The sequence below is a fragment of the Halichoerus grypus genome, chromosome 2, assembly GCF_964656455.1.
Source record: "Halichoerus grypus chromosome 2, mHalGry1.hap1.1, whole genome shotgun sequence".
NCBI lineage: Eukaryota > Metazoa > Chordata > Mammalia > Carnivora > Phocidae > Halichoerus > Halichoerus grypus.
The window spans coordinates 102813211-103292578 of NC_135713.1; the positions used below are offsets into that span (position 1 = coordinate 102813211).

At 37.1% G+C, this 479368-nt stretch overlaps 8 protein-coding genes, 1 long non-coding RNA gene and 1 pseudogene across 26 annotated transcripts; 5 read left to right on the forward strand and 5 right to left on the reverse strand.

Moving 5' to 3' along the window:
* Nucleotides 1–1074: 1074 nt before the first annotated feature.
* Nucleotides 1075–125757, reverse strand: ERBIN (erbb2 interacting protein). 9 transcript variants are annotated; one of them, XM_036117445.2, is made up of 27 exons: nucleotides 124821–125755; nucleotides 83750–83797; nucleotides 78670–78867; nucleotides 75121–75238; nucleotides 62108–62186; nucleotides 60490–60579; nucleotides 58253–58309; nucleotides 54360–54423; nucleotides 49872–49946; nucleotides 48854–48998; nucleotides 47533–47605; nucleotides 47084–47213; nucleotides 46641–46756; nucleotides 44976–45045; nucleotides 34315–34414; nucleotides 27064–27185; nucleotides 26030–26203; nucleotides 24915–25100; nucleotides 21254–21368; nucleotides 18877–19060; nucleotides 15087–16632; nucleotides 11017–11160; nucleotides 8470–8589; nucleotides 5671–5880; nucleotides 4494–4586; nucleotides 3943–4017; nucleotides 1075–3144 (listed from the first exon to the last, which is right to left on the reverse strand). In XM_036117445.2, exons 3-27 carry the CDS (start codon nucleotides 78856–78858, stop codon nucleotides 3037–3039), a joined length of 4383 nt encoding a protein of 1460 aa, XP_035973338.2. In that variant the 5' UTR covers nucleotides 78859–78867; nucleotides 83750–83797; nucleotides 124821–125755; the 3' UTR covers nucleotides 1075–3036. The 9 variants fall into 9 exon arrangements, with proteins under 9 accessions (XP_035973338.2, XP_077923395.1, XP_077923394.1 ...); XM_078067269.1 differs by having other exon boundaries at nucleotides 26042–26203; nucleotides 124821–125754; XM_078067268.1 differs by lacking the exon at nucleotides 83750–83797 and having other exon boundaries at nucleotides 124821–125756.
* A 75205-nt stretch (nucleotides 125758–200962) lies between these two features.
* Nucleotides 200963–293648, reverse strand: NLN (neurolysin). Of its 2 annotated transcripts, none has more exons than XM_036117449.2 (13): nucleotides 293442–293648; nucleotides 255762–256021; nucleotides 252009–252157; nucleotides 241337–241444; nucleotides 238600–238702; nucleotides 237820–237980; nucleotides 231989–232124; nucleotides 230695–231061; nucleotides 226129–226330; nucleotides 214315–214501; nucleotides 213668–213796; nucleotides 212304–212440; nucleotides 200963–202834 (listed from the first exon to the last, which is right to left on the reverse strand). In XM_036117449.2, exons 1-13 carry the CDS (start codon nucleotides 293480–293482, stop codon nucleotides 202700–202702), a joined length of 2115 nt encoding a protein of 704 aa, XP_035973342.1. In that variant the 5' UTR covers nucleotides 293483–293648; the 3' UTR covers nucleotides 200963–202699. The 2 variants fall into 2 exon arrangements, with proteins under 2 accessions (XP_035973342.1, XP_035973344.1); XM_036117451.2 differs by lacking the exon at nucleotides 293442–293648 and adding an exon at nucleotides 269735–270005.
* On the forward strand, nucleotides 292831–337206 carry SGTB (small glutamine rich tetratricopeptide repeat co-chaperone beta). 4 transcript variants are annotated; one of them, XM_036117468.2, is made up of 12 exons: nucleotides 292831–292941; nucleotides 295101–295222; nucleotides 304172–304275; nucleotides 308264–308333; nucleotides 313016–313141; nucleotides 313777–313876; nucleotides 324992–325096; nucleotides 328994–329132; nucleotides 329237–329299; nucleotides 332410–332447; nucleotides 332674–332757; nucleotides 333841–337206. In XM_036117468.2, exons 2-12 carry the CDS (start codon nucleotides 295123–295125, stop codon nucleotides 333950–333952), a joined length of 1041 nt encoding a protein of 346 aa, XP_035973361.1. In that variant the 5' UTR covers nucleotides 292831–292941; nucleotides 295101–295122; the 3' UTR covers nucleotides 333953–337206. The 4 variants fall into 4 exon arrangements, with proteins under 4 accessions (XP_035973361.1, XP_035973360.1, XP_035973362.1 ...); XM_036117467.2 differs by lacking the exon at nucleotides 292831–292941 and adding an exon at nucleotides 293721–293939; XM_078067277.1 differs by lacking the exon at nucleotides 292831–292941 and adding an exon at nucleotides 294170–294454.
* On the reverse strand, nucleotides 337069–375756 carry TRAPPC13 (trafficking protein particle complex subunit 13). 5 transcript variants are annotated; one of them, XM_036117460.2, is made up of 13 exons: nucleotides 375615–375756; nucleotides 364222–364290; nucleotides 363560–363659; nucleotides 362116–362200; nucleotides 353678–353805; nucleotides 350864–350936; nucleotides 349498–349542; nucleotides 346336–346353; nucleotides 344216–344349; nucleotides 342065–342263; nucleotides 340813–340913; nucleotides 338631–338778; nucleotides 337069–338505 (listed from the first exon to the last, which is right to left on the reverse strand). In XM_036117460.2, exons 1-13 carry the CDS (start codon nucleotides 375658–375660, stop codon nucleotides 338398–338400), a joined length of 1254 nt encoding a protein of 417 aa, XP_035973353.2. In that variant the 5' UTR covers nucleotides 375661–375756; the 3' UTR covers nucleotides 337069–338397. The 5 variants fall into 5 exon arrangements, with proteins under 5 accessions (XP_035973353.2, XP_035973352.2, XP_035973357.2 ...); XM_036117459.2 differs by having other exon boundaries at nucleotides 338631–338781; XM_036117464.2 differs by lacking the exon at nucleotides 375615–375756 and adding an exon at nucleotides 371761–371894 and having other exon boundaries at nucleotides 338631–338781.
* LOC144381130 (uncharacterized) lies at nucleotides 342168–343765 on the forward strand. Its single transcript, XR_013445785.1, has 2 exons — nucleotides 342168–342303; nucleotides 342514–343765. It is a non-coding gene; the product is annotated as an uncharacterized LOC144381130 (long non-coding RNA).
* On the reverse strand, nucleotides 370183–375750 carry SHLD3 (shieldin complex subunit 3). The gene is made up of 2 exons (XM_036117470.2): nucleotides 375615–375750; nucleotides 370183–372567 (listed from the first exon to the last, which is right to left on the reverse strand). The coding sequence occupies exon 2, from the start codon at nucleotides 372450–372452 to the stop codon at nucleotides 371697–371699; it is 756 nt and encodes a 251-aa protein (XP_035973363.1). The 5' UTR covers nucleotides 372453–372567; nucleotides 375615–375750; the 3' UTR covers nucleotides 370183–371696.
* Nucleotides 375757–376262: 506 nt separating the features above from the next.
* Nucleotides 376263–409785, forward strand: TRIM23 (tripartite motif containing 23). The gene is made up of 11 exons (XM_036117456.2): nucleotides 376263–376492; nucleotides 381809–381971; nucleotides 382731–382852; nucleotides 386553–386831; nucleotides 387826–388008; nucleotides 391149–391364; nucleotides 395425–395559; nucleotides 399321–399450; nucleotides 399968–400078; nucleotides 405267–405391; nucleotides 407518–409785. Exons 1-11 carry the CDS (start codon nucleotides 376412–376414, stop codon nucleotides 407695–407697), a joined length of 1725 nt encoding a protein of 574 aa, XP_035973349.1. The 5' UTR covers nucleotides 376263–376411; the 3' UTR covers nucleotides 407698–409785.
* On the forward strand, nucleotides 390012–390121 carry LOC118551645 (U6 spliceosomal RNA; annotated as a pseudogene).
* A 134-nt stretch (nucleotides 409786–409919) lies between the features above and the next one.
* Nucleotides 409920–432386, reverse strand: PPWD1 (peptidylprolyl isomerase domain and WD repeat containing 1). Of its 2 annotated transcripts, XM_078067276.1 has the most exons (12): nucleotides 432161–432386; nucleotides 428296–428398; nucleotides 427212–427312; nucleotides 426939–427059; nucleotides 424655–425102; nucleotides 420168–420358; nucleotides 419120–419309; nucleotides 415977–416158; nucleotides 414593–414674; nucleotides 412834–413016; nucleotides 411680–411829; nucleotides 409920–411500 (listed from the first exon to the last, which is right to left on the reverse strand). In XM_078067276.1, exons 1-11 carry the CDS (start codon nucleotides 432354–432356, stop codon nucleotides 411686–411688), a joined length of 1941 nt encoding a protein of 646 aa, XP_077923402.1. In that variant the 5' UTR covers nucleotides 432357–432386; the 3' UTR covers nucleotides 409920–411500; nucleotides 411680–411685. The 2 variants fall into 2 exon arrangements, with proteins under 2 accessions (XP_077923402.1, XP_035973346.1); XM_036117453.2 differs by lacking the exon at nucleotides 409920–411500 and having other exon boundaries at nucleotides 411525–411829.
* Nucleotides 432387–432448: 62 nt separating this feature from the next.
* CENPK (centromere protein K) lies at nucleotides 432449–471439 on the forward strand. Its single transcript, XM_036117448.2, has 11 exons — nucleotides 432449–432572; nucleotides 435276–435330; nucleotides 441482–441630; nucleotides 444301–444357; nucleotides 449884–449956; nucleotides 454857–454903; nucleotides 463329–463411; nucleotides 463505–463603; nucleotides 463937–464069; nucleotides 469886–469939; nucleotides 470558–471439. Exons 3-11 carry the CDS (start codon nucleotides 441514–441516, stop codon nucleotides 470714–470716), a joined length of 822 nt encoding a protein of 273 aa, XP_035973341.2. The 5' UTR covers nucleotides 432449–432572; nucleotides 435276–435330; nucleotides 441482–441513; the 3' UTR covers nucleotides 470717–471439.
* Nucleotides 471440–479368: the final 7929 nt, after the last annotated feature.

The window sequence follows — 479368 nt, forward strand, 5'->3', positions numbered from 1 at the left end:
GGGATTTCCTTTTAAGCACAAGTTAATACTTAAAAGTTTAGTTCTGTTTATGCCAATGTAAGTATTTAAAGAATTTTTCAGGGGCTCCTGGTTGGCTCCGTCAGAGGAGCATGGAACTCTTGATCTTGGGACTATAAGTTTGAGCCCCACGTTGGGTGTAGAGATTACTTAAAAATACTTAAAAAAATTTTTTTTCAAGTATATACACAACTTCAAGTCCAAAGAGTTCAGAAAAATACATAATATGTAAGAAATTTTAGAATTTTACGGATTTAGATACTGATTCCCTCATGAATCAGCATGTCAGTTTATGTGAAGAATTCTGTACAGAATAAATTATTCTGAACATATAATTTTTAACAGTTTAAAATTTTAGGGTGGTCAATTTTAAACACTATCACTAAAAATGAGAGAGTTTTGGTTGTGATGGTTTGCTACATAATATTTAAATAATGTCAGTTATGGGTATGGGCCTTGACTACAAATTACTCAACAGTATGTAAACTAAAAATGTCTTCTTCGTTTCCTCAGAAGATTTAATCTTCTATTCAAATTTTGAAACCTTATCATTACCAACCAAAACAAAAATTCTAACAAAGAGTTCTTACTTCATTTTAATTTTCCAATATTTTAGAAGAAAATTATGGCTATTTAAGTGCAAAACTGTTTTGCTATTAATTTTTTGTTATATAATCTATCACATTACTCTTCCTTGGTAACTAACTTTCTTACTCAACTATATGTGTTATAAGAACATTAAAAAAAATTTTTTTAACTAGAGAATAAAACACTAGTGCATGTAATACTTGCTGCACTTGTAATATATCAATATAATATGCAGACAATTAACTTAAGGTTAGATCACTAATCAACCGTTTTTTGTGGCTATTTTCCTTTTCCAAAATTATCTGTGTATCTGATGCAAGATAAAGTAGTTGAAAATGTCACAATTATATCTATTTTATGTATTCCTTATTAAAAGTAGAATGTGACTGAAAAATTGACTGAAATAAAAAAAGGATGTGCCAAAATTAGTATTTTAAAATAAACTATGAATAAAGGGAACACCGAGGCTTGTCTTAAGAAGCTGTTTGTCATTGTTTTTTTTTAGAGATAACACACATACAGTAAATGAATTTTATCAAAATACAGCACATTTCTTCTACTATATCCATAAAAATCAATTCCTATGTAAATAGTACTGAAAAACAACTAAAATGAGTTAAAATTTACAAAGAGTTGTTAAAGGGTTTCAATCAATATTATTAAAACTATACAGTACAATAACCAAATGATAACATCTTGAAAGAAGTGCAATATTTGAGTTCACATCTTTTGAAAATTACTGCCTATTTACTCTGACTAGCAAGAAAGGAACGAGTTCAACTCCTTTTGCAAAAATAATGTAAATTGCTGTTTTTGCTAGTCCTATAAAAGTCTTAATTAAAACAAGGTTGAAGAACAAAGCATAACAGATTAAAAATTCCAAAATTATATTTCTTAGTAATTAAAAATGAATTGCAATAACTGAATATTGCTCTAAAGAAAGGCTCCAGACTAGCCTCGACTAAAAACAGTTATTGGTCTTCTGTGGCACTTTTTTCTGGTCCAAATAACCATGCATTAATTCTTACCACTGCATGTTACTCAAATTTTATTGAATTACAAAGACAGAACAGAAACAAAATTAATGGTTTGGATGAACAAATTAATAAACATCTATGAAATATTTGTTACACTAACGAGGAACAAAGGCAGCTGGTGGTAAAACACTATTCTATTACACTGATACACTTAGAAACCCTTTAAAGACTCTGAAGTGTCGAGTTCACATTTAATGTTACCTGTAGGAACAGCCCTTTATTTGAATACCTTGACACACTGGTAGGCCTCAAGGACCCATCCCTTTGCTCTACAACTCTCCACAGCAATTCTCTATCACTGTGCCAATTTCACAAACTTGCTTTGGTTTCCTAGCTCCATGCGTACTATATTTCCTTTTACTTTACCAAGGCAATGTGAGACCAAACAAAATCAAGAGGCTTTCCTAAATCTGCTTACACTTTGTGTTACAGCAACACAATCTTTTAAAACTGGCCATTTTAGTTTCATTTGCTGCTTAAAATAAAAATTATAAATTAAGATTAAAATGGAATACTAATTATAAAACAGACTGCAAGGACCACCATTTGCAAAAAATCAAGAGATTTCCATATCACAAAAAAATGCATGGACATGCATCTACAGAAGAGTTAAAAATTTCCTGTGACTAAAAAATTAAAAATTGAATCACCAGTAGCAAATGTACTGTCAATGGCTATGACAAGAACAGATCCTGTAGAGCTCATAAAATGCAATTATCGTCTTTTTTATTTCTTTAAAAAGACATTACATTTTTATTGCATTATTTTATTAATGAAAACATTTAACAGCTATTTTTTCAATCTTTGCTTCCAGATTTTTATAGGAATTAACTGTTTTAATCTGGCCTTGGAAAGTGAACCCACCAGCACCACCTTCACCTACTCACTCTTCAATTCAATATGCACATAGCAAAAACCAACACTTCAAATCTCTTGCCCACATTAAAAAAAAGTAGTTTCAGCAGAAAAACATTAATACGAGTTGAATAAAAATAAGGGCACAAAAGCTATGAGACAGAAAGCTCTGCCATCTGTCTCTGGGCTACAATCAAGGCTAACTAGAGCCTTGCACAGAGTTCAGTCATGTGTATGAAATCCAAAAATAAACCTACAATCTATACAAAAACAACATATGTTTGTTTTTGCAGCCTTGATTGCTATGTTTAAAAACCTAACAAGAACTTTTATATGGTATGAATTCAACAGTCTCCCCTATATACTGTACAGTGGTTCTTTCCCTCTAACCACAAGTTCCATTATTTCATTAATGTACAAATTTGAACATAATTTTTTGAGTTCATCTTTACATATAAAAATAGTCAAAATATTAATTTCCCCTGCAAATATCTTCCAATAAATCTTGCTGCCTTCCCCCTTTTTTTGTCCACAATTCTTAAGAGGAAACCTCTCGTACAATGATGAGTTCTACTGTGTTCTGGAAAGTTTTTAGCAAGGACACTGCTTGTCCATGTTCAATATTGATAAAACTGTAGCCATTAGCCTAGAAGAAAGAAGAAAAATGTCTTTAAGAAAAACATTTCATAATAATTTATTTGCATCTGTACATTTAAATTTCTGCTGATAGTGCACAAACCTGGCAGAAAGTAAGAATCATTCTGGCAATTTAAAACATCATGTAGATTCCTGGGCCTTACCCCACATCTATGAAATTAAAATCTCTGAAGGTGGGACCCAGGAACCTGTACCTTGTCTACGTTTTCAGATGATTCTTATGTAGCAACCCAATGTTAGAAAGAACCTGGCTAAGACACAGTGCCAGGCATGGTGTTACGTGTATGTGCTAACGTGTAAATGAGGGCACCAACATGCAAGGATAGCAGAGGGCAAGGCTTACTCTTCCTATTGCCTTGGGCCAGCAGATAAACACTACATTTCTTATAATTTAGGCTTAACATTTACTGAGGTTTTACTATATACCAAACATAGTTCTAAGTGCTTCACGTGAATTAAATTCTTTAATTCTTGTAACAAATAGATTCTTTCACCATCTTATTTTAAAGAAGTTAACATTCCTGAACTTAAACAAAATGCTAAGATATATCTAACATGTATTCAAAAATATCCATGATTTTCCAAGGTTTTAGGAAGAAATATCATAAACTATGAAAATACTAAGAGAGTGGCCTATAAGAAATGCCACTATCTTCATCCACAAATATTTAATGATAAACTTCACAAAATGATTATTTTCAAAATTTGGCATTTAATTTCTTGATGAGAAAGCAGATCTTATAAAATGAAAAATTAAGAAAATAATAAAAAGATGTATCTTAGTTACCTGAATAATTTTATCACCTGGTTGTAATAATTTTGATGCTGGTCCTTCAGGCTGTACCCTTGTTACAAATATACCCTTTAGTAACAACAAAAAAGATAAACACTTAATGGAAAACAGTACGCATCAATGACAGAGTAACAAAGAACAATTTTTCTTTGACAGTATGTAAATATTTGAATCATAGTACAAGTTTTCTCCCTGTTTTCTCTGAATATTGTTACAACCCCTTGTTATTTTTGGTGCTGGTAATTCTGACTTGAGTATAGTAACTTCTCTTAAAGTACAGATGGGCAGAAATGTAGTAACAAATTTAAAAATCACTTCACAGTGTGATGAACATTTAAAACTGGGGGTTTAATTTGTTTTCCTCAAACAATTAATTTGAAGTGATCACATTTCAAAACAAAAAGCTGAACAATACAGAGAGAAATAAAAAAGATGGTATCTGTCTAGATTTATATAAGTATCTGTTAGATTTTTACTTATGTACAGGAGGCATTAAGTAGTGAATAAACCTTATGGGTATCTCAAGGACAAATAGACAAACTCACATCGTCTTCAGGTCTGAATGGATTTCCTCTGCCCCCAACACCTCCTGATATGCTAAATCCAAGTTCTGGATCCTTTTCAACTCTCACTCGAATCTGAATTAATACGAAAATAAACTATTACTAACATCTCAGAAAAACCTACAACACAGTATTTAACTATTGGTAAAATATATAAAGATTCATCTAAGATAAATATTCGGGCAGATGAAGGGAAATTATAACATGGAATATCATGTTAATAAGTTAGTGAGTTAAAGGCACAGCTGGGATTATAAAGCATAGCTCCTAAGTTAATCTCCTGTTATTTTACAAGGATAGGCAACCGATTACTATTGATCTTTTTTTTTTTTTTAGATATCATGGATTTTAATGATATTGAGCACACACAGTTATTATCAGCTTATTATCAGTTTCCATTTGTAAAACATCTAAATTACATAGTATCTCCGTTTATTGGGTGTTTCCTAAGATATTTAAAAATCCCTGGGTGGTTGTTGGATATCAACTCCTCATTTCTTGAACCTGTTTATATGCTTGCAAGACACTGGGACTGATGATCAATTGATAATATTTTTTATAACCACACTACAAAAAAAGATCAAGAACTAAACTTGTTACAAAATACTCCCTTTCCCCAGAGACTAAACCAAAACGAATAAGGCACATGTTCTCTGCCTAAGTTTCTAACAATATTAGTTTATCAATAAGCTATCAAAATATGTAAATGAATGATTAGTTACTTTTTAAGTACTTTGTAAGATTTAATTCTCAAAGTAGTTTGGAGACTCTAGTCAAATTTCAAACTCTCAGTGTCAAATAACAATAGTAAACCATAACATGCCAGTCAAGTTTCATGGTCTACTATTCATATTCCTGAAGAAGGTCTAATTACTGGAATATCATCGAATGGTTTTGTATAAACAACCACCTTAGGGAAAAAAAAAAATCACCTCCGAAACACTGAATCCTATGTCAACTAATCAGAACACAGGGGATCACACAGTCAAGTTAACCATTAAGTTTGACATCCTATAAACTTAACATGAAACCAAACCTTTCAACAAATTGGTAAAAACTATGTTAAAATTCTACATGGATTTCTTGCTAATAGTTAAATAACCTATAAAGGACATTAAGAGCTTGGTTTCGTACTTCAGATATTCTTGATGATTCTTACCTCTTGCCTTGCCGGCTCATGGCCTTGTCTAGGAGGACAATGGGGCTGTGTGTATGGAGGCTGGTGGGTCACCTTCAGCATCAAGTAATCAATTAGTTGTTCTCTAGAGGGATGCCTCGCCACGGAAGCCTGAGGAAGGGGCTGATGGATTTGACTATAATGTGCCTGAGGCCTGAGGGGCTGGCCCATCTGTCCATTAATCAAAGGCATCTAAGAAAAACACGAAGTGTCTTAAAATGACCAACAATAATGTCTCATTACAAATATCTGGATTTTCTTCTTGGAGCATTACAAAAGCACTAGAGTTTAACATTCTAAATCACACAATATCAAGCCACTTATACTATTTTTTCTAATTTTACAGTTTTAAAAGAAAAAAGCTATTAATTCTAAACTTGCCTAAATGCTTGCAGATAGATTCTCACTCTTTAAAGGTTTCAAATGAAAGGAAATCCTATCTACATTTAAAATTATCTGCTTTTCTGTTCAATATGCATGGACCTATCTTTCTTACAGTAACCAAATGTTAAAATGGTGATTATGTCAAAATTTTAAAATTTAAGCCCATTAAAAGGGTAGAAGATGTATTTGTTCATGTTTTCTTCTGAACAAAAGTTACAATTTCTGTGTCCTAATCTGACTGTATTTTCTACTTTTCTTTCTTTCTTTCCAGAATTAAAAAGTCAAGGCATCTATACAATAGAAAACTAACTTATTCCTCGTGTGTGTGTAGCAGTTAGCAACTTTTAAACTCCTTAAATGTTAGTTCCATAAAACAGTAACCACAAAAATTAAACCTTGACATTCTATTTTACTTTTTGCAAGTTACACAAAAAATCTGAGATAATTATTTTGTTGTTAAAAATCTATCCTTGTTTGGGCGCCTGGGTGGCTCCTTCGGCTCAGTTCATGATCCTGGAGTCCCGGGATCGAGTCCCGCATCGGGCTCCCTGCTCAGTAGGGAGTCTGCTTCTCCCTCTGACCCTCCCCCCCTCATGTGCTCTCTCTCTCCTCTCATCCTCTCTCAAATAAATAAATAAATAAATAAATAAATAAATAAATAAATAAAAAGATCTATCCTTGTTTTAATGCTTCTCATCGTTTAGACTGAATCTGAATTTTAGACTTAAAATCACCTTTGTGCAAATGCAGCTAATAATCTGTTATGTTAGTATGATGAAACTATCTGAAAAATAAGTTTACATTTGTATTATAAGTATGTGCATATAGAGAGACTGCTGTATAGAAGGAGAAATACTTTTCAGCTATTCAATCATTTAAAACTTCATTATTGATTATTAATAAAGAGGTAATCTTATTCACAAGTGAATTATAGAAAAACTGTGAGAGAAATATTGAGCCCCATTCTCCTAAAATTATCCCAAAGTAGAAAAGTTTGGGAAAAGATTATGGTAATTGTTTCAGAACTACATTCTTGTTACATGAACCTTGCTGAAAGAAACAAAGAAGTCTGGCTTTGGTGAAGATTTTTATTTTAAAAAAAGTTATCTTTTTTACTGTGTTATACTTCAGAACTTGGTTAATTCTGAACTTTGGGAACTTAAAGTTTCCAACAGGTGTTTTCTAACAGGGCACAAAGATGTTATCACTCTATGACAAACCTTACATTGGTTGGAGAAAAAGCGAATGAGGTACTCCACTATCCCTATATCTTTTTTAAAAAAAATTGTGGTTGTTTACTACTTGAATTTTGTAGATTTGAAGTCATTAATCTGCCAGGAGCCTTTAAGTGGTTGTGTTGTCACTTTATTACTTATGCACAACTCTGTGGACTGCACTCGCTTTCTCCAAGCTTGTATCATTTATTCCTATGTGCAGATTCAATACCTTTCTCCTGGGGAAAATTTTCCAAACAGTAATTACTTCTGACCCATGCTAAGACTGCCTGATACCTAGATTCTTAGTTGTGCCTGACATTTTACATCAGTGTTAAACATACCCATAGAATATATTAAGCTATCATTAGCAGATGGCTCAGGAGAATACAAGTATGAAACAACCCAATAACCTAAACTACAAAAACGGATATTAAAAAGAAAAAGAAACCGAATAACATAGCTCAATTAAAAGAAAAAAAGGGATAAAATAAATAGTTATGTATGAACTTATGTTATATGGCTGGGTTCCTACTCTCAAGAACAGTGTAGAAGTTTTTATAGAATACATTAAGTATGCTTCAAAATTGTATCTGGTTATACTAGGAATATGGAATTGGAGTTAGTTGAAAGAACAGCTGAGAGAATATTAAAGAAAAGAATTATCTATCTGGTATTGGTGACAGAAAAGTAAACTCTCTAAGTGATGCTTTAGTTACAAAAGTAGTAAGAATACAATCATCATCTATTCTACCACATACAGAAGTCTTTCAAGGTTATTTCTAATTACATTTAAAGTATTTTAAAATGCCTTTAATAACAGTAAAAACATCCTCAAATGAAGAATTTAAGACAGGTTCATCTTTAATTCTCCAAAAGATTTACTATCAGGATGCTAAAAAGCCTCTGATTCAAACAATACAATAAGTAGATGATAGTAGAGAAATCCAAAAATAACAATAAAATCATTTTCTACGGTGGAAAAAAATCATTGACTAAACTAAGAAATAATAGAGTAAAAATCTATTTCATAATTCCCAATTAGTTTTTTAACAATCTTTTCTAATCAAGAAGGAAAAGTCCTCAAAAAATTATTTTCGGTGTTAAAGCATATGTTATTTCCAGTTCAAAAGCTGTAAAACAAGTTCAAAGAGATGTCTTCATTTATTTCCTGAACACCTACTTTCATCAAGCTGTCTGGAGGAACATCTTTGTGACTAAGTGTAGCTGACGAGTAGTTCGGCTGTCCTGAAATGAATATATCATCTTGACAAGGATCTCCTGGACAGGATGTCTGGGGATGCTTCAAATGAGGGGAAAATAAAAAGTAAACAAATAATGCTCTTTCAGATGTGAAACCAAAATGATGATGACACTTGAAAGGAGATTGGAAAAAATATTACTAGGTAGTGGAAAGATGAAGAACCAGTCAAACATTATGATCGTAACTGCCATCAACATTAGTACCTTTATGATTGACATTAAACTTGTTGTGGTAATCATTTCACTATGTGTGTGTGTCAAATTATTATGATGTACACTTTGGACTAACACCATGTGATATCTCAATAAAACAGGAAAAAATATTAGTACCTTTAATATACACTTCATAATGTTTTTAGTTTTATTTACAGTAATACCTAGCTTTTAACACTGTGAACAATTTAGTTATTAATGAACTAAGTTAAAAGTCCCAAATTTTAAGAGCAACTAAAATTTACTCCTGTTGAGTACTACAAAAAAGTTTTTTGTTTTTTGTTTTTGTAAAAAAAAAAAAAATAACTGCTATTAACAGCACAGTGCCGCCCGGGATTTTCTTATTAATGATGGGCAGTACCAATAAATACACAACCTTATAAAATTCAGTTTAGCTTAATTCTATCATACTAGTATTGGACAGCTCAGTATTTTTTAAAACCAATGGTCTGGTTTTAAATTTGCTTTTAAAATTAACTAGAGTTCATATTTTTGTATGTCAATAATATCCTTATAGTCTACTTCATTGATAGCTTTTTTTTTTTTTTATAATATGCTAGGAAGCAAGATGCCCATACTTTTCATTTTAATTTAGTTCTAAACACACTTAGCTACATTTTTGAAAACTAAAGGGACTGTGATAAATAGCACTATTGTTACTTTCAAAATAATATGTGGCTAGCAACACAGCTATGTATACTACATCATTTTGAAAAATAATCTGAAATCTACTTCATTATGATATGCCACAAGATACACATAAGTCTAAGGGCTTGTGATTTAACCTTAGAAACTTTATTTTCAACAGAGCTATCATGTGCAGTTAGTTGCTGGTTTGAAGCACTGATTAGCATTTTTAGATTTGGTTTGATCTGATTTTATGAATTTATGCAATGAGTATTTTGCCTTCCTTCCCCATTTTTGAGATGTGCTTTTGGAACACATAGTAATCAACTTAGGTCATAGTTTGAAGTTTAAATTCAAGTCTGAATGTATAACTATTTAGTCTTTAAAAGAACAAGAACAAGTATGTTATGAATGAAAAAGCAAAATGCAACAAACTCAAAGGCTCTGAGTTTAAGAATAATAAGCAAAAAATATTACTGTTTAAGAATTTGGAAAGACAATCGTTCCAGATGACAATAGAGATTATTCCTAAGTTAATAAAAGCCCCTGGTCTTCACTCTGTGGTTTCAGTTGGAATGAGTACCAGAAATGCAGGGCTTAATAGCTATCACTCTTCTCTTCCCATTTCAGTGATAAATTACAAAACAATTGCTATGACTCTAACATAGAAACAGAGGGCAGAGCAAGAAAGGTGAGGTCCAGCCACAGCAAAGTGAATCCAGGAGACCACTCTTGTCCTAGAACACAACAATGCAAAGCCAACAGTGTATTAAAAAGGGGGTGGTGATGAGGACCCTTAGGAAAAGGCAAGGATCCAGAAGTAAGCAGAGTCAATATGGAAATAAAACTATGGGGAGGAGACAAAATAATGTTGTAAGAGAAGAAGTATCTTTTCAGAATGGAAGGGAAGGGGGAGAAATAAATATTTATTTAGCGCCATGCTAACACCTTAAGTTGTTATGAAGAGAAAAATCTTAAAATAGAGCCATACCAGAGTTGTTCTGTTCTTTCTCCTTCTCTGCCATTCTTACCGCCTACCCTTAACTTTCATTAAGAGAATAAACCTTCCTTCTTCATTATTAATGACTATGCTAAAACATGTATAAGAAAGGATTTGGGTTTTGCCTTTTCATTGGTACTTATTACAATTTCTCCAGCCTTACTCATATTCAGTGAATTGTGATTAAACTTACTTCCAGGTAGTGCTTCTCATTTGCCAATTCTCAATCAGTAAACTAAAAATTATTCTTCCCCACAACACTTCTGTGTACTATGTATAGCATAGGCTTAAAACCTTGAGTTATGGAGACTAGCTAATTTTATTAAGAGAAAACACCACAAAGCATAATAATTTTTAAAAAACCACTCAGTTATTTCAATTGCTCATCCCTATTTACATAAACAAGAATATACTACATCCTTAGCTTATAACCAAAGAAACTTAAGAGATAAATACTAAATCAACTTTGCAGGGAGTTTTAGAACTAAGCTATGGAAGAACTAGAAGGTAATCAAGATATCTAACCCACCATAAAAACTTATTTTCTAGAAATGTGAAAACATTAAAATGTGGTTTTTTTTTTCTTCTTCTGTGTACTGAAAGTACTGGTCTACTGCAGGTACTCACTCGAAAAATGTGCCCACCAGAACCTCTTCCGTCTGCAACACTCAAGGCAAGGCTGCCTTGGCTGCCATGCAGATCCCTAGAGCTGCCATAGTGAAAGTTGCTTACAGCAGTAAAATTGGAATTAAAGGACCTTGACAGCATGCTCTGAATAAAGAGGGGATAGATTTAACAGAGATTAGTGTAGCATGCAAAATTCACAAGACATGTTATGTACAAAGACGTATTTATAAGTAACCCCAATACCACTCAGGAATATCATGCATCAAATTTTCAGTGCCACTGCAAGAGATTGGCACTATTTACCATATATTTGCATGACAACATACACATATACACATAAAGTACATGTAAATCCAACCATTCACATGTTTAAACACTAAAGAAGAAAGTACAAACATACAGTGGCTTTTATAATGCTATCATTTCCTTTACTCCTAATACATCTTACTAGAAGTTCGTCAGAAAAGGGGAACTGATGCCATCCCTAGATGTATGTGTACATATGTAGTTATATATGGAACACGAGCTACTTTCTCTATAAAGATAAATTTTACCGACAACCAGTTATTTCTAAGTCAAAATGGATTTCTAGAGTCTGCTTCATTTTATAGAAATCAATTCTATATTATTATTAAATAAACGGAGAGTTTAAACATACATACATACATAGCACAAAATAAATCTGCAAAACACACCTGGCTCTTGGCCACTGTAATTTCTAAAAAAAAATTACTTTCTACATTTAGAAACATGTCTTACATTAAAAAAAGTTAACATATACACAAAGTTTTAGGATATAACACTTAAAAGGCTCCCACTGCTCTACAGTTACCAGGGGGAAAAAGTTAGACAATGTACTTGTAAAAAAAATTCTCCCATTCAAATAGATAGATACTTAAGATTATATTTTAGGAGTTAGTAGTGGCATTTGCTGCTTAAACTTGAAGAACCACTGATGGAATGCTTACACTGATGAATCTCTTATCACTAATCCCAGAACTGCCTGAAAAATGTACCTCAATAAACACAATGCCTGATTTTTGTTGCTCCTGCTTACTAATTCCCAGAGCTGTTACGTGCTTTTCTTTTATGTGGATGCTTCTTGTCATGTCCCTGAATATTGAGGGTCTTATGGTCAAACTGGGAGCAACCACATTTTGAGCATGGCTTGTTATCAAGAAATATAGAAATGTCATAACAAGCATTTCTGTATTATTCCTAAGGAATATATATGCCTTCTCCAAATTATGAAGTTGATCTCTAATACCAAGAAATCTTAATGTGCCATTCCAGAATGAAAGGGATCTATAAAATTACAATGAATACTTTTAGTTTTTTTGTGGATTCCAAAGTAATGACTAAAGAAAAAGCTAAACTTAACAGGCCATGCCTATACTTTCCCAGACCATTTCACAAACAATTAGGATTTGGCAGAGACAATTCAGAGGTTCCATAAACATTTGATTATAATGTAAAAATAAAGAAACTATACACACAATCACACATAGACAGAAACATAAACAACACACACTGATGTGTTACACATAGTTTTAACATGTTCTTAACCTGAGTGGTCCAAATGATCCTTTTTAATTATATGTAGATCCTGGAACAAAGCTTTTTCTGTCATCTTTGAACATATAAAAAGTTTTTGTAAATATGTCACTGACTAAGAAGGCTAAAGCTCAGAACAGGCGCGGTTTTTAATTCAGGCCTGTGCAAAGACATCTATATAAAACTGCACACTGTCACAACACAACACATTTGTGCAGAGCTCAATTAAGGAATATGTCCTGGGCACTGCTGTTCATTACATGCTAAGAGTTGTATTGTAGCAACTGAATGTGGATATTATCATGTTATGTTAATGATATTCTAGTTGAGTGCTTCTTACCAGAATTGTTAGTTTAATTAAATAAGTCTTGAGAAGCAGGAGGTGAGATCTATTTATATGTTTGGGTTCCAGGTACAGTTTGTTGCAGGGAAGGGAAGGAGGGGTTATTAATAGAAGGTTTAAAAACCAAATAAGCTGCAAAAACTTACTATTTTTGTATTAATGCTAAGCAACTACGCTGGGCAAAGTAGCAACTTTTGATTTGGGGACTTACCTCTAGAAGTGGGTAAGGCATTGTGAAATATTTTCAAATGTCTACCAGGCCTTAAGAATTATGTTTGGGGGAGGAAAAGAATGAACTGCAGAGAAGCAAACAGATTTTCCATCACCCTCCACCATTTTTAACCAATGCTTTCAAGTTTGGTATTCTAAATCATGTTGCTCTGTGTCCTCACAAGGCTTTTCTTAGTTTCACTGGCCTATTCCTCACCTCTCAATTACCAGTGGGCACAACTGGGAAACTATTGTCATGCACTCTTGAAGTAACTGAATGGCCGATTTCTAAATATATAAAGCAGAGAGGTACAATGAACAATGGGGTAGCTGCTACTTGCTTCCTATTTACTCAAGTCTAGGTACATCTCCATCAGACAGGAAAGTAATGGGAGAACAACCACCTGAGAGATGTCAACTACACAGAATATGATAACCAAACTCATCTCTTCATCCAAATCTGCTCTTCATTCTCTATGTTGGCATTCCCAACAACCAGTTACTCAAGGCACCACTCTAGCTTAATTCCTTTTCCTCAAAGACTTATTACAGGAATATTCTAATCACAAGTAAACTATCCTAGAGTCTGTTTTGAAACTGTCTCTTGAATTCTTGCCTTTGTCTCACTTCCATCAGTACATTTCTCATTTATTTTCTGGACCACTAGAGACCCTCGTAACTCAATCAACTTAAATACAGCCTCTTCCTCCTCAAAAACAAAACAAAACAAAACAAAACAAAAAAAAACAAAAAACTATAGCCCTTTCTCGTTCTAGTTCCATAGTATCTCCAGGAGTTTATTTATAAAACAGCTATGGTACTCCTCTGCTTAAGAAATTTCCAAGTTCCTTAGAAAAAGCACACAAGCTCAAAGAGCCTCAACAATACGTATAGCTACAGCTGAGACAAAATGGATGAGAATGAGGTTGCCTAAGGCCATTAGATGCTCAGCTATTTAAAGGTGATAGTATTCAAAAGAGCTAACAATTATAGGCAGAGGTTCAATGTGAATTGATATATGGTACCAATCATATTTTAGGCATTCATTTTTGAAAAATCGGACCTAAGGAAGTATTTTAAATGACTAATTGAGGTTGTATACATTTAGCTGTTTTTAAAAATATATATTTAATGAACAAAGATAAGAAAATTCTTGGGTAAAACACACTGAGAGACAGGAAGCTAAATCTTAAAAGAACGTGCTTTACACACTTGAGCCACAGAACCGAGACACTAATTTATCAGTTGTACATGATAATTTTTAAAAATTTTAACTCCTTTCAAAAAACTGACCTTTACACATTAAGTTATAAACTGAACGTGATCTTAAGTTGTTTTACCAATGATTTCCAAACTTCATTAGGGCCACAAACACCTGAGTTCAGGTAGGTCAGAAATGCAGTTCAGAAAGGTCAAGAGTAAATGCCATGCCAGAAGCCATCTGTGTCAGTGACAGTGTTAGTCTTATAACATTGACTGGGAAAAAAATCTTAGATAAAATATTTACATTGATGATATATTTGTTATTCTGCTAATTATATAGTAAAACTGCTATTTTTGTACACATACTTACATAACCAATTAATTATTAGATGAGAGCAGGAGGTCAGAAAATGCTAAACAGAGGTACACATGTTTATGCATGTATTATTTACAGTATGTACGGCACAATCTAAAAAAAGATATACACATAAACATATGAAACGAACTTCAGCTCATTAGAAAACACTGGGGAGTAAGAGACAGAAAAGAAGCATATCCTACAATCTCAGTTGTTTTGAGTTTGGCTAAGTCTAAACTTGAACTCTGTTGTTAAGTACCAAGAAAAAACTCCTCAAATTTAAGTATATATTCAGTAATTCAGAGTATCTTGTTTCACCTTGTTTAAGAAACAAAGAATACCAAATATTTTTAAGAAAAATAAATTCACAGACAGGAAAATGAAAAATTCCTATTTAATTACCTTTTCTAACTTTTTGGCCTCAATGTGTCGTAGTACTTGTTCTCGCCAATCATGAGGAACTTTACTTTTTCCTGGAGGATCTAATAAAGAATGCTCAGAACCAACCCTTGCATTTGGTCTCTTTGAAGGACTAGTCCGTGAATAATTAAAATCACTAACAGACATAGTTCTCTCTGGTATTTCACTAATGGAGGGTCGAGCACTCTGAGGCCTTGATGCATTTGGACCATCAATGCTGTATGTTCGTGCAGAAAGAGGTCTCTGTGATCCTGACATCAATGGAGTTCTTCCCACTGAATGTAACTCTCTGTAGGATAAATAATCTCCTTCAGGAATCTGGGCCCGCCTCGTGGGACCTGATTCACCAAGATTTACTGAAGCTGTAGAGGACACACTACTTTGTCGCTGAATCGTAGTTCGAGTTGCTCCAGGAATGAGTCGGTCATTTGGTGAGATGGCCCACATTTCCCCATGTCTTCCTGGGCCAGGTCTCTGATGTAAATGGTATCCAGTATTAGCTCGAACATTGTTATGGTTAGAGAAATTCATATTGGCAGAATGTTTCGCATAACTGTGACTTTCTGTGCTCTCGGATCTAGGAAGCCGCTGAGGAGGAAAACTGACATGATCTATTTGGGGATTCTGTTTGGCATGCCACAGAGTGTCCTTGACGGCAGCACTGCTACTGTACTGGATGTTATATTGTGGAGGACCATATATCTGAGGCGTAGATTGGGGGCCACTTACTGTAGGGCCTCTTATTATATTTGGCTCTTCAGGATTATGATTTGAATCAAACTTGAAAACTGCCTTTGTACCTGATATTAAATCAGAAGATGAAGAAGAACCAGTAAATACTTGCAATGGTTGATCATACAAAAGTGTAGCAGACTTGCTTCTGACAATATTTTTTCCATCAACAGTAGATGTTACTTTAATTGTTGCACTTGGCTGCTGTGGTCCATTATCACTAAGAATGTCATAGATTTTTAACCCTCCAGTCTCCATATTAGTTATACTATGAGATTTCACAACAGATCCAATTGGCCCACTTCTCTGAGGAGAGAGATCTTCAGTGCTTTTGGAAATACCCATATCAACAGAAGAATCAGTGTCATGTGGTTCAGTCCTCCTAGGAGACTGTGGAGTTTCCTCAGAATGTCCATTTACCTTATTTACACATTCTAGATTAGGATACTTATTTCCATTTTCCAAGGGCTCAGCTTCTCCTTTAGCATTAATGCTTAAAAAGTCCGTTCCAAGCACTATATCCTGTGTCTTTGATCTTTCCACTATCTCTGGTTGAAATGTATCATTAGTTACAAGTTTATTAAGATTCATATTGATATGGTCTAATTTGTGAGATTCATCAGATGTGGCTGTTGAGTCAACACCTTTCTCAATAAGAACCAATTGCTCTTCAATATTCAAATCATATTCAGGTAAGTTAAAATCTTTTTTATCATGAACCTGGAATTTTTCTTCCATTGAATGATTTAAAATATCTCCATTTTGTAAAAGACTGTTAAAATTTTCATCTTCTTGCCTAAAACAAAGATAATTTTATCATAAACATCATAAAGTTCAGTTTCTTAGTAATAAGAAACATTAATAACTAACTGGTTAATGTGTAGGTACACAAAGTTAAAAGAGCTGATGTGAGTCAAAGAGGAAAGTCATTTATTAGCAAGGAGTAATATTTAAATATTACTGTAATAAATAATATATTTATATTAAATGAAGACAGGTAAAACATTAATTAAAATTCATAGATAATCAAGGTTAATTTTCATCAATATCACCAATCACTTTGTCAGAATATAGTTTAACAGACGTAAATAGTGAAGAAAAATGGACTTTTTTAAGCACCTTTTCATGAATGTGCTAAAAGATGAAATGATTGAAAGATGGACAGACACATGGAAAGCCAGTAACTTAAATAGTTGAGCAAAGAGCACAGAACATTTTTACAAATAATTCTGAAACCTTACATTATTTAAAGTCAGTCATTTTAACTAAGTAGTTATTATTAGATTCAAATATATAAGTAAAGAAATTGTAAAAAGCTAAGAATTAAACAATTACTCAAAGGTCTACAAAAAATGTAAAGAAAGTAGGTATACTAAAAAAAAAACTAGAACTCAACAAAAAGTCAATTTTATTGTATGGTGATTTAAAAAATAAAATAAACAATGCAGCACTGAAAAAAATCTGAAGATCAAAAGCAAAACTAAATTTAATCACTCTTCTAAGTTATTCCATTGTATTTGGCAAATATTTATAAATGTGCTATTTCAAAATTACAGAAAACATTTTACTTCTGCTTGGTGGAAATAAATAAACCTACTTATATTTCACACAAATATGAAAACATATTTGCACCCTCTTGTAAAATATTCAAGTATGTTTAACAAATATTCCTTAGTATTGATCTTCCCATTAGGTAACAGACTACATTCATTATTAGAAATACAACAAAGGGGGGCACCTGGGTGGCTCAGTCGGTTAAGCGGCTGTCTTCGGCTCAGGTCATGATCCCAGGGTCCTGGGATCAAGTCCCGCATCGGGCTCCCTGCTCAGCGGGGAGTCTGCTTCTCCCTCTCCCTCTGCCTACTGCTCTGCCTACTTGTGTTCTCTATCTTTGCCAAATAAATAAATAAAATCTTTAAAAAAAAAAAAGAAATACAACAAAGGTGTGGAATATCCCTTTGATAGCCTTTATTTCATTACACAAAAAACATGATTTATAAAATACTAAACTCCTCAACAAAATATCGGTAACATTTTATTATTCAAGAAATTAATCATTATCTTAACATCTAAGAGGTTATAAAAATTATTATATTACCACACTAGGTCTTAGCCTCAATTTCAAAGAACAGATATAAATAATTAATCATAATTACAAGTACATAATAGCTAAACTCATTTTGCGACATAAAATTCATCTTCCTTTTACAACAATATAAATCAATACAAACAAAATTTGACTTAACTGTGCCTGGAATTTAAGAACCATTTTACTCTAAAAAGTAGTCAACAATATCTGTACAGTAAGCTTTGGGTTCAGTAGTAACCCAAATCTAATAAGCACCTAGCTGATACAATAACATGAAGGTAAAACAACACATCTTATTTTGATAGCCAAGTATTTTGAAAGCCCAAATAACAGTTGTTTTAAGTTATTTTAAACTTCAGCTAATTTTAGCCTGTAGGAATTAAGTCTTGTTTAGAGAGTCTGACCTACAAATTTAAGTCTAATTCAAAGATACAGAAGTAGTTAAAAGTACTGAATGCCCTTTAATGGCAGCCTCCAATCATGAGTATCTAAAAAACACCCATTTCAACTTGAATTACTCCAAACAAGCTGTTTATGTTGTAATATCTAAAAATACTGTTACAATGTCCAACTTTTTAATGAAGAGAATTAGAATATTTTAAATCCTTTCTTTCCTAATTTTTTTTAGTTTTCTAGTTTTTTAGTGATTTTTTTTTTTTAGTAATCTCTAACCCCACGTGAGGCTCAAACCCATGACCTTGAAATCAAGAGTCACATGTTCTTCCGATTGAGCCACCCAGATGCTCCTTTTCTTCCCCACTTAAAAAAACTAATATAAATGCAAATGTAGCAAATCTAAATAAGTAGTAATAAAATGGGGAAGAAATCACATTACTACCTGAACTACTTCTATATTAATTTGTGAAATCTGCTTTGTTTTAGTCATACATATTTATTTGCCTTATTATCTCTATTGTACAAATAAATTATTCTGTTAAGATGTTCACAAACCTGATTTTGGAATTAATACCAATATGAGTTTGTTTCATTGGAGAGCAGAGTGAGGTATCTTGACTACTATCCGTATTAAGAGAAACTGAATCAGACATCCGAGATGGAGAAGAACAGTTGCTGTTATTCTGATTGCTATTGTGTGTAACTTCATCTGATAAAGAATCTGTATCCTTTGTATCATCTGAAACAAAAAAAACTTAAGCTGTTGATAAAGTCACTAAAGATTTGCGTTTAATACTTTGCAGTGATGACAAATGACATTTATGTTGTCCAGGTTCAATATATAAAGAATTCTATGGATTAGAAGATAAACAAAGGCACTTCTGAAAATGCAGTCCTAATACACACAAAGATTAAATAATTTAAAACTTGTGATACCTTTAAGTTTTTTGACAAATATGATCTATGTTAAGATTATCCAGAATTTGGTTTAGTTTTAACTACTGACAAGATTATATTATACAGTGTTTTTCTAAGGCCATCAATTAGTTTTAGTGAATATGGCTCTTCCACTCATTCACAATATTTTTTTCAGTAGGCTCTACACCCAACGTAGGGCTTGAACTCACAACAAAAAGATCAAGAGTCGCATGCTCTAACAATTGGGCCAGCCAGGTGCCCCCTCATTCATGACTTTAAAAAGCCACAATAATAAAGAATAAACAGTACAGTTCACAGCCTAGATTTGTACATTTATCTGGGGAAGAAATTATTTCATACAAGTATGGAGTTGTTTTCATCTATTCTGAAAATAAAAATGAGCAATACTGTCAATTAAAAAAAAAACAAATCAAGAAGTTTCAGAAGGTGAGCTCTCTGTTGCTATTTTTAAACCATTTCAAAGAATTGTATATGAAAAATGATCAATAGGGGCGCCTGGGTGGCTCAGTCGTTAAGCATCTGTCTTAGGCTCAGGTCTTGATCCCAGGGTCCTGGGATCCAGCCCCGCATCAGGCTCCCTGCTCCGCGGGAAGCCTGCTTCTCCCTCTCCCACTCCCCCTGCTTGTGTTTCTTCTCTCGCTGTGTCTCTCTCTGTCAAATAAATAAATAAAATCTTAAAAAAAAAAAAAAGATCAATATAGGAGATGGCTTTTGTTTTTTATATAAACAGAAATAGACAATATTCATACTCCATTATAGGTGGTACTATTAAAAAGTATTATTTTTTTAAAAAGTAATGATAAAACAATAACAACTTGGGGCACCTGGCTAGCTCAGTCGGTGGGGCATGTAACTCTTGATCTCAGGATCATGAGTTCAAGCCCCAAGCTGGGCAAAGAGCTTACTTAAAAACAAAATGAAAAAAGATAGTAACTTAGTATCTTTACAACCCTGAAGACTGTATTTAATGCAATTCTACCCAAATCATAGAAACAGTATATATATAGACACAGTCATAGGAGATTATATGCATTAAAGATATTTTTTCTGTTCCAAATATCTTAGAAGCACAGTTCAGGTAGTCTGGATTGTTGACAATAATAGTACATGGGGCTTTCTATATTCAACTTTAAGGTATTTGGGTGCTGGAGTCTTGATTTTTAAAATATTGTTAAGAAAGATGGGTAGGTAAGTTCTTTCCTAGATATTATTCCTCCTCTTCTTCCACCTCCTTGTGACAGATAGTAACATGTAAAATATTTAGCATGGTAAGCAGCAACTAGTAAGTACACAAACAAATATCACTACCACTATTATTATGAAATCCAAACTATCTAAGAGCCACCTTGACATAAGTTTCATTAATGCCATAAAGGCAAAGACTGGATGGATATTTGGTAGAGATAATATAGACACGTTCAAGCACTAGGGGGGAGGAGTGAGGGAAGGATGAAAGGAAGGGATAGATATCCTTCAAGTTCCCTTTCATTTCTAAGAAGAGTCTGAGATTCTATTACATGAAAAAAAAATGGCTGGGGTGTGAGGATGGTTTAAAAAGAGTTCCAGGACAGACAAAATAACAACAAGCTAGATCTGAGTACATTGAATAATCTCGCACATTTGATACTCACAAATTCCTTCATTAGCCTCAATGTATGTCAAGTTAGGTTCAATTCATATGCATAACATTAAGTAGCTTAAGGATTACCCAGCAAATAAGCAGCAGACACAGAATCACAATGCAGGCTTGTCTGCCTATGAAGCCCACGCCCTTATACATAACCTTGCATGAGGGAAGAGAAAATACATAATAAGATTCTTCTTTAAAAACAAGAGGGTTAAGGAATAGACCTTTTAGAAAGGCATATTTTAAAAATTGTTTCGAAAGAGTGTTTTAAATAACATAATCACGTTTAATGAAATTTATTTCAAAAAAATTTATGAATTTGATAAATTCAGCCCATTTCTATTCCTAGTGCTTTCAACATCTAACCTTTTTTGTTATTACTAAGAGCTACCACTTTTGGCTGGTTAATGGAGCTTTCAATTAATGGTGGTCGCATCTCTGCCATTTTCATCTCTTCATCAGAAGAAAGTTCTTCAGATTCCTAATTTAAAGAAAAAAGAAAGTATTTAAATAAATTTTGGTTTCTTTAAATGAATAGATATTAAGTCATAAGAACTTCAAAGAGAAAGAATATTTAGAACATGGATGTAAAACCTTTTTATGGTAATAGTAACTAAAACTAGTATATGATTTAAGTTTTTCAAGATATGGCAATAAAACTATGGCAATTATTAACAATATGTCAAAGTGGCTATGGGATAATATTCCATGGTGGGCCTTAATTCAAGTGTATTAATGATTAATATGTGCCTGGTACTATGCCAAGTGCTAGAGAAACAAAAATGAATAAAACACAATCTCTGTCTTTGAAAAACTTAGTTTAGAGGTGTTCCAACCAAAAATCTCTTCCTAATTCTCATATTTATTCCCTCCAAGATTATCAAGTTGCAAGGAGTCAGGACTGAGGTGTTCTTCCATTAAAATGAGTTAATGGCAATTTTTGACCAATTTGAAGACAGAATTTTTTATTATTCTTCATGAATTTTTCTCTAATATTTGACAAAAGTCCCAGATTATCTGCCATTGAGTGCTATTAAGTGAAAGGGGGTAGTGAACAAAAGGACCTGGTAGCAAACAACTATTTATAGAACTATTTTAAACACTGCAAATATTGTATATAAAAAACAGAGCTTTTGCAGGTTAAATTATTATTCCTAATGATGAAAATAAGTAAATAATATAATGAAAATAAATAAAAAGTCTTAAACATTGTTCTGTTAGAACTACTGACTTCCAGTAACTCCTAAGTGACATAATACAGATATGGACCAGGGTCAGAAAACTATTTCAGTACGAAGGGCCTTCAGTCTGTTTCAACTACCCAACTCGGCCATTGTGGCACACAAGTAGCCACAGACAACATGTGAAAAAACGCCTGTGGCTGTGTGCCAGGAAAATTGAATTTCATCTAATTGTTCGCATGTCATGAAATAGTCTTCTTCCTTTGATTTGTATTCAATATTTAATAATGTAAAAGCTGTTCTTAGCTTGCAAGTCATATAATGACAGGCAGTGGGCCAGATACGGGCCACAGTTAGCCAAACCCTGTTCAGGACTGTACTACAATGGAAAGACACTTCTAATTAGGATAGGAAGAGAAAGTAAGGAGGGAAGGAAGAGAAGTGAGGGGTGAGGTAAGAGAGGAATGACATTCTGCACAGATGAAAGTATGGAAATAAGAGAAAGTATGCAGAGCATGTCAACTCCATGGAGCTGGAGCTCAGAGAACTGGCAGGAGACAGAAAAGTTAGACTGGATTGAAGAGGGAAAGGTTATGCTCTGAGTATGGACTCGAGTATGTGTTGGTCACTACTGGAAGTTGCCAAGCCAGGAACTCACATCAGATTATCTCTCAAAATGGTAACTCTGATATTAAGAATGTACGGGAAGAGAAAAAGACCAGCAGAAAGGGGATCTGGCTATCCTAACAGTCCTAAAGAAAAAAAAACATTTATCCTTAGGCAATGGCAGTGATGGCTGATAAAGAAAAAAAGAATCTGACAGAAATTTTGGAATGAACAGGACCTAATGACAGAATGTATGCGCAAAGAATGAGAGAACAGGAAAAGGAAGGGCAAATGTTCTGTCCTAATTGTGATACGTGCAGTACTTTCAAGTGCTGAGCAGACTTCATCCTATACTACACCTGGCATCAGGGAGCTACGGGCTCCTACATTTCCTCCCACCTTTCTGTCTCCTGTGCTCAAGTCAACTAATGTTCCTGCAGCTAGCTCTTATTTTGTCCTTCCTCACTGTTTCCCTTTGGATTGCATTTTCTTCAAGTTTAATGTAGATAATTCTTCAATTTCTAATCTAGCTTTCATTTCTCTTCTGAGCTAAAGATACACATTTCCAATGACCTACTGAATATGTCTTATGTCTAACGGATGGTCCTGTTAAGTGTTCAAATTCCACATATTCAACAACAAACTAGTCCTTCAGAGGCTGCTTGTTCTCTTAACGCCCAAGTTCAGTTAATGGCATCACCATCCTATTCAAGCACAGTTATGTGACTATTTCCTCTTCTCCACTCCTTATAGTCAGGGATATTTACATACTAAATCTCTTATATTCTTAAAACAAACTTCCAGTCCACATTTTCTAGTATTATTATTCAAAAAGCCCTCAAATTCGGGAAAATTCAGTAGCTGTTGCCAGATAACCCCGATACATAGCTCTATCACAAGTACTGCTCTGCTAAAAGGCCTTCAGTGGCTCCTTAAAGACTACAGAACACTAAATCCAAACTTTTTAGCATTGCTTTCTGGAAGCGTCACCATCAGGAGCCAAACTACTCTATTAATTCTGTTTCATTCTACCACCCCTGATACACTCAGGGAGATGGAACATGCTCTTTTCTACATTTCTCAAGCACCACTCTTTTGCTATCATTATTCCTTCCATATTTTATTTAGTTCTCCTATTTTTCATATTTCTGCTAAATGAAATATTCCTATGTACAAGTTAAATAGCTCCTTCACCCTAAAGCATCCTTGGTTGTTCTAGTCAGAAAGTATCTCTTTTCTAAATTTATGTAGCACTTAATATTTTTATCACTTAGTACTTTTCTTATATACTCAGCACTGTCTAACCTTGATTATATCTACATACCCATATATCTATTCTGCCACCATAGCTCCAAACACAGTGCCTTACACAAAGAAATCATACAAAATAAAGTATTAGGTATTAAGTTCACTGAGACAAACCTAATAACCTTTTCACAGACTATGTTATATTAGGTCCAATGTATATACAAAGTGTATTGAATGATGTGATCCACTTAAAGTACATTCACAAGCCACGAGGTTTCTTGCCATTTGCAACAACATGGATGGCTCTAGAGAGTATAATGCTAAGTGAAGAGTCAGTCAGAAAAAGACAAATACCATATGATTTCACTCATATGTGGAATTCAAGAAACAAAACAAATGAACAAAGAAAGAGACAAACTAAGAATCAGACTTTCAACGATAGAGAACAAACTGATGGTTACCAGAGGGGAGGATGGTGGGAGGAGAGTGGGAGGATGGGTAAAATAGGTGATGGGATTAAGAGTGCTCTTGATGAGTACTGAGTAATGTATAGAATTGCTGAATCCCTATGTTGTACACCTGAAACTAATATAACACTGTATGCTAACTATAGTGAAATTGAAAAAAAAAAAGTGTCAGACATTCAAGAAAAAAAAACACTTCACAATCAATGATAAATGCTTAAGTAAGTGAAATAATTTAAATATACCTATGGCAACCTTTCCATCGTTAAACAATTGAGATGATGTATTTTAAAGAATCAGAATAGAACCACCACAATCTAATTTACACGGTAAATATTTGAGTGCAATACAGGTATAAGTTCAAAGTGATAAATGAGTGATACTATAGCAAATACCCTGAAATTTCTCAAATGAGTTAGCGTACTTTCTGCTTTTGATATCAGTTTTTCATCTTTAGTTAGCAAAAATGAAATACTAAATTCTTAAAAGTTGTTAGAACTGTTCCAGAGAATAATCACAAAGCAGTACCTCAAAAACATCGTTGTGATTAACAATATGCTTCAAGTTCTCAGAGGCTTTCATATTTGTAGTCACTGGTAGACTCCCAGGACTAATCTCAGCTTCAGATTCACTGGTCTTCTGTGAAGAGTTTCCTATCATATACTTTTCTCTTTCATCAGCTTTGATTCTTATTGGAGTGGTACTTTCTGAAGTCTATGTAAAAGAAAAGAAAATTCATATTCCTTAAAGCTCTGTATCTATTTTTGTACTATAGTTCAGATTAGAATTGAAAAGTAGGGGTGCCTGGTTGGCTCAGTAGGAAGAGTATGTGACTCTTGATCTCAGGATCATGAGTTCAAGCCCCACATTGGGTGTAGAAATATATATTAGGCCATATATGCTCATTTGGGGAGCAGGAGGCCCCCATATATAAAATATATATATTATATATATATTTAGGCCATATATGCTCATTTGGGGAGGATGCCCCCAAAGGTTCATGAACCACATTAAGCTTTATAATTCAGCTGAGGCTACATTTCACCTCTTAAGCTGCAAACCTGGCATTCATGAGTCAGTCACTTAGCTCAGCATGCTCAAACTGTTTTCTGCTGATTGTGGAATGTATAGTAACTCTAGTGACATGAGAAAACTTCTGTTTCTGTAATATAGTAGGGAGAAAAAAAAGTCCATTAAAGGAACACACACTTTAAGGATCTGAAATATCCCAAGGAAATAGTCTATTTCTGAAATATCCTAAGGAAATAGTCTGTCATAGCAATTACATTTAAAATTAGAATTGGGTAGAATGGACCAATGTTATCATGAGAAAAAAAGTATTTCCGTAACAATGAATTTTCTGACATTCCTTATCTTATTCTTGGTTCAGGCAAGATTTTTTAAAACCTATGCTGATGCTATCCTGCCAACATGGAAAGTCTGTAACCATACTGAAGTGTAATAATAGCAATTAGCGTTTGCTGATTATTCCAGCTTTTACTTCAGGTGGCTGAGAACAACACCCTAAATTTGGAAAGACATTATCATGTATACAAAAAGGACCGTTATATCAATTATTATTTTAAAGTTTTAAAAAGCTTGAAATAAGTTTTGGTCAATTCTTTTAAATTGAGTTTTCTAACCTTCACACCTACATCATTATTTACAACTTGCTGATCTTCATGTGGTTTCAGATCTTTTCCAGAATCTTCACAAGTCTCTTCATCTTTTAATCTATGTACAATGGTTTGAACAGTTTTGACCATATTCTTAAGCTCATCTGGGTATGGTGTTGGATATCTCTTTAAATTTCCCTCCTAGAGAAATAAAATAAGTAAAATTTGAAATACGGATAAGTATTGCTAACATCAACCTCAAAATTTAATCTATAATCCATCTTAATTACATCGGTTATCTGGCTCCTGGGGGTAACTTTAAACACAGATGATAGGCCACTGAAAGCATTTTAGACACAAGAAAAGTATGGTTTTATCAACAGTGAAAGACTTCACAGTCACAGATTTAACTAATGTTTTGAATGCTTTTTTTTTAGCAGACTTGTATGTATTCCATTTTAAGATTTACGGTATGGATATTGCCAACACTATCACTTGGCTTCCAAACAGTTGTTTTCCAGCTAGATATTTACCCAGACACATATAAAATTCCTACATTTATATCCTGTCTTATATGCCAGGAACCAAATACTTCCAAAGTCAGTCTAATTGTCATTTTCTGGGATTTCTGAAACCCAGAGTTTTATATAAGGTTTATATATAGTTTATATAAGGGAAAAATAATTACATCCACGAGTAATTTGGAAATGAATTATTACTACTTCTGTCACTGCAACACAGATTCATAACATGTTCATGACAAGAGTTCTTGATCCCTAGAATCTAAATAATAAGTCATTAAAGAAAGGGAAGAGGAAAAACAATCATGTGTTTTTCTCTTATTTTTATATTATGAAATTTGGCTTATAATCACATAGTTTTAAACTGTTCTCAAATTCTTTCACATGACATATGTATAGGATCAATAAAACCCTTCAAGTGCCTTGAGGGCAAGGAATGAAACCAATATTTCTCTGTATCTCCCAAAATAGCACAGTAAGAATAGCACCAAATAAGTATCAGTGGACCTGTTTCAAACCTGAAGGAAGAACAGGACTCACCCTGGGAGGTGCCTCCCTTTCATCTTTGTCTTCATCACAATCAAATGCTACTTGAGCCCGCTGTTTCCTCTGTTCCTCCCACAGTGAAGGATTAAAACTTTCATTATCTGATATGAACATAACTAGAGAAAAACAAAAAAAAACAAAAAAATCTATTATATTTTACTGTAATTATGAAAAACCATTACTTTCTCATAATTTTGAGTTATAAACATTAAGATAAGTCAATGCCAGCAGCATTAAATGCTACATTAACAACTAGGCTGTAATTCTAATATTTCTTTACAATATTAATCACATATCTTTTCTTCCCGAAAGCTAATTTGTCTTGTTACCAGAGGGGTTCCTGAAAAGAATCTAACAATTGCAACTCTAAGAGGTCTGTGATTTTGTGCAGTTCCCCACAAAAAGCAGCACGGTAATAGTGCTACCTTCAGCAGCACATATACAACATGGTAATATATAAATTATTTCATCCAAGTTTTTTCATTCAGAATAATCTCCCCAATTCCAATATTGTTCATTATGTATGGGGAATGAGGAGATAAAGACAAAGTGAGTTATTTGGTTAAAAAAGATTACTCCAATGCCTTGTAATTACATCTTTGCATTATACATTATACTTTGTATATAACTTTACTAAATAAATAAAGTGCTTGCAAGATATTTTCTGTATCAAAATGTAAGGAAAACTGAAAATCTAATATAAATGCAACACTACATATCCTACTATGCAATATAATATTGAAGGTAAAGATTCAACAACTATACATTTTTTCGCTTATTAGGCAAGTAAAAAAATCTAAGGCTTAAAAATTAATCCATTTGACTATTATGTATCACCATACTGAAGTTCGTGCAATACAAGATAAAGTCACAACTGTTTTCTGCCCTCTAAAAGAAACTGACTACACCCGCTCAAAACAAAAGGGAGTAAAAGCACCCAAAATTAGTTAATAGAAAAAATGAAATTCCTGGAATACCTGTATGTGGTCAATTTGAATACTCAGGCAAAAGTAGCATAATTATCATTAATTTTTAGTCCTTATTGTGGGCTTCTTACCCTTCTTTAATATCATATCCAAACGAAAAATGTCACAAAACCAAATATGAATGGAGAATTGAGTTTTTGTCTTCAGCTTTTCCTTGTTTTCAATATGTGGCTCAAGAATTTTTTTTTTTTTTTTTTTTAAAGATTTTATTTATTTATTTGACAGACAGAGAGACAGCAAGAGAGGGAACACCAGCAGGGGGAGTGGGAGAGGGAGAAGCAGGCTTCCCGCGGAGCAGGGAGCCCGATGCGGGGCTCGATCCCAGGACCCTGAGATCATGACCTGAGCCGAAGGCAGTCGCTTAACCAACTGAGCCACCCAGGCGCCCTCAAGAATTTTTTTAAAAATAACTTTGTGGCATTAATAGTTAATGAATTAGAAAGTTTGTTTTTGTTTGTGGAAAGTGGTTCAAATTCCTAGGAATCCCTTTTGACTTTTGTAGTATACTTGGAAAGGCAAGCAGAGCCAAGCAGTTTGCAACAAAGCCCATTTCCACGATTCAGAAAATTCCCCTCCCATCTTAAGCAGTAATTTCAATCACCAGCCTAGTTGAGAAATCTTGTTAAGAGTTTTTACATCATGCCAAAGCAATCTTACACCAGAATTTTTTCAGAACCCCAAGAGAAGTAACTTTTACCATGCCTCTCATTCTTGTCAACTTCTGATCACCTACACTTTCTACCCTTTAGCATAAATTTCACATCTTTTGAGATTCAGGGCATCAAGTACTTACTACTACTTTCTCTTCATTTTAGATGCCACTAGACCTGATCACCCTGGCATATTCATTGGAGACTCTAGCATTTGCCTAACAGCCCTTCTCTCCACCTAAAACCTGCCAATATCTAGAATGATAACTGTGTGTGATTACCCCCCTCTACAACACTACAATTTCACAGGTCTCAATGTTCTCAATTTCGATGTCCATCTGTACTTCACCAATGCGATTCATAGCCATGGTCACAGCTCAAAACGTAAGCTTCTGTAAAACTTTCCTCCGCCTTGATCACTACACTCATCCTTTCAAACCATTCACTTCCTTATTATTATTGCTAGTACACTTTGAGTTCCTTACTCTCATTTCTTATTCTTCCTATAAAACCACTCTAAGTTTTACTTTCTTTTCTATTCAGCTTAGGTTTAATGATATATTATTTTAACCACTCTCACATTTCTTGCCCCTTTTCCTCAGTTTATACCCATCCAACAAAACCCGTAATGTGCTACTTCAATCACCTACCTTCTTTGCTCTGGACTGCTCACTTATATCAGAAAAAAGTGACATCACCTTGTTGTTTAGAACCATTACAAATTTATGGTATTCCCTCATCTTTGCTCCATCTTCAGTGCTGCCCAGGAATCCTTCTATTTATTTCTAGTCGGTCTTTTCTCCCACTACAAATCACTGTCTTCAAAGGCCCTTCCCCCAACCTCTAGAGGAAATTTTCTCTTTTGACTTCAATGACTAAAGAAATGCAATCAAAACACTCAGACTGTTAACTCCCCAACCCCTGCAACAACCAGTTTTCCCCAGCTACAAATTGTTATATGGATGCATACTTCCCATTCAACACTGATTCCTCTATGTAGGCCCCAAATACCAGGCCTTCTCTTTCAAATTTATCCATCATTATCCCCCTTTAGAAGGCGAGCTGCTGCTGCTTCTTTTTTTTTTTTTTTTTTAAGATTTTAAGTAATCTCTACACCCAAGGTGGGGCTCAAACTCACAACCCTGAGATCAAGAGTCACATGCTCTTCTGAATGAGCCAATCAGGCGCCCCAAGGACTCAGCATATTATAAGTGTATCTCAGACTTTTCCTTTTAAGACTCTTCTACTCTAAAATATATCTCTCATACCAAAAATTCAAAGGGGCAAGATTTTATTTTGCTACTTCTACTCTTTGTATCACAAATCCATTTCTTACCTGAACTATGACCTGTTTTAGAAACAAATAGGGAATAAATTAAACTGATAGAAATGACAGGAGGCCAAGTGAATCTGAATCATGAAAAAGGAAGACAGTAAGAGAGATCAAGGCATGAGTATACCCATGATTACAACAGTTCTGAGCAGGAGTCACCAAACTTTTTCTGTAAATGGTTAGATAATGTTTTTTTTTTTTTAAAGACTTTATTTATTTATCTGAGAGAGAGAATGGGAGACAGAGAGCATGAGAGGGGGAGGGCCAGAGGGAGAAGCAGACTCCCCGCTGAGCAGGGAGCCCGATGTGGGACTCGATCCCGGGACTCCAGAATCATAACCTGAGCCGAAGGCAGTTACTCAACCAACTGAGCCACCCAGGTGCCCCAGATAATAAATATGTTAAGCTTTGTGAACCAAGAGACAAAATCAAGGATACTACAGTAGGCATTAGGAGAGAAACCAAATTTCCAAAGATTAGTGACAAATTTAAAATATACTAATAATTGAGTACCATTTTTTGTTATATAGTGAATGAGAAGACTAAAGTTCTTACTGTTGGAGTAACATTTTGCTTAACTGGTACTATCATCAAACTGATGTAAATATTCACCTGTAAAAACTGTTCTTAGCTTGTGGGCCACACAAAAACAGGTAGCAGGACAGATATGGCCCATGAGCCACAGTGTCAATCACTCTTATTGGAACAAAAAGTGTTATGACAGAATATATTTATCTTGATTGTTTCCTGGAAGGGCCTTCAATGGTATCTCACAATTGTGTATTTAAGTTTAGTTCAGAGGCACCTGGGTGGCTCAGTCAGTTAAACATCTGCCTTTGGCTCAAGTCATGATCCTGGAGTCCAGGGATCGAGCCCCACATTGGGCTCCTTGCTCAGCTTCTCCCTCTGCCCTTCATCCCACTCGTGCTCACTCACTCTCTCTCTCAAATACATAAATAAAATCTTAAAAAAAAAACAAAACCAAAACACAACAGTTTAGTTCATTACTCAAATAAAAAATACATATATGCCTTTGCCTAGTTTTATTCATTGTTGGAATCATGTTCGATTATTTTAGTGTTAGTTAAAATGAAAGGAAAATAACATTCTGAAGTTTCTATATGGCAGTAACAAAAGCAGGTAGACAGCACTAACAACACATAAATATAATAAAAATATCAAAGATTAAATATGTCCTTTGGAGACTTTGGTTCAATCACAAGGGAAAAGGTAATTTTGTTTGAGAATCTTCCGTCAGAACGAGATCTGTATTGGATTTCTAATAATTACCAGTTTTTATTTTTTTTAATACAAGTTTTTTTTTTTTTTTTTAAGATTTTATTTATTTATTTGACAGAGAGAGACACAGCCAGAGAGGGAACACAAGCAGGGGGAGTGGGAGAGTGAGAAGCAGGCCTCGCGCGGAGCAGGGAACCCTATGCGGGGCTCGATCCCAGAACCCCGGGATCATGACCTGAGCCGAAGGCAGACGCTTAACGACTGAGCCACCCAGGCACCCCATTACCAGTTTTTATTATTTTTCTGAAATAAAAGCAGCAAAATGAGAATAAGAACGAATTTTCCCAATATGCCTTTTCTACTCTTTAGGACAGGGACAAAAAGCTATTAAATCTGGCCCACTTCCTGTTTCTGTATAGCTTACAACCTAAGAATGGTTTTAAAATTTTTAAATGTTGGGGCAAAGAACCCAAAACATAAAAAATTATTTCATGACACGTGAAAATTACATGAAATCTAAATCTCTGCCCATAAATAAAATTTTATTAGAACACACCTATGCTCATTTGTTTACATACTGTCTGTGACTGTTTTTGCATGAAACAAGCAGCATCAAGTAGCTGCAACAGGAAAGTATGGTCTTCGAAGCCTATAATATTTATTAAATGGTTCTTTACTTAAATAATTTCTAACCCATGCAACAAGACATTAAAGTCTTTTCTCTACACTAAGAATTTATTCTTTTTCCTCACAAACATTTTAAGCATTAGCATTCTATCTTCCCACATAAAAGAACAACTATTTGAGTATATTATGTAGCTGACTGTAATACTATTAGAAATCACCTTCAGAGATGAAGTGGAAAATTGAGACATAAGTCCCAGTGACTATGGTGAACAAAGAAAAAAACACCTACTGATGTATCCAAACATTCATTATAATTCCCCACAATGCACAAATAAGGGCATAAGCCAGAGTTGGTATATCTATTTTGAACTTCTTAATTTCTTTTTTTTTGTTGGTAATCTCTACGCCCAATAAGGGGCTTGAATTCATGACCCTGAGATCAAGAGTCACATGCTCTACTGAATGAGCCAGCCAGGTGCCCCTGAACTTAACTTCTAATGCACATATAGAGTACTTGCATAAAACAATACTTCAACACTATCTAAAATGAAGTATACTACATTTTGTTATGCATACATTTCCAAACTATATTGCTAATATGGAAATTGGGGGTCGATTTAGATATATGAAAGAGGGATCATGCTTACAAACCTATTCTCTAAGCATTAATTATAGATCCCCAATGGAAGAGGCTATTCACATCTGACTTCTCACAAGTCTTAACTTTTAATTCAATTCAAAAGCTAAATAGTTTTGCTTCACCCAAATAAATCTCATTAAATAATTCCCATGAAACGATAACTTATCAAAGCAAGTCTTTTATTCCTTCTTGCAAAGAATAAGAAATAATTAGCACAGATAAATGAGTTCTCTATCACTAATAATGGAAAAGAAATTAAATGATTTTAGTTTTTAATCTATTTAAGTATTTCAAAGCTGTTTGCTAAACCTGCCAAAACAATGTAAAAATAATAACAGCCAATTTGATTCTATCATTGTGCTAAGCACTTTACATTCAGTGCTTCTCATCTGTACAAAAACCCTGCAAAACAGATACTATTATCATTATCCCAAGATAAGGAAACTGAAGCTCAAGAATTTATTTAACTTGCTTGTGGCATATTTTATAAATTAAAATTAATGATTAAGTTAGATTTTTTTCTGCAGTGTTTTTATGTATTAAGAATTAATTTAGGAGCGCCTGGGTGGCTCAGTTGTTAAGCGTCTGCCTTCGGCTCGGATCATGGTCCCAGGGTCCTGGGATCGAGCCCTACATCGGGCTCCCTGCTCCGCGGGAAGCCTGCTTCTCCCTCTCCCACTCCCCCTGCTTGTGTTCCCTCTCTCGCTGTGTCTCTGTCAAATAAATAAAATCTTAAAAAAAAAAAGAAAAAAAAGTTAATTTATAAATAACTTTGGGCCATAAAAATTTTCACTGGTTTCAGAAAAATATCCACATAAAAATTATATTTTTAGATGTAACATAAAATATACATTACACATAGAACACATAATAACATGTATTAAAGATAATTTGCTCCTTAGTCTAAAAGGCTTTCATACCAAAACTGTTGAAAAACATGAGTGGCCAATAGTAAAGTGTATATATTCCCCTTTCTAGGCAAAATATAAGAACTTAGAAATAACCTTTTACTCAGAATTCTACAAATTATCCTTATCTGGTATGTAGATCCAAGGGTAGTATTACTACAACAAAAGTGAACAAAATATTTCCTGGTTCAACAGTCATAATTACATTAACACTTGACATGCATTCCTGAGAGAGAGACCTATTACAGATGAAGTTGACTGTTTAATTTCAAGGATCACTTAAGGAAGCATATGGTCTACATGTACCTCTAACTTCAACTATCTATAACCCCGAGATACTGACTTATTTTCTCATTGTCAGAAATTTATTGACCAATTCTCCAAATTCCCTTCAAGCTAGTAAAAGTTTATGAGACTTCCTCATATCAGTGAGATCATATGACACATGTCTTTCTCTGACTTATTTCGCTTAACATAATACCCTCTAGTTCCATCCACGTTGTTGCAAATGGCAAGATTTCGTGGTTTTTTTTTTTTTTTTTTTGATGGCTGCATAATATTCCATTGTAGATATACACCGCATCTACTATGGACTCTGAGAAACAAACTGAGGGTTCTGGGGGGGGTGGGGCGGGGGGATGGGTTAGCCTGGTGATGGGTATTAAAGAGGGCACGTATTGAATGGAGCACTGGGTGTTACATGCAAACAATGAATCATGGAACACTACAACAAAAACTAATGATATAATGTATGGTGATTAACATAAAAAAAAGTCTATGAGACTTAAAATTAACTTCACACCTATGCTGTGATTTGTTAGTATTTGAATTTTTAAAAGAAAAGAAATTCTTAAGTTCCTACCATCCTCAGTCCTTGGCTGCTGAGGGAACATGTAGTTAGTAAGCACCATTTTCTGGGTCTCTGAATCAGTCTCTTTTTGAAGAGGTATCAGGGGTTTGGACTAAGGAAAGAAAATAAATGTTTAATTTTCAATATTCCTAAAGCAAACACATATCCAGCAATTCTTCTGAATAAGTACTCACCATTCTTTCTATAAAATAGCAATGTGTAGATTACAAAAGCAAGCTTATATATACATAAAAAACTTTTAAGCACTGATTTGAAACCTTGTAAGAATCTTAAAAAAAACATTTAGTTTTTAGTATAAAACAAAACTCATACTGTATTGCAATTATCACTGATTATTTTTTTAAATTTTATTTTATTATGTTATTAATACAATTTAAAAACATCTCACATATCAAGTATATCCATAGTCCAATAATTACTTATCACAGTGACTTAATAAAGCTATAAAACAAGCCTTTCCATTTTACATTACTGTGCTCCCTTTATGTTATCGTTCCCCTTTGGGAAGAGGCTTTTATAGAAATGGTTTAGAAGGTTTAGTCTAGTTATCTGCAGATTAATTCTAGCTGAAAAGAGAGTACTTAAAACAAATATTAAGTTGTAACCTGCTTCTCTCTTCTGTCTTCTGTCTTCTGTCTCCATTAATGGTACCATAAGTTACTCAGTGGTGAAACTATAAACCCTGTTATTTTGGACCTCATTTTTTCCTAAGCCTTCTTTCCTAACTGGTTATAAAGTGTTTTCAATTTATTCTTAATATAACTAGTAACTTTTGCCAGGCTATTAACCTAAAATCTTACCAATCCAAGCCTTGGTCAACTCCAAACAGGGAGGGAACTACCCAATCTCTCCCTCACCTGCCACCCTAGCACAATTAAATCTTTAGACTTTTGTGAAAACTTTGCAGCTAGCTAATTCCATCCTATAATCTTACTCCCATTCAAGCATTTCCTCCATGTCCCTCAATTTTTTTGTGGTAAACAAACTGCCCTGCATCTAAAACATCTTCACTGAAAACTTTCCTTGACCTCCTCAGATAACAGAAATGGTAGATCTATTCCTTCCCCAAAAACAGTGCTCCCCTTAATATACTGGGGTGCTTATTTCCCATAGCTCATAAGGATTAGGGGGTAGATTTAGAGCTTACAAATGCTGTGAGATCATCACTCTTAATCACTCTTATCTCTTCAAGTATAAACACCTGTTCTTTTTTTTTTTAAGATTTTATTTACTTACTTGACAGACAGAGAGAACACAAGCAAGGGGAGTGGCAGGCAGAGGGAGAGGGAGAAACGGGCTCCCCGCTGAGCAGGGAGCCGGATGCGGGCCCTGATCCCAGGACCATGGGATCATGTCCTGAGCTGAAGGCAGACGCTTAACCGACTGAACCACCCAGGCACCCGATAAATACCTGTTCTTTTGAGGGATATTCAACTGTGCCTCTACCATTCTGAACTCTGCTTCTGCCATTCTATCTCCTTTCCTAATATCCACTGACCTCTGGTAGTATCCATCTATTCTTGATTCTTTTATGACAAATCTTTCCACAGTCATAGATAATTCAACAGATATAAAATGTAAATGACATGGTCATTCTCTTAAGCCACTGATGTCTTAGCAGATGAGGAGGCTCCCTGCTCAGCGGGGAGTCTGCTTCTCCCTCTCCTTCTGCCACTGCCCCTACTTGCGCTCTCTCTCTCAAATAAATAAAATCTTTAAAACAAACAAACAAACAAACCGCCCCTGAAACAGTTCTAAAATTAACTGTGGTAATAATTGTACAATTCTATAAATACATTAAAAGCATTCAATTGTACACTTTAAAATGGGTGAATTGTATGGTATGTGAATCATATTTCAATGAAGATGTTATAAGAAAACTAATCATCTGTTATTTATGGAGTACAAAGACAAAAAAAGAAACTGAGAATTATTTACCAAGCCTCTCCATTCCCTAAAACACTAACTCCAGTGATCTCTATTCCTATTTCTTTTTTAAAATTTTATTTTTTTTAGTAATCTCTACACCCAACATGGGGCTTGAACTCACGACCCTGAGATCAAGAGTCTCATGCTCTCCTGACTGAGAGAGCCAGGCACCACTCTATTCCTATTTCATTTCAGATATTCATTCTACTTCCTTGCCATAATTCCCACAATATAGCCAATAAATATTCATCCTTTGAAATCTAAAATCACTCATTCAACAAATATTTACTTATATTTGCCCTTTATATGCCAAAGTACTATGACAGGCACCAGGTATACAGTGGTCACTGATTTGGGAGAGTTTACAATATATGAGAGGAAAGATAGGGATAACAAAATAAGACATTACAACATGATTTAATTACAGGTTAGAGAGGGTACAGGGAGTGAACAGAACACATAGAAGGTGTCCACTTATCACAGTCTTGAGTGATTAGGAAAGCATTCCTGAGAGAAAGCCTTCCTACACAATGAATAGACATTAACCAAGTAAGAAGGGGGAGAGAGAATGTTCCAGGAGAGAACTCATTTGGGGATATGAAAATGAAGGTGTAAGGGATAGAGATGAAGACAGAGGATGAGCAAGGTCTTGAAGGATACAATATGAGAAAGGAGAAGTCATGAAAAGGTTTTAAATAGATTAGTGCTGGAACCAGATAAATGGATCATTTGTATCGTGGTTCAGAATGAAATCAGGGTGATATGAGACTGGAAGTGGTGCCAACATGGAGGCAGAGACCTGTTAGGAATCTCGATAGTCAAATCAACACCGTCCAGCATAAATACAAAAGTGAGACTAAAATGAGAACCATAGATAATTTATAAATTATTGGCAGCTGCATGTTTTTAAAAAGCAAAAATAAGTTAAATTTTGATAATGCATTAAATTTAACATATCCTGTATATTTAAAATATAATTTTGATGTGTGAACAATAAAAATTGCTAATGTGATATTTTACTTTCTTTGTTTATACTACATATACAAAATCCAGTGTGTATTTCACACTTAGAGAACATCTCAATTTGGACTACACACACAACAGTAGTGCCTACTGTACCGGACAGTGCAGGTCTAAGTAAAAGATGATACACTATATGATGAACAGTAGTTAAGAATTATACACCCAAGTCTCTGTCTCTAGCAAGGACTTTTTACTGATCTAGGGAACCCAGGAAAAGAAAAAGATTTAGAGCAGAGGATGGAATGTTCACCTTTGACCTAGGTGAATTTGAGACATCTAGGTGGCAATGTTAAGTAGACAATGACTGTGCAGTTCAGGAAAAAGAACTGAGCTGAGGATAACTGTTAGGAATAATGGGCATACAGAGAGTAATTGTATCTTTCATAGAGGAAAGTATAGGAAAAGAAACTAAAGAAGAACCTAGAGTACTACATGGGGCACCAACATATAAAAGATGGGCAGAAGAGGGCGCCTGGGTGGCTCAGTCGTTAAGCGTCTGCCTTCGGCTCAGGTCATGATCCCGGGGTCCCGGGATCGAGTCCCACATCGGGCTCCCTGCTCGGCGGGAAGCCTGCTTCTCCCTCTCCCACTCCGCCTGCTTGTGTTCCTGCTCTCGCTCTCTGTCAAATAAATAAAATCTTTAAAAAAAAAAAAAAAAAAAAAAAAAAAAGATGGGCAGAAGAAAAATTCCTGAAAAGGAAACTGAGGAGCGGTCAATCACAAGGACAACCAGGAGAGAATACTAAGACAGACACCATGTGGTGCTCTCTCTCCAGTGTTCCACAATACGTGCTAGTCAATTTCACCAAGACTGACACTCCCTTGAACTTCCAACTTTATCACCATCATTCTTTCTTGCCTTTGCTTCTCTCTTTGTACCTCATTGGATCTCATTATAACCATTTTCTTGCCAATTACCAAGACCTCCTTGGTGCATTGTCTTTTACATGGGGTGTGGCAAAGCTGCAATCCAGAATCATACCAACCGTTTGCTTACTCTGTATCACACAATTTAGCAAATTAGTATAACTATGAGTTTGTGGTAACCAACTTCAACAGGAATATCAATGTTGCCTGAAAACCCTTCCGCGTTTCCTAAATTATACTTGAAGTATTATTTTCTAAAAGATTAAAAAAAATAGGATTTAAGAACTGCTTGGAAACTGCTACATTCTAAGAATTTCAACATAAACATTATTAGCTCTCCCTCTCACAAACATCAGACCAAGCTGCCTTCAAAAGGGCAAGAGTTCCTGCCATGGTTTTTTTGTTTTTGTTTTTTTTTTAAGATTTTATTTATTTATTTGACAGAGAGAGAGGGAGGGAGCACACAAGCAGGGGGAGCGGCATGCAGAGGGAGAGAAGCAGGCTTCACGCTGAGCAGGGAGCCCGACAAAGGGCTCGATCCCAGGACCCTGGAATCATGACTTGAGCCGAAGGCAGATGCTTAACCGACTGAGCCACCCAGGTGTCCCTCTACCACAGTTTTAAATTCTATCAGTTACACACCAGTTATCCAACCCCCTCTCATATTCTTTATCTCATTCTCCACACAGCCTCCTTGCAACAACCTATAAAAATGTTCTCTAATACTAAAGGATTCTTTCTTACACTGCCCCTAGCTACCAGTTTATGTTCCACTCCTCTTCTTTCTCATCCAACCTTCTTAAAAGCTCAATCAACAACTGTATGGCTCCATTCTCTCATTTATTCATTTCTTAAATCGCATCGATCGGGTTTTTGATGTACACCTCTAAAACTACATTAGCTGTAGTCAAAATAAGTTGGCAAGTTAAGTATAACTTGCCAAAATATAATGCATATTTTCCAGATTTCATTTGAATTGACCCCTCAACTTAGAACTTCCTCCTTTAAGTCAACTGCCTCATCCTTAACTTGAATCTACTATCATATAGTTTTTCTTCTACCTCTATGGCCACTCTTTCTTAGCCTATTAATCCACCTGCCACTTAAATGTTAGTAATAAATACATAAATAAAGGTATGTATGTTTGTATGTTAGTATTCCTCAGGATTCATCCATCCCTAACAATTAAATAAATAAATTCAGAAAATCCCTTTTGAGAAAGTAGTAAAAGCTATGAAACCACTCCCTAAAAAAAGTAATTAAGATGATGGGCTGAGCTCCTATATCTCTTCTTGTGACAGAAATCTTTAAAAAATTTTTCTTAATAAAAAAACAAAAGGAGGGGGCCTGGGTGGCTCAGTCGTTAAGCATCTGCCTTCCACTCAGGTCATGATCTCAGGGTCCTGGGATCAAGTCCCACATCGGGCTCCCTGCTTGGCGGAAAGCCTGCTTCTCCCTCTCCTACTCCCCCTGCTTGTGTTCCCTCTCTCGCTGTGTCTCTCTGTCAAATAAATAAAATCTTAAAAACACCAAAGGAATAGGTCTATAATGGTCCTGGAGAAAAGGAAATTGTGCCTTCAGGAGCAATTTTGAGAAATCCCAGGAGGTTCGAAATTAAAAGAACGGAGAAACCAAGAGCACAGAAACCACAGTCTAGAACAAAGTCGGGGTGTGGGGGGGAATCATGGCCACTAGAATTATTCTCTAGGTGCCTACCCAGATACCAAAGGTACTTCAAACTTAACATGCCTAACTGGAACTTAGTATCTTCCCATAAACCTATTTCTTTCTGTTGTGGTTCCTCATCTTGATTACTTTATCAATATCCAGTGAGTCACTCCAGCCACATCTCTGAGGCTCATCTTTGCTTTTACTTCCTTTCTTCTCACACACATGCATTCTTCATATACTCTACTAATGTGGCCTTTTAAGTTATACCTTAAATATACCCGCTCTTCCCTGGCCCTCTTATCATTATCTTGCTTCAAGTCAACATTTTCTATTGCCTTGAGTAAGGCAACGCCCTCCAACCAGTCTCTCCTGCCTTCACACCTGGCACCATCGCCCTTGCTAAGTCCATCTTTCACAATGCAGCCCAAAAAGCTTTCCAAAATAACAATCTGATCCTATACTTGGCTTGTTCAGGTTATCCTGGTTCACCATCAACTATAGTAGGGTTGACATATATCAGAGGATCACTTCTTCCTCTTAAACTGATGGCATATACAAATAATTGATTATGACTATGATGACCAAACGCCCAATCTGCCTGGGACATTTGCATTTTACACACACTGTTCTGACATAATTATCATAAAGCCCCTTTCACTATCAAAAGTGTCCTAGCATGGACAATAAATTACAGTCATCCTAATCACAGCAATTTTCCACTGAGCCTGAATGACTTCCAAATTCTTAAAACAATCTTTCAAAAGCCACTCATAATTTATCAGAGTTAACATGCAATCAAAAAAAAATCTATGGGACGCCTGGGTGGCTCAGTTGGTTAAGCATCTGCCTTCTGCTCAGGTTATGATCTCAGGGTCCTGGAATCGAGTCCTGCATTGGGCTCCCTGCTCAGGAGGGAGCCTGCTTCTCCCTCTGTCTGCCGCTCCCCCTGCTTGTGCTCTCTCTCTCTAATAAATAAATAAAATCTTAAAAAAAAAAAAAAATCTATTCACCATTGTTGAAATACAAAGCAAGTTGCTCTGCATGGCATACAAGATTCCCACGACCTGGTAGCTATCTACCTCTCTGGCCTCATTTCCTACTCTTCCACTCAAAGGTTATGTTCTAGTCACAATGAACCACGTGTATAGTTACTGAGTACACTAGACTTCTTCACCAAAGAGTGCTTAGGTTTATGATATTCCTTCTGACCAGAATTTTCTTCCCCTTTCTTTGTTTAAATCCTATTATTCTTTTGAGACGTAGTTAGTCATTGCAGGCATTTCCTCCACTGGGAAACCTGCATTTATATCCCCAAGGTACGCTCCTCCTCTTTGATCCTGAAGCCTAGTCCCACCAAGCCTTTTATTACATTGTATTACAATGACCTTCTTAATATCCTTACTTGGCCCATCTTAGTCAGCCTGGCACAAAGCAGTTATTCAATAAATGGCTCCTGAATGAAAAGGACAAAATGAATCAACTGTTTTGTTTAAGACTTCAGAGACTCACGAAAAATTATGTTACTCCGTGTACTGCATATAGGTATATTCCCTACATGGTCAGTGAAATATCCAAGAGCAATTTATTTTGATAATTCATAATCAAACTACTTTCACATACCTTCTCCCCTGTAAGTTGTTCTTTCACAGCAAAATGACTGCTTCATATTGTAAGGGAGGTTTTACTTTTTTATTGCTTCATCATTTACCTCTTTATTATCTGTCGAACTTTGAGAAAAAATACAAAACCCCCCATCACTACAATTTTTTTTAAAGACTTTATTTGAGAGAGAGAGAGTGCAAGTGCGCACGCAAGCACGGGGGAGGGGCAGAGAGAGAGGGAGAAGCAAACTTCCTACTGGGCAGGGGGCCCAACGTAGGACTCGATCCCAGGACGCTGAGATCACGACCTGAGCCAAAGGCAGATGCTTAACTGACTGAGCCATCCACCATCCAAGTGCCCCTACAATTTTTTTTAAAGATTTATTTATTTGAGAGAGAGAGGGCAAGCATGAGTTGGGGGACAGGGAGTGAGAGAATCTTAAGCAGACTCCCTGTTGAGCACAGAGGCCCACCCAGGGCTCGATCTCATGTCCCTGAGATCATGACCTGAGCCAAAATCAAGAGCTGGATGCTCAACTGACTGAGCCACCCAGGTGCCCCCACTATAATTTTTTTTTTATTTTTTTTAAAGATTTTATTTATTTATTTGACAGAGAGAGACACAGCGAGAGAGGTAACACAAGCAGGGGGAGTGGGAGAGGGAGAGGGAGAAGCAGGCTTCCCGCCGAGCAGGGAGCCCGATGCGGGGCTCGATCCCAGGACCCTGGGATCATGACCTGAGTGGAAGGCAGACGCTTAATGACTGAGCCACCCAGGCGCCCCAATTTTTGTTTTTTTAAAGTAATTAACAGATGTGGAACAAAGAAGAAAATGAGAGAACATTATAAATATGAAGAAATGGTCTTAGATACTAGATAATTTCACTAAAATGAGTCATCTGGCATAATTTGGTGGTATTGATTTACTGCAATAGTGCTATTATACTAAAAGTCTGAGTCCTTGAGACCAGGACCTATGTCTCATAACTATAATAAGTATCTGGCATAAGCCAGGGCCCAGCAATGTTTTGAGAATCCAGATGCAAATTTTCAAAACGTTTCACATGTAAATATTCAATTAAGAGAGATCAGAAAATTAAAAGTTCCATATATACATGAACTGACACATTTAATGATGATGCAGTAATCACTGTGTTCAAGCTGTAATAGAAGCAGAGGTATCATCATTTCAATATTTCCTTAACTTGCAGAACAAGGAAATACTACAATCTGATTCATAAGTGTGGACTGACAACAACTTAAGGCTTTTAGGATATTAGTAAGAATTAGGTAAGAAAAGGGATCTTGGTTGAGAAGTTTGGAGAATCCTGAAATATAGACAAGTGGGTTTCTTTACTATAGTAACACATAAGTTGTTAATATAATTCAAAAGAAGGATATAATACAGTCTCCCAAGCAAATTTAACTATGAAACTTAAGATCTTATGAGACTAGTGTATCCAAAACCTTAGGAAAATAGAGCTTTAGATAATTTATTATAAGATACTGCTCAAAGTCAAATACTAAGCATTAATGTATTAAAAGTATCAGCAAACTTATGTATACTCTACTATGTTAAAAAATTTTTTTTACCAGTAAGAAATACCTGAGAATAGGTATGGAAAAAAGATTTCCTCATACTTACAGATAGTAAGTTAACCCTTATTTTGTTTAGGACCTAAAATCTATTATTTTGGCAACATTATACAGGAGGTTTCTGATCAATTAAAGTAGAAGGTTTACAACAATCTACACCATGAATCCTAAGACTGAGACATTTCAAATTAAACTCAAAACATTTTGCCAATGTTTTTCACAGGTGAATGATACTACTATTTGCAAGGATAAAATACTAACATTTATTTCTAAGACCAAGGCAAATACCAAGAGACTTATCTATTAACTGTCCAAATGGAAACTTAGCTAGAGTACTAAGATAGATTCACTGTCCTGACCTTCCTGCCTCCCATGCACTGTAATACACTGAAATCAGTATTTCATCCCCACCATTCCGCTAAAACTATGTACTTTTCCCAAGGTCAGTAACTACTTCTGCCTTGACAAACCTAACAGCCAATTAGCTCATCTACCTGACCCATCAGCAACATGTGGCACAGATGATCTTTCCTGAAGCACTTTCTTCAGATGACTCTCTAGATAACACATTCTCCTGGTTGGCTGGCTCTTCTTATTCTCCTTTTGGGGCCACTCTCTTCCCTGTGCTTAATCTTTGATCTTCTTTTCTTCTCTATCCTCTTTCCCTAGTAATTTTATGCAGTTCCATGGTGTTAAATGAAACATTTGTACAATGCTGACTCCCAAATTTTATCTCCAGCCAATACCTGACATTCCTACATTCCTTCTCACCATCTCCATTATTATCACAATAGTTGAAGCCCAGCAACAGCCTCCTTACTGAACTTTCTCCTTCCAAAACAGAATATTCCACCCATAACCTTAGCACCCAACTATGGTCCATTCCTCACACAAGTGTCAAAATGATCTTTTAAAAATGTACATTACCTCTTGCCATTCCCAGGCAGGAAATACTTCAATATATTTCTATCTAATTCAGAGTAAAAGCCCAATTGGTTAGTATGGCCTACAAGGTCCTATGTGCTCAATCTAGTCCCAGTTTTCCCCTCTGATCTAATCTTACTCAATTCTCTTCCTTGCTCACTGTATTCCAGCCATCAGGGCTTTCATCTATTTTATCTATTCCTCAGTTACACCAAGCTCATTCCAATATTGGGAACTTTACTCTTAATATTTAAACGTACTTCCTCTCTCAACTCACTGCCCTAGTCTATGCATGACTCACTCCTAATTTCACGTAAGCATCTGCTCTACTGGTTGCCTTCCTTAGAGAAAGACACGTCCTAAATCACCCTATTTAAAATAGGATGTTTACTCTTGCCCTGCTACTCTTCTAATCACTATCAGGTTCTATTTTTCTTTGTAGCTCTGATATATTATTACATAATTACTTATTATAGCTATCCAGTGTGGTTTTATCTGTTTTCTTTATCTCTCTTGAAAATATAAGTTCAATGAGACTATAAGACGATTCTATTTGTTTCACCAATATATCTCAAGCTCCCAGAGCAATTCATGACCTATATAAGCCTTTAATAAATGTTTATCAATCAAAGAAAAGTCCAAGGAATAACTCTTAGTTCCTTAGAAACATTTCTTTAAGTTGTGTGAAAGTGTTTGATTATAAGCATAATTTAAATTGATTATTAAATTTCTATAGATATATGCCACAGAGGATCACTATAAAAACTTTAAGAAGTTAAGAGAATACCGAGTCTGATTTCTTAATCACTATATCTTTTTACAGATTCAGAAGAAATTAGACAAGTCCAATAGGATTTATTGTTTTGAATCTACACAAACTGCACAAAAATATCTGTATCCAAATATTTTCCAAGATTTTTCTTATATATATTTTAAAATGTATACCAGAGTAAAACTGCTCTTAAATGAGCCCATGTAAATTATTATGCATAATCATTTAACACAATTGGCATTCCAGTAATTTACAAAATCAAATGCCTACCTGATTATCTGAGAGCCACATAGCAGTCAATTGTTGTAGCTTTGTAAAGCTAAAGGGCAAATTCTTTAATCTGTGGGGAAAATACAAAATTAAAATAACAAATGTTAAAATATAAGAGCAAAACCTAATGGTCTTCTAAACAATATTATATTATTGATAGAAGAAAAATATTTAATTTAGGAGAGAACCCAATATAGGTCTTTGACATAAGATAGAAGACAAAATATTATCCAGTTTAATAAGAATTCACTTTAAAAATACAATTCTTCAATTGAATCAATTTGGCTAGGGGAAAAATGGATAATCTAATAACCCCCCAAAAAATTATCTGCTAGAAAAAAATGTTAACCATCCCTATTTAATGCAAAGACAAGAACACATTAAGCAATGTCTCATAACATTGCTTTGGATATTTTATTTGTATTTAGAAAGAACAAACTACTACAGAAAGTCTTAGTGATAGCTCGTTACAAAAACTGCACTGTTCTGTTTTTTTCTTGTGAGCCAGCACTTTCATATTCCAAAGACTATTTAAACATTTTAATGAATAAAAAACAAAGTAATATTAACACCTCATCAGAATGCCAAATTAGAACAGCACCTATTTAAAAAGAATGTCTACTTAAATCTTCTATCTTATTATGCCTATCCATTCTGCTATACCTATTTTCCAAGGCAATTTGCTAGAACCTAGGGCTCTAGCTTTGGGGTACAAAGTATGGGCAAAAATGGGGACTGAATTTTTAAAAGGTAGTGGTTATTCTTAAATAAAATGGAACAGTCCGAATACCCTAACTAGTGAGAAAACTGGGCTTACATTAAAGCTCTACTTTATAAGCTAAATGAGTCATCTTAAATTAAGAGTTTTAATTTTCTCCTCATAAAATGACAATACCTATTGTACTATTTCATAGTATTGTTTTGAATACTTTGTAAGATACTATGAAAGCATAATGTAAAAATGCTCTACAGACATTCTTTTATCATTATTAGTATCTTTACCTCAGGAAAAACTACAGTCTGTTCTTAACATTATTCCAATTTAGTAACTCTAGTGATCTATTTGCTCTGCACCTTGACTGTGCTGCCCAAGCTGTGTGAATGGGTTCCTAATCACATCTCAGCTCAGAAAAATACAGAGTAGATTAGATGAAAAGCTGCTTCATTCAGCAGCAGTATTAAGGTGAAGATATGGAATAAAAAAGGTGACTATAAGGAAAGAACAGCTGTATAGCTCAAGCTGTAAGTTGTATAGCTGAAGTCGACACAAAATGAACTATGACAAATAACCACAGTATAAAAACCACAGGCAGGGGTGCCTGGGTGGCTCAGTGGTTAAGTGTCTGCATTCCGCTCAGGTCATGATCCCAGGGTCCTGGGTTCGAGCCCCGCATTGGGCTCCCTGCTCAGTGGGAGGCCTGCTTCTCCCTCTCCCAACTCCCCCTGCTTGCGTTCCCTCTCTCGCTGTCTCTCTGTCAAATAAATAAATAAATTCTTTAAAAAAAAAAAAAAAACCACAGGTAAAATTAGGTCATTCTTTCAAATGAAAATTCCATTTAAAAACCAAAAAAGCATATGAAAAGAACAACATGCATGACATTTTATATCAAATGATGAAACTTTAATTTCATCCAATGTCTTCTATAAACCAACATTATTACAAACCTATTGTCACTTAAATTGATGACTTTTAATTTTTGCATATCACCCATTTCCTCTGGAAGTGTCTCAAGTTTATTGGAATGGAGAAATAGCACAGTTATATTTTTCCAGCTTCCAATCTGAAAGAGAAACATAAAACTGGGTATCAAAATTCTGGCCTACTGCTTAATAGGCAGAAGTAAAATATACTTTCCAAAAGTTATGAAAACATTCTTCTCATTTATAAAAGGAAACATATTTTCTCTTTTCAATTATTGATTTTCATGTATAAAGAGAAGTATTTAGGTATCTCTGTAAATCAGTATAGCTAATTATTATTCAGAGAATAAGTAACAGAGTTACATAATTATTTCTAAAGAAAACAGATAAAACCACACTGGATAGCTATAATAAATAATATGGGGGAAAAAAAAGAAAATTCAAAGCAAATTTAAAAAATACAATACCTCTGGGGGTAACTGTTGTAAATAATTATGATCTGCAGCAAAGGTTCTTATATTAGTAAGCTGCCCAATAGATGAAGGCAAAGCCTCAACTTCATTGAAGCTACAGTCCAGTTCTTCTATTGATACTAACCTAATCAATTAAAACAGAAAACACACATTTTTAAAAAGTTTCCTATATATAATCAAAAACTTAAGAATATATAAATATTTGAACTTGACTTTAACAAATCTAGAAAAACTCTATTTCCACTAAACTTAATAATAAAAATAAGCCTACCTTTATTAAAAAAACCTATCCAACCTGTAACCAATTACTTATTAAAATGCTTATGGAATCTCCTTTAGATGCTTTTTATGCAGTTATCTAAAAATATATATGATTGAATGAAAACATAAATATATAAAGCTGAATGAAAGTAAAGTCTTCTAGTGTTTCAGAAAAATCTTACCCTCCTATAGAGTCTGGCAGATACATTAATTGATTTTCATCTATTTTAAGAGTTGTTACATTCTTCAATGAACCTATTTGAGAGAAGAAATAATATACAGTTTTCCAGCTTGAACTAGAAGCAGGTCAACCAACAGTCAATATGAGCACATACTACATTTGACATGAATCATACAGAACTTTCTTAATCAACCCATCTACAAGAGAAACCAACCTAACCTCATTACTCTGTACTCCCTTACCCTGTATTTTCAATTTTTACCAATATATCACCTTTTAACATTAGTGTATACTTATCTACTTTACTCCTGTTAAAAATGCAAGCTTCATAAAAGTAGGGACTTCTGTCTGCTTTGTTCACAGATGTAGCCCTGCTCCTTAAAACAATGCCATGGCACAAGTGAGCACAAACAAAAAGGAATGGTAGGTGTATAAAATTCATAGGTATATGGCAAACTATTCTGTGTATTCTAAATACTAAAACAATAAAAACAGAGTTTAATTTAAAATTAAAAAGTGTTGAGGGGCGCCTGGGTGGCTCAGTTGTTAAGCGTCTACCTTCCGCTCAGGTCATGATCCCAGGGTCCTGGGATCGAGCCCCGCATCAGGCTCCCTGCTCCACAGGAAGCCTGCTTCTCCCTCTCCCACTCCCCCTGCTTGTGTTACCTCTCTCTCTGTGTCTCTCTCTGTCAAATAAATAAATAAAGTCTTCTTAAAAATAAAATTAAATTAAATTAAAAGTGTTGAATAAATTACAGAATTTGCAAAATGTAACCTGAGCTAAAACAGCTATGTAACTCAATTAAGTATATAAAAATATTTTTTGGTTTTTATGTTTAAACATCATGAAGATGGCAAGATTTATGTTTTTGGTTCTTGAATCAAAATAATTCAATTTCCTTGAACTATCATCAGACTAAAAGCAACTACAAATATAGACTCTCCTGGGATTTACTAAAGTGGTTTGTTTTCTCATCTGTGAGTCTAAAATGGAGACTGAAAAAAAGTTCCTAGATAAGGGCTATGAATAGGAGTTAAAGTTTGGATAAATTAACCTCTTTTTAAAGAGTTTAAATTTTATTATAGTGATAAAAATGACATTTCTTTAAAGAAAAATATAGTAATGTCAACCAAGAAGTAAAATGTGTAACTGATCACACGAGGAAAAAATTCAAATAAGATTTGTGACTGGCAGTACAATAAAACTAGCTCAAAACAAATAAAATTTGATATCTGAAAGCTTTGAGTGAAACAATGGCAAAAATGTAATTTCTGAGATTTTACATTAGTAAAAATTACATGAATTAGAAAGCAATACAAACCAATAGTCTCAGGCAGTTGTTGAAGTGAATTGCTTGATAACAGGAGGTCTTGAAGGTTTTCACAAGCTGAAATTCCTTCTTCAATCATTTCAATATTATTTTTGGAAACATCCAAGTATGTGAGCTGTTTCAAACTACCAATAAACTGTAAGTAAAAAGAGGAAATCTCATGACTATATTAAGTGAATTTATGGCTAGTTTAGGTAATACACTCAATACCAAGTTATAATTCACAATTAAATGTTTATATGAGAGAAAAGATCCAATTTTTTATTAAATGCCATAAGTAATGTATTCAGTAATAAAGCTAAGAGCTCCTGCTAAGAGCCTAGCAGAGTGACAATGGACATATACTTTTCGTTGGGAACTCAGCTGTCACCATTGACTAGGGCGATAGGACATAAAGGGATTCTTAGGTTCTTTGGGTATGGGAATAAATAAATGTCAGTCGGTAAGACAGAAACTACATGGAAAATATCCCACTTTAACAGTTCTCCGGACAAAATGAGTTAGGATATAAACTCAATTGCAACCACTGTGAAGGACACACTCCAGGTCCAGGAAATTAAAATGAGTCTAGGGGTGCCTGGTTGGCTCAGTCGTTGGGTGTCTGCCTTCGGCTCAGGTCATGATCCCGGGGTCCTGGGATCGAGCCCCACATCGGGCTCCCTGCTCAGCGGGAAGCCTGCTTCTCCCTCTTCCACTCCCCCTGCTTGTGTTCCCTCTCTTGCTGTCTCTCTCTCACTCTGTCAAATAAATAAATAAAATCTTAAAAAATAAATAAATAAATTAATAAATAAATACAAAGAGTCTATTTTACAAAATTTACTATGGTAATTTTCTATTTTAGTCAAGAATGTATTGATAGTAAAAAAAAAAATGCTATTTGCTTCTATCTAATATATTAACAATTAAATAACCATCTTTTTTTTAAAAAGTAATCTGAAAATGTGTAATTCATAAAACTGCAAAGAATAGACTGTAATAAGAGAAGCTATTTAGAGTTTGATATACATACCCCTGGAATAAAAGTCAGTCTATTACCATCCATCCAAAATTCTTTCAATCCACTTAGTTGCTCAAGTACTTCAGGCTGTTTGGATAAGAAAGGGGTATGGGGAGTCAATAATTTCCTTGAATGTTTTTGTCAAAAGAAGCTCCAAGGAACTTGTAATGGTAACTTCTGGTTTAAAACCTTTAATAAATAACTTGGGGGCGGGGGCGCGTGGCATGGAGCGGAGCCAAGATTCTAGACTTTTCACTTTATTATAGTTACTACAGTGGTTCTACTAAAAGAGAACTCAAAGATAAGCATTCCAGAAGAGTAGATTGCATAAAACTCATTTAAGCTTTTGCTTACACAACAGGCTCAAGTATTTATAAAACTAATAAAGAAATAAAAATAGGTCCCACTTCTTTCAAGAGTACAAAAAGATACTCTCAATCATTATCTGTAAAAAGATTTCACCTTTTCCCCACGACCCAGCAATTGCACTACTAGGTTATCTACCCCAAAGATACAAACGTAGTGATTCAAAGGGGCATCTGCATCCCAATGTTTATAGCAGCCAATGTCCATAAAAGCCAAACTATGGAAAGAGCCCAGATGCACATCGATAGATGAATGGATAAAGATGTGGTACACACACACACACACACACACACACACACACACACACACACAATGGAATACTACTCAGCCATCAAAAAATGAAATCTTGCCATTTGCAATGACATGGATGGAACTAGAGGGTATTATGCTAAGCGAAAAAAAGTCAAAGAAAGACAATTATCATATGATCTCACTCATATGTGGAATTTAAGAAACAAAAGAGAGGATCATAGGGGAAGGGAGGGAAAAATAAAAGACGAAATCAGAGAGTGAGGCAAACCATAAGAGACTCTTAATCATAGGAAACAAACTAGGGTTGCTGGGCGGTAGGGGGGGGTGAGGGGATGGGGTAACTGGGTGATGGACATTAAGGAGGGCATGTGATGTAATGAGCACTAGGTATTATATGAGACTGATGAATCAGTGAACTCTACCTCTGAAACTAATAATACACTATATGTTATTTAAATTTAAATTGTAAATAAAATAAAATGGGGAAAAAAGAACCAATTAAGAATTAAGAAAACTAATCATTGTTAACTATTTATTATCAATTAACTATTCTATATGATAATATAATGGTGGTACATATCATTACACATTTGTCCAAACCCACAGAATGTACAACACTGGAAGTAAAACCTAATGTAAACTATGGACCCCAGGTAATTATGTTGTGTTAATGTAGGTTCATCAAGTGTAATCAATGTACCACTCTGGTGGGGGGTGTTGATAATGGGGGAAGTTATGTATGTGTGGGAAGGGTGTATATGGAAAATCTCTGTCTACCTACCCTCAGCTAAAATTTGCTGTGAACCTAAAACTGCTCTAAAAAATAAAATCTATTTAAAAAAAAAAAAGATTTAGCCTTTTATGAAAAGAACAAAGATACTCCGATGACTAAGAGGGAGAAAAATGAAAACAATTTAACTGTCCAATAATAAGGGAAAGGTAAATAAATCAAGGCATAATCATATGATATGCACATTCTGTTATTTTAAACTCTTAGCAATTACTTAATGAAATAGTTTTTAGTATGGTTTTGATAATCAAAAAATTAATCAGAGGGTTGCAGTGGACCTTGGTATTGAGACAAAATTTGATCTTGGGCATTTGCCCTTGCAGGCTTTATTGAATGCATCCTTCAAAGGTATTTCTGTCACCACACAAAGCTCTGTGTAGTCACTGACACAGTGATGTCATAGAGTACCATCATATCTAATCAACATCATCACACAAGTAATACATAAAAGTCATGTCATTCAGATTTACTGCTAACATATAAATATAGGTAAGGTGTATCTTGGATTAAAAGAAATACCTTTTTGTGCTGTTTCTGTTATCATTTTAAGGGTGAGTTTTTTAAAAAATGCATAATGCTGCAGACCGAAATGGTACAAAAATTAATGATTCTGAATGTTACTGATTAATCGAACAATAATTAAGATTTTTCAAACAGTTAATATGGATGTAGATTAATACTTTTAAATACCTTAAGAGTACAATAGTTTAACAATTTAGGAAGAACAGTGTATGTATTTTTTCACAAGGGGTTAAAAACTTCCACAACACACAACAAAACCCATCATAAACCATCTTCAATTAAATATAGTAAAATTCAAATAAAATAAAAAGAAGGGGCGCCTGGGTGGCTCAGTCGTTAAGCGTCTGCCTTAGGCTCGGGTCATGATCCCAGGGTTCTGGGATCGAACCCCGCATCGGGCTCCCTGCTCCGCGGGAAGCCTGCTTCTCCCTCTCCCACTCCCCCTGCTTGTGTTCCCTCTCTCACTGTGTCTCTCTCTGTCAAATAAATAAATAAAATCTTTAAAAATATATATATATATAGTAAAGAATATGAAAGTGTATTTTAGAAAAAAAATAAGGTATACAAAACCACCATGCTCTTCCACTGACTTCAGCTGTAAAGTTCACTGTCTATTTGATGAGCAAATGTATAATATAACACCCACAGGGCAATCATGAAGCTGACAATACTGAGAAATTCTTGTTCCTAAGATTATCATTTGACAGCAGACACATAAAAAGATGCTCAACATCACTCATCATCAGGGCAATGCAAATCAAAACCACAATGAGATATCACCTCACACCTGTCAAAATGGCTAAAATCAACAACACAAGAAACCAGTGTTGGCAAGGGTGTGCAAAAAAGGGAACCCTCCTGCACTGCTGGTGGGAATGCAAACTGGTGCAGTCACTGTGGAAAACAGTGTGGAGGTTCCTTAAAAAATTAAAAATATGATGCAGCAATTCCACTTCTAAGTATTATCCAGAGAATGTGAAAACACTAATTCGAAAAGATACACACCCGTTTGTGGCAGCATTATTTACAATGGCCAAAATATGGAAGCAGCCCTGGGTCCACTGATAAATGAATGGATAAAGATGTGGTATGGGCGCCTGGGTGGCTCAGTCAGTTAAGTGTCTGCCTTTGGCTCAGGTCATGATCTCAGAGTTCTGGGATTGAGCCCTGCATCTGGCTCCCTGCTCAGCAGGGGAGTCTGCTTCTCCAGCTCTCTCTCTCTCTATATATAAATAAATAAAATCTTAAAAAAAAAAAGACGTGAGATGTGTGTGTGTGCAGTACTACTCAGCCATAAAAAAGAATGAGTTCTTGCTATTTGCAACATGAATGGCTCTAGAAAGTATAATGCTAATAAGCAAAGTAAGTCTGTCAGAGAAAAAGAAATACCACATGATTTCACTCATATGTGGGATTCAAGAAACAAAGTAAATGAACAAAGAAAAAAAAAGAGACAAACCAAGAATCAGATTCTCGACTACAGAGAACAAACTGATGGTTACCAGAGGGGAGGTGGGTGGGGGGATGGGTGTAAAAGGTAAAGGAGATTAAGAGTGCTCTTGATGAGCACCGAATAATGTGTAAGTTGTTGAAATCACTATATTGTATACCCGAAACTAATATAAACACTGTATGTTAATTATACTAGAATTAAAAAAAAAAAAAAAAGACTAGGGGCACCTGGGTGGCGCAGTCGGTTAAAGTGTCAGACTCTTGGTTTTGGCTCAGGTAGTGATCTCAGGGTTGTGGGATCTAGCCCTGCCTCCAGCTCTGCATTCAGCGCAGAGTCTGCTTGAGATTCTCTCTTCCTCTCCCTCTGATCCCCCAACCCCTCCCACCCCACGAGCTAGCTCTCTCTTTCTCTCTCAAATAATCTTTTAAAAAAAGACTATCATTTGAAATCTACCATAATTTTAAAAACCAAACTTATAATGTAAAAAAATTTAATGATGATGATATTCAGGCCAATGAATTCCTCTTCAGAAAAAATATCTAGCTTATTTTCTGAGTTCTTTTGGAGAACTCACTAAAGACAAAAATCTACTTACATAGTCCTTTCCTTTTTGATTCTTTACCATAGCACATTTTGCATACAAAACAAAAACAATTCAGAGGTCTTATTACCAACTGAAAAATAACAGTTGTTTCACTCAATGTTTTCCTTTTAGCTATTAAGTAAAATTATAGAAAAATATTTTATCATTGAATCAATTCCTGAGCAATACCCTCAGGGAGCTACTTTTGACTCAGAAGTACTTTTTATTATTCCTTCTAGGCTGATGAAACTTTATTTTTCCCTTATAATCTCTCAAACTATCTACTTACTGTGCCTAAACTTTTAGTTACCCTTTTCCATGGGTTTCTCATTTATTTTACATTTTATTCTCACTACTGTCAGATATATATGTCTGCTTAATTTTCCATTAATAACTTTTATATCTTTTTTCTTAAAAAAATACATATATCTTTAACCTATTCTATATTTTAAAATGCTAAGAAATAAATACATCAATTTTCACATGTTCTCAATCAAATTTAAGACCTCTGGATAGAGACTGGTATGAACTTACCACTTCTGTGAATTCATTACTTCCCAAATCCAATCTTTCCAGTTGGGTCAGTCTATTCATGGTTCTATGCACAAGGGATTAATGAAGAATTGAGTATACAAAAATATCAATTAAATGGAAGCTTTCAAAAGTAATAGTGTTAAACATTCTTAATGTAATATCTAATGTACAGGTTTCACCATATTGACAAAATATAATTTCTCAGGAAAGTATTCTTTATTTAATTTCTAAATAAAATAAGTTATGAATTATTCTCTAATTTGGCTTCTCATCAGGTCTTCATTTCTATTCATAAGTAGTCACAGTAAACTGAAACGCATAGACCAAAATACGAGTAACTGGTTTTCACTTTTTTCACAAAATAAATTTTCATATAATATTAATCAACTAATGAATTAGACTGTTTGGCAGCTACATAGTAATTATTACCGTTTTTCAAGACTGGTCATATATTTGTAAAACTTTAAGATAGCTTAATTCTGAAAATTAATACTCAAAATTCTAAGAACAGTAAACACAGTATTTCTTATCACATTTCCAAATTAATTTCAAGACAACTCAAAATAAAGTTTTATAAGAATCATAAATGAGTAGATAAAATCATTTTCAACTTCCAACTTACTACCAATATTTCTCTGCAACTACAGGGACTTGAAAATTGTACAAAAACTCACTTAACAATGAAATAAACTAAATTGTGCTTTTCTCTCTCCTTCAATATGGCATTTTAAAAACCTAAACTAATTAATTCAAACACATATTTACACTCTTACATTGCTATTTTTAGAGAAACCCCTAGTATTTGGTAGACTGAGGTACTACCAGCTACCCAGATATAGAACTTTGTGCTATAATTTTTTAGGATATGTCAAAATGAAAGCAAAATACAGTTATCATCATATTATCAGTACATATTAATATGCTAATGACTTAAAAATTAACATCATTAAAAACCAACAGCCTCCTTAAATTATGACACAAGAACACAGACTATTTCTATCTTCTCTGGAAATCTAACAAATTAGAAAAAGTAAAATAAAACTCACTTAAAACATTTCTCTGGCTTTTCAGGGAAAAAAACTAACAAACATAGGAACACACATAATTGGGGGCGCCTGGGTGGCTCAGTTAGTTAAGCAACTGCTTTGGGCTCAGGTCATGATCCCAGGGTCCGGCGGTGGATTGATCAGCCCTGAGCCCCATGGGCCCCACGTTGAGCTCCCAGCTCAGCAGGGAGTCTGCTTCACCCTCCTGCTATGCCCCTACCCCGTGCTTGTGTGCAAGCTCTCTCTCTCTCAAATAAATAAAAATCTTTTAAAAATAAACAAATAAAAGAACACAGATAAATGTAATGCCACTATGTTACTGAACTAACATTAGAGGAAGCTAATTTTTCCCGACCCTTCCATTTTAAGTATGCCATTCTATCAACATTCCTTTAACTTATTTCACAACACCAATTTTTTTCAAAGCTGCTTTATTTAACTTAGACTTATTAAGGGCCTTGTCTCAGGTACTATGAAGTACTATAATTCTGTTTCCCTTACTCATATCTGTCTTTGTCCAGAAAATCTCTAGGTCAGTTGTAGTTTGCTTCATAACAAAGCAAAAGGTGTTTCCAGGGTATTTCTGAAGAAAGATGAGATGCTATGATATTAAACTATGTCCATAATACTATCTCAGGTAAACATTTGAGAAAAGTAGAGAGGTGTGTGAGAAGGAAGGCAAAGACTAAAAGAAAACATAATCTTATTTTTCTTAATTCAATATCATAAAAAATCCACACGGAGCAGTTAAACACTGTAACAAAAGGTAACTAATACAAGAGTACAAAAAAGAAGTGGTGCACTGGAAAAATTCAATTCTAAATGACATCTTTAGAAAGTGAAGTTTTAAAACTAATGCAGGAAAAAGTGAATGACATGTGTATGTAACAAAAAGAGAAATGTAGTGTAAAATCTTCAAAATGTCTCCATCTCAACTTGCATTAGTTTATACTGGCAACTTTAGTCCTACTAAGATACCTCAAAAGTCTAAGATAAAATTTCATGTTTTCATTTTCAAGTCTTTTCATTTAAGATCCAGCTTCCTACTTCAAGGAGAATCTACAAACAATATATCCGTCAAATTTCTTCCTGTTTACCTCTAAAATCTCTTTGTATTTAACTCCTTTTTATCATCTCTTCTTATGTCACAGAGGAAAAAAACACATCTTTTGTGTGCTTGGCGCTGTGCCCTCTAGTACTTAGATGGTATTAAATTTCACTTAGCTACATATCTAAAACAGCTTTCCCAGTGCTCACATCTTTGATTATAAAAAGGTTTACTCACATAACCTAAATACACATAACTTTCGTAACATTTAAAACTACTGCCTCTTTAGAGTTTGTGAGGTCTCAAAAGTTTTAATTACAAGTCTTAAAAAGAGAGCAGTAAAGAATTATATTTGAAAATACATCAGACAGAGCCCAATTTAAAGTTAAATAAGGAGATAAAATAATGAGTTAAAATTATGCTATCAGATACCCCGTATTAATTACAGGCTTAGCTATTTCAGTAAACAATTTACATCTTATTCAAATCTCTTAGAAAGCAGTCAGTTTGAACTAAGGAGTCATCAATGCCAGTACCACATCTATAAAATATTTAAACCTTTTTGAATTTAATATGGATCATAATTCCCATTTTAATTTACACTCACAGCCATCCCTATAAACACCAATCATTTCTGCACTGAACAATTATCCGCTAATAGATAATGTCTTCTGGGAATCAAAATTAGATATGCTCTTTGTCCTCAAAGACTTACATTCATAGGGAAGGTTACAGGTACATGTAAAAACAGGAGTAAAATGTATAAAAAAATAAGACTAACATGGTAAATTTCATAACAGATACAAATAAGATACCACAGAAGTTCAGTAAGCAAAACTAACTCCTGGGAAACTGGAGCTATCTCCCTTAAAAGGTAATAATTAACTCTTGACAAATCAATCACAACAGAAATCAGCAAAGTTTTCTGTAAAGGATCAGAGAATAAATAATTTAGGCTTTGCATACAGTCTTTGTCACAACTACTTGGCTCTAGCACTATAGAGCAAAAGGAGCCATAGAAAATATGTAAATGAATGTGTTTCCAATGAAACTTTATTTACACAAAAACAGTGGGCCAGATTTAACAAGATGGTAGTTTGCCAATGCCTACATGTAAAAATGTAGCAATGAATTCAGGAAGTTTTAATGTATTTTTTCAATAAATGGACACAGACTACAGGGCATTCTGAGTGTGTAGATCTGTTTTAGTTTTATCTTATTTGCTCTTGGATTGCCATCTCTTCTTGATGTTAGCTTACCAGCAGGGGGCCCTCTACCCCACTTCTAATTTACAACAGACTATAAAACCGGACAAATTCTTATAATTACAGTTATCAGACTTCACATAAAGACGCTACAGATCTCACTAATGAATACTATATAAGAGCTCTAGCATATGAACTGGGACCTTTATATGGGACTAGTGGGCTTTACAGACATATTTTGATATTTGTCACGCCAAGACCAGGTTTCAGAAAGCTATGAAATCACTATAAAATAACCAACAACAGATGTGAAAGTTTTATATTCAATACCACTAATTAAAATATGACCACAAATGTCAGTCTTTAAAAAATAATTTTCACTCTATTTTAGATATTACAAAGTTAACATTTCTCTAAGGACTTAAGAATTAAAATTTCTTGGGGTGCCTGGCTGGCTCAGTCAGTAGCGTCTGTGACTCTTGACCTTGGGAATTTTAAGTTTGAGCCCCACAATGGGTGTACAGATCACTTAAAAATAAAGTCTTCAAAAGAATTAAAAATTCTTATTTTAGCAAGAATAGCACCTTTACTTACTTTGGCAACATTTTCAACTGGTTTTCTCTAAGTTCTAATATCTGGAGTTTAGTTAATCTGCAAAACAAAGTAACAAATCAAGCATCTATGACAAAGACAATGAATTTAATTACCAAAGTGATGTCATGCTCTAAAGTTTTAAAGCAGCCAATATTTATTCTGTAATTACAAAGTAAGAAAAGACTCCTCCTGCTCCTCAGAATTAGTGGGGGGGGAAAGTTAAACACTTCTAAACACATTTAAAGCACAAATTTATTGCCCCAAATATCAATCCCACAGCATTTCGTGCAAACATGCCTCCCCAAATTATTAGCCATTAGTAGATTACAGAACAATAATTCAACTTCAGAGTCCAGCTCTGAGAGAAAAAAGAACAAGAGATGGGGCGCCTGGGTGGCTCAGATGGTTAAGCGTCTGCCTTCGGCTCAGGTCATGATCCTGGGGTCCTGGGATCGAACCCCGCATCGGGCTCTCTGCTCAGCGGGGGGCATGCTTCTCCCCCTCCCTCTGCTTCTCCCCCTGCTCATATTCTCTCTCTCTCTCTGTATCTCTGTGTCTCGAATGAATAAATTAAAAAACCTTTAAAAAAAAAAAAAAAAAAGAACAAGAGAACCTAAGGGGACATAATAAAGGAGAAATCCTCTGGCTCTTCAGTGATGCACATCCCAATAAAATTAAGGGAAAATGAGAAGATTAGGTGGTCTAGAGTTGCTAACTAATGCCACAATGTCAATCATATTCCAATATATAAATGTATCAAGTCAACATGCTGTATACCTTAAACTTACACAATGTTTATATGCCAAATATATTTCCATAAAAAAAGTGGTCCAAATACCAGATACAGAAATCTGACAAGTACACTAACTTTTTTTTTTTTTTAATTTGACAGAGAGAGACACAGCAAGAGAGGGAACACAAGCAGGGGGAGTGGGAAAGGGAGAAGCAGGCTTGCTGCTGAGCAGAGAGCCCGACGCGGGGCTCGATCCCAGGACCCTGGGATCATGACCTGAGCCGAAGGCAGACGCTTAACGACTGAACCACCCAGGCGCCCCTACACTAACTTTTTATACATATAATGTATATGCATTATTACACATATACACAAACATATATATATGTATGTATATAAATATATGAAACATGATAAGGCGGCTCCCACTGGACAGTCACTGGGCTACAACAATGCCCAGAATTCTTTTTTTCTTAATTGAAATGTAACTGACCTATAACATTATTAGTTTCAGGTATCCAACATAATGTATATATGTATATATTGTGAAATGGTCACCATAATAAGTGTAGTTAACATCCATCACCATAGTTACCACAATTCTTTTTCTTACGATGAGAACTTTTACGGTCTACCTTCTTAGCAACTCCCAAATATACAACACAGTATTGCTAACTATAGCCAGCATACTATACATCACATCCTCACAATTTATTTATTTTGTAACTGGAAATTCGTACTTTTTGACCACCTTTACCCATATTGCCCACCCTCACCCCTGGCAACCACCAATCTGTTCTCTGTATTTATGAAGCTCGGGTTTTGTTTTATTTTGAGATTCCACATATAAGTGAGATCATACAGTATTTATCTTTATTTATAGACAAAAAGATGACCAAAATTAACATGTCATTGAAAAGCACTTTCTCTAGTAATTAGTTTTAAAACAATAGTAGTTTGATACCTATTAGTCATTCATTCACTGATTCATCTTTTCATTAAAAAAAAAAAATTACTCAGAGACTATAGTGACAAGAATTACTCTATGTTCAGATATTGGTGGGAGTGTGCCAGTGGGGTGGTCCCCAGAAACACACTTTCTTTTCTCCAGAATTTTGATTCTAGTGGAGAAGACCGATAAATCAATAATTAGATCATTTTCAAATGTGATAAATGCTAAGAATAAAGCATTCTGTGTCTCTAATATATAGAAATTACCCACATTTAAACTATTTTTGCATACTTCAAAAACCAATTCAAGTTGTAAATTACCTTTTTCTTCTAAATACTCACTGCTTATTATTTACTTGGGAAAATAAATTCAAAGACAAAATAACAAGTTCTGAAAAAGCTATAAAAACCACAAGGCTTGGAAATAATTACAAAAGAAGAGCAAAAGGAGAGCCTATGAAAGTGTAATTAATAGTATTACTAAAGCAACTTGTAGTTTTGTAAACTTTGTAAGAGCCAACAAGAAAAGATTTTAAAAGAAACTGTAATTTACCTGCCAAAATTAGCTGGCAAGAACTCAAGGAAAGCATCATTTAGATATAACTGGGTTAGGTTTAACAGCTGAGAAAATCCATCAGGAAGCCTATAGAAAATATATCAGAATTTAAGTTAAATTAATACACAGAATTTCAGTCTCATAGAATCTCTCTAAGAATCTGTCTAACCAACACATGTTCTTAACTGGTAACAGTCACCTTTTTACTTTAATGAGGGACCCTCAAACTGAGATTTCCTTTTTGTAATAATTTACCTGTTTCAATAACTTCTTCTCTTTGTAAATAGGAAATGAGATAGTATTTGTCTCAAGAAGATAAAATGTGCACAAAAAGGTCAAATATGAATGAACCACAACACACAGAAATGTATTTAGGACATAACTATGACATCAGCAGGCACTCTTGAAATTTGCTTTATCTAACATCAACCCAAAGGACTAGATAAGGAATTCCAAACCTTGACAGTACTGACTTTTGGGGCTGGATAATTCTTTGTAGTGAGGAGGCTGTCTTCTGCACTGTAGTGTTTAGCAGCAACTCTGGCCTTTATCCACTAGAAGCCAGTAGCACCACCCATCACCGCAGGTTTTAAAAACCAAAACTGTCTTCAGAATTTGCCAAATGACCCTTGGGGGCAAAATCATTCCCATTTGAGAACCACTAGTTTAGAATTATTTTCAATTTCAACATCTGGCCCTTAAATAACCAAATAAAGATTGCATAATTTTATAATAAGCAAATGAGAAGAAATAATACAAAAAGCTAAAGGACATTTTAAGGCCATCTGAGAACCTGTATGTATTAGGTTTTCCCTTTATTTCCTCTGGTTTACAAAAGAAATTCTAGATCTAGAACTAGATGCTAGAGCAATATTTTTAGCAAAGATAAAACATCATCAGTACATGTTTTTCCTGGATTTTAAAAAGTACGAAGTTCTGCTGCAGTGAGACCTCTCAGTCTTTGACTCATCTTGTTTCTCCCACATTCCATTCCTTCATCTACCACAGCAAATGAAGCATCAATGTTTGAAAATACTCATTAAATACAGCACTGTAATACGTGAAAGCTGGTTTCAGTTTTCGACATAGCTATACTAAACCATGCTCTACTCATTTTTCGCTTTACCATTCCATTTTTGCAAAACTTAACAGTTTTGGTGTCAGGAAAGCGTTCTATTTATAGCCATTACCAACATAAAAGAACATTTGTGACCTCTGGTATATGGTGCAACCAATCATTTGGTTTTTCTTTTTTGTTGTTCTTACCTTCCTGGTCTTTCAGTTTCTTTTAGTATTTTTGAAAGTTTTAGTGTGCTACACACAGCTGATTTGCGAGTGAAGATATTCTTACATTGTGAAAGTATCACTGAGGGAGGAAACCTGGATTCTAGCCTCATTTCTGACACAAACTATCTGTGAGACCTGGAGGAAAACACTCGCATTATCTCTTTCGATGTCTAATTTACCTTTGTAAAATACGGGGTTAGAAAAATGATTTAAAGGTTTCATTTTAATCTAAAACTCAAATTTTGTATAGATTTAAAGCTGATACCAATTACTCATCACACAGCTGTTTTATTCACAAAATTAACTTGTAATTCAAGTAGGAACTTACTTGGAAATAGGGTTTACACTGGCCTCCACGACTGTCAAAACTTTACAATTTTTTATATTTTCTGGAAACTCCTGTATTCCTAGAAAGTGAACAGATAATTAATAATCAAATTAAAAGGATCTATTAAAAAGGATAAAATAATAACAAAATTAATTACTGCAGATTCAAAATTTACCAACTAGGATCTAGACAAACTGACAACATCAACCAAACAGAACTCTACAACAATTTCTCTTTTCTCTTTCATCTTTTGTTCATGTGCCTCCTTATAACTGCCAATTATATTAGTTTTACCTCCCTTTCCTTCTCTTAGCTCTTCTGATAATTAGTGCCTTCTCTATCTGATGATGTTAAGGACATAAAATACAGAAATTTTGCAGTCTTCCTGGTTTTCTGACATAAAAAGACACATTACTTTTTTTAATGCTGGGCTGCAGATTAAGGTGGTCCCTAGCATACATGTAAAATGACAAAGCTGAGAACAAAGCTGAAGATAGAAGTAGCAGAAAATCTACATTTGATATGCTAGCAGATACACCTGATGGCAGCTGCTGACCAATACTTCAGTAAAATACCACATAAATGCTGGAACAGGCCAAATTACAGTAAACTTTCTAAGCACTTACTCTTATTTCCTCAAACTATCTCAGCAAAAATATAGTAACAATAATTTGTCAACAATAACCCACAAACTTCAAGTAGCAATGTTATAATCCAGACTAAAAGAAGGCTAAAAGCTTTTTAAAATATTAAAAAAATTCTGTTTGTAAGACTCCTTCTTGTACTAACACAATACAAATATTCAACATAGTTGACATTAGAGGATCATTTAAACCTCTTTCAACTTCATTACTGTATCATTCTAGGTAAGCAAGTTTACCACAGTGCCAAACACAGAATTTCAGGTGACCAAAAATTAATAATGCAAAATCACCAACTGGCCAATACTACAGTAATAACTGTTCAATTAAAACTCATCAGCAAATGCTTATATCAGTGGGTAAAATAATGATGAAAAACAGGATACCAATATACTCTCAATGTTTCTCCCAAAAAGATACTAATTACAAAAGGAAAAAAGCCATTAAAGAAATATCAAAGGCACCATCTTAAATTGCTTCAAAGTTAGCATCACCTGTTAGCAACACCATGTGGCACCAAATCTAAGATGCACTAGGAAGGGATGCAATACATTATCGTCATATTCTTGCCAAAAACATGTAACATGAAGTTAATCATAAGCAAACATCAAACAAATCCACATTTAGGGAAATTCTACTATATAACTGGCCAGTAAACTTTAAAACTATCAAGGTCAAAAAAGACAAAGGAAGATTGAGGAACTACCCAGGTAAGAGGAGACCCAAGAGTACGATTGGGGGACTGTATCAATGTCAGTAATCTCTCTTGTTCTAGAATTTTACAAAATATTACCACTGGGGAAACTTGGTAACAAGTACACAGGACTACTCTGCAATTTTTGTTAAAACTGTATGTGAGTTCACAATAATTTCAATTAAAGAAATCTGGGCTCAATAATTCCTTAAGGGAAAGTTTTATTACCATTGTTATTACAAATTCAATTTCTCTAACAGTCAAGATAACTCATTTTCTCAATTTCAGTTTTAGGAACTTTTACTTTTGCTGGAATTTACAGAGGTCATGCAAATCTTCAAATTAGCAAATACATACAATGATGGATATCGAATGATATTAAGGAATTACCGTTAGCTGTTTTTTTTCAAGTATGACAGTAGAGTGGTTTTATCTCTATGTATGAAAAAGATTGTGACTTGCTTTAAAATAATCAGAGATGAAGGGGCGCCGGGTTGGTTCAGTCAGTTAAGCGTCCAGCTCTTGGTTTCAGCTCAGGTCATGACCTCAGGGTTGTGAGATCGAGCGCTACGTGGGGGTCCACACTCAGCACTGTCTGCTTGAGACTCCCTCTCTCCCTTTCCCTCTGCCCTCCCCCACCCCATTTGCTCTCGCTCTCTAAAATAAATAAAATCTTAACAGAAACTATCAGGAATGGCAAACTAGGAGGTATAGACGAAGGTATACTAGGAGGTATTCAATATACTGATACATGCTGAAGTTCGCTGACAGGTACACCAGATTTATTATATTCTACTTTTGTAAATGCTTGAAATATTCCACTATAAAACATTACCACTGTTCAGTTACTAGAAACAGACTCAGAGACAAAAGAACTTTAAAACAGTTACTGTACTTAAAGGGGAAAAAATGAACAAAATGGTGAAGAGGAAAAGGTTAAATTTAAGAAATAAATGGAAACTTCACAAATAAAAAATATAGTATCTGAATGAAAAATACAGGACAGGATTAAAAGAAGGCTGGGGTTCCTGAGTGGCTGGCTCAGTGGGTTAAGTGTCCAACTTTGGCTCAGATCATGATCTCAGGATTCTGAGATTGAGCCCCACATCGGGCTTCGTGCTCAGTGGGAAGTCTGCTTGCCCTCTTTATCTGCCCCTCCCCCTGCGCATGCTCTCTCTCTCAAATAAAATCTTAAAAAAAAAAAAGAGAGAGAGAGAGAGAGAACAAGATTAGACACTGTAGGAGAACATTTCAGTGAGCCAGAAGACATGGCAACAGAAATTAGCCAATCTGAAACACAGGGAAAAAGTAGAATGAAAAAATATCAACATAACAGAATACATGGGACAATGTCAAGCCCGCTAACATATACTTACCTATCTTTAGAAGTTTGTTTACCAGCCTACCACTAAGAATACATGCTCTCTGAGGGGAGAACCTTTGCCTCTCTTCTTCACTAGCTGAACAGAACATGGCACAGAGTTATCAATGTCACTAGATACTTCCGAACTCCTTTCCAGGGTGACAATACCAATTTTCACATACCACAATACCTATTTATACATATTCTTGTCAACATCTGCTATTGTCTTTACATGCCAATATAAGGGGTTGAACCTCACCAGCAATAATATAAATGTATATTTAAATTAAAGCTAGATACTTTTGATATTTTCTAGGGATACTCAACACATTTTCATGTGTTTACTGATCATTTTTATTTCTTCTTTGAACTCACTGTTTATTGCACATCTTCTATTGGATTATCTTTTCATTATTGATTGTAAGCATTCTTTAGAAATACTAGTATATCAAATTTTTCTCACAGTTTGTCATGTATTATTTAGTCATACAGAAATTTCATTCCTTTACTACTGTGCTTTTTAAAAAATTAATTTATTTATTACAGAGAGAGAGAGAGAGAATCCCAACGAGGCTCCACACTCCAGGCAGAGCCCGACACACGGCTCGATCTCATGACACTGAGCCAAAATCAAGAGTCGGACACTTAACCAAGTAAGGCATCCAAGTGCCCCTACTGTGCTCTTTGTATCTTGAATAAGATCTCTTTCCTATCACAAAGTCATAAAAATATTCTACATTATCTGATAATTGTAACTTTTTCATATTGTTATCCTTAATTAATTTGCAATTTATTTTAGTATATTTCCCATACAAAACCACTGTTCCAAGTGCTAACAAAATATTTGGGCTTTTTTATTCCACTGATTTGTAGAGGCACCTCTGTCATATTCCAGATTCTTTCATTGTTATGTTTCCTGACAGTCTTTCCTTTTAGATCCTTCTACTCACCTATTCCATAGTTTTGTACTTTTCTTCCATTTAGATTGTACCGCACGTTTTCTGTAAAGTTCATTTCTAGGTATGTGAGATGGAGTAGTTGCATTAATGGACTCACTCCCTATACCACTTTCTACAATGTGATCTTTCAACTACTCCCATCAAAATATTAAGTATAATTTCCCTATCTCCTAATTCTGGGCTCAGCCATGTGTTCTGCTTTGGCCAATGAAACATCAGCCAAGTAGATGAAACTGAGAGTTTAAATAGCTCTCCGGCTAATTTCCACTAGCTCTCAGGGTCCTCTTATTGTTCTGTGAGAAACATGGCTGGGATGGCTTGGGCTAGCCTGATGGAGGATGAGATCTATGGCAGAGTAATTCCTGTCATCCCAACACATGATCCCAACATTGCGATTTAAATAGTCTTTATCTAGTTTCGTTATCAAAGTGTATTTTACCCTTACAGAGTTGTGTACTTTCCCCCATACTCTAATCTACAGAATAGTTTTTATAAATTAGGGATAACGCCAATTCCATGAAGGTTTAGTCAAACTTGCTCTTAAAAGTAGGCTTGGTGGTTTTTCTGACTATCCAATTTAATATTGTATTGACTGGTCTTTTCAAGTTTTCTGCTTCTTCAGTTGATTTTGGAAATTTATTTTTCATTTCATCTAAGTTTTAAAATTTAGTGGCTTTAGGGGCACCTGGGTGGCTCTGATGGTTAAGCGTCTGCCTTTGGCTCAGGTCATGATCCCAGGGTCCTGGATCAAGCTCAGCGTTTGGGCTCCCTGCTCAGTGGAGTCTGCTTCTCCCTCTGCCCTCCCCCTGCTCATTCTCTATCTGTTGCTTTCTCTCTCTCAAATAAATAAAATCTTTAAAATAAAATAAAATAAAATAAAATTTAGTGGCTTTATAGTATTCATTCTTTTTCAGTGAAAAGCCACTTTTTAATAAAATGATGGTAACAGGAACATGAGAGATGTTGCTTTTGGAGGGAATGAGGGACAGAAGAATTTTCTTATTAATGGTAATAAAAACTTAAAAACCTTGTTAGAAGTCGTAAAATTGGAAGTACTGATCTACAGAGCATCTCTTTTACCTAGAAATTTAACACTTCCAATTACACATTTTAGGATATGTACACAATGAATTACTTAATAGTATCTGTGTGTCTTCTATTACTGCTCGAAGATTTTGTTTAGGTTGATGCAATTTTCTGTCCTAAGCACATGTAACTATTTAGTATATTGTACCTTTGAACAGCAAACACTTACTAAATTTGACTTATTACCAATAACATCCATATTTTTTACACTAATTTTGTTCCTTCTTCTTTTCTCTCATTCATTTACATACAAAATATTTGTTGCTGAATCATATTCTAATTCTTATCAGTCCTTTAAATAACAAATAATTTGCCTCAAGTGATAATTCTATAGGATACACTAAAATAACTCTAATAGATTAAAACAGTACTCTTTTGCTAAACTGACTTAAAACTTTAACAAATGTGTATGGGGATAGCAGCAGGGGTCCCAGGGCAGATGTGGTACTCAGGGCCCAGAAGTGGGAGACATGGAAGAAAAAACGGCAAAAAAGGCAGTGAGTTTGGATTATTATGAAAAAGATACTATCAACATCTGCTTAAAAGAAAAAAAATCACTCATAAACATATATTTCATTTCTCTTACGTAAACACCAAAAAATGGAATTAGTTATATGCCTATTGATGTGAATTACACAGATTAATTTTCCCAAATACTGAAGGAGCTTTGGATATCTGGAGTGGATCCCACTTGGATGCAGTGTATTCTTCTTCTTCTTCCTTTTTTTTTTTTTTTTGAAGATTTATTCATTTGACAGAGAGTGAGCAGGAGCACAAGCACGGGGAGTGGTGGGCAGAGGGAAAGGAAGAAGCAGGCTCCCCACTGAGCACAGAGCCCGATGCGGGGCTCGATCCCAGGACCCTGGGACCACGACCTGAGCCACAGGCAGACGCTTAACCATCCAGGCCATCCAGGCGCCCCCACGGTGTATTATTCTTATCAAAACACATCTTTTAAAATAAAACATCCCACATTTAGAGGAAGGACAGGGGAAGGACATTCCACAGTTTTCATTAGCAACCCACTTCATTTTAAAAAACTGAGCTAAATATCTCATTTCTTTGGCCTTTTTTACATCCTTGAAGTATCATGAAATCGTCTACATAAAAAATATTACCCAAGAGCTGTAATATTTTTAGTACATGATAAAGTCTGTGTAAGGAGAAAAAGACCAATGAGTACAGTATGTTCTACTGATCTAAACTTTTATATGGAGAAAGAATAATTTCAAGAGTTCTCTATTAGATTTCTATAATTTTAATATTTTATGGAAAATAATGCTTTTATCATCTTCCACAAACATATACTTTATATTTTTAAAAATTTAAAGTACTTTAATCCATAGTATGAGGTTTACAAAAAGTAACCAGTATCTGTGAAATAAGTAATTCTAAATCATCTCCAGCTTTCAGAATACATAGTAATAATTTTTCCTTAAAGGAGTAGTTTTGAAATACTTACGGGTTTTCTGCTTTTACAAACTACTAGCATTGTATTTACTATGACTTTAATTCCTACAGGTTCTAAATCTGTATCTCTGGTTCCCTGCCCTCCCCTTAACTCCAAATAAGAATGTTCAAATGCCCTTTAGGTATTGCTTAGGTATCTCAAACAAAACATGGCCCAAACTGAAATTACCTATACTCTGTATTATTCAGCAAATATGTACCAACTACACACAATGTTAGACACTATTACAGACTATAAATACTAAAACATGGTTCCTTTTCTTCAGAAGCTAAAATGTAGCAAAGAAAAATATTTTCATCCTACTGGTTTCTTTCCTTCCTCACTAGTCTTTCTTCTCAGGATCTTCTGTACCTTTCTCCTCTTCTTCCAGGTCTCTTAATGTTGGGTTGCCACTAAGACTCATTCTTTAGGTCTCTTTTCTTTCACACTCATGCCCTTAGTGACTGTATCTGACCTCTGGCTTTATATACTATCTACGCTGACAACTCCCACATACGTATAGCTAGCAGAGTTCCCTCTTGACTGAAAACTCTGGACCCCTGTGAATAAATAGATATCTTATTTCAAATGTAACATGTCCAAAAATGACCTCATTTTTTCCACTAAAAATTACAACTCCCACAGATGACCCCATCTTAGCTGTCAGCAACTCTACTCCTTCACTTGTATAGACCAAGACCACTGAGGTCATCTTTATCTCTTATCTCATGTCCCACATTCAATCCATCTTAAAATCTTGTGGACTCAACCTTCAAGTACATCTAGAGTCTGTCCATATCTCACTGCTTCCATCACTATCACCAGAGATGACTGAAATAGCAGCCCAACTGGTTACTTTTCACCTTTGTACCCATAATGTTTCTACATATAGCGAGCATAAGTCTTTAAAACACAAATCAGATCATGCTCTGATCGATCTGCTCAAAGCTTTCCGAATGATTCCATGTCACTGAGAGTAAATGTCAGAGAACATACTAATGCCTACAAGGCTCTATCTCTCTGACCTCTACTCCTCTCACTCTCCCATCTTGCTTACTATGTTTTAGCTACTCTGGCCTTCTGTTTCCCACACATACAATGGACCCTCATACCTTACCAACTTTACACTGGCTGTTCCCTTTCTGCTACATTCTTAACTCAGATATCTACATGGCTAACGTCTCAAGTCCTTGTTCATGTCACTTTCTCAGTGAGGCCTACTCTCAATGCTTGTGTTAGCCAGTCTTCAAAGATGGCTCATTTTATCCTTAACATATGCAGAACCTAAATTTTATCATGAGTTACTTCTTAATTCTTTAAGAATTCCAAGTATCTTTCCCTTTTTCATTCTCACTTGAATTTAGTAGTGTTCCTTCTTTGCGATATACCCTTTTTATAACAATTTGACTCTGTTGCTCAACCTTAATAAAATGAAAACACTAGATTAGATATTACAAAATGTGGCTTTCCTCTTTATATTACTATCGCTTAATTACAGAAGAACTCTTTCTTTACTGCTGGGAAAGAGAATATACTTCCTGACATTTAGGAGCTGGCCTGGTCTTATGGCTAGCTACTTGGCATTCAAAGGGACATCTTGGTATTATCTTATTGAACTACATGATTTCAAAGAGTATCAACATCAGGCAAGGCCATTCTTTGACCATGAAAGATCAAAACAAAAGCAAATATGTACAGTTAACCTTTAAACAACATGGGTTTGAATGGTGCAAGTCTACTTAACCATTTTTACAGTACTAGAAATGTATTTTATGATTTTAATATTTTCTTTTGTCTAGCTTACTTTATAAGAATATAATATATAACACATATTTTGTATGTTGTATGTTATATGTATTATACATGTATATGTTAGGGGTAATAGTTCGGGCCAACAGTAGGCTGTGAGTATAGTTAAGTTGGCGGCGGGGGGAGTTAAAAGTCATACAGAGATTTTCAGCAATGCAGGGGGTTGAAGCTCCTAACCCCCACATCATTCAAGGGTCAACTATAATCATGTCTGAACAAATATGAACATCATCCAAAACACAAAATACCAAACAACCCCTTCTCCCAACCATTGAATGACTGCTGTTTCTTTATCAATTACAACTTTAGACTTGTTCTAAGCTACCCTCGCTATAGATAAAATTAAGATTCCCAATCACAGGGATGCCTGGGTGGCTCAGTCGGTTGAGTGTCCAACTCTTGGTTTCAGCTGAGGTTGTTGTGATCTCATGGGATCTCATGGGCTCTGCACTAAGCAGGGAGTCTGCTTGAAGACTGTTCTCCCTCGACTCACGCTAAGTAAATCTTAATAAATAAATAAATAAATAAAGGATTCCCAGTGATAGAACTACCCCTACTTCTTGACACCATCCAGAGCAAAACCTCATATTCTTAAACCCTCCCCCATATCAACAAATGTAAGTCCAAATCCTATAATAAGTTGTTTTTTTTTTTTTTTAAACACCTTGAGACACCCTTTAGTATGGGTTTTTGTTCACTGCATCAAGTAATAAACCTGAACTGTTCAACCACAGGTGAGTTCCTGGTGATCTCTGCTGGGAGGGCATCAATACTTCAATACACTAATTATAGAATATAAGTTAATAGTGGTTCCTTACTGTTTCTGCACTTAAAAGGCTATGGTAATAAACAGTACATAATGTAACAGTGAGTCCCAGTCAAAACAGTCTAAATCAGGAATTGCAAACTCAAATAATTACACTGGCCAAGGGGTAAGAGATGTATGATCTGACCAGGTACAACACGAGTGATAAGGCCTATGGTACGGTATAGTAAGTGGAACACCCCAGTTACAGTCTACATTAACATACTTGGCAGTGACCAGTGATCACTGGTCTAAATATTTTTAAGTTCTAGGTTAGTTTAACACACGGTTTTTCCTCTTTCATGATCTTAATCAAACTGATTAAAAGAACTCAATTTAAACAACTATAAAGCACATTAGCAATTTCAGAAATTTGAAATCAGGAGAAAAATAAAGTGACTGTAATTTTCCTCATAATCAATTTAACTTCTCTGAGCCTAAAGTGAAGAGCCTCTTCTAGCAGTTGGTCCCTATCATCAGATCTTCTCAGGTTCAGTGAACTGCTTTCTGTTTTCACCACAAACTTTCAATTCATTCTTCCAGGGCTTTTTGACTCAATTAAAAAGAAAGGCCTTATTTAACCTCTCTAGCATTCCCCTATCAGTTAGAAATATCTGAGCTATTCTTTCTGGTTTCTCTGCCTTATAATTTCCTGGCTTTCTGTTCTGTGTGTTCAGACAGATGAATTAACAATTAGGTTAGTCTTCATTTCTTTTACCTCCCTTTCCCCACCAGCTTTCCCAATCAACCACGCAGCAGAATGTTTTAATCATCATCCCCTTAGTCTTCTCAAGAAGGATAGGCATTTGAACATAAGAAATGATTATTTCTCAAACACTAGTTGTTTTTTGCAATGACTTGGGACAGCAGTGTGGTGAACTTTTTATTTCTTTAAAAAGCTAACAATAAAGCAAACTTTAGCCACAAAAGGAAGAGCAAATTAAACAAATTCACACTTCAGTGCAGTTGCATTTAGATGAGTTTAAGACAAAAAGGAGAAAAAAACAAGCAAACAAGTAAAAGGCAAGGGACTGATTATGCCTCTTAAAATACAGAGGAGGTCCTTTCTCTGTGAAATCACAAAGAGAAGAAAAGAATATATAAATCAATTTAATTTTTAGTGAAAATAAATTGTAAGGTTTCACTGACAACAGTAGCTAATGTCATTGTCTTTCTGGGCAGAATACTTGAGTGCTTATCTTAAATCTTCTCACCATATAGAAATTATTTCCAACTCCTCAAAAACACCATCTGATACAATCATATACAACAGGTTTTCAATATAATCAACAATAAAAACCTGCTGAAACTAGAATAAAAAAAAGAGAAACACTACAGTCCAATAGGTTGTCATAACTCAAACACACTATTCTTTAAGAAGTTGCATGAAAGTCTAAGATATTAAGGATGCTGCTGCACCATAATTGCACCATTCTCAATTCAGAGTAACAAATCCAGAGTTAATGCATTTTTTAGGATATATGCAAGCATGTTCATAAATGAGCAAAGTATTATTTTCATACCATGAAGAGTGGTCGCAGTTTGCCAGCTTTTCCCAGGTGCATACAATTGTATTAGTAATATTCAAGATTATTTCAGATCTCTTTCCTTATACTTTAACATTTCCCATTTAAAAAGATCAAAAAGTAGAAAACAACTCTTTGGGATGGAATGTTAAACCTGATGATATCTAATGTCACAACAATTCTATAGTTCTGTAATACTATGGAGTTCACTTAACTATCAGCATATGGAGAGCTACAATGACAGTGGATTAAGTTCTTTGAAATTTATCAATACTTGTCACTCTAAAAAAAGCACCAGGAATTGAAACTCATTTCAAACTACCCTTAAAGAGATGTTTCAAGCTGAGGAAATCTATTTAACCTAAATAAAATCATGAGGGGAAAAGCCACACAAATTAAAAACTAATTGACCTGAACTCTTCAAAACGGCAATGTCATGAAAAACACAAAAAGATGGGCAAACTGTTCCTGATTTAATTTAAAAGACTGAAGAGACACAACTGAATGCTATGTGATCTTCAACTGGGGGGTAGAGGGGCAAATAGCTAAAAGGGGCATTTTTAAGCAACAGGGAAAATGTAATGTCAAATTTCTTGAAAGTGATAATGATATTGTGGTCATGTGTAAGGATTTCCTTGTTCTTGGGAAATGCTTCTTCCAATATTTAAAGGTAAAGTTCATGTCTGCAACTTAAAATTTTAAATAGGTCTACCAAATAGAAATTCTATATAAGCAACAACATATCTTTTCCCTGAACATATTTAAATTCATATAATTTTTAAAAGAGAAAGCAAGCAAACATGGCAAAATGCTAACAGTGGGTGAATCCATCAGTGTCCTGTCAATTTTTTTTTTTAAGATTTTATTTATTTATTTGACAGAGAAAGAGATAGTGAGAGCAGGAACACAAGCAGGGGGAGTGGGAGAGGGAGAAGCAGGCTTCCCGCCGAGCAGGGAGCCCAATGTGGGGCTTGATCCCAAGACCCTGGGATCATGACCTTAGCTAAAGGCAGATGCTTAACGACTGAGCCACCCAGGCGCCCCAGTGTTCTGTCAATTTTTATGCAGGCTTTTAATCTGGCTATGAAATTTTTTAAATGTTGGAGAAAAACAGGATATAAATAAATCCAATCTAAGTAGTAATTAAATCCTAAATTTTTTAAACACAGATTTTTCATATCACAGAAAAAAAAATTTTAAGTAGGTTCCACACCCAACATGGGGCTTGAACTAACAACCCTGAGATCAAGACCTGAGACCAAGACCTGAGATCAAGGCTCTAACGACTGAGCAACCCAAGTGCCCCCAAGTAACAGAAAATTTTTAACTCAAAAGTTAAATGTTTCAAAAGAAGTTTAAAAAATTACAAGTTTCAAACTTAAAATTTATTGGCTATTGACAACTAAAACCCAGTAGCGCACTAACCACTATAACCTTCCCTGAACCTAGAATGAACGTGAACACCTTAAAAAGGATTTAACCCTTAAAATAGAAGTTATTAAATTGATGACCTTCCTACAAAATATACAATTATTTGATATGGATTGCCCACAACTAAAATAATTAGGGTTTAGTAAATGAAGGCATGTAATAAACACATATATTTATTTATTTAAAGTAATTTTTTTATAGAAATGGGTAGGCACAGTTGTAAATTCATTAAAAGTTAACTGTTAATTGTGAAAAGAGGATGATTCTTTTAATCAGTCCTAAAGTGGTTTTCATACTAAGTCCTAAAATATAGAACTGATATGACAGAAAGATCACTCCTGTATATTCATATCATCAAGACAAAAACCAACTGTGCAACCAAGAGCTATGAATATGATTGCCAGGTGTTTACTGGTGCTACTGCACTAACGTTTTGGGACTTGTTTATAAAGTTTTTTCCAAATGTTATCAAGAATTATTTAAATATAACTTAGTATTTAGTGTTTGTTGAAGTCTTATCTTTTGGCAGACCATTTAATATTTACTCTCTTGTAATATTTTTTTGTAATTATGTAAGAAATACATGTTCATTCTAAAATTTAAGTATCTACCTCTCTCTCTATTGGACCAGGTAAGCACTTAACATTTTGGAATATTCCACACGGTCTTCAGTATATATCAAACTAAGCCTAGACTATATGTAGCAAGAGAACACCGACCATGTCCCTTAATTTCTCATCATCAACTGTAATCCTAGGTCCTAATACAGTACTCAGCAAAAGTGGTCTTTCAATAAATATTCAATGATGTTCAGTTCATTTATAATGTTGCACAACTTTATTTTTAACCTTTAACACTGTAACGTAAATACTCATGCCAGTATTGATGGAGCTACATTAAATTCCTCTCTATGGCTACCTATAGAATAGCACAACCAACAGTGGATACTACAGTTGTTAATAGCTTCTCATCATTACAAACAATAGGACAATGAATATACATAAATATATAAATTTAAGGATACATAAGTATATACATGCATGTATCCACAGCATCTTAATTAAAAGGTCATTTAAAGTTTTTACATTTATCTCCACATTGCTTTAAACTATCATATGTATAAGTTTTATATATGCAAAGGGTAATATAACACTTTTTAATTTTGTATTTTTGTTAACACACAATAGAAATCTTAATAAAATTACATGTTTCTAAGTACAGAAAGCCAAGGGGAAAAAAAAAATCTTACCATTCTTGCTGACATCCAGTTCCCTGAGATTAATGAGATTTGCAATAGATGCTGGTAATGTTGTTAAATCATTGTCTGGCAAACTCAGTTTGTGTAGAGACTGACAGTTAAAAAGTTGCTATTGAAACAAGGGAAGAAAGGATTTTGATTATTTAAGTTTCCTTAAAGATTTCATTTATTAACCTTTACACAAATAAATAACCACACTATTAGTGTGGTTAAACTGAATGAATTATACCTACATAAATACCAGGGAAGATCTCTTATTGTTTCATGCTATTATGGATCTGAACACAACTGAACTACTCAATCATTTACATCCTCATACTTCTGCCCCAAGCAAAATGCACTCAGTACCTATATGGTTGTATTCTTCGTTAAAGTAGTAAAAAATAAGTGGCTATTAAATATGGCAAACTTTGGAACTTGTATTTCAAGCATCCTTATTCCAAAATGAAAATTTACATAAATTAACTCCAAATATGTACAACTGACTCAGAATGACTCAAAATATGTACTTCTGATTTGGGAGGACAAAAAAATTAAGGAACAAATATATGCTTAGGCTAAAATCACAATAATAAAATGTATTTAAAATAAAATATATTTAACCAAAAGTGTAGGTAAATGGGTCACTTCTACATTCCATACCAAAAAACTGTATGGAGCACAGAGAATTTTTAGGGCAATGAAAATACTCAGTATAATACCAAATCACAGATACATTTCATTATACATTTGTCCAGTCTCATACAATGTACAACACCAAGCATGAACCATACTATAAACTCTGGACTTTGGGTGATGATAATTTTTCAACATAGGTTCATCAATTTTAATATAAGTACCACTCTCACAGAGGATGTTGACAATGGTGGAGGCTATGCATGCGTGAGGATAGTGTAGGTATATAAGAAATCTCAATTTTGCTATGAATCTGAAACTGTTCTTAAAAAGTAAACTGTTTAGAAAATCAAACAAAAAACTGTTACCAGGATGACACTGAATAAGCCCTTTTTAAGAAGAGCATTCTTCCAAAACCCGAAGGAAGTATAAGTGATTCAGTTATCTGCACTGTCACAGCAAGCCTCTCTCTTTTCTACTCAATCACCAGGCTGAGACCCTACTAGTGCTTATTACAGAAAGGGACTAAGTTCTCCAGGCTTCCTAGTTCTCCAGAACAACCTAAGTAAGATAAATTACTTTCTAAAGAACAATATATAAGGAAAAAGTAAATTACAAAGCACCTTATTATAACCTAGGGAAGTAATTCATAAACATGCAACCCACAATCTTTAGTATTTTATCCACAGCCATACACAGATTTCTTTATAAGACAACCTTGGATGGCACTGGCTTTCCAAATGTTTTTACTACTAGCCACCAAAGGAAAAGCCTTTTTCAAAGCACTGCCATCCAATATGTGTACACATACACAGAAATTTAACACATATAGTTCATGCAACAATGGACACATACAACACACTGTACTTTCTATTCTATTTCAATTAGGGTTGCCAGATGAAATACAGGATGCCTGATAATAAATTTGGATTTCAGATAAACAATGAATAATTTTTTTAAAGATTTTATTTATTTATAAGAGAGAGAGAGAGAGCGCACAAGCAGGGGGAGAGGAGAGGGAGAAGGAGGCTCCCCTTTGAGAAGGGAGCCTGATGCGGGGCTTGATCCCAGGACCCTGGGATCATGACCTGAGCTGAAGTTAGGTGCTTAACCGACTGAGCGACCCAGATGCCCCAACAATGAATAATTTTTAGTAGAAGTATGTCCTATTTACTGCATAAAACACACTTATACTAAAAAAATATTCATTGTTCATCTAAAAATTATAATTTAGGGGCACCTGGGTGGCCCAGATGGTTAAGCGTCTGCCTTCAGCTCAGGTCATGATCCCAGGGTCCTGGGATAGAGTCCTGCATCGGGCTCCCTGCTCAGCAGGGAGTCTGCTTCTCCCCCTCCCTCTGCCCCCTGCTTGTGTTCCTGCTCTCGCTCTCTCTGTATCTGTCAAATAAATAAACAAAATCTTTAAAGTGTATATATATATATAATTTAACTGGGTGTTGTCTATTTCTATATTCTAAATCCACCAGGGCAAATCATAGTTCATTTTTTGGAAATGCCACACATATTTATAAGCCACCAACACATCTCCATCCAGTTTTGATAAACACTACTGGTTGGGTAGTAAAACATTCTAACAAATTAAAACTACTGCACAAACTGAGGGTTGCTGGAGGGGTGGTGGGTGGGGGAGAGGCTAAATGGATGATGGGTATTAAGGAGGGCACTTCTCATGTTGAGCAATATTTGTTATACATAAGTGATGAATCACTAAATTCAACTCCTGAAACTAATATTACACTAGATGCTAACTAACTAGAATTTAAATAAAATTTTGGAAAAAAAAAAGAAAGCTACTGATGCTTTTCCATAATAAACAAGAAAATGAGCTGAGAATGAAGAGGGATTTTTAAGAAAAAGAAAAAGTAGTCACTGAAAAATTTTAGCAAAGAAACTGATAATGTAAGAGGATATTTCATGGCAACAAAACAACTTTCCTCCCTCTAGTTGTTCTTAGATTTCAGAAATGTTACGTCCTCCAAAACCTTTCTAAACAAACTGAAATAGGGCAAACAGGATACTACCTCTAAAAAGCTGCTTAATAACAAAAGTATTAGGTGACAACCAAAAGGACAATTTATTCTCAATTAGAATAATGTAAACCAATGTTTTTTTGTTTTTTAGAAATTTTATTTTTATTTATTTTGACAGAGAGAGAGACAACCAGAGAGGGAACACAAGCAGGGGGAGCGGGAGAGGGAAAAGGAGGCCTCCCGCAGAGCGGGGAGCCTGATGCGGGGCGGGGCTGGATCCCAGGACCCTGGGATCATGACCTGAGCTGAAGGCAGACCCTGAACGACTGAGCCACCCAGGCGCCCCATGTAAACCAATGTCTTATGATAACTAGAAAAAGAAAACATTAATTTCAATTTTTGTCTAGCTAAATCTATTGGCTACAGAAATAATGTAGTTCTATCTACCATAGGGGCTATAAAAAATGGAAATTAAATACAAAATTTTAACTTACTTGCTCAAATACTCAAGCAATTAACTTGAAGAAACAAAGGTTAAAATTCTATTTTAAAAAATATTGGGGGTGTCTGGTAGTGCAGTTGGTTAAGCGTCTGACTCTTGGTTTTGGCTCAGGTTAGGATCTCAGGTCGTGAAATCGAGCCCTGTGTAGGGCTCCACGCTCAGCACAGAGAACTTGAGATTCTCTCTCCCTCTCCCTCTGCCCCTCTTCCTGTTCATGCGCTCTCTTTCTCTCAAGTAAATACATAAATCTTTTTAAAAAATGTTTTTAAAATTCTGTTGCATACCCCAAGATAAAATTAAACCAAAAAAAAAAAAAAAAGGAAACAATGGAAACACAAATATATTGGCAGCATTATGGCAACACTGGGGATATATCATATTTCTTGCATAAAAATATCCAAAGACAATTCTTAAAAGAAAGTATGAACATACCTTTGGAAGCTCTTCAATCTGATTAGCATCTAAATAGAGCTCCTCCAAAGTTTTCTCAAAAGTAAAAATCTCTTTGGGAACCTGTTCCAAACTGCAATGAGAATAATCAAGAGTAGTGACAGTCTCTTCTTCCCCTCGTAGACAACGACATGGTACCAACCGCACAAACAAACTTCGTTTTGTAGTCATTTTTAGACACTGCAATATTCAAATAAAAATAAATTTAGTTAAAACATGTTATAACCAACAATTTTTCAAAAAAAAAATTACAATTCATTTATCACAATCTATATATCAAAGATAAGTACCTCCTTCTTTATACCCACCCAAAGGAATACATTTAAATATTGTGTTACTGTCAAAATTTATATAAATTTATACATATTGAATTTCAAATGAAACTCATGTACTTCTGTACTTTAAAAAATGATCTGCTAAATACCTATTTATATGCTTCTATAAGAATCATGCTTTATGAGTCTTGCTTATTCTCAACTAGAAATACCCTAATACAACAAAGATATTTCTTTAATTTCTGGGTAAGAGCTATTTTTTAATTAAGAATTTGGGGGCGCCTTGGGACGCCTGGGTGGCTCAGTCGGTTAAGCGGCTGCGTTCGGCTCAGGTCATGATCTCAGGGTCCTGGGACTGAGCCCCACATCAGGGTCCTGGGACTGAGCCCCACATCGGGCTCCTTGCTCAGCAGGGAGCCTGCTTCTCCCTCTGCCTGCAGCTCCCCACTTGTACTCTCGCTCACTCTCTCTCGCCCATGCTCTCTCTCTCTAGCAAATAAATAAATAAAATCTTAAAAAAAAAAAAAAGAATTTGGGGGCGCCTGGGTGGCTCAATTGGTTAAGCATCTGCCTTCAGCTCAGGTCACGATCTCAGGGTCCTGGGATAAAGCCCCACATTGGGCTTTCTGCTCAGCAGGGAGTCTGCTTGTCCCTCTACCTCTGCTCCCCTTTTTCATGCCTCTCTCTCTCAAATAAATAAATTTAATATTAAGAATTTGACTACAGAGACAATGGACTCTGAAAAACAAACTGAGGGTTCTAGAGGGGAGGGGGTTGGGAGGATGGGTTAGCCTGGTGATGGGTATTGAGGAGGGCACGTTCTGCATGGAGCACCGGGTGTTATGCACAAACAATGAATCATGGAACACTATATCTAAAACTAATGATGTAATGTATGGGGATTAACATAACAATAAAAAAATTAAAAAAAAAAAAAGAATTTGACTACAACCAGTTTTGAGTAGGAAGTAGGACTGCAAAGATATTTTCAGGTCTTCCTTAATAAGCCATCAGAATCATCACCCCTTTAACTTTCCAAGGCTCTTCCACATGAAAATTTCAATACATGCCAAATGTATTTGTTTCAATTAAATACTGGCCAAAGAGCTTATAGGTCCTCTATTTGTGTAAGGTTACACATTAGAGAATAAACTTGCTTCAATAAAGTATATACACACTTTGTTGTTTCAAATTAAATGGGAGAAAGGTTTAATTCTGAATTAGTGAAAATTCTCCAGGCTAATTTTAACCTATCCATAGGTTAATTCCAACTAGTCTAAGATTATATTACCAAACAAAAGCCTACTTCAATAAATAAGAATGACTGCTAATCAGTTAACAACTCTTTGTAAAATATAAATTCTTGCCTTGATCAGAAGACAATTAGAGTAATAGAATACTTCTAACCAGGGCCAAAATAATGTTGAAGCCAGTGAGGGAAACTGCCTCAAGGACAAAATAGGAGAGGCACCAAAAAAAGTCAGTAATCAAATTAAATATTTTAATGCATTATTTTTTAAGTTAAAATCACTGAAAAATAATCTATTTATGAACAAAATGACTAATTTTTAAATAAAGAGAGGATTGGTATTACTATTTTTTTCTTTTGCCTCAGGCTTCAATATGGCTCTGCAACGCACTGCTACCAACTTCTATTTCAAATTACATGATATTCTTTTTTTAAATTTTTTATTGTTATGTTAATCACCATACATTACATCATTAGTTTTTGATGTAGTGTTCCATGATTCATTGTTTGTGCATAACACCCAGTGCTCCATGCAGAGCGTGCCCTCTTTAATACCCATCACCAGGCAAACCCATCCTCCCACCCCCCTCCCCTCTAAAACCCTCAGTTTGTTTTTTAGAGTCCATCATCTCTCATGGTTCATCTCCCCCTCCGATTTCCCCCCCTTCATTCTTCCCCTCCTGCTATCTTTTCTTTTTTAAACATATATTTTATTATTTGTTTCAGAGGTACAGATCTGTGATTCAACAGTCTTGCACAATTCACAGCACTTACTATAGCACATACCCTCCCCAATGTCTATCACCCAGCCACCCCAACCCTCCCACCCCCCTCCACTCCAGCAACCCTCAGTTTGTTTCCTGAGAGTAAGTTAAATTACATGATATTCTTAAAGTGTTTGACAACTAAGTATTTCCCTTGCAATCTTTTTAAAAATAGGACTATTCTTAGTCAATCACCATGTGCCAGGCATTGTGCTAAGTTCTTTAGATAAAATACATGTATATTCTCATTTCATCTTCGTATATCTAAGACATGTACTATTATCCCTCTTTTTCTATAAAGAAACGGATTCTGTGCTCTTACTGCATTATACTACTTCTCCATACATAATGATACACTTGAACTCAGGTTCTCAAAATGATTAAAATATCAATAGGTCTTTACTAGGCACTTCTCCTTTAGGGTTTACAAAAATAAAATACTGATGGGGTTCAGAACACACCACTCCAAAGTATGGTACCCTGACATATTGAATACTTTCGAAGCAGGAAGGTCATGCTGGCCTCCCCTTTTACTTCTCCACTGAAATAGGTCACAAAATCCTCATGTGAGAGATGCCTTCCTTATAACTGAAGGAAAAGAGCTGCCCAATCTCTCAGGAATGGAGAAGAATCCTAACAAATGGGCTTTACTAAACTTCCCCCAGGTTACTACACTTACCTCATACTCTGACCTATCATACTTGTACACAAGCCTACACTCTTCGTCAAGTCTAGCATAAATACACTAAGTTTTAATGGTTTTTTTATGTCCTTACTCCTCATAAAGGCTCCTGTGCACTTAAAACTTGTATGAAATAAATGTGCATGCTTTCTCCTGTTAAACTGTTTTTGTCAGGTTAGTTTTCAGACCCAGCCAAAGATCCTAAAAGGGTCAAAGAAAAATTTTTCCTCCCCTACACTATGATGTCAAACACAAAAGTTTCTACATAAAATCTTTGTTTCATGGGAATAAAACACATAGCATCGTGACTACAGTTAATAATAATAATACTGTACTTGTCAGGTTAGTTTTCAGACCCAGCCAAAGACCCTAAAACGGTCAAAGAAAAATTTTTCCTCCCCTACACTATGATGTCAAACATCAAAGTTTCTACATAAAATCTTTCTTTCATGGGAATATAACACATAGCATTGTGACTATAGTTAATAATAATAATACTGTACTGCATTATTTGAAAATTGCTAAAAGAATAGATCTTAAAAGTTCTCATTGCAAGAAAAAAAATTTGTAACTACATACAGTGAGGGATGTTAATTAGATTTATTGTGGTGGACACTTAGCAATACATACATATACTGAATCATCATCATGTTCTACACCTGAAACTAATATAATGTTATGTCCATTACACTTCAACAAAAACAAAAAAACTTTGTCAACAAAGAAATACCCAGAAAAGTTTACTGAATGTTTATTAACAATCTATGTTTATATGTAGGTGAGTTTTACTGATTAGAATAAGCAGTTTTGTTATCTAATAAGAATTTCATTGCTAAAGGGGAATTTAGCTTATCCTTGTGTGTTTATGACATTCCCCAAAGTAAAAGGTTCCAAAAATGAATATGAAATTTCTTGCTCAAGAGATTCTAAGATCAACTGATAATGAGTTAAGAGGACACTTAACAACCTTAAGGGAACTCAATCTGCTCTTCCCAATACGATAGCCACTAGACATACGGCCATTTTAATGTAACCATTTTTAACTTAAAATTCAAGTTAATTCAAATAAAATTAAACACCTAGTTTCTCACACTAAGCACATTTTAAAAGCTCAACAGCCCCATGTGTGGCTAGTGGCTACTACACTCAGTAAGAGAAGACAGAGAACATTTCTATCGGTGCAGAAAGTTCTGTGGGACAGTGTTGGTTTGATGTCTGAAAATATTCTGGTTCATCAAATTATAAACATTGTATGCTTATATTTATATGATAGTACCCAAGAATTGGAAGATATGGCCTAAAAATTCCTGAATTATAATGGATTTGGGAGTATAATTGCTAGCTGAGAATAAAGGGCATGAAATGTTTACTACCAAATATATGTAATTTAAAAGAGTGTATTTATTTTAGATGTTATCATCTGTGCAGCACACTTGAAGCATAAGGCAATTTACAAGACAGAGTAATTGTTAATGAAGCTAAAACAACCTCCAAGATTTTTTTGTAGTGCTAACCATAAACAGATCATGTTGCAGACAGACAGATGGTCAGAAATTGTAAAACTTCTCAGAAGAGACAATGAATTCAGAAAAGGAAATTAGATGCTCTAGGAAACAGTTTACATCTTAAGTAAAAATTTCCTGTGAACAGAGGCTATGAAGAGAGCAGTTTAGACCTTAGATTAAATTCAGTGGGCCTCGAGCCAATACAAAAATGGACCCTAATTTAGCAGACTAAAACTGATAAGAAAGGAGGGGGAACTTAATTATTGAGGGTACAGGAGGAAAATACCATATGAGAGAGAAATAAATGCGTAATAACAACCAAAGAGATCCTCCATTACACAATTATTATAAGGAAGTAAACCAAAGGAAGCCTGGCCTGTTCTCAAAAGGAAGCGATCAACATGGGGAATGTTCATTAGAATTTTAGTGTTATGATAAGTAAGAGCCATTTTATAAACCAGGCTTAACACGGGAGACATAAAAATATTCCCATCAAATGGAGAAAGAGAAGCCAACTAAGAAAAAAAAAAAAAAAGGCATAACAATAAGCCAAACACTTTCTAACAAAAGAAATTAAAGCTACTTACCACTGGGTTGAATTTATCTCCCTGATGTTTCTTAATTGAGCCAACATTCTATGGAAACCAAATAAAGAAACAAAATTAACAATAAAAATAGATCTTTATGACTTTAAGGGATCATCATCTCTTCTAAATTCTTATTTGCCTCAAAATGTAAATTATAATTCTCAAAAATTCACTAGTGTAAACACACAAATTTGCTAACTTCTAAATACATAGCTAGCTTCTTAACCAGTCACTGGATTGTTTGTAAACTGTGGTGAGCCCTCATCTATACATTAAAATTATAGCCCTCACCTAACATTAAAATCCATTTTATTTGCACCTACTGAGAAATAATGAAGTTTTTCCAAGCAGATAAATTCAAATCACCAATTATATTTAAAGTTAGCAGTTGTTTTTTTTTTAATTTTATTTATTTATTTGAGAGAGAGCAAATGAGAGTGAGCAGGGTGAGGAAGAGACAGAGAGGGAGGGAGAATCTGAAGCAGACTGTGCTAAGCATGGAGCCGACTCAGGGCTCAATCTCATGACTGCAAGATCATGATCTGAGCCAAAACCAGGAGTTGGATGCTTAACCAACCGAGCCATCCACGCACCCCTAAATTTAGTAGTCTCTGATGGTTCTGTGAGGCAGACAATGGTAACGGCTGATCAGATTCTATTCCTCCCTTTACAGAAATTTTACCTTCTTTGGGGCAGTAACTGACCCAGCTAAATATCCACAATTGGAAGGCTCAAGGGGCTGGAGGACACAGTTGAGATCAGTGACATATTGTGTCTGCTTTGGGGATGGAATGGGGTTGGTTATGGGCAAACATTTGTTTTCCTTATCCAGGGATAGATGTAAACATGTCTACTGCTGCAACAACAATCCTATGACCATAAGTCAACAAGTGTGAGTATTAAAAAACAAATTAAAACAACAACTAATAAGGCTGACAAAGAAAAACAAAACAGAACAAGTTGGGGATCTCTAAAAGCACTGCTGAGCAACTGGACCAATGTTAACTGCTGTCTTCTGGATTTCTTGGTATGTAAGAAAACAAAATCCCCCATTTATTTAAACCATTGTGAAGTTTTCTGTACCTATAAACATATTACAAAGTGAAATATTACACAGTACATAGTACAAAGTAAAATAGCCTAAACCCGAAACAGTAACATTAATAAAAAGTATACACAATCTTTTTGTTAAAAAATTCAGTAATGTTAATAAATTTGTGTTTCAAAATTTTACAGTTACCCTAAATTTATTGGGCTATTTTTCTCTGTGCCAAATGGTTTTAGTACTCCTGAGTTGTTTAACCTTCCCCACAAATTCTTATAGTACATGCCACAAAAAACACCTGTGCATATAGCAAACAAAGATGATCAATAAATTTGTCATTCAACATACTCCTACATATGTAATAATCTGGTAGAATGGAACTGCCAATAAGCTGAAACAGAATATGGCTATGGAAGAGCAGGATGGAGAAAAGAGAGATGCGAAACCTGTATTTAGAAACGTTAGTTTAAAATACCTGAATGATGTCCTAGCAGGATCTTTAGTAGGCAGTTGAATAAGGGCATTCAGAGATGTGGGGACAGTTCCAAGCTGAGGATACAAATTTGGAAGTCATCTGCCTACAGATGATATTTAAAGCAATGAAATTACATGAAAGCATCAAGAGCATGAGCACAGATAGAAAAGAGAATAGGTCCAATGATTAAACCCTGGGATATTACAAAAATAAGAGATGAGAAAGTAGAGAAAGAACCAAAAAGGAGTCAAGAAAAAAAAATGATACTGTAAAAGCAAAGTGAAAATGTTTCAAGGAGGAAGAAGTTATCAACTATGTTAATAAGAATTTGGGATTACCACTGTGTAGCAGAGGTCACTGATTATCTTAATAAGGTCACTTAACGGAGTGGTAGAAACAAAACAATGTCTGGAGGCAATTCAAGAAAAAACAAGATAACCTGATATAGCAAATACAGACAATTCAGGTAGTTTGGCTATAAAGGACATTAGAAAAATAGAGCAGTAGCAAGAGTAGATTGTGAACCAAGAGTCACAACATTTGATTCGTAAACAGATAGGAATACCCTAGAAGAGCCCACTGGTAAATTTTTATAAAGAGATTTGGGCAACAATTCATAGACTGTCCTAGCAAGATGTTCCACCAGTAAAAAAGCTGCTCATGAGGAGGAAAACAAAAAACATACCTTGGGTGCAATGGTATAACTAACCAAATAAAACTCACAAAGGGTATTTCTCAAAAATATAGATTATTGTGCCTTCTTAAGATTCTTTTTTTCCAAGATTTTATTTTATTTTATTTTATCTATGTATCTATGTATCTATCTATCTGAGAGAGCGAGCGAGTGTGAGAGTGGGGGGAAGAGGACCAGCAGACTCCACCCTGAGCATGGAGCCCAACTCAGGGCTTGATCTCAACGATCCAGATATCACGACCTGAGCTGAAATCAAGAGTTGGACACTTAAACTGAGTGACCACCCAGGTGCCCCTCTGGAGATTCTTATTTTGCAGATTAGATATAAAACTCAAGATTCTCGGGGCGCCTGGGTGGCTCAGTTGGTTAAGCGACTGCCTTCGGCTCAGGTCATGATCCTGGAGTCCCGGGATCGAGTCCCGCATCGGGCTCCCTGCTCAGCGAGGAGCCTGCTTCTCCCTCTGACCCTCCCCCCTCTCATGTACTCTCTCTCATTCTCGCTCTCTCAAATAAATAAATAAATCTTTAAAAAAAAAAAAAAAAACTCAAGATTCTCTATCTTAAAGTGCTAATGTAATTCTTTTTGTCCAACATTCTCAACAATAATCAATACACGGTCAATCTTATTTCATCTATGCTCAAACCACCATATTTTCTCCCTCCCAATTCTCTACTATTATTTTGACAAATTCTCAGCTTGGGTATTACTATAACAAGTGAAAGGTGAAGTCACTATAAAGTTTTTTAAAAATATAGCATGTTAAGGGGTGCCTGGGTGGCTCAGATGGTTAAACGTCTGCCTTTGGTTCAGGGCATGATCTCCGGGTCCTGAGATGGAGCCCAGCATTGGGCTCCCAGCTCAGTGGGGAGTCTGCTTCTCCCTCTCCCTCTCTCTCTGTATTTGTGTCTCAAATGAATAAATTAAAAAAAAAAAAAAAAACCTATAAAAACACAGTATGTTATAGTTCCCTATCGATCTAAAAATACAGTATATTTTCCTATCAGTATGATATACCCAAGTAGATTTGAGAGAAATTTTAATGTTGAAACAATCTTTCTACATGAGTTCAGAAGTTGAAAGGTACAACCAAGGCTCCTCAGGCATACCCACAGCTATTAGCTGACACTCAGTGGTTGTTTAAGATCATTTTAGTTTAATCATGGCCATCACAGTGTTTGCTAATCTATACTCGGTATACCTGTCCTTAGTTCTGAGGCATTTAATGGACACCATTAACCCATTACGGGTAAGTACATGAATAGTAAACAAATGTGATATGAAAAAAAATAAGAATAGAAAGGCAAGAAATTCATACAATGAAAAAATTATAAATGCTGTGTAAGAGCATTTGATCCTGAAGGACAAAAATCAATAACTGAATGTATAAAATGTGCTATGCCTACAATATATACAGCAACAAACAGCTAAGTTCCACACTTATAGCTGTAAGACTAGCATCAATGTCTGAACCCTACTGGCCTAATTCTAATCCAGTAGAAAGCTGAGACTTTCTTCAATATTGGCACTACGAATCCTACTTTCATAACAAACCATGGTTACCCTAAACATGTTTTAAAAAAATCTTACTGTGGAATAAAGTAGCAGACATACATATTGAAGTTACTAAAGAGTGCCACATTTAAAGAAATTTCCATTTTTACATTTCTACAAATTACTTACATAATGAAATAGATTCTTACAGTTTGGAAACTGTATAAATCCCTGTAACTAACAGCAATGACAATATAAAATCTAATACTATGGTGAATGAAAGTGGCAAGAGTAGGCATCCTTTATTGTTCCTGATTAAAGCCTTTCAAGATTTTTATTTGACACAGAGAGAGAAAGAAAGCACAAGCAGGGGGAGCAGCAGGCAAAGGGAGAGGGAGAAGCAGGCTCTCCACTGAAAAGGGAGCCCAGCGTGGGGCTCGATCCCAGAACCCTGGGATCATGACCTGAGCCGAAGGCAGACACTTAAGTGACTAAGCCACCTAGCCGCCCCAGGCTTTCAGCTTTGCACCACTGAGTAGGATGTTAGCTATGGGCTTGTCATATATGGCTTTTATTACATCGATATATGTTCCTTCTTCTATACCCACTTTGTTGAGAATTTTTATCGTAACTAGATGTTGAATTTTTGTCAAATGCTTTTTCCACATTTATTAAGATGATTATATGATTTTTTATCCTTCATCTTGTTAATGTAATCTATCACACTGACTGATTTAAGGATGTTGAACCATCCTTGCATCCCTGGATTAATCTCATTTGATCACGGTATATGATTCTTTTAATGCACTGTTGAATTCAGTTTGCTAATATTTTGTTCAGGAATTTTTCATCCATGTTCATCAGGGATACAGCTGTGTAATTTTCTTTTCTTGTGGCGTCTTTGTCTGGTTTTGCTATTAAGGTAATGAAAGCCTCATAAAGTAAGTTTGCAAGACTTCCCTCCTCTTCTATTTTTTTGGAAGAGTTTAAAAAGGATAGGTATTAACTGTTCTTTGACTATTCACCAGTGAAGCCTTCTAGTCCTAGCCAGAGCAATTAGGCAAGAAAAATAAATAAAAAGGCATTCAAATTGGAAAGAAAAAAGTAAAACTGTCACTATTTATAGATGACATAATAGTATATATAGAAAACTCGAAAGACTCCATCAAAAAACTGTTATTGAAACTAATAAGTGAATTCAGTAAAGTTGTAGGATACAAATATCAGTTGAATTTCTATACACTAAAATTTTCAGAAAGAAAAATAAAGAAAACAACCCCATTTATAATTGTATCAAAGAACAAAATACTTAGGAATAAACTTAATGAAGGAGGTAAAAGATCTAAATATTGAAAACTCTAAAACATTAATGAAAGAAATTCAAGACACAAATAAATGAAAAGCTATTCCATACTTATGAACTGGAAGAATCAATACAGGTAAAATGTCTATAGTACCCAAAGCAATCCAAAGATTCAATGTAATCCCTATCAAAATTCCAATGCCATTTTTCAAAAAAAATATGGTCAATTAATTTACAACAAAGGAGCCAAGGATACACAAGGGCTAAAGGACAGTCCCTTCAATGAATGATAGTGGAGAATGAAACTTGACCACTATCTTCTATCATACACAAAAATTAACTCAAAATGGATTAACAATTTGAACCGTGGGTGCCTGGGTGGCTCAGTTGGTTAAGGGTCCGACTCTTGATTTCAACTCAGGTTATGATCTCCAGGTCATGAGATCGAGCCCCGTGTCATGCTTCGTGCTCAGCACAGAGTATGCTTAGTCCCTTCTCCCTCCCCCAGCTTGTGTGTGCTCGCTCTCCCTTTCTCTCAAATAAATAAAATCTTAAAAAAAAAAAAGATGAACCTAAGACCTAAAACCATAAAACTCATACAAGAAAACACAGGTGGGTAAGCTTCTTGACGAAGGTCTTGGCAATGATTTTTGAATCTGACACCAAAAGCAAAAACAAGTAAGTAGGACTACATCATACTAAAAAAGCCTCCAGCACAGCAAAAGGAACCATCGACAGAAGGAAAATGTAACCTACAGAATGAGAGAAAAATATATACAAGTCCTAAGGGACTAATATTCAAAATATATAAAGAACTCATACAATTAATGACAAAAAGAATCCAATTAAAAAATGGGCAGAAGATCTGAATAGACACTTTAAAAAAAAAAAACCAAACATACAGATGGCCAACAGATGAAAAGATGCTCAATAATCACTAATCATCAGGGAAATGCAAATCAAAACAATGAGATATCACATCTCACATTTTAGAATGGCTATTATCAAAAAGATGAGAAATAACAAGTATTGGTGAGGATGTAGAGAAAAGGGAACCCTTCTGCAGCCACTATGTAAAACAATATGGAGGTTCCCCTCCCCACAAAAAAAATCCAGCCATATGATCAAGCAATTTCACTTGTGGGTATTTATCTGAAGAAAACAAAAACACTAACCAGTAAAGATATATGCACCCCCATGTACACTGCAGTGCACACACACACAAATTTTATTCAGTCATAAAAAGAATGAGATCTTGCCATTTGCAACAACTTGGACGGACAGATATTAGGCTAAGTTAAATAAGTCAGACAAATACCATTTGATCTCTCTTATATGTGGAATCTAAAAACAAACCAAAAAACCTCCTAGATATAGAAAACAGATTGGTGTTGCCAGAAGCGGGGGGGGGGGGGGGGGGGGATGCGTAAAGGGGGTGAAAAAGTTATATACATACATAAATACAGTCTTTCCACCACTGCAGCAGAGGTCCCCATGTGCTACTTTCCAATCAACACCCTAGCCAAAGCAACCTGTCCTGAATAAGAGTGCAATAACATTTATGTATAAATGTTATAAGAATGCAGGCTTTGGTTCTCATGGATAAATACATGGAAGTGAAAATAATAAAATAATAAAATAAAAATAAATACATGGGGGGCGCCTGGGTGGCTCAGATGGTTAAGCGTCTGCCTTCGGCTCAGGTCATGATCTCAGGGTCCTGGGATCGAGTCCCGCATCGGGTTCCCTGCTCAGTGCAGAGCCTGCTTCTCCCTCTCCCTCTGCCACTCCCTCTGCTTGTGCTCTTCTGTCTATCTCTCTGTCAAATAAATAAATAAAATCTTTAAAATAAATAAATAAATAAATAAATAAATGGGAGTGAAATTGCTAGGTCACAGTCTATGTTTAATTATATATATATTTTAAAGTTGTTTTAGAGAGTGGTTTTATCATTTAACACTTCCAGAGTTCCAGTTACATCTTTACCAACACTTGATATTCTCCAGTCTTTCTTAAGTAGTAGTACGTGCATAGCAATAGCTTACTGTATTTTTGTTTTGCATTTCTCTAATTACAAATGGCAGGGCAGGGGCGCCTGGGTGGCTCAGTAGTTAAGCGTCTGCCTTCGGCTCAGGTCATGATCCCAGGGTTCTGGGATCAAGCCCCACATTGGGCTCCCTGCTCAGTAGGGGAGTCTGCTTCTCTCCCTCTGCCTGCCGCTCCCTCTGCTTGTGTGCTCTAACAAATAAATAAATAAAATCTTAAAAAAAAAAAAAAACGTAGAGAGTGATAGAATTTTGTACATGGGAGGAAAGTAAATTATTGTGCAAGAGAGTTGGAAAACAATGTATTGGAATATAATTCTCCCTGAACATCTCACATTTCTGCATGGTCTGGGTTCTCTGAGCAATGTCATTTACAGGCAATTTAAGATGTTTGTATTAAGAGACATTCCAAGATAATAATGCTTAGCAAAATTAAGACAGTCCAACATCTTCTCTCAAGAAGATTTGCTTAAATTCCAGAGTAAAGATAAGGTTTCTATCTCTCACTTTCAGAGGAAAGGACACAGACTCTCATTACCGGTGGGGCTATGTAAACAGAGTCTCCCAATTTGGGGCTGCTCTCCTGCAATGCACATTACTGCCTGTGCAGGTACCATCTGACCCTTACTGTGTAGCCCTGTGAAGATTAAGGCTCAGGTAATTGACACAAGACATGCCCTGGCTGCTGCTTTTGTAGTGAGTAATGAACTCTGTCTCTGATCTAGAGGTCGTGTGTATTCTGACAGATTAACATACTAGCTTGTAAAGATGGGGAAATCTAGACCCTTTACTGTTTCTGATTTAACCACTATAAATTAAGAAACACGTTGGGGCGCCTGGGTGTTTCAGTTGGTTAAGCATCCAACTGCTGATTTCGGCCCCTGTCATGATCTCAGGGTGGTGAGACTAAGCTCTGCGTTGGGCTCCACACTGGGCGTGGAGACTACTTAAGATTCTTTCTTTCCCTCTCCCTCTGCCCTTTCCCCCAGACCCTGCACTCACTCTCCCTCTGAGAAAAAAAAAGAAAAAGAAATAAAGAAAAAAGGAAACACGGCCACAGTGTTTTATACCACCCAAGATCAAAAGACTGAGTCTATTTTCCCATTCCTTGAAATTCAGGATGATCTTGTGACTTGCCTATATAGCAGTTTGTTTTGGAAATAACAGTACCTATGCCTCAAGAAGATTTAAAACTTCCACCTTCACCTTCTTTGAATGTTGCCCCAAGAACTTGACGTCATAAAGCAGCCTAAGATAAAAGACTACAACAATGATTCACAAATTCAAGAGAAATACAAATTCCTGTTATTTTAAGCCATCAATCTTTTTTTTTTTTTTTTTTGATTTTATTTATTTGAGAGAGAGAATGAGAGAGAGAGAGAGCATGAAAGGGGGAAGGGTCAGAGGCAGAAGCAGACTCCCCGCCGAGCAGGGAGCCCGATGTGGGACCCGATCCCAGGACTCCAGGATCATGACCTGAGCTGAAGGCAGTCGCTTAACCAACTGAGCCACCCAGGCGCCCTCTTCCTAACTTTAACAACCGTATCAGTTTTTCTGGAGAGGAAACTTTACGCTTTGTTCATTTTCTTAGGGTATGTTCTCTATTTCATTAGTTTCAGTTTTTTCTGTTTTCTGTCTTTTATTTATTTTAAATTTAATTGTCTTCTTTTTTTCCTCTTAGGATAAAGATTAAATAAATGATTCTAATACTTTCTTCTTCAAGATTTAAAACTGTAAATTCTCTAATAAGCTGCACTTCATAAATTTTGATATGTCTTTGTTAATTTAAAATGCTTTCAGTTTTTCCATTTGATTTATTCTATTACCCATGGGTTATTTAGAATCATCTTTATTTCAACACTTGGAGACCTACTAAACCTTATTTGTTACTGATTTCTAACTGAATTCCATTATGGTCAGAGAACATATTATGATTTCTAGCTTTTGCAATATGCTGAAGCTTTTGGACAGCCCCACAAAACTTCTATATGGGTGAGTGTTTCATGTCCACCTGAATGTCACATTCTGCATCTCTTGGGTATAATGTTTTATAAATGTTAATTAGGTTAAATTGGTTGACAGTGGTGTTCAAATCTTCTATATCCTTACAATTTTAAATACTGAAAGTACTGAAATCTCCATCAGTATAAGTAAGTCTATTTCTCCTTTTATAATTGTCTATTTTTATCTCATGTATTTTGACGCTCTGTTACAGAGTGAATACACATTTAGGGTTCTTATATCTTTTTGATAAGTGTAACCTTTTATCATTATAAGATGTTCTTTTTCTCTAACAATCCTTGCCTTGAAATATATTTTGCTTGATATCATTATAGCCATAGGAGCTTTCTTTCAGTAAGTTTTAATACAGTGCTATCTTTTCCCATCTATTCCTTTAACCAAATTTATCTTTATATTTAAAGTGCCTACTTGTATGAAGCATACAGTTGGGTCTTACTATTTTATCCAATCTGAAAATTTTTATGTTTTGATGATGGGATTAGACCATTTATATAATTATTGGTGTGCTTAATTTAAGCCTATTTCATTACTGTTTATTTTCTATTAGTTCTTTGTTCCTCTTTTTTCTTGACTTCAAATAATGCAAATGATGCTATTTTTCCCCCATACTATCTCATTTTATGGCCTTTTTTTTTTTTTTAAGATTTTTATTTATTTATTTGACAGAGAGAGAGACAGTGAGAGAGGGAACACAAGCAGGGGGAGTGGGAGAGGGAGAAGCAGGCTTCCCGCTGAGCAGGGAGTCTGATGCGGGGCTCGATCCCAGGGCCCTGGGATCATGACCTGAGCCGAAGGCAGACACTTAATGACTGGGCCGCCCAGGCACCCCTCATTTTATGGCCTTTTTGCTGTTTTTTTTTTTTTTTTTTGGTTGCTCTAGGAATATACAATATGCAGTCTTAATTCATCACAGTCCACCTTCAAATATTATGTCACCTCACATATGATCTAAGAAATTTAAGAGTATAATTTATATTTATTCTCTCCCGTATTTCAAGCTACTGTCATACATTTTACTTCCACATATTATAAATCCCACAATATTTTTTGCTTTACACTATCAACTGTCATACAAATTTGAAAACAAGAAAGAGGCACCTGGGTGGTTCAGTTGGTTAAGCGACCGATTCTTGTTTCAGCTTAGGTCATGACAACAAGCCCCACATTGGGTTCGACGCTTAGTGTGAAGTTGGCTTGGGACTCTCAATCCCTCTCCCTCTGCCCCTCCCCCTGCTCTTGCATGCTCTCTAAAATAAATAAATATAAAAAAGGTAATAAAAAAATAAAAACAAGAAAACAGAATTTCATATTTATTCACAAATTTACCATTTTCTCCAGTCTGTTTCTTACTACAAATTTGCTGGTTAAGCTGATTTGAGCAGTTTTTTTTTTTTTTTTAAAGATACTGAATTTTTCAGTTCTAGAAGGTGTATCTGGCTCACTTTCAGGTTGTCCATTACTCTCCTGAAATACCCAATCCCTCACATACTACTCTGTAAATTGTTTTAAAATCCCTGTCTCCTACTTCTAATAACTGCGTCATCTGTAAGTCTGCTTTTATTAACTATCTTCTCTTAAATATACAATCACATTTTCCTGTTTCTTTGTATGTTTCACAATTTTTCATAGTATTCTAGACGCTGTAGGATTAAAGTTTAGAATTAAGCACAATATTGTTTTGTTAAGTTTTCCTTATTTCCCAGAGAGTCTACACTCTTCTCTCAGGATAGGTGACTGATAATTCATATTCCTAGCAAAAACCTCTATGAGCTGGGACTGGCTGCAGCTTTAATTAGACTGATTTCATCTGTGATCACTTCAACTTACAACTTTTCTACCCCCAAAGACAGCCACCTTTTTGATCTTGTCACCATCTGGGGTAGAAAGAATTTGGGATGCAGTTCCAAGTATTTTTTGGTTCAGTTTACCTTTAGATTCTAATCCAGCAGGGTCCCACAACGCAAGAACCACTGAATTTTCAGGACTACACGTTTCTCTGAGCTTTTCAAGGCCTCCTCCTCTACTGCTGCTTCATGACAAAATTCAAGGTGGATAGAATTATCAGGCTTAATGACTTATTTTGCCTTTGGGGCTCTTGTCAGATTCCCATTCACAAAAGCCCACAATGTCATTCAAAAACTTGGATGAGTTATCCTCATCACTTCAGTCTTTGCATTTATGGCAAGTCCACTTCTCCATCCTATACTGATACCAGGCAAGTGTCCCCAGGGAGGGAAGCTATCACACTCTTGACTCACCTAGGAGAGGTTCATTATCTGTGGAATTTAGTTCACTAGGGCTTTCTTGATTTCACAGATTTTTGCTAGCCCTATTTTTTATTTTAAAGCAGGATCCTTTTGTTTCCAGATTTTTTTTATTCTTACCAGGGAATCAAAGGTTTTCTGTGTCCTCCTATAACCTAACTAGAAGCAAAAATATCAGGGCATTTCCAATGTAGGTGAAACTGTTTCATTTATAGAAAAGACAGTCTCATGGAAGATGTCCAGCCTGACCCCCTCCTTTGTCAAGTACACTTGATCAAGGTAGAGGAAAAATCTCCGAATTCTCCTCCATCTCAGTTTAGGAGAAATGACATTAATTTATGGAAGAAGAGGGCCTAGTTATTTTTACAAAAAAAAAAAAAAAGTATTTCATTCTGCAATTAGAAATAAGACTACAAATGCAAACACCCCAGACAGAATTTGTTTACTTAACTCTGAAAGGCTAAGATTAGATCATTCTATAATCAAAGAGAGCAAGTACAGGGAGAATCAGGAAAGAAAGCAGCTCATTATGGCTCATAACCAAACTGTGGGAAGATGAAATGGTGCAGAAAAGGAATACTGGAGGTCTGTGTGTTCATTCACTGTTCCTAACATTATAGTTGATTCTGTAATTTTCAACAATAGGTCAATAAAAGCTGTGCAAAAAAGACATTTGGGGCAGTATGTATCACAAATGTATATTCACAATGATGTTGCTTATTACTGTGATAGGGAAAATAAATCTTGGCCTTATTTCAAACCTAGAAATAGCTTCCTCATAGACTGGATCCTCAACTCTTCCTCATAACTCATAATCTTGTGGGTGGATTAACTTCCTTATGTGTATTCCTTTATTTCTTTTTACTTCCTAGTATTCATTTCCATGCTAGAGTAACACCCAATAGCCTCAGTTTCTGCTAACGACTACTATTAACAACTTCTTTTTCTTGATGCTTGAAATCCATTAAGCATCATCTGGGAAGCCCTGCTGGGAACAGAACAAAATGGTCAAATAAACCAAAGAGAATCCTGGTTCTCTAAAATACTCTAAAGGAACAATTGATTTTGACCATGTGCAGCAATATGTTATAGCAAGTAGGTGTATTTTTTCTCCCATCTTACAAAGGACCTCTCTCGGGGCACCTGGGCGGCTCAGCCAGTTAAGCGTCTGCCTTCGGCTCATGTCATGATCCCAAAGTCCTGGGATCCAGCCCCTCATCAGTCTGCCTGCTCAGCGGGGAGTCTGCTTCTCCTTCTCCCCATGCCCCCCGCCCCTGCTCATCTGCACACGCTCTCTCTCAAATAAATAAAATCTTAAAAAAAAAAAAGACCTCACTCTCAATATCTCTCTCCAGCTACCAATCTATTTCTCTGCTCCCCTTTACAGCAAAATTCCAGACAAGTTGTCTATATACACTGTCTTTAATTATTTCATCAATTGTTCTTAAACCCACTCCAATCACACTTTTGTCCCCGTCACTTCAATGGAAACTATTCTTCCTAGTTCATCAATGGCCCACATATTGCCAAATTCAATAGATAAATTCTAAATTCACATCACATTGTATTTCCAAGACATCACATGCTCCTAATTTTGTTATTACACCACTAGTTGTGCCTCAGTCTCCTTTGCTAGTTGCTCCTCTTTAATGCCAACCACTTAACACATTATAGCGATCGACAACACAGATTTTGGTCCTCTTCTCCATATCCACATCATCCTTGATGATCATCCAGTTTCAAGTGTTGAAATCTTATCAACTCTTTAAATAATAAGTACTCAAATGATACCTGTCCTAGTTTGGGTTCTCCCAAAAGCAAAGGCTTAAGTAAGGATTTAAGTACAGGACATTCCCTGTCCAGGAAATGACCTGAGGGAGCAGAAAGAGTAAGGCAGGGACAAAGAAAAAGCCAATATAAGGAATGGTATATCATCAAAGTCATTCCTAAGGACAACAGGGGCTCATTCTACTTAAACTTCTTGAGAAGCACACAGGCAATCTCTCAGAATTGTCTGCTTATAGGATGAGAGACAAGCTGTTCTCCATCTGCTCCTGTTTGCCATGGATTAAGGGTTGCCTCTACGGGACATTAACTTTCACTGGCTACCAGCCTATGCTTGCTTTCTGGTATAGATGGCTTCCCATAGCAGAGAAATCACTGGGGCTTCCTTTCACTGGGAAGGACATCCTAAGGTGACTCTGCATTGTTATGGTACTGTTTCTTGCACCTACAGTTAAAGTCAGAGGCTAAGCCAAGAGGCTGCACACCAGAACTGCCTGCTACACTGAAGGCTAGACCACTCCTATCAACCCCAGACTTGCATATCCAACTCCCTGTTGTATGTCTCCATTTAGTGGAGGAATATAAAGAAAAAAGCAGGAATTAATCATTTAGAAAAGAGAAAGGGTAAAAATGATGAATGAATCCAAGAGGTGGTTCCGGTTTTGGTGGCAGTACAGTTGACTCTTAAACAATATGGGTTCAATCTCCACATATTCAAGTGGATTTGTAAGTGGATTTTTTTTTTATAAATACAGTACAGTGCTATAAATGTATTTTTTCTTCCTTATGATTTTTTTTTAGAAAGATTTTACTTTTCTTTTTTAAAGATTTTATTTATTTATCTGACAGAGAGAGAGAGACAGCGAGAGAGGGAACACAAGCAGGGGGAGTGGGAGAGGGAGAAGCAGGCTTCCCGCTGAGCAGGGAGCCCGATGTGGGACTCGATTCCAGGACCCTGGGATCATGACCTGAGCCGAAGGCAGATGCCTAACGACTGAGCCACCCAGGTACCCTTCTATTTTTTTTTAAGATTTTATTTATTTATTTGAGAGAGAGATAGACAGAGCATGGGCAGGGGGAGAGGGGAAGGGCAGAGGGAGAGGGAGAAGCAGGCTTCCCGCCGAGCAGGGAGCCGGATGCGGGACTCAATCCCAGGACCCTGGGATCATGACCTGAGCCGAAGGCAGATGCTTAACGAACTGAGCCACTCAGACTCCCTCCTTGATTTTCTTAATACCATTTTCTCTTCTCTAGCCTACTTCATTGTAAGGACACAATATGTAATACATATATATATATATATATATACACACAAAATATTTGTTAATCAACTATTTATGTTATCAATAATGCTTCCAGTCAAGAGTAGGCTATTAGTAGTTAAGTTCTGGGGGATTCAAAAGTTATACTTCAATTTCTGACTGTGCAGGGGTCAGCACCCCCAAACCCCAGGTTGTTCAAGGGTCAACTGGAGAAGAATATAAACATTAAGAATAGACAAATTCCCAGCGGGATGCCTGGGTGGCTCAGTTGGTTAAGCATCTGCCTTCGGCTCAGGTCATGATCCCAGGGTCCTGGGATCGAGTCCCACATCAGGCTCCCTGCTCAGCAGGGAGCCTGCTTCTCCCTCTGTCTGCTGCTCCCCCTGCTTCTGCTCTCTCTCTCCCTGACAAATAAATAAATAAATATCTTAAAAATAAATAAATAAATGACAATTTCCCAGCAAGCCTAAAGATACAAAACACACCAGTAGGAATCAGAATGGGAATATAACAGCACAGACAAAAATTATTTCTGTATTTTGGAGTAAATGCAGGTCTTTATCATATATTGCAAAACAAAAAAAAAGTATTTTAAAAATACTAAATTCAATATGTAGTGACGTTCTAAATTTTACATGACTTACTATAAAAATATAAATTATAAAACGGTTTTAGGAAATAGAAAATCATGGATGAAACTTAAGGGTTTATCAATAAGTCACTACTCTAAGAGACACTAAGCACCTAAGCACTCGCAAACTTAAAAGGAATGGAATTTGATCACGAGATTCAGAGCTAATAGGAAATATGAAAAAGTTCTCAATTCATATTACAAATTCAATAGAATTCTTATACACCTATCAAAGTTAGCATACTGCATCAATATGCCATTTATACTCAAGAATACTTCAAAAAATCCTAAATTATATAGAAGAAACTCAAATACAGTAAGACTAAACATGACTATGGAAAATTAATTCTAGGAATGCCAAGAGAATAAATCTATTAACAATACATCACACAAACAGATGAAAAGGGGGTAAAATGGATCTTCTTGACAATGCCAAAAGGGAATCTAAAAAAAGGTAACATTCATTCTTGACAAAAATCCTAGTAAACTAGAAACAGAATAATTCCTCAATAAAAAACCAAACATCTGTGTCACGTTCATGAAAATAAAATAAATACTAGAAATATTAACATTAAAATTTAAAAGAAGGGGCACCTGGGTGGCTCAGATGGTTAAGCATCTGCCTTCAGGGCGCCTGGGTGGCTCAGTCGTTAAGCGTCTGCCTTCAGCTCAGGTCATGATCCCAGGGTCCTGGGATCGAGCCCCACATCGGGCTCCCTGCTCAGCGGGGAGCCTGCTTCTCCCTCTCCCACTCCCCCTGCTTGTGTTCCTACTCTTGCTCTCTCTCTCTCTCTCTGTCAAATAAATAAATAAAATCTTTAAAAATAAAAAAAAAAATAAAAAAAAAAAAAATAAAAATAAAAATAAAATAAAATTTAAAAGAGTATCAACCCTATCAAGCAAATGAAAAAGACAACCCACAGAATGAGAGAAAATCTGATAAGGGAATTTTATCCAGAATACATAAAGAACTCTTACAACAATAAAAAAAACAAACAACAAAACTTAGAAACAGGCAAAGGATTTGAAGAGGCATTCCTCCAAAGATATACTAATGGTCAATAAGCACAGGAAAAGATGCTCAACATTATCAGTCATTAGGGATACACAAATCAAAACCATACTGAAATAAAATTTTATACCCACTAAGGATGACTATAATCAAAAAGGCAATAAAACAAGTGCCAGGGAAGATGTGGAGAAACTGGAACCCTCATATATTGCAGATGAAAATGTAAATTGGTACAGTCACTTTTGAAAAAAAGTTTGGCAGTTCCTCCAAAAAGCTAAACATAGTTACCATATAATCCATCAATTCCACTCATAGGTATGTAACAAAGAGAAGTGAAAACATACCCTCTCTGAAAATCTTGTAACTAAAGTTCATAGCAGCATTATCTATAGTGACCAAAAAGTGGAAACAATTCAATACCCATTAACTAATTAATGGATAAACAAAATGTTGTATATCCATACAATGGAATATTATTCAGCTATAAAAAGAGATTAACTACTGATACATGATACAACATGGATGAACTTTGGAAACATTATGCTACGGTAAAGAAGCCAGACAGTCAAATCCCTTGCTCAGGTGAGGTCTTTTACCTTACTACAGACTTCTCATTCCACCTGCCACTTCAACATGGTAATTACTTCTTTGGTCCTCTATCTGATGTTTTAAATGAAGAGATCTATAAATAAAATATGTTTTTATGCAGTGTGTACACTGTCCTAGAAACTGAACCTAACCTGTGCAAACACATGACCTGATTTGAGAATCCTGGACACAAATGCCACTGCTTGAAATTCCATTAGCTATATTTTCTGGACCCTCTAAAATCAACCTCTATTAAAATGCAAATTCACATAGTGAAGACAAGGCCCTAACTTCGTAAGGTGAATTTCCTACTAAGTATATTTTTTCCTGGGTTCAAGAGAAGAAACCACCAGCAAACACCAGAAAAGGGTAGGAAGTGGCAGAACCAAAACAAGAAGCCAGTCTGAATCCTCATTTTTCTGTAAAGCTAATGTGTTTGCTTTGGGGATAACTTAGTTGGGGTATGATTATAAACATCACAAACCTTCCAAAGAAAGAAAACCAGATCACTCTCAACACCCTGTTGCATAAGATTCATCCATAAAACTTAAAAATACCACCACTTGATAAAAGTCTTAGAATTCAGATTAATATTTAGGTATAACATCTGTTATTCTATTAAGTCATCCCAAACGTCCCTTAGGGCAAAAAAAATCATCTATTTTTTTTTTTTTTAAGTTTTTATTCATTAAAGTAATCACTACACCCAATGTGGGGCTCAAACTCATGACCCCGAGAGATCAAGAGTCACATGCTCCTCCGACTGAACCAGCCAGACACCCCTAAAGACTCATCCATTTTCTAAAATCATTTTTTATTGCTCATTACAACACATACCCTCCCCAATGTCCATCACACAGTTACCCCATCCCCTCACCCCTCTCCCCTGCAGCAACCCTGTTTGTTTCCTAAGATTAAGAGTCTCTTATGGTTTGTCTCCCTCTCTGGTTTTGTTTTGTTTCATTTTTTCCTCTCTTCCCCTATGATCCTCTGCCTTGTTTCTTAAATTCCATGTATCAGTGAGATCATATAATTGTCTTTCTCTGATTGACTTACTTTGCTTAGCATAATACCTTCTAGTTCCAACCATGTCGCTGCAAATGGCAAGACTCATCTATTTTTTAAGTAAAATAGCATAATACCCATAGAAAAGAATAAGGGAGAAAACTTTAAGCTTCTTCTACTACTCAAACATTATTTTTTCCTTTTTTTAACCACATCATTTAGTTCCCTATTTATTGAATGCCTTACTACAAAGGTGTTGGGGGAACATAAAGTATAATATGTGGTTTTCCAATCTCAAAGGGCTTAGAAATACAATAGGGGATACAAGACAAATTTAGTTTAGAAAGACTAAAGGGCAATAATTAAAAGGGCACACCATTAAGAATCTGCTAGAAAGTGAAAAATAAACATTTTATTAAGAGTCTGAATGCCAGAAACTATCTCCTTTGTTGTTATTATGTTATCATGGAGAATGATGTTTGGGCTTTGAAGAAATCCCAAATGTTAGCAAGAAATCACTGTAATAGAGAATGTACAGTTTAAAACATTATCTTGCTGTAGTGCCAACTTTTATAAACTGTTCCATTTAACCAATATAGAATTAGAAACTTCTAAGTGTTGGTATTCCTAAGATTGTAAGAAATGGCTGTGTCTAAAAGTCAGAATTTAAATTAAGGTACGGGGGGCACCTGGGTGGCTTAGTTGGTTAAATGTCTACCTTCGGCTCAGGTCACGATCTGGGGGTCCTGGGATCAGGCCCCAGATCCGTCTCCCCGCTGGGGGATGAGTTTCTCCCTCTCCCTCTGCCTCTCCCCCCCCACTCATGCTCTCTCTAATCTCTCTCTCTCTCTCATAAATAAAAATAAAATCTTTAAAAAAATAAAAATTAAAAAAATAAATTAAGGTTTAGGGATTAAGTCTCACTACTTGATGATACAAAATAAAAATGGGCATTTGTTGATAGCTACTATGTGCCAGATACTCTGTTAAATGCTTACATACATAATCTTATTTCTCAAAATATCCTGTAAAGTAGGTTCTAACCCTAACCCTAATTTTATCCCCATTTCACAGAGGAGGGACTGATGTTGCTTAATTAGGTTGTATTAGGAAAGTGGTCATAAAGAGTCCCTGAACTCAGCCCTGCTGGCTCACTGTCCCAGATCTTTACCTACTACACATATCCTGCCTATACTTAAGTCCTCCTGGACTTATCTAATTTATAATGTGTGGAAATCAGCCTTCATTTTTCAAACACTACTTTTGAAAGAACTTCTGTTAATTAACAAATTTCTTAAAAATTTTCTGTGGAAAAGTGAAAAAGTATTATTGTTGGAGCAACTAAAAAGTGCATGTTTTGTGCCCAGTTCACTCATATACGTTGAACTCTGACATGCCTCTAAGTTAGGTATTTTATGCATATTTAAATATAAACAAAGTTCACAAGACAAATAAGAAGGAAGTCTTAAGACTCCAAGTATATGGGCACCTGGCTGGCTCTGTCAATAGAGCATGCGACCTGACCTTGGGGTCATGAGCTGAACATAGAGATTACTTAAAAATAAATAAATAACAGCATTCCATGACATCAATGATTTACAATGACTGTTAAGGACAACGTGGGTGTATAAATGGCAAGGACCAACATAATAATAAATTACACTTTCAATGTTCCTGTTGAGAAAACTCCTACATGCCTATGGACTTGGGAGTCTTTTGCAATAAAATACCATGGCCTTTGGGTGGGAACCATTCTAAAATGTCAATACAAATATTCTATGTCAAAATGGATGAGAGGAAAAAATTACATTGCTGACACCTTTAGAATAACTTCTAGGGGGCACCTAGGTGGCTCAGTCAGTTAAGCATCTGATTCTTGGTTTCAGGTCATGAGATTGAGCCAGGTGCCTGGGCTCCTTGGAGCTCAGTGTGGAGTTGGCTTGAGATCCACTCCCTCTCCTTCCCCCTCTGCCACACCTCCCCTCGTGCGCGCTCTCTCTAATAAATACATAAAAATCTTTATAAAAATAAATAAAAATGGGCCGAAGACCTTAATATTCACCTCACCAAAGAAGGCATACAGATGGCAAATAAGCACATGAAAAGGTGTTCCACATCATGTTATTAGGGAAGTTCAAATTAAAACAATGAGATACAATTGCAAACTATTACAATGGCCAAAATCTGGAACATTGACAATGCCAAATGCTACTGAGGATGTGAAACTCTCATTCAGGGCTGGTGGGAATGCAAAACTTTTACAGACAATTTAGAAGACAGTTTCGTGGTTTTTTAGAAAACTAAACATACTCTTACAATATGATCCAGCAATTGTGCTCCTTGGTATTTGCTCAAAGGACTTGGAAACTTATGATCACAGAAAAACCTGCACACTGTTTTATTCACAACTGTTATTACTTGGAAGCAAGTAAGATGTCCTTCCATAGGTGAATGGATAAAATGGTACATTCAGTAAACGGATTATACTGCACCAAGAAGAAATGAGCTATTAAGCCATGAAGAGACATGGAAGAACTATAAATGCATATTGCAAAGTAAAAGGAGCCATTCTGAAAAGTCTACATACATACATATATACAAAAGTCCAACTATATGACATGCTGGAAAAAGCAAAACGATGCATCAAAACTTTCCAGGAGCTGGACTAGTGGATGAAGAGGAAGAAATACAGAGGATTTTTAGGGCAGTAAAACTGCCCAGTATAATACTCTAATGATGGACACATGTCATCATACATTTGTTCAAAGTCACAGAATGTATGACACCAAGAATGAACCCTAAAGTAAACAATGGACTTTGGGTAATAATTACACATCAGTGTAGGTTCATTAATGGTAACAAATGTACCACTCTGGTGGGGAATGCTGATAACCATGCCTGTGTGGAAACAAAGGGTATATGGGGAAATCTCTGGACCTGATGCTCCATTTTGCTGTCAACCTAAAAAACTGCTCTGAAAAATTAACTCTATTTTTAAAAAAAGGACAACTAGTCCTGACACTTACTATGAAAAAAGGAATGGGTGTACCTTAGCTGGAAGAATTACAATTTCTGTCAGTGACATTCATACTCCAACATGCAACCATTCAGTGTTAAATAATACCTCACTCTAAAGTCACCTCTTTCAATTAGCTGAAAAGTTCTTCTTTGTATTTTTAAAGCCAACTCAGTCAAGCAAACTGGGACACCATGCGGATCAAAATTTGACATTTCCTGGGACTATGAGGATTTTTTAATAGCAGACATGTGACTGGCTATACCACTGGAAATCTTGAAAACCTCCGAAGCTAAAATCATCTGTATCATATTCTTAGTGTTTTAGTGGTCTCAGTAAAGCATTTGCATTGGGTGACAGGAGCAGATGTAAACTTGCCTCCTGAGGAAACTACAAGCTTTATAATGGCAAGAACACCTTGTAGAGAAGGAACGGCTTTCTCTCAGACCTAAATACTTCTCAACTTTCATAATATGAAAATAAACCATTTCCTCAACTGATTTCCAGTCCACCAATAAGCAAAATAGAATTGTGATATGTCATTCCTTCATTAGAAAACAAAATCCTGAAATAGTCTGCTATCCAGCTAGCAAAAGTCCAAATTAGAACAATGATGGATAGAGGGGTATAAAAAATATCCATCCACATCTATTTTACCCTTAGATCAAGTTAAAGTACCAAAAAAAAAACCTATTATTTTGAATTATATTATCTTATCTTTGTATATAATCCATCTTCACTGAGCTTTTTATATTTATACCCTTTTCTTATTAAAAAAATCATTATTTTTAAAAAATTTGAAAAAAAAATCATTATGAAAAAGAGCCTGAGAGCTATAGAATGAGCTATTGAATTGTTGTCAACAATATTGTCTATTCATTACTAAATAGCTCTTACATAAGGGAATTCAGATTTTAGAAATCATTTAGAATTGCAAGGAAAATCTTTTGTCTCCTCTGCAGAACTTGTGATACATTTCTTTATTTAGGGTAATGAGAACCTTGGCTCCCAGGAAGCTTAGCTAAATCTGGTCTACCACAGCAATCATGCTAAATTACTTAAAAACTATTTATTTCCTTATATTCATTCCCTTGGATGTGATTTTTCTATTTCTATTAACTATAGTATTTACATCCTGTTAAAAGTAACTTCAAATCTTATATTTACGAAGAACTATTAAAAATAATGTCAAATTGAACACACAAAGATCTTATTTAAGTAACTCTATCATATAGTAAAAGAATAAAAGAAAAACTGATTTTTTTTTTTTAAAAAGGCTGCCCTTTTATTACCTGAAAAGATCTTCAATCAGGGGCGCCTGGCTGGCTCAGCGGGTAAAGCATGCATCTCTTGAGCTCAGGGTTTTAAGTTTAAGCCCCACGTTGAGGATAGAGAATACTTAAAATAAAAAAATCTAAAATCATCACCAAACAAAAAATGCTAGAAAGTGACATAGCAAACTAACTGCTTAAGTAAAGAGACTAAAGAGAACAGTGGGACCCTGACAAAAGAATCCCTATATACCTCAGTTTCTTCATTTACCAAAATACAGGTAGGGCTACTTACAGACGAGGAATATAATTAAGAAAGACTTAATAGATTTATTTGTTCTTTGTCCTCTCCCCTGAGCCTAGGACAGTTCTTAGTACAAGGCAGGTGCTTAAATGCTGTAAAAGTCTAAAGAGCTATGAGAGGGGCACCTGGGTCGTTCAGTGGTTTAAGCAACCAACTCTTGATTTCAGCTCATGTCATGATCTCAAGGTCGTGGGATCTAGCCCTGCGTCGAGCCCCATGTCAGGCTCCACGGTCAGGGGAGAGTCTGCTTCTCTACGTGCTCTCTCTCTAAAATAAATAAATATTTTTTTTAAAAAAGGGGATGTATGTCAAATATATAAAATTTATAATTTATATAAAATTTCATCAACTACAGTAGACCTACATAAAACAAAATAATAAAAAGCACAAAAGTTGGCACAATTTTTGTTTCTTCTAAACAAAAAGTATATCATATCATGCACATATACACAAGTTCAAGAAAAGTAGAAATAAACACAACAAAATATTAATAGTGATTATCTCACAGAGGTGGAAATACATGTGATTTTTATTTACTATTTTAACCTTTCCTTAAGTTAAAAATGTCTATACACAAATATTCCCAACTGATTTTCAACAAAGATTCAAAGCCATTCAATAGAGTAATAATGTAACCTTTTCAAGAAATAATGCTGGAGCAAGTAGACATCTATAAGTCAAAAAAAGAACCTTGACCTGAATCTCACACCTTATACAAAAATTAACTCAAAATGAATCACAGATTTAACGTAAAATGATAAAACTTTCAGAAAAATACAAAGGAGAAAATTTTCAGGACATACAGATAAGCAAAGAGTCTTAGACTTAACAAAAGCACAACCCATAAAAGAAAGACTGATAAAGTGGACCCCATGAAATTAAAAACATTTGCTCTGCAAAAAAGACAAGGGGCTCCTGGGTGGCTCAGTTGGTTAAGTGTCCAACTCCTGGTTTCATTTGAGATCATGATCCCAGGGTCGTGAGATCAGCCTGCATCAGGCTCCATGCTCAGCAGTCTGCTGAGATTCTTTCCCCATCTTCCCTCTCCTTCCCCACTATTCCAGTGTGCACACACGCTCTCACAAATAAATAAAATCTTAAAAGAAAAAAAAGAATGAAAAGACAAGCAACAAAGGGCAGAAAATACATACCAACCACCCATCTGAGAAAGGATCAGTAATTAGAATACATAAGTCTCAAAAACTCAACAGTGAAAAAAAATCCTATTAAAAAATGGACAAAAGAAATGAGCAGACATTTCACTGAAGAGAATATACAGATGATAAACAAGCACATAAAAGATATTCAATATCATTAGCCATGAGGGAAATACTAAAAATACGATGAGATACCACTACATACCTTTAAGAATGGCTAAAATAAAAAATAGAAAGAAATAGTAACATCACTAAAATGCTGGTGAAGATGGGGAAAAATGGATCTGTCACACACTGTTGGTGAGAATGCAAACTGCTACGGCCACTCTGGAAAATACTGTGACAGTTTCTCATATAACTAAACTACACAACACAGCAATTACATTTAAATACTTATCCTAAATAATGAACATTTATCTTCATTCAAGAACCTGTACATAAACATTCATAGAGGTTTATTCATAACAGCCAAAAATGAGAAACAACCTTGATGCCCTTCAATGTGAAATGGTTAAACAAAATGTTAGTATGTCCATACTATGGAATACTACTTAAATGAATGCACTCTTTTTTTTTTTAAGATTTTATTTATTTATTTGACACAGAGAGACACAGCGAGAGAGGGAACACAAGCAGGGGGAGTGGGAGAGGGAGAAGCAGGCCTCCTGCGGAGCAGGAATCCCGATGCGGGGTTCGATCCCAGGACCCTGGGATCATGACCTGAGCCGAAGGCAGACGCTTAACGACTGAGCCACCCAGGCGCCCCAAATGAATGAACTCTTACTATAAGCAACAACTCTGATGAATCTCCAAAAAGTTAGACTGAGTGCAAAAGCCAATCCCAAAAGTTACATACTGTAAGACTCCATTATAACAGTTCTGAAAAGACAAAAATGGAGGGGAAGGGATTATGGGGAGGAGATGAATATAGTAGTAATAAAAGGACAACACCAGGGACTCTTGTGATGATGCAACTGTTCTGTATCTTGTGGTCAATTTTAATATTCTGATTGTGACCCTGTACTATAGTTCTCCAAGAGGTTGCCTCAAGGGAAAAATGGATAAAAAGTACATAAGGTTTCACTATATTATTTCTTAAAACTGCTTGTGAATCTGCGATTATCTCAAATTAAAGGATTTAATTCCAGAAAGAAGCCTGAAATGAAACATTTATAAAATGGGGGAGAAGAGAATGCTAGCACTTTTACTTCTATTTTAAAAAGAAAAATCTAGTTAGGCTAATCAAAATATCCTCTGACAATTAGAAACAATACAAAACAGTTTATGTATTTCAGTTTTAAATTAAATAGCTAAGCACTTTAAAAGTTATAAATCCAGGGGTGCCTGGGTGGCTCAGTCGGTTAAGCATCTGCCTTCAGCTCAAGTCAGGATCTCAGGTTCCTGGGATCGAGCCCCAAGTTGGGCTCCGAGCCCAGCGGGGGAGTCTGCTTCTCCCTCTCCCTCTGCCCCTCCCTACCACTCATGTTCTCTCTCTCTCTCTCAAATAAATAAATAAAATCTTTAAAAAAAAGTTACAAATCCAAACTAAAACTCCTAAAAGAAAACACAGGACAAAAGCTGCAGGACATTGGAGTTGGCAATGAGTTCTTGACTGTGACACCAAAGGCAGAAGCAACAAAAGAAAAATTAGATAAACTGACTTTCATTAAAATTTAAAAATCTGTGTACAACAAGCCACTATCAACAGGGTAAAAAAAGAAAAAAAAAAAAAGCAACCCACAAAATGGGAGAATGTATGTGCAAATCATATATCTGGCAAGGGATTAATATCCAGAATACAGAGAACTCCTAAATCTCAAGAACAAAACAACCTGATTCAAAAATGAACAAAGGGCTTGAACAGACATTTCTCCAAAATAAGCACATGAAAAGTGCTTCTGGCAGTAAGCACATGAAAAGATGTTCAATATCATTTGTCATCAGGGAAAAGCAAATCAAAACTACAATGAAGAGTTGTAGAACTGGCTGGCTCAGTTGGTAGAGAACGTGACTCTTGATCTCAGGGTTGAGTTTGAGCCCCACAGTGGGTATAGAGATTACTTAAAAACAAAAAACAGCAACAACAAAAAACTACAAGATACCACCTCATACCCATAAGAATGGCTACTATCAAAAACAAAACAAAAACAAAAAACCAGAAAATAAGTGTTGCCAAGGATATGTTGAAATTTGACCCCTTGTGCACTGTTGATGGGAATGTAAAATAATATAGCCACTGTGGAAAACAATGCAGTAGTTCCTCAAAACAAAACAAAACAAAAAAAAACAAAAAAAATTTATCCTATGACCCAGCAATTCTGTTTCTGGGTATATAACCAAAAGATTTAAAAGTGGGGTCTCAGAGAGATACACATTTCTACGGCAGCATTATTTACAATAGCAAAAATGTGGAAGCATGTCTACTGACAGATTAGAATAGTTAAGAAAAATGTGGTATATACAATAGAATATTCAGCCTTAAAAAGGAAACTGTGACATATGCTACAACATGTACTTTTTTTTTTTAGATGTTATTTATTTGAGAGAGAGTGAGAGAGAGCATGAGAGGGGAGAGGGTCAGAGGGAAAAGTAGACTCCCTGCTGAGTGGGGAGCCCGATGCGGGACTGGATCCTAGGGACTCCAGGATCATGACCTGAGCCAACGGCAGTCGCTTAACCAACTGAGCCACCCAGGCGCCCCAACATGGATGAACTTTGAGAACATTATGGTAAGTAAAATAAGCCAGACACAAAAGGACAAACATTGTACAATTCTGTTTTTATGAGGCACTTTAGTCAAAATCACTGAGACAGAAAGTTAATAGTGGTTGCCAGTGGCTGGGAAGAAGAGGGAAGGAAGGGGAAGTTACTGTTTAATGCGTATGGAGTTGCAATTATGCCAAATGAAAAGTTCTAAAGATAGACAGTGGTGATTAATGCACAAAAATATGTACTTATTATTGATCTGTACACTTAAAAATAGTTAGATCAGTAAATTTTATGTTATATGTATTTTACCACAATTCAAAAAAAAATTTAAGTTATAATCCAAAGAAGGGAAAACTTAAATACCAGAGGAAGCTTCAGTGGAAACAGTGGTACTTGAGTTGGACTTGATGGATGACAGTGTGTAGAAAGAAGCCAAGTAGGAGTTGTAGAACAATCATTAAAAAACTTAATGATGAGAATACTCCCACTTCCATCTATAATTGTGCCTGTTTCTCAGAAATGAAACAGGTCAATATTTAAATTTTTAGTTTTCCAGACACTGGACATGAATTACCAAATGTTTATAATTTCTTTAAAAATCAGCTTCCAAATATTCAATACCGGTAATTTTACATTCTGCATTACATTATTCCTACATATATGCCAGTAAAAAGTAATTTGATCTTCTCAAGTAATGCAGAGTATTATAAAAGAGAATTCTGAGAATATTCCCAGCTCCTCCCTCTCATTCTATATAAGGTTGCTGTCATTAATTTCACTTATCCATAAACTGTCAACAATGAATAAGCTGCTGCTATCATTAGCAACAATGGTGGACACAAGTCCTTACACATTAGTCAAAACCCATACAATGGGGGCACTTGGGTGGCTCAGTCAGTTAAGCATTTGACTTCAGCTCAGGTCATGATCCCAGGGTCCTGGGATCGAGCTCCACACCAGGCTCCCTGCTCTGCAGAGAGTCTGCTTCTCCCTCTCCCTCTGCCCTGCTCCTGGCTCTTGCTCTTTCTCTGTCAAATAAATAAATAAACTTTAAAAATAATAAAAAATAAAACCCACAGAATGTACATCACAAAGAGTAAACCCTAATGTAAACTATGAGTTAATAATGTTAACAATATTGGTTCACCAACTGTAACAAATGTACCAATCAATTAAAGGGGAAACAGGAATGGAACAGAGTAGATGGCAACTCCATACTTCCTTCATAATTTTTCTGAAACTACTCAAAAAGTAGTCTGTTTTTTAAAATTTGAGATACAGGGACTACTCAGTCAGTTGGGCCTCTGCCTTCAGCTCAGGTCATGATCTGAGGGTATTGGGATCCAGCCCCATGTCAGGCTCCCTGATTAGTGGCTTCTCCCTCTCCCTCTGCTGCTCTGCCTGCTTGTGTTCTCTCTCTCTCTCAAATAAATAAAATCTTAAAAAAAAATTTTCTTTTAATTTGAGATTACAAACTACATACATACTGTTTTAGGATAAATCTTTCCCTTGGCTCAAATATTGATGTTAACTTTTTTTTTTTTTTTTTGGTAAAATGAGCGTGTTCCAGTTATTTCTAAATTTAAAAATGATCATCTATGACAAACTGGCATCTGCCAAAGGGGGGGGGGCGAGTTTATTAGTCCAAGGTTTCATCATTTGCATGAACCCAGAACTTGTTTTTCTATAATACCTATTAAAACTATTTGGAAAATATTGCTATTCTAGCTTCCAGTTACAAGTATGGTTCGGGGGGGGGGGGGGGAGTACAGTTCTGGGGATCTAATGCACAGCATTGTGATAGATTATTGTTAATACAGTATTACATAAATGAAAATTGCTAAGAAAAAATTATGTGCTGTGATGAAGGTGTCAGCTAACACAGTGGAAGCAATCAAATCAACACACTGTACACTATAAACTTACAAAATGTTATATGTCAATGATATTTCAATAAAGCTGGGGAGGGATGAAAATTAAAAGGCAAAAAATAAACATCTGGCACAAAAAACAGTGCTATTCTAATTTTTTTTAAGATTTTATTTGTCAGAGAGAGAGAGCGCGCGCACGCGCATGTACAAGCAGGTGGAGCAGCAGGCAGAGGGAGAAGCTGCTGAGCAGGGAGCCCGATGTGGGACTCGATCCCAGGACCCTGGGACCATGACCTGAGCCGAAGGCAGACGCTTAACTGACTGAGCCACCCAGGCATCCCAAACAGTGCTATTCTAAAGAAAATGTATACTTCAGAAAATACCTAGGAAAGTGTTGGTATAAGAGAAAAACCAACATCTGAAATTAATGATGTACTATATGCTAGCTAACTGAATTTAAATTAAAAAAAAAAAAAAGATGGGTGGCTCAGTCGTTGAGCGTCTGCCTTCGGCTCAGGTCATGATTCCAGGGTCCTGGGATGGAAACCTGCATCGGGCTCCCTGCTCAGCAGGAAGCCTGCTTCTCCCTCTCCCATTCATTCCCCCTGCTGTGTTCCCTTTCTCACTGTGTCTCTCTCTGTCAAATAAATAAAATCTTTAAATTAATTAATTAATTAATTAAAAAAAGAAAAACCGATACAGTCAGGAAAACAGCATTTATTTTTCAAACCTCATTTACATCACTAACAAACTAAATGACCTCTAGGATTTTACTTTCTCATCTGGACCAATAGTTTCCTTTTCTGCTAATTAAAAAAAAAAAAGGGTGGTTATCTAGACTAGACTATTTTCTAAGTCACTTTCAGGGATAAAATCCATTGAATATGAGGAAAATATCAGCATTCTGGGGAACATATCTTTCATTCACACCCAAATTATCTATTAATTATATGACTAGGAAGGATAAGGTCAAGGCCAGTGAAACATGTAAATTGACAAAAACGTTTATTATGTATATAAACTACGTACGTAGAGAATTTACTATTATAATCAAAGGACCAAAATAACTGCCATTTAATGCTATACATAATTATTACTATGCATCATACTAAGTACTAAGCAAATTCAAGGAAAATGTTTGTAATTAGAATTATTTTTTTTTCTTGTTAAGAAACAAGAAGGTTCATGAAGCCATTCAAATATTACTTGAAAACACCTTCAAGAGGCAATTAAGGGGCAGAACTACAGAAGATACCAACTTCTACTTACATCAACCCAAGGATTTTTACTTTTCTAACAAATAGCACTCAGTTTAGCAAATTATATTTTTTCCTTCCCATTCCCACAGCCAAACAATGCTAAAGAAAGTAAATACAGTGTGATTAAATAGAAAGTCCTGAGCAGCAATAAAAATTACCTATCCCATTAATGAAGATTAAATTAATCATGTTGTTACCCTGACAGAGGTGATGGTCTCAAACAATGTAAGGAAACTGAGGAAAGAATTTTGCAGTTAATAGAGAACAAACTAATAGTTACCAGAAGGGAGGTGGGTGGGGGGATGGGTGAAATAGGTGATGGGGATTAAGGAGTACACTTGTGATGAGCACAGGGTAATATACAGAAGTGTTGAATCTCTATATTGTACACTAAAACTAATAGTACACTGTATGTTAACTAACTGGTATTTAAATAAAAACTTCAAAAAATTTTGTAGTTAAAAAGATGGGTTATTAATTACTTGTTCATATGCACACTAACAAATGTTAGAATATACAATTTAATATATTTGATTCAATTAAAAAAAGTACTTTGACTAGTGCAACAAATTATATACCTAGATCTAAGCACATGACTAGAAAAATCTATTAGCAATTTTTTCAAGTCTTCAGAATACAGTAGGTGATACATATGAAAAATCAATCTCCTTCCTCTATTAAATATCCAGATGAGAATACAATTAATGAAACAGCCTCATTCACAACAGCAATAGCTCTCACCCTCCCTCCATTAACTTTGTGGAAATAAACACAGCAAAAAATATACACATTTCTTTATAATTACAAGAAATATGCATACTAGGGGCACCTGGGTGGCTCAGTCGGTTAAGTGTCCTGCCTTCAGCTCAGATCATGATCCCAGGACCCTGGGATCAAGCCCCGCATCGGGCTCCCTGCTTCTCCCTCTCCCTCTCCCTCTGCCTGCCGCTCCCCTTACTTGTGCTCTCTGTCAAATAAATAAATAAAATCTTAAAAAAAAAATGCATACTAATAAGAAACATGGATATGACAACAAGAAAATCATAAATGCCACCGAAAGGCATAACTATTAAATAAATGGCAAACTTACCTTCCTATAAAGACATATGCTATTTTAGAAGTATCAATTACTTCCTAAATTAATCTATGAAACTCAAAGCACTCTCAATCAACACACCACACACTTGCTCTTAGCCAAAAGGCTGAAAAGCTATTCTCAATCAACACACCAACAAGCATTTAGAACTTACTAAGAATGATTCAAGTCTATCTGGAAAATTATTTTTAAAGTACAGTGATAGGCATGCCTGAGTAGCTCAGTCGGCTAAGCATCTGACTCTTGATTTTGGCTCAGGTCATGATCTTAGGGTGGTTAGGTCAAGCCCCAGGTTGGGCTCCATGTTCAGCTTGGTGTCTACTGGGCTGTCTTCTTCCCTCTCCCCCTGCCCCTCCCCCCTGCATGCATGTGCATGCATGCTCTCTCTCCCCCAAATAAATAAATACATCTTTAAAAACAAAAATAGGGGGCGCCTGGGTGGCTCATTCGTTAAGCATCTGCCTTCAGCTCAGGTCATGATCCCAGGGTCCTGGGATCGAGCCCCACATTGGGCTCCCTGCTCCATGGGAAGCCTGCTTTTCCCTCTCCCACTCTCCCTGCTTGTGTTCCCTCTCTTGCTGTGTCTCTCTGTCAAATAAATAAATAAAATCTTTAAAAAAAAACAAAAAAAACCCAAAAAAACAAAAATAGGGTGATAAGCCAAAACTTTCAGGTATTAAGCATACTATAATGAAGAAAGAAAAAAAAAATCAAGACCGCATAGTATTATCATACCAAAAAACAAAAATGTTGATATTAAGTATATTTGGGAATTTACTATTGATAAAGATAAAATTTTATAGGTAAAAAGATGATTTACCCAACAAATGGTCATACAACTAGATAGAAATATTGTAAGAATAAATCCAGATGATTATTTCACTCCTTAAGCCAAAAACTTAGGTTATTATATTTATAATCTTGGCACAAATCCTTTCCAAGAATATCATTAAACCCAAAAATGCATAAAGATTAATTTGACTATATCAAAATTTAAACTTCTATATAACCAAACAGCATATAAGCAACAAACCAATTAAATCCATGTGAAACACAAAAGGCACACAAAAACGTAATATTCCTTAAAGAATTCTTACAATGAACTTGCCAATGTCACAGTTAGTAAGCAGCAGATTTAAATCTAGGCAATCTGACTCCAAAGCTTATGTTCTTACCTATTATACTTTACTACCTGTCTCAGATTTGCGCAAGTATTTTAAGACAGCTAATATCCAATTTGTTCAAGAATGCACTTAGAAAGGTACTCTTACATACTACTTGTGGAAGTATAAATTGATACAAAATCTTCAGAGGGAATTTGCTTCTATCAATCAATTTGAATTACATACATAGCAAAAGCACTTTGGGTATTTATCCAACAGAAAAAAATCATATAAAAGTGCAAACATTTATGTGCAAAGAGTAGAGAATAAACATACATTCTGTACAGTACTGTATGTATAACAACCATAATGCTGATTAACACATATACATACCTACTAGATCTCCATATACATAATTGAAATATAGCTCCCATTTATATTTAAAAATACTTACACATGTATATCCATGCACAGTGAAATGATGGAATACACACTGAAGTGTTCATAAAAATACACACCACACTGATAAGAATATCTCTGGGAAATGGGATTATGGAAATTTTCATTTGCTATGTATTTCTGTATTTGAATTTTTATAATCAGAAAAAAAAAATTAATGTAATTGTTTTAGCCCTTTGCCTACCAAAGCCTCTCACTGCTTGTACCTTATCCAGTCTTTCTCGCCTACCCTAAAATAACTCAGTCATACATACGTAAAAGAAAGAACTGATAGAAGTAGTGCTGGTATCAGTAACTAAGGCCAGGAAGAAGACTCCCAGGGTTTCTGGCTTGGGATGGTTTTCACAAGAACAGACAAGACACTATGTTGATATCAAGTATCTCTGACAAATCAAAGTGTATCTACTATATACAGTCTCTGTTATTCTGCAGTTGGTCCCAGGATAATTAACAAAATCTTTTGAAGTCCCCAGAGATTAACAGGACACCCAAAGAATTCATTTGCTGCTGCCAGGATCCTTATCTTTTCCTAGAAGACTGAAAGCAAATCTTAATTCTAGTCACAAAAAGAAATGTCAGTATACTTCTTTTTTTTGTTTTAAGACTGTATTTATTTATTTGACAGAGATAGAGCACACAAGTAGGCAGAGCAGCAGGCAGTGGGAGAGGGAGAAGCAGGCTTCCCGCTGAGCAGGGAGCCCAATGTGGGGCTCGATCCCAGGTCCCTGGGATCATGACCTGAGCTGAAGGCAGAGGCTTAACGACTGAGCCACCCAGATGCCACGCCATCTTAAATCACTTCAAAATCTCCAAGGATGGTGAAGTCAAACCAATTCTTTTTTGGGTTAAGTGATAGCCTTGGCAGGGAGATTATAGGTTTCTTACACTGGTCCTAATACAATTGAAACAATCTCATCCCCATCCATCTAATCCAGACTCTAGATTTAGTCTAAGGTTTGAAATTCCAAGGACATCATTATCAGAAAGATAGATACATATGCCAAACTTTGGAATCATATAAACAATGTAACTTCAATGTGAAAACGGTTACATCAAAATTACTGCACTCAACTAAAATTGAGCTCCAACATTACCTCCACAAGGATGCATCCAATGTAGATAATTCTTTCCATCCACCTTCCACATAGTAACCTGGGATTACTAAGGAATGAAATATTTCACCTAAATGTATTGTACCAAATACTACATTTTAGAATTGTATCCCCTTAGAAATACTTTGAAAATTAATTAGACTACAGGGACTTGACTTCTGTCTGATAATGTCTGTCTGAACAAATGTTTACCTCATCTCCCTCACCAAAAAAAGTACAGAAACAAAACTAATTCTCACTGTCAGAGATAAATTACAACTATGGAAAGGGAAAATATGAGAATAAACCCTGTGGTACTGAATTAAAATTAGATGTATCACTGAGAAACCATTCTACATTTACTGAAATATACTCATAAATGTGAACGTGTACATGTGTGCAAATAAAAGTACCCCCTAGCTTTATGCAGTTAAGAAGTCCTGGGAGCATCAATACCCCAAGAGCAGCAAAGACAAGAAGGGCCCAGATCTTGGCTTCTAAGTACCATTTTCCACTAAAAATTACCAGAGCAAGTTTAATGGTAACTCTAGAACACCATATTGTGCTGGATACAAGAAGTGCTCAAGGAGGAAGAACTGCATCAAAAAGAAAAAAGAAATTAAGCCAGCTAGAAGGGGTTCTCACTAGCTGAATCCAGAACAATTTGAGTATCAAAACAAATGATAATGGGTTATAACCCAGTGAATGTAATTATGGTGATGTAAATAAATGAATAAGTTAAAAATAAAGAACAAAATGTTTACATAGTTCCAAAGTACCTACCCGCAAAATATTTACTGATTACAAGTGAGGAAAGAATACCTTGACATAGGAGGTATCTGGTAGTTACAACCATAATTGCATAATCGATGACTACCATCAATAATGGGACAACTGAAATTGCCTACGACCTGATAAGAGGCAATGAGAAGAATGCAGCATCACTTCCATGATAACCCTGCCAAAGATCTAATCATAAAATTATAAATCTAATCATGAAAAATCTAATCAAAGATCTAATCATAACAACGTCATGGAAATACAATTAAGGGATATTCTACAAAATAACTAGATCTATAATCTTCAAAAGGGTCAGGTCCTTGAAAGTAAACACAGAAACTGTTCCAGATTAAAAGAGACTAAAAGACATGACAACTAAATGTAATGCAAGATTGTCATGTGGATCTTTTTGCTCTAAAAGACGTGGGGGTCACTGGTAAAATTTAGGTGTTGGTAATGTATTCTTTGTTAACGTCCTAATTTTGACAGTTATGATGTCATTACATAGGATAATGTCCCTGTTTGTAGGAAATAAACATTGAAGTATTGGGGGGTAATGGAGTATCAATCAGGTAGGCAACATACCGTCATATATGTCAGGGACAAAAGAGTTTTTTGTACCATGCTTTCAACTTTTCTGTATATTTGTCATTATTCTAAACTTTTAAATATGAAGGAAAAATTACAAAAAATATATAGCAGTACCAGAGAGGAGTATATCTACAGATAACAACACAGAATGGAATTTGTTGAGAATCCAAAGTGAATGGGGGGAAGGGAGGCGATGACAACAAAACACAACACATCTGAGGAACCAAATATACAAAACAATCAAAGTGGGATCTCCAAAAAGAGTAAGTTTTCTTAGCAAGAAGAATTGGGAGAAGCGTGTCCTGGGCAGTCATCCAGGTAATAAAACCATAGAAGACAGCTGCACGGTTAAGGCCTCCAGCAAGCACTCTGTACTGTGGGATTTCTGACACTTGGGCAGTATAACTGTGAAAATAGGGAAATACTATCCCCTGAGGGACAGGAAACACGTGTAAGAGGACAAGCTATCCACATACCCTAAAGGAAAAAGCCATTAGCTAACTAAATATACCAAAGCCAGAAGAACAGGGATTCACATGGGCTGGGAGAATACCATGAAATGACCAATACCATAAATTCTGGACCATAATACAGCTTTAACCACAATGAAAAATCTAACATTTGAGGAAAACCTAGAAGCATGATGGATATACCAAGTACAATAAGATCAAATCTCCTATACTGCTAATGGAGAAAACAGAGAACAATGTAAAAGTTTTGTCTCAGAGATTCAACAGGTTACAGTAAATCAAAAATACAACTAAAAATTAAAAATCAACTCCTATGGGATGCCTGGGTGGCTCAGCTGGTTAAGCATCTGACTCTTGATTCCAGCTCAGGTCATAATCTCAGGATTGTGAGATCAAGCCCCCCATCCTGGCTCTGCACTGAGCGTGGAACCTGCTAAAGATTCTCTCTCCCTCTTCCTCTGTACCCACCCCCTGCCACTGCACACGTGCTCTCGATCCCTCTCTCTCAAAAAAAAAAGAAAAAAATCAACTCCCATGAAAAAGCAAGAGTTCCCAGAAACACTATCCTCCCTACTAAATAAATTGAAAAGAAGTGAAGACCAAATTGGTGAACTAAAATATCAAGCCTCAGGATTCTTCCAGAATGTAATACCGGGGGAGAGAGAGAGAGAGAGAGAGAGACACACACACACACACACACGCAAGCACGCGCGTGCAAAATCAAAGGAAGTAATGAAAGCTCCATAAATCCCAACATCCACCTAAGTTTTCAAAGTGCAAAGTGCACTCCTTGGGCCTTAGAATTCCTCAGACACTTTGAAAGAGTCTTCAAGATCAAAACTATTTTCACAATTATACTGAAACATCATTTGCCCTTTCCTATTATATTAACAGCAATGGTGCAAAAATAGGGTGGGTAAAACTGCTAGCACCTTAGTGCAAAAGCACTGGCATCAAGCTATATGAGCACGACTGCATATTCCCAGGTTTCTTTTTTTTTTTTTCCCTGAAGTTTTTATTTAAGTTCCAGCTAGTTAACATACAGTGCATTATTAGTTTCAGGTGTAGAATTCAGTGATTCATCACTTACAACATCCAGTGCTCATCACAAGTGCCCTCCTTAATACCCATTACCTGTTTAACCCATCCCCTGCCCACCTCCCCTCCAGTAACCATTAGTTTGTTCTCCATAATTAATTCCCAGATTTCTTTCTAAATGCCATGTTCACTTAGTATCTTTAATAAAGCAGGAAAAAAAATAGTTTTATTAAATGTCAACTCCTTAATACATGACTTTTTAACATTTTATGTGAAGGAATGGCAATGCTGAGGAGACGCACTTGTGTAAATACTTCAAATTACGAGCTAAACACGATTTTGACCTAAAAGAACAGATGACAAACTATGTATGCTTGTAGACTTAGGAATCTGGCAGACATTTTCTCAAAAAATAAACCAAGTACGCCTGCAACTTCAAGGGAAAAACACTAACAGTATTTGTTACCAGTGATTAATATTCAAACTTCCAAGTGAAAATTTAGAAATGTGGATAATGTTTACCTGCCACCCTGAATTTGATTGACAGCTTCACAATATTAAAAACTTTTTTGATGAAATTAGTGGTGATATTAACAATTTTTTCTTTTGTTTGCTACTACCTAACGAAATGCATCAAATTTTGGAAAATATATAACTCAGTGAACCAGTATTTCTCTAACAACCATTACATGATGTCAAAAACCATGAACACGTAAAAGATTCAAAGTGCAAGATAAACTAATGGATTTTCAGGTAACAAGAATGAGAAATTCACTGATACAGTGTGAGATTTGACACTGCAGCTATTCTTTAAGAAATTCTGGTGTGGCGACACCTGGGTGGCTCAGTCAGCTAAGTGTCTTCCTTCGGCTCAGGTCATGATCCCAAGGTCCTGGGATTGAGTCCCGCATCGGGCTCCCTGCTCAGCGGGGAGCCTGCTTCTCCCTCTGCCTGCAGCTCCCCCGCTTGTGCTCTCCGACAAATAAATAAAATCTTTATTTAAAAAAAAATTTTTTTTTATCCACAATTATCTAAAAAAAGCAATGAAAATACTCCTTCCTTTTCCAACCATGTATCTGTATAATCCTGGATTTTCTTCATATACTTAAACCAAAACAACATACTGTAAGACTGAATATAAAAGTAGATGTGAGAATCAAGCTGTTTCTATTTAACCAGACACATGAAACTTGCAAAATTAACAATGTCCCTCTTTTTGCTAAAGATCTGTTTTGAAAAATTGTTTTGTTACATCAGTGTCATGATAACGTACCATGATTTATGGGTTTATTTATTTATTTCTATAGATTTTATTTATTTGAGAGAGAGAGTTGCGCCTGCACACACACAAGCAGGGGAAGGGGCAGAGGGAGAGGGAGAAGCAAGCTCAATCCCAGTCAAGACCTGAGCCGGAAGCAGACGCTTAACTGACTGAGCCACCCAGGCATCCCAGATTTATGGTTTTTTAAACAAATTAATTGATATTTAAGAATTTCTAATAAGGGAAATAAATATAACCCACATAAAACAAAGCTCTGTGGGGTTCTTTGTAATTTTAAGAGTATAAAGGGATCCTAAGACCAAAAAATTTGGAATCGTTGCTCTAGGTCTAATTATTGTAATTATACTATAGATATAAGCTTGTGTGTTTTAAAAAGCCAAAAGCATAATGAAACAAAAAGGTACAGGGGTTTGTAGAGTCGTAATAAAAAAGTACATAACAACCTGATCTTATCTTAACAGAGGTAATTCTGGGGATATTTAAAAAAAAAGAGTTCAGGAAACAAGTGAAAAATCTATTAGTGAGTATCAGGTTACAATATTGGCATGTAAACTGAGTGGTAATGCAAAAGGCATATTTACAATTAAATGGGGCAAATAAATTTTTTCTATTCATGTTGTGAATAGTTTTTTTAGGTGATGAGCATGGACTCATAAAGTTTAGAAAAGAGGGGAAGGGCAACATATAATCAAGAAAGAACAGCTGAACATGGAGAAAATAAAGGAAGTAAATGAAGCAAACTATAAAACAGGAAGCTAAAGAAATTAGAAGACAAAGCCTAATAATAGCTAGATTCCTTTTTTACAATTAGGAAACCTAAGACAGAGGAGAAAGCTAAAAGTAAATCTGAAAAATGGGTGTAGTATGGTTCAAGAGTTAGTGATGAGAGGCACCAAGAAAAACAAAAAAATGTGTAGTCAATCAAAGAAAACTTGGAGGCAGAAGTGCTGAGCTCTTTCCTTACAAAATTCAGAAGTATGTACTGTAAAGCATAATTCACATATTCATTTCTATGGCAAGAGCAAAAAGCCTGCATGCAAAAACTGAATAATCTATTTTGACCAGCAAAGCATAAGTACAATTTATGTTGTCAAGGAAAGAAAAGATAAAGACCTCTTTAGAATTTACAACACAGGTGCTCCCCCGCGCAAACCCCCCCCCCACAAAAAAAAAAAAAAAAAAAAGCATCTAAAAGGGAAATAGGCAAGGGAAAGAGTCAAAAAAAAAAAATGCAAGCAACAAAGTGTGTTTAAAAAGAATCTAGCTAAGCAGCACTCACAAAAGAGAATTACTTTGCTATCCAGCATCACTAAAATTCTGCATAAATCCAAATACTTTATAAACACTGCCATAATCTATTCCTAGCCAAAACAGCTTTAAGTCTAAATTATGTTATCTATAAGCAATTATTTAAAATAAATGCTGAAAGATGCACCTAATTTTCTGAAATTTTTAAGTGTTTCTTAAAGCAAGGTATTGTTTACTACCAAGAGTTCAATATCAATATCTCTAAAAGAAGTGAATTTAGAGATTTACCAATGATATACGTAAAATGTCTCTTAACTACAGTTACCGCTTCATTAACAAACAGCATGCAATAAAAATTTGGTTTCCATTATTTGAACCACTGTGAGCTTTTCAGACATGAAAAGTTTGCAAAAGCCTGATCTGAAACAACAGGCGGACTTCATAATATAATATTTGAATTAATTAGTTGAAGGATTAAGTTTATCACTATTGAAAACTCCTAAGTACCTTTCATAAATAGTGCCATTAAATATGTATTTTGTGCAGTGTAAACAAAAGCTTTGGAAGTACTCTAGATTTACCAATTTAATCTAAGAAAACCCATACAATACTAAGTATAGAGGAAGAATACTAAGAAGAATATCCAAAATGTAAAGCCACTTGAATATTTCAACTGATTACCATCTTTCTTTAACCTCTTTTCAAACCCCATAGTCACCTTTTAAACAAGGCTTGAAAATATGTATAGTTTGACAATAGTAATAAGCCTAAAATTCATTAAGTTAATTCAGTACTGAAGTAACAAAATTTTAAGTAAACCACAAAGTAAATTTTGCCTTGATGGTACAAAAGGAATCAAAGGTTCTACAAAGGTGAACGTTTCACATTTTTAAAGTGTGCTGTCTGCATCTAAACTACTACAGATGCTAAAAGTAAAAAAATCAAGAACTTTATTTAAAAACGGATTTAAGCAGTCATTTTCAAGTGCTACAATACTTTTCACTTGTAAAATTTACTAATGCAGAGAAACATCTTCACAGACTGGTAATTCTCTATAAAAGACTTGCTCTATTAAGGCTCTGTTGCTCTGAGGCCAAGTATAAGCCATATAAGGAAACTGAAGTTCAATGCCATTTATTTTGTTCTGCTCTTTCCGATGCCCAAGAATAACCTCTTTCGTTGCTTAATATTACGTCCCCAAATCATAAAGCAGATCACTTATACACTTTAAATTCCTTCATAAAGCTATTTTGACTTAACAGGAATGACTTGATGGCTCACAATCTTACCAACACAAATAAATAAATTTTTAAAAAGGATCTCCAGAGACTACACTCTGAGGGGAAAAAATCAAAACAATATATAGTAAAAGACTCCCATTTTGAAATGTACTCAACATCATAACAAGCTGTGAAATAAACTGATCCTGCTCTTCAAAAGCTATCTTTTCTTTGAACTAAAGAATGTCAACTATTTTTCATGGGGTAGCATGAGCAAACTAAATATTAATTTATAGTTAAGATACACCTACCAACAGGATGCCATACTTATTTAATATTTATTCCAAAGCACGGTATTATGTTTCACCTCCTTTACCACAGAAATACTGACGAAAAAAAAATTAAGACACACTAAAACACCAATAAAAAAGCCCTTTGTGTTTGTTGTGAACTAGTTTTTTCTTTAAGGACTACCGATTGGTTCAAAAGTGTTTATAACTCTGGCGGAATGTCTCCCATGCTTCACTAATTCCTGCCACCACTGTAGGTAACTATCACTTACTAGACAGAACCGGCCAAAACATTTGGACCAATACAAAAATGTAAAAAAGTACTATTCTAAAAGAACTGATGTTTATTATAATCAATACGACTTCCATAAAAATCCTTTACAGCGTTTTACCTCCCTTTCTCTATATATTCTGTTCCTAACTACAGAGAAGTCCTAACAGATCAGAGTACTTACGGGTGTATTTTTGTTTTTGTTTTTTAATTACAACTCTGTTTATCCATAATACTCTCTCCTTCTCCTTCCTAGGTCCACTTACAAGAAAAATTAAGCAGACACTTCCTTTCGATTAATTAACCAAACAAGTATCATAAGATTGTAAACGTCTGAAAGGAGCCATTTACTGAAAAAAATAAATCTCCCACCTAAAAAACAAAAACAAAAACTAAGAATGGCAGTGTTTGTTTCTAAAATCCAACCAAATACGTTTCTAAGGGTTGCAACTAAAAATAACTCTATATACAATTAACGCAAAAGTCAAAAAATCGGTAAGAGTATAAACAAATGTGGCAGCCATCTCAACAACAGTAAATCCCTCGCTGCAGCGACCTAACTTTTTTCCAAAACAGAAGTTGCCAGGTTCCGTGACTTAATAAATAAAAAAATATACATTGTATATGTTTTAGGAAACTAAAACTTCTGGACCTAGTGCTGAACAAAGGCACTCTTTCTTCCGATTGCTTAAAACTTTTCGTCTCACCACATTCTTACAATCTCTTCTAAAGTAACCAGAGTCCAGATGGTAGAAGGGGGGAAAAATCAGTTCCACTATTTAGCAACTGAAATACTATCCACTTCGACACTACAAAAGATTAATTTAGGGCAACTGGGGAAATAGTGAGAAACCCTAAAGGACCCTCTCTTTCCTGGCCCAAGAGCTTTGTAACTTCTAGACACACTTTCGGTGAAAATTACCTTTCGGTCGGGCAGTGTCTCAGGGCAGCTTTTTCAAGGCTTCGCCTGACATGATTTCCTTCCCTTCATTAGTCAGTTTGGATCCAGCCGAATTTCTCTCTCCGGTGAGAGCGGATGTGGGGTGGCCTCCCGCAGTAGGACGAGTAGGTGGCTTTGGAGGGGGCTGGGAAGCGGGCTGGTTTCCTGGTCTCAAGTTATACAGGAGTTTCCCAGCCCCAACTAGGATCTCCGCCGAAAAAAAAACTTTTCACTCGTGACACCGCCCGGAATTACCGTGCGAAACTCACTTCCTGCCTTGGCGCAGAAGCAGGATCCAGCTCGGTCCACGGGAACCCGGAAAACCAGCTCCGCGCGCGCCGGGGAGGGGGAGGGCAGGGGGTGTCCGCGGAGAGCCTCGAGCTCCGGGCGCCCGGCGCGCCCCGCACACCCGACGGCGGCGGAACCCGGCCGGCGGGGACCAAGATGCCGCCGGGGCGCTGGGCGAGCCTCGGCCGCGCTAGGCCGCCAGCTCCTCCTCGCCGCCGCCCCCAGAGCCGGGCGGCGGGGTTATTGTCTCGATAGCGCCTGCCGCGCCCTTCGCCCGCGCCGCCGCCGCCGCCGCCGTCGCGGCCGCCCCGGGCCGGAGCCGAGGGGCCGGGCAAGCTCGAAGGCGGCCCCTTCCCCGGGCAGTCCGTCTGGCCGTCCGTTCTTCCGTCCGTCCCTCCCCGCCTTTCCTTCTTGCCCTCGAACCCTCTTCTCCCTCTCCCGTTTTCCCGCCGCCGTCCCTTCGCTCCCCTCCTCGTTCTTCTTCCAAGGCGGCGGTGGCTCCCCCGGGAAGCGCAGGGGGTGGGGGCAGGCGGCGGCTGGGTCTCCTCACGAGCTCGCGGGGCCGCGGCAGGGGCCGAGGCTGCGTCCCGCGCCGCCGCGCCACATTCACTCGAGCGAGAGACTGCGAGGGGAGGGGAGGGTTGGGGAGGGGAGGGAGGGAGAGGAGAGAAAGGAGGAGGAAGGGAGCTGGGGCGGAGGGGAGCTACTGCCTCACAGGCCGCGGCGGCAACAGCGCCACCGCCCCGGCGGTGAGGGGGAAGAGACTGCGCGCCGCTGCTCCGCGGTGGGGGCGGGGGCGGGGCGGCCTCCCGCCGGCTTCACCCCAACCGCCAACAGCCGGGCTGGAGGCCGGCGCGAGCCAGTCACCGCGCGCGGGGGTGGCGCGGGCAGACGTCGGCGGCGGCGGGGGGCGGCGGACCCGGGGCCGGGCGGGGGAGGGGCCGGCGGCGGCGGCGGCGGGGGTTCGCGTGCGAGGCGCGGCGTTAGGCCCGCTCAGGCCCAGGCCCGGGGAGGCCTGCCTGCCGCCCCCCAGCCGCCGGAGGTGGGGGACGCCGACGACGCGGACCCCGATTCCTCTGCGCCCCGCCGGGGAGGCTGAGAGCCCCCAAGCCTCCTACGTCCCGGCCGATTGAGTTTCTTCATAAGACAGTAATCGGTGCGAAGGGTTCAAGTCCAGCCCCGATTTTAAGGCTGCAGGTATCTCTTTCAACTGCAGCACTCCCAACTTCCTCTAATGGCACGCTCGGTTTGCAGGAAACCACAGCGGCGGCTCGGTGGAGCTTCCCACGCCGGCCCTCGCTTGGAGCTTGCTCGCACAGCAAAGCAGCTGGGGCTCCTCCAAGTCTCAGCCTCACACCGGCGAGGAGACAAAGCTGGCGCTGGGAGGGGGAAAATGGCCCGCGAAATTGCCTCAAGATAGTGCCTTTGTTAGAGGAAGCATTGGACACACTCCGAATGCGACGTAGGCTTCCAACCCCGGCGGTTTCGGTGGTGCAGTCTTGAATTGCGCTGGCCCTAATAATTCAGTCTGGCAGGGTTTGCGTTTATTGCGGAGAGAGACTCTTAAGCATTCCATCAACACATATGGCATAAAACGCTTCAACCATAACATTGCAGTTTTTGCTGTTACTGCTTTAAATATGTTAACAGACAAGACGGCCTTGTTTTACCGGAGAAGGAACGTAATACGGAACAAACCATTCCCCGCCCCCAGTCTCTGCTGTTCTTAACCCTGTACAATGATGGTCATTAGTCTCTGTGTCCCCGAAGTCATTGCTTCAGTTCTTCCGTCTGTGTTCCGGAGATAATTATTTACTACCAAGTTTGAACAAAGACCTGTATGCCCTATAGATAATTATTGACTTACATCCAAAGGAAGGAGTTCATAAAGTCCATCAAAGAATTGTTTACCAAAGTGAGTTGTGCGCTAGTGAAAACTCTTGAGATAACTCCAAAGGTGTTCGAGACATTCTGTTAGTGTGACAGCATTTTAACTACTTCCAGAACTGCTGGAATTAACACACGTAGTTCTTTAGGATAGAGCAGAAGTTGAAGGTTCCCAAATAGTACCAAAGTGTTCAGTTTTACTCAGTGCGGGATGGAGGTAAGAGAGCATTTAACTACAGCTAGGAAATGAAACGACAGCCAGGTGTAATAGTAACACCAAGCTAGTTAAGCCATCTTATGCGAATATGAATCTTAGCCATTGTATAAGATCTAAAGTTGGTATATTGCTTATACTATTTTTAATCTCACAAGAAAGATTTCCTGCTCCCCTTTCAAAAACAGGCTTGAGTCTGACCAAACTCAGTAGCATAGCCCTGAACTCAAAGGGTCACTCTACTAAAGCATCCCAAGATGGAGTATCTCCCATACCAGCATGTCACCAGCTGGAATCTGCAATTTCAATGTTGTATTTAGTCTCAGGTTGGTTCAAGACCCCTTTAAATGTGGCATCATAGATTTAGCTAAGCCTAATCACCACCACCCCTTCCCAAACCTAAATAATAGGACCAGACCAGTCCCTAGGTTAGGGATTTTTCCACCCTACTTAAACTTCTACTGGGGTCCAATTTGGACGATTACCATTTAGGCTAGAAAAGTTTCTATAACCAAAACCCCTCCTCCAACTCACCTAAAATTTTAATGCTGGAGTTTAATCCCTTTGAGTCGTTTATTTCTCTAGCACAAAGCCATAATCCTGGGAAAGGTAATATTTAAGCCTTATTAGTCATTTATACCTAATTCATCAGATTGCTTCCCCAAAGCAGCTTTTGATGGGAGGGAATATAGAGATAGCATATGCTGATGCTGAAAAGGTAGGAGAGGGAAATGTGGTTCCATTCTTTGGGGAAATACATGAAGAGAAGTATAGACAATAAAGTGCTCCCATTTGATTGTTAAATAAGTCCTACGTGTACTGCAAAATAAGCCCCAAAGCACTGACCTTAAGAGGTTGGAAGCCAGGATACACTTACCAATATTACCTATTTTGACAAATATTTCTTTAATGATGCCTTTGTAAAGTATCTTCGGCAGGAAATCTCTATCTGTGCTCATATAGAAGAGTGAAATGACAGATATATGATCAGGGTATTCAGTAATCAGAAATAATGATTCATCTTTGTTATTCATCACTGACTACTTAGTTCTAACTCACATGAGCAGCACATACAGATATAGCCAAATCTTCCATTTGTTCTTTTATTATAAGGCATTCTTGTTCTGTGCTTTACAGATTAGTTTCCTTTGAAAATCCTCCCACAGTTCAACTAAGATGGACTTAACATTTCAATTATGATTAAAAGAACTAAAACCCCACCTTCAACAAGCCTGCCTAACTGTGATTCTGTAATGATTAACTGAACTCCAGGACCACCTTAGAGAGAAAGCTAATAACTTTGTTGATACTCTAGCTTCATCTTCCCCATTGTGATTCTCTAAATAATTCTCTGTGAAAGGCAGGGAATTCTTTCTTTGGGATTCCCCTTCCCAATGGCTGGGCTCAGGAGAGGAATTACTGTCTGCTAGAGATAAGCCACATATCTGAAGGAAAGTCTTAAGGTCTTAAGCATTCCAGGGAATGCACACAGCATCCATCAGGGGAAAAAAAAAAATCTCAGCAAAGAGCCTGTCTACTGTTTTAAAAAGGGTCCGCCTGTCATTTCCCTATACCAGCTAGGCAGCTATGCAGAAGCACTGTGAAAAGAAAGTAAGAGAAGTTCAGGATGATCATTCTTCTTTTCTTTCTTTCTCAAAACCTAGTGAAGAATTGGTTACCTAAAACCAAAGTCTTTATCACGGTAGTATTAGGGGAAAATCAATCTAGAATAGAGTTAGATTTTTTAAAAGTCTGGAAGCATTAGATCAACTAGATCAAAATGCATTATAACATGTATTTTTAATAAGGATTGACTTCCCTATTTTCACTTCCATCTTAGCGCCTTCATAGGGAGAGGGCAGGAGGTTAGGGTAGCAAGTATGTGGGAAAAGGACACTTGGGTTCAAAAGAGGCAATACATGCAGGAACCAAAATTAGGGATTTTATAATACTTTGGGAATGGAATCATCCCTCCCGTAGCCTGCCTTTCTGACATATTTCCAATAATATTTTTTGAAACAGAGGTAAGTCTGCCTCTTGTGAAAAGCTTTATGAAAAGCTTTCACGTTTTTTGCCCTTGTATATGCTTGATAATCTTTTTTTCCATCCTATACATTTTGTAGCCTAACAGGATTGAATTTCTTTTCAGCTGTCTTATGAATTTTTTTAAAGTGGAGAGAAAATAAATAATGCATGGTGATTATTTATATGACCTCTGAAACAAGACAGTTTGAATTAGAAACTTGGCTACTGAGTGACCTTGGGCAAGTTCCTGAACATCTATAAACATGAACTTGAGCTTCCTCATCTCTACAATGGGGACTATAATATTAACTGCCTCATAGATTATTGGGAGGACATCATAGGACAATGCTCATAAACTGCTTAGCACAGTGTTTGGCACATAGAAGTGTTAACTATTATTAGTAGTTCACTTTAAAATGCACTGATAACATGTACCATGCTTCCATCATTTCTAAGATGGCCATATAGTGTATTATTAAAACCAAAATACTTTTGAAAGGAAAAGTACACATTAATAACAATTACACAGAGACAACAAATATAAAACCATGACTGTCCTGGACCTACTAAAACAAATAGTCACCCTAATCATTTCCAACTTTACTACTTCCTTCTGATCACTTCCCCTCTGGTATCTTCCCTGGTATGAATCATAATCTATGTCAATCATATTATAGTATGCACACTTCCTTTTAAATCATAACAGTATTAATCAAGAAAAAAGTTTAAATACTGCTGCCTTTCAATGCAGGCTTTCACTTAAGAATACCATCTTTCGGGGCGCCTGGGTGGCTCAGTTGGTTAAGCGACTGCCTTCGGCTCAGGTCATGATCCTGGAGTCCCAGGATCGAGTCCCAGGATCGAGTCCCAGGATCGAGTCCCGCATCGGGCTCCCTGCTCCGCGGGGAGTCTGCTTCTCCCTCTGACCCTCCCCCCTCTCATGCTTTCTCTCTCTCATTCTCTCTCTCAAATAAATAAATAAAATCTTTAAAAAAAAAAAAAAGAATACCATCTTTCTTTGGGTAACGAAACAGCTGTTTTCCTACTTAAATGCACACTTAACTTTATATTTTTCTATAGTATTTTTTTAAAAAACTGTTTAGCATCAAATATGAATGAAAATAGCCAATACATGAGTGTGAAGCATAATTTGAGATGTAGTGAGGCTAAATGCCTTGCTCTCAATGGCAACTATGTAACATAAAAACTTGTTTAGCTAAGCAACATACCATTCCTATTTCAAAGTAAATCATCTCTATGTTGTTGATGACAGCAATATCATCAGAATACTGGAGAAATCTCACTTAAATCTTGTTTAATCAGTATTTGGAAAATGAAACTTCTCAATTGGATTTTCTAAAATAATTCTGGATATACTTTAACACTCATACTTTCTTCCATTGGGAAAAAAAAATGTATTTTCTGGGAATTGAGTGTAAATTTTCCTTCAAAGATGTTGAGGTAAACAATAGCATATTTTAAAATGTTTCCTCTGTCTTGTTTTCCCTAGCCCAATCCCTTTATTTTTCTGCCGTTCAATTAATGTCAACCATCAGATCAATCATGTAGTATTTTAGTTTTCTTAGTTTTTAAATCTTCCAGTTTCCCTCTAAAATAGATACTAAATTTGTCTTCCTTCTACCTCTGGAAACTCCCTCCAAGAGTTTATGTTTTCCTTATACAAAACTTTTTATTGTATATTTTTCATATTTCCTGCTATACACCATGCCAAACTATTAATAGGGATGTCATTTTCCTTCCAAAGGATTTGTAATTCTTTACGTAGAAATAAGTATGTAGAGAAGAAATAGTTTTCAAATATTTTATTTGATAATTTCAACATAATTTTTCTTTTTCATTCTTGATATTTTATTTCATTTACCTGCTTTCCAGCCACTTTACCTCATAGATAACGGATATTTCTAGTTTGTCTTCTGTCATAATGAAACTTTAGCTAATAAGTTCTTTGTCATCATTCTTGTCATCTTTCAGAAAAGTTCTGGCACTGACATTAGCATTTATTAGCTGATGGCCTTGGACAAATGATTTGATCTCTGTGCAATAATTCATGATCTATAAAATGGAAAGATAAGCCTTTTCTTACCTATCTCATAGGGGTATTGTAGACAGCAAATGAGATGAGGTACATGAAAGTGCACTATAAATATTACATAAATAAAAACTGTCTTTTTTCTATTATATCAGTAGTAATACATTTCATTATTATCATCAATAAAATATCATAAGCTATATTCTATGTCCCTTGACTTAGTAACTCTAATAGTATGCATACATTAGATTACATATTATATGCAGGGTTTATTTTCTATAAAGTCTATAACCTAAAAGAAGAGGTAGGTATAAACCCATCAAATTCTATATAAAAATTCAAGTCATTAATTCAGCTGTCCAAAATTTGGAAGCTTTATTATTCACACACTGGCTAGATTTTACACCATGAAATGTTGCTAGGCAAATTAGAAGTGTTAATTTTAGGGAGAATCTTTGGCCTACTTAAGGATAATAAGCTTTTAAAACTCTAGAATCTGAACATTTTTAGTAGTGTTTGAATAAGCATGAAGGGACCTTAAGAGGTGGGTCATCTGGTTTCTAGTTCAGCTGCATTTTTTTTTTGAGATTTTATTCATTTATTTGAGAGAGAGAGAAAGCACATGAGAGGGGGGAGGGTCAGAGGGAGAAGCAGACTCCCTGCTGAGCAGGGAGCCCGGATGCGGGACTCGATCCAGGGACTCGATCCAGGGATTCGATCCAGGGCCTCCAGGATCATGACCTGAGCCGAAGGCAGTCGCTTAACCAACTGAGCCACCCAGGCGCCCCTAGTTCAGCTGCATTTTATAGGTGAGAGAACTTAGATTTGAAGACTTGCCCAAAGTCATATTACTGGTTAGAGGCAGAACCATAATTAGAACACAGTTCCCCCCCATTTCAGTATGTGTTCTTCTATACCATACTGCCACCATATAGTAATCCAAACATGAAAGAACCAGAAACCGCCAAGAAAAGTTGGACAGAACTACCTAAATGTATTGAACTTCTGTTGGCAAAAGCCACTATAAACCAAGTTAAAAGACAAATGACAGTTGGAGAAACAAACAAACAAACATAAATAAGAAACAATAGCTAATATTTATAATATATAAAGGGCTTTTATAAATCCAGAACAAAATAATAATCCAATAGAAGTATTTACAAAAGACATAAATCAACAGTTGATACACACACACGAAGAACCAATAAACATTTGAAATATGTAATGGCCTCAGGGGCACCTGGGTGGCTCAGTTGGTTAAGCGACTGCCTTCGGCTCAGGTCATGATCCTGGAATCCCAGGATCAAGTCCCGCATCGGGCTCCCTGCTTGGCAGGGAGTCTGCTTCTCCCTCTGACCCTCCCCCCTCTCATGCTCTCTCTCTCTCTCATTCTCTCTCAAATAAATAAATAAAATCTTAAAAAAAAAAAAAAAGAAATACATAATGGCCTCAAAAAGCAGGTAGAGAACAATCTCATTTAAAAACCAAGATAACTTGGAGGACCTGGCTGGCTCAGTTGTAAGAGCATGTAACTCTTGATCTCAGGCTTGTGAGTTCAAGCCCCACATTGGGTGTGGAGGTTACTAAAATAAATAGATAAACTTTGTTATAAAACAAAACAAGATAACTGAAAGTCCAGTCAGCTTTTGCTATTGGTATTACAGTTGGGGTGATAGCTCCTTTTCAACTCTCTCAATGAGCAAAAGGAACCCCAGTGGGCTATATCAAAAGATGATCCTATGACTTTGATAGAAAGGGAAGTGAGCCATTCTGATGACAACTAAATTGGAATTAAATTAACTTATGGGGCGCCTGCATGGCTCAGTTGGTTAAGTGGCCACTCTTGATTTCAGCTCAGTTCATGATCTTGGGGTCGTGAGATGGAGCCCTGCCTCTGCTTCTCTCCCTCTCCCTCTGCCCCTCGCTCCCCACCCCCCCGGCTCACATGTACATGCTCTCTCTCTCAAATAATCTTAAAAAAATAATAATAATAACTTAAACATGGTCCCAGAAACTAGTCTTTTCTGGTGCTGCTGCTCTCCATGAAAGTCTATAGGGAAGCTCAACAGCACCAACTGGAAAGGGTCAGGGCTGGGCATACACTAGTGGGCCTCTCTTTGGGCATATTCCCCTAGGCCAGACCACCAGGCTTCTAGATATGCATTTGCCACATTGTGCTCAAATTAAGGTTATATACTTTCAAAACCATGGATTTTAAGATACTAGGGTTCTCAAATAAGTGCTGAACAGTGTGAGATGGTAACAAATTGTTCTAGCAAATCAAAATTGTGTTTATGTAATGAGTTTAAGGCCCTGAAATCAACTCCCAAATTCCCTTAGGGTTACAGACTGAGGTTCTGTTTAGCGCTGGGGAATCCTGTGACAGGATCCAAGGAGTCAAGTGCAGGAGTAGCCATAGGAGTGGGGAAGAGGCAGAAGAAAGTCGGCCTCTATTTGTAATGTGAACTCTCCCCACTCTTCACACCTCCTTGGACTTGCTTCCGGCAAGTGTTCCAAAGACAAGTAATAGGGAAAAAATGGGATCAGGTAGGACAAGAAGAGAAAAAAGTAGTCCTAAAACAATTTTTAAAAAGAAACCAAACCTAAAACCAGAAAGTGAAGCAAAATATTTTTAAAAGATTGAAATAAATTTGTAGAAAACACAATGGATGAAGGGAGAGCGAAAATAAGAGTCAGAAATCACTAAAAAGAGCAAGTAGAAAAAAATTATGTTGAAGAGACACCTGGGTGGCTCAGTCGGTTAACCATCTGCCTTCGGCTCAGGTCATGATCCTAGGATCCTAGGATTGAGCCCCACGCCTGCTCAGTGTGGAGCTTGCTTCTCCCTCTCCCTCTGCAGCTCCCCTGCTTGTGTTCTCTCTCTCTCTGTCAAATAAATAAATAAAATCTTTTTTTTAAAGATTTATTTATTTATTTATTTGACAGAGAGAGAGACAGTGAGAGAGGGAACACAAGCAGGGGGAGTGGGAGAGGGAGAAGCAGGCTCCCCATTGAGCAGGGAACCCGATGCGGGGCTTGATCCCAGGACCCTGGGATCACGACCTGAGCCGAAGGCAGAGGCTTAACGACTGAGACACCCAGGTGCCCCTAAATAAAATCTTAAAAAAAACACAAACATTTAAACCTTCTTAAAAGCCAGAAAATGAGATTGATTTCAACATACTATATATATGAGGGGGGAAACTAAAAAACAAACGATGAATGACGTTGGATAAACTCAAAACAAGACAAAGAAACCCCCCAAATCTATAACATAAAACAATAAAAAGATAATAATAATTGTGAATGCGTAAAAAGAAAGAAAGAAAACTGCTCGAGGCCATTCAGTTTCTGAGTAAGTCTGATATCTCTAGGAAACAGGGTCCTGCTGTCCAGGACCTCCTAGGTTAATGGAACAGAGGCCTCCTCCGAAGCTGCCCTGGGACCCTGAGCTACCTGTGGAAGCAAAGATCTGACTTCTACAGCTGATTCGAGTAGCACTACCTGGCCTGCATGAGCTTCTCCCAAGCCAAGCCCTGACTTCCCTCCTCTTCTTATCGGCATAGTAAGTTATATTGCCAGTTAATAGATAACCTGCCTGTACAAGATCACCTAGGTAGGAATTTGTAGAGCTAGAATATGAACCCAGCAACCTGAACCCAGAGTGTCAATGCCAACCATTAAATTCTGTAATGACTTTTAATGCCTGTACCAGTAGCTTTTCCACAGCCATTTATAAGCCGACATTCTCACTTTTAATCACTGGGGATTTTTTTCATAATTCACAGCCTTCCGTAGAATAAAAACAAAAGCAGTTTTAATTTCATCTTGAAATACTTCCTGTTTCTTAGTCTTCTTCCTCTGCTCATTTAAAACAAAGCTCGTCCCTTTCTTTTCTTCTTGTTTCCCTCTTTATTGTAAAACCCATGTGTATACATTGTAGAAAATAAAGGGCTTACAAAGTATACAAAACAAGAAAAAATATTCCACCGAATACAAACAATTAAAAATAGGACCCTGGTAATGAGGTTATTCAAGTGCCTGAACATATCTGTAGAGACTCGGTGGTTTTAAGGCCTTTTTCTGCAGAACCCGATGCTCATTTTTGTGCAGCAGCCAAGATTATGCTAGACTGACAACTGGAGTTACATCTTTATTGGTGGGATTGGATAAAAAATAAGCCATTCCAATTTGGTACTGCAGTAGTTTACTTTGAAGTGTTGATTGTATGTTTTCTCTTAACCTCTTATGTAATCATCCCATCTCATTTTACCAAAAACCATTTGCATTGGAACCTTGCTGATAATTATTCTTTATGCATGCTTAATGGAGTATGACAGAAACAGAGTGAGCATGGCTTCAATACCGATATACTAAGTGGTGTCTAATATCTTGATATTCTTCTCTTCCTTTAATGTATATATGACTCATTGATGCTTCTGAGCCACTGGCAGAGAAGGTAGTTTAAAAATAATTACCAACAGGGCGCCTGGGTGGCTCAGTCGTTAAGTGGCTGCCTTTGGCTCAGGTCATGATCAGAGGGTCCTGGGATCGAGCCCCGCATCGGGCTCCCTGCTCAGCGGGATCCTGCTTCTCCCTCTCCCACTCTCCCTGCTTGTGTTCCCTCTCTCGCTGTGTCTCTCTGTCAAATAAAAAAAACCAAACAAACATTACCAACATAAATTTCCATCCACAGACTCTACTTTTTACTTTCTCACACCACCTCATTTAAAGTCTTTTGTGTTTAAAAGTATGTAATAGCCCTAAAGGAAGGTATTATGTGTTTCATCTGTTGCTCCAAAAGAAGCGAAAAACTAGACTATTAACCCGCTGTGTAATCCCTGCACAGACTACAACGCCTTTCAGTGGGCAGCCAGGCTCTGCCAGAGCAGGGAGGACTGCAGTTTAAACATTACAGGGTCAAGTTCAACATTTGTTCCATTCACAGATCTCCCACTGACATCAATGAGAGTTTTGTGCAGAGTAGAATTTCTTCCTCAGTCAAATGATTTCTGTAATGCCTTCTATTTTGCCAGAACATATTCCACAAAGAATGTAATAAAGGAAATATACATAGTACCTCTCTTTTTTTTATCCCTTCTCTTGATTTCAATAACATGTCATCTCCAAAAAAAGCATTGTTCTTATAGAACATGATTTAGAAGGTAAATAAGCTAGTGCAGAGAATGTAAAGAGATTTTTCAATCTAGGCTCACTTCTTCACAATTTTTGAAAGGTTTTTTTTTTTTTTTTTTTTTGCCTGTGATACAAACATCACAAATGAATTCAGTCAACAAGCCTTTGAACCAAAGAAATTTTATGCCTTATGATATATCATAATTGATTGATTGGGAACATGGAGTTCTTAAGCTATTAGACTAAGGTATGTGGAACTAAGTATCAATCCCACAAATATCCCTAGGTAAGTAAAGCCTGCTAAACAGGACAAGTGAAGGTACTGAATTTTATAGAATTGTTGAAAGGGTAGGCAATCTATATTAGTGAAGAGTTTGAACACTACAGTGTAATTTTATTGTTCTTAAGTAATACAGTAACATCAATAAAAATTAATAACGTACTTCAACAAATGAATATGCATAATTTATAATTAGCCCATTGTTTATGTGACTTATAATTTTCAGGGAAAAGAAAATATTAGAATAGTAAAATATTAAATTCCTTTTAAAGGAAATAAAATATTAAGTATTTTTCTTTGAATAACTATAGTAATTATCTGATTAACACTTCTATCAGCTTGTAAAATGAGACATTAATTTACATTACAAATTGACTTTGATGTCTAATATCATAATGTAAGGTTCTCTTTGACTTTTAAGATTTATAAAGAAAATCTGCAGTTTCAAGTTATAGACTTGAAAATCTGGTGTATGTTTTGCTTAATCTTCAGAAATATTTTAAAACAGATTGGATCCTAAACATCATTAGTATTCTATAAAAAGTTCTGGCATAACACATTCATACTTCATGTAAGGGTGATGCTCTTACTTTTCTGTTGCTCAGAAAAGTTTTTAAAAAGACAATCTGGGGACAAAGACAGCTGATAGAAGGTAAAAACAAAATAGGCACTTTGGCCTATGCAACAACTCACTCCCTGTTATGTCCAACAATTGCCCAACTTCAAAATTTCTTGTTTTGTTGTTTCTTTAATTTTATTTTTAAGTAATCTTTACACCCAGTGTGGAGCTTGAACCTACCACCCTGGGATCAAGAGTAGCATCCTTTACTGACTGAGCCAGCCAGGAGCCCCTAGAATAAATTTCTACAGGGGTTCACTCCTTCAAATTGGAACTGTGCCAGGCCTTTCAGAAAAATCACAAAGTCACACCACCTGTTATTTATTTATTTATTTATTTATTTATTTATTTATTTATTTTAAAGATTTTATTTATTTATCAGAGAAAGAGAGAGAGACAGAGGCAGGCAGAGGGAGAAGCAGGCTCCCTGCCGAGCAAGGAGTCTGATGTGGGACTGGATCCCAGGACCCCGGGATCATGACCTGAGCGGAAGGCAGACGCTTAACCGACTGAGCCACCCAGGCATCCCTGTTATTTATTAATGGTACACTCAAACAGTAAAACCTTCTTCAGGAATTCAAACAGACGTTAGATATCAATGACATTTGTGGAATATCTATCACGGATCCAGTGCGAGGCTAGGCATTTCACAAGCGATATCTCACAAGGCAATTTAAGAGATATCAAGTTAAGAAGTTTTAGAGAAATCTATGATTTATATGGCAATTTTAGAATTTCAGGAAGAATCAGTTGTTCTATGGTCCTAGGAATCAGAAAAGTCCCCACTTAGGAGTTACCATTACAAACAGACCGTCAATTCTTTCGTGGTCTTTTGAGTTGGGGACTGTTCATCAGATATATGGGATGGCGTGGCGGTTTTAAAATATAACTACAAATTCTTTGGGGTGCCTGGGTGGCACAGTTGTTTAAGTGACCAACTCTTGGTTTCTGCTGGGGTTGTGATCTCAGGGTCGTCAGAATTTGCGCTCAGCATGGAGTCGGCTTGGGACTCTCTCCGTCTCACTCTGCCCCACCCCCTTCTCTAAAATAAATAAATAAGTCTTTAAATAAAATAAAATAGGGCGCCTGGGTGGCTCAGTTGGTTAAGCGACTGCCTTCGGCTCAGGTCATGATCCTGGAGTCCCGGAATCGAGTCCCGCATCAGGCTCCCTGCTGGGCGGGGAGCCTGCTTCTCCCTCTGACCCTCCCCCCTCTCGTGTGCTCTCTCATTCTCTCTCTCTCAAATAAAAAAAAAAAACAAAACTTTAAAATAAAATAAAATATATCTACAAATTCTTTGATATCCCTCTCACCAAAAGTGCAATCTATGAACTCTGTACTTGTAAATGGGCTGCTTTTGATTTGGCTTCAACCAATAGAGAACAGAGAAAATGACACTATGTGATTCCCTAGGTGAGGGCATAAAAGGCAATATGCTTCTACTTTGTTCACTGGAATACTAGCTTTTGAAGACATCAGCTACCAACTCAACGTTCTGTCTTCCCCGAGGCCATCATGTATGAGAAAGGTCAAATTAGCCACATGGCAAGACCACACAGAGAGGCCCTGTGACTATAAATAGGAATTGAGAGAGCTGACCAGCCAGTCTCAAGTTCTGCCAGCCTCCCTTCTCCTTCCAGCCCTCCCCTCCCCACAACTGTCACAGCTCCAGCCACAATCACATGAGAAATTATGAAGGCTGGAACTGCGTATCCACACCCTCCCCAAATTTCTGACGCAGGGAAAATACGAGATATGATATTTATAGCATTTAAGCCAATAAATGTTGGGGTATTGTGTTACACAGCAATAGTAACCAGAACAGATACAAATTTTTTTACTTAAAAATTTTTTTGTGTTGAAACAAAAAAAATTTTTATTGAAAAATTTCAGATATATTCTAGAGTAGAGAGACTATACAATGAACTCTCATGTATATAACCCAGATTCAACACATTAAAATTTTGCCCCATTTGCTTCATTTGTCCCCTTCTTCTTTGTTGAAATACTTTAAACTACATCCTAGACAATGTGTTATGTCAAGTATCATATGATACTTCAGTATGAATATCTAAAAAAATAGACATTTTCTTACATAATGAAAATGTCATCATCACACTTAACAAAATTAACAAAAATTCTCTGGCATCATCTAATATCCAGATTATAATCAAATTTTTTGATTGCCTCAACATTGTGTTTTTACAGTTCTCAGAATAAGAATTCAAACAATGTCTACATATAGCATTTGGTTATTGTGCCTGTTAGCCTCCTTTTTTTTTTTTTCCTAAAAAAATCACTTCTCCAACCCTTTCCCCCCGGCCATTAACTATTTGCAGAAACCAGATAACGTCTGAAGAATGTTTGCTTTCTTGTGGTGTCATTTAGCTTGCACCTTTATTCCCAGTAGTTACTGTAAATGAAAGTTGGATCAAAAGAATTGATTAGATTCAGGGTCAACTTTTTTCCCCCCACAAGGATACTTGATAAATGCCATGTGCATCATAATACATCACATCGGGAGGCACAAGGTATCTGTTGTTTCACTTTTAAGGTGCTACGATTGATTAGTCATGCTGACAGCCTTATTATCCCTCATGGTAAAGTTCTTTCTCATCTGCCTTTCAACTAATGGTTTCACTCAAAGATGATTATTGCCTGAGTCAAGTATTACATCATTGCTACTGGGATATCACTGCTCCTAGACCTTTTCAATAGCTAGTAGTAGGAAACATGTAAATTAGAAAAAGAAAAAAATGTTGATAGTAGTGGTAATTCCAATTCAAAATTAATATTGTGACATTATAACAACATAATCCTGTAGGATTTTCTTAAATTCTCTGATTTTCTACATGTTTCCCTTACACTGAAAACCTTCATTCCTAAGATCAATATAATTACTTATTTGCATTAATCTACAGTGTGTTTAAAATAGTTTCAGAATAATAATATCAATATTGCCTCTAACAATTAGAAACAGAACACAGCTTACAATTTCTTTGTACTTGTTCTTTTTTTTTTTTTTTTAAAGATTTTATGTATTTATTTGAGAGAGAGAATGAGATAGAGAGAGAGAGCATGAGAAGGGGTAGGGTCAGAGGGAGAAGCAGACTCCCCGCCGAGCAGGGAGCCGGATGCAGGACTCAATTCCGGGACTCCAGGATCATGACCTGAGCCGAAGGCAGTGGCTTAACCAGCTGAGCCACCCAGGCGCCCTCTTTGTACTTGTTCTTAGAATATGTTGCTAAGGTATACCTTTGAAATAATTACTTTCTTTGTATCTTTTTAGTTGTATCTTTTGTGTTACTGACTTGATATTAAGTTCATTTGTTTCAATTCATTCAGTTCAGTTCAAGTTAAGTTCATTTGTTTCAGGCTGTTTGTAATTTTTATAGATTGCTTTAAAAAGGTTTTTATTTTTTGAATATGTGCAACATTCATATATTTTACATGGCCAAATGATCTAACAAAATACATTCAGAGAAGCCGGTTCATTTTTTTTCCCCACCACTCCCTTCATTTCTTTTTCAAGTTGGTGATTTTTTATTAGTTTCAGTTTAGCGCTATGTTTTTAAAAGATTTTCATTCATTTATGTTATTTTGAGAGACTGTGAAGGATGACAACTGGTATTTAGGCTGAACTGCTACAGTTAATTCCTAGGATCATGACAGCTGTAGATTTAGGAAGAATTAGTGTTCAGATGCAGTGGTCTTCATACAAACAAGCCATTTTGGCTTTTCTCTCACGGCTTCACCATCAAAGCCTTTTTTTTTTTTTTTTTTTTAAGTAGGCTCTGTGCCCAAATGGGCCCGAACTCACCACCAGGAGATCAAGAGTCCTCATGCTCTACTGACTGAGGCAGCGAGGGGTCCCGCCATCAAAGCCTTTTTTAAATGGAGAAGTACTTCTCTGGCTCTCTTCTTCATGGTTATTTACCACCTCTACAGAAATGTGCTTACCTAGTTAAAAGATTCTTTTTTTCTTTAAGATTTTATTTTTTTAAGTAATCTCTACACCCAACATGGGGCTCAAACTTACAACCCCGAGATCAAGAGTTGCATGCTCCATTGACTGAGCCAGCCAGGTGCCCCTAAAGGATTCTTTTTAATGGTTAGAAAACAAAATTCATAATAGGATTCCATTTTGTATAAATTTTTCAAGAAAAAAAAGCAGTGACATGATATACCAAAATAACAATGTACTTATTTGTGAAGAATGAAATTTTAGATTATTTAATTTTAGTTTTAATTTTTATCTATATTTTCTTATTTTCTCCAATGACGATATACTTGCATAATATTATAGGGAAATGTGCTTTACTTTATATAGAAAAATAATAAAATAATCATTTAAAAACGACCAGATGAATGATACATTAGTATTATAGATACAGAATTTTTGTTTGGGATCTTGAAAAAGTTCTGGAAATAGATAGTGGTGATGGTGGCATAACACTGTGAATGTACTTAATTATAGTGAATTGTACACTTAAAAATGGTTAAAATGGTAAGTTTTATATTATGTATATTTTACTACAATAAAAAAATAAAATTAAAGAAAGTAAAACAAGTTACTGCACATTATCCCTAGTATTAAATGAAACTCACCAAGTACCATGATCTTGCCATACTTCAGTTATGTTTTTTGAAAGTTTATTTATTTTTTTATTGTTTTAGTAATCTCTATACCCACTGTGGTGCTCAAACTCATGACCCTGAGATCAAGAGTCGCATGTTCTACCAACTGAGCCAGCCAGGCACCCCATAAAGTTATGTTCTTTAGACAGATGTCCAAAACATTATTACTTGCTTGTTGTATAGAAAGAATAAATATAAACTAATATTTACTGAAGGACTGAATAAACATGTTACACATAAGATATCATTTAATATTCCCAAAAGTCTATGAGATAAGTACCATTATTATCTCCATTTTAAATCTGAAGAAACCGAGGCTAAGAAAGTTGAAGTCACTTGTCGAAGGCCACTCAGCTAGTAAGTGGCAAAAACAGGATTTCACCAAAGGTCTGTTTGACACCAAATCACCACTCTTAACCACCATGTTATAGTAGTTTGACTATACCAGCTCTGGATTGCCATACAGGGACCAGTTACACATTCTTGTGGTTATAATATATTGTTTCCTAACTTTTCAGATATAGTTGACTTAAGATGTCTGCCATGTTTACTTTTAAACTTGTGTTTCTGCGATGTTTAAAAATTGGTTAATTATGTTTTCATAGAAATCATTACTATGATTATTATTCTTATTAATTTCATAGTCATGTCAAATAATGATGACAGTGGTACATTTGCTCTATTTCAGCTGAGAGACAGAGTCAAAAAGAAGGTGCAATTTAGGATGGATTTTGAACACATTTTTCCAAGACGAGATCAGCAGCTTTCTGGAATTGCTGGGGGGGGGAATTACATAATTATCTTTCTAAACCCAGCCACTTTAGAGTCTCCAGGGTCTGGGGAGAAGATCAGGGTTTGGGTTAGATCTGAGTTTAAGAAATGTAGTCACCTCTCACATTCTTCTAATTTAGAAGCTTGAAGTGTACTTTATTTGTATACTCCTATGGCAGCATGCTGCTCCTAAGACCCACTCCTTACTTCTTCCTCGTACTCCAAAGTTCTCAGGAGTGAGTTCTGGTTAAGAGGTGGTAGTATTTGGACCTATTATGGTGTTCTGGCATGGCTTAGAGCTCCTGCAAGGATCCTGGAGTCAATCCATTCCCTTGGATGCTGTTATGAATTTCAATTCTGAACCAGACATGTGGCCACACTCCTAGATGGACTATTAATAAGATCACATTTCTTGGGCTCTTTCAACTGACCCTTTAGACACTGAAGACTCAAGTTAGGGAAGCAGTAAGCTACCTAGGATTTGGGCGCACACAAGCAGTCACAAAATGACAAGTGTCTCTACAGGGAGCCTGCTTAGAACTTTGCATTGTACTGACTTGATTTTCCCAAATAAAATGTAATTTACTCATTTAAAAGAAAGAATGCTGTTTCCAGAGCTGTTGAGACAAATGTAAATTTAAGAGCAATACAAGGCCACTCTTGAAAGACATGTGAAAAGCAATTAAAATTTATCAATATTAACAGTACTTTTAGTATGAGGATGAGAAGGTAAGTTTCACGCCAAGAATTTGTCCAGTCGTGCAGAACTGAAGTCTGAGCATGCAAGTAACTCAGTTAATCAGGGTCAAAGGAGGATAATGAAATATGCCTTTGAGGTAAAAAAAAGAACATGTAAAAATTGGGTGAACATGCAGAAACCAAAAAATCCAGAGGTCTTACCCTCTTGGAGTCCAAAAGATCCGACACTGAGAATATTTTCCACACTGTAGTTAAGACTCTGAAAAGTTCTTCACATAAATTTCTACTGCCCACAAATATGCGCCCTTAGCCATTGTACATATGACCAGCATTAGACATTCCCACTTAAAAAGAAGGGGTGTCTACCAGGGGAAGGCCATGTACAAGGAATAATGAGTTCGTATTCAATGTCCATTATCCTTGTCCATGAAGAGAAGCGATGGGATAGGGCATTCAAAACAGAGGATAACCCCCAAATCACTCATATTTCAATTTGAAATACATTTGTTCATTGTAAATTGCTTCTTTATTGTATCTTTATGTAGGTCAAAATGTCTCAACTTTAAAACTACTGACATTCTGGACCTGATTATTCTTTGTTGCAGGTACCCTGTGTATACTAGGATGTCACCAGCACCTCTGGCTTCTGTCACCAGATGCCAGTTTTGACAACCAAAAATGTCCCCTGCGAGGCAAAACCAGTCCCAACTGAAACCCACTGATTCACACCAATATCAAAGCTAATTTGTCTCTTCTGCGGGCACGCACCAGCTGGGTGGTAGGGGAAGTGGCAAAGAGGAGAAGAAGAAGCTGACCCGGGACAAAGAAAATTTATTGCAGATAACCTGCAGTGTAGATAATAAACAAGTAATTTATGGAAATTAAATATAGGGCTGAGAGCATCTTATTAGAACCAAGGTTCTCAATTGGTAGACAGTGAGTGATTGAGGTTGATATAAATACAGGACATGGTTGTAATCACCTTCCGGCTGCCAGACCCCAGCCACTGATGATCAAATCAAGTATTCCTTTTATAGAACTGAATGACTCGATACACATTGTGCAGTTGAGAGCTTGCTTGTTTTTCATTCATTGACAGCTGGTCTAGCAGAAAGTCTGCCAGACGCTTGGGTCAGGCAACCAAATTCCAAAAAGCATATTGAGCCTGAGAAGCTATAGGCCTGATGAATAAAGATTTTCACAAAGAAGAAGTAATCACTTCTAACTGAAATATACATTTGATAGTATTTCTGATGCATTTAAGCAAAGTATGTTTTAGCCTCTCTTATGTGTTTTATATATAGTTTATGGTCAAAAATCTATTTCTATCAGAAAGTCTTAAGTGTTGATAGCAGGATGGTACATGAGTAAGTACAAAACACAGGCTAACCCTCCACATGACCCCTTCTACTCGCTAACTCCCCCAAGGATAGTCACCAGACTGATTTCTAACAGCGTCGATAACTTTTGCCTGTTTTTGTATTTTATTTAAGTGGAATAATATAATGTGTGTTATTTTGTGTCTGGCTTCTCTCACTTGGCATTACTTTGCGAGATTCATCCAGGTTTTTTTTGTGTGTGTGTGTAACTGTAATTGGTTTTTTTTGTTGCCATGTATTAATCCAATGAGTTAATATCCCACAATTAATTTCTCTACTGGTGGGTTGTTTTCAGTTGGAATTATTAAAAATAGTGATTCTCGGGGCTCAATTGGTTAGGCGACTGCCTTCAGCTCAGGTCATGATCCCAGGGTCCTGGGATCGAGCCCCACATTGGGCTCCCTGCTCAGTGGGGGGCCTGCTTCTCCCTCTCCCTCTGCCGCTTCCACTGCTAGTGCTCTCCTGCTCTCTCATTCTGCCAAATAAATAAATAAAATCTTAAAAAAATAAAAAAATAGTAATTCTCTGAAAAAAAAAAAAACAGGCTGCAAAGGGTACCTTCTTTAGGAGACTACATATGTTGACTGTATTTCTTCTTGTTCTTCCATTAATGAAACCGACTGGGTCCTGAACTCTGTTGTCTGCCCAGTGTGAAGCATTTAACAAAAAAGTTGAACAGATGTGCTTGTGGAATGGGAAAAGTCTACTCACTTGTATTTCTATCAGGTTCAACAACCATACTCTTTGTATGTTCATGAATAGATAGATATCTACTTAGAGAAAAAATTAGAGTTGAGATGTGTCCAGGGGTTGGTCCTTGAAACTAGTGTGTGCAATAATTTTATTTGTGAATTTAACAAAGACCACCAGAAAAAAAACACATTTATTGTATATCTGACACAGTGCCTGGAACAAGAAAGGCACATATTTGTTGAATAAGTGAGTAACTAAATGGACGGATGGCAAGAGATGTCGCATGACTAAGAGACAAAGCCAATATGGTTAGTAAGAAAAAAATGTTATTTAAGAAAATATTAACAAGGCAAAACAGTCTGCCCAGTGTCAGCCAGCCAGAAAATGGATGAACTGAGTTCTGAACCCAGGCAGTCTAACGTCAAAGCACGTAACTTCTTAAGCAGGTACAATGCTCAGAAAAGTAATTCTAAGAGGGATAAATGTAAATTCCTGAATTTAAGAGGAAAAAATAAATCACACAAGGGAAGAACTCTGTACTGTGAATGGCCACATTTCATATAAGAGACCTGATGACTTTAGTTGACCACATCACAGCTGAGCCCACAGAGTGATGCACTAGGTAAAAAAGCAGATGCCGCCTGAGGCTATGTTAATCAAGATAGAATATCCCATTCAAAGCAATGCGAGCTCTGTTCAAAATAGCTCAGCATCTTTGACTTCTCTCTCCTTGACCAGCGTCTCGGATAGGATGCTGTAAAAAGATTCAGCTCCTATCCCTGTGTTCTTGTGTGGGTTTTTTTGTTTCTGTTTTTGTTTTTTTTAAGGCGGGCTTGAACTCACGACCCTGAGATCAAGACCAGAGCTGAGATGGAGAGTCACAAACTTAACTGACCAAACCGCCCAGGTGCGCCCCTCTTGTGTTTTACTGTCACTGGAAATACGTAGGCTTTACCCCATACAGACAACTAACAAGAACACATTAGGACACTTCAATTTAACTATTCTGGATTACTAATTTTTTGCTTCAGGTCCAATTCTTGCCCTCTGTTCTCCTTACTTGATATTTTGAATTGTCCCTTACTTCTGGTCCACACCTAAATGGGAAGTCTCTTTGCTTGTACTTCACAGACCCAAGCCAGCAAGGTCCACTCCCTCAACCAGCCTAAATCTTCTGGCCTGGGTCACGCTCCGGGCCCTAATAATTTGGAAAGGGGATTCGGTATGTCTCAGTTCGCTCTAAGATGGAACATTATATTTGGTTATGTGAGTCTTATTAAGACATAATGATAAGCTAAGGGCAATCAAGATGATGAAATATCTAGAAACCATGCCACATGTACACGTTTGATCTTAGCCAAAAGACTGAAAAAGAATGTGTTACAAAAGGAAAAACTGAAGAACCTGGAGGAGTTTATTATGGACAAGAAAAGGAAATGGTGTATGGTAGGCCTGATTGTGTTCTGCATTTGAACAGCTGTTATGCAGATAAGGGAAGAGTTAATCTCATTTCATTAGTAGGAAATACAAATGGATGGAAGCTTTAATGGACACTTTCCTCTGATGGGAGGAAGAACTTAACCATAAAGAGCCATCTATGTTAGTCATTTTGACACACTGAAGAGAATGTACTGTATTCTTTCTACTTTTCCTTTTTTTTTAAATTGAAGCATAAATAACATACAATGTAACATTAGTGTCAGGTGTACAATATAATGATTCAACAATTCTATACATCTCTCAGTGCTTATCAAGATAAGTGTACCCTTGATCCCCTTCATCTGTTTCACCCCTCCCCCACCTTCCCTTCCTGGCAACCACCAGTTTGTTCCCAGTGTTTAAGAGTCTGGTTTTTTTGTTTGTCTCTTTTTTTCTCCGTTTGCTCATTTGTTTTGTTTCTGAAATTCCACATACAAGTGAAGTCATATAGTATTTGTCTTTCTCTGACTGACTTATTTCACTTAGCATTATACTCTCTAGGTCCATCCATGTTGTTGCAAAAGGCAAGATCTCAAGGAATGCACTGTCTTTTGAAACTGAAAAATTCATAGGAAAGGTTGGCTTCAGAGTTGAGGGGAACACAGGGCAAAAACACAACAGAGAATAAGATTCCACAACATTCTGCGTCACTTTAAATTATTTCCAAAGGTTGGAGTGTTTTAGCGTCAATTTCTTAGAAGAGGTTGGTTTTTAAAATATTTTGAAGAATAAAATAGAGATGACTTTCAGGGACACAATGAAAGACTGCTCAACACAATGCAGCTGCAGTGAGAGAAGAAAATAATGGGTATAGTAAGGGGTTTTCTGTTTGACTAGACTGGAACAAGAAGTATATTGAATGAAGAGTGAAAGGATGGGGAATTTGAGAGTGGCAGAACACATGGTGAGTCAGTCTTAATGCTACCTCTTATGGTATTTATGAAACAGTTTAGATCATAGATTCCTAAAAAGTTCTTAAATGTTTACTTATATGGAAAATGAGATCGGCTTATCTGGAAAATAATTATTATATTATATACAAAAACATATCAATATGTTATTAAAATATCACATTATTGGCTAATTTGCCAATAAGTCTATGATAATATTTATAGACCTGAGATTTCTAAATAATATATCAAATAATATATAAAGTATCAAGATCCTATGCTTTATATTTTTATATTCATAGCATATCTTTGGAAGAAGATACAAAAAATTGGTACTAATTGCCTCTCAGAAGGAAACTTACAGGGCAGGGGATGGAGGTGGAAGGGAGAATTTTCATTTCACACCTGTTTGGTACTACTTGAAATTTTATATCATATGTATGTATTATCTAGTCAACCTTAACTGAATTATTAATTAATAAGAAAGGAAATCTTTGATACAGGTTTCAGTCAGTATCAAAAGTTTAAAAAAAAAAAACTCCATATACATTTTTCCATTGATCTGACTGTGGGTTTTCATCTCCTTCCCTTTCCACATAATTTGGATCTTGTTTTTTTTTTTAAAGATTTTATTTATTTGACAGAGAGAGACACAGCGAGAGAGGGAACACAAGCAGGGGGAGTGGGAGAGGGAGAAGCAGACTCCCCGCCGAGCAGGGAGTCCGATGCGGGATCACGACCTGAGCTGAAGGCAGACGCTTAACGACTGAGCCACCCAGGCGCCCCTGGATCTTGTTTTAATAAGCTTCTTTTAACAAGGAACGTAGCTAACTAAAAATAGCTATTTGATCTACCTTGTTATTTGAGGGCAAGCCCTTGAACCAGACTTATCTTCTCCTTGCTATTGGTCATTGTGGAACCTTGATGGGAAGATGACTGAGGCAGAAATGGCTAGAAGTAATTTAAATGACCACCTCTCAAAAGTGTCCAGTTTTCTCCATTCCTGTTGCTCCTATCTTAACCTGGGACATCAGATGCTCTCTCCTGTTTGCCTCTAGTCTCCTCAACACTCTATTTTTAGTCCTGTGTCTCTGTCCTTTTTCTCCACTTTGCGGCCAATGATCTAATCATATCGCTCCTGCTCAAAGCCCTTGGATAGCTCACCATTGTCCTCGGGAGGAAATCCAGATTCCTTCATGTGACTTACAAGGCCTTTCAGGATGTGGTCCCTGTCTCTTCATCATCATCTCTTGCCACCCTCCCCATCTGAGCTTTCCATCTCTGGAAAACCTTCTCTGACTTTCCATGCATTCTCTGACTCTTAGGATAGCAGAAGAGTCTGCTAGCAGAAGAGTCATCTTTGCCTGGCTAATTCCTATTCTTGAGTTCTTGTAGATATCACATCCCATGGAAAGCCTCTCAGCCCCCCGAAATCTGGGTGAAGACACCCTCTCTTTCAGAGCGCCCTGTACGTCCTTTCATTGTCTGTTATTTCACTGCTCTGTACTTACTTCACTTCCCCTGCTTTCCACACAGACTCTCGGCTCCAGGAAGACAGGGATCATATACAGTTACACCCCAGACCTTAGCACAAGTCTTGGATCGGAGAAACACTTAAGCCAATTACAGGTATATTCAGGAGAAAGGAACTGTTTTTATTTATTTTTTATTATTTGAGAGAGAGAGAGAGGGAGTATGAGAGAGAGAGAGAGCGTAAGCAGGGGGCGGTGGCAGAGGGAAAGGGAGAAGCAGACTCCCCGCTGAACAGGGAGCCCAACACAGGACTCGATCCCAGGACCCCAGGATCATCACCTGAGCTGAAGGCAGACGCTTAACTGACTGAGCCACCCAGGCACCCCGAAAGGAACTATTCTTTCTTATGTGTTGAAAAACAAGATTGTCCTGTTTGGTAGTAGAGACTCGCCTGGCAGGAACCATGGAAAAGAGGGATCTTATCAGTTTAATTTATTAAATTGTGTTAATATAGTTTTGTTCGTGGATATTGTCTTTATTGAATTCCTGGAAGGAAGGCATTAGAATATTTCCTTTGAGTTGAGGGTATGTTTATATCCAGGACACACATTAATAAGGTTGGCTCTGCGGTTAGAGAATTGTATAGTATAAGAATACCTGGACATCTAATTTATTTGATTAGGACTTTATTAAATTTTCCTGAAAGTCACCTTGCTTGCCACCACTCTTTCTCTTATAGCTCCTACCTCTGCACAAAATATTCTGAAATAACCTCTTTTCAGTTTATAGTATTTTATCCTAATATGAGCAAGTGCTCTTACCTCTAAATAAAATGGTATGAAATTCAATTCTTATAAAATCATACATTATAATTCCTCAATTTTAAATTTTGAAACATTTTTCTTCCTTTTCAGGGAAAAAGCAAATATGATATTAGATATAGCCAACAATCTTAAGCCTCACTAGCATATCAGATAAGCTGTAATATAAGAATATGTCTTAAATATACACGAACTCACATAAACATACACCTACACGGAGAAAAGAATGGAAGAAAGCACAACAAAATATTAAGGTTGGTGGATGTGGGATTATGATTAGTTTTTGTTTTCTTTCATTTTTTCCTCCAATGTTTCTACAAAGGGGAGGGCTGTATTTTTCGTATAATTAACAAAAATCAATAAACTTTAAAAATAGGTCTGATGTATTTAATGTATCTTTTTCTTTTTTTCCGATGCTTGACATCTCTGAGTTCTCAGTTTATGAAGTGAATCAACACACTCTTGTCTTAACTTTGAGTGACATACTGTCCCCATAGGAACTTAGCATTAATGGCTCTGCTTCTAGTCTTTTAACAGGAATGCGATTCTTCTTTCTGGATGTAATTCCATAGAAAGCTTGTACATAGTCTTCAGATCATTATTCCTTGTGTGGCTACCAATTTTTGTCTTAATCTGCACGTGTATGTTTCAAGACATTCAGAACATGAACTAGGGCCTCTGACCAAACTGCACATCTTACACAAATGGGATATGACAGAAATCAGTTTCCAAGAGCCTGCAGATGGTACTAGATTTTGTGACTATTTGTTTAAATTAGGTAATGGTAGAGAAAGTAGGTATTCTGTAAATGCTCTTATTTCCTTCTCATGTTCGTGATGCCTGAGAAAACAATAAAGAAACTCAACAACCATTTTTACCTTCCATTCTTTTTTCCTGTAGCATTTCTTAGCCCAACAAAAAGTCTCCAATTTTATGTGTCTTTTTCCTTTATAAAAGTTTAAACAAATATCTTGGAAAATGGCCCTTCCAGTAAAGCAAAGTTAACTTCATTTCTTGACAGTTTCCCTGAGAGCCGCTATACTGGTTCGTAGGGGCGTTGAACTCTTGGAAGCAGAAGGACAGAGGTAATATCCTGGGAGAAACAGCCAGTACAATCATCATTTGTACATTTCAGAGCACTTGTTTAAAAGCTCATTAGGTGGAAGAAATATGGGAAGAAGCATGAGCTCTCTCAATCAATAATGTAGAACCCCTCCTCCCCTTGCTCAAAAGACAGTGTTCTTACCTGTTCACTACTTGGTCATTCGAACTTTTGAGCCATCTTGGGCATTTAGCCTTGAACTTAAAAGCCTCTAAATTCTGAGAGTAGTAATGATACACTGCTTCAGTCTTTCGGGTAGCATATTTCTATTCTTTTCTAGCCATTCTCACTGAAAAAATCAATTGCTTTCTAAAAAAGTCAAGTGATTGTTTTGTCCATTCTACCCCATGAAGAACAGTAGATCTTATCCAGTCTTGTGGCTTCAGTTCCCACCTCTACGCCAATGGCTCCCAGTTCTCCATCTCTTGCCCAGACAGATCTCTCTCTCCTGAGCCCCTGACAACCAACTGCCTGCTAAATTTCTCAATTTGAATGTACCAGAAGCACCTCAATGCTATGTATTCAAAACTTACCTTCTTTCCATACTTAAATTTCTTCTTTCATCTTTAATTTCTTACCTAAGTGCATGGCCCCACTATTGACCTAGTTTCCCAAGCCAGCAACCTGTTATCTTGACCCATCCTTGTCCATCATCCCCCACATGCAAATGTCAAGTCTTTTTGATTTTGCTTGCTAAACAGATCTCAAATCACTTCTCTTCATCATCATTGCCACTCACAGTTTAGACCACTAACATTTCTCACCTCAATTACTGCAAAATTTTTCTAAATCACTTCCTTGTCTTTGGTCTCTGTTCTTGAAGATCTAATCTAGCTAGAGTGATCATTCTAAAACACAAATCTGATCATGCCATTCTTGTACTACAAATGATGTATTGGATGTCCACTGCCCTCAGAATTAAGTCCAAATTTCTCAACCTGGATTTATAAGATTTTCATGATCTGGTCCCTACTCATTTCTACAGTTTCGGCCCCCTCCCACCTCCTCTTCCCCCAAACCTTGTCATGGCCACAATGAGTTTCTTTTTGTGTGCTCTATTATTTCCTGGTCTTTGCATATACCACACTCACCACCTGGAACACTCCGGCTTCTCTGCATCACCTGATACTGGTTATCTGCTACACTCAGTCTCAGATCTCAGTGTAAGTGGCATGTTCCCTGGGAAGCCTTCCCAGAATCACTCGCACCCTAGATTGAGTAAGGTACCTTACTATATTCCTGTAATGCTCCCCACTTACCCTTGTGTTTTCATTTTTTGTTTACTTGTCTGTGTCCTTCTACTAGATCGGTAGCTCCCTATGGACAAATAGAGTGTCTTGTCTACTTTTACATCGCTTCTAAAGTGATATTGTAAAGGTCTTGTAAAGAACCTAGTAAAGTTCTAGAACCAGTATTTCTCAACTAACAGTTGTTGAGTGAATGAATAAAAAGTTATAGAAATAACAGGTTCCCTGGCTGCTGGAACATTTATAAATAAATGTTAAATTATTCTGACTGCTTGGATTAGCAAGTAAGCCTGTAGACCTAGGCCAGATTGGAGAAAATCAAGACTCTGATTTTTGGTAGAGCCTGGCCTAGATTAAACTGACTTGAGAGCTAGTTGTTTCCTTAAGAATCTGAGGCATGTGACTTGTAAAAAGCCCCTAATCCCTGATTCCAATAGAAATAATTTCATCTTCAAAACGGGTTATAAACTAGGCAGAGTGAATTTGCTTTTCTTTTCCTTGTTGGAGTATTCTTCTAGGGATTAGATGGTTTCAACCTTAGATTCCAGAAAAACAGATAAGAGAAGAAGAAGATTAGTGCTACAGAACAATGCAGTGACAGGAGTTTTGAATGGAAGGGTTGAATAGTTAGAATATTTTTATGGGAATATGCCAGAAACTGAGGTGAACAAGAGATAAAGCCCCTGCTGTAGAGAAGGGAGGAGTCAGACAACAAGCAAACAAATAAATCAAGAAGATAAAATCAGAAAGTGATCAATGTTATGATGTGAAAACAGGCTGATGTGATAGAGGGTGGGGGGGAGGGAGGGGGCTGCTTACAATAGGGGGTCAACGAAGGCCTCTTTAAAGAAGTGACTTTTGAGCTGAGATGTGAATAATGAAAAGGAGGCAGGCATGTAAAGAAATGAAGGAAGAATAATCCTGTTGGAAGGAATAGCAAGTGCAAAGAATAAATTTGCAAGTTCAAGGAACAGAAGAAAAAACAATGTGGCAGGGCAGATGAGCACAAGGAAGTGGGCGGGAGCTGATGGAGCAAAGCCTTCAGCTTGTGCTGGGGAGTTCAGTTGAATAAACAGGGTACTGGGAAGCCACTGGAGGGTTCTAAGCCAGTGACTGGCTTTACCTAAATATTCTTGAATTTATAGACTGAGGAGGAAGGAGTTAAAAGTGAAAGAAAAAGTATTTTTTCAACCTCTCTTACTTAAACTAAAACCATGTGTTTGTGCTTTTCAGCATTTCAGGACCCAGAATGATTTGTTGATACATTAAAATGCATTTATTATACATTCCATTTCCTTAATTGAAGGAGAATTTAGAAATATCCCTGCCAATAGTGTTTCTAGGTGAAGAATCAACATTCCCTGGACATTTTAATTTTTTTTTTATTATTCCTACCCAAGGGGAGATTAGAAAGTAATTTTGTTTAAGAATTAAAATTAAAGTAATTACTAATTTTAACCTATTCTGCTCCCATGTGGTTATCTCAATTAAAATCAGAATCTGTAACAGTCACATCCAGCTGGAATTCAGGGTTTTAAAACCTTTCATTCTAGACCTTTAAGTGAATAGCTGAAATCTTGCAAATCTCTGCTTAATTGCAATTTACACAGTCTTTCTAGTGAAACTATGAGGTTTAAATGTGAATTGAATCTGAGTTCAATTAAAAAGTTATTTGGACGGCATTCCTTGTTAGGAAATGTGATTTACATGGCGTTTGTTGATGATTGTAAAGCTTGGTTTGTTGTCTATAATTCAGAAGCTTTATGTGGTTCTCTGTCAAAATAAAAATGTAATACACTGTAATACTGAAACAATATTTTTTTTCCTAAGGAGCTCAAAGCACTTTACTGATGTTTTCTCATTAGTCCTCACCATTTCCCCAAGGTAAGTGGACGGAAAGTATTATGCACATTCAGTAGAAGGGGGAACAAAGCCAAGAGAAGTGAATGAACATGCCCAAGGTCATATAATACGTCATGGCAGGGGAGGGATGAATCTCAGGTCTTCTAATTCCCAGGGATCTAGCATTTTGTAATGCAGGGCAAGGTACCAAACTAGTTCTTGTTTAGTTTGGTACATTTGAATCCCCATGTATACAATTACAGTGAACTAATAATACATCTGTTCTAAGCTGTATCTCTCTGTTTGCTGTTTACACTGGCAATAATTATTAACTGTTATTTTTTTTAAGATTTTATTTATTTATTTGAGAGAGAGAGAGTGAGAGTGGGGAGAAGGGCAGAGGGGGAGGGAAAGGGGAAGAGAGAGAACCTCAAGCAGACTCCTCAGAGAGCCCAGAACCCAAGGCGGAGCTCCATCTCACACCCCTGAGATCATGACGTGAGTAAAAACCAAGAGTCCCATGCTTAACCAACTGAGCCACCCAGGCGCCCCAATAATTATTAACTGTTATTTTCAAATGAAGACATTTGCGGGGGTTAAAAATGCAGTAAGATTAAAATATTTATCTCATATATTGCATGTGGGTTGTCTGTCTAGGAACATACCCTATAGGATATAGGAATTTTATCATTTTGTTAAAGACTAGATTTGTTGCTTGCTATTTAAGGAATTAGAAATGTAAACACAGACACACATACACACCCTTCATTGTATCATTTTCTCATGAAATGTTTTTCCTCCATAATAGGATATTTGAAACCTGTGAGCTCCTATAAAAAGTTAAAGTTGTTTAAGCTTTGGTTCTTAGGTTTTAAAGTGTTCACATGTCCTCTCATTTTAGTATATGTTCTTGCTTTTTTGCCTTCTTTGCTCTCTCTCCCATTTGGAATTTTTGTAAAAAAATTCCAAACACACATAAGCATAGCAAATATAGTATAATAAACCTCCATATACCCTTCACCCTGATTATAATTACATTTAATCATAATCACATAATTATAAAATTTTGCAACATTTATTTGTCCCTGTTTTTGCCTTTGCTGAAATTTCAAAAAGTACATCTCAGACATCAAGTCACCTCATCCCTGCATACTTGACCTATGAATCTCTAAAAATAGGAACTTTATTTTTTAATTTATTTTTTAAAGATTTTATATATATATATATATATATATATATATATATATATTTATTTATTTATTTCAGAGAGAGAGCGAGAGCAAGCTGGGGGAGGAGCAGATGGAGAGGCAGAGAACCCCAAGCAGACTCCATGCCGAGCACGGAGCCCAAGCCAGCCAGATGTGGGCGGATCCTCCAACCTGGAGATCATGACCTGAGCCAAAATCAAGAGTCTGTCACACCCACTGAGCCACCCAGGTGCCCCAAATTAGGAACTCTTTATTTATTTTTTTTTTTAAAGATTTTATTGATTTATTTGACAGAGAGAGACAGCGAGAACAGGAACACAAGCAGGGGGAGTGGGAGAGGGAGAAGCAGGCTTCCCGCCGAGCAGGGAGCCTGATGCAGGGCTCCATCCCAGGACCCTGGGATCATGACCTGAGCCGAAGGCAGACGCTTAACAACTGAGCCACTCAGGTGCCCCCCAAATTAGGAACCCTTAAATCACACTCATACTGCCATTATTGCACCAAAAATTTAACAATAATGCCTTTATATGATCTAAAATCCATTCCTTAATAAAGTTTCTCAGATTATTAAAAAAAAAAATCTTCTCATATGGGTGCCTGGGTGCTGTAGTCGGTTCAGCGTCGGACCCTTGGTTTTGGCTCAGGTCGTGATCTCAGGGTTGTGAGATCGAGCCCCCTGTCAGGCTCCCTGTTCAGCAGGGAGTCTGCTTCTTCCTCTCCCTCTGCCCCTCCCACTTCTGCTCTATCTCTCAAATAAATTAAAATCTTTTTTGAAAAAGTCTTGTGATGAGCACTGGGCATTATATGCAATTGATGAATTCTTGGACACTACATCTGAAACTAATGATGTTCTATAGGTTGGCTATTTGAATTTAAATTAAAAAAAAGTCTTTTCATAGTTGGTTTGTTCAAAGCAGGATGCAAACACATGGCATCTGGTTACTGTGCAGCCCAATCTGGAGCAGCTTTTCTCCACCCACTGCTCTTGACCAATGGCAGAAACCAGGTGAGCTGCCCTGAAGAATGTCCCACATTCTGAAATTATCTGTTTGCTTCTTTGTGGCATCATTTAACTTATTTCTCTATCTCCCATATTTGCTACTGATGGAAGTAAACTCCAGAGGCTTGATTATATTCAAGTTCATTTTTTAAAAAATTGTTGCTGCAAGAACACTTCACAGAGACACTGTGAGCTTCCTAGACCCTTGTATGAGGAGGCCCACATGTCTGGTTGTTCCACTCTTGGTGATGGTAAGATTATCAGAGGGTTCATGTAGTGACAGCGAACCCCTCCCTTGTAAAGTTCCCCATCAGCCCTTCCAATAACGGTATCAACCATTGACAATCTTTGCCTGAATCAGTTATTTCAGGGATTTCAAATAATTATTTTACAAAGCTATCATTCCTTCCACACTTAGCTGAAATTCTTCTATAAACAAGAATGTTTCCTCCTCAACTAAACCCATTAGCTTAAACAGAGAACTGATGCTTAATTCTTTCCTTTGATTTGACAAGGGGTTGGTATCCCATTTACATTCATCGGTGTCCAATGAAGTGGGTTTCAGATAACTGTATTCATGATTTTTCTTGATACTCAAATTCATGCACTGAATTTTTACTTCTAACAGCAGCAGACAGTGGAAGAATATAAAACAATCTATATTGTGTTTTGGAGAAAGCAATGGAACAGCACATAGGCACTTCTCTCCAGTATAAGGTACTTCCCTGACTCAACTGAGCCTTTTCTTTTGTTTCCTCTGGCTTTCCTTCACTCTCTCATGGGTATGAATGGGGTGTAGCAACCAAAGAGGAGGAAAAAGAGGGGGGAAAGGGCAGGTACAAACAGGAGGGGTAGAATTGTGATTCATGGTTCAAAGCAAGCATCCTTGAAAAAAGAAATACAAAGGAACCAAAAAATACTCCTATACTATCTGCAACCTTGAAGGAAATGAACTAACTATAGGAAGTTCTTGATAACTTTAAGGTACGTAACACTGAGCTTTATCAGTCTTTTGCCTTAATAATTGTGTAATTAATTGGTGAGAGTAGCTAAAATGGGGAGATGCTGATGACCAAGACTTCTTGCAATGCTAAACCTTTCATGTTGTACATCAGAAAAAGATGAAATACCCGTATAAACCCATAAGCCAAGTTGGATTGTACTTTTGGTTTACCTATGAGTCCACAGGGTTTGTGGGATACTACCATTAACAGGGAACATGGCCCTGTTTATGCAACTGCCACAGGCCTAACTGGTTGGATAACTTCTTTCTAATAACAACCCTTTATTCAACAACAATATATTTTTTATTGTAGGTGTCAGAAATAATTTCATCCTTTGCTCATATACAAAATGAAGTTGGGAGACTAGCTTTCAACAACGAAGAGTATACTAACATTTTAATATCTTTTAATGTTAGAGATAGTTACATAACATAAAAGATATTTCCCAAATTAAAAGGGTTGACAACATTTTCTGAATGGTTTAAAAATTCATGTTGAAAAATCATCCCTCAGAATAAGAATACTTTGTTTTTCATTCACCTTCCTGTAATGGATATTAATCCCTTTAAGTATAAAACTTTAGACTGCCCTGCCAAGTTACACATTCTAAAGATCAAATCTTAAAACACAGCCCAACATTCCTCAAAGACAAACAACATTAGGGATAGAGGTCTTAGAATATTTGAAGACAGGTGGGAGTAATAAATTACTGACCTTTTATGGAGAGCAAGCTTCAGTGGTGTCTTTTTCTAAAAACACTTGAAAAGCATCTTGACACTCAATTCTGGTGTCAATGTAGAGATAGTCCTTGTGGGGAAAGTTATCCAAAGGTTAGACTGGGAAAGTTTGAATAATGACTTCCCAGAGGTTAAATGGAAATGACTGATTTTTGGTGTCTTGAGAGTATTTCTCATTAAGTAGCATATATATTTGTGGATGGACATATGAGAGTTGGCATGGAATGTGAAGATCTTTGTTCCACACATTAACACCTACTAGGGAGAAACCACCATGAAAGAGGCACTAAACAACCAAATAGACAAAACGATTTGGCTGGTTGATGTCAGTCAGCCTATGTCATTGACCACCCCACAGCTGGCATGATGGGCACATGGACAGAGCCATGGGGAAAAACAGAGACTGTGTATGAGCCCAATTGCACAGGCTACCACTTACGGAATCTGATCTAATAGTGTCACTGTCCAATGGGCAACGTGTCAGTAACAGAAAGCAATGTTGAGCCACCACTGCAACAGTGTTTCCCAAGGAAGGGATACCAAATAGCACCTTGGTAAGAAGTTGAATACACTGGACCCCTTCCACTCACTTTTTTTGACAGTAATAGGCAAATATTCGGTTATATGCTAGCTTTTTCTGCCTACAGAGGCTCCGCTAGCACCACTGTCCAAGAGCTTATGGAACATTTGATCCACCAACATGGGATCCCACATAATAGCCATCAGACCAAGGACCCACTCCACAGCAAAGGAAATGTGAGAGTGGACCCGTGACCATGGGATTCCCTTGGCTTTATCACATACCATCCCAACCAGAAGCTATTGGCCAGATATTTGGAATGGCTTGCTGAAGACATGCTTAAGTATCAGCTCAGGGCCAATAGTTTGTAAGGACGGGGTACCATCCTCAGGGTGCAGTGTCCCCAGTAGAACAAGTTCATGATACTAGGAGACAAAAGGTCAAAGCAGGAATGATCCTACTTACCATCATTCCAATAACCCACCTAGGGAATTTGTGCTGACCATCTCCTTACATTAGGTTCTTCAGGGTTAGCGATTCTGATCGCCAAAGGGAACTGTTTTCCCCCAGGGAAAACAATAAGAACCTCATTAAACTATAAGCAGGCTATCCCTGAGCATTTCAAGCTTCTTGTGTTAAGGGACCAGCAAAGGTGAAGAGGAGTCACTATTCAGGCAGGAATAATTGACCCTGATCATCAAGAGGAGGCAGGGCCACTATTACACAATGGAGGCATGGAGGAACATGTTGTGGAACTCAGGAACTCTACTTGGGTACCTCTTGCTACACTCTTGCCAGATGGTGGTGGAAACAGATGAGAGAGATGAGAGTAAGTACCCCTAGCCTGAGAAGGACATGGAGACAAGGGGCTCATTCCCCTTAGGAATGGTCATGCCACCAGCTAAGCCACCGAAACCAGCAGAGATGCTACCTGAGAGCGAGGGGATTCCAGAATGGTGAGTGGCGGAGAGATACACTGAGTCTTAGTTGCAGGCCCAAGACTAGGCTCAGCAATAGCAGGTGTACTTTGTTTTGCTAGCCTTCCCCTCCTGAGGAAGGGAGGCCTGCCGGATATACACAAAGCACAGGGGTTATGGGGCAGTGCACCTGACAGACCGCCCTCAGCTGTCGGTTCTTGTAGGGATTGCCTGAGCTGCAGAGATCTGCCTTCCCCAAGGTCACACCCTTCTCGGGTAGCCCATACGCAGTGAAGGGTTAAGGTAAGGATATAAAGACCGGGCTCATTTGGCCCAATGTGCGACAAGTCTGAGGGGTGATCTGATCGAAGCTCCAGAGCTCCCTAAGGAATTGCCTGAGGCGTGCACTGAAGCTTGACTTCTCCCTCTGCTCAATCCTTTCTCTCTCCCCTGGCAAATATACCAACCAGTAAGCTGCGCCTGAAGGTCCACTTCCCAGAGGAGTACACAAACTGTGATGACTGGTTACAGAGCATCCTGCTTTCATGAATTTTCTTACCAGCCAGTTTCTCTGGTCAGTCATGTCTATGTGGGTGGACAGACTGCCCAGCCAGAGCTGGCCTCTCGCCTTTCCGCCACCACACCACTGAGTTTCCTCCTTCCGTTACAGCACTCACCACCTCGTGTTCAATTGTCGTTTATGCCCTGGGTCAGTCTGCCTTTCTGGCCTGCTACTCTCAGTCTGGAAACAAGGGATCTTTTCCTCACCAACCTTTGTGTTCCCAGTGTCTAATGCATGATCAGTGCTCAAACTCTGCGGTTGAATGGGGATGAAAGGAAGAAAAAGTCTTCCCTTTCAACAAGGCTTTTGTTTCACTCCTTCTTGAAGTTCTAAGCCCTTTATGAAACAAACAAAAAAGATCGTCATTAGACTATTTTCTACATTTGACTCAGTGTCGACAAAAGTCATACTGATCACATTGGAACTTATCTTCCCTTTGTGTTGATTATGAATCGAGTGGTAAATGGCTAGCAGCAGCAGCAGAACAGGACCTGGTTTTCCAAGCAGGGGTGAAGTGTGAGTCCTGTCCACTACTCTCATCACTCTCCTTGGAGTCAGTACTTCTGTGCTGACACATGCAGTCACCATTCCCTGAGAAGCTGCTATGCGTTGGGCGCAGTGCTATCCTCGGAAGTCTAACCTAATGAGAAAGACAGATGAGTAAAGAAAACTTGGGTGCAGATAAGCCATGTTCTTCCTCAAACACCTGTGACAGCATCAGTACCAGGACAAGAGAGAAATGTGAAGGTTTCTTTGAAATGAAGTAATAAAAGCCAACACTAAGTAGAGTTTCATTGAAGACACACACACATACCCACAACCAAACCGTCCCCACCTCCACCCCCACCCCTTTTCTTCCATAGGTGAGTAGCTAAGGAATCACAAACCTTTCCAGAAGAAGATAGTAATAGAAAGGGCAGGTTATTTATGGGAAAAGAAATTAGGTGATTAGATGACAATGAAGGGTTTGTGCAGTAAAAGTTCTAGGAAGATTGTACCAAAGATGAGCTCAGGGATCAATGGGGGGCACCAGAAGACTCATGTTCTCTCTTTCTCTCTACTTTGAGGGGGATGTGGATTCAGGGAGCAGGCAAAGAACGGATTCATAGTCCTTTCTTATAAAATGAGAACCTAACATTTAAATTAAGTGTTTAAAGGGATAGAATGGGAGGGATACAAAGTTTTGTACCAGGATATGAATTAATTACTTGCACATGGAAAAAGAACAAAGTGTCAGAAAGTTAATGCATCTTCTGGAAGACTAGCACAAGAGCTGACATCAGCAAGATAATAAATTTTACACTAAATTAATGAGTTGCCCTTTGTCAACAGTAAGAATGCTACAGCACCCCCATCAGTAGGACTTGCTCTGTGAAGAATAATCGTGGATTTGTCCTAAACCAGCTCTACTCTTTTACTCTTTGGTCAGGAGTGAGAGCAGTGAACAGGTTGGGAATTAGCAGGATCTGTACTTAAGCACTCACAGAAGATCACACGATCAGGGGAGAACCCTGTCTAGGCAAGCGTCATAGTCAGAGGAATATACCAAGGAAGATGCCAAAAGATAAACGGAACACAGCACTGATTGAGGCAAGATGGAAAGTTTGGCCATCATCCAGGTGTCCACTGCAAAGCTCTAGGAACGTCCCTATTAAGCTTTAGTCCTAAAGCCTACATGGAACCTTGTGTCTTACAACTGGGTAGATTGTGTGGGAGCCACAGAGACTGCTTTTCCTCTGACCTAAAGTCCACCCTGAAAGCATGCTCTCTCCTAACTCTTGGTCTCACCACTCCAATGGTGGAATGAGCCAAGGGGAGATAAACCTAAGGAAAATGAACCAGTTAAAAGAACAAAGATTAACAACATGGGTGAATAGCACAGACATAACAGTGAGCAAAAGAAGCCAGATACAAAAAGAACATACTGTATGATTCCATTTATATCAAGTTCAAGAACAGCAAAACTAACATATGGTGACAGATGTCAGAATAGTAGTTATCTCTGGGTACAGGCTGGTGGGGGTGTTAGATATTGCCTGGAAAGGGATTCAAGATCTCTTTGGGGCTGTGAGGAATGTTCTGTATCTTGATCTGGGTAGGGGCTTCCTGAGTGTATCCAATATGTAAAAATTCATTAAAATATACATTTAAAACGTCTATGCTTTATGTTACACCTCAAGATGGGGTAGAAAAAAATTTAATTTACTTACTTTTTTTTTAATTTACTTACTTTTTTTAATCACTTATTTTTCACCCCATTTCCCTTTCCTTCCTTCCACCCCCGCAACACACCTTCACACCGCACAAGTTATATAGCCCAAGGACATTGGCCAGTTTACATCTGAGCTCCTCTTCCTCGGGAACAGTGTAGGGAGGGGCCACTTTGCATCTTCTCTAGTTGCTGCAGGGTGCCGGCGATGCGTTGGCAGCAACACAGTCCCAGATGGGGGCAATCGGTATGCGTAGAGTGCATTTCCTGAAATTTGCGAGTGAGGAGGGAAAGTCCGGAACCCTAAAGGAAAGGGACATCTGCAGAGATAGGACTAGGTACTTACAGGGACTGCAGAGACTTGGTCACAAAAAGGTAGACCCGTGTCCCTTCCTGCCTGGAGGTTGCACTAACAGAAGGGGACCAGATACAGTGATAATTTTGCTCGACGCCGTGGAACTAATATCCCAGGTTCTGTGATTTCCCTGGTCTGACAAGAGGATTAGCTCCAGAATCTGCAGTGGAATTAAACTACAGGGAAGGATTGTTGTGTGGCCCCATTTTTGTGAAAGGAGCCAGGGCAATCATTAGAAATACCATCCAAAGCCAGAGAAACTAAAGGAAACTCACTCTCACCAAGGGATTAACCTGAAACCTTAGGCCCAATAACATTGTATTTTAATCAAGCGTCTTCCAAAAGGTAAGAGGCACCGGAAACAAAAGCAACCTTGAACCTTTTCAGGATGTGAGACTTTGTCTATTACCTTCACGGCTTTTAGCTTTGTGGAAAAACAGAATGTGTCACTGGCATAGTGCATGTAACAGAATGGCAGGATGGACTCTCCCACTGCAATCAGTAGATGCACGAACATAAGCACGGCTTGTCTAAGATCAGACATAGATGCTATTGTAACCCCAAACCCCGCACAGAGCAGCTCTCCGTCAGTCATTTAAGGACAACGTTAGCCATTTTAGCATGCAAAGACAACAACGCTGTCAGAAACATCAGCTGCATCTGAGAATACACTCCTCATCAGAGACCAGCACCAAACTGGGCAATCAAATAGCAGTCTGGTAATTAATTAAGTTTAGAGATTGGTCCAAGTTAGCTGCTGGTCTTATTATTCACCAATGCCATTTATTAGAAGCCTTTTTTCCCCCCAGTCAGGACAAGAGTACATGTTTATAAAGGTGGAAATCTTACTCCCAGGAACAGGAACTGTGCTGGTTACCTCTTCCTGAAATACCTCTTCCAGGATGCTCTTCCTGTGCTCACAACTGTTCTGGCTCTTCTTTCCAATGTAGCAAATATGCATCTTTCTAATTGGCTTTCAAGATATTCCATTACCTGGCCTCATTCTTTTTTTAAGATTTGTTTATTAATTTGAGAGAGAGAGAGAGCAAGGGGAGGTGCAGAGGAAGAGGGACAAGCGGACTCCCCGCTGAGAGTGGGGCCTGACTCAGGGCTTGACCCCACGGCCTGAGATCATGACCCAAGCTGAAATCAAGAGTCAGATGCCAACCGACTGAACCACCCAGGCGCCCCCCTGGCCTCATTCTTTATAGCAAAATTTCTAACTATCTGTTGGACTCTTTCTGCTTTGTCCAGTTTAGACTTTGCTGGTGCTGTTCCCTTTACCTGGACCACCCCCTCAACTTGCCTCCCGCGTATTCAGATGCAAAGCCGGCTTCAGAACCAACTTCTAGATTCCCCTTCTACAGATGCAACTGTTCTGGATTCTCTTACCCGTGAGTTAGAGAGTTCAGTCAGTGAGTTCATCCTCAATTCCCTCAGCACCCGAAAACAAAGTCATGATCCCTCAGACAAGTCAGTCCTCCCTCTCTTCATTTTATGGGAACAATCTTCTGTATTTTGTTATTGTTTGAGGTAATTTAGCCTTTTCCAGTACCTTAGAAGCCCATGTGGTACCTTCCTGATAACATCTTCATCTCTTTCCACCAAGAAGAACCCCATCGTAAATTTTTGGGTGAGAGTTTCTCGAGTATATATACCTAGACCTGGAATGGAAGTTTTAAGATTTATGCATCTTCAACTTCACCAAGTAATCCCCAATGGTTTTATAAAGTGCTCATAACAATTTATATTCCACTAGGGAAGTAGACTCTGAGACAGAGATTATGTGCAGAAAATTTATTAGGGAGAACTCTTGGGATCAGCGCCAAGTGTGGATGGGAGAGGGAAGGGGTTGAAGCCGGGCTGGACAGAGGGAGAAGTTGAGCTATAAAGCAATCTCGAGGAAAGCCTCCGCTCACTCACAGGGAGCTTTGAATCTGAGGTACTTCAGAGTTGTCCCTCTCTGGGGCTGGGGGGCTAGGCCCTCACAATCCCACGTGGCCACGCGTTAGCTATAGGGTGCCACAGGGAGACTGCATCACTCTGGGCAAGACAATTGTCTTTAACGGTTTTGTGACACGGCCATAAACCGCATTCCCATAATGTGCCGATTGTGTCTGGGCTCTCCGTTCTTTTCCATCGGTCTGTTCATACCACACCGGCACAATCACTATTCTGCCACCGTACCCATAGACCCATTTTGTGAGAATTTCCTTAAAATACTGAGTCTTCCTATCTAAAAAAGTGGTTTATCGGGCGCCTGGGTGGCTCAGTCGTTAAGTGTCTGCCTTTGGCTCAGGTCATGATCACGGGGTCCCGGGATCGAGTCCCACATCGGGCTCCCTGCTTGGCGGGAGGCCTGCTTCTCCCTCCCCCACTCCCCCTGCTTGTGTTCCTGCTCTCGCTATCTCTCTCTGTCAAATAAATAAAATCTTTAAAAAAAAAAATAAATAAATAAAAATAAATAAAAAATAAAAAATAAAAAAGTGGTTTATCTTTCCAGATACTGAAATCTCCTTTAATGTCCATCAATAAAGTATATAATTATCTCTATCTTGCATATGTTCTGTTAGATTTATTCCCAGATACTTTGTACTTTTTGTTGCTATTGTAAATGGTGTTTTCCACACCATGCTAGTGTCTAGAAACATAGTAAATTTTTATTTTGATCTAGTAATCTTCCGAAATTCTTACATTAATTTTAATAATTTCTCTGTAGATTCTTCTCAGTTTTCCAGTAATTACATCTATTTCATATTATCAAATTGACAATGTTTCTGTAATAATTCATTATAATACAAAGATGTGTAAAATCAAAGTAATTATTTCCCTCTTCCGCTGCCACATTCCATGCTCTGTGTCTTCATCTTCTTGAGTTTACCAGTGTTAACAACCTCCCATGCATTTCCCCTTGTTCTTTCACTGTGTGTCCTAATATGCAGGGAACTTTCCTTGCTTTTACTGGGATGAGACCATAAGAAACACATTATTCTGCAACCTGTTTTTTCCCCTTGCCTATTACAATGAAGTTCCATTATTCCATCCTTTTTTCTAATACCTTCATACATTTTGCATAGATGAGCTCATATCACATACGCTAGTTGGCTTTTTTGCTTGGTTGCTTTGAGTGCCTTCTTCTTGAAAAAGACAAAAACTGTGGCTAGTCAGCAGGCCAAACGTGAAGGCCTTGACCCTTCGTGAAAAGACTGCTGAACTAGTTACACACATAAGTATTAAGTTTAAATAAAACATTTAAGGTATCGGGCTGCCTGGGTGGCTCAGTCGTTAAGTGTCTGCCTTCGGCTCAGGTCATGGTCCCAGGGTCCTGGGATCGAGCCCCGCATTGGGCTCCCTGCTCCATGGGAAGCCTGCTTCTCCCTCTCCCACTCCCCCTGCTTGTGTTCCCTCTCTTGCTGTCTCTCTCTCTCTCTCTGTCAAATAAACAAATAAAATCTTAAAAAAAAAAAAAAACATTAAGGTATCTACGTATCTTTTTTTAAAGACTCACCCTGTGATTGCTGAGGGACCGAGTCTGTTAAAGTGTAAAGTCATGAGCAGACACGCAAGAAGAGGCCACACTCAGCAAAAGACCTGTGAGGCCTCTGAAGATAAACTAACACTCTCATGTGCGTTTTCCTCGGGTAATGTAGTGTAGCAGGTGATTCCAATCGTTTCAGTGGTACTCTGCTGTGCCACATGGATCACGTCTGTCCCGTGGGATTAAGTGACAACAGAAACTGTCCCAGTCAAGCTGCCAATAACTTGACTGAGATTTGAAAGCAGTAATTTCGTAGTGATTTAAAGCTAGAACCCGAGGAAGTAAACATAACAAGATTTGGGGATTCCTGTTATGTCTTTGCAGTAGAGCATTCTACTTCTATGACAACATACAAAATCCCATTATGTCAAAAATCTTGAACACATGGAGCCTTCTACAGAAGCATGATGTGTTATCTGCCAACAAGATATTAAACTAAACAAATTCATCTGGTGTTTTCTGTAAATAATTCACTATTGTTGTCTAGCGTCTTGTAAATATTGACTGTGTTTGGGAAAATAGAATTCTAGGAATGACTTATCCTATTTTCTGGGATTTCACTGAAGAAAGAGCATATTGTTTCTTTTGTGCATTTCATGTCGCATTGTTTTACTATTATAATTTCTTGTTAATATTTTATTCTTAGGACCATGAAGTCATAATTTTTTCCAAACTGAGTTGTTATTTCTTTGAAAGTTAGTAGTATGTATATTTCACAATCTTCATGATCATCATTAACAACAAGCATTAAGTGCATATCATATAGGAAGCCCTATTGCATAGAGTTTGGAGGATACTAGAATATATGGCACACAGTTTCTGCTACCTGGTAGTTGACTGTCTAGATGGAGAGATAAGATGTCATCAGATGATATAAAAGATAATCATAATACCAGCTATTTTATGGATTACTATGTTCTGCTAATATGGTAAGTGCTTTTTATAATTATTATAATCCTCACAATAACCGAACATAATAGGTAGTATGTCTCCATTTTACAAATGAGAATACCAAACTTAACAGAAATTTTGAACATGACTGTGAAGATTTATTCCTTTCTTCAATAATGATCACCTCTTGAGTATCAGAATCATAGTATATAAGAATTCAGGGGACAGAGAGCTCTGTTTGGTAGCACTCAATCTGCGCTTTGTAGCTTAGTTGGGTTTTAGCTCCTGGAGAAGAGGGAAAGCAAACAAGCAAGAGGAAAGGTATTCCCAGAGGTCGAAAACATGAAAGCAAATTTGGTGAGAACAGTTGGGCTCAAGTGAGTATAAGTAGGAGAGTGAAGGTGAAATTCTATCAACAAATATTTCTAAAAGACTGGCAAACGTGGTTTGGGGACAAGCTGTTGAGTGCTTTAGGTATGAAACTAAGGAGTTGAGACTTATTCCACAGGAAGTGGTGATTCAAAAATGATTTAACACATGTTTAAATTATTTAAATGATAGTTGTACCATATGCATGTTTAAAAAATTCAATAATACAGAAGTATAGAAAGAATAAGGCAAAAATTCTCCTCCTTCCCACCATACCATAATTTTACTTCCCAGAAACAGTCACTGTTAATAGTTTGGGTTCCATCCTCCAAACTTTTGAAATTCATAAAAATATAGATCTACTTTTTAACATAAGTGGAATATACCATCATGTTTTTTGGCTACCTGTTTTTTGTGGGGTTTTTTTGGTTTGTTTTTTTCACTCAGTAATGTACCAGGAATACTGCTGCATGTTAATACATGCTATGAGGATTCTTGGGCAGCCCCAAGCATTTCAAAGCTTGGATGCACTGAAATGAAAAAAAAAAAAAAATTAGAAAAAATATATTAAAATATATTAACATAACCAATGTTGCAATAAATATCTTTGTATGATTATCTTCCTTGCCCAATTATTTCTTTAGGCTATGTTCCTTAAAGTGGAATTGCTGAATATATACATACATTAAAATTTGATATATGGGGGCGCCTGGGTGGCTCAGTCGTTAAGCGTCTGCCTTCGGCTCGGGTTGTGATCCCAGGGTCCTGGGATCGAGCCCCGCATCGGGCTCCCTGCTCGGCGGGAAGCCTGCTTCTCCCTCTCCCACTCCCCCTGCTTGTGTTCCCCTCTCTCACTGTGTCTCTCTCTGTCAAATAAATAAATAAAATCTTTAAAAAAAATAAAAAATAAAAAAAAAAAATAAAATTTGATATATGTTTGCAAATTGTCCTCTGGAAAAATTATGTCAGTTTCTACGGTCAAAGAAAGTGTTTTGGAATGCTTTTTTCTCTGCACCTTCACCAACATCAGATCATATCAACAAAGAAGCTTTTGAGCAAGGATGTGACATGATCATAACTGTGGTATGTCAGGTAGCTGGCTAATTCCAGATCATTGTTTTATTGCATGATTCATTGTTTTTTTTTTTTAAGATTTTATTTATTCATTTGAGACACAGAAATAGAGAGACAGCATGAGCAGGGGGAGAGGCAGAGGCAGAGGCAGAGGGAGAAGCAGGCTCCCTGCTTAGCCAGGAGCCTGATGTGGGGCTCGATCCCAGGACCTGGGATCATGACCCGAGCCGAAGGCAGACGCTTAACCATCTGAGCCACCCAGGCGCCCCTCATTGTCTATTTTAAGTCTCAAAGCCAACAACGGGGTAATCAGACACCTTAGAAATGAAGATTTCTAATGTAGTAGGAAGTCGACTGAACGTAATAAATCTCACCTGCCAGAATACTAATCTTACTACGTTAAGCCAATGGTTCTCAAACCTTGGTGTGCACTGAAATCATCTGGGGAGCTTTAAAGACTATCAGTGTCTGGGTCCCATGTCCAATGTCTGGGTCCAAAATTCTCACTTAATTTGTCTGAGCCTGGGCATTGAGATTTTTTTTTTTTTTTTTTTAATCCCCTTAGGTGATTCTAACATGAGCCACAATTGAGGATTCCTGCTTTAAATGTTAATTTTAAAAGTTCTGGAATTCCATGCCCACCCACCTCATAAATATGCCTGATGTAGCTTCCTTTTTCTGAGGCTGTCTTGAAAGTATGATATGCATTCCACATTTGGGGGAGATCTCACTAGATTCAAACCAGGCACTATATAGTAACAGGAATACCTTTCCTCTTGCTTGTTTGCTTTCCCTCTTCTCCAGGAGCTAAAACCCAACTAAGCTACAAAGCGCAGATTGAGTGCTACCAAACAGAGCTCTCTGTCCCCTGAATTCTTATATACTATGATTCTGATACTCAAGAGGTGATCATTATTGAAGAAAGGAATAAATCTTCACAGTCATGTTCAAAAGTATATTTCTTTTGTTGGCAAAGATCCTAGATTGTATTCCAAGGCTGAATTTCATTTCTACACTTTTAAGCCACAAAGGCTAAGAAATATAAGTATTCACGGCCTTGAGTCAGACATTCTGTTAGGACTCAGGTCAATTAAATAGAGGTCTGGTTAATCTGCAGAAAACAAACAAAATGACAAACATGGTTCTTAGAACATTCCTTGGAAGGGGAAATGTTAAGTTAGAAGCTCTGGCCTGACTGACATACAGAGAAAGCAGCGTTTATACAAGGCAATATTAGTAGAATAATGAATGATTAGTGTAGTGGAGAATTGTTCTTCAAGTATTTCAACTGTGTGAGTTCCAATTTTTCCCATCTTGTTACTCTATAATCTTCAAACATACGGAGTATTGGAAGGATGATCCCATCATGTTGAGAGGGATGAATGTCCCCTCACTTTACCGCCCAGGAGAATGAGTAACTCACTTGCCACAGACCTCAGGATATTTTGGTACTCCATGTCAACCTCTCGTTGCCAAGCAGCAGCTGACACTTGAAAGAGAGCTTCTGCCCTTCAGAGATGGAAACTGATCTCTAAACATTGCTATTCTGAGTTTCATATTTGCCTGGGTTGGTAACTTTCTAGGTATTATGAGAAGCAGGTTGCTGATCTTTGGCAATAGCATCTCACTGCAAACAGGATGTCCCTGGGTGTGATGGTAAACCACCTCTGTGGGGCAGAAGTCAGGTGGGAGAGGGCTGATTTCCAGCGTTTGCCAATTTCTGTGGTGTAAATGCTTCCATTGTGACTGATTTTAGGTTACCAAGGTCTAATAACCAGCACTCAAAATCATGAATATTTAACAATCAGCTCTCACCATCTGGCTCTAGTATGCGGCGGATTCTACCTCACCAAGAATCAACAATCTTGGTTTTCTGGTGAGTAACTACAGATTGACAGCTAAAATACACTGCTATTATTAGACTTGAGGCCATTTTGTTATTTAAAATTCAGTGTAAGTAAGCAGGAAAGCCCAGCTCACACCTAGATCACAAGTTTCTCAGCATGGACTTTCAAAGACTCCAAGGTCTAACAATGTGAAAGCTAAGCTATTAGCACTTTTAGGACGTTTATTTATAAGAATTTTTATAAGAATTATAGTCTAAAGTAAACTAATTATTTGGGGCTAGAACCATGGAATTTATTGAAATTTAAAGGATATTCAATCTAACAACTCAATCAACTTATTAGCAGTAATGGTTGCATGCTTGACCATGCCCCTTTTTTCTCATGAAGTTCAAATGCTCTTTGAGAAGAGAGCAGCTGTTCCAGATCCCATTTTGTTTGACCCAACTATAAGCTGTAATCTCTTTACTTTAGAGAAAGGATTTATTTTCCTTGTGAAGTCCTGTGTCCCTCAAGTGGATGCCTTCCAGAATAGAAAGGGGCACTGTTTGGCCTGGTTCCTATTTGGAAAAGGAACTGTCTATGTCATCTTAGGAAATGATCATTTTTTAATACATCAGTTTGTAAGAGGTAGTCATTATTTTTATTTAGCACTATTCCCTTAAAAGTATATGAAATGTGTGAGTAAAACATGTCAGTTAATTACTATTTGAAATAATCATGTGTATGTGCTTTCTATGCCACCGTGTCATAAAAACTGCTTATTGTATCCCCATACAAAGATAATAACACCTTGCATTTGTAAAGAGGTCGAGAGTATTCAAGATTCTGAATAAATGTTAGTTTGTATCCTCACTTGTATCTTCAATGTGTTAATTAGTATCCTTTCTTGTAAAAACAAACACAAAAATAATACCTGCTTCATGGGGTTATTTTGAGGATTAAATGAGATAATATGAATAAAGCACTTAGCATAAGCTTGGCATTTGGTAGATGCACAATAAAAATCAAGAAACTTTATTTTTGCAGTGCTATTCTTTTGTCCCTTTCAGGGTTCTTTAATTAATCCAATCTCATATGATCTTTTATTATAGTCATGTGAAGTATGTAAGGTAAATATCACTATAGCCCTTTTATTTTTTATTTTTAAATTTTATTTACTTATTTATTTTGAGAGAGAGAGAGCATGTGTGAGTAGTGTGGGGTGGGGTGGGGAGCAGAGGGAGAGGGAGACAGAGAATCTTAAGTAGGCTCCACGCCCAGTGCAGAGTCTGATGTGGGGCTGGATCTCACGACCCTGAGATCATGACCTGAGCCGAAACCAAGAGTCACATGCTTAACTGACTGAGCCACCCAGGTGCCCCTATTATAGACCTTTTAAAGATAAGAAATGAAGGCTTAGAAAAATCAACGGTTTGATTTCCCCATTTGATTCGAATTCCCCAGATGGAACAGCTGGTAAATGGCAACCTTGGATGGGTTTTTCATTATAATACATTATATATAATTAACCATAATTCTATTTTGCTGACTCAAAATCGGGCTAAACTGACAAATAGCAGGAAAAGCAGTATTCTAATCAGAAAATTTTTTTTCATTCACAAGTAATGTAAAGATTGCTAGCTATTGATTTTGGAAATATTATTATTTCTTAAAAACAACCATGAGTTTTTTCTATTGGTTGCAACAGCAGAAACTATTTCTAACTCTCCTTTGTGCTGAATGATATGTTCACAGCTTTATCCTTTTTGATCCCCAGAACAACCCTGTATGACAGGAATTCTATTCTTTGTATAGATAATCAGTAATAGCTAATACTACCACCACTTACTCTGTGCCAGACACAGTGCCCAAGTGTTTTACATGTATTGTCTCATTTTAAGCAGCTCGACAACCTTCTGAGATAGGGAGATAACCATGTTACTATTCCAGTTTGCTAATGAACTTGATATATAGACAAATTTGCTGGAATTATAGAGCAGGGAACTTTTTCTTAGGCCTCATCTCTGTGTAATTACATAATTTAAAGGTCCTGCAAGGATTATCTTTCCAGAGCCAGTTGCATTAAAAATAATCACTGAAGTACAGATTGGAGAGAAAACAGTTGTTGGGGCAAAATTCTGTTCCAAGTATGTTTGTGCCTTCCCTGATACTACCCCTCCCCCAGAGCTGTAGGATAACAAGATATGCTATGAAAAAACTTGAATTCTGGGGAGTCATTGTATTAGTCAGGCCCTATCCCATTTGAGTAAAAATAAATTCAGTTTGGCCACGGCACACTGAAGAGGAAACTATTCTTAACACCCAGTAACACATCATAGCCTTTCCAAAGATAAAAATGGTGATGGGGTCAAAGAAGAATGTTGTTTCAGGGCGTATGTTGCTATTATTAAAACAGTCTCTCTGCAGGAAGTATACACAGACAGCACACAAAAACAGGAAAGTCACTCAGGAACCTGCTTTAAAACTCCTGGTCTGAACTCATGAAATTGCCCTAAAGTCATAAGGAATGGAGATCACAAATTAGAAGTCCTGAGAAGAACATAGCTTTTCTCCTACTTTAACTTGAGCAGTGCTGTATTTTCAATCCTGTGAAAACTGATCCACATGGACTAAGGAATATAACTTTTTACCCCAACCCCATCATTTTACAGATAAAGAAACTAAGATTACAAGATTACTAAGATTACGATGGATATCTATCTAGCGTTTTTGCCTGCCCAGAATTTATTTCCCCTTCTGGTAACATCCCATCTCATGGAATTTTCTTTGGTACTCCTCTCTGATTCATGATCTTCCTGTTTTTAGAGGGCTGATCCCAGCCCTAAGTCCAGGAATAGGAATAAACCAGGCATGGACAAAGGAGGTCACACTAAGCATTCACTGACAGGCATGAATCTGAAATGATTTAATAGAGGTTAAAGTAAATCCAAGACCACAAAGTTAATGCCCAAACTAGGGGTATATTCCAAGCACCACTGCTCTTTTCATACCATCATGCCACATAATCTCTGTAAATTAAAAAAAAAAAGAAGTTCTTACTAATTTAAAAAATAGTCGTAGGTTCCATTCTAGTGCTGATAAGCCAGACTGTCTCAGCGTCAATGCTACTTCCTGTTTATATATTAGAATACGTGCAATGTATGCCCACATTTCCTTCTATTTCTTAAAGAGAGTAACAACTTCTACCGGGGTACGGAGAGAACAATGATAACTTACTACTCTATATTCAATATTCTTCTAGCCTAAAAAAAAAAAAAAATCATCCTATGGCACTAGGATCCCACAATCTATTTTATCCTCCTAACGACTGCAGTATGATTTACAGCTATGTGAAAAGGGGCTAAGGAAGAAATGGGAGGGAGCACAGTATTCCATAATGCTTACTGTGGTTACATTGGAAGGACTAGATCAGAACTAACTTTCCCTCATTCCATTATTTTCCCATTTGGGGGAAAATATTATATTTCAAAAATCAGTAAACTTATACTTTTCTAAAAATCTATTCAAAGATCAGTTATCTGTGCTTCAAATTATTCAATCCTTTTTTATTCTCTTTTCTACTGTGGCCATTAACCTCTTCCTTAATTCTGCCAGGAGAAAAAGCTGTGAGTCAAGCTCAAGGCCTTTGGACCTATCCTGGGCTGTAATTTTCCTAGGAGTGCCTGTGTGAAAGTGTGGCTTGGTCAGGGCTCCCAGGAAGACAGCCAACTCCCAGAAAATCAGTGAACAAGGGAAGAAGGAGGTTTAGGAATGACCCAGATCAATTTTAATTAACCATATCGATGTGGTCTCGTGTGACCTCAGGAAATTTGGAAATTACTTAGAATTACATTTGGGTGTCACACTTGGCCTCAAACACAACATGTCTGAATTCTTTATCTTTTCCAAAACAGTTGTGTACTCCACACCCCATTATCTCTCAGCTCTGCCTCACTGCCTACATCTGATTAGTCATCAAGTACCAGCGTGTGTTCTTCACCTTTCTCATATTGCTGTATCGCCAACTGTTGTGTGGACTAACAGTTTCTCAGCTGCCAGGCTGGTCCTCCTCCCTTTAATCCTCCCCGGGGATCTTTAACATTACAAATTAATCCTGCCCCTCCCCCACCCCAGCTCTACCCACAACTCAGAACCATTCGGTGGTTCTATATTTCCTTCAAGATAACATCCACAATTTTCTAGGATGGCCTCCAAGGACTTCCAGGATCTGTCCTCTCTGGCTATCATTTCAGCATGGTCTGTCCCCAGCCCCTGGACACTCATGGCCTCGCTTTAGTCACATCAAGCTACCTGAGTTACGTATCTGTACAAATTACTACGGCCCCCTGGAAAACCTTGATCCTTCTATCTGGGGGTGATTAATTCACAGCTGTTGACAAAAGAGGTTGCATTGTGTGGTTGCTTTGGTATAAAACATGAGATGATTCATACATAGGCTTCCCAAATGCAGAGTGTGTTTCCACAGGAACACACAAGAAACTGGCAATGTTGGTTGCCTCTGGAAAGGAGAACTATGAAATTGGAGATATAAGGGTAGGAGAAAGACTTTTGACTCTAGACTCCTTTGTGCCTTCAGAATTTTGTGCCATGTAAATATGTCAACAGTTTGACTAAAGGGAAAGATTCGTCTGCTTTATGAACCAGCAGTTCCACTCATTGGTATAAACACAAGAGAAATTAATGCATATGTTCTTCGAAAGACATGGACAAGAATATTTGTAGTAGCTTTTCTCATAATAGGCAAAACCTGAAAACATTCCAACTGTCCATCAATAGGAAAATGGATATATACATTGAATTATATTTATTGAATGGAATACCATATAGCAATAAAAAAGAATAAACCATGATGCATTCTATCAGGGATAGAATGTTGAGCCACAGGATTCAACACAGAAGGGTAAATACTGGAAGATTCTATTTATTTCAAGATCAAATACAAGCAAAAGTCATCAATGGTGACAGAAGTCAGAAGAGTGATTACCTCTGGTATGGAGGGCTAAGAGGGTGGGGCATGGAGGATATTGACTGGGAAGGGATAAATTTGGGGGTTCTTGGCAGTGTTCTATATCTTGAGGTGGGTGATGGTTAAAATGATATATACACATGTAAAATATGATTATACACCAGATATATACATATGGAAAAAATAATTGAGCATTACATTAAAGATGAGTGTACTTTACTGTATGTATGTTAATGGAATTTTAAAAAGTTTTTAAAAAGCATAAAAAATACGTTACCAATTTGAAAAAAAGTAGATAAAATAATTTTTAAAAATTTCACCCAAATGTAAAATGATTTCTCCCTTTACATCGATAAAAGTCAAGGCAACTTCCATACTAAGAGTCAGTAAGGAAAAAACAAAGCAATAAGGAAAATAAGGAAATACCAAAATACCAAAAACTTCTTTAAATTAAAGAAGAGAGAAGTTTGAAGCAACTATTGATTGTAAAAATAAAATAAAATCCCGATTAAATTACAAAACAGAAACAAAACCAGAATTTTCTATCATAACCCAAAAGCTGAAAAGACTGTAATGTAATGCCTCGACCGACCAGGGGCAAGGAGTTGTTTTACACATTTATTAGGCAACTTTTAGAAACGTAGGTGAATAAAAGGGAACTTAGACTGACCTTTTATCTGGGGACACCGCGGTAACCTGGAGACAGAGCTCACTTTGTGGAAAAGTGGCAGCCTGAAATGGAAGTGACAAGGGCAGTAATGAGTAACTAAGGTTTACCTGGCACACAGAGGCAGGGCAATGGTGACCTTGGTGGGGAAAAGGACAGGAGAACCAGGTAGAAAGGGGCAAGGAAGAGACAAGGCTCTTGGCAGCCAGAATGTTTACAAGTGAATTTAAAAAGGTGTGTGAAACTTCAAAATAAGCTGTGTGCGACTAGATCCGAGGAGCTCAAGAACAAGAGAAGGGCAGGAAGAGTCACCCAAAGTGAAAGTAATATGTGCTGCTTTTTAAAGACTCTTTTTTTCTTTCCTCTTCCCCCCCCCCCCCCCGCCAGAGTTCCGGAGAGGCAATAAGGTGCCAACAAGAGGTCAGCCCTCCACGCTCCCAAGATTTAATACTTTGAACTTCTTGTCTGTCAGGTTTTTTTTCCTCTTGATAAGCTCTCTCTCTCTCTCTCTTTTTAAATTAAAAAGTAACACAGTTTCATTGTAGAAAATTTGGGAAATACAGAAGAACTTTAAGGAAAAACCAAAAATCACTCACAAGATGACCACTGTAGCATTTCAGTATAGGACAATTTCTAATAGGTAGAGAACAGCCCAAGAGCAGGTCAGAGGCTCTCCTGCTCTAGGAACCCAGATGGTGTTTATTATTGGAGATTTGTCATTTTTATTTTACCATTATCTGGTGCATTTTCCCACCAGAATTTCCACGAAGGCGGAGATTTTGTTTGTGTTGTTCACTGCTATATCCTGATGCCCGGCACATAATAGACACTCCGGAAATATTTGTTGAATTAGCTATTTTTTTCACATTTACTTACAAAGATTAGCTGCTACTTTTTATTTTTTCCTCCTCATAATTAAAATATTTTAATTCCTTTTCATGTTCCATTTCACAACTGTTCTTATTTATCAGAACAATGTAGTTATTAAATACAAAATGTCTGTTGAAATTAGGAAAATGTCAAATGTAAACAAAATCTTCATGATTTATATTAACACCACATTGCATTTCTTCTGTGATGCCTCCTTGTGCATTCTCCTGAATATTTGAAAAAAACAATTCCTTCCATTCCTTATGTTAATCTCTTGCTCACATAACTTACAAAATAGAACTTGAAAATCAATTTAACTCTAGGGCATTGCAGCTCATTTCTCCTTAAAAACCATGATTTCTTTTTAAAATTTAAGTTGGGCTACTAATTATTTTCCCCCAAATTCAGGACTTATCTTTGATTAGTGAAAAATGATCCAGGAGATCTCATGATGCTTAGAAGTCCAGTGAGGGAAGTAAAGAATATTGAATATTTTTGCAGTAAAAATTTTCAGGGAGGGCAGATGGAATTACTTAAGCTTGAAATATATCCAAAATTCTGTAGTCAATATTCCTTCTCTTGGAATTAAAACAAGACCCTTGGAATCTTCCATAATCAGAGATAACCAGGGCCCTTCAACCATCCCAAACCAACCAAGGCCTCGGGGACTACAAACACAGTTATTTTTTTTGGGGAAAAATACCACATAGTTAAGGGTGTTTTATTGGTTCATATAACTGGGAAGTCTAGAGGTAGAACTAATGGGCGAGGCTGAGGCCAGGGTCTTAGATAATGTCAGGGTTCTCTCTCTGAGCACCCATGTGATCAAATCTCAGAGGACCAAGTGGTCCTGCTTGGATCATGTACCCTATCCTGGATCATTAATAAGTGACCAGAGGAGAAGATATGGTCAAGGCCTGGGCACATACTCATCCATATAAAGAGGGAAGTGGGATCAACCTCACTCAAAACAAGTGAAGTGGATTCTCCACAAGGTGCATTCTGTTACCACATGGAGTGGCAAAGGAATTGGTGACCATGTTGAAATTTATCTGAGCCCTGTGCTCCTGGAACATAATCTCCCCCATACACACACCCACTCATCCTTTGTGTTCCAAGAAATGGCTTCCTGCAAAGAACCACCCTTCCCCATGTGATTTAGAGAAGACTCGTGACCACCTTGTCTACCTATGACAAGGCCAGACACAGACTCTATAAATTTCCATTCTTTGTCTCATAAATGATTCGCTGAACTGTGGGGTCACTGACCAAGCTGGACAAATGGCCGTTAACTTAACTTGAGTAAACTTTAATCAGGTTTCTCTCCTTCCCCCTAAGTTTGGTCCCTGAACTTGGCCTACCTTTGACCTGCCTGACCTCTGAGAAGCTTGCAAGTCTTATGGCCTATGATTAGAGCACTCCTCTACTGCAACAGTCCCCCTCCCTTCACTACAGTAATCCTTCTGAATAAAGTCTCTCCTTACCTCACTCCAGATTTGTTTTTTTACTTGGTACTGGCCACACAAAACAATAGATGTTTACCACAAACACTCTATTGTCCAGTCTGCTGCGTCTTAGGGGATGAAAATTAATTACACCAACCCTTCCCATCTTCCATTTTGAACCAACAGAGAAGTAGAAAGAGAAGCCAGAATCAGTCAGGTAAGAGTTCAAAATGTCAGCTTCATCAAGGAATAAATGGAGAAAGAAAATGTGGTAAACACATACAATGGAATATTATTCGGCCTGAAAAAGGAAGGAAACTCTGAAACATGCTATCACATGAATGAACCTTGAAGATATGCTAAGTGAAATGAGGCAATCACAACAAAGATAAATACTGTCGGATTCTACTTATCTGAGCTACCTAGAGTAATCACATTCAGAGAAACAGAAAGTAGAACAGTGGTTGCCAAGAGCTGGGAGAAAGGGGAAATGGAGTTGTTGATTAACAGATAGTGTCAGTTTGAAAGACAAAAAAAAGTTGTAGAGATTCTCTGCATAACAACGCAAATATCATTAACAATGCTGAATTGTATACTTAGACATGGTTTAGATGGTAAATTTTATGTTCTGTGCTTTTTACCATAATAAAAAATAATTTTTTTTAAATTTTTTTATTGTTATGTTAATCCCCATACATTACATCATTAGTTTTAGATATAGTGTTCCATGATTCATTGTTTGTGCATAACACCCAGTGCTCCATGCAGAACGTGCCCTCCTCAATACCCATCACCAGGCTAACCCATCCTCCCACCCCCCTCCCCTCTAGAACCCTCAGTTTGTTTTTCAGAGTCCATCGTCTCTCATGGTTCTTCTCCCCCTCCGATTTCCCCCCCTTCATTCTTCCCCTCCTGCTACATTCCTCTTCTTCTTTTTTTCTTTCTTAACATATATTGCATTATTTGTTTCAGAGGTACAGATCTGAGATTCAACAGTCTTGCACAATTCACAGCGCTTACCAGAGCACATACCCTCCCCAGTGTCCATCACCCAGTCACCCCATCCCTCCCACCCCACCCCCCACTCCAGCAACCCTCAGTTTGTTTCCTGAGATTAAGAATTCCTCATATCAGTGAGGTCATATGATACATGTCTTTCTCTGTTTGACTTATTTCTAAAAAATAATTTTTATAGAAGTCAGTTTCTTAACTAATAAAGCTGATAGGAGACTGTGATGTAGATCTGTGGTCAAATGAGCTTACTAATACTTTCAGGATTAAAATAAACTGCTTCAAACTTCAGACCTTCTTGCAGGACAGGACCTACTGTAGTAAGGTTATCACAAGGTCAGTCTTTAAGGACAGGCCCCTCTGAAAGAAAAGAAGGGCCCGGTGACACATTAACACTTCCCCTCACTCAGTCTCACCAAAGAAGGTGCTTTTTCCCAAGGCGAGAGTGAGCAAGGAGGAGAGGCCTGAGTTCCTCCAAGTTGTCCCCACTGGGAAGCAGACAGATTTCAGGGGATAGTCATTTACTACTAACCAGTCTGTTAAAAGAAAAACACATTAGAATATAGCCTGGGAAGGAATATGAAAAACGGTGAAGTTTTTCATAGTTTTGTTACTAGGATAACAGGATTTGGAGGGGTCTTTCTCTTTTCTCAAAATAATTTTATTGGTGTGCCTTTTTAAAAATATAATTTTGCTAACATTGGAAGTGCTACATTAATAATAATTTGATACACTTAATTTATTAAGTGTCCAAAAGGGGGAAAAATAAGAAGGATTATTAATGTACAGTTCTCATTTTATAATTATCTTAACTATTTTCTGGCTTTTTGTCATGTAAGTTTCATTAATTCTATCAGTGAAGCTGAACAGTTTCAAAATGCTTTTAATTGATATGAACGCCAAAACAAGAGGATAATTTTGTATTGTAAAGCATACATCTGACTTACATGTTTTCATTTGAAAAAGAAAGATATCCCTTTGGGCTCAAAAACTTCAAGGTCAGATATAAGTCAATTAGATATATTTGACTGGCTACACATTTTTTTTTTTTTTTAATGTACAATTCAGTTCCCTATAGGATTGGGACATCTCTGTCTTTCCAACATCTCTATGGAGAAGGTAGAATAGATTTCATTTTTCTAGGTTATCAGATGAGAAAACAAGCCTATTATGTTAAATTCAATGCTTGGGATTATGTACCCACAGAGTGAAATAGCTGATTTAAAACTCTCTTCTTGGATGCCTGGGTGGCTCAGTCAGTTAAGCATCTGCCTTGGGCTCAGGGCATGATCCCAGGGTCCTGGGATTGAGTCCAGCATCAGGCTCCTTGCTCAGCAGGGAGCCCACTTCTCCCTCTGCCTGCCACTCCCCGTGCTTGTACTCTCTCTCTCTGACAAATCAATGAGATCTTAAGAAAAAAAAAAAAAACCCTCCCTCCTTTTCTTTCTGTGCTTTCCAAAGAGGGTATATTTAAATATATACTTCTCTCTCATTAATTTGAGGTAAAAGGATTATCTTTAAAAGTTATGTGAAAAATGAAGGGGGGGGAATCGGAGGGGGAGACGAACCATGAGAGACTATGGACTCTGAGAAACAAACTGAGGGTTCTAGAGGGGAGGGGGGTGGGGGGATGGGTTAGCCTGGTGATGGGTATTAAGGAGGGCACGTACTGCATGGAGCACTGGGTGTTATACGCAATGAATCATGCAACAATACATAAAAAACTAATGATGTAATGTATGGTGATTAACATAATAAAATAAAATTATTAAAAAAAGTTATGTGCAATCAAATTTTAAAGAGAAAAAACTTACACTAAATGTAAATTATACCTCAATTAAAAAACTTACAAAACATAAAACAAGGTCAGTGAAAAAAATTTCTCTGCAGGAACTTTAGACAAATAAATGAGTACATTGAGAATCAGCTGTGATATGACACTTTGAATAAATAGTACACAGTGAAACACGTTGCATCTTTTTAAAAAAGATACTGTTACGTCAAAAAAATGTATATTCTCTATCAACCGAAAGCACATTTGGTTTGAATAATTTCTACATCCTCAGAGACATTCTCTCTCTAAGGAATCAATCCATTTAGGAAATTGCTTCCTAGAACTTGTACTAAAAAATGAAGAGGACTTATCTATCACATTTGCTTTGAGGGGAAAATGGTGTGCTTTAGATAAAACATTACAGTGACCAAAATACCTCCCATCTGTCAACTTTATATTCCTCTCATTTAGTTTCACGTCATGCACTTTGGCAGGATTCATGGGAGGAAAGCAGACAAGAACCTATTTTTACCATTGTTGAAAGCATGCCAATTTGGCAAGGGTGTGGGACAATGGGTACTCTCATACGCAGTAAGAGTATAAATTGGTTCCGCCTTTCTGGAAGGTAATTTGGCAATACAAAGGATATCAAAAATTTAAACATGCATATATTTTGGCCCCAAAATTCAACTCTGGGAATTTATCCCAGCGAACGAATTGAACAAGTATGTAAAGAGATACATAAAGGGTCTTCATGAAGCATTGTTTACAATAAGGATAAGTTAGAAACCACCTAAATCTTTTATCACTGGTAGAGTGATTAAATACATTATGATATACCTATTCAGTGGAGTACTTTGTGGTACTTTAGACCAATCATATATACTTGTGTTTAATGCTAAGGAAAGGTTATAGAACAGCATGTATAGTCTGGGCTATGAAAAATTTTCTACATGCATAGGAAAATGCCTGGAAGAATATACAGCAAAATAATGTTATCTCTGGGTTGTTAAGTTTCGAGTGGTTTTTACTTTTTTATTCCTTTTATTTTTTTTTAAACCATATCATGAGCCTGTTCATTTCTTTAGTCCTAAAATACATGTGTTCTGGCTTGAAAAAAGTTAAAACATGCCAACTTAAACAATTGTTTTAGGAGAAAGTACTTAAAATCATATATCTGCTAAGGGATTAATATCCAGAATATATAAAGAACTCCTACAATTCAACAACAAAAACACAACCCAACTAAAAAATGGGCAAAGGACTTGAGCAGACATTTCTCCAAGTATGATATATAAATGAACAACAAGCACATAAAAAATACTCAAAATCATTAATCATTAGGGGATATGCAATTCATACCCACAATGAGATACCACTTCACACCAATTAGAATGACTATTACAAAAAAAAAAAAAGAAAATAACATGTGGCAATAACAATTTTGTGGAAAAATTGGAACACTTCTGCTTCGCTGGTGGGAATGTTGCTGTGGAAAACAATACAGTGGTTTCTCAAAACATTAAACATAGAATTGTTATATAATTTAGCAATTCTACTTCCATATATATATGCAAAAGAACCGAAAGCCGGGACTTGAACAGATACTTGCACACTAAAGTTCATAGTAGTATTAGTCACAATAGCCAAAAGGTGGAAACAACCCAAATGTTTGAGACAAAATGACGGGATAATCAAAATGTGATACACACACACACACACACACACACACACACACACACACACACTGGGATGTTAATTCAGCCTTAAAAAGGAAAGAAATTCTAATACATGCTACAATGTGGATGAACCTTGAGGACATTATGCTAAATAATACAAGCCAAACACAAAAGGGCAAATACTATATATTTCCACTTACGTGAGCTCTAGAGAGTGGTTAAATTCATAGAAAGTAAAATGCTGGTTGCTAGGGGATGGGGAGGGTGGAATAAGGAGTTGGTTTAATTGATACAATGGTGATGGTTCTACAACAATGTGAATGTACTTAATGCCACTGAACTGTGCACTTAAAAATGGTGAAAATGGTAAAGTTTATGTTATAGATTATTTTACCACAATAAAAACAATTTCTTTTCCTACCTAGAGCTATTTCTGTCATGACTAACAAAGATCTAACTTGTCAGAAAAATACCTGTAGACTTTGGAAAACAGAAAACTGTTATTCGTCTTAATTCATTTCCCTTAGCCAGGCTTGGCCTACATTGGAAGGTATAAGTGACATTAATCCAAATTAATAGGGATTGAGTTAATCCTCTTCATTTCCCTCAATCCAATTAGGTTTATTTATACGTGACCCTTATTTCTTCAGCTTCTACCAGCTACCTGAAAGACACGGGGAGATTGTGGGTAATAACAGGCAGATGTTTTCAACAGACATGTCCGCTCTTTCAGCCCACCTGAAATAGGCGGGCCTGTCAGTGATAATAGCTCTCCAGGTTCTCAGAAAGAGTCTGGCTCTTACCAGTTTTTAATCTTTGTCAGGGACTGAGCTAGTCATGGCCACGACTGCTGTGACCCCAGCCTGTGCCCCTCTCTCAGGCATTTTCGACAACCTCAGCTCCTGGCCTCAAAAGGAGCATGTACCCCCCTCTCTTCAATCTGACGGTAAGTTTCTATCCTTTTCAGGGACCGTCTCTCCAGAGGTGGGGGCAGCTTTCAACTCCGCTGATGGAAGAACCTTATTCTGGTGGGGAGGCTCTCCATTCCCAAGTCCCCTCTGCTCTTCCTCTCAGTGGCCATGGTGGCACGAAGGTGGGCAGACAGTGCTTGGCTTAGGACTGGGTGATGGTGGAGTGGTAATGGCATGAAGGAGGGCTGGGTCATGACTGACCTGACCTGGCCTCTGCTCAGTCACACCTAGGCAGGTCAGCAGCACCCCAGCTCCCCGATGAGCCTCTGTGACAGGACCCAGGTAAGAAATCTACCTTAGAGTATCTTCCATTCTGTGGCAATTTCCCTTCTAACCACCAAGAGAAAAATAAAACAAAAACAAACACCGACCCCCCCTCCCCCGTTTCACTCTCTAAAACCCCATTCTTACTTAGTTAAAATCACCTTTTCATCTAGAAAGAGAAAAGAAGGGTGTTCTTCTGTTGTTTTATGCGGGGGGGGGGGGGCGGCCCACAGTGCACTGGCCATATTTTTAACCTACAACTCGCTGTGGGTGGAGCCCAGGAGAACCTATGCAAACAGGACTGCTGCCTTCCTGCCCTGTGCCTCCTCCTTCCTTGGGCAAATTCAAACACTGCTTTGATTCTCAAGGCCAGAGCACATAGCCTCACAGGACTTTAGAGCTAAAAGAGACTTTGAAAAACAGCCAGTCTAGTTGCTTTAGCTGCTGATGAAGTTCAAGGACCTTAAGTGATCTGGCCAAGAATGCGGCTATTAGGTATAGAAATCTCCACCATTAAGTCTAGAGATAAGTAAGATCTCTCACTTTCTGTTGTTTGTTTTCAATCACTGCTTTAAGTATTATGAAGGGAGAAGTGAGAAGAGAAAAAGAATCTCAAATTAGTCATTCTTGGTAGTTGTTCACAACTTGGATGCAAGGTTTTTGTGGTGAAGGAAGTTGAAATTCTTGACTAAAATGAATAATTTTTAAGAAGTTGATATTTGTTTAACATTGTCCCGTTCTCAGTGATATTTAAGAGTTTACAGAATTCAGCATATAGGGTTGTTAGCTGCATAGATAGAATGGTTAAGAACTATGGATAATACAACAAAACAGCTAGTTGAAAAATAATTTAGTTTCTGAAATTAATCAAAGTCACAAAGTTATGCATGTATACACACACACACACACATACACAGAGCATGTTTTCAATCTCAGCTTTGGAAGATTGGGTTTGATTTGCTTTTAGAAAAGGCCCTATTCTTTGTGACTGAACCACTTATAATTACTTGGAATTGTCTTTCTAATCATCTTTTACAGTTTATACCAAGACTAGCATGCCTGATGTTTTGCTGGTGGCCGCAGAATGAAGTTGGCGAGATGGGGAAGGTTTAAGATCTGCCGATCATGGTTGGAGAGCGGACAGACCTGGCTGCCAAGGGGGACTCCAGAAGCCTAGCCAGCTGGGACAGGCAGAGGCACTGATGCAGTGTCCAAAGGACACAATCATTTCAATTCCAGAAGTGATAACCACTGGGCTTCCAATAAAGCAGGCTGGGCAAAGCTGTGGAAACTCAGGAGGTACTCACCACTCAGGACTCAGTCTAAAGGGTGCTATAGGGGCAAGGGGTAGAAGGACAGGGAAGGATGGGGGATAATTTAAGTACAAAGATCAATACAGAGCTGATCTTACCATAGACAGGGAGAGGGAGGAGATGGTAACATTACCATAATCATTCAGGGCTCATCCCTGCAGACACCCTAAGTCCAGTTAAGAACATGAATACTTGGGGACTGATTAGCCCCAGGCATTATCATTATGACATTAATAGTTGGAAGAAGTCACATTTTCAGCACTCCTGCATGCTTTTCATTTATATCACACACACAGAGAGAGAGAGGGAGAGAGAGACAGACAGACAGACAGAGAGAGAGACAAAGACAGAGATTTATTGCAAGGAATTGGCTTACGTGATTGTGAGGGCTAACTGGGCAAGTCCAGAATCTGCAGGGCAAGCCATGAGGAAGGACAGGCTGGAAACTCTCAGAAAGGAGTTGACCCTTGAGTCAACAGGCAACATTTCTTCTTCCTTTGGAAAAACCTCAATTCTGTTCTTAGACCTTCCCACTGACTGGTTCTGGCTCACCCAGATTATGGAAGATAATCTCCTTTCCTTAAAGTCAAATAACAGTAGATGTTTATCACATCTACAAAATACCTTTACAGAAACACCCAGATGAGTGTTTGATTGAATAACCAGGTACTTTATAGCCTAGTCAAGTTGACAAATTAAACTGATCATTACACCAGTTCGGTATCATTGAGTTTGCATTACACCATGCTTCCCCGGCGGAGACAAATGCATTCCACCCATCTGTTATGATTATCATTCCTAAGATCTAAAAATGTGGGAGAGATAAAACCCAAAAACGTATTGCCTGTCTTGGAGATTTATAAACCTGAAATCGACTGAGACTGAGCCTTCTGGTGAAGACCTCAGTGGCGCCAGTCATGGAAACTAGGCAGGGCAGAGGTGAGGGGAGGTGGTACAGCCTCATAAAAAGAGGATGGACTTTGGAATCAGACACACCTGGGATTGAATTACAGCTTTACTACTCGGCAAATGCTGACTTTTAAACAAATTGCTACGTGAAAAAAAATCTATTTCTTGAGGTATAATTTACATATGATATAATTTAAGTATATATGTCAATGAGTTGTAACAAATTTACACACGTGTAATCATACACATGATCAAGATGTAGAAGAAGTTCCCTGTACTCCTGCGCAGTCAACCGCCCCTACTCACCAGCCCAAGGCAACCACTGATGTGCGCTCTGTCACGATTTATCGATTCATTCATTTTAAACGAATATTATTGAGCACTTACTATGTGTCAGGCATAGTTCTGGGCACTGGGACATAGTAGTGAATAAAACAGATAAAAATAGCTGCCATTATGTAGAGGGAAACGAAGGCAAACAAAAATCTATAAGGAAAATATAGGTGGGTCATATGGTGGTAATTTCCACAGATAAAAATAGAGAAAGTAACTGGGGAGAACCAGGGTGGGGGTGGGGCACATGTTGCTCTTTTCACTGGGGTAGTCGGGGACCAGATCACCAGAAGGTGATGTTTGAACAAGCTGCAGATGGAAGTGAGGGCATGAACAATGTGGATATGGGGACAAGAATGGTCTAGGGAGAAAGAACAGCACGCACAAGAGCCCACTGGGGAGTACTGCTGGAATGTTTGAGAAACTGCAAAGAATCCAGCGTGTTCGGAATGGAAGGGACAGAGAAAGAAAGCAGAAAAAGGCAGGAGAAGTAGAGAGGTCCAGCTAGGATAAGGCCCATAGTCCACTTTGACTTTTTATCTTAGTGTCATTAAGAGCCACTGCAGGGTTTTGAGTAGAGGACTGACTTATTTAAAAGAATCACTCTCGCTGCTATGTTGGGAATTGACCACAGAGGCCAAGTGCAGAATTAGATCTGATACACAGTAGATGTTCGATACATTTTAGCTATTTGGGGGTTACTGATTTCTTAGCACAAATGAGGCTGTGACCTCTTTTTGTTTCTTTACTTGTTTCTGTATAGTGCAAATACAAATCCATTCATTTACCCAACACATATTTGTGGAACATGTCTATACTGGGTGCTGGGGAATAAATGTTGAGTTAAAGGAAGATACGATTGCTGCAAATTCATAGGAACAGAAAGTAGAATGGTACCGGGATAGGGGAGGAGGAAATGGAGTAGTGTACAGTTTCAGTTTTGCAAGATGAAAACGTATGGGAATCTATTGCACAACAATGTGAATATACTTTACTGAACCATATACTTGAACACGGTGAATGGTAAATTTTGTTTTTTTTTTTTTTACCACAATTAAATTTTTTTTGATGAAAAAATATGATTTAAAGTTTTTTAAAAAGCAAAAAAAGAGAAAAGACTATTGTTAGGGGAGTTATCCAACAAATTAACAAGAGAAGTGTTAGGTAGGAATAAGTATTTATGATGAAAAATATAGTGGTGATATACTGTGACTGGAGGGCTCCTTTGAATTAAAAACAAATTAAAACCAGTAAAAAAGGAAAGCATGACCTTATTTATGTAAAGGTGTATTTAGGTGTCTGCTGCCTAACTAGACATTAATCACTTACAAGCAATAACCCAAACAATACGAAAAAGTCTTACTTCTTGGGGCACCTGGGTGGTTCAGTCGGTTGAGCCCCGAATCTTGATTTCGGCTCAGGTCAAGACCTCAGGGTTATGAGATGGAGCCCCACGTCCAGCCCCATATCAGGCTCTGCTTGGGATTTCCTCCCTCTGCCCCTCCCCCCACTCACGCATGTGCGCTTTCTCTAAAATAAATATATCTTAAAAAAAAAAAATCTTACTTCTTTATCCCCTAGGAGGTGGAATCAGATATATACTTAAAATGCTACTTGTTTTTCCTACTAAAAAGAGATGTGTACATGTCTGTATAACTTATGTATAGGTATGTAAGTGTGTGTACATATATATACACACACACACATATATACCATTCGCTCATACGTACATATACTTGTGTGTATATATGCATGTGCACGCATGTGTACATGCCACATTAAAGAGAGATGTGTCTGGTTGCTTACCCAGCTTATTCAGCACCCAGGTAATAAGATGACCATTTAATCTGTATACTTTTCTATATTGTTTTAATTTTTTTTTTTTAAGATTTTATTTATTTATGTGACAGAGAGAGACACAGCGAGAGAGGGAACACAAGCAGAGGGAGTGGGAGAGGGAGAAGCAGGCTTCCCGCTGAGCTGGGAGCCCGATGCGGGGCTCGATCCCACGACCCTGGGATCATGACCTGAGCGGAAGGTAGACGCTTAACAACTGAGCCACCCAGGCGCCCCTATATTGTTTTAATTTTTAAAGTAATAAGCACATAACATTTTCCCTAAAAGAATAAAGCTATTTTAAAAATTAAAACTACAACTCTACAATCCAGTTCTGGTGTATGAGTTGATAAATGTGACATGCATAGAGCATGTCTAGAATGTAGTTAGTGTTAATAAAGCTCTAAGTACTCTACACCAGTTTTCTCCCATTTTTTTTTAAAGATTTTATTTATTTATTTGACAGAGAGAGAGAAAGCAGGGGGAGCGGCAGGCAGAGGGAGAAGCAGGCTCCCTGCAGAGAAGGGAGCCCGATGCTGGACTCGATTCTAGGACCCTGGGATCATGACCTCAGCTGAAGGCAGACGCTCCACCGACTGAGCCACCCAGGCGCCCAGGAATTTTCTCCCTTAACCCTGACAGATATAGCAGATGCTGAGATACAGACATGTTATACCAAAGATCCCACAATTTTTAAGTAAGGAGACCATATTTTACGGACAAATTTTTTTAACTTTTTTTTTAACTCCTTTAACATAAATGGCTATTTAAAATGCCTCGGTCCTGTACTCGTGTAAAAACTCTTTGCTGAGGATATTCTCAACTGATACTATAAATACATAACTGTTCTATGTGATTCAAAAGAATGACGTACACATTCTCATAAGGTTTCTGAAGTATCATTTAAAATAAATGAATCAAATAACTCCATTCTAAGACATACATAATTCACAGAGAACTAAAATTTTTATCCCAACTTTATAGCAAAATTATTAATAATAGCACCAGTTTGCCCTTGAATAGCAACTTATGGTTAACAAAGCACATTCACACAGGGTGGCTCATCTTGAGCTTCAAAACCACTCAGTGAGTTGGTGGGGCAGGCCCAACATTAATATCATCGCAGATGGCTGAGGAAGCTGAATCCTGGGTGTATGCTTCAGCTAGAATGTCTTTGGTCACAAGTAATAAAACCCAATTCTAACTGGTCTAAATAACACAGAGATATGCTGGCTCACTTACTTGGATGCCCAGAGGTGAGGTGGTCTTCAGACTTGACACAATCTAGCTGCCCTTGACTGCATTTCTTTGCAATTCTCTTGGTTCTGCCCTTCATGAAGTACTGGCTTCATCTTGAGCCTCATACAGTTCTCGGCCTCAACACTATACATGACAATGCCAGAGGAGAAGACCATTTCTTTCTGTCCCTTTGTCTTGAAAACGAGGAAGCCATCCTCAGAAGTCCTTAGGAAATTTCCCTCACTTATCATTGGCCCGGAGGAATTCATATCCCCGTTCCTGAGTCAATTATTGGCAAGGGCCATGGGATTACCCTTAGATGAATCAAGATACTTGAGAATCTGGGCTCTGTTAGGAAAGAGGAGAAAGCGGAATGGTAATAAGCACTGGTTGAGTACTACCACCTGGGAAAGAGCAGTCAGGAGTCAAATCCAACTCTCTCAGGTTAAGTCCTGTGGCTAAGAGTACCATGGAGGCCATGAGAGCAGGACTTGGGTCCTCTCACTCTCATGTTTTTCCTGTAACAACCTCAACTTGATTTTCATTGGATTAGAATGCTCATTTTTTGGTGACTAACATAAGATAATAAAATTTTAAAAAAAATGCTCATTTTTGACTTCTGTGGGGACACCCACGGAGCATCCTTAAAATGCTTGAATGTGGGAATTATCTATGCCTGCATCTTGCAAGGCTGAGGTTGGATGGACTGGTAAAAATTTGCTTTGACAAATCTCTCAAAAGTATTATATTTTTTTAAATTAAAAAATATTTCAAGGAATAAAAAAGTTTTAGAAAACCTTAATGTTATGTGATCTTTGCACTGGATTTTTCAAGAAGATTTATTTGAGAGAGAGAAAACGTGAGTGGAGGAGGGGCAGAGGGAGAGAGAGAATCTCAAGCAGATTCTGCACTGAGCTGAAACCAAGAGTTGGACGCTAAACCAACTGAGCCACCCAGGCACCCTGCATTGGATTTTTAAAGAAAAAATTGCTGCAGTTATAGTTGGAGCACCCTGAGCATCTCTCCCAGATCCATTCTTTTTCCCTCACCAGAGGAAATCTTTTTCTGAATTTGGTCTTTTCATGTGGATGTTGTTATACTTTTAATACTACCTATAGATCTAAGATACATAGTATTAGTTTAAATATATATACACACACACACACACACATGCACACACACATACACTACTTTATATAAATACCAACCTGAACATATCCTTCTGCAATGGGACTTTTCATTCAATATTCTTTTAAGTGATACCTATATTGATATATGTACCTTTAGTTCACTCATCTTGATTGCAATAGAGCCTATTATTCAAATATACCCCAGGGTATTATCCACTCTTCTGTTGACGGATATCTTCTTGGTTTTCACTATTTTGCAATTCCAAACAAAGCTATTTGAGCATTCTAGTAGGTATTTCATGATACACATTCAGAAGAGTTTGTCTGGTACCTATCTTGGAGTGGAATCATTGGACATGTTAGTCTTCAACCTTAATAGATCTCGTCGTATTGCTGCCTGTGATGTGGAATAGCATTGTTGGTTTCAGAAGTATAGTAATTTCTTTCTTCCCTTCTGTTTCCTATTTGAAACTCTACAGTTTCTTGAATTTATCCCGTTTTCTAGGTTGGAAATCTGTTTTCTTTCCCTCATCATGGAAAATTGTAGTGCTTATTATGAGTCTCTTCATCTTGATATGTCTTATTTAAGTTAGCCTGCTTTTTCCTTTGAAATATATTTTATTATTTATTAGACACAGTGAAATGACAATGAGAGAAAAGAAACAAACACACTCATCATTTTCTCTCAAAACTGTTGAGATAAAGTAATTTTTCTTGATAATTTTTTGCTCACTTAACTGAATATACAATGTGATCAGAATTTGTGTATCTTGTATGGAGAATGGAATAAATATATCCCTCTTTCTTCTCACGGGAGAAATCCCAAAGTCAGAAGGTTTAAGAATAGCATTGATAACCAATTAGTTTAATTAGTATTTGGCAACTCTGTTTAGCAGAATCCTTGGACTTGCACCTGGAGTGTAGAGATGACACTACTGAATGATGCCACTTTAGCATCCTAAAGCACCACTCTTATTTTTACAGAGTCTACACCTAAGAGATTCAGCTGCACTTGGATATGCTTACAGCAAGCTCCCTGAGGACTTTCCCTGTGTTTGGGGGAAGAGGTAAGGTCAGTAAATAAAAATATACACTCTATTGTCCTAGGAAATGCAAAGGCAACCCAATAAACAAACATGAGATCATATTTCCATTTTGGTTGAGGACAAGGGGAACATTTAATCCTGAGGGGAGTGAGAGAGAGACAAGAGGAAATTAAACACACGCTGACTGAGACCGTGCTGTTTTCTCTTGCAGTTTGCTTTGCAAAATCCAGATGGGCAAGGAATAAGCATTTCCACACTTACCTTTTAAGTGTCTTAGTATCAGAAGAAGCACCCACCCTGAAACTGTATGTTCTTTACCCAAAGAATGTGGTGTAAGTGAGAACGTTGTATGACAGGGTGGAGGTGCAGGCTGAGCTTGGTGGGCACAAAGAAGTATTCAAGATAAAAATCATGATAAAAAGGATAATTTCGAAGACTTGAGACACAAGTCTGATGGGGGAGAGTTATTTATGTTGGTTATAGGTTCCTAGAGAGTTGACCCACACCATTTTTCCTTTTGTTTATTGATTAGGCTGTTTAGAAATGTTAGAAACGGTTGTCAAGTTTGTCAAACAGCTCCTTTTATTGCTTCCTCTAGAGTCTCAAGATGACAGCTAGATTCTTCTGGCATGCACAGTAAAGGTCAACTTTGGTAATGTTCCATTAAAACAAGACTACAAAAGTTTCTATACATAAGAGATAATAAGGAAGTTTTTAGGAGTTTTCTTTTTCTTTCTTCTTTTTTCAGATTCTATTTTTAAGTAATTTCTACACCAAACATGGGGCTCCAACTCACAATCCCGAGATCAAGAGTTGCACGTTCCACCAACTGAGCCAGCCAGGTGCCTCTAGGAGTTTTCTTCTAACTTCATACCTTTTTATTATTAAAGGTTAGTAAGATCTGAACATTTGTTGGAAAGTAATGAGATATTCTCTTATATTACTTTTGAAAAGAAAACTTCCCCTACTTATCTTGAATTAAAATAATGATTTGTATATTATTATATACAAGGTATATCTTGGGGAGCCTGGGTGGCTCAGTTGTTATGCATCTGCCTTTGGCTCAGGTCATGATCCCAGGGTCCTGGGATCGAGTCCCACATCGGGCTCCCTCCTCGGGGGGGAAGCCTGCTTCTCCCTCTCCCACTCCCCCTGCTTGTGTTCCCTCTCTCGCTGTCTCTCTCTCTGTCAAATAAATAAATAAATAATCTTAAAAACAAAACAAAACAGGTATATCTTGAAGCGAAACACTCTTTTCTTAAATATCAGGGCCCCCCTCCCCTTTGAGTCCTGCAATGGTTAGCAGCCCGCACTTCCTGCTGTCAGGTTCTTGCCCCTGTATTCTAACACTGACCTCCCTGCAGTTACCTTCAAACTGCAGCCTCCATACCAACCTCTGTCATTCCCGTCTCCAATATCAGAAACCTCTGTGTCGCTAAGTGGCACGTCTGCCTCACCCTTTCCCGGCTATGAGCACCCTTCCAGCTGCTGGTTCAGTGACCTTAACCTGGGAAAGCCAGTGTGTTCAGGGGGACAGAAGTGTATCCTGAGCACATGATCCACTTTCTGATGTAATGACTTCATTTCTATTATCCCAGAGGAATGCAGCAGGCATACTGACATTTTGTCTACTGGCACCACAGACAACAGTGTGTTGCTGTACTAACACGCCCGGCTAAATTTGGATATGGTCCTGAGAATCTTATTAGGTAGACAGAGGAACTACTCGGGTCTCTGCAGAAGTTAACACACATACACACCACCCTTATAAAAGCAGTTGGCTTTAACTAGGGGAAAGTTAAATTAGGATTCAAAACATTTAACCAGGGCTTAATGAATGTTTTTTCCACCTTAACCTGATCTTCAATAGATAAAAGGTCAACCAGGTAGCAGCAGTCTGGCTTTCTAGAACAAGTATATAATCTTGCTTAAAATTGGGTTGATGAGCTATGAAAGAAGCCAGATCTTTGAGAGCTCTTAAGAATTCTGCAAACAGGGCGCCTGGGTGGCTCAGTTGGTTAAGCGACTGCCTTCGGCTCAGGTCATGATCCTGGAGTCCCGGGATCGAGTCCCGCATCGGGCTCCCTGCTCGGCGGGGAGTCTGCTTCTCCCTCTGACCCTCCTCCCTCTCATGCTCTCTGTCTCTCATTCTCTCTCTCAAATAAATAAATAAAATCTTTAAAAAAAAAAAAAAAGAATTCTGCAAACATTTTAAAATGGCATTTACTTGTAGGGGTGGTTGTATATAATTTACCCTATTCTAGTCCTTCCAAACGTCTTATTTAGCATGCAGGCATTAGAATATTGACTGTAATTAAAATGGGATGTTGTGAGTAAAGCCCTCCAAGTCCCCGCCCTCAAACTAAAAAGCACCCCCATCTTTGTCCATGGCCTCACTAGCTACGCATTCTGCCTCAGACCTCTGTCATGCTCCTCCTGGGATTTGGAGACATTTGCGTAAATCTTCCATTTATCTAATTAGTCTTTTGGGAGAAAGATGAAATAAAGGGAAGGCAGGAGAGAAAGTGAGGATTCATAGGGCTGGTTAGACCACAGGATGTAGCTTATCTACTGAAGAATTAGTGACATGAAAATCATTACACAGAAGGACTGAGCTCTGTGGATTTGGAGGTTGTCTTCATTTAGATAAGTCACATTCAACTAGTCCTCTTTCCCTCCTTAATTAAGGCGGAATTAAAAAAAGGAAATGTAAAGTTGGGTCACCTTCCCAAATGGCTTCAGAAAAATTGCCCTCAACATGGGCCCCCCAAAGGAAGAAATATGCTGGGGTATATAAGGGATTGATAGATGAAGTGTGAGAAATTTCTTTCTTGCCACCTGATCCCAGTTGGAAATTCACTGGCTAACTGTGCTGCTGACTGAACAAAACAGAGGATAATAGCCTCTGGCTGAAGATTTTATAATTGAAGCTGAGGCAGAGTGGGCCATGTGCGTGTTTAGAACAGTGATTGCATTGTGAATTACAACACAAGTCCCACTTGTCAGTCACACAAATGTTTAAGACCATAGAAAGGCATCTGATTTGGGACAGGGATGACAAAATGGATCTTTTGGTTTTCCCCACTTAGCCCTGAATACAAAGGACTGATGACTGCTTTGTTCTGGGATAAAGTCTTACATTCCTTGCAGGACTTATCCAATCACTAATTGAAAGAAAATTCCTGTCTGGAATCACTCCTACCACTTTCCCAAAGAAGTATACTTTAGTTCTCATCACCCAATGGAGGAAAGAAAGCAATATAAAAGATATCACACCGGATTTTTTTTTTTGCTTTGTTTGCTAATCATCACTTTTCCTCATTTATCTTTAGTGACTGCCTCAATGTTAAACAATTGTAGTAAACAGTATTAAGAGATATGGCTCTAATTTGATAATATTTGTCAATACTTAAAATGCTTCTACCCTTTGAACCAGGAACTACACTTCCAAGAATTTATTTAACAGATAAACTGATAGCTGTGGAAAACGATGTATTTGAAAAGATAATCTTGGCAGCATTGTTTGTAATGTCTGAAGAGTGAAAATGTCCTAAAAGCTCATCGACAGGAAATTGATTAAATAAATTACAGTACATTTACACAAGGAAATGGGGTATAAAAGTTGTCATGAAACTTGGAACTCTAAAGTTTTTTGTCTTGCATTGATCTGCTTAATTAATTGCTATCCCTAGTTAGAGAAGTTAAATGGGCAGTAAGGGATTGAAGAGTTGGGTGCTTTTCCGTCAGCTCTTATTAGTAGTAATGGAAAATTAACAGTGATGGAAGAAGAAAGTAAGGAATCTTGACTCATTCTGACCATATCTAAACAGCTCAATGCTCATCTTAATTAACAGTGTGTTTTCTGGATTTATAGGATGTACCAGTGCTTCTTGGGTATATTATACTTATCAGGTCAAGAGGAGTCCCATGTCAGTCCTCAAAGGGCTAGAGGTTTATAACCTTTTTTTTTTTTTTTTTTAATTTTTAAGTAGGCTCCATGCCCAGCATGGAGCCCAATGTGGGGCTTAGACTCAACAACCCTGAGATCAAGACTTGAGTTGAGATCAAGAGTCAGGGCGCCTGGGTGGCTCAGGTGGTTAAGCGACTGCCTTCGGCTCAGGTCATGATCCTGGAGTCCCGGGATCGAGTCCCACATCGGGCTCCCTGCTCGGCAGGGAGTCTGCTTCTCCCTCTGACCCTCCTCCCTCTCGTGCTCTCTCTCATTCTCTCTCTCGCAAATAAAAAAAATTAAAAAAAAAAAAAAAAAAAAGAGTCAGATGCTTAACCAACTGGGCCACCCAGATGCCCTGGTTTATAACCATTTGATTACAGCACACAGATAGGGTTAAAGTGAGTATTTTCCTCTCTTACTTGTAAATCCCATAATCACAGGGCCTAAGAAACTCCTAGATGTAACAGAGATGGAAGAGCACCATTTAGTTCCATTGCTGACAGGCTGAAAAGATAAAATCAACCATTTTGTTAGAAATAAGTCTGTGGTGGCAGGTGGCATGAAAATCATAAAATTTGGTGACACAAAAGTCGAATTATACAATGGAGTCAACCAGTGTCAAGAAAAACAATAAAGGCTTTTTATACATACCTTTCTTCTATAATTTTTCTCAATGTATTTTAAACTTATTTGTCTTGGGGTGCCTGGGTGGCTCAGTCGGTTAAGCGTCTGCCTTTGGCTCAGGTCATGATCCCAGGGTCCTGGGATTGAGCCCCCATGGGGCTCCCTGCTCAGCTGGGAAGCCTGCTTCTCCCTCTCCCACTCCCCCTGCTTGTGTTCCCTCTCTCCGTGTCTCTCTCTGTCAAATAAATAAATAAAATCTTAAAAAAAAAAAAAATAAACAAACATATTTGTCTTCCCCACTACAGTTAAGCAACTTGAGCTCAGGATTTTTTGTCATTTTTTTGGTTCCTCAGTAGCCAAGCACAGTGCCTGATACCTAATGGCACTTGATAGTCTTCAAAATGAATTAAAAAATAACAGTTTGAAAGCAAATTGTTTAAGATTGTCCTTAAATTTTTCTGATGAATGCTAGGGATCCTTTTCCCAGAAAAATACACATATCTACATACACAAAAATTTCAATAGAATTTCTGGGCAATCATGGAGGTCTGCTTTCTCTCTTCATAGATCTTCTAGGGAACCAGAGATTCTAGATTAAGAAATTCCTCGGTTTAGAGTACATGATCACAGAGAGAAATGGAAGAATCTTTAGAAATATTTCCTATTCCCCAATTTTTCTTTCACAAAAAGCATGTTTCTTTCATCTAAACTTCATAGAGAAACTCTTTCAGTCTCTAAGGAAAAGGGTCTCTTCATATGGAAGGTGTAAAAAATTTTTATCTATGTAGTTTTAGATTCACCTATAGATACTGTGCAGTTACTATAGCAAAAAGCAGCCCTACAGCAAAAAATAGTTTTAAAGAAGGTATTTTTTTAAAAAGATTTACTTATTCTCTAGAGAGAGTGCATGAGTGGGGGGAGGAGCGGGAGAGGGAGAGAATCCTCAAGCAGACTCCCTGCTGAGTGTGGAGCCTGATGTGGGGCTCGATCCCAGGACCCTGAGATCGTGACCTGAACCAAAATCAAGAGTGGGACGCTCAACTGACTGAGACACCAAGGTGGCCCAAGAAGGTATGTTTATTTAACAAACATTTAGGGACTATTCACTGAGTCAAGGACTGTGGAGGACAGGGGCTAGAAACAATGACTCAAATCCTACTATGGTAGAGCATGTGTATAATGAACTGGGTACTTGAGTTAGATTTTTGCCTCTGTGTATGTGTGATGAAGGTAATGATGGGTGGAATGAGCAGAGAGCAACTATAAATTCTGTAAAGGAAGAAAATGCAATTGCAAGAACCTTTGGTTTTATTACAGTCATATACAACTATTAGCCTCCCATCCTGTTCCCAGATTACCCACAAGGAGTCTGATAATAACCTCTGGATAAGCACTGACTAATTACAGATGAGGAGTAAGGCAACATTTGAACTATAAGTGCTTAAACTCTATCTTTGTGGTATGAGCAGCTACAACCATCTACATGCCATTTCTAAGACCAAGCATGTAAACGTTTCTTTCACCTGAGTGAGGTCTTTCTAATGATTATATGTTTGTTGCATCTTAAACTTTGGGGAGACCTCAAAGCTGATGTGTAATGAATGTCTACTCAAAGGAGGAATGCCCTCCATAACACTCTGGGAAGCCACAGGCTTTGTTTGAATCCTCATTAACAGCAGCAGGATGAATTTGCAGTCACCAATAATTATTAGAAACCACTTCCTCATATTGAACTAAAATCTTATATTTTCCAACCATTTCTCTAAGCTTTGGCTTCTGGAGCAATGCGGAATAATCCTATCTTCTCTCCCATACCCTTAAATGTTGGAACACAGCTATCATTTGTATTTCTGAATTCATCTCCAGGCTGCACTTCCCTTTCTTCAATGTACTCCTCTTAAGAAATATTTTCACAGTTATCACCCTCCTGTTCCTATTCTTTCACACACTGTAATACTTGGCCGAAGTCTGCTTAAAATGTGACACCTAGAACAGAACACGATATTCTAGCTGTGACTGATCTTAGCACATCTGAGTCCAGAGGAATTCTTTTGATCTGGACACAACCTCCATCAGCACACTCTTATAGGCTTTCATTCTTACCTCCTGCTCCCCTCCTAGGTGTGCTGTACTGTAAAAAAAAAACTGTCGGTGTCTTTTTTTCCTGAGTACCACTGTCAAGTTTCCCTTCCGTTCACCTTGGCAATGGAGTGTGTCCAATTTCATCTTAAATTTGCCTCAGCACTGAAATGATTTTAAATCTTAATAAGATCCTATTTAACCACTGCAGATCTGTTATCTGTAAATTTGATAATACCCTTTATGGAATTTCTTGTGTCTTCATTCAAAGGATTGGAAATTTCCTTCAGTTTAATGTGAACCATTATTCAACTCTCTTAGGTTGTTTCAATAGCTAGGAATCCACCTGGCTGATTATCCATCTTAGCCACAAAGATTTCAAAAGAGATGTCTTGTTGGATTCAACGAATCTGGTACCTTTAAACCAGCCTAAGCCAAACAGTTTCTCCGACAACAAATGCTAGGGACATTTTATCATTGCAGTAAAATTTTAGGTGAGCCTCCAAGGTCTATGAAATAAGCAGCCAGAATGGGTGCCAGGTCACGTGAGCAGAAACAAGAGAGCCTGTGTCATATTCACCATTTCCCTTTTCTTGAACATACACAGTGGACCAGATGCACTGGATCTATATTTTATTAGGAAAGGCAACTATGAGGTAAATTCAGCCAAATAAAAACTCAAGAATCATTCACTGGAGAGGGATATGAGAGGGGTTCTGTTCATTACCCCAATTGTCAAGATTTTTTTCAGACAAAATCTTAAGTCTTATTGTGGGTGTGTCAGAAAAGGCTACATTGATCTAGTATTTAGATTTTATAACTTTACCCTTTGCCTTTGATACAGCTGGTAAGTAGGTGGATGTGTTTCCCACGTAAATTTCTCCATGAATGACAAATGAAAAAGTAAACTCTGGACATTGACTGTTTTTCAAAGAAACAGAAAGCACGGGTTTTTTTTTGTTGTTGCTTCTTTTTGCTTTTATTCTCACCAAACATTCATAAGAGAAGGCATATTTGATTTTGAGGGGCTAGCCAATTTCAGATGGGAGACACATAACTGTAATAATGTTGTGTTGAGAGAAGAAAGAAGTCTTGGTCATTGCATCTATTCAGATGAAATAGGGTTTCTCTTTTAACACTTTTAGGGGCTCAGTTAACCATGGCTAAACCCAATTTTAATTCAATTCCCTCAGAGCATGAAAAATTCTTCTTGTGCATGACAGCAAAGGAAAAAATGAAAAATGGTCATAAACAAACCAGATGATCCACTGAGGAGGCAGGATTGTTATACACATTAATTCATATACAAAGGCTAAATGCAAAATGAGAAAGTAGAAAGTTAAGTCATTCCCTACTAGTTAAGGAAAGTACAAGTACAAAATCATACTAAAAATTTTTTAAAAAAATATTTTCTCTATTTTGCCTTCTTACACAATGCAGTTTGTCAATTCTACAGAGCTACAGATACTTACCTGTCATCCTATTAGCTTTAGAAAAGCAAGATTTTCATGTAAATAGCTCAGGTGATAACTCTTCAAGATAATTTTTAGTTAATTCATCTAGGTAACATGCAGCATTCCTACTAAAGGGAAAAAAGTCTATGTTAGGTGGCATAACATCATGCCTTTTCTTTCTCTTCTCTGTAGTTACCCAAAACATACCTAAATCTCCTGGATCAATAATCAAGAGAGAGACTTTATTATACATTGCTCAGTTCACAAATCTGAAGTGTAAGTTGGCCAATGACAATTTTTATAGTTTATCCACCATTCAGAATGCCTTACCAACACTCTATGCTCTGATCTGAAAAAAAAAAGAAAAAGAAAAAATAGATGAATGGCTATATTCAAAAAGACTTTAAAAAATAAGTCCTTAGTTTTGAATTACGCTAAAGAATAAGTATTTGAATTTACTGCTACGCTTTGGAAGATTTTAGATACCAGATGTGGACTTTATTTATTTGTTTAAAGATTTTATTTATTTATTTGACAGAGAGAGACACAGCGAGAGAGGGAACACAAGCAGGGGGAGTGGGAGAGGGAGAAGCAGGCTTCCCGAGGAGCAGGGAGCCCGACGCAGGGCTCGATCCCAGGACCCCGGGATCATGACCTGAGCCGAAGGCAGACACTTAACGACTAAGCCACCCAGGTGCCCCAGATGTGGACTTTAAATAAAAAGAACATCATAGAGCTTTTGTTTTCTTATGCATTTCAGTTTTAACATTAAAGTATGAAAGAAATGGGAGCTCACGGTCATGGATAATAATGCAACTTTATTGTGTGCAGCCTTTTTCACACTAAGTATTATTTTTCCATGTGAAGTAAGATTTAAAGTGATAAAGTTATTGTTAAGGAGACACACAGAAAGGCAATAGAAAAAGCTGAAGAGAGTTTTTGTCTGAAACTGGAAAACAGAACAGTCTGGGGGAAAAACAAAAGATATGAGAAAAGTACCACAAGTTAAAAAAAAAACTACTTTGGGGGAGAGAAGGGCCACGCAATTGTCTCAGGGGGAGGGTAAGATTTCATGTGCATGTTTAATGCATGTGCTTGGCAATAATAATCTTAGAATTTTCTCTGTGTTGTCTGAGCTCTTAATTTTTCTCACTGTCTGTAATTTTATTATGCAGCATAATAAATATATGTATATATGTTTTTATTTAGCACACAGTCCATTTGTCTAATTTTGTACCTCACCAGCAAAGTCATACCTCAGATACACAGTGGAAAACAACTGGAAGACCTATCAGAGTACATTCAGAGTTTGGATTTTTAATTAAAAATTTTTTTTATTATCCTGTTTTGGTTTCCTTATTGAGTAGACTCCTAGGGAAAAGTAAGTACTGTAAGTTTATTGGTCTACTGTAGAAGTAGAAGTTAGACTCAAAAAAGAAAGTTAAAGAGAGATCCAAAGTTTCACTTAAAATAAAAATCACCAGACAAGATAGGCTACGAAGAGCCTCCTCCCTGTGGCTCAGTTAAAGAACACATAACACTTTGGATCAGCCGTCCTCAAACACTTCTGTCCAGAACTTACTCCTCTTCTGGAGTTTCTGAACTCTTTCTGCCCGACATGAGCTCTAGCTCTCTTCACTACACAGCCATTTGCGACATGTGTATCTGCCACTGTGGAGGAGAAAAAGGAGGCAAAGTCCCTACCACTGACCAGAACATGAGAGGAGAAACACATCCTTGGACCTGCTTCAGTGCTCTAGTTGGCAAATATGCCGAAAGACTAACAATCTTCATATGCTGAGGTGGAAAGGAACCTCTAATACAAGATCGAAAATCCTCTAACACAAGATACAGAAACAATACACATTAGGCCAGTTCAGTTAAAACTCGTACTTTTTTTGGTACTCTCTGACAGGACCTTAGAAAAGATAAACCCCAATGGCGGAACATAATTTAAGTGTGGCAGAAAGGTGGAAATCGTAAGATCTGATATGCAAAGATAAATGCATTACTGAGGCATAATCCTCTGGCCCTGAGGTATGTGGGCAAAGAGGTCACACTTTACCATGAGACAGAGGGTCAAAGGTGATGCAGGGCTCCAAGAAAATATTTACCAGAGGAATGTGATGATTCATTATCAGTCCAGAAATCTCAAGTACAAAGCTTTAAGATATAAGAAGGATCAAATTATATAATGTATATGATTCAATTTAAAAATTCTTAGCCCTCTTACATTATATTATCTAGAGTACAATAGTAAAAAATCAAATTACATTCATATGAAACTTTTATAAAAAGAAATCAAATCCATTTTTATGAAATTTTATAGTACAATTATTTTCTATTGGGTGTTTGCTTAGGTCATGGTATTTATAGTTCCATTTACATCTGCAAAATTTTTCAAAGCGAAAAACAAAAGGCAGTCAATAGAAATCTAAACTTTCATTTGTAAAACTCCCTTCAGTTTCCAGGCCAGTAACACATGGCGATGTCAACTTCTCCTCCAGACATGGACTGCTACCAAAGATCCCCAGTTTAAGGAGCATGCAGGCCTCTACTCATTAGGAACGCTTTCTGGTTTGGCTCACGTTTCAAGAAATTCTGGAGCATGTCCATGCCGTCCAGAGATCCCCCAGGTTTCAGGATTAGGTTTCTGTATTTCATTCCAACCTAATAAAATAAAACATCATGCCTAATAATTCATTGTTAAAGCAATTTTCCAAATCCCTAGATGCAAAAGAGAAAGGGGTAAGGGTGAAGAAAAAGGGACTTTACTCTGGATATTCTCTTTTGCCTAGACTACAGCTCTGTAGTACATATTTGTTTTGGTAGCTATGAGATCTGAAGCTTACAAACTCTGGTCTTCTACATTCCTCTTTACTACTGTCTTGTCTCCTTAGGGTCTCAACAGTGAGCAAACAGATGAACAAAAAATAGCCAAATGGAATGTATAACAGATTCTTATTTGTTAGCCCATCTCCCCGTGCTATTTTAAAGGGTTAGCAAAGCAAGTGTTCAAGAAGGCCACAAACAGGGGGTCTATGTACCTGGAAACAGTGGCACCACTACGGCCAAATGTTTTTACGAGGGGCTTATAGAAAAACCCTCATCTTTATGAAAGATAGTGGGACAACAGCACAGGTCCCATGGTGTAGGGTAAGATATTTCTGTGGGCCCAGAGCTGGGAATAAGGACCTTTGTGAAGTTCTCTTTGGGGAGGAGGTCTGGAATTTTAAAACACATTGCAGTTACTCTGCCTTTATTTACATAAATACATGAGCAAATAAGTGAAAGAAAACGACGGTAATGCAGAATCAGTGTTATTCAATATTTTCACTTCCTTTTCATCAATATCTTTTGGGGAAGCAAAGCAAGACAATTCAGTGAAGCCTAATTCTAAATATACATATAAAATAAATACTTTACAGAGTAACACTTTGAAATGTATATCCATTATATCATTTGATCAATATGACTAATAGTTTTTTTTAAAGATTTATTTATTTTAGAGGGAGAGAGAGGGTGCGCGAGCAAGCAGGCGGAGGGGAAGAGGGAGAGAGAGGATCCTTAAGCAGACTCCCTGCTTTTTTTAAAAAGTAAAACAAACAACAACAACAACAACAACAAAACCCTCGGTAAAATTAATTTTAATAAAATATTTTAACCACTATATCTACATTATCTCAACATATATCAATATAAAAATTACTGCGATTTACTTTTTGTTGTAGGTCATCAAAATCTACTGTGTTTTTTACTTTTACACCCAATTCTTCAGGGGCGCTAGCCACATTTCAGGTGCTTGACAGCCACAGGTGGCTACCACAGTGGACAGGTGGAGGGCCTAGAACACACAATGATCCTTAGAGGGGCTTGTTGGACAATATTCTAGTCGGACATTGAAAAGGCATGTAGTAATCTTGTTGCTTTATTTATAAGCTTTGGATAAATTTTCTTAAAAAGGGTAGGGCCTGTAATCGCTGATATTTGAATTCCTGAAAACCCGGTAATGAAGGCTTAGACCTAGATATAATGTTCTTTAGGGGAAAAAAAAATGACATGTAGTTTCTTACTTGGTCTGCAGCAATTCACGATTGTTAGGACAGCAATCGAGAACCTGAAATGTGAATGATGCCTACTCCTGCCAGAGTCTTTATTATTCTAAGTAGCAGCAGCTCAGGGGTGTTGAGCCCAAACACAGTCTCCTTCCCTTCCCCTTCTTTCATTGTCCAATGTGCTTACATTTGCCTACAGTGTTGAATCAGCAGGAGGACTGGGCAGGCTGGGGAAGAAAGACTGTAGTGATACAGGAAGAACTTAGAAAACGTGAATTAAATTCATGTGCAGAATTACAAAAATATTTTAATCCTTTTTAATAGAAAAAATATAAGTATATACTAATAGTGAAGACAGCAGTATCATGAACCCTATGTACCCACCATCCAACCTCCATAATTAATATTTACCTGCAGAAATTCTTAATGCTCAAGATCTGAGACTCTTTTACTTATTAAAAAGACCTATTTCGTTCTACATTTATTATAGGAACGTCAATGAAGATCTAGATTAAGGTAAAGAATAAATCTCCCACAATGCTGATGTCTCACAAAACAGTGTCATTTGTTACAGAGGACTGTGGTTTTAGGGAGCAAAGAAAAGCAGGCTCTTGCGGGAGCTGCCCGATACTGTGCAGAAGCGGCTCAGGGCTCCTCCGAACAGTCCAGCCACCGTGGAGCCAGGCGCTATTCCGTCTCACGCACGGTACGCGGCTCAGCACAGCTCCAGTCCTGCCCTGAGTACGGCTCCAAACAAGTTGATTCAATTTCCTGAATTACAGAGCAATGGTCTTTTAATAGTTTCATTTCCTTCGCAATGAAGTTTGGAGAACAGTTTAAGAGTCATTTTGGTAATACGATCTTGCTTTTCTTTAAAAACAAAAACCAAACCAACCAAAAAAGAAAAGTTAAGTGAATTTTCGTGTTTTCGGAAGGTACCGGCTCTCTGGGTGAGAGAACACCGTCTGGGAGACATATGCCACAGGTGGAAGGAGTCTTTGCCCTAAGTTGTTCTAGTTTGTTTACATAATAAAGAAACTTGAACTGAGAGGAAAGCAGAGAGAAGTTCTAAGACAACCATGGAGATTTTTCATGCTGAAAAAAATCCTTCAGGACGATCTGCAGATAGTAAGAGCTTCTATTAACTATTCCATGAAGGTAAGTCACATTAGTCACCTGTGTGGTTTTTAATCCTGGACGGTTAGAGTGTATCTATTGGCAACTGTGCAAATCCTCTCTAACATGATGTTTTCTAAAGCAAGTTCAGGAGTCTGGGAGTCAGGGCCAAATTCGAATCTTGGCTTCACCCTCGGCTCTGTGACCATGGGCTTTGGTTTCCTTACCTGTCAAGGAGGAATATGCCTCCCTCACTTAGTCGATAGGGAATTAGAGATGATTTCAGTACACTGTCCACTCCCTAGTGTAACACATGGCATCCAGGGGCACTCAGTAATCCTCAGTGGTCATCCATCTCTCCTCTCATTTCCACCCCTCTCTCACTGGCCCTACGTTCAGTGTCTCATGTACAGAGCAGGGACACGGATGCATTCCTGGCTTGGCATCTCCTTAAAATTAGTTCTGTCTCCTAATAAAGCTAAAAAAAGCATAAGAGACTTCATCTCCGTTATTAAGAAGAAACAGACTCCCTAATTCAGTAGGATTATTAAGTAGGAGAGACAAGGCACTCATCTGATCTAAGAATATGCACCCTTTATTTGAGGTAATATTTTATTTATTTATTTATTTATTATTTTAAAAGATTTATTCATCTATTTTAGAAAGAGAGCGCGAGCGGGGGGTAGGGGCAGAGGAAGGAGAGAAGCAGACTCCCCACTGAGCATGGAGTCCGACCTGGGGCTTAATTCCATGACCCCAGGATCATGACAGGAGCTGAAATCAAGAGTTGGATGCTCAACCGACTGAGCCACGCAGGCGCCCCTTGAGGTAATATTTTAAGAACAATATAATGACCTGAAGGAAGGATGCCATCATCTACCAGTAATGAGAATACGAAGAGCCAACCGCCTGGGTCTCTTGCTGTCTCTGGCATTTGTGGGGCAGCACATGCCAGCTTCCACTGCCTTCTGACCCTCCCTCCTTCCTGCTGTGACCGACTGGGGAGCAGAGCCAGAGCTGTCTCCTTCCTACTCTGAGTAACAGGCATCAGGGCAAAGAGCATCCACCTGAGCACAGGTGATGACAATCAGGCATCCAACAGGCTCACTGGGCAGCTTTAAAGGTGGACTTTGGAACCCTTCCTTCCACAGCCCATCTGTGAACTCCTTCCCAACAGCACACCCTTTGTTTTCTATGAGGGTGGGGAGATCGTGGGTGGAAGAAGAATACCTTGGACAACAGCATAGAAAAAGGAAGAGAGTCAGAGACTGGTGCTGGTCGTCAGGGAGACGGAAATGAGAACAGTGGGTAGGAATCTTTGCTTCATTAGAAGAGGCCTTCTGGAAACCTTAAGCAAAGTTTCAATTTGTGAGGGTAGAAGGACCGATCTTTATTTATGGGGAGGGAGATTAGGGGGAAAAAAAAAAGCAGGCTGGGCGGTAGTTAAGTACTGGGGAGAACAACCATAATTAAATGTAACAGTTTTGAAGCAGAGGACACACAAAAGTGAATAAAACAGCTCCTATTACAAGGGTCTTATGATCTAGGAGGTGAGATAAAGGAATAGACAATTAACAATGCAGATTATTAGGGTTCAAAGAGAAATACAGAGAAGGGCTGTAAGAACACAGAGGAAGAAAAACTGCTTCTAGTTGGTTGGGATTCAAGACTTAGAAGGTCTGGCCTTGTAAATATGCAAGAAGTAAGCTGGAAATCAATCCCATTTCCTTCCTTTATTCCTAAATCAGGCAAAATCTAAGTCTGTTAGAAAAGGCTGAAGTGTAAGAAAAATCAGCTTTGGGGTGGTATTATCAGGAGAGGTGAAGCAGAAGTTAATCCATTTGGAAGGACCTGCAGGAGAGGAAATTTCATATTCTCCCTTAGCAACACATTATAGCAGGAACCGGGCCTAGAATTCTGATGGAAAGGCACTGGAATACTTAGCTTTATATTACACATTCTCTGTCAGGTAACTTTTTTGCACGTTAACCCCAAATTCACCATGTTTCCGTGTCTGTTACTGCAAGTAAAGATCTAGCTACTTCCTTGTGGCATTACAGATTAAAATACATTTCTTCTTCATTGACGGAAAAACAAAGGTTAGCAATTTCTCTAAATGCAAAAGAGGTGGAAGATAATTCTAGCTTAATAATATAATTGTCTTTGAATCCACAATGTCTATTGCCTCTTAGGAAATTTTCCCACAATGAAGTTGCCTTATAAAAAGAAATGGCCCTAGTTAAAATGCCCCCATTTTTTTCAACCCTATGATTAGCTGCTGTATTTTGAAACTATATTTGGTGACCTTAAAGATATCTTCAAAGAGCCCCTACAGCTTGCTGGAAAAGTGTTATTCCCAAGCAGCTCCCTTCCGTAGTTATTTAAGAGATGAGCTGGAGAAGGAAAAGATATGTCTGATAATGAGGCATATTCTACTAGAAACATAGACTTTAGAATATATTTAAATTTTTTTTTTTTTTAAGATTTTATTTATTTGTGAGAGAGACAATGAGAGACAGAGAGCATGAGAGGGAGGAGGGTCAGAGGGAGAAGCAGACTCCCTGCTGAGCAGGGAGCCTGATGTGGGACTCGATCCCGGGACTCCAGGATCATGACCTGAGCCGAAGGCAGTCGCTTAACCAACTGAGCCACCCAGGCGCCCTTTAGAATATATTTAACAAACTAATTAAATAGTTAGGATGGTCTATCTATTTACAATGAAGAAAAGAGAAAATCACAAATAAAACCAGAGGTAGCAAACTTCTGGCTATTATAGGTAAGTGGCCAATTCTAATACTTTGATAGAAGCCCTCAAAACAGAATGAAACCATCGTACCATAAAATATCCTATTGCTACATTTGGTATTCAGAAGACGATAGGTTTGGGGTGCCTGGCTGGCTCAGATGGTAGAGCATCTGACTTTTGATTTTGGGGTTGTGAGTTCGAGCCTCACACTAGGGGTATAGATTACCTTAACAACAACAAAAAAAGCTTTATATTTGATCCTTCCTATTATGGTTTTCCCAGTGAGTAGGGCACTTTCTAGTTAGGCTTGCTAAGATCTGGAATGTTTCTCAGAGCAGATCTTGAGCTTTGCAGGATGGTAAGAGGTTACAGAGAGAAGGCCTGGAGATGTTCTTTTGTTGATATCAATGACCAGGACCAATAATGTCAACAGTCCGTGATCTTTTAGTCTCCAGCCTCTGTGGAGTTTGGGGACTAAGAACAGCAGGCTCTGATTCCTTGAAGGGCCACACCACTATCTTCTCAAAATGATTCAAACACTTACTAGGTGAAACTAACATGTCATTATGTGTCAACTATACTTCAGTTAAAAAAAAAAAGGTGTCAACCTTATATAGCTACAGGGGCACCAATATGTACTCAATTGTGATGCTTATTAAGAAATCTAAGACAGTCTAATTCTCCTTCCTTTCAAGGTGTCCTTTTATTTGTTTGCTTTTATTGCGGCTTATTACTGAAAGTTTCTAGAGTCTATTATTTATCCTTATTATTACAGAATTTTTATAATGGCTTTGGGAAACAATCTTTTTAACTCACTGTGCTGGGCAATAATAACTGGTCCCTTTCTACTGAAAACTTTGTAATTCTAGAAAATATAGCAGAATTCAATGATAAGGAAAAAAACATAAAACACACTCGGGAGGGTGAGGGCCTTGAGACAACATAGTCTGCAGATACACCGTGATTGCTCTGGTACCCATGACTTCAGATCAAATTCAGTATTTCCTTATACTACGAAAAGTCTCTCAGGGCACCTGGCTGTCTCAGTTGGAGGAGCACGCAACTCTTGATCTTGGGGTTGTGAGTTCAAGTCCCATGTTGGGTGTAGAGATTACTAAAAATAAATAAATAAATAAATAAACAAAAAAAATTTTTTTCTCTTCATCACAACAAATCTGTAATAATGACTGATGTTTTTTGTAGAATGGGATTACTGTCTCAAAGTACTAACTTTTAATAACTGGGTATCTGAATTTTGTAAATAAGGTATTACTTTAAAGCAAACATTTGCAGCAAAAAAAAAAAAAAATTAAAGCAATCAAAACCAAACAAACAGTGCACTGTAGGAGGGAACAAAACGGCTATTTAAAAAGCTGTTCTAGTATCTGCCACTGCAGGGAAGAGTGTGAGGGTGGGGTGCACAGGGATTCCCCTTGTCACTGGAGCCAGATTCACTACTGTTGTGACAGCAGGGGAGCAAGAAATGATATGATATCCCAGAGTATTTGACAGGAAAACAAAAAGGAAGGGATTAAAGCTAGCTTCACGGCGTAAAATGAATAATATATAGCAATGTCAAATCCACAATTATAGTGAAACTGAAAACTGTTTTTAACATTACAAAGCAACAATTCCAAGTTGTTGGGAATTTTGCTTTCTCCAAGTTCAACCCAGGTCCCTGGTCTAAATTAAAAGTAGTCTGGCTGCCTGCCAAGCTGTGAAGCTTGAGAATAAGAGGAAGTACATGGAAGCATAGTGGCAGGGATTGTAGTCTGCCGGAATTGCAAGTTCCTTGGGGTCCACTGGGATCAGCACTTTGGCCGTTCTGTTGACTGATGGAAGAGAAGAGGTCACGGTGGAGGGTCCTGGAGATGTGGCCGTGTGAGTGGAAGCACAGAGGAGGTGAGTGAGGAAGCCTAATCGAAAAAGGTACCGGAGCACTTTTGCCAGGAAGCCCCACCAACTAGTAAGAGCCAGTAACAGGTCATAATTGTACCTTTATATAACTAGACCTTGTGTCTCTTTAATCATTGATTTCTGATTTCTGCAATAATACGTGCTCTATGTAAAAATAAGGAAAAGCTCCACAAAAAGCACAGAAAAATATTTAATAATCCCTCATCAAGTTATCACCCGAAGTTAAGAATGGACATTTTGATGTACTCTTTTTCTAAACATACATTTTAAAGTAAAAATTTACATTCTATGGTACAAAATATTCTATAACCTGATTTTTTTTTCTGTTCTGTGTAAGAGTTATATTAAAAATTCCAGACATAAGAAAAAGCTGTTGGAGCCCTTCTCTCATGCCCAAGTCCATTCTGCTCTTCAAAAAATGGAAAGGCCACTTTGGGTTGGAATGATTTGGAAGATTTCATAAGTGAGTGGCCATTTGAGTAGGGCCTTTCAGAATGGTAAAATTTTTAAGAGGCACAGACAAGAAGGCCCATATTTTAGGTGGAAGAAAGAGAATGAACAAATTTGTGAAGGTGCAAAGAGCTACAGGAACACACAAATTTGGCTGACACAAAGAGTTCTGGGAAGTAAGGAAGGGATTTGATGGCTAAGCTGAGGACTGTGAACAAGGAGAAGAATAACAAGAAGCAGGAAATAAAAAAAAAGAAAAAGAAAAAAATGTAGGTGAGGGCCTTTGGAAGTTGGCGACTGGGTCATCAGTGGTAACTCTGGAGAGAAAGTAACTTTCCAGTTCAGCTGGTGGAGGCAAAAGCCAGATAAAAGAGGTTTGCCAAGACTGTTTCTTACAGTGAGAAATCAGGCTGTAAAAGGAAGAACAATTGAGTAGTAGCAATAGGGTTGTCAAAGGCAGTAGCAATAACCCCAGTTTCTTCCCCAAGATGGCAAACCAGTAAGGCTTGGTATGAGAGACATCCCTGAGCAGAAGGAAAGAAGTAGTGAAGTATATGAGGAGAAAAAAAGATGAAGTACTCAGTCTCGATGGCCTTACTTTTCTTAGTGGAGAGCAGAGAGGTAGTGAGAGACTCAGGGGAACTCAATAAAGGAGGTGGACAGGACAGCAGAGTAACACTGGTTGTCCAGACAGGTCAGATAGCATTACTTTGTACTGGGGCATGTTAATGGACTCACACCACCTCCGGAAAGCTCTGAATCCCAAGGGCACCATATCTAAGTGAGATGGTGGAGGAATCCAGGGCTGGGCACTAGGCTGAAGGTCATGCAGAAGTCAAGATATTTATGACCACAGTCAGTGGTTGACCAACGTAATAGGTTGGCCAGGGAAGGGAAGGAAGCATACAGTGACCTAAGAGCCTGGGTAGGGTGGGATAGAAGACGGTGTGATTGGAAAGGCTAGTGTAGAATGGAGGTGCCCTGGGGGTGGTTTTTTTTGGGGTGGGTGGGGGAGGTTGGGGGGATGGTGATCTAAATTACAGCAATGTATTTCAGTATATGTGTGAGGCACTATGCAATCCAGAAACAAAAGTTTGGGGGAACGAATCAGTTGGTTAAAATAAGAACAAAGAGCCTGATTTTGATAATTTGTTCTTCTAATTTCTGAATCAAACAGAATAAAAAGCACACTGGAAAATGCATCAGCCCTAGAAATAATCTGACAGCTGAGTCTTCAACAAGAGTGGAGACTGGGGGACTGTAACTCAGGAAGGTTTGGCTGGTAGCCACCTGGCAGTCAATTCACTGTACACAGAAAGGAATGGCTCAGGTTAATGAAGCAGCTCAAATTACTTAGAGGCATTTGGGTTACAAACTACGTAGTAGGTGGGGTATGCCAGCCACAGAGAAAGGGTACCTCCCACAGAAAATGTATAAAGAACCTGGGTAGAGAATATCACAACATACGCAGACCATTTCTATCAGGAAGGAGTTTACCTTTCTTTCCCAACCTCCTATAGAACTGAAACATTGTACGGCACATGTCAAAACTAGCTGCTATAAATGCTCAAATGCATAAACAAAGCTTTGAATTTTAATTATGCAATATACTGGAATGTTAATAAGCAAGAAAATGCAGTAGGTTTTTTTTTTTTTAAACTTACAGAATTAGAGTTAGTCACTTGTGCACTACAACTTAATGATGTATGATATGATAAGATGCAAGACTTAAAAGTTAAAAGCTGTTACCAAATCTCTTACTCTAAAATATAGGTGTAATAAGTATTTTACACTAGGAATTAGAGGGGAGGGAGCAATTGCAAAATTAACAAAAGGAGAAAAGAAAATACAATACCTCTGGATTCATTATCCCTTCTTTTTTAAAACAGCTGTAAAACATGTCCATGGAAAATACTTCACTCCAAAGATATCCATAATATTGGCCATCATATCCCCCTGCCAAATGTCCAAAAGTGGCTGGCATATTTGTGCCTTTAAAGAAAGATACATTTCAATCAATGTGATGGCCAATGTTAATAATCAGGTTATCAGCTGGCTAAGGTTTCCCTATGGGGAGTCCAGACACTGGGGAGAAGAGACAAGCAGGATCTCACCTGTAGTACTCCCTGGGTTTACCTGTGCCCTTGGCCAAGATGTTTACAAACTTCTCTGCTATGATGACTCAACCTCGGAGATGGTTTCGGCCCTAAGCTCTGGAATGCCTAACAATAGTTTCAGAGGCTTTGTCCACACCCATCAGATAGCTTGGTGTTTCAGAACTACTCAGTCCTTTCTTATCCCTTAGACACATGTGTCTTACAGATACTCTAATCCTAAGCCTACTCTTTGTCACACCTCTTTATATCTAAAATGTGTCAGAATGGCACTTATTTTAGGTTCATAATTACTGAAAAATAACTCTTTATTTAAAAAGCTAAAAAGGTTTTACCAACACAATCTACCTCTAGGGCTACTTTTAAAAAAGGATTTTTGTCAAAGTGGCCTCAGGCACAAAGTTGTTGTATGGTCTACTCTAAACAGATCACAAAAGGAAGTGAGGAGCCTGGATTGACTCAATTAACTCTTCTGATCTTCAGTATCACTATAAATGTGATGGATTCATTTAAATAACGACGTCATTGGTGAAAAAAGTCACCGTACCAAAATATGTATCATGAACAACTACATGTTGGCTTAAAATATATATAACTATAAATGTGAACACACACGTGTGAGCACCTACCCACCCACATGAATGCCATAAATATTGGGTTAGAAAGTGCTAGTTAAACTGCCTTAACCGATCTCAGAACCAAACACAGAAACATGGCAGGAGCTTGTGCTTCTCTCTAAAATTGCCCCTTCTGCCAATTTCTTCGTGAAATCACTGGGAAGTCGCTGTCCATACACGGAGGGAGGAGCCAGGTGGGTACGGCCAAATGTGAATGGCTTTCTCTGCTCTGGGGTGGAGGCCAATTGCTCATGCCTGATTACACGAAAATGGGGCAAAGTGGGAGCCACCTCTCCTTTAAGCACATCTGGACAGGATAACTCATATGGACATGGTAAGCTTCTCTGAAAGTCATGGCCTGATTACAGGAATCAGAAACAAATTACATGAGGTAAGCTGCCTGACCAACTCTACCTTCCCTGGCAGGGCTGGTAGGTGTATCCTGCGCCTGACAGAAAAAATGAATTCAAGTCACAGTATTTACAAACCTGGAGTAGCAGCAACACCTAAAACCTCAGTGCAGTATTTGGCATATTCACTTGCAGCGTCCAGCGATGCGTCCGTATGGAGAGACTGGTCAACTTTGCTCAAAACAATCTGGCGTAAGGTCAGAAGACCTAATAACATAAGAATGTTTGGGCATGTTTTGGAGAAGAGAGAACTATGTGTTCTAATATCACAAGATCAAAGATTTCAAGAATTGATGCCTGTAGTACATACTACAAAATGGGGGCAAGGTATCTCATTTAAGATTTTTTTTTTTTTTTTAAAGATTTTATTTATTTGACAGAGAGAGACACAGCGAGAGAGGGAACACAAGCAGGGGGGAGAGGGAGAGGGCAGGCTTCCCGCCGAGCAGGGAGCCCGATGCGGGGCTCGATCCCAGGACCCTGAGATCATGACCTGAGCCGAAGGCAGACGCTTAACGACTGAGCCACCCAGGCGCCCCTCATTTAAGATTTAAAAGGAGATGGATTTTTTTTTTCTTGGACACAATCCCAGTATATTTAGCAGTCTTCCCTCCCCACGTTAGCATCATTATTAAAGGGGAAATAAGTTGTATGGGAGAAGATGCCAGCAATTCTCTATTAAGCAATTCTAATGTATTTTCCTCTTCTAAAATTATAAGTCATACCTGTGTTGACCAGTCTGGAAGCAACAAGTTTTTCAAGCAGATCATCCATAATAGGGCTTCCATCTTTATAATGTTTTGACAATCTTCGGAGGGAATCCATGTCCCATACCCAATTTTCAAGCATTTGGGATGGCACCTCTACAAAGTCAGTTTCCACATTTGTTCCACTAAATCGTGCAAAATCAGTCTAGAAAGTAAACATAGAAGTGTTTGTTTTTTTTTTTTAAGCACTGAATGAAAACTACCTATGTGATGAATCATAATTAAGACTCTCTAAAACTTGGGCACCTGGCTGGCTCAGTTGGTAGAGCATGCGACTCTTGATTTTGGGGTCATGAGTTCAAGCCCCACAGAGGGTATAGAGTTTACTTAAATATTAAAAAAAAAAAAAAAGACTCTCTAAAACTTAAGTCAGAATCAAAGTCAACTGTGTCTTTGAATAAAGGGTTAGGAATAACTTCAATTTTTTTTTTTTTACGATAACTTCAAATTTAAATGAAAGCAAAATGCAGTAGCCAAGCAGCCTGAAAAATAACCACCAAGTACTCTATGTTAAATTAATATTTCATTCTTTTGAATCATAGACAAACTTGGAACAATCATCAGGAAACATAACTGAAAACAAAAATCAGTCTGAGTTAAAACGAGCCTTAAGCTTTGGAAGTAAAAATATTAAAAAAAATTTTTTCCATTACAAATGAATAGATTTAAGACAATTTCTCCCTACTTCTCTTTTCTGTTTGCTTCCTTTTGTTTATTCAATACATGCCTTTCTGGGGCACTCATCACTCTATTATTTAACTATTCAAGTTTCAATCAAAATCAACGAGTTAAATGACAACACTGCAGGCAGATATCCTTCGCATGTGTGTTATGTTTTGTGTTCTAAACTTTAAATAAGTGATTCTGAGATAACTGTGCTGTGGAAAGCCTGGTTGTACCTTGCAGGGTAGAAGAGGTTATCTTAACACAAGAAGCCACTTCAGTGGGAGTTAGAGCTGTGGATCAGCCGGCAAGTGGGGTGAATGAAACACGTTTCCTGGACAAACAAAGGATATGCTCAGAAGTTAAAGCATCCCTTGTAAAAATAAAGGGCTTATTCTGAAGGTGTGGGCTAAGAGTTAAAAAAAAGTTTTTTTTTTTTAAAGTGAATTTTAGTAAATTGTTGACTCAGACGTCAGAAAAGCTCTTGATCTGAAAGAGGGGAATTCACTAGAGCAGGTTGATGTTTTCTAACCTGCACACCATCCACAGAACTTCTGTAAAATTGACACGGGCAGAGGAGATTTAGCATTAAACCAACTGGGTCATCTGCAGAATGGGGTTATCGTTGTGTTATCTTTCCCTGAACCTCTGTCCTGTTTCCCTCACAGATGTGTGACACCCCAATCCCTCCCTGACTTCATCATCCCTGGGGCTCTGCAGGGAAGGGAAAGGAAGAAGGGCTGAAGCACCGGAGGAGGCAGCAGATGGGATGCCGAATCAGCAGCAAAGAACGATTCTGCTTTTGGCCCAGGGCAGAAGCACAGATGTCAACGCCATTTCACATTCTGCCTTCCTCTCTTTATGCAAAAAAATGGTTTGCTTGACTTCCTATTATAATTGCGGTGATTCTAGATATGAAGAGCTGCAAATACTGAAGGGCCAAAGGGAATGAAATTCACTAGGCATTGGAATTAGGCCACCTGTATTTGAGGACATCCCAATAAAAAGTTCTTATAGGAAAGAGGCAAGGGTTCCAGAAAACTGAATACTTTGCCTCTTTCTGGTATATAATCTTCTAAAATAACAAACATCCTACACTTAGATAAAACAATCTGATACAATAATCATAATCGACATCTATTGAGACTTTACCAGGTAAGGCATTATGCTAGGCCCTTTACATGGATTATCTGATTCAAATTCCAAAATGATTGTATGAAGTACATACTGTAATCTCTGTTTTGAGATAAGGAAATTGAAACATACTGAGATTAACAGGAGAACGAGGATTTGAAACCCACGGTTTTAACCACAACTGCTATAATGCCACTCTATCTTATAAGAAAAATGAAAAACATAAAAGGTTAAATTAGCATGTTATAAAGTGGCTAACTCCTCCTGGACGTTGTTTAAAGTAGAAAAGTCTTATATCAAACTTGCCTTCATAAGAAGAGCAAAACAGGTTTCAGCTGTGCTTCCTTAGAAATCCTACTTCCTCTCTATACTGGAAGATGTTTCAAGGATCAGACCTGAGGCTGGGTGTAAAGGTCAGCCTTTGTAACCACCTATCCTGTACCTGGGATTCTGTTATACTAACTGCATGATTTTCTAAAGATTACAGTTTTTAAATAAGTACTAACAGAGCAAATAAAGGCAAATAAATCACACCATCAGCGACCACTATACAATTATTTTGACAAAAATACACATTTTGTATATTCTGCTTGTGTGAATATTTTTCGATCAGCATTTGCAAATGAGGGTGCAAATCAACCCCAAATAACAAAATGTGTGTGTGTGTGTTTGGAGGTGGTGGTGGTGGTATTTCAGAACCTAGAAAAACATGAACAAATGAATAATTCATGAGCTAAAATTGAATAAAATAAAAATTAACGCAGTTATGTCACTCAGAGTAGAGAAGAGAGGGCTTATTCTGTCCAAAGCCATTGGGTGGTGGGGGAGAGAGCACAGCAAATGAATGAACAGATCAACAATGTCTTCTAAAGAACAAAAGGAAATGTTTGCAAGGAGTAAAACCTAAAAATAACCCTACTGCTTACTAATTTCCCGAAAGCCAGTCACGCTGTTTTCTCTGTGTGCCCTTTGAGCAGTATCATTTAAATATTTTTCAAATGAGGAGGACAAAGAACCTATGAAACTCAAAAGCTCAATTTCCAGCAAACAACTAAATTCTGAAAAGAAAGGACTCCACAGTCAGCCACTGTGTAAGTCCACAAAGAAACCCTGAACAAGTCTTAGGATCTAGTAGCCTGCTGGGGGTCTGACACTCAAAACAGCATGACTGCTGAATGATTACTCACTGTTGACCAGCCAGCAAACACCACTCCCTTGTTTTAAACTGTAGGTTCCAAAGAACCCTAAAAAGTCCTTTATATAGTTTTCAATAAGAACAATTTGAAGATGTTGGATATATAGTAGCTTATAGGCTATAGTAACTACTGATGTTAATATACTTCCCAGATAAAGCAGAGCATTGTGAAATAAAAGTAATCTGATTAACAAATCACTTTGCAGGTGATACTTCAAAAAGTTTTAGAGCATTATTGCTGCAAGAAATGTTTTGACAATAAAAGCCTAGAAAACAATGTAAACTCAGATTTCTCTTTGGTTATAATTTCTTGAGAGGCAGAAAGTTGTCTAAAACGATGAGATTTTTCATTATTACTTTTTTAAACAGACAATAGGATGCTTAAAATATACACTATTACAGATTTTTACAGCAGATCACTTGATGCTATAGAGATTAACTTCTCAATTCAGACAACACAGCAGGAACTGGAGCAAAATTACATAAACTAGAGCTCAAAAGTCACGTGAGCTTTTGGTGTATTTAAAGACCAAAGTCTTAATGGATTATTGTTTTAATTAAGTGACTGAATGCTTTTAGGGGTTGCAACTAAAGTTTTTTTTTTTCTTTTAAAGATTTTATTTATTTATTTGACAGAGAGAGACACAGTGAGAGAGGGAACACAAGCAGGGGGAGTGGGAGAGGGAGAAGCAGGCCTCCCGCAGAGCAGGGAGCCCGATGTGGGGCTCGATCTCAGGATCCTGAGATCATGACCTGAGCCGAAAGCAGATGCTTAAATGACTGAGCCACCCAGGCGCCCCACCACTAAAGTTTTATATTCATGATACCAAATCCCAACTCAAAGAAAAAGCAGTTGCTGAAATCAGTAAGTGTACTGTGTTCAGAGGCCCCAGGAGAATGGACTCTGGCTGTCTGAGGTGATCCCCTACTGATTTCCTAGCAGTCATTCCATATCCTGACATGTCTGATTTACCCCTAAATCCAGGGATGCTGCAGATGTTTATGTAACAAAACATTAAAAAAAGAAAAGTGCCACTGTCTCCCAGACTTTGCCACAAATAGAGGGTTAAAGTTCATACTTTTAACTTCACATACACCTACCCATCAATGGAAGTAATAATAGTAATAAAGAGACCCTGAATAATACTTTGCTAACTTGCTTATTAATCTTCACAGCAGCCCCATAGTTCAGCAGATCAGTATCACCACCATGATTTAAAAGACAATCCGCAGAGGTCTTAAATACTGTTTTTCTTTTCTTTTTTTTTTTTTTGAGAGAGAGAGAGAGCTCGCACGTGCGAGTAGGGGTGGGGGTGGTGGTGATGGTCGGGTAGTAGGGAGGGGCAGAAGGAAAGGGAGAGAAAATCTTTAGTAGGCTCCATGCCCAACACGGAGCCTGAGGCTCTGAGATCATGACCTGAGCTGACATCAAGCACATGCGTACACATGTGTATATACATATATAAGGAAATAAACACACAAATAAATAAAGTAACAAAAAAGAGATCCTGAAAGAAATCACTTCTAACACTTCTAACTGTGCAGGGCTGGGGGTAGGGAGCAGAGGCAACGAGGTTGTTGGTAAGTGTTTACTGTACTTGAGGACTGAAACTGAAAGGTCACCTTACACAGAGGGAGATGTGGAACTAGATAAACTCATTCATTCCACACATGCTTACGTGCGGTTGATTTAGAGGGAATGTCATTTAAGAGGCTAAGGAGAAAAAAGTCCATCCAACAGGAATACATACTTGGGAGATCAAATTCCGACCACATGACACAGTGCTGTCTCTAGGGCGTGGGACTGAGAGCACAAAAGTGGTTACAGGCAACAGAGTGGTGAAGAGCGTGACCATCAGATCGTGGGCGAACCATTCAACCCTCTTGAGTCTCAGTTCTCCCCATCTGGAAATGGGGGGGAATAACAGTTTAATAAGAGAAGTAGGTTGGTAAATCTACTTCAGGAAATACTGTGAGGATAAAATTAATTAATGAATGTAACGCACTGATTACAGCATCTGGCACATGGTCAGTGCCCACTAAATCTTGGCTGCTATTATCCTTCTCAGCCTGCCCAGTTTACCTAACCAGGTATGGTCTTGGCTAGTCTGATCATGCTTGTCCTTGGCTTCCTCCAAGGATCTATTTTCAGTACTAATACTGAAGATAAAACAAACCCACATTTTTTTCAACTCATTTCCCACTATTCACAATACTCGAAACTGCTTATTCTGCTCTAGCTTTTGGAATCAAATTTCCAAATAGGCAATAAACATTAAAACAACAGAAAAACAAACACAAACCTGATGGTTTCTTTCTTTTATTTTTTTAATAAATTTATTTATTTAAGAGAGAGAGAGAGCACGAGAGTGTACATGAGTGGGAGGGCGGAAAGAGAATCCCAAGCAGACTCCATGATAAGTACAGAGCCTGAGGCGGGGATCCTTGTCAGGACCCTGAGATCACCACCTGAGCCGAAACCAAGAGTCGGAGGCTTAACCACTATGCCACCAGAGCGCCCCTAAGCCAGATGGTTTCTAATCACCTTCCATAGATCTTCATCCAAAACTCTACTGAGGGTAGGCATTTGTGAATTTCTTAAACAGGAGGTGACAGTCCCTTGCCTCATGGCAACTTTTTTCCTCCTCTTAAATTATGACTCGTGTGCTATGTGTTGATCCCCAAAGGGTTGAGTTATGTATAAATATATTTAGAAGAACACTTCAAATATGTATGGCACTTAATGCTTTCCCAAGTACCTTTTACACATTATTAAATCTTGCAGGCACCCAGGGAAGTAGGTATGAGAATTGCTGTCCTCATTTATGAATAAGAAAAATGAGATGGCTCAAGAAGGCAGAATAACTTGCTAAAAGTCACATAGTCAGGCCAACAAGTACATGGATGTTTTAATAGTGTTTTTTTGTTTCTTTTTTTAAGATTTACTTATGAGAGAGAGACAGAGCGTTTACAAGCTGGGGGAGAGACAGAGGGAGAGAATCCCAAGCAGACTCCTTGTCCAGAGTGGAGTCCCACATGGGGATCTGATCCCACGACCCAGGGATCAAGACCTGAGACGAAACCAAGAGTTGGGCACTCAACCGAGTGAGCCACCCAGGCGCCCCTAAAGCAGTGTTCTTATCCTAAACCGAGGGTGCCTTCCTGACCCCTGTACCACAGGGTTTATTTACAAGACAAGAAGCTCTCTATTAGTCTTCTGACCAAATTAACACATTATTTGGAACTACATAATTTGAAGTTCTTCTGCCCTTCCATCCTTTTCACTTTTAATTACTAAGGCTTTAATGTGATTCTGTGTTGCTTTAAGACATATTTATTATATATTTTTTGGGAGACAGAGAGAGAGAGAGAGAGAGAGCAAGAGCGTGCGCATATACACGCAGGAGTGGGAGAGAGAATCTCAAGCAGACTCCACTGTGAGTGGAGCCCAATGCGGGGTTTGATCTCACAACCATGACATCATCATCTGAGCTAAAACCAAGAGTCAGCTGCCTAACCAATCGCGCCACCCAGGCGCCCCTGTGTTGCTTTAAAATAATGATCTTTAACAGTCTACAACTCACTACTCCTAATGTGCACACCAACACAGACATCATTATGGAAGCTGTTAAGAAGCATTACTTTTCTTTTCTAGCTAAGTTCAAAAGGCCAGTGATTACTGAGAGCTCAAACCACAATAAAGTCAAGAAACAGGAACAGATACTAGAGATGCCACCTCTTGATTGCTATCTTCAAAATTATATGCCCCATAGTATTAACACAAGAAAATATAAGTGAAACTCATCTGCTGAATGATGAAATAGTACACATACTGAACTAGCGCACCTACATGTCTGAAAACTGGATGTTCCGGCAGTCACATTTAAATATTACTACGACAAGCTCCAACGAGCTCTTCTGGTCATCACACTTGCACAAGGCCAAAATGGGGAACCCAAACACTGAGCTGCCATATCTTAAAATCAATCTAGTGGATGTGTATGGCAAATTTTTTTTTTTAAACTAGAGAAAGAGAGGAAGGCAGGGGCAGATGGAGGAAGAGAGAGAATTTTATTTTTTTTTGAGAGAGAGAGAGAATCTTAAGCAGGCTCCTTGCCCAGTGTGAAACCTGATGTGGGGCTTGATCAAACAACCTTTAGATCATCACCTGATCTGAAATCAAGAGTCAGACACTTAACCGACTAGCCACCCAGGTGCCCCGGTATGGCAAATTTTTATTTGACTATGTATTTCTCAAAGAAGTCAGAAGTACTACTAAACACTGGAGCTATTAAGCTCCTTATTCACTACCACCCAATTTAGGTCAATACAAGAGGTTTTGAAATTATTATAAAGCTGCAAAAACGTGGTTTTGTGCCTATTACTTTTGAGACAAAAGTACTGATTATTGGTTCCGTATACAATTAACTTAAAAGTTCTTTTTAAAAATTTTTTAATTGAGCTGTAGTGGACATACAATATTATATTAGTTTCAGGTATACAACATAGTAATTCAATGTTTATATCTTTAAAAGTTCTTAAAACATTACAGTATATTTGAAAGAATTAATAGACAAAAAGATATTTTTCAAAGATAATCTCAGGAGAAGATTACCAATCAAAGGATTGTACTACATACTATTTAACTATATGACACATTCTATGTTCATGAAGGAAGTTAGGCAAACTCTAAGAATTGAATATAGTCCACTGTTTCAAGACAGAGACACCATATACCAACACTATCATCACCATAATACTGTCATCAGTATTTCAGTATATATACCGATTCATGTATATATATTTCCATATAGTTTATATAGTTCAGTCCTGAGTCAAAGAGCTCTAAAATGACATAATACCAGCAACATTATTTCCCAGCACTAAAAGTGGCTATCTCAAAGGATCAAAAATAACATAAAAGATCATAAGAATAACAGAGTGGTAGAGAAATGCATTATGAGCACATGGTAAGCATATGGTACTCAGGTTCGAAGAGGACTGTCTGAAAACAAGAACACACATGAAGAGCACTGAAAACCTGATCCGAGAATCACTATTATTTTAATAAATGTGATCAAGACACCAATTACTTTCTTATGAAATCATTAGCTGATAATCAATATACAAACAAGGAGGAAACTGCTCTAACCCAGGAGTTCTTAACTTGGAATTCATTATGGTCTGGGCTTCAAGGAATCTGTGAGCCCTTTGGAATCCCATGTAAAAATCTGAGTGTATGAGGTGTACGTACATTTTCCTAGAAGAGGTATCCACAGCTTAAATCAGATTTTCATAGAATCCTCATATCCAAAAAAGATCCACTATTCTAAAAACAGGCTATAGTTTATATATGTACAAATATATAACTGGATCTTGGATAATCTAGGTAATATTCCAAAAGTCTAAAATTTAAAAAGGTATTTGACTTTTCTAAATTACTCATAAAAACATTTTAGAAAAATGGAACTAGACTTATTCTAAATAAAGGAAACAGCCGGGGCGCCTGGGTGGCTCAGTTGGTTAAGCGTCTGCCTTCGGTTCAGGTCATGATCTCAGGGTCCTGGGATCAAGTCCTGCATCGGGCTCCCTGCTCAGTGGGGAGCCTGCTTCTCCCTCTGCCTACCGCTCCCCCTGCTTGTGAGCGCTTGCTCTCTCTCTCTCTGACAGATAGATAGATAGATAGATAGATAGATAAATAAATAAATAAATAAATGAAACAGCCATAGAATGGACACTGATTGAAAATAAATATTTCAGGAACCCTATAGCTGTGAAGTACTTTAAAACTATGTAAGAAAGAAAATTTAGGTTATTCTGGAAGATTTCTTTTCCTTGGATTAAAAACAGGATAAAAATGGCTATATCAGTGTAAGAGGACTTCTTTATCTGAATAGATTCATATCTTATTTCCCCATTTTTTTTTTTAATAAACATGGCAACACCAGAATGTAGAGATAAAATGTTTGAAAGAACTAAACAGATTTTTTTTTTTTTAAGATTTTTTATTTATTTGACAGAGAGAGACACAGCGAGAGAGGGAACACAAGCAGGGGGAGTGGGAGAGGGAGAAGCAGGCTTCCCGTGGAGCAGGGAGCCCGATGCGGGGCTCGATCCCAGGACCCTGGCATCATGACCTGAGCCGAAGGCAGACGCTTAACGACTGAGCCACCCAGGCGCCCCACTAAACAGATTTTTAACAATAGTGACAGTAATATTTTGGAATTGAGTGGGTACATTTTTGGTTATTACGATGATTAGGGGATATTCTGAGGTCCAGGGATGCTAGATGTCCAGGACTGAACTGCACATGTCAGGACAAAAAAAAAAAATAATTGTCCCATATGCTGCACACCATTCATATGTCCTACTGGACATTCACATAAGTGAAAAATCTATAATTAAGTGAGCCCGGGTTTAAACTAACTCCACTTCACATATTTCTGTAAAGTATTTTGTACCGACTTTTAATTTTCAGGACTCTTTTTTTTTTTTTTTAAAGACTTTAATTATTTATTTGACAGAGAGAGAGATCACAAGTAGGCAGAGCGGCAGGCAGAGGGAGAGGGAGAAGCAGGCTCCCCACTGAGCAGAGAACCCGATGTGGGACTCAATCCCAGGACCCTGGGACCATGACCTGAGCCGAAGGCAGACACGTAACTGACTGAGCCACCCAGGCACCCCAATTTCTGGGACTCTTAACTATTGGGATCACCTATGTAAGTCAAAGCAAGAATGCTTTTTTGTAAGTTTCCCAAGGAATGTTCACCATTTTGGAAAATCATGTCACCACTGGTGCTATAGACCAATATGGAACGTCTCTGTTCCCCCCAATTCCTATGGTGAAACCTAATCCCCAATGTGATGACAGGAGATGAGACCTTTGGGAGGTAACGAGGTCATGAAGGTAGAGCCTCCATGAATGGGATTAGTAGTGTCCTTATAAGAGAGAACCCAAGGAGGTCCCCCACCCTTCCACTATGTAACGACATAGTGAGAAGGCAACATCTCTGAACCAGAAAGCAGGTTCTTACCAGATACCAAATCTGCCAGCACCTTGATCCTGGACTTGTAGCCTCCAGAACCGGCTGAGAAATAAATTTCTGTTGCTTCTAAGCCACCCAGGCTATGATATTCTGCTATAGCAACCTGAACCAAGACAGTTGGCAATACCAGTCTAGGGCCTGAGTTGACAACACAAACCACATTTATCAGTCTGTAGTTTTTGCTGCTGGATTCAGGGTTATTCATAATGAAGACTTCGTTATGTCTTACTATAGAGCCATATCCAGGCATCACTATTTGGAAAACATAATTCAGTGAGGACATTATATCAACTAAAAAAATTCTCTGTATGGAGAAAGGCTGTTAGGGAAAAATGAGTAAAATCCAAATAAAGTACTGAGTCTTGTTAGGAGTACTGTAGGAATATTGGCTTCTTGGTTGTGACAAATCTATTATAGTAACACTAGATGTTAACAGTAGAGGAAACAGGGTAAGGGGTATGTGGGCAATTTTTGTACTATCTTTGCAACTTTTCTGTAAATCGAAAACTATTCTAATAAAAAGCTTCTTATTGGGGCGCCTGGGTGGCTCAGTCGTTAAGCGTCTGCCTTCGGCTCAGGTCATGATGCCAGGGTCCTGGGATCGAGCCCCGCATCGGGCTCCCTGCTCCGTGGGAAGCCTGCTTCTCCCTCTCCCACTCCCCCTGCTTGTGTTCCCTCTCTCACTGTGTCTCTCTCTGTCAAATAAATAAAATCTTTAAAAAAAAAGCTTCTTATTAAGAAGTTTGCCTTTAGAGATGTATAGAGATTTCAAATTTGGAAAACTGTTCCTCCATTTCTGTTAGTATCAGTTTTCCAAACTGTTAGGTTGAACTACTACTAACTTGATGTTTTCTTATGTCAGATAACAGTTAAATATTAACAAGTTCATATGGTTTATCCTTGAATATTGTGGGCCTAGTTTACTGAACTGTATTAAGAAGTTGAGAAAAAATGTACTTTTCCTTTTCAGAAGTGGAGAAATCAGTTGCAATCCACTGCACACACGCACACACCCTTTTTGGCTAATTCTCCACATGGTTATACTATATTACCTATGATTTTAATTTGAGGCTAGTCATGGGAGGTGTTTTAACATATTTATTATTAAAAAAGAAGTAGAGTCTGAGACATTTGAAAACCACTCAACTCAACAAAGCATTAACAAGCGGAAGAGAGAGATTACAGCACAGTTTATCTGTGAAGCTTACACTAAACTCCTACGGAGAAGAAAAGAATAAAAAGGAAAAAACAGAGTATTTGTATGCCTTAATGATAATCATCTTTTTCCACAGGGTGGTATTCAATGAAGATCCTTCATCAGTGGATTAACCTCTGAGTAAAAGATATGCTATATAAGAGGACACAGTAAGAAAAATTTTGTTTTTACAGAAGGCCTATGAGATTCCTTTTTTTTTTTTTTTAATTTTTATTTATTTATTTGACAGAGTGAGAGAGAGCACAAGCAGGGGGAGCGGCAGGCAGAGGGAGAGGGAGAAGCAGGCTCCCCGCTGAGCAGGGAGCCCGATGTGGGGCTCGATCCCAGGACCCTGGGATCATGACCTGAGTTGAAGGCAGACGCTTAACGACTGAGCCACCCAGGCGCCTGGCCTATGAGATTCTTGAGCATGTTCAGCTTCTGAAAAAAACATGTTAAGGGGAGGAACCTAACAGCAGTAGAAAAAATAAAAAGCCGGAAACACAATTGGTAGGTTTAAGATAAAAAAAATCACTCACTTGTGCACAAATCTGATGCATGACATGACCAAATTCATGGAAGTAAGTCCGCACCTCATCGTGCCTCAGGAGAGAGGGACGGCCTGCTGTTGGCTGCGAGAAGTTCACCACGAGGGCAGCCACAGACATCATGCGGCTCCCATCAGGAAGGAGGCAGCCAGGCTGAAGACCAAAGCAGGCTGCGTGGTTGTACTTTCCTTCCCTGGGAACCAGAAGCATCACTGGTGAGATAGGAACACTCTTCCGTAGCAACAACACTGCTGTGACCGCTCTCAGTCATGAAGTCTTATTTGATACCAGAGGACACTTTGAAACATGTAATCCACCCTTGAGAAAGTAGGTCAACATTTTATTAAAATGGACAAACTGAAACTAAGCAAACAAAAACCCGACTATCACTTCACGTGAGTGTTAGATCCAAGGTTTCTTTTGTGGAAAAACCTTAATGTAAGAATCAAGAATATACACCACACCTAGTACAGAGCCCAGTGTTTACTTTGATGGATTCTTACTTTTCTTCTTCAAAGATGGTGTCACTAAACACTAAACTGTGTTAAAGCAAACTTGAGATAAAAGATACAGTTTGATTTACTAAGCAGATTTTTCTTAAAATTAGAATTGATAAAAACCAGACAATAAGGTTGTTCCTTTTATTCAAGGGAGGAAGAATCAGTATTCACAATTAAGTGTGCTCCTTTATTTATAAACTAGTCAGGCCTTTTTGAAACAGAATGCTTTTAGTTAGCTTGGGAGAAAGCAAAAATTACACTATAAAGTTATCTATTCTTGGACAATGGGGTATCAGTGATGGTCTCTCCAAAAGCTATGTGCAATTGGACTTTATTCTAGAAGTAGGTTTCCATCTTTCTTTTTTTTTTTTTTTGCTTAGAAGACTAACAGTATATTCAGGTTTGGGGGGTAGAACTTTTAGTTTTTGTTTTGATTGATATATAAATTTTTTATATTATCTTTTCTTTGTGACTCCTTATTAATCTGTTTTCCCTGCTGATGCTATTCAAGTTAAAAAAAAACCAGAACAACAATTAACTTTTTCCAGCTTCCTATGATGAGGTATAAAGCTGGAAAGGGCATTGCTCCTATCCACACAACAATATGCTACACAATCTCCAAGTCACACCTTTTCTTGAATTCATCACTAATGGGAAGGCAATCAACTAACTTACAATCTAAGACAGATGCCTCCAGGGAGAGAGGAAGTGAGGAAGCAAGGACTTTTTTTTTTACCTGGGGAAAATACTGCCGAAACCAGTAAGAAAAGTCTTTTAACACGTTGATAAAGGCCATGGTGGACCAGCAAAAGCAGGGAGCCACTGGGAGCTATAGATAAGGATGCTGTGCATCCATTTGCAGGGTCTTCTCCCTGAACCTCACTGTGGTCACACAAAAAGATGGTGGCAGGGTAATACCCTGCTAGAGCATCAGTCCTGATGCAGGCCTGAAGAGGGAGCGGCTGCCTTCACGGAGGAACGGAGCATTGCCTTGCTTCTGGGAGGAAGGGCAAGGAACTCCGCTGCCCTAAAAGCACTGGTGAAAACTCACTGCCAAGGCCAGAAGAACAGAAAAAATCCTCTACCTCTGAAGGAAGGACAGGAACACAGTGTGGGCCTGAGTCAGCTGAGTCCGGCTAAGTCAGGACTGAGCAGGGACATGGGAAGGAAGGCAGACAAAGGAGGGGACAGAAGCCACGAACAGGTACAGCAGAAACGACACAGGAACATGGTAACATTTTCAGCCAGCCCAGATTCCGGTGGTTCAATGGGCTAGTTAGTGCTTTCCAGAACAATTTCATGTAGTTAGTTGTAAATGTGTAAACAGATCTATAAACCTTATTTATTTATTTATTTTTAAAGATTTTGTTTATTTGACAGAGAGAGACACAGCGAGAGAGGGAACACAAGCAGGGGGAGTGGGAGAGGGAGAAGCAGGCTTCCCGCAGAGCAGGGAGCCCGATGCGGGGCTCGATCCCAGGACCCTGGGATCATGACCTGAGCCGAAGGCAGACGCTTAACGACTGAGCCACCCAGGCGCCCCTATAAACCTTATTTTTAACAGGGGAAAACTAATCTGGACATGTTTATCCTATTATATTTTATACCTCTTAGTATATTAGGAAAGGCCAAAACGTATTTTTTTCCCCAAAAGCATATTCTTCATTTGAGAATAATATGGGTGCTACTGTGTTAGACAGACAAGGGTTGAGATATTTGGAGAACTTTTAAAGTCTAAGAATAATTTAAAATCAAAGACTTTCTACTGATTTAAAAATCAATGGGATTGAGGGGGTCTTTAATCTTTCCTTTTAAGAAGAAACTTGATTTATTTAATTTTAAAGGATTCTATATTCTGATGTTTACGTTTTCACATTTTGTCTATAAAATGATGGTGATTTTTAAAAATGTCCCTATCGCTCCTCCTCTAAGCAGCCTGAGATGATTTCCGAAAATGGTTTGCTATTCACTTGACCCAGAAGACCCTACAAAATCATGCAAATCAAGAAGTTCTAATCTTCATGTTCACTTTAAGAACACACGTGAAACTGCCCACGTCATCAAGGGTCTGCAGATCCAAAAAGCCTCCAAGTATCTGAAGGATGCCACTTTGCAGAAGCAGTGTGTGCCATTCTGTCTCCACAATGGTGGAGTTGGGAGGTGTGCCCGGGCCAAACAGTGGGGCTGGACACAGGGTCGCTGGCCCAAGAAGAGTGAATTTTTACTGCACATGCTTAAAAATGTAGAGAGTAATGCTGTACCTTAAGGGTTTAAATGTAGATTCTCTGGAGAACAAAGCCCCCCGGATGCGGCATAGAACGTTCAGGGCTCATGGTCAGATTAACCCATACATGAGTTTTCCCTGCCACACTGAGAGGGTCCTGACTGAAAAAGAGCAGACTGTTCCTAAACCAGAACAGGACGTTGCACAGAAGAAAAAGATATCCCAGAAGAAACTGAAGAAACAAAAATTTATGTCCCAGGAGTAAATTCTGCATAAAATAAATGTAAATTAAAAAAATAAATAAATAAAAAATAAAAATGTCCCTATCAAGCATCTTATGTTGGAACCATCAGAGTATTTTTGGTTTTGTTTTGAGAATCTCAGGTATTCAATGAATAAACACTGAAATGTGATTAAAAGAAAAAAGTAACTGGTTTTTCTTAAACCTACTCCAAATATCCTTTTTTGAGTCGCTGAGAAAAAACAAGTTACTCCATCTCACTTTTAGGAAGTGACAGGAAGGTGACAGGAAGTGAATATTAAGTAGGTCACTACTTTCACAAGAGATCAGCTTCTGATTCCCATACCAGTGCTGGTAGCAATGGCCAGATCTCAGAATACAAAAGAAACCAATTATATGTTGGCAGGGAGACAGCAGGCTGGGGTGGCAAGAGCTGCTATCTTTGACCCTGGAAGTAGAATCTGGGGACAGTTCTAGAAGACTCCAGGGTTGAAGGATTTCCCCTGAAAGAATTTCTGGCTTAACGCAGTTAACACTGAGAGCTAACACTCTTATTAAAAAGAGACCCATCTACATTTGACAAGGGTTTATTTTTAGATCATTTTGAAAGTGAAAGTAAGTTCATAAAACATTGCGATAAGGCACCATTGTCCACTGTCTGGATGACACAGTTATCCAGCCTCCTTCCCAGCAGCCACCCAAAGTCACCCTAAGTCTGTGGGTTAAAAACTTGTTTGTGCTACAAAAGTAGGGGGTTACTGTAATTTCCTTTGGCCTAGTTAATAAAATGAATTGGTAATTGTAACAGGCTGGCTTTGTTTTAGAAACAGCCTAGAGAGGAAGTGATCCAAATCCTTTCGTGTCTGATGAAGCACCACAGAGTCCATAGTTACCAAATGTTTCAGAGACAATAATGTTTTCAATTCCTACCAGTGACGGACTACCTAGCTTGGGTGATATGTATATATGGCCTAATGCACAAAACAATCCCGTAAAGAGATCACCGGTTCCACACTACCGAGGAGGAAACAGAGTCTCAAAGCGGTTAAATCACTTAAGCATCCAACTCAATTTGAATGACTACAAAGATTTTGCTCTTCCTACTGTACTGTGCTGCCCCTCAGCCGGACTCAGGGAAATGGCCAGAGACTGAAGAGTACTGGCAGACAGATTACCTGAATAATAAATATTTTGGGGGCCAGTTTTAAATTAAGTAAGTGCAGTGCACACACTAGATGATGATAACAATGATGATGGCTGCAATCATTTATTAAGCAATTGCTATAAGCAGGGTAGTCTTCCAGTTAATGTTTTGTACATAATTAACCAACCGTTTTATCTTTATAACCCTACAAAGCAGGTAGAATTAATATTCCCCTTTTATTGAACCTACAATATAGGTAAAGAAACTGAGGCACAGGAACATTAGGTAAGTGGCCTAGTAAGTGACGGAGCCACTCTGGCTTCAGAGCCCACATCTTTACTCCCATCACTAAGAACCAACCATACATGAGAACTGTGGCAGACAAGAGTCTTAATCTGGGTAGGAATCCAATCCCTAAGGTCCCTTCCCACAATGTGATTCTCAGTACCTTGGATAGAGGTCCAGGTAGAACTGTCCCAAAACTTCTCCTGTGGCTTTATCTTTCACAGTGTAAAGTGTCACACTTTTATTCCATACATGAGCATCTGCCACTTGCTCAAATGAAAGACCCAACAGCTCCTGGTAGATGTTCAGCAAGCCTTCAGTGACCACTTCAATTGGGAAGTATTCCTTGAGGATCTCTTGATCTATGGAGTACTTGAGTTCTTCTGTCTGAGTCATGTAGTAATGTAGGTCCCAGGCATTGATTTTCCCATCATATTCAAAACCTTTCTCTTCACACTCCTTTTTCTTCAAATTCAAAATAAACTCTCGCTCTGCCTCACCCAATGGTTTTAATTTCTGGCTTAAATCATCTGTGCGGGAAGTGGGAAAAGTCCGTGATTTATTGCTTTTGGGAGCAAGCACATTCATACACATACCAGTGTTTTAGCATGGTGCTTCCTCCTTTGTAGTACTCGATGCAGATAACCAGGAGGAAGGGAGGAGGGAGGGAAGGAAAGCAGGCTCGACCATGACAGCCCTGCTGTTCTCTTCCTGGTAATTTATTTCATGGCTCTTTGCCCTCCCATTTTTTCAGCACCAGCTAAACCAAGCCACAACTTTCTCACACCATCAACAAAGCCCAAGTTTATCTCAGAGAACTCTGACTCCAGAATGTTATAATTCAGGAAACAAAACAATAGTGAAACCATCTCATGTCCATCATTATTCTTCAATGAGAACAGGCTCCTCAAAAAGCCAGAGAAATTAAATCAGAGGCAACCTGTGATCACTATTACTAAAAACTGCTCAATGCCTTTAACAGCCATGGGTTTTGTTTATCACTAATCCCTTCCTATAAAGAATGTCTATTTGGATACAGCAATTCCACTTTTTAGATGGATACCACAATTTATATACTGTGGCTAATTTTGCCTATTTCACATTCTCCCTAATTTATTTTAATTTAAAATTGGCATATTCCCATCTGAGTTATCCTCTTGGCTGCCTGTACTCACCTACTCTCTTACAGGCCTAATCAGAATTAGATCACTTTGTATCTTCCATAAGTTTCCTTCTTTCTCTTTGGAGGGGTTCTCAGGCTGTTGCCTTCACCTCACACTCTGGGGTTGCCTCCCAAACTGCTATGTCCCATAGAGAGCCAAATACATGTTTATCTTACATTTGTGACAAATCGTGCAGGACAAATACGTAACAAGAGCATATGCATTTAGGCAAATACAGTGAAACAGTCAAAGAAGAAAAATGGAAATATACAACTGATTAAAAAAAGACCCCACCTAGAAAGGCTGTTACATGGCTTGTACGCTTTGCAGTGTTCATTTCGAGGACAAAGTCAGCATGTGTGCTATAGCCGAGGAGTTTGGCTACTTTGGCCCGCAGTGGGAGTAGTTGCTGCAGAATTACGGTGTTTTCCTAGTAATAAACAACAACAAAAACAAAGATTAATCATTAATTGGATCCAAAGCATTAAAAGGAAGTTATTACATGTATTTTTAGGTTGGTAAAACTGTCAATTATTTTTAAACCATCTCAACCTCCTAATAAATGACTCTACTTCAGTGTTAAAGACTTTTTTAAAATTCATGATCCAATTTTATTTCTGAAATCCTTGACTTTTTAAGCCTCAGGAGAGTGCTATGAGGTCTTAATAAAATTGTAGGTATTATAAACTTAGAGTGAAAATGTATTGTTAAGGGGCGCCTGGGTGGCTCAATTGTTAAGCATCTGCCTTCGGCTCAGGTCATGATCCCAGGGTCCTGGGATCGAGCCCCGCATCGGGCTCCCTGCTCAGCAGAGAGCCTGCTTCTCCCTCTCCCACTCCCCCTGCTTGTGTTCCCTCTCTCACTGTGTCTCTCTCTGTCAAATAAATAAATAAAATCTAAAAAACAAAAAACAAAACAAAAGAAAATGTATTGTTAAGGACTACAGTGATTCCCCACTTAATTTCATTGACAAGACTGCAACAAATATTGATACTTAAATTTGTTTTTGGGAGTTATAAATACATATAAACACAAGTTTGCACTTTAACTTCACATCCATTAGTATGGCTATTATAAAAACAATAGAAAAAAGTGTTAATGAGGATGTGAAGAATTTGGAAACTTTGTATACTGCTGATGTGAATGTAAAAAGTGTAGCTGCTGTGGAAACAGTATTGCAATTCCTTAAAAAATTAAACACATAATTATCATATGATCCAGCAATTCCACTTGTTGGTATGCGTCCCAAAGAGCGGAAGCAGGAACTCAAAGAGATATTTGTACACCTGTGTTCACTACACCATTATGTGAATAATAGCCAAGGGGTGGATGCCATCCAAATGTCCATCAGTGGATAAATGGATAAAGAAAATGTGGTATATACATATAATGGAATATTATTCAGTCTTAAAAGGTAAAGAAATTTTGACAAATGCTAAAACAAGATATTATGCTAAAATAAGCCAGTCATAAAAGAATAAATATTATATGATTCCAACTTACATGAGGTTCCTCGAGGAGTCAAATTCATAGAGCCAGAAAGTAGAACAGTGGATGCCAGGGGTGGGGGGGGAGGGGGGTTGGGAGTTAGCATTTAATGGGTACAGAGTTTCGGCTGGGGAAGATAAAAAGTCTGAAGACAATGGTGGTGATGGCTGCAGAGCTATGTGAACATACTTAATGCCACAGAACTCTCTACACCTATGAATGTTTCAGAGATTCGTTTCAAATCATTACAAACTTTTTCTTTGTTTTGTATGTATTAAGGACACAAACAATGATATTGCTTTATTTATTTTTTTAAAGATTTTATTTATTTATTTAATTGACAGAGAGAGAGAGAGAGAGAGAGAGACAGTGAGAGAGGGAACACAAGCAGGGGGAGTGGGAGAGGGAGAAGCAGGCTCCCTGTGGAGCAGGGAGCCCGATGTGGGGCTTGATCCCAGAACCCTGGGTTCCTGACCTGAGCCGAAGGCAGTCGCTTAACCAACTGAGCCACCCAGGCACCCCGTATTTTTTTTAACAATAAAAGGAAAAGTTATCTCTTGGAGAAAGTAATAAATGTTGGGGTGAAAGAAAAATTACCCCCCCCCCCGATAATTAAACCATATTCATAGACATGTTTCTAAGGAAGATCACACACCAAGGACAGTCTGGAGCAGCGTGAGTGACCACGTGGGGTCACAGCCACAGAACCTTCCCCCACCTGCCTCCCCTCCTGCTTTGAAGGACTCATTCTTTCCACCCATTTCCACCCCAACATCAAGGAGTAGTTGCTTTTTAGTCCATTTTGTTTTCAATACAATTTAGTATCGATCTGAGTAAATGAGACCTTCTCCTTCCACCCCCACCCCTAGCCCAACCGGACTGGAAGGTGCCACCACTGGTGCTGCCTTCTCTCCCCACAGCCTGTAACTTAACGTTCTGTTCTCAACTGAATTGTGATGGTTAGAAACTTCACGTATAGTTTGTGGAAATCATAGAATTAAACATATTGCTTAAAAAAAACAAAACTAGTTGTGGCCACATGATCTACAACGGGACAAGGGACTCTCAAAGAGGCGATGAGTAAAATTCCTGGGTCGTCTCTTTACAGATGCCTGTCCTGCGAGCTGCAAACTGCATATGACAACAAAGACTTAAGAAGTCATAATACCAAGCTTTGGATCACTCACCTCTGTATAGTTGCAAGAGAAATAAACCTTTCTTTTAAAATTGTGGTAAAACATATATAACATAAGAAATGCCATTTTAGGGCGCCTGGGTGGCTCAGTTGGTTAAGCGACCTCCTTCGGCTCAGGTCATGGTCCTGGAGTCCCAGGATCGAGTCCCACATCGGGCTCCCTACTCGGCAGGGAGTCTGCTTCTGCCTCTGACCCTCCCCTCTCTCATGTGCTCTCTCTCTCTCATTCTCGCTCTCAAATAAATAAAATCTTTAAAAAAAAAGAAAAAGAAATGCCATTTTAACCATTTAAAAAATTAATTTAGACCTTTTAACAGGTGTTTGCCATTTGATTTTTTGAAAAAAAATCAAGTTGTAAACTTTTATTACAAATTAAAAATGAGGTTCTTAAAAATCTCAACTCGACCAGATATGAAACAATTTAAAAACCTTAAATGGCGTATTGAAAAAAAAACCACCAGGCTTAAAAAAAAAAAACCAAAAATAAAAAAACCCAAACACGTTTATCATTACCAAAAATGGGCATCTTTAGGTAAAAATAATAGAAACCCCATGCTGCATAGATAATGCAGATTAGAAATTCTGGTTATCTGCTCAATGGGCAAAAGGCAAGCACTTAAGGTCTTCAGCTCCAATCTTTTGCTCATTTCTTATTGCTGGAATTTCTTATTTACCTCCTCTTGTTGGATGACTAAACTGGATGATGTCAGTGATGGTAAGCCCACATTTACTTAGCCCTGCCCTTTCAGGCTTACAAGCCAACCAGTTCTCAGCTGTAGACTGGCTGGTTTTGTCTCTGTGAAATCTCGTGGTTTGGGGTTTTATGGGCATCTGCGTAGGTCACCGAAGTTCCACCGGCAAGGATCTTGAGGTGGCTGCTGATGTTGGGTCTCATCTTAATTTTCCTTACTTTCTTCAACTGGAGGTCCCCTGCGGAATCGTGGTGCCTCCGTACCCTTTCCTCCTCCAACATCAAACTCCAGCCTCGCTCTCTCTTACTCTGCGCAGGTATTTCCCGGGGTTATTCTTTATGGCAGTCTGGTATACAAACACATCTTCCTCGGTCTCATTCCTGTCGATGGAACCACTTTACTGTTTCCAGAACCTTTGTTGTAATGACTTTGTCGTTGCCAGTGGGCGCCACGGAGGCTCCTGCCCCAGATGCTGAGCCTGGTGTCCAAAGAGCAGAGGGTGGGTGGGGGCTGGGTCACCTCCCTCCACTTGCTGCTGGTGGTGACAGTGATGGGGACTGGGCCAGCTGTGGCAGCTGCACCTCCTGCCGGGTGTGATGGTAACTGGGCCATGGGGGTGGGGCTGCTCAGAGCTCTCTGGGGTCCACTCTCCTTCCCACATCTGCCGGAACTCCCATTTTAGCCATTTTTAAGTGTATAATTCAATGGCACTAATTGCGTTCAGTTCACACTGTTGTGCAACCACTACCACTATCTGTTTCCAAAACTTTTCCAACACCCCAAACGGAAACTTGGTAACCATTAAACAGTAATTCCCCAGTGGCCCCAGCCTCTGCCAACCACTAATCCTTTCTGAAGAGAAACAGCTTTTATCTTATTTGAGTCACTGTGCTTTTTGTTGGCTTTTGTGTAGCTGCTTAACCTGTACCCTTATACCCACAGAGACTGACATTAGGAATAGGGTACTGCTCTAATAACGACACTTGTACAGGAAGAGAAGGTGAGGACAGACACAATGCCGGCTGGGAAGCTGGCAATCCTCATTATACCATGGGTAACATTTGTTAAAACGATTTCATGTCATAACTTGGAAGGCAGAACAATTACCTACTGAGGCTTAGCTCTAGGGGAACTTCTGGGGAAAACTAATGTTGGTGCATGTTTGTTGCTATTTGTGACTTTTAGAAAGATTACGAGAGAGATGAACTCAATTGAGAATGTTCAGTTTGCAAAGATGGAAGGAAAAGACTTCCACTAACAGAGGTTCTGTCTGTGCCTTACAATCTAGGACTTCAGATGGATGGCAGAGACAATTGCTCTGTCCTCCTAATACCAGAGAAAAGACTGTCACTCAGATTTCCTGAATTGTAGAGATTAGTTTGAGAATGCTGCCTTCCTCCTCAAGCCTACTCTTTCAGAAGGCCCCAAAGCAGATTCCATTAAATTGAGGAAAAGCAAGATGGACAGGATACAGGAACCAATATAAAAAGATCTGGAAGGTTTAAGAACGACTGACCAAAAATATTATTTGGGTTGAATTATTTTAACATGAATCTGACTGGATGCAAACAGACAAGAAACCTACTAAGTTTTTGAGGGTATTATATTACCAAAGGCATCATGAGCTTGGCCTGCAAAAGCTTGTGGTTATTTGATCCCTAAAGCAACCCTCAGGCTTCAAGCCAGCATCAGCACGAATCTTTACTAGTAGCCGCACAGGATATGGTCGTGGAGGGTAACAGACAAGAAAGAATTCTTGGCAGGCAAAACCAGGGATCATGTAGTACAATTGCTAAACAAATTTCTGCTAGAAAAAAACCCCAAATCACTTTAATGAGCTATTCAAGAAACTTCATCAGAGCAAGGAATCCTCACAATTCCTGCCAAACAGTTTTTGAAAATTGGTATGGGCCTGCTGTATGTTTTCTATTCTTTCCTTTTCCATATAGGAGTTTTTAGTGTGGTTACTGTGTTCCTATTCTACCAGTGGGCGTGTGTCCTGGGGATGAATGGACCAGACAGCATGCCCTCTCTTTCACAGACTGCTAGATCATGAGGAAGCTCCAAGTGGGGAGAGCTCCAGACGTCATGGTCTTTGAGCTCAAGGCAGTAACTGGTTATGGTCTGACATATGGTAAATGGGTTCTATGTGTGGGAAAAAAGGCACTCACAGTCATCTAGAGAGACAGACTGTGGTGGAGCTGTCTAGCTGACTCTGAGAATGCATTTCTAATTCTTCCTTTTTACCCTTTGGTAATAGAATCCCCTCAGCTGAGCAAATGGCTGTCAACTGAAGACTACATTTCCCAGGTTCCCCTGCAGCTAGATACAACTAGATGATGGAATCTGAGTCAATAGGAGGTGAATGGAGTGGATGTATGTCATTTCCAGGGTGTCTCTGTCCTTTATTTTCCCTCTTCCAAATAGGCTGGGAAATGGTGACAGCTGGAATGGCCTTGGAAGTCACTTGTTAAGGACAGAGAGGTGCTCCACCAGCCCTGGACTGTTGACTTGGTGAATACAACTTTTAGTTTATTTAACCCATTCTATTTTAATGAGAACAGCTTAGGCTGTAGCCACACCAAGGCTACCAATGAGCAAGGGAAAAGCTAAAAGCCTTCAGGAATTAGGAGGCATAATACTCAAATAGGCATGTTGGTCTCTGAGCTAACTTCAACACTGGTGAACAAAGCAAACCCTTTTCTTAAAATCTTCCACAAAAACGAAAGAAAGACAAACATTCAGAGTACCTCTTTGCACCTTGTATTAAATGCCATTTCCATCTTCCTTCTAGTTTCAGGGATACAACATTTCTTCATGACAGGAAAGTAGTGTGGATATTTTAAGGTAATTTTATACTTGTCATCATCTGTCTTTTCTAAACTGTCAATGAAATCATCAGGAAGAGCACCTGCAAGAAATCATTTTCTCATACATCAATTTTTCCACTCATTATTAGTTTATTTAGCATTGGCATGGTGCCTTTAAGAAGCTCTAGGAATTCTGTGGAGTAATTGAAATTCAAGTAAAATAATGACAATCCTTATAATATCATTTTGAAGCTACTGGAATGGGGGTGGTGATTAGAGGACAGGTGGCTTAGGAGATGGTAATTCAAATTATGAATAGGCTTCAGTGTACTTGTGCAGATGGTGTTTTGATGGAGAACAGGCAAAACTAAACCAAGAAAGATCCAGAACAAATTAAGAAGAGACTAGTTTAAGTTATACTGTAGGGGATATTATAAGGTAAAAAATTTCAAGGCACTGAAGGCTGTTAAACACCAGCATAAGTTACCAAGAAATATTATGAAATTTCCTCTGGAGCATCTCTAGAAATAGTATACATACTTTTATTAGCATAAAATCTAGGCATGGTTCGGTTATCTTTTCTGTAGAAGGGGTGATAGGTTCTGTAGAAGGTACTGGATCATTTTTTAAAGAATTCTTTCAACCTTGATTTGGCAAACTGTGAGGTAACATTATTTTTCTAAATTATATTATTTAACCAGAAAAAACCCAGAATTTTACCAAGTTCAGCCTTGGAAAATACAAGGAAGGTATCGTCCTCATTGAGGTTTTTGTTGAAGTCAATACATAGCTCACTCATTCTTTTCTTCATTGCTTTGATTTCCTGAACAGAAGATACAAATATAGAACATTAACAATAAAAAGAAACTTTCATTTTTAATGCCATCAAATAAGTTTCACTTTTACATGAAGATTGGCTTCTATGCCCAACCCTCGGAAGTATGTTTTTTAACGATGTGTTTCATAAAATAGTTTCCTGCCATCTTCTATGCTGTGTCCGTGAGGATCTGTATGCAACATGTACAAAAAGGCAATCCCAGTGATGTGTTAGAAATTAGTCATAAACTGGGCGCCTAGGTGGCTCAGTTGGTTAAGCCTTCGGCTCAGGTCATGATCCCGGAATTCCGGGATCGAGCCCCGCATGGGGCTCCCTGCTCAGCGGGGAGTCTGCTTTTCCCTCTGACCCTCTCCCTCTCATGCTCTCTCTCATTCTCTTTCTCTCAAATGAATAAAATCTTAAAAAAAAAAAAAAGAAATTAGTCATAAACTTGTAAGAACTAAATAAATTTAGGAGGTAGAGTCAAAGCAGACTCAGGCACATAATATATACACACAATAAATAGTTGCTGGGTGAATAAATGATTCTAGTAGCCTGTTAATAATTAACATCTTTCAATCTTTTCCAATTCAAAGTTTTAATGTAGAAATCAGTATTTGGTGCTGAAGTAAACCGAGACAATTAATTCTATGGTTGCTTTGGAAAAAAGGTCATGTCTTAGTTTTATAGACCTTTGTAAACTAAGGTGATATGGGCCTTAACATTTGTATAAAAACTATTAGGTGTGAAATCAAAGGAAGCAAAAAAGGAAACCACAAGAAAAAACACGAAACATTTTTATTAACCTGTCCCATCTTCTAAAAATGCTAGATAATGAAATTTACATCAACCATAATGGTTCTCAAAGCATGGCCCTGACCAAAAGTGTCAGCATCACCTGGGAATTTGTTAGAAATGAATATTCTTGAGACCCACACCAAGCCAACTAAAACACACTCTCAGAGGTGGGACCCTGTACTCAGAGCTTTCACAGCTTTGCTGTAAACCATCACTTGGTTTGGATGTCTTTCACATTTGTTTCCTGTTCTACTGTGTAGAAGAATGACCTGGTAATTCTGATGTGCACTAAAGTGGAGTCTGCTGACTGAACACATACTGTGCAGCACTGTTTTTGGACACTCCGGTTGTCACCCCAAGCTCCCTTCCACCTTTCCCCCATTCTACACTAGCCCTGTAGTTTGGGTGGGATCTGACCCTATCTGAAGTTCCAGGGTAACTCTACAACAGTTAGGTAGTCCCATCCCCACTAGAGTATTGACTGGTTCAGGTAAGCCAGGCCTGGCATTCTCCTGACTGAAGGGGGATTCAGGATTAGGCATATGATCCAATCTGGGCCATTAAGACATGAGGGGAGGTTCGAGGGAAGCTTCTCTATGTCCTTCTGGATGGTGGATCTTCTAGTTAATACAAACAAATAAATCTCTTCTATTGTTTAAACTGTGTCAACAGAGTTTTGTCAGTTGTAAATACATTGCAACTAATACAATGCCTCAAACAGAAATGATGACTGACCTGGAAGACCAAAAGGTAAGATAAGTGAGATCAGTCACACATTTCTCCTCTGACTAGGTTAAGAGGATACAAGGTGTTCGAAGGGCATTTACGTGACAGAAAGGTACCTGTATCTCAGTGGTACCTTCAGTTATATCTACTATGCTGACATCACTTGGTTTGGATGTCTTTCACACTTGTTTCCTGTTCTACTGTTTAGAAGAATGACCTGGAAACAGATCATGGGTTATATGTCCTGTCTAAGAAGAATGATTTAATTCTGTAGCTGGATTTACTTCTGAAGCTGGAAGACTGGATTAGCATTAGACAAAAGAAAAAGTTTGAGAAGCACTTTTCAGTAGCTAATCTGTCTGCCTTTAAAGGGCATATGCAGTTGGCCCTTGAGCAACAGGGATATGAACCATCCAGGGCAACTTATATACAGATTTTTTTTCAATAAATAAAGTTCAGTACTATAAATGTGTTTTTTCTTCCTTACGATTTTCTCAACAACATTTTCTTTTTTCTGGCTTACTATAAGAAGACAGTATCTAAAACATGTAACATACAAAACACATGTTAATCGACTATGTTATGGGTAAAGCTTCTGGTCAATAGCAGGCTGTTGGTAGTTAAGGGTTTGAGGGGTCAGAAGTTATATGGATTTTTGACTGTGCAGGGGGGTTGCCACCTCAACCCCCAGGTTGTTCAAGGGCCAACTGTTTTAATCATAGGGTATTCCATTCCAAAGTGCTTATATTAAAACTCTCCATCATAAAAATTTTATTACCAGTGACCAAGGGAGTGTGGAGAGTGCAAATCAACTATTAAGACCTGGAACCAGCCATAAGAAAATGTAAAACAGAGCAGGGAAAATAAGCCCAGCACACATGAAACAAATATAATTTGCAAAGGATTAAAAAAAAAAACAATTATCAGTTGTCTGTCAGTCACCATGAGATTAAGAGGAGTTGTAGAATTTAAAACCACTGACTACCAAATACATTGTAAATGGATTTGTATTATGCATTATTTTCCATATTACAAATGTATTGTTTCCCAACCTGTTTTTTGTTGTATTTTATTTATTCTTTTTTTTCCCAGTAAGAAAAAGAAACACAAACTCACATTTTGTACTTGTTCTGGAAGATGGAGCCCATTCCTTTTTCCCATTTTAATGGACTTTTCCAAGTATCTTCTGGCTTCAGGTTTTATCTTACTCAGATCACATGTTTCCTGAAATGAAAGAGTGTGACAACCATTCCTGTTACAATAGTGCATGGGTAAATTATAAACTGTGAGACCAAAGCAAATTTATTCATCATCTCTGTTGGGTTATGAAGCACATAGGTGATTACAAGGCAGGTTCTTTTGAAGACCTAATTTCTTTTATGCTTTAGTGAGCTTTGCTCATTTAAAAGAGAAAAATTAAATAAATAAAAAGCTAACCAGAATTGCCTTGCCTTGCATCAGAATCAAGAGTGCCTGTACCACTTGAAAGTGTGATAAAAGAAACATTTGCATAATCTCATTCTGAGCATTCTCTATGACCATGGTCTTTTTCAAAAAACATATTCCTTATCACAAATCATCTGGATTTAATTTTCCATCATTTGCTAACCTGGTTCCACTTGAGAGGCCGGAATAGAAATAACGGGCAAATTTTACACAAATGGAGAGTGGGACTCTTTTGCCAACATACCAAACAAGGACAGCTGGATAAAACCCCAGCCAAAGGCTTCCAACACTTCAAAAATGCTCTACTGTCATTTGGCAAGAGAGATCAAGAGACTACAGCAAGCAGCATATGAACAAGTATCTGGGGAAAATGAGTCAACACTGCACAAAAAGGAGGAAAGCTGGACAGAACATTTGAACCTGTATGCAGCAACACAAACAACATCACTCAAAAGAATGGAGGGCCCTTGAGGAGAATGGAAAACTCCCCCGGCAATAGCAAGGTAATAAAAATACCAGATGTTTCTTCAAAACAGGTGGCAGAATATACATGGCACATCTGGATGGCTGGCCAGTTCATGTCCCTGGGAGGAAATGCACTCCGGACAGACTCTGCACTCTGGACAGACTCAGCAGGTGTAATTCAGTTTGGGTGAGAGCCAATGAGGGACATCTGTCTCTAGAGCCTTAGAGACCTAGCATTGGGTGCACTCTCTCTCTCTCCATCAAGACCTGGGCTACCCACCCCTCAGCTTTATATTTTCCCAACTAAATACATCTTTGAAAGAACAATGTTTAGCTTTAGAGCCTGCATTTTAGATTGTTGGTGTTAATGCTTTTGCTGCAGTAACTCTGTAATTTTTCACATTTTGTTGCAGCGGGCAAATAGCTGTATTTTATTTTATTTTTTTTAAAGCTTTTATTTATTTATTTGGGGGGGGAGAGAGAGAGAGAGAACATGCATGAGTAGGGGGGAGAGGCAGAGGGAGGGTAGGGAGGAGGAGAAGCAGACTCCCCACTGAGCAAGGAGCTCTACACAGGGGCTTAATCCCAGGACCCTGAGATCATGACCTAAGCCGAAGGCAGATGCTTGACCAACTGAGTCACCCAGGCCCCCCCAAATAGCTGTATTTTAACTGAGGGTACTACTTAATACAACGATCTGTATTTCACTTTGCCTATCAATAAAAAATTTTATGTTCTAGTACTAAAGCACTTTTGTGCACATTACTCACTGTTTCCTCTGCGTTTATTCTCAGTGGAGGCAGAGAACAGTTAGATACCTTTTTCCATAATAACCTCCGTTTATATCCTTGGAGAACTTCTGAGCATGCTGGCATGACTGGAGTTGGAACCCTTCCTAACTGGTATTGGCACACACTGGGACCCCAGCAGTAGGTGCTTGCAACAGGAAGAAACCCGTAACGGCCAGGGAGATAACAGGGCTGTGGGCTGGCTCCCTTAGGGATGGCTAACAGTTCAAGTCACAGTGTTCATGTGCAAGTGATTAACCTGGGTTGATCAAGGCTGGTTTTAACAGCACCAGGAAGTATGTCCTGAGGTCTGGGGCACAGGAATAGGAGTTTCTAGAAGATATAATACTGGGTGTTGTAAGGTTGGGGAGCATCTAAGCAGGAGCTATAGGTAGCGGGGACAGAGGAAAAAAATCCCCCATAAGAAGGGCCTAGAGAGAGCTGGGTAAGTTGTGAAGGACCCAAATATGCAGGCGGAGATCCCGAGCAGAGGGCCTTCCCAGCAGGGCAGTGAGCCAAGGCAGAAGCTGGGCACAGTGCTGGACAGCAGTGTCCTAGTACTTGGGTTCTTGGGTTCACCTGGTCACAATGGCCCTGAGCTTAGGCTCATGACAAGTCTCAGCAGCTGATGTGAACAGAATTCTCACTCTATGCTACACTCGATCAGGAAGGGCTCACATACGAGGAGCGCCTGGACTTGCTGTATCTTGGAGTGAGTACTTGGGCTGCTACTTCAGAAAGCCTAGAAGCATACTCAGTACAGTAAACTTAAACTCATGGTCTTGATGAGGTAAAAACTATTGACTCCCCAAAAAGGTAAGACAAGCATAAACAGGTAGAAGGATGTTCTGAGAAAAATCTGCCCCGAATCAGGTTTAATTAAAATATGACTATCTGTACTGAAATATTTGACTTACCACAGAAATGACACTTAAAATTCCGACTCAGTTGTAACAAGGCACCATCTGCCAGTCAGACTCTGAGGTCTCAGAAATCTCTGGAGGGCTCTCGTAGGAGTAAAACACTTCTAAAATGTGCTTCTAAAGCACATTCCTGTCCCAGAGCTGATCATATGAATATTCTCCCTTATAATCTCCAGGCAAGATCAGAATTCCTGCTTAAGGATTTTCTAACAGGGCATCAGCCAGTACTTCTAGACTGTTCTGCTGTACTTGCACCTTCCTTCCTGAATAAGAATTTGATCCACTTGAACTGGAACCAGGTCTCAGACATCTCTGGGTGAAGTTTCTCCTCTTTAGGGGCGGGGGAAGGCCTAAAGCGCTCTTCTGTAATTTTCAAACTTATATTATCTGACAGTAGAGGCTCTTTATTTAATCTCTGTGGTGACAAGATTTAGTTTCTTCCTAACCTCCTCCTATAACAAAGAGGTTTTATATAAAAGTGTGAATGCGTGTGCATGCATTTGTGATACACACTTACACATGTGCTTGTATACTCTTATCACAGACAAGAAAATGATGTTTAAATGATCTTCCTAATATCACTCAGCTATTTATAAGTAAAAATGGGTAGAAACAAATTCTGCAAAATTCTGACTTTGGTACTTTCCCCAATATATTATACCACTACATTACAACACCTTAATTTATTATCATTCTTCAAAGTTTCATTACAAACAAGTGAAGATTTTTTTAAATTTCTCTCCAATCCTCCCCACCATCTACCCCATAACTGTGTCCTCTTCTTTGCAAGACCCTCACATTTCCAGTTTCTAAAATATGTAAATAAAAAATAATTTCAGGGGGACTTTCTATATCGTGTATACAAACTAGAAAATACATTGTTAAAAGAACCCTGAAAATTAAGATAGTATATTTCTTTGAATATCATTTAGAAAAATGGATTCATAAGCTTTGAATATGCTAAAGCAACAGAACATAACAACAGAGTAGAATACAGATCCTATTGCAAAAGCTAAGAGAGAGGCATAACTTAATTAAATGAGTTATATTTGCAGTTTTCTTTCTTTCCTGTTCTCTTCAATGTTATGTTTTCTGTTAGGTTTTTATCTGACTATTGTGAAAAGGGCATTCTTAGGTAGCTGCTTGTGCTCCCAGAGAGGGGGGCCACACAAAGGCCTGCTTGCTGACATATTCAACATACTACTACAAGAGCCCCTGCTTTGGTATGAGCCAGAGGCCCAGTGAGGACACTGGGAGTGGGGAACCATACTTCACGAAGACACATTTTAACTGGGGCCAGTTCAGTTGCATTCAGCATATATTCACTGAGCTCCTACTTATGCCAGATACTGGAGAAACAAAGATGAATATCCTTGAGGTAGAGTAGGAGACCATACAGTGCTTAAAAGCATCTTTACTTAATCCCATGACCTATTGTTTTACACTTTAACATTAAAACTTTAAGTCATTAATTGGCTAAGATGAATTGGCCTGACCAAAGCCCAGGGCTCTGAAAAAAATATAAACAATATTACAATAGATATGTGTATTTCTCGATTCAGCTGGCATCAGTGAGACTCCGACTTCACTAAAGAATCCCTCTTCTGTGCTTATTAGTTAGCAACCCACTGGAATAAAATATTATATGCCTGGATTGTTTTATTTTTTAATTTTTAAAAAAGATTTTATTTATTTATTTGACAGAGAGAGAGAGAGACAGCAAGAGAGGAAACACAAGCAGGGGGAGCGGGAGAGGGGGCTGACGCGGGGCTCGATCCCAGGACCCTGGGATCATGACCTGAGCCGAAGGCAGACGCTTAATGACTGAGCCACCCAGGCACCCGCCTGGATTGTTTTAACATGGAGACACTGCACATTTTTCTTTTCTTTCTTTTTTTTTTAAAAGATTTTATTTATTTATTTGACAGAGAGAGACACAGCGAGAGAGGGAATACAAGCAGGGGGAGTGGGAGAGGGAGAAGCAGGCTTCCCGTGGAGCAGGGAGCCCGATGCGGGGCTCGATCCCAGGATCCTGGGATCATGACCTGAGCCGAAGGCAGACGCTTAACGACTGAGCCATCCAGGCGCCCCGCTGCACATTTTTCTTACCAACATGGCTTGAAAGAGGGTCTATGAAGCCTCTACTGGCTTCTTAGCCAACAACTAAGAAACCTTTGTCAGGATTGGGAAATGCCAAGACCGATGGCCCTGACTGCTGGCTTTCGATACCTGGACAAGTTTTTAGCTAAAGGAATGAGGAAATGCTTGTTTTAATTTCTTTTTTTTTTTTTTTTTAAGATTTTATTTATTTATTTGACAGAGAGAGACAGAGAGAGTACAAGCAGGGGAAGCAGCAGGGAGAGGGAGAAGCAGGCTCCCGCTGAGCAGATAGCCTGATGTGGGGCTCGATCCCAGGACCCTGGGATCATGACCTAAGCCGAAGGCAGATGCTTAACCAACTGAGCCACCCAGGCGCCCCTTGTTTTAATTTCTTATTCTTTTTTTTCTTCTGGTGGAATTAAGGCTAAGTTTAACATGTTAAATTTGCATGTAATATTTTTAATCTACAAATGAGTAAAATTACATACATACGTTATAAAGACAAATTAAATCCACCCTTCAATTTATGAAATAAAATAGTAACAACACTGCTGCATTTACCTGTGCAACAGATAACCATTCTCCTGACTTTTTGACAGAGAGACAGCCAGAGAGGGAACACAAGCAGGGGGAGCAGGAGAGGGAGAAGCAGGCTTCCCGCAGAGCGGGGAGCCCGATGCGGGCCTCGATCCTAGCACCCTGGGATCATGACCTGAGCCAAAGGCAGACACTTAACGACTGAGCCACCCAAGCGCCCCCATTCTCCTGACTTTTATACTAAACATTTTTTCCAGTTTTACCACTTACATATACATTGTTTAGTTTTGTTTCTTTTTGAGCTTGCTAAAATGATATCCCAATATGTAGTGTTCTGCAACTTTTTTCTTTCATTGTTACTAAGATTCAGCCCTGCTGTTGCATGTGGCTGTAGTTTATTTACTGCTATAAAATATTCCAATGTAAATATACTAAAATTCACTGGTGCATTTTCCTGCTGATGGAAATCTGAGTTGTTTCAGTGTTTTACTATTATAATGTTGCTATGAACATTTGTCCAATTTCACCTGTGTACAAACGCAAAAGTATTTCTAGGTAAACAGTGAGGTGGGGGACAGCGAGGATATGCTGAGTTACGGAGAATGTGAGATCCAACTTTTCCTCCAAATTAATTATTACTCTAATTTTTGAATTAATTTACACCTTTACCAGCAGGGCATAAACATTCCCACTGATTCACACTCACAGATACTGGCCACTGTTAGACTTCTTTATTCTTGCCAGTCTGGTGAGTAAAAATGGTATCTTATTGTGACCTTCATTTGCACTTCCCTGATTACTAATGAGGCTGACATGTTAAATTGCCATTTGTGTTTCTTCTGAAATATCTTTTAATGTCATTTGCTCATTTTTCTTTTGGGATGTTTGCCTTTTTTATTGATTGTAGTAGATCTTTATATATCCTAGGTACTAATACTTGCTGGTTTCACGTTTTACAAATTTCTTAATTTAGTATTTAAGTATTTCAGTATTTTTAGTATGTGTCTATTTTTTTTAAGATTTCATTTATTTATTTGAGAGAGAAAGAGAGAGAACACGCACACAAGGAGGGGGAGGGGCAAAGGAAGAGAGAGAAGGAGGTTCCCAGCTGAGCAGGGAGCCTCATGCAGGCCTTAATCCCAGGACCCAGAGATCACAACCTGAGCTGAAGGTAGATTCTTAACCAACTGAGCCACCCAGGCGCCCCAATATTAGTGTCTTTTCACTTTATTAATAGAAGTTCTTTATTTTTTTTTGAAAGATTTATTTATTTTAGAGGGGGGGGCGAAGGGGGGAGGGGCAAAGGAAGAGGGAGAGAATCCTTAAGCAAACTCCCTGATGAGCAGGGAACCTGACTAGGGGCTCAATCTCAGGACTCTGAGATCATGACATGAGCCAAAGCCAAGAGTCGGACACTTAACCAACTGAGACACCCAGGCGCTCCAGAAGTTCTTTATTTTAATTTAGTCATGTTTATCAGTCATTTTACAGTCAGTACTTTACAGTTAACAAATACTTCCCTGCTCAGGTGTCATAAAGATATATTTTTATATAAACTTGTAGAAGCAGTTTCTCAGTTTGGTTGTGAGGAGGAGATCCAATTTTTCCTTTTCCTACATGGATAAGCCATGTCCTAGCACCGGTTACTGAAGGCCTATCTTTTAGATCTGTCACCACCTGTTCCTCACTTTCGTTTGAGTAAGTGTACCAAGAGGTACACATTTACCTCTGTGGCTCCTAGGAAGTTACCATTTCTGAGCTTCAGTATTTCCGTTTATAAAAAGGGATGCCTCACAAGATTGGTATAAAAGTTAAATTAGATAACTACAACGCTGTGCCAAAATGTAAACTACTAACCATACATTAGGAAGGAGGTAGGAAGACTATGGTACACTAGTCTCAGGCTCAATTATAATTTCATCCATCTAGAGTCAACACATGACTTATTTTGGAGATTCTGAAACATGACTGCAAATTAGTTGATACTTCTTACACTGAGATGTAGTGTCCCTTGAATTTAGGCAGACTGCAGTCAATCAATACAGTATGGCCGAAGTGATGTTATGTGACTTCTGAGATGGTCAGAAAAGGCAATGCAGCCTCTGTAGAGCGTGCTGCGACACCCTTGCTGGAGTCCTGAGTCTCCACGAAACATGTCCTACTACCCTGACACTGCCATGCTGTGAGAAAGCCCAAAGCACGTAAGGAAACAATGTGGAGATGCCCAGACATGACATGGAGAGAGAGATATCTGGTTGGCTTCTGCATGCTTCAGCTCCAGACACCACTGTCTTCAACCCACGCAAGACCCCAAGCCAGAGCTACCCAAATGCTTCCTTTCTCAATTCCTGATCCACAGAAACTGTGACAGAAAATAAAATGATTGCTGCTCTTTTCAGCCAGTAAGTTTTGAAGAGGTTATATACATCAGTAGACAACTGGGAGCCTTATTGAGCACAGATTTTACATAAAGAACTATGAAAAGTAATTTCATATTTCTATTCATCAATCCTAAGTGAAGAATAACATGAGAGCTAAAATAACATTTTAGATTGAATTAAGACCTTTATAGATTATTGTCTACATTGGTGGTATCTTGAGACCTCAGTATTATTCAGAGCACCTTCATTTTAGTAGATCACGTCTGAAATTGCTGACTTCATATAAACTTAAGATCCTATTACCCAGCTTAATGAAGGCTTTACATGTTACATCATGGTTACCATATTTTACGTAGAACGTAACAGAGAAAAATAAATAGAATACTTAGATATAGTTTGTCTTTTTTTTTTTTTTTTAAGGATTTATTTATTTATTTATTTGACAGAGAGACACAGTGAAAGAGGGAACACAAGCAGGGGGAGTGGGAGAGGGAGAAGCAGACTTCCCGCTGAGCAGAGAGCCCGATGTGGGGCTCGATTCCAGGACCCTGGGACCATGACCTGAGCTGAAGGCAGACGCTTAATGACTGAGCCACCCAGGCGCCACTACTTTGTCTTTTTTTAAATTAATTTATTTTTTGAGAGAGAGACACACACACACACACACAGCAAGTGGAGGGGAGGGGCAGAGGGAGAGAAGATTCTCCACCACGGAGTCCGACTTGAGGCTCGATCTAACAACCCTGAGACGATGACCTGAGCCACAATCAAGAGTTGGATGCTTAACCAACTGAGCCACCCAGGTGCCCATAACTTTGTCTTTTAATTATGAATGGGATGAGATTTACCATTGTTAAAGTGTCCAATGCTACCGGAAAGCTCATACTGATAGTTTCAGGTTTTAAAAAATACTGCCTAAATATTGAGCAATATATAGAATTGTTGAATCACTATATTGTATACCTGAAACTAATTTAACACTGTATGTTAACTATACAAGAAATAAAATAAAATAAAGTAAAATAAAATAAATACTGCTTAAATAAACACAACTATTTGTCAAGGAAGGTGTTTGAAGGTAACTAAATTCACTAAACAAGCTCTACTGCATTAAAAAAACCACAACAGCTATTTTTTATTATTCTGATCTAGCCTTAACAGACATTGTAAAAACTTTTAAAAATGGTCATACAACAATCGACATGTATAGTAATAATTAATTACTCCTTTGGGAAAAAGGAAAAACTATGGAAACAATTCTGCACCTACTATAAATTATCACAATAAAACGCTGAAGTGAACCTGCCCAAACAAATGAACAAATATGATGAATCCACTGGTGTCTAGTTGGCATAGAACACTAGTATACTATACAGGCAGCAGTTTATTCCCAATTTAATGGGATCAGACCACAATATATACAAAATTTAAAAGTGTAACAAAGAAATCTAAAGTGACAAACCTCCCATATTGTGATAATATTCATAAAAATCAGAGAAAAGCATTAGATAGGACATATAACATTAAGATTGCAATACCTTCTTGAGGCTAGAAAGTCCCAAATGAAAACTTAGAAGTCAGAATGAAAACAGAGTTGATCAAAGGAAATTAGAAATTCTGGGAAAAAGTTCTAAAATACATATATAATATAGAGCTAGAAAGGAAATTAGATTTTGGGGGGATGAAATAAAAAATAGGAGACTGTAGGGACGCCTGGGTGGCTCATCGGTTAATTGCCTGCCTTCGGCTCAGGTCATGATCCAAGGGTCCTGGAATCGAGTCTTGCAATGGGCTCCTTGCTCAGCAGGGAGCCTGCTTCTCCCTCTGCCATTCCCACTGCTTGTGCTTGCTCTCTCTCTGACAAATAAATAAATAAAATCTTTAAAAAAATATAGGAGACTGTAAGGGCCATGATTTGAATCACAGAGAATAATAACTGGGGTCAAAAGAATAAAACAATGCAACTAATAAGGAACAGTCATAAAGTTACTATAATTTATGTTATTTTTATAGTGCTAAAGATGAACAGTTATGAACCACAGAGATGAATATAAATTACAGGGGGAAAAGTGCCTGTTTGACATGAGAGGACAGACAGCATGAACATTTTACATGTCTAAATAAAGTCTTGATTACATATTCTTTAGTAAGTTACATATAAAACATCTGAAATAAAACTGCTTTTTTATTTAAACTCTTGCCATATTTGCTAAAAAGAACAAAATTTTTGAGGTTTTGCATAAAGACACATGCAAAATTTAAAAAAAAATGTGTAGGATTATAAAACAATGGTTGTTTTCCGAACAAACTGCTGAGTGTCATGAAAATAAAAATTCAAAGCAAAGACATAATGAAACTCTAGGAAGCAAATGAACATTGGTAATGAAAAGACCAAAACATTCAAGGCAGACCCACATAAAACACTCATTAGCCATCATTTCTGTGAGTCCTGAAAAATGTACAGGAATGACTGGTGTGTAGCATCAACAGTTAGCTCATCAGTATCATGGCCAAAACCACATGATATTTGCAGATAAACAACTCACAATTCCATTTGCTTGCAGCTGACCTGATCTAATATAAACCTTTCAACATTTTGAAAATTCTAAGAGGTTTTTACATTGAACCATTACATTCATGATGGTTAAAAATCCTTAGATTGTAGATGTACACTTTTTTTACACTTGGTCTTCAGTGTTAAGTGAATATAACTGGCAACTCAACATAAACCTACGTGGTATAACAATATATAACACTAAAAAAAAAAAAAAAACAATATATAAAGCTACGCTATGCCCATTAATATAATAATTAGAAACAAAATCCAGAAATTTTCAAATACTTCTTACTGTTGGTCAAAGATTTTTATTTTTTTACTGTAGATTTCATTTTTCTTTTAAAGGGATTTATAATGTTAGGGTGCCTGGGTGGCTCAGTCGGTTAAGCCTCTGACTCTTGATTTTGGCTCAGGTCATGATCTCAGGATCGTGAGATCGAGCCCCATGAAGGGCTCTACACTCAGCAGGGAATCTGCTTGAGATTCTCTCTCTCCCTCTCTGACCCCACCCCCCCTTTTGCATGCACATGTGCGTGCTCTCTCTCTCTCTCAAATAAATAAATCTTTAAAGGGATTTATAATGTCATTTACCTGTAAATGTACAATTCTCAGAAATATATCTTCTCTCATGCTCATCTCAATATCAAAACGAGAAAGTCTTTTGTCTGCTTCTGTACTTGCTGCCCGTACATCTTTGTCAGAGGAGACGTGCTGGGGAAAGTCTAGCATGGTTCGTTCCACTGTCAAGAGAGGAAAAAACCATAAGGACTCATCAAATCAGCACTAAGAAAAATACCTCCTACCTAGATGAATGATTATCTCAATTTAAGTTTTTCATTTTATACTTTCTGTAAAGGTTCCTAAGGCTATCAAGAAACAAACAGCATCTAATGCAGGACTTGGCTGTGGCAGTGGCATTATTAGGGACAAAAAGGGTGTACACTGAGCACTTATCAAAGTATGTTTAGGGTTTAATTTATTAACTGGGAATGCAGAAGGATAAAGACAGTTCTCATAGTGATGCATTTTATAGTCTGGGATGTGGGAGTACGGAATAGTTTGTGAAAAGATAAAGAAGAATACAGGACAGAGCAGCTTACGTGTCAATGAATGGGATAGTAACTCAAAGACAGCAGTACTAAGAACTGGAGCACTATGTAATGCCTTATGGGGAAGGCTGGACCTTAGTATGGGCAGGGTAAGAGGAAGATCTCAGGAGAGGATTGGAGAAGGAGAGACTAGAAAAAGCATGGAGACTGGAAGAGACAGAGATGTTTTAGAAAAAGGCAGACGAGGGGCACCTGGGTGGCTCAGTCGTTAAGCGTCTGCCTTCGGCTCAGGTCGTGATCCCAGGGTCCTGGGATCGAGACCCGCATCGGGCTCCCTGCTCATTGGAGAGCCTGCTTCTCCCTCTCCCACTCCCCCTGCTTGTGTTCCCTCTCTCGCTGTGTCTCTCTCTGTCGAATAAATAAAATCTTTAAAAGAAAAAGGCAGACCAATTTAGTGGGAGGGGATTTGTTTAGAATAGAAATCCTTAACCTTTACTACAGATTCCTTAGAGAATCACATCAAAAACCCTCCCCCAAATGCAAACATTCATACAAGCATAAAAAAGTTCCATACACTTACAGAAGATTCCCAGAAATCTCAGTGGACACATCCAGTAAGCAGCTCAATATTGGGGCTATTCCTGTTACATGATGGTGGTAATGCAGTCTGCTCTAATTTTCACATATTAGAATTGTTTCTTGGGTTTTTCATACATTTGTATTTTGACTTTAATTGGGCAAAAATCTGACGTCAGTAAAATAACGATCTTACAGGAAAAAAATGAGTATGGTTTGTAGGGATGGTTGCGGCTATGCTGTGACAGTGAATACAGGTTTGTTACCTTTAGTACTTAGAAGGTATTCTAAAGAGGTAAAACTTCCACATGTGGTATACGGTAGAGGGTAGAACACACCAAGAAATTGTCCAGTTAAACAAGCTACCTTACTTATGTCAGTCCTCTTAAAACATTGCTACAAATAAAGCTATAAAAAGTTGCCTCAAATATCTGAATAAATTCATAAGGTATGGTTTTAAAAATCAAGTTAAATAATTATTCTTTAAGGATTTCATGTCAAATATGCACTTTTATGTCTCTTGATTAAAGAAAGAATGGAACAGAATTAAAATTTCATACACGCAGCACTTGTTTGATAAAGTTAACTATATAGTTACAATTTGTTTACTTTTTAAAATTAGCTCAAGAAGATATTAAGAAAAAAATCAAAACTGCTCCAGAACTAAAATGAAGACAACAAAATGCAGGAGCCTAAAATTGGAAACATATTCTTAAACAAACCATTTCCTTCCTTACTTTGCCACAAAGACCTGAACCAGACTTACGTTCTTACTGCCAAACTATAAACAGTACCTGACACTAGACAAATGAGGTTTTAACAGCCATTGCAGGAGGCAGATCGAACTCTGAGAATATATACTGATAAGAGAAAGTTAGTCTTTTAAAAAAAAGCTACTCCTAAACTCAAAAATTTTTATGATCAACTCAAAAAGCTAAACTTATGGGATAGCAAGAATACCAAACAACTAAAAGTATATTCAAAAGATGTATTATTGGGGGGGTGCCTGGATGGCTCACTCATTAAGCATCTGCCTTCGGCTCAGGTCATGATCCTGGGGTCCTGGGATCGAGCCCCACATTGGGCTCCCTGCTCGGCGGGGAGCCTGCTTCTCCCTCTCCCACTCCCCCTGCTTGTGTTCCCGCTCTTGCTGTCTCTCTGTCAAATAAATGAATAAAATCTTTAAAAAAAAAAAAGATGTATTATTGGGGAAGAAGCAGAATTTAAGATAATTTTTAAAAAGATTTTGTTTTTTCCCCACTGATTTCTATATTTGTTAAATGTATAAGTCACCAGGCTGGCATACCATCTTGGCCATATGTGACTGAAGAACTGATACTCTGAACGAAGGACAAAACCACATATAGGGAGGGAGATACACATGGAGCTGCCTTCTGGGAAAACTCTGCCAAATGGGGACCAATTCCATCCCTCTTTTTTTTTTTTTAAGATTTTATTTATTTATTTGACACAGAGAGAGAGAGAGAGAGCATAAGCCGGGAGAGTGGGAGAGGGAGAAGCAGGCTTCCCGCTGAGCAGGGAGCCCGATGCGGGGCTCGATCCCAGGACCCTGGGATCATGACCTGAGCTGAAGGCAGACACCCAACGGACTGAGCCACCCAGGCGCCCCATCCATCCCTCTGACTTTGACTAATGAGACCAACCAGGTCTTTTTTATTCGGCAGTTTAAACTCAAGACTTTTAGCCAGATTTAGTGGCTATTAATCAGAGTGAAGCAGGTGGTGGTAAGAGGCAGAAAATGAAACAGAAGAGGTAAGAGAGTCCCTATTATGGTGGGACATAGGGAAGGGAACTCTTGGTGATGAGGGGCTGATGGGGGTAAAGAGAGGACTACGTCACTAGGGCTGTGCAGGATTCTGGACAACCTTCCAAATTCCAGAATACATACAAATGTTTATGATATCCAATTCTACAGATAACCTATGTTCTTACAAAGCCTGGATAGATGGCCAAGGTTGCTTAGTCATAATTACACTCCAGAGTACACCTAACCCTTAGCGGCAACTGACGTGAATCTTCATTCCTTTTAACTCAAAGGGCCTAATACTTATATTACAAAGATAATATATTTTAAGTGTAGGAAATACGGAAAATAGAGAAAAGCAGAGAGAATAAATTTTTAAAAATCAACTGTAAACCTAATACTCAAGAAATTAGCTATTATTAAAATCTGTGTATTTTCTTCTGGTTTCCTTCTCTGTGATTTTTTTAAAAAAGTTATTAAATACTGTTCCTTAACATGATCTTAATGGCTACATAGTGTTGCAGAGGCTGAATGTATCATTATTTGGCCTTTGTACTGGTTGGCACCCAGGGGTTGTTTCCAAGCTTTTGCTATGACAGAGTACCTGTTTAAACATGAATTTATACACAATTTTTCCTGTATCTGATTATTTCCTTAGATTAAATGCCTAGATGCGGAATTGCAGGGCTAGGATATGAACTTCTTAAGAGTTTTGATGTATTATGTCAAAATACTCTCTAGAAAGCAGTTGTATCGAGAAGGTAAATTTCGTAGCACCTCTGCCAACATAATAAAAACATTTTAATCTTATTTAATTCAATTCTAGGCAATTAATTGATTATGGAAAAATCAATGTCTTGTAAAATTGGAAAATGGACTGCCCAAACAGAATGCATAAGATGGGTTATGAGGCCTACAAAATGAAATATGGAGGTATTTCTGCATCCTACTCACCTATATACTTCACTTCCACATCTGCCAGTGCTTGCAAACAGTTCTCATAAGTTACTTCCTCAACATCAAGCATTCCAATAGCATCGTACACCTGTTTGGTCTGCACGATGAGCTCCTCAGTTCTTGTTTTAATTTGCTCTGGTGAAAGATCCCATCTTAAAACATTTCTGCCAGCCACAGTATAGGAAGACATTGCCTGAAGAGGAGACATCACTTCTCTTCCTAAAGTCATTCTGAATAAAATCCTGGAACCACCAACTCTAAAAAGAATCAGAAAAAGAATAAAAATTAAGCACTTGTTGGTCCAAAGTCAATACACAAATGCGTATTATCTAATCAAATTAAAAAGAACTTTTTCATAAAATTGAGCAAATCTCTTTCAGGTGAACACATAAGCACAAAACTAAATGCCTTTGTATTTTTTTTCCTCCTTGAATGGCGATTTAATGGAATTAGTACTTACCAAACAATGAATTGGTTATGTAATTAAATCATGTTGAGAAATAAAGTTAGGTGTCAAAGACATAATATTGTCCTTTAAAAATTAAACCAGTAATCTTTCTTTTTTTTTTTTTAAAGATTTTATTTATTTATTTGAGAGAGAGAATGAGAAAGAGCACGAGAGGGGGGAGGGTCAGAGGGAGAAGCAGACTCCCCGCTGAGCAGGGAGCCCGATGCGGGACTCGATTCTAGGACCCTGGGATCATGACCTGAGCCGAAGGCAGTCGCTTAACTAACTGAGCCACCCAGGCGCCCTAAACCAGTAATCTTTCTTACTTAATTGTTTTTCCTGTGCTGGGATGCCTGGTTGGCCAAGTTGGTAGAGCATGTGACTCTTGATCTTGGGGTTCTAAGTTCAAGCCCCATGTTGTGTGTAGAGATTACTTACAAAAATAAAATCTTTAAAAAAAATAAAAATTAAAAATAAATAAATGTTTTAAATGTTCTTCTGTGCTAACATCCACCTACAATATAACAGACTCAAAAAATATTTTGGGATTCAGCAAGGAAAAATTTTCAAAATGCTCTTTTTATAATGAACAACAATGTAAAGATTTTTTTTACAAAAATTTCATGTAAATCAACTATGGCAATTTGAATTTAAGACTTGGGAAATAAACTCTGGTATTGCTATGATGTTATTCTAAAAGATAAAAGGAAAAAGAGATTAAGTGTATGATACCAAGCTTTCACCTCCGTAAAACTTTAAATAATTGATGCCATACATGTGTATATATGTAATATATACTATGTAGTATAATTTTAGAGCCTATAAATAAAAATATAATTAATAGCTAACATTTGTTGTGTGTTTAGGTACTGTACTAAAGGCTTTCCATTTATTCACTCAGTCCTCACAATAAAACTATGAGGCAGATAATGTGGTTATTCTCATTTTACCAAAGAGGAAACTAAAACACAGGAAAGTTAAGTAACTTGTCCAAGGTCACACAGTTGGTAATATGGTGGGAGCTAGGATTAAAAACATAGTAGAGATCCAGAACCCGCACTCTTAACTACTATGCTAAACTTCATTCCTATTATCTTACAAGACCCCAAAACAACCTTATGTGGTAGGCAGCACATTATTCCCTTTTAATAGATGATGCAGTTGAGGCTCAGAGAGGCTAAGTGACTTATCTAAGGTCATTCACTTAACAGATACTTATGAGCATATACTGTCTGGTCATTGTGACAGTCATCAAAAAGAAACAGGCAAACTGAGTAGGACCCTGCTATTATAATATAGTGGAGAAATGAATTGATAAAAGAACTATTATACTATATTGAGATGAGCGCTATGACAGGGATAAGCAGAGGGAACTCTGAAAGACCACAGAAGGAAGTTTTCTAGGAAGATTTTCCAGAGGGTACAAGGAGCATAGAATCAATATGACGTGGTACTTGGTTTAGGTGTGGGTGGGGGGAGAGAGAGTCAAGGATGTTGTCCAGGATTCTGTCTTGAAACCAGATGGATGGATGGTGGTGGTACCATCACTAAACTAGGAAATTCAGAAGGAGGTGGCTCTTTGTGGGGAAAAGGAGAAATTCAATTTTGGACTTGCCAAGTTTGAAGTGGCTGCAGCACATGTAAGTGGAATTCATTAATATTAGATGATAATTGGAGTTACAGGGCTGGTTGAATTGGCCCAAGGGAGTTTGCAGAATAAGAACAGAACAACCGAGCCTTAACTCTAATTTAGTCATTGAGGTAGAAGGAAACAAGCCAGAATGGATTTAGGAAGTTGTGAAAAGTATGCATAGAAAAAGGGAAGGAGTGCATTAAGTGCCGAATGTACAAATCTCAAAAAAGATGGAAGAGTCTGTTAAATTTAGCAGCAGGAATGTCCCTGATGGCTCTGGCAAGAGCAGTGTCAGTGGGATGGTACTGGTGGAAGTCAGAATCCTATGACTGAGGGGGAGGAAGAAGGTAAAGAACTGGAGAGTGCATCTAAGCAATTATCTAGAGCTGGATGTATTTCAGCTAAGAAGAGAGACTACAGCCTCAGTAAAATAAAACAGGTAAAGTGGGAGTACTTAGGTTATAGTAAAAAAGTATGGGTTTGAATTTAAGAATTCAAAGGTTAAGCAGTCTGACAAGACCCAGGACATTTTTCCCAGAAGTGGGTGGTTGATATAAACGAGGTGGAAGAGTACAAATGACCGACCATCTAGTACTGGATAAACTGTCTATGTGAGGGGCGCCTGGGTGGCTCAGTCGATTAAGAGGCTGCCTTCGGCTCAGGTCATGATCCCAGGGTCCTGGGATCGAGCCTTGCATCAGGCTCCCTGCTCTGCGGGGAGCCTGCTTCTCCCTCTCCCTCTGCCTGCCGCTCCCCCTGCTTGTGTTCCCTCTCTGTATCAAATAAATAAAATCTTTTTAAAAAAAAATAATCTATGTGAACACATAGAGTCAGCAGCTTGAGAGCTGAGCCTGGGAATAGAAAGGAAGACTGAGCCAGAAACCAAAGTCTTCAAAGACTGGAGAAGACCAACCAGGTAGTTGGTGGAGGACATCGTGAGCAGGACATAGAATGATAAAACAAGACTGTGAGCCTCAAAGGCGTTTTCATACAATGGTGAAGAAGTGTTCGCCTGGGCACATAACTGGGGGCAAGGCAGGAGCTGGGGAACAAAGAAGATGCAGTCTTTCCTCCTCACTTTGTGCTATATGGGGTGTGGAAGAAAAAGGGATGTAGAGAAAATATTTTCCCCAGGGTTGAATGGATTCCAGTAAAGGTTAATAGAAGAAAAGACAATCCGGAGAGTATAAAAAAGTGGAGGAGTTTGTTTATTATGGGACAAGGGTTCCAGAAAAAATGAGGGAGAAGTCTAAGAGTAGAATAGATAGCTAGATAGGTGTTGGTTGTCCAGCCATTCGCTGCTTCTAACTAAGTATGTATACATTTTTCTTCCCGGTACCCATGCACCACCAGCTCCCCGCCCCAGTCCATGATCTGTGAAGGTAGCTGTCTTTACCCTCAGAACTCCTGTTCCCAATGTGTGTAAGCGAGCAAGCTTATGTCCTGGACAGCAGCTGGTATCCACCTTAGGAAAAAGAGGAGAACCTGACTTAGGATGAAACAAACACTGTGAACAGAAGAATAGGAAGGAAAGCAAATATTTACTGATATCCCTGAGCCCCTGCATCAGTTAATTCTGAAACCTGACCTAGAGCTACTTTCCAGTTATGTTTAAGCCAGTTTGAAGACAGTTTCATGTTATTTACTTCATAGAGGATCCTAACTGATACAGGAATGAAAACTGATAAAGGAATGAACACACACACACACACACACACACACACACACACACACAAGTATGAAGGTCACAACAAGAAATAATGGATGACTGGAGGGTCTTAAATGCTTGGTGGTGGCTGAAAATAATATGGACGAAAAGTTGTGTGTGGAGTTGGCTGAAAATATCCAAAATAATTATTTCCATAATCCCTCATGGAAACACAGAACTGAGGCCGCAAGGAGGAGTCAGCCATGACCACGACTGACCGGCTTTCTAAGGAAGTTCCAGTAAGAGTGAAGAGGCTGGTCATGGGATTGCTGATGCAATGACCAGCAAGTGGACTAATGACTGAAACATAGCACTTCTGCAGCTTCACCCCGTTCTTTTCTCGACTCTTCCAAGTACAAACCAATTATTACAGATAAATTTTCATTATTGTTAAACACTTTTTTTTTAAAGATTTTATTTGTCAGAGAGAGAGCACAAAGCAGGGGGAGTGGCAGGCAGAGGGAGAGGGAGAAGTGGGCTCCCCGCTGAGCAGGGAGCCCAACAAGGGGCTTGATCCCAGGGTTCTGGGATCACGACCTGAGCCGAAGGCAGCCGCTTAACCGACTGAGCCACCCAGGCACCCCACTGTTAAACACCTTTAAGAGAAAATTACTTCAAACGTTTATTGATAAGATAAACCTCCACTAGTTCTCCTTTGTTTCCTAATATTTATCTAAAGGTTGAGTGTTTGATCACAGCATACGTGATTTTAACTCATTGTAACTGGTAAAGATATGAGCACCTCCACCCTGGCTGAAAAGATATACTCATAATCACCCTTGTACGGTTCCTGTTGCAATTAATGAAAAACTACCCCCTCCTTGAAGTGAGACTATTCCCTGAATACAGAAGGGATAAAAAGAAAGGAACAGAAGTTAGAAACCATAATTTTATGGGTCAAAAGAACACATTATATTTTTTTACCTTATACTTTTTCTAACCTTCTGGGATTCTGTTTTAATCTCTTTCAGGATTTATAATTCTTGTTACCAAAGAAAAGGAGACAAAAGGATTCCCTCCTACTTCTAACTAAAACATTTTGATCTATTAAGAATTTTTCTATCTGCATCGTCTCTGCTTTTCCTCTTCCTTCGTCATTTTGCTGGATTATCCCTATTCCCCCCTGTTATGATTTCAAGCTCATTCAACGCTTCAGATGCTGGTACATTTATCTTTTCTTCCCCTTCAGTGGCTCCGTAGCCCTGGAGAACTGCACCTGTGTGGGAGAACCAGCGCACCTGCAATCACTCTAGCAAATGTGATTGTACCCTTGAGACTCTGGTGAGGATTTTTCTGGTAACTTTTTGCAACTACGAAGTACCAAAGCTGAAAGCAGGCAACGCAGCATGATTCTGTCTTCTCTACAGGAGTTATTACATGTAATTATTTGAAAATGAGACTCTAGATTAAAGCTGAGGTTTCTACTGTGTAATTAAACACTAGTTTGTTTGTTTTTCTTTCTATAAACTTCCAGGCTCTATTATTTCTGTACCATCCATACCTTCTTCATTGTCTCTTCTCTCTTTAAAGCACTTTTCAACACAAAACTCTGAAACTTCTACCCAAGAAATAATACAGCATACTATAATGGAATTGACAGGAAGGTGCATTTGTTAGGGCTGCTGTGTCCTGTGTCCAAAAAACAAATAAGGCTTGGCAAAAACAAAAACAAAAAACAAGTGGCACAGATTTTGAACGAGATCACCAGGTTGCAGAATTTCATTAGGAAAAATGAGCATGCTACAATTATTCTGAGTTAATTACTGTTTTAAAATTTTTGCAAAACATTTTATGGAATGTACTTTCAGAAATGCTCTGACTTATTGGATTCATATTCTTCTAAAGCATAGTTTAAAGGCCTCCATTTCCTGCCATCAGGGCTTCTTTGACCATTCCTGTTCATCCAAATCTGAGCTTCTATCGCCTTTTACTTATGCCATTCATTTTAGGCATTTAAATTACTATCATCCACCTGTTCAATTGGCTTGACTCATACTCTAAATTAGACTAGGGCTTTCCCAAGCACAATAACCACTGTACATATCTTTTGTCAAAATCCCCAGCCCTATCACACTGCACACTGCTGAGCACACAGTAGATGCTCATTTTGCACCTGAGATGGAACTGATGTGGCTAAAACACTGCAGCAACACTATCTTCCTTCAACGTCACAAATAAATATCCATGCAGGGAAATGTGTTTTATTAGAACCAGGACTAGAGTGAAGATCATTCTGCAAAATGTCCTAACTTCTATTCCCCCAAATTTACACTTTATCCATGTCCTCATCCTTTCTCTGAAGTGGTGGCATAGCATTTCCTGAAACTTCCCCAATTCTTTAAAACACCTGGCAAACAGTCCTAGTACTGACTTTAGAACTAATGTTTTAAGCGGCTACTGAGGACTGTAATGCTCCCAGACTGGAGTTATGTTTTCGATCTCAGCTCAAACTTCACCTTCTCCAGGAAGCCTTTTTTGACTATCTTCAGCTGTTTTAGGAACTGTTCCTCTGTTAACCAATAGTACTCTACATGTCCAATGACCAAAGCACTTATCATACTGAAGAGTAATCACCTATTGACTTGGTTGTGTGTCCAACAGACCTTGAGCAGAGACTGGGTTTTAGTGATACATGTAGACCCTGAACCTAACATTGTTTGTGGTACATGTATACTTTAACAGTGACAGGCTTACCCAAAAAATTCCACTTAAGGTTATTTAATACTTTTCTTCTATTATCTACATGTCCAATATACAAGTAGTTCCATTTGAGAGTATTCAGCCTCTGTTGAGCATTATATAAAGCTCTCATCTGCAATTAGAGAAGATGGTGCAGACAGGAAGACAGCAGGTATTGGACTCAAGCATCCTGAATGTTGCTAATAATTTTTCTTCTGAATCGACTGCTGAATTGGAGGAACAAATTCAGGATTAGTACTCAATCGTTACTGAGCCCTCCAGTTTGGGTACTTAGAGTTCTCTAACAAAGGTAAGCATCTGGTATTTGAGTTACTAGTGGTCTAGGCAACAGCTTTTTCATGTAAGGACTTTTTATTTTTGTATTTTATTTTTTTAAAGACTTTATTTATTTTTTAAAAGACTTTATTTATTTTGAGACAGAGTGAGAGCGAGAGAGAGAGCATGAGCAGGGGGAGGGGCAGAGGGAGAAGCAGGCTCCTCGCTGAGGACCCTGGGATCATGACCTGAGCTGAAGGCAGATGTTTAACCGACTGAGCCACTCAGGCGCCCCCATTTAAGGACCTTTTAATTTGGCTTAGGATAGACCTGTTCCATGAACAGAATGTTATAGAATTACATGCCTTAGAATAAGTCACCTTTTACCAGTAAACAGAGACTCAGAGTCTTAGCCAAGATTATTACTTTTGATGTTCTTTAGCAGAACTGATGTCCAGAAAAATCCTTCTAGCTTGACTACTGAGTTTACAGGGAATACAATTAAGTATGATAATCTCTTGAACCTCTACCCATTCCCGTGTTTTTTCTCTTAGTTTTAAAGAAAGAGGTGTCTTCCAACTTATGGTCTTCAATTTTCGCGTCCTGCAAATTTTCCACTTACTGTCTCCACTTCCTTGTCTTATCACTAATTTGTCTACATTATTTCACTAAAAGTTCCCTGGCAAAGCTCACTTTTACTCTTTCTTAGTCCTTCTTCCACTTTTCTGACCATTTATCTTCCGTCTCCTTTGTTGGCTTCTCTTCCCGTATCCACTGAAAAAAGTTGGTGTCTCCCATGATTCCAGCCAGATGCCTAGCTAGAGCTCCAGACCTGAAGACATCTCAAATGTAACATGTTCAAAATTTGATCTTTCTCATGAATGCCTACTCCCAGTTTACTCATCATCTAGGCTCTGAAGCTAGAAACTTGCCACATATATGACTGATAAGTATCATCATCACTCCCACTATTTATTAAGAGCCTGCTAATGTGCTGGCATTATATCAAGAGTTTACATGATTTTTCTTATTTAATCCTCCCAAGAAGCCAAGAGCACATATTAATAACCTACTTGTATGGCGCATGGAGAGTAAAGTGTCAAGATCACAAAGTAGATGTGGAGCTGGGATTTAAACTTAGATCTGCATGCAAAAGCCCATATTCTTAACTACTATGCTATACTCATGTTGCAACCGCATCCTAGAGAAGGAAAACAGTAGATTTCTCACTAGTCACACCTCCATGATTGTCCACCCAGCTCATAATGGGGAGAGAATCAGGCAAGTCAAGCATACATACTGACGTCACTTGTCTCATCTGTTATCTATACCACTCCCTGGAGGAATGCTGCAAGGGCTGGGGAGGAGTGCCCAACTTCAGCTTTCATCCAGCTCTGAAAAACAGGCCATGTAGGCATAGGCAACTTAGAGTCACCCATTTCCAAAGACTAAAACACCTCAAACTGGGACAACCACATGGTTACTCTTTGCACCCAGGTCTCATTCTTTTCCAGAGCCCTTTGATTAACTGTTCTCAGGTAAGCAGTAAACTACTTGAAAAAGTGTACTCACCAGAAGCTGCAAACACATTCTTAATGTACTCAAGCAAACAATTTTACATTTCACATAGATAAAGTTCAGCCGAAGCATTCTAAGAAAACTTTCATGCAACAAATGCTAGTTTATTCCCTGGTGATTTCTCAGATAAGATACAGTGAGCTATTACCATCATCTGTGAATATGCCTACACTCCAGATTATATTATCAAGAAAAGATTCATCATAAAGGAATTTTCCATGAAGTAAATTAGTTGTTTCAGTCATTCCTTTAATTAATACTTACTGAGGTTACAAAGGTGAATAAGACACAGTTATTGCCCTGCAGGAGCTTACAGACTAGTGAGGAAGAGACAAAGAGACAGAATACAAGGCAGCAAATTTTATATGAATAAAGTGATGGGGAATTTAGAGGACAGAGCAAGCAACTCTGCCATGGGGAAGTTCTGTATTTCTCACTCTCTGCATATGGACAGACAGACAGATACACACACACTCCTCTTTCTTTTATATCCTTTGTATAAAATATTTTATTTTCAATATTTTATTATTATTCTTATTAGCTGTTGCTAAATAGCTAACAGAATTGATCTAGAGTTACTACACTTCCATTTTATTTCAATTAGCATTTGTGGAAGGTCTTCCAAGTGTATTCCAGGAAATGTTCCTAACATTAGCTACTTCTAACTTCTAAATTCCTTAAGTTCAATGTTTCAGGGTCTATATGTCAACTGGATACTTACTCTATACAATCTGTATTAAAAAACTAAAAAATAAATGATACATCTAAAGACTGCTTTGGTCTTTTTTTAATCTATAAGGAAAAAAGCATTAATTTATAAGTTAAGTCCCTATGAAGTGCCTGATACTCAGTAGATGCTTGTTGAATGAATTAAAATTGGTATGAAGATTGAATACCAGCCATAGACTGGCTGGTGAAACTCTCAGAAGGCTGACTGATCTGTTTCTCCTAAGTCAAGGGAAGAATGAAGACATTCTCTTTCTAATTCTACTAGAATGTAAGCTCTTTAAGAACACAGTCCATGTCTTAGTCACCTTTGTGTTTCTTGGCAAATGTGGAAGAATGTCTTAGTGCAAAGTATACATGTTGTAATTGTTGAATCAATGAGATAGAAAAGTGATGAAAAATCTAAATTTGTCCTAGAATGACTATTAAGTTCAGCCCAAGACAGCAAGTAAATAAGGTAATAAGGCAATCAAGAGAAAGTGCCAAGACAATAAAGTTGTTGAAGAAAAGTAATTAAGTAAGGGATCTATCATAAAGATACTTTGAGTCATGGACACATTATCTACAGAATATGCCAGGAGATTTGGAAAGTGAAGTACACAATGAGACTGCTATTGCTTCCACCTGCTGGTATGGGAAAGTAATTTCTTAGATTACACAGAAAATGTTTAGCAGCTCTAGGAAAACTTTGAAAAAAACAGTGAACTTTCAAAGTGCTCTTGCAAAGGCAACACAGCACGCTTCCCATAAAGAGCCCATTCACAAAAATGTATACCATGATCTCAGCCACAAATACTTTGAATACACGGCAGAACTATCCTAAACATAGAGACATTCCAGTGGCCTTTATTTTGAGTAGCCTCTTATGTCTGATAAAGCTAAAAGCAGTATCTATTTTCTTTCATTGTACAGTCCCTTTTTTTGCACTCCCAGAAGTAGCATTTAAATTTGATGACTAATGGTCACAGAAATTCACACATGCGAAAATACACAAATACATAGAAATGAGTGGATATAAAACTGGTGAAATGTGAATAAGGTTGGCCGATTGCATCAATTCCATATTGTAACTGGGGAAAACTGTATGAAGTGGATATGGGACCATTCTGAGTTATCTCTCATAGCTGCATGTAAATCTGTATCTCAACATTTGAAGTTTTTTTTTTAAAGATTTTATTTATTTATTTGAGAGAGAAACACAGAGGCAGCAAGAGAGAGCACAAGCAGGGAAGAGAGGGAGAAGCAGGCTCCCCGCTGAACTGGGAGCACGACTCAGGGCTCGATCCCAGGACCCTGGAATCATGGCCTGAGCTGAAGGCAGACGCTTAACCGACTGGGTCACCCAGGCACCCCTCAAAATTTAAAGTTTTTTTAAAAAGGTGGCTCAGTGCTGTATATACCACTTGTGGCTCCTTTCAGGGGAGGGAGAATCAAAGTATGACTGGTTTTTCCAAAGTATAAAATCCATGACTCCACAATGACATACATGAGTGAAAAAGAAAGAAGGAAGGAAGGAAGGAAGGAAGTAAAGAAGGAAGGAGGTAAGGAACCAAGGAAGGAAAAAAACAAGCTTCCGTACAGGTAAATTCCAAATATTTGGTGTAGATACTCCAATGCTCAAGAAGGTGAAGATTAACTTCTCTCCTGCCTTGGGTATGGGCTGCACTTAGTGACTTGCTCCCAAAGAGGAAGGGCATGGAGAAGTGGAGAAAAGTAACTTAATAGGAGAGAAACCTGGCAAACACTACCTCAGCCAACTGACCAAGATTAACATCATCAGTGATGTCGTAGACATCGTGTACCCCTAAACATGATATGATAAAAAGGGCACAATAGTTCTGCAATCTTCTTCCCCAAAACCTATAACCTTAGTCTAATTGTGAGATAAACACAAATTGAGGGATATTCCATAAAATACCTGTTGGTACTACTCAGAACTCTCAAGGCCGGTAAAAACAAAGACTGAACCATTCTCATAGCGCAGAGGAGCCTAAGGGAACATGTGGATTAAATATAATGTGATCTCCTGAAAGGGATTCTGAAAGAGGAAAAGGACATTAGGGAAAAATAAGTGAAATCTGAATAAAGTATAGAATTTAATTAATAGTAATGTACACATATTGGTTCCTTGGTCGTACTAAAAAACCACTGTTGGTTCCATAGTAATGTAAGATGTTAACATTAAGGGAAACTGGGTAAGGGATTTATGGGAACTCTCTGTACTATCTTGGCAACTTCCTTATAAACCTGGAACTGTTTAAAAAAACAAAAGTTTATTTTTATTTTTATTTTTTATTTTTTTTAAAGATTTTATTAAAAGTTTATTTTTAAATATCAACAAAAATTTGATGACTGAAATAACTGGTGCAGCTATAAAGGTCCAATCTTGGTCTTACATAATGAAAATATACTGTTCATTCTGGAGTCAATGCCACATACAACTTTAGTTGTGTACAACTTCCTATTATCAGTAAGGCTTAAAAGCAGAACTAATTATATTATACGAAGTCTCCCCTAGGAATGAATGATGATACAGTTTGGTGAACTCTTTCTTAAAATATTAGTGATCTGGGGTGCCTGGGTGGTGCAGGCTGTTAAGTGACCCACTCCTGGTTTCAACTGACTCCTGGTTTTGGCTCCGGTCATGATCTCAGGGTTGTGAGACTGAGCCTGGAGTTGGGCTCCAGGCTGGGCTTGGAGTCCGCTTAAGATTCTCTCTCTCCCCCTCTGCCCCTCCCCATTTCCCTGCTGCCCCTTGTGCTGTCTCTCTCTAAAATAAATAAATGAATCTTTTTAAAAAGTTAGTGATCCACTTTAAAAAAAAAAAAAGGGAAATTTTCTTTAGATTTTGGAATGTAATGTAAATAAGTTCTTGTTCCCAAATTTCACTGTAAATAAATGAGAAGGGACTCTCCAAAGTCATCTTTTCCAAGAGATAGGAATAAAAATTAAAAGTGTTAGAAAGAAATTGCTTAAGGTCATGTGAAGAACTGTGTGACACTAGAAATACTTGTACTATTTCTACTGTTGGCAAAGAGAACTTATAGAGAAGGCTGATTACAAAGTTATAAGGAAGGAAATAGAAAAATCTCAGGTTCTGAAAAATAGGTAGCAGAAGATATTAGTCTAATTGTTTTTCTCCTAATGTTGTGTATATAGGACAAGTGGTTTAATATTTATAGGTTTTAAAGAAATGCACTATAAATGAACATGAAAAGATTGCTTTTCTTAAATCCTTTAACAGGCTTAAGTAAAGCCATCTGAGAATCAGAGCATCTAAAATCAAGTGCTGCCTCACAAATGAAATCAAGACTTCCTTAATAATTCATTAGTAAATGGCCTACCCACACTCATGGAAAACCACAATTCAAAAAAGACATTCTACTTTTATTTTTCTCTAGGAGGATGAATAAATCGATTCTGGCACATTTAATTGGTGTTTGGGGTATACTTTTCAGAATTGAAATCCTTACTAAATTACTCAGGAGAGAGACTTCTCTCCTCGGTACATTAGTTAATAGTTAGGCTCTTTTTTTGGGTCATCTCACATGGATATTTTGTTGAATGAATGATGATGGCTAAATCCTCATGTTAGGCCTAGCTAACAACTAGCTTGTTTTTCTTTTTAAAGATTGGTTCAGCCACAAATAGGTGTTTATTGTTATTACATGTGACGACGATATGTAGATTATGTATCTATTATCTATCAATTACTGTAGATTATGTATCTTTGAAAAATAATTTATCTCTGGGGCGCCTGGGTGGCTCAGTTGGTTAAGTGACTGCCTTCGGCTCAGATGATGATCCTGGAGTCCCGGGATCAAGTCCCGCATCGGACTCCCTGCTCAGCAGGGAGTCTGCTTCTCCCTCTGATCCTCCCCCCTCTCATGTTCTCTCTCTCTGTCTCATTCTCTCTCTCAAATAAATAAAATCTTTAAAAAATTTATCTCTTAGAGCTATATACTGAAATACTTATGATTAAAGTAATACAATGTTGGGAATATGTTTCAAAATAATTGGAGGAGGAAGTATATGAAAATAGATTGGCCATGAGCTGACAATTTTGAAGCTTGGTGAGGGAGGTGCGTCTAATTTTTGGCTTTGGTTTATGATCAAAATTCTACATAATAAAAAAATTAAAAAAAAAATTAATGACTTTTCATGTGCCTAGCTCTAGTTATTATTCTCAATTCAGACATGGTCTGAAAAACAGATGAACTCAACATTAACATGAACTCAATATATGAACTCATGCTGACAAGCATATTGAAAGGGACACGAGGGGCACCTGGCTGGCTCAGTTGGTACAGAATGCAACTCTTGATCTCAGGATTGTAAATTCAAGCCCCAGGCTGGGTGTAGAGATTGCTTAAAAATAAAATCTTAAAAATAAATAAATAAAAAGAAAAGGGATACTAAATGGAGCAAACCTTAAAGGAAAACAAGAGCACAAGAATAAATATATTTAACCAGTGAATGAAGATTTACAAATTCACAGTCGGAAGGTGCCTTAGAAACCAGCCAGTTCAAATCCTTTAATTTGGGATGAAGGCCAGTGAAACCAACCATGGGCTTAGGCTTCAGCATTTTCCTTTCTTGCAGATATAATGAATGTTACATTGTAAATGGGTTGTTAGACAAGCTTCAAGGGATATGGCCAACAACTCTGAGTATAGCTGTCAGATGGCTGGCATGCTACTTCATCTAGGTACGAGTAAGCCTCTAGCAGCTGCAGCCCACTGTCAACCACCAACACCAGCACCATCAATAATAATAACAATGATAAACATTTATATAGCAGGTACTGTTCTAAGTGCTTTTCATATACTAACTCATTTAATCCTTCCAACAACACTGTGACACAGATCACCTCCATTTTTAGAGATGATGAAATTAAGGCACAGAGAGGTTAAATAACTTACTTAAGGTCACACTGCTAGAAATGGCCAATAACCCAGGCAATCTTCCTCCAGAGGCCATGCTATCCAATACTATAGTCTATCACCAAGCACTTGGGCACTTCTGCCATTCTCTTGAGGTTGCCCACAGCTCATCAGTGCCTGCTGCTTTTCTTTAGTCTGTCCTGTCCTTGTTGAGGCAGGCACACACGAATCAGAAAGCATGGTCTGTGTGGCTCTGTGTTGACACATGCTATGTCCCAATTCTCCTGTTGGTGTGGCTTAGCACCCCCTAGAAGCCAACTGCCTGTACTTTCGTGAGAAATAAAAAAGTCGTGAGAAATAAAAAAGAGACTATGTGAGAAAGGAAAATGATGATGACACCTTGTATTTCTATCAGATATGTATATCCTTAGCAAATTTTACATGATAAAAATGATTTCAAATTCTAGGACTGCCTACATAACCAAAAGGCTGCTCTTTAAAGCAGAGAAGAGTTTCCTCACCAATAAAAGATAAAAGGTAGGTTTAAAAAAATTTTCCTAACAAACATGAAGATGAATAATTACCGACCCTCGGTCCTTTAGATTTCGAAGTCACACTGAAAGCAAAGGAAAGCACCTACTTGAATATAATACTAGGTCATTTTAGTTACTTGTGAAGTGCTTATCATGTCTATGCACTATGCTAAGTGTTTCCTCTGCATTACCTCATTTAATCCTCACTCTATAGATGAAGAAACCAATGCAGAGAAACATTCAATTATTAACTCCAGAGTCACATACCTAACTAAGTAAGTGGCACGTGTGGGATGTGAACCAAGCAATCTTATTCCAGAATCTGAAAGCTTAACTATTTACTAAGCTACCTCTTTCAACCTAAAAATGTTATATATTTTTGTATAAGCCAAGCTGCTGATTACCGGTAGAATAATAGAACTTCAGAACTGGAAGTCATCCAGAATGATTCTACTTTCTAGTGGAGCCCCAACAAGATTTGGTAAAGTGAGGATAGAAGGAGAAGGGGCATCCATGACCATTTTTCTGTTTTGCATAGAAATGAGTGAGAGCTAGAGGATTCAGGAGGAGAAGCAGATTAGACTGTTTCTTTTTCTTTTACAGGGGGAGGGTGGGAGGACTGGAGAAAAAAGGAGCTTTACATGTATTCAATTTTAGAAATATGCAGTTTGTAACACCAGTAAGCTATCCAAGTGGAGATATGTAATAGGCATTTGGAACTCAGAAGAAAGTGAATGCAAAGCTAGTTGGTAAAGATAAAAAAATGAGAAACTATGTGAGAAAGGAAAATAATGGCTTCAAGGAAGTTAATGGCTAGTATGGCAGAGAAACACATTAGAATTTAGCAAACACTGGGGCGCCTGGCTGGCTCAGTTGGTGGAGCATGTGACTTTTGATCTTGGGGTTGCAAGTTCAAGCCCCACACTGGATGTAGAGATTACTTAAAAACAAAATCTTCAAAAAGTAAAAAAGAATTTAGCACATACTTATTGATCACTTTTGTGTACCAGACAATATAGGATTATAAATGCAATTATAGTATTACATCAAGATGTTACAGTTGGATAGAGGACCAATACTCAACCCAGACCGGGAGTCAGAGAAAGCTTCCTGGAGAAGGGATATGAATAGGAATTACCTAGGAAAGGATGGACTAGGATGTGTGAAGCCTAAAAGCAAGCCTGGAATAGTGGAAAGACTAACAGAGGCCCATTTTTTTTTTTTTTTTTTTTTTTTCTTAAAGATTTTATTTATTTATTTGAGACAGAGAGAATGAGAGAGAGAGAGAGCACATGAGATGGGGGAGGGTCAGGGGGAGAAGCAGGCTCCCCGCCGAGCAGGGAGCCCGATGCGGGACTCGATCCAGGGACTCCAGGATCATGACCTGAGCCGAAGGCAGTCGCTCAACCAACTGAGCCACCCAGGCGCCCACAGAGGCCCATTTTTAATCACTGGGTAGTGTATTCTAGGAATCACAGCCAATTTAGAAGTTAGAAATGGAAATGAGAGAGAAATGAAGCTGGAGAGGTTGATAGGCAAGACTTTTTTTTTTTTTTTTTACATCATGCTAGACTAGATTCTGAACTTCATCCCGTAGGCAATGGGATGCCCTCAGTGAGAGGGTAAGATCTATCATTTAGCCAGGCAGGTTTCTTTCTTTTTCCACAGATAGCTGAGGGTGTGTGGGGGGTGTGGGAGGCCAATTTTAGGAGGTAAAGGAGACTAGTTGGGAGGCTTCACTAATCCAGATGGACAATGAGAATTAAAAGTGCGAATAGGAGTGGGAGAGAAAACAATGAATTCAAGAAATATTCAAATGGTAAGACTGGCAGGACTTTGTGAAAGACAGGATGCAGTAGTTCGTAATTTGGATGAGAGGGTGGATGGTATTACTGATCAAATACAGTGAACTTACCATTGCAAACAGAAACCACAACAGCAAGACGAGGCTGGGAGAAATAGTACTAGGTAAATTTCAGACAGGTTGCTTTATGAAGGAAGGCCTGGAAGATATGGCAGGATGTGGAAGCGTGGTAATTCGGCAACTGGATATATGAACCTGATGACAGGACAGGGCTCTTGGGTGAGAGACACAGACAGTGATGTCTTCAGATGTCCTTAGAGCAGACTGGGACATCTTGGAGAGCACACATATAACAACAGTGGGGTTAGTGTGGAAAAGTAGGGAGGGAAAAAAAGACCGCAAACTAGCTTGGATTGGGGAAGGTTTCAGACAGGATGGTATGTGTAGAAGAGACTTCAGCATCTAAGTAGGCTCAAGGAAAGGATACAGAAAAAGAGCTTTACAGTAGACATTGAGGAAAGAAACTTGAGAAAAACTAGCATTTGAGGGGCAGGTGTCAGGAAAAAGAAACTTGGTAAAATTTGAGGAATGATCATAGTAGAGAAAATTAGGAATTTGCATCTCTGGAAGTCAAGAATGTGTGGCCAACAGTGTAAATGTTACATAAAGACTAAGGCAAGTCAGGACTGGAAAGTATGCACTGGATTTGGCAACTAACACCCAAGACTCAATGTGTCATCTGTTAAGTGACTCTCTTCTCTCTTATTCTTTGGCAGCTACATGAATCGAATTCGTATTGAATTTGGAAACAACAAAAGGTTCTGAGTTTTTTCCTATGTGCTGCTCTTATGTTATCATGCTCTCATATAGGTGTGATTTGTTTAAATACAAGACTTCATATTTAATATCATTCAGAATCTCTTTATTAGAATGGTGCTCTAGTGAGATGTGATCCTCTGGAACTTTAATTTTTCACCTTTACTTAGAGTCACATGAAAACTTTATCAGTGGGTCATCTGTATCCTCCACCAGGCACTGATAAAGCACTTGTGACTTTCAATAACCACATACAGTCAGTTCTTATTATCCAAATCCTTAGGTCTACTTTTTTCTACCTTGAATGGAAGGAAAGAAATTATAAGTCACTATGTAGCCAGGTCGTATCAAGTATTGTGCGAGACATTTTCATGTACGTTAATTCCTGTAATCCTTACAAAAATGTCAGGTAGTTAATATTATCTCTAACACAGGGTTGAGGAAACAGAGGTTTTGTGAGATTATGCAAGCATGTGAAACCGGGTCTACTTTCAAAGCCATGGAGATTGCACATTCCCTTTCTTTTCCTTCCTTCCTTCCTTGTGTAATCTCCATATACTGAGATTTGTTTTTTTCCAGTTTTGTTGGACTAATTCATATGTAATATTATATAAATTTAAGGTGTAGCACATTGTCTTTCTTGGAGTCATTTCATTAGTTTTTAGCATGTTTGCCTTGGACATTTAACTTACTCAATGTGGCTATTTCTAAATTCTGATAAAGGTCTGAGGGTAAGAGAACACCCTCCTCTGATCTTCACACGTCCAAATTTTACCGCCTTCAAGGATCAATTATGACCTTGTCCCTCCCTTTTATCTTGGAACTATAATCTCTCCCTCCCCTGAACTCCCATATCAATTTCTCTATTACTCTCTCTGGTACTTATCAGATACAGGTACTTCTACCTTGTATTCTAACTTCTGCACTTACTGTATAAGTATTGTTAAGACTATCATTCATTGCATTTATTTAATTTCTTTTATACAAGGCATCCACATGATAAATTTATCTCACGAACACTACCAGGAAAAACTGTGTTCCTGATATATATTTTTTTAATTTAATTTTATTATGTTATGTTAGTCACCATTCATTACATCATTAGTTTTTGGTGTAGTGTTCCATGATTCATTGTTTGCATATAACACCCAGTGCTCCATTCAATACGTGCCTTCCTTAATACCCATCACCGGGCTAACCTGTCCCCCCACCTCCCTCCCCTCTAAAACCCTCAGTTTGTTTCTTAACAATATAATTTCCCTTTGCCCTTATGGACAGAAAGCTTACAGTAAAATTCTGGACCCCATTAAATTAACTAGGCTAACCCTAATGTTCTTTTTGATTTTTTTGGTCTAATATTGTTTTCCTTTTATTTTTTTTAATCTTAATGTGTATTTTTCAGGTAAGCAATCACAAATTAATTTTGGTAAAGAGGAGACCACAAAAAAATTTCACCAAGCAAATAATGCCAACTTAGGTGCCTTGCTTTACACATCTGTTCTTGTGGTATTTGGCAGTCCATGACACACAGTAACTATACTCAGTTGATCTATGAGTGAATATAGATTTGGAAGTTACATATAGGTTTCAATCAGCCACATTCTACTACCCACCATTCCTGTAATTTTGCAATTTTTCAATGTCATTAGAAACATTTTTGATGAGCTGTTATACACCTTTACAAATCAGTAGCCGTGGGTCCTTTCTGCCATGCCAATAAAGTTTTTCGTGCTTTTACTTTTTCTCAATAACTGTGCAGTTATTGAAGTACAGTACTTGTAGCAAGGGTCTAAATCTAACAGCAGGTATAAGATGTGTTCCATCTTCTTTGGGTTCTCCTGGGTATTTTTTCCACTAGATAGGTCAAACTTCATGTCATTACCTTCTTGGTCTGACCAATAAGTACTTTTGCTGCACATATCCAGACCAAGATTATGTTCTGCTCAGTGCCATGTTTCACCGGACCCAAGTAACTCCCAAATCATACAAGTCCAGCAAGTCTGGCTTTTGAGCCCTTGGCTGACCCCAGGCTCACTCACGAAAAGTTTGTCTTCTGTTCTTTCTCAGTTTGGTTGCTTCTGACCCAGTACTTCACAAGCTGGCACCTCCTTCAATTCTTCAGTATCCAAGTTGACATATTTAGAATGAGTCTTGCTCCCAGAATATTCATTAGATTAGACCATTACTCTTCAGATCGATCAACTGGGTCTGTAGGGCACTAAGTCACTGTGTGAATGCCCCCAGCTATGACAAGGGAATATGACCAACATCATCTTTTCTAATATATGGCTTCTCTTCTGCCTCATACTCACCTAGTATATACTAAAAATTCGTCTGTATTTGTTGGTTAAGTTAGCTTCCTATTGTGTATTACTCTACTCTGTGATTTTTTATTATTCAACAAGGCCTAAATTAATACTTAGATCATAGTACTTTCCCCTAGAAATTGTATTTTCTGAGAAAAAAAATGTGCAATGAGCTATTTATTTCACACAGGGTTTGAAACAGTTACTTTCTACTGCATTTTACCTGTTATTGTCAATATCAAAATGCCAAATCCAGGGGCCTATACTTCTTAGGTGTCACCACGGAATGCTGAATTTTCAGGTATTATCACTGATAACAACTTTTCATTCATCTATCCATCCATTCATTCATTTATTCAATAAATATCTATTAAGCATCTACCATGTGAATAACACCAAGCTAAGTGCTAGAGATATAGAAAGAAACAACAATAACAAAATAGGCTCCTGATCTCGGAAAATGTGTCAACTAGTGAGAAAGGTAAACATTACTACTACTAATGTGTGTGCTATGGAAGTACTTATAGTATTCAAAGGGACCAAATTTAGTAGGAGTCAGATAAGTTCATTCTGAGGAAGTGCAAAGTAAGCTGATATTAACAGCACCTATTACAATCTATTTTTTTTTACAGATTTTATTTTAGAGAGATAGTGAGAAAGAGCGAGAGCGTGTGCGTGTGTGAGCAGGGGAAGTGGCAGAGGGAGAGAATCTTCAAACAGACTCCCCACTGAGCATGGAGCCCAACTCAGGGATCATGAAATCATGACCTGAGCTGAAACCAAGAGTTGGACGCTTAACCAACTAAGCCACCCAGGTGTCCCATAATCTAACTACTTTAGAGATTTGTTTCATTATTCTTCGACTCCTTCAATAGAGTGAGGACATGAACCCATGTGAGCAGGGATAGTTCCCTTTTGCTTTTTTATTAAGTTTTAAATTTTAATTCCAGTATAGTTCACATACAGTGTTACATTAGTTTCAGGTGTACAATATAGTGATTCACCATTTCTATATATTACTCGGTGCTCATCATGATAAGTCTACACTTAATCCCCTTCACCTAATTCACCCAATCCCCCCATCCACCTCCCCTCTGGTAACCATCAGTTTGTTATTTCAAGTTAAGGGTCTATTTTTTGGATTGGCTCTTTTTTTCCCATTGTTCCTTTGTTTCTTAAATTCCACATATGAGTGAAATCATATGGTATTTGTCTTTCTCTGACTGACTCATTTCACTTAGCATTATACTCTCTAGCTCCAAGGCATAGTTGTCCACAGGTGTATTCTCAGTTTAGCTCAGTATCTAGCATAGATAAAATATAAGTATTTTTAAAAAATATTTTATTTATTTATTTAGAGAGAGAGAGTGCAAGCATGGAGAGGAGCAGAGGGAGAAGGAGAGAGAGAATCCTAAGCAGACTCTGCCTTCAGAGTAGAGCTCTATGTGGGGCTCAATTCCACGACCCTAAGATCATGACCTGAGCTGAAACTACGAGTTGAATACTTCACCAACTGAGCTACCAAGGCACCCCTATAAGTATTTTTTATGAGTGGAAATCAAATGAAATATATCTGTATGTATATAAATAATGCTCAAATCCAGTATGAAAAAAATAAACAACCCAATAGGAAAACAGACAAAAACCACCATAGGCATAAAATACAAATGGAAAATAAACACGAAAATACACTCAAACTCATTGGTAAACAAGGCAATGTGTACAAAACCCAAGAGAAACCATTTTACAACCACTGGATTGGCAAAAGGTCTGACCCCGAGTTGCTGAGGATAAAGGATCAGTGGCTACTCATGAACACTATACAGGGAGAGGAAGTAAATTAGTATTACCACTCTGGAAAAAAATTGGATATCATTTGATAAAGTAGAGAATGTATAGATCATACAACCTAGCAACTTTTCTCTTAGGCCCATACCCTTGCACATACGTATCAGGAGAAATTACAAGAATATTCATAGCAATTGTTTATAATAGGAAATAACTGGGAACAACCTAAATTCTCATTGACAGGAAAACTGATAATGAATTTTGGAATGGTCACCCAGTGAAAGGTCTTATAGCAATAAAAATGAACCACAGCCATGTAAAACTAGTTTCATCATGTGAAACCAAACCATATGTTGTTAAGGAAAACATATATTTGTGTTATGACATTATAAAGAAAAACAACAGGACAATAAACATAAATACAGGACAGTGGTTATCTCTGGAATAAGGAGAAGAGATATGATCAGAGAAGGGCACATAAAAGACTTCAAAGGTACTAGAAATCTCCTTTTAGATACACACTCTTTTTTCATTCTTTTAACTATAGATATCTAACTATTTGTTATAATACTTTATAACAACTTCTAAGATGAATGACAAGTATTAGCCAGGTTGTGGAAAAGTAGGGAAAGAGAAGAATGTTCCAAATAAGGGATCAGCATGTGTTAATTTAAGACGAGGAGATAAAGACATGAACTCTCTGGCTGAAACACTGAGTTCACTGAGTGAGAGGAAAAGCTGGGACAGCTAAGTAAGTAGTGGTCAGACTGTATAGGGATTTATAAACCAAAGAGTTTTGATTTTATCTTAAGGTTAATGGTGAACTAAAGATTTTTATTTTATTTTTCAAAGATTTATTTATTTTAGAGAAAGAGAGAGAGAGAGAGAGAGGGAGGGGGACAGAATCTCAAGCAGACTCCCCGATGAGCATGGAGGCTGATGCAGGGCTTGATCTTACGATCCTGAGATCATGACCTGAGCAGAAACTGAGTCGGACGCTTAATGACTAAGCCACCCAGGAGCCCCTGAACTAAAGAATTTTAAACTGGAGTGTGACATGTCACATTTGGACTGCATAAAGGTCTCTGTTTTCATAAGGAAAGTATATTAGTAGGAAGCAAAAATTGAGGCTGTGATTCATGATAAGGATTTGGATTATAGTGGTGATACTGCAAATAGAGAAAAGAGAAAGCCTTTAAATCTGGTAATCGATGAAAAAGATAGGGACAGAGAAAAAGGCCAGGGACAGCTCCTAGACTTTTGAGGTCAGTAAACGGTAACATTCATTGTGACAGAGAACAATGGCAAAATAACAGATTTATAAGATTTGTAAATTTGGTTTAGGATAAAGTGATACTGAGATTAAACAATAACAGGTGCTCAATAAATATTTGTAAAATGAAAAAGTGGACTGAATATAAGATTTCTAAAAGGAATTGCATAATTGGCAGTTGGAATCTAATATCATTCATCTATTTCTCTTTCAAATAAATAGTGTTTCTCTATGTTGTACCTTGGCATAGAAGAATTCCTCTGAGAACTGAAATCTGAAGTTGTATATATGTATAAACCACTGTGTTAGAATGATAAGATCTAACAATGGGGCCTTTATTGTATGTATGTTATTACATTGTAGAAAGCAGGCTATGCCTGAAAGCTGTGATTATTTCAGTCACTATGACCATTGTTAAGATGTGGGGCAGGAAAACTCGAAAGACTCCACCAAAAAACTGCTAGAACTGATAAATGAATTCAACAAAGTCAAAGGATGCAAAATCAACATAATGAAATCTGTTATATTTCTATACACCAATGATAAAACAGCAGAAAGAGAAATTAAGAAAACAATCCCATTTACGATTGTATCGAAAACAGTAAGGTACCTAGGAGTAAACCCAAACAAAGCAGTGAAAGACCTGTACTCTGAAGACTATAAAATACTGATGAAAGAAACTGAAGATGACAGAAAGAAATGGAAAGACATTTCATGTTCATGGATTGGAAGAACAAATATTGTTAAAATGTCTGTACTACCCAAAGCCATTCACACAGTTAATGCAATACCTATCAAAATACCAATAGCATTTTTCACAGAACTAGAACAAACAATCCTATAATTTGTATGGAACTACAAAAGACCCCGAATAGCCAAAGCAACCTTGAAAAAGAAAAGCAAAGCTGGAAGCATCATAATTCCAGACTCCAAGTTATATTACAAAGCTGTAGTAATCAAAACAGTAAGGTGCTGCTACAAAAATAGACACATAGATCAAAAAATTGGAATAGAAAACCCAGAAATGAGCAGTTCAGGGCACCTGGGCTGGCGCCGTTGGTAGAGCATGCGACTCTTGATCTCAGGGTTGTAAGCTCGAGCCCCACGTTGGTTGTAGAGATTACTCAAAAATAAAATCTTAAAAAAAAAAAAGAAAAGAAAACCCAGAAAAGAACCATAACCATATGGTTGATTAATCTTCGACAAAGCAGGAAAGAATATCCAATGAGAAAAAGAATGTCTCTTCAACAAATGGTGTTGGGGAAACTGGACAGGAACATGCAAAAGAATGAAACCAGACCACTTTCTAACACCATACACAAAAATAAATCAAAATGGATTAAAGACCCAAATGTGAGACCTAAAACCATAAAAATCGTAGGAGGGAACACAGGCAGTAACTTCTTTGACATTGTCCATAGTAACTTCTTTCTAGATCAGTCTCCGGAGGCAAGGGAAACAAAAGTAAAAACTAAACTACTCGGACTATATCTAAATAAAAAGCTTCTGTACAGCCAAGAAAACAATCAATAAAACTAAAAGGCAACCTTCAGAATGGGAGAAGAGACTTGAAAATGACCTATCCAATAAAGGGTTAGTATCCAAAATATATAAACAACTTACAAAACTCAACACCCAAAAAACAAGCAATCCAACTTAAAAATGGGCAGAAGACATGAATAGACATTTTTCAAAAAAAGACATATAGATGGCCAACAGACACATGAAAAGATGCTCAACATCATTTATCATCAGGGTAATACAAATCAAAACTATAATATCACCTCACACCTGTCAGATTGGCTAAAATAACACAAGAAACAACAGGTGTTGGCGAGGATGTGGAGAAAGGGGAACTCTTTGCATCGTTAGCGGGAATGCAAACTGGTGCAGCCACTCTGGAAAACAGTATGGAGATTCCTCAAAAAGTTAAAATTAGAACTACCCTATGATCCAGCAATTGCACTATTAGGTATTTACCCAAAGAATACAAAAACACTAATTCAAAGGGATACATGCACCCTGATGTTTATAGCAGCATTATCTACAATAGCCAAATTATGGAAAGCCCAAGTGTCCATTGACTGAAAATGGATAAAAGAGATGTGCTGTGTGTGCATGTGTGTGTGTGTGTGTATAAAATGGAATATTACTCAGCCATACAAAAAGAATGTAATCTTGCCACTTGTAATGACATGGATGGAGTATTATGCTAAGCGAAATATGTCAGAGAAAGACAAATACCATGTGATTTTAATCACTTGTGGAATTTAGAAACAATACAAATAAGCAAAGGGGTAAAAAGGGAGAAAGAAGCAAACCCAGAAAGACTCCTAACTATAGAGAACAAACTGATGGTTATGAGATGGGAGGTGGGTGGGGGATGGGTGAGATAGGTGATGGGGATTAAGGAGTGCAATTGCTGAGATCAGCACCAGGTGTTGAACGGCAGTGCTGAATCACTATACTGTATACCTAAAACTAATGTTATACTGTATGTTAACTGAAATTTACATTAAATAATAATAGTAAAAGGTAAAAAAAAAAAGGGTTCATCTCTTTCTGTATGGATATGCAATTGACCAAATATTATTTATTGAAAAAAGCCCTCCTTCCCCCTACTATAGCAGTGGGGCACCTTTATTGTAAAAAATAGTTGTCAGGTATGTGTAAGTTTATTTCTGGACTCTGTTCCTTCATCTATTTTTCTATCCTCCCACCAATACCACATTGTGTTTTGTTTTTTACTAACTGTAGCTTTGTAATACCTTGATATTTGGTAGCTTACATCCTCCACCTTGATATTTTTTAAGTTTGTGTTTTGCTATTCTCAGCCCTTTGTGTTTCCATTTTAAATTTTAAAGAATCTATGTGTCAATTTCTACAAAAAGGTTTTCTGGGATTTTGACTGGGATTTTATTGAATCTAAAGGTTGATCTAGGGGAAATTGACAATTTTACAATATTAAGTAGTCCACTTTTCTGTGCTCCCCAGGAAGGGATCCATACAGTGTTGTTCTGCATTCCCACTGTAACGTAAAGGGAAACTATCACAATGTCTAGAGCCCTTGATGTCCAGCAAATGCAGCAGGAGAATGTCCTGAAATTTCTTGCAGCAGGAGCCTACTTAGCTGGCACCAACCTTGACTTCCTGATGGAACAGTACATCTACAAAAGTGATGGTATCTACATCACAAATCTGAAGAGAACCAGAGAGAACCTTCTGCTGAGACCTCATGCCACTGTTGCCATTGAAAACCTGGCTCATGTCAGTGTCCTATCACTCAGGAATACTGGCCAGCCAACTGTGCTGAAATTTGTGGCTGCTACTGGAGCCACTCCCATGGCTAGCCACTTCACTCCTAGAACCTTCACTAACCAGACCCAGGAAGACTTCCGGGAGCCGAGACTTCTGGTGGTTACTGCTCACAGGGCTGACCGGCCTCTCACAAAGGCATCTTACATCAACTTGCCTACCATCGTTCTGTGTAACACAGACTCTACTTTGTGCTATGTGGACATTGCCATACCTTGCAACAACAAGGGAGCTCACTCAGGGGGTCTGATGTGGTGGATGCTGGCCCAGGGATGTTCTGGGCATGTGTGGTACCATTTCCTCTGATCACCCAGGGGAGGTCATGCCTGATCTCTACTTCTACACAGATCCTGGAGAGATTGAAAAGAGCAGGCTGCTGCTGAAAAGGCTGTGACCAAGGAGGAAATTCAGGGTGAATGGACTGCTCCAGCTCCTGAGTTCACTGCTACTCAACCTGAAGTCACAGACTGGTCTGAAGGTGTGCAGGTGCCCTCGGTGCCCCTTCGGCAGTTCCCTGCTGAAGACCAGAGTGCTCAGCCTGCCCCTGAAGGCTGGTCTGCAGCTCCCATTGCTCAGGCCGCTGAATGGGACCAACCATTGAGTCGTCTTAAAGAGCAGCTGAAGGCAAACAAAATGGAAATAAAGTTGATGGAAAATAAAGACTTTCTACATTCAGTGGTCCAATCTCAAACTGACGTACCCTTTCATTTGCTTAGATCTTCTTTTATTTCTTTCAGTAGTGTTTTGTAGTTTTCTCTGCTGATGTCTTACACATTTTTTATTTGATTTATTCCTGTATAAAGTTTTTAATTCTATTTTTACTTATAAAATTTAAAATTTTTATTTCCCAGTTGCATCTTGCTAAGATAGAACTATAATTGAATTTTTTTATATTGATCTTTTATCCAGGAACCTTGCTGAATTCACTTATTCTATCCTTCAAATTTTCTATACACACAATTATGTCATTGTGAAAAATGGCAGTTCTATTTCTTCCTTTCCAATTTTTAATCTTTTTTTCTTAAACTATTGCACTGGCTGAAACCTCAAGGACAGCATTGAATATACATAGTAAAAATGGTCATCTTTACCTCATTCCTGATCTCAGGAAGGCTTTTTAAAAATAATTTTACTTTCTTAACATATATTGCATTATTTGTTTCAGAGGTACAGATCTGTGATTCAACAGTCTTGCACAATTCACAGCACTCACCATAGCACATACCCTCCCAGTGTCTATCACCCAGGCACCCCATCCCTCCCACCCCACCCCCCACTCCAGCAACCCTCAGTTTGTTTCCTGAGATTAAGAATTCCTCATATCAGTGAGGTCATATGATACATGTCTTTCTCTGATTGACTTAAAAAAAAAAAGAAGATGGTAGGAGGGGAAGAATGAAGAATGAAGGGGGGGAATCCGAGGGGGAGAGGACCATGAGAGACTATGGACTCTGAAAAACAAACTGAGGGTTCTAGAGGGGAGGCGGGTGGGAGGATGGGTTAGCCTGGTGATGGGTATTAAAGAGGGCACGTTCTGCATGGAGCACTGGGTGTTATACGCAAACAATGAATCATGGAACACTACATCAAAAACTAATGATGTAATGTATGGTGATTAACATAACAATAAAAAAGTAAAAAGAATAAAAATAATTTTACTAAAAAATAATAAAAAAATAAAAATAACTTTACTATTTTATATAAAGTTTTATGTAGGTTTTAAAAAATATACTTTATGAAGTTAAAGAAATCCTATTCTTGGTTTGCCAAAATTTTTTTTTAAAAATCATGAATGGATATTAAATTTTATCAAATTCTTTTTTGAATCTAGCAAAATAATCGCATGATTTTTCTCCTTTATTCCATTAATTGATTAATTTCATTGATTGAGTTTCTAATTTTTTTAAACTTACAAGAACCCACTAGTTTTCCCTTGTAGTGTCCTCCTGAATTTTTGGAATGAGGGTTGGTTGATCTCATAAATCTAATTGGGAAGTGTCAGCTGTTTTTCTATTCTTTGGAAATGTTTATATATGATTGGTATTATTCCTTAGATATTTGGAAGAATTCACTGCTGAAGCCACGTGGGTCTAGAGTTTTCTTTGTGGAAAAGTCTTTGAATACACACACAGTTTCTTTAATAAATATAGGATTTTCTATTTCTTGTGGTGTCCACTTTAATGTTGTATTTTTCAGGGAATTTTTCCACTTATCTAAATTTTCAAATGTACTGGCAAATACTTCTTCACAAATACTCTCATCTTTGTAACATCTGTAGTCTGTAGTGATGGTCCCTATTTTATTCCTTTTATTCATGTGTTTCCTCTCATTTTTCTTGCTAAACAGTCGATCAATTTTATCAATATTTATTTATTTTTAAGATTTTATTTATTTATTTGACAGAGACAGACATAGCGAGAGAGGGAACACAAGCAGGGGGAGAAGCAGACTCCCCACGGAGCAGGGAGCCCGATGCGCGGCTCGATCCCAGGACTCTGGGATCATGACCTGAGCCCGAGGCAGATGCTTAACCGAATGAGCCACTCAGGGCCCCCATCAATATTTTTAAAGAACAAACTTTGGCTTTGTTGAATTTCCTTATTGCCTGTTTCTTTTCTGTATCATTGATTTCTACTTTTTATTATTGCCTGGTTTCTATTTTCTTTGGGTTGAATTTGCTGTTCCTTTTCTAGCTTGAGATAAAAACTCAAATCTTCCTTCTTTGCTAATGTATTTAAAGACACATTTTTTTTGCCCCGAGCATTACAAAAACTATGTAATAGACTGCAAAAAGGACCACAAATTCTTCCTATCTCTGTCATTGTAATATAATTCAGCAGTTTTTTTTCCACCAAGAGGTGTCTTCACCCTTGACTCTAGGTTTGGCCATGTGACTTGCTTTAGTCAATAAGTGTTAGCAAACATAAAACAGAGACTTGGTAAGCTTTTAAGCACTGGAGCTTGTCTTCTCTTGTGCTTGGAAACTTGAGAACACCAGGTGAATGAGAGCAATGCTTCCAAAAATATTTTTGTACCTACACCTTATGTATGGTGTGGCGTACTCCAAGGGTAAAAAACCTACTCCCAAAGCGGAAAACTTTTGCACTGTTGGTGGGAATGCAAGCTGGTGTAGCCACACTGGAAAACAGTATGGAGGTTCCCCAGAAAGTTAAAAATAGAACCATTCTATGATCTGGCAATTGCACTACTAGGTATTTACCCAAATACAAAAATACTAATTCAAAGGGATACATGCACCCTGATGTTTATAGCAGCATTATCTATAAAAACCAAATTATGGAAACAGCCCAAGTGTCCACTGATGAATGGGTTAGATGTGTATACACACACACACACACACACACACACACAAAATACTCTATTCCATATTGAATGGAATATTATTCAGCCAAAAAAATAAAATAAAATCTTCCATTTGCAATGACATGGATGGACCTAAAGAGTATTATGCTAAGTGAAATAAGTCAATCAGAGAAAGACAAATACCATATGAGTTTCATTCATATATGGAGTTTAAGAAACAAACGAGCAAAGGGAAAAAAAGGAGGGGGAGAGGCAAACTAAGAAACAGACTCTCAACTATAGAAAACGAACTGATGGTTTCCAGAAGGGAGGCGGGTGGGAGAACAGGAAGAAAAAATAAAAGACACGAGGCAGGAAAAGAGCTTTCCTCTTGGGTCCTGACCACAGATAAGACTAGGTATCAAAGGTATCAGCTATGTGTGGCTGGGAAGTAAGAGGGTATCCTTTTGAATGCCAAGCAGGAGGTATAGATAATCTCACAGCAGGTGGAATGGGATCTTCCAAAGTACACTGTGGTAAATTAGAAACCCCTCTTTTGTAAGCTGGAGTTTCCCATACTTCCTGCAGTTTATGCTGATTTCCTTTTTGTTTCACTTAATAATTGGAAACGTTACTTCATGATAGGTAAAGGTTCCAAACGTGCAAAATGAAACATAAAAGTACTAGAAGAAAAGGCAGGTGATTTAAAAAATTATAGTTTTGGGGTAGGGACGCACTTTCCAGGCATGCAATCAAAGGCAAAAATCATAAAGGAAAAGACTGATATACTTGATTACATAACAACTTTAAACTTTTGTAGGGCAAAAAAGCAGTAACAATCCACCCCAGAATTTAAAGACAAAAAAACCCCTGCAATGTTTATAAAGGGCTATTACAAGTTAATAATCTGAGGGGCGCCTGGGTGACTCAGTCGGTTGTCTGCATCAGCTCAGGTCATGATCCCAGGGTCCTGGGATGGAGCCCTGTATCGGGCTCCCTGCTCAGCGGGGAGTCTGCTTCTCCTTCCCCTTCTCCCTCTGCCCTTCCCCCACCGCTTGTGCTCTCTCTCGCTCTCTCAAATAAATGAAATCTTTAAAAAAAACCCCAAAAAACAAATTAATGATCTGAATTTGAAAACCTCCTAAATACAACTAGGTAATTCACACACATGAAATAATAGCTAATAGCTAATAATAGCTAATATTTATTGAGCTTTTATGTGCCAATGTGGTAGACTAACTGCTAACATGCCCTCCATCTCACCTCTATATGTACCTATGATTTCTTATAATTTGAATTTACTACTCCTCCCATCAAGATACAACGTCTATCTACCCATTTCTTGAACCCGGACTGGCCCTGTGAGTTGCTTTGGCCAGTAGAATGTGGCAGAGTTGATGGTGCTCCATCCAGTTCGAGCCTATGCTTCAGCAGGCCTATATACACTTCACTCTCATGGAACCCTGCCCTGGCCATGAGAACACGTCAGAGTTAGTTTCCCAGAGAATGCAAGAGAATGTGAAAGAGAGCCAAGTGGCCCTAGTTTTCACCATCCTAGATTCCCATATATAAGAGGCAGCCAAGCCAAGATCAGCAGAGCTGCCCACACAGCCCATGGCTGACTGTAGGTGCAGAATGAGCCCAGTCAAGACCAGAAAAACTGTCCAACAAACATAACATTTGTCAGCAAACATAAATATCCGTCATTATACTCTGCGGAGATGCAGTTTGTTACATGGCATTATTGTGGCAATAGTAATGGACATAGTTAGGCAATGTTCAAAGTACTCTTTATTTACTCTCCATCTTAAAAAGATGATGTGAGATAATAGCAAATATATAGTGGTCTTTGTTCCTGGCTCCTGGCACTGAGCTCCTAAAACCCTTGTTATTACCTAAGTGATAAGAGCACTGGATCATCTTTTGTTGTAATATTTGGTTTCTGACCCTGGTTTCTGTCATAGGGCTCCCGAAAACCCTGCAGTTTCCTGGGTGATAGGAGTGTCTTTTGCTCTGATGAAGTGACTCTGCGTAGGCTCCCTGGATAAGGACTGGTTACTAGAAAGACTGAGCCATGATTAGAAGCTTGGAATTTTCAGCCCTGCTCCTCCCCCCATTCTCTTGAGAAGGGAGAAGGGCTGAAAATGGAGTTAATGATAGATCATGCCTACCTCATAAAAGCTCCATAAAAATCCCTATAGTATGGGGTTTGGAGAGCTTTCAGTTTGGTGAACATATCCATGTACCAGGAGGGTGATATACCCCAACTTCACAGGGACAGAAGCTACTGTGCTCAGGACCCTCCCAGACCTCACTGTATGTAACTCTTTATCTGGCTGTTCACCTATATCCTTATAATATCCTTTAATAAACTGGTAAACATGTTTCCTGAGTTCTGTGAACCTCTCTAGCAAATTAATTGAACCCAAGGAGAGGGCCGTGGGAAGCTCAGATTTATAGCCAATTGGTCAGAAGCACAGGTAACAACATGGACTTGCAACTGGCATGTGGAGTGTGGAGACCAGTCCTTAACCTGTGGGATCTGATAATATCTCCAGGTAGGTAGTATCAGAATTGAGTTAAAATGTAGGACACCCAGCTGGTGACTCAGAGAATGGCTTGCTGTGGGGAAAACCTCCACACACATTTGGTGACTGTTCAGTGTCAGAAGTGAAGAGTTCTGTGTGAGTAGTAAAGGGCTCCCAGAAGGGAGAACTGTTTTTCTAATACAGATGAATACAATTTTTCCCTCTCTTGTCTCATATCCTACTCACTTGTCTGAAAGATACTCTATTCTAGTCACAATGGCCTCTTCAATTTCTCAAACACACCAGGCACAGTTATCAACTTCTCACTGAGCCCTCTCTTGTCAACGCTATAATTTCATTTTCACCAATACCGAAGATCCCTCTTTTCTGCTTTATTTTTTGCCCCCTGGCACATGTCCCCATTTAACATACTCTATATTTTTCCTTAGTTGTCTCTCCCACTAGAATGTAAGCTCCATGAACACAAAGATTTTTGGCTGCTTTGTTCATTGTTGTATCATTAAAACTAGAATAATGTTTGGCACATAACAGCCACTCAAAAAATATTTGGTGAGTGAAAAAATTAGCAATTAATTTCAACTTACTGATGAAGAAACAGACACAGAGAAATCAAGTAACTCTGCCTGAGATTGCAGTGCTAGCCAGTGGCGGGGACAGGTCCAGATTACTAGAGCCTAGTCTATTCTAGTCTAGAGTACTATACTTACTACCTGCCTTTCTTTTTTTCTTTAAAGATTTTATTTATTTATTTGACAGAGAGACACAGCCAGAGAGGGAACACAAGCAGGGGGAGTGGGAGAGGGAGAAGCAGGCTTCCCGCCAAGCAGGGAGCCTGAGGTGGGGCTCGATCCCAGGACCCCAGGATCATGACCTGAGCTGAAGGCAGAGGCTTAATGACTGAGCCACCCAGGCGCCCCACTACCTGCCTTTCTAATGCAGAACTTGGCATATACATATGTATCCAATAAGCATCAATTTCCTTGGTTCTTCATACTTTCATCTAGGTGCTTCTCCCCACAGAAGTTCTCTGCTTTGTCTTAACAAAAGAGGTGATAATATTTAAATCTAAGTACCAGATGTTTCTGTCCAAAACCAGGGGTAAAGAACAACAACAAAAATCCTCCTTTACAACTTTTTAAAATCCATTTTTACAAATAATCTCAGTCCAGCCTTTGATATTTATAACTTAAAACCTTTCCTTTATTGGTATTTTTTTTCTAGCACCATTGTCCTAAAATTCTGGGGTTTCTAGCTACTGGATTTGGGGGGACAACTGCAATTTTACTTAATTCCAGTTAAGATACAGAAATATTGTTAAATTTATGAATAACTATAATTTAATCTGTCTAACTTTCTGAGACTTCCCATATGAATAAATTCTCACATCAGAAACAAACAACTTTTTTGGTCTTCAGATCACAAGTCCTGAATTTTCATTAAAGAATTAAACTCACCTAATAAACTCTCAAAAAAATGCAAGTCAATGCAAATTATAATAAGAAAACTTCCTGCCTCACAAATTGATACAGGTAAAAAATATTAAGATGTTCAGTGTTGGTAATGGTGTAGGAAACTAGCATTTACACACTCCACTGGTAAGAGTGTAATTTTGGTGGAATGTTTTGGAGAAAACTAGGATAGTAAGTGCCAAAGGCCTGGAAGATGTACATGCCCTTTGATGTACAAATTCCATTGCTAAGAACTTATACTAATGAAATAATTAAGGATTTGGCAAAAGACTTAAGAGCAAGAACATTTATCTAAGTAAGCATTATTACTCATGGCAGGAAGTGGAAAAAAGTTGTTATGTTCAAAAGTAGGGATTAATTATCACACATTTCTAAATGGACTAGATTGTAACTATTTATATTATGGAAGGATGTTTATAGTACATACAACTTATAAAAATATGGTATAATCCCATATTTGTAAAAAAAAAAAAAAGTGTCTATTTGTAGAAAAGATTTTGGGAGCTGTTAACAATTGGTTCTTCTGGATTGTGTTTCTTTTGCTTGTGAATATTTTCTAAGTTTCCTACAATGAACATGCATTGCTGTCAGAATTTTTAAAACCATGGTTCTTTTTTAATTGAATGAGGAAACCAGGGCCATTTTATATATATATATATATATATATATAAAATTTGGACTAAATATCGTTGAGTCATCTTTCTTATTTGTTTTTTTGACAATGCCATCCATCCCTCACTCTACAGTATGCATCAGATTTTGCTTGGCTCATATTCTGTGTAATCTGGCTGAGAAAGGAGGGGAAATTCACCTGGTTTAATCGCTATGGCAACAAAAGTTGAAAGAAATCTTAAGTATCATTGAGTCCAGTCCTTTTCATTTTACAAAATAAGGAACTTGAGAGAGATCCAAGATATTGAGTGATTTACTTAAGGTCACAAGATTATCTAAATGGCAACTACAACCAGTTTTCAGATTCTCTGTCCCCTTATTCCTAAGAAATTGGCCTAGGACCCCATCAATCATCCTGGCTGTCCAACTGGCTTTGGGAAGGGGGTATAGCAGCTCTACCAAGAGAAAAACAAAAGAAATCCTAAGTCAGTAAACAAAAACCTACTCTTTAAACACGAAAATGAACTCCCAAGTGTAGGAAGAAACAGGAAAAAATACATCAAGAGAACACACAGGGCCTTCCACGTTGTCTAGTATTGACTGTTTTTTGGAGGACACAGTTCGAAACAAAGATTCTGTGATTAAGTCACTCACAAGTGCCATAAGTTAATGACTACTACTGCTATATATGTTGATTAACTGTAATATTATGCTGTTAAGTAACAAAATAGTTGATATATTTAGTTGGTTACCAGCTTCTAACAAGATAATAATTGCATGGCTTTTTATATATTTATTTTCTTCCACGCATAGACAAAGAATCTGAGTAACACTTATCAGTGGTTCTCAAGATGTGTTCTGCCATCCTTGGGGGTGGGAATATGGGGAGAGGTCCCTGAGACCATTTCAAGTCATCTGGGAGGTTACAAGTACTTCATGATAATAGTATGATATTATTTACTTTTTTCACTTGGTTGACATTTGTACTGATGGTAAGAAACAATGGTAGATGAAATTGTTGGCTCCTTAGAACACGTCAAGGCAGTGGGACCGAACTGTCTTAACAGTCATTATATTCTTCACTGCCATGGACTCACGCTAAAAATGTCAATTTCACTTTCATGAAATAGTAAAATATAAACCAAAAGCACTTGTGCAACCAATTAAATTGGAGCTGAAATAGCTGCTTTTCTCATGGAACACTGTTTGTACTTGAAAAGATGAGTGACAAACTATGATTGATCAGACTAAAGTATTCAGCAGAAGTTCTCTCAAAAATGTAACAAAGTGAGCCTGTCACATTGAGGAACGGATAGTATTTGTTACCACTGATAAAATTTCAGCTTTCAAATGAAAATTAGAATTTTGAAAAATTGTATCTGCCCCTGGGAGCTTGCCAGCTTCCGAATACCTCAAGACTTTTATGATGGAGTGGATGATGATATAAAGGAATATGATTTGATATTGTATAACGTAATGTGTCAACATTAGGAAGATCTGTATAACACAGTGTACTGCGATTTTCCAAGTAACCAATGTTTGATATTAGAAAATCATGTGTGTGTAAAGGATCCATTTAAAATCCATGGATTTTAATGTAACAGAATAAGAAAAGTACACTGATAGTTTCATATTCTGCATTGCAACTAATCTTTAAAAAACTACCACTTGTGAAACTTTGATATGATATCAAAGCATATCCATGATTACTTTTAAAAAGCTGTTAAATACTCCTGTTTTTCCAACTACATATAAGTGAGAGGTGGGATTTTCTTCTTAAACCAAAACAAAAGTGTAACATATCAAATGCAGAAGCAGATATTAGAATCCAGCTATTTTTTTATTAAGTTACACATTTGTTTTGCACAAGTGTAAAACAATGCCACTCCTAGGATAGTTTTTATAAAAAACAAAAACAAATAAAATGTTGGAGAAGATATAGAGAAGACGGAACTCTTGTTCACTGCTGACAGGAATGTAAAATGGTACAGGTGCTGTGGGAAACATAGTGGTTCCTCAAAAAATTAAACACAGAATTACCATATGGATCCACTAATTCTAAGTATATATACCAAAGAACTGAAAGGAGAGACTCAAACAGATGTGTGCACATCTCTGATCATAGCAGTATTATTCAAAACAGCCAAAAGATGGAAACAACCCAAGTGATCATGGACAGGTGAATAAACAAACAAAATGTGTTATATCGATACGATGGAATATTATTCAGCCTTGAAAAGGAAGAAAATTCTGACCTAAGTTATAACACGGATGAACCTTAAAAACATGCTAACTCAAATAAGCCAGTCAGAAAAGAACAAAAACTGTAGGATTCCACCTGTATGAGGTGCCTAATATAGTCAAAATCATAAAGACAGAAAGAATAGTGGTTACCAGAGACGGGAAAGAACATGAGGAGTTACTGTTTAATGGGTACAGAGTTTCACTTTGGGATGATGAAAAAGATCTGGAGATGGATAATGGTAATGGTTGTACAACTATGTAAATGTTCTTAATGTCACTGAATTGTGCACTTAAAAATGATTAAAATGGCAAATTTTACATTATGTATATTTTACAACCATAAAAAAAAAAACTGAAGGAAAAAAAAAAAGAAACCAAACCACAATTCCACTTTCTTACTGATTTTTTTGGAGGAGTTTTGGAAAACAGTTATTTTTCATTAAAAATGTTATTTGTGCAGGTAATGAGTTTATTACTGTTTTCTTTTTACATAAATGAATACTTTAAAAATCCCCTAATTTTCATTTCTAATATGGTAAATATGGGTAGTTATAACCGACATAAACAGAAGCTCTTAGATCCTCAGTAATTTTTGCAAGGTAAAGGGGTCCTGAGACTAAAAAGTTTGAGAATAGCTGTCTTACACAAAATTTATTCTTCTCACACCTGCGTTATGTATCTTCATTTGTTGGTATAGCTGCATTTGAAGCTGTATCACTTGCAGCCTGCAGACTAAAAGGACGGTGTGAAATATGGTAAAAATCATCATATTAACTCTTTATAATTATTACTGTCCCTTGGATGCACCATAATTACAGGGACTGAGCAACACAAAGCTCCACACAGATGAGTGGCCATATACAATAGAAAACTGTCAAAAAGCTTAAATGCTGAACATTTTCCAAAGTAGTTTTATAAGTATCTAGCGAGAAACACATATTTCCTTTTTTCTGTTGGATCTTCATTAGGATTTACAGTTCAAGGCTGAATTTGGGGATGGGGGTGGTAGAGGCATTGTTTCCGAAAACCACTCCATCTAGTGCATCCGTGCAAAGAATTTAATTCTCTCACCATCTTGCTACTGGTCTGTGGCAGAGGGGTGTGGCTTGGGAGCTAGGAAGCAATCCAAAACAGCAGCTGAGGCTGCCCCAAACCGTGTCCTAGCAATAATTTCCTCCATTTTGGGCCAAGTCAATTGGCCCCAGCAAGACGCCGAATGTTTTATGGGGAAGAGGTAAATAAAAAGGAAATTAGAAAGCATGGACCGAGATAAGCAGCAAAACCATAGCGGTTTCATCGCGCGTGTTTGTTAAACGATTTGTATGCTAATGATATGCGTGAGGGGCAAATCAGAATCTCTATTCCTGAGTCTACAGCTGCCGGCACTTTTAATAAGAGGTTCGCAGTTCTGGATGGGAGGCGGAAGTCAAACGATTTTCTTATCCGAACCATCTTTCTGCATTCATTTTGGGCCAGGCCTGTGGCCAGTCTTGCTGGCTGCAGCTGAGACAGTCCCAAACAAAGGGGAATGGATGCCCTCCCGAGGGAGTGGAGGGAAAGGTGGCCCCAAGTGTCCGCGCCAGGTGTCCCTCAGGGTAGAGCATGCGGGCCGCGGGGACGTAGAGTCCCAGGGGCGTCGGAGGGGTACGCTCGGGAAATGCTGAGCACAGGCACCTGGCACGGACGGGACCACGCCCGGCCCACAGCCAAGGTTAACCCGCGCACTGGAGGTACCTGTGGAGGCCTCGCACAGCCGAAAGGCACTGGGCGATCATGGGAGGGCCGAGAGGCGGCGGCGGCGGCGGCGGGCGCGCTGTCCTCCGGTTTGGGGTGGGGGATGCGGGGCGCCGGGGAGCCGAAAGGCGGCCTAGCGCAGGACGCAACAGCTGCGGCGGCGGCCAGCCCTGTCCGCGCCCTCCCACGTGCGGCAGCCCCACGCCGGCGCCCACTTCGGCCCCGCCCCCCGACTTGCGCCCCGCCCCCCCGACTTGCGCCCCGCCCCGCGCGCTGGCGCCGCCCGGGGGGCGGTTCTGGCGAGACCCAGTGGCCGGGAGCGGAGCGCGCAGCCGGGTGGGCTGAGGGGCGACGGCGGCCTGGGAGCCGGGGAAGTTTGGGCGACCGTGGGCAGTGCTGCGATCGGGAGCCAGGCTGAAGCCGGAGGACCAGGGGGCGGGCGTACCGGCTTACGGACGCCCCCAGGCCCGCTGCCACTGTCTCGCGTCCTCTCGCCTGGTAAGGGGCTTCTGTCTGGGATGGGTGCGTCTCCCCCTGCCCCAGATGGGGCCTGCACCGCGCACCCGCAGCAAACCCCGTCTGAGCCAAAACGAGGCCCGGGTAGAAAGGGAGGGAGAAGGAGGTCAATGTGCTCTGGGGGGAAGAAGGGGGAGAAGCCTGGAGGAGGTTGAGTATCTTCGTTGCTCCTCCTCACCCTCTCTGCCCCCCCATTCTTTTTTTCACCTTCTGCCCTGGGGCCTTATTTAGTACTTGCAAGCCCATGGCCTAAAGACTGGGCTCGCCTTTAAAATAAGCCCAGAAATAATAAACATCCTGGCGGCGGGTACCACACCCTGGCTTTGGATTAGGGAACCTGGGGAACAGATGGATGATGCGATTTAGTGGAAATAAGCCATTAAGGCCGGCTGGCCCTGCGCCACTGTTTGGATGCGATAGTATTCCATGTGAATGAACATGACAGGGAGCTTCCAGCTTGTCCACGAGAGCACAGCTACTGCAGAGAGCATTGGTCGGTATGTAGTATCCATCGACTTAGGCAATGGTTTTCCGACATGTCTTGACTAAATAGAAATGCCATTTTTATTAAGAATGACATTCAATGGTTGAACACCCTTCCATTAATATATTTCCTCCTCAAATAGTCTAACCCTACAAAAGTTGGTGCACGGTAAATTATACATACATTTTTAAAAATCTCATGAAATAGAGGAAGATGCTCATTGTAGATCAGCTTCTGAGTCAGCAGTATGAAATCTCCCTCAACTTAGTACAGAGGCCTTTTGGGGATTTCTATATCTGTATCTATTCCCCTGTCCTGATCTGTATCTGTGCTATATATACTGTTAAGAGACAGTGAGATATTCAGTGAGGGTCTAAGCTTATGTTCTACATGTTTTGAGAAAAATTTTACTTTTGCAAGCTTTAACAATCTAATACAATTGGGTATAAGTGAAAATATGTAATACGTTACCATAACAACACTTTGTGTTCTCCTGACTCTTTAAAAAGAAGAATGAAGGTAATAGAGGTTCTGTTTTTGCTTTTTACTTTTGATGTAGTTTTTTTTTTTTGATGTAATTTATAATCTAGTTATTTATAACCTTCCTGACAGATTCTTTAACATAACTTGGATCGCTGTTTTCCGTTTTTCTTATCAAGGAAAAGTGTTTAAGCTTTTAAAATGTCATCTATCAAGCACTTAGTTTATGCAGTTATTCGTTTCTTACGGGAACAAAGTCAGATGGATGCTTATACTTCAGATGAACAAGAAAGTTTGGAAGGTAGGCACCTGCTCTTTATGTTCATTTGTGTTATAATTGTAAACAAAGACTAAAATAGCTATAGCCTGACTTCATGATCTATTATAACAAAATTAAAGTATTTTATTGATCTTTCAAGAAGAGTTTGTGTTTCCATTTTCTGAGGCTTGTTTTAACTAACAACACAATATGAGGACAGTGGTTCATTTACTGAACAACTGTTATGTGTCAGAACTATGCTGTTCATACTGTAGGGAATTTTTTCTCTACAGTAACTGTTAAGTTAGTATTATCCTCACTTAACAGATAATGAAATGAAACCAGATAGATTAAGTGACATAACAGTGAAATGTGGCCAAGTTGAGGTTTAAATCCTGGTTTTTACTCTGAAGATCTTGTCTCTTCCTAATAGGAAAGCATCCCATTTAGAATCAATATATGAAAATACCTTAGCCATCATAAAAGCAGTATGTAAAAGTGTAATAATTACATCACAATTAAGCTCTGACAACTTTCTATTTGGGGATTTGAAAATGAGAGGATTTCACTGTTGTTCTGTGTGAGCTTTAGATATTAGATTTGGTAATCTGTGAAGTTGAGTAGGACTTGGATGATAGCATCACGTGTTTCCTTGAACACCATCTTTTCTGCTTCACATTTATGCATTATAAAATTTAAATTCAGTATAACCATAACAGGGTAGAATTCTGCAGATGGGCTTATGGAGTTTGAATGAGTGTAGCTTCCTTAAAGACTTAATTATTGCAATGAGGCTACATTTGGGAGAATTTAATACAATTTGATTTGCCATCTTGAAGCTATTCCTCCTATCAAGGGGATGCATCTATTAATTTCAATAAGCACTTTCATTGTGAATATGCTTTTAAGAGGTGGGGATGAAAATTGGGCATTTGCTCTAAATCTGCTTGCAATCTGGTGAGACACTGTCTTTCCAGGTGGCAGTGAGAGGAGTAGGTGACACACAGTTGGAGAGCATTGCAGTCGGTTCATTTCATATTAAGATCTTTTTGTCCTCCTTGGTGGTTAAACTATGTGAAGGTAAAGGTGACTGCTTATATAAAGAAAACATTGGTTATGGTTGCTCAGTAGCAAACAGATAAAAGCAACCATTTAATAAAAGATGTTTCTTTTCCAATCAAAGGCAGTATAATACATCCTTCTAAGGGCCAGAAAGAGAATTGAGAGGTTTTTTAAAAATCAAGATGTTATGTCCTATTTTTAGGATGGTCTTCAGCCAAAAATATGTGCCTTCAGCTGTTTGTTATATATGGCAGTCGGAAATGGTGCCAATTGTTTTTGACCGACCCCTATTTTTGACTCTGTGAGTCTAATTTAATTGAGTATGAAATCATGTGGAGAAGTCTGCCCACCTTCTAGACATTTAAAAAAGCCCTAGAAAAGGAGCCGAAGTTCTAGTACCAGCCTTACCATAGTGGTAAGTTCTTATAGTCTTATCAGCTTTGAGCTTTTTCACCAGATAATGTCACCCACTCCTAACTGTTGTCACCTATTGACATCTGTTTTATGTGCTCCTGTTCCCTGTCACTCTCTCTAGTACTACTCTGTCTGAATTCTTGGCAATTGCAATCACCTCATAGGTGTTTCTTTCAGTTCTCTCAGCACTCTGTTCCTTGACCTCCTTGTCCTCCGGTGATCTCAACTACTCAGCCGCGTGGTCATACCCTAGACTAGTGGTTCTCAACTCAGGGTGATTTTGCAATGTCTGGAGATACTTTTAATTGTCACCACTGAGGGCTGGTATTACTGGCATCTAGTGGGTAGAGGCCATCGATACTGCTAAACATACTGTAATGCCCAGGATGGCCCAAGAACAAAGTCCAAATTGTCAGTAGTGCCAAGGGTGAGAAACTCTTCCCTGGACCTTCTCATTATTGAAACCGCATTCTCTCCATAATCTCTATTGTAAACATTTCACTTCCTGACCACTACTGCCTGTCTTTGCAGCTCATTCCCTCTATAATCCCTACCTCAACAATCTTTGACCCTATGGTACCTCCAGTCTGTTGATCTCTTACCTTTCACACCCCTCTTCTTACCTTGCTTAAATTCCATGGTTCATCATTATGTTCATGCCCTTGTATATCTCTCCTTTGTAAAACCCAACCTTGCTTAAATTCAGCTCTCCACCAACTCTGTGTTCTTATCCATGTGACTATGTATAGATGGAACAAAGCATACAACTTTGCTGATTGGTCCCACTTTGAATTCATGACCATGAGCCTCAAGTGGACATTTAATGCTGCCTGGCAATCACACTGTCTCTTCCAAGTTCGTTCATACTTTTGCTCTCCTAGACCACTACTTTAACACTTTCTCCTGTCTTCTCAAACCCTCAAACCTCTTCCCCTGTACTCACTTTTAGTTGATGACCTTGCTTCTTACTCCACCAAGAGAATTAAAGTAATAAGAAAATAACTTCCACAGACTCCCCCTGCCCCCTGTATCCACACACCAGCATCTACACCCCCACACACTCTGCCTGCCTGCCTAGCTATTACCATATGCCGTGGACTAAATATTTGTGTTTTCTTGAAATTCATATGTTGAAACCTAATGCCCATTGTGATGGTATTAGGAGGTGGGGCCTTCATGATTGGGATTAGTGCTCTTATAAGAGACCCCAGAGAGCTCCTTTGCTCCCACCATGTGAGGACGCAGTGAAGAGGCACCATCTGGGAACCAGAAAACAGGTCCTCACTAGACACTGAATTTGCTAGTACCTTGATCTTGGACTTCCCAGCCTTCAGAACTTTGAGATATAAATTTCTGTTGTTTATAAGCCACCTAGTCTATGGTGTTCTGTTGGAGCAGCCCAAACAGACTAAGACACCATAGATGAACCATCCATTGTCTTTTCTAAATGAAACCTCTCTACTGGCACACTGGATCTGATTCTGTCCTGTCTCACCTACTCTGGGTTATCACTGGAGTTATTCTACATTTCTTGTCTTACATCAGCAAATCTTCACTCTGTCCTGGATCATTTCTATCAGAATATACTTTTCATTATTTCTCCCTTCTTAAAAAAGCAAAAACAGCAGCTAATTACTCTTGCCTTATTAGCCCCCTGCTTCCAAACTACTGCCTACTTTTATTGTCCTCCCCTTTTGCTGGAAAACTCTTTGAAAGAATTGTATATATTTGCTTTTAAAAATTCCTCTCCTGGGGCGCCTGGGTGGCTCAGTCATTAAGCGTCTGCCTTTGGCTCAGGTCATGATCCCGGGGTCCTGGGATCAAGCCCCGCTTCAGGCTCCCTGCTCAGCGGGGAGTCTGCTTCTCCCTCTCCGTCTCCCTCTCCATCTCCCTCTGTTTGCTCGCTTGCTCTCTCTCTCAAAGAAATAAATAAAATATTAAAAAAAAAATTCCTCTCCTATTCTTTCTTTTTTTTTTTTTTTATTTACGACAGAGAGAGACACAGCGAGAGAGGGAACACAAGCAAGGGGAGAAGGAGAGGGAGAGGCAGGCTTCCTGCTGAGCAGGGAGCCCAATGCGGGGCTCGATCCCAGGACCCTGGGATCATGACCTGAGCCGAAGGCAGACGCTTAATGACTGAGCCACCCAGGCGCCCCTCTCCTATTCTTTCTTAAACCCAATCCAGTTAGGCCTTAACCTCAGTCTCTCCACCCATACTGTTCTCATCAAGATCATCCGTGATTTCTGGGTTATTTATTTCAGTGGTCAGTTCTCAGTCTCCATCTGTCTTACTAGCTGCCGTTGATAAAGCTGATGATCTCCCTCATCTCCCCCCCACCCCTCACCGCCGCCACTGCCCTATACTTGATTCAGTTGGCTTTCAGGATACCGCCTCACACTCTCTTAGTTTTCTTCTTATCTCATTGCTTGCTCCATCTCCTTTACTAGTTTCTCTTCCTTTCCCTGACCTGGAGTGCCTAGGGTCCAGTGCTTGATCTTCTTCTCTTCACTATCTATACTCACTTTTTTTATGGTATCATTCAGTTTCTTGGCATTCAGTCAAGACCTTCCTTCTGAACTGCAGATTTTTATATCCAACTGCCTACTAGATATCTCTGCTTCTTTGTCTAATAGGCATCTCAAACTGAACATTTCCAAGACTGAACTCCTGATCCTCCCACCCAAAATCTGTTCCCTATCTCAGTTGATGGCAGCTCTGTCTTTTCAGTTGCTTAGGCCCAAAATTTGGGCATCATTCTGGACTCTTTTCTCTCAGACTGTGCATTTAATCATTTAATTAATCCTGTTGGCTGTACCTTCAAAATATATCTAGAGTCTTACCATTTCCTCCCACCTGCGCTTATGTCACCCCTGGGTAGAATTAAGTGTTTCTCATCTGTTTTAATGTAGTAGCCTCTAACTAGTCTGTCTGCTTCTGTTCTTGCAGCTTTGTTGAATATTCCCAACACAACCGCCAGTGATCTTTTAAAACAGAGTAGGTCAGGGGCGCCTGGCTGGCTCAGTCAGTAGAACATGTGACTCTTGATCTTGGGTTTGTAAGTTCAAACCCCACGTTGGGTGTAGAGATTACTTAAAAATAAAATCTTTAAAAAATTTTTAAAAAGTAAAACAGAGTATGTCAGATTCTATCATTTCTCCACTCAAAATCTTGCAGTGACTTCTCATGTTACCTAGTCATGGTTTAAAGGATTTATATAATTTGGACTTCTGTGATGTGTTGTTCACAGACTCTTCCCCTTTCTCATTTGTCTTGAGCCAAATTAGCTTCCTAACTCTAAATACACGACATCCTCTTTCCTAAAGGCTTCTGTTGTAGTTGTTTTTTGCTGCTTAGATTGTTATTCCTCCAGATAATGGTAATAACCCCCATCTTCTTTGAGTCTTTTGACTCAAGTCTGAGTCTCAGATCTCTTTTCTGAAGGAGGCCTATGCTGGGCACTCTTGCGTCTGCAGCCTGCTTCCCTGCTCTGCTCTCCATACTTGCGTCTCTTCGCCCTGCTCTACTTTTTATGGCTTATAGCCTACCTCTCCACCCCTGCCCCAAAAGGTCAGCCCCAAGAGGTCAGGGATTTTTTCTCTTTTATTCACTGATATATCTGAAGCATGTAGAAAATTGCCTGACACATGGTAGGTGCTCAATAAGTATTTGTTGAATTGAATTGATGAATTGAGTCAAGTGATCCTGGGCCTATCACTCAGTTGGTCTGTATCTTAATTTCTCAGTCTGTTAGGTGAAGCTGTCTGCCTCCTCTCCATCTGATAGATTCGTCAAGAGAATCAGAATCAGTGATGGCAGGTACCTAGCATATGGTAGCTTTTTAATAAAGTGCTGTACAGATGGGATATGGTAGTGTTGAATAGAACTCTTCACTTGCCCTGCTCCTCATCAGTACCAAATGCACTATTATTGTTTGTTGTTAAAGTGGAACAATAATTATATACAGTATTTGTTTATATTTGTATGACTTATTCTTGAGTATGACCTCCTGAAAGGAGGATCAAATGTAATAATCCTTGTTTCATAAATGAGAATCTTGAGGTAAAATAAGATAAATTATTGCACCTAGGTTATTTGATTTTTTTTGATTGGATGAAAAATGGTAACGAGGTAGTCCTGAGTTCTTGTCATACTACCCCCCTCCCAAACCTCTCCCCCCACCCCCGCCACTACTGCCTACTCTTTTTGTGTTCCTTTTGCTGGAAAACTCTTCGAAAGAGCTGTCTATACTTGCCTTTTCTAATTCCTCTCCTGTTCTTTTTTGAACCTATTCCAGTTGGGCCTTTGCCTCAGTCTCTCCACCCACACCATCATCATCAAGGCTAAACACTTTGGCAGCTGGATTTACCTATCAAACAATTCTGTTTACCTATATAAGGAATCTAAAATAGTCAAACGCTTAGAATCAGGGAGTAGAGTGATAGTTGCCAGGGGCTGGGGAAGGAGAAAACAGGGAGGTGAGGGTCAGAGGGTACAAAGTTTCAGTTATGCAAGATAATTAAGTTCTGAGGACTTACTAGTCTGCCTGGTGCCTATCACCAACTGTGTTCTGTACTAAAAGTTTGGTAAGAAGGTAGATCTAGGTTAAGTGTTCTTAGTACACACGTACACACGAGAATAAAGGTGGTGAGAGGAAACTTTGGGAGGCGATGAGTATGTCTCCGGCCTCAACGGTGGTGATGGTTTCATGGGTGTATACTTATCCCCAAACTCATGGAGTTATAGACATTAATACGAACAGCTTTTTATTTATTTTATTTTTTTTAAAGATTTTATTTATTTGACAGAGAGAGACACAGCGAGAGAGGGAACACAAGCAGGGGGAACGGGAGAGGGAGAAGCAGGCTCCCCGCGGAGCAGGGAGCCCAATGCGGGGCTCGATCCCAGGACCCTGGGATCATGACCTGAGCCGAAGGCAGACGCTTAACGACGGAGCCACCCAGGCGCCCCACAGACAGCTTTTTATATGTCAACCATACCTCAGTAAAGTGGTTTGAAAAGACACAGGCCAAATAATTGTGTTTAAAACAAAACAGCCACCTCCTTTAATGATATTTAATTGTGTCTATTATGTACCAGATCTGTGTTTTAAGATTAGTGGCAGCACAGATAAAGGAGCTGGACTGAATTTCCTCAACAGGATAGAGCATAAAAATCCCTCAGTTACCACATGGACTTTCCACCTGTCAGTGTTTAGCAGTAAAGTTACATACTGTGGGTTTTGGTTACGGACTTGGTTGTGTACTATCCCTCTTTCCCATGGCCATGCATTAATGTTTTGGAGAGGAGAGGTGCTTTTCTCTACAGATTTTATCGTTGTTATTTCCTCTGTAATTAAACTATTACTTCCACTGTAAACAAAGACGTAGATTAAATTTATTGAACACCTATTATTTGCCAGATCTGTTAAAGTCAGAGATGAGTTAGATACAGTCCTTATCCTCAGGGACACTCTAATGTGGGAGACAGACGTTTAAACGCATGTAATATAGTATGATAAGTTCAATAATAGAAACAGGTACCAGCAACATGGCACAGTAAAGGCAATGACCATTCTGATCAGGGAGGAAAGATACTGATCAAGAATAAATATATACACATAAACACACACGTATATTTACCATTATTATTATTATTGTTGTTTACATTGACTGTCTTCATGGCGATGGGAGCCTGTTTCCTTGTGGCCCAATGTTTTTAGTGCTGATACAGACTGAAGTTTGAGAACAGCTGCTTGGCAAGAATAGAAATTGAGAGAATGAGGAATGAGTAAACAGTGGATTATGTTCTATGTAAAAGACACTCTGACTTCTTATACTTGGTAACTTAGTTGCTTATTCAGTCCCTTTTCTAGGGAGGATTGTTCTCTGGATAGAAAAAATAATAGTATTTCTTTTGTGACAGAGGTATTTTTCTCAAGACCACAATTAATACATAATGTATCTTTTAAAAGTCATACACAAATATAAGTGAATGTATAATAAATCAGACAGAGGAAGATGAATACTGTATGACCTGTCTTATATATGGAAGCTAATAAACAAACCAACCAAGCACATAGATAGAAGAGATTGGTGGTTGTCAGAGGTGGGGAGTGGGGTGAGAGAAGTGGGTGAACTGTTTTTGTGTTGTTTTTAACTTAAATATATTGAATACAAATAATAAAAAGTCCTCCACAAATATAAGTGAATCTCTTCCACACTGTCTGGAAGTACACTGGACACTTGGGCTTCATTCTCATCTTGTGGAACTGGGAGAGAATTCCTTTTCAAAGGAGAGCATCCTCAAGATGAGAATCTGCCTCCATTCCCCTCTGTGAGTACTCGTAGAAATGACAGGATAGGTTTCTTTCCTGTAATTGCCCTGGTTTGGACCCCTTGTTTGTTTAGATCATTTAAGTGGGAACCCTCCCTGGTCTGAGGGGTAATTTCCTTTACTCTGTCATGTAGCTGGTACATGTTTCTCTTAGTGAACTTATTATACTGTATTACATGCATTTAACTGTCTGTCTCCCACATTAGACTGTCTCTGAGGATAAGGCCTGCATCTTATTCCCTGTCTAATTCATTCTCAGCATTCCTACCAGAGTTTTAGTTCTAAACACAAATCCAGTTATAATATTCTTCACTGAATTTTTTAATGGCTCTCCATTTGCCTGTAGTGTAAAGTGCACATTCTTTGAGAACGTTATATAAGGTGCCTTGTCATCCAACAACAGACTTGCTTTCTAGCATAATCTCCCACCATGTCTTTCCATCCCGTCTGTACCCTGACCACATCAGTTTTCTTGTCATACACTGAATGCAGATGACGCACCTATCACCATTTAACATGCCATGTATTTTTCTGCTTGTCTGCCACCTTCTCTTTAATGTTAAGCTTCATCACATGGATAGCGATTTTTGTCCTCAGATTAACTGCTATCTTTCTATCACCTTAGAAGAGCACCTTGCACATAGTAGGTGCTTGGGGTAAATTTGCAGGCATGAATGAATTTTTTTAAAGCCCACCTATTTCACCTAAGTAAATATGCCAGGATTAATATTTAGTGCCTCCTATGAGCCAGAATTTGTTTCTGTTACTATTTTTGGTCAGGTTGAGAATTCTGTTTCTCACATTGAAAAAGAAGATTTTTTTGTTTGTTTTATTCAAGGCGTTAGATCATTGGTGATTAATCAGATATTGGCAGAGAGGAGTCAGTTGTTGTTAATGACTTGCTTCAATAAGAATATGATGTAATGGATATATTGAGAAATTATATTCTAGGTAACATTTTTCCTTAAGTAAGGAATAAAAAATCACGTTGTCTTCCCTCAGCAGCTGGTCTATAAACAGAAATCTCTGTGTAGCTGAACCATTTAGTTTTTCCTTATGTTCTCTGATCATAAATACTGAATTACCACAGATTGCACTGAGTGGAGATTTCTACCAGAAAAAAAGGTCGTTTCTTTTTTTAGGTTGCTAATTTTTTTTTCACTATTCAAATTTATTTCAAGTTGCAATTCAGTGCTTGGAGACAGTTTTTAAAATCAGCCCAGAAGATACCCATCTAGCAGTTTCACAGCCTTTGACAGAAATGTTCACCAGTTCCTTCTGTAAGGTAAGCCGTCACTGCTTTCTCCTTAGTATCTGGTTTAAGTATGACTCTGATAATTATGTTGAGTTGTTAACATTTGAGCGGCTAGGCCTTTACGTAACTAACTTCTTTCTGGGTGTAAGTTAGATAGTCCACATGGATGTGATTGGGGACCTAAAATACAATTTTAACATGCTTTAGATTTCCATATTAGTAGCTATTCATATCCTCTCACCTTCTTTTATATTTAATGATATGTCTTAGTTGCTTTTTATGTCCTTTATAGTATCTGAGCATTTTTAGATTTCTGACATGGAATACAAGTTAAAAACAAAATTTTCCTGTTTACGAAGCAACTACGTAAAAATAGATTCATCAGGAATTGAATCATCATTTTGAAGCAGATTTCATCAAATTTGGCCATTGATAGGGCTCTTTAAAACAGGGGAAGGCTCAAGGTCATTGTGCAAAAAGTAACGCCGAAAACCAAGTGTTCTGATATCCCTGCTCTCGAGAACTGTTTATAATGGTCTCTGGTTTCTGGCCTTTTCAGGGAACATGGACCATAAAATTGCCTGGAAAAAAAAATTTTTTTAAAAACAGTTTTATTTATTTATTGATTGATTTTTAGAGAGTAGCATAAGCAGGGAGCAGTGAGGGGTAGAGGGAGAGGGAGAGAGAGAGAATCTTAAGCAGGCTCCATGCCTAGTGCGGAGCCCCATGGAGGGCTCAGTCTCAGAACCCTGAGATCATGACCTAAGCCAAAATCAAGAGTCTGACATTTAACCAACTGAGCCACCCAGGCGTCCCTTAAACTGTCTGAAAAATTTTAAGATTACTGACTTTAGGGCCCCAGGGTGACCTCCCCTGTGTTTTTTCATTACATTTCGGTGCCTCATGAACTCCTTTTGTTACTCTAGTTCTGTATTCAAGCTTCAATACGGAATGAGGAACTGAGGCGAGAGGCTAAAGCATGTAGTGTATCTTTCAGCCTGGCAGGGACATTGCTGAGACTACCACATTGACTGTTTCTAGAACTTGTTGGAGTTGCAATGAAGTTGGCAATTTGGCAGTATACTATTCTCTCTTTCTGTACTTAGAAAAAAGAATAGTGCAGTTATCAGACAGATGAATTCTAATTCTATGACAAAGATGTAAGGAGATAGCGACATGTCTATGGGTCCCCATCAGAGAATTCCTCTTTGCTTTGCTTTGGTTGCTGTGGTTCTTTGATTGTCTGGGCTTCTGGCCTCCTTAGGGAACCCCGTTTCAGTGGCTGGATATGCCCATGGTTGAAGCTGACTTTATTTAACTCCTAGATGCCCAAGAGGCCTGTGCTTGAGACAACATTTGGATTTGCTCATTCCTTAGCTCCTGTCACTGTTGACCTAATACTAAAGAGATCAGAACTTTTTCTTTACCTCCCAGTAGGCTCAAATTGACTTTTGCATTCTGTTTAAGTAGGGCTCTGTTTTCTTTCTCTCTTACTATTTCCCTCTGATTATATTTAATTGTAAAAATTTTTTACTTACTATTTTTAAAATATAATTTCCTGGAACTGGCTCCATTGTGTATCTGCATAGTGTTATCCGTGGTGTCAGTCCTTTGTTATTCCTATTTAACAGCAGCAACTTCATCACATACGTGTTTATTAGCAGAGTACCTCAGAGAGAGTCTCAAACTTGCCCGAAGCAGCATCAAAATTGTTATAATTAAAGAAATTATTTGTCTCTATTCAGCCTTCAAAAAGAATGAAATCTTGCCATTTGCAACGACGTGGATGGAGCTAGAGGGTATTATGCTCAGCGAAATAAGTCAGTCAGAGAAAGACAGAGACCATATGATCTCTCTCATGTGTGGAATTTAAGAAGCATACAAACAAGCAAAGGGTAAAAAAAAAAGAGAGACAAACCCAGAAACAGACTCTTCACTATAGAGAACACACTGAGGGTCACCAGAGGGGTGGAGGGTGGGGGATGGGTGAAACAGGTGATGGGTTAAGGAGGGCACTTGTGGTGAGTACCAGGTAATGTATGGAATTATTGAATCACTGTATTGTACAGCTGAAACTAATATAATACTGTATGTTAACTAACTGGAATTAAAATAAAAACTTTAGAAAAAAAGAAATTATTCGTCTCACCAAGTGTCCTTGGTTGTTATGTTGGTCATTTTAGTTTTAGGATACTGCTCTTGTGTTTTTCCTCCCCAGTTAAGTTTATATACTAAATGGATTCATTCCTTTTATATAAAGTAGATAACCCTCGTCCCCACATTATGGGCTGCTCAAATGTATTCAGTGAATATGAGAATTAGTTTTCAAAGATATAAAACTGTGGCAATTTCATTAAAATAATTCAGAAGGATTTAGACAGAACGGATTAGAGTCCATTTATCAATATGCCATTTTTTGTGACTCAAAAAAGCCACTTTCCCCCCCATGCATTAAATGCCCAGCCTTGTTAGAAGATGTGAAATGGAAGAAACCCTGACAGCAAGTACTGCAGGGCAGTCCTGTGTCCTTGAACTACACTTACATCCTAGGAGACCATAGTCAGTTTTAAGTAGGGACCTCTACTTACAAGGATTCCCATTTTGATTCTGTACTTTTTTATTCCATTTTATTCCGATACTTTATGTTTAGAAAAACTGATTAGTAGAGAAAGATTACAAAAAATAAGAACTCATGTACTTGATGAATGATTTTATACTTGTGAAAATTTTTGTGTAATTAGAGAAGTGTATTTCCATCATTAGAGTTATCAAGTTCTGTGAAACCTTAGTCAAGACAAAGAACATGGTGGACATATTCTAAATGTAGTACATAGGTATATTAGTTACAAATTATGTTTTCTTGAAAACTATAGATTTACTCATGAACTTCAGAGTCAAGTGTAAAAGGAGCACAATTTAAAAAAGATCTTTCAAAAATGGAAAAATGCATTGTGTTCCCAGTGCCGCTCAAGATATTTCTGCGTGTGCCTTTGGTTTGAACCTTATGAATGCAAAGGAGGTTTGAGGATGATAGTAACTACTGAAAATAGGAAATTTACATTGTTTTTTAATTTTATGATGAAATTAATATATGTCCATTGTTTAAAAAAATTTGGTCAACGTGGAAAGATATAAAGAAGAGACTGAAAATTTTACCTCCAAATATTACAGTTAACCTTTTGTGTTAGACTTTTCCTGTCTTTGTTTTTTAGCCTGTGTGCATGTGTATGTGTTTGTGCACATATTTAAATAATAGGATCATATTATTAATGCTTCTTTTTGTAAACTGTGAATTTGACGTACTAGGATATTTCTTTGGATATTAAACATTATGTTTCAAGATTTTCACTAATATAAACAATCTCTTGAACATATTTCTATTCCTAGTCTTTGTATACTGGTTAGCTATTTATTTATTTATTTTACCAGAATTTAATAGAATTTATTAGGAATTTCAGAAAAACAAAGCTTCATGACTGTAGCTAATACATAATCTGGATAACAAAATATCCTGTTTTTATTTTTAAATATAATGAATTTATTTCCAACAGCATGTTCATTTGAAAACAGTGAAGCATTTCCATTCACTAAAAATGTATTTGTCAATAAAATACATAATGAACTTGTAGCATAAATGTAAACTAGTCAATTTATTTCCATTACCCATGTTATAATTTGCCTTTATTTTATGGTTATAGTATTTTAAGTATACTGATTATTTATATTTGTTGTGCATGAAGTAGAATTTTTTGATCTCAGAAAAGCAAGTAAAAAAATTTGATTCACAGTAGCTCATTATTTTCTAGAGAAATTCTACATACTCATTTTTCTAATAAAAGTATGTATGAGAGGACTTTTACCCTATTTCTTTCTAACCCGTTTATTTACAAGTTAAATTTCATTACATGTAGTTACAGATGAGTTACTGTAATACAGTTATTCATTATTGTTCATAGTTCTGTGGGATGACTCTTTTATATAGCTAAATGGAAATACATTGATTTTTATTTAATTTCAGAATGACATTCTGCCTCTCTCAAACTCAGTGCCTGAAGATGTGGGAAAAGCTGACCAATTAAAAGATGAAGGTGAGGATTTCATAGAGAAATTACTTATTTAGTAAAACTTTCTGAAACTCTGGAGAAAATGACTCTGTCAGTTGATAAGATTCTGGTTTATACTGCCAAGACTGGATTGTCATAAGACCACATGGTATTTGTGGAACAGAGATAAATGTGATAGGGAAGAAGCCTAGAAACATAGAATGGCTTGTGAGCAATGTAGTTATGCTTTGCTTCAAGAGAAGCAGATCTGTTGTGAGTAAAACTTGGAAAACAAGTAACTTAAGGGGTGATTACTTATAACTGAATTTGCTATGTGTACTCTAGGATCCCAAATTATTTTTATGCTTAAAGAGATGAAAATAATTTTCAGTATTATTTTAACTCTTGTATATTTAGTGTTTTTGAGTTCTTTGAAATTTGTTAATGCATGTATATGGCACTTAAGTATTAGCTAGCACATTTAATTACTATATTACTACATCTTCTAATAGTGGCTCTTGAAGCATTCTTGGTTCTAATAAATAAGTCACTGTTGAGGATCTGTGTTCAATTTTTCTATCATGTCATTTATGTTAAGCTACAGAGGAGAGTCAGGTCAGGCATACAAGATTTGTACTAAGAAACTGGGGAGCAATTTTGATACTAGCAGTGAATGAGAGCCAAGAAGTTCCCTGTCCTATAGGCAGAGAGTTATTAGGGAATATGCCACGTTCCGAAGCTATACAAAATTGGTTCAGAACCATTTTTTTGGACTTTTCCCTACACTGAAGGAGGTAGTTTTTCTTTACACTGAAGAAGGTAGTTTAGTTATTAAAAAAAAAAAATAGTTGGTGTCTAAAGTGGTAGATATGGAAGAGAGAATGCTTTTCCTATTCCTCAGGCCTTAACCTCTCTATTAAATTTATAAATACATACCTATATCACTGTTTTTAATGGCCACATAGTATTCCATGGTACCATAAGACCATGATTTACTTACCTAGATAGATAATTTTGTAATCCTAAATAACATTGTCTTAATATCTTTGTCTGCATTTTTACTATTATGTGATTATTGTTGTAGGATTGCATCAAAGTTCTGTATTTCCAACAAATACACTGCTTTTGATTTTCAATTTCTTATTTCCTCTAAGAAATACTACTACAGTGACTTAAAATTTTAGAATGATGGCTTTCATAAATTACATGCAACAACCAGGCGCACCTGGATGGCTCAATCAGTTAAGCCTTTGGCTCAGGTCATGATCCTGAGGTCCTGAGATTGAGCCCCACATCGGGTTCCCTGCCCAGTGTGGAGACTGCTTGTCCCTCTCCCACTGCAGGCCCCCCTGCCCCCACTTGTGCTCTCTCTTTCTCAAATAAATAAATAAAATCTTAAAAAAAAATTAAGCAAGAACCAGATCCTTGTTGTCATTTGAATCAAGAGTACTCTCCAAAGAATTTGAATTTAAGCTATCCAGGTAGAAATGCATTTTCCATATATTTAGTTTCTAATTGAAACAATTTAACCTGATTTTTTTTTTCTTGCTCAGAGTTTTGTAGTGTGTGAAATCACTGAGGGTAATATTGAATAAATGGCAAATTGAAATTTTATTTTTGTCCCTCATGTTTACTCCCTCTGCAGGAGATTGCATTCCCCACACAGTTTGCTATGATATAGTGAATGTTGGTAAGATGAGGATTAGGAGGATATGCAGAGAGTCATTTACTGTTCCAGAATGGGTAACTGAACTACTCTTGCTTTCGCCTTTAACCAAAAGCTTTTATTCTTTGTTTTCCCTAAGACATGTCACATCTAAGACATGCTACACACAAAGTTAAAACAATTGTTATTTTATTTTATTTTATTTTATTTTAGAGAGTGTGCACTGGGGGGAGGGAGGAGAAGGGAGAGGAGAAGGGCAGAGGCAGAGGGAGGGGGAGAGAGAGAATCGCAAGCAGACTCCACACCCAGTGCAGAGCCCCACAAGGCCATTGTAGATTGTCAAGCATAAGGCTATTCCAGACTGTGTGTTACACTTATCTGTGTTAATCAAGGCTTCTAACAAACTAGTACCTTCCTGAAATGTTGCTTTCAAATATTTTTGTGTGTTTTATTTCTGAAGAGCAGCAGTAAGATCAGACAAAACCAAGATGGTTTCATTTCTGTCATTCCCTGACACATCACAAAAGTCTAGGCATATCTTACAGGTTGTCTTGATCAGTAAAGCAGACAATTTTATAGGAGAGTACCACGTAAGCATAAAGTGCTATACAATGTTCAGTTATATTTATCTTTACAAATTTCTTCTTCTGTGTCCTGAAGGTTTGTAGGTTAGATATTTTGTGACTTTAAGCTTATTGTTAATGTATATAAATATATATATACATATAGCATGCAGACATTTGATGTGATGGTTTACAGGAAAAGACATACAATAGATTTTAATAATGATGATGATGATGATAACAATACCACCCTATTAGCGAACGATCTGTCACAACTGCTAACTCAGGAAAGGAGCAGGTGAGCCCTGGTGCTGCTGGGACCAGCTGCTCTGTCTCTGGGAACCCCAAGGGGACTGGACAATCAGAAGCACAGCTCCTGGCTGGGTTTGCCAACACTGTCACGAACAAACTCAGATACACTCTTGCAGGAGTAGCCAATAACTCAAGAGAGGAGGGTTTGGAAAAGAGAAAGGAGAAATTTATTTCAGGTACTGGCAGCTGGGGGAGGTGGCAGCTCAAGCCTTAACAACCCACCTATCTGCCCACAAGGTGGACACCTAGAGTTTTACAGGGAGAGGTTAGGGGAGTACGTGCCAGAGAGCAGGCAGGGAGTGCATGATCACGGCTGCGGATCGGTATGTTTTCAGCACATGATCGTGGGCAGGGAAGGGGACCTGTGGTGTGTGGTCTTCTAGGCATTCCCTTACTATCAGTGCTTTTCTTGCCTGGCGGTGGGAATGTTCTGGTCATTGCACAACACCTTCATCGTTGCCTTAAGAAAGTGTGGTAAGAAATAAGCACAATGGATTTTATTTCGAACATGAGTTAAGTGGTCATGTCTATTTCTGGTTTTAACTTTTGGGGTCTGTAATGGACCCAGAGGACTCCCTAAGAACCCAAGATGAAAAGGCCCAAGAGCAAAAAGAAAATCCACGTAACCCAGAAAATTCCTCTTGCACAGGAGAAACAAACCTATTTAAGTACCTAGGCTCATGTAGTTAATATTATCTTGCTCTGTCATAAAAACTATGTAATCCTCTTAGCTTCCTTAGAGGTTTTATAGTTGTTACTTTTGGGGGGTGGGGATCTAAATTAATTTTTAAAAAAATTTTAAAAAACAGCTTTATTGAGAGGCGCCTTGGTGGCTCAGTCAGTTGAGCATCTGATTCTGTTTCAGCTCAGATCATGATCTCGGGGTCTTGGGATCAAGCCCCGCCTTAGACTCCGCACTCAGGGGGGGAGTCTGCTTGAGATTCTCTCTCCGTCTGTCTCTGTCCCTCCTCCTATTCGCTCTTTCTCTATCTAAAATCAATCAATCAATCAATCTAAAAAAGCCCCAGCTTTATTGAGCTATAATTTGCATACCATGCAATTTACTCCTTTAAAGTGTACAAATTCATTGGTTTTGTAGTATATTCATGGAGTTGTGCAACCATTACCACAATTATAGAACATTTTTATCACCCCAAAAAGAAACCACGTAGCTATTAGTGGTCACTTTTTTTTTTTTTTAAAGAGAGAGAGAGTGCATGTGTGCCTGTGCAAGCGTGGGTGGGGACAGAGGGAGAGGGAGAGGGAGAGAGAGAATCCTAAGCAGTCTCCGCGCTCAGTGCAGAGCCCCACGTGGGGCTCAGTCCCACCACCCTGAGATAATGACCTGAGTGGAGATCAAGAGTCGGATGTCTAGCCAACTGAACTACCCCGGTGCCTCTAGTGGTCACTCTTTATATTCATTTCTGAATCTTAATTTGCAGTAACTTTTTGCATGATTTTATTTGTTTATTTATTTATTTATGATGGGGAGAAAGGTGTGGAGGGGCAGAGAGAGAATTTTAGGCGTGTTAGCCTGATGCAGGGGATTGATCTCAATCTGAGATCATGATCTGAGCTGAAATCAAGAGTCAGACTTTAACAGACTGAGCCTCCCAGTTGCTCCACTTTTGGATGATTTTAGATGCTTTTGTCTATCTGCATTTCCTTTAATCTTCCTGCTCTTGTTCCTCATAAAGTTATACCCTCCTCTTCCTATTAAGTAGCTAATGATCTATTAAAAGACCAAGCTAATAGAGAGCTTCTGGTTTAGAGAAAGTTGGAAGGAAAAATACAGGTTTTTGTGATTTAATCCTTCCTCTTAAGCAATGTTTTAAAATTTAGATTTTGAACAGTGGTTCTTCAGTGAGCAGGACACTTTTTTCCATTTCATGGAATACAGAAGATAGCCATAGGAAATCCTTTAATTTGCTGGCCAGTTGTTACGCTAGCTAAATTATTGCCAGATGTATCTGTAGATGCCCTTCTTGATGATTAGTACCCTGTGGGCTAGCCCTGGTATCTGAAATTCTGTCTTTCTAGAAATTAATGTCCAACAATCCCCTTTTAAAAATCTATCTCTGGAAGGAGTAGCACATAAAAATATTATCTGCCAATAACATATTAACATGATTAATTTTACCAGCTTCCCCACACAACTGAGTTCTGAGGGCTTGACTGTTCAGCAGGTGTATGTTTTGACAGGGAAGGAGTGGAAGAGGGGGTCCAGATTGAGATGATGGCTGAGAAGGGTGTTGCATCTCGAATGGGGTGGGCAGCTCTAAAAAGAACGGAGAGAGATGAAGACAAGGAAGGTGAGAAGAGATTCAATTTTGCCACCAGATATTCATAATTGTTGCATTTACTCACTTATTGAAGCCTGGATTTTATAAGGTATGCAAACATTAATTATTTTAAGACTTTGCATTGTTAAAATCATTCAAACACACTGACGGCTAAGGAGTATCAACTGTATAGTACAGTATAACATTTATCTCTAGTGCCACTGAAAAATCATATTGATGGGGCGCGGGATTCGCTCAATTTAGAACATGTGGCTCTTGATCTCGGGTTCGTGAGTTCAAGTCCCACATTGTGGGTAGTGTTTACTTAAAAAAAAAATTGGGGCGCCTGTGTGGCTCAGTTGGTTAAGCGTCTGCCTTTGGCTCAGGTCATGATCCCAGGGTCCTGGGATCGAGCCGCACATCTGGCTCCCTGCTCAGCGGGAAGCCTGCTTCTCCCTCTCCCTCTGCCTGCCACTCTGCCTACTTGTGCTCTCTCTATCTCTGTCAAATAAATAAATAAAATCTTTAAAAAAATAAAATTAAAAAATTAAGAAAAATCATCTTGCTGACCTTCATATTATTGTAGTTTCTGTGATTCAGATTTATCTTTTGGACTTTATATTTTTTGTGTATATTGTATTTACTGTGCATATTGATTATTTCAGGCAATAACCACATGAAAGAAGAGAATTTTGCTGCTGCTGTGGATTGTTACACACAGGCAATAGAACTGGATCCAAATAATGCGGTTTATTATTGCAACAGGTAAGCTAGCACTATTGTGGAGGGTTTACAGTTCTTAAACTGTAATTTGTATTAATAGCTCTGAAGGAGAACTGTAAAATTCATTTTGAAAATTTTGAAAGTTCAGAAAAGTATAAAGAAGGAAAAATAAAACCTCATAAAATTACCGCTCAGAGCTAATCACTGTTTTCGGCATATTTTGTTTAATGTGAGTATAATCAATTTCAGATTCATTGTTATTCAGTAGGCATGTCATAAACACATCCTTACTTTGTTGAAACTCTTTCTAAACATTATTTAAATGGATACAAATTAGTCTGTTCCTTCCTCATTTTTTCATACTTCCAGTACCTATCATTGTGGCTGGCAAGAAGCACTCGTTATTTTTTAATAAATGGATAAATGTACCTTAATTTATTTTATCTTACTGTTATTTTCTTTGCACCTTAATTTACATAACTGCTGACTTACTGGCCAGCTTTGAGGCTGTTCATTTTTTTTCAGTATGATGGAGCTGCAGTGAACAACCTTGTTTCTCAAATTATTTTCTGAAATTTAGATTTTCTGGACTTTGGATTTTATCCTTGGACCTGCTTTCATTTGGTTTAACAGTGTAAACAGTTAAAATATTGTTGATGCTAATTGCAAATTTGTTCAAATTTCTTTGAAAAATTTTGAGACTTGATTTCCTTCCTGAGGAGTGTATGAGTGTATCTGTTTTTGCCATATCCTTTTCAGCACTAAGTACCTGCATTATCATTTATTATTGTTAGTTTAATATTATTTTATTTTAATAGTAATTGTTCTAATTTATATTTAATTACTGGTAGGGTTGGACATTTTTTAGATGTTGGGCATTTGTGGGTTTTCTTCTTTAAATTCTCTATTTGTACCTGTGTCAGGCTTTAGCCTGTTTGACCTCATAGTTCTTTTTTTCCTATTCTGCCTTTTTTAACAGAGGGTCTGACCCTACTGGGTTGCATTTCCCAGGCTCCTCCTGGGTTGTGTCTGGGTTCAGCCATAGAAGGTGCTGGCAGGAGATTGGAGGGCAGAGGAGGAGAGAAGTCGGGATATTTCTTCCCCTCTTTTTACAACAGGTTGTTTATCCAGCAGGGGCTGCTTCCCATCCTTGTTTCCAGCCCCCAGCCAGCACACCTGCTGTGATCCCAGCTTTTGCCAGGTGATGTTGGGTTTTGGACTCTGCACTTCGTCCTCTGTCTTAGGGATAATAATGGCTTCCTATTGTTCCTCATCTCTGGATTGCTGCACAACAATGCCTATCGGCATCTCAGCTCTTCTATTAACTATATAATGAATTCCCTGAACTAAATTAATCTGTTTTAAATATTAAAGTTCCAATAGTACTTCTGCAATGATGGAAATGTTCTTGTATCTTCAATGTTCGATACAGTAGCCACTAGCTAGAGTGGCTATTGACCACTTGAAATGTGGCTAGTGCAATTGAGGAAGTAAATTTTTAGTGTTTAATCGATTGAAGATGAATTTAAATTAATTTGAATTGCAATAGGCTACTGTCCTGTATAGCGTAGCTGAATATTAGATATAATCCATTTGTCCTAATTGCACAGCTTACTCTTTGCCTTTTAATATTTTTATATGTAAAAGTTTTAAGTATTGATGTAGACAAGTTTGTTTTTCCTTTCTTTTGAATATTCTTCCGATGTTTTTCATCTTCAATCTCTCCCCATTTGCAGACTTGACAAATAACTTTTATTTTTTCTTCACATTTAAATTTTATCATCGTGAGTGTGTTTTGGTGAATAGAATCTATTTTAACCAACCTGGAACTCTTTGGGACAGAAATGTATAAAAATTACCTTTTATTATATAGTAAGTTCTTAGATTTGGGAGAGATCTTTAAGTTATTTTGGTCTCATCTTTCACTGAGTTATCCTTATCCCGTTTAGGGTATTCATACCCTTGTGAGGTCGTTCCTTCTTCCCCGCCTTTTTTTTGTGGTCCTATCTGTCGGAAAAGTCTTCCTTGTGTTGGCACTGAATTTGTTTTCCCAAAACCCTTGTAGCCAGTCCCAGTTGGCAGTTTTTATTTTTATTCTTAAGGGCAATTACAGAATAATTATGATCCTTCTTTTTTATAATAGTACCTTACATTTTGAAGTTTGTTACCCTGTTCACTTGAGTTCTTTTCTCCACATTATATGTTCACAGCTTCTTCAGTTATACCTCAAATAATGCAGTTTATGTTCTGCACTTTTGCTCTAAACTTGTTCCAGTTTACCTGTATGTGTAGTTCCCAGGAATTTACACAGTATTTCTGGAATTGGTCTGACCCCAATAGTCTTGTAGTAGGCCTCTCATTTAACCTACTGCTAGATAACATAATTACATATTAGCATTTTACAGCATTATTTATTAAATTCATATTTTGCTTTTGGTTTATTAAAGTGTCTCTGTTTCACACATTCTCTTTATTTTGTCATTCAGTCATATTTTCATCTGACAGATTCTTGCCAAAAACCTGCTGTGTACCAGTGCTCTCACTGGAGGTGTAGTTGGTTTTCTGTACTCAAATGCAGGATCTTGTATTTGATCCCTATAGAATTTTATCTTGTTACAGTCTCTTATGTGTTTGACCCTTAATCTTTTTGGATAATTTGTAAAGTAACATATTTGCTTTTGGTCCTAGTTTCATGTCATCCACAACCTTAAGAATGCCATATATTATATTATGTCAGTTACGAAGTCAACTAAGAGAGCAATCACAGGGAAGTGGTTAAGAGCAGGGGTTCTGACCCAGACTCTTTGAATTCCAATTTCTGGCTCTGACACTTACTAAGTATTGACATTGAGCAAATTACCTAGCATATGCATGCCTTAGTTTCCCCATTAGTAAAATGTGGATAATAGTATTTACCCCATAGGACTTTCGCAGAGATTAAATAGTTAATACATATGAAGTGCTAAGAGGCGGTCTAGTAAAGAGTGTTGTACACAACAATTTTATTGTATTTGATATTTGTTACAATTATATATTATATTGTTAACTAAATATTATTTATTGTATCATTAATTCTGTTATAATATATTTAATATTATCATTATTATTTATGCAATCTGGGTTTTTTTGCTTTGATCAGAATATAGAGAGAGATCCAAATTTATTGAGGTCCAAATATGTCATCAGTTGTCTTTCTCTGATTTACCAGTCTGGTAGTAAGCCTGTTAAAAGGAAATGATGTTAGTCAGACAGGAGTTGTTCTGAATTAATCTAGTGTCATTTATCTTCTTTTTTGGCGGGGGGAAGGGCCTCTTACATTTTTATGAAAAATTTTGAACTTGAAAGAAGTTTACAATAAATATTCTTATATCCATCCACACCAAGATTTTGCCTTTAATATTTTAGTATATTTGCTATGTCACATGTTTATTCATCTATTTGTACCCCTCTGTTCATTAGTCTGTCTTATTTTTGATGCACTTCAAGGTAAATTGCAGCCATCAGTACACTGTCCCCCTAAATACTTTATCATGCATGTCATAAATAGAGTTCAATATTTTGCATTTTTTTCTTTTGAGGTAAAATTTATAGGTCATAACATACACAAATCTTAACTGCACTTGGCCTGAGTTTTGACAAATGCATACACTTGTATAACTCAAAACCGCCTATCAAACTACTGAAAATTCTACGTGCCCCTTCAGAGTCAGTTGCCTAAAACACCAGAGGTTGCAACCACTGTTTTGCTTTATTTCCTTACTATAGATTAGATTTGTTTCTTTGAGAGTTCCACATAAAAGGAATCATACCATATGTACTTTTTTGTGTGAGACTCTTTTTGCTTAGGTTAATGGTTTTGAGATTCACCATGTTGTTTCTTGTCTCAGTGGTTCTTGCTTTTAATTGCTCAGTCGTACTTACTGTTTGTGTGTACCACAGTTTGCTGAGCCGTTTTCCTATTTATGGTCACCTGGGCGCTTTTGGTTTTTTGTTTGTTTTGCATTTTGTCCAGAAATTATAGTTGTTATTTGTGGAAGAGTTGGATCCATAAGGAAGTTAGTTGTCCATACTAGAAATCTACATTTCCTTTACCAAAAAATCCCTTTATTAATGTGTCCTAATAATCTAGCCCAGAAAAAAAATCCAAGTAATTTGTGGAAAATGAATTCTGCAAGCTGTGTGTTTTATTCTCTGTCCTCAGATGGCTGTGTATGTTTTAATTTAGCATATGAAATATTTGAAACAAAAACATTTAATAATGTCACTAAATGTTATGACCAGATATAGATGTTATCAGAAAATTGCTTGTAAAGACCACAGTAAGCCGTACACTTTTAACTATGAATATGATAAATTGGAGCCTAAATAAATCATTTATTTCAGATGAGATTAGGGTTCATGAATGGTCTTACGTGTACTAGTACTGGATTGAAAGGGATTCTGGGCAATACCTGTGCTTGCTTTCCATTTAGCTGTCTTTAAGCTGAAATCAATAATCATGCTTATCTTTTTCATTTAAATAGTATCTTTTTTTCCTGAGGAGTTCAGTAATAGAGCAAGCCATTTCGTATTAAATAATTAGAAAACTTTATTTGTATATTTAATACAAATATTGAAAAAAGTTAAAAAAATGTTTTTAGACCCCAGTAGTTGTAAATATCTCAATAGCCTATAGTCTTGCCAACTACCCCTTGCATTTTTATTAGCCAGCTGGCTGCCAAGAATTGGAAGCCTGAAATAGCAGATCTAAATATTCCTTTTGATATTCATTTTCACAGTTTTATTCCTAATCAAAATATTGTTCATATATTAAACTTGCTAGCATGAACTGTAGTTTTCTTTTTATAGAAGTGACTTTCTTATATGTTAGAAAATAATCAGTTGGCACATTTCTTAATCATAAGCCTTTCTTTTCTAGTATTTATCTTCTGTTTTAGCTTTTAGGATCCTAAGGATGCTTTAGGCTCAGCTTAGGTACCAGGAAAACCTGAGTCCTTCCTTGCAAACCTATTATTTATTTTTGCTTTTTTTTCTCTACTCACTGACCATGATATATAACATTTATGTCAGTTTATCATATGTTGTGCCTTATTTTATTTGCACACTTATTTTATTTCTTCAGGTGAAGGGCAGAGATTGGATCTTGTATCTTTTTGTATCTCTTATAGTACCTAGCACTGTTCCTCACAGGACTTCAGCCAGTTTTTGTTGGATGTCTGGAGGACTACAGAAGAATTATAAGAAATTTCCAGTGATGTTGAAGCGACGACACTCACTTTAACACTTGTAGACATAAAACAACAAATGATTGAGTATAGATCTAAAACATTTACAAGTAGTTTATAATATGAAATGATATTTTATATTAAGCTAGCTAAATTTCTGTGTCTTCTATCCCTAAACAGTACTCATATTTCTTTTGTACAACCTCATTGCTGAGTACGTTACTTTACCCATAACTGTCTTATGTTTCTGGGATGGATGGATGGTTGAATGACTGAGACAATAAATGGAATTATTTGGTGTACAAGAGAGAGACAGAGCATGATTGAGAGAATTTATCCAGAGGCCTCTCAGGTGATGGGGAATTGGAGATGGAGCTAGATTTGATGGACAGGTAGAACTTAGGTGGAGGATAGGGGTAAGGGAAGGCATTTAAGTTGGAGAATCTAGTTTAAAAGGCACAATTAGGAATGCTAGTGGCAGCGTGAGCTCTGAGGAAGATTGGAACAGAGACCGCGCTGTTTTTCACTTTGTTTTCCTTCACCTCCATAAGCAGCATGTAGTCATTAGGCTCATGTGGATTTGAACTTGGTTCATTAAATTTGGAGTTGAATCCCAGGTCAGCCACGTACTAGCTCTGTGGTCTTGGGCAGCCGCTTAACCTTTTTGAGCTTCAGTTTCCTCGCTTGTAAGATAGAGATATACTAACCCTGTGAGGAGTGATAATTATATAAATTACCTGGCATAGTTCTAGGCTTTCAATATTTGTTTCTTTTAAAAACAGTGTAATTCCTAGTTGTAGAAATAAGTTTTTGCTGTAACTTATTTATGCATGACCTACGGTATGGGAGATTAAGTTACCTGTGATTTTTCTTTCTGCCTCGTTTTCTATAAAAATAGAACACAGGTTATATTCATGCTCTTGCTCTAACAGGGTAAAGTAGGCGAAGGTGTCCAAAAACATGGTGACTCTGGCTGTATTGTTCTGTTGGAATTTCATTAGTTATGCCCTGATAACCAGACAGCAGGGGCAGAGAGAGCAGGCACATTGATATTCAGTTCAGACACTGGCATGTTTGGCTTCATCTCACAGAAGATTTGAATATAGCCCAAATTCTCTTCCCTTTCCTGGCCTTAGATGTTCAGGTGCTTGTCCTCTTTTGAAAGATCCTAGCTTGCAGTTTGTGATCTAGAGCTAAAACTATCGGGCACCTGGGTGGCTCAGTCAGTTAAGTGTCTGCCTTCAGCTCAGGTCATGATCCTGGGATCGAGTCCCACATCGGGCTCCCTGCTCAGCGGGGAGCCTGCTTCTCCCTCTTCCTCTGCCCCTGCTTGTGCTCTCTCTGTCAAATAAATAAATAAATAAAATCTTTTTTTTTTTTTTTTAAAGCTAAAGCTATCAAGATTCAAACAGTCATCTTCCCTTCTGCCCACTCTTCTTTCTGGGTCTGATTCTCCCTGCCTTATTCCCTGTCTTGTTATCAGTATCTGAAGTGAGAGATCAGGGTGTCTTCTGCTCAGTTTACCTTTTCTGTATACCTCCCAACAGCTCATTTGTTCCCTCCTCCATTTCCATCACTACTCCCTTAGTCCAGATTCTTAAATTTTGCTAAACTAGTGCTATAGTAACTTCATTTGGCTTCCAGTGTCTACTTGCACTCCCCGCTCGAGTCTTCTGACAAAAGGCTCTTTCTAAAATGTGAATTTAATCATCTAATTTTTGCTTTCTTCTTGCTAGACCCAAGTACCTATATGATCATATTTAAACTCCTCAGCATAAGATCTTTTATAATGTAGGCATTTAAAAAATATTTGGCTGTTTTTATTAGCCATTCATTTTTTTCCTTTTTTTAAATAGATTATTTATTTATTTATTTGAGTGAGAGAGAGAACACGAGAGGGGGGAGGGACAGAGAGAGAGGGAGAAGCAGGTTCTCTGCTGAGTAGGGATCCCATTGTGTGACTCTATCCCAGGACCCCGGGATCATGACCTGAGCCAGAGGCAGATGGTTAACTGACTGAGCCACCCAGGCGTCCTGTCATTTTCCTTTTTAAAATTTTATTATTTTCACTCTTCTTCCTACTCCATTCTTCTTTCTACTCTATGCACATAGAATGTGAAATTTGCTGACTTCTTTTTTTTTAATGTCTATTTTATTTTAAAATTTTTATTGAAGTATAATTAACATACAATATTATATTAATTTCAGGTGGGCAACATATTTTAGGAGGGAGAATTGCCTCTACTTGAAAGACTTCTAATAGTGAAGCAGTTATATGTTAGCATGTTTTATACATATAGACATAAATACGTATTATAAATAATATCGTAAATTTGTTATATAATACATATTTAGGAGAATAAATTTAAAACTATTTAAAACCTATTTCAACTTACTGAAAGAGTAATACAGGAACATCTATATATGCTTACCCTAGAGTCAAAAATAGCTAACATTTTGCCATGTTTACTTTCTCTCTCTTTCTGTCTCTCTGTGGGGGTGTTGTGAGTGGGTGTATAAAATTTTCTTGCTGGTCCTAAATCCTTCGGTTATATCTCCTAAGAATGAGAATATACTCTGCATAATTATCATACCATTCACATGTAGGAAAATTAGCATTGACATTTCTTCATTTGTCCCTAGAATACTTTCGATAGCTATGTCTTTGATCCAGAAGCCAATCAATGTTTGTGTGTTGCGTTTTGAGATGTTACTTTTGTCTCTTAATCTAGAAAATATTACTGGTTTTTTATTTATATTTTTATGACATAGACATTTTTGAAGAGTTCTGACCAGTGATTTTATAGCATGTGCCATAATCTGGATTTGTGTGATTGTTTCCTCATGATTAATTTTAGGTTGAAGTGTGGTATTAAGCCCACATAAATAATTATGTGTACCATTTATTGCATTAAAATAGGAGACACATAATTTCAAAGTGTCCATTAGTGGTGATTCTAAGTTTGATATCTTAGGGTGGTGACCATCATCTCTGTTATTCCTTTTATAATTAAAACTTATCTGTAGGGTTAGATCATGTGAATATCCCATTCCCCAGCAATCTTTTACTCAATGTTTTACCATACGTTCATGATCTTTCCTTGAATCATTAAAACACTGATGGTTACAAAATGGTGATTTTCTAATTTTATCATTTCTTTTACATTTATTTTCTCACATATTTCTGTAAAGAAGAACTTTCTTTTCACTCCCCCCCTTTTCCACTTCCCTCCTCCTTTCCCCTACCCCAACTTTTTTGAGTATCATTATGGACTAATGAATTTTTAAAATCACTATTCAATGTGTTATAAGAAATTGCTATAATTATTATTTTTGGCACTTAAATTTATCCCATATTTGGCTAGTGAGAGCCCCTTTAAACTTGCTATGTGTCCTTTTATATAACTTTGTTTTGAACATTTTCTTACTTCCTGAGACAACAAGGTATTCCACAATTGTCCTGTACATACTTTGCCCTAGACCTGAGCTCAGCTGTTTCTACAAGTAGCCCCTATTCCTGTTAGTGGAGAATAGTATTTAGAAACCAAGGTCTGGTCGCAAGACATGATCATTGCTACTGAAGTGTTATTGCTTCTTCAGTGAACAGAGCTAGGAAATACAATTTTTGAAAAATCATCGGTTTATGCAGGTACCTTCAATTTGTATTCCATTGTCACCTTCCCCCATTTTATGTGGATTTCTTTTCTTCCAGAGTGAAAATCCTGCTTTCCAACACCACCAGTATGTTTACTCATTAGGTCTACCCTTCAGTATTCTTCAGTTGATAGTATAATACCAATATTATGCCACTAGCAAGCCTACTAAGTAAATTTCACAATTTCTTTTCTCCTTAGAATCCGTCTCATTAAAGATATATACTCAGAATACTACTTGAAAGTTACTTGAATTCTTTTTGATCTATAGTCAGCATCATTTGTTTCTCTTTTACTCAGTTTGAAGGTTTGCTTTTTCATCCTTTTTGAAGTCTTATCTCCATTTTTATCCCATCTACCTCATGCCCACCCATCATCTATGAGAGTGAGACTTTTCATATAAGTTTGATTTCTGAGCCATGTAAATGTTTTCCATAAAATTAAACAGACAGGATGGTCAGTAATAATGTCAGTAATAATGACTCTCTTTATCCTCAACAGTGCTTTTTGCTTCGTGTTTTATATTTGTGTTCCTACATCAGCTTTTTTGTTTTCAGTTGGCCTGATTATCTTTTTCTAGCCCTTTCTTTAACCTGTGTGTGATTATGTTTTAGGTGGTATGTATACAATTTGAGAAACTGATTTTTATCTGGGTTAGTTTGTAGTTGCTTTTATGTTTGAATTGGTTTTCTGCTATGATATTATTTGGCTGCCTCTCCCTTCCCCCTTCCCTGCTCTTTTTTTTTTTTTTTTTTGCCTTCTACGGTACTGAGTTATTTTTACTTCATTTTTTTCTTTCTAATTATTTGGAAGTTATACATTCTATATCTCTTCTTTTAATGGTCATTTTTAATGGCCATCCTTCTCATGCTGGTTAGTGTGGGTTGAATGTTCAAATAAACCCATGCCTCTTTTTCATATGAACTACCAAATCAGGTTTGTTGAATTCTGGACTTTGACACTAAATTTTTTTTCACTGAAAGAAAGGAGACTGTATGTTTATTTTTTTAAAAAATTTTATAATCTTAATTTGGAAAGAGAGTCTCAGTCATGCTATATGAACAAAAATTGACAGAAAACTGGACGGACCACCACCTTTCCTTTATAGCCTGCCAGCTACCTCCACCCCTCCCAGGAACCTAAGCACTGTTGAGGCCAGGAATATTATTCTGATTACCGCTCTATGCCTAGAAAAGTATCTGTGCATTAGCTAGACCTCAATAGATGTATTAGTTGAATGAGTAAGTAGAAATATTTAGTCTGGAGAAGAGTAAATGGAGCAGTGGTGGGAGTGGGATGGAGGGCAGGAGAAATGGTGGAATGTTTTAGTTTGAAGAGCTTGCATGTAGGACAGTCATTTTGATTGTTTGGAATGGCCCTGAGGGTTGAAGTGAGTGTGACAGCAGGGAAACAGAGGGCTATCTACTATCAGGATTGTGCGGAGGAATAGAAAGTAGCTTCATTATACCATCACACCCTGGAGTCAAGTTATTCCAGGAGAGTTCCATTAGAAGTAACTGGAGGGGGGAAATTGGAGGGGGAAACGAACCATGAGAGACTATGGACTCTGAGAAACAAACTGAGGGTCCTAGAGGGGAGGGGGGTGGGGGGATGGGTTAGCCTGGTTGTGGGTATTAAGGAGGGCACGTATTGAATGGAGCACTGGGTGTTATACGCAAACAGTGAATCATGGAACACTACATCAAAAACTAATGATGTAATGTATGGTGATTAACATAATAAAAAAATAAAAGAAGTAACTGGAAAGGATTCAATAGTATTTAATCGCTCTGAGATTCTGTACTAAGTGGATGGAATGCATTGCCATCCTTCATTTGCAGCCAGATTTAGGTTAAATTTTGATCTTAGACTTGCCCGATGATGATCTTAACCCTACTAGTAAAGTGACGATTTTACAGCATAACACTGGGTAGCCATCACTCTGCACACTTCCTTAGTAATCCCACATGTCCTGGTGCTTTCATTTTTCTGTTTGGGCAAATTAGAAAAGCAATAAGTGGGTAGATCACTGGTATGATTCACTTATTTGTCTTTTCTCTAGCAAAGCAAAGAGTGAAAGGCAGCCTGCATATTTTCTCTGAGATTTACTTTTGAATTATCTTTTTGTTTGATTATAGAATTATCTTAGTTTGATTTAGATATTTACTGGCAGTGATATACAAATTGGGACAAGGAAAATGTAGTTTTATTAGTACCTGACAATCTAAATTAGTGCCTTCAGGGCTGCTTATAATAAAAATCTCTTCTCTTTCTCTTAGGGCTGCCGCTCAGAGTAAATTAGGTCACTACACAGATGCAATAAAGGATTGTGAGAAAGCAATAGCAATTGATTCAAAATACAGCAAGGCATATGGGAGAATGGGGTAAGTTCTGGCAAAATGTTCAAAGAAGTACCAGGGAGTATCAGATTTGCTGTTCTTAATGGTTTGGTTTCCAATTTCCTGCTTAAATATTGCAAGGAAGATCAATATACCATTGAGAGAGGAAATGACTGCAACTTCTTTGACTTGGATAGAGGTGACCCGTTGTATGATGAATGGTTGGTTGTTGGAGAAAATCATACAACCATAGTGAGTAGACTCACTTCATGTTCAAGGCCACAGATCTCAAATGAGTACTCAGTATTTTGGTGGACAATCCTACTATACTTCCTTCTACATTCACCTTACCACTTTCTTCCCACCTTCTTTTCTCTCTTCAAATTTCCACCACACGCTCCATGGTGACTCTCAGCTCATGTTTGCCTTGCAATTAATTGAGAAAAATAGATGCATTTAGAAGAAAAGTAACTACTCTTCCTGCTTCTGAATCAACCAATCCACCTGCATTTGTATCCTCACAGACTGCCTTTTGTTCCTGTTCAAATGGAAGGGTTCTTTTCTAAGACTTGCCTTCACTCATGCCTTATATCTCATCCCTTTGTACCTTCCCCAGGACTTTATGCTTGGAATCCTCTCCTTTATCTTCTGCAACACCAGACTTCCTACCTCTATCAGTGACAATGACTCCATGCAGAAAGGTCATAGAAAATCACCCATTGGAACTGTCCTTTTCCCAGAGAGGCCCCTTCCCAGCTCTTCTTTCTCTGAATCGCTGCCATAGCTGCCTTTGTTTGCTGTCTCATCTCCCTCATGTCTCATTTGCTTTCCGTTCACTCTGATAGGGCTTTCATCTTTGTCACTCTGTTGACAGCCCTGTTCACAGTCCCCGGTTGTCCGTATTTTCCCAGGGCCAGTGTTCACGTCTCTGTCCTTACCCTGCCCCATGTTTTAGTATCTGGCATGATTAACTTTTTTTTTTCTTTTATTTCTCTACCCAATGTGGGGCCCAAACTCATGACCCCGAGATCAAGAGTCGCATGCTCTTCCAACTGAGTCACCCAGGCGCCCTGGCACGATTAACTGATATTTGAAATACTTCATTCTCTCCTCTTCTGTGACTTCACACTTCCTGGTTCTCCTTCTGCTTCACTGGATGCTCTTTCCCAGTCTCCCTTGCTGGTTCTTCCCTCTGTACCACCTCTAAACGACGGAGGACTTCAGGGCTCTCTCCTCTGCTGCTGCCATTTTTCTGTTCTCTCTTCTGATTCCAACCTGTCCCATGCTTTTAAATTCCATCTACAATCAGTACTCATTATTCATGGATTCTGTATATAGGATTTGCCTACATGCTGAAATTTTCTTGTAACCTCCAAATCAGTAATCACTGTGCTTTTGTGGTCTTTCACAGAAGGGTGAAAAATTTGAGTCACCTGTCATGCCAGTTCTCAGCAGAGGTCTGGTAAGATGATGCTCTGCCTTTTTGTTTTAGTTCTCATGCTGTAAATGAGCGTCATTTTCACAGTCTTTCTGGAGCTGTTTTTTCTTTCTTTTTTTTTTTTTTGCATTTTCATGCCTTTTGTGGTTGATTTCCCTGTTTACAATGGCCCCCAAATGTAGGCTGAAGTGTTGTCTAGTGTTCCTAATCACAAGAAGGCTACTATGCGCCTTATAAAGAAAATATAGATAATTTTTTATCAGACATGAGTTAGTGCTGTTGGCTGTTAGTTCAGTGCCAATGAATCATTAATATGTATTAAATAAGGTTTCTTTAAAAAGAAACACACATAAAATAAGGTTAGGTTTTGATCTGTTGATGAAAATGTTGTGACCAAAAACTCACAGGAGCCCAACCCTATATTTCCTCTAGGAGCAGTTGTTCATTATTTGCTAATTTATTGTTTGTGGTGACTTTATAGAATATAACTACTGTTGTTAACGAGTCTCAACTGTATATGATGATGCAGCTCTTAGGTTATATGTCTGAACTCCGTACTCATATATTCAACTACTTTTCATCTCCACTTAGATGTTTGATAGGCATTTAAAGCTTAACATGCCCCCAAAAGAACTTTTGTTCCCTTCTTAAATCTTTCCCAGCTCAGTAAATGGTACCATCATTCACCTACCAGTGCCAAAAGGTCAAAAGCCTAGGAGTCATCCTTCAGTCTTATTATGCCTGACACAACTAATCTATCAGCAAGTCCTGTCAATTCTGGTTTCCATATATATCTTCAACTCAAGCATTGAATGCTATCTTGTTTCTAACCCGAGCCCAAATTACTATCTCTTACGTAGGCTACTGCAGTAGCTTCATAACTGGTCCCCCTTGCCGCCATTTTACCCATACCCATGTTGATCATCTGCAGAAAAGCCAGAATGTTCTTTTCTTCTATTTTTTTTTTTTAAGGGATGGAGAGAGAGAGAGGAGAAGGGTGAAGGGGCAGAGGGAGAGAGAATCTTAAGCTCCACACCCAGCACGCAGCCTAACATAGGGCTCAATCTCACAACCCTGAGATCATGACCTGAGCCAAAGTCACGAGTCAGAGGCTTAACTGACAGCCACCCAGGCACCCCCAGAGTGAATGTTCTAAAGCATAAATCAGATCTGTCACTCCATTGCGACGAGAATAAAATCCAGACTCCAAACCATGGTCTTATATGATCTGGCATCTGATTATTCTCTGACATCATCTTTCCACACTTTATTTTCTGTGCTCCCTCCTCATCAGCTTTTGTCCCGTTCCTTTAAGTATACCAAACACATCGTTTTCAGGGCCATTGTGTTTACTATGTCTTCTGTTTAGAATGCTCCTCCTTTGACTTTCACGTGACTGCTATCTACTCATCACTCACGTCTTTTCATTATGGCTGTCTTTGAGGAGCTCCCCCTCTCTTTAATATTATGATTTTATTTGCATGTTTATTACTTATCTTTCCAGTTAGGATGGAATTTTCTTAAACTCAAGGGCTTTATCTTTCTCATTGTGAACTACAAAATAGTATCTGGTATGCAGTAGGGTTTTAATAAGTATTTATTGACTGTTGATTCATTGAGGACTCTGAAAAAATATCTTTCATTGTTGACTGGAAGAAAACGAATTAGGTTTTGAGAATTTTTCTGTGGTTAGACACTGTATTCTGTCTTGATCAGAAGTCTGGGAGGTAAGTCATCCAAGAAAGAAGTGGAGTAATTTGTTAAAAACAACCCTATACTATAAACAAACCTCAATACTATCTATCCGTATATACCATTAGTGTATAGTTCTGAAGTAATTTTCTGATAAATCAATTCTAACTAGGAAGAGGAAAACAAAATTTAATAACAAACTCTTTGATCTGTGCCTGGGATAAAAATGTGTTGAGTTGTAAAGATGCTAATTTTATCTACTTCACACCTAAGATGTCCTCTTCACGAGTAGTCCACTGATACCCCATCGCCCATTTTTGTTTTTTATTTTTTTAATGGCAAATTGATATTTATTGTGGCTCAGTGTCTTTGTTAGGAAGAAGGAAGAAAATGGGACATTAGGAAGCACACATTTAATTCAGAGTCCCTAAAATGGTTTTAGCATCATGAGTTATAATGGCCACAGGTTGTTAGTCAGCTCACATCTTTGTGGAGCTTTATCATTCATAAGGCAATTACTTCACATACTAGGCTTAAAATTGGAAGGGTAGGTAAGTGTCATTTCTAAGCATTAAATTCATGACTTAAAGGACAGCTAAGGTTGTCAGCAAGCAGAATGGAGAGAGTCCAGACTTACAGAATCTTGGAATTAGAAGGAATTTTAGTGATATTCCTCTGAATCACATAGTACAGTGAATCAAGTAAGCGTAGTCTGGATTCGAATTGATTACCAAGACAGACGTTTGACTGTTGGTGATGTCCTGATGTTTTTTAAACATGTATCTTAAACTCTTATATTTTATTCTTTTCAGACTGGCCCTCACTGCCATAAATAAATTTGAAGAAGCAGTTACAAGTTACCAAAAGGCATTAGATCTTGACCCTGAAAATGATTCTTATAAGTCAAATCTGAAAATAGCAGAACAGAAGTTAAGAGAGGTATCCAGTCCTGTAAGTTATTAATGACAGATGAGGGAAATATTTTCTGTCATCCTCAATTTATTATAATCAAATTATAGTGGTTGGACTAATTCTCAGATATAATTGTTTTACAGACAGGAACTGGATTGAGCTTTGACATGGCTAGCTTAATAAATAATCCAGCCTTCATTAGTATGGTGAGTATATTTCCTTTTCTGCTCTGCTGGGTCTGTTTTCCATAGAGCTTTGTGGTTCTCAAACTTTTAGAAACCAATACGAAAGCTTTTGTGGTGGTGGTGGTGGTGGAGTGGGGATACAGCACTCTGGCTCAGGTTTTTAACCTGCCTATGTACCTCTTTGTGAGAAAGCCATGGAGAGACTTTAGGAAGCCCACGGGTTCCCTGAAAATGTATAAAAAATTTTTATACATGTGCACATATGCACTTTTCTATGGAGAGAACCATATTTTTCATCCAAGTGGCAAAGGGGTCTGCATATCTACAAAAGGTCAAAAACAACTCTTTTCCATGAAAGCGGCCCTAGGAAGATCTCTAATAATTCAAGTCTGAGTAGTTTGACTGTCGTGGTACCCTAAGCTCTCCTCTCATGGTCTGCTTCCTTTCTATCCTAAGAGTTTATTCGAACTTTTAGTATAATCCTCAGATGTATGTTTTCCATCCTGCAAAAACAACAAAATGACCCATGGATCTTTTTGAAAACGCACATACTCTGGTCCAGGTTGTGGAAACTCTGATTTAGTGGATTGGGATGTTACCTGGGCATATAAAGCTCCTTGAGTGATTATTTCTGGTTGAGAACGATTCGTTCCACCACATGCCATGCCCTTGGAAGGCGGCAGTACCACTTGAATTCATCTTTGGTTCTTTCAAAAAATGTGTCATGCATCCACGGGATCTTTGAATTGAAATGCACAGATGGCTCATTCTCAGTGAGATAAAGAAGTCTTTTAAACAATTAGGAGGTTTGTAGCAATTGGCAGTTTACAATTGGTAGTTGAGATCTTTGTAGACAGTGGTTAATTTTTGAATCACTCACTCAAACTGAGGTGTTGGGAAAGCCACTACTTCCTTTTATTATCAGAGAGATAATTATTTGATTTGCAAATAATTCAGTAACTCTTCTCAAGTCCCAGGATTGAGCCCATCACATTTAAGTTACTCTTCCTATGTGCATGCCAGCATTTATATGGCTCTTTGTAGGTTTTGTGACATTTTTAGCATTGCTACCCATTTCCAGGCCTCAGGTTATGCTATTGTAGTAAGATGTGAAAATGGATTTCTTCTAGTTTCAGATTTGTCTTAGCCCTCAAGATGCTAAGTACCAAAGTGTAGTGTTGCAAAAGGTGGCAGTTAAAAACATACTGTGTGACTTGTAAAAAAGAGTCAGGTTGATAGACAGTAAGAGGATTTTTGGAGAAAGCTATTGGAGTTACAGAGCCTTTCTCCATGTGTGAGGGAGTGAAGGGGGCCTGCCCTCCTCTCAAGCCCCCAGAGAAAGGGCTTTTCTGGCCCACTCCTGAGAGCTTTCCAGATGGCCCCCAGTAGGCTGGTGTCTGACCTGCTGGCTAAAGGAGCCTGTGTGGTTTAGCAAGTAACTGTACTGATGCCAGTGGAGTGGAGGGGTGTTTTCTGTGGACCAGGGTGAGCACACTTGCTCATAAGATAGTCCAGTGCGATCTGCCTGGAAAGGCCTCCTGGAAGGTGACAGGACCCCAACACAGAGTCTCTAGAGGAGGACTGCAAAGAACTTGGGACTAAAGGGAAAGTCACAGTGTCCATGCAGAGAGTCAATTATCCTTCTCAGAGGATAGATGAGAACTGGCCAGAGGGGTAGGAGTGGGAGAAGTTTCTGAAGGCCCTTAGAAAGAGTCCCAAGAGAGATCCCGAGTAAACAATCTGCACATCCAAAGAGCACCAATGCAAAACCACTGAGATAGGACCAGTGATCAAATAACTTTCCTGTAGCCTGACTCTCTGGCTTCCTCGAGGGCCAGGACTCTTGCCCAGCCAGCTGGGGAGAGAGGCAGAGAAACACTGTGGTGAAGAAGAGCGGGCAGTTGTGCCTCTCTCTTCTGGTGCAACTGGCCCATGTGAAGTAGGCCCAGGCCGGGGAGGGGAAACGCTTTGCCTGTAAATGAAGTTTTATGTATTTGGTTATTACAGTGAGCAAGATGTGCAGTACTGAACCAGAGGTCATTTTCCAACTTAAAGCGACTAGAGGGGGCCGCCTGGGTCGCTCAGTTGGTTGAGCATCTGCCTTCAGCTCAGGTCATGATCCCAGGGTCCTGGGATCGAGCCCCACATCGGGCTCCCTGCTCAGCGGGAGGCCTGCTTCTCCCTCTCCCTCTGCCCCTCCACTCACCCTCTCACTTTCTCAAAAAAAAAAAATAAAAAATAAAAAAAAAAAGCAACCAGAGGACTGCTTACTTAAAAGTGACCAGAAAAGCCCTAGGATCTGCTCTGTACTTCTTCTAGGTCCTAGAATCTAGAAGAGGATGAACTGCTTTTGCAGAATCAGATTAAAAGGATTGTGAAACAAAAGGCTTTATATTTATAGCTCATAAATCCTGCTTTTTCTGTGTAAAGACCATAGTGCTTGTGTGCTGGTGCAGAGGCACCAGTCCTAACCAAGACGTGAGGGAAGTTACTGAATTGCTTGCAAGTAAGTCAAACAGTTCTCTTTATGGCAATGAAGCGAGGGATGGCTTTTCCCAACACATCATTTAGGGTCAGTAAATCAAAATTACTGTCTACAAAGATTTAGATTAAATTTTACAAGAACATTTGAGGCAAAAAAAAAAAAAAAAAATTGATATGCTTTCAAAATAGAAAGTTTTACAAGTGACCTGAGCCAAAGGCAGACGCTTAACCAACTGAGCCACCCAGGCGTCCCATTTGCAATGTATTTTCAATGCCATTTTTCCTAGTACTTCCTCTTTTTTTACATTCATTCACTTTGTTTAAAAGTACACTAAAACTAGGGGCGCCTGGGTGGCTCAGTTGGTTAAGTGTCCAACTCTTGGTTTTGGCCCTGGTCATGATCTCAGGGTCATGAGATAGAGCCCCTCATTGGGTGCAGAGCCTGCTTGGGATTCTCGTCCCCTCCCCACCACCCCCGTTTCATGCACGAGTGCTCTCTCTCAAAAAAAGTACACTAAAACTCTAAAGAATGTTAGAACATGTGTGGTTTAGCTTTCATTCCTGGTTTTTTTTTTTTTTTTTAATCTTTATTAAAGACTCTTAAATATTGACTGCCTTTAATGGGAGATGCCATTTTTAAATTCCAGGCAGCAAGTTTAATGCAGAATCCTCAAGTTCAGCAGCTGTAAGTATATTTTCCCCTCCCATCTGCCAGGCTCCTAATTTGAGCACATCGGCTCCACATGATAAGTGGTAAATGGTAGATGAATTCCAGCCAATTAGAACTTCGAGCCATTCACATTTGGCCTTCCTACACAGCGCGGGTATATTTAACTGACTTCTCCTTAGCCAGTATCCTACTTGTTAAGAATATATGCCCATCTCAGTGATGTATTTCTTGCCTATTCTAGAATGTCAGGAATGATGACAAATGCTATTGGGGGACCTGCTGCTGGAGTTGGGGGACTAACTGACCTGTCTAGCCTCATCCAAGCGTAAGTGTTACTTAAGATAGAAATAGTAAAAAAGTTTATGTTTTACAGCTTGTCTCTGAAGTGAAGGGACCAGGGCTTTCTTTTAAAAATTTTTTGACTGTTGGTATCAGTGGCCTCATTAGTTACTCAGTCTAAAGAAATTTATAACATGGAATTTTCAGGCTGAAGGGCAGGAATTCAGAAGATCTGTACCCATGAAAAAGTTTTTCGGCAGATTTGAATAGCTACTCAAGGATATAGATGAAAGTCAAATATATGCTTAAAGTATGTATTAATTTAGGTAGACTCATATATTTAAAAATCATGTATTCCATATATTAATGTCCCGACAATTTAGGAAACTATTTTATTTGAACTTTTTCAGTACATGTCATCACCAAAGGAACTCCTTGATCTTCTCATTACTTGAGCACACTACCTTCACTTCTACCCAAGTTGCTTAAGATACTCTGCTTTTTGAACTGATTTTTGAATCTGTGTGTCATGTTGCCACTGGAAATTTTATATGAAGACACAAGGACCGTTTGCTTTTTGTGATCGCAACCATGTAACCCCACTTACAAGATTGCCATTTTTAGAGTGATCTTTACGTGGCATGATTCTAGTGATATGTAACACTTGCAGTTGAAGAATACACACAGAGGAATTTGTATTAAGATTCTTTGCCTTTGTAAAAATCAGTTATGTCAGGTGACATATAGGTGACGAGAATGGGTGTGGCACCTATCATACCTGATGACAAGAAAAATTCCTTGCATTGTATTTGAGCACCTACAACGAAAGCATGTACTGTTCAGCCCTTTGTTTATTTGTGGTTAAGCCCTAGTGGGGGTGGATTTCACCCTGATTTCAGGAAGTCACTTTTTAGCATGGTTGTTTTGTTTCTTATGAAGAATACTGCACTGTAATAATGCTATATGGAGGTTATTTATAACAGGAAGATACTAAAATCAGGAGTTTAAGATCTGTTTTTATAGAAAAAGTTCCCTTTGAGTAATACCCACATCCTCTGCAGTTCTCTTTGCATGGGTATGATATGACTACAAGTTCCCTAATTCATACCACTTTGCCTCTTCACTACAGGGGACAGCAGTTTGCTCAGCAAATACAGCAACAGAATCCTGAACTTATAGAGCAACTTAGAAATCACATCCGGAGCAGATCATTCAGCAGCAGTACTGAAGAACATTCGTGACTTGACCAGGGACCCTGGCCCAGAGCACAAATGATTATGGCTCTTATGTGTTTGCTGTAGATAGTGGCCAAAACAAAGACACCTAAAGAATCAATCTGTCTAGACCATAGGTTTATCATAAAGACTTGAACATAATGTGACTCCTTTGCAAACAAATGATCAGTAGCCCTGTGGAGTGCCAGTGTAGTACTGGACAGGGTTCCATTTTCAAATCCTCATCATCGTATTTGTATATTAGACCTAATAGCAGAGTTCATTTATTGAACAGTAAGCCTGTTTATTGGTGAGCTCTCCAGCTCCAGATTCCTGTAAGCAAACTTCTTTGAAAGATGGAGATGACGAAGAGGAAAGGTTTCTCATGCTGGTTTAGGAGAAATATCCTGGCCACTGAACAGCGTGTCTGGAGAGAAGAAATTTATTGTCTAGATTTCATTTGGAAAGTGCTCTCAGGACTGAATCTAGATCACAGGGCCAGTACTATCTTTAATGCTGCTTGTTCTGATGGGTAACAGGGAATACTGAGAGCTGGTGGAAAGCAACATTTGGTGCAGGGGTTGTTTTTTGAAAAGGAAAATAGATGCTGTGAATGTACAGAGAGCGAAGGTAGGATGTTCAGGTTTTCTGCATAGTTCTTAATTCATCTTGCCTGCAGTTTGGTCTTGATAACATTAGCATGGCCAATTACTCTAAGAACATAATAAAATACATTTAGAAATCCTTAATGGTTCTTTAGGTCCTTTGTATAACTATTCCGTTTAATGTACACAATTTCTCCAGTGGTGACCTTACCATGGAAACTCTCAAATATATTTACATTTAAATAAGCCAGTGGTTTGACCCTCAAGTTAAGGATTTTCTAAGTGGCATTTAATTATGTGCATATAAATACTGATTTTTTAAAAACTCACTAATTATTTGATGGATTAAGAAAAGCTTCTATCACTAACATTGCTTGTTCATGTAGACCTTTGCTGTAATTTGGCTTGGCATGTTGCTTTTATGCTTAATCTTAATTTGATGCAATGTAAACATAACAGGGGACTTAAAATATTTCACTGAAATCAGAATTCATAGTAGTTAATGAAGAAATGTGGCATTAAGTATTAATGGCATGGCTTTAACTACAGTGATGGAAAACCATTCTAACTGGAATTTCTTTTGTTAATTACGGAATTGGTAAAGTTGGGTGAACACACAATTTCACAAGTGTTGTGAGAGACAACTGAAAAAGTAATACAAAATTAAGTTAGTAATACTCATGATGATGAGGGCTTTACTATAACTATTGTCCTCAGAAGACCTGGTATCTGTAAGTTTAAAAACCAGCTTTTCCTTTCTTTCCCTTGTGAGATTAGAATAGTGGTTCTGTAATTTCACTGTAAGAATTCATTAAAAATGCAATTTTAATGTGTCCTGTAGTAAGGCCTAGGAATCACCATTTTAAATAGCGTACCAGGTGGTTCTGATGTAGGTCCAAGGACTCTAATTTAGAGGAACGGTTAAGTTAGAGACTTCTCCTCAGACCAGCAAATACATGACTGCCTATGTTCACGCTACAAGGAAGACCCATATAAATCTATAGTTCTGGCCAGAGAAGAACAGGACTTAAAATTTTAGGCCCTCTGAATGAAATCTCCTATATTCTATCTAAGCCAACTTAATTTTTTATAAAGTTAAATTCAGGTTCTAGTGTTCAAGTGTTATACAGAATGAAGTACTAACTATTCACATGAAAGGTAGGACTGTTCTGGAAAAAAAAAAGTGAAAGGTGATCCACAATTAAAAATTAGCTACTCTTGGGGCACCTGACTGGCTCAGTAGGTAGAGCATGTGACTCTTGATCTCAGGGTCATGAGTTCATGAGTTCAGGCTCCACGCTGGACATAGAGCTTGCTTAATTAAAAAAAAAAAAAAAAAAAATAGCTACTCTTATCCAGTGGTAAGAAAAAGTTTCTATCAAAACTATCTTGAGTGCATTAAAATGCTTTTATATCAATAAAATTGGTAAGCCTCTAGGTGACTGACTAGGAAAATAAAGAAAATACAAATCAACAGTACCAGAAGTGAAAGGGGATATCACCACAGCCTTCTGGACTTTACAGGGATAATCAGAAAATACAATGACCAACTCTAGGTCCATATATTGCACAACTTACATGAAACAGATTAATTCCCTGTAAGATAAAAATTACCAAAGCTCAGTGAAGAAACAGATATCCTCCAGAAGAGCAAGCTACGGGCCCAGATGATTTCAATGGTAAATTCTACCAAACATTGACAGGAGAAATACTATCAATTCTACACTATCTCTTTCAGAAAACAGAAAAAGAGGAAACACTTTCCAACTCATTTTATTTAGCGATTTACTCTGATACCAAAATCAGACAAAGACATTATAAGAAAAAACACTTTAAAACAATGTCTTGATTTGCTAGTATCTATAGTTGAGGTAAGCCATTCTTTTTACATGAAGAGCTGGTATATTCCTTCCATTGCAACTTTCTAGTTTGTTTCTTGGTTGATATACCACCTATAACAAATTCAATCTAGGTATACCTTCATCACTTTGGAATCACTGCAAATTATTTCAAGGAAGTTTTGTGCAGTTGGATTGTGCTAGCTACTCTTAAAATTATAAGGGTGCCCCAAATACTATGCTGGCTTGTCCTGAACAAGAGGACATGAAAGTAAATCTTTATATACATTCTACTTAGGAATGATTGGCTTCTGTTAACCGCACTTCACTGTAATAGCTGTGGGTGTCATGATGCTATGGAAAACTTAAAAAGTCCTTTTTATGCAAATGACATTTTCATTTAATGTGCCAAACTGTTTATCTAATTTTTATAATATGGTTTAAACAGATCCTAAGATGACATTATCTAACCTTTATTTAAAGAATGGACAATGTGTATCATAAAAGAGACTTTGTAATTAAATTATATAGCAGATTCCAAGTGACCATTATATGTTACTTTTAAAATTTGGAACAATGAAACAGAAGGTTCAGGCATGAGAAGATGCTTAAAAAAACAATCGAAATACACAGTGCAGTGGATATATAGTCTTATCATTTAATCATCCTTACTCATTCTGTAAGAAACACAGACTTCAGCTTTATACTGCTTCCACTTTATTTTGCACAGATATTTCATTATTAGTGCAACTTAAGGGGCAAATCTCATTCTGAATATAGCTTTACTCTGGACCAAATAATTTGTCATGGCAATAAATAATTATGCATTTAAGAAAAACCAATTTTTGTATTTGACTTAATGCACTCTAACATTTAAGCAATTATATTTACATCCTTGAATTTCAACTTACCAAAATAAGTTTTTATTTAACAGCATAAGCTTTTGGTTTCCTTACAAAATATCGAAACTTATATATTCATGTTGCAAACTTGTTTACAATCTTAACTTTCTTACTCTTTTGTTCCTGGAATAAGTAAATCACTGTGATTACATACAGAGACAGTTTTATAGTATTAATACATGATGTAGAGTTCAAAATCAAATAGCAGAGGTGGAAATCCTTTAAACATGCCTTATGAAAATAAGGGGCTTATTTTTCAATGTGAAAAAAAAAACCCAGGACTTTTTGGCTTAGAATTAGAAAATTATCAGGATTCTTAGTTAAAAGTTAACAGAGTAATCAACAATCCAAGAAATTAAACCAGTTCTGATCCGCTGTTAGTAACTGAAATTTAGACATGTGTGTTAATATGTAACCACAAACATAGGTACATACAAACAGAATAACTGAAAACTGAGGAGAACTCATACTGTGTTAGCAATATAAGGTTACATGAGCCCTACTCTCGTTGTCTTAAGCTTTTTCTGCTGACTGAGGAGTTAGGAAAAAAACTGGGGTTAATTGGAAAATTTTAAATAAAGTATTGTAAGAATCGAAAGTTTTAAACAACTGTATCTTTTGGACCAAGGTCAGCAAACGACGGCCTACAGGCCAAATCTGGCCAGTTGCCTGTTTCTGTAAACACTGCCTGCTCTTTTTGCCTCCTGGCTGCTGACCCACTACGACAGCAGAGTTGAGTATTTTCAACAGAAACCACGTTTCCTGCGAAGACAAATATTTAGTATCTGGCCCTTTACATAAAATGTTTGCTAACCCCCCATTCCAGATACTTGCTAGGGACAAACAGCCTCAAATACAGAGCTTTTGGAGAACAAAGTCCAATGGTTATTTAAAAATGGAATAGGCTGAGTGTAGAAAATGTACAAATGTCCATTCAGAATATAACTCACAAGATAAAATCCGTAGATGGTTCTTTTCAAAACAAATATTTAATATTTTAACTTTGGCAGGAAAGAAATTTAAATAATAGGTACTTATTTTTGTTGTAGACTTGATCATTTCACAAAGGTGACAAAAATACAGAGTTCTGTGAAATTCAATGAAAAGCATAACATTGGAAATCTTCTTCAGCTCTCCACTTTAATGGCCGAAGATACCACACAGACCTGTGCGATGTCATCATATTCATATGTTCTCTTTAAGAATGTGTCTGTTAGTCTTAAGCCGGAGACACTCTATTGAGAGAAAGACAGAGGCATGAATTTTCATTCACTGGTAATTACCAGAGAAAATGTGGAAAGAGTCAATGCCCATGGGTTAATAGTCCCCAGATACCGAAATGACTGAAAAGAGTGCGCACCTGCAATCCCTGTACTGAAGACAGCAGAGTAAGGGCAAGGCAGAGAGAGGAACTGGGATGCAGCTTTCCAAGCTGTCTTCCTGAAATGCCACACCAGTGGAGAGAATTGGTATTGCACATTTCCAAAACCAGATCCATAGTCCTTTCACTGCTGGAGGAATCAGAAAGACAGGAATAAATCTTGTTCCTTTCACAAAGTGGTACTTGGTGTTTCTTCCACTAGTGCCAGTGAATTTGTTTTCAGGGTATCCAGGAGAATAAAAAGCAGAATCAGAAATAAAAAGCTGTAATGTCATTTTTATTTCACTTAAGACAGAATCAGGAAAATAAAAGGAGATGGCATCTTCTAGGGTTTAAAGTGGCACTGAGATTGATCTGCCTGACTGGATATAAGCCTTCTGGTTCTATTATTGAATCCTGGCTCCCTGGTGCTGATCTGTTAACAGCTCTGCCATTTCTCTGGGAGACTTCCAGACATCTGTGTCTAATCTCGTTATGTTTTCTATTTCTGTTAGGTACTCTACAGGAAAGAAAAAGATAAACTGAGTCTTTCTGCTATTTAACCTGTGTTCCTTTACCATGCAGGTACCACAGAAAATGACAAGATTTCTAAGTAAATATTATTCAGGTTTGTTCACTGGTCACATGATAAGACTGCTTCTGCTTATAAGTGATATCACCAGTTTAGCTTAAACATGTTAAAAAAAAAAACTTTCAATGACGGTATACACATTTTTTTTTTTTTTTAAAGATTTTATTTATTTATTTGACAGAGAGAGAGACAGTGAGAGAGGAACACAAGCAGGGGGAGTGGGAGAGGGAGAAGCAGGCTTCCCGCTGAGCAGGGAGCCCGATGCGGGGCTCGATCCCAGGACACTGGGATCATGACCTGAGCCGAAGGCAGACGCTTAATGACTGAGCCACCCAGGCGCCCCCTTTTTTTTTTTTTTAAATAACCAAGGCTCAAAGTAAATTATAGGCCTCTGCTCTACCACCATTTCTGGCAACTTTCAATTGTTTTAACTCTTTTTCCTCCTAATTGGCTCCTTATTTTGGCCATTAATTGATTTGCTACACCTCAAAAAATTTAAGCAAACAAAAAATCCAAAAGTACACCTATACACACAGGGTCTTCACCCTGTGCATGTTGCTGTTTAGTGAACTTCCATGATGTGGCAGGCAATGCTTTTCCAATGGTAGGTAAGACATGATCCCTTTTATTGAATAATGCATAATCTAGTAAGGGAGGGACTATATAGCAATATATGAATGTCACTAAAAAACTATATAAAAATTTGCTAGGACAGAGAAAGGAATGATTAACTGCATGGGAGGGTCGCTAGCTTCAGAGGGAGGAAGGTATTTTTGTAATTCTGAAGGCTAAATATTTCCTATATCATAAAGTTGGAGTGGAAATGGAATTTTACAAGATTATATATTCAGATTATGTGGGATGGGATTCATCATTGCAATAATTTCAAAATGCCCCAACAAGTAATAATATGAGTTTCACTACAAGTGACAGGACTGGTATTTAATCCTTGGTTTTTCTGGCTTCAAAGCCCTGTGCTCTTTGCATCCCAACAGCTAGATTATACTCTATTATCAAGGCCCTATTTTCCAATCTATGATTGATCAAGCCCTTGTATTAAGTTCATAACCAATTTTTACTTTCTTAATGCTAAAGATACAGTTCAGGTATAATTCAGAAAAACCTATCTTATTACATTAAATCTATAATGTATTATTCCATAAAAATGTGACTCATTCATGCTTTAGTAATCTGAAGAGTGAGGAAGTGTAAACAATGAAAAGAGCATGGACTCTGCAGTCAAATAGACCTGGTTTCAAATTCTGGCCCCATCTTTTCTAGCTCTCTCAGCTTGAGTAAGTCACTTCACCTCTGAGTTGGTTTTTCTCTTGCATAAAATATGAATAGCTAGTACCTACCTCACAGGGTACGATGCATGAATGAAATAAAATACAGAAAATGCCCAATAAAGTAGGACCTCAAAAAATGTAATATATACAGCTACCAGATGAAGGACTTTACAGTATTCAACACCAACATAAGAGAAGGCTTACGTCAAGAGGAAACTTAAGACAGCATACTCAAAAGGCGTTAATTCTCTTTGACGTAGGCGAGGAGGAAAGGACACCCATCCACAAACACTGCCATTACCTGCAGTTTGTTATTTTACAGGTAATATGAAAAGGTTCTTCTAGGTTTACGGTATCTGGGATTGCCTCCAAAGACAATCTAACATCTCCATAACCTGGAGCCTAAGAGAAAAAGCAACAGAGTTAACATACATCTATTATAAAACCTTTCCACTTTAATAAAGGTACCCCACTAGCACATTCACTCCTCAACAGCTGGTACGTCTCCAAGCTGATGTTTGGAGAAGATACTTCCCAGTCATTCTATTGTTCTCTGTTCTAACTTATTTTGCTGCTATTGCCTGTGGAACAACACTATGGACCCTGACTGTGTTTGCGATGATTATTCCATGTTCAGCAAGGATCAATAGGTAAAATAGTAAAGAAACTTCAATAGGTCTGATCTTAAAGGGATGCTTTCGAAAGATCCTATAGCTTATACATATACACGTAACTCTAAAAAGATAAGGTTATTGCCTAAACAGACAGAGTAAGATTGCTGTGAAAAGATCCAGGAAAACAAACAAACAAACATGTCCATCCACAAAAGACCATAGAAACATCAAAGCTTGGAATATCCATGGCAAGATGATAGCTAACGGCTATATTTTAAAATAGGCTCAGTGATAATCTTTTTTCCCCCCAACTTATTACCTGAAATAGTAAAAGAAGAGTAATTTTTAAAGAATATATCACAATATTTAATATTCAGTATAAAGGGAACATTCTGTAGCAATACTCTCACTAGCACAGGAGAAAGGACTGTAGCCATCCCTACTTCAAGAGCAGAAATGAGGTAAAATAGTCAAGTAATGCTTATAAGATAACTTTAACAGGACTCACTTTCTGAATTTCAGATGACTCAGATTCTCAAAGTCTTTAAAAAAAGTATGAACTGAGTTGGTGAATGTAGTAAGTCCAAGAGTTTCAGGACATTGCAAAAAAAACCTTTAACGTAGTGGAAGTCAGATGAACAGTGAGCATGAGATACCACAGGGAGGAAAAATTGGTGAGCAGTAATTTAATTTCTATTTGGTAGAGTAACAATCCATGTATTATGGATAAATTAACATTTGAACATTTTTCATTCATCTCAATACCAAGTTTCTACCTAGAGATCAGTAAAATTATTAGTCTTTTATCTTTTATTTATGGATAATATTAATGCCTTTTACAGTGCTGATTTTTAGTGATGCACCTAGGAAAATTTAAGTTGTTCTAACTATCTGACCCCCAAACACCAAAACCCCCTCCGACGTTTTTTCTAGACTCACCATTCGCTGAAGTTGGCTGGTCTGTAATCTTCCCCTTTCACCTAGATTTGTTTTCCACACTATATCCAATTTTCCAATTACTGTTACTCCTTTAATGATGCCTGCTTTTTCTGCAAACTCCTTCTTGGGTTTTAGGCAGTACAAATACTGGCGTGTATCCATGGGCTGCAAATACGCTCTTGACCCAAACGTAGTTACACTGAGAGGGGTGGAGAGAGAGATGGAGAAATTTCTCTAGCGTCGTTTTTTTTTTTTTTTTTTTAAAGATTTTATTTATTTGACAGAGAGAGACACAGCGAGAGAGGGAACACAAGCAGGGGGAGTGGGAGAGGGAGAAGCAGGCTTCCCGCCGAGCAGGGGGCCGGTGTGGGGCTCGATCCCAGGACCCTAGGATCATGACCTGAGCCGAAGGCAGACGCTTAACGACTGAGCCACCCAGGCGCCCCTAGCGTCGTTTTAATAAAAAAGAAAAACCATGGCTGTGATTGTTCCTTTGGACAGGAACTGAATGATTTACCATCCAAATATCTTCAATAGAACAGATCAGTGGTTTCAATACAAATGAAAAAGGACCTGAACTGAGAGGATTTATTTTTCTTTAAATTTTTCAGGTGACAGGGAAAATCTTTAAGTTCCTTATAATAGAATGCAATATATTACCTAAAATACTGGGTATGTATCAATTACCTGAAAAAAATGCAACAGAAATCAAAACCTAAAGTATTCTGTCCCATTTCTCTATAATTCAAAGAAAATAGTTTGGAAAAAGAAACATACCGTTGTAAACGAAGTGATCTTTTTTTTTTTTTTTTTAAAAGATTTTATTTACTTATTTGACAGAGAGATACACAGTGAGAGAGGGAACACAAGCAGGGGGAGAGGGAGAGGGAGAAGCAGGCTTCCTGCTGAGCAGGGAGCCCGATGCGGGGCTCGATCCCAGGACCCCGGGACCATGACCCGAGCCGAAGGCAGATGCTTAACCATCTGAGCCACCCAGGTGCCCCAGTGATCATTTTTTAATGAACTAAAAGATCAGGGGAAGACTGGAAAGTTACTGTTTTCCTCAGGGGGGATTTGGAAGGCTACAAACTTTACTGAATTCAACCATCATAATAAGATAAAAAGTAAATGTTTCATTCTTGATGAATGAAATCAGGTACTTTCTCCAGCTATTACCTTCTTATCCATATTAAGGTCAACTTTATATTTATTTATTCTTCCTCTTTTAAATCACCTACAGAAAGACATACGTATTTCATTTTTGTAAAAAAACTAGATCTATTCCTATGCCCACTCCTTTTAATGTTGACAGAATATTCTTAAAACTCACCCTTCACCTTTATCCTTTCTAACCTCTCCATCATTCCTTCCCATGCCTCAATTTTATCATTTGCAGGAAAGGATGAACAGTTTCAGATTTACCTCACTGAATTATAAAAATTAAAAGACAGTGCTTCCAACAGCAAAACATAAAATGCAAATGGCTAGGATCTTTGTATTTTTCTGTGGAGGGAGGAATGAATGGGTGAAGCACAGTTGAGTTTTAGGGCACTGAGACTATTTTGTGTAATACAGTAATGGTGATTACATGTCATTGCGTTTGTCAAAACCCACAAAATGTAGGACATGAGTGAACCCCGAATGTACACTATGGACTGTAATGAATAAAAGTTATCAATATTGGTTCATCAACTTAACAAATGTGCCACATTAAAACAAGATGTAAATAATAAGGGGACTATGAGTAGAGGGAAGGGCATGTGGGAACTCTGTTTTCTGATCAATTTTTCTGTGAACATAAAACTTCCTAAGAGGGCGCTTGGGTGGCTCAGTCAGTTAAGCATTTGCCTTTAGGTCAGGTCATGATCCCAGTGTCCTGGGATCCAGTGGCATGGCGGGGGGTGGGGGTGAGTTGGGGGGGGTCCCTGCTCATTGGGGAGTCTGCTTTTCCCTCTACCCATCACCCCCTGCTTGTGATCATGTCTCTCTCACTCTTTCTCTCAAATAAATAAAATCTTAAAAAAAAAAAAAAAAACTGCCCTAAGAAAAATAAGGTCTATTAATTAAAATACAAATTACAAACCATCCAAGAATAAAAGTGTTAGAAAAGTTCATATACTTAAAAAGAAACACTTTGTAATTCATATTTACCATTCTCCAGCTTGGCTGACTGAGTTTAATTCTGCTACATTGTACATTATCGATGGTTCCAATGAAACTTTCTCCATAAACATGGGTGAGGTTGTAATATTCTGAATCTGGGCTTCGAGAAATACTTCATCAGTCTGAGGATATGAAAAAAATATCCACCAAAGTGTAATGGTATTTAAAATATTTACCTCAACAAAAATACCTGATCTATATGAAGAAAAAATATTAACCACAACTGTGATTAGTTCATGCCTGCAAATCAAAGTTACCATAATTAATGCAAGAAAAGAAATCGTCATCCTAACGTAATTAACAGGGGCAAAGTCAAGTGTTAGTTAACTGATAACTTGTCAAACAATGGATGGGGGATAACTGTAATATTTTTTGTATCAATATCCAAAAATTGTTATTTTACTGGAATTTCATTCACAGATACCCTAATTCTTCTAGTAAGTCATTAAAATGTTAAAATGCCATTTAGTAAGATGAATATACCTATGTACCTATCATTTCAGTGATATGTTAATATAATTAGGTCTCCATTATATATATAATATATATTATATATTCTATCATAATATAGTTTTCAATGGTCATATTATTTCAGTTTAGGAAGTATAGGGACCACTAGTACAGTGAATAATCAGTCTATTCTATAATTTTAAAGGATTTAACTTTTTAATTAAAGCAATTTGTTAGTGGTCATTAGTGATTTCTTGGTTCATTTAAAATGTATACTTAGGGCTAAAAAAATGTATGTGAATTATACTTGACAGTCATAGAGCTTCTAAATCAAACATAAGGTATTCTGTAGCCTTAGACAGATTTGAAAACTAATGCTATTCAGCAATATTTTAATGAGTGGGTAACTTAAATATGTACTTTTATACAAAATTTTTATTTCCTAAAATTTAGGGATTAAATTTAGATTATTTATATTAAACATCCTTCTTTTTATGTGATTTGGCTTTTTTTGTGTATAACTGAAGGGTAACAGAGAACTTGGTTCATTTTCGAAATAAACCTATATAGAAAGTGACACACTAAGGATATTCAATAATTATTTTGTTCAAAAGTTTCAGAGTAATATATATACGGAAATAAAAAAAATAAAATATGACCCAAGAAATCTGGCACTAATAAACATTTTAAACATTAAATCCAGGAAAATGGAAATCATTTGCAAAAATGTAATGATGAAGTTATAGTGTAATATATTATCATCTAAACTAAAACAGATTCTTTAGTTCTTGGCACATGTGCTCAAATGAAAACTGAAATACAACGATTTATCAGTCTAAAAGAATGTGCCACTTAAAGGCATTATCCTGTTACTTTTTCTCAAAAAAAAAAAAAAAAGTAAATATATCCCATCAATCCATTGCTTTTAAAAATATAACCACAGCCCACATTTCAAATTTAAAAATGCAATTTTCTGCTTAAATTTAGGAAGAGATTAGATAAAATGAAAGAAAAACAAGCAGCATAATGGAAAATTAAGTTAGTTTGAACAGTTAGTACAAAGTAATTTGACACTTGAAAAATTAAGAATTCTGTGCTACAGCAGTTGATGTTGTTGTTATGTAAGTCATATATGATAAGCAAATGCTGCTTATATTACATAGAAATTTGAAAATATGACTTTAGCCAACTTGGGGACATTTGAGGTTCTTCTGTTTACTAATGTCAAAGGGCCAACTTTACCTGACCCAGACATAAAACTAAAACCACTGTGCACTTGAAGATAAATTTCAACTAGAGAGTTTACCTCAAAGAATTATAGTAAAGAATCTTACAGGAAAATGCTGAAAATCCCAAGGCTATTTTTAACGAGGTTAACATGCCTCTTTTAAAAAACACCCAAAGGAAAAACACTAAAAATGAGAGCATAATTGTTTCAATATGATAATTTAATCTTCAATTTAATTTTTCCCCAGAGAGGAAGATAATCAATATAATATAAAAAGTACAAATTACATACATCTTTTAAAGTCACAATAGGTGGTATTCACAACTAACTTTGTTTTTCCACTATGTTTTGTAAAGAGAGATTAATTAGGCAGAGTCAAAAAGTGGTAAGTAAGAAAAGCATATAAATTTATAATAAAAAATCAAATTACCACAGAACTGAGGTCACTCTAATGGAAAAATAAAAAAGAAAAATTAGAAAAATCAGAATTAAATGTTAAAGAAAAAGAATAACTAACTTTAAAATAAAATGCATTTCTGCATTTTTTTTTAATTTTCTAAACAAGACAGCATTAGTAAAACAAAGAAGTAAACAGAAAGTAACAAAGGAATATGACATCATTTTTCTAAATAGGTGAAACTGCTATGGTTAAATGAACAGAGAACATTCTAGGTGAATATTTAAACAGGAGCAAATATTCAAGGACACATTTGGGTGAGAAAGGTATATCGCATGCCTTTCTAGTTCTAGAAATTCTTTACCTACACTGTAATTCTTCATGGATTACTTAGGATGGTTATACACTCTCCTCCACAATCAGAGTAGTTATACACTGTACTGTACAGCTTCTCCTAAATTTATCTACTAATGGAAGCATTTTTTCAAGGAGCATCTTCAGTGATTAGAGTTCCATGCATTACTCTTCAGGAAATGCTGGGCTAGACCACATCAGACAACTGAGAGTTTATTCTTTTCTTGTTAATATATTTTATAGTTTGTTTTTTTTTTTATATATACTTCTAAGACTACTTGTTTATCAAGGCTCATCTCAAATGTTGCCTCTTTTGTCCAACCCATTGCTAAAAATACTTTTTCACCTCTGATGTTCCCGGAGTCTAAGTATACTTTATGATCTACGGGGTGGTGCTTACATTGCAATTTTCTCATGTTTGTCTCCTCCACTAGATCTAAGTACCCTGAGGATTGGGAAGATGTCCAGTTTATATTTATTTCTCTCTAGTACCTGGTATGGAGCCCTATTCCCAGCAGGTGACCCAATGTTTGAATCCTAGTTGCTAATGTCACCAATCTTCTTTCCTATTTTAGAAGATTACAACAAAGTTTCTCATAAAACTTGTTTTCCTTTCAGTGATTCACATATTACTAGAATTATTAGAAACAGTGTAAAAAAACATGTTTGAGACCAATGTGGGGCTAATAAAAGTCAATGTGTAAGAACTATGGCACAGAGTAATAAACATCACCTACTGGTATCAGTGTGGTTTGAGAACTCCTATAATTTACCTGAATTTTCTATTTGGGGTCAATAGAATCTGCTTGGTCCTACAGGCTGAATAGTATTTGTCTGCCTAATAGGTAATACTGAATATCCTAGAGACCCTAAAAATACTATTTGTTCGCTCCTGGTTTTTAAAGAAATCTCTATTTTCAAAGGTTCAGAATTTCACAAATTTTTTTAGCTGATGTTTGTTGGCAAAGATTCCAGATTCTGTTTATAATGTTAACTGAAAAAAGCAGCAAACTGTTACTATGATTAAAAAACCAGTATTAAAAATAAGTGAGTAAAATCTGAAAGAGAACATGAATTAATGAAAAGCCCATTATTTTTTTGGTGTGGTAGAATTGTGGGGTTTTTCCCCCTTCCTTTTGGGGAGTATATCACATTTATAATATTATTCATGGAATAATTAGTAATTTAAAAAAACTGCAAAAATCACTCTGAATATTAGTGTTATAAAACTATTTGACAAGTATCTTAATGTACCACCACATTTGCAGCAAAGAAAACCTAAAATAGTTTAGTATGTGCCTTCCTAGGAGTCAATTATAAGAAAAAGACCTCCTACAGCCCTACTGGCTTCTAATTTGCAAACATACGTATTCTAGCAGAATAGTTACCTATCTTCCTTCATACTATGGATGAACTCTTTCCCAGCAAAATGATAAATTAAGACCACTTAAAATTCAATAAGCAGAATAGCTATACTATAATTAATCAAAAGTAGTCCAGTAAAACAAAAAAGGCAGAACACACATGTAGTATGGCAACTCCCTTACCCCCTGAAATGTTAACTCTAAACATCTAGTAATCCCCTTGATGAGACTGTATCCTCCCATGAAATATGTATATTCTTCACTTATGTACTCAATATTCCATGTGCATTTGTAATTCTGTTTAGAATGCCTTCACTGCTTTGACACTTTTATGTTTCCAACATCTATTATTTCCAGACTCCGCTCCAGTTCCCCTTCTCATCTTCTCTGAAGACTACTGTAAAATCTCAGCCCCAGACTTCCTATAGTACTTCAAATTCACTATATATACTATACTAGGTAGTTTTATTACTTTATGCACTTTTTTCTTTTTTCCTGCTTTACTGCAGGTCAGATTCCTTATCTTAGATACCTCCTGGTATGCCCAGTTATAGTACAAACTACATTGAATAAAAACTCAGATGCTGATGGTAAAAATACATACCAAATTTGACATGGTACTACAAATTTCTGATCATTTGGTTTAGAGTAATAAAGACAGAATTTTTATTTTAAAATACTGTATTTTAGTATTTCTGAATTTATCACTGTGGTATGAAAGATGAGATTTTTGCAGGAGTAAGGGGCCCATTAGGAAATCTGCTTTTTGTGGAACTCTAGAAGCCAAGATAAAGTAGAATTTTTATTTTATTTTTTTTTAAGTAGAATTTTAAAAAAGAAATCCGAACAATAAAATCTTCCTTCTATGGCAAAGTCTATTTTATCTCTTTTGTTCGAATAGAAGATAAACTTCTATTCTAAATGTTACCATATTTCTATTTTTGCCAAACTTGTTTCTCCCAAAAAGTATTTCTAACCATTCACTGAACTTAAGAACTAAACTGCACCTGACACACTGATTTCCCAGGACAAAGAATTTAATTTCTTGAGCTCTATTTATCAATATTTTCCAAGAATATTAAATCATTTTTGCAGGATTAGATTGACTACTTCAATTTTTATGGTATCAGAATCACACTGTAAATATTTAACAAATTGCTGATGTTTTTAGACAGCAATAATAATCATTAAATGGAAGTTTAGGGCAATCATTTAATGAAAGGAGGTGAAAGCATCATGAAATTAACAAGAATAAAATTCAAGATATACTGATTCTATGTAATTTAAAAACAGCAGATTAAAAGATCTACAATGAAATTATTCTCTTCTGATTGAATTTTAGGCTCATTTTTCACAAATAATTCACAGTCCTCTCAGCAATTTACTTCAACATGAAATGAAATGTAATACATCAGAATTTTAGTCAAATAAGATCTTACTGTTTTATCTGAATTCCTATTAAGTGCTGAACACTTACCTCCGCATTGTAAAATTTGGTTTTCACATCCAATGGTTTGAGAACCTAGTTGAATAAAGCATATCAATCAGAGGAGATTATCATTTGACCATTTATTTTTATTTATTTTAAATCACAGGGCTTAAATCTGTCAAAGGCATTTTCCAATTTTAATTGTAAAAAGCTTTTTTAATAGCTATGCAATTATTTTTGCAAAAACAACAACAAGAAAACCAAACAACAATCCCAAATACATTTCTAAAAGACAACCATCATTTCTTAATTGGGTGACAGTCACATGAGTTACATGTGTGTTTACTTCATAATATTTTGCTAAACTCAATACATGTATTTTATGTATTTTTCCATATGTATTCCACAAAAATGTTTATTAAAATAAGCAGACAAATCTTTTATTTTCTTTTAAAGGGCATGCAAAATCTTAATGATACAGCAAAGCAATAGCAAAATTTTTTCCTTTTTTTTAAGAAAGTTTTGTTTTTTCAAGTAATCTCTACGCCTACCATGGGGCTTGAACTCAAGACCCCAAGATCAAGAGTCACATGCTCCACCTAATGAGCCAGCCAGGTGCCCCAAAATAAATCTGGGTACATTTTATTTATTTATTCATTCATTCATTCATTCATTCACTCCTACTGATAGTACTTTTTCTTCCACTTAAAAACAGGTATGAAAAATATATATAGCATAATATCTAGATCTAATTTAGTTATATATGGTCATCTCATCCCTTCTCGCATATACTTGCCTATGTTAAACCAGTGGTTTTCAACTATTTTTAATCATGGAGTGAAAACTGTGTATAAATACAGAACTCTACCTACAACTTTGGACTCATGGAATACCGGAAGGAAGCTTGGTCCACTCAGCCCAAGTCAATTATCTCTCATTTAAATATTTCTTTAGAAATTTGATATGATTTACACTTAATTTATCTGGACTTTACACTCATTTTATCCCTCTTGTTTATTCTTGTGAGTTTTGTCAAGGCATAAAAACAGGACAATTTTTTATGGATAAAAATCCGTAAATGAGGGGTGCCTGGCTGGCTCAGTCAGAAGAGTGTATGACTCTTGATCTTGGGGGTGGGAGTTCGAGCCCCTTGATGGGTACAGAGATTACAAAAAAAATAATAATAATAATAAAGAAACTTAAAAAAAACTTCAGGTGAAATATTACACTGACAATGATAATTTCTCTGCTTTTACTTAATTTAGTCTGACTTTAGATTTCTAGTAATATGACAAATCCAAACATATGAAGCTACTTGTTTTATCTGGAGCCTGTTTTCACTGCAGTTAATAGGAATAACTTCATAGGGGGAAAAAAGGCATCTAAAAACTATTTACATTGTCACATTTAATACCTGAAATTTGAAGAATTTTCTAAAATACATTTTTTCTCCACCCTGAGTTGTATAGCTCACTGCACACACCAAGCTGAAATGGAAAGATATCTTTGAATCATCTTTGATTTTGTTTAATAATAAATCTAATACACCTCAATTCTACTCACAAATTTGGAAAATATTAATACCAATGGTGTAAAAGTGAAGCCAAATGGGCCTAGAGTAGGAAAAAAAGAGTTTTAGCAGATAAAAATGTAATTCCATGAACAAGAAAACTCTGATTAGCAAAATTAAATATACCATGGTGAAATATATTCCAAAACAAATCCCAGAATAATCAAATAGTTGTATGTACAAATTAAGTGTTCATATAAATTAGAAGAAAAAAATACAAATTCAAAAAAATCCTAGGATGGGGAAAGACTTTAATATAAATGGGCAATGGAAAAGTCTTATAAATTTATAAACTGAATAAATCAAAACCACATTAAAACAAAAAGCAGACAAAATGGGATAAAATACTTCTAACAAAATGAATCTCGTAAGCAAAACATTAGAGTCTTGCTCAAAATAGGAGAAAAGGATACATAGATAGATCACAGTACCATAAATGGCTAACAAAAATGTGAAAATGTTCAGCCTCACAAGAAGTCAAAGAAATAAAATAACGAGACACAATTTTTCTACCTCTTAAGATTTGAAAAAATTCTTTAGAGGTGTTACCATGATTGGTGAGGGTTTAGAGAAAGTGACTCTCTACACTGCTTGTGGTTATAAGAGATTTAGAAAACAAGCCTTAAGGAAAAGTCTTAAAAATGCTTATATGCCCCTATGGTACCCACTACAAGCAATCTACCACAGGAAATACTAAGGTGCTCATTACTGTGTTATTTATAACAGCAGGAGACTAGAAATAATCTAAAGTCCAACATTGGTGTAAACAAATTAAAGTATATGGTCCAAGAATATAATATAAAACTATCTTAAAAATAATGTTTTCAAAGAACACTGATTCAAGTGGGAAAATGTTCACAGTGCACTGAAAAAGATAAAACCATCTTGATCTGATCAAAATTTTGAAAAATATTATTTAAATTATTTATACAAATCTGTTATATAAACGCACATAAAAAAACTAGAAAATCGTATATTAATATTTTAATAGTGGTTGCACTCTGTGGTGACATTACAGGAACTTCAATTTCTCTTTTATAAGTTAAGTGTACATAAGCCAGGTCTAGGGATACAGAGTTGATCAAAAACACAGTAACTGCTCACAGTAGGAAGCAGTATAGCAGGGTATGGGTTTTTGGAAGCCAGATTTAGATTTGAGTTCCATGTCATTATTTGCTATTTAATTCCACAAGAGAATCATTTTCTCTGAAAGGAGGTTTTTACACATTTAATAAACTTCAATAAACTTAACAAATTTTTAATAAAATTTAATCATTATAATAAATATAACAAAAAATTCAATAAATTTCAATAAACTCTATTTCAACAAATATTGACCACTATTCCCTGGTAGATTGTGGAGATACAGCCGACTTCATGGAACTCATACTCTAATGGAAATGACAGGCACTAAGTAATTAATTTTAAGTAGAAGACTGAAAAAATGACAAGTTGTGGATGTTATAGAATACATTAAAAGGGGTATTTAATTTAGTCTTGGAGGTCAGGAAAGCCTCTTCGAGAAGTCATGGTGAATCTGAGATATGAAGAAGTGGAAGTAAGCTAGAAAAAGAACACAGGCATTCCTTAGGAAAGGAAGAATTTATCTCAAGTCATAGAGGAGTGCAAAAGAAAGAGACTTCCAATACGACTCAGTATAAAGGAGGGAGGAGTGAGAAAAGGTAAGAACTAAAGCGGCTGGTAAGGATTAGGTTCTAGAGAACTTTGTAAAGCCAATACAAAGAATTTTCTAAGGGTGGTGGTAGATCACTGAAGAGTTAAGTGACTTATCCAAGACCACGTAATTAATAAATGATGGAGGTGAAATTTGAACTCTTTAGATTTTGACTCCAAAGCTTATACCAACCACAGACTATATACCAAGAAGTGCTTACAAAAGAGATGTCACCACAATGAATTGATTAACAGCTAATGTTATATACTTCTTTAAGTCACGGAAGAGAGGCAAAAATGGTGACATAGGTGGAGATGAAGAAGGGGGGGATAATGACATACAGTTAGTAAGAACTAACAGGACTTTGTAAATTGATTGTATGTGGGGATGGTAAGGCAGATGAAGTCTAAAATTACTTTAAATGGCTGAAATTTTCATATTTGCCTCTCAGACAAAGAAAAATAGAGGATTCACACTGAAATATATACATAGGCCAGGAATACATAATTTGAGATTTTTTTCTCATAGCTTGTCTTACTTTGGTTCTGTATTTCTGAATTCTCAGGGTAAAGTGTACATACATAGTTAAATACAGAACTGAAAAGTTGTACAGAACTGAAAAGTTGTAATTTAAAAATAAACACTATAATGTCAGTTCCTAGCATTTCAAAAAATAATAAATGTACTTTCAGTCAGAGTGGTACCTGGGTTTTAAACATTTGTATGGCTTTTTATTTTTTGTATAAGATCGTCTGTAGATGCAAACACGAAAACAGAAATAAAGGAAAATAAATTAACATATTTTCCCCTATAAAACAAACATTTTGCTTAAAGTTCGTTTGTGGTAAGCACGTAAGCTTATAACATTAAATTCCTTCCTAAGTAGATTCTTAGGCTTGATGCTAAATGTACGTAAAGCGAAAATTTCAAATAAAGGCATACATAAGTAAAAGCCTTTGAGAACTAGTAAAATTAATCCTTACATGTGTGTTCCAATTTCCTTTACTTCATGGTGTATGACATCATCAATACAACAATCAGGTTTAAGTTCAGCCACTGCAGCATTGGAGGCTGAAAGATTTAAACGCTGAGAACTTGTCTGAAGATCAGCCTTGAAAAAAAGAGATTAAAAAAAAATCCAAATGAGACTGGTTACCTACAGGGTGTGACTGGGTATGAGTGAAAATAGGGGAGCAGGAACAAGGAAGCAGGGTTGACGGGGAGCAACACTTCTTGGTGTCAATCTTTCTATAGAGCTCTGTAGCTTAGAACCACGTTCATGTTTCATACATGCACACCCAAATTAAATAAATAAAAATCAGCCAGGAAGTAGGGGGAATAGGTAATGGAATACAAATAGTACCAAATGAACACAACCACAGTGGGAAGGAGGAATGGGAAAAAAAGAACTAACCTAAGTTAGTTTGGCTAACAAAAGCTAGAGACAAAAAGAATGGCACACGAATATTGTACTCTAGCTAGTATGTTTGCTTGTTCACAGGGGTATGGATTAGCAATTCTGCAACAGTTATGTGTATACCGGGACTAAACAAAAAAAATACTATGGATAACAAGAGAGAAGCTTCTCACCTTTGGAGAAAAAAAGGGGCAAATAAGGAAAGGGAGAAGGCTGCAACGAAACTTGTGGTGTTGAGTTGGAATGAGAGGCATCAATATGAATATACGGCTTTAAAACATACATACAGATGGATATCCCAGGGACAGAGATAGATGTGTACACATGTGCTACTATGGAACACTAAAAGATAAAGTACTATGCAAAACAGTATCAGATGGTATTTGTAGAACTAGACATCAGCATTAAGGTCACCAACAAAGAAAGGACTATCTTCTCTAAAATAACACCCAGTTGCTTTCTATTACATTCCCCCTTTATTTCTTTTCGAACATTTCTCACTCTAATTGTCATAAATGGCATCCTCCCTTAATCTCAGTCACTTTCTGTCACATTCAAATTTAACTTCCCTTGTAACATTTACCACAATCTCTAGTTACTTATTTTTAGTATTTTGTATACCTGTTTCTGCCCACCCTACCGAAAATGTAAGGTCTATGGAGGCACAAACCTCTTTTGTCTTCTCTTACTCACTACTACAACCTGATGCCTGACACCATACTAGGTAATTAATAAATACGTGTTGAATACTGAATGATGTTATGATGAAACTTTGAGGCAAATGTTAAGAAAAATTCACAGAAAGTAAAGATCATGCTAGGTCATAAGGATTAGGGGAAGTTTTTATATAAAAGCTTGGATTCTATTAAGTCTTTGTTTTTAAAAAACTTAACAGGTTTTCTGCAGTTAATTCTAATCTAACATTCTTAATGCTAGGCACTGTGAAGCGGGATATTTATTTGTGCTATCTCTTTGGTCGTTATATTCAGTTATAAAATAGCAGGAACTCAAATTTATTGGGCACTCTCTATGTGCAAGGCCTTGTTCTAAGCTCATTATTCATTTAATATCTACAATCCTAAGTAGGCAGTCATACTATTCCCATTTTACAGACAATAAAACCAAGGCACAGAGAAGTAACAACTTCCCTAAGGTTATACAACTAGTAAGTAACGGAACTAAGATTAAAAATTCCTGGGGTGCCTGGGTGGCTCAGTCGTTAAGCATCTGCCTTCGGCTCAGGTCATGATCCCAGGGTCCTGGGATCGAGTCCCGCATCGGGCTCCCTGCTCGGCAGGAAGCCTGCTTCTCCCTCTCCCACTCCCCCTGCTTGTGTTCCTGCTCTCGCTCTCTCTCTGTCAAATAAATAAATAAAATCTTTTTAAAAAAAAAAAAATAAATAAAAATTCCTTAAACATTTTAGAAACCAGAGAAGAGGGGGTTAAAAAAAAGAAACACTCAAACCCATGGGCTTTCTGTCCAGTATGTTTTCCTCTGTGTCATTTTTTTAAGTGTCACAACTACAGTATTAATATATATACGGCTGAACACTTGCATCTTTTTTTCTTTTTCGCTATTATAAATAATGCTGCACCAACCATTTACTTTCTTATTACCTACTATAGGCCAGGGCTTTGCCAGGAGCTGGAGATACATCAGTGAACAAAACGGACCAAAATCCCTGCCTCTGTTGAATTTAAATGTTTGGGGAAAATAGTAGTGGAGAAATAGAAGGCTGGCCTGGGATAGGGGAATACTTTTTTTTTTTTTCTCTCAAGAGGGGCCTGACCTCACAACCCTGAGATCCAGACCTGAGCTGAAATCAAGAGTCGGAAAGGAAGATGAACCATGAGAGACTAGGGACCCTGGACCCCAGGAAACAGAGGGTTTCGGGGGGGGGTGGGGCACCTGGGTGGCTCAGTTGGTTAAGCACCTATCTTCAGCTCAGGTCATGATCCCAGGGTCCTGGGATCGAGCCCCGCATCGGGCTCCCTGCTCAGTGGGAAGCCTGCTTCTCCCTCTCCCACGCCCCCTGCTTGTGTTCCCTCTCTGGCTGTCTCTCTCTGTCAGATAAAGAAATAAAATCTTAAAAAAAACAAAAAACAAAAACAAAACTAAGCTGACAGTAAAAGAATAAAAAAAGTACAGATTCACAATCTCTCTTCTTGATTTCAAAATTCCAGGAGTTATAAAAAAAAGTTTTGAGGACAGAAGTCTGGGTAGCTGAAGTAATAGCAGCAGTATAATTATGATCTCCCAAGTCATCCACAAAACAAAAACAAAAACAAAAAACAAAACAAAAACAAATAAAACTATACTAAACCTTGTGTTAGTATAAGTAGAAAGCAGCAAATGTCCAAACTTCAAATTACCTGTAAGTAGGCAAATATCAAATTTTTGTAAGCTATTTCTCATGCTCTTGCCATAAGCCTTTGCAAAGAATAAGAGAAGTTCAGGAAAAGTTGAGCTGAAGAGAAAGAGAAGAGATAGGTCTAACACTGATCTAAACCACTTCCAGAAAGACAAAGTCTGTTCTAAGCGTGAAAATACTGAGAAAGGGCATTACCGGAAGATGAGAGCACGGTCTATAGGAAAGGGACGTAACAGTTGTTTGACAGGAAAGAAAACACGTCAGGGTTTTGAAAAAGAGTTAAAAGGAGAGACACCTTTTGGAAACTGTGGAGGGAAGAGGAAAAATTTAGGACACTACAATTCACATGAAAAGAGAAAATTTGGGGCTCCTGGGTGGCTCAGTCGGTTAAGCGTCTGCCTTCGGCTCAGGGCATGATCCCAGGGTCCTGGGATCGAGCCCCACGTCGGGCTCCCTGCTCAGAGGGGAGCCTGCTTCTCCCTCTGCCTGCCGCTCCCCCTGCTTGTGCGCTCTCTGACAAATAAAATCTTAAAAAAAAAAAAGAAAATTTAAGGAACACACAACCCCTTCCTCCTCCATCAGCCTTCCCAAAAGCCACCCAGTAAAGAAACCACACTTTGCTCACAATGCTTTAAGAGGGTGTTTTTGAATTAGGAATATCAAAGCACCCAAACTACATTTCACAGAATGCAAAGCTACCAACAGTCTTCATCTATACAAAAAATACTATAAAAGTAGATGAGAACTGAGACAATTCCCTGATAAAAACTGCCACCCAAAACCAATAGTGAACTAACTACTGTATACTAAGAGAAAACTATAGTAAAATACTCAAACTGAATTAAATACCCTCAAGAGAACATACGAAATATAAAAAAACACCTAGAATGAGAAATTTTAAAAACAAAGCTAAATTTGTTGGTGGTGTTGTTTTAGCATGGGGCTAAAATTTTGTTAGAGAAGAATGTAAATAGTTGATTGAATTCAGGAAAGAAAAAAAGGACACAAATCATATTAGAAACGTGAAATGACAAACGAAATAACTGAATACAACTACTATTAAAATCCATGAAAACTTTCTAGAAACAAAAGATCTAAATCTACATATTGAAAGGGTCCACTTGCTATCAGAGAAATGACATCAAACGACCAATTCTAAAACATACAGGAAAAAAAAAATCCCCAGGGCCTCCAGGAAAAATTACCAAATAACTTACAAGGCAAGAGAATATGACTGGCATCAGTCCTCTCAAAAACAGCATATACAGCTAAGTAACAAAGGAGTAGCATTTTCAGAAAACATAAGGAAGGAAAATGTAAATGAAGGATTTTATATCCAGCCAAACTGTCCTTCAAGTATAAAAACACTTTTGGACATTTCAAGGCTCTGAGGATATTACCCCCACAAGCATGTCTGGAGCAATCTACTTGAGAAATCTCCATCCAATCAATATACAAATAAAAATGGGAAGATACGAGAAGGGGGAAAAGGAAAGTGGTCTAAGCAATAGGTAAGAGTTAAAGGACACTATTAAAGACTAAAAGCCCTACAGTAAGCAGCCAAGTAAGAAACAGCAAAGGGGGGATATATCATAAAAGGCATAAATACAAAGGCAAAATGTAAAACAAAATACAAACTTCCCTAAACACAAAAATTATTTGAAAAATAAGGAATGAAAACACGTTGCGTGGAGAAAAAAGGCATAGCAGATGTAACATAATATGCTTACTATTTAAATAGAAAACAATGTGACATATTTGAAACTGACCATATAAACTTATAGATAAACGTGAAGGGACTTAATTCATCTAATAAAAAAATTCAATATGACTCACAAAGCAAGACCCAACTATGTGTAATATAAGAGAAACATAAATAAAAACAAAATGAGAAAGGCTAAAAATAAAAAGATGGACAAAGGCACACCAGGCAAATGGAAACAGTAACAAAATAGGGTAGTGATACAGACACCCCAACTAAGATTCGAGCCAAAAAGCATTGAACTGGCAAAGGAGGAAACTTTTAGTGCTATAAGCCACAATTCAAAATGAAGAATAACAAGCATAAATATCTATGAACCAAAGAGCATAGCCTTTCATAAAGCACAAAGTTTAAGATACAAATAGAAGCACACTAATAATATGAGATTAACATGTCACTTTCAGTACAAGACAGATCAAGTTGACCAAAAAAAAAAAAGGAAGTAAAGATACGGGAGACCTACCAACACCATTAGTAAGGTAAATATTATGGATCTATATATCTAGCTTTACAATGGATAATAGAAAATACACCTTCTTCTTAAGTACACATGGAATATTCATTAAAAATTAGTATTAGGTCACAAAGAAAACACTATCAAGTTCTGTAAGCAGGAATAAAACAAGAACAAAATTTATCACAATGCAATTAAACAAACTATAGATCATTAACCAGAAAAAAAAACTTCCTTTCTATCTGAAAAACCTATTAAACAACTCTTGGGTAGAAGAGGAAATAAAAATAAAATTATAGAATTCTTAAAAAAGTAATCAGAATGAAAATGCTACATATTAGAATCTGTAGGATATGTTTAAAGCAATCAGAAGAAAATTCTTTTATCAACAGAAATAAAAGAATAAAAATTAAATCCCCAGCTGAGAAAGCTAGAAAAGAACAAAGTAAAAAATCAGAAGCGTAAGAAAGGAACTTGTTAAAAGCAAAAATCAAAGAGGTAGAGAATAAAAAAATATTAAATATAATGAAAAAAGTTTTGAAAAAAAAATACACAAAACAAAAGCTAGTTTAACGAAGAGAGGAAAAAAAAAGGAAGCAAAATTATGCAAAATAAGAAATGACCAGGCAAAAAATACCAATAGAGAAGAAATTTTTCAGAGACTACTTTGTAGACCTGTATGCAAATACTACCTAAAGTGGATCATTTCCTAGAATAAAACAGTTTAACAAACTGTTATACACCATTAGACACAAAAAGCTTAAACTGATCTCCACAGGAAAAAAGGGCAGATGTTATTAAGAAACTTCCCCCATTAGACATACAAGCTCACATGATTTCACAGAGTTCTTTAAACCCTACAAAAAGCAGATAGTCTAAATGCTCCAAATACATTGTTTCAAGGCACTGAAAATGAAGGAAAATTATCTAAATCTTTTACTTATTTATTTTTAAAAGATTTTATTTATTTATTTGACAGAGAGCAAGAGCGAGAGAGATCACAGAGGGAGAGGGAGAAGCCGACTTGCCGCTGTGCAGGGAGCCCGATGCGGGGCTCGATCCCAGGACCCTGAGATCACGACCCGAGCCCAAGGCAGATGCTTAACCAAAGGCAGACGCTTAACTGACTGAGCCACCCAAGCACCCCCTAAATCTTCTTTTAAGAAACCATAATAGAGACATCTAAGAGCTAATAGACAACATAAAAAATAAAAATATAAACCAGTATCATGCTGTGCTTCCTCACCTATATCCTAAGTTATTCTGATGTCAAAAATGGCTTATATGTAAATCATGAGTCTGAATGTCTTATCTGAGAAACTAAGATAACTCTTGGTGGGCACTGCACAATAAACATTAGCTACTATTATTAAATACCACTGCCTTTATGGAAATTAAATCTCATAAAGCCAACATAAATATAAACAGATATTTTATACTAAGTATGCTATTATATTATTTACTCTTTTAAATACTGACTTAAATCTTATGTACTGGTTGATTTATTCACCTTATGAAAATAAATTAATCATTTACTGAATGTCAACTGTATGCCAGGAAAAAAGTATATGTTCTCAAAGTTCTCACAGTCAGACCTTTTCATAATCAATGCAGAGGTTGGCAAACTTTTTCTTTAAAAGGTCAGAGAGCAGGGGCGCCTGGGTGGCTCAGTCGTTAAGCGTCTGCCTTCGGCTCAGGTCATGATCCCAGGGTCCTGGGATCGAGCCCCGCATCGGGCTCCCTGCTCTGCGGGAAGCCTGCTTCTGCCTCTCCCACTCCCGCTGCTTCTGTTCCCTCTCTCACTGTGTCTCTCTGTCAAATAAATAAATAAAATCTTAAAAAAAAAAAAAATAAAAATAAAAGGTCAGAGAGCAAATAATTTGGACTTTACAGGTCATAATACAATCTCTTCGCAACTCTGCAACTCCCTAGTTGTACTCCCAGTTGTAGCTTAATATCTGCCCCAGATAATACATAAATGAATGACTGTGGCTGTGTGCCAATAAAACTTTATCTATGGACACTGACATTTGAATTTCATATAATTTTCACATCCAAAGTAAGATTGTTTCTTTTGAATCATTTGAAAATGTAGAAACCATTCTTAGCTCCAAGGCCTTATAAAAACAGGCAAGAGACCAAATTTGGCCTGCAGGCTATAGTCTGACAACCCGCAGTTTAATAAAAGGCAGAAACTCCATCCATATTATGACAAACATACAAACATCTATGAAAAATTTTGCATCCAGTTTCTGGTAGTTGGGTCATATATGAAATTTGGAATATCGGCTCTATGAGGTCCTTTTCAATTCTAATACTTGCTGATCATTTTAAAACTCATTTTAATTGGACTTCCCTTTTGGCAATGCTCTAGTAACATAAAGTTACCATGTGAAGATAGCTTTGATGACTTCTCCCTAACCTAGAGTAAATTTTTTTTTTTTTTTAAAGATTTTATTCATTTGACAGAGAGACACAGCAAGAGAGGGAACACAAGCAAGGGCAGACGGAGAGGGAGAAGCAGGCTTCCCGCCGAGCAGGGAGCCTGATGCGGGGCTCGATCCCAGGACCCTGGGTTCACGACCCGAGCCGAAGGCAGACGCTCAATGACTGAGCCACCCAGGCGCCCGTGACCTACAGTAAATTTTTACTTTCTTTATGCCCTTTCTCTTTCTGAATAAATTTCAGATTGTTTAATTGAGTTAGCATATTCTACCTCTTGATTTCTAAATGACTGCAAAAATCTTCTAACTGGTGTATTTCCTACAAACTATCGCATACAATGCTTTCATATCACTCTTCCAACACGGTGTGAATACCTTTGTTCAAAAGTCCCCACTGACTGCCCACTGCCTTAAAAAAAAAACAAAAAACAAAAAAACCCGCTAAAACCCTTAGCTATAACCTGGCTTTCAAGATGCTCCACTTTATGACTACTACACATCTCTGTACCTTACCTACTTCTTCTATCAAGTGAATTCTGTTCTCTGCTACAAGAACACTTTATGGATGCCTATGCCTCTGCTCCTGAGTATCATGTTCCTCTTTTTCTCTAAATCCTACCATTCTTTGAAGATCCTGTTGTGTTCCTTCTCCAATAAGTCTTCGTGATTGATGCAATCCTCTGTGATCTTTCCTCCTCTTCCAAATTTTATATTAATCACAAATTATTAATAAAAACTTAAACCTTTGGTATACTTTCTCACCCACGTGATCACAACCTTTGAGGATAAGGAAAAATGATTCTGTGCTCAGCATATTATCTTATACCTTTAAGTGTTCAATTAATGCCTGTTGTTAATGACAATTAAAAAGTCCAGTATCAAAATGCATTTTAATGATGTTTCAAAAACACAGGAATACAAATTAAAACGTTAAAAAAAAAAAATATATATCCCAAACAAGAATGCCACTTACTTTTACTAATATATCTTTTACAACTTGATTGCTATCATTATGAACGCTGATATAACTGGAAAAGGTCTCTCCCAAAAATATATTCCTGTGAAATAAAATAAACTTTTAGGCAAAAATCCACTCAAGTTTTAACACAAATATTCTATATAAGCACCACTGAGATCTTAAAATGGAGAAGAATTTAGTAAAGGATAGTGATCAGGTGAAATACTGCTTCGGCATTCCTTTGTGTACTTTAGGCTGCTCATTCATTACCCAGCACAGTTCAAAATACTGATATAGCCTATAAAACATGATATGTATCTTGGCCCTCAACTACTGTACAAACAGCCTGTTTCTCTAGACATAAGTCACCGAAATCAGATCCATGTTAAAAGTCTTAGGATTTATTACTGAAGAGACTACAAAAGGCAATTTTTAAAATAGCTTATGCCCTAAATCTAGTAGAGACCCCAGTAATTGATCTGAGTATTTTTTACCAATTTGTTTTATTTTTCTAAGTTATTCTAATACAAATAATGACTACTTTATATTTTTGTAAAGATTTATAAAAATACCTGTTTATAAATATATATTACACAAAAATCTATAAATATATTTTACGTAAATTTTTTAATATGAATATATTTCCAAGCTTTCAAGACACCAGTCAGTGACCACATTCTGTAAACCTTTTTTAAAAACCTGAAAAATCAGGGCGCCTGGATGGCTTAGTCGGTTAAACGTCTGCCTTCAGCTCAGGTCATGATCTCAGGGTCCTGGGATCGAGCCCTGCTTTAGGCTCTCTGTTCAGCGGGGAGTCTGCTTCTCCTTCTGCCTCTCTCTCTGTGCTCCCCCTCTCTCAAATAAATAAAATCTTAAAAAAATAAATAAATAAATAAATAAATAAAAACCTGAAAAATTCCATGTGGTCTTAAATTCTCTCAGTTGCAAACAGAGTAAAACCAAGGGCTTCTACCTCATTAATAGCCTAGAATAAGAGAAGAGCTAAGAATAAGAGAAGGAATAAAAATTGACAGTTCCTAATGAGCTGACAAGTCTGACACCTTATGTTGGATACATATCTTTTTTTTTTTTTTTTTTTTTGCAGGGGGCTGGTGGTGGTGATTTGGAGGGGATGGCAGAGGGAAAGGGAGAGAGAGAATCCCAAGCAGGGTCCATATCCAGCGTGAGCCCGATGAAGGGCTTGATCTCACCAACCTGAGATTACGATCTGAGCCAAAAGCAAGATTTGGACACTTAACTGACGGAGTCACCCAGGAGCCCCTCCCCCTTTTTTTTTTTAATTAAAAAAAAACCCGGAATCACAAAGTTTAATTTTGGTAAAACCTTTTTTTTTTTTAACCACTTAAATGTATGAGTATTTTTCCATTCATTAGTTATTTTATGAAAACATAATTTGTAATGGCTTTAAGTACAGTTTATGTCAACATTTCATTCTTACCCGAAATTCTGTGGTAAAGTCAACATTTCTCCCAACATTAAAATTTCTGCACCATTTACAGTTGAAGGATCATCTCTCATGAGTTGGTTAAAGAGCTCTCCTATAGAAAGAGAAAAACATAAATTCTAACATCTATCTTGTAAATAAGTTTTACCTCCATAAAGAAACAGCTGGGAGAAATACTTAAAAAAAAGAATCTTAAGAAAAATTATATTACAAATATCTAATTTATAATCTTCACAACAAATGCATGCCAAAAAATTCTACTTTCATGGACAATGAACACTTCAGAAACAAAGGAAAAAGAAGGTCATCAGATACAAAATATATTATAGAGAGTTCCAATAATTTTAAATAAAGGGAATGGCTAATACACGTTGATGGAACATGTGAGGATAAATAAAATTTTAATATCATGACTATGAATGTATCCTTACTAAAATTAAAAGTTTCTTGTTGCCATGGGAAATCAACAGTATCTTGACTTAGAGATTATGAGTAAGACCTACACTTAGATGGCCACCACTTACATCATACAAAAAGAGGCAACAAAGAATGCCGCAAAAAGTTAGTATAAGACTGGCAAGACTACGCTTATTCCAAGGTAATATAGGCAATCCAGGTTTCAACTTTTCCCTAGGTGCAAGCAGAACAAAGCATACCAGGTAAGTCTTTTTCTTCACATGTTACTGGAATATTGGTGAATAAAGTAGGCTTAGTTAACCGCATCACTGTGAATTAAGAAAAAAAAAAGAAAATATTAATACTGCTTTGGGCTAGCATTCCAAGTTGAGTGTATGATACCCATCAATTCTATACTAAAATCAAATATAACCTAAAGCTTCCTAAATATAATAGTAAGTATTCCCAAAATCACACACCAATGATTTACTAAAAATGTTAATTTATAACAGAAAATCTTACATATCATTTATTTAAAACCTAATGTATTATAAAAATTAAATGTAAATGTAGAATGCCACATTATAGAAAAGCTGAAAAATAAAGGAATTTTAAAGCTTAAGGTATATGAGAATAGGCTTTAAGAAAAATCCTGAGTGACTATGAACAATATCAAGAAGATATCTTCCTGAAAGGGAAAAATGTTTTGATTCACCATCTTGAATATGAGACAGTAATTTTACAAAAAAACGAATCTTTACGAGCTTTATCTCTCGGTTCTAATCCCTGGCCACTGGAAGTTCAGTAAGTGGACCTTTAAGTAATATTAATTCTGTATAGAAATTACAAAAGTATCACTTAACGTATAGCTTTGTAAAATTCCAACCAAAACTAAGATTTGTTCTTGGGACATGACAGAATGTGTCTGAAATTTAGAAAAACAAGTAAAAAATAAGCGAAGGAAATTAATGGAAAAAAATGAGGAAGAAATGGATTTACCATATATTAAAAGATTTAAGTCTATAATCAACTAATTGGCTTATTAATGCAAGACCACACAGATATATTAGATAGTTAAAAAAAGATTAGGATGCAGAAAAAAAATTAACATGATAAAGTGCTAGCACACTGGTTAGCTATCTGGGAAAAATAAAAAATTTAATTTACAAATTCAATTGAAGTATCAAATAAATTGCCTATGTATCAGATAGTTAAGAGGCAAAAATTAAGCCACAAAAAACTTTTAAAAAGTGAAAATTTATGAAACCTAGTCAAGTAAGGATAAGACTTTCTAACTAAAAAAAAAATCTTTTTCAATTATTTCTAAAGACTGACCTTTGATCACATCAAAATAAAGACAAAAATGTAACATTAAAAATCATATAAACTTGTGAAATATTTCAGAAAATTAATTATAGACTATTTCTTTACACTCTATTAAAAATGTTCATTCAAATCAAACCCAAAAACCTTTAAAGACTATTGACCTAAACGGTCAATTCACAATATAAGTGGTATCATTAGCATATGTAAACGTGTACCACCTAACTACTAACTAGCTATATCATTCACACCAAATTTAGTGCCCTTCTCATCCTCGTCTCAGGCTAAATGTCATCTTTTCCAAAAAAGAAGTAACAGCTCACCTTGTCTCTCTCATAGTCCCTTATATTTGTCATGAACTGATACGTGTACTTATTTACAGCACTCTGATCCACGCTCCATGAGGTTGAGGCTCTTATGTATTATATTCAGTTTTCTCGCTTTGTTGCTTGACATAGTTTCTGACACATAGTATATTCTAAAATCTTTGCTGAATGAAAGAATTAGCACCTCACCCAAATCCTCATTAACTGGTATTATTTTGAAGATGTTAAGTTTTATGAACTGAGGCCATTAAACAATGTTATATTAAATAGATGGCTGTTGAGGGGGCCTGGCTGGCTCTTGGTCTCGGAGTCCTAAGTTCAAGCCCTACGCTGGGCACAGAGCTTACTTATAAAATAAAATAAAATAAAATAAAATAAAATAAAATAAAAACATAATATAAATATAAATGGATGGCTATTGAAACAGGCAACAAATGTTAACCTTAAAATTTCTCAAGTCACTTGCATAACTGATATATACTGAGCATTTACTAGTGCTAGACAACATGCTAAATACTTCACAAGTATCAACACATTAAATTCTCATGACTACAAATTTGGTACCATTATCTACCTTTTATACATAAGGATGATGCTTGGAGAAGGTAATCTGCATATAAAAGACTACAGCAGATAGGTGGCAGAATTAGATCTGAACTCAGATAAATTCACTTTGTTCAAAATCTCTATATTATTAATTGTAAGACTGGAGTCATAAGCCTGGAATGTCATGCCTTATCAGAAACATCCTATGGGAATTCAAAATAGGACTCCATGTCAAGCAGAGTATTAACCAATTAACCAGGTCATTGACGAGGCCCTGGAAGTGGTTGAGGGAGGTTTTCTAACTTTCTACTTCACTCTTACTTCTAACTAGGAAAGAAGATTAAAATTAAGTACAATCTGAAGGGGATAATAAAGGGCTCTAGAAATGATAAAGAAGAGACAGTTTTTTTTTTTCACAATCTAAGTATCTAAGACTCTAAGCTCACTTTTTTTTTCTTTTTCAATTTGAGAGAGAGAGAGATATCGAGAGAGACAGAGATAGCAAGAGAGAGCATGAACGGGGAGGAGAGGGAGAAGCAGGCTCCCTGCTAAGCAGGGAGCCTGTCTGGGGGGGGAGGGGCTTGATCCCAGGACCCTGGGATCATGACCTGAGCTGAAGGCAGACGCTTAACCGACTGAGCCACCCAGGCACCCCTCTAAGCTCACTTTTAACACCAAGTGGTGTTCTCTATTCCCCATTTTTTTTTCATTTCAGAAGAAACCGAATCTTTTTTTTAAAAGATTTTATTTATTTGACACAGAGAGAGACAGAAAGAGCACACAAGCAGGGGGGAGCGGCAGAGGGAGAGGGAGAAGCAGACTCCCAGTTGGGCGCAGAGCCTGATGCGGGCTCAATCCCAGACCCCGGGATCATGACCTGAGCTGAAGGCAGATGCTTAACTGACTGAGCCACCCAGGCGCCCCCAGAAGAAACCTAATCTTAATAAAAATACACTCTTCAAGGGAATCCTAAAACACTCTTTTTAAAAAGTGTCCTTGAAAATACCATGTGATTTCACTCATATGTGGAATTTAAGAAACAAACCAGCAAAAGGAAAAAAAAGAGAGACAAATCAAGAAATGGACCCTTAACTACAGAGAACTAAATGGTTACCAGAGCAGAGGTGGTGGGGGAATGGGTTAAACAGGTGAAAAGGATTAAGGAGTGCACTTGTATTGAGCACCAGGTGTTGTATGGAAGTGCTGAATCACTCTTTTGTACACCTGAAACTAATATTAAATGTATGCTAACTGGAAATTAAATAAAAACTTAAAAAAAAACATAAAGTGTTTTTGAGTTCACCCAAATGTGTAGCCAACTTATTTGCTTATTATATGCTCAAACTTCCATTGTGTACAAAAGTCTTATAAAGCTTAGTTTTACTGATTCTATGATTTTCTAGGGGATGAGATAATAGAGGGTGGGTAAAGAATAACCCTCTATTAAAAATAAAAACTTCCCAAACTGGTATTAAAAATACCTGTTTCCATCATATTTTCAAAGAGGGAAAAATCAGTGGGGGGAGACTGCAGTTGGTAAGAAATACTATCATCCTGTGGACTCAAAGAAAACTACTATAAAGCACAGTTCGTCATACTGCAGATTCTTAAACACAAACTGGGAAAGCCCAGTTAGTAACGTAAAAGTATCTCATATTAAAACTCATTGTGGTGTATATATATATATATATATACACCACATACACAACGTGGTATATGTGGTATATATATATATACTTACAATGTGGTATATGTGGTGTGTATATGTACACACACACACACACACACACACACACAATGGAATATTATGCAGCCATCAAAAAATGAAATCTTGCCATTTGCAACGACATGGATAGAACTTTAGGGCATTATGCTAAGTGAAATAAGTCAATCAGAGAAAGACAACTGTCATATGTTCTCACTGGTATGTGGAATTTGAGAAACAAGGAAGAGGATCATAGGGGAAAAGAGGAAAAAATTGAAACAAGACAAAAACCAGAGAGGGAGACAAACCATAAGAGACTCTTAATCTCAGGAAACAAACTGAGGGTTGCTGGAGTGGTGGGGGGTGGGAGGGATGGGGTGGCTGGGTGATAGACATTGGGGAGGGTATGTGCTATGGTGAGCACTGTGAATTGTGTAAGACTGTTGAATCACAGACCTGTACCCCTGAAACAAATCATATGTTAATAAAAAAAAGAGAGCACTGCTTTGCAAACTACAACAAAACAAAACAAAACAAAACTCAATGTTTCCTGTCTTACAGCAAATTAATGGACCTCAAATATTACACATAATGTTAGTTGGAAAAGAGCAACTACCAACAAAAGCAAGGCTTAAGAAACCTGGCAGAGGAACTATAATAAAGCACTGTTTTTTTTTTTTTAAAAGATTTATTTACTTTATATATAGAGAGAATAGATGCACAAGGCGGTGGGGCTCAGGGGAGAGGGAGATAAGCAGACTCCCCAGTGAGCACGGAGCCTGAAGCAGGGCTTGATCCCACAACCCAGAGATCATGACCTGAGCCAAAATCAAGAGTTGGAGGTTAGCTGACTGAGCCACTGAAGTGCCCCAATAAAGCACTGGTTATTAAATGATAATCTTATATTCAGGTTGAATGTTAAAAAACAGGTTCTTTGTCAAAAATTAAAGAGGCAAAAAAGAATATGTGATTTTCTGCCAAGTGCCAAATCAAATATTCACTACACACAGCAAATATAGTGTCATGTGTAGTACCATTTTCATTGGAACTCACAAAACACATTTATGAAATTCAGGTTCCACCTATTATCTTATTAAAAAAACTTTTATAAGTCTTCAATAATTTATGAAAGAGATAGACCTGAGGTTACAAACTAATGACCTGGGCCAAGTTCAATTTGTGTATACATTTTGCTTGAAAAGAACATAAAAAAATTAAAGGAGAATCTTCTTCAAGTTCCAAGTCCTTAACTACGTTCTACAGTCTTGCCTGTCTAGTCCCTGAATGATTTCAAGTTTGTGAACTGTGAATTCTGGGCATTTTGAGCAAATTATATCAAAGTGATCATTATGCAGGAGCTCATTTTCGAAATTCTCAAAAAATGGTCTTTAAGCTATTTGATAAATTGGTAAAGAAAGTTAAATTCATATGATATCCTCCACATCTTTTTTTGGTTGAATTTAACATTTATCTGAAGGTAGAGAGGTTGTCAGGGAAAAATAAAGTTATGGTATCGCTGCCACTTTCCTAGAGAGTAAAATGCCGTTGGTATTTTATCAAATGGTCTCACAGATCCACCTTCCTGTATGCATTCTTGTGTCCCCAATTTACTTCCACATCTATGACTTAACAGTGGAAATGAGAAATATTGCTGAGCCCTACTACTAGCTTATGCTAGAATCATCAGTCCTAAGGTTCTAAATACTCTAAAAAAGCTTCAAAGTAGTAGTGGATTCTAAATTCTTAGGCCTTGATTACTTCTTAAGTATTGTGTAGATAGATGAGAAATGGATCTCTCCTCCTTTTGAAATCATAGCACTATTTGCAGTAAAACTCCATCTTGAGTTTTCCAGGTCTGAATTACCCTTTCACTGCTTCTGAAAGAGGCAGAAAGCAATCAATACAAATGATAAAACTTTAAATCTGCCACATGTGAAGACAAAGAAACTCTTTTTAATAAAGTGTGATTCTTGGCTAAAATTAACAACTCAGGAAACAACAGATGTTGGTGAGGATGCAAAGGAAGGGGAACTCTCTTACACTGTTGGTGGAAATGCAAACTGGTGCAGCCACTCTGGAAAACAATATGGAGGTTCCTCAAAAAAGTTAAAAATAGAGCCACCCTATGACCCAGCAATAGTACTACTAGGTGTTATTCAAAGGATACACAGACAGTGATTCGAAGGGGCACTGCATCCCAATGTTTATAGCAGCAATGTCCACAATAGCCAAACTATGGAAAGAGCCCAGATAGTCATTGACAGATGATTGGATACAGAAGATGTGGTATACACATAAAATGGAATTATTAATCAGCCATCAAAATGAATGAAATCTTGCCATGAAGGGGATGGAACTACAGGGTATTATGCTAAGCAAAATAAGCCAGTCAGAGAAAGACAAACACCATATGATTTCACTCATATGTGGAATTTAAGAAACAAAACAGATGAACATAGGGGAAGGGAAGGAAAAATAAACTGAAAATGAGAGGGAGGCAAACTGTAAGAGATGCTGAACTCCAGGATACAAACTGAGGGTTGCTGAAGGGAAGGTGAATGGGGGAAAGGGGTAATTGGGTGATGGGAATTAAGGAGGGCACTTGACATAATGAGCTGCATGTTACACGCAACTGATGAATCAGTAAATTCTACCCCAGTAACTAATAATACAGTGTATGTTAACTAAATTGAATTTAAATAAAGAATTAAAGTATGATTCTTGGATTAAAAAACTGCTCATAACAACCTTTATTGTATAATCACTTTGGGTATTTTTATGAGGAGATGTGTAAACTCAATTTATAACATTCTGCTCATGGGAAACTTATAATAACTCTAGGAACCAGTCAACTAGCAATCAGCATTAACCATCATTAAGATTGAACTACTTGTAATAGATTAAATAAAGAATAACGATTTCTTATCCACATTTGATACTTCCCTTCAAAATAAGTTATATCCTTAAAGATACGTTATGGTTTAGGCAAATTAGACATTTTGTACTTCTGTTTCAAAATTCCACATCAAATATTGTCAGTTACAGATTTTTGGAAACATTGGTAGAATCTGGGCTAGTTTCCCAATTTGAACTATGTTCATGCTACTTGAATAGCACTTGCAATGAACTGGTTTTATTTATTTTAAAAAAATCATTACACTTTAGAAGAGTAAAGAAAAAACACTATAAAATTATATTTTGGGGCTTTACCAAAATCCAAACTATTCACTGTAATTCACTGCAATATCTAATTCAACCACTGGAAAAGTAACAGAACAAAAGGGATAGAACATTTTATCTCTAAACTCAGTATAAATAACAACTTAGCATGATTCATTTAGAAGACTACTAAAAGTATAACCCAGAAAGCTCTTGAGTTAATAGACATGTCTAGGAACTCAACTGATGGCCATTTATTTCTGGAAAACAACTGTATACAAGTTACCACACAATTTTTTTTTTTTTTTTTACAATATTAAGAATGAACAGGCTATCTTAGTGAGGGGTCAAATTAAAAAGTTAAAAAGTTAAAATCCCATAAAAATTGACTGATCTCATTATTTCATAAGTTTTTTTTTTTAAAGATTTTATTTATTTATCTGACAGAGAGACAGCGAGAGAGGGAACACAAGCAGAGGGAGTGGGAGAGGGAGAAGCAGGCTTCCCGCTGAGCAGGGAGCCTGATGTGGGGCTCGATCCCAGGACCCTGGGATCATGACCTGAGCCGAAGGCAGACGCTTAACGACTGAGCCACCCAGGCGCCCCTGATCTCATTATTTCAGATCATACTCAGTTCATTCAGAATATTCTTCTCTTTAACAATCAGTGAAATTCATTACATACTAAAAATAACACCATATTTATGCACGAATAAATTCATTTTCCCAGCAAGAGCTAACCTTCCTTTAAGAAGACTTCCCACATATTCACAGTACGTAATATCACAGAACACCCATATTTGGCCTAAGTGTCTCTGAAATGTAGCATTACAAGATGGAAGTTCATTGTGCCTGATGATTTGATTGAGTTTTGCCCAAATGTCTTCCAGAGTTTGGTTGTTACAAATAGCATGCTCTATAGTCCATCTTGCTCTATAAAGTGAATGCAAATTCAGTGCCTTTAAACTATCTTGCAATTTTTTAGACAAAGGAAAAATATTTTCAGTACAATTACTGTTGGGAAGTGAAACACTCCAAAACCTCTTCTTGTGCTGTCTTCCCTTTTCTGAATGTTTATCTAGAGTTCCAGAATTAGTCTGTTCATTCAGTGAGTGTGACCGGATTAAGTGCTTCCTTTTTTTTAAATTAGGTTGAAATTCCAAAAGATCTACTGTGCAATCGTAACTCTGTGATTTAACATCACGTTCTGAAATGGTTAAGTACAGTTTCACATCTTCAGCTGCCTCTTCAGAAATCACAGGTGGTGATCTTTTAGGTTTGAGTGGAAGTTTGGACCCATCATGCAAACACCAAGGAATAAATCTCGACAGCGGACGTGTAGGAAAGTCTTGAATTGCTTTCTCTGCAATTTTTGGCAGTTGTGTGGGATCATTCTCATATGGTCGATAATGTAATATTACTTCTGTAGTCATTCTGCAGTAATCCAGTTACTCTTAATGAAGAAAACATTTCTTAGATGCGCTCCTCAGCGCTAGAATGTAATTTATAATTATAAGACTCTCTTTCCAAATCAGAGGGAAACAGGACCTAAAGTGGAAGTATTGCAAAGAGTAAGATATGGTAGGGATAGCCTACACACAAATAGGGAAAAAGAAAAAACAAAACCAATCCCAATATGATATTTTACCAAGTGCTATTGGTAAATGTGAATGTAATCCACAAAACCGGAAATGCTTTATCTCACCAAAATAAGGGATCTGATTAGATGCCTTATAAGATCACTTCTAGCCTAAAACTGCTAGGAGTCAACAAGTCTAACTCAACAGATATAAAGGATTTGGAACTATTGTTACTAATATATTAGGTAAATAATATTAAGACTATAGCAGAAACAAAGGGTAAATTAGTGATTCTTAGAATACTAGATTCATTTGAAGATAACAAAAATGTAGAAATACTTAAAAATTTGAGACATCTGAATTGAGGACAATGAAAATCATTGTAATTTTTAATGCCTTGAGAAAAATAATTTTATACTTTAAAATTATATGAATTCTGCCAAATATATAGACAGAGTACTTAATGATTTTATTTCATTTGCAGTAGTAAACACTAGTAACATGAAAATAGTTTAACTCTGATTTTAGCCAGGCTAGGAATGGGTTTGTGACGAAGTCTCCTTTGTATAAATGGGGGAATTTCACAGTATCAAGACCTTAGTACCATGGCTCCTGAATTCCACTTTGGAGGAGGACCAAGAAGGCTAGACCTTCCCTATTTTTTTTTTTTCCCTCTTAGAGCAAAGAAGTCTTCAAGTTGCCCCAAATGAAGTCATTGATAATAAGTTCCAGCATATAGTTAGGCTCCCTAACCAAGTCCAAAGCTGCATGAGCCATAATGCAGACTCTTTCAAATCCTAATTACTGTAGGAAAAAAAATGAGAGGTTGTATCTCTTCTCCCCCAAATCATTAGAGAACTTTTTGAAGGGGTTCTCCCATTGCTAGAATGACCATGGACGGGGACTCCTGTCATGATGTCACAATACTCATTTGACCACTGATTCTGAAGAGTCAGAAGTAATTAATCTCATGATTCTTTTCACCTACTGTTAACGTCCATTAAGAGATTTGACAACTTAAATTCATAAATGACTGTGATCCTTAACATCCATAATTTTAATATGAATCTAAACATAGAGAGCATATTCTTAAAAGCATTAATAATGCTTTTATTTTTTCTTTCCTCTTCCTTACACTTTCACATTGTAAGATATGGCACTGAGAATTCTTTCATTTTTTGAACGTAGTCAATGTTGTACTCCGAGAATGATGAAGTTCTGAGAGCTCCTTAATAATTTACTTAGATAAGAAAGTAAACTTAAATTACCACATAAATTGATATATTTGGCATCCAACAATCAGTACAATTAAAATCTGTGAAAAATTTTTTAATAAATTATTTTTTTTAAAGAAATCCCTACACCCAATGTGAGACTTGAACTCACCACCCCGAGATCAAGAGTCACATGCTCCACTGACTGAGCCAGGCAGGTGCCCCAAAGCTTGTGAAAATTCTTGTTTAACAAGGGGGGACAATGGTACCAAAGAGCTTTAATAAAACTGAAATTATCCGTGAATTTCAAAGGACTTATCCTTTTAGGCCACTAAAATAGTCTCCCAGGTTATCTTCTATTTCAGAAAATAAAGAAAAATAGAAAACTAAAAATACCCAATGGCAATTAGCTTCCACATCACTGGAATGTAACTGTGTTTAATAGCTTCCAGCTTGCATAAAATCATACCTAGGAGCTAACAGAACTGTTCCAAATTCCCATCAAAATAACTGATGAGAGAATGTTCTCTGAAAATGCTGTTTCCTTCATTAGGAGGCAATAAGGAGTCTTGGAAAGATGGAGGAAGGCCTTGTGTTGAAATACTGCCTCCAATCACTTACTAGCTTTGTGACCCTGAAAAAGTTTCTTAAATTTCTGATAGATATTAAGTAAAATCTATTCCACATACTTGATGTAAGATTAAGAAAAAACGTGACAGTTACTTTTCCTTTTTCTCCAGAAGAACCCATTTTAGTCTAGCTCATTTGCTCAGGCTAAGCTTATAGGTCCTGTTGCTGTATTACTTAATACTGTTTTTTAGTTCTATGATCAGAGACAACCCTATTAAATTCAGCTATCAGTATATGATTTTATGTTACAGATGGGACTGGTAAGCTTCTGGAATGTGTGATGCCTACATCATAACTGGGGAGGGGATAAGGGTCCCTCAAAATGGATGCCACAAGGAAGGTAAGTGCAGTGTAACCGAATTCAAATGCCTCTTGAGCCTTTTCTCAGCTCAGTCCAAGAAGTTACTGGTAACCACACAGTACAGCATCCAAGAAAGAAGAAGCGCGTTCGTGGAAGTAGAAAACAGATGAAATAAAGCTGAAAGCATTTTAAATAAAAGGTTTTCAGAAAACAATAAGAATTCCAGAAAAACTCTGCCCTGTTGGTTTTCCCCCAAATAATGATACAATTAAATCATCAAACTTATTAAAAATTTTTGCTGTGTGCAGAAAACGAAAGTTGGCATTAATTTTCCCATATCCACAACTTTGAAGTAAACTGAAGTTTTAACAAATCTAAACTATACGTTGTTGTACGATGTATTTCTAAATCCTTGGCACTGCTTACTGCAATACTAGACTAACTTCACAGATGAAGCTGAATGAAGCCTAGTAACTTTATCAGTGCCACATGAAGTCACAATAGACAAGGAAAAATCACTGTAGATGCCTATTGTAAATCATCTTGGTTCACTGGGCTCTCCCCGGGTAAGGTAGGGACCTTAGCTTCCGCGGCTAAAACCAGTCTGGTAACTGCAGCATATCTACACAATGAGTGATTTGCCAGGTATCTATTCCATTCTAGAGGAAGGCTGTCAAACCTAAAAAGCAAAGAGAAGAAATTGCTTCCTTACACTCGGCGCCAAAGGACAGAACAGGAGGGCAGGCACTAACAGTGTTTAAGAAAAACGAGGCCTACATCCCAGGGACCAGATCTATGTGGCAAAGGCTTCGAGAATTAGTGAGAGAAGAGGAGAACAGACTAAAGGGAGTCAGGTTCGTAAAAGTTTACCTTTCAGGGCCAGCAGGTGCTCCTGTTTGGGGGGATTCACTTCCATTTTGACCGGCACTTTCGACCCACTGCCTACGGCAGGTGAAGAGGTTCAAAGCAGCCCGGAAGAAAACAGAAAAGCGGACGTTCGGGAAGATCAAATCACTCCCAACAGGCTCTCTGCGCTGGTGATGCCGTAAATTCTCTTCTTAGCACCGTCCTTTACGGACTCAACGGCTTCTTTTTACCAAAGCCATCTCTTGCTTCTTAGAGACCTATACATAACATACTTCCCTATTTTCAAGCCACAGTCACACATCATGACTTCAAGAAACCACTCCTCGGTGACAATACGTAGCTTCCCAGATCCTTACAATGCGGAGTAAAAGAAACGGATTTTGCATGCTGGGATTTGTAGTTTAAACAAAACCGCATTGCATGCAGGGAGATGTAGTCCCCCTTTGCTCCCACGTCTATTCGGCAATTAGGAAGAGATCGTTACTGAAGCGGGAGTTTCACCCCGAAAATTTACTTCTTGCTTTAGCCCTTCTTTTTTCCTTTAATTTTGTTCCTGCCCTCAGTTGCAGACTCCCGGATAATACCAATATAAATAGCAAAGCGCTCATATATACAAGGCTGTGCAGCCAAAGAGCTAGTGACTGGCAGGAGGAGGAGCCCAGAGGTCAACCCAGCGGCGCTCCGCGTCTTACTGCGCCTGTGCGCCGGCGGCGAACGCCGAGGCCTCTGGGTAGGTGGCTCGACCCCGCCCCTCAGCTGAAGGCCGTGACGGCTCTTTCTGCGGCACCGCTTCTCGTAGGATGGCAACCCTGATTGTAAACAAGCCTGGAGCGGGACTAGACGGTGGCCGTCAGGGCAGCCGAGGGACGGCCGTGGTGAAGGTGAGGGACATTGCGTGATCTGTTCTCCACCATCGGCCTCCCTTCGGTTCATCCCTGAGGTCTGGCGGCCGCGCCCCGGCCGTCTTCTTTGGGCCTTTGCGCCCCTCTCGGCTTTACAAGCTATGCCATCCCCTCCGCGATTTTTATCTCTTCGGGCTTGGAGTTGCTTCGTCTTCCGCTCATACCAGTCCTCTACTTGGCCGATGGGGACATTTGTGAAAAGAGCTTATGGGCCTGTGAGACTGACTTTGACCGGTCTTTGCTTAGGTCCTCTCCTTTTTGTTAAGCTTAACAGGCATTAGTTTATTTTTATTAAATTGAGCCATTGTTATCGCAAGGTATTATGTTAAGTATTTTACCTCGTTGATATCTACTTATGAGGTATATGATAATTACCATTTGACAGGTGAAGAAACTCAGGTTTACGTTAACACAGTGTGTCATGGATCCAGGGTTGACTGCCTTTAAAATCTGGTTTTCATTATTGCACTACTTCTATAACCAGACATGTAGTAATGGCTGATCTGCCCCCTCCTCTTTTATTAGTATAGTCTGTCAACACTTTTGAGAAGTGTCCCTGCAGCAGCATGGCTGAACATTAACGTTAGGATATACGAATTGCCCTATGCTTCAGGTTTGAAATTCTACCATGCTTAAATGCTTCAAAATGTATTTACTAACAAATCAATTGAAATATGTGGGATTCACATTTCCCTTCCACTATATACATATGGAAGATCTGCAAGGGAGAACTGATCTCATCGGTTTGTAGAATAACTTTCAGGATTGTTGTAATCTGAGTTAAGGGTAATTCTCATTATTGGCTACATATTTAGAGTAACTGAGGACTTAAAAGAAAAAAAATAAACCCTACTGATAACATTCCTTCTCCCCAAGTTCTGATTAACTTGACATCACTATATTTTTTAAACATTCCCAGAAGTGATTTTAATGTGCAACCAAGGTTGAGAACCACTATACCAGATAATATCTGAAGTTATTTTAAGATCTTGGGTAATAGGCACCTGTGATCTTTCACTTAATGTTGGTTTTATATGACAACAAATGCTCCATTTCTGCTCACAGGTATATTATCAATTATTGATGGCTTTTGATTCATCTGGCCTTTTTATATTGAAGTTATTCTGAAGGTACACAGCATATCTGAGATACAGAGGAGCCCTGTTATTAGGCATGTTACATGGTTGAGGTTTTATTTATTAAATTGTACTTTACCTAAGTAGAGAATACCTAAAGATTATTTTGTGATTTACATTGAATCAAGAAGTTGTTATTAGAATGGATATTATTGCTGTATCTACTTTTGTTACCCTAGTTGTCTTAAAATCTCAAAAAATATACAAAAGCCTTGTATTACTCAAATTTGTTACAGCACAGAGTGTGATATGTTAGAGGTTCACTTTGTTTTTATCTTCACATGTAAAATGTGCCTCAGTTGTGCAGTAGGGTAGTCCTTTTTGGCAAGATCCTTATGCCATAATTTGTAAGGAGGATGGTGGCATAAATTAAAAAAACAACTCATTGTCATTTTCATAGATGAAGGCAGAAATTATTCATTGGAGGGTGAAAGTTGAAGTATATAATGCTAAAAGGTAAAATAATGAACAAGTTGATAATGAGGGTTTTTTCATTAGAAAACTCAAAGTCAAAAATCTGATATTATGAAATTATTTACGTTCAAAAAAGTCAGAGAGGTACGCCTGGGTGGCTCAGTTGGTTAAGCGTCTGCCTTTGGCTCAGGTCATGATCCCAGGGTCCTGGGATCGAGCCCCGCATGGGGCTCTCTGCTCAGCGGGGAGCCTGCTTCTCCCTCTTCCTCTGCCTGCCGCTCCCCCTACTTGTGCGTGAGCTCTCTCTCTCTCTCTCTCTCTGACTAATAAATAAAATCTTAAAAAAAAAAGAGTCAGAAAAAAAAAGAATCAGGAAAGTTTCTTTTGAAGAGTGAGTCTTCTTAGTCCATTTAAAATATGGTCTGGTTAGGGTGCCTGGCTGTCTCTGTTGGAGGAGTGTGCTACTCTTGATTTCAGGGTCGTGAGTTTGAGCCCCATGTTGGGGGTAGAGATTACTAAAAAAATAAATTAAAAACTTAAATAAAATATGGTCTGGTTTATTAAAATTTGGTTTATATGTAATAAGTTTGAAGCTCTCTTTGGCATATTTGTGAAGTTGATAAAATTAAGAGCTTTTTTCTTGTTTAGGGTTTAATTCCTTGTGCTGTTAGCCACAGTTCGTGTTCATAAATACTGAAGAAAGAATTTCTTACTCTTTTGTTTACGGAGTTGATACGAAATAGTCTAGTAAGTTTATTTTTGGACCTGTGTTTAGTTTATAAATCTGTGGTATGTTATTAGTGCTTTTTGAAAAAACCTATAGTAGCAACTTAAGTTCTTTTATCTTGTGTAATTATGGGGTCAGAGGTAAAAGATATGAATGGACTGAAATTTAATTTGATTGTTTGGAGTTTATGGTCATAATTATGGTGTTACAGAAATGAGGACATTATAAGAATGTTGCATTTATTTAATATCTAATTCTGTTATATCTTTTCTGTATTGAATGAATCTGATATTTAAGTGAGACCATTTATTTATTTATTTATTTATTTATTTTTTTTAAAGATTTTATTTATTTATTTGAGAGAGAGAGAATGAGAGACAGAGAGCATGAGAGGGAGGAGGGTCAGAGGGAGAAGCAGACTCCCTGCCGAGCAGGGAGCCTGATGCGGGACTCGATCCCGGGACTCCAGGATCATGACCTGAGCCGAAGGCAGTCGCTTAACCAACTGAGCCACCCAGGCGTCCCTTAAGTGAGACCATTTAAATGAAACTTCTGTCCTGCCTTTTTTAAAAATGTAGGATACGTTTAAGTGTTTGTGTATAATACAATTTATGTGTAACTTTTCCCATCTATTTTCCTTCCTCATAGGGAGCCACTATTCCAGTGTAATCAGTTTCCTGTGTATCCTGCTAGAAAGATAGTATGCCTGTATAAAAATATACATATAAATGTATGTTCTCTTTCCCCAGTTATATGCAAAAGCTAAATATTCTATGTATTTTTCACTTTGCTTTATTCATATGAAATCGTTCTGTATGTGTACATAAGAAACTTCCTTTTTCTCAACAAACCACATGGTTTTGCAGTACAGGAGTATACTATAGTTTATTTCCCAGTCTGTATTGCTATCTATTTATTTTGTTTCCAATCATTTGCAAGTGCAAATGGTGCTGTAAGGAATAACATAGAGATCTTGACACACATGTGTGATATATTTGTCAGATAAATTCATGGAAATAGAATTACTAAGCTATGTAAACTCTTGATAGGTATTGTCAAATTGCCTTTCATAAAGCCTATATTAGTTATTAAATATTTCACAGCAGTCAGCAAGTATAAGAATATCTGTTTTCCTACATCTTCACCAACACAAAGGGTTACACAAAGGGTTATCAACCTGTTTGATCTAATCTGAAAAAAGTATATTGGTTTAGGTTTAAGTGCATTTCAAAGTGTTTTGAGTGAGATTGAACATCTTTTCAGATACTTAAAGAGCTGTTTTTATGTCTTTTCTTGTGAGTTGTGTGTTACATTTAAGCCTCTTTTGAACCATACTGGGATGCAAGCCAATTATGAATTATCAATTTACAGTGAAAGATGTTTGTATTTCATGCACTAAGTCCAAATTAATTACAGAGTTAGTATTAAATTTTTAATGGATTAAGTCTGATTTCCACTGTGGATTTTCTCTTACCTTGCATTGTGAATTTGTTGGGGGATGGTGGTTGGGCTGAACTGTTTTTAATTTTTAATCTTGTCAGACTTTATTTATATAAGCACACTAGTACTGGGTTGTTTGTAATGCCCTGTTTCTGAGGGCTTTTTGATCTAAGAGGGAAAGACAGGCTGGAAGCCAATAATGGAAATAACATGTTTAGGGTGTTAAGATGAACACTTATCCATGCATGATGGCCCAAAGGGTAGTGTGGTCATTTCAGTTGGAATGAGCTGTGGGTACACTGGGAGATACGGTTGTTTAGAAATTTGTTTATTAATGTTAAAAAAAGAATCTACTAGGAAAATGTCTGTTTAGCTATTTCCTCAGCATTAGCATAAAAAAGAGGCAACAGTTTGTCATGTTCTGGGAACTACAAATTGTTTGATATAGTTTGAGAATAGAGTCTAAAGGGGGTGGCAGGGAAGCAGTGGGATGGAGGCCAGATTGTAGCAGGTCATGGATGGCCGACATAGTTAGTGATATAATTGAACAGTTCAGTGTGGGTATTTTTAAAAAATAAATTAAAATTGTATGATACTTTGAATATGTTGGCAGATAAAGGTACCAACAGTGCTTCATTGGTAAAAATATAGTTTGTTGACTAATTATAAAACAATTTCATGGGCTTGGGAATCAGAATATGCTGATTCTTGTCACTTCTTTTAACTGACCACATGGCCTTGGGCAAGTAATGTGCCTGAAATTGGAATTATATAGACAACATACTTTCTAACCCAGGGGCATATTTATTAATTGAGAACAATGAATTGAAATTTAAGTCTTAGCTGACTGCTTTCTTAACTTTACATTATGTAATATAAATGGATACTAGAAAATACTTGAATATTACTTACAGTCTGTTCTGAACAAGTTCTTGATCATTTACAAGGGGTAACTGTCACCCTAGTACATATTTCAAATGATTTTTTTTTTTTTTAAAGATTTTATTTATTTGCGAGAGAGAGAATGAGAGACAGAGAGCATGAGAGGGAGGAGGGTCAGAGGGAGAAGCAGACTCCCCGCTGAGCAGGGAGCCCGATGTGGGACTCGATCCCGGGACTCCAGGATCATGACCTGAGCTGAAGGCAGTCGCTTAACCAACTGAGCCACCCAGGCGCCCTCAAATGATTTCTGTTCAAATTAATGATGGTCTTTTGGGGGCTAGGTAATTGCAGAGAAATTGTTTAAGAACCCAACTTTGGTAGAATTACATATTATACAGATTCAGATATAATGAATCAAGACATAATTTTCAAAAGATAAAGATGATGTTAATTTACAACATTATCTTGGTCCCTAACAGTTGACATTTCAAGGAGATTTCACTATGATGTAATTTTTATGGGGTCTGTCAGATGAAATGATAAAAGGTGATTTAAAGTTTTATGCTCTAGACTTTTTTTCATGGAGGAATAATTTAACGAGATTGATTTAATATATTAGATCGAGTTTTTTTTAGCCTAAAGTATGTGTACTCTTAAAATCATTTAAAGAGCACATGTTTCCTTTCCAAATATTAGGTGCTGGAGTGTGGAGTTTGTGAAGATGTCTTTTCTTTGCAAGGAGACAAAGTTCCTCGCCTTCTGCTTTGTGGCCACACAGTCTGTCATGACTGCCTTACCCGCCTCCCTCTTCATGGAAGAGCAATCCGTTGCCCTTTTGATCGACAAGTAACAGATCTAGGTAGGAAAATATATTGTGTGTATTTAAGATTTAAAATTGTTTGGTTTATTTGTATGAAAAGGAGTTTGTGTAGTCATTGATCGCTGCAGCTTCTAGGTTAGATGAGAGATGGGGAAAAAGGTTATCTTTAGCTGTTCGAGTTCCATTTTACTGAGAGGAGTTATTTTAGATTAAGTGCATGTTTCATACAGTGGTTTTCAAACATGAATCAGAGCTTATTTGTAGTTATGAAATCAGTTTAATTGGCTCTGAGTAGGTATTTTAAAGAAGAAATAGAACAAAAAATGTGGGTGTGTTGCACACTGTTAGAGTGAATACTGGTGTGTGAAACTTTTGTTTCAGCTGTAAATATACACATATTTTAAAAAATTTATTTATGTATAAATAAATGTACGTTATCCTGTGTTGTAATGGCAAATGTATTTCTTACTGTAGGTTGCTGTAAAAAATATTGTAAAGCACTTGTTTTAATATATATTAAAAGTCATTGACAAACTAGGATTTATAAAGTTAAATGATAGAAAAATAGTAGAACTTTAAGTATGTTTCTACTTACAATGCTGAGGAGTTTTTGTTTTTTAAAGAGAATTTTAACAAGACAATAGTTCTAGCATAGAAAAATAATGTGGAAAATTTGAATTTGAAGATTTAGACATTATTAATGATTAAAATATATGACAAATTACTACTGAGGTATGAGATAAAATGATTAATATTCCATTTTGTTAGATTTAGTTTTTATTTTTATATTTATTCTAGGAGATTCAGGTGTTTGGGGATTGAAAAAAAATTTTGCTTTATTGGAGCTTTTGGAACGACTGCAGAATGGACATATTGGTCAGTATGGAGCTGCAGAAGAAGCCATTGGGATATCCGGAGAGGTATTGATAGAACTTGGTGTAATGTTATGAGCATGAATTTTTTCTTTTAATTTAAAGTATTTACCGTTAAAAGCACAATCTTACCTCACTTGCTCCAGCAGATAGGATTCCAGAAACACAACTTTTCATTACATTACAGTTTTGTAGGCAACAATATTCCTAGCTGAACAGCAGTAAAACTTAAACTTGAATTCTCTGAAAATACTATACCCAAAGTATGTTTTATGTGTAAACTTATTTCCTTATTGTAATTCACTTCTACCCAAGGATAAAGTCAAAGAGGAAGAAGGTTACAGAAGGGTAAGAAGAAGGTATAAGCTACAAATTAAACCAGAGAGTGCAAAAGTGAATCAACAATAAATAGTACAGCACAAAGAAAGAGAACTCCTTGAAAGAGGCCAGGTAGTATAGAGGCCAAATGCTTCAAAAATAGCAGTAGCTCCTGAGGGAATCACTACTATTAAATATCTTCATGAAAAGTTTAAATTGTGTGTAAGTATACTCTCTCTATCCAACAGGCCGATCGTCCAGTAAATATTAGAACGAAGCTCATTAACACAGGTTAAAATACATTTTTATTTTTTTATTTTTTATTTTTTCAATTAAGTAAGCTCCACGCCCAATGTGGGGCTTGGACTCATGACCCTGAGATCAAGAGTTGCATGCTCAATGGACTGAATCAGCCAGGCGCCCCTTAAAATACATTTTTAATGCTTGAAGAATTGTCCACATAGCTCATATTACTCTACTAGATATAAGAATAGTTGTAGTAAATAACAGTAATGATTTTGGCGATCAACTTTAAAATAACAGGTTTAGTATCAAGGAAAAAAATATCTGATTTCTACTTCTCTTTTATTAAATCATGATTTTTTTTTTTAAAGATTTTATTTATTTATTTGACAGAGAGAGAGACAGCGAGAGCAGGAACACAAGCAGGGGGAGTGGGAGAGGGAGAAGCAGGCTTCCCGCGGAGCAGAGAGCCCGATATGGGACTCGATCCCAGGACCCTGGGACCATGACCTGAGCCGAAGGCAGTTGCCTAACAACTGAGCCACCCAGGCACCCCTAAATCATGATTTCTTTATGTAAAGTGAATCACTGAGTTGAATTTCAAACTGGAGCACTGTTTTCTTTTTATTTTTTTTCCTTCGAGATTTTATTTAAATTCAAGGTAGTTAACATGTAGTGTAGTATTAGTTTCAGGGGTAAATTTAGTGATTCATCACTTGCATAGAACACCCAGTGCTCATTACATCATGTGCCCTCCTTAATGCCCATCACCCATTAACCCATCCCCCCCAACCCCCCCTCCAGCAATCTCAGGTTGTTCCCTATAGTTAAGTATCTCTTATAGTTTGCTTCCCTCTCTGTTTTTATCTTATTGTATTTTTTCCCTTCCCCCATGTTCATCTTTTTTGTTTCTTAGATTCCACATGAGTGAAATCATACGGTATTTGTCTTTCTCTGATTTATTTTGCTTAGCATAATACCCTCTAGTTCCATCCATGTCATTGCAAATTTCATTATTTTTTATGGCTGAGTAGTATTCCATTGTATATACATACCACATCTTTATCCATTCATCTGTCGATGGACATTTGTGCTTTTTCCATATTTTGGCTTTTGTGGATAGTGCTGCTATAAACATTGGGGTGCATGTGCCCCTTCAAATTACTATTTTTGTATCCTTAAAATATCTAGTAGTGTAATTGCTGGGTTGTAGGGTACTTCTATTTTTAACTTTTTGAGGAACCTCCATACTGTTTTGCAGAGTGGCTGCCCCCAGTTTGTATTCCCACCAACAATGCAAAGGGTTCCCCTTCCTCTGCATCTCACTAACATCTGTTGTTTCCTGATTTGTTACTTTTGGCTATTCTGACTGGTGTGAGGTGGTATCTCATTATGGTTTTGATTTGTAGTTCCCTGATGCTGAGTGATGTTGAGTATTCACGTGTCTGTTTACCATTTGTATGTCTTCTTTTGAGAAATGTCTGTTCGTGTCTTCTGCCAGTTCTTAACTGGATTTTTTTTATTTTTGCGATGTTGAATTTGATAAGTTCTTTATAGATTTTGGATACTAGCCCTTTATCTGATATGTCATTTGCAAATATCTTCTCCCATTCCTTTGGTTGCCTTTTAATTTTGTTGATTGTTTGCTGTGCAGAAGCTTTTTATCAGCTTCTCTTTTGTTTCCCTTCCCTCTGGAGATGTGTCTAGCAACAAATTGCTGTGGCTGAGGTTCCAGAGATTGCTGCCTGTGTTCTTTTCTAGGATTTTGATGGTTTCCTGTCTCACATTTAGGTCTTCAATCCATTTTGAATTTATTTTTGTATATGGTGTAAGAAAGTGGTCCAGTTTCATTCTTCTGCATGTTGCTATCCAGTTTTCCCAACACCATTTGTTGAAGAGACTGTTTTTTTTCCATTGGATATTCTTTCCTGCTTTGTTGAAGATTGGTTGACCATATAGTTGCGGGGAGCACTGTTTTCTAAAATTTTTGTAGTTCTTTCATGTGCTATATCTTTTATCTTTCAAAAGACATTAGAATATTGTCTAATGTTGACCTTGTAAGTTATTTGTCATGTCTGGAAAACAGAAGATACGAATTTTTAATTTTACATGTACCTGCTTCTCATAATTGCGAATAAAAAATGTTTACCTTTGGGTTCTTTTTTTAATTTAATGTGATATTTAATAACACCATTGATGTGTTTTCTAATTTTTATTTCTGGAACAATTTATGCCAGATTGCTCCCTTTCCATTTATGGCCTTTTAATATTCAGCATAAGTTTCAAAACATTCTTGATTATCTGACCTGTAAAGGTTTTCAACCTGGGTGCTTTTTAGTAACTCATGAAATTAGAAATAATATTTAAAAGCTTATATATAACATAGGTTTTATTTGTTTATTTTTTATTTACTTAAATCAGTGCTTTTTCACCCAGGATTGTGCAGTGAACTCACCTGTTGAGTTTTAGAAAAAAGTACACAGCTCAAGCTTCTACTACAATCTATTGGAATAAGTATTTCCTAGGTTAGAGTCTGGGCATCTATGTTTTTAAAAACTTTGCAGCTGATTCTTGTGCATACACCTGCTTCTCAAAATAGCATTTGCATTTCTCTTTTTTCTATACATCACCATGATAAATAGTATTTAAAGCAGTGTCGGGGGGAAAGCGGGGGGAGGGGCACGGGGCACCTGGCTGTCTCAGTCAGTAGAGCATGGGACTCTTGACCTCAGGGTTGTTAGTTCAAGTTCCACATTGGGTGTAGACATTACTTAAAAATAAAATCTTAAAAAAAAATTAAGCAGTGGGGATGTATTTATTATCAGTTTTTTTAGTCTTTAAAAAAAATGATTTCTAGCCTGTATTGTTCAGTTTCTTTTATATAAAATGAGGGGCTTTCATGGAAGATATCTTTACACTGACTGTGAACCTATGAGAACAGTTTTATTTTTGGCCTCAAATTCATAGCACATATTGATAATCAATTTTGGAAATAGCTTCTCACTTACCTATAGAAATGAATACTTTCTTAGATGAGTCATAAATGACCTTTTTACTTAATTACCAGCATATTTTTGTATGTAAAGCTTGGTCAGTTAAAAAAAGATTATGGGCTTTTATATTTTAAAATTTGTCATGTTATAATGATTGAGGTTCAGTTTGAAGACATTAATTTCTTGTTTGTCAGAGCATCATTCGTTGTGATGAAGACGAAGCTCACGTTGCATCTGTATATTGCACTGTATGTGCAACTCATTTGTGCTCAGAGTGTTCTCAAGTTACTCATTCTACAAAGACATTAGCAAAACACAGACGAGTGCCTCTAGCTGATAAACCTCATGAGAAAACCATGTGCTCTCAGCATCAGGTACATGCCATTGAGTTTGTTTGCCTGGAAGAAGGCTGTCAAACTAGCCCACTTATGTGCTGTGTCTGCAAAGAATATGGAAAACATCAAGGTCACAAGGTATGAATATAATTAGACTGGATGACTCTACCTAGTTTACCAACCTACCATTTGTTTCCATTGATTTTGTTCTTTATGACAAGTAGGAATTGAAGAAGAGTTCAGTAATGAATAGTTGAGCTTGGCATGAAAATAAATGAGAGATTTAATTTTTGAATATCCTAACAAAAATTTCAGAGAGGCCTTAGCATTCTTTCTTCACTGAAAAATAGCTTTCCAGTAGGAAACAAAATTTGTGTGCATGTTTTCATAATGCACTGGATTGTGTTGACAATATTTATGTCTGTTGATGAACTGCTGTTTATGGTGAAATTATAAAGTAGTGAGTCTCTTGGATTCTTTTTTTTTTTAGAGGGAGGGAGAGAGGGAGAGAGAGAATATCTTTTTTTTAAGATTTATTTATTTATTTTAGAGAAAGACAGAGAACGTGTTGGGGGGAGGGGCAGAGGAAGAGAGAGAGAGAAACTTTAGCAGACTCTGTGCTGAGCATGGAGCCAGATGCAGGGCTTGACATGGGGCTTGATGCAGGGCTTGATCCTACAACCCTGAAATCACAGCCTGAGCCGAAACCAAGAGTAAGAGGTTTAATGGACTCTGCCACCCAGGTGCCCCAAGGGAGAGAGAGCATCTTAAGCAGGCTCCATGCCCAGTGTGAAGCCTGATGGGGGTGCTGGATCTCACAACCCTGAGATCACAACTTGAGCTGAAATCAAGAGTTGAATGCTTAACCAACTGAGCCACCCAGGCACCCCATCTTGGACTGTTATTAAGCAATAAATGGACTCCCAAATTCTAAATTATTTCTTTGGAGGATAAATAGTTTTGGGATGAAGGTAAATTAGTATTTATTTTCTTGTGCTTTTTGTAAATGTCTTATAAAAGCCACTTGTGGCTGATGCTTTTTTTTTTTTTTTATCACTGGAGTGATTTAAATAGCATTTTATATCATTAGTCAATACTGTGAGTTCTTTTCTGTAATTTTGTTGCACTTTAGCATTCAGTATTGGAACCAGAAGCTAACCAGATCCGAGCATCAATTTTAGATATGGCTCACTGCATACGGACCTTCACTGAGGAAATTTCAGATTATTCCAGAAAATTAGTTGGAATCGTTCAGCACATTGAAGGAGGAGAACAAATAGTGGAAGATGGAATTGGAATGGCCCACACAGAACATGTATGGAATTTTTTTCTTCTCTCTTTACATTCTTACCCTTTTTACTTCTAACCTTTTCATCTTCTTGTATTTATTGAGCAATTACACTGTGCTAGTACTGCACTAGTGACTGAAAATAAGTTTTTAAAAAAGGCTTTGTCTTCATGGAATTTATAATCCATCGTAGAAGAAAGCCAGTTTTAAATGTGGTAACTTTATTTTGTGGGGAAGTATAGGATGCCTTAGCATTGCATAAGAGGGGCATTAATTTAGCTGAGTCAGGGAAAGCTTCCCAGAATACAAGATACCAAATTGAGATTTGAAGAAATTTAGTCAGGGAGAAGAGTGGGGTAGAGAGTGAATTGTCCCACTGAGGGAAGCATAGGTTAAATGCCTGGTAGTGAGAGTTGGATGCATTATTGAAACAACTCAGTTCACTACAGTTGGATCTTTGAGTATTGGCTGGAGCATGACAAGAAAAAAAAGTTGGAGAGTTAAGGGCCAAATCATGCAGGATCTTGTTAGCTATGTTAAAGAGTTTAGACTTTATCCCAAGGGCAGTGATGAGCAATTGAAAAATTAGCGTAGGAATAAAATAATCAGATTTGCATTAAGAAAGGTAGCTTTTCAATGTAGAAGATGAATTGGAAGCAGGAAAACCTATTAATAGGAGGTTGCTGAAATTATCTGGTTGAGAGATGTTTATGGCCTATAAATACTACAGTAGTGAGAATGGGGAGAGGTAGATGGGCTTGAGATTTTAGAGTAGTAGAATAGGTAGGTCTTAGTGATTGATAATATTGATTATGTAAGTAACTTGAAGGGTCAGGCATGATGCCTGGATTTCTTTCTTGCCCTAGTGAATGGATGGTGATATCATGCATTAATGGGGGAGGAGGAAGAATTTTGTGAGGGATAATGGGACCAAGATAATAAGTTTAATTAAGATATTGAATGTATTATGTCTGGGAAATAATAAGGAAGATACCTCCAGTGAATTGAAGAGTAAGTGGGTGTTGGGAAGTGAGTGTGTTTAACTTTTAAGAAGTTTAGCTGTAAAGAGAAGGGAGGAACTAAGGGGGTAATTATGGGCTTGCTTTTTAAAATTGAATTGTGGGGACACCTGGGTGGCTCAGTCGGTTAGGCATCTGCCTTCGCCTCGGGTCATGATCCCGGGGTCCTGGGATCAAGCCCTGCATCGGGCTCCCTGCTCTGCTGGAGGCCTGCTTCTCCCTTTCCTCCCTGCTTGTGCTCTCTCTCGCTATCTCTGTCTCTCTCTCTCAAATAAATAAATAAAATTAAAAAAAAAATTGAATTGTGGAGGAGAAAGGAATATTTTCAGATAGAATATACAGGGACATACAAAAATGCAATGTTTTGCTTTGGTAATCAAACAAATTTAAAGCTAAGTCATTGGGGAATAATACTAGTACTGCCTTGTCAAATGTAGTAGCCATTACCCACATATGGCTATTTAAGTTTAAATTATTTAAAAATCAAATAAAATACAAAATTTGGTTTTTCAGTTTCACCAGCTGCATTTCAAGTATATTCAAGTACATATAGCTAGTGGCTACCATATTAGACCACACAGATACAGAATGTATCCATTATCACAGAAGGCTCTATTGGACATTTTGTGCTAGAGTGGAAATATTTTATTCAGTGGATATTTACTGAACACATACAAGAGCTAGATGCTCTTTTAGCATTGTCCTAGCTAAGGAGATACTGCTTTATAAGTCAAAAAGTTCTGCCTTTGCAGTTTATATTCTAATATGGGAAAAGGGTCAGTACTTATGGCAAAAGTATATTAGGTGCTTTGGAGAAAAACAAGAGAAAGGGAGAGTGCGCTTTTATATGGGGTGTTCGTGGACAGACTCCCTGAAAAAGGAACATTGAGCAAAGAGGTAAAGCAGATGAGAATGAGACCCATGCTAATATTTGGGGGAAGAGCATTCCAGGCAGAGAGAAGAGCAAGTGCAAAGGCCCTGAGGTGCCTGATGCACTTAAGAAACTGTGGAGTGCTCACTTCAGTAGCACATATACTAAAAGTGGAATGATACAGCAAAAGTCATTAACATGGCGCCTGTGTGAGGATGATTTGCAAATTTACGAAGTGTTCTATATTTTTAGGGATTAAGAGGTACAGACTTGCCATTATACATAAGTCACAGAAATGAAAAATACAGCATAGGAAGGAATATAGTCAGTAATACTGTAATAAGTGACAGATGGTGACTATACTTACTGTGGTGAGCACTGAGTAATGTGTAGAATTGTCAGATCACTATGTTGTACACCTGGAACTAATATAACATTGTATGTCAACTATTCTTCAATAAAAACAAACGAAACAACTGTGGGGAGGCTAAATGCAGCTAGAGTAGGATGACAGAGTGTAGCAGGAGTTGAGATCAGAAAGGGTCTTATTGGGTACTTGCTCTTCTTTCTGTCAGGAGTACTCTTCTTCAAGATACTGATGTGGTTTCCTCACTTACCTTCTTCAGATCTTCAGATGTTGCTTTCTCAGGACTTCTGTCCTTGAACACCCCACATAAAAGGATTTTGGCCTTTACTCTGAGTGGAATGGGAAACCATTGAAGAATTTTGGGCAGAAGAATAATTGTTTTTGACTTAACATTTTAAAGGATCGGTCTGGCTACTGGGTGGAGAATACGCTGTAGAGGGCAGGAGTAGATCTAGTGAGACCAATTAGAAGACTATTGTAATCAGGTGAGAGATGATAATGTCATAGATCAGGTTGGTAGAGGTGGAGGAGATGAAGCTTTATCAGATTTTGGATATACTTTGAAGTCAGAATTTTCTGAGGGACTAGTTATGGAATATGAAAGAGAAGTATTAAGGGTGACTCCAGTTTTTTTTAGCTTGAACAACATGGAAGATGGCATTGCCAGTTACTGAGATGGCGGAAACTAGGTTTGGCCGTGGGAGAGACGGGAGAGTAGGTATTCCATTTTGCTTCAGATGTCACTTAAACAGTTGGATATCCAAAGGCTGTGGTTAAGGAGAAAGATCAAGTGTTGAGATAGCAATTTTGGAATTTTTAAGGATATAGATGGTATTTAAAATTTCATTAATTCACATATAAAATCTTTGTTATGTTTAAGGTTGTTTTAAACTAATTTTAATTTCCTTAGGTGCCAGGTACTGCAGAGAATGCCCGGTCATGTGTCCGAGCTTATTTTTCTGATCTGCATGAAACTTTGTGTCGTCAAGAAGAAATGGCTCTAAGTGTTGTTGATGCTCATGTTCGAGAAAAACTGATTTGGCTCAGGCAGCAACAAGAAGATATGACTATTTTATTGTCCCAGGTGTCAACAGCATGTCTCCATTGTGAAAAGACTTTGCAACAGGTAGGTAGGTTAAACATGGTTAGGACAAACTTTAAGAAGGAGGGTTTATAAGGTTAAGCAGATAATTACCACTAGTCTATTTTATTGATAAATATTTTCTTCTTATTATTATATGTTACTGCATGCAGTAACATTGTGCTTAGGTCTCTAACCTTGAATTGCTCCACCAATCATATCAGTGTCCTCTCCTTCATGTGCCCTCCACACCATAAAACCATGGGTTCTAGAAGCTTTTTAATGTCTTGTCATTCTTCACTCATGCCAAGCCCTTTAACTCTCCTTTGCTAAGCATGCACTATTCTCTCTGCTTGGTGGGCTTATATCTCCCTTTTCTGATAGTGGAAATCCTTCTTCAAAGTCTAGCTCAAATGTTTGCTATTCTTTAAAACTGTCTCTTCCTTGCTGTTTTTTCTTGGGTGCCCCTCTAGCATGTACTACCTATCTCTGCTCTAATTCATTGGTTCTTGACTTTAATGTCACAGTAATCCTATATTTTGTTGGTTTTTTTTTTAAGATTTTATTTACTTGAGAGAGAGAGTGTGTGTGAGTGAGAGCGAGCATGAGCGGGGTGGAGGGGCAGAGGGAGAGGGAGAAGTAGGCTCCCTGCTGAGCTGGGAGCCCGATGCCAGCTTGATCCCAGGACCCTGAGATCTTGACTTGAGCTGAAGGCAGATGCTTAACAGACCGAGCCACCCAGGCGCCCCATCCTATGTTTTTTGATGGTTGAGGTATCATAAGCAATTTGTTTACCCAGTTTTCAAATGATACACTTTTAAAATAAATTAGATTTAAGGTTATTTAGCCAAAAATGTCAGTCTTACTCATTTCTGTTTGGATCTGCTCTCATGAGCCGGTGATGTAAGGGTAATTATTGCCCTAGGAATTCCCAGTAAGCTGTAGTGTATCTCATCTTGATTGACAGATTACTAGTAATTGTGTTGATTGCAAATCATTGTAGAGCTAAACTTACTACTGCTGTAGAGCTTTTTCTCTTAAATACCTGATTAGACTTATATGAGTGTGGCCAGGCTATAAACACAACAGCCTTGAACTGTTGTTTAGCCCTTATCACACTGAATTGTAATATGTATATGCCATTTATTAAGTTGTCTTTGAGCTTCAGTCTTAGTCTTCCTCCTCTGCTCTGTGATTTTTGGGACTGGAACTCCACTAACCACATATGTGTTTTACCAGCTGGCTTCTTGTTAGTTTAGGCTCCACTAATAGGAGACATGAGAGGAAGGCTGGAAGGTAGGGGTGGTTTCCTTGGGGTTCCCATTTGCTTGGGGTTCCTGTGAATTTCACTGCTCACATGAGGAGACCACTTTCCTTAGAGACCTGAGTTTAGGCTCCATGGGGGCCTTCCTGTAAGTTTCTAAGTGTTAATTATTCTAGCATGTGCCTTTTATTCCCCCAGCCCTGGGAGTGATTGCTGTTTCTTACAGTTGCTTTCCCCATGATACCTCAGAGTTCTTTTTACCCTTTCAGTTACCTAGTTAGTAACTACACCCAGTTAACAGTTCTTCATATTAAATTCTTTCTGCTCACATAACTGGTATGGTTATTCTCTCCTGATTTGAACCTGAATGATATAATAGGCATTGTTTATCCTTCTAGATGTTTGACCGGATGCATCTTGTTTATCTTTGTATCTGGATAGAAAGAGCTTAATAAATACTTGTTCAGCTCATGATGGGTAATCAAGCTACACAGCAAAATCAGAAATGGATTATGTCTAGATCTCATTTGCTTGAATACTTCAAAGTATTTTTATATTTATTATGTTAAAAAGTATGCTCATAGTTACTGAAATATTTAGAGGTATTTTAGAGTTTCTGAAGCATTTCATCAGAGTGATGGCTAATTGTTAATGATATGATATCTCACTGTGTTAATGCCAATGAAATTAGGGTATTACAGTCATCATTCATATCAACTTAAGTTTTATTTATTTAAGTAATCTTTACGCCCATCATGGGGCTCGAACTCAAAACCCTGAGATCAAGAGTTACATGCTCTTCCAACTGAGCCAGTCAGGTGCCCAAACTTTTGCTTTGATTTGTGGCCATAGAACCGTAACCCCAACCAATACACTTTTTTTTTTTTTTTTTAAAGATTTAATTTATTTATTTGAGAGAGAGAGAATGAAAGAAGGAGCAGGGGGAGAGGGAGAAGCAGACTCCCCACTGAGCAGGGAGCCTGACATGGGGCTTGATCCTGGCTGAGCTGAAGACAGACATTCAACTGATTGAGCCCCCCAGGTGCCCTCCCCCCCACCAATATTCTTAAAAGTTCCTGCCACAGAGATAATTAAGCAGAGGAATAGATAGAACATCACACATTTATTACCAATTTTGAGAAGAAAGCTTAATCATCCTTCCCCTCCAAAAAAATGATGCATCATCTAAGTCCAAGGCATGATACTAAGTGGTGAGGATTTGTCTATTAATTTAGCAAATATGTTTTGAGTGCCTATCACGTGCCAGGTACAATCTAGATACATGGACTCTCTTGGTAAACAAAACATACAAAAAGCTATAATCTTGTGGAATTAGCATTCTAGCAAGGAGAAGATAGACAATAAACCATAACCATATCTAAATAAGTAAATTATATAGCATGTGAAAAAGTGGTAAGAACTAAGGACAAAAAAAATGAGGGTCCAGCAGACTGCATTATTAAATGGTCAGGGTAAGCATCATTAAGAGAAGGTGAGATTTGAGCAAAGCCTCAAAAAGGAAGAAGGTGAAGGAATTTGTTCAAGCCGTAATGTGGGGAAGAATACTCCAGCTGAGGAAACAATTAGAGTAAAAACCCTAGGGCAGTCTGCCTGGTGTATTTGAAGAACAGCAAAAGAAGCCACTGTGGGTGAAACAGAGTAAGTAAAGGAGAGGGTAATAGAAGCTGAAATCTGGAAGTAATAGGGAATTATCTGTAAGGAAGGCTTTGTGGGTCACTGGAAGGACTTCAGGTTTTACTGATTGAAATGGAGAAGCCATTGTGAAATTTTGACAAGAATGACTTGATCTTACTTAAAAAGATGACTTTGATGTGTAAAAAACAGATTGAAGGAGGGCCAAGATGGAGGGAAAGAGTTAAAGGGAAGAAGGAGTTTGGAGGCTGTTGTAGAATTCCCCATGAGAGAGAATAGTGGCTTGGCTAGTAGGAGTGAGAAGTGTCCAGATTCTGGATAGCCAGTAGGAGTCGTTTGTATGTGGGGCATGAGAGAGTAGAAGGCAAGAATTGCAGGGGTTTGTTCTGAGCACCTGGAACAACATACAAATAATAAGCAAAGTTTATTAGTTCATAACCAACTAATGTAAATATGCAACGGTGAGCAAAAACTGTGAACACCTCTGCTCTCATGGGGCTTACATATTGTTAGATCTCTGTCTTAGGAAGAATATATTGGTATGTGTGTAGAATATCTGTGGATTAGTATTTGAGAAACTAGAAAGTGCTTGACTTTGAAAAGAGTCTGGAGATCTAGAGGGCAAGGGAGGCTTTTCAGTTTGACCTTAGGTCAATTTTTTAAAAACCAATACACATATATATTAGATTTTTTAAAAAAGTACAATGGACATACAGTGTGCATAAGTGTTCAGCTGGCTGAATTTTCAGACTGGGCATTCCTGTGTAACTAGCACCCAGATGAAGTAACAGAACATTACCAGCACCCCTAGAAACCCCTCAGACTCCCTTCTAATAACCACCTGCCTTCCCCTCTGAGGATAAACCACCCTGACTTCTAACGCATATCTAATTTTTGTCTCTTTTGGTAATTAATAAAAATGGAATCATACAGTATGAAGTCTTCTTGTCGTTTCTTCTTTTACTCGACATTATGTTTGTGAAATTCATATCATCAGGTATAACAGTGGCTCGTTCTCATTGTGGTATAGTGTTGCCTTTCTGAATATACCACAATTTATCCATTCTACTACTGAAAGCCTCTTTTTTTTAAAAAAAGCTTTATTTATTCATTTATTTGAGAGAGAGAGAGAGCGAGAGAGAGAGAGCAAGTAGCAAGTTTACCGGAAAACTATATTCTCTTTTCTAGGATGATTGTAGAGTTGTTTTGGCAAAACAGGAAATTACAAGGTTACTGGAAACATTGCAAAAACAGCAACAGCAGTTTACAGAGGTTGCAGATCACATTCAGTTGGATGCCAGTATCCCTGTCACTTTTACAAAGGTAATGTATAGTACTTCATTTTTAGGTATGGCTTCTGATAAATCATAATTGTTTTACATTCCGTGATAATCAGCTTGAAGAGACAACTAAGAAATTCATAGGTTCTTTTTGAAAAAAAGTTTTATCAGTGGAAAATAGAAAGTGGTGTAATGAATCTCCATGTACCTGTCACCCACTTTAACAATTAAAGACTTTATTTCAATCTATCCTTTTCCCCATTCCCCTTTCTACCTGCAGTCTCTCAGGTTATTTTGGAACAAATCCCAGCATATCATTTCATCTATGAAATATTGTTGTGTGTATTTGTAAAAGGTAAGGACTGTTTTAAAAACATAACCTAAAAAATTTAATAATGAATCTCTAATATTAACCATTATCCAGTTAGTTATTCAAATCTCCCAGATGGCTAAGAAAATTTTTTGTTTCTGGAAACAAAATCCAACCAAATAAAGCCTGTACTTGGTTGATATATTTTGGTCTCTTTTAAAGTGAATTGCCCCTAATTTAAAAGGTTCATTTGTTTTCATTTTTTTCCCCTTTTTAGGGTCTGTTTTTTTTAGAACTTAATCTTATTTCATCATTCTGTGAAACATTTACATGGTCCAGAGTCAAATCTACAAAGCAGGGTTCATTTAGAGAAGTCCAGCTTCCATCCCTAACCCCTCCACACTTTTCCTCCTTTCTCCATAGAAAACCCATCAAGAATTTTTTCTTAGTTTTATTCATCATTTAAAAAAATATAGAGAAATACATTTATTTATATATTTGTACACTCATCACATTTAAAGGTAGAAAACATTACACACTTCTCCACTGTGTTCTTTTCACATAAGTGTACGTCGTGGAGATTACTCCATAGCAGTATTCAGTGAAATTTTCTGTTCTTTTTTTTTTTTACAGCTTCAGGGTACTCTATTGTGCAGATATATCACATTTTTTTGTGTGTGTGTGCTAAAAACATAAAAGTTACCATCTTAACCTTTTTTTTTGGAAAGAGAAAGTGAACATTGGGGGAGGGGAGCAGCAGAGGGAGAGAGAAAATCTCAAGCAGCCTCTATCCTCAGCATGGAGGGAGCCTGATGCAGGGCTTGGTCTCATGACCCTGAGATCATGACCTGAGCTGAAATCAAAGAGATGGATGCTTAACTGACTAAGCCACCCAGGCACCCCTGATCTTAACCATTTTTAATTGTACCGTTCAGTATTGTTAAATATATTCACATTCAGTATACCTCCAGGAATTTTGCATTTTGAAAAACTGAACTTCCATACCATATAAACTCTCTCATCACCTCCTGGTAACTACCATTCTACTTTCTGTTTCTTTGAATTTGAGTATTCTAAATACCTCGTGTAAGTGGAGCCCATATAGTCAGTATTTGTCTTTTTATGCCTGGCTGATCTCAATTAGTATATCCTCAGATTTCACCCATGTTGTGGCATGTGACAGAATTTTCTTCTTTTTTAAGGCTAAATAATATTGCCTTGTTTGTATATACCACATTTTGTTTATACATTCATTCATTGATGGACATTTGGGTTACTTCCACATCTTGGCTATTATGAATAGTGTAGCTGTGAACATGGATGTACATGTATCTCTCTGAGACCTTGCTTTCATTTCTTTTGGATATATATCCAGAAGTGAGATTACTGGATATGGTAGTTCTATTTTTATTTTTTTGAGGAAATGTTATGTTGTTTTCCATAGTGGTTGTACCATATTGTAATTCCCACCAACAGTGCACAAGGGTTTCAATTTATCCACATTTTCATCAACACATGTTAATTTTTGTTTGTTTGTTTTAGATAGTAGTCATCCTGATAGGTGTGAGGTGATACCTCATTGTGGTTTTGGTTTGCATTTCTCTGAAGATTAATGAAGTTGAACCTCATTTCATATGCTTATTGGCCAGTTTGTATCTTCTTTGGAGAAATTTTGTACAAGTCCTTTGCCTGTTTTTTAATTGAGTTATTTGATTTTTTTTTTTTTAAAGATTTTATTTATTTATTTGACAGAGAGAGACATAGCAAGAGCAGGAACACAAGCAGGGGGAGTGGGAGAGGGAGAAGCAGGCTTCCCGCAGAGCAGGGAGCCTGATGCGGGGCTCCATCCCAGGACCCTGGGATCGTGACCTGAGCCGAAGGCAGACGCTTAACCGACTGAGCCACCCAGGCGCCCCTGATTTTTTATTTCATTCAGCTGTAGGAGTTTTTTTATATATTCTGGAAGGGAATCCATTCTTAGATATATGATTTGCAAATACTTTGTCCCATTTTGTAGGTTGCTTCTTCACTTTGTTGATAGTGTCCTTTGATTCACAAAAGATTAAGATTGATATGGTCCCATTTGTCTACTTCTGCGTTTGTCAGCTGTGTTTTTGGAGTGATATAAAAAAAAAAAATCACTGCCAAATCCATTGTCATGAAGATTTTACACTATGTTTTCTTCTAAGAGTTTTATAGTTTTGGGTCTCATTTTGGAACTTTTATCCATATATTTAAAATCCAGGGGCGCCTGGGTGGCTCAGTCGTTAAGCGTCTGCCTTTGGCTCAGGTCATGACCCAGGGTCCTGGGACCGAGCCCCTGTTCAGTGGGAAGCCTGCTTCTCCCTCTCCCACTCTTGTGTTCACTCTCTTGTTGTCTCTCTCTTTGTCAAATAAATAAAATCTTAAGAAAAAATCCAAATATTTGTAATTGTTACATGTTATTTGTAAATCTACCCTTTTATCAATATATAATGAACTTTTGTCTCTTATAACAGTTTCTGATTTAAAGTTTATTTTGTCTCATTCTAGGATTGCCACCCCTGCTCTTTTTTGAGTATGATTTATATGGAATCTTTTTCTTTTCTTTCACTTTCAGCCTTCTTGTGTCCTTAAATATGAAGTGAGTCTCCTATAGACAGCATATTGTTAGATCTTGTTTTTTTTATCCATTTAGTCAAACTTGTGTCTTTTCATTGGGGAATTAAACCCATTTATATTTCAAGTAATTATTAATAGGTAAGGACTTGTTATTACCATTCTGTTTATTGTTTTTTGTATATCTTATAGCTTTTTTGTCTTTCCTTTTGTTTTACTGCCTTCTTCTGTGTCTCAGTGATTTTTTTTTTTTTTTTTAAGATTTTATTTATTTGCGAGAGAGAGAATGAGAGACAGAGAGCATGAGAGGGAGGAGTGTCAGAGGGAGAAGCAGACTCCCTGCTGAGCAGGGAGCCCGATGTGGGACTCGATCCCGGGACTCCAGGATCATGACCTGAGCCGAAGGCAGTCGCTTAACCAACTGAGCCACCCAGGCGCCCCTCAGTGATTTTTTATAGTGTCATGGTTTGATTCCCTACTCATTTCCTTTTGTGTATATTCTATGGATTTTTGTGTGTTTACCATTGCTATTACAAAGAACATCTTGTTATAACATTCTATTGGAAAGTGATAACAATTTAACTTCTTTTGCATATAAACCCTCTATTCTTTTATAGCTCCACCCCCCATACTTTATGTTATTAATGTCACAAATTACATCTTTGTATATTTATACCTGTTACCATAGGCTTATAGGTTATTTAACGTTTGTTTGTAAATCTAAGGTATTAGATTTATGCAACAAAATTATAATAATACGGGTTGGTATTTGTCCATGGAATCAGAGGAATGAGTAGGAGATGAAATAATTAACAAAGGTATTATAAATAAAAGTATAAATGCTAATATATTTTAACTCCATATCAAAATAAGATTTAAATTTTTAAAAATTACAGGACAATAGAGTTCACATTGGACCAAAAATGGAAATTCGAGTTGTTACGTTAGGATTAGATGGTGCTGGAAAAACTACTATTTTGTTTAAGTTAAAACAGGATGAATTTATGCAGCCTATTCCAACAATTGGTAAGTATAAGTACTGCTTTTTACTTTAATGGATGTTTTATAGACAAACCCTAGCTTACAGCTGAGTTCTTGGGGGTCTTATTTTATGCCAGTATGGCATTGTGGTGGGCTCTTTACTGGCTCTAAGACACTGACATGTCTGAGAAAAAATGCAAGGTTCAGGGCTGTGGGATTGAAATGTGGATGGTGGGATATTAAGAAGTGTTGGTGGGACAGTTGAAGGATTAAAGGATTGGTGAAGGTTAGGGTGAGAGAGTGGTAGTGGTACAGAGCTGTTAGGTATTTGAGTTTCAGGATCTCAGGATCCTGGTGGAGGTTTAGAGGACTAATAGCTGTTAAAAGTATATATTCCCCATATAGGTTTATTACGAGTGGAGTTGGTTGGGCAGCAGTAGATATTGCTGTATGAAGATAATTTATATTTTCACAATTCTAAACAGTGGGTCACCTGTGTTTGGTGTGTTACTAATTATAAATATAAGTTCAGTATTAAAGTAATTTTTTTTTGAAAAAACAGGTTTTAATGTGGAAACTGTAGAATATAAAAATCTAAAGTTCACTATTTGGGATGTAGGTGGAAAACACAAATTAAGACCATTGTGGAAACATTATTACCTCAATACCCAAGGTAAGAGTGAAAAATGATATCTTAATTTTTCAGAATTTTAGGATGCCAGTTTTCTGTGGAATTGATTTAACCAGTGAAGCTTATTTTATTAAAAACGTTAAGGTGGAAAGACTGGGATATGTACTTTGGTTTATTTCATGAAGAAATCATAATTATAGCTTAAAACCATACTTACCTTTTATATCTAGGCAGTTAAGAGTACATACCGCTTGCTGCTCTTAACAGTTGAAGTACATTATTAGTATTCATATGAGTGTGGTCACTGGCAATATCGTGATGAAGGGTAGAATTCTTGGTGTATGTATCTGCTGCTCTCTTCAATTCAGTAAAATATTTATCTCATTATAATCTCTCAGTAGCTCCATAAGTACCTGCAGTGGTTTGCTTTGGCCAAACTGTGTTTTATCACACATTCCACCTAGCATTTATTTATTATTTATATTTAGGCCCCATTCTATGCTTTTGCCTATACCCGACATGAAATTTATGTTCATGCCACGTGTTTCGTATATCATCATACTTCCCAACTAGCAGAGAAACTAGATAATTATTTTTACATTAGGATATTGATACAGTGATTAATAGGGAAAAAAATGGGATTTTGAACATGAGGAATGGTTGAAAAGTTGGGATGTTTAGCTACCATAAGGTAGCTAGAAAGATTTCAAAAGAGAATCAATTCAGTAGATACTTGTGAAGTTTCTGCTATGTATTTTGAGTCCAGTATATGTGGAAAGTGCTGTGCTAGGCACCTAGAGAGAATACTTTGGAGAGATAAAGATGGTGATTTATTTAGATTATTTTTTGGCAAAGGAAGTAGTAATCAAAGAACAAGTAGCATCGCAGGCCACAAAAGAAGCCTCAACAAATTAAAAAAGATCAATGCATCTTTTCTTTACTTTTTTTTTCTTTTAAAAGATTTATTTACTTAGAGAGTGTGAGTTGGGGAGGGGCAGAAGGAGAGGGAGAGGGAAAGAGAAAATCTCAAGCAGACTCCCTGCAGAGCCCCATGTGGGGCTCGACCCCATGACCCTGAGATCATGACCTGAGCTGAAATCAAGAGTCAGACACCTAATCAACTGAGCCATCCAGGAGCCCCTCAATGCATCATTTCTGACCACAGTGCTATGAAACTAGAGTCATCCACAGGAAAAAATATGGAAAGACCACAAATACGTGGGGGTTAAATAACATGCTACTACTAAACAATGAATGGGTCAATCTGAAAAATCAAAGAAGAAATCAAAAAGTACATGGAAACAAATGAAAATGAAAACACAGTGGTTCAAAACCTTTGGGACACAGCAAAAGCTGTTCTAAGAGGGAACTTTATAGCAATACAGGCCTACCTCAAGAAGCAAGAAAAATCTCAAACAACTTAGCCTCACACCTAAAGGAGCTAGGAAAAGAACAAACAAACACAGCCCAAAACCAGTAGAAGGAAAGAAAGAAAAAGATTAGAGCAGAAATAAATGATATAGAAACTAAAAAAATATAATAGAACAATGAAATCAGGAGCTGGTTCTTTGAAAAAAAAATCCATAAAATTGATAAACCAGACTTATCCAGAAAGAGAAAGGAACCAAATAAAATCACCAATGAGAGAAAAGAAGTAACAACAAAAAACCACATAAATACAAACAGTCATAAGAGAATATTAAGAAAAACTATATGCCAACAAATTGGACAACCTAGAAGCAATGGATAAATTCCTAGAAACGTAAACTACTAAAACTGAAACAAGAAGAAATAGAAAATTTGAACAGTCCGATTACCAGCAAAGCAATTGAATCAGTAATCAAAGAACTCCCAACAAACAGGGGTGCCTGGGAGGCTCAGTCAGTTAAGTGTCTCCCTTCGGCTCAGGTCATGATCTAGGGGTCCTGGGATCTAGCCCTGCACCAGCTCCCTGCTCAACGGGTAGTCTACTTTTCCTTCTCCCTCTGCCCCTCCCCACTGCTCGTGCTCTCTCTCTCTCTCTCAAATAAATAAAATTTTTAAAAAAAACCAAAAACTCCCAACAAACAAAAGTCCAGGATCAGATGGCTTCACAGGTGAACTCTACCAAACATTTAAAGAAGAGTTAATAGCTATTCTTCTCAACTATTCTAAAAAATAGAAAAGGAAGGAAAATTTCCAAATTCATTCCATGAGGCCAGCATTACCCTGATATCAAAGCCAGACAGATACACAAAAAAGAGAACTACAGGCCAATCTCTCTGAACAAAGATACAAAAATCCTCAATAAAATACCAGCAAACCGAATCCAACAATATAAAAAAAATCATCCACCATGACCAAGTAGGATTTATTCCTGGGCTGCAAGTGTGTCTCAGTATTTGCAAATCAATCAACATGATATATCACATCGATAAGAGAAAGGATAAGAACTATATGATCATTTCAATAGATGCAAAAAAAAAAAAAAGCATTTAACAAAGTACAACATCTGTTTATGATAAAAATTCTCAACAAAGTAGGTATAGAGGGACCATACCTCAACATAATAAAAACCATCTATGAAAAACCCACAGCTAACATCATCCTCAATGGGGAAAAACTGAGAGCCTTTCCCCTAAGGTCAGGAACAAGACAAGGATGTCCACTCTCACCACTTTAATTTCAACATAGTCCTGGAAGGGCTAGCCACAGCAATCAGACAAAAAAAGAAAAGGCATCCAAATTGGCAAGGAGAAGTAAAACTTTCATTATTTGCCGATGACATGATACTATGTGTGTGTGTGTGTGTGTGTGTGTGTGTGTGTGTGTGTGTGTGTGTAAAGCCTGAAAGACTCCACCAAAAACTGTTAGATAAATGAATTCAGTAAAGTCACAGGGTACAAAATCAATTTACAGAATTCTGATGCATTTCTATACACCAATAGTGAAGCAGCTGAAAGAGAAGTTAATAATCCCATTTACAATTGCACCCAAAATAATAAGATACCTTGGTATAAACCTAACCAAAGAGATAAAAGACCTGTACTCTGAAATCTATAAAACACCAATGAAACAAATTTAAGATGACACAAAGAAATGGAAACACATTCCATGCTCATGGATTGAAAGAACAAATATGGGGCGCCTGGGTGGTTCAGATGATTGAGCATCTGCCTTCGGCTCAGGTCATGATCTTCAGGTCCTGGGATCAAGGCTCACGTCGGGCTCTCAGCTCAGTGGGGAGTCTGCTTCTGTCTCTCCCCCTGCCTCTCCCCTGTCTGTGCTCTCTCTGTCTCAAATGAATAATAAAAAGTCTTAAAAAAGAAACTTTACAAAAAATGAAAGAACAAATATTGTTAAAATGTCTGTACTACCCAAAGCAGTCTAAACATTTAATGCAATTCCTATCAAAATACCAACAGCATTTTTCAACAGAGCTAGAACAAACAATCCTAAAAAGACCGTGAATAGCCAAAGGAATCTTGAAAAAGAAAAGCAAAGCTGGAAGCATCACAATTCTGGACTTCTAAGTTAAATTACAAAGCTGTAGTAATCAAAACAGTATGGTACTGGCACAAAAATAGACATACAGATCAATAGAACAGAATGGAAAACCCAGAAATAAACCCACAATTATATGGTCAATTAATCTTTGATAAAGCAGGAAAGAATATCCAATTGGAGAAAGACAGTCTCTTCAACAAATGGTGTTGGGAAAACTGGGTAACGACATGCAAAAAAATGAAACTGGACCACTTTCTTACACAGTACATGAAAATAAATTGAAAATAAATTAAAGACCTAAATGTTAGACCTGCAGCCATAAAAATCCTAGAAAAGAGCACAGGTAATAATTTCTCTGAAATTGGCCTAGCAGCTTTTTTCTAGATAGGTCCCTTGGGGCAAGTGAAACAAAAGGAAAAATGAACTACTGGGAGTACATCAAAATAAAAAGCTTCTACACAGCGAAGGAAACAGTCAACAAACCTAAAAGGCAACCTATGGAATGGGAAAAGATACTTGCAAATGACATATCCAATAAAGGGTTAGTATCCAAAATACATAAAGAACTTACACAACTTAAGATCCAAAAACCAAATAATCCAATTAAAAAATAGGCAGAAGACATGAATAGACATTTCTTCAAAGAAGACATCCAGATGGCCAACAGACACATGAAAAGATGCTCATCATCACTTACCATCAGGGAAATGCAAATCAAAACTGCAGTGAGATATCACCTCACACCAGCCAGAATAAAGTCAACAGCATAAGAAATAACAGGTTTTGGTGAGGATGTGGAGAAAAAGGAACCCTTTTCCAGTGTTGATGGGAATGCATACTGGTGCAGCCACTCTGGAAAACAGTATGGAGCTTCCTCAAAAAGTTAAGATTAGAACTACCCTATGATCCAGCAGTTGGACTACTAGGTATTTACCCAAAGAATACAGAAACATTAATTCAAAGAGATACATGCACCCTGATGTTTATAGCAGCATTATCTACAATAGCCAAGTTATGGAAACAGCTGGAGTGTCCATTGATTGATGAATGGGTAAAGAAGTTGTGTGTTGTGTGTGTGTGTGTATATGTATAATGGAATATTACTCAGCCATAAAAAGAATTAAATCTTGCCATTTGCAATAGCATGGATGGAGCTAGAGAGTGTAATCTTAAGTGAAATAAGTCAGAGAAAGACAAAGACCATATGGCTTCACTCATGTGTAATTTAAGAAACAAACGAGCAAAGGGGGAAAAAAGAGAGAAATCCAGAAACAGACTCTTAACTATAGAGAACTGATGGTTACCGTAGGGGAGTTATATGGGGATACAGGTGAAAAAGGTGATGGGGATTAAGGAGTGCACTTGTCAGGATGAGCATCGGGTAATTAAAATAAAAACTTACAAAAAAAAAGGAACAAGTAGCATCATTATGGAAGTCATGAGAGGTATATTCTCATTAATTAAGAAAAATACTAATTCATATACACAGCACTTTGTGTTTGGTAGAGCAATTGTTGTAAATCCTGTTATAGATGGGGAAATGAAGAGAGCCAAAAAGTTAGGTGAACTACTTGAGGTCATACTGTTAAGTATTGCTAGATGCTCTTACAGTAGGTAGCGTTTCTGTGAAAAACATAGTAGATAGTAGACTAACCATAATAAAATAATGAGAGCATTAAAATATTTGGTCCATTTACTGAAAGTTAACAAATGACTAATTCTATTTTTTTTTTTTTTTTGGTAGCTGTTGTATTTGTTGTTGATAGCAGTCATAGAGACAGAGTTAGTGAAGCACATAGTGAACTTGCAAAGTTGTTAACGGAAAAAGAACTCCGAGATGCTTTGCTCCTGATTTTTGCTAACAAACAGGTAACACGTTTGTATTTCAGAATACTTATTTAGTAGTTTTGTGCATCCTATGTCATTAGGTAACATAAGGTAATTTCAAAACTGATAATTCAGTAGATACTTACGAAGTTTGTGCTGAGTATTTTAAATACAGTATATATAGAAAGTTCTCTACTTAGTACCTTGGAGTATATAGAAAGAAATAAGGTGGTTGATGCTTACCAGAAACTCTTATATGTTTGAAAACATGTAAGTGACTGTATATGAGATTGTAATACATAGAAAACTGGTAAGTAACTTCAATTATATTAACAACGTGTCTTGGAAAATTAGAGTAGTTCTAAAGGTGGCAACTTGTGAAAGATGTGTAAAAAGTGGGATTTGAGTTGAAATTATGATACGAGTTGAAATTATGGATAGGACGTTGAGTCAGTATGTGAAAGAAAGAACACTGTAGGCAGAGAAAATAAAAGCATGAGTGTTTTAAAGGAGCATCAGCAGATCTATATGTGAGGGGCAAGTAGAGGATGAAGAAAATCTAGAATAACAGATGAGGTCTAGACTGAGAAATTTAGGTTTTATTCTATGACAAAGGAAAACCATCAAAAGGTTTTTGGACTCATATCTGTTTTAAGACTGTAATTTGGGGGTAGGATATAGAATTAATCAGGGGGAAGGGACTAGAGACAGGCAGATACAGTAAATTGCTGTAGTAATTCAAGTGAGAGTTAACAAGATCCCAAATTAAAGGAATAGAAGGGTGGAAGTAGATTGAAAAGAGTTTTATGAAGGTAGATTTGTTAGAATTTGTTGTCCGAGTGGGGAGGATAAAGGACAGGGAGAAGCTACGTATTCCTAGATCTTGAGCCTATGCTTCTAGGAGGATGAGAATGCTTTTCAGTGCATTAGAGGGGCTAATATGTCATTAAAAGGAAGGGTAGGATGAAGAATAAAGGATTTCCCTCTTAATAAAAAACCACTAAGAGCACAGATACACTTTGCTTTACTTACTGAAAAAGACACACATAAGGCAAAGTGAAATATCATTTTCCACTTAAATTGCTAAAGATAAAAATGTTTCATAATCTTCAGACTCACACATATTGTTGGTGTGATTATTAAACAGAGACATTTTCTTGGAGGGCAATTTGACAGTACCATACCTATCAAAATTTTAGATGCATATACCCTTGTACCCCACAATTCTACCTCTAATAATGTATTCTGCATACAAATATCCTAAGTTTATCCTGCAGATAATGTTGCAAATGAATGTAGTTAAAAATGTTACAGATGTATATGTATGTGTTTGTAATAGCACATAAACAGAACCTCAATCTAAATATTAAATATACAACGGGTTAAGAAAATTATGTTGCACCTACACCCTGGAATGCAGTTCAGATGTTAAAAATAATGTAGAAGGTCTTCTTGTCCAGATAATGGAAAGATAACTATCTTTAAGATGTATTAAGTAAAAAATAAAAAAAAAAAAGCTAAAGTATGTTTCTGTTTGTGTTTATTTGCATGAATGTGCATGGAAATTATCTGGACAAATATATAAGAAATAATAACTGGTGGTTGCTTCTAGGAAGTAGGGGTGCTCGGGTATTTGGAGTGGGAGTTTAATAACTGTTCATTATATAAATTCTAGGTATAAGCCATTTTTGTGATACACATGTTAACCTTTTTCTTTTAAGTTGATGCCTTATGACTCTCATTTAGGTTGCATCGCCTACATTGATTTCACTGAAGGTTATTCTTACAGACTATGTTATAAATGATCTTAATCACAACCCTACTTTTCTCTATACTTATTAATCACAAAATAATTACTGAAGGGTGAATCTAGGTTTTAACTTTAGGTTTCTTTTAAAATGGTACCAACAGAATTCTTTATAGGGGCACCTGGGTGGCTCAGTTGGTTAAGCGACTGCCTTCGGCTCAGGTCATGATCCTGGAGTCCCTGGATCGAGTCCCGCATCTCTCCCTCTGACCCTCCCCCCTCTCATGTGCTCTCTCTCTCTCTCATTCTGTCTCAAATAAATAAATAAAATCTTTAAAAAAAAAAAAAAAAGAATTCTTTATAAATGGTAATTTTGATGGGCTGATTATAAAAAAATTTCTGATATGTATCTATCTTTCAGGATGTTGCTGGAGCTCTGTCAGTAGAAGAAATCACTGAACTTCTCAGTCTGCATAAATTGTGCTGTGGCCGTAGCTGGTATATTCAGGGCTGCGATGCTCGAAGTGGCATGGGACTATATGAGGGGTTAGATTGGCTCTCAAGGCAACTTGTGGCTGCTGGAGTATTGGATGTTGCTTGATTTTAAATGCAGAAGTTATTTAAAGTTTTGTGGTTAAGAGTTATTTTGCACATAATATGTTATAAGAAATTCTACATCTCAAAGATAGTTTATTTAGGATGTATATTTAAAAGGAATCTTGGTTGGGGAATTCAGTACAATATTGCTTTTTAAAAAACTAGTAAAATTTAAATATTTGAGCAGATTAAATTGCATTAAATAGGGACTTCTTGAATATACATTTTTTAAAAACATACGTTTTTATTAAGTTTTTCACATTATGTGTGACCCATATATTGGCAAAGTAGTAGTCAGAGAAAGGGTAAGGTGAAGGTTTATTCTTTCAATGAAAAAGGAATAACCAACTGAATGCCTAATGGAACCTCTGTGGGAAGCAAGTGAAGCATAGCTTCTTCTTTATCTTGCCCTTTCACTGGATTTTGGCAGTATTTGTAGCAAAACAGCAGTGACTTAATGAATTAGAATCCAGACTGCATCTTGGAGAAATAGGATTAATTTACTTCTTTGTTCAGTATAACAGAATAACTTTAATGCTAAGAACTATAAGCTACAGAAAATTAATATTTTATAATTTTTATTGAAACTTTCTCTAAGCCCTTTTGTAAAAACCTAGTGAGTCAGATGAAATGTTATCTAATTAGGTATGACTGTCAGATTAGTATTAAACTGAAGAACAGTTAATAATAAAACTGTGAAAGTCATTTATGTTGTAGTTAATCTTCACTTATGAAAGACCCATTTCCAGGGTTGAACCTGTATGTATTATCTCCTAGGTCACAGCTCTAAATTGGTCCTTCTATTTTCAACATGTTTAAAGTAGTTAGAGTTTCTTTTTAAAATAATACTGCATCCTTAGTGGGAACGATTATAGGTAAAATGTAGTAAGTTACACATAGAACCAGGGTTGGCTTACATAAAAGTAGGAAACTACATTTACCTTAAGAAAAGTCATTTAAGCAGTGGAGAATCAGTTACTTTAAATGCTTTCCCAAAAATATAAGTACATTTATCTTGACAATAAGACATTATTAAGGCTCTTCATGGTAAGGCCTTGAGAAGGAAGGAAAAGAAATGTTCAGAAAGTTTACATCACATTTATTATGCAGTGTTGTAAAAGTTTAAAAATTTTGTGCTTTTTACTGTTTTTCATTTTTTAAGGATACTCACTTATGGCAGTACGATTTATATTTAAACATAGCTAGATTGGGTTTTATTTTTTTTTTAATATGCTCTTCACCCTTTAGGATGAAGCTGAATAATCCTAAGTCTTATTAGTTGAACTGTTAGGAGATGTCCCTCTTAGGTGGCACTGTTCTGGTTCTTTTGTTTGTACTTTTGTTTGTTTAAAATAAACAGCAAAACTTTTAGAAAACAAAGCATTATAAAGAAGTCCATCAGTGTTATGGGCAGTATGTAAATAAGTAAATAGTTCATCCTTTATTTCTCAAGTAAAAGTCATGCTGTTACAAGTGTAATTTGTGCATATAAGTAACACTTATGAATTAAATTATTTAATAATTACAATAACTGTGAAAAATAAAAAACATGTTAACATTTGCTTGTGAGCCCTTGACCTGTTTTCTCTACTAGGTAATTGGAAAAAAAAAAAAGTCTAACACTAACATGTAAACTTGTTTTCCTTGTAAATTACTAAGTTCATTTCACCAATTTTGCTAAACTTTGTAATTCACATTCTTAGCATATTACTAAACACAGTGTAAAAATTGTGCTTAGACCTGATTATAATGTACATAATAGTGTTTGTGTGTGGTTTCTTTTTTTAAGAAATATTTTTCTCAGGCTCTTATTACTATTTGTGGTTGTATTCTTTCACTAATCATTAGTTAAGATTTTGCTAGTTCCCTCTGGGAAATGTCAAATTTAATAATGAGAGAGATGTTTTAAATCCAGTCTATTAGGATTTGCCTCCTAGCTCTGAATTTCTGTATTTAGCCTAAATATACTGTATGGTTTATGTAAAGCAGGTTTTACAAGTGTGTAGCCCTGGTCTGTAATTCTGGAATGCTTTATCATCACCAGAAGCCATTATTTGCATTACATATAGACAGCAATAAAATGTTAAAATCATTTTAAAGAGGTCCTATCATTATTCTAAAAATTCTGTTTCGTGTACCATCTACTAGTATAACTAGTAACGAATTAAGAAAGTTGTATTTGTGCTGTGGTTAAGAGAAAGAAAACAAAATGGGGTAGGGGTTGACTTGCATGTCAAATTTGAGTTGTAGTTTATTAAAGATTTAGAAATAACTTATTCTGTATTTGCAGTGTAAGCTGCACTTAAATGAGTATTATAGCTAATGTTTTGATAGAACTAAAATTTTTCATTAAACAAAGTGAAACTCGTTTTTTAAATTTTAAGTACTATTTTTGAAAATGTCTGAGAAAACTTAGGTGTAGCCTATAACTATTATTGCTAAAAGAAAGACATTTTCTGTAGTATTGAGATACCTTTGAATTTGCAAAGTAGTAATAGGGAAGAAGACAGTTGTACTTTGCCTAAAAAAATAATGAAGAGGATGAATGAGTAAGTATCAGATGGTATCCTGCTAATAATTTAAAACATGCTTTAAAAAAAAAAGGACATCTGGCAATGTATGTTTTTAAGTCTACTGATTATGTTAAATTTATGACACGAAATGGAAAAATTCGTTCATCAAATATGATTTTTCACTCAAGCAAAAGAACTGTTTGGCAAAATGGGGCATCACCACCACTTGGTGGCAGTATTATCAAAAATTTAGGATTAAGTTTTCAGGAATGAATAAATTGCTAGGGAGATGTCTAGACACCTAAAATAGGAAGAAAAGGTAAACGTCACAGTGAAAAGTCATTTTATGTCCAAGTTCTACCTTATAAAAGGAGGATGTGATATTAAAGTAGCACAACTTGGCACATTCTTCCATCTCACAGGTTTGTGGTACAAAATGGATAAAGGAAGTAATACTGCTTATCAATAGAAGGAAAAGTGTAAGTTTAAATTTAAACATAAGAATGTGGATTCCCTAAATAGGTCTCTTGAACGTGTTCCTCCTTTAACTTCTTGTTCTCCTTTAACTTCAAGAGTGTCTGGAAACTAGAAGCAATGGTTCTTAATAGTTATGAAGTCAGGAGGGAAAGTGAAGAAATGAAATCAACAGAAGACTTTGAACTCATACTGTTTTACTGCTCAAATTACTACTAATTGCACCATTATTAGCTACTAAAGGTTTTACTTAATATATAGTTTCTCGATGGTATATTTAGTAAGGTAAGAAAAGATACTATAACTTGAGGACAGAAAATTTGACTTTAGCTACATGAGGAAAATAATGTGAAAACAATAAATGAACCTGTATATAAAACTAAGGACTAAAGTATTAATTTATTCTCATTCTTATATTTAAACACTAGGTGTAATACTCATTTAAATGTGACTTACCTGCAACTCAGAATAAGTTATTTCTAAATCCTTAATAAACTACAACTTCCTATTTCCTGAAATTTTACTTACCACTACTTAACTATTTTTAACAATGATTAAAAGGCAAAACTATTTGGCATGAAACACAAACCTAAGAAAAGAAAGGAAGTGGTATATTACTATCAGATCCTGGTACCCTTTCTTAGTGGATCTAAAGAAACGTGGGCCGATTAGGTGGCATGTTTTTAGAAAGCTAAGGAACCTATGCATACAATTCTCATTATTTAATCTGGTTTTGAGTCTCATGACAAATTACATATAAGGGGTGCTGTTTGCCCAAATTTAATCCATCTCAGTTTATCACCTCCTAGGATGAGAAATGCTGCAAGAAAAATCAAAGGCAGAGTTTTAAAAAAGGACCTTTAATGAAAAATACAAAACATAATAATTGCATCCTTGAAACATGATTTGTATGTTCAGCAAGTCCTAAGAACTTCCTAATGTAAAATAACCCTGTTTGATATATGTGTATTTTTTACTTACACATACAATGAAACAGACCTTATTTTACTTGACAGTAATATTTATGATGCTGACATCCTCATAGGGCTTATCTGTTTTGGGATTGACTTTGACATTGGAGATCCTTTGTACAACTTCCATTCCTTTAGTCACTCGTCCAAACACTGTGTGCTTATTATCAAGCCAAGGCTGCATTGGAGGAGAAATGGAAGATCTTGGTAAACCCAGATTCCTTAGATCACACCCTCTGGGTGAGCAAATTAAAGAGAATTTAAATTTATGGTTCATTTTTAAAATTTAAATAAAAGGATGTAGAGTTAATTTCATTTAGCAGCTTTTAAGAGTGATTTCCATAATTACATGAAAAAATATAAAAGCATAGTATAATGTTTAATTAGATATCTGCATCTTTCAGACTAAAGGGAGCAGAAGATGTTTGCTAAAGCTAAGTTTCTCTGCATGGCTTAATGAATTATGGCTAAGGCTTTAAAAGTTCTCTGCAGGAATCCTACCTGCATAAGTAAGAGGCAGTTTGGAACTGTTTAAGCAGCACGTGCTTTCGTATTAGAGAGATGGGAGCTCAAAGGCCGGCTCTGCTGCCTACTTGACCTGTGGCAAGTTAATCATGTCTCACTGTTCATTTCCTCATCTAGTTTTTAAAACTGGGTATAGTGATACTAGAAGTATTGTGACTATTACATGAGACTTTGTGCCTGATAGTAATTATAAATATTGTTCCTTTATTGCATGGTGCTTAATTCCAAAACATAAAGTGTAATAATTTGTATAATTTTGTGTAACTGCACAGCAAGAGAGCTCAATATTCTTATGCTGTATTTTATCAAATCTACACTGCCATTGATTATGGGCTGCATTAAAATTGAGAATTCATTTGCTCTAATTCCTCCCATTCTAAAGATAAGGAAACAGCCCCAGAAGTGAAATAATTTGTTTTCTGTTGTACAACTAGTATTGGCAAAGTTGACTTAAACTCAAGTGTCCTGAGTTACAGAAGTACTGTTTTACAAAATAAAATCCAATTTGTTTTACACTTTCTCATTTAAATTGTTTTCATTTTTATAACCTGGCAGATATAAATAATGGTAGACAATACTGCAGCTCTCTTCCACTGAATTCATTCTTAGATCATAATCTATGAATCTGTGGCTTATAGACAGTGCTGTTCTACTTACCGTTGGTACTACTGTTATGAAAAACTGAGATCCATTAGTATTCGATCCAGCATTGGCCATGCTGAGTGTATATGGTCTGTCATGTCGTAATGTTGAATGAAACTCATCTTCAAATTCTCCTCCCCATATGCTTTCTCCTCCCATACCAGTTCCTGTTGGATCTCCCGTCTGAATCATGAAGCCCTTAACAGGAAGTACACAAAAAACATATTACACTTGTCCTTTCCTTTTCTATATGCATGCTTTGGAATCTTATGTTTAAGAGTGTTTTATTTATTTATTTTTTTAAAGATTTTATTTATTTATTTGAGAGAGAAAGAGAGAGGGAGAGAGAGCACATGAGAGGGGGGAGGGTCAGAGGGAGAAGCAGACTTCCCACTGAGCAGGGAGCCCGATGTGGGACTCGATCCCGGGACTCCAAGATCACGACCTGAGCCGAAGGCAGTAGCTTAACCAACTGAGCCACCCAGGCGCCCCTTAAGAGTGTTTTACATTCAGTAAAATCTTAACTTTTCTTAACTGTCACTCTATAAACTGATTTTATTAAAACCTCAGTAAGTTATACTTTACTTTAGATGTATTTCCATTGCTTAAACACGACCTTATTTCATTGAAACAAAACTGCAAAGATCTCCTCATTTATAGACATATACTGTCTTTCCCAATAATCTAATTAAAACCAATTAATATTGTAAGGAAGTTTCAGACCCATATAGTGTGCTAGGTTTTATAGAATTGCCCCACTTTTCTCTCTTCCCTTTCTCTAAACACTCTGGATTGCCTGGTGAGTCATTTCACTAATTCCTTCAGAACCCCCAAAATCTGATTACCTCTCCTGTCATTTCCCCTGCCATTTCTGACCTGCCAGTTACCAAGAACTATATTACTGCCCCATCTATTTTATGGAACACCACTCAACAAAATCCTGGGCCAAGTTCTTTCTGTTCTTCAGGTTTTAATGGTGGTTCTCAAAGATTAAGTGGCATCATGTCTCTTCTATTATTTAAAATCTTACCTTCTAGAACTAGACCTTATCTAGTCACCAGGTACAAGTAACCTTAGCTTTTGGTTTTATCTAAGCATGACCTTTTACTCAGTATCTGACCCTTGCTTTAGCTGCTGACAAAATATTGATGCAGTGTTTCTAAAAAGGTACCATGTTACTATTCCTGTGCTTGATTCTAGATCTGATATTCATGACCATCCTTTTTTTTTTGGCTTCTATATTCCATTTTTTTTTTTTTTTAGGATGTTATTTATTTGACAAAGAGAAAGAGAGAGAGCGCACAAGCAGGGGGAGTGGCAAGCAGAGAGGGAGGGAGAAGCAGATTCCCCGAGGAGCAGGAAGCCCGATGAGGGGCTTGATCCCTGGACCCTGGGATCATGACCTGAGCCAAAGGCAGACGCTTAACCGACTGAGCCACCCAGGCCCCCTTTCCTATTCCTTTCTAATAAACTGATAATTGTGAGACAGGAAGATTCCTTAGGTGTAAACCTGTGGTTATGCAAAAACACACTATTCCTGAAATAATTTAAATTTTGTATCAACTTGGGGTGCCTGGGTGGCTCAGTCAGTTAAGCGTTTGACTCCTGGTTTCAGCTCAGGTCATGATCTCAGGCTTGTGGGATCAAGCCCTGAGTCAGGCTTTGCACTCAGTGGGGAGTCTGCTTCAAGATTCTCTCCTATCCCTCTCTCCCCTGCTCGTGCTCTCTCTCTCAAATAAATAAATCTTTAAAAAAATTTTTTTGTATAACTTACCTTAATTATACGGTGAAATGTATGTCCATTATAATAACCATTTCTGCTATGAACACAGAAGTTTTCCACTGTCTTAGGGCACCTAGTAAGACACATGTTAAAAATAAGAAATCTATTCAGGGCATCTTAAGACAGTTTACTTTGCAGTTGTGCTTCTTAACGGTGTTTTCAGTATCTTCTGAAACTTTCAGGATAGTTTTTTTTCCATAACCTCTTCTAATCTTAGGATAAGCAAGAGTTGAAAGAGCATATAAGCCATAGTATATTCATATTGTTTAGTACATTATGTTTAGATCATGACTGCTTATTATATTTGAGTTTGACAGTATTTAAATTTCAAAGTCATTTAGCAGATTAAAAAATACAACTACAGTACCTTAAGATACATATGTTCACTGAACTTGTATAGTGGGTTCAGTTCCTGGGAAAGGTAATTTTCTTGTAAAAACTATGTTATGGTACACTGACACAATTCCTAACCAAGGACTTACTCTCTGAAATGATATCTCCCAAATCTAATCAACCTTAAATGACAATCACACAAAGTATGAAGCTTTCCAAATAATGTTCACTAATCTCATGTGATGATTTAATAAGGTACATTATCATGTAATAGCTCTTAGAGCTGGGAATAGAAGGGAGATACAAGAGAATACTGCACGAAGTACATCAGGAGACAGGCTTAATAGTTGCATGGATTGTGAGTACCTAAAATGAGATGGTCTAGGTGTCTAGAGCTGCCTAGTTCTTTGTTCATTACCAAGGTACGTATAAAACAATCATATCCAAAATAAGTAAGTACTTTTAAGTAAAGGTGTTGTAAAAGATGTCATCTCTTGGATCAAGAATAGCCAGATATTCTACTGTATTTGGCACTGCATGTTCATCTTGCAAACTTTTAAACTGTCCAGAATACACTTCTGCTTTTTTCAATTAAATGGCCTTATGTTTTTTGTTGGAATTTTTAAAACATACAGATAGCACTGGGACTAAATAAGAGGTAGTGGATGTTTAGCAAATGTCAGGAGGAAAAAATTATCCTCCCCTTAAGGATTTGCTTTGAGGATAAAGCCAGTTCTAACAACTGAGTCACAAAATTTAGTTGGGATGTGTAGCTAATGGTAATATATTTGTATATCACTTATAGTTTACATTCAGCACTTTTGTAGCTATATGTTTTGTATTCATAATAATAAACCTATGAAGTATGTGTATAAAATTTTCCCATTTTCTAGAGGAACAGTTACCAGAAAGCTAAAGGTAGATGTTCTATCAAACACTTCAATTCTTTAAAATTCCTCAAGTTGAAATAATTTTAAGTTGCACAATTTCTTCAAATAAACACATTTACATTGGTGTTTAAGACAACAGAAATAGTACATACTCAACAGGAAAAAGTTTGATGTGAATGTCTCCCATACTTGTGTGGATAATGGCACTATCTGAAACTCGTTTAGGTCCTTCAGCTTGAGTAGCTGCCATGACTTCTTCTTTAGAAGGTTTCTCATTAAAAACATCTCTGTCAGAATCTGCACTTTTTGTATCTTCCGGTTCTCGTTTGGTAAACTCAAAAGAAAATTAAGAGAGTGAATGAATGAAATTTTCGTCTGGTTAAAATTTATCAACAAGAAAATTTCATTTCTATTTATGGTATTTGAGAAAAGAAAGAATTCACATCAGAATAAATCCTTATTTCAGGAATCACTTCCTATCACAGGATGTGTAATGCAGTTAAATTATTTTTACACTTGTCTAATATGAAAATCCATTTAATGAAGATGTATGATTTCAAATGGGATTTAATTTCTTTTTGGGTACAAATTTAACAAGATGCAGTTTTATTTGAGGTAGCTCTCTGCTTCTGCCAGCTAGTATGTCAAAACCTGTCACCTGTTGCTTACTTTTCACTATTTAGATTTCCTGGGTTTGAATTCCAGCTCTGCTACTTACTAGTTACATGATTTAGGGGAAGTAAATTCATTTTTTCCATTTCTTCATTCATAAATGGGGATAATAATAACTACCTCAAAGAGGTGCCTGCTGTAAAGATTAAATGAAGGGATATAAAATGCTTAGAGAACAGTGCCTAACATGTAGACGGTACTATATACATATTAATAATTGTTATTACAAAAGCAGAACCTGGTGCTAGGTAGGCTGAGGATTCAAAGATGAATCAGAAATGCATCTTGACTTTCCTTCTTTTTTATTGCCTGCAAAGCCCCATCTGTTCTATCTAAACCCTGAAGCTTGGGAGAAAGAATGCAAATTTTGAGTGAAGTTGTAGAAATTTCAGGATACCTCAGGGTACTGGGAAAACTGAAAGAAACCTTTCAGTTGTTAAAACTTTGGACTTCTCTAAGCCTGTTTTTTGTTTTGTTTTTTTTTATTTGATTTTCAGTAAGTAGAAAATTTTTCTCCCAAGAAAGCCCTACCTGATAACCAGTTGAGTTCCAGGAAGTTAAGCCAGTGCCCCAGGCCCTGTCTTGCCTAATGTCATTCCTGATCTACTTGTATAAATTCCAAATAAACAACCAAGTTAGGATGTTGTTGCCTTATCATCTTACTCTCCAGTTTTCAAAGGAATGGTGTGTCTGTTGTATGATTTATTTATTTATTTATTTTTAAAGATTTTATTTATTTATTTGACAGAGAGACACAGTGAGAGAGGGAACACAAGCAGGGGGAGTGGGAGAGGGAGAAGCAGGCTTCCCGCCAACAGGGAGCCCGATGCAGGGCTCGATCCCAGGACCCTGAGATCATGACCTGAGCCGAAGGCAGACGCTTAACGACTGAGCCACCCAGGCGCCCCTGTTGTATTATTTATTTATATGAATTTTTAGCTCACGTATTAAACTACTAAAGTTCAAATTTTGTAAAATTTTACTTTTATTTCATGATACTGGATTTGAAAAAAAGGATCAAAAATTTATACGTATGTACACCATTTTACTGTTGCTTACGAATACGTATGTCTAATAAAATGAAAGATAATTTTATGTTAGCTGTATAAAGATGCACAGAGTGACTTTTTTTTTCTTCAATGATTATAAGGAACATGTATGATTTAATCAACATAAAAGTAAACTCTAAGGGAAGAAAAAGAAAACATAACTTGTTAAAGTTTTTGATAAAGTGAATGGAACATTAGTATCTTTTTAGTATATACCAAGAATTCCCTATTACGATTAACTTTTACCTTCAAAACAGTTAAATTACAGGTAAAAACAAGAAAAATTCTTTTCCTTGAATATATATTAATTTTTAGCAAAGACTTTGATTATTATAAATAAAATTTTCATCTTAAAGAATGTATCCAGTTTAGGTTAAAAGCTTGGTTGGGATAAGCTGCTATTTCCTACATTTATCAAATGCTGGTAACCTGAATAGCATCATAGCTGTTTACAATATATCAGATGAAAGAATGAGTATACTATAATGAGCCAGACACTTTACCAAACTTTGTGAATAGTGAAGAAAACATAATGTCCTGTATTTGAGAATTTTATATTAAGGAGGAGATGACAGGGTCAGAAATTAAAAAAAAAAAAATAGGAAATTATTCCAAAAACTGTGACACACTGCACAAGCAAGCATACCTAATCAGACTTGATGTCAAGAGAAGGCTTCCAAACTGAGACCTAGTGAAAGTAGGGACTGGGGACAGGTGTGTGACTGGCAGAAGGAACGTGCAAACGCCTTGAGGTAAACAAGGACATTCTGTGCAAACGCCTTGAGGTAAACAAGGACATTCAATTATTGCAAATGGGATCAAGTTCAGTACAGTCAGTGTAGCAAATGAACTGAAAATGAAGAAAGATAGGTAGAAGAGCCATCTAATATAGTTAAGGAGCCATTAAAAGATTTTAGGCAGAGAAATAGCAAATGTGGGACTTAGAAAGTCTCTGCAGTGTGAATAGAATGGTAGGGCAGAGGTCTCTACACTTAAGATTTTTTCTGCTTGGCTTAACAGTTAGGACACTGCTACTCTTAGATAGTTTGGTAGTTTGATTCTGAGCCCAATGTTAGTTAACATGCAAAGTACTTGGACTACTGTAGAAAAAAATAATTTCTCAGGAATATACACTTTTAAGGTAGCACCATTACAAGGGAGTTAAAAGGTAATAAAAAGAAATGTGCTTAGAGAAGGAAGTGTGCAAGTTCAGGGGAGATAAATTATGTTTCAGAATAAAAGATGAAAAATAATCTTTTGCAGGAGAATTTTAAAACCCCATAGCAAAACTATTATGGATGCAAAAATACCGTAACTGCTTACTTCCTAACATCTTAGACAACACAAACAGTTGTAGAAGCCAGGATGAAAAATTTTCAAAACAGGAGGGAAAACTACAAAATTAAGTCCTAGTTAAATATTCTACAATATTAATGTTTTAAGATAGTATTCTGGTTGTTTAGAAAGTCTGCTACTATTGCCAACATTCTCTTCAGTTGAAGGTACAAGCTAAGAAAATAAAAATCCAACCAAATTGGAAGAATTAAGGTCTATTTCCTAGTATTTCCGCATACCATATAAAATCTGTTCTTTTTGAAAGATGTACAAACTATTGTTGGGTCAGCTTGAATATTCTGAAGAACAGGGTTTTCAGAAGCTTTCATTTCTATAGTAGTTGCAGCACGATGTTTTTTGGCTATTCCCTGGAACAAAGCCAACTGCATCACTCTAATATTTTCTTGCTTGCCTAAGATGCGCACACACCTAGAAAATACAATGTTTTATACAATAAAATTATCAGAATGAACTCCAATTATAAAAACTTTATAGTTAAGAGGTAGGAATCAACTAGCCTTTATCCTTTACCTTTGTATAAAATAACTAGCGAAAGTTTTTTAAAAAGTGCTTCTCATCCCCCTCCCCCAAAAAGCAATGATTTTAAATTGGTAGGTGGCTGGAATTTTCAGGTTAAAAAAAATACAATCATTCAGTCATATAGTTTTAACTTATTCCTATCACTATTATTTTAATCGTTTTATAAGCCTTCAAAGATTCTATACTGCCAAGAACTACAATATAAATTTGTTTACATGTGAAAATGTACAGCACTAGATTTTTTCTCTTTAAAATATACTTTAAGTTCTTTTCATTTACATTCAGTGATAGTATCTGATTGTAGCTATTTTGTACTAAAACCAAATGGACTGTTTGCACAAAAGGCTTTTTGTGGTTTCATGCATTTTAACTTCTGATTTTATGTCTAGCAGGATGTAATGCTGAATTCTGTGGTTAAAATATTTGGCAACATTTAACATGAACCAGGCTAATTTAAATCAATAAGCAAAAGAGAGACTGAAACTTGTTAAAAAAAAAACAACAAACCAACAATTTGAAACTATGCATATCTTTTTTCCATTTCTTTTACAAACATGAGTGGAAACTTTTTACATAAGATTATAAACAACCAAAAGACCACAGAAAAATCCAGTCAAAACATTTGGTTAAGTTTAGACATTTGGGACCATTCCACTTGTCCTGGAACAAACAAAACTCCCATTGTTTCCCTGACGGAGGAAATGGTCCCCCATAAATGAATGCACTTTTAAAAAACATCAAGCTTACCGGTTTGTTTCTACATTTATAACTTTAATGCCTAGCATTGTTCCATACAGCACGAAGTGTCCAGTTTCATCAAAAACTATGTTAATTAATCTTACTGCATCCACCTTCTCCAACTCACGTTCTACAGCCATTCGTCGGCCAAATTCCATGTCGGGTAGCTGTTGCCTCATCTGCTGCAGTTCAGTAAACATCTAAGAAGCAAACCATTTATTAACAAAAAAGCTACATGATAAAGAGAATGAGAATTTAAATAGAAGCACAGAACACATTAAGAGCCACTGAAAGTTTGTGTACTTATATGTCATCTTAAGGAGGATTCTAAATACTATAAGCAGGAAATAAAAAGACATTAATAAGTTAAATCATAAAAAATAGTATTTATGCTAACTGGTTCTTCTAATTAAACAAAAGTTAATATAACTACTGTTTTCTCTATTGAAACTCTATCTGCTGCCTTTTATAAGCCACAGACTAGTACCTTCCAATAGAAATATAATGGAAACCACATATATAATTTTAAATTTTCTAGTAGCTACTTAAACAAAGTAAAAACAGCTGAAATTATTCTTAATAATGTTTTATTCAACCCAATATTTCCAAAATATAATCATTTAAACTTTAGGGGCGCCTGGGTGGCTCAGTCATTAAGCGTCTGCCTTCGGCTCAGCTCATGGTCCCAGGGTCCTGGGATCGAGCCCCACGTTGGGTTCCCTGCTCAGCAGGAAGCCTGCTTCTCCCTCTCCCACTCCCCCTGCTTGTGTTTCCTCTCTCGCTGTGTCTCTCTCTGTCAAATAAATAAATAAATCTTTAAAAAAAAATAATCATTTAAACTTTAAGCAATATTAAAAAATTGAGATGGAGCACCTGGCTGGCTCAGATGGCAGAAGATGTGACTCTTGATCTCAGGGTTGTAAGTTCAAGCCCCATGATGGATGTAGAGATTACTTAAAAATAAAATCTTAAAAAAAAATTTGAGATATATTATGTTCTATATTTCTTATATTAGGTCTTTGAAATCCTGTATTTTATACTTTCAGTCCATCTAAATTTGGACTAGCTTCAAATCAAGTGCTCAATAGCCACATATGGCTAGTGGCCACTATTATGGACAATGCAACTAGACTATAAGGTCCCTGTACAGGGATCATGGGCCTGACATGATATAACAAGCACTCAATTTTTGTTGAATGAATGAACTCTTATTATTTCACTAATTTATAAAGATTTCATGACATTTTAGAAAATGTTTCAAGTTATTTTTACAGAAAGGACAACACAGATTATCATTAGGTAAATGTGGCTTAGTGTAGATGAATATTTTTGTGAGTGTTCTGTAGTTTTGATATTTGGTTTTCTTTTCTTTAGATATTTAAAACAATTTCAGACAGGGTCACATCACAATTACTATGTATTATCATACTATAAGCTTCCCCCAAAATATGATCTTTCATTCAGTTTTCCAGATATTTAAGGCCTCAAGCAGCAGAATTCAAAAGTAGGTCTCCATTGGAGATGAAAAGAAACCAGGCTTATGTTCAATCTATTTTTTTTCATGCTTGCATTAACTGGAAGTTCTGTTTTTCTAGATATGGAAAGAACAACAATGTAAACAACTCCAAAAACCAAAAGGAGGTATGTGTATTAGGCAACAACAAGAAGCAAAGGTCTTACAGGACAGATAAAAAGCCTGGTCTGTAGGGTTTCTTGTCTCCAGTCTCTGAGACTGATAATTGCTTATTTCTATGCTAGAAATAGCCTAGATGCTGGACTACATTTTTGTATGAGGGACCCTTGATTATTTTGTTACAGATTCATTTTCTTTCTTTCTTTCTTTTTTTTAAGGTTTTACTTATTTATTTGAGAGAGAGTGAGAGCGAGAGAGATCACAGAGGGAGAGGAAGAGGGAGAAGTAAACTTGCCACTGAGCAGGGAGCCCGATGTGGGGCTCGATCCCAGGACCCTAGGATCATGACCTGAGCCAAAGGCAGACGCTTAACTGACTGAGCACCCAGGCACCCCGAGAGGATTCATTTTCAAGACTTAAGATTTGTAGATGGCCCTCTGCCCACAAATAAGTATTTCATAAATGTTAATCCGACCTGATTAAGTACCTTGGTATCTTTTTACATATTCTAGCCTTAATAGCAGGGCCTCTGTGATATTCATCTGTGTAGCCATATACAGCATATGCATATCTCATTAACTGTGAGATTCCACACATTTACTACCACTAGCATTCTAACTAAATTACTTGGCATTTGTTTTTGTTTTGTTTTGGTAACCTCTCTCATTCTGAATCTCAACTTCTGTCATAAGCTTTACTACTGACTTCCTCTTACCATCTTGGCCCTTTGAGTTCAACAAATGTTGAAGACAATGATGAAGAAATAGAGTGGGCTGAACAGCTCAGAGTATTCATGTTAAGAGATTTATATCCAGAGACTGTGTTTTTAAATGTTTCTTTTCCTAAGGAATCTTCAAGGAGCTGCAAGCTGGTAAAGAGTCTTTAAGTTATATTTAAACTAATATTTAGTTACCATCTACCTAAAGAAGAAAACATCGCAAAGGAAGTTTTTCTCCTTTTCTTAAAAGTATAGTGGAAAGCTATTCTCCTCCACCAAGAAAATGAATCATGAGGAAGATTTGACTAGCAAACAGATCTTCCTTTTTGTCTGGATTCATACTACTTCAGGCTGATAATCCACCCAACTTATTGCTACTTGCCACCAAACAGGAGTGTCACTAATAAGAATAACACAATTTAAGACCTTAATGCAGGGAATCTAATATAAACTGGTCACTACCAAGACTGTAGAATTGACATTGTCATACAATAAACATTACTGCTACAAAGGTTCAACCCACAGACTCTTAGAGGATTCAACATACCATTAGCAGTTAGAGAACACTTCAGGGAAACAGGTAGTGAAACCCAAATTTCCACAAAAAACAGTTAACTTTGCATGGATAGAAACTCTTATTCTACAACTACATGCTTTAACAAATTCTTGTTAGCAGTTATTATGTGTCAGGTATTGTTCTTAGTGCTGGAGATACAAATATGAACCAAAACAGATAAGGGACCATAGATCGCATAGAGTTTAATCTATGAGGGGTTGATATGTATTAATCAAAAATAAGACCATGCCAAATGCTCTACAAGAAAATAAACAGAGTGATATTAAGTCACATAAAAAAAAAAAGTTGTTCCAGGGGCTCCTGGCTCAGTTGGTTAAGCATCCAACTCTTCGTTTTGGCTCAGGTTGTAAACTCATGGGTGTTGTGATCAAGCCCTGAGTCAGGCTTCACGCTGAGCAAGGGCAGAGTCTGCTTGAAGATTCTCTCCCTCTGACCCCCACTCAGGCTTGCGGGTGTGCTTACTCTCTCTTGTGTTCTCTCTAAAGTAAATAAATCTTAAAATAAAAAGTTGTCCTAGATTAGATGAACAGTGAATTCCCACAGGAAGTGACCCTTTAAATAAGATTTGAAGGATAAGTTCAACTGGTAATGGAAAGAATGGGGGAGGGGTGACTCCAGGTAGCAGGAACAGCATATGCAAAGGCCCTGTGGTGGGAGACATGGTCAAGAAACTGAAAGAAGGCCTAAATGGCTAGAGTAAGAGGCAGGGAGAAAGGTGATTTATAGTAGGGTAGAGTGGTAGGCAAAGGCCACAACAAGGCAGGCCATGAATTTGGTCTTGATCCTAAGAACAGGAAGTCACAAAAAGGTTCAAAGAATGACACGATCAGATATATACTTTAAAAAAATTGCTCTGGGTGCAGCGTGGATAACAGAGTAGGAGGAATCCAGGACATAAGGCAGTAGGCCATGAGATAGTCTAGGCAAAAGATCATGAGCTACAGTATGGACAGATGTGCTGAAAGGAAATGAACAAATTTAAAGCATATTTAGAAAGTAAAATTGACAGGATTCATGATGAATTTAAAAAAGAGGGGTAAGGAAAAAGAGTTAAGAAGTTAAGGATGATTCAGGTTTCTTTGGCTTGTGCAAGCAAATGGATATTGGTACCATTCATGAAGACAGCAAAACAAAACAAAACCAAACCAAAAAAAACCCCAAAAAAACAAAACAAAGGATAGCACCAGCTCTGTTTGCAATAGAAAGCTGGAAAAATCAATTTGGGAGTTGTCATACGAACAGACAGGAGTGAACAGAGTTAAGAAAAGGCTAAGAAAAAAGTCTAGATTGAGTTTTGAGGAGCTTAAGAGGATGAAACAAACAAAACTAAACTAAAAACACAGCCATATAAATATAATTGGCTCAAAAGGTATCACATCACAAACCTAGGGAAGAGAGTTCTGAAGAACACTGAAAGACAGCAGACAGTTGAATAATATCTTCAATGTGCTAAGAGAAAATAACCATCCATGTAAACATCTACATCCAGAAAAAATATCTTTTAAGAAATAGCACAAAATAAAGACATTCAGAAAAGGAAATAGTCATTAAATTTATATTGCACTTACACTTAGTGATTCATCAAAGACTCTCATGAGTTTTCCAGTTAAAAATCTGAAAATTCTAACTTTTCTATCAGAACCAATAGTAGCTATTTTCTTCCCATCAGGTGAAAAACATATGCTTGTTGGATAAGCCTTGCACTTGGCAAATTCATATAAATCTGTGTCAGTTTTATATTCCCAGTTCACATTTTTGGGGAACTTATATTCATGAGGAGGCCCAGTCCAGTATTCAATCATCCCAGATTTATCAGAAGACACTACTGCTTTGTAAACTGCATTCAGCCGTATCTGAGTAAGAGGTGATGTATGGAGTTTGTCAAAAATATGAAGTGGCTGGTTATCTCCTCGACCATCATAAATGAAAATTTTTCCTGTGCTCTTCTCAGAAGCAGCAACTGAAGATATGGCGTCCCCTGGGCAATAGATCCACTCACACTGTCCAGGAAAATAGCTAAAATATTTAAGAATTGAGGGAAAAAAGAAATCAATACAAATAAGCATCCTTATCCACCCTCACCACCAAAAAAATGTCCTGGCCAATGATTTAGTTAGTTTTGGATTCCTTGCTCAAAGTAGCAGAGAGATAGAAAATGGGAAGGAACAACTAAAAAAAGTTACCGATTTTTCTCTTTCTGACCTCATTAACATAATGGTAATAACTTCTGAGGATTTATCAGACCACAGGGAGAATTGCATATAGCAGATCATTTACTTCTCTTGGGTAGATAAGAAAACCAGATCAGACCTGAACCTTAAAATATTCCAAGGCATTGCCTTTTGGATTTCTGTCTATGTCTCAGTCTATGCATAACTTACTTTTAAATAGTTTAGCATGTAACAGTATACTTGATAAATCCATCCTTGAAATGTTTAAAATTAAAATATTTTAGTTATGACCGTGATCAAAAGAAAAACATTTTGATATCACATTCTCATTATTAGTAACTTGATCTTAAAACTATAAAGTTTGAACATGCTACCTGATGAACAAAATGTAAAAGAACTGGGACAAATTTAATCAATACACCAAACGTACACACTCAAATGAGTGTTGTCTCCTTCTAGGCAGTCAGTTTGAGACGTTACACAGTTATTCCAATGTTGGTGCTGATGCTCAAAACTTTTTTGGAACTTCTCAAAAGTTTTTTAGAATTTCTACCAAAAGTTAAAAAAAATACTCTTTCAATATCCTCAAAGATGGCAAAGGTTCAACATTTATCAAAAGATTTAATTTTTAAAAACAGCTAGTGTGGGTAAACAAAGCAGGGGAATAGGACAGATAACCAAAAGATATTGCTATTTCTAGTCAAAAATAAGTTCTGACCATAAGTAATGAGACTGATTTCCTTTAGTGGCTCATAAACTGGTTTTGAAGGAAATTCCAAAAGAAATCCTATTAGGTAATGAACTGTTGTTCTCCTCCCCCCACCATTCATATGTTGCAGTTAACCAAGGTGATCGTATCTGGAGATAATTAGGAGGTAATTAAGGTTGAATGGGGTCATAAATGTGGGGCCCTAATCCCATAGGCCTGTGGCCTGAGAAGGGAAAGCAAGACACCATTCCTCCCTACATCCTGTCCCCAAAGAGAGTCCTCACCACAAATTAAACCCTGCTGGAACCTTGATCTTACACTTTCCAGCCTCCAGAACTCTGAGAAAATAAAATTTTATTGTTTAAGCCACTTAGCCTATGGTCTTTTGTAATGGCAGTCTGAGCTAAGACAAGTCCTAAAACTTTTTGACAATGCTATGATTTTAAAGCTGACATTCATTTAGATATATATAAATTCAGTATGGTATCTAAAGAAAGACATGCTTAAAACAAAGTATTCATCTCATTCCTGTACAGTCTAACCACATAGTTGGGGTATCAATATACTTCAAAGTTTAAAATCACCAACAAATCACCTCAATTCCAAAATGTATATAAGCCTTATAAGACACAATACATATGACTGAAATAAACACAGCAAGGGAGTTAATTCTAAGCACCAGTATATTAGACATGATGGATCCTTGTTAATTAAGTAATGTTAAATGGATACAATGAATCCTTGTTATGATGCTGTTTAAAAACTTCTGTGATTAATGACAAAACCACAGCAGAAGCCTCCAAAGAGATCCTAACAAGGATTCATTTCTAATTTTCCTAAGCAAAATTCAAAGGCACATTTTTTTAATGGAATGGCAATATATTCTGTTTAGAAATATCTACAAAATGGTGAAGTTTAGTTTAAAAATTATTTTGCTAAGTTAAAAAATATATACTTTAAAAAAAGACTCACCCAAGCTTCAGCATATTGATCATGTCAAAGTTCACTACATCAAACACCTTCATTGCTTTATCATCACCCACAGAACAGAACAATGCTCCCTCAGAGCTAACTGCAATACTCTCAATAACTCCTATTTAAATAAATCAAATTAAAACACTCTAGTAAATACCAATGAAACAAATATACATGATTCAAAGAAAAAAAGCATTTTAAGAGAAACTTTAACCAATACAATTTAAGAGAGCTACACAAACACATCCAAACACAAAGTGAAATTCTTACCCAGATGACTACGAAAATGTTTAACAAATTCAATTCCCTCTTCTATTTTTTTCCAGAACTTAACATGTCCATCATGACTGGCAGTAATAATAAAGTCTGTCCTGCATATATAAAATTGTAAAAGTTACTTTGTAAAACAGATGAATTACTTAGTACCCCCAAAGCAATCATTCATGAGACTTTTTGACTTTCAAAGTAGGTTTTTTAAAAAATATCTTCCTTTATGAAGACCACTATATGACATATAAAAAAATATCTTCCTTTATGAAGACCACTATTGCAAATTTTGTAGTTCTTTTCTGGATATCATAATAGTTGCTGTGGTACTAATTTTAATCCCCAAAACTAGGATCAGAATTGAGCTAGCACTTGACATTAAAAAAAAGAAATTTCACCAGTAATCACTAGACCTGGGCGCCTGGGTGGCTCAGCTGGTTAAGCAACTGCCTTCGGCTCAGGTCATGATCCTGGAATCCCAGAATCGAGTCCCGCATCGGGCTCCCTGCTCAGCAGGGAGTCTGCTTCTCCCTCTGACCCTCCCCCCTCTCATACTCTCTCTCTTTCATTCTCTATCTCTCAAATAAATAAAATCTTTAAAAAAGAAAAAAAAAGTAATCACTAGACCTTAGGGCCCATTAATGCTAAGATCATCCTATAGGCAGTGTTTTCACAAGGAAAATTATACTAGTTTTCAGAAGTTGATAAATCATTAAATCTCAATATATCCCTTCTCTATACAGCAAAGTTCAATACATTTGTTTTGTATCCTATCCAAGGTGTTTGGTTAAGTATCTGAAAGATTTTATACAGAATAGTCTCCCTTGTAAGGTATATAAAAATAGAAACGATTTATTGAAATCCAGAATATGCCAGGTACTTTACACATCTTACCTTGAATGCATTTCTTATATGATATAGGAAAGAGTATGTAGGCCTTTATTTAACTTAAACTATTAAAGAACCTATGACATTAAACAGAAATCCACAGTATCCTAAAGTTACTTCTACAAATCCTCCTCAAAACTGAAGCATTTTTATAAAACACATTTTTCAGAAAGAAATTAAAAAGATGTGATAGACTTACTTGGTGCATACCACATGGGTGATGACATCTCTATGCATATAACTGCGTTCATACATAGATGCACTGGGGAGGTTTTCAAGATAGACTCTTTCAAATTCCAAAACTGAGGGGAAAAAAAGGAAAGAAAAATGTGTTTTTAACTGGAACTATTTACTATTTTGTACTTAAGATTTTCTAAGTTCTACTTTGTACATTCTTCTAGATTTTCTTAAATTTCTCTCAATTCACAGGTCATGAAAAGAAATTTAGTGTGTTACATCACTTGTTACTTCTATTATTTCATAGTAGTGAATACTGCCATCATTTAGTCATGACAGGTTCTCAGGTATTATATAGAGGCTTGACTGTCCCCAGAACTTAAGAACTGAGTGATTCTGGCTTAATATGAAGGTTCCATTACGAAACAGAAACCTTAAAAAAGTTTCATGAAATTATCACAACCATCTTTCCAAACATGTAGAGTCAATTATTAGTTCTAATTTAAAGTAACAAGAGGACAGTAGCCACTTAGAAGATGTCTATTTATCCTTAAGGCACTAATCCTCTTTGAAGTCACTGATACTGGGATTAGAGCAGGTAAACATGTTAAAATACTAAATAGATTTTTAGAGCTGAAAAAATCCTGGAGTTCTCAACTTTTTCCAGGGACAAAACATTTTTAAGAGTGTTAATCTGAGGAAATACTGATTTCATTACAAGAGCTATGAACAATTTTACCAGCAAAAATTGACATATGCATATCTAGTAAAATAATCCAATGATGGCCAAACAGGACTATAAAAAGTTGCTACATTAAATATGAGATGGTTCATAGTTTTTCCTAACTATAATGTATAGCAGACTCAAACTTGTGCCCAATGAACTCCTTTCTCCTTCATTTTTAGTAACAGAACCCCCATTTCTATATGGGCATATTGACATCATTAAGAGGACCTTTCTCACCTTCTCCAGAGTTAGGTGTTACCGTATGTCAATGAGCAGTGTTGTGTGACAATGAAGAAGTCTCCTTAAAAAGTGTTCCCTTCTTCCCTTCCTCAGTCCTACAACTTGGAACTGGGATAACAGCACTGTTATTCTAATAACAGCACTGGGACAAAGATGAGGGCCATACCCTAGTGATGTTAGGGTAGAACGCTGGGAAGAGCCTAGGTCACTTTGGAGCCTCTATACCAATCCTAGACTGTTTACTTTGGGACTCCTTTTACACATGAAAGAAGTATACCTCTGTCTTTTTTAATGTTATTGATTTTTTGGGTCTTTATGTAATTGGCAGCTTAATATAATCCTATCTGATACACATTCCTTTTGCTGTTTGTTAGTTTACTTGTTGAGCAGATATTTACTGAAAACAAAATAGGTTACAAGGCCCATGGACATGAAGAACACATAACTCCTGTCTTTGAGAAACCATGAGTTTAATTAAAGGTAGTGTCATATAATAATTTATAATGTCTTTCCGAAAATGAATACAAATATCCAGTGTCCAAAGAACATGTTCTATTTCTAGAAATATATTATCAAACTCCTGTCTTTTTATTTTTTTTAAAGATTTTAGTTTTAAGTAATCTGTACACCCAATGTGGGATTTGTATTTACAATCCTGAGATCAAGAGTCACATGTTCTACCGATTGAGCCAGCCAGGTGCCCCAAACTCCTGTCTTTTTAGATAAAATCTTCAATGATATTTTTCTAATGTTTCATACATGTTTTTTTAAATTTCAATTTTTTCTTCAAACCGAATACTATTGATTGGCTTAAATACAATGAGCATCTACTTAAGGGCAAACATTTTCTTTCTTTCTTTTTCTTTTTTTTTTAAAGATTTTATTTATTTATTTGACAGAGAGAGAGAGTACAAGCAGGGGGAACAGCAGGGAGAGGGAGAAGCAGGCTCCCGCTGAGGAGACAGCCCAACATGGGGCTTGATCCCAGACCCTTGGATCATGACCTGAGCATAAGGCAAGACGCTCAACGAGCCATCCAGGCGCCCCTAGGGCAAACATTTTCACACCTAATTATTTCTGTCCCTGTCAATTAAGTTTTATAAGATCTTTGTCTCTTAACACTAATATCAGCACTTTGATTTTTTTTATTTTTCCATAGAAGGACATATAAAAATATTCTAATGCAACAATTAGAGCATTAACTTTGCCATATTCATTCACTCAATAAATACTAAGTGAACACTTGCTATGTGCAAAGGACTGTAGCAAGCACTGAAGCAAAGTGGGAATGGACTTTGCTTTTATAAGTTTACAGTCTAAGCAGTGGAGGAACATTATCAATCACATGAATAAATACACAATTTTAAAATGTAGCAAGTGCAATGAAGAAGAAATGCTGTGGAAACATTTAACAGAAAGACCTAACAGTAAAAAAGATAATGTACTTTAAAAGTGTCAACGTACAGTGTTCAAAAAATTGGCTTCTTCAAAATTTGGATACATAAAATTTGAAGGTTACCTGTAAATTCAGCTGTTAAATATTACCTCAGAGTTATGATCAATGTTCTTCAGAAACCTGACCCAAACTGGAGAAGTCACAGGCTTTACAGAGGAGGTGATGGCTGAAGGTGAATGCTAAAGTTGAGCAAGTTAGCCAAGTGAAAATGGTTGAGGGAAATCATTTCAGGTATACACCATAACATCCTGGTAGGCATTCAAATAAGAAAAAAAGCAGGCCCCATTCTCAAGTGTCTTAATATGGCAGGAGTACAGAGTAAGGAAGACAGACAAAGTTAGAATAGAGAAGCAGTGGATAAGTTTTGGTGAGGTAAAGAGAGATCATGTCATGAAGAGCCTTGTAGGCCATTTGGGGAGTCTGGACTTTGTTTTGAAAATAATGCGAAATCACTGAAGAGTGTGAAGCAGAGAGAGTGATAAAGGTAAGATTTGAACTTTCAGAAAAATCGTATTTTAATCGTCTTACACGTTTAAGAAAGACATTTTACAGAACAACTTTTAAAATAAGAAAATTTAACCTCTTTCCCCACCCTTTTATTTGATAAAACCTGGTCACTATTCCACGAAAGTAGGAAAATACTTCAGGCCTTTGTATCTCCTGCGTGTGGTTTGAAAACCACAGATCGCCGGTTTTAGATGAAAAATTTGTGATCCAGGAAACTTATGTAACTTTCCTAGGTGAAAAAGGGCGCCTGGGTGGCTCAGTCGTTAAGCATCTGCCTTCGCCTCCGGTCAAGATCCCAGGATCCTGGGATCGAGTCCCATATCGGGCTCATTGCTCCGCGGGAAGCCTGCTTCTCACTCTCCCACTCCCCCCTGCTTGTGTTCCCTCTCTGGCTATGTCTCTCTCTGTCAAATAAATAAATAAAATATTTAAACAAACAAACAAAAAAAGTCATTACTGTAAGAGTCAGGATTATAATCATCTTTACCTACTCTTTACGATTCTAAATAGGCACCGCTCTCTCGCCCCCTCCCCGCGCGCCCCAACAAACTAACAGCATTCCTGAACTAAGAGCCTTCAAGAAAACCGGACTCTGTTTCACATCTGCTAAACGGAGATAGAAATTCCAACCTCATATGCCTGCTGTAGGGATTAAATGAGAGGCGCCTAGCACATAGCAAGTAGTGGCATAAATTAGCTTTAGCATCTATTAGACCACATTACTATAACACATCCGTGATTAACATTGTTAGATATTATCAAAAAGACGCTGTACCCAGCCCAAGTCACTATTTCGGGGAAACGTGCAAGTATAGAATGGCCAGCAATCAGAAGATCCTCTGTTCTGAGGGCACAAAACCCCGCAATCACACACCATCTGTTTTTGGGGTCTGGTTTGAAATCTCCCAGTCGGGGGACGCAGATTTCAACTCGCCCTGTGCCTATCTCTGTAGCTACCTTTCCTCTTCTTGGCCAATGTTGCCTCTACAGGTAAAGGCCCAACCCAGCGCTCTTCATTTTCCTCTTCGTTCTCTTGGGCCACCGCCACTACCACTGTCAGCTCCCTTTCGCTGAGTTCTGTTTTTTCCGGTTCCTCCTGGTCCCTGCGCCTTCTCCTTCTCAGCTGTGAATCGCTACCACCTTCCGACGCCATATTGTCCGAATTGTCACAAAAGACGCGACACACACACAGCTCTGCTACCAATCTTAAAAGCGGCGCAGCTTGCCCGTCAGCGGCCAAGCGAGTTTCGGGATTGGCTGGGGTGGGTAGGAGCAGATCCAATCAGCAAGCAGCGCGCGCAAACGTCCTAGGCCAGGAAGCCTTGTTTACGCCCGGCGGAGAAGACCTGAAGTCCGTGGCACTGTGGTGGTAAGAGATAGGCAAGGGAGAGCGCCTTCACGGTTGAAAACTTGCAGCTGGGCCTGGCAGGTCCCAGGATGTGAAACTGCAGCCCCGATGGTGGGACCCTTAGCTCACGGGAATTGTTTACCGGACGTCCAGCCAGTCGTTGTGACCGGCTCTTCTCCCGCTCTAGAAACGCCCCGGGTTAGGAGAGATGGCGCGAGGGGCCCGGAATTGAGGGAACTGGTTAATTTGCGGGCCTCCCTTCAAGCTCTCCAAACTGACTTCTTGCTTGAAGAAGGGGGGCGGCGGGGGCGGAGAGAATTATGTACTGTATTCTTTCAAGAAAGTAAGGTAGAGAAAAAATGTTATTAAAATCATAAAGAAGAGAAATACATTTTCAGTACTGTATGTGTATTTACTGGAAAAAAAAATCCTTGTATAAGTGGACCTGCGCAGTTCAGTGCTATGTTGTTCAAAGGCCAACTCTATTAGTTTCGGGTGGACATCATAATGATTGGCTATTTTTATATATTTCAAAATGATCATCACAGTAAGTCTAGTTAACATCTGTCACCATGCATACAGAATTTTTTTCTCTGTGATGCGAGCTTTTAAGATCTGTCTTAGAAACTTCCAAATACAGTATTATTAACTACAGTCACTATGCTGTGCATTTCATCCCCATGACTTACTGTTTTATAACCGCCAAGTTTGTACTTTCTGGCCCCCTTCACCCATTTTGCCCTCTCCCACTCTGCCTTTGGTAACTACCAATCTGTTCTCTGTATCTATGAGTTTGGTTCTCTTTCTTTCTTTTTTTTTTTTTTTTGTTCCTCAAGATTCCACATCACACATAAGTGGGATCATATGGTAATTGTCTTACTCGGTCTGACTTATTTCATTTAGCATAATGCCCTTGAGGGCCATCCTTGTTATTGCAAATGGCAAGAGTTCATTCTTTTTTATAGCTCTGTGTGTGTGTGTGTGCTTATACATGGCCACATTTCCTTTATCCTTTCATTTGTCTATGAATACTTAGGTTGTTTCCATATCTTGGCTATTGCAAAATAATGCTGCAATGAACATGGTGGGTGCATATATCTTTGAATTAGTGTTTTCATTTGCTTCAGATAAATACCCAGAAGAGGAGTTGCTGGATCATATGATGGTTCTGTTTTTAATTTTTTGAGGAACCTCCAAAATACTTTTCAAGGTGGCAGCGTAAATTTACATTCCCACCAATAGTGCACAAGGGCGCCCTTTTCTCCATATCCTCATCAAAATTTGTTATTTCTTGGCTTTTTGAAAATAACCATTCTAACAGGTATGAGGTGATATCTCATTGTGGTTTTGATTTGCATTTACCTGATGATTAGTGACGTTGAGCATCTTTGCATGGTGTCTGTTGGCCATCTTTCTTCTTTGGAAAAATGTCTATTCAGATCCTCTGCCCATTTTTTAATTTTTAATTTTTTAATTTTTTTTTGCTCTTTAGTTGTATGAGTTCTAATATACTTTGAATATTAACCCTTTATTAGATATGATTTTCAAGTATTTTCTCCCCTTCCATTTTCATTTTGTTGATGGTTTCTTTTGCTGTGCAGAAACTTTTTAGTTTGCTGAATTCACACTTGTTTATATTTTCTTTTGTTGCCTTAGCTTTTGGTGTCAAACCCCCTCTCCCCCACCTGCCAAGTATCCTCAAGGAGATTACTGCCTGTATTTCTTTCAGGAGTTTTGTGGTTTCAGGTCTTACATTAAAGTCTTTAATCTATTCTGAGTTAGTATTGTGTAAGGTGTTAGATTATGGTCCTGTTTGAATCTTTTGCATGTGGCTATCCAGTTTTCCCAACACCATTTATTGAAGACACTATTCTTTCCCCATTGTTTATTACTGGCTCCTTTGTTGTAAATTGACCATATATGTGTGGGGTTTATTTCTGGACTCTAGTCTGTTCCATTGATCTTAAGAGTTATATGGATACTTTCTATTAGTTTATTTCATGTATATTAGTCTTTTTCCAATAATAGTATGAGTTTCTTTAATTTGGTTTTAGCTCTTTAAGTTTGTATAGCATAGTATCCCTAAATATAGCAATGTTCTTCAATAAGTGAGTGGGAATTGGAATACTAACAGAGATCCTCAAGAGGATGACTTACTCTCTTTTCAGAAAGGTACATTTAAGGATACAAAATGTGGGAAAGGGATAAAGTTAAACTCTTACATGTTTTAATTTATTTGTATTCTCATGCTACATTGAGTTGCCATTTCAGCTAGTTTGTTGAACATCTATCCACACACATGCACACACACAATTTCACATTTTTTTCACATACTCATAATGTATTTTACTGATTAGTATCTACAAAGTGGGGAAAGATCAATTTGCACTTAATTTTTAAGTTGAGGTATATTTAAAACAAACATGTATATAAAATTTGACTCTTGCTTGAAAATATTCTAAAATTGTTAATGATTGTAGCTTTGTGAACTTAACTATATCTTTTATGTATAGCAAGGAAGATGTTCTGTGTAAACATTTTTGGATATGACATAAGTAATTTAACTAGTCTTACTAGTTGACTTCAGATAGTTAATAGTAATGTTAATAGCTAATAATGATATAGTTCTTTATATGCTAGGGACAGTTCTAAGAGCTTTATACATATTAACTCGTTTAACTGTCATAACTTTATGGGGTAAGTAATATTATTTTCATTTTACAGATAAGGAAACTGAGGCACAGACAGTTTAAGTGACTTGCCCAAGGTCACACAGCTTGTAAGTATTGAAGCCAGGATTTAAACCTAGACAGTCCGATTGTAGAGTTCACACAAAGTTTTTTGGATAATGCTGTAGTAAGCGTACCCATGTAGACTAAAGCAAATATATCTATCTATAGGATTATTCCTAGGAATAGAATTTCTGGGTCAGAAGATAACTGTATTTAAAGTTTTGATGGTTTCTTATTATCCTCCAAAGTGATTGGTTTACCAACAGTGCACACCTCTTGTTCAACACTATTCTCAATATTGTTTCTTTTTTTTTTTTATGTATTCAATATTTAATTCAAACAATGAAAATCAGCTAGACAGATAGTCTACACGTACATTCTCAATATTGTTTCTGATGAAATTTTTCACTATTGCTAGTCTGGATGAAAAATAACACTTGTTTATTTTGCTATATATATATTTTTTGCTATATATATGTGTATATATATATATATATTTTAAGATATATTTATTTGAGAAAAAGAGAGTGCATGTGAGTCAGGGAGGGGCAGAGGGAGAGGAAGAGAGAGCAGATTCTGCTCTCATCATGGAGCCTGACATGGGGTCAGTCTCATGACCCTGAGATCAGGACCTGAGCCAAAACCAAGAGTCAGCTGCTTAACTGACTTAACTGACTGACTGCTTAACTGACACCACCCAGGTGCCCTTAATTTGCATTTTTATGACTTCTGAGTAAGTTTAAGAATGCATTTTTCTATATTGAAAAGATATTTCTCATTTTTTTAATTCCCCATTTGTGTCCTTTGCCCATTTCTATTGGAATGTTTTTGTTGTTTAGCTTTTTATTGCAAAGTAAAATATAGATACCAAAACCTGCATAAAATAAATGTAAATTTTTTTTTTTTTAAAGATTTTATTTATTCATTTGAGAGAGACAGAGATAGTGACAGAGAGCACGAGTGGGGAGGAGAGGGAGAAGCAGGCTCCCCACTGATCAGGGAGCCTGTCATGGGGCCCGATCCCAGGACCCCAGGATCACGACCTGAGCCGAAGGCAGACACCCAACCGACTGAGCCACCCAGGTGCCCCAATAAATAAATTATTATAAGGTGAATGCCTTTATCACCATGGAGATCAAGAAATAAAACTTTGATAATCACCTCAAAAGTCACTTATTTGGCCCATACCAATCACAGTTCTCTCTTCTGCCTTCTCTCTCCCTCCCTCCAAAAGTAGTAGATGTCCTGATTTTTATGGTGATAACTTTTTGAGTTTAGGTGGTTTTTTTTTTTTTTTTAATGGTTGTTAGATTTTCTTTTCTTATTAATTTGTAGGCATTCATTATCCATTAAAAAAATTAAGTCTTGGGTGCCATATATATCACAAATATTTTCTTTAAATTTTGGGTTTTACATTTTAGCTTTTTTTTTTTTTTTTTTTTTGGTTGAGCAATTTGGATCTCTTACTCAGTGCCATGAGGGAAAATACACACAGTGTGGCGTCTAGTAATGAGGTGTTAGATTAAATTTTAACTTTTTTTTTTTTAAAGATCTTATTTATTTGACAGAGGGACACAGCGAGAGAGGGAACACAAGCAGGGGGAGTGGGAGAGGGAGAAGCAGGCTTCCCGCTGAGCAGGGAACCTGATGTGGGGCTTGATCCCAGGACTCTGGGATCATGACCTGAGCCGAAGGCAAACACTTAACGACTGAGCCACCCAGGCGCCCTCTATGATATATATTTTTTAAAGTCATTATTATGAGAGAAATATGACAGTAAAAACAATCCTTGGACTTTTTTTTTTAAAGATTTTATTTATTTATTTGACAGAGAGAGACACAGCGAGAGAGGGAATACAAGCAGGGGGAGTGGGAGAGGGAGAAGCAGGCTTCCCACCAAGCAGGGAGCCTGATGCAGGGCTCGATCCCAGGACCCTGGGATCATGACCTGAGCCGAAGGCAGACACTTAATGACTGAGCCACCCAGGCGCCCCTAAATTTTAACTTTTTAATGATATCTTTGTCCATGTAGAATTTTAAAAAATTTTATAGAAATTTTACTTAGTTTTGTTAGAAATGCTTTCCCAATCCAAGCAAAAAAATTGTCTCCATGTTTTCTTCATGTTCTATTTTATCATTTCTGTTTTTGGATTTTTTGAGGAATGCAGGGATGGTGTTAAGATTGAGGTATATATCTAGGCTTATTCACCCCCCCCCCAAATACTATGCAGTTAGTTAAAAAGAATAAGTTCTATAGAAGACCAAATTATACATGGGAAAAAAAAGCAATATAGTATATGAAATATCCTCCACTTTGGATTGTTCTTATATCCCTTTAATTTTCATTGCCGTGGGGGTACCTGGGTGGCTTAGTCAGTTAAGCATCTGCCTTTGGCTCAGGTCATGATCCCAGGGTCCTGGGATTGAGCCCCTCATTAGGCGGGAGCTTGCTTCTCCCTCTCCCCACCACTTGCTCATGCTCGCTCGCTCTCTCTCTGTCAAATAGATAAAATTTTTAAAAAATTTGCATTGCCATCTCTGTTATATATCATAGGTCCATAAATGTGTTCCATTGTTCAGTTTGCCTATCCATGTGCTAATTCCACACTATAAAAATTTGTATAGTTTTATAATAAGTTTAAAATCTGGTAAGGCAAATCTTCTCATCTTCTTCATGATGGTCTTGGCTGTTTTTGGCCCCTTGCCTTACCATAAACTTTAGAATTTGCTTGTCACGTGCCCCAAATACAAACAAAAACTTTGATTAAGATTTAATAGATCAACTTGGGGGAATTAACATCTTCACAGTATTGAGTCCTTCAGTCTGTGAACATGATGTATCTCCCTAAGTTTCTTTAAAACCTCTCTATTGATAAGTTTGATTAAACAATATAAAACTTTAAGTTCCATAAAATTAGTATTTTGGGGGAGTGGGTTATTCTGATTTGTATTTGGTGTTGTGGGGTAGACATCTTTATTATTATTTTTTCTTCTGTCTACTTCCTTAAAATTGTCCCACCTTTGAATTTCATGCCATCAGACTCCACCACCTACCACTCCTTGCAGTGGTTATCTAGCAAGATTATATAATGCTCCTTCATTTCTTGAAGATTTTTAGCTTCTTGCTCACTGCAACCCTCTGCAGCACTACTGTCATACTTCATAGTGATTTTAATATCCATTTATGGCCTCTCTTTTTCTTGACCTCTTTTCCTCTATTGATTATATTCTCCATCTTAGAGTAGTTACTCATTCCTGTGGTCATACCTGAAAGACTGTCATTCTTTCACTTTGTCTTTGTCTGTACCTGTGCTGCTACATTATAGAAGAAAACATATAACCATGTTTTAGTTTCACTTTAAATTGATAACTAATAATCTCAAGTGGGCATTTAATGCTATCCAGTTATTCTACTATTTTATCCTATCCCATTCTCTTATATATCTTTTATACATTTCTTAATGTATTTCTTAAATCTTCAGTGCTTTTCCCCATTCGCATTCACAGCTGATGACCTTAGTTACCATTTCCCTGAGAAAAGAGAAGCAGTCCAAATAGAACTTCCATAAGATCCTATCAACACATCTACTAATGTACCTGCATCTATGCCCCTAATATTCTGCCTACCCTTCCATTAAAATGAACTATATGTACTTCATTCTTAAATCAACCTCTCTACATGTGTATTAAGTCCCATTCTTCTTTCTCTCCTGCAACTCCTACAATATTTCCTTCTGTGTTGTTTAAGATGCTCTATTTTCTCCTGTCTTTCTTTTACCCCGAAGATTTATTTCTTTTAGAGAGAGAGAGCGCATGTGAATGAGCAGGGGGGAGAGGCAGAGAGAGAATCTCACACAGACTCCCCGCTGAGCACAGAGCCCCATGTGGGGCTCGATCTCACGACCCTGAGATCATGACCTGAGCCGAAATCAAGGGTCAGATGCTCAACTGGGTGAGCCACCCGGGCACCTCTCTACCGAAACTACTCTTATGAAGGCCTCCAGTTCTGTGTATTCATTCCACTGAAATTATTGTGACAAATTATCCTAAGACTTAGAGGTGTAAAACAACCATTTACTATGCTCAGCAATTCTTTGCATCAAGAATTCAGATAGGATGCAGCAGGACAGCTTGTCTCTGTTCCACAATGTCTAGGCCCTTGTCTAGAAGACTCAAAAGTCTGAGGGCTGAATCATGAGAATGTCCATGTGCATGTCTAATGGTTGATGCTAGCTTCTGGCTGGGAACCTTGGTTCCTTTCTATGTGGGCTTCACCATTGGTCTCTTCATTTGTGCCAGTTTGGGCTTCCTCACAGCATGGTAGCTGCTTTGTAAGGGATAGTGTTCTGAGACAGAGGTATTAGTGGTATTGCCTTTTATGACTTAGTCTTGGAAGTCACTTCCATAGTGACTTCTATTCATAAAGACAGTCAGAAAGTCATAGTCAGGTTCATGGGGAGGATAAATAGGTTCTGCCTCTGAATAGGGAATGATAACCTGAAATATTGCTGTGACTGTTTATGGAAAATACAGTCCTCTACTCATGTTGCTAAATAAATTGTCAATTCTGTTTTTATCTTATTTGACCTTTCTCGCATTTGGTAATTTGATAATTCATCACTCCTTCCTTTAATACTTTTGTATTTTGAGTTTCAGGATTTCATACTCTTAATTTTCCTCTTACCTTATTGGTGCTTTTTAGACTCTTTTGGTGGTTCTTCCTCATTCACTCCAGGTCTGGAGTGAACTCTTCTCATTTCTGCCTGTACACTCTTGCTTTTGTGATCTCACCCAGTCTCATGGCTTTAAATATCTTATATGGTGATGACTCAAATTCTAGCTTGAAACTTCCCCTTGAACTGCATACTGTACATTCAGTTGCTTAATCAGACTCTGCACTAATAGACAAATTTAGCAAGTCTGAAATTGAATTCTTAATCATCACTCCCCCATATCTTGCTGAATCTGTTTCCTCCACTGACTTCTTCATCTCAGTAATCAGCTGGCAGCTCTATCTTTCCAATTGCTTAGGCCTAAACTTTTTTAATAATAAAAAATTTCTTGGATCATTGCAATAGCTTTCTAACTGTTTTTCCTACTTCTCACCTTACTGGCTGTTGTTAACCAGAGTTGTACTGTTAAAATATAATTCAAATTATGTCATTCTCTTCTTGAAAACCCTCTAATTGTTTATCATCTCAGCCTAAGTCCTTAAAATGGCCTACATGAAAGCCCACATGATGTCATCCCTGTAATCTCTCTGACCCCATCTTGTGTTCTCTGCCTTACTTTTGCTCCAATCACACTGGCTGCTTTACTGCTCTAGGACATGGCAATCATATTTCCTGCCCTAGGGTCTTTGCATTGGCAGTTCCCTGCCTGGAACCTCTTACTCTAAATATCCCTGTCTCACTTCCTTTTTTTTTTTTTTTTTTAAGATTCATTTATTTATTTATGAGAGAGAGCATGAGAGAGGAGAGGGTCAGAGGGAGAAGCAGACTCCCTGCTGAGCCAGGGAGCCTGATGCGGGACTTGATCCCGGGACTCCAGGATCATGACCTGAGCCAAAGGCAGTCGCTTAACCAACTGAGCCACCCAGGCGCCCCCTGTTTCACTTCCTTATCTCCTTCATGTTTTTGCTCAGTTGTCAGCTTCTCAATGACCTTAAATGACCACATTATGTGTAAAATTACATTACCTCTGCCCAAGCACTTCCTGTTTTCTTCCCTGTCTTGCTTTCCTCCATAAAATCATTATTATTTCCACTTATATTGGGGTGCCTGGATGGCTCACTTGGTTAAGCGTCCCACTCTTGATTTCGGCTTAGCTCATGATCTCAGGGTCCTGAGATGGAGCCCCACTTGGGCTCCTCGCTCAATGGGGAGTCTGCTTGAGGATTCTCTCTCTCCCTCTCCCTCTGTCCCTCCCCCTGCTAGCGTGTGCTCTCTCTCTCTTGCTCTCTCTCTGTCTCTCTCAAATAAATAAATATTTTTAAAAAGTTATTATTTCCATGTATAAATTATTTGATACATATATATAGAGAGAAAGAGAGAGAGAGAGAGAGAAGAACGTAAGTTCCATGATACAGATTTTTGCCCTTTTTGTTCACTGTTCACATGTATAGTTCCTAGATGAGTATCTGGCAGGTGATAGGTGTTCAACAGATATTGTTAAGTGAATAAATATTTTTTACTTCAGTTTTTCTTATAAGGCTAATTATTACAAGGCACATGTCAGTGAATCAGCAAGATCTAGATCCAGACAGTACTACAGACATGGAAGATGTTACAAATGCTGAAGAAGAACTTATTAAAGAATGTGAAGAAATGTGGAAAGACATGGAAGAAGTAAGTACCAAGAGGTAAAAGTGATATATATATTAATTACTATAAGATTTAATTCCATTTCAATAATAGACTTAAGGAAAATAATTATGCTGGTTCCTGGAAGCCATTATATTATACGATAAATATTTATATGGCTTTTAGACCTATAAGCATTTATTCAAGATTCTTTATGCCAAATGAGCTATAGAAAGAGAAAAAATTATGGCTGTCCCTGCCATAGGAGGTTATCATCTAATAGAGGCAGTAGCCATTGTATTAGAAATATTGTGGTAGAAATGCAAAGACAACTTAGGATGAATAGTAAACCTAGATTGAAAGGGTCAAGTATAGCTTTCTAAAAGCAGTAATAACTAGGGGCGCCTAGGGTGGCTCAGTCAGTTAAGTGTCCGACTCTTGCTTTTGGCTTGGGTCATGATCTCAGGGTTCTGAGATCGGGCCCCACTTCGGACTCTGCGCTGGGTGTGGAGCCTGCTTAAGATTCTCTCTCTCCCTTGGCCCCTCCCCCCACCTCTAAAAAAATAAATAAATAAAAAGCAAGTAATAACTGAATTCATTTCTAAAGAATAAATAGAAAGTAGCCTCTGAAAGTAGGAGAGTTACACAAAGCAGAAGGAACAAAATATATAAACATTGGGAGAGTTTAGAGAACTCTAGGTAGAATATTATGACTTAGTAAATTAGAAGAAGGACCTGTGGAGTAAGGCTGGAAAGTTAATTAGGAGCAAGAACATTGAGGATTTTGTCAAGTTTATAGTATGGGGAACCATTAAAAGATTATAAACATGAAGTGACATGAGATGCAGTTTGGGAAAATTACTTGGTAATTTTGAAGAAAATGAAATATAGAAGACTGAGACTACAGGTAGAAAGAGCATTTAGGAGGCTCTAGTACTAGTTCTGGTAAGAAGTACTGTAAGGGGGCGCCTGGGTGGCTCAGTAAGTTAAGTGTCTGCCTTCGGCTCAGGTCATGATCTCAGGGTCCTGGGATTGAGCTCTACATTGGGCTCCCTGCTCAGCGGAGAGCCTGCTTCTCCCTCTCCCACTCCCCCTGCTTGTGTTCCCTCTCTCACTGTGTCTCTCTCTGTCAAATAAATAAATAAAATCTTTAAAAAAAAAAAAAAAAGAAGTACTGTAGGGCTAAATCCTGTCATTGCAAATAGTAGGATTTAAGAGATATTAAGGAGGACCAAAAGGATTTGTAACTTAATTGTTGTGAAATGGAGGAAAATTATGGATATTTTCAGGTTTTTCGTTTGGGCCAACCTTGGTGAGGTTTGTTTCCTAAGACGGAGAATAGTGGAGAGAACACGTAATTATGGAGTTTGAGTGAAAATATGAATTAATTTAGAAAATGTTGTCTTTGAAATTTATGTACATTTTCTGAATTACTGAGATAGAATCACTTCTGGTAAACTATAGTATGTTGGTAAAAGTTTTTTGTACTTAAAATAGCATAGTATATGATACAGGCCACAGACTTTGCATCCCATTCTTTGCAGTAAAATTTGAGATTAGGGCAGGTTATTGGTTTTCTTTTTTTCCTTTTTTCTTTAAAAAAAATTTTTTTTAAGGTTTTATTTATTTACTTGAGAGAGAGAGAGAGAGAGAGCACAGGCTGCAGGGAGGGGCAGAGAGAGAGGGAGAAACAGGCTCCCCACTGAGCAGGGAGCCCAGTGTGGGGCTGTATCCCAGGACCCTGAGATCATGACCTGGGCCTAAGACAGATGCTCAACTGACTGAGCCACCCAGTCGCCCCTAAAATTATTTTTTAATATAAATCCTTGGTACTCTGTATGATTAGTGTATTTTCAAGATTATATAATTGTTTTTTTTCATTTTGGTATTTTTTCAGTATAGAAGTTGGAATTTAAAAATAACCAATTTTGGGGGGCACCTAGGTTGTGTAGTCAGTTAAGCATCCAACTCTTGGTTTTGGTTCAGGTGGTGATCTCAGGGTCCTGGAATCAAGCCCCATGTTGGGTTCTGAGCTCAGCATGGAGTCTGCTGGGGATTCTTTCTCCCCTCTTTTTCTGCCCCTCTCCCTGCCCCTGCTCTCTCTCAAATAAATAAATCTTTAAAAAAAAAATTTTTTTTTTTTGTAAAAAGATAACTGCTACCAGAAGTAAACACACAAGTAAAATTTAAATTACCCATATTTTCAATCAGATGTAATCACTATTAATGGTTGTGGGTTTTTTAAAATGGAATAGAAACAATGTCTCCTGAAGGCTTTATTTTCTTATGATCTTAACTATCTTTTTACCTCTTTTGTTATTTTTCTATAGTGCTTTCCTTCTTATTCTCTTATTTCCTATTTTTCCATTATCTAGCTTCTAATTCACCCTAACTATTAGTTTATATTTTCTCTTTCTTTATATCTTATGCTCATTTTTTTGTTCTACATAGAATCTATTATCCCCTTCTACTTTTGGTGTGTTCACTTCAGGACCTGTTTGGCAGCCTTCCTGATCTTCTTGCTTAGAAAGTGAGGAATATAAACTCTTCTTTTACATCAGTTATTTGTATTTATTATTTTAAAGGAATATTACATTGGTATGAAGATGGAAAGGGAATTGTCTGTTATATATAAAAGCTTATAGTGTGTGACTTATTTACTTTTTTTGTTTTGTTTTGCTTTTTGTTTTGTTTTTATTTACTTTTTAAATCAAGTGTCAGAAAAAATTATCACTTGTTGGAACTGAGACACTCACTGATTCAAATGCTCAGGTATGAATCCTTTTTTTTCTCTTCCTAAAAATAGATAAATTTAATTCATTTTGTTTTGGATAAGAATATTATTCATCTGTATTAAACCCACATAATAGTTTTGTTGACACCTGTATGCTTAATCACTTGGAAAATTCTCTACTCTTCCTGATTTAAGAGAAGTATTCTAAATACTTTTTGAATAAACTATTATAAATATTTTCTCTATCTTTTAACAGTTACACATATGTTTAACTGTTGAGTGAAAAACTGCAATTGAGATACCTTGTTAAAAATTTGAACACATACTGTCCTACTTTGTCTTAGGTATAGTAGCCAGTTTTTTTTTTTACTATATGTGTGGAACCTTATTTTACTGTATGTTTAAATAAAGGATTAAGATATCCATTTTAATAATCAAGGACCTATGGAATTGGTTTAGGAATATACCAATGGATCAGTGCAACAGATTAAAAAGTTAAAATATGACAAAGATGGTAGTTCTAATTTGTGGGAAAAGGATGAATTAGTTAATAAATGATAGTGGTACAACTAGTTATCCATGTGGGAGAAAATAAAAGTGGACCTCTGTCTTTCATTATATAAACATATATTCTGGATGGATTGCTCTTACGAGAAAAGTTAGGAGACTATTTGTGCAGTTTAGGGATAGGACAAACTTCTTGGCTAATAGTAGAAACCTAGATATTATAAAAGAAAACTAGATATATTTGACCATATGAAAAGTTAAAAATGTTTTAGTGTTAATTTTAAGAACAAAGTCAAATATATGAATGATTCTATAGAAAGTTCTCTAAAACTGGTATTAGCATGTCAGAAGATATAAGAACCAATTGAAGTACTCCTGAGTTCCAAATCATGCAGTTTACATTTAAAAACTGGTTCAGTTTGTTACAAGGGCAGCAGGTGAGGAAGGTGTATGCTTGTGTCTGCCACCAGCAAGCTGCAGTTGCGGGTTCGTGTGCTTCATGGCCTGTTACACGGAGAGCAGCAGACAAGGGAAGTCAGAAGCAGAGCCAGCAGCCATCAGTTCATGGAGCGGGATATAGTACGGAAGATTTCCTGAGGGCTTTTGGTTTTTATTCTACTTCTTTTCATTAAGACTGGAATCAAGCTTACATGTAAACTGTTGGTAATTTAAGTTTACTTTTGTGCTATTCAGTGTAAAACTGTCTATTTTGAAAAAAATGTTGGTTATGAAAAATAAAGATTGAGGCACTGCTTCAGAAAGACACAAATTTGATATCATTTGAGCATGAAAAGGAATAATGGCCTTGATTGGTTATAACAATATGAAAAAAATGAAAATCTATGAGCATAACAATACTGAATAAAAATGAGAATGAGTGAGATAGAAAAAGAAGGGGAAAAAACTAATTAGTCACTTTTGGAAGTACCTATTATATCAGATCTTTAAAAATTACTGGTAAAGAATTAAGCCATCTTTTAAAAAAATTTGCATCTATCAATAAATATAGAGTTCTCTTGTACCGGGTAAAACTGAATATTGTATTTGAAACAGCATTATATAGTAAATAAACTGTCATCTGGTTTTCTTGGGAAATGTGGTTTTCATATTGTAGAAACAGACCTACTGAATCAGAGTCGCTAGTAAGCTGGTGCAGCCACTTTGGAAGACATGTATGGAGGTTCCTCAAAAGGTGAAAATAGAGCTACCCTATGTCCCAGCAGTTGCACTACTGTGTATTTACCCCAAAGATACAAATGTAGTGATCCGAAGGGGCACCTGCACACCAATGTTTATAGCAGCAATGTCCACAATAGCCAAACTATGGAAAAAGCCCAGATGTCCACTGACAGATGAATGGGTAAAGAAGACATGGTATATATATATATATATATATACAATGGAATACTCAGCCATCAAAAAAAAAAAAAATGAAATTTTGCCATTTGCAATGACGTGGATGAAACTAGAGGGTGTTATGCTAAGCAAAATAAGTCAATCAGAGAAAGGCAATTATCATATGATCTCACTCATATGTGGAATTTAAGAAACACAACAGAGGATCATAGGGGAAGAGAGGAAAAAAATAAAACAAGATGAAATCAGAGAGGGAGACAAACCATAAGAGACTCTTAATCATAGGAAACAAACTGAGGGTTGCTGGAGGGGAGGTGGGGTGAGGGGATGGGGTAATTGGGTGATGGACATTAAGGAGGGCACATGATGTAAGGAGCACTGGCTATTATAGAAAACTGATGAGTCACTGACCTATACCTCTGTAACCAATAATATATGTTAATTGAATTTAAATAAAAAAATAATCTCAAAGTAAAAAAAAATAAGATAAAATAACTGCATAATTTAAAAAAAGGAATACTAGGTGCTATAAATAGTAACTGAAGGAGTACATTTATTAAATCCTCCCCCCCCCAAAAAAAATCACTAGGGACTGGGCCTCTACATTTCCTGAGTGATTTTCATGCAATGAACCAAACAAACAACTGGCTTTGGTGGAAGTGCTTATATAGTTGTAAAGAATCTATCCTGAGATAGTCAATAAGAACATTGTCTAAGGGATCCACAAAATATCTTTTCCTATTGTGTTGAGAGTCCCCAAGATTACTCCCAGGCGTAATTCACAAGACTCACAGCAACTCACAGGAGGACTCACAAGGCTCAGTGTGTAGTTATATTCATGGCTAAGATATATTACATTAAAAGGATGCAAACTAAAATCAGCAAAGGGAAAAGGACCATGGGGTAAAGTCCACAGGATACCAGACACAAGCTTTCAGGAGTCTTCTCTTATCAGAATCATGTAAGATGTGCTTAATTCCCCGAAGGAGTTGTGACAGTGTGAAATGTTTTCTACCAGGGAACCTCATTAGAGATTCAATGACCAAGGTGTTTTGTGGGGGCTAGTCACGTAGGCACCCTCTGGGTAGCAGTTATCAAAATACCAGACTTTCAGAAGGAAAGCAGGTGTTAAGCTTAAGTCATATTCTTTGCAAAACCAGTTAAAGCACAATCAGCCACTCTTAATAGGTTTTGGTGGGAACCATCTCAAAATACAAGTTCCCAGATGCCAGTGAAGAGCCAACCTTGAAAGCAGTCCTTTAAATAATATCAGGCTTGGGGCGCCTGGGTGGCTCAGTTGGTTAAGCGACTGCCTTCGGCTCAGGTCATGATCCTGGAGTCCCTGGATCGAGTCCCGCATCGGGCTCCCTGCTCAGCAAGGAGCCTGCTTCTCCCTCTGACCCTCTCCCCTCTCATGTGCTCTCTCTCTCTCATTCTCTCTGTCTCAAATAAATAAATAAAATCTTAAAAAAAAAAAAAAAAAAAAATCAGGCTTGCTTTGGTTACTCTTTTTTGCATACCTATTAACTTTAAAATTTCAGTATTAAAACTTAATCCATTTTTAAAGAAAGAAGTTAGATATTTTAAATTAGAAAATGGAAGGGATTCTCAAATTTCATATAAATCACTTTAGAAATATTGCTGTTGTTTTTTAGAAAGTATTGTTTAATTTTATGGCAAGGTCAGAAATAATTTGAGTGTTTGCCTTAGCTGGGCTTTGGGAAGGTAAGAGCTGTACTTCATCAACATAGTACAAAGTTGAACTGTATGAAATTGCTTTTTTTTTTTAAAGTTGAAAAATGAATATTGGTTATTGGATGCATTTCAACCTAATATGTGCAGGAAAAGTGATACCAATTTCTTACCATTATGATAGTTTTGCCTACTTTAGATACTACTTCCTAAGAATTTGTTATTTCTTCTTAGGTATAATTAGCATTTATAAAATTGCTTTATAGTTCACAGCAAACCTTTCACATTCATATTTAGTTATAAGAAAATAATGTTAAACTCTCCTTTGGTAAAAATTTTAAAACCTGCAAATGAATTTTTATGGAATTATATAAAGCTTTCAAATATACTAGGTTTTCTTCCTCTTGACTATTCAATAGTGTTTAGATACAGAGCAGGGTCTTTGAACCACCTGCTCTGTATCATAAAAATTGGTTAAGGGGCACTTGGGTGGCTCAGTTGATTAAGCATCTGACTCTTGATTTCGGCTCAGGTCGTGATCTCAGGATGGTGGGATTGAGCCCCACATCGGGCTCTGCGCTCAGCTGGGAGTCTGCTTGTCTCTCTCCCTCTACTTCTCCAGCTTGTGTGTGCACGCGCTCTCTCAAATAAATAAAAATAAATAAATAAATAAATAAATAAAAATCTTTTAAAAAAATGGTTAAAAAGACAGTACTTGTTGTTCTTTTATTGTAAATATTTCAGTAATACCCATTGCATTTTTAATCTAGCTACCAATAACAATTATATAGAGGTGATAAAAAATGTTCTGAAATTTAACTTTAAGCATACATAGACTTCAATTTAATAATCTAATCAGGCATCAGATTTATCACAGATATGTAATTATCAAAATTACAATGATTGGAGCCACTTAATATCAGAAACATGTCATCTTAGACTGTTGTGTATTGGTTTTTTTAAGTAGCCTGTGGAAGCAATCTCATTTTATAATTATCTCTATATATGTATTTAAAATTTTTTTAAATTAAGTAATCTCTGCTTAATGTGGAGCTTGAACTCACAACCCGAGATCAAGAGTGCATGCTCTACTGCCTGAGCCAGCCAGGTGACCCTCTGTGTTTGTATTTAAATTTATTTTTAGCAACCCCCTAAAAGCAGTTGCTATTTTTCTGAAAGTGCATAGAGAAAAAAGAGTATCTTAAAAGTAAATTTGTCTTTTTTTTTTTTAAAGATTTTATTTATTTATTTGACAGAGACACAGTGAGAGAGGGAACACAAGCAGGGGGAATGGGAGAGGGAGAAGCAGGCTTCCCGCTGAGCAGGGAGTCCGATGTGGGGCTCGATCCCAGGACCCTGGGATCATGACCTGAGTCAAAGGCAGATACTTAACGACTGAGCCACCCAGGCGCCCCTAAATTTGTCTTTTTAAAGTAAACTCTACTCCCACTGTAGGGTTCAAACTCATGATCCCAAGATCAAGAGTTTCATGCTCTACTGACAGAGCCACCCAGGCTCCCCTAAAGCAAATTTGTCTAAAAACTGTTGGCAAGAAATAACATCTTATGTTTTTAAAGATTTTACTTTTGAGTAATCTTTATACCTAATGTGGGGTTTGAACTCACATTCCCAAGATCAAGAGTCACATGCTCCACTGACTGAGCTAGCCAGATACCCCTATATTTTTAAAGTAATATTAATTTAGGGAATAAAAGAAGTATACTTAGGTTCTTTTGTTTTAGGTTGAGTGGTAAAGTAGAATTGATCATTTTTTAAGACTATATCACTGGTATAATAGGCAGTTTATGAGCTATAATTAATAATGGTTTAAAGTAGAATTCTGTTTGGAGTGATAATTTTTTATACTTTGGATGCCTATTATGTTAGCTATTTATGTTAAGAACTTGTGTTAAAGTATATTAAGAATGTCTACACTTTCATCTATGAATATCTATGAATATTCTATAAAAAATGACTTTGTTTTATACTCTTGCTTTTTTTTGTTATAGCTGTCATTATTAATTATGCAAGCGAAATGTTTGACTGCTGAACTCAATCAATGGCAGAAAGAAAGTCCTGGAAGTAAGGTTCTTATTTTTAGATTTATATTTTTGTAAACAAATTAGTGGCAAATTAATTTAATGATTACAAGAATTACAAGATCCATTTAGCCTTGTTGAAATTGCCTAAATTTTTCTTTCATTTATATATATTATTCTGTGTTTATTATTATAGATGAATATGTTTATGTGACATTATAATAATCTTAAATTATGGAGACCTTATTATATCCATCATTTGATCCTTGCAGACGCTGTCTTACCCGCTCAGTAGAAACTGTAAATTGTGTCTTAATGAATGAAACTTACCTCATGGAGGGCGCCTGGGTGGCTCAGTCAGTTGAGGGTCTTCCTTTGGCTCAGGTCGTGATCCTAGGGTCCTGGGATTGAGCCCTGCATCAGCTCCCTGGCTCAGCAGGAGAGTCTGCTTTTCCCCTTCCCTCTGCCTCTTACCCCCCCGATTGTGCTCTCTCTCTCTCAAATAAATACAATCTTTAAAAAAGAAAGAAAGAAAGAAAAGAAACTTACCTAGTAGAGGAGAAAAGTTATTTTAGATACTTATTTACATAGGGACTACATAGATTGTATGTTGCCTCTTGACTTGTCCAGCGGGGTCCAGCTATATATTTGCCTTTTGTCAAGAAATAGAAAATGGCTTAAAAATCTGTAGTTAAAATACCCAGCTAGGAGATACGTTTCTATTATGAAAGCTTACTTTTTCTGTGCCACATATATGTGTGTATTTGGTATTTTATATGGGCTGTAATTCTTTCTTTTAACATTTCCCTTCTTTTTTTTTTTAATATTTTATTTATTTATTGACAGAGAGAGAGATAGCAAGAGCAGGAACACAAGAGGGGGAGTGGGAGAAGGAGAAGCAGGCTTCTGGCCAAGCAGGGAGCCCGAAGTGGGACTCGATCCCAGGACCCTGGGATCATGACCTGAGCCGAAGGCAGACGCTTAACAACTGAGCCACCCAGGCACCCGTAACATTTCCCTTCTCTTTTCTTCTGCCCAGTTGCCTCCTTTCCCTTAGTTCCCCCCAGTTCCCATTTTAGTCTCCTTTGTAGATTTATTGCTCTCTAATCCCAAGTGTTGGGATTCTTCTATTCATTCTCTGTCTAGACAATTTCATCTGCATTCTTGATCTTAAATACTTATTATATTCATCCCCACCACTTTTCTACATCTTCACTGCCACATGGTAGTTTTTTTTAAATTTTAGTATTTCTCCTAGGTGTGTGTATATATATATATATACACATACATATATACACAGTGGTATAGTATATGTATACTTTAATTTGCATTAAACTATATATCCTGTTGCCTCCTCAGGATTATATTTAGCATCTCAAAGGCTGCTCATACTATGCTGTTAAAATTTGCTGTTCTCTAGAGGACTGTGCTCAGCAATTTTTGCTTCCTACTCTATATGCTATTCTAGCATTATATTTTCTGCTTTTGTTTTTATATATTATATCTGCATTAATAACTTCTATATCAGTTTGCTAGGGCTGCTATAAAGTACCATGGACTGGGGTTGCTTAAACAACAGAAATTAATTTTTTCATAATTCTGGAGGCTAGAAGTTCAAGATCAAGGTGTTCACAAGGTTGGTTTCTTCAGAAGCCTCTCTTCTTGTCTTATACCTTGCCATCTTCCCCCTGGGTCTTCACATAGTCACCCATCCATTTACTAATCTCTTTGTAAGAAGTCACCAGTCATAATGGAGTAGGGCCCATCCTAATGACCTCATTTTAACTTAATCACATCTTTAAGGACCCAGTTCCAAATATATGAACATTCTGAGGTGCTGGGGATTAGAACTTCAAAATATGAATTTGGGTGGATAGGAGGGCACAATTTTTTCTTTATTTTTTTAAAGATTTATTTATTTATTTATTTGTCAGAGAGAGAGAATGAGAGAACACAAGCAGGGGGAGCGGCAGGCAGAGGGAGAAGCAGGCTCCCCACTGAGCAAGGAGCCCGATGCAGGGCTCGATCCCAGGACCCTGGGATCATGACCTGGGCTGAAGGCAGACGCTTAACGGACTGAGCCACCCAGGCGTCCCAGGAGGACACAATTTTCATGAATGTTTCCAAATCTGTGTATCCAGGCCAGACTTTCTGCAATGTCATACTTATATATATCTCTACTTTTTCCAAAATATTCTACACGTGCCTCAGATTTATGAATTGATCTCCATTCTCTGATCCATTGAATGGAATCTATTTAATCAGCCATAAATTTAAGAGTCCTTCTAGATTCTTCCTTTTTCATATATTACATATAGCCAGTCATTAATTATGAAGCCTTACTGCCACACATTTACTCTAGGCTTTCATCACCAATCCACTAGTTTGTTATAATAGACGTTTTACCTCTTGTTCAAGATTGTTTTTTATTAATAAGAGAAATTTTCAAACTTGAAAGTTAAAGGTCGAACTTCATTCTTTTGCATGTGTATTATCTAGTTTTCCCATTACCATTTGTTGAGAAAATTGTTCTTTCCCCCATTGAGTTGTCTTGGCATCCTTGTCAAAAATAATTTGACCATATAGTGAGGATTTATTTCTGGGTTCTCTATTCTCTTCTCTTGGTCTTTATGTCTGTCTCTATTGCCAGTAGCATACTTTTTTGATTATTGTAGCCTTGCAGTAAATTTTGAAATTAGGAAATATGAGACTGCCAACTTTGTTCTTCTTTTTCAAGATTATTTTGGCTCTTTGGGGTCCTTTGAGATTCCATGTGAATTTTATGGTGGATTTTTCTATTTTATACAAAAATATTGGAATTTTGATAGGGATTGCATTGAAGCTATTGGTCACTTTGGGTGGTATTGATGTCTAATAATATTAAGTCATCTAATCCTTGAACATGGGATGTTTTTCTATTTGTTGCTATCTTTAATTTCTTTCAGCATTTAAGTCTTTTGCCTCCTAGGTTAAATTTATTCCTAAGTATTTTATTCTTTTTGATGCTATGTATCAGGGAATTTTCAGTTTTTATTTTTCTAATTATCATCATGCTTTATATACACATTTTTGTACTGGTGACACCAAGCACACAGGCTGACCCATATGCCAAATACCCATTTTGCTTCAGGCTGCCAGTCCCATAGATTGCCACACTGAAAGGATTTAAAATATCTTTATATTCTTAGAAGCTGCTATATTGTATGGGTTGAAATGATTATATGAATCAATACTGAAATGCTACTCATGACCACACTGGCCAAGAGGAAGATTATTAACTTTATGTTCTTAGAATCCTTCTCATTGCATTTGTTGAAATGATTTGGTAGCCACCCTGAGGCTGCCAATAATCAGTTCTGATACGGGGTCTATGAAGCACATGTGGGAAGTTCTTTCCTGTCAGAAGACCCTCTAGAATAGCAGATAGATCAGAAAATTTTCAGTAGCATATTATTTGATAAATTTTAAATAGTACTTTATTAGGAAAGGTAAACTTAAAGTACAAAGGTTGAACTTTTCTAAGTATAAGGATTTAATTTTGCTATGCAAAATTAAACTGAAACATTATACTCATAAACTGGCAAAAATTTTAGAAGAGTTCATATATTTTGCTGTTTCTTATTGCTAATAGAAATTTTTTGAAAAGAATCTGGCACCCTATATTAAAATTAAAAATACACATTTCCTTCTATGAAATTCCATTTCTGGTAATTTATCCCAAAGAAATGAAAGCACTAGTACATAAAGACATAAATTAAAAAATGCTTACTGCATCATTGTTTTTTGTGGCTAAAAATTAGGTACGAAGTTAATGTTCAGTCAGTACTGATATCACTCAATACACTATGGTATATTTACCCTGTGGAATAATTTGAAGTGATTTAAAATTATGAATTAGACTTACACCAGATGAATAGAAAGGATTTCCATGGGGATTTTGTTGAGCAAAAATAAGAATAATGTAGGGGTGCCTGGGTGGCTCAGTCAGTTAAGTGTTTGCCTTAGGCTCAGGTCAGGATCCCAGGGTTCTGGGATCGAGCCCCACATCGGGCTCCCTGCTCCGCGGGAAGCCTGCTTCTCCCTCTCCCACTCCGCCTGCTTGTGTTCCCTCTCTCGCTGTGTCTCTCTCTGTCAAATAAATAAATAAAATCTTAAAAAAAAAAAAAGAATAATGTATATGATACTCCATTCTTGTAAAACCAGCAATAACAAAATGAATAACCCTTGCATGTATATGTACAGATAATGTACATGTACATATACATATACATGCATAGGATCATATAATTAGAGAGAGATATATTTAAGGACACAGTATAGATTATTAATTTTATTTTTGAGAGATTGAAAAACAAAACAAAAGGCACAAAATCCAAAAATGCATAAATGTTATGTTTGTCTAAAATTATATATAAGTTGATTATATATGTAAAGATGTTAAATAAGAAAATAGAGGTATCTTAAAAACCACAAAATCAGGGGTGCCTGGGTGGCTCAGTCGTTAAGTGTCTGCCTCGGCTCAGGTCATGAGCCCAGGGTCCTGCTTCTCCCACTCCCAGTCCCCCTACTTGTGTTCCCTCTCTCGCTGTCTCTCTCTGTTAAATTAATAAATGAAATGTTTAAAAAACCAACCAACCAACAAACAAAAAAACCCGCAAAATCAAATTCTTTATTTTTGAGATTTTTTTTTTTAAAAGATTTTATTTATTTATTTTGACAGAGAGAGAGAGACAGTGAGAGAGGGAACACAAGCAGGGGAAGTGTGAAAGGGAGAAGCAGGCCTCCTGCTGAGCAGGGAGCCCGATGCGGGGCTCGATCCCAGAACCCTGGGATCATGACCTGAGCTGAAGGCAGATGCTTAACAACTGAGCCACTCAGGCGCCCCTATTTTTGAGATTTAACTAAGCATATATGTATAATTTTGGTTTGTTTTGTTTCTGTAGTAATTCCACTGAATGAAGAAGTTCTTGTAACATTAGGCAAAGAAGAGGTAAGTCACTTACTAAATCTGTAGTAACCTTAATTAACCTATAACTAGAAGTGTTTGGGATTCATGAGATAAGTAGGATGAATCTACTTTAAAGCCATATTAATTTTTTTATTTTGATTTTATGTTTTATTGAATGGAATGTTTTAAATGACTTGAATTTCATTTCACCAATTTGTATATCAGAACTATTGTTAGTATTTAATGTAAACTTTATTCTTATATTTAATTTCCAGTTGATTAAACTCTTCATAATACAAGCAAAAACATTAAACATAGTTAAATGATCATAATATACATCTGTTCTTCTCAAAACTTAACCTACATATCAATAAAGATATTTTTTTTAACATGTAAGTCCATTCGGTCAAAGTCCATTAGGTCAAACAAGAATTGTAAACAAGGTTGTAATGGATACTGCTAACAGGTTTCCTTTTGGGATGATGAAAATGTGCTAGAACAGATTGTGGTGATTTTGCACAACTCTACAAGTACCGTAAAAATTACTGAATTATACACTTTAAATGTGTACTGTATGGTATGTGAAATATATCTCATAAAAGCTGTTATTTTAAAAAGGACCAATCAGAGAATAAGAGCCTTTCTAAATAAAAACATGATACCTGAAATAAACACGAAAATGTTGGTAATTATAGTCATGGAAATCTCCTACAGAGTAAGGATGGCAAAAAAAGGAAAATTGGAATAACAGAAGATAGTAGAACTAGAGTATCAACTCAGAAGTACAAAATACAACCAGTAGAAGTTCCAAGTTTTTGAAAAATGGAAGGGAAGAAACAATAAATAATACATGAACATTTTCCCAGAATGAAAGATAAAGATTCTTTTTTATATTGAAATGAGCCACCAAATTTTCAATATCATGAATTAAAAATGACATGACATAATGATCCACTGTAATTTTCCCTTTGGTAGCAGCCCTTAGGCTAGTAACTCTGGTTTGAACTGGCTGGAATCCAAACGATGCAGTACCAGCATTGGCCTTAACATTTTCATTTTAACTATTACAGATAAAAATAACAAAGAGATTGAATATTTAGCTTGTTTCTTTCACAGTATCATAAGTATTTCCTTATGCATCCAGTCAGCCAACTGTCTGAGAATTTTTTCTGTCATTTCTAAATTCCCAGAATACTTCTGCCAGTAATTATTGATCATGGTGCAACTGTTGTCTTCTTTTTTGACTGGGTAAACATCAGGCACCAGGTTCATCATTCTCTGCCCAATTATCCTTCTTTTTCCCACACAGTGCTTTCTTTATGTTTTGGTGAGCCAGAGTCATAGCAAAATCCCACTTCCGAGGCCAGCTGTTGTCAGGTTTTTCCCTAAGACCACTCTCATTTCGTTGATGGGCACACAGGAGTCAGAAAAGCTATTGTACTCATGGTTACAGTTTATTACAGTGAGGAAACACAGATTAAAATGAGCAAGGGAAAACACACATAGGCTAACCTTATAGTAGTCCTTTCCCAGTGGAGTTGATAAATTTGTTTAATTCTCCTTGCAACTGAGTGCACAACATGTGCAAAGTGTTTTCAAATAGGGAAGTTCACCTGAGCCTTGTTGTCTAGAGTTTTTATCAGTAGTCAGTCACTATGCATAAGGGGCCTCCTTGACTGACCTCACCTACTCACACTCCAGCCCTCCAGAGCAAAATTCACCATAGATCACATAGTTAGAATAAACTCTCTAATCAAACTGGTGCCAAGTGTGGCTTGCACTCATAACACCAAGATCAAAAGTTGCATGCTCTACAGACTGATCCATCCCAGCACCTCTATATAAACACTCCTATCAGGCATAATATTCCAAGGCCTCAGAGCTCATCCTTCAGGAGTCCACAGGGGACCTGTCCTGAAGACAGGCCTTTCTTGGTAATGTGCAGTTTGTACAACTTCTTTCCTGCACACTTATCTTTTTATTCTCTTAATAGTGTCTTTTAAGAAACGTTAAGTTCTCAGTTTGATTAACTCTGTTTTATCAAGGTTTTTTTTTTAAGGTTTGTGCTCAAATATAAGAAATATTTGTCCAACTTAAGGTCACAAAGATTTTCTTTTCTTTAAAAATTTCAAAGTTTCACATTTATGATCCAGTTTGAATTCATGTTTTTATATAGAATGAGTTATTGATAAAGCTGTATTTTCTTTCATATGAATACTAATTGTGGGTTTCCAGCACAAATAGTTGAAAAAAATTATTTTTTCTCTTTTGAATTTCCTTCGCATGCTTAATGAAAATTAATTAACCAACCATATATGTGTGGATCCATTTCTAGACTCCATTTGTTCTTCATTTTGTGGTTATTTCTTTTCCTTTTTTCTGTATTTCTGTCTTTAGGTCAATACCACATTGTTTTATTTACTGAAGTTTTTAAGTCTTAAATAAAATAGTATGAATTCTCTATCTTTTTTGTTCCTTATCGAAATTGTTTTATATTTTCATATAGAGTTAGCTGGTCATTCAATCCCATAAAAAGCTTACTGAATTTTGACTGAGATTGCCCTGATTCTGTAGTTTAATTTTTTTATTTTATTTTTTTTTAAAGATTTTATTTATTTATTTGAGAGAGAGAAAGAGAGAGATAGCTGGAGAGGGGGGAAGGTCAGAGGGTGAAGCAGACTCCCTGCTGAGCCAGGGAGCCCGATGCGGGACTCAATCCTGGGACTCCAGGATCATGACCTGAACCGAAGGCAGTTGCTTAACCAACTGAGCCACCCAGGCGCCCTCTGTAGTTTAATTTGAGGAGAATTGACATCTTTAATATACTGAATCTCAGTTCGGATCCATGAGCCTTGTATGATCTCTGTATTTACTTAGGTCTCCATTTATTTAGTACTTTTAAGATTTATCTCATCAGTGTCTTATAATTCATTATATCAAAGACTAAAAAAGAAAAAAGACATTTGATTGTCCCAATGAATTCAGAAAGAATAAGTGACAAAATTCAATATTAATTCTTGATTTTTTTTAATTTTTATTTTTTTAAGAAAACTACCCCCTCTTACGTGGGGCTTGAACTCATGACCCCAAGATCAAGATTCTCAAGCTCTACTGATTGAGCAAGCCAAGCATCCCAATTCATGATTTTTTGAAAGAGTTAATAAATTGTAATATAAGTGTGCAGGTCTTACACATTTTTGTCAAGTTCATCCCTTTGGTATTTCATATTTTTGATGCTATTAAAGTGGTATTCTTTTTTCAGTTATCAATTATTTAATCCTGATACATACAAATACAATTAATATTTATATATTGATCTTCTTTTAGTGAGTATGATAAACCCCTTTATTCTAGTGGCTTTATTGTAGATGTTGTAGGATTTTCTACATGGCTAGTTGTGTCATCTGAGATCAGGGGCCCTTATATTTATTCCTTTACATCTGGATGCCTTTTATATGTTTTCTTTCTTTCTTTCTTTCTTTCTTTCTTTCTTTCTTTCTTTCTTTCAGAGAGAGAGAGAGAGAGCAAGAGCATGAGCGGGAGGGGCAGAGGGACAGGGAGAGAGAATCTCCAGCTGACTCCACACTGAGCTCGGAGCCAGACTCGGGGCTCAGTCTCACAACCCTGAGATTGCGATCTGAGCTGAAACCAAGAGTCAGGTGCTTAACTGACTGTGCCGGCTAGGTGCTGCTAGATGCCTTTCATATGTTTTTCTTGGCTTATTGTGCTGTTCTAGAACTTTTTTTTTTTTTTTTTTTTAGAGATTTATTTATTTGAGAGAGAGAGGGGGCGCACTAGCAGAGGGCGATGGAGAGAATCCCAAGGAGACTCCCCACTGAGCCCAGAGCCCAACACAGGGCTGAATCTCATGACACTGTGATCATGACCTGAGCCAAAATCAAGAGTCGGTGGCTTATCTGACTGAGCCATCCAGGTGCCTCTAGAACGTTTAGTACATATTTAATAAAAGTGGTGAGAATGGACATTTTTGCCTTGTTCCCGACCTTTGTGGATAACATTTGCTCTTTCATCATTAAGTGTGATATTAGTAGTAGGTTTTTCATAGATGCCCTTAACTAAGTCGAAGAAATTACCTTCTATTAAAATTTATGAAGTCTTTTTCTAAAATCATGAATTATTATTGAATTTTGTCGTTCATTCTTTCTGAATTCATTGAGAAGATGATACTTTTTCTATTTTAGTCTGTTGATATAATAAATTACACTGATTTTTTTTTAAGCATGGAATATTATTAGTTTCAGGTATACAATATAATGATTCAACAATTCTAAACATTTCTCAGTGCTTATCAAGATAAGTGTACTTTTAATCCCCTTTATCTCTTTTCCCTATCCCTCCATATACCTCCTCTCTGGCAACCCAGTGTGTTCTTTATATTTAAGACTGTTTGTTTGTCTTTTTTTTGTTGTTGTTCTTTTGTTTCTTAAATTTCACATATAGGTGAAATCATATGGTAATAGTCTTTCTCTGTCTGATATATTTCACTTAGTATTATCCCCTCTAGATCCATCCATATTGTTGCAAATGGCAAGATGATGTTCTTTGTTATGGCTGAATAATATTCCATAGTACCTATATATCACATCTTCTTTATCCTTCTATTGAAGGGTACTTGGGTTACTTTCATATCTTGGCTATTGTAAATAATGCTACAGTAAACATAGGGGTGTATATATCTTTTCAAATTAATGTTTTGTTTTCTTTGGGTAAATACCTAGTAGTGGAATTACTGGATCATAAGGTAATTCTATTTTTAATTTTTTGAGGAACCTCCATACTGTTTTCCACAGTGGTTGCATCCATCTGCATTCTCACCAACAGTGTACAAAGATTCCTTTTTCTCTACATCCTTGCCAACTCTTGTTATTTCTTGTGTTTTTGATTATAACCATTCTGATAGGTGTATAGTGATATCTCACTGTGGTTTTAATTTGCATTTCTCTGATGATTAGTTATGTTGAGCATCTTCATGTGTTTGTATATCCTCTTTGTTTATTTTTTAAAGATTTTATTTATTTATTTGAGAGAGAGAAAGTGAGCACGAGCGGGGCGTGGTGTGCAGAGGGAAAGGGACAAGCATACTCCCCGCTGAGCGAGGAGCCCGATGTAGGGCTCGATCTCAGGACCCCAGGATCCTGACCTGAGCCAAAGGCACATGCATAACCAACTGGGCCACCCAGGCACCCCTGTATGTTCTCTTTGGAAAAATGACTATTCAGGTCCTCTGCCCAGTTTTAATTGGACTATTTGTTTTTGTTGTTATTGAGTTGTATAAGTTCTTTATATAGTTGGATATGAACCCCTTATCAGATGTATCATTTGCAAGTATCTTCTCCCATTCAGTAAGTTTTATTGATGGTTTCCTTTTTATTTTGGTGTGGTCTCAGTAGTTTAATTTTCCTTTTGTTTTCCTTGTCAGAGGAGACATATCTAGAAAAATATTTCTATGGCTGATGTCAAAGAAATTACTGCCTATGTTTTCTTTTAGAAATTTTATGGTTTTAGGTCTTACATTAAGGTCTTTAACCCATTTGGAGTTTATTTTGTGTATGGTGTAAGAAAGTGGCCCAATTTCATTTTTTTGCTTGTGGCTGTCCAGTTTTCCCATCACCATTTGTTGAAGAAATGGTCTTTTTCCCATTGTATATTCTTGCCCCCTTTGTTGTAGATTAATTGACCATAACAGCATGGATTTACTTCTGGACTCTATATTCTGTTCCATTGATCTATGTATCTGTTTTTATGCAGTGCCATACTGTTTTGATTACTACAGCTTTGTTGTATATCTTGAAATCTGGGATTGTGAAACCTCCAGCTTTTGTTCTTTTTCAAGAATGCTTTGGCTATTTGGGGTCTTTTGGGGTTCCATAGAAATTTTAGGATTATTTGTCCTAGTTCTGTGAAAACCACTATTGGTATTTTGATAGGGATTGTATTAAATCTGTAGATTGCTTTGGGTATATAGACATTTTTAACAATATTGGTTTTTCCTGTCCATGAGCATGAAATATCTTTCCATTTGTTCATGTCATTTTCAATTTATTTCATCACTGTTTTATAGTTTTTGGAGTATAGATCTTTCACTTCCTTGGTTAAGTTTATTCCTAGCTATTTTATTGTTTTTGGCGTAGTTGTAAATAGATTGTTTTCTTAATTTCTCTTTCTACTGCTTCATTATTAATGTATAGATATGCAACAGTTGCTGTATATTAATTTTATACAGTGACTATACTGAATTCATTGACTTATTAGTACATTGATTTTTTAAAAAAAATTATATTATCTGTTTAATTAACCATGTATTCCTAGGATAAACCCACTTTGCTTAATCTTTTTTATTTATTGATGGATTTAATTTGCTGAAATTTTATTAAGGTTTTTGTGTCTGTATTAATAAGAGATACTAGTCTATGGTTTTCTTTTCTTGTGACATCTTGGTCAGGCTTTGGTATCAGGCCTATTAGAATGAGTTGAGAGGTATTCTGTCTTCAAAAGACTTTGTATAGAATCAGTATTATTTATTCCTTAAATGTTTGCTAGAATTCACAGGTGAAGGCATCTGGGCCTGGAGTTTTCTTTGTGGGAAAATTTCTAGCCACAAATTCAGTTTTTTTATGGCTGGTCAGATTTTCTCTTTTTCTCTGAATAAGTGGTAGTTTGTGTCTTTTAAAGAGTTTGTCCATCTCATCTAATTCGTCAAATTTATTAAATTTGTTTTTAGCATTCCTCCATTACCATTTTAATGTTTATAGTAATGTCACCTCTCTCATTCATAATGTTAGTAATTTTTGTTCTTTTTTCTGTTGTAATTAGTGTGGGTAATTATGATGACCTTCTCAAAGAATCAGCTTTGGGTTCATTGATTTTCCCCCCAGTTTTCTTCTTGTTTTTCTATATTTAAGTTCTTTTTAATCATTATTTTTTATTCAGTTTACTTTTGATTTTATTTGTTCTTTTTCTTGTGGTGGAAGCTGTCCTTATTTGAGAGCTTTTGTTTTTCTTTTCTTTTTTTAAGATTTTATTTATTTATTTGAGAGAGAGAGAGAGCATGAGCAGGGGAAGTAGTAGAGGGAGAAATAGACTCCCTGCTGAGCAGGGAGCTGATGGGGGGCTCCATCCCAGGATCCTGAGATCATGATCTGAGCAGAAGGCAGATGCTTGAAGGACTGAGGCACCCAGGTGCCCAGAGAGCTTTTGTTTTTCTAATAGAGGCTTTTACTGCTGTAAATTCTCATCTGAGTACTGCTTTTGCTTCACCCCAGAAGTTTTTATTTTGTTTTTATTTTCAAATAGTTCATAATAATTTTTTTCTTGTAGATTACTTCTTTGACTAATGGATTATTTAGAAGTGTGTTTTTAATACTTAAATGTTTGCAGATTTTCCCAGTTACCTTTCTATTATTTATTTTTAATTTAATTATATTATTAGTTCATATTTAATGTAATATCAGTGTGGTTGCTCTGCAATCTTTGTACTTGATTTTTCTTTCCTATTTGTATTACCTTTTCTCTGTTCCTATTTTCCTCTCTTTCCAATTTCTTGACTTGTGTAGTTTTAAAAATAAACCTATTTTATTTATACTATTGGTTTACTGGTTCTTCCCCCCCCCTTTTTTTTTCGTGGTTGCTATAAGGTTTATGATACACATCTTTAAATTATCACTGATTTAGATGTGTGAAAAGCTAATGGAAACCCTTGACATCAGGAGAATGGAACACTAGCTAATTTGTTCTAGAAACAAAAAGATACTAGAAAAAACTCCAGTTGTTACTGTAATTTACTGTAGCCACACAGTCTTCTTTGATGTTTCTCAAATATGTCACATATATTCTTGCTTCAGTGCCTTTGTACCTACAATTTTCTCTGCTTGGAACATTCCTTTGCTAGATATGATCCTGTCTTATCTCATGTCTTCTTTATCTGCTGCTATACTGTTAACCTGATCAGAGAGGTCTCTCCATGTCATACTACCTAAAAGAGCCATTCCTACAATTTTTCTTCATGATACTGATCACTCACAGGAGTTATATATTTGTCTCAGTTCTCCTCTTGTTCATCTTTGAATCCCTGACTCCTTCAACAATGTCTGGTAGTCAATGATCAATATATATTTGTTAAATGAATGGTAATCATTTGTGTCTGTTTTTGTATAGTCTCCTTAGAAAAGAGACCTAATCTACCTGATTACTGAAAACTTACTCTTTAATTGTCTTTCAGTATCAAAATGTATTGCTCAAAACTCCTTATATTTTTGAATTTAACAAATGAAATATTACGAAGAACCTAGTACCTGCTGTATATTTTCCTTTCAGACTTACTGGTAGGCTTTTTTGCTCTTGGTTTCTGATTATCTATCCTAAACAAATAATGTAAATTTCACTCTCATTTAGAAACATAACTGTTTATAGGATTACAGAGTAAACAATTTGCATTATTTTGTTCCAGTTCCAAAAATTGAGACATGATCTTGAATTGGTGCTCTCTACTATTCAGTCAAAGAATGAAAAGCTAAAGGAAGACTTGGAAAGGTATAATTATAATTACCTTTAATCACTGATATATGTTGAATTGGTATTAATGTTTTATTTGGCTATGTTGGTATTGTTTTTCCATGTTTAAAGGGAGCAACAGTGGTTGGATGAACAACAACAGATACTGCAATCTCTTAATGTACTACACAATGAATTGAAACATCAGGTTGTGACATTTTCTGAATCAAGGTATTTGTATTCTTGTTTTTTGAAATAGGAAAAAGTTATTTTTTTATGTTACATGAAATACATACATGAAAAGAAGGGAAATTTTATTAGAAATTGTGGGTTTTACTTAACTTTTGCCAACTGTTACGTGACATTTGATTAATGGCTTGATGTATACTTTCCCTACATGTTAAATAGACAATTTTACTTTCATAAAGCTAGTTATTTCGTTTGAACAAATGAAGTTTGAACAAAGTGTTTGATCAACTTTATGAGTTACCAGTTACATATACTTATGTATTTTATGTATTTTATCAGTAAAATGTTTCTCTTAATTTTTAAAATATGTATTAGAATCTTTGATGAGCTGAAAACTAAAATGCATGATATAAAAGAATATAAGGAGAAACTCTTGATTACCTTGGGTGAGTTTCTGGACGATCATTTTCCTCTGCCTGATAGAAATGTGAAAAAGAAAAAGAAAAAGGTAAGTTTTAGGGAACACATTCATGTAGATATTTATATATGAGATTGTTTCACATAGGTTCAAATGTAAATTTTCTGATAAATTTTTGTAAGTTTATTATACGTTTCAAAGATTCACACAGATAGATGTATAGAAATATTCCATCATATTATAATATTGACTGAAAAATTAGAAGCAACTTAGTTCAATAAAACAGGATTAAATGCATTTTTAAAATATTTACCCATATGGTGGGAAAAAATATACCTTTTAAAAATAATGTATTGAACACTACCAGAAGAGGTACTAAAATGCTCACAATTTATTGTTAAATGGATAAAACAGCTAACTAAATATTATGAGTCTAATTTGTAACAAAAAATATAATAGTGCCTACGTCTGGGGGCTAGGATTTTAGGTGAGATTTGTTTTTGTTTCTGTTTTTACTATTTTCCAAAGTTTCCATGATGAGCATATGTAACTTTTAAAATCAGAAGATAGCTGTTAGTTAATGTAAGTTCTTGACTATTTTACTAGTAGTTATGATGGAATAAACCTTTTCCACAAAAGCAAATAAATATTTTATTTGGTGACAGAAGATTGGGAAGAACTACTTTAATGCCTTTTTTAAAAACAGTATATAGTATAAATGAATAAAGCTTGTGGAAGTAGAGTAGGCATTGAAACCGGCACCAGAATGATCTTTCTAAAAATATATATTTTAATCATTTTTCAACATAAAACTGATGGCTCCCTACTGGATGACGTCTAAAAACTCCTTAGAGTAATGTATTTATATTTGGACTTTGTTTATCTCTTTACCTCCTGCCCAACCATTCTTTATTCATCTCTTGCATGAATCCATTCAACCATACCACTCTAGTCCCAGCAAGTATGCAATGACCTGTCATTTTTTGTGCCTTATATGTTTTATTCCCTCTGCTTACAAAACACTTCCTATCTGATGAGGATAGCAAATTCTTAAGAGTCAAACATCATCTTTTGCGTGAAGTATTTATTTTAAGATTTATTTATTTATTTTAGAGAGAGAGAGTGAGAGAGTGTGTGGCAGTGGGAGGAGTAGAGGGAGAGGGAGAGAGAAATTTAAACAGTCTTTGTGCAGAGCATGGGGCCTGACATGGGGCTTGATCTCATGACCCTGAGATCATGAACTGAGCCAAAACCAAGAGTTGGACGTTTTGGGTGCCTGAGTGGCTCAGTTGGTTAAGTGTCTGCCTTCAGCTCAGGTCATGATCCCAGGATCCTGGGATCGAGCCCCACATCGGGCTCCCTGCTCTGCAGGGAGTCTGCTTCTCCCTCTTCCTCTAACCCTCCTCTCCACTGTGCTCTCTCTCTCTCTCTGTCTCAAATAAATAAATGCATACAATCTTTAAAAAAAAAAAAGAATAGTTGGATGCTTAACCAACTGCGCCACTCAGGCACGCCCTTGTGTGAAGTATTAAATGAAGTTTATGTGCCATTTTATTAGCATTTGTCACAGGATTTTGTAGTAATCATTTATGTCTATCTCTCTTTTCACCCACCATGCACTCTGAGCTCCTTGATGTGTTGAATTCATCTTTGTAGGTCTACTGTCTTGCATATGTATTATAGTACCTTCTGAGTTCATATTTATTGAATGACTGTGAGTATACTAGGAAAAGGAGAGAAAGTTTTCTTTGTTTTCTTATAATCTGTGTTTTTTATTCTTCCCTTTCTTCATTGTAACTATCAGGAGGCTTTACATATGTTATGGACTATGTCTCCCATTCTATCTGTTGTTATTTATACACCTTGTTCTAAAATTACTGACAGCCTTCTGTTAACCATTAAGTTCAGGATTCCCTACCTCTTAATGATCATGATCCTACAATAACTCAATGACATTTTCTGATTCCAGTCTTGCCTGTTTTCAACTTTTTTTTTTTTAATGTATCAAGCTTCTCCAGTAATAGAACCAGAGGTTTTGAGGGATTCTAAAAAGGAATCATTGATCACCAGAAGCCATCATGGGTTTATTAAGTCATATTTGATAAACTCACTTTTTAAAAATGAAGTATATGAACTGTTGATAAATGTTACAAAACGATAGATTACTTTCTCTTTTTTCTCTCTCTCTGTCAATCAGTAATACTGGATGTATTAGTTGACTCAATCTGCCTTAGTAAAATACTACAGATTAAATGGCTTCAACAAAAGATTTTATTTTCTCACTATTCTGGAGGCTAGAAGTCCAAGATCAAAATGCCATCTGGGTTAGTTTCTGCTGGGGCCTTTGTTCCTGGACAGCCATGTCTTGCTGTCCTCACATGGCCTTTTCTCTGTTCGAGAGTAGAGAGAGCTCTCTGGTGTCTCTTTGTCTTATTATAAAGACACCAGTCCAGCTGGATTAGGGTACCACCATTATGGTCACATTTAACTTTAATTACCTCTTTAAGGGCTTCATCTCCAAATATAGTCACCAGGGGGGCTGGGACTTGACCATGTGAATTTTGAGAGGCACAGTTCCATCCATAACACTGGGCTTTATCAAATTCAAGGATGTGTACAAAAAGAAAAAACTTGAATCCCTCCACTACATCATTAACATTAGGTGAACATCATTTGAGACATCTTCCTAAACACATACAAGTATAGAAGCATAAATGGATTGATGGATATGCAGATCAGTGTAGGTTTCTTTTAATAAAGATTTTATTTATTTATTTATTTGAGAGGGAGAGAGAGAGCACACAGAGGGAGAGGGAGACACAGACTCGCCGCTGAGCAGGGAACCTAACACCAGGCTCAATCCCAGGACCCCAAGATCATGACCTGAGCCAAAGGCAGACGCTTAACTGGCTGAGCCACCCAGGTGCCCCCAGATCAATGTAGTTTTGTATAGGCCAATATAAAATAAGTATTACATGTAATTTTACTTATATTGATAGAAGAAAAATGAGTGAAGCTGATTTATTTAACTCAGATAAATATTTCTTTGCTTCAAGTGATTTTAATTCTGGAGAGATCCCTAAGAGAAAACAAATTATGAGAAACATTATAAAAGATTATAATACGTTTTTAAATTTCATCTTTCAACTTTAGACAGCATTCATTGACTCCCTGCTACAAAAGATGAGGAAATTAACATTCTTCCTCCTATAACCTCATTATAATTTGTGTTATTTATTTTAACTTTGGCAGGTTTATAGCGCTTTTATTCTGTTCTCATACCAATATTCATGTATGTGTTTAGTCTTTATATTGTATTGAATTCAATGCTTATCATCTTTTACCATTTATTTTTAAGTTTTTAAGTTTAACTAGTTGTTTGATTTGATGGATTTCTTTGATAAGTAATTTGTTTAAGCAGAATTCCTGGGCATTTTATTTCTTAGGTTCTTGAATGATGAAAATACTTTATTTGCTTTTATAGCCAAAGGATATTTTCAGCACATTTAAAAAAAAAAAATTTAAGATTGGTAGGGATTGCTCCATTCTTCTGAAATATAGTGTGCTGTGGCGATCTGAGGTCAGCCTCTAGATATCTTGAGTACATGCCTGAAGAGTTCTTTATCTTTGAACTTCAGTAATTTAACAGAGATATGTCACAATGTTGATCATTCAATATCAGTTTTGCTTTGAAGTTGGCATTGTTTTTAGGGGCAGATTTAGGTCACATTTCATTTCATGGAAATTTTATTTTATCATGTCATATTGTTTTTCATATCTTTGTGTTGAAAACTTTTTTTTTCTTGGTTTGCTCTCATATTTTTCCTCTGCTTTTTCTTTGATTGTCTCAAACATTTATATTTTAATCTGTGCTTTGTAGCTTCTTATTTCTCTATCAATTCTTTAATTCTCTTTGCTTTCATCACTACTGAATGCTGCTTTTTTTTAACCACTCTTTCATTTGTAAGGTATTAGAGGTCAGGAGATTTTGAGATGCAGCTTTACTATCTTTACTCAGTAATTGCATTTATTTTTACTCTTTCTTTAGTATATTTGTACTTACATAAGAGTTTAATTTTTTAAATTAAGATTTTATTTATTTATTTATTTATTTGAGAGAGGGTGAGAGAAAGAGATAGCAGGAGCGGGGTGAAGGGCAGAGGGAGAAGCAGACTCCCCACTGAGCAGGGAGCCTGATGCGAGGTCAGATCCCTGGAATCCAGGATCATGATCTGAGTGGAAGGCAGACACTTAACCGACAGAGCCACCCAGGTTCCCCTACATAAGACTTTAAAAGGACTCCCTGGTAATCTTTGACTGGTATCAGGAAAGTACTAGCTGTCACTATAGTAGGTGACTTTGTAATTAATTAAATGTCTGAACGCAAGCTGCTCATCAGGATTAATATTATCTTGGAAGGGGATTTCTAGCAGATCCCCTTTAGATCCTTGTCCTATTGAATATTTTGTTTTTTGGGGGTTTTTTTTGTTTGTTTTTTGTTTTGGTACAATAAGGTGTTTTTTTAAATAAAGCATGGGGACAGGACCCATGGGCACGAAGAGATGACCTATGGAATTTTTTTTTTTTTTAAAGATTTTATTTATTTATTTGACAGAGAGAGACACAGCGAGAGAGGGAACACAAGCAGGGGGAGTGGGAGAGGGAGAAGCAGGCTTCCCGCCAAGCAGGGAGCCCGATGCGGGGCTCAATCCCAGGACCCTGGGATCATGACCTGAGCCGAAGGCAGACGCTTAACGACTGAGCCACCCAGGCGCCCCCCTTTGGAATATTTTTAATAGGAGTTTAGATAAATAAGTAGAAGGCATGGTCATGAAAACTTGCAAATGATAAGAAACTAAGGGAGCTAGATAGTAAATATACTCGATGACAGAATTAGGCCTATATTTTTCAGTTGGCTAGAACTAGACCAAATAAAATAGGGATAATATTTAGTGGAGGTACATAGAATATCTTTCTTGGGTTTAAAACATTGAAGAATGAAGGAGACCTGTCTTGGCTAGGTGTATGAAAGAGGCTTACGCATTTTAGATGATAGTATGCTCAGAGAGAGGTCAGCAGGGCAGAATAGATGTCCAAAAGCTGATGAATAAACTTGAATAAAATACCAGCATCTGTAAGTATGGAAGTGAGTCTTCCTTTTCATCTTTGCTGTTTAAATCACACTTGTATCATGTGGAGACTGGATTGAAAAAGAAAAAACAAGATAAATTAAAGCACATTTAGAGAGCACCCATGATATGAGGGGCTGCAAGGCTATGACTTGTGAAAAATAATTGAAGGAACTAATGATTAATATGGCAAAGACTTAGGGCTCATAATACCTGTCTTCAAATATTTGAGGAATTCTTGGATCAAATTGGAATGGGATTTATTCTCTGTCATTCCAAGGAAAAAAGAAGCAGTGAGTTGAATTAACATTAGGAACTGTCAAGAACTATAGAAAGTTGAACAAGGCTCCCTGGGAAGTAAGTTTCCTTTCCTGAAGCTGTATAAATACTGCTTGGAATGCCATTTGTTTGAGATATTTTGATTGGAGAGTTCAAACATTAGACTTTCAATTACATGAGTATATATAATATGTATAATGTAATTTATCCATTATATATTTGTAGATAGTCTGAATTGTATCTTCTTGTAATTGCAAAAGATTTCAGTCTCTTAGAGGTTGTTTGAACTTTGTTTTTATGAACCTGTTTAGTACAGGCAGATTGTTTACTTTCAGAATTCTTTTAAAATCACCTAATTATAAATATTTTATTTTGGTATACCTTGTACCATTGCAGTTAAGAAATATTACTTTAAAAAATTTTTGTTATAAATATAGTCTAATCGGCCATTGGCAGAATTGAAATGTTAATTCTTTGTTATTCACATTTCTGTCAAAGAAAAACATTCAAGAATCAACTGCACAGCTGATAACACTGCATGAAATGTTAGAGGTAAGTGTTTTGTGTAGTTGTTTTGTCTTCAAGATTTCTTTTAATTAGTGATTTCTGAACGATTATACACAAGGTCAAAACAAAATACTGCATTAGTTCTTAAATATACCAACCTTTATTAAATATATTTATATTAATTTATCTTTAGTATAAGACTAGGGTCTGTTTTCTATACCTTACTAGAAGGAATATTGTCATTTTTTTAAAAGAACATAAAACTGGGGACTAGCCCTTAATCATATTCCCAAGATTATTACTTTAAAAAAATTCTTGTGTTGTTATTTAGTATTTACACAGTGAAACCCTATGCTTTTACATGGATGGAATCTTTAGTTGGCATCTCTATTTTATCTGAACTACATGTTTGAGTTTAAGGATTCTTTCCACAAAGTTGCAGAAACTTGTACACAGTTTTAAAGATGTTTCCATTTATTAATATCTGTAGTTTTTTTTAAAAGGAAGAAAATTATTTAAGTTAATACATAGAAATTATGACAAGCAATTATTCAAAGAGAAAAGAGATCAACATTCTTTGGTAAACAAATTTTTAATGTTTTATTATAGCTGTATCATTTTTTTTACTAAGTATGGTATATCTTGAACGATATTTTTTCCTAGATTCTTTTAAATAGATTATTTGATGTTCCACATGATCCATATGTCAAAATTAGTGATTCTTTTTGGCCACCTTATATTGAGCTGCTCCTTCGTAATGGAATTGCCTTGAGACATCCAGAAGATCCGACCCGAATAAGATTAGAAGCCTTCCATCAGTAAAAGGATGGTCTCTTTTTTTCACACAGTACTTAATGAATCTTGTCATTCAAGGATAATAGAAACACTGAGGATTTACTTGGATAAAGAACGTTATTTGCAAATCAAAGTACATAGTCCCTCTTCCTTTTATCCATAAAATGACCTGTGCCATCTACTATTCATTTATAAATGGTTCTTTCAATTCATTCAGTGCTTTGGTGTGTTCAACTGGATGGAAAAGAATGCACGTAAAAATATTCTAGACTTAATCATTATAAAAGTTTTGATATACCTTCTGCAGTATTCTTTGCAAAATTCTTTGTTAATTTATAATATTGCTTATGTAATTTTTTCCTTTTGAAATTTATGACAGTTTATTTTATGCATTTTGAGTTCCATTTGGTGCTTATGTCTTTAAATTTAGGAATTATAATGGAAAGGCCATTTAATTTGCAGGTGGTTTTTAAATTGACAGTATCTGATGTAGATGGAATACATAATTTAAAAGTAGTAAATCTGTTCCATGTATACTGCCTTATTTCTAGATTTGTTAAAAATTGGAACAGAAACTAATGGATAAGGGTAGCATGAAAACTATATTTTAGTATGTATTATATACCAAGTGATATTATATATTAAACCATTCTTGATTGTTAGTTATTGTTAACAAAATTGTGTTCATAAAATTTTGTTAATTCTCCATGACCTTTCTGTAAATAAAATTCTCTTATCTAAAAATCTCTAGCTTTTCTGGTGATGTGGCATGATATTTTAATAAATTAATTAAATAGATTTTTTTCATAGGTTGAAAAATGAGGATATTATAATACTCATTCAAGATTACAAACAAGCTAAACTAGAGAATTCCAAATCCTTTTAGTATCATTAGTTTTCTAAGAGGACTTAGTGTGTACTTTTTTATATTTGAAAAAGCTTTCTAATGTTTGTCATCCATATTTCTTTCTTACCTTAAATACTTCAATTTTTTTTAAAGTAAGCAAATACTATTCCAAGTATATCTTGTCCCTTTTAGAGAAAATATAAATACTGTTACATTTCAGAGAATGTAAGTTCTTTTATGGGAAGATGACATATAAAGTACCTTGCTAGAATACTCCAGTTAAAGTCAAAGGAGTGACTATCTTTTAAGTTCTTGAAGTTACTGGAGAAGGGAGAAATTGGTTCAGTCAGTATAACCCTGACAATAATTCTACAAAGTAGGTAGTACTGTTGTTCATGAACTTCTTTGTGTTGCAAATTACAGAAAGAAATAGATAAAGCAGTAAATACCTTGCTTTATTGGGCAAGTCTTCATTTCACATTTTACTCATAAAGATAATGGTTAGGATCTTTTGAGTGCAGTATCTTATATAAAGCATTAAAGAAAATGTTATGATTACATCCTATTTCTTCTTATAGGCTTCTTACGTAGCAAGATTATTTGCCCAGTTTTGATCTCAATTATAAACAAAGTAAGTTATATAGTAGAATTAGTCTTGATTTGTACTCCATCTAAGCTTACAGCTCTTGTAATCTTTCTATGGTTTTGAGAATGTTGGAGAAAATGTTTTGAGTTCTGAGGACTTATGTATTTTCAATTTCACTGCTTTAAGATAATTACTGAAATCTATTAAGACTTAGGATTGGTTTTTATTTTACTGACTCTTAAATATGATAATGCAAAATGTCAGAAAGTAATACCACATTCTAGCTTTCCCACACCAGATGGTGATGTTAGCCTAATTTAAAAACAAAAAATTGTTTTAGTCTACCAGAAAATTTATTTAACTTTGTTATTGGCTGATGTGTATGTATGGACTGATTTGGGAGAAATTATATCTATATTTGGTTGAAATTCAACGCATATGATTATGACCCTTTGAGACTTAAGTTTTATATGGTTGTACATCTGTATTAACATTTCTGATACCCTATTTTCCTTAATTTACTTTTTTGTTTATTTAGCTAGCTATTAGTTTACTTCTTTTTTTCCCCGTAACATATATTTGGATCAAATGCCTCCACATAACATTTATGCACATCAACACTTTGAAATCAAGACACTTGATCTTATTAATGTATTAATAAATACACATATATATTACTATAACAAAAATTGTTTTTTAATATATTGACAACTATTTCACTATGATTTTTTAAATTGAGGTATAATCGACATACGTTTTATTAGTTTCAGGTGTACAACATAATGATTTGATCTTTGTATATATTGTAAAATGATCACCACAACATCTGTCATCATAGTTAACAAATTTTTTTTTACTTGTGATGAGAACTTTTAAGATCTATTCTCTTTGCAAGTTTCAAATATGCAATACACTATTAACTATAGTCACCGTACTGTACATTATATACCCACTGACTTATTTTATAACGAAGTTTGTACCTTTTGACCCTCTTTACTCATTTTGCCAACTCTCCACCCCATCCCTGCCTCTGGCAACCACCAATCTGTTGCTTTGCATCTATGAGCTTGTTTTCTTGTTTTGTTGTTTTTAGGTTACACATATAGGTGAGATCATATGACCTGTAACTTTTTCTCTTTTTCACTTAACATAATGCTCTCAAGGTCCATCCTTGTCACAAATGGCAAATTCCATTCATTTTTATAGATGAACAATATAGATGAACCCATTGTATTTATATGCCACCTTTTCTTTATTTATTCATCTATTGATGGATCCTTAGGTTGCTTCCATATCTGGGCTATTGTCAATAATGCTGTAGTAAACATAGGGTTGCATATATCTTTTTGAGTTAGTGGTTTCATTAGTTTGCTTCTTTGTTGCTTTTACCAAGAATTATATTTTTCAATTCTGTAGAACATCCTTTATTTGAAAGTGAAGTTGGGTTAATGGTAAATGTATATTGCAAACTCTAGGGCAGTCACTAAGAATATTTTCAGTATAATTGATGTGCTAAGACAGGAGAGAAAATAGAATCGTGTAAAATGCTCAATTAAAACTAGAGAAGACAGAAAAATGGAAGACAAAGAGAACAAAGACAATGAATAGAAAATGGTAACAAATATGGTAGATGTTACTCCAGATAATAATCATTTGATAATCATTTTAAATGTGATTGGACTAAATATACCAATTCAGGCAGGACTGTCAAAATGGTTAAAAAAAGAAGACTCAGACTATATGTTTTCTGCAAGAAACCCATCTGAAATATAAAGACTTGGATCAAAAGTAAAGGGACGGAGAAAGATATACCATGCTAACATTAATCAAAAGAAACCTGGACTTATGTTAGACAAAGCAGACTTCAGAGCAAATGACCAGGGATTACAAGGAACATCACATATTGATGAAGCTGTCAATTCTCCAAAAAGACATAATAATCTTTAATGTGTATGCACCTAACTTTATCAGAGTATATAAGGCAAAAATTGATAGAACTGCAAGAAGAAACAGATGAATTCACAGTTATTGTTGGAGACTTAACATTCCTCTATCAATAATTGACGGATCTAACAGGCAGAAAACCAGTAAGGATATAGTTCAACTGAACAACACCATCAATCACCTGAGTCTAATTGACATTTATAGGATAGTAATCCAGCAATAGCAGAACACACATTCTTTTCATGTTCACATGGAACATTTACTAAGACCACATTCTGGGTTACCAATAAATTTTTAAAAGGCTACAAATTATGCTTTGAGACTACAATGGAACTAAACTATAAATCAATAACAGAAAGATACCTGGAAAAATCCCAAAATACTTGGAGATTAAACAATATCTAAACACATACATTGAAGATATCTCAAGAGAAATGCTTAAATATTTTGTACTCCATGAAAATATAACTCCTCAAAATTTGTGAGATGCAACAAAAGTGAAGTTTAGAGAGAAATTTATAGCATTTAATATATTAGAAAAGATGAAAGATCTAAAATCAATAATCTTAAGATTTTACCTTAGGAAACTAGAAAAGGAAGAGCAAATTAAATCCAAAGTAGCACCTGGCTGGCTGGCTCACTTGGGTGAAGCATGTGATTCTTGATTTCGGCGTTATGAGTTCGAGCCCCATGTTGGGTGTACAGATAACTAACTAACTTAATTAATTAATTAATTAAAATAAATCCAAAATAATAAGAAAAATGATAAAAATTAGAGTAGAAATCAAGGAAAATGAAAACAGGAAATCAATACAGAAACTCAATGAAACCAAAAACTGGCTACTTGAAAATATCAATAAAACTGATAAATCTCTAGCCAGGCTAACCAAGAAAGAAAGGAGACAGATTAATATCAGAAATGAAAAGAGGGGCCATCAGTACTGAACCCAGGAATGTTAAAAGGATAAGTAAAGGTATATTATGAACAACTCTATACCCTCAAATTTTATAGCTTAGATGAAATGGACCAAACCTATGAAAGACATAATCTACCAAAACTCACAGAAGGAAAAATAGCTAGACTGCATAAGGCTATATCTGTTAAGGAAATGGAATCAATAATAAGCTTCCAGAACAGAAAGTATTAGACCTAGATGGTTTCAAAGTGAATTCTACCAAACATACAAGAAGGAAATGATGTTAGTTCTGTACAATCCATCCCAGAAAATAGAAGCAGAGAGAATAGATCCTAACTCATTCTATGAGGCCAGCATTACCAGAATACTAAAACCAGACAGAGACATTACAAGAAAGGAAAGCTACAGATATCTGTCATGAACATAGGTGCAAAAATCCCCAATAAAACAATCAAATTCAACAGTGTAGAACAAAAGTTTATCCACCACTGCCAAGTAGCATTTGTTCCAGTTATACAAAACTGGGTCAACATTCAAAAATCAATTAATGTAATTCATGACATCATCAGACTAAAGCAGAAAAATCATCTGATCATACCAATAATAGATTACAAAAAAACCATTTTCCAGCTCCCATTCATGATAAAAACTCTCAGCAAGCTAGAAATAGAAATTGATTCTAAAGTTTATACAGAAAGGCGAATGATCCAGCATAGCTACCAAAATATTGAAGAACAAAGTTAGATGACTGATACTAACTTTAAGATTTACTATAAAGCTACAGTAACCAGGACACTATGATATTGGTGAAAGAAGAGACAAGTCAATGTAACAGAATAGAGAGCTCAGAAATAAGACCCATACAGATATAGTCAGCTCGTCTTTGACAAAGGAGTAAAGATAATCCAGTAAAGCTGAAGACTCAACAAATCATGCACATGCCAAAACATGTAAAGAAAAAACATAGATACTGACATACCTTTAACAAAAATTAAATCGATCATAGAGCTAAATGTAAAATGCACAGCTATAAAAAAAATACACAGTTATGTTATGTTCTATTCTAGAACAGAAGAGATAATCTAGTCTGACCTTGGGTTTTGTGATGCCCTTTTTTTAAAAGATTTATTTAGGGGCGCCTGGGTCGCTCAGATGGTTAAGCGTCTGCCTTCGGCTTGGGTCATGATCCCAGGGTCCTGGGATTGAGTCCCACATCGGGCTCCTGGCTCAGCGGGGAGCCTGCTTCTCCCTCTCCCTCTACCTCTCCCCCTGCTTATGCTCTCTCTCTCTCTATCTCTGTCTCAAATGAATAAATAAAATCTTTTAAAAAATGCTTTTAAAAAAGTTATTTAGAGAGCATGCACATGGGTTGGGTGGAGGGGCAGAGGGAGGAGAGGGAAACATAAGTGACTCCGTGCTGAGTACGGAGCCAACACATGGCTCAATCTCATCACCCTGAGATCGTGACCTGAGCCAAAACCAAGAGTTGGACCCTTACCCGACTGTACCACCCAGGTGCCGCTCATGATGACTTTTTAGATACGATACCAAAATTCCAATCCATGAAAGAAAAAATAAATTGGTCTTCATTAAAATTTGAAATTTCTGCTTTGTTGAAGGCACTGTTAGAATGAAAAAATAAGCCATAGACAGAGAAAATATTTGCAACATACGTATCTGTTAGAGATAACAGAAGTAACCAAAATATACAAAGAACTCTTAAAACTCAACAATAGACAAAAAATACCCCAATTAAAAAGAGGACAAAAGCTCAGAACAGTCACCTCACCATAGAAGATACAGAGATAGCAAATAAGATGAAAAGATCTCCACATCATATGTCAGTAGGGAAATGTAAATTAAACAACAGTGAAATACAACTACAAATTTACTAGAATGGCCATAATCCAAAACACTGACAACATCAAATCCTGGTGAAGATGTGGAACAACAGGAACTCTCATTGCTGGTGGGAATGCAAAATTATACAGCTACTTTGGAAAACAGTTTGGCATTTCTTATAATACTTCATAGACATTTATTATACAACCAACCAATTATGCTGTATTTACCCAAATGTGTTGAAAATTTATGTCCACACAAAATCTTTTTTTTTTTTTTTTAAGACTTTATTTTTGGGGCACCTAGGTGGCTCAGTCGGTTAAGTGGCTGCCTTCGGCTCGGGTCATGATCCCTGGGTCCTGGGATCGAGCCCCACGTCCGGCTCCCTGCTCGGTGGAGAGCCTGCTTCTCCCTCTCTCTCTGCCTGCCTCTCTGCCTACTTGTGCTTTCTCTCTTTGTGTCAAATAAATAAAGTCTTTAAAAAAAAAAAGACCTTATTTTTATTTATTTGACAGAGAGAGACACAGCGAGAGAGGGAACACAAGCAGAGGGAGTGAGAGAGGAAGAAGCAGGCTTCCCGCCGAGCAGGGAGCCTGATGTGGGACTCGATCCCAGGACCCTGGGATCATGACCTGAGCCGAAGGCAGACGCTTAACAACTGAGCCACCCAGGCGCCCATGTCCACACAAAATCTTGCACACAAATGTTATAGCAGCACTTTTTCATAATTGCCAAAAATTGAAAGCAATACAGCTGTTCTTCAATAAGCAAATGTATAAACAAAATGTGGTACATTCAAATGATGGAATATTACTCAGCTACATTGTGGTTACCTTAACATACCTAGTTGCCATATGACCAGTTCCAGAAAGTGCTCAATATCAAAAGATGAGTAACCTTGTAGTTTTGCAGTCAGCAAGAGCATGCAGGAATGATCATGTCCTAAGGAGGACTGCCTCTCCTAATACAAATGAGAGACCAAACATATTAATCATAACATGAGAATCTCCTTAATTCAAAAAGCAAAATTCAACTGCAGTATATAGGAGACATACATAAAATAATTCAGAAAGGCTAAGCATAAAGGGATGGAAAAAAGTCTATAAAACATTTGGGCATTTTTGGCCCATTTGGGAAATTGGGTTGTCTGTCATCTTACTGAGTTTTGAGAGTTTTTGTGTATTCTGGAAACAAATCCTTTATCAGATCTATGATTTACAAGTATTAGGCTCTTGGATGAGGAAAACAGCAATGGTAGACTGGTGAAATTTGAAGGATCTATAATTTAATTAATAGTATTGTACCAACGGTAGTTTACTGGGCTCAATAATTTTAATATAGTTATATAAGATATTAACATTAGGGAAGCCAGGGAACTCTCTGTACTACTTTTGCAACTTTAAAATTAATTTAAAATAAAAAGCTAAAAAAATAAGACTTCAAAGTGATAAGAATGAGTTCTCACATTAGTGTACTCTTTATTATAAATTTTAGCATTGATAAAATTTAAAAGAAAAAATATGTAGAAAGACTTAAAAACTAGATAAACATTAGTGGATCAGAAATCAGAAGAAAAATAGCTATGAGTGGAAATGAGACCATAGTCGTATTTGCCTCTGGGTTTAGAAGCACTTAGTAAATATGAGAATTTGATTTTTTCCTGGAAAGGAATATTAAAACTTCTCCATATGAGAAGGAGGACTAGAATCAGGGCTTCTTTTTTTTTTTTTTTAATAGCATTTAAAAAAAAATTTTTTTTTTAAATTTTATTTTGTTATGTTAGTCACCATACAATACATCATTAGTTTTTGATGTGATCCACGATCCATTGTTTTCATATAACACACAGTGCTCCATGCAGTACGTGCCCTCCTTAATACCCATCACTGGGCTAACCAATCCCCCCTCCCCCCTCCCCTCTAAAACCCTCAGTTTGTTTCTCAGAGTCCATAGTCTCTCATGGTTCATCTCTCCCTCCAATTCCCCCCCCTCATTTTTCCCTTCCTTCTCCTAATGTCCTCCATGCTATAGAATCAGGGCTTCTGATTGAAGCTAAGGGCTTGAATGAGTCTCTTCACAGCCAAAACCTTGTGAAAGGAGATCTAAAACAAAAACTACTGAGGCTTATAACAAGCTGTGAACCTAGCAAGGTGAAAGAGGCAAAGATGCAAAGATACAGCTTTAAGACCAGGAAGTAAGTGGGGATATGTTAAATACCCATTGTTCCTTGGATGGGTGTAATAGCCAGGCTCCAAAGATCCTTCTCTGCTGGTATTCATGTCCTTGGGTGGCCCCACCTTCACATGTAATCAGTGTTGGTTTCTGTGACCAATAGAATATGGCAAAGAGACAGCGTGCAGTTTTGAAGGCTAGCTCATAAAACACATTGCCTCTTCTATTTTTTTTTTTTTAAGATTTATTTATTTATTTGAGAGAGAGAGAGCATGAGCAGGAGGGGCAGAGGGAGAAGGAGAGAGAATCTCAAGCAGATTCTGCACTGAGCACAGAGCCCGACTCGGGGCTTGATCTTAGGACTCTGAGAT

Excerpts from the sequence above, each read along its gene's own strand:
- TRIM23 (XM_036117456.2), top strand. The coding sequence starts at position 376,412 with ATGGCAACCCTGATTGTAAACAAGCCTGGAGCGGGACTAGACGGTGGC. Across the intron at positions 376,493-381,808 it reads GAGGGACGGCCGTGGTGAAG|GTGCTGGAGTGTGGAGTTTG; the intron begins GTGAGGGACATT and ends TCCAAATATTAG. Across the intron at positions 382,853-386,552 it reads CCATTGGGATATCCGGAGAG|AGCATCATTCGTTGTGATGA; the intron begins GTATTGATAGAA and ends CTTGTTTGTCAG.
- SHLD3 (XM_036117470.2), bottom strand. The coding sequence starts at position 372,452 with ATGACTACAGAAGTAATATTACATTATCGACCATATGAGAATGATCCC.
- NLN (XM_036117449.2), bottom strand. The coding sequence starts at position 293,482 with ATGATCGCCCAGTGCCTTTCGGCTGTGCGAGGCCTCCACAG. Across the intron at positions 238,703-241,336 it reads TTCCAGAACAAGTACAAAAT|GAAATCAAAGCAATGAAGAA; the intron begins GTGAGTTTGTGT and ends TCTTCTGTTCAG. Across the intron at positions 232,125-237,819 it reads TTAATACAAGGTGCAAAGAG|GAAAACACCGTAATTCTGCA; the intron begins GTACTCTGAATG and ends GTTTATTACTAG.
- SGTB (XM_036117468.2), top strand. The coding sequence starts at position 295,123 with ATGTCATCTATCAAGCACTTAGTTTATGCAGTTATTCGTTTCTTACGG. Across the intron at positions 313,142-313,776 it reads GAGAGATGAAGACAAGGAAG|GCAATAACCACATGAAAGAA; the intron begins GTGAGAAGAGAT and ends TGATTATTTCAG. Across the intron at positions 332,448-332,673 it reads AATCCTCAAGTTCAGCAGCT|AATGTCAGGAATGATGACAA; the intron begins GTAAGTATATTT and ends TGCCTATTCTAG.
- ERBIN (XM_078067268.1), bottom strand. The coding sequence starts at position 78,858 with ATGACTACAAAACGAAGTTTGTTTGTGCGGTTGGTACCATGTCGTTGT. Across the intron at positions 16,633-18,876 it reads GGTATTAATTCCAAAATCAG|GCAAGAAGATGAAAATTTTA; the intron begins GTTTGTGAACAT and ends TCTTTGTTTTAG. Across the intron at positions 11,161-15,086 it reads AGGCCAAAAAGTTAGAAAAG|AGCATGCTGTCAAGGTCCTT; the intron begins GTAATTAAATAG and ends CTCTTTATTCAG.
- CENPK (XM_036117448.2), top strand. The coding sequence starts at position 441,514 with ATGTCAGTGAATCAGCAAGATCTAGATCCAGACAGTACTACAGACATG. Across the intron at positions 449,957-454,856 it reads GCAGAAAGAAAGTCCTGGAA|TAATTCCACTGAATGAAGAA; the intron begins GTAAGGTTCTTA and ends TTGTTTCTGTAG. Across the intron at positions 463,412-463,504 it reads CTAAAGGAAGACTTGGAAAG|GGAGCAACAGTGGTTGGATG; the intron begins GTATAATTATAA and ends CCATGTTTAAAG.
- PPWD1 (XM_078067276.1), bottom strand. The coding sequence starts at position 432,356 with ATGGCGTCGGAAGGTGGTAGCGATTCACAGCTGAGAAGGAGAAGGCGC. Across the intron at positions 420,359-424,654 it reads TCTTTGATGAATCACTAAGT|ATGTTTACTGAACTGCAGCA; the intron begins GTAAGTGCAATA and ends TTTGCTTCTTAG. Across the intron at positions 419,310-420,167 it reads ATAAATGTAGAAACAAACCG|GTGTGTGCGCATCTTAGGCA; the intron begins GTAAGCTTGATG and ends TGTATTTTCTAG.
- TRAPPC13 (XM_036117459.2), bottom strand. The coding sequence starts at position 375,660 with ATGGAAGTGAATCCCCCCAAACAGGAGCACCTGCTGGCCCTGAAAG. Across the intron at positions 349,543-350,863 it reads GAAAATTCTTCAAATTTCAG|GTTCTCAAACCATTGGATGT; the intron begins GTATTAAATGTG and ends TTATTCAACTAG. Across the intron at positions 340,914-342,064 it reads CCAGCCAACTTCAGCGAATG|GCTCCAGGTTATGGAGATGT; the intron begins GTGAGTCTAGAA and ends TTTTTCTCTTAG.